Source organism: Anomalospiza imberbis, chromosome 1, assembly GCF_031753505.1.
Source record: "Anomalospiza imberbis isolate Cuckoo-Finch-1a 21T00152 chromosome 1, ASM3175350v1, whole genome shotgun sequence".
Lineage (NCBI taxonomy): Eukaryota > Metazoa > Chordata > Aves > Passeriformes > Viduidae > Anomalospiza > Anomalospiza imberbis.
Genome location: NC_089681.1, coordinates 132,130,950 through 132,572,760, shown reverse-complemented (window position 1 = coordinate 132,572,760; position 441,811 = coordinate 132,130,950). Strand labels below are relative to the sequence as shown.

The window sequence follows — 441,811 nt, the reverse complement described above, 5'->3', positions numbered from 1 at the left end:
GTTAAAGCCAGGCTATACAGAGCAAGACAAGAAAATTTTCTTCTCACTTACATGTGATCAGATATGATTCAAACAACAGTCTTTTAATGTCATTTTTTACAGATACCCTAAAAATTCTCTTGTATCAAAAACCAGTTTATGTACTCTTCTATATCCATTTAGTAATACAACAGATCTACTTACCTATTCTGCCTTTCTCTACAAAGCCATTTAGTGATGTTTAGAAAATGATGAGAATTTTATTTCTAGAAAAATAACCTTTTTTCTTGTGTTCCCCACGGCTCATGCTTTGAGCCAAAACCTACTCTTGAATAACCACAACAGTCAGCAGCAGTGGTAGGAATGGCCAGATAACTGACAGCAGAATTTCCCACTCTTAGTTTGTTGTAAAAATGCTGATACAGCATCAGGGAGAGGGGTAGGAGAGGAAGAGAAGAGAATGTTTAAGCAAGTTTCTTGGATGCTGGGCTAGGAGACTGGAGAAAGCATGCACCTGCCATATATCTTATCCATTTCACTAAAATGATATTCAAAATCAGGCAATGCTGATATTCCCAGAATTGAAATAATAAATAAAAAGAACTTCCAGCTAAACTAATCATCACACTACAGTCTTTATATAATGTGCTATTTACAAGGAAATACAAAAAGTATTTCATTAATACAAGTACTACAAAGACTACATGTGATGCAGAACAGCTTTTACACTAGGCAAGGGTATGGAACCTGGAGTCAAAAATAATTGAGAATTTCCCCCCACTTACCAGTGCAACAGGTGTTCAGTGCAAAACAAACTGTGTTCACTCCCTTGGATTTCAATGCATTTTCTCTAGAAAGCTCCTAACAGAGTCACAGTCATGTTTCTATACTCTCATCAGCAGCACAACAGCTTTGGTGAAGGAAAAGCAGTGAGCCGGCTGCAGAGTGGGAATGCAGAGAATTGGCAAGTGTAGAAAAAGTGGAGAAGCTACAAAAATTTATTTTCCAACAAAATAACTCTCCACAAGCTGTGTAAACTTTTCTTACTAAAACAAATACTCTAAAACACAAAGATTTTACATTTCCAGTGAAACTCACAGTAACATTTGCCTGTTTTTACTCTCCTGAAGTCTCAACGAAGAGCCAGCAGATTTATGCTTTCCCAATTACCTGGGTCATTAAATTCCCTCATATTTCCTGAATGCAATTTGGATTTTTAAATTAAGAGACATAATGTAGAAATAGACTTTTTGGGCTTTTGAGTAACCTTTGTTTTCTTCAGTAGATTCTCACAGTTTGCTGCCTAACGTGCACACGCACACGAACATCAATCCACCACCCACCCACTCACATACACACCTCCAACATGTGTGCTCTGTTTACTGACAGTAGAACAAAAACTAAGCTGTGCCCATTACAATATTGTGACCTGAACAGAGAAGAATAATTTGTAGTGGTAAGTTCATTATCTTTACCGTAACTTTAAAATGCAAAATTTGGTTTGCAAGGACAGCGTAAGGTATAAGAGTTACACCCTTTATCTCAACCACTCATTCATATTTACAGTAAGTATAAGCTTTCTGCTACAGAAGAAAAAGTATTTAGATTGAACACTGTTACAGATTTCCTAAGTGAGGCTAGTTCCAGTTGCCAGTAATTCAAAAGCAAATCTGCTGACTTGGCATTAGGACTCTAAAACAGTGTGATCAAACTTATATAGTAAGAAGGTGTCTGCAGAAATAACATTTATAAACTGTATATACAGTACACAGTACCAGTACATAGAAAATAGATTTTGACTCCATGATCCCCTGTGTGTAAGGCAAGACTGAATTCTGTCTTCATACGGAGACCACCAGAGGTACAAGCAACAGAGTGGTGCTTAAATCAATATGCAAATCAAGTGCATACAAATTAAAAATCAGAGCAGACAAAAAGTTTTAGATTTTTTTATGTGCTGATCCTGGCTTGCTGAATACATGGGAAGTTATTAAACATCAAATGTACCTTTTTTTTAAAAAACACTAACAACACCTTGATGGCAACAGATATTGTTCAAGTGGCAGCTACCAAAAACAGCTTGAAAAATGTCATAGTACAACATCAGGAACTCTTCAGTTGTACTACACTAATTCATATAGCACTAACCAAAAAAATAAGTATATGAATATTCTATTTCATGCTATTGCTATGCAAGCAACAGCAATACAAATCAGCATACAGAAGGATACCATATGTTCTGCAAAGAAGAACCCAAGATATTTTCAAGGGGCATTGTTACAAGACTTCAAAGAAACACAAGACTGCCAGAGGCAAAAGTTACTGACGGATGTAAACATCCTTGTTCCACTCTCCTGCATCATTACGTTTTTTTGATATCGCTTCCCCATCCTTGTCACAATATTGGTCCCTTGATTTATGACGACTGCGCTGTTTGTTGCATTCATTGTGGTCCTGCTCGCGGTCCCTCTCCTTTGAGCGATGCCGGGACTCTCTGTGTCTGTGTTCACTGATCCCATGGGACTCGTCTCTGTGATTATGATCCCTGTGAGAATCATAGTGGTCACCATGCTCATGTGAGTAGTCCTCCTTTGGCTCTACATAAGCTGAATCTCTGCTGTCTTGTGTTTCTGAGTCAAAAGTTTCTTGCCTGTGAAGGCCTCTGACACCACTGCGATGGTTGTGGTGCTGGCTGGAGGAAGAGCGGTGCTGGGATTTCTTGATGGGTTCGACCCTTGCTTCCTCTTCAATGTGGGAACCGCTGCGCTCAGGGACCGAATGGTCATTCCTCTGGTCTCCTTGAGATCCCTGCTACCAGAACCAGCAGTAAGGTCATGAGGTACACATTGAAAAGTTTCCCCCAATATCAAATTCAACTAGAAAGTACCATGAAACCAATAAAATTTCAAGTACAAAACAATCCACTTTGAATCTAAACTAGGAAAGAAACCATAAGTATTCAACTTTTACTGAAAATTCAGTATTATAATACAAACAATTCTTTTTACTCTCATTAGAATTTAGAGTGGCATCTGGGTTATTCTGTGGCACTTTCTCATTTCTTGTGATGTTTCTGACTACTCCAGTTAGCAATAATTGTCACCACCCTCCAAAGAGAGCATGCAGAAAACAGGACAAACTGCAGAAAAACTGAGAGGAGATATCATGCCAGGATAGGGCATATATCATTTGAGAGTTTACGATGTGTGTCTAGAAACAGCTGCTATGGGAAAGTGATTTTAGAGGGCTGAGGAGGTTGATTCCAGCAAAGAACCAAAGTACAAAACCTTGGCTCTTATGGAATAATTTTTTTTTTTAAGGAAAAAAAATGCAATTGAATCTGGTATGAATCAAGTTTGTATTATGATACTAATAGTATCACTGACCTTCTGTTTTCTCAGCAATAATTTGATTTCTTCTTGGTTATGAAAAATTAAGCACTGACCTCATAATTTTAAGAGCTCAAGAATACAGCCCATTGCCAAGAAAAGCAGGAGGAGAGTGATATTATCACATACAAAATTTCCTAACACACCACTGCTATTAAAAGACCGAAATAAAAATTACCAGGCAATAAACCTACTCTTCACCCGCATTAATGCTTTGAAATCACTGCAAAATGAACAAGTGGCATTATTTACCTCATTTGGGGGTTTCATTACATTAACCTGCTTTTATTGCCAAACTGCAGCTAAGGACTTTTCAGGCTTAATTGCAAAAATCTTAATAATAATATTGAAATTGAATTATGCTTCTCACATCAGATGAAGAATGTCAAGACAAAATCATCTCTGCTGCCACAAAATTAATGTAGATTTTACCAGTTATACAGGCATTTGTTTGTGAGACCGTTCTCAATACATAAGTTAGTCTTAAGTTTGCCCTTCTATGTTCAGAATTGTCTAAAAATAAAGATTGCCCCCAGGGCAGTTCATGGACATATCTTCTTTCTGTCTTTCTATTTTGTGAAAAAGAGCTAGGGGAAGGAGGAAATTTTGTCCTTCAGCCACAGATCCTGGCAGGTGGGTTTCCTAGCAACCCAAAAAGTAAAATTACAGGAAATTGGAAAGGAAAATAATCTGTATTTAATCGGAAACTTATAAAAAGCAGCATATTTCAAATCAGCAATTTGGTAAATTTGACAAATCTTAGTTTTCTAAGACAACATTTTATAATTGAGAGACAAACTGGGTAAACATCTGAGAGACAAACTGGGTTTCTAATTGGAAACAATCAGCATAGATGAGAACAAAGTAACAGGAATAGCAGTTGAATTTCTTATTTGTTCTTGCTTTTGTGATTCTCAAGATGATTCTGATTTGCCAGAAAGGAATATAATTGTAAACATGAATAGATCTATTCAAGGTGAAATGGAATGACTCAACAGAGGTGAATTGTAAATGAAATTAAGAGAAAAGCAAAAGAGTCCAAAGCAGAAACATGCCCGCTTTGTATGTGTAAACACAACTTTCATCAGTTCATCACCATGACTGGCTTTAAGGCACATAAACATAGTATACATGTGAAACCCTACAGTTCTCATGTGGTCAAATACAAGTATCTACACATAATGATGCCTAATAAAATCTGTCACTGCTGTAGTTTGAGAACAAATGCAAAATTTGAACCTGCACTGGAAACACTGCTGCTCTTACAAGCTCAGATGCATCTTCTGTGCTATACTGAGCACATGTGAAGAAACACAATGAATAAATTTAGAACCAATACCTGCAATTTCAGAATAGTGTTAGGGCTGTTGGGATTTATGGGCAAATTCATTGACAGTAAATTCCATTCAATATTACAGCGACATTGAACAGGTAATGTCTGAATCTAGATTAGAGTCCAGCTTTTTGGTTCATAACCAAATTCAGGCTCTGATTTGGAATAGATTCTTCAATGTAGAAATTTTATGGCCCAGTTTCATAAGGTTTTTTTGGTCTAAAATAGAAAAAGTTTGAGATAATCCTATTTGAGTACTCAGTTTGTTCTTTCAAAGAAGTAGGGGTTATTGGAAATAAGTTTTTACAGTGTTGAAAGAGGACAGAGAAGCCTTTGTCCACTGAGTGGATTTGCCTTGCTCCTTATTTCCAGTGGTCCCTGATCACTTGCACCATATGTGTGTGAGGTTGCTCCAGTCCTTTTGGAGTTAGCCAACTATTTCCACACAGGTTTGTTCTGAAGTTCTCCCTCAGACAGACACAAGGTCTTTGCCTAGGTCTTTGCCTATTTAATTTCAAACCGTCCCAGGATGCCTCATGCCTTCAGGCACCTCGTGCCATGCAATGCACACAGGCAGCTTCACGCTGTAAAAATGCTACTCTGGCAGCTGGCAACACAAATCCCTCCTCACAATGTACACTGGGGACTTAAAAACCACAAACCCAAAATATGTTTCATGGCAAAGGGGGACTACATTGGCCCCAGGGGAGGATGACTCCAATGCTCTGTAGTGCGGACGTGGCTCCCCCAGACCAAACAACTGGTGGCTTTTCCCTGTAGAGTAGTCCAGAAAAACAGCACAGGCATAGACTTTAAATTCTCTAAATACAGGGTCTTAACACTGTTGAAAGAATAGGTTCAGCCATCATCATTAAAAAGTAGACCCACTCTGTGTCAAGGCAATGACAAGCTCAGGTTTGAGATGTCAGCTGAAGAGGTATCATAGGAAAATTAAACCAAAGGAACAGAAAGTTTTATGTTCCATAAGGGACCCCTGCTGATTCACACTTCTGTATTAGTAAACCTACAAACAAACTTTGAAACTGCAAATACACCTTCATTTTTAGTCCTTAAAATAAAAATCTGTTAGTTTGTAAGGAGACAGCACAGCATTCAGAAAAGCGTTATTAAAACTCTGCATAGTTCTCCAGAGAATGTGGTTAATACAATGAGTATGTGAGCTATAAATCCACACTCAAAAAGCATAAAAAACTTGAGCAAAATAATTTAGAAGTTTACAAAGCAAAGAAAGTTTATCTAGAAAGGCTGCACACAACAATACTGAATTTCATACTCAGAAATTCTTCCAGCTCACAATCTTTTCAAGGTGTTTCAGCTCTGAGGACAGAAAAAAAGGCAGAAATGAGCTATAGCTTACAATCTCTTCTCCTGCAACTGTGCCTGAAAGCAAGAGAAAGAGATACCCTTCAAGATGGCTAAAGAAATTTTTCTTGTTAAAGAAAAAACCTCTCAACTCTGTGGTTTTCTAACGAGAAATAAATTATTTGACACAAAAACTTGTTTTGCAAAACCATAAAAAAGAAGCACAACTATTTGCATTTTAACTTGGGTACAGATACATTTTTTCCTTTTATATTCTAAAAGGAGGTGTTTTTCTTAGCCAAAGTTATGAATTGTAACTTGCATATGTATGTAATTTATGGGCATATATTGAATTTAGGTAGAAATTTAGATGTAGTAAGCTTTTATTTGATCTGGGACAGATCTATTTTATCCCCCTCTGTGTACTTCTCAGCCTCCAGGAGTCACTCATTACTTATAATGAAGTAGTGAAGTAGTTTAAACACTTCATTTCATATCATGCAACACATATCCAAAGGAAAGCATCTTCTTATGCTGAACACCTCAATAAAATGGTACAAACCAAAAGTCAAAGGAGAAGAGAGGGGACATGATATGCCCATATCAACAGGCACATCAATGCAGAGGCAGGAATAAAGCCTGCTTTTGCCAGCTCACTGGAGTGTCTTCGCTGTTCGGAACATAGAGCCTCTCTCAAGGTCTTTCTGCACAACGTGCAGTGCAGCGGAACTTGGATTTGACATAAGAGTTTGGCTTGAAGGAAGTCTGTACTTTTCACAGCAATGGCCAATGAATAAAAGAACACAGGAAACACTGGAAGGGCCACTTTGACCTTGAGTCTTTACTAATGTAGTCAGTAATCCTCAACCTCTACAACTCTACAGCCTGTGGGAAGATTGGAACAGATTTCCCTCAAACATTTGTGGATCTGCCCTGTACATAACCCAGTTTGTCATGCAGGGCCTCTGGGGCCAGGATTTGCCTATTAGCCATAGTGTGCCCATCAGTCAGGAAGGTACCAGAGGCTGGAATGTGCATAGTCTTAGTCTAGCTTTATTTCTCTCACTGGATTACACATGGCCAGCTATAAAAATGCTTGTGGCTGGTACACATATTACTGGCACAGCGGTGTCCTGAGCACAATAAAACCTGAAGTATTCCATTTCACATCAACATATGTTTTAAGTCAGGCCAGCTTAGTCCTTGGAATCAAAACCAGCCCCCTAGTCAATACACAAACACATGCTACTATGAATACAATAGCAGTAACAGTAACATGCTTGCATTTGCCTTTTACACTGATAATGGGTGAATGTCTGCTGAAAAAGCTTTCAATCTATCAACAACAGGAAAACATATTCAGCATATTCTAGAATCAGCCTAATTCTGTGCTTTGGAAGGAGAAGAAGTTGACAGCAGAAAAAGAAGAGATGGCATAAAAACTGTACCTGTAAATTAATATTTGGACCCGGGCTAATAGGAAGAGTGGCTGTTGCAAGTGTGCGAGTGAGAAGCTGGTTAGGAGGATTGCTGCTAGGTGGATGTGTGGCCTTCCAGTAGGCTTCCAGATAGTCAGCAAGGTGCTCACAAGCATCTTCAAGCTGGTTCTCATCAAGAATAACATCAAACATTTCCTGATAAAGAAAAGGTTTTAGTAAGAGTAATGATCAGGTAAAGGGAGATCAACTAGAGGCACTGATCATGCTTTCATTAATCAAAAATGAACCACATTTTTAGTACTTGTATTAAGATGTTTTACCTTTTTTTTTGTTTGAATTTCTGAATGCAGTTGATACAAAAGATGGTAATCATAACTAGCACTAATGTTACACTTGCTAAAGCAAGGCCTTGTGATTTCCAGATAGTAATGCACAAACAGTCAACGGAAGAAGTAGCTTGAACAAATCTTGAATACACAGAAAGAAGGGATAAATATTGAACAATTAACTATTGAAAAAATGGGATGGCTAGAAAGGGATTCAGTCCCCTTGTAGAATAACTAAGAGAAAACTCAGGTAAACTAAGACCAATAACTAACAACCATAAGAATGCAGATAATTCAGTTTCCAAGTGTTATACGAATATTAGGTAAGAAATTAGTCACACAGTCTAATTTCAGTCTCCTAAAGTTAGGAGGTGAGTTTTATCCATTTCTTCCCTGGTCAGGGAGCAGAAGGCAGCTTTGAGGGCCTATGCAGGTCTCCAGCATTCTTCAGTGACTTCCTTGGCACCTAAACATTGCTTAACTGAGAAGCTTGAACTTAAATGATGAAGACATTCCCTTCACTCAGCTCTGTAACTATGGCAAATTATATCTGCAACTGAACTGTACTCCCATCTTCTGGTTCCTTACCCATATTTTTGGCAGCTGAGTACGCAGGCAGCAATGCATGCCAGGTTTAAAACACAGTTGGGATGTCATCACCTCAACTTTATTGGTGGAAATTGAGAGAATTTGCTTCAGTGCACATCTGAAGAAGAACTGCACAACTGTCAGCTATGCAGTACCACTCAGGTCTTTGGCAAAACCCTGACCAAGAACAGTAGCAGTGGTGGGCCATGCTGACAGATGGCCCAGAGAAGCTCTAAACTACCACAGATAAAGTACAGTCACTAAGAAGGTTCATTTTTCAACCAATAATCCCCTAAAACTTAGCAAGTAAAGCAAATGTTCAGTTTACTGAAGCACTGACTGTACCAGCACACATCCTAATAACTGTGACTAGGACTCTTTTTCCCCTGCACCCTAAAGCGGAGCCCCGAGACCTCAGGAGGTGTTCTGCAAAAATCAATAGTTAAATATGGACAGAAGAGGGCAAGCATTCCCAAAAATTATTTAATTAATCCCACGCTTGAAAAGAAAGGCACCTTAGAGAGACAAGACATTAATTAACAGTAACTCACGGGTGGACACTGTGCCAGTTTATCAGCTGCTACCATCTGAACATTAAGGTGTTTGGCCTGAGATTTCCCTCGAGATTTTATCAACCTCTGTAAAACCTGTTAAAAATAAGACATTAAAAAAAGTGAGCAGACTCAGACTTAATATACATATTTAACCACTCAAAATGTTTACATTTGAAATTGCTCACATGAGCAGAGCAAATTCTTCATTTGATGGCTTCAAGAACATTTCCCATGTTCCCTCATCCAGGATGTGCTAATTTTCATTTACATCCAAATATCTCCTTTCCTTTACAAGCACTAAAAAGTTCCACTCCTGCCTTTTTTCTGCTGCTTCTGGTTTTGTTTTTTTCCTAAGCTGACTTTTTAAAATTGACTTCCTGAGTGCTCTTCCCACAAATTCATTTTTCTCTTTCAAATGCCTCTTCACAAGGTCTGTGCATTTTTTTACACAGAGTGAACGTGGGTATTATCAGATGTTGAAGTTTAGCAATCAGTCTGATACTCATTCAGTGAAAATCATTCTTTCATTTCCATATTGCTTTGATTTAAGAAATCATGAGCACTACTTATGTAATTGATACTGAAACTGGAATTACAATGTAAAAACTCATTGGAGTTTTAGCATCTTTTCCAAAATAGGCATTGGTTAACACCAGAGCTCAGATACTTTTTTGATTTTTAATGTTTCACTGTCCAAAGGGAAGCAGTAACAATATATAGCTCTGAACCTAAATGAGGACATGTGAATATCTGCATAAGGTCCCCCCCCCCAAAAAAAAAAAGCACCCCAAAAAACCAGAAAGAACATGAAGGTATCTAAAATATTTACCTTAGGAGAAGAAATCTTTACGTATACTATAATGGGAGCCAGAGAGGTTTTGCTCAGTTGAGCTGGGTGATTAATGGTATCAGCATCAAGCACTACCAACTGCAGTGTCCTGGCCAATTCAAAAATCCGTTCAATTTCACTTTGAACTTCAGCTGCAAAGTAGAAAATTAGAGAAACTACTAAGAAGTGATTAGCTTTAAGAAATGTGACAGTATAGCAGACTGGTGTGTTGCTCCTTCTCTGGTTGCAGGAATTGTTATCCCTGCACATCCCTGGCACAGCAGGATAATGAATACACCATTAATGAGGGCATATCAACCCTGCTTTGCTGCCCTTGCAGGCACTGCCTGCCTCTATGCCTCACCAATTCCTGCTATTCCAGGCTGCAGAGATACTGATAACACCATCTTACATGACCCCAGACCATGTATATAAGAAAAAGGGGTACGAATGCTTGCTGCACCAAATGGCAACCGGCAACCTTAATATGCCACAAATCTGCTACATGCAAATAATGTCAGCTCAGACTTCAACCTTACCCAGTAACCAGCTTGCTCAAGCTAGAGTGCCTGAGACAGGCATTAGGGAGTACTGATTACTGTACTACTAGAAACTACTGTTTTCCCACTTACTTCAACTTATCAAATCTCTGGAAAACAGGGTTTGTTCTACTGGCCTCAGTACCATGTTAAAAATTTGGCTATTATGTGTAAAACACTTTTATAAGAGAAAATAACTGAATAATCCAAATAATGCTATGGTATTCTCCAAACAATCCCAGGAGTTGTGGAAAGCTGATTTTCCCAGAGGAAAATAATCTTTTCTTCTGGTAGTCATACTCCCAGCTCCTCAGCTCCCTGTCTGATTGGCAGTACTTGCCAGGGTAAACCTCTCCAAGACAGATGGGCTGCATCCGCTCTCACAAGTGGTGTAGAAACTATCTTCATTCTCCAATGAAACAAAACTACATCTTATAATAGCAAAACCATCTTTAAAATGAAACCACATTTTCCTGCCCAGATCTTGCCATTGGCTGATTTCATAGAGGAATTAGAGAAGCTGGGTGATTTATGCAAGTCTATAAAGAAAGTCATTGGGCCAGACAAGATTATTTCATATAGGTTTCCTTTTAAAGGTTGTGCATGCTTCATGAAGCAAAACCAGATTAGATATCTGCCCATTCAAAGAAAATATTAGAAGACAACCAACAGAGACTTAAAGGTCAAGAAGAGGTACCAAAATTTAATAGAGAGTTTCTTGAAATTACATTATCAGCATTTTAGCTATTATGCTGGCAAAAGCTTAACTTTTGCTTGAAAACACAACTTATCCAATGTGGCTAGAGAGATGTGGCATTTTCTACATCAAATGGTTTCTTTTAAGAGATATGATGAGATTGACTTTTTTCTATCTTAGAATAGCAACTGAATAAATCAGGTACTATAGGTTTTTACAGAATTTCTAAGAGAGAGCAAGGCATCTCAGCTAGTATTTTGGTTCCAAATCAATAGGTGATTGCTATGGTAATTTTATAAACAAAGTAACAGCTAAATGGTCATCAGAAAATCTATATATGATATCCTTTATTGGAGGAAATGGACATTGGTTTGGATTAATCACAAAGAGTTGGAAGTGATCTCTAATTATCTGCAGTTTTGGGTGAGCACATACAATCAGTCTTTTACAGCAGTGAACACTGTGAGATGTGCACGGTGTGGTATGGAAAACATCAATGCATGCTTTGCTGCTGGTCAATAAAAGCACTGTGGTCCCGCTGCAGTCTGAATTAGGACCACATTTTTAAAGACAGAGCTTCTGATGGTTCTTGCCACATTCACAATTATATTTTCTACAACTCTGTTGCATAGAGATACTGCTGAAATCACTGAATACCACTGTCTCAGAGTTTTAGTAGAAGATAGTCAATAATCTATCCCTAATTTAAGTTCAAATGAAAACTAGAATAAACATATCAGAGATAATTTGTCACACTGTTCTGATGATGAATTTAGCTTGCTTTCCTGCAATTTCAAACCAGGCTCAACACTTCAGTCAGTATAACAATATTAGTTAATGTATTAAGACCATTTCAGACTGCTAAAATATTCTTGTTCAAGACAATTTATAACCAGCAAAATCTGCCTCTATGCCATTGTATTGTAATTTTGTCTGGGGAAGCAGTATTTTCTACACTGCTTGCAGCACTTTGCCAGTAGAGAACACATCTCTGTGCACTAGATTTCCTGCTATACTTTTTGAAACGCCCTCTGCCAGGGCAGAGTTTACCTCAGGGTACATTCTATTGTGAAACACACCCACAGCAATAACTGCAGGTAATTATAGTCCTATGAACCAATAGTTTCCACTTGAGTCTGAAGATGGAGAGAGATCTTTTTTGCCAATTAAAATGTACTTCAGTACCTATTTTTCTTAACTTGAGTACAGGAGAAAAGTTCAAGGAACTCCACTGCATTACTGGTGAATGAATACATGTGCCTCTACCTCTTCAGTCAGGAATAGATGGGAAAACGCCGCAGGGATAGCTGAAGAGGTCCTGATCTCCTGCTCCTTAGAGTACTTCTTCAGCTTCTGGAAAAACTTTCACTTTGCTTGAAATCTTGTTTGAATTCCAACTTTACAATATTGTTGCAATTACTTACATAATATCAGCTTCTCTTTTTAGATGACAAAGGCTTTATCCACTACTACTGCTTTGGTTTTCATTTTTCTTTAGCAATATCTCAAAAACCAAATTCTCTACCTGTAAAAATTCCTTCACAACAAGACATTCAACAAAAATTATCTCTCAAACTTTTGCCCAAGGTAAGCAAATAAACTCAAAAAGTCATGTGGGGATAGTAACACAAATGTCACTGGTAGTTAAAATAGGGAGCTGAGAACAGTGACAGTAGGGTTTCTTCAAAGCAGCACAGTAATAGCTTTGCAATGTTTCCACCTCCATGAATACCATCTATTTATAATAATGTCCCTTCTTAGGTATTGGAGAGGCATAAGAGTGAAGTTATAACACTAAACTACAATAAATTCTATTTGCCAATCATAATGAGAGGCATAAAAATAATTAGAATTACTGTGCTGATCATCATGAAATGCTTGCAGCCCAGCTACAACACTCAAACCCAGAAATCAGCTACCAAATTTTAAAGTGACCCTTACAATCTATTTCATATGGTCTCCTTGGTAACCAGATAGTGAACATATTTTAAATGAGAGGAGCACTCAACTATTTATTCCACAATAAGGAGTCAGCTCTAAGAAACAGTAAGTACATATCTCCCAGAGAACTTTAAACACAGCACATTTAAACTTACTTCCAAATATTAATTATCAATATCACTACTGTGCCTTCAATAGAAATTCAGTGCAATGAGAGGACAAGTAAATCACTTATCCCATTATGGGTGCAGACAAATATTCTTTACACCAGTTGGACCTCACAAGTGAATTCCAAGAAGAAATCTTTCCCAGTTTACTTCAAAAATTTCAGGTAAAATACAGGCAAGGATACAACAACACTTTTATCTCTGTCAATTCACTACTAACATGATGAACTGTGGTGGAACTTAGGGTCACTCATGTAATGCTATGGAACAGGAACATTCTCTGTGGTACACAGCTGGAGAAACACAACCCTCCTGGAAACCTGGGCTCATCCATAGCAGCCAGGAGTCACCAGGACTCAGCTTGACAGAGCAGTGGCTACGCCAGCAATTTGTTTCAGCAAGACCCTGATGAAATAGCAGTTCCATGACAGGGATGAGATGCAAAATGGACATGCATCTGGCCTGCAAAGGCCCAAGTGAAGCACAAACTGCTGCTTAGAGGCAGCAAAGAAATTTTGATCTTCACAAGGACAGTGAAATTCACATATGGAGCACAGTACGACTTTTATAGCCTATTAAATTTGACCTTGTCTCCTGTCTATGGTATCGGTGGCTCTGTTTTGTTCATTGAAACAGATAGGTAAATTATGATTTCAACTGCAACAGGCACAGAGACAAAGCATGTTTTTTTTAAACAGGGCTGCTCATATTACAGACATATGGAATGAAAGAACACAACTCTGTCAATGTATGCAATACAAAATGATTAGCAACATCTTACACAAATGGCTTTGAAATAATTATATAAATTAAGGAGAACAGCTATCAGTAGCTATCATATTTTATGTTAATTATTTTATACAAACACAGTTACTTAAAAATAATTAACTACTAACTCCATGACTTAATTAATTAATTAATGAGAAGTTTAAGGCAACCTCAGGGTTTCCATAACAAAGGAGAAAGAAAAAAATGTAGTTTTTATCCCAGTGCCTTAAAACCACCAAGAAGGTCTTGCACCAAAAAAACCTGCTCGAAATGAGTAAAGCTCGTATATGAAATCCAAGGAAATTTAAAAAGGAAAAAAAAAAGGAAGTGATAATTATTGAGCTGTGCCTGCACCAATCTCTAATGAGAACAAAATCAAGAGCTTGACTGACAGAATTAAAATTTTAAATTTTCATTTGCGAGCATGTGTGTATACACATGCTTCATATTGAGTGCAAAATCACCAGTGTCTCCATGGGGTGCTGCTGTAAGCAGAATGAAGGCCACAGCAGGCTACCCCGGGCTGCTCCAGGGATCTGTGCTCCCTGGAGACAAAGCAACGAGGCCAAGACGCTACCAGGGTGATCCAATAAGCTACAAGGGGTTTAAGCACAGCAGAGCAAGCTAAGAAGAAACCCCACAGGTATATAAGTGTTTGGCCTCTTTTTTTTCATCCTCCTCTTTCCACCCCTGGAGCAGCAATGCGGCTCTGGGCAGGCAGGGAGCGAACGGGGGCTTGGGCTGGGCAGTCTCCAGTGCTTCCCCAGGCAGGGAGGTTCAGTCCCACAGTCTCCAGGCAGGATTGCATGACCCACCTCTCACCGTGGGGTGTCCCAGTGCGGGGGAGCAGAATGCTTTGTGCCTCTGCTCCTGCACACCCAGCTAAGAAGGAAAAAAATCTTGAAAAACATAAGCAAGAGGGAATAAATGCTTTAGCTTAGTCCTCAGGCAACTGGTCAAAAGATGCCTGGATTACAGGTGTTTTAATCAAATGTCTAACCTAAATGTGGTTTTGTGAATATACTTAGATTTCCCTGGCCTCCACCAAATAGCTTAGCCACTAGCTTGTTACGTAAAAAGGGGAGGGTGGGAGTGGGAGGATGACAATATTTTCCAGGAAAAGTGGCTGCATGTGTTACTCATGCCTAACAGATGGGGCTCCTGCAAGGGATAAGGCAGAAAGGAGAGAAGCATTTCTGCTGCTCTGCCTGGAGCTCCTGTCTGGGCTCTGCTGAAGGGGAGCTGTGGGGTGAGGTGCTGCAGGAACACAGGGTTTTCCTCCTCCTGCCTGCTGAGGCTCAGTTTAGGCAGAATTCAGATGGCTTTTAATGTACACACATGTCCAAGTGGCATTGACAGAAACGATGTCATGTTTGGAAACCTCAACAAAACCAAGATCTATTTATAATGGACTAACATCTCCTGAAATGAAGCACTGTAATTATGTGAAAATATAAAACAGATAGTGTCATTTAAAAATACTAAATGGCACATAAAAATGTCTACTTCCTGCCTCATTTCTCTGGGCTAGCAAAACAATAGCATTCATGGAATGATGCTTCTCATGCCAAGTTTGAACTGGAAGTAAATTTTAATGGCCTATGAATGGAAAAGATTGAAAGCAGCAGATTGCAGCAGTAACACAAGTGGCTGAGCACTGCACAAGGGTGCACTGAAATGACTCTGCCATGAAGAGCCACAGCAGCTTCAGAAGCTGCCATGCAGCAGCACAGCACTGCTCCTATCATCAGGCTCCCTCACACTCTGTTAAGGAGTAATTGTAATAGGAAAACTGAGCAAAGAAGCAGTCTAACATTTATTTTGTCCAGAGGATCAAGCAAGTGTCTCTGCATAGTTCAGAATGGATATCATCGTGTCAGGCTGGCAATAACTTGGATATTTGTGCAGCATGCCTCATTACTCAGTGCAGTGCTATAAGTTTTTACAGATCTAGTCCATACATAGGCACCAAGTAAGTGTTCCCTTGGTCTGTGTTTTTTTCAGAACAAAAATAAAAATGTTCAGCCTTTTTCACAGACAGGACGTGGAACTACTCCATCCCTGGCTATTCAACCCCTCCTGCTGATGGTGTGCCACTCACCAAACATTTGCGCATTCACTGAGTGGGAGAGATACTGACTCTGCAGCCTGATGCTTAGAGTGGGAGGCAAAACACATGGATTCCAGTTCCTTCTGCAGGGAAAGTTTAATTATTATGCGAAGTGCGTAAGACTCAGCAGGACCAACCAACAGCCATCCTAAAGGTGATCATAGCCCTGTCATGGTGATGGGGATGATGAGTCCATGCCTCTCTTAGCAGAGAACAGAACTGAACTCAGACTTCTTTGAGTTCTGGTTGAATAATGCAAACTTTTAGTCTTGGATATAATGGGGACACAGACAACAACTTTAATCAGTTCCCCCAGCCCAGGAGAAATAAAAAAACCTGGATCAATTCAACCTACAGTATGAATAGCTTTAAGGGAAGCAAACTGTACTCTTAAACAAACATGTAACTAACTAAAAATATTTTATTCACCTATCCAAGTATCCCGTCTATTTCGCAGATCTCCACAACCTTAGAAGTTATTCTAACACATTGCTACACTACTTTGCTTCGAGCACATGTTTTGTTTTAATGTAATTATCACACATATTTCTGCATAGTATAATGAGAAAATATAAGAACAGGTTGCTAAGAGTTATTTCTAATTTACAGAAATCAAGAATTTTTTCCCCCATATACCCTTTGAAAACACTCAGGAAATTTAATTCAAGTGCTTTGCCTATACTGTATCAAAACCTTATTTGCAAGTTTGAATATTGGAAAGTTAGTAACAAACTTCTAATACAAAACTACCTAAAGAATTCATTAGGGAAACTCTGACCTTAGATGTCAAGAAAATCAAGACGGTCCCAGCAGGATAAAAGAGTATTTTGGGACATGTGAGACTGATAAATTATAACAGGTTTACTAAATTCATGCTACTCTTTTCCCATTTGTGGGCAAAAAGAAGTATAGCTACATCCTCATAAAAACCCAAAAGCTCTTTGCTGCTATTTTACTGCATGCTGGTTCAAGGCAGGTTCAGGTTTACCAGGTTAACATCTTTAACACTCGAGAGTGAGAGTTATGGACATTTGTCACAGCTATCTTGAACATAAAATTATAAAGGAACAATCAGGATTTTCTATAACATATTGAACATCTCCTTTATTTTCTTTGAACTATATTAGATCTCTGAGACTTTGGGAAGGAAATGCACTCTTGGTTAAGTCCAAATTCTGCATTCCTTTTTCTTGGCCTCTGCAAGTAAAGAAGGATTTTATGAGGCCTAGCTAGCACTCTTAAATTTATCTTTGATTTATAGTTGAGGAAGCCTTTACTTGAAATTTACCCTATAGCACAACTGTCATTAAATTACCAGACATGGAGAATACATAGCAGTATCATAGATATATATAATATACAGTATGTATGTATGCATATATATATACACACACATACATATATATTTAACAAATAAATTGTTACCATAGCTTCAAGCATTCAATTGCCTTCTCACACAAATATGAAGGAAAAAAACCCACAAGGCTGAAATTTGCACAGCTAATCCACAACTATCTCTTTGAGCATTTATATTTCATTTTCAGAAAACAAAACTTTATGGTATCAACCTAATGATGTGAATGGAAGCTCTATACACTTTTTAGAGACAGCCTTCCAAAGGTAGGTGCTCAATTGCACATGCAAACAGGCATGTAATGCCTGACAGTTTACTGCATATGCACATGGAAAGCAAATAAACGCTCCCATGCACGTGATGGCAATCAATTTACCATAAAGACAATGACACATTTTACAAACACAGTCACACATCTGTGTGAGAACACGCAGATCAGCTGCACACATCTCAGAAATACACAATGGGATACCTAATCTGTAGTGTTTACTTGTCAATGTCGACTTTATTTTTTAGAATTACTTGAAAATAAATAAGGAAAACCAGCAAGGTTTTCTAAAAGAAAGACTTAGCAACACAGCACAGGATTGGCTTTTGTCTGTCAGTGAGCCAGATGCGAGAAACACACGGTGGTTCTGTCAGGTACAATAAGCACTGAACACAAAACAGCAGGAAAAGTAATTTGCAAGCTTGTATACATACCTAAAACATCTGGAAAGGGAGAGCATTAATGAAGCAAAGAATGGAAAAAGCCAACACAATCAGGTTTTGTACAAAGCATACAGCATGAGGCAAGGTTATAACAAGTGTAACATACACAGAAAAAGGTTTGGGTCCTTTCGACAAAGAAATGCAGCAGAAGCACAAAGCTGGTTCAGTTTCTGCAAATGACATGCATCCATATAAAGAATTAACTAAGCCAATTGGGGCTGATTTTCAGATGAATAAGATTTAACCACATACTGTACATTCTTGGAAAAAAATCTGTTCAAAATTACAGATTTCTTCTAGGCTTTTAAAGAAATTTGGCCTTTCCTTCAATTTAGTTCTAATATCTTGCGCATTAAAATGTGTAGCAATATTGACAAGCAAACATTTCCCTTTACATCAAAACAAGCTTAATTAGAGACTGTCCAGTTTCAAACTGGGACAGAGAGGAACAAGACTGTACTATCCACCTAAATCTTTATGAGCCAGACACTATTTAAAAAAAGTTCTCGAGAACATTAATTTTATACTAAATATTCAGTGGCAGCATTGGTTTCCAATAAGTCAAATCCCAAGCCTATTTTTAACTGATTCCATTACAAAAGCAAACTGTCAGTCGATAGGTGTGTGTAACATTATAAACTGATTGAGACTCCCTTATAATCCTTTAAATCCAGTTCTTCGTGGTTATTCCTATTTCTGATTATCACATTGTTGGTGCCTGTCTCTTTGCAATTAATTCTGATTTGTCTATTAAAACATTCCAAAGAATGGTGCTTACTTCCCTGTTTTCTGTGCTATATACAACAATGCAGACCTGTATTGGGTGATAAGGTAAGAGTTCTCAAAAAAAGGTACATTTATTTCCCAGAGCAAAGTGTTTGATATTAATATATCAAGCACAGAACCTTTTTGCTACCTTAAGTAGCTGATGGAACACTGATTAAAATAATATAAAAAAACAAAGTATTTTCAGAAGCCTAAGAAATAGCCTTCTCTGCTGCAATTGCAACTTCTGCTCACAAACGTGATCATAAATGAAGGGTAGATCAGTGGCCTGGCTGCATGAGGTACCACTACACAAAGTTTGATGAGTAAAAAAACAGCTTTCCATTGAATCTGGAAGGAAGGAGGGATTTGGATTAACAAAAAGCAGTTCTGGGGAGCTATATTTGCTATATATATATATATATAGAAAATATGTATATATTTTTTTTTTCATAAAGGCATTTTAAAGTTGTACCAGATGTAGGAATTAATCACACAGATCTCTGTCCACGTGCCAATGACTGTTCAAGGAGAAGAGAGCAACTCATCTCCCCACATCTCATATTTGTGCAGTCAGGAAGCCCTTTCAGAGCAAACTGAAACAAACCAAAACAAATACTGTTTTTCCTTAACAAGAACAAAAAATTTGTGAATAATACCAGTTTTAAATACCTAGACCAGAACGAAGGCATTATAGATAGTCTGGACAAAAAAAAAAAAAAACCCAAAAAAACCAAACAAACAAACAAAAAAAATCCAGCACAAAATTAGAATTTAGTATTTGCTGAAATTCTAGGGATTTTTTCTTCCCCCCCCCCCCCCAGTGATTATTTGGGGAAAAGACCATATTATTTTCATTTTATAGAAGGGAAAATGTAGGTAGAGAAAAAAAAATAATTTTCCAGGACTCTGAGCAGACCTGCAGCAGATACTAGAAAAGAACTAATGTGATCTGAGTCCTGATTTAATTATGTATCTATAAAACTTGTAGGGAGTATTACTGGCTGCAAAGCTAATGCTAATAAAATATGAAATGCCAAAACAGCTCTCCTAAACCAAATCTTTTGTGATCTGTATTTCAAGAGAGCACATTCAGGAACATACATATAGCTGTTCCTTTAGGGCTGCTGTCTCATTTGGTATTCAGCTCCACACACTGTCAACTGATAAGAAGCCATTAAATAATTTACTTTCTCTTCATTGTCAAAAATGTGTTTCACATCTCATTTAGAACACATGGCTCTAATCTTTCTCTGAAAACAGAATGCATAAAATATTTATGGGCTATTTTGTGGAGCTTACTTTGGTGGTATATGCAAAAAAAATATTTTTCTCTTTGAAACATCTCAGGTGACAAGCTGGAATTATTCGTATATTCCAAAGAGAAAATTGAATTACAAAGAATAATCACAAGTTATGAATAATTCTGGAGGATTAATTTTCAGAAATGTCTAATTTGTCAGAGCAATTACCAGTAAAATTTATATTCGGAACAGAAATGCAGGAAATCCTGATTCCTGGGGATTCTTTTTTCCAAAATGGAACATAACCTTGAAGTTTCTTTTAGAAGTCAGTACTAAGACTCAGGACATTCCTGATGCTGCTCTGTACTGTCAGTACAGTCTATCAGTACTGATCTGAGAGAAGAAAAAAATTCTTTGAGCTAGGCTGGGAATGAAAAGAATACCTCCCCAGTTAAATGTCTGTGAAGATTAGAGCCTAAAATAAGAGAACTTCTGGGGAATGAGGATCCACAAGGCTGATATTTCACAAGCTCCCAACAGGAGCTCCAGTACTACATAAAGGACTGCCTGCTTTCCATCCCCCTTCTCCAAGTCAGTGCATTACCATGCAACATGCTGATTTTGATGGTATACACTATTATTTGACAGGTCCGAAGCTTGAACTTCAGTTTCAGCTAAAACACTCAGTCTTTCTACAGAAGATGCCTGAAGCACACCAAGAACGCTGGGAAGAAAGTAGCCATCTTCATAAAGTCTGTAAATAACTAATCCAGTACTGTACAGCAGTTCTGTATCAGAAGCAGTAAATGCCACTATTGCACTGGGGCAATTGCACTGCATCCAATTTCCCACACTGTTATATACATTTTTCAAGAATATTAAGGCAGAGGACTGGTGGAAAGGTAGACTGTAAATATTTGATCAAAGACTGGATCACAGCATACATAACTTAAAGATACTGAAATGCTGCACAGTTAGCCATTTTATTATCACTTCCTAACCTTTATTTTGTACTGCTTGAATTCGTAACACTAATAATATTCTTTTAATAGGATATTTTGTTGATTTATAGCAAATTCATCACACAAACTGAAAAAAAAAATCCACTATATAGTGTGATATTACCACTCACCTCTTCTACTTCAGCCAACTAAATACTCACAGCAATGGTGTGTTGTCACCTACAGGCAGAATACAATGATGTTTTCTGATTCTGGCTCTTATTTCTGCCTTGAGGTACATTGCAGATAGGCAAGGAAACAGGCTGTAATATACCTTGTACTTTTTTCTTTTGCCTTCTGCAAGAGTTTTCCACTGTCTTACAAAAGCAGTTACCTTTTCTGACTCCAGAAAAGGTATCAACCTAATGATGTGAAAGGAATTTCATTTTATCTCAGTTTTCCTCCCAACACTGCTGCCACATCACTTCCCTCCCTGACTTCCTGTCTGATACCTGTCCTCCTGTGGTTTATCCCATGCCTAGAGCACTGACCTGGAGGTGCTTTATCAGCTGGTTTGACTATCCCAACTTCTTCTCCATAAGTGCAACCTTTTCCATAATGGATTTTCACTACTTGCCTTCCTGCCTTAGCCTGGCCAGCCATCTATTCCTCCAGGTAAACATTTTTCAAGTAGATGACTTTTTATTCCATTGTCCATGCTGCACAGCAAAGGAGGGAATGCAAATTGAAAGATGAGCATCTTTTCACCTCAGTGCTGCTTGGCTGTCCTAACTCAGTCTGCTGGGAGCAGGTTCTGCTCAGCATCATTGCTGGACCTTGCCAAGGAAAGCTGAGTCTTCAAGCTATTTTGATGCAAAAACTTGGCATGTGTTAACAGCAGCTTCTAATAATTTGGTCAAGTTTTTCATTAGTTTCATTAAATTGCCCAGAAACATGTAACTGAAATTTTGTTCAGTTCACTACCAAATTTCAAAACCCTGCTAGATTACTAGAACAATGGAAGCATTACAGCTTCTGAAAGAAAAGAGTTTGAGAATATTTTAGCATACAAAATTAATTTTTGCCCTAACTTTATGCTAGAATGACCCAGTTGCTCTGGTCAAAGATCTTCAAAGTTATTTTATAAATAATTTAATTTTTAGAACAATGATATGCAACTGAAAACCTGATATGTAGCAGGAAATCTTAAATAATAACAGGCCTGTTACACAAACGAGAGAGATACGTCTACCTATCTAGCCACTTATTTGCATATATATATATAAAAACTGTCATCTTTTGGGTGTCCCAAACTGAGGTTCTGTCAGAACTCCCATTTTAAATACCTCCATCTAAAGAAGTACCTCGACACAAAAAAAAAATGTTGATGCTCTCAAGAGAGAGCATTTATCTCATGTAGAGTTCTACATGAGATAAAGGTGTACAAGACTGGGCAGCATTTAATTTTTATTCATTTTTTTTTCCTGTACAGAATTTTGTGATAGGCGATTCACTTGGAAGCTATAGACTACCTTCAAGGAAAAATTTACTGCCTCCATATAGCTGAAAGCAAAGGTTTTACAAAACAAATTTTCAAGAAAGGGAAGTCAAAATTTTTAAGGTGGAGAAGCTTATTCTAAAAAATACTACTCTATTAGGCAAATGTTAAATATTCAGTCACAGTTCAGGTATTGTTGGAATTTTTTTTGTTGCAAAACTGATAAGAACTTATTTAATCAAATGAATGAAACTATTTTCTTGTTCTACAAAATTTACAATTTTTCAAGATGCAATGGTGGGTTCAGGGGAAATCAATCTCTCTCAAAGGCTACTAAGAGGAACCTGCAGCTCTCTGAAGGCAGAAACATGACTGAGCATTCACCTGGGATGTAGCAAGTTCCCCTTTTTTGGTATTTGATGGGGGATTTGCGCAAGATTTATTATGGGATTTTGTCTCGTATTTCAGTCAAGTATGTCAACTACTCTTACACAAGTATGTAGATGTAGACTCCTGGCAGGATTCATCTTAGAATCATAGAATGGTTTGTACTGGAAGGGACCTTAAAAGTCACCTAGCTCCAGCCCCCTGCCATGGACAGGGAACCTTTCCCTAGACCTCTTGGCTATTTCCAGGTGTCTCTACACAGGGAATGCACCACTGACAGCAGCAGAGTCCTGGATACATCTCACTCTAGAGGAAAGGCAAAGGCAGTCAGGAATTAAGACTCCAAAATTATCACCTTTTCCTTCTAACTCTAAGGACACCTTGAGATGGGAAGCTCCAGTGCAGCCACCTGTACTGTAAATGGTTACATTTATTTACAACTTCCCAGCTAAGCTTATTTTTGTTTCTGAGTAATAAATGTTTAATTATTTATACAACTGGACAAGCTTCAGTACAAAAAGACTCATGTAAGTTGACAGATATTTAGGCTATGAATGTAGCTATATAGTTTTTTAAAAACATCTCCCTTTTTGCATTCTTCCTTTTTTTGTACCAGCATTATGATTAGTTAAAACTGATACAAAATTCATAAAATCTGTACTTCAATAATTTTTCTCAGGCTTCATGTCAGTAGCTATCACTACTAGTAATCTTATTAAAATAATGCATAATATCAATAATATTCATATAATTCCAAGTATTTAACCAGAAGAACATGTCTTCAGATTTTATATGGATGGCTGCCTCTCCCCACTGAGGCCAACAGCAAAACATGAAAACCGAGCACAAGCAGAATAAACCAAAAATCAGCACTATAGGAAGTTTACCTGACAGTGATTTTAAAATGATTTCTAGTGACAGGATTTCTGAATTATGGGAACTGTGATTTTCCCACAGCAGAGAGAAGGCCATTTTTAGCTTACACACATGAAATGAGAGTGGCATACTTCACAGGCAATTTGTAGATAGCATCCTTACAGGTACTTACCTAGGCTCGATCTCGTGTTGGACCGTTCTATGATCGCATGCTTACTGGGATTGTTTAATACCGAGCGTTTGGCAAGCGAGATGTCTGCTGTGACTCGTGTAATTGATATACTGCAAAATAAATACAGCAAAATAGCACTGAACGTTATTCATCTTTCAGGGATGTGGGGAGAAGTCTCGTTTAACACTAGAAGATGGCTAAGACTATAGGAAAATAAATTCTCAGCAGCACAGTATGCTTCACTGAATATGAACAGAGAATAAACTTTATCTAAGTTAATACTGCTACAATAACGACTGATAAGTCATCCTCCTACACGTGCCTGGGGAGAGGGGAGGCAGGAGGAGGTCAGGGATTGCTGCAGAAGAAGGGACTTCCCTGGGGTCTCCAGATCTGGTGAGGGTCTGACATTTCACCAGTATCCCCAGTATCCCCAGTAGGCTGGTTTCTCCTTTCCCTGACTTCTTGAATGGTACTGAATGACAACCTGGCATACTTTAGCCATACCTGTAAGACATGTAGGGATATGCAGAATTAAATGGCAAAGGTAAGGCTTACTAGGGAAATGAGTCCAACAATGTAACTGAGGGGTTTTTGTTGTGGTTTGGGGTTTTTTGGCTTTTTTATTCTTCAGCTTACTAGCATGTGTTTTTCTAACAGAATGCAAGAGCTACCTGTAATTTTCCAGAAAGATTCATGCTAGCAATGAAATGCTAGGACTTAAAAATAGGAAATGTAACTTGGAGAAGAACATACTTGAAAAGCCTAGGTTGACTACCTGGCAGGCTCAGTTTTGTGTTTATGAGAAAAGATGAGCCAAGAAAGAAGTGGTTACTTTCAGTTGTTTGCACTGACCTGCTACATAACCTTCTGCATATTCTTCTTCCTAGGAAAACAGTTACCTTGGTTTATTTTGCTTTACAGGGTCAAAATGCACCCTTAAGTTCATTTTAAAACTCTCTGGTCTAATGAGGTTGAGAGGTCACATTTTTCCAGTGCTGAGAGTTAAATCAGACTGATGATATTCTCTTGTTCTTCCTTGTAGGATTTTGCTTGCAATTTAAAAGAGGAAATGGATTTGCTAAGAAGTGGGAGGGCTCCTCTCTAGCACGCACAGTCAGATGCTGTTTGTTCATCTGAAATGCAATCCAATAGGCCATTTCCCAATTAACTCAACATGTGTATGCACTTATCTAAAAAATGTCACAGAGCCAGAAGTTAATATGAAAAAACAGAATTATGAGCACAATACTGATTATTAATATAATTTTGGAAATCTAGGGGTGATTGAACTTAAGCTAAAGGCATAAGCAAAGGCTGTGATTTCTGGCATAGTTCCTCACAGATTTGTCTTAAAATTAAAACAAACATGTATATTGGGATATTTGTTAGTTTTCTTTATTTGGTAATGGAAGGACAGTGCAAACTTTTACAGCTTTTTGGGTTTTTTGTGTTGATTTGGATTCTTTTCTGCCAGTCTTTCTTCCTACAGGCAATAGTAAATTTTTGCCTTTTAAAATGAAATTATGATATAGTAAACAATGCCAGATTTATCAGTCTGTTTGTCTATGAAAAATACTATTTTTCATTTTTAAGACATTTTACCATCTTTCTGAGGACATCTTCATGTCTTTGAGAAACGTCACATCAGGAAGACCAAGTCTGCCCTCAAAACAAAGGATGTGTATATTCATATTGCAAGACAATTGCAATGAAAGCAGGGACAACAGTGTGGCAGCTCAAAGCAGTAGCATGAACCTGAGAATCTCTGGTGCAAATTTGTTCAGGGCTTTAAGTAATGATTCAAGTGGCTACTGAAGTTTGGGATGCTTCAAATCTGCTACTATAGACACAAATTTTGTTTGGAGTATTTGCGGTTTCACCATGCCACAGTTGGATCTACAACTGAACATTTGACATGCTCTAAAATATTTAAAGACATAAAGATGCAATAATTTTCTTCTGCTTGCAACAAATGTTAACTTCCAGTTCTGAAGGTGTGTTATCTTGGGTTTGACAATCCTGACTAATACAAAGAGGGATTACTAAAGTGCTAAGGTATTGACATCATTATTCTGACTGAGAAAATCCACCAGCTTAAACCACAATGTGTGGTATTTTAAAGTACTGAAGCTATTGACAAAAAACCTCAAGCTCCCTCTTCAAAGTTTTAACAGCAGCAGGACACACAGAATAGTGTTATGGATCTGACCACTTCCAAACTAAATAGAACATTCCTTGAAGTTACAGATTTTATTATAAGATCTTCCTGTTTTCACAATTTTTCTTCCCATCCATTAGGACATATTAGTCTGGAGCTTGATCCAATACCAATATAGTCATGTCTGAAGAATGCATCTCACGTCTCTGCTCCATGGGTCTGTGCTGTTAGAGTTATAGACCAGGGCACTACTTTTAGAGACAGACAATCATTTGACATCTGTACCACAGTAATGCCTGAAGGCTCAAATACAAATCCCATTGTGTTACAGCCAAGTGTAATGCAACACCTTGGATCAGAACCCAGCGAGTGCAGCCGGTGTGCTGCCAAGGGTGACCATATTTCAGCAAGGTAGGGCACTGCCCCACACCCTCATCCCACTCCTTTTGAAACTTCCCACTACAGAGCCCAGAACTACTGTCAAACCAAACTCCTATCTCGAGGGATCAAAAGTTTGACAATCCCATACACCAGACAGTCTGAATCCCATATCACTCTTTCCAAGCTCGATACCAAGTGAGGAAGTAGAGCTGAGGAGGAACCGTGGCTCTTGCCAGTTTGCTCAAAACCTGGGAAGCATTGATGAGATATCACTTGAAAAATATTTAAAATCACTTTTTAATCTGTAGATAAATATCTAGCAATTTGGAGTGTGAATGTCACAGTTATCAAGAAGACATCCTTTTTTCCACTCTCAACAAATATATGCCCCAGAACACTTCCCACTGCAACACAACCTCTGCGTGCTCCATCAAGGAAACTTCCAATCTACACTTATAGTCCATTGATCAAGGAATTAGCTGTCATTCCTAATTTTGTCCAATGTTATTATTTCTTAAAAACCTGGTAATACCCAAATAGAACCTGAAGTATAATTGCATTGCAAAGTACTTACCGCCCTTCGAATCTATGTTTTAAAAAATCAAATAATGCTTTTTGCATCATATCTGTTACCTAGAAGGAAATAAACAACAAATGAATAATTGCATAGGAAATTCATAATACTGAATGCTAAGAATATTATAGAATAAAGCTGACAGTAAATCTTGTATCCAAACAACGGGATTGGAATGCAATTTATTCTGAATCTCAATTCTGAGATGAAGTAAAATAAAAAATAAGCAGCGATTCAGTAGGAGTAAAAACTGATGATGTTTGCCTATGTTATAAATTGTCAAATACAAATGAAGCACAGTATTTTGTAAAAAATAAAAGTATTTACAACAATCAGTTACCTCATATCCCTTCAGAGATGGCCCCACTAAAACTACTGGTCGCATAGAAGGCACTACATCATAGGGAGGGATGTGCTCTGTCTGCAAAACAGAAAAAGTTTTCAGCATCACAACACTTAGAGAAAGTGTTATACACTCTTAAATTATTAGGAACTCTGAATTTCCAGTAATGTCACAAGAATCTCAGATTCATTAACTTTTCCCAGGAACTGGTAGCACGAGATAAGGACATAAGAGATTCAGGGATTTATTTTGAAAAAGCTTTTCTTTGACATTAGAGTTTCCTACTGTTTTCATATATACTTTGGGTAGTTAAAAACTCTTATTGTGGGTCATGCACATTTCCCACTGCATAATTCCTAACTGCTAAATTGAAAAGGTTATTTCCAACAACTAATGAGTTGAAATGGTTAATTCTACAGCTGTTTACTGTTTTCAACAGAAATTTTATAGGAAATTATGAAAGAGAAAAATAAAACAAAAGGGGATGAGAAAAGTGTAATATATCTTTTTTTTTAAATGTTCAGATCTGCACACTGCTTGGAAAAACATTGTGACATCACTGCAAATTCCCATGGCAGCACTCAGTGTGACATCCACATTTGCACCCACAATTCAATTACAAATTAAATCAAAATAATGACTGATCAAGTTAGTATTTCTAGAAAATTATCATAAGCAGAGCTTGGGATAGCATTTCTTCCACTTTGGGAAGTTCTTGTCACCACCCAAGAATGGATTCTGGTAGTACCATATTTACCAAAATACTAACTGATGTATCATGCACAATTTCTAAAGAAGTATTCTAGCATACAAAGATAAAATAGATTGCCTCCTTTTAAGGGTTGCAAAAATTTGATATTGTTATTACAATACAATATAAAAAGAAATAAACTGTTAAGTTTGGTATTTTTTCTTCTTTAGTAAGTGGCTGTTCAATATATATCAGCATGAATGAATGGGGTCTAATCAGAAAGAGGTCTTTGTTTGTAAGGAAAGTTTTGGTTTATCTTTGTCTTGGGAATAAAAGATTGAAATCCAAACCCAGAAATGTGTGGGTGTTACAGAAAAAGAAATGCCAGATCTATTTTTCAAATGCTTACATAGTACAAATACATCAGTCAAGATCACAGAATACAGACATTGTTCATTGTTCCAGAACTCAATGTATCCCAAGGTGTTTTGCAATAACATTAAAATAAGTATATACATTCCAAAACACAAACCCACAAAGACAGACATTTATAGTGACAGCACACAATGCTACACAAGCAGCAGTCTAAAGCAGTCTAAAACACAGAAAATATTTTTGTGAATGTCCCTCAATAGAATTTATTTTTTGTTACCTGTAGTTTCACAAGATAATTATTAACATGAGAATGAAGACCAGTGCCCAAGGCATCATAAGCATGTGAAATGAATTTATTTTTCATAGTACAGAATCTGACTCAACATGTTTCAAAGCGAACCCCTGCAATTAGGCTGGGCTTGTATCCAAAAGCAGTCCTCCACTGTTCTTGATAACATTTTTAATAATCTGATAAGCATATTTGAGACAGATTCGAATAAAAATTCATTACAGTTGTGCAAGTGCTTTTAGCATGAGTGTCCTGATGCAACAGATCTTTGTCTTAATGTGGCTGACTTAACCAAAGGCATTCATGCTACAAGTTAACAATCTATTTGACAATCAGGGCAAGCACAGAAATTACCTTATTTGATGGAATATGGGGTATTTTTAAAATCTGTTCTGTTGCAATGGGCATTTTTTCTCTAATTTTTACAGCTTGAAATAATGAAGCTGTCAGCAGGAAATTGAGTAGAAGTTATCTAATGGAAGCATTAAAGTTCTTTAATTTAGCAGTAGAGAATCTAGTATTTTCTAAGACACTGGCACTGAACTATAAAGATTTCATTGCAGATTCAAGTTCAAATATGAACTCAGAATCAAAACTGGCAGATTTCAACACATGGCTTTTACTCAGTGGTTTGACTCTGTAGATTACTTTGGGATGGCCATCCAGTACACAGTGTAAATGTCAGTATTACAAACCCCACTAACACTAGTAATGATTCCGATATGGAAGAAAAGAGGCACCACAGAGTCAAAGAAAGATGTGGAACTAACCCTCATCCAGGTCTAAGGTGGTTCATCTGGAAGCTGCAGCTTTGAAAGATGCTTATGCAGACAGCATCCAATACATGTCAGCATGTATTATCCAATTAAAAATATGATTAAGAAAGAAATTACTCATAAGTAAGAACCCGCTGTTGATTTCTACACCAGGCTTAACAGACCAAACTGAAGCCAACAGTAGTGACTTCAGAAATGAGAAGGATTCAATACTATGTTAAATAGTTCAAGAAAAGAGAGACAGAAACAAAGATCTACTCATTAAACACGAGAGCATCCACAGCAGGGACATTGTCACTTGGCACTGTGTAAGCACTATAACAGTCGGTTATTACCTGTAGATTTAAGTGAGTGGTTAAAACCAAATGAATGAGAGCTATGAAGACTACAGATTTTAAAATAAAACAGTCAAAATGTGGTATTTCACTACATAGTTTGGCTGCTACCTAATGTCTTGCTAACTTACTCCAGCAAAGGCCTTAGAAACCTATTGTAGCTTTTTGCAACAGGATGTCAATTGCATAATTCTGTAGTTATCTAGGTTATCTGTGGAGAGACATAGGCTCTCCTGGGAACCACCAGTACCACTTCCAATAGCTGAGATACTAAAAAAGTCTCAGTGATGGATGGCAAGAACATTTGGCTGGTAATTTATACATAACAACAGGAAAAATCTGAAGTAAACTGTCAAAACAAGTCTGAGGTTTTCCACTGGTCTTGTGCACTTGCAGACTTTGCACCTAGTGAATTAGAAGCTTAAGTATAGACTAAATTAAAAATAGAACGATTTTGACAATTTGTTTCCAAAGTCCAAACTGAGTATCTGATAGATTCCAATAATGATTTCAACTGACTAACAAAGAAAAAAAAAAAAAACACTTGAGGAAGATTTAGAAAGAATAAACACGCACTAGAGAGGTGCATTACAATGCTAGAAATAATTTTCTCAAACATTTTAGAAGTGTGTCCTTTTATTCCATCAAAAAGGATAAGTACAGAGCAGAGTTTCACAGACACACAGAACTTTTGCCTGTTTTCCTGTAATGAATCCACTATCAGCTCAACACATCTCTTCATCCTTAATACTAGAACAGCTGCATTGTTAATCTGGAGTCATAATGCTAATGATGCCAGTGGCAGGATAAACACAGGCGATGTCGATATAAACTTACCGATTTCTGCTTCTGCTTAGCTACAGCAGCATGGAAAAGAAACAAAGAACAACAAAGCATGCATGTTATTGGCTTGTCAAAGGACGCAGACAGTTAACAGGACTAGAAATGTGACGCAGTGCAGGTGAGCAGGTGGACAGATGGGAGCTTGGAAGTTGATGTTACCTTCTTAAAGAAGGGCATTCTTTTCTCTTTGGAGTGGGGTGATGTTACACTGTTTGCACTGGGTTTGGGGGAGCGATGGTTTGCTGGAATATCATTTTCTTCTGCATCTAAGCCAGTGGCATCTATGTCTACAGCTATATACAGACAAACAATTCAGAATTATCAGATGACAGGGAAAGTAAAGATAGGTTAAAAAGGAAATTACAGGTAAACAGAAATAAAACTGTCCAGAGTAATAAATAAAGAAATAAAGAAATAAATAAAAACTAAAAGTTGACCATGAGAAAAAAACCACAAGAAAACAAAGGGGAAAATTTAAAGGTGTAGTACTTTAGAAGACAGAAGGCGATCTGTAACAGCTACTGTTACACTTACAAAATAGACCAATGGCCAAGTTTGTTCTTGTTACACCAGTGTAAATCCAAAATATTCACTTGAATAGATAAGACTTCCACCAATGTAGACAACAGAACTTGGTCAACAAATCCAATAATCTGGATTATTTGATAGCAATGAACACTAATTGAAAATGGGTATCATGAACTGAAATTTGAAATGTTACTACTGTGTCCATGGAAAATAAAGAATTAGAAGAAAAATCACTTTTGTTGACAAAATCAGTCAGATATTGGTGCAATTTTATCTACATTTATCTCATGATGGACTACAATTGGAATTTTTAATATTTTAAATAAAAATGCTCATAAGATACATTTATTAGGAATAATTAAACATAGATCTACTAATAATGAAAATTAAAAAGAATGGATAGCAGAAGAAAGGAAATTTATCCCAGCTTAGCTCAGAGACATGGATCCTATGTAAAGAGTCAGGACGTAGGCAGGGTAAAATGGAAGTGAATACAATAAATCATTGCTGTTCAATCTCTACCCCAAAAGAATATATAACAAAAAATGCTTATACCATAACCACAAATTATTTACCCTTTTTAGCAAGTAAGTAATAAAAGTTTCAACAGAAATCCTCACAGACTCAGTAATAAATACACTTTCAAAATGCAAAGCTGTATCATCCTGAATGCTGAGTAGAACAGATACCTTCCAACCACATGCAAAACCAAACAAAACCAAACAAAACCTTTCTCATTTACAACAATCAATCCTGATCTTAAGTAGTGGTTTAAACTTGTCTTCAGAAAGCAAGCAGATGCACAAAAATGAACCATAAACAGTCATACATCACCACCCTTGTGTGTGAAGATGTTACCCACCCCTCCACTCCCTCTGGTAACACACACTTATCTTGCCATGCCATGATGTCGAACCGAGCCTAACCCTAAATAGATCTGTAAGCAGAATTGTTTGTATTGACTTTATCCAAACCCTTAATTAATCATTGCAAACTATTATGAAACCATCCTAGTGACCTGAATTCATCTGATTCATGAGTGGGACATCAACTAATACAGTGGCATGTGCTATTAAATTATGTAACAAATAAATATTTCTGTCAAGCCTACGTGCAGCTACTGATGTAACAGATACTTGGGGCAGCTATGTCTTTTGTTTGCATAAAGTACATTTTCCCATTTGAATTATCCACACATCTAATGCCTTGATGCCTGACATTCCCTGAGTTACTGTGCCTTTGAGTCTGTCCTTCCCAGGAAAAACCCAGAGAGTAGATCGGCATCCTGTTTCTATAATCCTGCTCCTAAAAACAGCCAAAAAAATCATGCAACATTTTCTTCTAGCAACACTTTTCCTTCATCCTCTTCATAAGTATAAAAAGAGCATATTATCTTTTCTTGAGTACAGGCCAGCACAGATGCTGTAAATCACTCACAATAAGACACATTAAAACTCTTTTGGTACTATGCTCAACCAAAATTGTCAGTAAAGAAAAATCAGTTACCTTAAGCTTTTCCTGTAAGAAAGAAATGCAGAATTTCATCAGCTAGTTGCCAATATCTCCTTTTTTCTTTCTCAGTCTTCACACTATGGAACATCTCCTATGACAATTCTTTTACTGTTAAATATCTATGGTTCATTGGGGTCTTTTGAGTCATTTTCAGCATTATTCTTACCCAGTTTGGTGCCTTAACAGGACTGTATGGATTGTTTACTATATCAATATTGATTATTTAAATGGATATTAGCCTCTCTTTCATTTGTTTTTCACTGGTTCTTCATCTTGTTTGTGAGTTTGTTTTGGTATGGTTTTTCTGTGGTACTATTGTATATTGAAAAAACCCATCCCTGACTCAAAGTAAAAAATAAAATTAACTTATTCAGTTAGTATTCTTCAACTTATGAAATAATTTATGTATTTGTAATTGATTATACTTTCAAAGAGAGGAGGTGTGGGAATAATAATTGAATTGTGTTTTTTCTTCTTTTAGTCATAAACTATGCCTCTTTCACCTTTTTTATGATGTCATTAGCAAAAAATTATTGTAGAATCAAAATCTTGGATCACAGAATAAGTTAATGTGCACTATCCATCCATATTTTCAAATCTTCACTGTAACTGAAAAAACTTGAACAGATTTCCTTCTTTCTCCAGAAAACCATGTTTCTTGAAAGACAGTGTTTGAAGAAACAACTCAATGCAATGAAAATTAGAGGATGGGTGGCAATCAGCTAGTAATCTAGGTGATATCTGTGCTCCTAACTCTAAATTCTGTGCAACATTTTGGAAATACATGTACTGATCTTCAAGAGTTTTTTTGATAGCAAATAATATTACAGCATTTCACATGCTCTAACTATAAAATTACAACATAGGTCGGAGTCGATGGACAATTTTACTACAAATATGCAGCTGTTTAAAAAGTTGGCCTTAACAGTAAACACATCATTTAAAAGCCATCAGAAAATAAAAGATTAAGGTGTGTTCTACACACTTGTTACAGACATACATTAGTAAACTAATACAATATTTTCAAAATAAAAGATAAGTTAATCTGAGGTGTAATTTTTATAAACAAATTGAAATTGCAAAAAAGTTGGCTGTTACTAACAAATCTATGGTTTCACAAGACAGACACATTTTTAAATTGATTGAACCAAATGAAGTCACTACCAAAACATGATTTAATTTCTCTGTCTCCCCTTTAAATGACCAAGTAAATACTTTAAAATCTTCAGGGTCATTTTAAGATGCCTGCTCTGTAGACCAGACTCCATATAAATGAATATGATTGGAAGATCCATGTCTTTGCCCTAGTAAAAAAGGCACTAGCAACACTCATTAATATTTTCTGTTTTCAGGTATTTACAATGTATAGGAGAAGATAAAACATCCAGCAGCACAGCAGCTGAATTCAGTAGAATTTTTTTTGTGATCTTCTGCTGAGCTTTTTTACCAGAGCTAATGCCAGCATCCTCCCCCAACTTGCCACTTATTTGCTTCATATCACGTGAATCCAACCTAACTAAAGTTAAATCTGTATGTTGATGCTCTAAGTACAAAATAGTATTTTTGAAAAATTTGTCAAAGGCAAAAAATATCCAGCATCCTAGAATTATGTGAAGCACATCCTCATGATCAGAATTGTGAAACTAAATGTTCCTGATGTTTTAAAATGATGCCTTTCGTGATGCTACTGCAGAAACCTCTCAGGAACTTCTGTTTTTATTGCTGCTTTTTCTCCTGTACAAGGAAATATTTATTGTTCAGTAGGAGTGTTCAGGCCAGACCAAACCTTCCACTATCCTACTGTAATGTAATCTCACAGATCTATTACGTCTTTGCTACAAAACTCCATGGTAAGAGCAAAGAAGGGATTTTGTGCATTAACAGCTCTATCATTGTCTGAACTTGCTGGCATTGACTCCATTACTTCAAACCAACCCAAACCAGCCTTATCTGGAAACATGTCACTCGGGTCTTACCTAAGAATAATGGGGAACAAGAAGAAGAGGTCTAATGGTACATGAATTTTTAACAGATTAGGTTCATGAGTCTCTTTACTGAAGGGTTCACAACCTACTCACCAGATGATGGAGGCGTCGATTTTCTGGAACTAGGAACGATGTCACCCAAACTGGATGAAGAGTTTCCTCCTGATTTACTGGAGTAAAGTAATATATTAGTTTGAAGTTCTGTAGCTTTCTCAATATATAATCTAGTTTATTTATTAACTGCCTTCTAAATGAGGTGCTAGCTGTAAGACAAACAGTATTTCTAGCAGAGGTATAAAATATACATCTCCCACAAAATGCGTGTACATTTTGAGACCTGAGGAAGTGCAGACATCAGTCATACTTTCTGTGCTGCTGTGCAATTTATTCTGCTGCTCTCACTTCCTCAGTATCTTAATACAATTCAGTAATTAATATGGCTACTGGTATATATTAATTAATATTACTGCCCATTAATAAGAGTGATTCTTAAGCCTGTAAGCATATCTGTTTCCTTTAGCTGAGGAGTTATTGATAAATTGCTAATGAAGATGAGACCATGTCTATCATCTTTTCAATTTAATTAACATGCAAACTCTTTTGCTTTCTCAATACAATATAGCACTTAAGCAAAAAAGTCTTTCAAACAAAGTTAAAGCAGTCTAAGGTTTTTGTCAAGTTCTGCTTTGTGAAACCTATTCAAGTTGTGAAAAAGAGACAACAGTTCTAGTCTTTTATTTTTTCAGTTACCATAATGAGAACAACTCTGAAAAAAATGTAAGAAAGGTTATTTCACTCTTCAAATAATTCATGTGATAGTACTAGTTTCCACTTTCTCTATCTTGAAATATTAATAAGTTAATGCATTTGTGGTGTAGGACAATGTTATCTTCAGTGAGAATTTCTGAAGAATGAAAGCCTCTACAATTTGGAAAATAAATGAATCACTGGGACATATCTGGCTGTCTCAGAAGTGTCACTAGAGGAATAAGGAATCCAGCATCCTTCTGCTGAGTACAGCATGCTCACTGGAAAGCCATTTCACAGCTGGTGAATGCAGCTGAGCACTGCCCAATCACAGTGTCCTACTCGAGACATGCTCCACAAACACTGCTGCCATTCCTATGGAGATAGGAAAGCAATTCTGGCTTCCCGAATGGTTCCTATCTCAATTCCAGGTCCATCCCACTCAAATACACTGGGAATATCTGTCTTCTTTATACTCAAAGGGAAACAAGTGACATTTTCTTCCACAGGTATTACTCGAAAACTACTTTATTAAGAATTCGAGAGTAAAGGTGACATTTTTCTATCTTGTAGTATTGTTCAGAACATCTAGAAACAGTCCTTTTTCTTACGCAATGATGGCTGCAGTCAGAGATAACAACTGACATGAAACTTCCATCATAAAATGTAGTGCTCTTAAAAGCTGTGATTGTAGGCAATGAATTTGACAAGATTATTTTTTCCCTACAAGCTAACTAACAGGCACTGGCTTTGGCTTACAAGTAAACTCATTTTAACATTTTCTGTAATTTCTAAAATGATATTTAAATGTGTTTAGACATAGAAGGATCATCAAAACAATTAAAATGCTACAGAATTTAGATAATCAATTTTAAGTAAAAAAAATTTACTAGCACATAGTAAATGTACTTACTGTAATGTATATTAGCAATTATTTTACAAAAAAGGAAGGAAGCCACTTCAGTGCTAGGCCACCGCAATTGCCAATCTAAATATCTACTTTTCTCCCAAACAGCAATGATATGAATAAGCTTATTAATTAACAATATAATATTTAAAATAGCATTATATATGACACAATAAATAATATAATTCATTATATATTAATTTCTTCATTGATGAAAAATGTTTGTAGTTGCCACTAACAACATTTAAGCATATATATGACTAATACACAGCATCAATTTCCAAGTTGTGTCACAGACAATGTTGCTATTATTAATCATTTCTTGTTATTACCTGGAGTAGAATTTTCCTTGTTTTGCCTTTTGTTCATGCTGCAGCCTCATGTTTTCTAGTTTGACTGGGCTTGGTATGAATCCAATTTCACAGCCTTCTTTTACCAATCGTCCTATCCACCAGTCATTATTAAATTTCTACAGATTAAAAAAAAAAAAAAAGAAAAAAAAAGTAACATGCTAAGAAATTACTGTATCTGGGATAACTTTGTTATTAGTTTTAATTTGCAGCTATGCTATTTTTTGTAATTCTTCCCTGCAGTTAATCACTGTGCTATGTTATTATGGCAATGAAGAATTGTGGTAATTTTCAGAAATACATTAAAATAATTATTCCTTTCAAATTATTAAAATCCACAGTCCTTAAGTGGAAACCTTCCTGCAAAGACTTCATGTTTCTCCCTGGTTTTTATTTCTACCCATTTCAGCATCTTTATTTTTCTTGCTTCACAGTCTCCTCTCATATATGAGAGCTGCTTTTGTTCTTCCTTCATGGTTCTCCTTGGTGGACTCCAGAGACTTAGGATCCACTCTCACCTACTGCTAGAATTTTTATAGCTCTGTAATAATCTATTTTTCTTATTCCATTTTATTCAGTTCTCTATTTAAATTAAAAAATACTACTTCACAAATTCCCCCACTTCTCACTAAAATCTTCTGAAATATGACTGAACTTGACTGCTTATATATACCCTACCTCAGATAGCTCACATGATCTGCATCTCAAACTCACCATGATAGATCCACAAGGAACAGATATCTCTGGATAACTAAAAAAACCTAACAATTACACAAGTCCACCAGATAGGCCAATTAACTGAATTTCAGCTCTGTTAAATATGAGATATTGACCACTTTAACTCAACACCTTTATTCATACACACCCCCCACCCCACCATGTGTGGGAGAGGTTGGTTGATTTGCAGAGGTCTATGCAGCAGAACTATCTGCTTTTTCCATTCTTATTTATTCATCATTTTTGAAGGAGAATAGGTCACTCATGTATGGGCCCCACACACAATACTTCTGGTGTTCCATGGGAATAACTATCATCAAAAAGTAATTTTGGGTAATTTGGAATATTTATGAAACTTTAAGAGAACACCTGAATGTGAAGAAAGTAGCTCTCTTGAATCTGAAGCTATTAATGTAGATATTATAGTGCATATTTAATTATATAACAAGTAACTTTAACAAGTATACAGTTAGGAATAAAACATGTAAAATGTGTGGGCTCCCCTAAAAAGAAATTAATTTTACCATCATTGGTGGATCACTGATATACAACCTACATTGCAGTATTATCTTTCACTTTGGCAGCTATAGAAATCTTGTGGTGCTTGAGACCAAATGTAAGATATTCCAGCTAACAAAAAAAAATAGAGATTAAAATAAAAGCACTTTTAAGATCATAAACCATAAGGATATCTATAATATTCATCCAATGAGATGCCTTTATGAGTAAGAATACCAGCATTCCAGGGAGCTACTCTGGAATAGCAGTTTCTCAAAGCTGTATTAGACAGAAATGCATTATTAAAATTATACACTTTCATTACAAAAGGCTACCTAAATCATTAACTTGGTAGAAGGAAGAGATAGATAATTTAAAAACACCATTTAATTAAAATCTGAACAGTCACTATTTTTGTCCGACAGTACAACAGATTACCATGCAACAATATTAATTTTATTAGATGCAATAGAAATCCTAAATCTATAGGAATTTCTTCCTACAGAAATAAAAACATACTTCTGCAAGGTCACAAAGATAAATGCTCTATCAGTATATGAAAAGTATAGGATACTTTTTAAAGTTAATAATAACACACATAATACTTTCTAATTTTAATTTTTTTTTTGAAATCTTGGTAGAGTGGTGTCCAGCTCTCAAGTTGCTGCTTACTTGAGTGATTCTCTGTAATTCACCTGTGTTTGGAGTGCCAAAGGAAATACAAAAGTTAATTAAACACAGACCAAAATGCATGCATTAAAGCCTCAAAAGATTCATAAGTTACTATGATGCAGCAGTTTCTTCATGTAGGAAGGAATCCATCATCCTTATGTGTACTGAGTTTAAATGAATGTAACCTAATAATGAAGATAAATTTCCCTCACACTCAATCACTGCAGGGCTTTTCATCACTGTCAATGTACATTTTGAACTGCGGTTTTCCTTTTTTGAGACCTCTAAGCAGCACAAGTTGGTGAATAGCCCTTTCAGACAAGAAGAGGACAGCACTGGTCCAGTATGGCATCCTTATGCAGGCAGAAGCTACTGGAGATTAACTTAGCTTTCTTTATTTCTAGCAATAGGTTATATATAAAATTAATAAGCAACACTGCATTTTATAGTCTAATATGATTTTTAATTTAACCTGCATAACTAATTAAAGTTTGGATAATTCAGTTCCCCCAGATTTACCTGTAGGGAGCACCAAAAGTACTGAAGGAGCAATACTTGGTGGGATACAGAGCCCTGGAGGACAAGCATGGCCTGGCACAGAAGATGAGGAGGGGACACGGCTGTGCAGGGAAGGGCTGGGCCTGGAGCACCCTCTGAAGGAGCTTCAAGCCACCCAGACACAACAGCTGCTGCCAAATGCAGGGCAAGAGTCTAAGTCCCAGTCTGACTCCTTGTGGATCCCTTGCCATCTCGCCATTCCAGCGGTGCAGCTGGCCTGGTCCCAGGGTTCCTTCCCTACCAATCTCTGGACCAGCCCTACTGGACAATAACCTCTCCTCGACAGCTTACAGAGAATACCAGGTGTTTCTAAAGGCAATCAGCACAGAATGCCTATTTTAATACACCTGGGGTTGCAGGAACATTTTAATCTATTTTTCCACCCCTCAGTGCTACATGCAGCCACAGACAATATAAGAACTCAGCTGAGCTAAGCTTCCCTTCAAGGCATTTTGGAGATCCGGAAAAGTTCAGGAGACTTTTCCTTCCAGATTTTCTCCCACATATATATATATACATCTGAGACTAAGTTGTGCTCTGAAAAAAAAATGTATTAACTTTTAACAGAAAACTGCTAACCCTGTGTGTCTGGTTTATATGGAAACAGGGGAAACACTTGATGTAAAGTCTGAGATTACCACTTCATTTGAAGTGCAGATGGAATACATGACTACGCAAAACCATTTGATCGGACCAAACCGCGCCTTATTTTCCAGTGCTTCAAGACTCACTGGAGAAGGCTGATGGTTTTCTCTTGCCAGGACTCTGTGCCTGCTCATCTCGTCTTTTGTCACAAGACAGAGCAGAGCAATTCTTTCACACTATCATCTGTCAGAAAGCAAATTTCCTTCACCATATACAGTCTAAATCAAAATTATTCTCTTTTTGTGTGTTTAATATATATGAAAAATAACGACCATTAGCCAAGTCTGTTTATTGTGTTCCTTTAGTCTCTGTCCACCTGTGTTTCTATCTCTGTATTAGGAATGTTTCTTTCTTCCCCGAAGCACCTGTGCTAGCAGAATCATTGTGCATCATCAATCATAACTACTGAGGGATTTTTCCATAGTCTAAAATGAGGTAAAGACATAATTTCAAATACATGGCTACTTTTCTCTACCTTAAACTAACTTTCTATTTCTTTTCCTATAATTTTCCTTATCCATATGGGCTATTTTGAGACAAACCACAATGGAACATGACCAAAAGCTAGGAAACCTGTTAAAATGATGAAGTCATTCAAAAGGGAGCAGCAGGCTACAGAGGAGGGCCTCCATGTGAAAGTCACCAAGTTATTTTTTGGGAGTGTCTTGCAAGGACCAGAGAAAGAAAATTACTTTAGGTGTTTAAAAAATTAAAATTGTCAAAACCAAACTACAGGAAAAGAAAACCAATGCAGCAAATGCAAAGCTCATTTATTGACAGTTGCAATTCTCTTGAAACATCATTCCAGTTCTTCAGCATGTGACTGCTAACTAAATATTGTCTGTGCCAGGGAAGTAGCTTCAGTAAAAAAAACAGGAGACCTGAGGATTTTGGGGTTAAATAAGATGCAGTCACACAGAGAAGCAACCCTTGGCTGCTGCATCAAACAAACCCTCACCGTACCAGATTAGAAAAAAAAACTGGAACTATTTCATCTTTGAATAGTCAGACATAGGCATTTAAACCTAGAAACAAGCTATTTTTACTAGAGAAGTACTTGCTTTCTGAACTTCATTAATTTGATCGTAAGAAATTTGTGCCATTGCTTCTACAAGAATAGCATTTAAAAGAACATTCAATTCCTTATACACTGTTAGCTTCTTTAACATTTGTAAAGTGCTTTGGCAATGTGAAGTGTTATCAACATTGCAAAATAGTAGCACTATTACTCAAGTATTCCCTTAAAGAGTGATTCACTTACTCCTCTGATTTACTTACTTCTTTAACATGAAGAAAATCTTTAGCCTCAAATGAGATGGCCATGCCTGGGACTGGGACATCATCTTCGTGAGCTGCACTGTACCCAACATTTGTCCGAACTGCAAATGCAACAGGTTTTGACTGCAAAATAAAATATGAACATCATGAAGATTTCCCTTGCAAACACATACATATGTACAAACATAAACACAGGAGATGATTTCTCTATGTTATGCTGTTAAAATCATAAAAATTACAAAGAACTTTCAATGCATCCATGCAAAACATAATGAAGACTAGTTTTTACTGACATTAGTTATTAATATTAGCAAATTTCATAGAATACAGATTTTAAGTAGGTGATAGAGCTCTGAATTAATTTGAGGTAAGTCAAGTCAGTAATCAGTAATCACAATCAACTTGGCAATCCATATAATATTGTCAGCTCGCAGTTCTGCTGCAAGTTCAGTGTTTGGGGGCTGCCCTAAAGAGGTAGGTTTTCAAGAGCTACAAATCCTAAGCTCCATGGACAATGGGGCTGCATAAGGAATTGCAAGGGGAGCATTGCATTTCACCAACATTGCTTCTTCTACACCATTCTTGTCTGGGCATCCATTTGCTGGTCACCTCAGGATCATTCTAAGGCTGCTCCAAGTGTTGCCCTCACAGCCTCAGGCCCCAAGAACTATGTGGGAAATTACAAATTTGGAGAAGAGGTGCCATCAGTTGCCAGTAACCCCTAAGCAAGTCACCTCCCTGCACTCTGAGAGTGGAGCAATGTGCCTTGAGGTCATCATGTCATTACCCAATGCCAGCCACAGAGAGATCTGTTCATTTCCCTAATTCTTTCTTACGCTGCTAGCTGACATCAGTGAGTTAGAGGATTTTCCCAAGTTTTGTTTCAAGAAGCAGTTGCCAGAAGAGTCACACAGAAGCCCCACATCTACACAGCTTCTCCTTACCAGAACCACCAGTGCTGAGCACCTCTCTGCATAGGTATGGTAATTGAAGGTGCCATCCAGCTCAGCCCAGCTACTGCTACCAAGGGCTTCCTCCTCTCAAAGGTACAACCATTTTACAGGAGAACAACATTTTTTCTGCTGTATTCTAGGCTAAACAACAGCTTGAGCTTGCTCTCCCCACAGAGGTTATCACACAGTATCCCTAGGACCCACCACTGTCCTACCCCAGGCTGAACCTTTAGCCCACTTTGTCATAACCAGATAAACTGTTAGAAGGGGATCCTGATATGATTATGTATTCATGATTACATTTCTGAAACTGGGCATTTGTGAGAACAATAATCCAAAACTAAAGTTTGGTGATTTCTGCACATCAATTAAAATATCTTGCAGTGTTGATACAATGGGAATATCCACTTCCTAATAGCCCAAACTCGTATCTTAATTATCTTCTCTATAATTTTCTCAATGTTACTTCCACTATTACCTGACATAAAAGATACCAAAAGAACTAGTCATGCCACAAAAAAGAGTCACTGTCACAGGTACTGGATTCAGTGATATCATTCATCTTCCTTAAAAATAAAAGACCCCATAAATTACTGGATTTAAATATTCATACAAACACTCTAAACTTTCCTGAATGTGAAAATTACTGACTAACGGAGTTGATGCTTTCTATACTATTACTAAATTCAACACTCAAAATACAGATATGAATAAGCATTGAATTGCCAAATCTCCTAAGCAATACTTACCATCAAATAGTAAATAATCAAATAAATAATTCCCTGTTATTAATAATGACCATTTTGTATGACAGTGACCTGTCACTATAGAAATATATTTCAGAACAGGAATGGATCTATTAAGGAACAATCTGTGCCAAACATTGACAGGAGGGATAGAATGCTTGCTTATCCATTCTCACATTGCTACATCCTCTAGCAAATAAAAAAAAATGTCAAACCACTGTTTCTTACTCCTAAAGGTAACAGTGGATGAAAGACTTTAGGTTGATTAAAGACTTTAAAATCTCACCAGCATTGCAACAAACAGACATCTCCAGGAAGTTAATGTCCTTGACATACTTCTTAGAAGTGATCTAAAATGTCCTGTTAGAAGACAACACCTGACTACCCAAGAACAAGAATACAATGGAAACTACTCCAGAACTATCTCAACATGAAAGAAAAGTAGCAGGTGGAAGTTCTCTGTCATTCTCTGCCATCAAAAAAATGTAAAAGTCTGAGCAGAAAAACAAAGCAGAACACTGAGTTACAGATATTGACAGAAATGGTATGTCCCATTTTAGATACTTGCCACATTGGTAGAAAGGGAGACTAAATTATCATGGGATTAGACTACAATAATTCATCTAATTGAATATTTAAAACTAATTAATTTATAGAAGTTAAATGCTCACCTTTTTACATAAATAAATAATTCTGAAGGTTTCATAGCACTATCAAATTAAGTACTTTTCCTGAACTACATTGTCTTGAACTAAAAAAGCCCAGTTGTTATGTAATTAGGGTCTTATGTAAAAAGAAAAAAAATTGACACATGCATATGTATATTTGAAAATGTATCTAGCATTTGCTTACATACCCTGCAGTTCTAAAATAAGACTGGGTCAAAACAGTTAAGCACTTCCTGTTCATCCTCTAAATCTCTATGAAAATGGGATGGCAGTTTAGCACTCAGTTAATCCACAGGCTGGACTACAGGGAGAGATGCTCCCAGATGTTAAACAGTTTAACATGTCATGTCTCTCCAGAGAAACAAAGTAGCCTGGAAAAGTTCATTTATCTTCAAAATGAACACTTCCATCTTTTTCTTTTTTTTTTTTTTTCTGGTGGAAGTACAACATTCAACCAGCTGAATAAACACATAAGGAGAACAATCAGACCTTGAACATTACCATCATCTATACCATGAGGGCATATGGGAACACACTCTGGAGTGAGGTTCTTCCTGAACTAGTTTCAGATTCTGATATAAACTCAGAATATAAATCATATTCATAAATCATATTCAACAACTGTTTAACCAATTTTGGCTGTACACTTTTGGTAATGTACATAAATTAAAGTGTGTCTAGAGCAACCTTACACAACTTTCTCTTTTACTCTCTGGATCTCACCTCTTCCTTTACAAATTATATTTTGCACATCTTCATACCAACCCTCATTACTAATTCCATACTATTTACAATATTATTATATTTTACTGCTTATAGTTCCTTGTGCCATGATTAACTTCTATTGAATGTAAACACGAGAAATTGCACATTCTGTCTCGGTCAATTTGTCAGTTTGTACCTGCTTAATTGAATTTGTATTCAAGAAATATTTTGTTCAATAACAGAGAAAAAGAATACAATCTCTTCTCTAGTAATGTATTTAAAACATGACAGGATCTTTTTTTTCCTCTAACTAATTTCAGATTTTTTAATGCTGTTCAATAAACTCAGTGAAGGCAGCCCCTGGGGATCTCAGGCAAGGAGGCAAATTTTCTGTCATATAATTTGCTCACAGAACAGATCATCTCCCTCATGGCCACTAATTTTGGAATTGTTGTTTGATAATCAAAGTATCTCTATTCCTCATCCATTACCAGGACGCAGAAGAACTGATGAAAGCATTCTCCAAACCATTTTTGTCTACACTTGGGCTTGCTCTAGGATCTCCGATCCATCTCATTTCTTACTCTGTTACATCATTCTCATAGTAGAGGCACCTCTGTATTTACACCAGTTTAAATAAAATCAGAATGCACCTTTATGAAGGCAATGCCAGCTGAGACAAGAACTGACTCTGAAAATGATTACAGTCACCATTTCAACAAAATGCTTGTCAAAGCTGGTGTCTGTGTTACAGTTCAGAAAATGTGTCTCAAAGCAAGTTCACTCCCTCCCTATTTCTACATAAAGCTACTCATCCTTCATCCTATCCACTTTCACACATGCATGCAACCTTTTCCTGAAAGCAAGGAATTATTCTTCTCCTGGGTAATGAATATAACGGGTGTCTCTCAAATCACTAACAAGTTTGCACTTATGAAAATTTAAAAAGTCACACCATTTCTTTCATCTGAGGAAAGGTGATTACTACTACTGAACTTTTCACTAGCAGTCTCAGAGGGGAGCAAATACGACAGATGATGACCTATGTTCAGCACTTTTTTCACAGACTAGCCCTGTACACAGCATTTGTGCCATCAACAATATTTATACTCCACGAAGGACAAAGATCAATAGCACCGTGATGGCCTAATGACTGCTGTGTTGAAAACATCTCACTTTATTTTGCCCTGCTAATGACATAGAGTCAAATATATAAAGCAGAAGCAGTTCAAAACCTCTATGTTTTACAGAATTATATTTATTTTATTACTATTATAGAGAAATTTACCATGTTATGAAATCTATACTGTCACAAAAGCAGCTTGAGAATGCAATTGCAAAAATAATAAAATAACTTTTCTATTTTACCTTTCTTTGTACCCTAATTTATGCACCCATTACACAAGAAAGAAAACCCAAACCCCCTGAGAACACAAAAAACTTACAGGAATTTTTTTGCTAAATGCTAATTATTGCTGGAGCCTCATGAAAGATAAGAAATTGTCCCATCTCTAACAATAGCATCTGCTCAGCAATTTCATTGCTAAGGAAGCAATGACAACTCATGAATGTCCCAACAGAAAATTAGGAGCATATACAGCTGCTATCACTAAAAGCAGTGATCAAAAATATGATTTCCCAGCAAACATCAGGCCTTCTTTTACAGCCATAGATATGTGTACCAAACAAGCCTGGTAGGAAGCCAGAAGCACAGAATAACTGAGGTAGAAAGGACCCTCTGGTGTCTTTCATTCCAACCCCTCCCCAAAACAGGTCTTTTTAATCAGGCTGCTCAGGGCTGTGTCCCAGTGAGTCTTAAATACCTCCAAGGACAGAACAACATAAAGTCTCTGTGCATCTTCCTCCAGTATTTAGCCACCGCGGTTGTGAAAAAAACATACAGGAACTACGGTTCTCTCACATATCAATGAGTGAGGAACACAGAAATCCATAATGGAAAACAAATACTTACTTTTATAGTCCAGTACAAGCAAAATGAAGCGCTATTACAAGTAGAATTTATCAATTACCAGTTTTAATTTTAAGTGGTCTATAAAAAGAGGGTTTATGCTGTGTTCAGGACTTCCAATGAAGTGAAGAATCTGAAAAGTACAGTATGAGAACAAAACATAGTACAACTGTAGTTAATAAATAGCAGTCTAAGTACAGTGGTATGATGATATCCAAACTCTTCTGAATTATAATGGCTTTGGATAGCACAGATCCTTTCAAAAGGATCTGGGAGAGAAGTAGTTAAATACAAAATTATTTTATCTGAGTACACTTTCCCATCTGTTTCCAAAATTAGGGCGACATGAACTATGCCCAGCCATTACCAGTGCTTGCTCTGCTACTTTACAAAGGGTTGGCTCACTGAATTCTTGCCTAGGACACGTCACAACCGCCGCTCTCTGGTGCCTCCTGCAAGAGCAGGCAGCGAGGACTGTGCCTGCCGCGCGATGCCCCCTGCGCCAGCAGATTCCCGCCCGGACTCGACACGGGTTGAAAGGGCTGCTGCATGGAAACTCAGCTATAAAAGATTAATTCTGACTTTCCTTAGAATCAAGGCCCATTGCAGAAATTTCCTGAGGAAACTTTTGAATCCTTCCAGTTCCTTGGAATCCCTCCTACAGCAATGCCTGCTCTCAATGTTGAAGAGAAGGAAAATTTAACACATCCAGCTGGTACAAAAGAGAGTCTGCCAGATCCTATTTTTCTTAACAATAGGTAGATTTCAGAGAATTTTTTTTTGTCCTCTAGTACTCTCTAGAGATACTTTTGTTACTATTTTAGCTCATCTTCACACACAGCTTGAAAGTCATGTTTCTTACTTCCTTTTGCGAAATTGTATTTTAATAGAGTCACCAATGTCGGTTGACATTCAGCTCAGGAGGCTGCAACGACTGAAATAGCTGTACTGACGCACACCAAGCTTCCTCATATGAGCAGGATCTTTTTTTATTAGAGCATAATGCCAAAACTCGATGGTGGCCATGTGTTGTCTGCATGCAAGTACGCCAGAAAGGTGGCTCTTCCATACCACCCACTTGGGGAGTAAACAGGAACCGCTGGAAACCGGCACAGCTGAAAAAGTCTGTTTGTGCTTACTGAAAACATGCTTATTCTGGCAGCAAAAGCCAACGGATGAAAACTGTCATTTGCAATAAAAATACTGTGCTGGGATTTCAAGTTCTTTTTTCAATGTCACAATGAGGACGTTTTATACTTATGAGACATCTTAAGCTTATGAGACAGCATTTTAGCAGATCTTAGCTTTTTGGCTAAACTGAGATTTACATAGAGAAAGGATTTGCAGGAACATTTTCAGGCTCTTCACAAAAAATTTTCCAGGAAAAACAGAATTCTGTGACACAGCAAGCTAAAGTAAACACTAAATAAATCAGCAATGCAATGGTTAAAAATGTAGACTCTATTACCAAAATCTCTTAAAAAAAATGCTGCTTCGCTTAAATTTATTCTTAATTCAATGTTATTCATTCAAGTTTTTTAGCTCATTCCAACATTTAAGTAATTCTGCACCTCATTTTTTTTTCAATTGGATCAGAAAGTCTCTACAACTGCTAGAGTCAAAGGTTAATGTTTGTTAAAACGTTTCACTTTTACATAATATTTTAAGCATGTTTTTCTAAGAAACTATGCTGAAAAATTCTTCCTTTATTGCAAACATACATTTTGTAGCTAGACTGCTCTGTTTCCAAGAATTATATGGCTATATGTTCCGAGGATGATATTTTAGAGTCTGAAAAGTCAAATGTTCTATTAGCTCCTAACTTACACACTGAACTAAAACTGAGAAGCTATGTGAGGATATGATAAACACTACTACTGCCTCAGGGCTTCTGCCCCTTTTAAATGAGTACATTTTATGTCCATAGCTTATGTTACCTTATGCCTCACCTGGATATTTATTGTTTATGTAAGTCTTGCACTATATGAGATACTTCTCATTTTTAAATTAAAATGGCATCTATACTTCAAATCTCCCTGACAGCCTAAATACAGATTACATAAACACAGAGCACATATTCACAGCACATTCAAAGCAGTGGTAAATAAGAATTTGTTTAACTTGAAAGTAAAATATCCCAGACTCAGGAAAAGTGAAAATGAGGCTACCTTTACCTTAGGGGAATGGTGGTGGTATCTTTAACTTAGACCTCACTGTGTATAGTAAATTTATTGTTTAAATTTAAATTTATGTATAGTAAATTTATGTATTGTTCAACCATTAACTTCATGGTAATTTATTTTCTCCCACCTCCGCACTACAGAATCACAGCATCACAGAAGCATTAAGGCTGGACAAGACTTCCAAGACCAAACACCACCTTGACCAAACATTTGACCAAATACCACCTTGTCAACTAAACCACAGCATTAAGCGCCATGTCGAGTCATTTCTTGAACACTTCCAGGAATGGTGACTCCACCACCTTCCTGGGTAGCCCATCCTAATGCCTGAGCACCCTTTCAGTGAAAAATTCTTCCTGATGTCCAACTTGAACCTCCCCTGCCATTTCCTCTTGTCCTGTCACTGGCTGCGTGGGAGAAGAGACCAACCTTCTCTCAGGTTGTTGTAGAAAGCAATACATTCTGTATCTTACTTGCATACAGGAGGATCTTGCAAAAAAAACAACAATGTGTGAAACACAAGGAGCTCTCCATAGCATCCAAGAACCTTTCAATGGATTAATTTTTGCCATTAAGTTGTCAGTTCAAAAGAGGAAAAACAAGTGGTCTCTAAGATTTCTCTCCATTTAAAATGTCATGAACTTTTTGCCTGTCTTTATCCCCCAAGCAGGGAGCTAATGCACCAATCCATGACAACAAAGGAGAAACAAAATAATCAACAACTACTTGTTAATTATTATCAGACTAGACAGTAAAGTCTATAGATTTATATATCTGCACAGCAAAGGTAAGATAGCACAAAACACTTTGAATATGTCATTTTCTACCTTTGAAGCACCTGGCATTGTATACACGGTTTGTACGTTTTTCTATTTAATTATACGTGTATGTGCAATTTTCTATGTTTAATTAAAACAAACAACAAAAGGATCACCCTGGCAATGTCTTTTCTAGTGTCACACTGACATTTTCAAACACCATCAGTATGACTAAAATCTTTATATCCATTGCCAAAAACTCCTTGCAACTTCCAGCATAAAATTAACAGACTGCAAATGGTTTAATATTCTGTAAGATGCAGAGCACTAGAGCCAAGGCATACTTTGGCTCTGCTGTTCAAATATTTGCTGGAAGCAGAACAACTGTGAGACTCGGGAACTAGAGCTTTTCAAAGCAAAGCTAATGAGAAATGTAGTTTTATCTAAAATTTTTCATTTTATTAAAAAAAAAAAAACAAACTTTACATGAAACTGATACAAAACTTATAAACTATTAGGACAAATATCATAATTTTGGCAGAATAAGACATATAAGGAAAATAAATTCTACATCAACAACTTCATCTATTATAATTCTCCTGTATCTTGTATCTCTCATATATGGCAATCTTCCTTTCATGCTTGAGCAAAAGCTCAATTCTTGACTCCTCAGCCTGGCCACCACTGTGTCTGTGCACATCTGGGAGACCAGTGAGCACCAGCCCCTTCTCCTTCTTTTTGAATGAAGGAGCTCCCAGTAGGTTTAGCACCAGCACAGCAGCTGCTGCACTGCAGTTCTGCCCCGGTACAGGAGGAGCCATGGCCTTGCTCATATGTTCTGGAGATGCCTTTCTGCTAGAAAAAATCCTTCCAAAGGTTTAAAATTAAGCTAGAGCAGTACTAGGGCTTCTCTGACATAAGCCAGGAACCAAGGAAGAACCATGGCAACAAAAGAACAGCTAAAAGCCAGGCTTTGGGCCATTTTGTGACTGAGCTGTGCCAAAAGCAGTCCATCATCAGCACCTAAAGATTTGTGGGACCGCTCATCTTGTCCCTGCCCAAAAACAGTCTCTCACACTAACAAGATAACCAGAATTGCTTCTCTTTAATATTTCCTAATATTCTTATTTACTTTAATATTTCCTAATATTCTTATTTACTTTTCCTTGAGACATCTCATTTGTATTCCTTGCTCAGAGCACAAGATAAAACATGTCTCCTGGTGGGTGTATGAGATGCAGGAGTGAAGTGCTGTGATGATGATATCCTTTCAGAATATTTTATGCAGCTGGTGCACAGCTAGTCATCTAGCCAGCAGATGAAACATTAGCTGGCAACAAACCTTACTCTTATTATAGCCATAGAACTGCTAAGGTTTAATTCCAGGCTGGATGCAGCAAGAGTTATAAAAACATGAAATAAAATTACACAGAATTGTAACATTTTTTCTCTTTTTAAGAAAAGAGACATGGCATCAAAATGCAAAGTGGCAGTAAGAATTCTAATTTGGGTTTCTAGACTTTTTAAGTTTACTGTACTTTCCTTGGCTGTGTGGACTGAATTTTCTGTGGGTATGCAAGGACATAACTCCTCAGGCTCAACCAAAGCCAGTGGAGTGGCCTGTGCTCAGTCTGATCAGGGAATCAGCCCTATATGATACAGCTGCCCAGGTGCACACAGCTGTTTTTCTCCACACACAACAGGTAGTACACATACAAGTGTTTGATTCATAAGCAGCTGCCATTTACACTCTCAACATCAGGATTTTACCTGCCTACACCTGTTGCTGCAGCTGGTTCTCCTGCGAAGTGACTGCCACTGGTATGAGAATCAGGCCTTCTCTCCTCCAACCCCCAGACTGCCTTGCCTTTTATTTTATAGGATCTAGTTTATATCAGAGAAATCCAAAATTCAGTTTATTTCTCATTGCCACATACTGAAGAGGGGAGAGCACCCAGAGGATGATGAGGACACTCAGTAGGGGATCACTTCTTTCTCCAACTGGTCAATCAGAGTCTCCCCTTGCCTTTTTTCCTCTCTCTCCCATTTTTTTTTTCTGATTTTTCCCCCAAAGTCCCTATCCCTATAAAGAGGTGATGCACACTCTGGAACTGGTGGGGCAGTTGTGTGCACACCAGCGAGCCTCAACACGCTCTGCGCCAATGCCTTTTTACACGCAGTACAAAACATTACTGGACACCAAATATGGTTCCCTAATAAGCAACTAAAACTCTGTGTAATTCTAGAGCTTCTACAAGAACAATTTAAAAATTCTGTATCTTTCCTCTAGTATCAAAATTATATAAAATCCATGGCTATACTCTAAGATCTATAATCCTTTCTGAATTGCTGGTAGTCAACCAGAAGTTTGTAAATGGCTTATGGCATAACCCAAGCACACAAACTGACACTGGGGATACAGGAAAACAGATGGTGGACTTCTGCTCTTTTTTTTTTTTTTAATTTAAATTAGTTTTTTTAATAGCCATATTTTACTTCTGTATTTACTTAAATACATTAAGAAACTGGAGTCAATCTTAACAGTAGATTATTGAGCTGCAATGCTGTTAAGCGTTCTGTTTTTTGTGAATAAAAACTGCATAAAAGATGTGGAAAATGGAAAAACAAAATGCAATAAAATCAGCATGTTCTTACTTAAATTACACATTTTAATATTGTTTTAAATTTGTATTTCATCCCAAAGAAATACTCTTTTTTGCTAGCATGACGAACTTTTAGAATTGGTTGATTGGTACCAAAGTCAAAATTTTTAGTATGTGTTTTCATGGCTGTGTCATTTTTTGAGTCAAATACTGGAAGATAAAGATATCTTTTACATGTTTTCATCTAAAATGAATTCTTTTCTGCACAATGAGAATAAAAAATTACTTAAAATGAATAAATATAAACCCTTTATTAACTTTACACAGCTTCATAATTTTTTATATTTCTTTAATGCAACATTACCTTAAATTTTCAAATAGTCACTGTAAAATAACAGTTATTTAATAGCATTTGATATCATGATGGGTTTTTAAAGACTGATTTCACATGAAAAAATACAGATGGTGCACCTAATTAATCAGCATACAGTTAAAAACTGAAGACAATTATCTCTAGGTATCACTAAGCAATTTACACAAAATTTTTTTGTCACTTTGCATTCTCAACAATATGGTAACTAAATGAAGTGGAAGTCCACCGCATAACAAAAATCATGTCTTAAAAGAGTTGTGTAGTAAATTCATAATCACAATTTACATAAAGAAGAAATCATTTCGTATCCAGACACAGAAGAAGAAATATGTTGTCTAGCACAACAAATATATAGGCCTTCTCTGAAGTTCAAAATGCACTGTGAGATAGACCACTGAAACTCTCTGATTTAAGGAAAAAATCAGCAAAAAAGCCAAAACAAACAACCCAAGGAAGGGACATGAAAGCAACACATTATAAACAATGAAGCCTGAAGATGATAAGGGTTTTATTTGAATAATTACCAATTATATAAAGAGAGTTCATTGTCCTAATGGCATCTGTAAACTATGTAGATGTTTATGAAGAATGGAATCAAGCAGGGCAAGAGTAACATCTTTGAATGGGCTGGAAACCGCAAGCAGAGAAAACAAAAGGGGCTTCTCTAGGTTTGTTTTTAATCAGTTGGTAGAAACTGTTTAAAGCATGCTAGTAGAATGAAACAAGTGATCAGGATTTGGAAAAAAGTCACAACAGTCAGGAAAGACTGACAACAGGGGAATAGATACAACGGTCTATATGAAAGCAGATTTTAATATACTTGCAGTGCATCCTCAAGTATAAGCAACTCAAGGAAAAAGTTCAGGAAATTGACAGGTCCTCACTGAAATAATATTAAAGGCACAAGCACAAACTAAACCATATGAAAAAAAGATGGACAGTACCTGAAACTGTCATACTAATACAATAGAGTAAACAAATAGGGGGAAAGTCAGCATAAAATTATATATTTCTAAACTGGAAGAATTAACTAAATGAAAAAACAGAGCACAATTTATTAGGATAGATGTAAATGGCCAGACACTCCTCAATTCTGTATGAAAGAAACACTTAACTCACTCAATGGCTGTCCTAATGACAGGATTTATGAACTGGACCTCAATTAAGAATGACTGTCAAGCATGTGAAAGTCAGGACCCCATGGAAGATGACCAGGCAAGAATACAGCCCACATTGCCCCTAAACAATCATTCTGGGAGGGCCTGGGGCCTTATGCAGCAGTGCTGCACTGTCTTGAGGACAGCACTTCAAGACAAGGTTGAAGGAAGAAGACTAACAGTTTGGCCAGGAGCAGTAATGATGATGGGAGGTGTAGAAAATGCCAGAAAATTACTTATTTTCTAACTTTCAGAGGTTGCAAGAAAAAGTTACACAAATACCTAGAAGATGTGTAGAAAAACAGACTTTTTAGAAGTACCTCCAAATATCTTTGAGGGAGGGAGGGGGACAGGCAGGAAGGGAGGAAGGGAGGAAGGGAGGATTTTAGATTCACAAAGCATTTAAACTCTCTCAGATTCACTGCTTCTACTTGGTCAAACTCATGCTCTGCATCATGGAGTCAAGAGCACAGTAAATCTCTCTTGCATATCTCATAATATTGTTTTCTATTAATGGAGGTATTTCTAATGAATTATTTTTATCTACCTTTTGTCCCCAAAGCAAGCAAGCTCCATACACATAGATTTTGGATTAGTTAACTACCCTTTTCTGTTACTCAATGAACTTCTCATGTTTTCATTAATGTGGCATCTAAGTGCTATATACAAAAAATTCATACAAGCCTTCGTTTTCATCTCACAGTGATGTAGAGAGAAACACACACAAAAAAATAGTCTAGACCTAGAGTGACAGAAGAAAAGATTTAGAAGAGACAAGGTGGGGTTTATTTCAACTGAACAACTCACTAAGTTGCTGGGCAGAAAACAAGCCTTAAAGACTACTCAGAAGCCACCTGTAGTAGGTCAGATCAGGCAACTTACAGAAACACAGAAAGTGAATAAAGTGGCCCATAAAACCCTCCTAGATCCCTCACAGGATATAAGGGGGCTGCCTGTATTTGTAGGGAAAAGAAACAAATCAAGCCAACTACAATGGTGGCAAGTGAGCTAAAAGACCACAAAAAGACAGAAACAAAGTGGGAACTATGTCAGGAATTAGAAGCTCAAAAGAGCTAGAAAAACAGCAAAACATCCTGGATTGCTGAGCCCAAAGGACTGAGCCCAAGAAGATAACATGGGTATTCAGACTTGTCCCCAGAGTCAACCCTCAAAAACCTAAGGCACAGAAAGCAAAGCATCAGGTGTGAGATACTATTAGGCTGGTCCCAGTCCTAAAGATACCAGGCAGTGCAGTGGTTTCAACACCCACACTCTCAAGAAACAGCCAGGGGAAAGACCAAGAGAGGTGGAAAAGGTGGCCCTTGAGTGAGCATTTTTTTTCAGGATTATCTGCTGCAGGAAAGATAACACAGAGGGTCAGGTAAAGGCCAGACAGGAAAGTGATAGAACTCACTCATAAAACACTTTTTACACCCAACACAAACATGACATTTAAAACACCCGGAAGACTGAAAAATCTGTCAGAGAGGAAAAACAAATAAATAAATAGGCAAAGAAGAGAGAAGGAGTGAGACAGCCTAGGCTGTGAAAGACTCTGTTAGGAGAGAAATGGGTGGTATGCTGTCCTGCCACTTGTTTTAGAGCGGCAGCTCTAAAAAAGAGTTTGCTGAGCCACTGGAAGCAGCCCCAACACATGAGCTGGTACTGCCCTGCATCTCAGCACTGCTCAGGGAGAAAATCAGTAGAAGGAGATAGTGGTAGGTGAGGCCTTTAACTCTAACATGATTACTACACAGCTCTCCCCAGCTGGCAAAAACACAGCAGCCAGCAAAGCAAGGACAGAGTCTACTACTCAAAAAGTATTTTAAAATTCATTTCTCCGCCTCCTTTTTCATCTGTGCTTCTCCCCCATCACCTTTAACTGCTGTGCAAAGCAACAAAGGAAAGTCACAAGCATACCCAAAGTGCAAAACTGTTCGTGCTCTGTATCACTTGGCAGCCCTTCTTGCTAAAATGCGTATATGATAGACCCAGGGGCCACAGAGAGAAAGGAAGATCTGGGAAGCAACCGGAATCTTTAAAAATTCAGTGTCGCAGTAAAATGCAGCTTCCAAAGTAGCTGAGGCATTTTGATGGAGAACCGTCTGGCCTCAGTCAGACATTTCTGTCATGCCTCCATCCTCCCTGGCCACAGCACTGCAGCCAGGTGGCATCAAACAAAGGAACCCCGGCAAACGCAGCCCTAGATGGCAGGGCTGGCCCTGGCTATGCTGCCAGGACAGAAGCAGTGACCTGCTGCTCAGGTAGGAAGTCTGTCACCCTGTATATTTATTTGGGGTTTTTTGTTACATTACACTAAAAAGAAAGAAATATATATTTTTTTTTTAAATCCAGTATAAAATCTATCTTTTCTAGCTGCTTGTATTTTTGTGATTGGAGGTACAAAACAAACACCAATGAACTTTTCTTATCAGTTACAACCGTAAATTAATTCATTTTATTTATCCTCATTTTATGCAACAAGGCAAAGGCAAAAGTTACAAACAGAGTTTAAGTTGGAAGCATTCCCCCTTTTTTATAGTCCAGCTCAGCATAGTGTGTTCTGGCCATGTAACTTGATGTTCTCATAAATCCCCCAAAGCCCAAAACCTTCTGATTTACCAGAACCAGTGTTATTTGCTCACAGTTTTTCTTCTTTTTTTTAAATTACTTTTCCTGCACAGGATCAAACTGGCCATTTCTGATTTCAGAAAGAACAACAGGGTGTTTGTTTACAATGGTCTTTGCATTGAGACTGTACTTTTCTTTGTTCTAACCTTCAGAACCACTGGAGCTATGGGAAGGCAGTAAACCAAAAGAAAAGTGTGAGACTTTTACGCTGGGTATCCACGACTGTGCTCTGGCGCTCATCCAGGAAGCCTTCCCACACACCATAACCTCTGCACCCACAAAGTTTTCGGTCTTTTGCTTTATCATTTGATAGAGGGAGTAGAAGTCTAATACTAATAGCAAGAACTCTTGAATTTTGTGATGATAGGTCAGCAGATAAAAGCAAATGTGTGAACAGTGCAACCAAAACACAAATGTTCACCACACTTCGCAATCAACTAAAAGGCAAAGTCACATAAAACCAGCACTTAATAGTAGCACTGGAGAACTTTGTGGTAGTCCAGTAACACAACAGCTTCAACAAAGAGGAGTTCAGTGTGAAAAAAGGGCCGGAGTCTACAAACTATATTTTTTATCCTAAATATCAAGTTTCAGTTACACTTAAAACAGGTAACATAAAGACATTCTGTGAAAAAGTTCTGTCCTTTCAAGCCACCTACAAGAGTGTTTTTCTGCCCTGTTTCAAGCAGTGCAGAGATCACTGCCTTTCCCTGGCTTAGTACATTATACCAGATTGGAACTGTTAACATCAACACCAACCAATGATTTCTTCAGGAAGTAGAAGCCATGGCTGACCCAGTAACCCCTGAGCAGCTTAGGAAAAGCTTATAGCTTTAAAAAGCACAAGAGAGACAAGCACCCAGAAGATCCTCTATCATAAATACTGTGTCTTCTCTGGAAAGAGAAAATCCTACCACCCCAGTGAAGAGTCTTCGGAAGACACATCCTCCTTCTCGGCGGGGGATATTTAGGCATGCTGCTGAGAGAAGCACCATCCCATAGGACGCAGGAGGGCAGGGAACAGAGGGAGGGGACTTTAATTCTTGGGAAAATGCCTCATGAGGTCAGGACAGAGCTGCTGATCCAGCCAAGAAAAGGGATGCAGTTGTTCCCAGAAGGAAAAGGGAAGAAGCAAACAACATGAAACCTCTAACCTTTTTGTTCACCATATCAAAGTGGTCAACCAAAGGGTAATGGTAGCTGACTAGCTTTCGCTTCTCATAACCTCACAAACCATTAGATTCCCTGGCCTTGTCATTTCTCTCCCATCAGCATTTCATGAACTGTTTCAAGTATTGTGAATATTTTACCTTTCATTTTAAATTTTTTTTTCAAATTATAAATGAACTTGTTTATTAGATCACAGTGGCATAGATCTGTCTTTTTATTTCCATCTTCATCTTACACATAAGTAACCAGTTAAATAAAATCCAAGATATCAATGTCTGACTTTAAAGAAAAATAAATCAGCTCATTATTAAAAAAAAAAAAAAATTGTACCCAGTGCCAAGAACAAAAAAAGGCCAAAAGACCAGGGAAGTAAACTCCCATGTTAAGCCAGACCCAGCATTTCTGTAAATGGGCTATGCATATGAAGGAAAGTACTAAAAGCTTCTTAGGCTTAGAAATTGCTACCCTTTCTTTTACATACAGAGAAAAATGAGAACATTCACAAGTAATTCAAGTCTTTAAGGTACAGGATAAAGCGTATACTTTGAACACACAATATTACAATATCTTAACATTAAAGTATCCTTTTTTTTTTTTTTAACATGTGCAATTTTTCTGTCACCTTTACATGCAACTTACAATGCAGGGTAACTGTGCTCCCAGCCAGAAGACAGAAATTAAGGTGGCAATGAAGACATGACAGTTCAGATCTGCCACTCCTATAAGCTTCACTAGTTGTTGTGCTTGAAAAGAATACTGCAGCCTTTCACTCAGAATATCTTCCCTCTTTCCTCCAGCTTTAACTACAGGCATTCTCTTGCCTCTCACAGACCTTTCTGCAGTTTGGAGGAATTCCTAACAGGCTCCTGGATTTCACTGTGCTTACCCCATTCCTCCAGGTTAGGACAAAGCTGCAGCCAAAACCTCTGTTGCTCCCCTTGCTAACAGGCTGTAGAGAGAAAAATCACAATCCCTCTCCAGTCCAGTCCAGCTTCAGCCCTTCCAACTTGGATGAACTCTCTGGCAGTCCTGTTCCTCAGAAATGTCACTGACCACTGCAGTGCTCTCACTGATTGTTGCTCTCCATTCAGGATCATATCCCTGCTCCCTCCTGGATCCCTGATTTCTGAAAGGATGGAAGTTAATAGCATTTTTTGAGCTAGTATTTGATAGTTGCAGTGTTAGGACATCCTGCCAACATCACACAACCTTGGAGAACTCAGTTTGCTCAGTTAACTGAGAAGTGAATGTGATTCCCTGGTAAGTTAAAATGAGCAGGATCAGTCTTGGTTTTACACCACCCTTTCAGTAAGGTAATATCTGACAAACCCCTCCTCTTGAAGTGTATTGAAGCATGGCCATTTTTCACATTCACATCCAAGGAAGAATGAACAGCACAGCACACCATGACAACACATTACTTAAGTGAAAAACACAAGTAAGTACTGCAAAACAACCTGAGGCATATCTGTATTTGTAATGACCAAAACTCAAGATGTTGAATCCTTATTGAACCTAATGGAGCTCATTAATAGTGACATGGCAAGGTGAGGATGAAGGAAGCCCAGCTCCCTCGGGCGCAGGTGGCTGATGCCCCAAGGGACAGGGTGGCTGTCGTCTGGTGCTGCCCAGCCACCGTGTCCCCGCAGCAGCAGCTCCTGGAGGCTGCACCTGCTCAGCCTCCTGGGAGCTTCTTGCCTCTGCTCAGGCACAGAGCTCCCCACCCTCCTGTATAATTCAGCTAAAATACAAAATTGAACACACAGTATGTACATTATTGAATTATTTAAGAAAATACTATGCAGGATCTTACTCAACAAGACAGTTCAGGGTTGAGACTAAGCAGAAATTTCCACTAAAACTGTTACAAGAAATGCTGCTTCCCATCCTTGGTTATGGTATGGAAAAGGCTGCTGATGAAAGCAAGCTAAGGGAAAGCAATTCACTATCTAATGTTTGTGTCAGCAGTCCATGAATGACAGACCTCCAGCCTTTCTGCCCTGCCTTTTGACCAATCTTCTACTAAAAATTTTCTCTTTCTAACATAAAAATTAAAATTGTGCTACAGGCTCTAAATTTTTATTTCATTTACTTGTTCCAAATTGTAACTAAGCTGTACTGATCAAAAGTTGCAGACTTCTTTCCCTCAATGATGTTTAAAAACTGATTTGGATTAGAAAGTCATAGATTTGAATCAAATTATTAGCAAATTACTTTTAGAAAAGTGTAAGAATCACTTTATTTAAATTATGTAAGAAGTAATAGTAACAATCACTTTCCAGAAATTATTGTATTTCAGAGAAAGTTAATCTTCTCAGTCTCTTGTAGAAGTTTTATCTAAACGTGTACAGAGTCAGATGCTCAGTTTTGCTCCTAAGATATCCTGGGAGACAACTTCTACATCCATCAGAAAGTTCCAGGACAACTGGAAGCACAATTCATTAACATACAATAATCTGTAGAGTAAAAAGCAATAGTGAAGTGCTCTCTAAGGTACTGTCATGACAAGAGAACATAAATAACTGACTGTTTTCAAAGTGTGATAAACCAGCTGCTTTGAAATAATATTTATTGCTAATTTAAAATAAAAATAAAAATCTTTATAAAGATGTGATAAGGAAACAAGAATGCTCAAAACAGAAAACGCCTTTTTTCATCGCGTTAATTTACCAGTAACAATTTTGCATTTAATACAAGATTCTTGAATTTAAATTAGCTATCCAAGTATATGATTATATGATCAATTCCCATTTAGCAGGGTTACTGTCCTCCATTCAATGCTGTTATTTCCATTAGTAACCTTTGCAAATAATATGATAAACCTATCAATTGTGAAAGCCATTTCTTTAATGCAATAATCATAAACTGCCTTTCATTTGACATTAGTCCTGGACAAACAAATGACCAAGCATCACAAAGGGTAATTAAGAGATCACATATATAACTTCCAAGTGCAAAGAACATCACATTGAAGAACCAGTCTTGAACGAGAAGTTGGCAAGACAGAAATCCTGCATAACACATCTTTCAAGGAGGAAATGGTGTCTTCTTTAAAAATACAAAATTACCAGTACATATTCTAGTAAATACTTACAAGAATAACGTATGTGAGCACAAATAGACTAAGACCATGGCAAAGAGTTTTTTCTTTGTTCTTCCTCTGATGTGTAACCAGCTTAAAAAATGGGAGCAGTTTACCATGGAAAAATGTTGCATGGGTCTAAAAGGCCACAATAAAGAAGCTTATATTGCTACCTGCATGCATTCATGACTGACTAAACCTTGAAGTTCACAGTACAAGATGTGAAGTCACAGGTATTCAGATCTGTGATGTGCTCTAAATATAGATAATTTAGGTCATAACCATAAGAGATACAAACAGTTCTCTGATATAATCCTCATGTGACACTGTTATTACTTTAAAAGGAGTATTTCTATAATAACTCCTGATTAAATATAGAAATTTGACAGCAGTGACTAAATCTATATGCTATATGACTTTTCTATAAGCCTTTTCATTTTGTAGAATGATTTTTTGCAGAAAAACTTTCAATTTTGCAGAAATTTCTGGACAGACAGTGCTAGAGCTACTCAGAACTGGAGAGCAAACTCAAAATTCATTTTCATTTTCTTCTTGATAAATGGAAGTCTCCTTTCCATGTATTTACATCTTTGAATTATGTATTCCAGAATGTTTTCAGAGATACAAACTCACTGAAGAAAGAAAAAAAAAGATGAGGCTCTGTATAGTCTTTGCCACAAAAAAAATTGGAATAGATACTATCAACTTTCTAAATGTCACTAATCACATTTCACCTGTTGTCACTGTTTCCATTAATTCCCAGCAACCTTGAAATCATGAAGGCAGTAATATGATGGAGTATCTAAGTTACTTGCTGAAGTTATTCAGAAAAGATGATTTGAAATGTAGAAGCAGAGGTGCACAGACAGCTACATGCACTAGGAGAGAGTTTTCAAAGGTGAAACAACAAGGCACATTCACTTTTCTCCCCTCCCCATCAGTTGACTTTATGAAAGCAAGCAAGTAGTGTAGCCAATATGCATAATTTTTAAGTCTTGGATTATTTGGTTCTTACTCTTTAAGTCCATGGTTTTTAAATGTTGTAATTTAATTACAAAACAAATTATAATTTAAAAAAAGCTTATATTCTAGTCCTTAGAAATGTAGAAGAAATAGTTTCCAAATGCTGCCTAAAGGCTCAGAAACTTGGGCACACACTTAAAAAATATTATTTTTGGTGTTAATCTTGCGACTTCTTGAAGTCTGCAACTGAAGAAATAGCATTTACTTCCCTGATCTTTTCTCCCCATTTATTTCAATCCCTTCATTGTCACTTCACCACAATCTCTGCTTCTCCGATCTCGTAACTTTTTAGTTTTATATTTCTTTGGGGTTTTCTCTTTCCTCTCTCTCCAAGGACTCTCACCACATCCACTCTCTGTTCTCCTGCTAACTGTGTGAGTATTAACTGAGTAAAACCCTGCCCAGCCCCTCAGCCCTCAGTGCTGTCATGATGCCTCTCTGGTACCTCTACAAATCTTCTTTCAAAGGCTCACAGGAAAAGATGCAAGAATGCCAACTGCAAATGAAGGAACATGTAAACATCAACATTCTTCAGGCCTTGGAGACAAGGAAATAAAGTGCTCCTGTCTCTTGTGACAGGCCACAAGCCTATTGTTAAGACCAGAGATCCAAGGTTCTTGTGCTTCCCTGCAGGGAGACTTGCTCCTACCAGAAATTATCTGAGTCCCAGTAACAGGCACACACTTTGCTTTACCTTCTGCTTAGCTCTGTACAACTGTGTTGTGTAACACCGACTGGATATATTCCTGCACCTAATCAGAAATAACAAATAATATGTGGAATGGACTCTCTGTGTCCCTACAATAAAGGGCCCAAGGGCTAAAAGCAACCTGCACCGTGTTCTAAGAGTCGCCATTAAACAAGTTCAATTCAGGCACTGCGTAAAAACAGTGTTAGGGGATAAAAAGAGAAGATAAAAAGTGAAGATAAAAAAGAACCCTTATCAGCACGTGTAAAGCACACCACACTCAGGAGCAACAGTTGTAATGGAGAATTAAAGCCCAGCGCAAGCCCCAAAGCGTGCTGACAGACAGGTAAGAACGATTCATGATGGATCTTAAATGGAAGAGGAAGAAGCCACCAGTAAGGATGCTGGGATGACTCCCTGAAGTCCTACCCTAATCACAACAGCTGCAGCTGCCACTGACCTCAGGACCCAGTGGTGCAGAGGTAAAAAAGGAAATATCAGAGAGTTTGTATGTATATCCTTTTAACTGCATATAATTCTAATGTCCTATTCTATTTGATAGACATTTAATGGACTAGACTACTGCATTTATCAATATTGCACATACGTCACAGTCTTTGTAATCACAACACACACACTGAACAGGAAGAAAAGTTTCAACATTAAGGAAGCCAACAAACAAAGAAACATGGAGCTAAGCAGCAATAGCAATACTACTCTCATTCTGTGGACTAGTCCTTGTTTTCTAGGAGAGGAAAAATGTCTGACATGCTATAAGATTATTAAAAGAGCCAACTAACTGCCAAAAAAAACCCAAAACAAAACAACAATATACTAAAAGGGAAATGGAAAGGATTAAATGCTCTATTCCCGATGAGAATACAAAAAACAAACCACCAAAGAACTATAAGGAAATCATACAAGCGTGCATTTGGAAAGAATTCACACATTTAACAATCCTTTTTCTCACTGCTGGTAAAAAGAAGAAAGCTCCTGCTCTCTCTCAAGGCAGTTTAATTCTGGCATTGAGAATTTTACCCAACTTGCTAATTGTTTGGCAAAGACATCAATGAAGACAGTTGAGAAGGACCAGCAACTAGATCAGCCAATGAAGGATAGATGATGTGTGCTGTCTACACAGTCGGTCTTATTTCCACAATTGAGGAGCCAGCTACTGGTGATGAAGGAATTTCTGCAAAGCAAGTCTTATCCTTCCCCTTAAAATTTCCTCTCTCCTCTTTAAACAAGAGGGAGCTTTCAAGATTTCCAAGAATGACACTTTCTTACTGGGATGCTGATGCCTCATCTTCCCACGTGACAGGCAGCAGCTCCCAGCCCCTCCTCATCCCCTGCACCACTGTCTGCCTGCAGAGACGCTCCAGCCAAACAGGGAGGAATGAGCAAGCTGCCCAGGGACTGGGCACATCATATCATGACTAACAAGGAGAAACTCAGGAAAAGGTGAAAGAATTAGAAATCAGAAGAGACTAAGGTGCCAGGTAAAATATAGAGACAGATTAAGAAAATGAGGGTAAAACCAGCACCAAACAGAGCTGTTGTAGTTGTCCTACAAGGTGTTAATTTGGATGCAATCCTCTGTTCTAATGAAATCTAGACAAACCTTGCCTTTCAGGAAATTAGGACTAGTCAACTTACATCTAAATACAAAGTAGATATCCACTCTATAAAGTACCTTTTGGAGAAATACAGAGATGAGATGAATGGCCCTGGATCAGATGTCATGTACTCATTATTTATGAGGTGAAGCAGAAATCTTTAACCATGTACTCTCAAGGGTATTTTAATAATGAAATAGAGCCTTAATTCAGAATGACCTTCAGACATGGCTTTATGCATATTTGCAATTCCTTTCAGCCAACATTCTCACTATGCAGTCACATAATAGCTATTCCAGCAAGAGAGCTGGATCACAGCATTCACCTATAGTAAATTGTTAATTTTTATATCATTAACCAATTAGTATAGTCCAACAGGAAACAAAAATAATGGTAAATTAATTCTGCTTAGAAACATATTTAAATACAGTATATTTGGAATATTGGAATATGTTCCTTTTTAAAATGTAAACTTCATTTAGTTCATGACTCATGTCTTTCTTCAAGTAACTGTGGAATAAAAGCACTTAGCTTCATGGACTACATTTTGAAAAAGTTGAAAGAATTTCTTTCACTATTTAACATGCAGAAATTCACTGCAGCCTACTTACAAACAAACAGACTTCTTTCACAGTCAGTGCAGGCTCATTTCTTTACCTGTATCTCCTATTTGCATACATACATTATACATGTAATAAGTGCCTGCCTTGATAGACATTCTAAACTGATCACAGTAATTTAAAAAAAATTAAAAAGCCTATCTGCTAACTTCTACTTTAACTAGGCTAAATATAATGACTAAGCCAAGACTTCATATTTCAATTTAAAGATTCAACAGTAAACAAAATGTTACTCAAAACTGGATTTCTGCATATGCAGCCTCCCTCCTCCCAGATTAAGAGGAAATAGGAGAGATGTAGGGTCTATTTAATATATAACAATTCTTTTTCTTGTAAGTTCTAGAAAGACATTAAAATAAATGTATTTAATTTGACCCTGAGAGGAATTAATAATTTAAATGTGATGTTTATGTTACTAAATAGATTTGTTGGATTTTTTTTTTTTTTTGGTAATGAAGTTGATCCAAGAAATTCACCGTTTAATGGGGCTGAAACCAGGTCTCAAAGCAGATACTGGGAGCAAGACAGTGTCATTATGGGTCTCAGCACCATTCACTTTCCATGCCAGTCTGAGCTGGCTTTTGGCAAGGATGTGAAATATTTGAGCTACTGATCAGGGAGTGGAAGCAATTTAAATGTTTTCTACCTCTAGAAGCAGACTGGAAGAGAATCTGGTGTTGAAGCTTCTGTTGGCCATTCCAGAGGAGACACACTGAGGAAGTGCGTGTTGGGATTCAGAAGAGAACAAAAGGATCAGAAACATCTGCAGAATCTTTAAAGAAGATTTGAGGGATTTTATTCTCTCCGCCCCCTTCCAAAATGAAATAACTTTCTGCAAATACAGAGTGCTTCAGACCATGTGCAGTGAACCACAAGCAGTGGTTTATGATGATGCTTTTAACTAAGTTTTTTGTAACACCACTGGCCACCACACCCAGGAGCTCCTTACATATGATAGTGATAGAAGCTTTAAAGCAGAGATTTTTTACTGCTATAATACAGTGTTTAGCACCCATCATTTGGACTTTTACAGCTAATTAGAGAAGCCTTACTCTCCACGCATGAAATTTCTTTGGGTGTTATTCAACTTACTGCTAAATTTGACAGTGTTATGCAAGAACATGTGCGTCCCCCACCTCTGCAGAAGGTTTCTTTCACATGCATACTAGATACTGATTTCACACAGGGCCCAACATTTGCTAAAGCTCTTTCTGTCCTCAGAGTAGCTAAAGCAACACACAGCAGCTACTCAACGTTTGCTAGAAGAAAAAATACACTTAATTTGCTGAGTCTTCCACAATTTATCTTCCTTTTACTGTATCAAAGACCTCATACTTTAGTTAAAATCTAAAACTTTATATATAAATATGAAAAATCAAAGTCACAAAAAATATTGAGTGTACTGAAAAAGCTATTAGAAAATAACTCAAGGAGTTTTTATTTGAGCAAAAATCTACAATAATGAGAAGTAAAAAATACTTTTTTAACATTTAGAATTCTGCAAAAATTTGAAAAAACTCTATAAAAACATATTTTGACTCTGAAAATCAATACATTTGACCAGATTGATCAATTAAATGTATATTCCTTGAACAAGATGTGTGCTCTTAGACTCTGATTAGCTGCTTAATTTAAAACTTAAATTCAAACAGTATGTTCTGATCAGTCCCAAAATATTATATTATCTTCTATTTCCATTCAAAGTTCTTTCACTGAAAAAAGAATATTACCAGGTTTAACTGATTTGATAAGACCTTCTTCCACTTTTATTGCCATCTAAACTTTCAGGCTGGCTCCATAAGAAGAATTACAAAAAAACCTGGAGCAAAAGAAACTAACTTAATTCCTTTATATAAATCTAGAAGAATAGTATCCAACCTGGGTCTCTCATATATCTCTCAAATGCTTAGATATTTCTTTGGCCTGAACTGGAAGAGGGATCAGCACATGAATTTTTTTCCGCTGTATTAATGCGACATAAATGCTTATGTGTACTTTTTCACTTGATATCTTTTACTTCTCCTTAAACTATTCAACACAAAACAGTTTCAACAGGGAAGAAAACTGTTTGTGGGTTTTGACAGGGAGGTTCCTGTGTTACCCATGGTTTATAGAAATTCCTGAAAATAAATGAGCTTATGGATGAAAAGCACCACTTCTTTTTCCATTTTTTGTTTTGGTTTTTGTTTTTTTTAAAGAGCTAACATAGTATTCTTTTATTATGCATAGAGCTTGGTGCTATAAGCATAAACAGAATCTTAACAGACATTACAGCAGTATTGACACTGAATACTCTGTATAAGCACCTAAATTAACTATCTCACATAACAAACACAGGCTTTATGTATCACTCCAAATAAATGAATTTAGGACTTGAACCTGACAGTATCAGTTGTGCATCTATTTTTAAAACAGTTTTTCAAAAGAAGAAGTATTTGTGTTGACAATTAACAAAATTTATAGCACTGATACACATATGATGAATTTTAGTTTCATACATGAGAACCAGATACAGATATAGCGTATTTAGTGGCCTTTCATCTCTGCAATTCCAGGCTCTCATAAAGGAATGGGTATGGTTTATTACGTGTAGTGTGGGGGGTCTTTCATGCCAACAAATCACTGTGGTGAGAACTTCAAGTCAGTATTAAAACACCCAGGGAGACTCTGTAGGAAGTTATGTACAACAGCAGACAGTCATGGTGTCTAGAAATAATGAACAAAGCTTCAAGAACCCAGTGTGAACAAAATTCAGAAAAAGCTATTGCAACTGTCTCTGTGATGACATGAAAGATGCATGCAGGATGGTATCTATATTATATGTTCCAGCTGTTGAATTATGGCTGTCTTCATTCCTGTCCTAGTGTGCAACAGTCCTGTAGAAACAGCAGAGAGCCTATAGCTCATGAACAGAGTGAAATTGCTGCAACATACACTGAAGTTTAAGGAGAAAATGTAGTTTTACTTCTGACTGTTGGAACACAACTATCCACCAGACTGCATTAGACAAAATTTCTACTGGGTTTGCAAGGGCATTCAGGAAGAAACACTGAAACGTAATTTTTAAGACCAAAATAAGACCTTGTCTATTCAGGACAGAATGAAGCAGGTAAAGCAGATACATTCTTTTATGATCTTTTATATCTTGCTCATTTTCCTGGAATCAAGCAGCAAGTGTGTAGCCATGTCCCTGTTCACATCATACAGCTTCTGAAGGAAAAATCCTTTAGCGTAATCAATTCACTGCCAGCTGGTAAACAAACACCCAAGGGCATGTGCTGCTCTATCAGAAACTACGATCAGCAGGAGGTTAAGAGCAAGATCCCAAGTCACACAGGAGAAGGTGGCTTTCTCAGCTGAAAAGGGTACACTCACTTTTGCAGCCTTGTGCTGTGGAGCACTCCCCACCCCACAGCACACCGCTGCCTACAAGGCTCCACCATGCACACAGGGCCCAGCTAAGCTGGCTTCAAAACAACCCTTCTGAAACAAATGAACTGAGCGGCTGCAGATGGAAACTTCTCAAAACAGTGCTTTGAGCCAAAGCCACTGCCATGAAACTGCGCTGCCAGAGAGACACAGCGCAGTCAAAGGGTGCGAGAGAAATACTGTCAAGTCTGAGAAATACAAGGTAGAAGTTGAATCTTTCAAACCTGCTCAAGAATGCCAAATCAAGAACAGCTCCCTGTTTTTCCTTCCCACTGGATTTTCTTCAAGCTGAATCACAGAACAAAGCTGTGAGAGTCAATCCACACAGTGTCTATTCCTTTCCAAAATTCCTAATTCCTTTCCACTTTTGCCCCTTTATCCTTTCCTAACCTCCCCTTTTCCTCAGGCCTCCACTGTAATCATGGGCTTCCAAAAGAAGCTCCTGGACTGAGAGCTTCCTTCGGAGATTTTACCCAGCATTGAGTGTAATGCCAAGACAAGCTCTTGCTCTGGAAGGCAAACAGGGCAGATATGGGTTACTCTGGCTAATTTAACCTGGCCATTTTCTGCTGAGTTTAAATCTAGGAGTAAGGAACCTCTTCCTTTTTGAGGAGAATGTAAGGGTTTCATTAGAGTTCATATGCATACAGCCATATACACCTGCACAGCTGTGTCTTCCTTCACCTCACCAAAGGAAAGCACCCATCTCCTTTGGCACAGGCTGCTGGAGCTATTGGGGTCCCTCAGGTCACTGCCAGCTGAGTGGGGACAGGTACAGAAAACACTCCTCTTTCCTCACGTTCCTGTCAGGAAATGTCACATCCCTGTGCCTGCAGAAGGCAGCTCAAGCCCTTGGAGGGCAGCTGGATGAGGCAGGCCCACGCTCAACCCCAGCAGACCAGGTCCACTGAACATGCCAAGGCTACTGTAAAGGCAGCAGAGTTGAGCAGTTCCATGGTGGGCTTGTGTTATATCTCAATTGGATTAAACTACCAGGAAACACCAGGGCGGAATGCAAGGAAACGCGTGTTTTGTGAGTGAATCACGTGCTGCATTGCAAAAAGGGAATAAAAGGGTTGAAATAATGAGAGAGCTGGGATAAATGTAGCTCCCTTATAGCTCCTCTGGAAAGAATACGTTCATCTGTGATCTGACTGCTTCTGAAAGCCAGAAATAGATTTTCCTTTCCAATTCCTGCCGTTTATTACTGCTGATTATTAAAAGCAATGTTCACAGCTGATTTACAAGATGGCAGGTTCCCAGCACTTCTCATTTTCACTTCAGTGAGGAAGTGAATAAGCTTCTTTTATGATAGACAGAGGTGATAGGGACGTAGAGTAACCCCAGATGCTTCGTGTTCACATGTTTTACCCCAGCAGAAATATTAGAATCCAAAAACTTTTTAAAATTCATTTTTAAGTAATTGGCCAAATGGATAGAGCCAAAAAGCAGCAGGCACATCTCTTCTCTCACTTCAACAATCTGACATCACCAGTCAAAATAATCAAAGCAGCTGCAGTTTGATCCTTCATCTTCCCTTTCAAGTTGTTTTTTTCCCTTGGCTTTTCCTTCACTCGCTGAAAAAGGATGACTTGCAGTTCAATAACACAAGCATATTTGCACAACAAAACTCAAACCATGGGGTGCATCCCTGCTTTCCATACCTGTCAAATGCAGATTTGTTCAAAATACTGAAAATAAATCATCAGTGTTCAAACTGGATTATGTATTTTAGATGTAAACAACCAATCACCTTGAAAATATGTATCTTATCTGATAAGATTTCCAAAATGAGATTAAAGAGTAATCTCGGTAACATGTATTTAACTCATATACTTACACACCAGCAAGTAAGAGGAAGTCTCACTTCTAAGAATAATTGAATGAGAAGTTCTTATTTTAATGTCAGTTATGACAGGCAACCACTTGAATAAACTAAAAATTAACATAAGAATTACCGCATGCTAAAATCACCCAAACCTGACCAGGGAGAATACTAAGAAAAGTAAAGCTGGAGATAGTAAAAAAAAACCAAAAAAACTGGGAGAAATCCTTGAATTTTCTGCAACAATATTAATCAGAATTTTCTGCACTGTTGTACTGCTTGACATTGAATTATTTTTTTAAAACAGGTACTGTTTGCAGGTCTTGCTAACAATAAAATTGGATTTAAATTTCACCCTCTAGCTATTTAGCAAGAAGAAGAAGGCATTCAAAAAAATAAGTCCAAGAAGTAATATTTCAGTGATAAATATCTCATCTTAAGCTAGAGAATACCATTTGAAACTTATATGTTAAGATTTCATATCAGATTCAATGAAAGTATTTGCTTGCTCGCTTACTTGTTACTAGAGCTGATTGTTTCACTCAAGTAAGTAAAACTAAAACTAGGTAGTTGTGAAAGTTACAGGACTAAAGCCCAATGGCAACATTTCCATGACCAAAATGAAAGGAGAAGGGTAAATGGTTATCTATACTTTCACAAAGAATAAATGTCTGTTTAATCTTTGATGTTTTGTGGCAGCCTAAAATGCATCTCGGTATATACATTTTCCCTCAGGACTGATCCTTTTAGGAGTATAAAATAGAGTGTTTATCATATTTAGTGTGGGAATACAAGCCAGGTGGTTAAGAAATCCTGGAGGAAAACATCAAAGCAGGATTGGAGGTTAATATAGAGAGGAAGTGTTCAAAGCCCTCTGCAGGGTCCACAGGTGAAGGTTAAGGGAAGTTTTTTGCTCTAGGATATGCATGGGCTTTACACAGAATACAGACAAAAAGAACACATCCAGAACATATCCAGAACATAAGGAGAAAAGCATCAGTGGGACCTGTCTGAATCTTCATTTTAAAGTAATTTCTCTAATAACCTGAATTATGCAGAATCTAGATGCTTTTCATAGTTCAAGCTGAGTTTTGCACTTAAAATGTTCCTAACCTGGGAACACAGAGTATCCTTCTCCCAGGTATTACAGGATTACTTTGAGTTCCTAGTTATTCTTTTTAAGTTTTATACAACCACTGACTAGTTTATGTAACTAATATTAAATTTTCCAAAGGAAACACTTTAGAATTGGCATCTAATGTCAGTCTAATTTTGTATCAAAGCACTCTAATACTACCTACAGTTAGAACTCCTTGGCATCTTGCATGTAATTTTATAAAACAAGTTGCAATTATGATGAAAAAGAGTGATTAATTTTGAAGCTTCCTTCCATTTTTTTCTGATTATATATATATAGACAAAACTATATATACTTGTGGATTTTTTCTTCTTCCTAATTTTTGGGAGCTTGGGTTATGGAGAAATAAAGAAATTTAGATCTTTGCCAAGGACTCAAGAACTGTCTGGAGGTTTGTTTTCACTGCAGACAACAAGTACTTCCCTGAATAATAATACACATCAGCCAGGTGTCTGCTCCAACAGAAATCAGGTTAGCTCCTGAACTGGTTGGAATACAGTCCCCTCAGCACAGGAAGCAGAAAGCACAGGGCTTTGTTGTCCAAACAAGTTTTTCTCCAAGGCACTATGCCACATCACGTGTGTCACTGTGAACTGGGGCACCTGTTCACAGTGCGAGGCACTCATTGCCTGCACTGAAGTCCTTACTCCAGCTCATTCCTGCTTCCAAAAACCCCATGACAGTCCACTACCAGCTCTGATCACAGGATTACTTTGTTCTCTGACAAAACCTTTGCATTTTTGCACAAATTAATACTTTGGTACAACAGTTTTCCCTGCATACAAACCAACCATTTTACATCAGGAGGTTGTACAGCTGTAGAATATAAATGGCCAGTACATGCAGCCATTTCACCATAGGTATATTCATATATACACAGGGATGTGTATATGGATATATATATAATGCATACATATGCATGTATAAGCCCACACAGATATAATTACATGTGCATGTCTTCCTTTAACAATTCCTTTATGCTCCTGTTTACAGATTCACAGGATGTTTGGAGTTGGAAGGGACCCACAAGGATCCCACGTAAATAGCCCATTATTAGCACCATGCTTTAGCCAACTGAACTGATCTCAGGGTGAGAGGTCCAGAACCACAGACTTTTATATTCAAACATCACACACATTGTAGCTACCTTTAACAATGGCTTGTGCCCTGAAATCCTACCTCCCCCTCTACATTTGAATCATTATTCCCTTTTAAGTAGGAAATTCATATGTTAAAATAACCATTAAAATAACCATGCCATCTAATAGGTGGAGCACCAGCTGATAAAAATTAAGTTCTGGATTACAGTGTCTTGGATTACATTACTGTCTTGGATGTTGGAAAAAGTAAATCAGACCCTATAAACATTAAGGAAGTTAATGAACTGGGTCATGTGTGTCTTAAGTGGAAACCACTTTGCTTAGAGCAACCAGCAGCATCTACCTCAATCTGATATCAGTGAAACTGCCCACCATCGCACCAGCCTGAGCAGCCTGCAAAGACATACCTTAATTCCTCCTTCCCCATGCCACACTCACTCCCCACCAGTCACTGAGAACATCCCCAAGGCCACTTCTCATCCTGTTGTATGGCTCCTGTGACACTCAGCAGCTTCTGCTGACCCCCCACATGTGCATCTGGCTCAACACCCAGACCCATCAGTCACCACCCCTGAACCACGGGCAGGGCTGGACTGAGCACACTTTATCTGCAGCTTGGTTCAGCAGCCACAGGTGGGGTGCAGGCACTTGAGGGTTCAGGAATCTCTGCTGTGACCTGTGCAGTACCAGCCTGCAGCAGAAGCTTACAGCTCACTGGCTGGGTGTGCCAGGGACCTGTGGGACAAGGAGCAGAAAAACATCCAGGCAAGGATGTTTGCATCTGGCTTACGACACCTACTTTAGTTAAAATATTTCTTTCACACTTCTCTTAAAAAAGAAGTTATTTAGTTTTACACAAAGTACCACTGGCACTGCTGCCCTTCATGTGGCAATTTAACCACACGGAACAGAGCAAAGACATCTCACCAAGAGAGCCCACTCATGTGAAAGCAGCCAGTGAAAGAGCAGGAAGAAGAGCTGTGGCTGTCCTCAGGAGCCTCAAAATGCTGTCTCAGTACTGTGTCCATTCTTTGGAGACAATTTATCTCTTTTCCTTATTAAGTGAAGAAAGCCAAGATACTAAAGTATCTACATCTAGGTATATAAATATAGGCTGTGTTAATATCCCTGCACTCTTTTTTTCTACTCAAACCCAAGAAGCAGAAGAATAAATGCTACTTAGTAAACATATTTCATCACTGTAATCATGGTATGAATGGGAGATGACAGATGTCTTCTAATTAGAAATGGTATTGTCTCTAGGACTTTTGATTCCAGGTTATGTGAGACCCCATTGGAGGAAAGAATTCCAGCCCCAACAATGCAGCCCAACGGTAAAAAGGGATAAACTGTTCGGGGAAATAACCAATATAACAGCAGGCACTAGTGTAGAACAAGTACATACACTTCAATTGAAGACAAAATAGATCAAGAATACACCCAATAAAAAACTATAGGTCACAGAGAGTAAAAAGGAAGCTGCTTTACATCCTGGTGTTACACTCTCAAGAAAAAACAGCAGCAATTAATGAAGAAAATGAAGAAAAATAATATCTGTAACCTGATTTTAGCAGACCCAGTAATGCAGAACTCACCTGCAGCTAAGCAACAACCAGAATTCCAACTGTACTTTGGGATCAACAACTCATTCCTTTTCCAGCTAGATCTCTGTGCCAGCTTTCACGTGATCCCAGCAACTATGACACAACATTAGTGATCTAAATGGTTGCATGCAATAAAAATATTCTAAAACATAAGGGCAAATGAGAAGAAATCAGTGAAAAAAATATTACCACACACAACAGCTAACAGTACCATCTTGTGTTGCTATAGCTTTGTGTGCTGTTCAGCACCATGACGTTCTGGTAATTGAGAGAAAATAGAAAGAATGTCCATGAGGGAACAAGCTGACATAATATAAGGATGCACATCAAGGAGATGGGCACTTCTGGCCTGTCAAAAATGCTACTGCAGCTTCAGTAGACATACCTCAACTAGCTTTGCAGCTGCCCGCTAGCAGCATGGGGTCATTCTGAGGCTGTGAAACCTGTCTGAGAGTGAACAAATACTCAAATAACTAGTCTTGGCACACTGCACTGGATAATTACATCTGACAATCTTTTTCATGCCCTCAGCCTCACAGAGCTATGCAGGCATTATCCCAGCCTGCTACACATTTCAAAGCTGTGGTTGCCAAACCATGCATGGAGGCAATGCATCACATTTAAGACATTGCATTATTACTCACAGTCACAAGCCATCACCACTACTACAGCACACATCAAAAAAAGCAAAATGTGACAGCTTATATCATTGCCTCAGACCCAGAAAAGTGACATCTAGTATCAAAATTTCAGTGGTTCACCCTCTTAACATAAAAATTATTTTAATGGCATTTAAAACTAGAAGTATATATATTTCAAATTTTTACAAACGCCTAAAAGGATGCTAGCAGTGGAGCATTAGGTGGAGTGCAAACAAAGCAGAGTTGAGGGGAATTGAGATTTACTATTATTAACACAATTACTGACTTCTCATAGGCCATGATCTGATTTTGACAGTCATTTAAGAAGTTTTAGGGCCACAGGATGCTGAAAACAATCCTTAACAGAGAACAAAGAGCTGTCCCATTGTCCCAAGTGACAAACAGAACCTGAATTATTAACTGGCACTTTCAGTACCCAATGTACTAGAAATACTTGAAAAAAAATCGTTTTCTAAAATGCTGAAAATATTCTATAGATCTCTGTTGAAATGGTTTCTGAATAAGGAGCTCTAAAGCCATGGGAGGGAAAAAGGCAAAATATGAAAATCTGAAGAGACAAGAAAGAAGCTACTTTTGCAGAAGAGAAGAAAGGTTTACAGAACATCTGATTAATTATTTCTCAGTCAAAAACTAGATTCAAAATGTATGAAGTACCTGTGGCAAAACAAATCTATGGAATATTTGAATTGATTTGACCAGAACTGGTGAAGGCCAAAAATTCCTGAAGTCCCCTTTCTCATGTAAAAACTTTAGCTCAACTAGTTCTTATTATTACTTGTACTTCAGTTTTCCTTTGATCTCATCCCTCTCACTCTGTGCAATGTTTTAAGGAATATTTAATTGAATACTTGCAAGGAATGGACAACAAAACCACTTTACTTGCTATAATTTATTTTGAATCATCATCCTTCAACAACTTAAAAGCTTTTTTGACTATAGAAATGACAGTTTTTAAATTATTAGTGCTAAATACAATTAACATCATTATTTTTTTGGCTTGTCAATGCTGAAGATTCATGGTTTTCTGGAAATAGGAAACTCAGCCTATACCACCGGAAGCCCTTAGATTTGGATACTATTAGCATACCCTACCTGGACACAACACAGGTCCTCTCTCTTTATCCTAGATTTAGCACATGCTATGGTCTGTGAGGAGAACACTGAGGAGATCCTCAATGCCTTGAATTTTTTTCCCCTATATAAACCCAATGAAACAAAAACAACAATAAATACCAGCCTTTTTGCATTTATCTTGCTAAACTATTCTAATCAAGAACATTTCATCTCAGGTATGAGCTTAATAGCTTCTCTTCAGATCTGTTTCCTTCAGGAGTAGACACTGGTCTGCAGGCAACCTCATCAGCTGCCTCTTAATTTTCTGTCCCTGGATGACTCCGAATATGCACCCGTGGCCCCACCTTCCTTACTGTAAGTCACGTGCCAAAGTGAGTCAGCAAAATATGCTTAAGCATTTTCCAGAGAAGCAATGATTGTATTAAATAAATATAAAAGTGGCCAGAATGTGCATTTCCTTATGAGCTTTTTTGGTTTTATTTTCCCTCTTTGGATAGGTATAAGAGACACATTCCAGCTTCATGTCACACAAGCACTTAGATGCCATAAGAATCCAAATTTAAAAATCTTAAAATTGTCCTGACAATTTGGCATTGTATGCTCTATCACTGTATTTTTATCTTCAGTTTAAGGTGTTTTCCCTAGCTGTAGTAAAGGAATATGGATGTCACTTAACTCTTTTCATTAACTGCGTGACATGGTTCAATAGTCTTTTATCTACCCTTAATTCACTATCATCTTTCCTCCACCACTGCATTATTCATGTGTGTCACCCTCTTCTAATTCCTGTGACAAATACATTTGTAATGATTTTATTTAGGATCAACACTTCCTCTCACGATGAGAAAAGGCAAAATTTAAAGCAGCTTTGTTACTTGGCTCTGCCTGGAAGTCAGGCAGGGCAAAGGTAAGGCAGCCGTGGGGAGCAGGCAGCAAACCTGAAGCCTGTGGCAAACACATCTGGGGCTGACAGCAGCCAGGAGGCACCACCAGCAGCAACTGCTTCATTAATTTTACTCTGTTTCAAGGAGGTGAAGGACTGAACCATCAATAAAGGCAAAAACCCACACCCTGTCATATTTTACATCTACCAAGTTAGGCTTAATTTAAACACATTTTTAACCACTTATTTCAAACAAAAGCACCAATTTTGCATAATGTTTTATTTAATAGTATTAATTTAAATATCATACTATACTAAATATTACACTTTACAGCCTCTACATATAAAATTATTGCCATACATTACATCCTGGATTGACTTTTAACATTTGACTAGAGAAACAAAAATGTTAATCTATTTTAAAGGAAAAAGTATTAAAATAACTATTTTTGCGTTTTCTATGACTGGAATAACCATTGTTACAACAGGTTGGTTTTGGCAGTGCCTTTACTACTTTGACTGTTCACAAGTTGTCTTACAGTTTCAGACGGTGTCAGACCTAGAGACTGTATCTCATGCCAGCTGGAGTGGGAACATTGGTTTTATGTATAGAAATACAGCTTTTAGAAGTCAAGGTCTGCTAGCAGATTCTCTACAAACTACAATGGCAGCTGTGCTAGAGGTCATGAATATTACATAAGGGCTGTCCATGTATTCAAGCCAGCATCAGTAAGCCAAATTCCCATAGCAACACTCGCATAGATTTACTCATTGCTAAGGGAGGCATCAGTTCAGCAGTAAGCACTGCACTGCTACCCTGATTAGTCTGCAAGATACTATTACTTCAACTCTTCTTTTCAAGATTGTGCGTTTACTGATAAAATTCAAAACTTCACCTGAATTTCAGGGCAGCCCTTATCATCTTTCCCAGGAGCAAAAAAACCTCAAACTAGCAAAACCCACCCCTGATAAAACTGAAAATCCTGACTATAATCAGCAACCTCTGAGATACAAGGCTGAAGGGAAGAAGTGAGCTGCTTCTTGAGCTGCTTCAGTGTTGAGTTTCTGCTACATTGATCCCAGAACAGCAAGATCCAACTTCAAAGAGATGTTCAGCATCTCCTATACTTGGCACATTCCAGCAGCTCATTAAAAAGCTGCTGTAGGAGCTCTTATTAAATATCAGATAACAATTACATAAAAAAAAAAAACATTTTTGGCTTCCCTATTCAGGCTTTCTGGCCTGATGAAGATGTCAGCTCGTGCATTATAGTACTGTATTATTTACAGAGCTGGTTCTCGCCACATGATCAGCTACAGAGCGCAGTGATCTGGACTCACAGATTTCAGAAGAGCTCTTGTAAAACAGGTGGCATAAATGGGCATAGATGAAGCTGGCAGTGGAGAATTAAATGGAATAGGAGATGGAAAGGAGATAAAGAATTTTGAAAACTAGGCAAAATGGAGGAGGGGACCCAGAGAAAGTGAGAGAAAAATGTAGATCAGGTAGATCTAAGGGGGGGATCTCAATGGTGTATTTAAATATATTAGAACAAGAACCAGATTTTGGAAAACAGTTAATACATTTAAATCTTGCAGCTAGCATACCAAAAAAAAGAAAAACTGGAATGAAGATAAAAGAATGATAATAAATAAAATGAGCACAATTTTTACAGGTGCAGTATTATTTAAAGATGTAGCACAGGTGAAAGAGAAACAAGCCTATCAGTTTCACTGCTAAAACCTTAACACTACTAAATGCATTTCATGGAAAATATATAAACACACAGCAAAAACCTAAAGCTCATTTAGTGTTTTCTTACTACACTGTCACTATCTGCCAGGAGTATGAAGAGAGGAGAAATCTGAAGAAGAGCTACAGCAAATGACTCATGGGGTCACTTAACACACAAACTGTAAAGAAAGTCAGTGAAGTCTTTAGGAAAAAAAACACACTTGTAACAGAGTCTCCCTATTTACATATGACTTGCAGGGACTGATCCTTCACTGAAGGGAGATGAACAGGATGTTCAATTGAGGGCTGATTTTTGACACTGTAAAAGCATGAACTGCCCTGGCAATCCATGAGCAAACTTTCAGAAACATCTTCAGTAAGAACTCCTAGCATTGACCCTATACACTGCAACAAATGCTTATACTTAATAAAAGAAATGCACACATTTAAACAAGGCTATTCTGAAATACATAAGTCAATCAAGTGCCTGCTACAGAAAACTGATTCTAAGTGATTTTTCATGGAACATATATTTTCAACTGCTGTCTGGAAGGTTTATAAGAGGTCTAATCTATATGTTAACATTTTAAAAACAGTTTATCACTAATGGATGAGATGACAAAGAATCATGGAATGGTTTGGGTTAGAATGGATCTTAAAAATCATCTAGTTTCAACCCCTGCTTTGAAGCCAAGCATTTTATGAGTTTGTAATATGAAACAATACCTTACCTTTGCTTTTTCCAGCTGTGCCTGGGCCTGTCGCTCAGCCTCTCTCCGCACTGCTTCCCTATCTTCTTCCAGAGATACATCTGAATCAGATGGACGGCTGGTGTAGGAGTCCGCCGAACCCTGCAAAAGAAAAGGAAAAATAATGTCACAAGTTCCTTTGATGTTAAAAAAAAAGGTAGAAGTGGTTATACACCTAGCCTTTTCTCTTACTTCTGTATCCCTGAAAAGAGATTAACTGCCCAAAAGCGAAATTTACTTAGAAGAAATTATGTCTAGGTAAACATTTTGTTCTGGAAACTTTCAAAAAGTGCAGGTGCCTTCTCCAGTGTTTTACTTCCTGCTCCATCTCTGCGCTCTTATTTGTGTGCTTTTCAGCAAGCAGAGCCAGTTTCTCTGGAGACTTACAGCACTGGTGCAGTGCAGGGCTGAAGGACACACAGCAGCTTCAAGGATGGCTCCATAAAAATTACAGTTCTAAACAGTGACAGAAATAGCAAGCAAACAGACTTTTAATAATCAAAATGCAAATTTAGTATCAATAATTACCATTACACAATATCACTGCTAAGAGATTTAATCTCTGCTATGCATTTTTATTTTAGGGCAGCCTCTTTACCTGACACACTTTCCCCATCAGAACAGCAAATGGCTCATATCCATCTCTGCCCCTCAGCAAGACATGCAAATGACCACAAATCACCTTCCAACTAATAAAATCCGTCTGGACTCAACACATGTCCCTGTATCACCACAATGGAAGCAGCCACAATGCCAGAACAGCTCTATAAATAATGACAGCTCTGCTTTCCCTCTGCATCTCCCTGCATACAAAATAGAGTTTGGTAATTCAGTCAGAATGAAAACAACTGTCCTCTCCTCACTGCCTTTTTTCTCTCCCTGTTTGCAATATATACGATATAAGGTGATAAGGAAAACGCAGGGCTTACACAGATATCAGAATTCTTCAGACGTCCTCCTTTGGCTCTTTTCAGAAGCCTGATCCAGGTGGCCTTCATTAGCCAGACAGCTCAGTTACTGTCCGCAGCTGCAGCGCCCGGCACTGATCTCATAAAACATGTGCACACTGAGCACTGCAGAATCACAGCTCCTTTCCTATCCATGCTCTGCTGTGAGAGCCTTCCTTCTCTTCCCTCTGCCTTTCAAGCTTCCAGCCTCACTGTTTCCAAGTATTCTACTGGAATTAAATTCTCAAATTTTCTCATGCCAGTAGGAAAAAAGGGAAAAAAAATTCAAAAAAACTCCCGAAAATCCACATCAGCTTCAAAAATCTCAACTTCAGTGATGAAAACATAAAATAAAACCAGCTTCAGAAATATTGTGAGAGATGCTTCAGCTGATCATAAACTGAGATCGATCACAGAAGAATACCTAGGGCTTTTTCCTTTCTGTTTTGGGGGGCGGATTTGGCTGTTAAAAATAGTGCTTGTAAAAGAACCTTTTAAAATCCTGTGCAAAATGTATTCAGTGACATTTGCAAGTGCAAAGTTCATTTCATCTCTTCCTAGATTGGCTGGGGGTGGGGTAACAGGCTGTTCGTACCACTGGGCATGCTCCATATGTGCAGCCTTTTACGCAGATGCTCACATCACACCGGGCTGTTAGCCTATGCCAAATTGCCATTTTACATCTCAAGGGTAAACAGCTGGAAAACGCGAGGTCCCTGTGAAACTGGAAGAGCTGGTACAGTGTTTCGTTCCCGTCATGGATGTCTGCTGCCAGCCACGTTTCCCTTGGACGTTCCCCTTGCTTCTGCCACGGAGCGCTGCCCTCCGCCGCAAAGCGCTGAGCTCCACTCACTCTTCCCTTACAGGAACCGAAAATACGCCTGTTGAGTGGGAATTTAACCCTCTGCTTACTGCCTGTATTTTTTCTGACATTAGCAGAGGGAAGGAGCAAAGAATAACTGCAACATACCACGCAACACACAAATATTAGATCCTAATATGACAAAAGCCAAAAAAAATCTTAAATTTCACTGTTCTGCTTTTCAGAATCACTCTCTACCCTGTTAGAAACTGACATGGGAGCTACATGCTAAGGCAGGTTTTCCTAGAGTGTTTACAATTTACTGATGGACATGCAACAATCTAGTTGAAAAAGATCACTGTAGCTGCCTGCAGTGCCCACCTTTGGTATAAATTCAGATTCACAAGAAAAACAGCCAATAGAGACAGCTGAGAACAGTGACATGCTGCAGTATGTCAGCATATCCCAGGAATGATCGAATCCTGCCATGATTTGTGTCTGTATAGCAATGAAATTGCCCATCACAAGTGATGCAGCAGCCTACATTTCACCATTATTAGAGCAAACAACAGTTGACACTAAATTCACAGTTTTAATTAAAGCTATTTTTTAACTTTACAAATGTTTTACTTTTTTCTTTCCTGAAGCCTGTAATAGTTACAGCATAGAATTTAAAAAGCTGCCTTTGAACTGAAATAAAGAAAATTATTCTCCAAGGAATATTTTGCTTTTCAGGAGTTCAGATACATCTGCTAACTTATGGTGATTGTTCAAAACTAAAATGTCTCCTGAGCTAGAGCAATAGGAGCAGAAATCAAAGTAAAATACACTCAAAGTTTATTGCATTTTTTAAAATATCTTGTCTGTTAAGAAAATATACAGAGGCCCTGTAACGTCCCCAAAGCCTGTCAAATTTTGCTGTTCTTTAAAATTCCCCTTTGCCACAACTTCTGACACAGCTGCCAATAGAAACAGTGGGAAAAGATGAGCATCAGCAAGCAGACAGAAGTTTAGTGCAGTGTTTAAACACAGTTATAGCTAACACACCAGTGGCCTGTGGACAAAACCACTGATGTTATCACAGCACTAATGAAAGGTGAGACTGTGATGGGCTCCCCCAGAGTCCCAGCCACCAGGACACTCTGTGGACACTCAATCCTCCTTGGAAAGGGCACACCCAAACCCTTCCCCACCAGCACTGCAGCTCCCTGGTGCCACTCTGCTGCTATGAGGAATGGTGCCATAAACCAACCCCGAAGCAACACTACGTGTAAGAAAGAGGAAAACAAACAGAGCAGCCATTATGCCTGACAGGAGAGCATAGGGCAGTGTGGGTGTTTGCTTCCTACAGCACTTCTGTGGTGAGCACACAATATTTGACACTGACCAAGCAGCACAGCATCACTTTTACTGGCCTTCATTCTGCTGTGCACAAGGGATGCTACCTAGCCAGTCCTCACCCTGTAAAAAAAGTCATGAAGCACAGTAACACAGTTCCTATCTCCCCAAAGGGGGCAAAATGCCTTCCGGGTCAGGCTAGAATTGCTAAAATTTGGCTTTCATCTTCCCGGCCACAGAGATCATTTACAGTGCTTGTCATGTCTTGTATTGGCCACAGTCCCAACACACATCCAAAAAATCAGAGTGATTCCATTTATTTTAATTATATTGACAAATTTCATGAATAAATTGCAGTATTACATTTATTTTCCCCGTGGTACAGACATGGTCATGTAAATTTTCTGTGCAAAGGGAAAGCTGGAAGTTTTTTTGCTTTATGAACATGGAAAAACCTCACAGCTGGATATTACAGGAAAAGGAGGAGCATACAATAACATTTAATTAACTGTGTAAACTTCTGAGTATTTTTATATGAGCTAAGAATGCATACAACCATATTGAGATGAAAAAAAAATTAAACTTATACAAAAACTATGATGAAACTATAATAGAAATACCTTGACTAGTCAAAAAAAATCATGACAAGTGGATGTGCATTTTCCATTCATGACATCCAAGGAAACTATATTTCCTCCCTGGGTTACTGAAGTTTTTTTGTGTTACTCTGGAGAACAGCAAAAATCTTTTCCCAAGAGCTTCTGAAATTCAGTTTTTGTGAAATTCTTCATGTCTCCATCTCCTTCCTTTGCAACATGGAAGAGCTGCAGTAATACCTGTATGTAATATATTTCACTCCAGCCCCCAATTCATCTGTCATGGGAAACTGTCTAATAAAAGTGAGATAATTCATGATAATAATTACTCCATCTGTTTATTCTTCTTTTTATTTTATTCCTTACTTTGCAGGTTTACAGGCCCAGTTTGTTTGAAAAATAAATTTCTGTTTTAGTAACACGCTTGAAAAATATTTCCCAATGATCTTACCACTTATTATGTTAGGGTAGCTTCTATGAGCTATTCTTATAGTGCAAATTCATACTTTTCACACTGCTAGTGGTCACATGTGATCATATTTGAGTTCCTTTTCCTTCAAGACCCTAAGTGTCTGATTGTTTTAGTATTGCAGAAGTGTGTCATCTTTAGGAGACTGGGTCCCTCAAGTAAAAGGGTTTTTTAATATTATTTCTGTTTACTTGCAGGTAGTAACTATTTAAGTAAATGCAGTAGTGCCTCTAGATCTCTTATTTTTCTTGTTAGTTTTCTGTATCCATGCTTAATTTTCAGCAGCACAGTTGGATCTTAAGTACAGATTTTGACTGATAAATTCCCACCAGGTTAATACAGCCATCACTACTCTCACCAATTCAGTCGTGGCCTTTATATTATGTTTTTCCCTTAAAGAATAAAAAAAATCTGAGCACCATGACTAACTTCAACAGGGTAATCCAGTTAAGAATTAGAAATCGTTAGAGCAGATAATTTTCCAGATTACTGAAAATTATGAAGTAATTAACTTCTTAGAAAGATCAACCAAGTTCCTTCAGTAAAGACTTTTCACATTATTATTTATTAAATGAAGGCAGGAAGCAGTGAGCAAACATGCATTGAGATTTTACTAGGAATAAGGAAATATATGTGACTGCACACATATATAAAACCCTTAATTTATAGCAGTGGGGTCTTCTCTTAGATATATTTTTCATCTTTTCATTCACTTGATGCTAATGAGACTTTTAAATCCAAAAGGAGAAATTACTTTGTCTTCATTTGATTTATACTTGGAATATGGAAAGCTCAGGCCTCAATGTGCCAGTAAGAGGAACAAATCACTTCAATATTCAGAATTTATAAAGAGATACTGTTAACTGCTTACGTTCTTATCCTGTGGCAGCAGTAAGAATGGCATCACACATCCCTCTAGGACATGATTTAAGATAGTGTATTATGTCCTTGTGATGTGCAACTCCTTCTTGTTTACTATGAACTACAGTAAAGAGTTATTTCCATAAAATGTTAATTTATCTTAAAATATTTTAAAATTTATTCAGAACAAGTCAAAATGTGAAATGTCAAAGTTTAGCATGAAGTGAAACTGCTGACATTGGCACACCATAATATGCCAGGAAATACAGATGGTTGTTTCACCCTGAATGGATCAACCTGAAAAATATAGTCAGAAGTCAGGAGCTCTCCCACAAAGGCACCATGAGTAGAGGGGACCTCAGTTTGGCAGAAGGACCACAGGTGGTGAACGTGAAAATTTCTTATCTATGAAGTTTTCTCTAGATGTTGAAACAATGTCATTGATTTGAATTATGTTGAAGAAAACACAAAACACTGCTCTGATAATGGTATATAATATGATATGTATGTTAATTATTTGAGTGTAGAATTTATACAAAGACAAAATTTAATTAATTTTTTGCAAGGTATATTTGAAGTGTATGACAAACTGTAAAAATATCTTTTAGCAATGGAAAAAGGAGGGTCCATGTTTTCTTTAAGGTACTATCAAACAGAAATGTTTAATTTCTTGTGTATGGGTCATGGATGCTTCACAACCTGGCAAAGTCTAGTCCTGATGTCCTCCCTGCTTCTTGGCATGCACCCTGAAGTGCAGTGCCACAAAATTTACATGGAAATGGACAATTCCTATCCAAGGAGGGCTACCAGCTCCTACCACAGGTATTGAAATACTCAATGTTTGCATTTAAAAACCAAACCAAATGTTGATTAGAATGTTTTTGTTGCTCTCTAGAGCTAATGTGGCATTGCTATGGCATCTACAGCCATGGGAGCTGTTCAAATCACAGGACTGAAATTTCAGAACAGCTGGGAGCTTTAGGGGGGCAATGTGATTAAAAAGGAGATTATAAAGGAAATCAGTCTTTTCTTTACCCTTAACATGACTTTGGCAAGCTTGATGGCAGCATCCAGCTCTCCATTAACATGTTTGCAAGCACCAATCCAATCCAGCTGCCTGAAAGTAGAGGTTTTTAAAAGAGCTCTTTGGATTGCAGAAGACTAGATTCTGGCATTCAGGAACCAGGTAAACAGCTGTACCAGGTACTTTATCAGGAAAAATCAAAACAACAAAACCAAAATAACCCCCCACAGCAAGCAAACCCACACATTTGCACTCATATTTCATGATATTAGACTAAATGTTTGCTTCTATGTTGTTTCACTAAGAAAAAGTGGAATGGGTAGGTATTTTTAGAGGAATTATGGTCTTTTCATGGAGACTCCAGAAAATCTTTGAAAATATGCAAAAAGGCAGCTGCAGAGCTCAACCTAGTTAGCAAACAAATAGAACCCTCATAGTCAGAGCTAAACTTTTCCCAAATCTGTGGGATGCTCTGGTGTGTTAGTTTACCTGTTTTTTTTTTCCAAAAAACATCTAAGACTCCTTGAGACCATATTGTGCTTGGCAGTGCACAGTCACAAAGTGAATGACAAACACTGCCTAAACGAGCTTGCAGTCTAAAGGCTGAGAGAATATGAGCAGAAAAAACAACAAAGGAGTAACAAAGGGATCAAAGTAGCAGTGCAATAGAAAATAAAACATTTTTAAATACTCAACACCAGCATTATGACTCATCCCTTGCATAACCACAGTGGGTTGTTCTTTAAGTAAGTTCGTATATGTATTATGGCAGAGCTTAGTTCTGTGAAAGCCTCTGAAGGAGGATAATCTGGTAGCTCTGTGTATTCTGACAGAGATTCTCATATTTATGAAATAATAGAAAGGGATTTTGAGGAAGAGGGCAATGACAGATATAGAAGGTGGTCTCCAAATTAATTTTAAAAAAAAGTCTTATCAATAATATAATCACATCATTGAGAACTTTAAAAAAATGAAACAAAAACATCCCCCAAGTTGAAGGAAAATAAATGGAATTTGATGTTTTGAGACAATTAATTGGATCTAGAGAATGGCACTAAATTATTAATGATTTTGAGCTATAGAGATAAGTCAGAGCAGTGACGGAAGTAAAATGTTGCCAGTGGAATGACTTGGAGACAGGTGTCAAAGGAAGAAAAATACCCAAGGAAATTATTGCAAGCAGCATGAACCTAAATCATTTCACTTTTGTCTCAGACTGTCAGCACACACATGGATATTAGCACAGATTGATTTACTCATGGGAACTTTTGAAAACTCTGGAAACTTGATTATATGTTTAAGACCTTAGGTGAAGGTAAATCAGACATAATAGTAACAACAAGCTGACCTGTGGTGCTGTTTACTGGGACAGACAGGCCTTAAAAATTAATGGTTTTAAGGAAAAATGGAAATATAACTTTTGACTGTATTTATTAACAAGCAGCAAATATCACGAAGAAAGGATTTTAAATTGCAGGAAGTCAACTAAGAAAGAAAATAATTTAGAATATAAAATGCTATGTGTTGATATAAGAGCACAGACAGAAAGACAAAGATTGGGTCAGCCATGAAATTAAAAGTGGACAGTAAAAAAAGAGGAAAAATGGAAAACACATCTGGGATGTCAACAAAAAACCAGGAAGCTAGAAAAGGAAAGAATTTGCAGGAAAGCATGGCAACCATCATCCCAATTTGTCTCAGCTCAGTTAAAAGTGCCAATTTAGATTCTGTGTTCCAGATCGTCAGTATATTTTTATCTGGGAGTTTGGTTCAAGTCATTAAGATTTTCTGCATACTTAAAAATAGCTTCCTTGAAAATTCAACATGAAATTCTGTTACCAGTGGAGAATTCTGAAGGAAAAAAAGACTATTTTCCTTGAATTTTATTTTTGATCTCCAAACATACAGGCCCTACCTAGTTTTCAAATCTAACATTTTTAATCTACTCCAGATAAAAAACTGAAGGTTTGGGGGCTTGCTTTCTTATTCATTTTTTACCTTATTAAAAACTGTGATGTTAAGCATATGCTTACATTTGCTTATGCAAACTCTTACGTGTTTTACTATTTCACAGAACCATAAAACATGCTGGGAAAGAGACCCACAAGAATCATCAAGTTCAGCTCCTGGTCCTGCAAGGGACCATCTCCATGAATCACACCATTTGTTTGTGAGCATTTTCCAAACTCTTCTTGAACTCTGTCAGGCTTTGTGCTGTGACCACTTCCCTGGGGACCTGTTCCAGTGCCCAGCCACCCTCTGGGTGAAGAAGCTTTTCCTGCTATCCAGTGTAAACTTCCCCTGATGATTCAGCTTCAGGTTATTCCCTTGGGTCCTGTCACTAGGCAAGACAGAGAAAAGATCAGTGTCCTATGCTTCCTCCCACAAGGAAATTGTAATTGTAATTGCAATGAGGTCTCCCCTCAATGTCCTCCCGGCTCAACAGACCAAGTGACTTCATCTGCTCCTCATACAGCTCCCCTCCAGACCCTTCACTATCTTTGTTGCCCTCCTCAGCTCTCTAACAGTTTAATGTCTTTTTTATATTGTAGCACCCAGAACTGCCCCCAGCACTTGAGGTGAGGCCGCCCCAGTGCAGAGCAGAGCAGGACAATCCCCTCCCTTGCCCAGCTGGCCATGCTGTGCCTGATGCCCTCCAGGACAGGGTTGACTCTCCTGGCTGCCAGAGCACTGCTGGCTCAGGTTCAACTTGCCATGGAACCGGGACTCTCAGGTCCCTTTCCATGGCACTGCTCTCCAGCCTCTCATTTCCCAGTCTGTCTGTACAGCCAAGGTTGCCCCATCCCAGGTGCAGAATTTGGCACCTTCCCTTGTTAAGCTTCAATGGCTGGTGATTGCCCAGCCCTCTAATTTATCAACATCTCTCTGCAGGGCATCTCTGCCTTCAAGGGAGCCAACAGCTCATCCCAGTTTAGTGCCATCACCAAACTTATTCAGTATATCAGTATGCCCCGTGTCCCAAGTCATTTATGAATATGCTGAAGAGAACTGGTCCTAAGATGGAGCCCTGTAAAACCTCAGAATCCCACTAGATTCCAGAACCCCATCAGATCCCCAGTCTGAGGTCACCCCATTCACTGTAACCCTTTGTGCCCAACCCATGAGCCAGCTGCTCACCCATCACATGATGTGTTTATCCAGCTGGACATCTTGTGCAGAAGGACACTGTGAGAGACAGCATTGAAAGCTTACTGAAATCCAAAAAGATTCCATCAACTGGCTCCCCTTGATCAACTGTGTGGATTGCATTGTCACAAAAGGAAAATAAGTCTGTCAAGCAGGACCTTCCCCTCAAGAAGTGGTATAGCTGTGACCAACAATGCATTGTCTTTTAGGTGGTTTTCAGTAACTCCCAGAAAAATATTCACCGTAATTTTACCAGTCACTGAAGTGAGAGTGACAAGACTGTAATTTTCAGGGTTATCCCTCTTGACCTTCTTGAAAACTGGGACATCTTCCAGCTTCCAGTCAACTGAGACCTCTCCAGATCACCAAGGCTGTTCAAAAATCATTGAGAGAGGTCTTGCAATAACATCACCCAGCTCTTTGAGGACTCTTGGATGAATCTCATCAAGCCCCGCAGACTGACAGGCACAAATCCTGCACAAATTTGGAGCTGACTAGGAGTTTATCATTCTCACAGCCATGGTCCATCCATACTCAGGGCTCTGGGACCCCCAAAGCCCATCAGCAATGTTGAAGCAAAGAAAGCATTAAACAACTCTGTTGTTCCTATGCTCTGTTGTTCCTGTTTGTTGCCCTGTTATTTTAAAAGTTTTAAAGTTCTTCTAGAAGTTTTCTGTGCCTTCTGATGTTTACATATTTCTACTGGAGTTTCTCACACTGTTCATATAAATAATGATTGTTTTGCATTCTTCTTTGTGGGAGGAGAGAATTGATGGAGTGTTGGTTTGACCAGTGTGGTTGCAGAAGTGGCAGTTTCATCCTCCAATCCACTGCCACTTTTGTAACTGCGAGGTTGGAAATAAAGATCCCTCCTTTCGCTCTCTTTTCCCTCTTTTGCATTTAGCGTGCGTGAGTTATTTCATGTCATAGTGCGACACCTGTTTGTGAGGAATGCCTTGCCTGCTGGACCTCTGACATTTTGAAATTGCCCGCTCCTGTGCCATCAGGAGGTGGTGCCAAAAGAGCAACTAGCACTAATGGACTCAAACTTATCTTCAACAGTGTTTTCCCAGGAACCTTATTTACCAGTGGTCCCCTCATATCTAGCATATCTAGGGTTGAAGCTTTGCTGGCAGTTTTCCACCTGTTGCCAGAGATCTTAAACTCAACTGCTTCATGGTCTCTGTCACCAAAAAGACCACCAACTATCTCTTCATGAGATCCTCTCATTAGCAAGCATCAAATCAAGGAAGGCATCTTTCCCATCCAGCTCCCTTAGTACTTGTATCATGAAGTTATCATCCAGATGTTTTAGGAATCTTTTGGACCCATTTTTGCTAGCTTTGTAGTGATCCCAGTTAATACTTGGCAAGTTGAAGTCCCCCATAAGGACAAGGATGGATGATTTAGAATTATCCCTTAATTCTTGAAAGAATAATTCACCAGTGTCTTCATCCTAGCTGAGTGCCCTATAGAAGACTCTCACAATGATATCTGCTTTGTTTGTCCCTTAATCCTTATCTAGGGAATCCTCAGCTGTGCCAATGACAACTTCAAGTTCCAGCACTCAAACTTTGTCAGCTTTAAAAGGTAACAACTGCTTTTATACATATTTTTGCCTGCTACCCTTAATTTCTATACCATAAATACAGTTTTTGTCTGTTTAAATAACTGTCTTTTTTGCCATCTCTTAATGAGTTAGTCTGACAATCATACACTCTGAAGAAACTGCTGTCATACACTAGTTGGCTACTGATAAGTTTATTTTCCAGATCATCTGCTACTGAAATTTTGAATTTCTAGTCATGGTCTCTTGTTAACAACATTTGATAACTGTCATGACATAGAACGCTGCCATTTGCTCACCACTTAGATTAGGAGAGGTTTTCTTACCAACACCTTTGTTAAACTGTGCATATGAAGACAAAGCAATTAATTAAATTTCCCTCACCCAGGCTCATTGAAACCTCAAGCCCTTAAAACAGAGATTCATCTGTGATTCAACTGTATCTCTTACAGACAAAATGACCCTTTGGGCACCTGCAGCCTTCCTCTCTTTGATACTGCCAGAAACACCAAGTAAGCAGTTTTGCATCGCCTGGCATCATTTATTTCAAGATATAAACATGACAAAAAATACATCCTCATCAATGAGCTGAATCTAAGCCCAGTTTCTAAGAGTGTCAAAACCACATGAGTCCTTGTGTTTTCAGGTGTTAGTCCTTTGCATTTGGTCTTCATCCTCATAGACTCATTGAAAAATACCAGGACTGTTTCTTTTTACCCATTACCTATCCACCAGGTCTAGCATAAAACAAAGCAAACTACTTGGGATTTTACCAACAGGATGAGGCTCCTTTTTCGCTATTTACACATTACAATTACTCTCATCTGATTTCAAGAATACAACAGTCTGCAATACTTTACATGAATGAAAATATCTCTGAAAGGCCTTTTGTACCTCTTGTCTATCACCTATCAAAATAATCTTGAAAAATTCCCTTTCTTCAGCATATATTTTCAAAGTTTTTGCTCTAAACCAAAAATACATCAGTTAATGTATAGATTGCATGATGGCAACTGTTCACATCCATTGGCTCATTAAGATTTGTCTCTAAAAGACACCTGACCTAGTGCATCCAGAGTGGATGAGGGTATCAAGCTAAAGGAAGCGCTACACGCCTGATTCTCCCATCTCCATCTACACGGCTGTCACTGCTTGCACAGCTCCACCAACTGTCCTTTGAAAGTACGAGTGAGACAGCTTGTGATTCTAAGTCTGCTCATTTTTAGAGCACTATCCCCATCTCTTTATTAGGAAATAAGACTGAAGGCTCTGGATGTTATTGTCCCCATTTTTCATCTGCAAGGCAATGCAAGAATGTGAAGAGTATACACAATACTTGTTTAAAACAAAAAATAGTAAGAGGTTCTAGGAAACCATCTGATAGTACAAAATATACAATATTGAATAAACCTAAATGTATTTTCTCATAGATAAAACAGATCTTGTACTGTGGATTTATGCTAACACTAGAAATAAGATTGCTTAATTGAAGATGGGAGGGTTAAAAGGGCAGTATATATTTTAGACAACATGGAAACAGAAATGTGCTTGCTGATGAAGATGGTGCTAACCTGATTAGGTTAGATGCTAACCTGAAAGGAAATAAATATAAATTAATTCCAAAAGAAAAAAAAAAAGTCAAGGAAATCATAAAAGCATAAAATGGGGGGGGTGAACTTTCATAATTCAGTGTTGGAATATTTTTTGTATTCTGGGACATTCAAAGGTTGGAAAAATACAACAGATACTTTCCAGGGTAACAACTGAACTCAGGTTTCTAAAATTATTGCAACCTAGAAGACTAAGCATTTTCTGGTTTTCAGCCATAGCAGAAACATCAGGAACATTCTTTCTGCTTCAGAACAGACTTTGCCTGGGTCAGGAGAGCACATTACATCATATCCCTCACTAAGCCATTTCCTCTTCGAGAGGATATACCACTGGTTGTTCTTTCATCTGTTGTTGCAATACTGAATACTGGCAGAAAATACATGTTTGATTGCCCTGCCACACACACCTGAGGAGCCTAGCTCCTTGCTGTTGATAACCTCCTTGTGGATGCTGAGGGAGCTCCACTCCAGACTGTACAAGTCTCATTCCCTCAGGCTGTATCTGCAAGTCAAATGATCCAGCTGCAACCATCCTGGCATACCTCCACTGAATCATTCTCTCTGATTTATCCACATCTTTCTGCTGGGGCACCAAAACTGGTCACAGTCAAGCAGCTATGTTATAATGAATGCTGTGATCATCTCCTGGGATAGAGTGCCTGTACTACTTTTCATAACGTAATCATGAAATTGGGGTTTCAAAAGAATCTGCTACAAGAAATACAACAGGATTCTTCTCAAAAAGAGACAACATACACCTTTGGCAAACCTTCGTTTTTAGATTTGCTGTGCAACAGTCAACTTGCTCAAAAATTTTAAGACAAGCAGTATCTCACTTTGTTGTAAAGCGACATTATCAATGTGCTACCAGGATCAATCAACTTTTTTAAATCCCTCAGATAAAGAGATTTCCTTCGAGACAACCCCTGCAAGTTTCTGGTTACAAATGAGTCTCCAGCATCTGCAGTGATGAAAGACACAAGAACAGAAACTCCAGTTCTGCAGCTCTTAATGTCTCAAAGTATGTTATGCTAAGTTTCATCAAAGAAATACAAACAAGCCTATGTCATCCCCAACAATTTGTTTTCTTCAGGAACTGCACTGGCTAGAGCCTGCTTTTTCCTCTCTGATCCATTGTTTGGAAATGAAATTAATTTTCTCCTTAAACTCATACGGTTATGCTCACTCAAAAGTCCTATTTCTTCCAGGTTACAAGGTTCAACCAGTTTCTGCTTGAGGAATTACCACCCAAATGTATCAGCTGTACCTCTGCTGCTGTCACTGCTGGATTCCCACCGAGCGACAGGAATATGGCAAAGCTGGCTCTGAGATAGCTGCTCTGCTGCGCTAATTAGGAAAGCAACTCATATTTGGATGAGAGTTCTAAAGATAGAGTGAAAAAGGAGCAGCCAAATGTAGGTAGGTGGATGATGGGCATCATTCAGATTATCCAGAGGATGAGCACCATGACAAAGCAGCAAAGAAAGATGAAGTTTCAAGAGGAGAAATATCAGGGTATTATGAGAGAAATATGAGACAGTATTTCAAGCATGCAAGAGATGGATGGCAGGCCAATGAGCATTTTCTGAACTTTTGCTAGCTCTTGCCACTCACCAGTTTAGCAGCAGAGATCACAAAAGAAGATATCTTTTCTAGGATGAAAAATACTATCTAAAATTACCAAAACCCAAAAAAATTACCTCAATGTTATTTGAGCATATATGCCTGGCATGCAAAGGATGGTTTGTAAGCTACTATTTTCCTTTTGTTTATTTTTAAGAATTCACATTTTTACAACATTGAATCACCTCTGTATTCTATGAAGCTTTCCATTAAAGCCAGCCAATAAATACCCAGCAGTTCTAAGATTGTGAATTGAAGCACACAGGTAGAAAGCAAATTTTACAACTGGTTTTTTCCTGCTTAGAAGCATTCAACAGGCACTCTGTGTTCACCCTGATTTACATCAAGTCAGACCCCAAAGTGCACATGGATGGGAAAAAACTTAAAAATGCTAAAGAAACCCAAGATGCCTCACCTCTTCTAGGTCCCACCTATGGCCCATTCAGTAGACTGTATATGCAATGTTATACCACAATTCAAATACATTTGTACTGCAAACCCCTCAAAGATTCTCCAAACACAATGCTAGATTCCCTGTTCAGGTAAAAGTCAGAAGTCACCACTAAATTCAAGACAGGATTTTCACAATTTAAGAAATCCTCTTGCCTCTCAATATTATGCCAGCTTAACTCCAATTTGGAGAAAAAGAAAGGGATTTGGTATCTTATTTATTCAATTTTTTAAAATTTTACATTTATTCTTAACTGATTTCAATTAGGCTGAAACACTTATTACAAAATATTGAATATTTTTATTTAAGTAAACCAGAATGTCATTCTTGATTTCCACCGATCTCCTTCCATTATTCTTTCTGTAAAGAGTTATTACATTTATGATCAGCAATAATTCATAAAGTTAGCATCTCCCTTACTGTTCAAAGTTTTTAACTTTACAATGCTTAAAAAAAGAATCTTGGCCTATTGTTTCCTTCGTCATGCAGAAGAAAAGGAAATGCTTGTTGCTGAAGCTGGCCCAGTAACACAAGTGTGCTCTTTTATAACCTCTCATGTTTTGTCAGTTGTCTGCAAACCTGGATCTTTTCATGACTTGAAAAGGTGTCAGTATTTTTTATTCCTGGTAATTTTCAAAATCATCATAGCCTATGATTTACCTAGAAGTTCCTTCTTGTTTCCTCTCTTGATTAAGCTAAAACAGACCTTAATTAAGTTGAATAACATTGCATTCACATCATAAAATCTACCAGAGAAGTGCAAGGACAACACTTTCAATTGTTACAAGTCAAGCTGATCCACAAAACACATTGTGTAACTGGCAGGACTAATCTCTCACACCACACTTACAGACACAGATGCCCAAGTTTATTTAAAATAACCCTAAACAAAACAGCAAAATTTGCAGTGTTTGGAATTTTTAAAATGTATGCATTTTACTGGGAGGCATTTGATTATAGGAATATTTCAAATTTTATTCCTATGGTGACAAGGCAAAAACAGCTATAGGAAATGGTATCAGCTGAATTATGTTTTCTCCCTCAGCACACCAGGACAGCCCCATCCAGACCATTTCCCAGATGTTCTTGCCTGCAAATTCCACCAAACCTCTGGATCCAAAGTGATGAGAACATTATTCAGTACTAAAAAGACATGACTGAGATGAATTATTAATTTTTCCTTAAAAATCTATATTCCTGGCAGAAGAGGAGAGAGATAACATTCATTCATGCAAAGGAAATCTCCTAGAAGGCAAAGCAGCTTAATTTATCAGGAAATAGGTGTATGTGGTGGTTATTTAAAAGAAAAAAAGCATTTTCCCAATGTCAAGTTCAAGTGAAATGTCCATCAGCAAAATCAAAATTTCACAGATGGTATTAATAATTCCCTGTTCCCTTGTACAGGGAACCTTATGATTTCACTTAAGCATGTCTGAGGGCCACCCATATTCTTGCCAGGATGTCTATAATGAATAACAGAATTACAGCACACAATATGAATTATTCCATTTTAGAAGGAATTAAGGGAAACAACACAACTTTCTTAAATATACGGGATAAACCACAATATGATACATATGATAAATTGACTATATTTGAGCAACAATCTAATATGTATCTCTTTCATATCTCACTTTATAGATATTATCCCCATATTTATATGGAATCCAGATGAAGGCAAAACAATCACAGTAAATTAAAGATTAAAGGTCTAAAATTTCAGAATTATGCTGGGCATCCTTCACTAACAGGAACTAAATCATGGGCAACTGCTGGACAAGATGAAAATGTCTAAGAGTGAGTTTTGACTTATGAAGTAAAAACAATGGGATTCCTCCTTTGTGTCCTGAAGATTTTTACATAGCCTGCATCCTCTCAGTGGAATCAAAGAAAAAAAAAGTAGACTGGTGGGAGGACATGTGGAGGAAAGGACATCTAGTCCAACCTCCTGCTCAAGAGCACCATATTCAAAGCCACAGCAGATTGCTCAGGACCCTGTCTAGTTGAGGTCTGACAATCCCCATGGATTAAAATTTTGCAACTTTAGAAAGAGTTTTAGTTTTTAATTTCCTACACCAAATAAAAATGTAAAGAAGTTCTAAGAGTAATTATGTCATAGGATAATAAACTACGAAGTTTGACATTTAGCCTCAAAAATTAGCCTGCTGAGCTGTCTCCACAAGCAGATAGAAACAATTCTGTAAAGATATGTGCAAAGTCAATTTTAGAAAAGCCCATTTCTGCACATATAATAACTTCAATTACCTCCAGTGAAGAGGCAAAACTAAGTTTGTCATTTCCTTTCAGGCAAATATACTTCATGAAAAGACATGTACAGATCTTTTATTTCATACTTAGTTGTTACTAAAAGGAATACCTTTGAAATACTATTTTGTTCTTATGATACTCAACTAGCAATATTAATGAATCAGCCTTGCTCCCATAAACTGGCCTTTTATTGTTCCCTCTGCTTAAAATTCTTGTAATGGTCTACCTGTCCTTAGACTTAAGCACTCAGCTGAGTAGGAAGCACTCTCATTTTGTATTTCTGAAAGAAAATTGTTTATCTTATACCAATAAAAACTACTTTGATTTAAAGAATTTATTTGTAATAAGAACATCTGTATAGATGTTAGTAAAAAATATAGAAACTGTCTTTAAAAAGTTTAAAAAAAGGTATTAACCCCAATTCTTATTAATTCCATTTGACTGGTTTGTAAGCTCTAACAGAACTCTAAAACTCTATCATAAACCATAAAATATAATATGGAATTCTAGAATTTTAAACATCAAAAATTCCTACACATTGCTAAATTAAAACGTATAGAATCACACCGTATTGTAAATGACAATGTAAAATGAAATGTGCACAGGAGAAATTCCCAGGGATTTTAATCTTTCATTTCTCAAGGAAAAAACCTTTTAAAATGGCTGGTTCCTATGGTTCTGTAGTTACAGCAATGAAAACACCCAAGTTTTGCTAAATTTTCTCCTGACAGAATCTTAGACATTATTCTTATCAGAGATGTACAAAATAATAATAATAATAAAAAAGCACGGCTTTCATTACCCACTTCAGTGTAAATAAAAGACTGCTGAAAAAAGAATTGATGATCCCTATTAAAGATGTGTTACCTCTCCTCAGGATTTTGTAATTCTTATTCACCAGCTGGAGTAATTATCTGGAAAGTAATATGCAGTGTAAGTGAACAAACAGCATTTCATTTAGTCAGTTCTGGAGCTTGTTTATAATTTAGAGAAGACGTGTCTTCATGACGATAGATGTCCATGAATTTGATAAAGAGGTAGATGGATTTTTTTCTCTGTAATAGCCTTCCTGAGAGCCAATGTTAAATAAGAACAGATTATAGATTTGCTCTGATTAGCTGCTACTGAATTTGTTTATCAGAACAAACCATCTTACTTATTATCATCAACTGGACAACAAAAACATATTCCCAAACAGACATAAACACACAGCCTCAACTGTAAAAGAAGTGGAAAACAAAGGAAAACTAAAAGGACTTCTGCCCCAAAAATACTATCTTAGAAGCTTCATATCAATTATTCTGAAATGGGATTTTTGGTCCTAGATTTCCCTGTGTGGAAGGTTTCTATAAAAATGCCACTGGACTATATCCAGCCTGCCTACTAGAAGCGCTTAATTGAGCTGTTGTAACTGCTAGAGTTTTGAAAGGTCAAGAGAGCAACAAGCTACCCAGGCTGCCAGCCACCACCTCACACACCATTGATGGGAGAATAGCTGTGCTGCCCAGGATAGAGAGGCTAAAACAGGCAGCCTGCTGCACCAGGCGAGCAGGCAGGATGGCAGACAGTGCCAACATGCCTTCTTGACTTCAGCTTTCCATATGTGCTGTAGGGAAGTCATGATTTCCATTTTGCACATAAAACATCTTCTGCTACCCCTTCTGCTACCCCTTCTGCTACCTCACATCCATCCACAGGCTAAACAACGTAGACGTCAAAATGCATGCCACAAATACTTAAGTGGGAAACAAACTTTAAAGTAATGCTATTATTAGAGGCAGAGCACTGGGGTTTCCTGCAAGACCTGGATTTATTTTGCACCATATACATGTACAGCATATGCATGTCCCATTTCCTTAACTGAAGACATTCAAGCCAGCTTCTTCTAAATATCTCAACTTTTGCATGTAGGGCTCCATCCCAAGCATTATAAATTGATTACTTAAACCACATGCCATTAGTATCTTTTACACAGGGGACATCTCTGGCTACATAGGTCTCCCGACGTTTAATTAAATAAGAACTATGAATATATGTGGCATAAGAGGGAGGAAGTTGTAAATAATTTCCAAAAGCCTGGACACACTCACACGGTGTGCAGGGGAGTCCAAGAATTAAGTATGTAGCTACATAAATCAGGGAAGCCCATCTAACTAGCTTGTTGTTAACTCTGTACTGCCCAGCCTAGATTACTACTCCTACCATTAACACTTTTTATGGCTACATTAGCATCATACAAATTCTTCATTGAAAAATAGCCAATTTTTTCTATCAAGGCCTGTGACATAAATGATGAATATGGAATAGAAAAATTCATGTATTCCTGATCATGAAGTTCTCAGGTTATATTTTTTTTTCCCCAAGTCCATGCTGGTTCACATCACTGAGGTAAAGTGCCTTGTGCAGCATGAGGCTGATCAGTGCATTGCCAGGAAGTAGGTCATTATCATGGCCATTTCCTTCACATGGAAATAAACAGAAACCAAAATCAATAGATGAATTTACAGATTTCATCAGACCTTGATGCTATCAATCAGAAGCCAGGTCCTGTGAGAGACCTTCTTCCCTCCTTCCCACTGCTGTCTCACAAATGGGAAAGTAGCTGAGAGGTTCAGAGCTCCCTCAAACAGTTTGGTGGGATTTTTAAGTACTTTGATTTTGTTCTTTTTTCTTTGTGTTTGTGATGTGAACTGCACTGGTCCTTCCAACCCAGGCCAGTTTTCACACTCCATTTCTCTTACACTCAACTCCTTAGAGAGAGGTAAACTTCTCCTTTGCTATTTCATCACCTGGAGCTGGTCATTGGAGTTGGTTTCTCAATGTCAGAAACAATTTGACTTTCACAGGGCTCTCTTTCACACATGCCTCAGGCACAAACCTGCTTCTCAAACATCATGCACTCACCATGATCCTCTTCCACAATAACAGAAATGCTCATTCCCTTCCTTCATTGCATTCAAACACCACTTGGCACTAAACCAGTGCAAAAGGATCCAGATAAATTGCAGTCATTGACTTGCCTCATATTTTTGTTGGAAATATCTATTTCTAAAAGTTATTTCCTGAAGGGAGAAACCTTGTCTCTAATCTCCCAGAGCTCCACACTGCCCAGGACCCTACATTAAAAAACAGGTATTCTGATCTCTACAGCTGACCCACTGCTCACAGACTCACGTACATAACAGGTACTACAGCTCATGTCTCCACCCATAGCCTCCACACAGCCCCCCACCCTTTTATTGACTATTCATATGTTGGATTGTGGGGGTAGAGGTAGGGGAAGGTCAGATACACTACAAATACTTTCAATATACTCTTAAAACTATAAAAGGCTCCATCCTTGGTCACTGAAATTCAAATTAAAGACAGGAGGCACGGAAATAGAAGCTATATGAAACAAACAGTAACAGCATTATTAAAAAATCTATTTCACATAAACTACAGGACATTAGATTAAACACTGATTTTTTCTGGGGATAGAAGTATGGTCACTACAGTTGTGCAAAACACTAACTGACAAGTACACTGGGTTTCTTAGGAGTAACACAGAAATTACCAATACTTTCATCTGCATGGGTTTATTGAGATTTTCCTCTCTAGTGTTTCCCTATTCCAAACTGAAACTGTTTCAGGAGCCATTCTGCTACACTATCAGAACCAGCAGCTCTCCCAGGCTTCCCTTGGGGAAATCCCAAAACTCATATGCAGTGCTTAAACACAGCTGCGAGGTCTCTGAGCTAGTCATGGGGAATGATGCCATACAGAATGACCCTCATTTTTCCAATTTAGGAAAAGAAAACTGTATTGCTTCTACACTTTGGCTGCTGCAGACAATCCACAGGAAAAAGGCTTGCTAAGGGTGACCGTTTCACAATCTACATCCACCTCTGGATGTGACCCCCATCTGTCTTCACATATAAGCATTTGTTCCTTCCACATAAGAGTTCTTCTCACTAAACACATAGTTTCAGGCAAGAATAACTCCATTTCTTGTGCAGCTGTACAATATTTGCAATTGAAAATTAACCAAGTGCTATTGTCACTAGAAACAAACCAAGTGTCTCCTAAAATTTAAAGATAAAGAATCAAAATGTCAAGGGATTTTTCAAAGGATGGACTCATGACTCTGAAGCAAATCTTAGAGACTGAATTTAATTTGCCCACTTTTCAAGTTACACTCATGTGTTGTACAACTTATCTATCTGAACATAGCATTAGATGTTGTTGCCTTAGGTTGAACTAAGGTGAACATGGAAAAGTCATTCCAAAATCTTATGGTTAAATTTTTACGGTGTACGTTAATTTGCCAAACTATCCTTGTAATAACAAACATGCAATTCAAGGGAGAGGTTCCCAAAGAAGCAATTCTGATTTATTCAGATACATTCCCATGTCAATCCACAGTATGATAAAAACTACCATTGCTAAAAAGTTACAAGTGACTCTCTCTGATCTTAAACAACATCCTTTCCTCCCTTCACTCAGTTGCTGAAATAAGGTAAGTAGCAATGACTCAGAGTAAATACATCACTGTGTTGTCCCTACTGGTTTCTAGGACTTACAATATTTGTAAAATAGGTGGGGTTTTCCCTTGAAAATTAGCCCTATCAGCAGAATGCCTGTACACACAGAATTAGGATCTGTCTGATTCATGAAGGACAGTCAAAAAGTAACTCTTCTCAAACCTGAATGACATTTGACTGCTCCAAGATATTCCCCTCCTTTAGAAATTGAGCAGACAGATTTTCATACTTTTTGGAAGATAATTCTGCCTGGCAGGAGTCATGAGTATAACTGGCATTTATCCACATCATACTTATTATTCCAAAAGAAGTGCCCCATCCTTCAAGATGACATAGGCAAACTCAAAGGAAGTGAAGATTTAATTTAAATAGACAAGTCAAAACTTTTGCCTGGAGAACACAAGTGACAAATGCTCTATTTCCAAGGCAACCAAAACATATGCTCTGGACATCACAAGCAATTCACTGGACTTATAAAGAGGTTTCCCACTCTTTTTAAGGATATTTTCCAAGAAAAATATCTATGGAGATCAAAAAAAGCCAAGTTTTGAGTTTCTTAGGAAAGTTAAAAGTTGATCACAGAAATCTGAAAGTTGCATGCAATAGGATGAATGAAATTCAATGATTTTTCTTAAATGACCAATAACCAAGAAAACTTGCTGCTTCTGAATTACTCTGCTAAAAGAACAGCTTCCCAGTGATTAGGTTTCTCTCAGAAGAAATCCTAATTAACCCTACTCTTACCATCACAGTGTTGGATCATGCTAATACAACAGAGCCCAAAGTCTCTGCCAGGGGAGACTGCTGGTGGGAAGGAGTGACGAAACACTAAAGGTGTCCTGTGCCCAGCTGAGGACAAGTCAGTGCCATCAGCCCTGGCACACCTCCATCAGAGTCCCAGGAAGGCAGGAGGGATGTGGCTGGAGCTGCCCAGCACCCACAGCCCTAGCAAGGTCCACCTGAAGGAGGAAGAGCAGATGATCTGCAGCTGTGGGAAATGCTCTGCTGGGCAAAGTGTTGCCCAGGGTCACAGGAGAGCCTCCCAAACTTGCAAGCACCATCTGGAGTCCCATCATCCCTTATGTGGAACTCAAAAGTCTGTTGGGAGTAAGTTTTAGATGCTTTTGTTTTGGGAGAGTAATGCAGACTACGATCTACCAGGCATCTGTGAAAATGAGTTCCTTCTTTCTGTTTCATTTTTGATAACTACTCCAATTCTGTTTAATTTATTTATAAATTCCCTTCAACCAGAGGTTTATTTCACAAACAAACAGGAAAATGCCTAAACAAACAAGTTACAGCCACAAATGAGACTGCTGGGCCTGCAGCTTTTAACAGTTTCCTGTATTTATGAAATTAGATTTCTTACTATAGTCAAACACACCTACTTTGCCAGGTATGTGGCGAAGAATGCCTAAAAAGATTCTATATGTTTATTTCATCACTCATAAAGAGCTTAATAAGCATCTACCTAAAGTTTTAAAATATAATGTGAAAGACACTGTGCATCCCAAGTTAGACTATTTATGGAAATACTAATGGAAACAGGAAAGGACCACTTCTACCTGATTTATTATTAATAAATTTATTTATTTATTTTATTTATTTCAAAAAGATAGCTTTTGTCACTGTGTCATGACCATTTGTTTTCATTTTTAATATGATGTGGTCATAAACCCCAGCTTTTTTCTTTTAATAACTGATTCTTAAGCAATATTATCTTTGTCAGCTGGGGTTGGTGGGAGATGGTATCAAAGATTACTATTATGAAAAGTTTAACAAAGTTTATGATTATCATTATCAAAAGTTTATCGAAGTTTACGATTACAAGTGCTGTCAGATATCTAGACTTATTATGCACTCAGAGTAAGCTAATAATCCAAGCTTGTTTATACACAGGAACAAAAAGAAAGCAAAGTGGATGCAAAAGCTGGTAGTACCAGTCTGTGGCAATTGACTAATAAATTCCACTGAGTAAGAATACCACCTCAGATACTCATGTTTCTGCAAACGTGTGTGCATGTTCACGCGGACATGTGTGTATGCATATGAAATGCAAACAATTATCACACACAGTTCCATTTCTCTGTTACTCAATTTAAATATTTAGTTTTAAGAGACGGACTGAATTCCTCTAAGAGATGCTTTTATGATGCTATGTTTCTTTTCATCAGTAGTCTCCTCCCTAGGATAAAAATAAAATTTTATATGCATAGCTATATTCCTTAAACTTATTTAAAATTGCTTTAAATTAATAGTAAACTTAAAATTAAACCCTGAAATTCTTCACTGTCACTTTTCACTCACTTTGTCCTTCAGTGACTCAAGTAATTGTGTGGGAAGATAAAACAAATGCCTTTTCTACAGTATAGAGCATATGGCTTCATGAACAACAGATCTGTACAGATAGAAGTTTCACATTGATTTAGCTTTTACTGAACAATAAAAGTGTTCTTCAAGCTTTATGTACACCATCAATCCTATTTTACTTATCACTGAGTAAAGCAAACATCTTGGTAAGTCTGGCTGCCAAAATAACACCAAAAAAGTGCATCCTTTTTTTCCTCCGAACTGTCTTGCTCTAAAGAAGAAAAAACCCAAATTATTAGTCTGCACTTAGTGACACATTTTATTTGAGGTGATCATTACTCTTCAGTTTCAGGGACCTTAAGAGATATCAAAGAGAACAAAAAAAAAAAAAAAAAAAAACAAGAAGGAAATAAAAAAACCCAACCCCACACAATTCATGGTGGGCTTCTTACTTTTTCTACTGATGCTATTTCACTTTGCACAATAATGTCATAGGAAAGGGAACGAGATGGCTCACATGCCTGGGAAAGTTGTCTGAAACACTGAACTACTTTCTATGAGACAGAGTACTTCAATATTTTTGAAGCTGAAACAGCATCAGAGAAAGAGATTGAGATTTGAATCCAAAGCTCTAACACCATTCTTCAGTCATCTAGGTTATTTTCAAGACATTTTAAAACTTCAGACTTGCTTGCTGTATGAACCAGGAAGTAACTCCACAGGATACAATGGAATGAAGAGCAAAATGCAAAAGTCTGTTAAGAGCTATTTGCTACTCTTTACAAATATCTGAATGTAACTAATTAAAAAAAAAAAAAGCTTCAAAGTTTGACACTCTCTTCTGTTTTACAATTTTTCTACACAAGTCAACATTCTATAGCATAATCACTGCAAAGCCCTGTGGTTTACTGCTTTGGAAAAACTAAGTTCTTTTCAGCTCCCTAGCTTGGTTTGTGAAAGTTTGTGCAAGTACACATACACAAATGAGTTCAATGTGCAGACAGCCGCACTTAAATTATTTTCCTGAATGTCTTCTACATTTGTTGCATCTAAAAAACATAGCTGGCTGGAATTTAAAAAAGAAAAAAAAAAAAAAAAAAAGGAAAAAAAATTCCAAAATAACTAAATTAATTCCTTGAATTGTGTTGCAAAAACCAGACTGCCATAAAAGGCCCTTTCATACTTCAAAGAGCAACTTCAATAATCAAAACAAAACATTTGCAATTGCCAGTTATATGCAAAGAATGTAGCACTTTTGAGCTTGTGGAATTTATTTTGATGTCCTATAGTAGAGTTCATACATATTTTTCAGTGTTATTCTTCCCCAAAGCTCCTCAGATTTGGACTCAGTCACAAATGTGTGTGGGTGGAAGAATCCATCCACTTTGCTTACAACGTAGCACTTGAACCACAGGCTGCAAAACTGCAAACTTTTATGTCAGCTAACAGTGTCATGCAAAAGTGTGGAGCTGTTAGTGGTTTTCTTCTGGTCTTCTCTGACATCATCAACTTATTTCAAACACTGTTTTTTTTTACACACGTACTTAAGTAAAGAGTGTCAGATCTTAACGTGGGTGTGTCTGGGTTTTTATAAGCTAGCTCTTTTGATGGACATTGCAGTACATTACAATGACATGCTTTGAACTTTTGCACAAAATAAACGGTTTGGCAACATCCCCACAAACATACTATTAAAGCCAGTTCCATAAGCTCCTTGTAGTCTATTTACATTACAAAGTATGATACAAATTCTGACTTATGTGGAGGCATGGGTGTGCTTAACTCAGAGTCCAAATAGCCTCATAATACTCAGTAGTTAAATACTTTCAATACTGCCACAATGCAATAAACAAGGAAAGTAAATTCAATTTTTTCTACCAAATAGTACCCCACTACTTGAAGAACTTGAAGAAAAAGGTCATATTTAAAAAGCAATCGAACTGGTGAATACTGAAGTTCAAACACAGAAAAAATTATACTGACAGAAATTCAAAGCTGCCCAATAAACTCTGAGATTGGGACATTAAAAGTAAGCAACAACTAAGAAAAAAAAAAAGAAATCACTGGTTTACATCTTACCGCTTCGTACTCCTCACTGCCAAAAAGGTACATAGCTACTCCTTCGCGGTCTGACACCAGTTGTCCCGAGCGCCCAGTCGCCTGAAGTCAGATCTTCCACGGCATCCTCAGCTCCCGTGTCCCAGCCGGGCAGGCTTCCCAGGCTGCTTTCCCACGCCTGGGCTGCTCCTGAGGCACCGGGGCTCTCGGGCATGAACTCGGAGTGTGCTGCGAGGGCCGCGGCACCGGCGGGACGGAAAACTGCGAAACTCGGCAGGCGGCGGCGGCGGCAGCCCCGCGCCCCGGCGGAGCCGTGCGGGGCGGGGCGGGGCGGGACAGAGGGACGGAGCCGTGCGGGACGGGAGGACGGGGCAGTGCGGTGCGGGGCACGCAGAGCGGCGGTGCGGGCGGCGGGACAGGATCGGATGGGATGGGACGGGATAGAACGGAACAAAACGGGGCGGTGCGGGCAGCGGGGGGCGGCAGCGCCGCGTTCCGGCTCTGCCCCGCCTGGCGCGACGCCGCCCAAATTGTGAGCGGGGAAAGCGCGGCCGGGAGAGCGCGGAGCGGGCCGCGGAGCCGCGGCTCGGACGGGAGGAGCTGCCGGGGCCGGTGAGGGAGCGGCTGCTGCGGCCGGGACGAGCCGGCAGCACCGGCTGAGCCGCGGGGAGCTCGGTTCACACATACCCCTCGCTGCTCTGACCGTGCTGCAGAAACCCATGCGGCTATCTCACTATTTATGTCTTAAAAAAGAAAAATCTCTTCTGAAAAACAAAGAAACAAGCAAACAAACAGCCCACAATAGTTTCCCTTTTGCACGTTTCACTCGCTTCATTGCTTCCTCGCACTGATTAGTCCCAGACTGCTCTGTAAAGACAGTGTAACTTTATCCCTGTGCCACAATGGTACTCAGGTAACTGAAAAGTTACACCCGCTACCTCCAGTGCACGGGAAGCGGATCCCACGCAATACCACACCGGGACAGAAGAATCCAAGGACCCGCCTCGCTCCTTGCCAACTTCTAGTCCAGGCAAAGCAGGCAAGAAAGAGTAAAAAAAGCCAAAGAGCAGGATAAAACACAACTAAAAGACTTCAGAGGCCAATTCCCCAACTGCATTCCCAAACTAATATTAAAATGGGGCTTAAAAATAAGTCCCATTAAAGATGGTTTAGGAATACAGCATAAAGTAAACCAGGCACGCAGAAATATTGCCCTCTGGGAAAGGCTGTTCTTTACGCTGAAGAAGAGGCCACCAGTTGGCATCCAGTAACACAACCCTGATCAAAACTGCTTTCAAACAGCACTATGAAACCTGTCCCTTCTCAGCTCAGTCCTCTCAATTCTTTATAGTTCATACTGCTGCTAGCACTATATCCTATAACCAGAACTATACATAAGCACTAAGAAAAAATACAGAATATGTAATTTCTTAAGGAGGAAATGTGTGGGTGTATGCTTGCCCATTTATACCTATAATCAAGTTAATATAATGTACACAGCATCTCATGACAAGATACAGCATTGAAAACCAGTTTGTGCTACTCAATTTCCTTCTATTCCACAGAAGAAAGAGAACAAGACCACTTTCCTAACAAAACCAGCAAATGAAGCAGTTCAAATGCACTGTAAATTCTACCCTGTTCCTTCCTCTGCATCATCCCCTTCTTATTTTAAATACATCTCTTGACTAACTCAGTTTCTTTGCGTGAGTTAGTAGAATATTCTTCTCTCAATCTGTTTTCTCTGTCAAAACAGACCTTTTGTCCTCTGTTGACTATATATGATGTGACTCATGAGTCTGGATTTTTTTATGTTCTTGTATGTATCCACAGCAGAGTTAAACCCAAGAAAATGGTTGGAAAAGGGCAAATCAGAAATCAGAAGACATTAATTTTATTTCCAACCATATGTTTACAAAATAGCATTAGTTTAAATCTGTCAGCTGAACTGGTCACTTTGCATTATATCAATTGCAAATTAGGCTTCAAACAAGTAATATCATAATAGTGCATTCCCAGAGCGTAAATAAAACATGCATCATTCCTACATGGAAGCTAGCAGGCATCGGACACCTCTACTGGAATGTAATCACCACTTGTCCAAGTTGGTTGCTCCTATTGATGCTGAATGAGTGTGGTCACACACACTTACCAGCTTTAATGTAATTGCCCAAGTTTTCCCACACAGTGTTTTTAGTGTGAAACCACACCTGTCAATACTGGCAAAGCCAGTGTCATCACACATTACTTTGCTTGTCTGATACAGCTCTTGTAAGCAATTGAATTTGGGTGCTGTAGCTTGATTGCTCCCTTTTGGATATGGCTCTCACAACTAATCTGGAGAAAAAGAAAACCAGCAGGAATGTTAGAAGTACTCCTAACATCAAAATAAAGGAAAACATATTGCTTTGTATGTATTAAAAAATATGATAACCAGCTCCTGTACTTTGGCAATGAATATGAAATCAGGGAGGACTGCAGTTCACGTTTATTCAACAGTGACTTAGGGCATTATTCAGGCTGTCACCATAAGTGACTTTCATGTCACAAGTAATTCTCACTACAGACAGCACAAGCAGCCAGAATCTGGCAGCTTGGACAGTAAATAAGCTGAATTGCTCATTGCTCTCTTGAATTGAAACATTATGACAGGTACCAAAGTCTGTCTCAGGGCTCCACAAAGCAAATTTGCATATAGCTTTTAAGGTTCAAGAATTAAAAGTCTGCAAAAATGCCACCCCTGTTGAGGGTGTTTAAACTTAGCAAAGCACTTCTGGATGACCTGTGCTCCTCTCCCAGCTAAGTGACAGCTCAGGGTTTTTGCTGCACGTCGTTCCCCCAGTAGCTGAGTGTGGCAAGGGACTGGCCAGCAGAGGGTGGGCAGTGTCTCACCAATGCTGACCCTTGCAGACAGAATGCCATGACCTACACAGAAGGAGTGAGCAGAGAAATGGAGGAGTGTGAGGGGGGCATAGAGAGGGAGAGAGAGGTTGGAAAAAGGAAGCTGTGAACAATGGGACTGGAGAGGTGGTGGGATGGGAAAAGCAGAAAAGCAGAGTGCAGAACAAGGATGGATGGCAGCAGTGTGACCCACAGGGAGGAGAGCCTAGAAGCCAGGCTAGAAGACAGGAATTAAGGTTATGCAAGAAAAATGTTCATGGTAGGCAGGGAGCACAACAGGATTTGAAAAGGCGTTCAAAGAGACAGCTGGCTACCTGACTAGCCTAAAGCTAGGAGGTAACCAGGAAGGAGTGGAATGGTCTGGACCAGGACAGAAATGCTGAGATGGAATGCCTTGGCAGAACTGGCTGATCAAGCAAATACGGGCCACTGGAAAACCTGTCAGTTGGAGACTTGAGCAAGAGAAAGTTGCTGCTCTATTTTTGGGACAGAATGGAACAGGGATGAAGGCAGAAAGTAACAAAAGCACAGAAATAGGTCTAAAAAATGGTAGATGGAAACAAAGCTAAAGGTGGAATTGTTCCTCTCCCCAACTGGCACTTTCCACCAGGACACATTCTTGCAGATGTGTGACAGAGAGCTACACCAACACAATTTGATGAAGACTGAACCTTAAGAACCAGCATTCAGACTAAAGAAAAATAAAATACTGTGACTGTGAGAGTCAAGATTACAGCCTGAAATGATGAAGTAAATCACAAGGATAAAGTAAATAACTTCTTCAATGTATACAAGCACTTTTAAAGTAGCTCTTGCTCATCTGTGGAAGCCAACACAGCAATAGCAATATTAATCATGTGTTAACAGAGGCAAACAGGTACAAACAGGTGTGTCACTATGTGTGGAGTTTGTTTTCCCTGATTGCTTCCCTAAGTTTTGTTCCTTTCATAAAAATCTATGAAGGTGTGCAGTATCTGGTGGAAGGGGAATAAGGAAGACAGAGACAGACTCTTCTCATTGACTCCTAACGAAAAGCCAAAAAGAAATTAGCATTGACTGAAATACAGGAAAATACATTTGGTCACAGAGAATTTTTTTTTTTTTTTTTTGCATGATAGGGTTTGTTTTGTTGTATTTTTTTATTTTACTGAGAGGGTGAGAGAGCACTGTCACAGATTGCCCAGGGAGGTTCTGGAGTCTCAATCCTTAGAGACAGTCAAAAGCCATCTGAACATGGTCTTGGGTTACCAGTGTTAGGTGGCCTTGCTCTGAGCAGGTAAGTGGAATAGTTCCAGAGGTTCCTTTTTACCTCAAGCACTCTGTGAAATTAAAAATTATCTGATTCACATTGATATTTTAGGGATTCCATCTCTCCATTTTAATTTTTAGGGATTAGGCATAATGAATTTTAAAATTGTCAAAGAGAATAGCATTTAACTCTGGTATTTAAACCCTGACCCATGTCTTTTAAGCATGGCTATGAACTGTCCACACTATAAATAGCTTTGTGTATCATAGTACTTCAACACAGTGCCTTTGGGAAAACAAACAGAAAAAAATGCTGACATGGTTGTCAAGGTTAATAGACTAAACAGACCTTTCTTGATAAACAAGAATCTTTCAGCTTGTATCCAACAGTTACAACATTTTTTTTCTTCAGAAACTCTATGGAAAGCAATTGACTCTCTCTTACCTAATTCAGATTCAAATTCAAATCCCAGTGAAGAATGTCAACAGCTTGTAACACCTTTACACAGCTAGCAACAAGATTTGTTAAGGAAACTTTTTGGCAAAAAAAATCTCAATAAGCTGTTCCCTCTCACATATGGCATGAAAGAGCAAGAGCTATTGCACTTTAATTACCTTGCATCCAAACTATCCCTTTCCATCCCTCCCCATCCTACTCCAGCACTGAATCATTTCTTAACAAGGTTATTTATATGTGAAAATTATGATTAACAACTATTTTGTTAGGGTTTTTCCTAATTTTAGCTCTCCCATTGATTTTCTCCCATAGGGGTCATTCTAACCGTGGGCAACACCCTTCCAGCAGCATAAACTTAAATTTTCGGGAGTGTTACTGCCTGGCAAGAGCTACAGCATGAATCTGAAGCCCAGGCTGCCTTGTTCCTCTGGACATCAGCACATTTAGAAGAATGTGTCTCTTCCAGTTCTTCTTATTGGCACTGTAACTCTCTGAATGCTGCGTGATGGTAACTGCAGTGTCTCAGCAGTTAAGAACAACTCCACACCCTAAGAAACATACAAATGTTTCATGAAAATGATAGAACTGCCTCAGCAAGGAAGACCGAGAGCATGCTAACCCAGAAGAGTTAAACACTTGCTCATAACACCACATTGCACATAGAGTTTCATGACAGGTTAAGTAATTCAGTTGGAGTTTCCCAGAGTTGTGCTTAAACATCCCTATTTTTGTGCTGGGGGTAGACAAGGAGAGGGTTGTCAGGGCCAGGACACAATTTAGACCACTTCCTTCTCTTGAACGATACCTTTCTTTCTTTTAAAAACATTCCTCAAAAGAAATAGCATAATTTGGGGCAAGTTAAAAGGGTGATTTTTTTTTGTTTGTTTAATTTTCGTATCAGTCAAAGTGATGGGCAGCATCCCTGAACATGGTGCGGATTCCAAATTATGAAGATACACTGCATTAACTTCCAGATGACTTTGTATTTCTTTCCTGAATTTATCCATTTTACATCCAACCACAAAATAAAAATCCATCTCCTTCCATAAAATTCCATGCATCACGTAGGATGCTTGTAATTCTCCCATACAGATGGTGTACATTTGAAAGAGGGTTGTTAAGTAAAATTTTATTCTGTGAGATTTAGTTTCGGTATATAATAAACCAGTGTCAACTAATTCAAGATGCAATAATGAAACACTTCCTTAAGATTAATGTCACATCTTAAATCTCAAAACCAAGCTTCAAATGAATGAATAATAAAATCTGAAAGTATGCCCATGAAAGTACAGGAATGCTATATAAATTTTATTTTTAAACATTAAAACTGCTTATCATTTGCAGATTGTTATTGGTTATTATGGTTACCATTCTCTAACACAATCCATTCTGCCTGCACTTTTCTATTTCTGGATACAGCAGTGATAACATTAACAGCAGACTTAACTTCTCAACTTGAAAACATACATACATTAGGGGCACATGCTATCTCCTGCTGCACTGAAAGATAACGTGAGTATGTTCTCACAGTGTCACAGAAATAACAAGCTGCTGATCTCCCTGCAGTCAGATGTTAAAACATCTAGTCCAACTCGCAATGAGTGTCAGGAACACAGCACATTTGAAAACATTTGTATTACAGCTACATAATAAAAATACCTGTTGCATTATAAATCCTCTGCATCACTGAGATATTGGAGACGAGCTATAAATGCTATAAAGTTGCAAAGTCTGCCCATAGGTGATTGCACCCATGTGTGGGCAAGATTTTTATTTTTATTTTTTACATGTGATGCAGAGTCATGTGGAACATTGTCTTCTTAAAACTTTGCAGTGAAACACAGAGAACAGGGAGAGATACAGAAAGAACAATTCAACTTGTTGAACAATTCAACATGTTGTTGCTGGTCTAGGATGGTCACAGAAGTCACTTGCAGCTGAATGTGCTGCCAAACACTTCTTAAACAGCAGTAAATTCTGTCAGAGCTTTAAGGGGTTGGAAGAAAAAAGTAATTCAACAACAATATTTTAAAGTAATACGTGAGTATTAAAGAGAAGATAATGTTTGCTTTCCTATATGTATTAATTGCAAAAAGGGAGATTAATATACTTTTGAGCACAAGAATTTCAATAAGAGAAACAACCTTCACAGAGAACACTTAAAATAAAAATATTGAATATATTTGGAATATATATAATGGAATATATATAATGGAATATATAAAACTCACACAACGCTGTAGAAATAGCTTGTGCTTGCTATTTTTCCTTACAAAATACACCTTTCCACTGAAAAGTCACTACTATAACTCTACAGTATTACCCATACATTAATACAACATTAAATAAGCAGGGGTTTTTCATCTCACTGAAAGGCTTTCACCTCTCACACTCAGCACTCATCTGCCTCTGGGGGCACTGAAATGTTTCAAGCGCCATGGGCAGCTCCATCATGGCCAGATGCTGACTGTCCAAGCTGGAGACTGAGGAATAATTTTGGCTAATAGCTGTGCAGAGCAGCTACCCCATGACTAATAGAAATATTACCTTCTGGCCACATCCACATCCTGAAAACTGTGGTCCTCAACTTACAGGTTGTCCTCTGGGACAATTGCGGTGCAGTTCAATACTCAGGACATTAACTTAGTAACTGATAGTTCATGGAGGAGATGTCCAAGCCCCTGTGCCTTTGAAATGGTTTTGGCTTTTAAAATGTCCAGCCATATCTCAAAATCACATTTACAGAAGTACTTGTAAAACTTGTGCTATTGATACCTCCAAATTCTGTTCTCATTTCAGAAAATAAAATGCATCTAACCAGAAGAACCACAACAGCAGGCCAAAGGAGTAGTTTTGGCTCACTCTGCCTTTGTTTATGCATTTTTGGCACAAGCCATCACTCCACAATTCCATCAGTTTAAATTATCAATTATCACCAAACGTTGTGGTTTCTTTGGCCTCATTGCTTCTTCAAATCTCAGTTTCCATTTCTCATTTTTACTGTTTTTGAAACCTGTAATATTTCTGATGGTCACAGTTTTGCACTCTTAAAATCTGGATTAATTATATTTAATTTTTGATGGACTAGCTTGTGCAATTTAATAAGCTCCACTGAAATATGTTCTGGTGAAATGTGAAAGCTGGAAAATTTGTCTCTACAGAAAGAACTATTTATCTCTTGGGACCCACTTGAGAGCTTAAAATAGGAATTAAGTGGAATTTAGGCAGCATATGTGCTGCTGTAATGGCTCTCTCACCTATGAAGCTGGATGTCACCCTGGCACAACAGAAACGTGCTTCAGTTTAATGAGCAGGGAGCCAGATGTGTAACCCTGGCCAGGAACTCGCACTGTGCTGCAGTGAAAAACACAGCCAGAGGAACCAGCATGACAGCTAAGCAGAGACAGCAGTTTACAATGCAAGGGATTAAATAAGTGCAGTAAGTTGCTCCTCACAGAGAATTAATGCAATGTGTTACAACAACATGTTCAGAACTGCCCTGATGAGATGCATCATGAAGGTAAGGTACTTTCAGTCAATCTTCCTTGTCCACTCAAATTAACAGGATCTTGTCAGCAGAGAGTAAGAAGGTGAAGACTTGTCAGAGTGTAAGAAGGTGCAAAGGTCTTTCCTCTTCTGCATTGAAATGACTTTTTTCCCCTCAGTTATAATCTAGATACAACTGTAAAATGTAAAAATGTGATATTTCAATTGCACCTTTCTGTACTGAACATTTTCTTCCCCTCCCTCTTGCCACAATTCCTCATCGGTGTTCATAAAAAATGCTCTGAACTGCCTGGTTCCCCCATGCTGACAGCACTGAAGGCTCGTGCATCCGAACAAAGAGCATATCTCAAACTGCATTTCTGTGAGGCTCTCCTTCTCTGTCTGAGACTGCAGGACTCATTCTCCAAGAAAAGCATTCAGCCATTTTCTACACCCTGACTAGTGTTTTAAAGGTGAACCTGTTCCTGTGTTCCAGAAGTCATCCCCCAGCATCTTTTATGGCTTCAAATCTATGATACTAAGGTGCATTGGATGAGGATCTCTGAAGTCACTGAGAAACTCCTCCTAAGTACAAAAAATTTGCTAGACATTTGATTTAACATGTGGGGGAAAATTCAGTAATATAAGAATTCTAATCAAATCCATAATTGTTGATCTTAAGATTGGTAGTTGATCTTAATATGGTAGCAACCTATAAAAAGACAATATTTTGAATTCCAAGATCCAAGAATTTCTCCTCTCCTAAATTCATAAAACTGAACCTAAATTGTGTATTGTTTTGTCCATGACATGAACAGAATAATGGATTTACACTGAACCAGCTTCAATGCAGAAAGTTGCTTTTAAAATTTAAGAAGAAAATTATTCTCCCAAGTAGTTCAGTTCTGACACCTTAAACTACTCCTAAAATAAAATACCCCTGTCATTACAAGGCTGGTTGCTTTGTTTATGTCTACACAAGTTCTAGTGAAGCTGGGAGATCCATGTGAAATCAAAGTGATAGAACCTGATCACATTTTTGTGAGAGAAAACATTCAGCCAGAAAGTATCATGATGTCCTAGGAACTCACTGATTTACTCTGAATTTTGCAGGAAGCTACCAAAGTGCTTAGCTTGAAAGCACCTTTTCCAGCATTCCACCATAGCATCAGTTATTCAAACTATTATGTAATCAAGCATTACCGTGTTTCTTACACACCGAAGTGACCCTGTTTCCAAGACAAACTGGAAATACTGATGAAAAATAGTACTTTAAAACTCAAAAAAATTACTTTTTCCAATGCCTCCCTCAATGCATTAATTTAAAAGTTTCCAGAGAGGAAATATCGAAGAGATGACTCTTTCAAATAATACTATAGTTTGAAAATATGTGTTTCATTGTTAGCTCATAGAAACGACTTTATCATTTTACAAGAAAAACAAAGTATATGCAAATGTGACACCAAGAAAACCAACCAGAACCTCTCAAATAAATATCAGTCACCTAATGTTGCTTAAACAAATAGGCAAAATCATAGAATCATAAAATATTTTGTGTGGGAAGAGACCTTCAAATGTCTTTTAGTCCGCCCCCAATTGTAAGGCTTTTAATAAAAGAGAAAATTTTAAAGCCCAAACATGTTTTGGTCACAGAGATCTTCAAGGAAACTGTATTCTGTAGAAGTGAGCTACTGAACTGTGTACTTAAAATTGTGGGAATTGCACAGGAATGATAACACATACTTGGCTGAGGACTTCGTCAAACTGAGAAGACACCAAGACAATTGCTGAGTCCATGAGTCAGTCTTTCTACAGGCATCCTCTGATCAGCAGGAGCATACTCAAAGTTAAATTTAGCTTTTATATCTAGCAGGCCTTTAAAATTATATTTTCTTCTGATACAAATATTCTACCAATAGCATTAACTAGCCAGCTATTAATTTTTAAGTGATAAATATTATAAATCTTCAGCTTGAGAGCATCCTTTCAGCAGCCTCAAAACATTCAGAAAAAAAGTTTTACTGGATATGTTTATATCCAGTAAAATACTGCAAAATGCAATGTATCATTAATGAGCTGAAGAAAAAAAGTTGTTTAGTGACAGCAGAAGTAATGAAGCTTGGGTTCCCACACACACCTCCACAATACTTTCAGCTCTCTCTCATTTTCCCTACACACCACATGCTCTGTACCCTCAGCTCCCCTCCCCTCCCTGAACTTCTCTTTTCATGAGCTGAACAGGAGTGATCATGTGTTTGCTCTGTTGCGGTTAAAGATGTGCTCCTCAGCTGGATGGATGCTGCCTTCCAGATGCCAGAGGAGGCCAGAGAGTGCTCTACATCTCCCACACTGGCCCATTGAGGAAATGGCTTTAAGAGCTCCTCCAGCCCCCAGGAAGTTCTGCTATAATCACTCAGTGCTTCTGAGACCTCTGCAAGGCTGGTTTAAATCGGCCACTGAAGTTCCTGAGAAACACAACTAACAGATGGAAAGTGGGATTGCATAAATCTTGTCTTAGGGAATAAACCTAAGAAATCAGAGCTGTTATACAAAGACTGTCCGTGACTTTAATACTCAGCAGCTTGTTTAAATATAAGCTGATGCCATGAGCAGCAATGTAAACATTTAATCTGTCAGAAAATTTTCAAATCATCACTGTCACAGAGCACTGGTTGCAGTTATTAAGCAGGTATGAGTACAGTATAAACCACAGGCTTTTGTGTCATGTACATTCACCACCATGGCAGAAAAAAATTTGTAAAGAAATACTGCACTTGTACCAAAGGACTTTAGGGATCAGTGATTAAAATATTGCAAACATTTATATTCATATGTAAGTAGACAACGTATTCTCCAAATTCTGGCATCTTCTGTACTTTGGCCTACTGCAAAAAAAAAAAAAAAAAAATTAAAAAAAGTAAAATATAAAGAATCCCAGTGGTTTAATAGCCTATAAATTGGATATCTGAATGCAACTGAAGTTTCAAAGCATTTTACCTCCTGTCCTTTTACACTTTTTTTTTTTTTTTTTTCTGGCAGCTCCACACAAGTGATCCTGGGAAGCAAATAGCAGAATTTGCCCTTTCAAGTTTATGAATTCCTAGGCTTGTTCACTGCTATTTGAAAACTGAACAAAAAATATTAGCAGCAAATATATATTTAACTGATGCCAAAAAATATAAATTCAGGTAAATAAGAAAAAGGCAGGGTGCTGCCTCTCTGCACAGAGGGTGAGGTAAGGACAAAATGTCCTTACACTTTCTGACATTTACTGAAGTTTCCATACTTCAGAATTTCTATGTTACAATGCCTGTTGGTGGTGAAAATGTATCAGTGGTTATGCAGTAAGTAATCCTTTATTTCATCTTACTATAACATTTTAATAACTTGAACACATAAGGGGTCAACATGTTCCAAGGGACATTCTGTTATCTGGAAATTTAGAAAAAATGTACCCATAAAGCAGTTAACTGAATTTCTGGACAATTATACAATTTGAATCTACTTTTGATGCAACAACTGCCATTCAAAGACTATCATCAATAATAAATTTACTTAATTAGTCATGCCAATAATATGAAAGTTCTCAAGCTATATCTCTTCTTTAATCTTCCCGATTACTTCCCTCCTAGATATTTAAACAATTTGTTTTTTCAATTAGACAATGTCTGAGGACCAGTACTGCTAAACAAAATGCTAATTTGCAAGCATGGCTTCCTGTAAAATGCATCTGAACAAGAAGTGACTACAGCTAAAATTCACATTAGCAAAACAAAATAGCCTTCCTCTCATGACATATCTGGAGACTAGAATAAAAACTGAGGAAGCAGGAATAGAATAGTCATCAGCTATCACTTTGAAAGAAGGGTTGACCAAATACTGAGGGATCCATGTACATGGCTGAATCCCTTTTACTGCTTTCCATCTGTGTTTCACTTCACCTGTCCTGCTTTTTTTCTGTTCCTCAGTTTCCAAGGGCTGTACATGCACAGCACCACTCCCTGTGATTCCCTCACCCTGTGAAATGATAACTTCTTTTTCTGTCTAACAGATCATGCTCTATGATCAAGCTAAACAGAATTTGGACATCTCCATGATGGGATATGAGGGAAAAGCTTCCTTTTACTTTATAGGCCAGATAAACACAGCTTCTTCTTGCTGACATTGACAACCACCAGACAGAAAGATGAAAATGCTGCATGGAAACATGTACATTAGTTGTGCTAAGTTTCAATATCAGATTGGTTTTGTTGAGGAAAACAGTATTTTCCAATTTGAGTTTGTTTTTTTTTTTAATTTTACAACAACTTTTTCCCACCAGAAAAAAATATGTTCTGATTTCTCCCTACCTGTAATTATATTGGGATTGAAAGAGAAACCTGACACATATTGTTTATCAAAACTCTTAGTAATTGCTTGCATATAGATTAAAACATAAAGACTTAAGCTTTTTTACTATATTAATTAGATAAGAAAAGATTAAAGGCAGCTATATCTATGGTTGAACTCCATTATTGTAAGGGTCTTTCCCAAGCTAAATGGTTCTGTGATTCTATTAGTAGCTGATTTCTACTATTCTGCACATCCATGCCAAAAATAATTCCAGTGGAATTATATATAGTAGTTGTACCCTTTCCTGCTTCATGGCACTCTTGCTGTAAGACCCACTGTTGCTTTACTTTCCCCACAAACATAAGAGCATAGTCTAATTGGAGTAAAAAGAAGTTATTATAAAGAAAAGTTGTCTATAAGATGAGAACAGAATGGATATTAGCAATAACTAATCAGTTTCCTATGTGGAGATCCCTAAATAACCCTGGAAGAGCGATGATCCAAATCTGATTTCCTTCTAGAAAAAAACTGTGGAGCAGCTGTTACACAAGACAATGCTCCTGACTTCTCTCAGAAGGACCCTGGAAAGCTACTGTCATGCTTAAGATACTGTTCTTTTACTGCAATTTTATTCAAATATCTCATAAATCTTATAGAAAGAAGAAAGCTTAAGCCAAACATTCAGCTTAAATCTATGCTTATATTAATTTTATTTTAACCCCCATCATTTTTTCATACAGTGTAAAAAGAGAAAGCACATCCATTTGAACTTTAAAAAGAATATTTGTCATCTATTTAAATTTTATTTCACAGCACAGATGTAGTGGGATATCTGCTACTAAAACTCCCTGGCCCCAGCATACACATACCTGGTCAAATGCTGCCAAAGCAAGGCTCATGAATGTGTTACAACCTAACCAAACAAAAATAATAGAGAGTATAATGTTTGTGTCTATAGAGAGAATGTACTTCAAGCTACTGCCAGCAGAGAGTCCCATTGCTTTCATATTGAGAAGAAAACAATTTAGCACAATCCCCAAAAATCACTGAACAAAAAGCAAGCCACTTTTAACTACTTTAATAGGGTCATAGGCAGAAGCCCTCAGCAGCAGCCACCTGCAAGCGCTTTCCCTCCCCCTCAACTCGTTTTTTTACAGTTTTTCCAAACTGTAAGTCAAGTTAGCATGTTTCAAAAAAGGAAGCTCGAAGTATGGTTTGGACTTCCACAAAAAGGCTGACACATTTCTCAGCATTTCAGCTTGGCTAAATGAGAACAAAGTGAAACAGTTTAATTGCAATTAAGTTAACTTGCAAGCCAGCCTCTACATTACATTGTAAAATTAAAGGGCTCCCGAGCATCTGGCCTGCGCTCCTACCACATATGCTTACCCCAGGAGCAATGTGCTTAGTTTGAGGAGACATCAGGCGTCTGTCAAGCATGTCAGCCTCACTCCAAGCAGGCCAGCCCTTCAGCAGCAGCAGTGCTTCTTCCAGGAGCACAGCCTCCGACGCAAAGCAGCGCACCAGCGGGAACTGCGGCCAATCAGCCCACATTGACCATCACGGCCAATACCTGCTCTTGCAAGGCCTGGTTTAAAGGGCACAGCTTTGCTCTCTGCGGAGCAAGACTGTTTGCTGGCCGTTTCTCTCAGCTGTTGATCTGATACACTCCCTACGTTGGGGACAGCTCAGCAGAGAGCCTGTCACCATCAATTACCAAGGAGGAGTGGGAGGGCTCCGTGCTCATGGTGACGCCAGCCGCTGTAAGGACAAAGCCTGCACACTTGCTGGAGTAACATCACTCTTTATTCATCTCAGATGTATGGCTGGCAACATGCATGGCTCCCTGGTAATATACAACTGCTGTGCAGCCAGAAACAAGAAAGGCATCTGAGCATTAACAAGGCATAATCGATTTATTGATGTTTGTGGATACAGATATTTTTTTTGTTTTTCCCCTGCCGCAACAGAAATATTATGCTGGAATTTCAAGCTGTAAATATCAATTTAAGTTGGAAATTTTCTGTGTAAAAGAAAAATTCTGCTTGACTCTATCTAAGGTAGAAGACCTATTATGGTAGAAGATACATATAAATGAACCTTAATCATGATTTTTATAAACTATCACCCTAAAAAACTCTCATGAGACATGTCATCATGGCATTACTTCTATATATTAGCCAGTCACCTGAAATCATCAGGAAAACTTACATGCATAATATTATGGGCCCTAATGAGTTTAAGAATTTGCAAGATTAAGGTCAACTGGCTTAAAATAAGAGCATAGGTTAGAAGTAAATAAGGATGCATGTTTGTATTGATCTGAGGCTTCTGGAGATGTAGTAAAGATGAGAAAGGACTAGGCAGCAACAGGCAAGGAATGGTATGAACAGAAAAAGAGCTGCAGAGAAGCCACTTTCCCCCTCTGTTACCACTGAGATAACAAATATCAAGGCAGTGATTCCTCAGAGGCGCAACAACACAAACATTGTTTTGGCTCCAGCTGCTCAATGAGCTGGGCAATCTTCTCCTCTGCCTATGCCTCAAGACTGTTCTTCACCATGCTAGGCAAGAAAAGCCCCACAAAGTCCAGCCTCTGGCCCATGAGAGCAGAAAACATTGTCCATTTTCAAAGGCTAAACTCTTAATAGTGACTTTGTGTATAGACTCTGGAAAGTCGACGGTACTTGGAGAGGGAAGGGCAGACCCTACCTACATGTCTCACAAAAAGTACCAAACTAGATTTTTTTTCCCTTTTAGACAAAGAGCTCAGACTGGCTTCCATTTTCATTTACTGGTTCCTGCACCTTTTTTCACACAGACACTTTTAAGGAATACTAAGATTTGATTAATATAAAGTTACGCTCTTAATCCATAATTTCTTATTTCTATTATCTGCATCCCATATTGTTAAAAATTATCTCTCACTGAAACAACAAGCGACTTTTAGTTAATACCTGATCAGGTGGTTGTTCATTTGCAGGGGTTTTTATGTTGTTTTTTGGGGTTTTTTTTAAGGGGACTATGGGAATGCAGGATTCTTAACATTTTATCACTGTTTCAGAATCCAGTATTCATGTTAGGTCCAGTTTGGATGCCAAAAGAGAATTAAATAAGTAGAAACTTTGCCCTTGTTTCTCATGAAATAGACATTTCTATTTACCTGAAATAGACCGAGCAAAGAAAAATACACAGAACACTGACAACCTCTTGCACAATTTATTTTGACTTCCATAAGGCACTTCTAGGATGGGTATTAAACTCAAAATGTTGAATCAACTACTGGTTTCCAAGGAAGCAGACAGTAAACTTCAGCAAATACAGTTTTAGAAGGCTGTGAGAAGTACAGCAACTTCTGATGCAATAGTGTATTAATGATGTTGGGGGGTTAACAGTAAAATTACTGAGCAAGCTTTTTAGCAAAGTTATTATCCTTAAAAAATTTAATACATGCTGTGGGACACAAATACCTTGGGGCAAATCAGAATGACTCTGAAGAACACACAATCACGGTCCCAGCTGGAATACTGCAATTAGGACAGAGCAGCTCTCATTCCAGAGGCTTATTTTCTGCCCTTCAGCAGATTTTACAGAATACTGAAACTAAGCTTGCAAGACCACGCTGTCATCATGGCAAATTTTGGTATCATAATATTGAAACAAAAGAACTTTGTAGTAGAAAACACATTAATGAGATAATTTAAAATGTAGAAACAGCAACAGAAAAATTTGCCTGTACCAATCATAGTTTCTAAAGCTCCCTAAATCTTTCAGTCATAGAATAGAAACACTTCTTTTTATTCCTATTTTTTTCCTTTTTAATTTTTTTAAAATTATTTTAACTTCTGAGCAGCAAACAGCATGGAACCAGTATGCAGTAAGTGCTAGAAAACTTCCACCCTTTTTTGCCCAAGAGGGTGAATCATCACCTAAGAAGTGCCAGATTTGTTAAAAAGTATCTGCTATGTAACCTGAAAAATTAGGTGATTGAGAACAAAGCCCTTCAAGCCCTTACAGAAAAACACACCTTTACTGTGAGAACAGGAACCCAATTAATTCAGAGATTACTATTCTAATTTATTCTTTGATCCCATATAGTTCTAATGGAGAAGCTGCCTTAACTCTAAATCTTAATAATCTATATTTACACAGTGATTTCATCAGAAGTCTCAATTAATATTAAACACAGCCTTATAAAATTTTACTATGTTTGGACTATAAATGTAATTAAACACATGAGAAAACCAAAGGACTGATTAATACTCAGTAACATACTAAAAGAAGCTTGCTTGTAAATGTTTAAGCTGCTTTGGTTTTGTCTTTTTGTGTAACAAAGAAAGATGGATGTCAGTCTATAGAAGTTCTTGTTGATAAACCAGATAAAAAATTAGTTTTTAAGTCAGTAACTCAGAACTGGTAAAACCTTAAGACATATGAGTAATTTTTCTCATCACCAAGTTATTGTGCATCAGCTGATCCATATGCGGACATGTGGGCTAGCTTAGCATATGGCAAACAAATTAAGGCAATTTATTGTAATTCTGCCTCATTATGAATTATGCTATCTGACATTTACTGATGAGTATATGCATGAACATGGCAACTCATAAATCTAAGTCTAATATATATATATATACTGGGAAATTTTTTAGTTTTGCCTTTCCTTCCCATTTTAAAGGCAGATAATACATTTGTTTTTCTTCAGTTACTTCAGATATCACATTTGCTTTTATTCAGTCATAAAGTATCTCATCAGTCTTACATGAGTTCTCAAAACACAACTTCATGTTTCTGAGCTGCCTCAGTTGGCGCTTTAGGTATTCAGGCACACCACACAAAGAGCTCAGGTTGAGTTAACTACAACCCAAGCTCTTTCCTTTTCCTATGTGAAGGTGCATATTTATCCCTTTGCCATTCCTATAAGTGACACATGTTATCAGCTCTTCTCACCTGGCAAGAGTCATCTTTAGAAGAGTTTTCTTTCCCCTTTTAGAAGATCCGAAGTCTTTCCCAAAAGGTACCAAGGTATTAAAATCCCTCATTTATCACAAGACAGAAGAATGCTGCATATGTCTACGCAAAGTTGATCTATATGAATTTTGACATATAAAATTTTTTGTTGAGAAAGGAGATAAAAAATCAGCCAAAGCTCACACAGAGATAACAATTCATAAGCAAACAGACCAGACTGTTACTTTTAAATTGTTCTAACAGCTTGCCCACAGAAAACAAGCCAACCCACCCAAGCCCTGTCAGCAGGAGAGCTCTCAGCTCCTCAGCACATGCCAAAATTCACAAAGGTTCCTCAGGTTCATGCTTTCCATCTCAGACCTGTACCAAAGGGCAGTTTGCTCACTGTTGTGCACACTGGCTAACACAGCAGGTCCCAGGTGAGATGCTGGGACAGCAGCTGGGTGATACTTCTAGTCAAAGACAGAAAACACCCAGCACTGTGGGGGCTGAGCTTTAGGATCACTCACTGATCACTTTTCCAGTACACTCTGCCCAGTTTGAGCAAAGGACAATAAGAGGGTCTTCTGCCTCTAAGGAAAAGTTTGTTCAGTACTGGATTTAAAGTCAACCTCTTGTTTTTCTTTCTGTGAAAAAATTGCCACAGAATAAAGAACAAAAAATCTGTTACTCCTAAATATTGTAATATAGGTTTTAAGGTTTGAAATGGGTGAGTACACAAACCAGCAGAGTTACTGGTTATAACAGATAGGGAAGAGTTTGATAAGCATTTTTTAATAAGGGTAGTCTGACTTGGTTAGATACCTACTAGAACAAAAAAGTTCACAGCTGTATTTTGCAGCTGAAAAGCAGAACAAGAGTACCTGGCTTACAAAGAAATACCCTGTTTTTCCTCACTTTTGACCAGCTAACTTGAAGAAACCCTTGCCAATTGTTGCTCCTGAGACCATCACCTACACCTGAGAGTGGATTATTGCATCTTCATGGCTGTTGATCTCCTGAGTTCAAGAACGCACTGTTTTGCAAAAATAAGTTTAGTGGAAAATGAGAGATTCAAGCAGTCTAAATACACTCCTTTTTTCATTACACTTACTGCAAGATTCACCAAATATGGTCAGTGCACAGCAGCACTTCACAAAGAAGTGTTGGTTAGGCAAGCAGGATTCACGGAGTATCTACAATTTGATTTTAGTTTCTGCAGAGAAGGAGCTTCAGCACTGGATGAAATTTTAAGACGGCACTGAGAGATGTGTTAGGAAATTTACAGGAATACGAGTGCAGCACATAAAACGCAAACAGTTTAGATGACTTCACACTACTTCTATGAGCAGAGCTCTTGCTCCTCTCCTGCCCCCATCCCTGGCACCTCCAGCAGGTGCATCCCCAGCTTCCTTCCCTTCTACCATCCCAGCACTTGTCAGACCCTTCCAGGAGGACAGTGATGTTCCTGGCTTAGTCAGAAACTTCTTGTTTGTTTTGTGGAGGGTTTTTTTCCCAGTCATTAAGATGAAATGGATAAAGGAAAAAAAGCAGGGGAAGGATGCTGATAGTGGTGGGGCAATTTCATCACTGCAAAGCCTTACAAAATAACCCAACAAGGGTGTAAATCCCTTTCTGAGTTTAATTTCTATTTTGCAAGGTATGGCAATAGCTATGCAATGTAAAGCTGTATCAGTTTTAAAGCAGAAAAGAGATCTACTTGAAAAGCATCTCACATTAGAAATTTTAATAATTAACCACGCCCACACAAATACTTAAGCAAACAGAAAAAAAGGATGGCTTTTAAGATAAATATAGCTGGGCTTACATTTAAACAAAGGGGGTCTTTTTGTTACAGATAATTAATATCACATTTTTCCCCACTAAAATACAAATTTAACTCCATACACAGTGAATAAGGCACACCCCTCCATTCGTATATTTTGATTTTAGACTTATAATAGCTACAGACAATGTTAGCTTACTGCAATCTCCTTTGATGTTAATTCTTCTGAAAATATTCTTATTGGCGTGATCTGAAGCCCACAAGGCTCTCTTTGGTTGGCTTTAGATTAGGCCCTTACATAACTGCAACATCTGGGCCCCATTTCAACTATGCAAATTCCAGCAGACACAATTTCTGTGAGTATAAATTAGTTTTTGTTTAACAGACACCTGTAATTTGGAACAGCTAATACAGATTCTCCAAGAAAATAATGAAATAAATACTGCAATTTTGTATGCCATTCACATCCAATGTATTCTGGTGTGGTGTTTTTTTTAACGTCGGTGCTTTGGAAATGAATATCCATATCTGCACAGGGGATAAAAAGCACAGCAGGCCAGTATTGCCACAGCTGGAACTACTGAAAGGTAGAAGACCCAGGGTCAGTACTCTTCTCCTATATTGATTTTATGCAAAGTATAAAAGTATTACATATACTGTGTAAATTCCAGATTGATCTGTGATTTTACTCAGAAGCCAGGAAAGCAATCTAATATTAAAGCATGAAAGACACACTGCACCATTGCAGAGCCTACAAAAAGCAACTGTTAATATGTGAGTGAATGCATATTTGTCTATGTGAAACTCCTCAGTGAAGTTTGGAAGGGACTGCTATCAAATAGTAATCCCCACACAACAGCCCATTAAGCTATAGGTAATGCAGAAGTATGATGAACTGTTATAATCTACTTTCTCCAGAAGCAGAATTTTTCTCCAGTTAAAAACAATTACAAATTCTTGTTAAATCACTTTTTTTTTTCTACTGAAAACAAAAAACATCACACAAGGATATCTATATCCCTCCTTGTAAATGCACAAACAATAAAATGTTAACAGGATTATCACTAAATCCTTTCAAAGAATTAATTTTTACTACTATAGAAAAAAAATCTTGCTGAAATAAATGGATAAGTCAGAACTATTACCAGAGTAAGGTGTACTGATTTACAGGAATCAGAGAACAGTCTTCAGATTACAGTCTCTAAGATTATATAAAAAATAGGTCAGTACAATAGTTTATTATAAGGACTAAAAATACGCAATTTTAAAATTATTTTCCCAATTCCAATTAATGCAATAGGAGTGGATTATTCACACTCTTTATTTATTTGATGTTCTCCACTGGAGGACCATTTATCACAGAATACTACAGTCTACAAATATCTGAGATTATCTCTCTGTATCAACAGAATAGGTTGAAAATGCAGCATTTTCAGTGATCCTTTGCAAACAGCAGTCTCCACCCATGAATCTAAAAGACACTGGAATTTGCAATTCACAGTTCAACACTACTTATCTGGATTAAGAAAGCAATTATTTGACAATTTAGATGTAAATAGGCTCAAGAAAATAATGTAACAAGCAAAAAGAATGCTAACTTTCTCTTTTTAATAATAGGAAACACTGTACTTTGGATTTTTTTTTTTGATTTAAGGTGGGAAAGAATGATAAAAATCACAGTCATACCAAGCTTAAACTACAATATATTTATTACACACCTAACCTACTTTGACAGAAGACTAGACTGCAAAATAAAGCAATTTAGCATTTAGTCAACATTAATTGAATTCCCTTGTCCTCACCTACATAATCATATTCCCATTTCCAGGGAGCTCCTACATTTTTCAGCACTCAGACACATGAATGTTTACTGATCTATTATGTTATACATATTTTTTCTTCTCTTTGTACTCCTGAGTATTTGGGCCCCAGGCCTCGTGTATGTTCTGAAACCCATGTTGTTAACTTTGTTTTTTTAATTTTATGAGAAGCTCATCATAAGCATTATCTATAGCTTAAAAATTATCTTTACAATAAGAAGCACAATAAAATGAAGGGAAACTTTTTCCCACTCTTCAGATAAGACTTTAAGCAGGCAGAATACAGGCAAAAGGGGACATAACACCACCTCAGTATTTGAAATTGGAGAATTCAGTCTTGTTGCCTGTAGCACCAAAGGCTGGTGTGCAAGAGCAAGCCTCCTGCTCCCAGTACCAGTGTCTCACCTCCAAGCAGCTCACAGGCTAAGGAATCTCAGGAAGACATGAAGAAAATTTGTCATTCACTCACATGACAATAAAAAGGAAGAAAGCTTTTTTAAGTGTTAATTCATGGGTAGAACAGTAATGGAATGCAGGCAAACCCCTTAAGTCAGGAGCATTTCCTCCTCTTGCATTTTGATCTAAAGATCAGCTGTCAAGAAAAAACTTAAGCCATCACAGCCATCTGCCATGTAAATTCAGAAACCATATTGCTGTTGAGTAAGTAACATACACAGCAAATGACAGAACTGGACCCAAAAAGTGAGTGGACACAACACATTCTTGGAATACAAATCCACTGAAAGCCAGTAAACACACATTAAACAAAGCTTAGGAAGAGCACCACAGCTGCAGCTCTTGTGCCAGTACTCATGGACAATAAACCGTTATGTGGAAGGATATCACTGCACACTTGCTTCATGCTTATATTTCTCTCTATATCTGCTACCGGCTAATATTGCAAGCAGCTAAATAAATTTTTGATCTAATTTGGTACAGCATATTTTATGACAAGCACTAAATTAATCAATGAGGGGAAGAAAGAGAAGAGAAGGAATCAAGTTCTTCAACTTTCAAAGTTAGCTTAAAAGCTGATATAAAACATAACTCCCAGGAAACATCACAGTGCTAAGCTGCCCCTAAGCTCCCCTCAGGGCTTAGTGATACCTCTGCAAAATCTTCCAGGGAAGCAGGTTGGTGTTAAATATACTTAAAGTTTCCTTTTTGCTCCTTTTATGTTTTTCTCTTTTAACGCTGGTTCTGCTCTTGTGATCACAGACTTAACTTTCCCCCTGGTAAAATAAAACTCAAACTCTTGTTGTGTTAGAGCACAAATTTCCCAGAAACATCACACCTAAATGTGGGGTACGAAGTGCAACCAGTTCCTTTATATTACTGTACACAGGAGAAAAAAAATGCACAAGGAACTGCTGTGCAATTTCACTGAACTACACAGGCCAGTACAGACATTCGTACTGTCAAGTACTGGGTTATGGGAAGCAGTTTTTCCAACAGCATTAAACAGTGCTTTTTACCATAAACTAGGCAGCTGAGGGACAGCCCGAGACAGCAGGAACTGCCCAGGAAGTTACATTATCTCTGCAAATAGAGACTTCAGCTGATAGTGTTATTTTATTTTCCTAATATAATTAAGTCCTTTTTCCCCATTATTTTTTCCCTAATATTCTCCATGATTCAAGGACATTATATACTCTACATTTAAACCTCACTTTGCCCATAACAAAATTTGCTGTATAGCTCGTGCCAGTATTTTGCTTTTAAAAGTTTCATTTTCAACACAGAACTTTTGACAAAACTATTTTCAAAAGTAGAATATGGGGACCAGAGTCTTAATATTTTTAACAGTGCAATACCACTGACTGCATTTCAGATCAGCTGCTCAGCTAAAAAAGAAAATTATTTTTCAAAGCTTCTACCTCTATGTGAGTTATCAAGCACAAAACGGCTTACAAATTATTGCTAAAATGTAGTCTTGGCAATGCAAATACCATCTTTGATAAAAGAGCAGGAATGGAAATGGTTCTTAATAAACTCAGAGGTACCTTCAAGGGCTGGAGAAAGATCACAACTTTTCCTCCCAGCTCACTGGGCTCCTGGTCTGCTCCTCCAGTTAGCAGGGCAATCCCTGCAGAGCCCCAGAAGATAAACTGGTGGCTACTCTCATGGGACAGTACCCCTGGCTCCTCTTAGTGGAGTTTAATGCATTGACACGCCTGGACAGCTCTCCTGAACCAAAGCCAGCTGTCTCAGAGTTGCCAAGCCCGCAGTTAGTACTAAACTGACTCTCTTCCCCTTCAGAAGAGCATGGCTGATCCAGTCCCACAGAATCACCTGGCCTGTGCTGGCTCCCAGGCAACACCGAAGAGCTGCCTGTGAGTCTGCGAGTTGGTCCTGGCCAAATGCACACCAGGGACTGTTCTGACAGCTCTGCACAGTTGTTCTCCTTTGCCAGGAAACCTCTGGTGCTCCTCAGCTTGGACTTAGAGAAACAGCCTTAGTGCTAGACAGCTTCAGTAACTCCAGTAGGCAAAGCCACACCCATTATAGCCACAAATGGATTTTAAAATTACTTCAGGTGATTGTTTCACTATAGTTTCTAAGCCAAATAAATTTTTTCTATTTTATATCCTCAACTGCTCATCTAGAGTTTTCTTTTAAAAGACAGACTCTCATTCCCCCAGCAGGCAGGGCCAGGCCATCAGCTGTCCCCAGAGCATCTCACATCTCTTAAAGGCTTAGAGAATTTTTTTCAAATTTGAGCACAGCTACTATCAGCTTATCTCTGCTCTGAATCTTCTTACTTTTTCACTTCTCAGTTAATTATTTCCATAAAGATTTGGTAAAGTATGTGAAAAGAAATTTATAAAACAAAACAAATTGTGTTGGATGCAGCATTGTCATTTAAATGCCTGGTTATTATAATGCAGTTGATGTTTGTTTAACACCTGAGTTATAGATACATCTTGGCATCTTATGCACTAATTTTACCACATTTCCAGGCATTTTACACACAGGTTTAGGTTTGCTGACAAAACCCATTAAGATAAATACATATTTATCTTTCTAAAACTGAGTTTATTTCTATAAACCTTTTTAACACAAATTTTCCCTGATACAGACCCACCCCTACCACTGCTTCCCTTCTCATGGCCTTTCCACACAAAATTTAACTAACTTTTAGACACAGGAATATTCAGATCAGTATAACATAATACAGATTAAATCACATGCTCACTTTGGAGCATCTGCAGAGAATTTAAAACTTTCTGGCTCCCCAAGACTGTGCCCTCTCCTGTACAGCTGCAGAGAAGAGGTTTGGGTGTGGGGTTTTTTGTTTTTAATTCTTGGCTGATAAAAGATTTCCGTTGCACAGCAAATCAAATGTATAAAGTCTGTGTGCTTCAGCTCCAGACACTGGTCAGAATCAGAAAGTAATCAGAGACAGGAATTAAGGGAATGATTTTGTGTCCCAGATCCAGGGAATACACAGGATTGCTGGGCAGCATTTAGACAAGAGGCTGCAGAAAGAAGCTTCTAGAAAAGAGAATAAAAATATCATAACATCAAACTAAAACACAAAACAAAACTGCCATTCACTGCTTCTGGTACATAACAGGTATTTTGGAATTAGCTCATGATGCAGAGAGATGAATACATTGTAGAAAATAAATAATGTGAATTATAAAAACAATTAGGCTTCTTATGTAACAAAAATAAAAGAAGAGAAGGAGATTAAGGAAGAAAAGAGAATGAATCAAATGCAAGTATTTTCTAAAAGAGCATATTTTACTGCAGGAGTGATTTTGAATCTGATGCCTGGCTGCAGCTTGCTTAGTGCTGCTCTGCCCACCCAGAACCCTCTGCCCACCCCACTGAGACACTGAGAGGGAGGAGGGACACCCCTTTTCTAGCTCCTGGATGATGAAGAAACATGGAATCAATCTTTTGCAATTCTTCCTTAAAATATGAGAAACTAAAATACATTTGCAGGCTGAATTCCTAATTGTTACATATTTGTTTCATTAACAGCACACGGAAGTCAGAGAGGAAGCACTCTTTATCAGACTGCGCTGGCTTCCATGTTCTGTGCAAATGTTGTTGGCAACACAGAAAAACAGAAGAGTTTTGTGATGTCTGACAACAATGAATCCTGAGTTTAAGATATTTAACCAATATTTTCAATTGCAATTTCAGTACATCTCAAAATATTAAAATGCCAGCAGTAGTCCCTTAATGGAATATCTATAAATCAGACTTTTTTTAAGAATTGTCCTGATTTCGTCTCTTTCAAACAGTAACTTCTGCATCAGTCTTTTTTCATCCACCTTTATATTCAGCCAGCTGTTACTAAACCTGAATTAAAAGCTCACCTACAATTCAGGATTAATTTTTTCTGAATTATTGTTCCCTTCTACCTCTATTTTGTTTGTTGCTGTCACCATATTTTGACTTTTTTTCTAAGTAGTATGATTTCCTTCCTTCTTTTAAGCCACTCTATCTCAACTTATTCTATTGTTCTCCTATATTGGTACTCCTAGAAAAAGCAAACAAAAAACCTACAAGTAAACCCCTGCTCTAAATCCTATTTTCTTAAAACACCCCCAGAATAATAATTTAATCAAGCAGTAACACAGTTTTTTTTTTTAAAGACCTGAACCTTACCTGAGAACTGTCAGGAAATACAGTTTCCTCAAAAAAAAAAAAAAAAATTAATTCTTTTTTCTTATGAAATCCAGTAGAGCTAAATAAAGATCCATTACTTGCAAAATTATTTCTGTTGTAAATCTATTAGCTCAGCCCTGACAAAAATGAATTTGTGATGAAGAATATAAAAAATTCAGATACATGGAAAAGTCAGGTCATTTGGAAGGTGCTACATCTCTAGTATTTTTGATTTAAAGCTGCTTTATAGGACATTTTGTCACAGATACCTTTTGATGGGGTTCAGAGGCCTCTCCTTTGCCATGTATTTCTCATCTCCTGATACACTTCCTCATCAGTCTGTGTGAGAAACGGTGCACGAGAGAAAGGAAAGACACTGCTAACATTTTGCCACCACCGAGCCCAGCAGGGTGATGAAACAGGTCACATAAAAGACTGCAAAACTACCACCTTCTTTGCAGGGTGGGATTACTTAAAAGAAGCAGAACACTGCAACTCCATCAAAAATCCCCAAACCAACAACATGGGCCATGGAGGGGAAATTCCCATACAGAGCAGAAAACTCAACCTTCCCTTACATTTGTCATTTTTAGAATTTACTCCCCATCTTGCTGTGACAGGAAATTCAAGCGCAGTCATTTTGACCCAGAGCTCAGTCCCTTGCCCACCCCATCCAGCCCTGTGGGCACGGATGGCTCAGGGGGCAGCAAGGGAGGGAGGGTCTGGCTGCAGCTGCCCAGGCAGAGCAGACAGCAGGCAGGCGTTTGTCCTGGCACCGCTGTGCCCGGGGAGCAGCGCTGCCCACCCGCCCAGCCTCCCTCTCCCTGATTGCTTCTTCCTAAGGAGATTTAGGCAGTTTGCGTCAATCAAGGATTTAACACAAGACATAAATGCCATCCCCTCTTAACACAAACAAACAGCTGCCAGCACCTTTCTTGATGAGCCAAGGGTGCATGGGCGGCTGGCAAAAAGTTAGTGATTTCTAGTAAATTCTCCTCTTTTACTATCTAACCTTATCAGTTAATCACAGGACTGATTTTAAAGGTTCATTTCTCTACAGCAGCAAAAAAAGTACTTAAAAAACTATGAAGGCATATAAAACATGCCTTCATATACATGAAACATAAATACATGGGGAATCCTTATGAAAAACAATATAAGATACATACAGAGCATGAAAACCATTAACACGGCAAACATAGGCAGTCATTAAACATTCTTCCAGTGCCAATTGTCTAAATAAGAAAACAGACAGTCCTCAAATAATGAGTTACTGCATAAGGTTTAAGCCTTGGTCCATGCAGTAGAGTACATCTGTATCAAAACTGCAGGAAAAATTAGCCTTCACAAATTACAAGGCTTCAAGCCTTGTCAGATTTTTTCCCAGTAGATTGAATAATATTGAATATTATTCAATTAGAATTCAGCTAATATTCTTGCTATTCTATATATTATATTACTAAAAATACTATTATTAATAAATATACAAAAGTTTTAATTAAAAATCTTGAATGTCATTGTTCCAAGTTGCAAAACCAACAAAAAACCTGCATCATTTTAGAAGCAATTGCTTTGGGTTTTTAAACCTGGCCATGTTCAACCACATATTAGCAAACCAAACAATTCTATAATGAAATTATGAAGTCTTTAAAAACTAGCTTAATCATTGCACAATGAACTTCAGGAAATTATCATGAAATTAGCAGTTTGCCAGATGCCTAGTAGAAGGCAGACAAGGAAGCATCCCTTCCCCCTGAATGATCTGTCATCCAGTGGCCAGGTGCATTTTTACCCCTCACCCCTCACCGCAAGCACATTCCGGCATTTTTCTCCCAGGTTAAAATGAAGGGGCCTAAATACAGCTCACATTTCCTCATAAAATAATTTAAATACAAATACCTCTTCTTTGCCCTAGATTCTCCTTTCAGTAAGCTGTTTGGTAGCTCCGATTTAACTGAACACCGTTAAATCAGCCACAGTCATCCGTTTAGCCACAGCTCCAAAAGTTCCCTTCACTATGTCAGAAGCTTATTACAATTCTATAACCTCTTAGCACTTGAACTTTTGATCTGATTTTCTTAAAAATAGCAGAGTCTCAGTTAAAAGAACATTATTGGAAATAACAGTATTAATGCTATTTAATCAGCTCCATTTTCTTCTAGTCTCTTAAAGCAGAACACAGTGGGCTCTCTATTCTATTCTACATTCAGATTGACTCGAAGTTCAAAGCTGTGCCTTTGAGTAATTTCATGTTGATACTGTTAAATAGCAATTCAGGAGGCATGCAAAGCATCATGCCAAGATTTTCAGGTAAAGCTTGTCCATCTTAACTTCCCATGTTCTTCTGCTGACACATTTTAGGAGTCAAATCCAAAAGTTTCTACCCTCTATTTCTTTCTCTCTTTCCATGCCCCTGCAGAAGCAGAGAGGGTTGTAGGACCGAGCGAACTACCTCGCAGTTTCAGCACCTGCTCTTCACTTCGCGCCTTCCTTAGGACCCTCCCTGCCTTTCTGGAAACCCCATGTAAACAGCATTCAATTATGTTCTAAGGATGTTTTTATAAATCTTCAAAACTCTAGGTCCTGCTCAAGGGGTAGTATTCCCAGTTTCTAGACAAAATTAAAATCAGATGTATTTCTGTTGAAGACAGGGTCCCAAACATATCCTAAATTTCACCAAAAAAAAAAAAGAAAATTCTGTGACTCTGTAGAACGATTTTGTCAATGTACTATCTGATTATCTTTTATTTTCTTTTTACAAACCAAAGGGGTATGAGCCCGCTTCTACCTGGAAATAAATAATGTAACATAGAAATGGAAAAAACTATACCACAGAAGTTTAAAAAGTAAAATGGCAATCACTGGGATAGTTCTTTCCTCACTCATGCTCACTCAATGCTAATTAACACCGGCAGAATTTGGCCTGCTGTACAAGCCCCATCTAATCCCTCCACTGTAGTCTGCCACGCCAGAAGGTTATTCCTTGAAACACTCCCTAGTAAGCCGGATAATTCTAGAAATGACATTTCAATGCCACCAAATCAGTTTGCCCAGTGCTACGATTTAATTTCTAAGCCTTTTCCACATGACTGTACTTGCATGACAACGTAGAAATTGTGAAAATGAAATCTTTTTTAGAAAGAAATCAGAACCAACCATGACTATTTTTGCCTGTAGATTGGGACACTCATTTGGAAATTATTGAGTCTTTGCAAGGGCAGCATCACCCCTCATTTACTGTATGTATAAAAGGTCCCTCACAAATAACAAAATACAAGCAGAACAGTTAGAACAAGAGTAACAGAGCCAGAGAATCATCTAACGAGTAGGATAAAAATAACAAATCCGTTTGCTTCATGTCTTAGGACTGCATTTCAAATGAGACACTGGAACAGCAAGAGCAGAGCAGCAAGAACAGAGCAGCTGTTTTTACAATATTTAGCTCCTGGCTCTCACAAAAAGGGCCTGTGAGGGCAGGGGAACATAGGGAGAAGTGATAGGCTGACTATCTCAGAGGCTGCTGGAGCAGAGCTGGGGAGAGTTTAGGTTTGATTTCAACATTTGTCCCAAGGCTGACAACCCCAAAGGCCATTTTGCACTTCCTTTTCTGAGCTGCACTTACAGCTCACTACCTATAACCCTGGAGTGAGGGTTTAGCAGAGAAAACTATGATCTAAATAAAACCAGATCCTGCAAACAGATTGGTCTTCTCTACCAAAGAGAAATCATTTTTCTAAATATTTACAGGTTCAGGTCCTTGCTGTGCTGACACTATAATCTATGTAGAATAAAGGGCAATCTGCATTGGTGCTGTTTCTGGGGAGAAGTACTCTGTTTTCCCCTTTATGCCATGTAGGGATTACACAGGGCCAGCTTCTGTACCAACTCCAGGGTTTTGCACTCTTTGGTAACCTGGCTTTATCAGCTTCATGTTCAGCTGCCCACAAGGTGAGGAAGAGCTCACCCAGCGGCACTTGCTGTTTCTGCACAGCTCTGAAACTTGGGCAGCTCAGCAAGGCTGAGAGAAGACACTACTTTGCCTGATGCTGAAGCTAGGAACTCCCTATTATGCAGATAAATACACCTACACTTTTCAGGATATTCATGTCTTCATATAAGGTACGTGAATGACGTAGCTTTTAATTTTCACCGATGCCCCTCCTCAGAGCATCGGTGTAACATTTAAAGATCATGAGGGTTTTTTTTACAGCTTAAATTTCACACAGTTTCTTTACCTATTTTCCACTGCCTTGTTTAAAGCACTCAAATTTAATATCCTTGGTTGTGCTGGTTTCAGCTGGGGTAGAGTTAATTTTCTCCACAGTGGCTGGTACGGGGCTGTGTTTTGGATCTCAGCTGAACATGGGGTTGATAATATAGAGGTGTTTTTGTTGTTGCTGAGCAGAGCTTACACAGAGCCAAGGCCTTTTCTGATTTTTCTACTGCCACAAAGGCAATGGAGCTGGGAGTGCATAGGAGGAGACACAGATGGAGCAGGTGACCCAAAGAGACCAAAGGGATATTCCAGACCATGTGACATCATGCTCAGGATATAAAGCAGAAACATAAAAACTTTAAAAAAACCCCACAGTGTAGCAGAACAAGGAAATTCATGTCTGCTCCCCAGTGCTCCATAGTCCACTACACTTCCTTGAAGACAATTTTTAGTAAGAAAACTAAGACTATCAAGTCAACCAAATATTCAGTTTTCTTCAGTTCTGACAGATATCTTAACAGATATTAGAACAAATACTTAAGCATATGGTCAACAAAACAGATTCTGATGGGTATTTGATTACATATTCAGCATACACCATTTTTTTAAAGTTTTTTCAGTAAAGAGATTGCCTTCAATAGCAAAAGAATTTTCTAAGTTCTGCTAGAATAAAATTTTATAAACCATGAACCACAAAACTAAATCTCAAATCTAACACAGAAATATTAAAGACTTTTGGCATGCCCCTCAACAATCAAATATCAGACCACCTATCTGTAAAATACTTGGGGACCTGGGTTTTTTTCTCATACTATCAACTGGAAACTGAAAATGTTATACTATAAAACACTGCAGCCAGCTATAAATATTTCTGAAGCTCACCAAAATCCTTAGAAAGAGGACGAGTAAGGAAAAGTTGTCTGCAAAAGTATAAGAAAATTCTTCAGAGCAGAGAAGAAAATGGACTCCAAGAAGGTCATTGTGCTGGCACTGGCAAGGCTACTTTTCAGAGGAACTCAGGATGATGTTTCATCCTTGAATTTTAATACTACTACTTTAGTATCTTTTTCTTACATGTACAATTCAGACTAATCTATTCAGATGTACTAAGGAAAATTAAAAGACTTATTCTCTACTAAAATCTCTTGAGATTCATCCTGAGACTGAGACAATACAAAACTTGGAAGGATAAAAACATGACGTGCTTACAGCAATGTAAACTCACTGTATGGCAGGATTTTGTAGAAGGTAGAAGAGAAGAGCAGTTTAAGGAGCTGTTTCTGCACCTCCCAGCATAGACCACTGAGAGGCCCCCTGGGTAGCCGCGATGCCAGGCAGAAAGCATTGCTTAGGTTTTTCAAGCATATATAAAAATGCAATTGAAACATCTCTCTCTCTCTCTGGAAATTCAGGGCCTGAAAAATACGACCTTAGACTTTCCAAAACAGTTTTCAGCTCAGTGCTCTGCAGCCCACTGCTGTATCAACATGGACACTCAATTTCAGCATGCCTTTTTGCTCTGAAGTATTTTCAATGATTTCATCTTTTCTCATGTCAAAATATATGTAAAAGAGAAAATAGGATGCTCAACACAAAACAGGCATTAAATGGCATCCCGAGCTATAGTTTTTGAAAGAGCTGCAATCTTCCTGGCACAATACGAAAAGACACTGGAATGTTTTAAGGTTAACATAATCCTAATATTTACTATACAGCATTTTTAGATTGAATTATCCCAACCCTGAAGAAAGGCCAGAGAACAGACCTGCACAATGTCTCACCAAGACAGGCAGTGCTGATTGCGTTTGGACACTCTCACACAGAGCGGGGCACTCAGAGTAATGAACACTGTGCATGGAGAGGGAACCCAGCACTGCACTTGGCCACGTTTCCAGCTCCCCACTGACTGCACTGGGGAGCTACTGGCACCTCAGGCCATTCTGACCAGATCTACGTCCAGCCTGCCAAACAGGTAAGGCAGGCCAATGCCAAAATATCCTGAGCTTGTGAAGGACGGGAGCACCAGATCCGGGAAAGGATCTGGCAATGGGGGACATCAAACCTAGCATTTCAGCCCTGGAAGCTCCTTCCTGCTACACTCCAAAACTTCTTCTGGGAATGCAGCAGTTACTCCTAAGACAAACAAGAGCCCAGCACTTGCTGAGATCACAGAGTATCTCTGCACTCTTCCCTTACCAGACCTCACCTCGCAGCTAAGGAGATTGCACAAACAGGAGCAGCCTACAAAACAGGACAAATACTGACACAAAACATGAGAAATACTGACACCCAAAAAAAAAATAGGACAAAAATAATGAAATTGCAGCTAAATGAAGAGTAGGGAAAATCAGGCAATTTCAAGCACCTTGTCTGGTGCAGGAAAGAAGTGCTGAAAGTCGTGTTCCATCATTTTTAGTTAGAGCTTCTTGAATAATTCCTTTTTGGGAGCTGGGGCCAAATCAGTGTTGTGGAACATCACTTAATCTCTTGTAGAACACTAGGAATACACCATTTTTTCTATTTACTTTTGCTGAACTACAACTACAAAATTAATGATTTTGAATTTAAAAAATCGGTATTTTAAGAATTGATGTCTGATTCAGGACTTCATTTTTAAAAACATCCAAATTCAGAGTGTATGTTTGTAGAACAAGTACAACTCCCTCTTTAGAACCTTACAGATCTTTGGGTCTGGGTAATGAAGAGTGTCATGAATTCGTTGATGATTTCCCTTTGCATCTCAGTAACAGTTAAACACATCTCACATCTGTCAGATGTCTGAGTTTTCAGTTCCAGCTTCCATACTACATACTCATCACAGTTAATATTAATTGGCAATCAAACAGAAAATCACCTGAAGCAAAGAAACAGGACAGAAATAACCTTTTTATTCCCACCAGGCAAGAACACAGACAAGGCAATAGGGTAATGTGTTTACCATTTATGTTTACCCTGTACATAATAAAAGACTTGTCCAACCAGAGTGAATAGTCATTTTTTTCATAAGCATTTTTGTTTTTCAAATGGAAGGCTTTTATCATATGCAAAATTGCATTAAGCATGTATAATGATTTATTCAGTGATTTGCATAAACATCTTCCATGGCGTGCACAAAACTAGACAGCTGTGATTTGCTTTACCCATGCATAAATAACAACGAAATTGGCCCAAAGACTTTTACTTCACATTTTAAATGTAAAGCCTAACAGGGCTAAGAGAAAGGTTATCACTTTCAGAAACACTGGAAAACTACTTAGCCTAGACCTAGCAAGTACACTCTAGAAAAGAAAACACATCAAAACAATTGTAAGAAAAGAATTTAAAATTCCCAAATCACAGGAGATTTTTACCCAATATATTGACCTCAGGGCCGAATGGGACATAAATACAGTCACAAGGGATAAATCAATATATGTTTCTTTAAAATGGTAAAGAATATTTTAAGTGTTTTGAGAACTCAGTATTTCAAATAGCTACCATCTGTATACTTGGAAAAGATACAAATATTTTAAAATTTTTAAATAAAATTAAAATATTTTCAAAATACTTTTAGGATTTTACAGTAATTTGAAGTACCTTAAAATACTTTGGTTAATCTATTCTATGGGTAAATTTAAGATATTTACAAGGAGTAGTCACTGGCTTGTAGTAGTAGACTACTACAAGGAGTAGTTACTGGCTGGAATTTACTGAAGGTTTATTATTAGCTTCTTTCTATGAAAATTTCTAGGTGTTTAAAACATGCATAAAATTAAATTTGGCTTTAGTCTAGGTGACTACACCGTGCCAATGGAAAGGCATGTTTGCTGTCTGAGGAGATGGTTTTCTTTAGATTTAACCAGCATTTAGAAGGTGGGAGGGTATGGAAGAAAATGACTTGCATGACCTTTGCCTTTTTGCACTCTCAGGTCTGGACCATTTAAATACTTCAGTCAAAGTATCCTCTTTAAACAATACAGGCTTTATTTAGACAATAAGCTGATCAAGCAGACAGGTTAATTATTTGCCTTCAGCAGGATATGCACATTGGTCACTGCTGAAAATCAAAACTGCTTTTGCAGTAAGTCCTACAAAACAATAATGTCATGTGAATATAAAAGTCAAAATTGAACCATTCAGTGAAAATCATTGAGTAATAATTCTTAAAAATTTAGAAGTAGAAGGAAATTAATGAATATTAATTTTTAAAAATTCAACTAATAATCTTAGCAGAAATATAATCAGTAAAATATATTTTTATTAACTTGTGAAAGTATAAATCAGGTCAGCTTTTGGATAGCAATCTCTTGAACTGCTAATTATTTACTTATTTAGTTGCTTAGCAGGAAGGTAGCAGAAATTATGTTACCATCCTTATGCTAAAAAAAGTTTCACAGCATTTGAGTTAAGAGCAGTCTGGCCTTGACAGTAGTTTGCTGTACCGGAAGGCAGATAGCATAGCACAGGAAAAGAGCCTAAAGGCATTAGTGTAATCCATCGAGGTTAAAGTAGGAAAGCTAAAATTATTTAATACTTTTTAAGCCCACAGTACAGTAAATGGTCTGTTGCTAGGAAGCAATCCTGGCTAAAAATACAGCTCTTTTTAATATGCTGACTTTATGTCTGAAGAATTCCAGAAACAGGTCTCACTGAAGGTATTCCTCACACCCCTCTTCTCACTCTCATAGAGTCCCCAATTCACACTCAGAAACGTATGGACCTCAAGTGCTCCTCAGCCTGGAGGTTATGTTTGACCAAGGAAAAGACAAGCTTAAGAGATGGTGATCTCTACTAACATCTTGTCAAGAGAGCCCACAACAGGGGAACCATGGTAATAAGTAAAAACTCTTTAAAATTATAAGATTTAAAGTTCTGATCCCCCAGTCTGACCATAGATTTACCTTCATGAAGGAAGAATTTTCTCCCAGGAACCTGAGAACCCTGGAAAAGGCTAACTGCCTGGGGACATCCGCTGCAGGAAATTGAGGGATGCCGCAAATGGTCCCAAACCCCTCCATGATAAACTCCCATAAATGAAAGCATTTGACTGTCCTAATTTACAGCTGTAAACAGATGAAGCAATCCTTAGACATGCAAATTAAAAATTAAAAACCTCAGAAACAGAAAGCAGAATTTGGCAGTACCAGTGCTGAGGAGTTGCAGCCATTTAGCTCTCAGAGAACTGACCAGTCCTACAGTAATACTGGACCAGTAAGTTCAGTACTGTTAAGAAATACAACGCGCCAAAACACAACTTGCAAGGGATGAAAGTGCCATGAATAACTTAAAAAATGTGACACCAGACCTTTCAGGAGAGTCTGGGTGAAGCCACAGTTGTTACATTTTGTGCAACAGATGGACAGTCACACTTCAGAGGATAACAATATATTAATGAAAGAATAAGATATATAACCCTAAGCACAGACTTGCAAAGGTATCATGAATTACTGTGAGCAACTTGAAGACTGTGAGCACATAGGATTACACTGGCCTGTCTATTCAACAGCATTTGCTGAATGCATTCTTTAAGTAAAGCGTGACACAAACCTGTGTTTCTCAGTAGCTTCACAGTTTCTCTGAAAATGAATGTGCAAGTAGAAATTGATGATAGCTTTAAAATAAATAGTAAATAATGTAAAATGTTTTTTCTTTAATTACTAGATAAATTTCCTGTAAACAATTTCTGTTATGGCTGAATTATTTTGAAGTTCAACTCTATTCTTCTATGGTTTTACACTGCAATCCTTTCTCCTTTCTAAGTAGCTTTCTGATGGAAAGGAAGATAGGTTTTCATAGCTAGTTCTGCCTTCAGATTTTCAAAAGGTTTATTATTTTTTTGCTGAAATCCTTTTCTGCTGTCTTAAGTAGAGAACAGCCCAGCCACCCTTTTAATTGAGAACCTAGTTTATCACCATCCAACAGGCAGGAAATTGTCTCTCTTATGTTCATAAACATTACATTTGGAATCCTGCACTTATCAGTCAGCAAACAGACCTCTGCATCAGTGAGGTACAAAACTCTACCTCTTCTCATCCTTTAACACATTGACTATTTGGCATCTTTAGGGAGGAATTTTTTCTCTTTGGGTTTTATATTCTCTGTCAATTTGCACATTACAACAACACAAGAAGTGGACACCTAATTAGGCCACTTTTTGTGTAGCTTGAGGCAAGCTACCATGGCTGGTATCAGAAATAAGAGGTAACATTCACTTTGGAAGCACAGTGGTTTTGAATAGCTTTCTTCAACCTCCTCCTTTTTAGTGAGGCACATTCATACAAGAAAAATCCTATCAGAATGTATGCATTAAACAGTTAATTATGGACTTGAGAAATTATCTACATATTTTTACAAACTACAGACTGACAATTCTTGAAAATTTCAACCTAAACTATAGTTTTAACAGTTCCACTAAGTCTTGTGTTAATGATAAATGCACCTGGGTCAGGGCAATTGCAAGCAAAGGTACAGGCTGGGCAGAAAATGGACTGAGAGCTGCCCTGCAGAGAAGGACTTGGTGGATGAGAAGCTCAAGACAAGCTGACACAGTGAACTTGCAGCACAGAGAGCCAATTGTGGGCTGCATAAAAGCAGTGTGGCCAGCAGGGTGAGGAAGGATTTGCCCCTCTGCTCTGCTCTGGTGAGACCCCAGCTGGAGTGCTGCACCCAGCTCTGGGGTGCCCAGCATAAGGACGTGGACATGTCGGACTAAGTTCAGAGGAGGCCACAAAGATGACCAGAAGGCTGGAGATCCAACCTTATGAAGACAAACAAAAAGAGTTGGGGCTGCTCAGCCTGGAGAAGAGAAAGCTCCAAGGAGACCTCAGGTTAGCCTTCCAGTATCCAAAGGAACCTGACAAGAAAGCTGGAGAGGAATTTTGTACAAGAACATGCACTGATAGGACAAGCAGAATGTTTTTAAACTGAAGCAGTTTTTAAACTGAAGGAGGGGAGGTTTACATCAGACATGATGAAGAAATTCTTCACTGTGAAATTGATGAGACACTGAAACAAGTTTCCCAGAGAAGTCATGAATGCCCCAAACCTAAATTCAAAGACTACCACACAACATTGTAATTAACTACTCTGAAATGCCTGAGTTACTGTTAAAGAGCTTTTTCATTCCTTTTCCTTAAAAGTGCTGTATTTACAATAGAGGATTTACACAATCACAAGAACATAATTTCCCAGATCCAACAGGTTCATTACTTGCGATGTAACTTGCAGCACAAGGAGCTCCTTCTCCTTGAAAACTGTATGGTACAAAAAATACAGAAGTTTCCATTAGTATGGGAACATGCCACATTCCTCAGAGGATTCAAAGTATTTCCCCAAGCAACAATAAACTTACAAAAAAGATACAAGGGAGTAGATAAAAGCATTGGCTGTAAGTGAAAAGAAGTCCTTAATTTACAATCATGAGCTAGTCTGGTGACATTCCAATCATAAATTTGCAGATATTAATCCAGTGATTTAGACCAACTGGGGTTTAGATTTCCACTTAAACAATTTTTAAATTTTTTTTCCTAAAGAAAGCAATGTGCACATTTTTAAGATTTTAGTTATAAGCACATTTCAAAGGAGGTACTTTGAAAAATAAACCAAAAACTTTGTCCCTTGGAAGAGGTCACTTACAAAACGGCTCTTAAAATAATCTCTTTCCAATTTACCAAGAAGATAAGGGATATTTACAGAAAAGGCTGCAATTCAAAAGCCATTTCTTCATGAGTCCTTAAATCACCCAAAAAATATTTTAAATTAAAACATGCATCCTCACTGGGATCTGATCCCTTAACACGTTGTCATCCCAGCAGCAGTTCAGATTTAGAGAGGTGCCAGTGCCTCATTTACCCATCAGCACATGAACCCTTTTCCACCCTCTCCCACCAAACCTGCACGTGTGCACACAGTGTGCAGGTAACCCTATTGGCAAGGAGATGTAAAGCCATATTACCTGAGCAACACTGGCAGACATACCAAAACTGGGACAAACTGGAAAAAAGGTGATAAGGGGACATCTGTTTTTATGGATGAGAATCAGGGTGGGAAAGGGGAAGAACTTAGGAGGAAAGAAGAGATAACAAAAAATGGCTGATTGATGCAGTGACTGATGCTGTTTGGGGGTACTTACCAAGTGACCCCAAATCTGGGTTCTTCCACTAGCAGCTTAGAAATCAGGGTGCTGGTTTAAACAGTGCTAGGCTATTAAGAGGGACTGGCTTTGCTTTGGACAGAGAAGCATTTCCCACCTCACAGCCACCCCAGTCCAGCCATGCACAGCAGCTGAACACTTCAGGGATCCCTTCAAAACCCCAGAGAGCAGCAGTGCCTGGTCACACCACACAGTTTGCAGGCCCAGGGACTGCAGCCTTGGGGGCTGCTGCTGGTCACTGGATTGCTGATATAAAATAAACTTCCCACTTGTTCTGGAAAGGTGAGACATCAGCTTTATTCATTTAAAAGACTTCCAACCCAGCAGTGCACAGAGGTGATTGACTGATAACTTGAGATTTTCTGATAGAGGAGAACAGGCCAATAACATATGCATTACAGTGCAGCCCACATCACCTGTCGTGCAGCCCACATTCCCTGTCATCCCTAATGCAGGTGAAAAGACTGAAATGTCTGATCTGGTGACACTGGAGTAAGATGCTGTGTGACTGATGCTATTTTACTCATCACAAATATAGTATAACTATACCTCCCATTGTCTTGCAGTTACACAGCACACAGAGGTTACATCAGAACAGATTTACTGACTTCAAACAAGCATTCAGAGAGAATTACTTAACCTTACAGGACAATATTAAGCAGTTGACAGAGCTGACAACATTTCAGATGATACTTGAGAGTACAGTTTGTTCAGAACAAACTTGGAAAGTCATTTAATAGATTTTGCTCTACCACTGTGTCATTCTGCCAGGAACTGAAGAGCACATCCCTTTCTGCCCTGTCCTCTCTCCTGCTGCTTTGTTGGCCAAAGCACTGGGAACACTTCAAAATATCTGGCAATCCAACACTTTTCTACTTACTCTTCATATAAAAGCTCATAGGACAACTCAATTAAGTTTATGAGCTTTTGTAAGTGACCTTGCAAGGGCCCAATCGTCAGTGCTGAAATAGCTGGCACACAGATTGTTTAATTTCTGTTTACAATGGGGAAAAAAAATTCCTAACACACATTTCTGTGATACTGAGAAGCATTTTACAATTATAATAAACCAACAAAAATTTGTCAAGACTCTTTAAAAATTAGAGCTACTTAAGTGAAACTATTATAGACCCTATTACTATATTAATATATTAATACTACATTAAAAATTTTAACAGTTTGAAATAGATATTTTGTTTGTTTTCCATGAAAGAATACAATTTATCAGTTGCTGAATTAAAAATCTGCTATAGCTAGCAGTATGAGATGTTGTTTCTTCTCACAAAAAATCTTCTCCTAAAAATATGTTAAGAGGAAATTAATATCTATTCTATAGTTATATTTTGCCTCATTAGCTTTGTTCTCTATTGACTGTTAATAACTCAAAAGAATATCACAATATATTAATGTCTTTCAAGCACAGTATTCTATGTATATATACACACCAAGTTTTTACAAATTCCTGTTTTGTCAGTTTTTAGAAAGAGATCAAGACATTAAATACAATCTCAATTTCTGTACAATAGAAACTATGATAAAAATTACAAGGAAATGCTGCACTCTTTTCTAAGTGATAAATAAAAATAACCAAAAAATTAGTTGTGTGCTCTGTGAGAAACAAGGTACAGTATATGAACAATTTTAAAGTCTGCAAATCAAAGTTTTTGTGAGGAGAAGAAAAAAGGAGTTCTTGAATTTGAGTGCTGTACTATGGTGCTTCTGCTTCATATGCATCTGTCTGAATCACAGCAGACCATATTAACTGTTGTTCTAATTTCTGACAACTAATAAATGCTGAAGCATTCCAGTAACATCCCATTTCACCAACAGGAAAGAACAGCTCTAGGACTAGACTGAGATTATGGTTTATAAAGAGTAAACAGTTTCTCAGAAGATGTCATATCTGATTCATGCCTTCCATTATGAAATAAATAAAGACACAACTATCAGCATCTGGAATAGCAGTACTTTGTATTTTCTGTTCCCTTTGTGCTTTTGGGATTTCATTCTGTTTTTTCTGATGCCTTAGACATTCTCGTATCTTCAGGGAGGAACTTTGAAGTTCAAGGACATCTGAATGGCCCTTTCCAGACAAAGAAAGAGTAAGAATGTTTGGTACTTGGAGTTTATCAACATTCACATTCAGAAGTGCAGCTATGAACAAATCTGTAAAATAATATCTTGTGTATTAGTGCACTCAAATGACCCAAAACACTTATATGCTGGTTTGTTTTTATTTTATGAGAGCTGCCTCTGAGTCTTAAGGAGAGTATGTTCTTTGAATGCATCTATCTCAAATTGTTTACTAGTCTTTTTTTAAGAAGTGGCATTTACTGTTACTTAACAAAAATATTATTCACAGTAGGAGCACCTCTTACACTAGGCAGTGCTTTATGTCTTCCATAGAAGCACACGGGCAAGGTAAGAAGACATCACAGTGGGTCATCTGGTCCAACCTCCCTGCTCAAGGAAGGCCATCCCAGAGCACAGGATTGTGTCCAGATGGCTCCTGAATATCTCCAGTGAAGGAGACTCCACTCTGCTTCTGGGTAACCTGTTTCAATACTCAGTCACCCTCATGGTAAAGAAGTTCTTCCTCATATTCAGGTAGAACTTCCTGTGCATCAGTTTCTGCCCATTGCCTCTTGTCCTATTGCTTGGCAGCACCAACAAGAGCGTGGTCCATCCCCTGAGGACACTCCCTTCAGATACGGAGAGAGATAAGGTCTCCTCTCAGTGGTCTCTTCTCGAGGCCAAATAGGCCCAGCTCCCTTCTTTATTCAACACAGGGTAGATACAAAGGGAAATCAGACAATGAAACCTCAAAATTACTGGAACACTCAACAGAGTCTATTACAGAAAATATCAAAATGTCTGTTGAAGTTTATCAAATTTAATTTACTTAATAAATTTACTACATATATTGTGCATTCAAGAAACAGGTTTGATAACATGGGAGAAATCTCACAGAGTGGGATTTTCCTAGAAGAAAAGCCAAAGACATGTTGAAATGAGGAAACAGTATTCAGCCTGAAAAGAGCAAAATAATTCAGTGTACTGTATCTATTATAGTACCTAGATACTTATTTACCAAAGCCAACATAAACTGAAAGAAATTAGGAAGCAGAATGGGAAATCAGATATAAAGGCCAGCTGTTAAGCCTCTGCAGAGCAGGCCTCCCTGACAGGCTCTAGGTACAGGTCCAGATTTTTCAATTCTTGAATTCTAGAGCTTTTATAGCTGTATTTACTTCTTTTCTGGTTTTCAGGCCAAATTATCTTCATTCCCTCATGTCCTTTGAATCTCTTCTCTCATTTCTGTAATGTTTCCACTTGTGACTGAGAGCATTTATAAATCATGTATAATAGAAAAGAGAAATGTTCACTGACAGTGTCTACCTTGACACTGTAGCATACACTTCCACATCAGTAACTTTTTATTTGCACTTTTTTTTCCCCCCATGTGTGGCACACCTTTGCATATCTTTGTCCAGATTTATCTAGTCTAGTAATCAACTTATATTTTGTGTTAACAAGTGTGGATGCTATTTTTATCCTAAAGAAGACATCTTACTGACACAGCTAACTGACAGTTGATCATCCAGAGAAACTATATTAACTGTGCTGCTGGGTTTTTTGTTATTGTAGCAATTTTTATCACCGCTTTTTCTACCATAACAAATAATAAAACTGCATGGTTTATTTGGTTTCATTTTCTGCAGAGTGTTACATTCAAATTGCTTCTAAATACCCAAAAAGAATTTCCATGAGGGAAATCCTGGTCATAGTTTCCTTCAAGAATAGGTACCTTGTAAAAACAAAACTTAAGAAGACTTTCAAAGTAATCTGTATCTCCTATGAATTCAGTATAAAAAAATGATTAGATAAAAGTATTCTCCTATGAATGAGTATACATAGCAAGAAATAAACAGATTACAGAATACTTTGAGCATATATTGCTTAAATTCCCATGAAATTTTGATCAATTGTATCCATAACTTTATTACTATAATATGGCCACATTTCTTGAACATTTCTCATAAGCCTTTTTTATTGTATGCATAATTCTCATTCAGCATCACACATTACTCAAAGAACAATATAACTCCAAGGGATACACTAACAAGAGGAAATTACAAGATCTATACACAAGTAGAATCCCAGCGGAGATGTAGCAACTGCACTGAGGCCAATTATTTTGAAAGGGAGCAAGATGACTTCAAACAGAAAATTATACAGCCTTAACAAACAGCACTAAAACAAATCAAATTTAAAAAAATAAATAAAAATACCAATCAGCTGTAACATTAAGCAAGTCCAAAAGATTAAAACTTCTCCATCTTCCTCAGTTTTTGCAGAGTATTCCTAGGATGCAGTAGTCCTAAATGTCCACTATCCATTCTTTTGATTACCCTTCTGTTACCCTTGGCTACCATAATTTTAAGAATAATTTTCCTATTAATGCACTAATGTTTTGAGTGAAGAATTCATAAATGCTTATGCTGTTACATGTTTAAATTTGTCATGCATCACTGGAAAAATAAACCATTTACACTTTATTCACTCTGGGCCCATTTATGCCCCTAGAAATGTGAGATCTATCTGAGAATTTGGCATAAATTGCAACCCCAGTCAGTTTTAATCTTTGTAATTCAAATACAGGAAAATTACATTATAAATTTATATTGCAAGCACCTCCAATTTTAGTAGGGGCAAAAACCTTAGGAAACTAAACATTAAATGACAATAACAATAACTAAACCACTGGAGTATACAGCTAGCATCTCTGTATCCAGAGTTTTATGTCCAAGGCCAGTACAAGTACTGCTGAGAGAAATAGGCACAATTTCCTTTTGTCCACAGGAAATTCTGCCTCTAATTTCACTTTCTATTTCATCTTAGACAATACCACTTTCAAACTAAGGTTTGTATTTTCCCCCAACACTCTCCTCTGTCCCAGAAAAACTGAAAGTTTCTAAAAATTTCAAGACATTTCAAAGCAGCTCAAATCAGTTGTGACTGGGTCAACAGTTAACTTCTGCTTTTTTATTAATTCTTGATAGTGGGAAAAAAACCCCACCCTAACTGTTACATCTTAAAAAGTGGAAAGCATATTCCTCTTGCCCTCATTGTATCTGTGAGGTTACAAAAGCCCATAGAAATTAGAAGCAGCAATTAGAAATCTTGTGCATGCTGCTACACAGTATGAAGAAGAAAGTACTCTGGGAAAACTAACTTCTCTTTACTATATGAAGTCAGTCAACAACAGCTTTCTACCTTTAACACAAATCACCCTCAAATTGCTGCCTGGTAGTCACGACCTTAGCACACTGTACAGAACTGCTAAAATTAATGACAGATTCCAATTTGGAATGCACCAGTAATTTATTTTTCAGACTTGACTGCTTAATGTCAGAGATCATGCAGGCCCAGTCAAGCAGTGTTGTGGATGGGCTGCATGCCCCCACGCAGCCCAGACTCGCAGTGCCAGCAGACTGAGATATGAGCTCAAGCCCAGCCGTGCGCACACGGCCACGGTGTCCCGCACTAACTGCCCTCCGTGCAGCTCCGCTCGCTGGCACAGCCCAGCTGCTCTGGGATGTGGCAGAACCCTGGCTCCCCTGACTCAAGGGAAAACTTTCAGTAATGTCAAGGGAAGCAAGTCCTCTACCCTACAGCAGACTACTTAAAATTCTGCATGTCCTGATGACCTTTCTGCTAATCAGATTATGAATGTAGCTCCAACCAAAATCGGCGGGAATTACACTGAAAAATATGTACAAGAAAAATCAGAAAAAAGGATAGTATGTAGCTAAGCTTTTTGCCTTTCCTTTCCTAGTCTCTGAAACCCCTGAACTTTCTACAGGACACCGCTAGAGCCCTGTGCAACCAAAGGAAGTCAACCCAGCAGCCACAGGAGTTTTCACAAAATGTTTGCCTCTGAAGGATGGAGACAACCCAGACCTGCCTCTGTGAATAGAAATAAAACCTGTGCTGCCAGCAGAGAGAGCCAAACGTGTCATAAGAACTTTGCTGAGGAAGCTTGCTCTATTACTCAGGAATGCTAAGAGCTGTCTCCACTAGAAACTAAGAACTTGAAAACAACCAGAAAGAAAGCAAATTACAATTTCATTTCAGTCAAGGATTATTTGACAGAGTGAATATTGTATCATATTGGCACACAGCAGACCGGGACAAGACAGAACCAAAACAGCAACCCACTAATTTACTGAAAAGAAACAGAACTTCATAAGCAATGTAACACACAAACTTTTTTTTCTGTTTTTCACCAATAATGGTGCATTTCAGACAAAAAAATATCTACAATTGTTTCAGCTGTGTCAATCTTTAAATGCCAAGAGCCATGATTTATCAAAGGATGAAAGTCCTCCATGCAAGCCAGAGCTGAGAAATCAATTAATCGTCTTTCATGCCACATACTCCTGCAATTACTGGGTGGATACACCTTTGAAGTCCAGGGAGATACAGTTGCAGTCAGGAGCTCCCTCCATGGCCCTTCTACCAAACCTTAGCTTACCCTCCTTCAGGAACATTTTAAAGAGTGCTGTGAAATGAGCAATAGTTTTATCACTGTTTCACAAACAGGTGAGGCGTGCACCTTCAGTACTTCCTGACTTCATGCACTTTTGCAGTCTCTTCACAAGATCAATACTAACCCACAGCAGAGCAATAGCACTAGCATGCCTGTGAATGCCCGGTGCTTCTCTCCAAGTTTTCCTCTCATCCATGTGCCTCAAGAACCTCAACTGAAGAGAACTCATCCGAGGGAACCTTTTGTCCTCTGCTAGAAGTACATCAAATTTCATTTGTATTACCATTATGTTTCATGTTTTAGGGTAAACATGAAATCATCCCCAGATAACTTTCCTATTATTTCCAAGCTTTTTGCACTGTCTTTTCCTTCAAACTACTTGTTTCATTTCCTATTTTCAAGTTGACCCCACATTCACAAAAATAGAGCTCTTAATGTAGCCACATCCTCCTCTTTGTGTTTCTGTATTTGTTTAATCCTTCCTTTCTAATAAGATCACATATCTTAAGAGTCAAAGCGCTATTTTCTCTAGTAAATCTTCTTTTTCTCCCTTTTGTCCCTTAGAATTTTATCCCCTGCTCTTTTTATTTGACTACATAACACTCTTTTTTTTTCACATTATGCGATATTTCAAGCATATTTCACTATTTACATTCTATTTTTCTTCTTTTCTCATTCACTTTCTGTACCTTTGTAACACAGCACGTATCATCATTTTACTTTTTAAGTAATAATGTGAGACAGAAATATCAATCCCTCTTACTAGCTGAGGGAATTCAGCAGGAATTATAATTTCATTAATTACATAAAAGTCAGTCTTCCTCCTCTGTAAACTCCACTCCCGAGTGATAGAAGGTGTGCAACAGAGCATTATTAAGTAAGAAGACAGAGATTAAAGATACTGTGCCATCGAGAAGATTTATGTCTTTAATACCAATGCTGGGAACTCAATTCAAATAGTAATAAAACCAGAAATATACTATGTGTGCACTCACAAGCATCCAACTTACAGTAACAACAATGCAGCAATTTTCCTACCCACTCCACTCTGTGTTTCAGGGAAGAAGAGCTACTCTACAAAAAAGCCTCACAGACTTCGCTCTTTTTTTGCAGTGGGTACCACAATCTATAACTACTGACAGCAGAGCATGGCAGGCAGCTCTACAGCTTTCAGCTAAAGAGCTAGAATTTATTTTGGGTATTTGTGGCTCAATGACCTTTCTGCTCAGTAGGTTGCCTTGGCACAGAGTCAAGGCTTGCAGCCCTCCAGCAGGGCTCGTATGGTTCCAAAGGCCAGAGGACGCTTGGATAGGTGGAAATGGCTGCAGTAAGAACCCTAAAATGGTTCTACCTTTGAAAAGTACATCAGGTCATTATTAAATGTCTTTTACAGAATACTGGAAGGTGCTTACTCCTTTAATATACTGGTATAACAGACTAGCCAAGTAGCTTACAGAAACCATAGGGCAGGCATCCTTCATTAATATGAACAGAATCATATTTTGAAGATGCTACAGTATTCCAGATTTCAAAGTTCTTTTTTTTTCAATTCTCACAACCATCTGCTGCTTAGATAAAAAATATAGTTTAAAGAAATACACCATGCCCCACAGCTGCATTTTTTGTAGCCTCCTGCCTTTTCCACAGGTACAGGTCCTACCTACAGCTGTCACAGAGCTCAAAGGTAGCTTTGTTACATAAAGTAACAAACAATCAAATTGCTTATATTAGACAATGAAAATTAAATTTGTGTCAATAGGAGTCAATTTAACAAAATTATTCCATTAGAGATAATTAAATGAATTCATTTTGCAAATCAAATATAAAAGTCCCCAAGGCACTAAATGACAGATTTTACAGTCATATTGTCTAGGTCAGCCTCAGTTCTTCCCAGTGATTTTCAAAAATATTCACATGTGGCAGCACCAACAGACATTAGAGAGAGAAAGAAGTAAAAACTTTCTCTACATAATTTAAAACTAAAGTCCCCACAGCTCCCAGAAGACCATTTAGTGCCTTTAAAAATCCAGACCCCACACATCTTGGTTTTAGCACAAAACCAAGGCTGATACTCACAGAACCTGGATCAAAGACATGGAGATCTATCAAATGGTACCTGAAGGACTTCTGGGAAGGAAACAACAACCCACTAAAAAAGTTGATGACTCCTCAACTCTTGAAAGGCATTAGATATGAACTTCTAAGCCTTGCAATTTTTGATGTGAGGGTGCTTGCAGCAGTCAGGGACTGTCAGACACACTGGTGCCAAATTTTAGCAAAGGTTGCAGAAGCTGCCCAGTTTTTAAAGGCTGTAGAAAGTTTGAGTTTTCTTTTTCACAGGGGAAGGCACTCAGGTAGGCATCTTGAAGCCTTGAAGAGTAAAATATGCAGGCAGCAGGCTTTTTGTAAAAAGATACACCAGAATAATGTGGATTCTCTCCTTAAATCATTATAAGCTAAAGATACAAGGAACAAATGCCAACTTCAATTACAGAATAGCAAAGATTTAGCAAACACCGATTCAGCAAAGCAGTTGCCAAAAAGTGGCCAAAATCTCAAGCTTAAAGCAGGTGAAAATTAAACTGAAATTTCAGCAGATGTCAAAGCATCTTGCTAGATTACAGCCAAAATATTTATCATTGCACTTTTATCTTTGTGATTTAGCCTGGGACCCTTGTATTTTAATTGTATATGCACAAAGGTCAAGATCAAATCACCAGACAGGTAAAACTTCCAGAGTCAAAATCCAAATTTTTGAGGAGTTGAAGTTAATCCCCACTTGTTGGGATTTAAACCAAGTGATCCTCTGAGCAGGTATCTGATTCTCTAGGGTGCTCTTGTACTTCACTGTAGGGTATCTCAGATTTTCAAAATATTAAAGCATTAAAATAAAACCCCACTAATCTTTTTACTTGTTTTAAGCATCCTCAGAGCAATAGGTATTCTTTTTCGTAAGTAAAGTACTGGTCACAAATTATACTTACTAAGGAAGTGACACCTTCCATCACTTAGTAGCAAATAACTTTTACATTATATTGCAAAAGACAGATAAGTGAATAAACACACACCCCCCAAGAAAACCAAAGTGAAAGAGATAAATGCAAGACTTAGATAAAACTATCTCCATCCTTTTATAACTACTAATTTCTTTATTTTCCTCCAACAGCTATTCAGTTACAATCATAAATTATGAATAGAATACACTTAGTTAAGAATGAAGTCAGAAATCCTTACAGATAATTTTTGCAGGTTTATTTGTGGTTTTCATTTAAAGGAAAAAATGGAACATGAAGTAGAAGTAATCCCAGATGCTACAGTCGTTTGCAGGCTGCATCTATTTCTTGATATAGCCCACAGTTGCAATCATGTAATTTGTCATTTTTGCACTGGAATTTTCAAATCAGTTTATAGTTTATACATATCACATGTGGAATTCTGGGTTTAGTGAAACAATTAAAGGTCATTAATGTCTGCAATGCAGAGCTATGCTATGACAGATAAACTCTGCATCAATCACCCAGTTGAAATGATTACCAAAATTTTTCATTTTCATGACAACATAGATCTATTTCCTTTTTTATGCAAATTGGTAATGAAAGGACGGAGAGCAAGAAAGGACTTCTTTATTTTATCCTTGGTGACTATTACACAGAGCAAAACTCTGGATAAGAGTAAATATTTCAGCATTCTCCAACATAATCACCAGAAAAAGGTATTTGAATACCTCAATATATTTTATATTTAAATAGCCAAACCTGAAGCCCATCACAGCTGCAGACTTATGAGTTCACTTCCAAGAAGAGACACTCTGTATCTGAGTAGTTTATACTCAGTGAATTAATTGGGGGATACAAACTTCTCTCAACTAGGCTCATATGCAACCACAACCTGCTTCATGGACACACTTAAATTTCTAAGTACCCTAAAACATAATGAATTTTCACAGCAAGGAAGGGAATGTACCTGAATCTCAGAGCTGGTAGTGATATCCTTTACTCCTGAACAACCCTAGCACTGTAGACAAGGAAATGCAGTTATGGGGAACACTTGGGGCAATATTTGGGACTTGATGAGGTCACTGAAGAAGCCCTAAAGTTATCTACCGAGCAGTTGCCAACATTTCCAGGACTCTGTGTGGAACTGGGACTTGATGATATTGTGTTTATTCGGCAGAGCAGGCTGTGCGCTGCTAGCGTTGTACATGGTGGGGGTGAGCAAAGGGCACTGTCAACTCAGGAATTGTACTTCATGGCTTACTTTAGTCCCCAACAGAAATCCTAGTTTCTGATACAGAAATAGTTGATAAGGAAAAAATAACAATGTATTTTCTTAGTAAAAAAGAAAAAAGTCAACAGAAAAGACACTGAACGCGGACTCCCTCATCCCACTGCGTATCATAACTTGTTACAACGTACCGAAACAACACTTGTTACAACTCCGAAACAATACTATTTTTAAATAGTTTAAATATGTTTAAAGATGTGAATCATACTAGACAGGAAAATACCTTCAAGCATCAAACCACTGAAATATAAAAAAAATAGAAATTCAACTACAGTTATTCATTTATCCCCTCAAAATCTTAAAACCTTATGTTTTAAGTCTTAAGTCTGCATCCTGAAAGCCACAAAAATTTTTCAGTTGATTTAAAGGGACATAACACAAACCCTTTCCTAGCATAGATGGAAATTATATATAATAAACAAGTAAGTTTAAAGTCTGCCATTATTATTTTTCCTGGCACAGTTCTTTCAAAAACCAGTGCTCAAAATAATGTGCTTTGTCTTAGTTCTTGGAAGTATTTAAAATAATTCTGATCTTTAATGACTTACAATATTTTCATCTACCTTACACTCAATCTAAGTTTATACTTCCACATATATAGAGCAAAGCATATTTATATATACTTGAAAAATCCATACTTACAGAAACTTTGTTCATGCTTCTGTACTTACCCAGGACACATTTTTAGCCTTGGGTGTTTTTAGCATGGCAACATGCAAGGCTGAAACGACCAACAACAGCCCCACCAGCATGGAAAGTCAGATGGAGGGATAGTCCAGGTGCCTTGGTTACCCCAGGATGTAGAGCTGCTTGGCCTGGCTGACACAGGCACACTGAGCATGTGGTCAGGTAACAATAAAAAAAGTCATTTTTCCTCCCGATGTACAATCCAATCAAACTGAGACATATCTGTCTTTAGCAGCAGCTGGCTGTATTTCTGTATATCCATGAAATCCCGAGTTTGCTCTTCTTTTTGAAAAGTTAAAACCCAAAGTCAAAGGGACTTACTCCCACAGACACTTCACCAGCCCAGTGGGAAAACACAGAGTCCAGTTATCCTCCAAGCTTCCAGCCAAGCACTGATATCGCAGGAGAATAAAGCCAAGCACTGGGAGCCACTTGCCTCCAGAGGATGTCGAAGACACACACAGCTGCTGGCTGCACTGTTTAACTGCTGCTATGCCTGACTATTTCACAACCTCAGGATCTTCAGAGTAATAAAGAGAGTTAGGATCTCGATGTCAGTAAATAATGCATGCCAACAGCTCGTGCAGGTACCTGTTGCACCGTGTGTGCCTGTGGCGTGGTGGCTGCCACTCCAGCCCCGCAGAGGGCACCTGTTCCCCAGCACCCTCCCGCAGCGCTGCGCTCACCGCCGGCACGGACACGCGTCCCAGAGCAGCCAGCAAAGGCTGAAAATCACTGTTTCTGCTCGTTTCTCTTTGTTCCTCTGCCCTTCTGTCCTTTTACTTTTACCTCCTGTCAATCTAGATTACCAGTGCAGATCCAGGCTAAATTTTGCAACTATCAGTAGTGATTAGAGTGAGTTGATTGAAATCGGATTATACAGGAAGACCTCTGCTTCCTCACTCAGCACACGGGCCAGTACCATTTGCAAAATACTTATGCCTCACTGCACAGTGCGAGAGCATTTGGAGCAGTCCATTAGAAGAGAAACAGTGCAGTGGAAACAAGCCAGACTGCACTGTCTTTATAAATGAGAGAAAAGGGATCCTGTTTTCAGTAGCCGCATGAATTTTACAGGGGAGTGTTTCAGACCATTTCCAGAGGGAAGAGATTGTTGGAGTCTCACAGATTCACCACAAAGCATCAAAGAGTGGCACTAGGTACCTAAAGTGCTCTGTGTACCTGCTTGCTACTGCTCAGACATGGATCCAATTCAAGTGTACCTACGTGGCATCTGAGCACTGAACTTGTGAGAAGCATCATCCGTCCCTGGGATAACATCTGAAAATCCTACTGACTACAGTATCTACACAACTCACCAAGAGCATTTAATTAAAATGTGCTTCTTCCAAAGTATATCATTAAATGTACAAGGAAGGTGAGCTACCTGAACCATATTCAAATAATTATATTTAATTTAAATATAAATATGAATTTTGAGATAAAAAGGTACAGTACCATCCTAAAATAGTGATATGTTATCTTGACAAGAAGAAAACAAAACACTAAATAGAAAAGGATGTGACACAAACAAGGGAGCAATCTGATAAAAAGCACTAAAAAAATACAAAATTAAGTCCAGCTGACAGCCACTGTGAATGTGACAGACAGATGCAGTCTGCATGACCACATACCATTTTTCTAGGACTTCCTAAATAATAACTTAATATGATTATGTACTCATGATACAGACCTAGATTATGCTTCAAGCATCATCTGTCACTTTACACTGATTATTTAATGTGTTTCCATAAATGCAATGGGTTTATGATTACAAGAATTCAATTTGTGGATGGTCTGTGATTTGTTTGTGGGTATTAAAATAATATTAAGGTCTTTTCCAAGGTGGCAACATAAACTCCTTGTTAAAAGAAACTCTAGAAACTGCTTATGTGATTGGGACAGAGATAAAACGTGTGTACTTCCCACTGAAAATAACAATCTGAGTTTTAAATAATTACAGTCCTCTGCTTATTTCTATTCCACCTTGTAGGCAGTCAGAAGCTAAGTCTGGTACACTCTGCATTGCATATACTAGAAAGAAGGTTTATATGCACACAGTTTTTAACTAGATCCTCCTCTTTTTCATAAGTCTACTCAGTCTCATGGAGCTGAAACACTATCTGTAGCTTTAAATGACTGGGACTCAAGTAAAAGAGTGGATGATTGACTTCAATAAGTGCACTGAAATTCAAACTCTAGTAGTTGGACAGGTGGAATACAAAGGTATATGACTGGATATAAATCCAGTGGAGTGGAAACTTTATGCAGTGAAAAATTCTCAATGATATGTTAAGCAATTATTAGAAACAGTTCTGTTTCAAATATACCCAGTCTAGACATATTAAGGAAAATATTTCACAGAAAAATTACTTTAGTCCACTCTGAAAGTTAAAGAATATAAGTCTAGAGTCTGTTAAATTAGCATCTAACACAAAGGTATCCTATAGTACTGTCACTGGTTTAGAATGGATTAGATCAGATCTGCCCCTATACACTGTGACAATAAACATACACTTGGTCCTATATATACAAGCTGTAAAACAGCTGGCATTTGAGCTTTCTCTTTCTTAATATTAACTCAGTTCACAGAATTTCAGAGCAGCAGCTGCTAATGGCTTGCCAGACGTGCTCAAATAAAATGAACTAAATTTATTCCCTCACACAGAAGGATTTTTAAATACTTAATTTTACTTTAAGCAGCTAAGTTATTGCCAATGGCATACATAAAAAATATCCTATGGCTAAAATAAAATAAATATAATAAAGGTTGAAAATTTAGATGCAAACAAGACTAGAAAGTCAAGAAATTAGCCCTCTTATAAGTAGGACCTATGGCACAATCTTTAATTCTAGAGGACACAAATCTCATTGTAGAAAACAGAAGGTACTCATAGGAGGAAAAATGCTGAACAATAAACCTAAATGACAGAAATATTCTGCGCCATGCATCCTCTCCTTTCTGATGGGGCACTTTTTGTACAGTCACCGCAACATCCGATAGTTTTTCTGTCTTTATTGAGCATGTTTTCAGAACATGCTTGTGAGGGAAGCTGCTGCTGTTATTCTCATTTAAAAGCTGGAATATATATTCCAGATGAGTCCATTAGTTAATGAGGAATCTAGTCTGAGAGGATTCTGGCCTGATCCATTCAAGAATTTAACATTCTATAATGCTTTCTGTATTTAGAGCACACTTGTGGAATTTCTTTGCATTGCATTCTCAGCAGTTCTGCAAATAAATCTTCATCATTCCCATTTTGAGATCACAGACCTGTTTTAAGATGGGTATTCCCAAATGGTGGTACACAAGACACTGAGACTATTAAGAGAATTTCTGATTTAAGCAAGATGTTCAGCATTGCCAAAAGCCAAGTAAGCACCAAATCAATTTCCTTTTTACTCATGAAACTATCCTTTCTCTTCCTGCCCTACATTGGTTAGCTCTGCATTCAGAAAGAAAGTGATGTTTCACATCAAGTAACTGGATTTTTTCCCATCTGAGTATGAGCCATCCAGTGATGGAAATAGCGATAACCCAGAAAAAGAGAATTTGGTTCTTGGTTTTTAAATACCACATTGCAGCATATACACAGAATTCTAGGATGTTTTAACTTTCAAATAACTGACTTCCAATCTCAATGCTTTCTTATGCAAGGTTTTCCCTTTTTTTAGGTTTTAATAAAAGTTCCAGCACCATCACCACCAGAATAGAAACCATATGAATGTACGCATTGATTTTGACTGCAACAAGATTCACAGCCACTGTCCTCAGTTCAGAGCTATGGCTGAAGCAGATGCATGTTACCCAAATCATTCATTTTGTCTCTTCAGAATAAGCAGATGCTGGAATTATTGTGTCTTCTCTCCAGATATAAAACAGAAATAAGCCTGTGACCTTGCAAAAAAATGCTGCCAATTTTTTCATCAGAGTTTGTGAAGCAATTAGAATGTTACAGGACTGCACTGCTTAATGAAGATCATTAAAGAAAAGCCTTTGCATACATAACAAACCATGACATGGGCTGCCAAACCACAACTGCTATTCTTTACACAGAGAAATAAATGGCCAGGCTGCAGAAAGGGTGAAACACATGGTCAATCTTCTGCTTACTGATAGTGGAAAGGTAACTGCAGCTTTGACACTGTGCCCTCCAGCTGCTGTCCCCAACATCTCTGCATCTCGATGGCCATCTCCTCCCTACCACCAGGTGACTCCTGACTGCACAGCCCAGTTGCTGATGTTACCTCCAAGTCCTCTGGCTCCCAGTCTCTGATCCTCCCCCAAGCCCCAGCCAGTAGTGCTACCACCAGTGAGCCTGGCCAGCCAACCAAGGAGAGCAGAAAACTAACTGCTTGCTCGAGGCAAATTCCCACAGCTAAATCATATTTGTAGCCGGTGTTTTCAAAGGATCAGCTTATTTCTTCTAATCTCATTCAAAATAAAAATCTTCTGGAATATAGGCCATGGTTGTAGAAAGCCTCCAAGTTGCACAATTCAGAGTTAATGTGCCTGGGATGAATGGAGGAGTCAGGTAGCAAGGCATGAAGGCTGCTGCCCAGCTGCTACAGCCCAACAGAGAGGGAAGAAAATGGGATGGATTTACAAAGAGCCCCCGCCTGCAAAGCTGTAAAACCAACCAAAATTCAGATAACTCAAACTTTGATTCAAAAATAACTCTTCAGCATTTGTCATAGTTTATGGTCATCATTCATATTTTCAAAGTATATTATCTGAGATACTGCAGCTGACTGAGAGATTATGTTTCTCAGGAAGAAATTCTATGGATATTAATAAAGTACAGTACCTGTTCCTATAGTTAGTTTCTCAGGTTGGTAGGATAAAAACTTCTTTCCATATCTGTCCTATTTCAGCAGTACAAAAAACCCCAAAAGTTTCCTAATAATGCAGGAAAGTGCAAAAAAAGTGGTTCACCACAATAATGGGAAAACAAAAAATATCTGATTTTTACTGACTTCTGCATCATGGTTTAGAGGTAAATGAAAAATTCACATTAGATATTTATAAGTAGAAAATTATTTACATGCTAACAGCAAAAGAAATCTTCAAGAGTATGTAAATGCAGTATTTCAGTGGTATTTTGGTTCATTGCATATAAATAATAATGGAAGTACTAAAAATACTCAAAGAACTGAAATTTAAGAGTTGTTGAATGTCACATATTAAATTGTATCCAAACTCACTAAGAAAAATGAACAAAAGAAACTATCAGCAATCAACAGCAAGGCAAATCAAACCTTTTTGTAAAAGAAAATGTACTACACATTAGGAAAGGTATCAATTCCTGAATTAGTATATTAATTCTAATAATGCTTCTATGAATCAAAATTCCTCAAAATTCCATGGCGAGCAAAAGGAATTCTTGCATCTCTCTTTTTAAAATGTATTAAACTGCTCCTATATCTGAAAAGTTTTGTACAATTCTTATATAAGAAAATCAGAAGTACAGTGAGCGCACTCCAGAACCTACTACTGCAACCCACTCGTGTTCATCCCTCATCCAAAACTACAGATGTTAAATACATGCTTTTTAATGCAATTATTTGAATAGCTGTGTAAAAGTCCTTACTATGAGTTACTGACATGAGTTGAATATTTTCTTTCTTATTTTCCTGTTCTTTGTCTTTTGACCACTCAAATAATTCCTTCGGAATACAGAGAGAGACAGGAAAAAAAAAAGGAGCTGAATTATTTGCAATATTTTATACAACAAAACAATGAAAGCATTGTGCACACACAAGCAAAGCCAGGAAAAGTATAGCAGTGCTTGGGGAAACAAAAATTTGTTTTAACTTTTTATTTACTTCTAAACCCTAATTAAATGCACCATCACATGATCCTGTTTTCCTGTGGCTATAATTGAAAAATGTCAAGGACTGAAAAGCCAAATATCCTAGACTATAGCAATAACAGAGTTTTTTAGAAGTTGCTGTTGGACAACATTATCAAGCATTCCAAGCCCAAATTGCTAAAAACAATTGCAGTTAGAAGAAGATACTCAAAATCACTACTAGAACTCTGAAAACCTTTCAGAGAAACAGTTTCATTTTAACCTCACACAATGTTGTCTTTTAATCAATGAAATCATCAGTTCAAATCAGAGTCTGTCCTACTATGTCACATCATTCCTCAGGGATAAGCAGCATACTGCAAAGCACTGATTTCAAAACAAAAATGCTCTCAAAAATGCTATTAAAAGAAAAGATGGCAATATTTTGAGACCATTTATCAATAAATATTCTGGCTTATACAGCCTTTTTTTAATCTCTCTTTTCTCATGCCTATTTGTATTTGCTGTATGATGGATCTGTACCTCTGCTTCTCATGTTATAGCACCTACATGCAGAAAAGACAGCAAGAGTGGTCAGAGCAGCCAGTCCAGGACAGATCAAGGGAAAACATTTGGCTCTTGCTTAGAGTACCCTTGTAGTAAAAGTCAAAGAGACATTCTGGGGAGAAAAGGCAGAAGAGGGGACAAAGAAAAGGTAATCAAATAAAGTTCAGCTTGGCCAGGTAATATTTATGTATTATATACACAGATTATCCTCCTGGGCTGCCCAACACAATCCAGTATAATCAAAGTAGCGTGCTGGAAAAAGGCCACAAATTACATCATCCTTCATGCACCAAATTAAATGTTCCAGGAGCAGAGCAAGCTCAGGAGCACATCTCAGGCATTGAGGGATGAAAGAGATCAGCACATGACACAATGATGGGCAGTGATTTATGGTTAACAGGAGTGTCCTGTTGTAGTAGTGCCAGAGAGTGGTCTTCTGAGCTCAGAAGAGCCAGTGAGACAGACAACTCTGCAAACTCAAAAGAGTTTACATGAAGGAAAAATGGGAGAGATTCTTATAAAGCTCATAACCTGCCAGAAACATTTTTATCTCAACATGATTCATAATATGTAACACTGAGGCTGCAATCTATCTTCAATTTAAGCTGGAAGAGGCAGCATTGCTCCAGCCTCCTCCTTTTCCTCCTCAGGAGTAGGCAGAAGGAGGGAGAAGAGGCAGGCTGGAGGTAGGAAGAGGCAGGAAGATACCGGAGGAGGGAGCTGCAACAGCACAGCAGCAATGGCTTCTCCTGGGGTCTCTACTTTGTCCTCCTTCACAGCAAAGTGCAGCCACTGGCAACATCTTGAAACTTCATTTTCACAAAATGTGGGAAAACAGATATTCCCACTGATCTCTGAAACTTTATAGCATTTGGAGAACGGGTTTACCTAGCACAGCAGCAGACCCCCTGTTCCCATGTATTCTTCTTGGTTCTGGGCTGGCACAGACATCCTGCCTCAACAAGCTGAAACCAAAACTGGAAAACCAGCCTTGGTGGCTGAAAACAGTCCTGATCATACCTTCTCCAGCTTCTTGGAGTTTGCATCTAGTTTTGGAAAGACTCCATTACAATTCAAATCAAATAGACCCTAAATTCATCCAATTTACTTGCCCTGGGCAACAGACTTTACCCTACTGAGTTGTGAGCAACTGACACATTTTATTTTCTCATCCACTTCTTACTGGGAAATGTAAACCATTTGTCCAGATGTAAAGTCCAGTCCAATGTAAACCCCAGTCCAGAAAGAAGGCATTTCTTATAATCAATTTTTCCTTGGCCCTAATGGTCACTGCAGCTGGGCAGCCCTTCAGCTTGGACAAACTGTTCTGTAATGCCATGATAACGATACCACACTGCACCACTCAGTTTGGGAAACACACTGAGTTCTGAAGTTCAAACTGAAAAAGTTAATCCATTGAAATCACAGCAAGAGTTTAGCATTTACCTCAATAATTTAGTCATATTCATCAAATCATAGAATTTTTTGGTTTGGAAAGGACCCCAAAGAATTTTCATTTCCAAGCCCCCTGCCAAGGACAGTATGCCATTCACTAGATCAGGTTGCTCAGAGCTCTATCCAACCTGGACTTGAACACTTTCAGGGATGGGGCATCCACAAATTCTCTAGGCAAAATAAATTCTTATATTAAGAACTGTTAATGTAATTTGCTGTATTAAATCAAGGAACAAGATTGCAATAATTTATTAAAAAATAAAATAAAAAAAATAATTTTCCACCCTCTAGGGCAGAAATCCACATGTTATGTGATAGCAAAGTGACAGAGAAGTTACTCTCAGCTTGTGATTTATACACCTTCATATTTGGAGAGCACCCCAGAGACTTGTCAAACACACACAAAAAACAACAAAAGCAAAAGCAAAAACCAAAAAAAAAAAAAAAAACCAAGCTGTAAAGAAATTACTGACACTACAAGTTTTATTTTGTGGTCTAATTTGTCCCTTTTTTAGCATGCTTTAAACTTACAGAATGAAAGTACAGAAACTAAACAGAACCCACAGGCACATGCACATGTGATCATCATTCAATCAGCAAATTGCTTTGGGTCTCAATGACTTTGGCAGTTTTACAATTTTTTTTTATTTCCAGCTGGTTGAACTGTTCTTGAACAACTTTTTTATTTACTGCAGTAGTCATAAACCTCTTTTTCGTCTCATCATCCACCCATGTACTCTGAATACATTTACTTTTTCTAGAATATATATGACTTCCCTAATACCAAACAGCTACACTATTCCTTTTTTATTTTTACAGTATCTAATAAAAAGAAATCTTTCTGCCTATAGTCATGCCATTTCTCTAAGAGAACAGAAAGCCTTTCTGTTCACTGCTCCTGAGATACAGCCTCACAATAACAACTGGTACTGTGAGCAAGTTCTGCACAATAAGACAGAGATTTTTCCTTTGAATCCAGCCAGAGCTCTGCCATGAATGACTGCAGAGAGTTCACTGAAAAAAAACCACCTCTATGATCTCTGCCTGTACCACAGGTAAATATCACTATTTCTGGAAAGAGTTTTTATTCTCTCTGTTCTGTCTCCTTTTTATTTCTCTCTTTGAAGAAAGAAGTACTACAGTCCACAGTACTTTGGCATTTTCTTCAAAATTTTCAAGGATCATGCTAGAAACAGTTCTAGCATGATAACATGATGTCTTATTTCTTTCAATCCAAAACAGTTTCAAAAATAAGTATAAAATATAAGGAAAATATTTGGCATAAACACCACATTTTCAAATGCACACCTGGAGGAAGGGTACCCTGCAAGAAGTCTTGTGTCTGCAGCTGGCTGGAGCTTGGCAATGGCAAGCCTGAACCAGGTCACTGCATTTAGGACCAGGAGAGATTTGCTGTGCAATTCTCCAGCTTTGTGTGTGTGTGTGTGTGAGTGTGATGGGGGGGATTTGCTGGGTTTTTTTGGTTGTTGTTTTTTAAACCTTTTTAATTTTTCAGAAATCCTACTTCATACGGATGGGAAGATGTATCATCATAGACCACAAGGGAAACAGTTTTAAAATGTTTTCTTGGCAAGCTCACTGGTGACCCATTTAAAAACTGCTGTCTCAGTTCCCCCACCAGTGACTGGGACACACAGACTCATGTCTGTCTAGGACACCCTTTTCCAGACCTTGTTACCATTGGGCACCCTAGACACACATTGGACAAACAGAGTATTTCTTAAAAGATAGAGTGAATTAATTGTTTGACTCACAATAGGCTTGGATGAAGTATGTTATTACCCAGGAGCTTTCCAACCCTTGACACAAGCCTGTTTAAGACTAAAACAAAAAGAAAAATATTTCCTTGAACTTTCCAAAACAGTCAATAGTTAATTTTTTAATGAAGCTGAATCTTTCCTTTTCACAGATGTTCCTGTGTTTCTATTCCACTTTCCATCTTTCTGTAAATCATAACCATCAGGGTGCAATTCCTCCTGTTTTTGGTGAAGCATTTAGCATTTTATAATTAACCTGATCACTAAATTCTTCCTCAACATTTGTCACTGAGAAAAATTTATTAATTTATTTTCTTACAACATACAGAACTCTGGTTAGTGTTCCTCTCAAAATAAATCCTGTACTGTTTCCTCAGATGCAAATATTTCCTTCTTAGAAGAGGTATCATTTCATGGGCTTGCCTGGTTTAATGCACACTTCTTTGCCTCAGTCAGGATAAGGTTTCTTTCATCTCTCCCACCCTTTGGTTACTTGATGTCCTCTTCTGAAATATGTTTTGTAATTCATATGCAACCTACACAAATATTTTAATCCTTGTAGAGAAAGACTATTACTAAACTGCAAATAGATTAATAAATAATGGCACAGTGACAATTCAAAAGATAAACATGACAATGCTTTAACAATTACCAGCAATCATTAGACAACATAGTTTAGCTAACATTTTCAAAAATTCTGCTATTTTACTTGAATTTTGGTACTGTGGTTTCAGACACATGCAAGCATGTATCTCTAATGAAATTAAACATATATCTTTAATGAAATGTGTACAGTAGTTCATAACAATATTAACCATTTCCTCCACAAAAGAAGGTGCCATGAGTGTGACTCCTCTCCACCTGCTTTTTCTATACACATGGCAAATGTCCTCCAGGTCTGCCGACTTCTCTTCGACATCCCCTCTAAATTTCTCTTTATCATGACTCTAATTCTTTCAGTTCAAGTAGCTTATTATTATTCCATACAAACATGATCTGAAATAATCTGATTTCTAACCTTGCAATTAGATTTTTACTGGTAAGTTCTTAAAGACTTGCATGACTAAGACTTTCTTTCCTTAGCTATTGGGGAGCAAGAGCCAGATTCTTATATTTATTTACTGATTCTGATGTTGTATAAGGTCATGCTTTTTAGCACACTTTCAGTATTCTGTGAGAAAATTAAGACTAAAAAATCATTAAATTAACTATATTAAAACTTTTTTTTTTCTTCTCCCTTGGACAACTTTTTACTGTGTTTGATTCTGATTAGGTAGATAATTAATCCAACTAGTCTATCTTCTGAATCTTTTGCATGGCCTGCAGTAACACAGGCCTTAGAAAGAGTGCTACTCTTAGAAATAGGAAACTATCTAGTGTAAGTAAAATCTGTGCATCACAATTCAATGAAAACAATATAAAGAGGATATTATGCGATACATGCAGCTCACATTAACAACTGGAAAAACGAGAGGCAAACAGAGTATTTTTTAAGTCAGGTAAAAGCAGAGGAATCTTAGAAAACCTTAGCTGTTAGTATTCACAACTTACTAAAAAACTCATGATCAGAAAATATAGGAAAAGTGTTAGTAAGAAAGATATTTTGACTGGGACAGTTTCTGGAAGTAACAAATGGAAAGAGAAGCAATAAATGAAGCAAGAGGTTTCTACTGAAAATAGAGGTATCAGTGTCTACTATAGTCAACAAACCCATAAGTGCACAAACCCATAAGTAGATAAGATTACAAAATGTGAAGATTGGAAGTGTTATTGCTAGCAGTCTGGCTATAAACTATGAAATAGACTTTACAGGGATGATGGACAAGATGAAGCATTTCACCAGCTGTAGAATAAATAGGTCATTATTCCCACAGAGATAGTAATTTGTATTACTCTGTAACAGATCAAAGCATGCAAACACTACCTTCCATTTATTTATTTCCAGAAGCAACATAAACCCCAGGAGCATTCCTTCTCTTGCATCACGCTCTAATGCCACACAGATTGCTCTGAGCCACATATACACATGAGAACATAAATGCATGATTGCAAATGCACACTGCAATAGATTCTTCAGCTGTTAAACAAATAGTATTTCATCCAAGTGAAGCAGCAGAGTGGTTCCATCTAGAGGAAGAGTGTGTAAAAACTACTCATCCCTACTGATCATCACTAGTGATGACTAGCTATTTTTAAATAAAGAGTAAGCATAAACCATTACTACAGGACATTCAGTATAAAGGCCCTGCTACCAGAGTTCCATGAGTACTCTGTTTCTTACACAAGTGTGTGCTGCTTGCTTGGTTAACTGGACATGAATTATAATGCTGTAAGCATCAGAATTATTAACACCTATAATCTGGACAATCTGCTTCTACTGATGATTTAACTCAGGATTTCTGGTCTGTGAGTGCACATTGCTGGGTCATGTGGAGCTTCTCATCTACCAACACCTTCTCCTCAGGTCCAAGGACACCAAGTCCCTCTCCTCAGGGCTGTTCTCATTCTACTCAGAATAATCTCTGTCCAGCCTTTACCTATTCTTGGGATTGTCCTGATCCTGGTGCAGGACCTTGTATTTGATTTTATTGAAATTCAGGAGGTTGGCACAGGCCCGCCTCTCAGATGGAACAAGATGCCTGTGGATGTCATCCCTTTCCTCCAGTGTGTGGAGTGCACAACACAGCTTGTTGATGTCAGCCAACTTGCTGAGGGAGATCTTCATCCCAACTGGCCATATAGCTGACAAAGATGTTCAACAGCATCAATCCTAAAACCAACCCCTTGGGAATTTCACTTGTCATTGATCTCCACTTGGACATTGACCACAATTCTCTGAGTGCAACCATCCAGCCAATTCTGTACGTGCTGAGTTATCCATGTGTCAGATCCATGTCTACCCAGTTTAGAGACTAAGATGCTGTGCTGGACAGTGTCAAATGCTTTGCACAAGTCCAGGTAGATTCACAGAATATTCTGCATTGGAAAGGACCCACAAGGATCATTGAGTCCAGCTCTGGGTGAATGGCCTGTACAGGGACTGAACCCACAACCTCAGTGTTATTAGCACCATGCTCTGACCAACTTGCCTCATCCATCAGTGCTGTAATCAAGTTGTAGAAATACACCAAATCTGTCAGGCATGATTTGACCTTAGTAAAGCCATGTTAGCGGTCACCAATCATATCTTTATTTTCCTTGTTCCATAACATATAGAATTATGTTTCCCCTTTTCCAGTCCATGGGAACTTCACTGGACTGCCATGACTTCTCACATATGACTGATAGTGGCTTGGCCAATTCACCTGGAAGTTCCCTTAGGATCCACAGACGGATTTCCTCAGGTCCCATGGACTTGCCCACCTTCAGGTACCTTAGATGGTCCCAAACCTAATCTGCTACAGCAGGCAGTTCTACATTTTCCCAGTCTCTGCCTTTGCCTTCTGTGACTTAGCTGGTGTGGATGGAGCATTTTGCAATGAAGACTGAGGCAAAAAAAGCCATTGAGTACCTCAGCCTTCATGTGCCAAGTACACTAGTATCCTATTTCTGTCTGGAGAAGTCTCACAATTTCCCTTGTTTTTCTTTTATCATCAATACATCTATAAAAGTTTTTCTTGTTGCCTTTGACATCTTTGAGCAGATTTCATTCTATCAGAGCTTTGTTCAGAAATTTTTTTATGTATTCCTTCAACATTCCTGATGGAAGGGGATGTTTAATTAGAACAGAACAATTACAATTTACAATTACTTTTTCCAGAAATGTTTCTACTTAGTGAAGCACTCTTGCTATGTTCAGCACTTCATGAATCTATCTTTTCCATTCAAACCTAAAAGTGTTCTTTTATTTTCCTCTCATTTCCCTAATACTAAGTTACTAATTTTGCCACTTTGGTTTAGTATAAAGATAGTAGGAAAGACATTCAGCATTATATTCTTCCATAGAGAATTCAGGGGACTCAATTAGTATTGCAAGACAGCCAGTTAATTTTTCATGACTTCACACTCACAAAATTGTTATGGAATGCCAACTCATCAGAAAATTCATTAAAATTGCCAAGACTACTTAAATTTTTCCTCCACACTGAAGTCAGTAAGTATTGTACTCAACATTGTACTCAAGAAGAGCAGAAAGAAGAAGTAACCACTGAAAGGAAAAAAATACATTCAGGAAAGAACAAAACAATCAAACCAATAAATCACTGCAAACAAAGGAGAAAAACATTTTACCAAATGAGGATGGCAAAGTTCACTGTGTATGAAGTGGGAGAAAAGGCAAAAGAGAAAAAGCTGAAAAGAAATGAAGCATAAAAATGGGTTATATTTTACATGTAACAATCTCTTAAGCTAGTTTTAAGTGTTTATTTTTAACAAATATTCTTTTTTCAGGTTTGGTAAAAAATATTCTACATTTGCACACATATTTGTGCAGCAGGATTCACCTCAAGTTTTATGGAAAGGAAGTGTCCCAGGCCTCTATCCATGTGATTTCTTCACAGCCACAGGATGTTTGGTGGCTGGTGGGTTTGGAGACAGAGGTTACAGATCCCAATTGCCACTTACTAACACCAATAGACTGATCATAGACCATCCAGTGACTGAAGTGTACAGCTTGATGAAAGTATGCAAACTTATTTTCAGTAATATGTCACAGGTTTCAGAAAACACAAAGCCTTTTTTAAACCACCTCATCTAAACACAGCTTCAGAAAACTAACATTAAAATACGCATAACTTTCCAGTCAAGGGTGCTACTGATGAAGGAAGAGGAGTTTACAAGGGAAGCAGTTGGTTTTTCACATCTGAGCTTTTCTTGCCAGAAATAATGCAAATAATGTCACTACTTTGATATATCCAAATTAGCAAGGAATGACAAAATAATGCTTCATTTAAGCATCAGTGGAATAGTGATAGAATTATCAAAGTAAATATGAACTCAGTCTTAAGAGATGAGGGTCGTGAAAAATAATTAAAATGGGGTTCTCTAATTCTTTACTCCAGTATAAAATTAAAATTTGGATACTGCTGCTGCCTTGAAATTTTACATATTTTAAATGTATTACTCAAGCAGTTAGATTATACACAGACTGAAGAAGGAATGACAGTGGGCACTTATTGCAGATATTGTCACAGTATTTTATCCACCGGTCATATTGTTATATAATTTTACTTCAGAATGCACAATGAAGTGCATATGTTCCATTTAATTCTCCTAAATGTAGGATTATTTTTCAAAAGAAGCCCTTTTTGCTAGTTAATAAAATTCTAAGGTGGCACCTAGGAAATGCACCAAGAAGATTTTTAAATAAGGCAGACAAGAAAACAGAGGCTTTGTAGTCCAAAATCTATGCTATAAAATATTTTAAATGGAGCCACAGAATCAAAAAACCCCAAAACGGTGGCCCCTCAATGATGTTAAAGGAAAAACAATTGGAACACAAGTGTGACATTTCACTTGAAAGGACTGGAGCTGCAATCAAAAGAGTTTAGTACCAATACTACTCCCCAGCATAATGAAGACAGGTTATTAGACAGAAGTAAGAGAGTAAATGCAGATAAAGAGAATTTATTCCTTTTAATTTTGGCAGTGCAATGTTTAGCAGTCCTGGTTTGGCTGATATACAATGACTAAGGGAGTCTTAGTTCAAATCACTTTCCCTTTAAATATTGCCCCATTGGTTTATTCCACTTTATTCACGGACTCTCTTCTTCCCATGCTACTAAAACAAAAAAATTAGAAAATTAGGATAGAATAAAAATGCAAAAGGACTTCCTGGAGACAACTTAAATATAGAAAAAATATCCCCAAAATCCACATATTATGAGTTACTTCCTAACAGTACTGAGGCACCCATACTGAGGGCAGTGCAGTTTCTTAAGCAAGTGAAAGGACTTTTCCCTTTTCCTGCCAGTTCCCTTAAGCTGTAAATATAACTATTTTATGCTAAAATAATTCCTTTAAATGTCTTCATCAGTAAACCACAACTTGTTTATACTTTCTTTCCTCCTCCTCAGCATGTGCTTTTCTGCCAACAATACACAAAGAAGAGAATCATGGATGCAAATTCTGCTAACAACAGTTCATCCACAGCTGCCTTAGCCTGCAACTTTTCCTTGTGTCTTTGTGAACAGCTCAAACTTCCACTAAAACTGACAAAAGTAGCAATGAAGAAAAAAGAAATAGACACAAGACTAGAGCTGATGGCACAGGAGTATTAAGGGGGTCACAGAAATAGCCCTGGAAGGTGCCGTCTTGGGCTGAGAATAGTGTCATCAGAAGCAAAAGAAATTCTCAAATGTGAAGCAAGAATTTTGCAGGTCAAAATGAGAAGTATGTTGGAGAAAAGTAAAAAAGTAGCTCTATGTAGAAAAAAAGTATAAATCAGCAATGAAGAAGAGAAAGGGAGGTGGCAAGCAAAAGGAACAAAGAAAAGGGCAGCATCTGCTACGATAAAGAATGATTTGGTGAGAAAAATTATTAGTGATAGAGAGAAAAGGTTATGGTCTCAAAAGGAACAGGGGGAAAGAAAAACCCTAGCACAAATGTAACAACACCAAGAAGAGAACGTTCCCTCAGGAGGTCTGAAATATCCTCCAGACACAGGCACAAAAAGCCTTACATCTGGAGCCCACTCACTGCTGCAGGCAGAAAGCTCTCCAGTTACAGTCCCCACCATTAGAAAAGAAGCATCTTGAAACAAAACCATACCAAGGTCTTTTAATTACATTAAACTAAAACACACAGTACAAGCCATACCACAAATTTCACTACTAATGTTCTAATAAAGTCTATATTGTTTTGGAATGCACTTTTAAATCTTCTTTTTTCTTTTTTATATCAAATAATAATAGTCCTTTGTTAAGATTAGAGCGAGAGTAATGAATATTTGCCTTCCAGACATCATCTCGATGCTTTATCAAATTAGTTATATATCTAAGAAAAATATTTAAAACATCAGCTCAGACTTATTCTGAATAGTCCTTCCACATAAACAAAAGTCTAATTTGACAATTCTAAAAAAGAACAAAAAAAATAATTCCACAAAAATTCAGAAAGTCAACCACATGAGTTTTCCAACAAATCAGTATTAAATTCAGTGTTTGGAAATCCAGACAGCTAAAGATTTTAAGCCATTATTTAAAGTACAATGGATTCCAACCCAAGGCTTGCCTATCCAGATTACTGTGTGTTGGTCCTCCCTGACCACACTCACCTACTCCTTGTTTAAACACCTGTAAAAATAGCAATAAACATGTACTCTGCAAACACACCTGCATCCTGAGAAACCAGGAGGCCCTGCAGTACACTGGGATGCTCAAGGGTTTGAAATTACCTGTCTGTATGCTCCAGCAGATGCCTTCCAGATATGGATTTGGTCCTTTCCATGCACAGTGACTTGAACAGTCTTTCAAGAAACTATATAAACCCTCCTCCTCGATCTAACCTGCCATGGATTAAAAAGTTCAGTCAACCCTATTATGGTGCCATAAAACCAATTTTTCCAGTTCTGCTGGCAAGTTGAACCACAGCAAATGAGACAACTGGCAGCAGTAAGGGAAGACAGCACACATACAGTCATGCAAAGTGGCTGACTGAACTGCTCTGCTCAGAAATATGCAGACTCTGGAATTATCTTGGGCTCTGTGTTCAAACAGCCTTCACTTCCAGACTCTTCCAGGGAGAATAGAGAACAGTACAAGATTTCTGAGTGACTCCCATCAGATTGCAAGTTCTCCTGAAGGCTGGACCAACAACGCATAGACTGGACTAAAGTCTGAATAAGAAATGAACTGCTCATTCTTCAGGTTCCAGTGCTTTTAGCTGTTCCATACCATGTAGGGAGTAAGAATTGTGAAAACATTTCTGGGCAATATATAATTAGTGGTATTGTTTTAAACTTCACTTCCAGAAAGATATGAGATTATTCACTGGAAGGACTTAGCTGCTCCTCCATACTACTCCAAATAGATCCTATTTGACAAATGGCATCTGACAGACATGACTGATGGAATAAAATGAAGATATTACTTGGAATTATCTCCAGCTTTTGCCGTGAAAATGTCCAGTACGAAGGTATTTATTTCTAGAATTGAGTATTAGAATGCAGTCATAATGTCCATATAACACTTCCTACCATTAAAAGCTGCAGATTAATCCTCATCATGTTAAACAAATTGCATTAAATGATACCTTATGCCTCCACCACCCTGCTTACCCATCCAAAGAAACCACAGTAGAGGAAGAGTGGAAATTCTGTGTATTCAGGCATTACATGGTTCCAGGATGAAGGAAGAGTCAATGATCAGGCAAGCCAAGCGAGAATGCCTGAGCCAGATTTAATTTTGTTAACATTGTGTGGTCTGCACACCACTCAGCTGCAAAACCAGGAGAGAAGGTAAAGATGGATACAACCCATCCAGGACTTCAGTTTTATCTCAGCACACAGATGCAGGACTAATCTCTATGCATGACAGTCCAACATGCAGGAGATCACAGAAAGGAGCAATATATAAATACAAATATCTCCTCTACCAACAATGCTGCTCCTCCAAAGAAACAATGGAAGCCTGTGTACTAAGGGTGGTGATCTATTTCAGACCCAAAAGATCATTGAAGGGATTGATTATGCCTAAGATTTGCACAAATTTTGGGACCCAGACCAGAATGACCTGTATTGGTGGCACATAACAGTCAGTTATGTTTGGTCATATGTTTCAGTTGCATTAAGTACAGTACCTTAAACTCCACCCCCCCAAAAAAAATCCAAACTTCCATGACAGATCATGTACAACTACAATTCTTAAGCAACTTCAGAACTGTCAACTAATAACCCAGAATAAAAGTCTAATGTTTTTCCCCAGTGAGTCATATATTAATAAAAAGGGTCATATCTTGGTTCACTTTAATTTCAGTGCTTTCATCCCAAAAGAATCACACCGTACAACCTCAATTAGTCCAATGCCATAGGGAGTGCCAAAAAAAATTAATAATAACAGGTTTGGATAATCAAGGATTCAAAAAACAGAGAGAATTTTCATAGTAATTAAGTTATTTAAAAACACGGTCATCTTTTACACAATAGCATTCAGACCAAAAAGATCAAGGGCATACTTCATTTCACGTGTCCTAAGACTGAGCCACTTTCTCCTCTGTAAACAGTGAGATATTCAGAATACCACAAGGTGCATCAGTTTTTCACAATACCCTTTACACAAAAAAAGTACAAACTTCAGTACTTTATGAAACATTCACTAAGCACCTTTCTCTCTATTACCCACAAACATCAAGAAATGATGGAGTTCACAGAATTCTGTCTAGATAATACTGTTCAGAGTGGCCAGTGCTAGTGCTAAATAACAAGAACAAGGAGAAATGAAAGGGTGGGTGATGCATCTCAAGAGGTCATTATTATCATATGCCCTAAACTCCACTGGCATGCAAGAGCTATCAAGAAGCATTTTCAATGTATTTGAATTTCAGCTTGTGTACAATTGTGGGAATATTATCAAGTAAGTATCTACATAAATGATATCCAAGTTTTGATTTTATACTGCATTGATGGTTAAAAGTAACTGTATATTGTGTTCTGCATAGTTTATACAAAATACAGTTCCATTTAAGTTCTTTCTTTTATCTCATCTGATAGTCCATACTTCTGCCTGCTTCTAACAGTATCAACTGTTGCAACAGTGAGAACAAAACCCACCCAAAGCTAAATGATCTTTGTGCAAAACAACTATTATCATACCCACATTTCCAGTTGTTTTCATCTCTGCAATTTGTTCTGAAGGAGAGATTTAGGGGTTTTTAATAATTCAATTCTCTCCATCAATCCTCTACACTAACTTTGACTTAGATTGCACCTATTTATGACCTTGCTTGCTCTGTGATCAATTTTTAAGCATTTCTAAACGACCATTCTATGACACAGAGAAATGCACAGTGATTCTGACAACTGAACTGTATGTCCTGATAAATTTGCTCTTTTCTGGTGCAACAAGCTACAAGCTGCTTGTTGCTAATACTCAGCAATTTCAATTTGCAGCTTATCCTGATCACTGTGACCTCCTGTTTCTTATCCTGTCTGACAAATGAACAGAAGAATAGAAGAGGAATGTTAAAACATAAATTAATTACTTGAGGTTTATCATGTCAGCTGAGCATAATTTAGACATATTTCAGCTAGTATTTAATCTTTTTCATTACTAATACTTAAGCTTTGGTACTGGCCTTCCTTCTGGAATTTATTTGAGACAGCCATTTTGCAAGACAGAGCAGTCATATCATACCTGAGTATTGAAACACCTTGTTCTGGAAGGCAAGTATACCATGCAAAACATCAGGCTATACTTCTGCCACTGTACTACTGCTCTTTTTCAAAAGAAATACCTCACAAGATTATTTATCTATTTCCTCAGGGTCTTTCCAATAATTTTTTCCCAGTCCATAATTGCTTATAACTTTAATTGATTTTCAGATATCACATATGGATAAGTAGAGATGTTCTTTCCTAATAACTCAATTTACACAGTAAGATAAATACACAATATAAAAAAAGAAGTCAAAATGGTCATACTTCCAGTCTTTTAATACTACAGGTCATTAATAAAAAACAAAACCAAACACATCCTTGAGAATATGAACAAGTTACAAGAAAATAGATGACAAGTCTCATACCTGTTTAAAAGATCCTTGTGTCTTTGGGATGTAAAAACTTACTTCACAGGTACTTAGCACTCTGGTCAGTCATTCAGCTATGCATTAAAACACCTGCCTCAGTTATACCACATCATCTAATGTACTACGAGTGGAACATACAAGTCAGCATCATTCTAATACAAATGCAAACTTACATAGGAAACCCGTACTCGCCGTCGGTGCACCAGCCCACAGCACTGCATGAAGAGGACAGCAGACAACAATCAGTGTGTGCTTTCACCAAGCTTCGGTCATTCCTGTCTCCTCCGAGACACTGTCCATTTCTCTTCACTTTTCAGTCCCAGGTGCAAGGGAACAGGTAGCAAAATGGTCACCCTTCAGCTCTGAAACTATCCTTTTAAATTATCATGAAGACAGATGAAACTTACTTTCTCAGTGTAAATCAATCTCTTCTGTTTCCGATGATTTAAAAAGAAAGGCAGAAAAAAAAAAAACCCAACAACAAAAACCCAGAGGCACGTCTTTATTTCCTCAGCATCCAGTTATTACAAAGCAAATTCGATATTCCTGTACATCCTTTACTACACGTGGCGTAAGGTTTGTACAAACCATTCTGAACTTAGGAGAGACAGAGACGTAACAGGATCTTTATATCTCAGACTACTGCAAGCCCGGCTTTCTGAAGGTCTCTTGCTGCTGCTGCTGCCGCTGCTGGTGTTGTTATTGCTGCTGCTGCTGCTGCTGCTATTAGAGCTTTCTTCCCAATGCACAAACCAGCAATAGCATCCTTGCTTCAGTGTTACCTCTGCTCTATCTTAGGCGTATCTGATTTGTTACTGAGCCCTTCCCAACAGCCTGGAAAAATGACGGAGTCTAGACTTGAATTCACTCTGGATTCGCAAGACTACAGAACCACTCTCCAAACAGGCAGATGCTTTGTCTGGCGAGACGTGTTTCCCATGAATTGTAGGCAGGACTGCTGAGTGGCCTTGCTACCTGACTTGCATCAGAGGCACAGTCTCCTCTGCGGACACTGTTTACAAAAAGAACTCAAGAGAACATTAAGACTCTGAATATGTACTTAGAGAACTAATTAAATACTTGGATAATTGAGACTTACAGATAATGATTTTGAAAAGACAAATATAATGAAAAAATACTATCCTTAAAGCAGTAAGGGGACACTTCTGAAATCAGGACAGATTAAATTAACCTGTTTATGATCACGGTTCATCACTTTTTTTATGGGAGATACTGAGTATGCCAACACTGAAAAGGCTTAATAGCTACATTATATCTTAAAACTCCATCCTTCAATACTTTATGACAGTGGTCTAAGAGTCTCAAATGTCTCCAGTACTGTTTATCTCCTGTCAGATGAATACATGAGGCACCTTTCTAAACACTGAGGTATACTTAACTCTTTCAGCACTGGCATTTTGCCTAAAACTAGGATAAGCAATGGGATTAAAATAGCTATTAATAAAATGATCGTTATCATTACTAAAATAATAGATACTAAAATAATACTTGCAATATTAACTACAAGTATTATTATACTATAATATTATTTTAAGTGGCAATGAGAAAATTAGAGATTATACAAGCTATCTCTATCCTGTCTTTATGTAGGCTCTGATATGATGACTAATAAAAGGGTTAAATCTTCCCCAAAAGGTAAAGAAAAGGATGCCGGTACTCCTCAGAGATTGGTTTGGATTTCAGCTTGAAAGAGGGGACTCCAAAGAAGGCAAGCTATCTGCGTGTGGGCAAAATATTATCAGATACTCAAGCCATTTGAATGGTCAGAGTTTTATTCCAGTGTAAGGTAAGGAGTCTGCCCATTGAAGTAGGAAGCCTTCTGACAGTGTGATGAAATCACGCAACAGAGTTAACATTTACAAGCCCAAAAGCTGGCAACTAAATTTCACCTCCTGCCAATTTCAAGTACACTTCTTTTTCATGTGCAACTTCCCTCTTAAAACAATAAAAATCAGTGGTGCTAAGCATGTCTGTGTCTTTGGGGACAGAAATGACTGTTTAGCCATTCAAATATGACCAGCTTGAATGGTTTGGGTGGGGGTTTTTTGGTAGATTTTTTCCAGCCCACCTAACAACCATCCATTCCTGTGGACACCAATGGGCTGACTGGTCTTTTTAAGTCAAATGTACTTTTGGTGTAAAGCCACAGTTGTTAGTGAAGATATATTGCTGATAACTCATCTCAGCTGGACCTGCAGATGCTCTCAGCATCTTAAAAAAACATAATAAGACTAATAAAATTAAAAAGAGGAAACTGTGGATGTAAGGACATAATATATACACCTAAATCTAAGTTATCTTTATTTTACCTCCTACCACACAGTCTGATATATATTGATTTATCTTTAGCAGAAGAATAGAAGTTGGTACTTCCCCATGACCCATAAGGAAGTGTCCTTGTAGCAATTCCACAGTTCAAAAGCAGAATACCAGATCGATAAGCAATGCAGATCATTAATCTCTTCTGATCAGGACTGCTTATATTTATTCTAATAAAACCATTAATAATAGCAGTAATGATAACCAGCCAGAAGAACAAAGCATTTTGAAGTAGAACATACTGAACATCACCATAAAAAGTATGGTAATGTATTTCAAAATAGCTAATGAAATAAAGCTAGACAGAATAATGCAGCAGTAGCTTACATATGTATGTAAAAATCAGTTCTCTAAATTCTCTCCTTATATTGACTATGTTTTACTCTTAGGGAAGATCTGGACATAAAATAACACAAATATAAAAGCCATGCATCAGCTATATGTTACACATTCAACTTGTTTTAAAGATTTGCGAAACTTATTTGGAAATGATCAATAATATTGGCTTCACATAAGTATTTCTTGCACTGGTAAAGAAACAATACAAAAGGTAGCAATTAATTTTAGAAGTTTCAATTGTTTCTGAGGAACATAAATCCATCTATGTTTTTAACTCTTCCTGAAATTCATCAAAAAGATTCCTGGCAACAACAAGCATCTCTTACAAAACCAGTATCAGAACTCTTATTCAAATTAGTCTGCAACTATTCTCATAACCAAAGACTTCATAATTTAACAAGGATATTTCTCCTTTCAACACAGGCAGGAAAATTGTTTGGTTGTCTCTCTCTCTTCCTACTCCAAATTACTAAAATACTTTGTCATGACTCTACATCAAACAATTACCAAAGACAATTTTTTAAATGTGAGTCTGTGTTGCTTTTTATGGAGACGTAAGGAAAGGATGACTATATGGGGATAGAAGGGACACAAGTCAAATTCATCTAATTGAAATCTGGTAAAATGTAATGTTCAGCAAATATGACTTTGCCACAGTCCTCATAGAACAATGCAATGAATACCTCTCAGGTCACTTACATTTTCTGTTAAACAAAAAGACCTCCATGTTACCTTAAACTGAAAGTCTAACAAGGCATCTAACAAAAAAATAATTTTAAAACCCTGAAAATCTCACTAAAAAGACAAAAAGCTACCAAACCAGTAAAAGGTATTTTTTCCCTGTTCTATCAAGAAAAAAAAAACAACCTATGAATCTTGTTTTCCTTGTGATGTGCTTTGGAAATGACCTTTCAGTTAGCCATTATCATTAAGACAACACCAAGGTTAATGTACTCAGGGATTGATTTTGTTTTTGCATACAGGGCAAAATGATAGCACCTTCAAAAAAGGAGCTTATCAGACACATACAAAACATTTAGAAGACTTGTACAGACACTTGGGGAGCAGGAAAAGACAGTAAAATATATATTACCAGGTACAATAAATAAGGAGAAAATTTAGAAGTGTTTTGAAGTAATCAGTAAGTAATTTTTCAATTTTTAGAATCAGCTTCTCCAATGCTGAAAGAGCACAGAAGAAAGGACAAAAGTTCTTATCTGAAATTAAATGAACAGGCTGGCATGAAAAGTGGAATAGGAATGAAGCTTTAGAAGGTAAATGAATGATACAGCTATTTGTATTCTCCTCAAGTGCTTCATTACACAGGTTATATAAACTGAAGGGTGAGGAAAGAAAAAGAGGCTGTCACAGAAGTGTTATCATTTACTTGGATTGGTTTCTTCAGCTAACCAGCACTGTCTGGGTGCAGCCTCTGCCAGCTCACAGTCAACTGAAGCTCACGGCCAGATCTTCCATAATGTGATCAAGTGACTGTCCAGAGATAATGAGATGGATCTGAAGTGTTCCATGCCAGCAAGCTCAAGGAACTGCTTCCCTAGCTACCTCAAATGGCATTGCATTCACTCCAAAGGAGAGCAATGACAAAACAAAACCATGCTGAATCCTTCTTCTGGATGAAAAAAAACCCAAAAACACAAGACACAACTTCCCCCTCCAAACCCTCTATAAAAAGTCACAGAAAAAATGACTGTCCACCCTATGGTGGATTCTTCAGGATCCTTTGCAGTTAAGTTCCATTACATTATTATTTCAATTTATCCATTAAAGGATAAATTGAGGTAGGAAGGCACTGCTGGAGATCATTGAGTCCAACCCCCTGGTCAGCTGCAACAGGTTGCTCAGGGCCATATCTGAGTTTCAAGTTCTCAGGGCAGCCTGTTGAAGTGCTTGACCATCCCCACAGGAAAAAAAAAAGGCTTTATCTTACGTGTAACTGCAATTGCCTGTATCTTCTGGCTCTTGGACTGACTCACTCGAGAATGTCCAAGTCCCTCTTGTCCCAGGGAACTCATAACTAGATGAATCACTCCAAATGTGCCTCACCAGTGCTGAGCAGACAGAGGTCGTCCCCTACCTGCTGGCAGCACTTTTCCTAACACAGCCTAGAAGGCTGGTGGCCTTTGCTGCAAGGACATGTTGCTGGCTCATGCTCCTGTGGACTCCACCACGATTCCAGGGCCTTTCCTACAAAGCTGCTTTGCACATGGTCAGCCACAGTCTATACCGGTGCATGGGGCTATTTTTTCTGGGTGGACAATATTGCCTTTCCCTTTGTTGAACTTCATGAAGCTCTTGTCAGACCATTTCTCCAGCCTGCTGAGGCCCATGTGGATGGCAGCATAACCCTCTGATATATCACCCACTTCTCCCAGTTTTGTAGCATCCTTGCTGAGGGTATGCTCTGCATAAATCACCCAGATTGTTAAATAAAGATGTTAAACTGTACTGTCCCCAGGACTACCCTAGGGGCACAAAACTAGTGACTGAATTCCAGTCTGGGCTGGATTTCATGCTGCTGAACACAGTTTAGTCTGGCAGTTGTGACAAGTTTCAGTCTGGCAGTGGTGACAAGTTTCAGTCCACTTCACCATCCATTTACTCATTCCATCATTTTGTCTATGAGGGTGTGCTGGGAAACTGCTTGAAAAACCTCACCAGAGGCAGGATAACCAGCATCCACTCTTCTACCCTTGTTTCTAAGCCATTCATCTCATTGTAAAAGGCTGTCAAGGTGGTCAAGCCTGATTTGCCCTGTGTAGATGTACGCTGACTACTCCCAGTCACCTACTTATCCTTCATATGTTTAATCATGGTTTCCAAGAGGATTTGCTCCAGCACTTCCACAGGGATCAAAGTAAAGGTGAGCAGCCTGTAGCTCCTCAGATCCTCCTTCTTCTTCTCACCCTTCTCACCCAGGTTATATTTGCTTTCTTCTAGTCCCTACAAACTTTCTGTAATCAGCATGACTCTTTAAAGATTATTAAGATCCAATTTGCTGGAATGTCAGCTTTGTGGTATGGATACTCAGTGTAAATCACTGTCCCTCAGAAAGGCCTCTCCCTCTAAAACTTTACACACACATTTAGGTCTGATTTTACCAGCTGCATCATTCTAAGTATGTGAATAGATTCCTAAATTTACATCAAAATGTTTCTTCTAATTTTAATCATTTTAAAGCTTTTCAGGCTCACTTCTTAGCAGTTTATCCAAGTCAGTGTTTGTGAAATAATGTATTATTTTTAGCTAAATGTTTTTGGCATATTGGTCAGTCTTTAAATAGATTAATTTACTTATTTCCTTTTAACATGAAGAACTTCCGAGAAACTGATTTGAGATATTTTAAGCCACTCAGTTACCTACAAAAAAAAGCATTTTAAGTATTTAAGCATCCATGATAAACTGGAAGGGTCTATGGTGACAGAGAAATCATAACAAAAACATCTCAGACTTTTTGACAGAATAAGCTGTTTCTGAATCAGTTATTCTGAACTGTAAAGAAAGTGATGCAATCCTTCCCCCTCAAAAATCAAAACCAAATATAAAAACTTACTTTGCTTACAAAGTTACAGGTATAAACCTGTATGAGATCCTCAAAAACAGTACAACTTCTACAAAGCATTTCCTATGTATTATGCAATAAATCACACACGGGAAGAAGGAAAAAAAAGAAAAATGGGTTCTTAGAAACTGCTGGAAATAATGATTTCTCTCAAGCAGTGTCAGCTTTCTCACACGACATTTTACTGACCACATGCTGTACTCAGTTCCTCCCAAGGCTTTTCAAGAACCTGCTTTTGTTGATGTCTAACTCTTCCACTGCTCGAAAGACCAAAATAATGTTCCTCAGTCAGCTGTTTTTGAATGGTATTCCAAATTGGCAACTCTACTGTATCATCCAAATATGATCTCTATTGTCTGTGAAAAAAACTAACTAAATTTAATATAAAAAAAATACTCAATCCTAGCTCAAGAACTCTGCATTCAGAGTTTAAATAATAGTTTGCTCATTTAATCACTGACAATAAGCTTTTGCAAAGTATGGCTCCCACCTTCCTGTCTTCCATCAGAAAAGAATGTGGTTGACTTTTTATTAATCTTATAAATGTCTTCTTCTCTTCCAGCCTTTCTCTGGAAAAGAATTATCAGTGCTAAGGAGTCTCCACGTTCATTAAGAGAGCTTCATGCTGGCTGCCTCTACCTCAGAGCTGTATTGCTCAACTTTTAATTTTATTTTCTTATAAAGCTGCTGAAGTTGCATTCAACTATTTCTAAACAGACTGGAAAAGAGCAAAACCCTTTCAACATGAAGTATTTTGATTTAGTTATCTATCACTATGCTATTTTTGCTGGTTTAAATGTATTAAATAGCAATATTTAGATGTTGCTTACAAAATCTATGCACACATAATTACTGAGAAAAAAAATCACTGAAAGAAATTTTTAAATTATCCTTTAATAAATCAGTCCCTCAGAGTTGGTCCTGAAAAGAAGCAATGTATGCAAACCCTACTGTGCCTGTTAATCTAGAGAGGTAATGCAAACTCCAATATTTTCAAGCTCATTTTTCAATGTTAAAAGCTCTCCAAAGACAAATAATAAACAATTTCATTCAGATGATTGCTAACCTAGGTTCATACGAATCTGTCAAGCTATCATCCAAGCTGTGCTGTTCTCATTCAGATTTACGTCAGAGAATTGCAAGCAGCAAGTCATAGTTTAAACTTTGACTTGTTTGAAATTGATTTCCTAGAAAGTCAAACAAATAAAATACTTCTTATGATATCAGGCATAAAATTCTGGAATTTTCTGCCACTGGCAGTACCACAGAAATTACTGGAGGAGAGAGGACAAATGCAAGGACAGCAGTCACATAAACTGACACAAATGCAAGTGATCAAGGATATAGCCTCCAAAAAACAAGGAAAACAAGGGCCCTCAAAAAGCCAACAGGCTCTCTTAAACACTCTATCTAGCATAAATTTAACTACAGTTAGACTACTGTACTAGAAGGACCTTTCATGCAGAAGGAGATTTTATGTGATCTGCTATCCAACTACCTAGTCTTTTTTAAAGGGATTTCTGCTTACAGACACGTTGTCTGCATGTCAGCTGAGTTCTTAAGGCCTCATTGTTCCCTTCGCCTGCAGTTCATTCTGTCTCTTTTTATCCAGAAACATCAACTGTATTTCAGCTTCTTTTCTTGTGATTCTGTACTTGGATCCATCACCCTCTATGGTGGCAGCCTGCTTTTTGGGTTTTCCTGTCAGACAGGTGTTTGAACACACCATGTTTCTCTGTGGCATCCTCTCTTCTTTGCTCCAGTTTGCCTCCAATCCTATTGTTTCCACCTGAGAACTACAATGCTCAGATGTGTTCTGCCCCCAGTTCAGGTCATATCATGCATAGACAGATGTTATCAGAAATCTCATTAGCAATGCACATTTGGCACTTCTACACCCAGTCATCCTTGTTTTCTCCTTCATGTGAAGGTCATCTCTCATGCCATCTCACACACTATCAGCACCTCTCCCTTGTCCCCAGCACAAAAGTGAAGGTCTTGTTTCTTTCTCATTAAAGACAATCTGCACCACCCCCTCCCTTTTTTTCTGGTCCTATGTCTACTTGCTCCTGTACTTTATGGATTTCTTGAACAAGTTCCAAAAGTTAAATAATTTTTCTGCACTGAATCTGATAATATGAATGCTATGAAATATTAAGAAGATGTTCATGCTACATCTTATTAGTTTCAGTTCCTTATTGTAGTTTCACATTGTATGCAGAATGCTCTCTTGCCTGGCTCTATTTTGATCAAGATGCATGATAGCCTTTCCCATAGCTTTTTGGATAAGGCTTCTTAGGGAACAAAGCTTTATCTAATTCTGTGATTCTTCCTTTCATGCAGCAGATCCTCCTCCCTTTCACCACCTCATCAGATTCCCTACCTGTGAGTCTACATAATTCAAATACTGGAACTTTCAAGGATATTTTGTTTCTACAGATTGGCAACTGCTAGAAGAGAAGATGCTTGAAGTAAAAGACACACACACCCTCGATAATTACAAAATCATACTAAATTATAAAAAAACATCTCATGCTTTGCCAAAAGTTGTGCTGTGACTTTGAAACGGTCACAGCACAAGCTGCCACATTGCCTAGAAAGAATTATTGGGATATATGACTTAAAAAGGACATAGAGCAAAAGCAAATAATGATTCTGTAGCTCTGCTGCTCAGACAACAGCTACTTTTTCCCTTTGAACCTTTCAAGAGAGATTGAAATATTTCATAATTTCACAATATTTCATATCTAAAAAACTATTTGCTCTAATCATATTTTCCAACATTAAATATCACTGTTAATTTCAAATGTCATGTTATGGATAAAAATGGTTTGTTTTTGTTTTTTTTTTCCATTGAAAGACTTAATTTTCCCTGAAGACCTCTCTTTAAGTCAATTTCTACTACGTGTAAACAAGGTTAGCTCGAAGTGTATGAGGAAGAAAAAAAAAAGGTAGCATTTCTAGTTAAAAAAAAAAAAAAAAGGAGGGGATGAAGGAAGATGATTACATACAGATTGGGGAACTGTCTTACCTCTGGCTTTGTGTAATCCAGAGAGAAGACATCAGATGGACCATTGTCCAGAGGTTTTAGGGCTCATCACTGCACCCACCACACATTTCATGCCTACTGCAGCTGTTCACAGCACCCGTGCCACCCCATGGTCGGAAGACTGAGAAAACAGCTGTTACAGAGCTTCTATTTTAACAGAATTTCACAGAAATACAGGCACTACAACATACAAAATTACAATTTCCAGCCAGATTAATTTCTACTTCTTTTGGACCTGGTTCTGTATCAGAACTAGGAGCAAGTGGAAGAGGAGTAAACAATACTTACACAGTCTTTATTACTCCTACTGCGGACTCAGCCTGCCTGTAAAGCATAAGAGAAGCACAAGCACTGCAGGTGCAGGTTTCTCCTCTCTACAACATAGCAATGATAGCTAAAGGACAATTTATTTTATATATGCCACGGAGATATTGAAGGAAAAACAATTCACAGTAGATACAGAGACATAAAATTACATCTTTTCATAAGATATTGTAACAGCGATGATGTTTTTTCTTTTGAGTCTATTATGAGCAGACTACATTTTTTTTTTTTAATAAAAGGATACAGGAAGTATTGAACTCTCCTCTACTTGCATACTAAGCTTTTAAACGTTAGAAAATAGATCGCTTATTTTCATAACATATTATGAGTGGCTTCAGTTGCATCGGAATATTATGCTAATTTAAAAATCCTCGAATAATTGAATGCAAAGAAAAATAATGGCAGCAGAACTGTGCTACATTACCTTACTTGAAAATACAGAAAACGAGTTGTTCTATTTAATTACAGCCGCTAGGTGGCAAAGTTGGCCAAAGAACCAAATGTTTGAAACGGCTGTATCTTTCCATTTGAATACAAAGGGCTTATTTAAAAAAAATGACACAAAAAATTAAAAAAGTATAAAGGAAAAATGAAATTTAGTAATCATAAACCTATTTTATGGCATTGTCTGCAAGGAATTTAAAACTGCTTCATCCATTTATTCAAATCCTTAAAAGATGGTAAAATAATTTTAGTGAATGTTCTTGAAATCAAGTGAAGTAATTACTGCACAATAAAAATACTGAATACAAATTTTAACTTTAGAAGAGAATACCTACTAGCACATACAGTATCTCCTGACTTGACAGCAGGTACAGTAATGCTAACTTACAGAAGACACAGTACTCCTTATGTTTCTTGATATAAAAGCTGCTTTTCTGCCTTTCAAACCAGCACAGTCACTCTCCATCTGGTTAAATTTCAGCAAATACTTTACAAAGGGAGACAGTCTTTAAAGCTTTTCTTTTAATACTTTCTTCTTAACCTTTTCTGGCTAGCTCTTACTTTTTATTTCAGCACATCTGCTTGTTGATTCATGCTCTTAAGTTAAACTCCATGCTGTCTACACTTACACATCTCTCTGTACTGGAATCAGTGGTACCTCCCATACAGCTAGAAGTGACATGAAATGAGCATTAGTTGATCCACAAACTCTCTGCAAATATACTGCAAAGCAAACTCCATCTGACTCATCTGGAACTCATCTTACAGATCAGTTTCGAAGAAGAGCTCTCCTGTCCCATGGTTCCCAAAGAAATACTGAGCAACCACTTAGTGAAAATCTACTCAAAAAAAAAAAAAAAAAGCAGGAGCATGAAGTGTCCAAAGAGTGAACAGAGTGAACAAAGGCAGGATGGGCAGGATGATCCTGGCTTGTTCTTTCCTGTTTCATAGGACAGATCTGTTTAGCTCCAAGACAAAAGTATTGTGAGCTCCACAGTTAAGGATTTTGACTAAACTAAACTAGTTAACCAGCCAGAAAATGATTAACATACTGTACTGAGTGTGTGTTCCAATGCTCCTCTTGTCATATCAAGCTCTCTACAAGCTACTAGGGCTCCAGCATTGCAAGGGAGGGAGACTGGAGAGAAGAAGGAATCTGAGACAAGCACTGCAGACAGTAAATGATCAACAGTTTTGATGGCATTCTTTAGAGTAAAGGAGGAAGATCTAATGCTGAGTATCATCACTATTTAGTTTGCATTTTCTTTTAAATGACAGTCATTAAGAAACATCCCTCTCAGAATAAGGAGGAAAGAAAACAATAAACCAGACTAAGGACGAGTCATTCCAAAGCAGTGAGCACTGCCCCCTTGGAACGTTACCAGCTACACGCAGTAGATGTGGAATGTATTTTTGCTCAGTAGCATCCACTCCCATTCCTAGATGTGTGTCATCTAACATATCAGGGAACCACTGACCACAGTGAGGCAGCTATAAAATCTATGAGCTTCTGTGGCACAGGAGAGGCTAAAAGAAGCAGCCAGAAGTGCACTGAGTTTTTAACCTAAACTGCTGCAAGTCTCTCATCCAAAGAACAATGTGAGGAAGGAGGAGGGGATGAAAAAGGAGGAACAAAAGAATAAGGCCCCAGCTAAGCACATTTGAGCAGTCCAGTTTCTGAAGCATGAGAGACAGAACAAGGTACTCCCACAGCTGGCTACCTTTGTTTTTCAGCCCCCAAAAAAGCAGGAGTCTGCTGACAGGTCACTAGGAAGCAACTTAAAATAATGTCCACAGTGAGGGCACAGCAGGAGTCCCTGTATCTCAGGAGGGCTCCAAATCACTCACAGCACCTCGATGAGGTGCAGAGTTCATCACACACTTTAAGCAGGGTATGATCTTGCAAACCTTCATTCCTTCAGAAAATGTTCTTGTCCAGAGAAACACAGCATCATCAAGACATACAGGGACACATTAGAGTGAGTCCAGCTAAGGGCCTTGAAGATGAGGAAAGGCTTGGATCACCTTACATGAAAGAGACAGAAAGTTGGTAATGCTCAGCCTGGAGAAGAGACTTTATCCACATCTTTACATACCCAAAATGACATCGTAAAAAGCACCAGCAACTCAGTGATGCCCTATGACAGGACAAGAGGCAATGGGCACAAACTGAAATACAGACAATTTCAATTAATTATTAGAAAGCTATTTAACAGTGAGATTGGTCAAGAACTTTTAACAGGTTTCCTGGGGAGACTATGCAGTCTTCATCCCTGGATATACTCAAAACCCTCCTGGACATGGCCTTGAGCAAACAGCACTAGCTGAGTCCGCTCTGACCAAGGTGTTGGACTCCATGATCTCCAGTTATGCCATCCTACTTCCATCACCCTCTGATTCTACAAATACTAAGTACACAAAACACCACAGAATTTTGCCTAAGCTTAACTTGCAGTAGTCCTTTTGCTTAAAGAAAGAACTTATAATCTCCATTTCTTATACTACTTAAGGTTCACCTTCTAAAAAGCAATAGGAAAGTAATGCTAAACTACTTCTGTATTGTGAGCAAGGACACAACCAGTGCAATTTTTATTTAGAAGAAGTCTGTTTTTCTAAATTTGTCAATATTACTAACCAAAGAATAAATGTATTCAATAGACAATTACTTGACAGTTTACAATTGTTTTGTGAAGCTTTTACAGATACTAAGATGCTGCAACATTTTAAAAATGGACTGCTATGAAAAAATAAACATAAAAATATTTTTTAAAAAGCATAACAATACTTTCCTCTTACAACAGTCTCACTAACTTCCAAAGCCTTCTTCAAATATTCACTTCATAATTACCAGACTTGTTGGACTCTTGGAAAACAGCTGTCTAATATATTACTACTGAATTGTGTACAGAATTGGCAAACCATAATATAAGGAATGGAGAAGTTCAAATGCCACAAAAACTACACTTTTTAAGAAGATCAGAGGACCCAGTGTTAATTCTTTCTTACAAAACCAAGCAAACAAAACCACAAACTTCTTTTTAAATATATATACCCCAGCTTATTTAAAACAATTTTTTTCCACGAAAATAAGTCTAGTACAAGAAAAGCAACTGGTGCAATATGAGTGGATTTTCTGCAAATTATGGGCAATATTTCACTACTTCCAACCAAACAGGACGAAAAATCACCTTTCAGAGTAGTTTCCTAATAAAACTTACGTCTCCCTCTTTGTACTGGGTTCATTTGCTAGTTTTGATAGTATTTGACCTCATTAAGCATTAATTTCCTACAGCTTTGCTTAAATGAGTAGCCAAGTAAAAAGAAACTGTAGGTTCTATAGGAAACACTGAGGGATACACATGGCAACCATTACAAAAAGGGCCTCAATTTTGGACAAAATGCCTTAGTAACTAAGGCTAAATATATTTGAATAGATTTTGAAACAGCAAAATAAATCCTACTTTATTACTAAAATTTCAGTACACTTCATTAAAGTAATTCAAAACATTCTTCCTTCTCCAAACTGACCCAAGACCCAAAAAGAATGTCTGTATTACGCAATGGCAAGTGGAAAAAACCACACATTACTACCAGTTTTGTGGCACTCCCTGAGCTTTGCCAGTGGGGGGATGTGGGGATGTGGCTTCCCCAGCCCTTGTCTCTACGGGCAGCTTCCACACCCCAGACAATGAAAGCCCAGAAGTCCTTGAGCTCCAAGGCTGGGGTCATGGAGTAGGAGGCAGAGAGAGACAGGGAACCACAAGGTACACCTCTGCCTCCCTTTGGGCTCTGCCAAATCAGAGACTTTTCCCAAATTAGCATTTTGCAAGAAAAACGCAACTGAACCAGGAGACCTCAAGTTTCATCCTAGCAAACATATCCCATGACAAACAAGACAACTCCAAGGATGAAAACGTCACAATGGTTGTGCTGAGTATTCTTGTCTGGAGTTGGCTATGTTCCCAAAGTTCCCATGGACCATGCTGAACACTCTGCTGGGTAAAGGCTGAGGGGCAGAAAAAAAAGGGAGGGAGAGAGAAGGATATGCTTCTGGGAATTTTAAAGGATAAATGGATGAAAAGTAGAAGAAAGAGAGGCAGTACTTAGAACATAGCAGTAAGCAGCAGGAAAGCTTGGACTGGTTTCATAGCAAAGAAGGGTAACCTGGGCAACTCTGATGGAAACAGACTTTTTTATTATTTATTTATTTTTAATAGAAACTTAAAATATTTCTCCACATTTTATTTTAGGCACTTCCAAAGCAACTCAAATAAAGCACCTTGGATCTCTTCAGTGTCCAAAAAAGGATGCAACATGTGAATGAACAAGAATTTCCAGATGGCACATCTCCTGAACTCACATAAGACATCCCTGGGGTATTAACTAATGAAATCTCTACTTCCTCCAGCTACTTGTTGCTTGGAAGAATTCAGATGGCACCAAAGCATTTCACTGGAAATGAAAACACTTTAAACCTTGCAGTCCTACTTTGCTTGAAACCTGATGCGGTGTCAGGAAGCCCCTGTCTCCTGAGACAGACTCCATACATGATAACTTAAGCCTGACTAATCTTGGCTTCTCTGTTTGGATGGCATGTTGTTTTGATAACAGAGTGATCAGAAGTTCAAACAGACTGGAATGAGGAAAGAGCAGCAGAAGAAGGAGTGCAGGCTTTATAGCCATGCAACGTATAAATCATAAAGAATACAGCCCTTCATTGTGAAATGCAGCATGTCACTATAATTTTTTTTTTCTAGAGGCATAATCAGTTCAAAACTGTTACCAGCTGCAAACAAAGGTATAATATAGAACTTGAATTGTAGCGCTCTGAGTTGCTAATACTTTTACATTTCCTTGTAGATGCCACTTTGAATCCTGAAATACGTACACTGATTGACATGAAATGGTGACTAAAATAACCAAAAAATAGAAGCTCCATTCTGAAAAGCAATGTGAGCAAATAACAAAAAATGTGTCAGGATTCAAACCAAGACCTTTATAAAATAATTTTTGAACTGCTACAGATTAAGAAAGTAAATTCGGTTCCATTAAAAGGAAAAAATCAAACCTTTTTACACAGATAAACAGTTCACAAAATAATGCATTAATAACCCCAAACCTTTTGTTTGATCTGTAATAACTGTTTAGTTTCTGTGTTCTTAAACTACTAAATTGAAATTAAATAAAATAAAAATATGGTGTGCCTTGAAAGCAAAAACTTTTGTTTCAAAGCCAGAACTTAAACTTCCCTGTGCTAACTTCACTAATTTACTATGTAGCTTAATATCCGGTAGGGCTCTGCTGTCAGCCAGCCAAATGCTTTCCAACTGCCCACCACGTCCTCCCCAGGGAAAGACTGGGAACTGGCACTGGTATCCTTCCCAGATGAACAAACATAGGCCCCTTCCCACACCTGCCAGCAGTCTGGCCTGGATGGAAAGTGACTGCTGGGGTGACAGGAGAGCTGGGGACAGGACACGTCTCCCCCTCACCATGCGCTGCCCAGCACAGTCCCTGGCACTGCTGCACTCCTGCTAAAATCCACAGGAGTTCCAAAAATGGAACCTGCTTCTGGAGCAGATGGTTCAGTTTACCCCACTTTAAATTATCCCTGGAAGAAAGCTTGGGGTAGCCCAAGAATCTGTTCAACATCACTGAGGCCGGTCATGAACGGTTAAAAAATGGCAAAGAGAGGCCAGCATACCTTTTCACACTTCTGTGCTATACAACAATGCTGGTATTTCAATCTCTGCTTCATGAAAGTCAAAACAGAACAAATCTTTATGCAAAAAGATGTTCTGCTATCCCCTTTAGTCTCTCACCTACTCTTCACAGTGCATAAAAACCTTTACTTCTGCTAATTCAGGAGTGTCTGTCCTTAAGTGAGGACAATCTCTTCCATAAACGTATGCTATAGCTCTTTTAAAAAGCAATACAGTACTTCTGCTATTCTCATCACAGCTTTACCAGGTCACTACAAGCAGTTACATAAATCTTGCTTTCTGCCATCACTTGACATCATTCACTTTTTTTAGAACTTTTCCTCATACAAAAAAGATGATTGTCATTGGCTTGACAGAATTTTCTTCACATATTGCAGAGGGCAGAAGTAAGGTGCCATCTAACTGCATGCAACAATTAATGAGTTTTGGTAGCAGAACCAAAAGACAAAAATAACCTTCCATGACCAATCTTTTATCTACACTGTTTTTCCACGGAGGATTAGTAGTGCAGTTTACTTCATTTATAAAATGGCTGCTTTAGACTATGACTGCATATTGCTTTGGTTACAACAGAGCACATAAATTATATTAGCAAAGAGGGCAGCTGGATTCAGATCAATTGTAGATGTGTTCCTGCACAGCATCAGGTAAGTTGTGACACTTGGTAACAGGCCACTATCATGTGGCACACACCAAATGCCTGCTCCTGGACAAGTACCAGCTTGGTTTCATTCACAGATGAAAAGAGTCAGAAAGATGTGTCCCAAATTCTCTTTGTCCAGGATCATGGACACAGGAAAGTTTGTACATTTTATGACTAGCCATGCTCTCCAGCTTGTCTGTAATGTGACACAAATAATCAACATGCTATGTTTATGAGCTGATTTTGGAAAAAAAACCCAGAAACTAAAAACTCCACAATATTCAGAAGGGGAATGAAAATATTTTAAAGCTTTACTTTCTTTATACCAGGGATTGAAACTAGCTTTGAATTTACAGCTCTTTCTCCTTTGAAACACAATTCAACTGTGGTTCCTAAAGGAAGCACTAATAATCAGTTTGGAAAGTGTTGTTTTACATACCCATTCTTACAACTATTTTGTAGGTAGAAAATGCTAAAAAGATTAAAGAAAAACAAAGGCAGAGGGTAAAAGCTATACCATAGTCTACTCCCTGATTTTCATCCTCAGGAAAGCAAGGAGAGTAAACAGGACCTAGGAAGAAGGAGTCCAATACGTCTTTCACATTATGAGCAGCTTGAGATTTTTGCAGGGTAGGTGAAGGAAGATGTGCCTTGAACACACTAAGCTATCACTTCCCTCAGCAAATTAATTGCAGAAGTGACAGTGCTAATAAAGTGGCAAACAGGCCCACACTGTGGAGAAAGCGGCATCTCACAAAAAACCTTTCTCAACACACCCCTATGTCTGAGAATAAGCAAGAGCACTCCTCGCCACCAGTGACTCATGGAGATGAGCATCTGTCCACAGATGTCACTGCACTCATCACAAGGACAGCAACTCACTGGCAGGCTTACGCTCTCAGAGCCAAACTACCTTGACAAAGACTGGAGAAAACAAACCTACAATTACAATTCCAATCCCGAAGGACTTATTTCTCCTTTTCTCCTTTTCCCTTCAGATGGCATGGGGGTTTTCTTCCACCAAGGGAAACGATAGCTGCAGCAATTAACTGTATTCACAGGATAGGAAACTGTTTTATACAGCTGCTGCCACACACACAATAGGCAAGAATGGTTCTGGCATCAAACAAAGGACGAGGCAGTTTTCTCTTGAATGAAGTAATTAATTGTCAAGCACGCTTATAGACTTCCTGTTTAAATTTATATTATGCTCCAGCAAATTGCATCGATTTAATTGCCACTAGGAATCTCTATAGTATAAGCACCATTTTTGTTACAATGTAGCAATGCAAGTTTTGTTTCCTGCAAGTTTCACTTGGAATTTAGCTCTGTTTGATATATCTTACATAGAAATTGTAACAGCTGAGCAATGGTGGGAATGCTAAAATTAACCCAAAACAGCTCCAGATTTCTGGAAGAAAACAAATAAGGATATTTTTTCTTTCCCTTTTAAGTTAAAAATATATTTTCCATTTCTTTTCCTTAAACAAAACAAACCAAACAAAACCCAAACAACCAAAACAAACAAAAAAATCACACCCAAAAACTTCCCACCAAAACATACAAAAAACCCAACACACCACCTTATTTTAATCTTTTCATTTTCAGTCTACTTTTCACCATCTAGAATATTACTTGAGAGATTATTTGTAATACTTGATAATTTTCATTGCTTCCTACTGTGCACAGTACTTCAAGGAACTCAGAGCAAAGCATGTGTTCCAAAGGGATTGCGAAGTAATTTTTAGAAGTAGTATACAAAGGGGGGAAAAAAGCACAAAGACAGAAGAAAACTGTTAGTAAAATCAACCAGAACTCTATCATTAAGAATAAATAAAAAATATTAATCAAAAAACTGATAAAAAGGCTTTTCAGTTAATATTCACAGCATGCTGAGCCACTAATGTCAATTTCACACTCAGAAGAAAATGATTTAGACCAACAACCATTTTCAGCAAAGATGCAATAAACATAATTTAGTGAGCAGCTTCATTCCACTTTTGACTCAACTCTTCAACAGAGAAACTTTAACTTCTAGAAATGCATGTGTACCTAAGACTACATTCTACTGTGACAAATGTAAGAGGAACCTACCTTTACAGTTAATTATAAAGCACTGCTACACCAAGTATCTCTTAAAAATAAAATCCCTACACTACTGGTAATACTTTACCTGCACTAAACACTGACCTAAACCCCACAAATATAATTTGCATAATTTTGTGGTTTTGCTCTTAAGGTGCTGTTTTGAGTCTAACCTTTCTTTAAGAAAAAAAAAAAAAAAAAAAGGAGCTTATTTCCATGCTAATTTGCAACCAGACACTAGATGTCTCTCCCTGAAGAGGCACCAATAAGCTCTTACTCCTCTTCTGGCCCTATAAAGTCATCCTGCAGTCCTACTCCAACTTTATGGCAATATTCTCTGGGTTTTCAAAAGCCAGTACAGCTCATCACAACCAAAGAAGAAAGAGATGTCTCACTTTTGCTGAAGGGGGATAAAGACAACCAGAACGATAGAAATGCAACAGCCTTCCTTGAGGTATAAAGGAAATCTCTGTAGGAAGCAGTCTTGTACATAAACTACAAAGACTTTAAAAAGGAGTCTTTTAAGGGTCCTGAAAAAAGCTCTCAATGTTGTTTTTGGTTTTTTTTTGGTTTTTTTTTTTTTTTGTTAGCTTTCAGGTATTTTAAAAAGTCACTTAAGAATTAAAATAGTACAAACAGGCTCAAAGTATAAGAAATGAAAAATACTTCATCTGTAAAGACTATGTTAATTGCTACATTAGTAGCTACATAACTACAGAAAGTAAAACTATACTCAAAATTATCAAGACACACCCAAAATAGTTAAATGCAGTCCAGTCAATAACTGAAAATTATTTCTGCCAGCATGGTGCAAGTAACATTTTCTGCTCAAGAACACATTATGTGTGACTCAGTAATGAACTGTGACTTCTGTGGTTACTATGACTTTTCTGCTTCCCCTAGATAGCAGTGATACAAAGAAGCAATTTAATCATGACTTATAAAAAAATAAAACACTTCAGTTTTTTAAGAACACTCTCTGGGCTACATGTTACTAGATAACCAATGAGCATCTATCTGCATACCTATGTTCAATACTATCCACATGGACATATGTTTTAAGACAAAGATTGATTTTGAAAATAGTCCAACCATAAAAACAGCACAGCAGTCTTAGTAGCATCCTTTAAACCATAACCACTCAAAATAACTTTAAATATCCTGGTGTTTCCAGATGTCAGACTCTCAATACATCTTGGATGACTAGGCTCAATCATCTAGATTAGAGATCTTTCATTTTCATTAGCTCACATTCAACAATAACAAAAAAACAATGAATGAGGTAGAACAAAAACGTATGTTGCCCTCCATTTCAATTCTGACTCCTACAGAAGCCGTTTCAGACAGCTTTTCTCAATGCTGTAGTGCCCTGGGTGATTTAATTTTTAATTAAGCAGACCAGTTAAACATAACTTTTTTAGTATTAAAAATTACACCTAAATGTGCATTTACTTTACTGTTAGAGGGTCTGCAATATAGTATTGGCTCCAAAATGGAATATATCCTCTCCTTTGTAAATATTAACAAAGCATTACAATTGTGAAAATCCATATTATTAGAATACAACAGAGCACACCCGTGGTCCTTACAGACCAGTTCCTGCTCTTTCAGCAAAACACCCATGAGAAATACAAACTCTGTGAGTGCCATTTGTAATGGGTGTTGGAAAGGGTGCAATTTAGAAGCCAGTTCAATATGATAGACAGATCCCTCTCTCAGAGAATACAGAACTGTGCTTTGCACTCATAGCTCTGCGATTTAATGTTTCTCCAAGATGCAAAAATTTGCATTTTTTGCTAAACAAAGGCATGAGACCTAAACCAGAAGCTTCAATTATTAAGGTTTAGGCTCAATTACAATAATAAAGTAGGCTTATTTACAAAAACAGAAAAATAAGTGATTACAAAACCCAAAAAAGAGTGGAAAGTGTAAGTGCCATGACTACCTCCTGATTCAGCTGCTCCAGTGGCAGGTAACAGACATCTGTGCTAGTCAACTTCAGCATTGTAAATCACATTAAGAAAAAATTTAATTCACCACATTTAACTTCATATCTTTATTGCCTTGAATAAAAACAAGGTGAAGATTTTTTTGGGAGACTTTAACTTGCTGGAAGTCTGCTGGAAACTCAGCACAGGGAAGAGGAGAAAGTATGTGAAGTTCCTGGAGTGTGTGGAACATAAATTCCAGACACAGCTGGCAGGCAAGCCTTCCAGGGATGGTGCCCCCCTAGAAGTGCTGTTTACAAACAGAGATGTGGGAGACTTGGTGCTCGGAACTCATCTTGGGCACAGCAGACACAAAATGATAAAGAGTTTTTGATCTTGGGTGAAATAAAGAAGGGGGGTCAAGAAAACCTCTGCCTTGGACTTCTGGAGGGTGGACTTTGGTCTGTTCAGGACACTGAGGGATGATAATGTTTATCTTGTTGCCCTTCCAAAGAGCACACACCAATTCTCCCGAATTCCTCTCAACAGAACAAAAAGTTTTCTTTATTCGTCTTTACTGGAGGTTAAAAATCTTAAAGAACATTTCCTATCTGAAAAGGAGATCCTGATGTTTACAAAGGTATATCTCATTGCACTTCCAGAGAGCACATATCACTTCCCAAGAACTCCTCTTAGTGGAACAAGTTTTTTTATTATTCTTTACTGGAGGCTAAATAATATTAAAGATTTCACATCTGAAAAGCGAGTGTCATTAAGATTTTCTGTTTCAAAATGGGTTCTGTTTCATGACTCAAAGTCTCTCCCTTGAAATAACTTTACCAAAGCCATACACAGATGCACCCTGATGGTACCATTTTCCCACCTGAAGAGCAGGGGGTTGACGAAGCCTCAGGATGTAGATAACATCATCTAAATGCTCCTTGCTGTTTATTACTGTAACTGTGCAGGGAAAAGTGGAAGGAGGATTTTGGAGCCTCTCTGGGATGACAGTACTTGGGAACAAATAAAATCTCCATGAAACTCTCTTCATTTCCACAGAGTGTACTCCAGGGGAGCATGGCAGCGCTGCAGGCTGAGGTTCTGTGCACCCCAGTGGCTGCAAACTGACTGCTGATGCCCCAGGACAGCCCCTCCAGGGGCCGGTCAGCCCAGAGGGGAGGCAAAGAGCCACCATGCTCCTAACGTGGGGACTCCTCCTGACACTTCAGATCCAGGGCAAGCTCTGTTACTTTCTGCATTGGCAATTATTTAATTGCCAATTTAATTCAATTACTTAATGCTGCATTGGCAATTGGGGTTTGAACAAAATAAATTAAGTAGGAGCTACTGCTAACCAAGTCTGGCAACAGGCAACGGATCACTGAATGTTTTGCCATAGTATGTATTAGATATCCTCACTAACCTGCTTCACATAAGGCTTTTGTTCTGGATACAATACAACTATTCTGCATGAAAAATAATCCCATCTTCCCCTCTGGATAATGACAGGATCATCATCTTCACTAAGGACTCATTCATGCCACCCTTGTAGCATTTCTTGAAAATGTAATTTTTGAAGCCTGATAGAAGTTGATTTAATTTTAATTTTTAGTTGCCAAAGCCAGTTATGAAGACTGCAACAGGGAAGTGTTACAAGTCTTACACCCTACCCCACACTGGTTTTATTTCAGGCTGGCAGAAGGATGAAGGCTGGAGGCCGGGACAGCTGCGCTCCAGCTTATTCACACTCAGCGGTCCCAACTGCTGCTGCCTTTGGGAACTGCCGGAAGGCTACAGCTGTCACTGGCAACTGCAGGCTGCAAAACCAGCTTCTTTGGCTGGTGTAGCCTCCCTGCAGACCTGAGGTTTCTGCCTTCAGAGACTCTGGGTGCCTTCTATACACTTGTTCTCAGTTAGGGAGCATGCTACAGCAGGAAAAACAATTCCACCTAACAGTGAGTTATTTTCTTCTAATATTACAGCATTTAAAGAAAGCTTTATCTGCCATTAAATTAACTTTGCAACTAATTTCTGCCAAACTGTTGAATCCAACAGTTGGTGGCATAAAGCATTAATTAGCATGTCACATTACTCTATCTGCTGTTAGAAAGTATTGACTGCAAGTTAACCATTACATGGGGTATCACAAAAAAATCTAAATGACACTTTACACATAGCAGCTCTCTGCACACCATAGCAACAGAGAGAGATTGAAGTAAAATGGTCTGGTTTCTATAGCAACTATCACACAGGCCATCTGTAATCAAAAGAAAACCTAGCAGAGGAAACAAAATGGGGGATTTTGCACAGTGGAAGACTATTCACGTACTTAAAATACATCACTCCTTAATGTTCATTCTGTTCTAGTACCAAAATAATATTTAAGTGCAAGAAATCTACAAAAGCTTTTGAACAAAACTTTTTATTTAATGAAATACTAATTAAAGCTCACCAGGACTATCTCCATCACTACAAAAGACACTTTTTCTAAACAATCAATGTTTTTCAGACACCAGACATATAAACCCCAAGATCCAGAATCCATGAAGTCATTAAGTATTTGGTTACTATTTTATTCTGAAACTCAAATACCATAAGAGAGATACCAGTACTATACAGAACTGCTTTTAGCAAGATAGCATTTCAGACAGAAACATTTAAAAACACTTTTTCTAAAATAAACATAAATAAAGACTTATTTAACTTTTGGAAAAAAAAATACAGATGTAAGAAAACAACAAAGAAAAACAAAATTAAACCCCCTATAACCAGAGAGGCATTTTTGTCATGCAGTTCATATCCTGAACAGAACAGTATTATATTAACGCACACGTGAGTGGAAGGTAAATTCAGTGTTAATGATGCAAAGCACTCTCTTCTTTACCTTTCAGTATTTTAAATCCAGAGAATATAAAATGTACTCTTACTTCTAGATAGGGAACTATTTTAATATTAAATGTAATTTTTGTTAGAAATTAACTGGATATACATAGGCTTTTAATAAATTATAGAACTAACAATCAGCAAATAAAACTTATTCTTGACATTGGTCCATTTCTTTCACTTGGGAAAAAGCTAATTTGCAGAACATCTATCATCCACATGCTGAAGGTGGGTATTTCAGCCTCCTGGGCTCATGCAAAGTAGAGAGGGGCAATCTAGAATAACAAAATTCAGTTCAATGGAGAAGGGGCACTAGGAGATCACTATGGTGATCCGATCCTGTCGGGTTTATTCTTCACAAGAGTTTCCCTGACAGCTCCTTAAACCCACTTCCCCAGCATCAGGATGGACTAAACCACAAATGTTCAGCCTGTTCCCTGGATGGTCTGCATGTCCCCCTGGCACTTCCCTGGGACAAGGCAGAAGGATGACTAGATGGCAGCACTGGTGACTGCTCCACCACGCACTGTCCTCCCCTGCTCTGCTCTGCCTGAGGCACCAAGATTAGAAGAAACAGAAATCTCTAGTCAAGGTGGTGGCTGAGAGAAAATTATGGCTAAATATTCATCAAGGTTGCAAACTTACTCCCTGCCTGTATCCAAACAGCGCTGGAAAAAGCACACAGGCTAATGAATTGCTGTGGCAATGGTTGCACATACCTGTCACCATCCTTTCCACCCTTCAGACACAAAAGAAAACAGCCTATTCAGGGCTGTTCCTTCTGGTGCCATAAAAGCTGACACACAAAACACCAGTGTCTGGTCTTATCACACCAAATGCAAAAGAAATACAGTCTAACCCAGACATCAAAATACGACAGGAAAAAAACAACCCAACAATCAGATTCTCATCGCTAGGTGTTTTTAATCCTGCAAGAAACATAGGCTTGCACTGGCACTCAAAGCTGTAAGTTGCTTGACGGAGTACAGTACTACAAGAGAGTTCAGAATGAGCCTTGTAAGAAGAGTTCAATCCAATGCTAAAGACTGTCTTTCATGTTACAGACCTTCTTCACCCCTTCTGCAATGACATCTATATTTATTTAGATGTGAAAGTAATTTTAACACCCAAGCAGTCTTAGCTTGGATCTATAATTATCCTGAAAAATAACAACCAACTGTAGTCAGTGTAGATTCTGTCACAGATACAGGGAAAATTGAATAGATTTAAAGCATTGTTTTCATAATTTTGTTCACAAACACATTTCATGATTTTCTCACATTCTTAACATCAATGAACATAGAAGCAAATGTTAAGATGCTGCACATCCCTCCTGATAACACATATATGTGGGGATCAGCTTCCAAAATTATGTCCTCTGGCTGCATAAGACCTTCTACTACTAACAATCCTTAATCTTTTTTTTTTCCCAAAGGTCAAGAAAAAGTCATATCTTCTAATAGATTTGAACAATATGCAAGAAATGGAAGACTAACTGAAAAAAAACTACACCTATATCTCTGATAGTAACAAGTTTTATAAAAACTACTAGCACTTAGGGAAGGAAGAAGTGGAGAGATTGTGGAATGCTAAGGAGGAAGCCTTTAAATGGGTTATCTAAGGAAGTCACTAACACCCAAAGGAGATTATAGTCTTGGCTGCTTCTCCATTAGCAATCATGCAGCACCACAGGAATCATTCAGCAAACCAACAAAAAATGCCCCTGTAGTGCCAATGCCCCTGTAGGCCTCCATTGTACACAAAAAGGTTTTTATTTCAGACAAGATTTAATCTTGGACAAAATGTTTACAGGCACACATATGATTCAACCACTGGTTTGGACCCTACTAGAACCATAAAGGATTGCAGAACTTTTGGGGCAGACCTTGAGCTTCTGCTTTTACACAGCTGCCTCTTTACTTTCCTATCATGCTTATCATAACCATTCTATAATGAGATTTTCTTTCTTTTCAAATTTTAGAATATTCTCGATATATAAAGAAAGAAGACCCTGAAATCTTGCCATAAACCAGAGCCGACTTGTGTCCCTTCAGCAATATCATGTAAATTTTCAGCATAAAGAAAACCTATGAGTTTTGTTCAGTTTTGATCTTTCAAACCTCAAAAGTGGAAACATGAGAGCAAATGGACCATTTTTATAGAAAAAACCCACCGAACCTCCTTAAAACAAAATAAAAATCTTCAATAAATGTTTACTAAAAAACTCTGTGTGATCCATTTTGCTTTGGATTTTCATAGTACATTTCTTAACAAGTTAATGAACATTAATAATTATTATACTCTCAGATGTTCATAGTATCACAGAACTTCTTTCCTGCAATTGTACAAACACTATACAATTTATGATATCTGGAATTCTACACTGATTCATTCATTATGTCGTAATATCTTTGATGCTATATATATGATGAATGCATGGGCACTACCAGAAAAATTAAAAATTATGAAAAATTTTAAAATATCGTGCATGAATCTTGAACACAAAATAATCCCACTGGAAAGGAGATCACTTCCAGCATATGACGGTGAAGTTTAAGATGTAATCAAAACTACTCTTACTAGAAAGTTTGTCTACATTTTTGATATCTGTAACACTGCAGCATGAGATATATTCAATTTTAAATGACACAGCAACAGGTCAGAACTATTCTCCTAACCTTGTCAAGGCTGGCAAGATTGATAATTGTTTTAGGTAAACTTAGCATCCATGTCATGTGTATTGGACTAAATATAAAATTCAGAGAGCAGAGGGAACAAATATATATTTAGAAATTAAAAATGGAATTTTATTTTCCAGACCAACAGTTCTGTATCCAAAAATACAATTCTGAAAAAATTAACCATTTCACTGTCATCTGATTTTTCTTACAATTTATGTGTAACTTGCACACAATTGCATGGAAAGTGAAAGCATCATTAAACTTCTTGCTGGTCTACCCTTTATAGTAGAATTTCTTTAGAACTGTGGGGTTTTTTTCTGTAACTCTTTGAAATCTGAAGCTATTCAAGCAAGTATACAGAAAAATTAGTAATTGTGCATCTTCTTCTTCCTAAATATGCTAAATAATTGTTTAACACTGGCCTCGGCTTATTAAATCTTCCTTTTAATTCAGTGAGATTGATAACAGAAATTCAATATTCATTTAAAAAATTTCTATTGTCTTAACTTATTTAACTGCAGCATTTAGAAGATGCAGAACACATTTGCACTGTAGTCAAAGCCAGTTTTCTTCTCATCAGAGCCAAAGTCAACACAACTGACAAATGATTCTCTATAAGCATCCTTGAATAAGTGATTTAGTACTCCATATGTACACACTGCAGCTTAATTCAGATGGAATCAACTAATAGCCATGCTTTTGTTTATTCACTGTACTGAGAAACTTTATGAGACATTAAAGAGTGAAGGACAAAATCAGAATTATGGAAGCACACATTTTTCATGTGTTTGTGTCCTTAAGCTTGGATACCCCTTGGCTGACACAAGAATACAAGAATGAAAAAATCTGTAACATTTAGGGTCACTGAGAGAATATGTTCTAGATATTATAATTACATGCAGCAAAAGACTTATCCTCAGAGATTTTTTGAAAAGACAGTAAGATGAATCCATTATGCACACACACACGTTCTGCTGGCCAGCCCATGCAGCAGAATACGTATTAGGAAAAAAATACACGCATATTGGCAGGGCATGGTAACTTCAGTACAACTATCTCTGTGCTATTCTAATGCCAAAATGACAAGAGATAAACATTCATATTCAAAGGGACCTAAGTCTGACTGCTGAGCAGAAAAAAAAGACAAACTTATTTCACTCAGTATCTAAGCAATTTAAAATTTTTAAATGCTTTGGCTTTACTTAAATGAATCAAAAACATTCTCCTATAGTAATTATGGACACAGTACCTTAGCCATTAAAATATTCATATGTATTATGCTTCTCTAACAAAAACTGACATTTTAGAAACCACAGCTAGACATATCTTCCTTTTACCTGAATATATGTTGATAGAGATCACAAAAACAGATTACCCATATATGGCACACTTTTGTCATCAGAAAAACATTATCATTTACTCCTAAAGAAAGCTATTGTACTTCCACCATGAATATTATTACATTCTGAACTTTTTTTTTTTAACTTATAATATATTGTAGGAAATTCTAACGTTACTTTGCTCTGTAAATAACTGGAAATTCCTGGGCAGTAATGATTATGAAGAACTATCCCTTTTTCAATAAACACAGGGACACAGCGTTTTGTTTCAGCAGTGATCATGAAGAGAGAAAGAATTACAGAAACTAGCTATAGCAGCTTCTCTAAAATATGACCCAAATGCACACACATTTGTGTTTTGCATTTACAGTATGCTTTGCTCAATTACTACTGAAGCAGTGATGATTTCTTATCCTCTCTCGTCTGATTCTTCGATCGCTGTCTCTGATTAATAAAGTTAACCTAGCTGAAGACTTCTGCAGCTGCAAGAATAAAAATAATTCAAATAAACCAGAGAGAACAAAAAGCACTTCAAAAACTCAAACAATAATATTGATGCTGATTGCCTTCTTCTTTTTTTTTTCCCCCAGATAATTTATACTGTGTATATTCTCTAATGGTCAAAAAGAAAAAAAATAACTCAAAAAAACTCTAATTTTATATTCAACAGATGAATCCATCATGTTCACATATCTGGAATAAAGCTTCTCTGTAATATCTTTCTGCTTTCTTGCCAACTTTCAATAACACCTTTGAGTACTTTTTTATCACTTTCAGCAGGATTTCCAGAAGATGCCAACTGCAGCATGGAGCTCAGCTTCATGGAGTTTACAATTGAATGTGCAGTATTTGTCAAAAAATTAAATTTGAGTTCAGGTGAATTCATTTTCATGCAGAGAATAATGTGTATTAAATTTCATTGTCCATTTTAAAATGTGTCTTCTTTAGTGTTTGCTTTACACATGACTAGATCATTTCCTGAAGTAGGCCAAGAGTAGATCACTAGACACTGATATTTACAATCTGATTATCTGAACTGCTGGCAGCCACTTTGTAGGCAACTAAAGTGGTATGTTTTGCTGATCAATGAGGCAACTTATTAATAACACAATATTCATTAATTCTTGCAATTTAGCTCTAGCGCCATCAAATGCCAGCTATGAAAACTCTGTAAGGTCTGACAGCTTTTAATTCAATTTCCTTGCATGGTAAAGAGATACCCCTCTGAACCACAAGAAGAAGAAATATTTCATTAAATTCTCCATGCAAAATAGGATTCTTGTGGCTATATTTTGAAGGAATTTTCTGTTTAAATAAACTATAAAAATATAAGCTGAATCTCCAACAAATAATTGCTAATAGCAAACATAATAAAAAAAGCATAAAATGTCATATAATGCTGTACCAGATATCAAAGTTTGACTTGTTAGACACTATATAGACAGAAATTATACAATTCTGACCCTAAAGTTGAAATTATTCCTGGCATTTCTTCAGTGAAATACATGAAATCAATGGCTATGTAACAATTAAAACCATTTGGACATTAGTAGAGAACAGAATGTTGGGGGGTACACATAACCCAGTTCCCATGCCATTAAGAAAAGCAGTCTTCACAAACAGTAAAATATTCCAATGATTGCTTTTATAGCAGTTTCCTTCATGTTCATGGTAAATCAAACCTACAAACCTTTTGTACACACTCATACTGAACATCTGAGCTTCACAGTCCAATGCTCCATGGCCCAGTGTCTTAATCTTCAGACCCACCTTTATATAACCATAACAAATTTCCTATTATGTTAGACTTCGGAGACATTATTAGAAAGTTTACTTGAACACTGCTTGGACACCAGCAAAATATTTATAACAAATAGCTTTGGGAGAGCAAATTCAATGAGCAAATCAATTAAAGAGGGCATGCAACATGAGTTAATGTCTATATTTATATCATAATGCATTATTATTTAGAAGAGATTATTTTAAAAAATCAACAGAAAGTAACACAGAAAAACCCAAGCCTGGTAACTTTTAAAAAATTTCCTCTATAATATGCAGCTGAAGGTCATCTAGTATTTTTATCTGTTTCTTCTTTATATACATGTTAAGAAACATTTCTTCTAGAGTGTTTTTAAGAAATAATCTTTCAACAAAAATATCAAATACAGGAACACACAATCATTAAATGGCATTATTCAAAACTGAACCACTGTAATCAAAAAATTCCATAAAAATTATTATCTTCTCATTGCCATTCCCATTTTGCATTTTACAGTCTGGTGGCTTTCTGCACAGCTGAGGATGGGGTGCAAACTGGTGAGCAACAGCACGATGCCCTCCTGATCATGTTTCCCCATGGCAAGCAACAGCAAGAACAACCACACGCTGCTGCTCTGGCCAGGCATATGGAACTATCTGCAGAAATCTATATCTCCCCCTAGTATCACATGAATAATGCATTAGCTGTTTAACTGTGTAGGATTTATCTTTGAAAATATAGGTGTAATTCTCAAACAGCACTCTAACCAGTTCTGTCATATGGTACCCAAAGCAACACAACAGTAGATTTCTTCTGATGTTCTAAAATATTTGCTTGGTGCTTCTAGCTGTGACTATCGCCTGTTAGAACGTTTCATTGGGAAGAAATAGGATTTTATAATGATTCTCTTAACTTAAACAAAAATATTTTTCCAGATTTGTATGTTTTAGTACACTGACAAAAAATTTGACAAAAAAAACCGCAAAGCCCAAACAACTATATTTTACTTTAAATATGTAGCCCAGACCCATGACATATTTAATATGTAAACAGAAGGATGATAAATGGGCTCAGATCAGTTCAGTGGAGCTAATGGCAGCCTAAACCAGGAAATCCTACACCGATCTGTCTCAGTCCCTGGGCATTTCCACTTCCCAACCATTGCATTAGCCAGTCCCAGATTCCCTAAGCTTCTTCACACACCAGATTCCTATTCTGGGCAGTACCACAGTGCTCCCTGCTTACACCAGTATCCTCTCCTACCCCTACCTCAGCTTCAGGTGACAGCAGGTGTTTTGAATCTACACATGTGCTTGTTGCCCCACGACAAGCTTCACACCCACTGACCATGGTACCACTGCCATAAAGAGAGGGCAAAGGTCAGATTTCAGCCATCTGCACTGTGGAACCATCCTCTTCTGTCTGCTTCCCAGACTCTCCTCTGCTTTTCACAAATTCAGCAAAAATTAATATTTTTAAGATCTCCACTGCACTGCACTGCCAAATTTGATGGGATAGACCATGATTTTGCTGAGAAGTGGTCACTTCACCGGTAGGTTAATCTGAAAAATATAGGACGTAATCAACCTTGGAGATGACGCAATTACGTGGAAACTTGGCCTGACTAAATTAATTTAAGCCAAGCACACAGATCTATTTAAAGGCGAACTAGGTAATACTTGAATACTTTGGAAAGGAGCAAACTAGAAAGGATCATGAACAACACTGGCTTCACAGAAAGACTTTTTCTAAGCAGGTCTATAGCTTAGAAGGTCAACATGATTTTGAACCTACAAAGAGAGAGCAAGTAGGTGGTGTTATGGTTATTAGCAAGATTAAGTGATAATTTGTGCAGGACAAACATCCATGCATCTTTTAGGCTGCTGATGAAAACTGTAAAATTTTAGAGGAGTGCCAGAAAAATTACTGCAGACATGTTAAGGCAGTTGAGTCTGTTTATTGCAGTAAGAAAGTTAAAGAGGCGACTTGAACAAGGATTACACCTAAGCTGGAGCAGGAAGGGTTTATAACAGTAAACAGGTCTTTAATCTCGTAGAAAATGTCAAAACAAAAGCGAAGGATTAGAAACTGAATCTAGACAAATTAGGTGAGACTAACAGCCTTTTGGACAGTCATTAAGAACAAATTTAGATGGCACAACTTTAAAAAAATGAGGAGAGGACACCAAAGTGGGTGAAAGGGTTTTCTTCACATTAAGAGAAGAAATTTTGGTGATCATTATTAACCACATAAACACTGAAGTGCAACAAAACAATTTTGATGTGCTTAAGTAATTCAGATAATGTAAGGTCTAAATAATGTAACTGGAGACAGGATAAATAACCTGATTCACAATGCTGATTTCAAAAAAAGACTTTTGTAAACTAATCTCAACCTCATGGTTTCTTCTCCTCCTAAAATCTTGGTGTGGATTAACGAAACCTTCTAATTTTCATCTAGCATCTGAAATCCTGCATATAACTTGAGTTTGTGTTTTGGATCATTTGGCATTTAATGTACCATTTCCACTCCTTGGTTTGCTGAAGGGAGGTTGCTGGGCCCCTCTGAAACTAATCTGTTGTTCTCTGTTTCACAATTCAGTGTCCCCTGAGTCACCACTTATATTTTCCTGAATTATGGCTCCTCATTATGAGCAATGATTCATAATTCTCCAGCTGCTCACACAGGTTTCACATCGGCCTTGGTAGACTGTGACTATGGAGGGCTTTAGCACTGTAAGGTAAGTCACGTAGCACACTTGCTTCACATCCTTTAACACCACCTTTTACTGACCATGGCAGGGACAGCTTGTAAGAAGCAGCTGTTTACTGATGGAACATTCACCTTCAAAACTAATGGCTTACCTCAAGTTCAGATATGCAAAGTAATAAACTGCAGGCCAGCTTGAGGAGCCAAATCATTTCCTGTTACTGGTTTGAGATTCAGGATGATACATTTATGAAGCAGGACTCACCCAGGTGCCAATCACAATGAAATCATAGAATGGCCTGGGCTGGAAGGGGCCTTAGAGATCATCTAGTTCCCACTGCCCTGCTATAACCAGGGACACTTCCCACAAGACCAAGTTGCTCAGAGCCCTATCCAACCTGGCCTTGGACACTTACAGGGATGGGGCAACCACAGATTCTCTGGGCAACCTGTGCCAGGGCCTCACTACCCTCACAGCAAAGAATTAAGAGTGGTGGGCAGAATCCCCTCCCTCGAGCTACTGCTCACATTTCTTTTGGTGCAGCCCAGGACATGTTTGGCTTTCTGGGCTGTGAATGCACAAGCTGGGTCACACTATACCTTTCATGACACCAACACTCCAAGTCCTTCTGAGCAGGGCTGCTCTTGATCTCTTCATCCCCAGCCTGTGTTGACACTGGAGGTTGGCCAAACCCAGGTAAAGCACCTTGTACTTGATCTTGTTAAAACTCCTAAGATTCCTATGGAGCACTTCTTGAGCTTGTCCAGGTGCCTCTGAATGGCATTCTGTCCTTCAGGTGTGTCAGCTGCAACACTCAACCTGGTGTCACTGGCAAACTTTCTGAGGGTTCACTCAATCCCTTCATCTGTCATTGATGAAGACAGTAAATAGTTCCAATCATACAGGACATTACCCCATGTCCAAGTGAACCCTGTTACAATCAGTAGGAGTAATAATCATTAATCCAGACTAGAAGAAAGCTGTCATGATTTTTGGCTTTGGATTTACAATTAAAACAATTAATGGAAAACTCACAAAGCATTAGGCAGTCTGACCTGTAAATAAATACACACATGATTCAAAGTTTGTATACAAATCCCCCTAAGGGAATTGCAAATTTTGACAAGATGCTTCTGAGTAGAGTGAACACAAATCAGACTGCTTCAGATGCATGATGTCCACCACTACTAATTCCTACAAGTTTATTATCAATCTAAATTGCTCCTCATCACAAACAAAACAAGAGCTGCACATTCTTTGGGAAAGAGCAACATCCATTCATAATGTATTCTGAATATATGTGAAGATGACACACAGCTGCACTCCCCGAAGAAGGCATGATATAACAAATGTGGGGAATGAGCCAATGTTGCAGATTCCAGGTCCTTTTCGGGATGCTTCCTGATTCCATCCAAAGAAAGCACCAACAGCAGAAACTGTGGTATAAATGCATAGATTATGCCAAGGAGCCCATCTGAATTAAACTTAGTTTCTTTAGGTGAGATCTGTTAGACCTGGAGCAATCAATGAAGTTATTCTCATGGAGAAAAGGAGCAGAGCAAACAGTGCAGAATGGGAAACCACAAGAGACTATGCAGAAGAACACCTTGACAGTAGTAAACCCCAAATACTTGGCTGAGCATTTCACTTGTTCTTAATTAAGCACATGCACACTTTACAGGAAACCCTATCGGAAACAATCTTCTCCTGTGCCCCATTCAGGTTGGGCTCCCCTAACTGAACACAATTCTGCTATTATTAGGGGCAGTCATTTGCCACTAAGGATTCCCCATTCATAGGCTAAGACTGGTAAGAAATGGTGGCTTTTTCATCTGTATGATGATGTTGGGCTGGCCACTGCATAGCCTGGATTGTTTCTGGAGAAAAGGAACCAGAATTTCCTAGTCCATTACACTGGCATTTCTTGCAAGCACTACTGGCACTTTAAAGAAAGAATAGTGGAATATCTGAGTCATAAGAAATGATGCCAGAAATGAAAAAGAGGGAGGGAGACAAAGAAACAGAAAGAAAAAGACACTCAAGATCCATAAATCTACCAGAAGTCCCTGACTATAAAGGCTGGGGAATGAATAGCATTCATACTGCCTTGTTAGAAAACAAACTGTATTTAGTCTAGGCATCTAATGAAGCTGCAGGTTCTAACTTCTGTTTACTTTCTGTCACCAGGCAGAATCTGCTGTATCTCAAGTTGAAAAGTTCATAAACTAAACATTATTTTAAAAGTTCAAGAACTACACACACATCATTATATAATGCAAGTGCTTAGTGTCCAGAATACACTGAAAGTTTGCCTCTTGACAGTCCTAAAAAGGCAGAAATATTTCTAAAAGCATTGATGTAGCATCTTGTATCTTTACTAACAATAGCTTTCTTTATTTCTTCATAAATGGTTTATTGCTTTCATTTACCTCACATCAAAACACTAATGGAAATCATTCTAAACTTATTTATATCTAGTTCAAAGCATTAGGATGAAGAAATTTCCTAACAGAGAACATATTTTCTAATGAATTCCATCTTTTTTTTAGCTAAACTAAATGTTCAGAGAGATTAAAGAATATTGGGATGTACTTTAGCTGAGTTTTAAAAACAATAAGAAGACCTTCTGAATATAAGCAAAGAACTCCTGTACATGTGCCAAGAATTTTTCAACTCTATCAACATGATTAATTGCTTCATTTTGAAAGGGGCCATGTACACATACAACCCTGAAACACATGAGGTTCTGCACATGAAGTCAGCAACAGCAAAAAGAACTCAGGAAACATTACAGAACTAAACAGCAAGAACTGTTCCCAGCTATTAAACAAAGAAAAGGGGAGGACTGTGCCAAAGTGGTGCTTTCACAGAGCTGTACATCTATGTTCTGAAAATGTATGTTCAGAAGCATCGGAGAAAAGTAATAAACTATGCCACGATTAAATCTTAAAGTTTTGAAAATAATCATTGCCTTTTCTTGACTCCATATTTGAAGATGCACAGTAGGACTGATTTGCTCTTAATTTGGCATTAAAAACCAGCCTCAAGAACCACATTATCACAACTGCTCAATAATCAATCATATCTTACATTCAGCAACACTGACTGTTACCTGGATAAAGAGATATAAAAGTTGCACTGTTAAAGTGCAACTTCAGAATTCCCTCACACTTAATTTTTTTCATTTAGTAAATAAGCAAGTTATTTGACAAATAGGAAAACCAATTAATAAAGGCTAAGATTTAGAGTCTGTTCATACCAAGAAATCATTTCTAGAAGTAAAAAGAAAGCCCTGTTTTAGAAGCATTTGTTCTCCAAAATTTTAGTGCCCGAGTTTTTGCATGCCTGCTGGTTTCAACTGGGGTAGAGTTGATTTTCTTCACAGTGGCTGGTACAGGGCTGTGTTTTGGATTTGTGCTGAACACAGGGTTGATAATATAGAGATGTTTTTGTTGTTGAGCAGAACATACACAGAGCCAAGGCCTTTTCTGTTTTTCGTACTGCCACAGCGGCAAGGGAGATGAGGGTGCATGGGAGGCTCAAGGAAAGACAGGTGGGATAGGTGGCGCAAAGTGACCCAAGGGATATTTCAGACCCTATTAAATCATGCTCAGTATATAAAGTTTGGGGAAGAAGGCGGGGGGGAGGGAAAGGGGGGGCATTTGGAGTGATGGTGTTTGTTTTCCCGAGTCCCCGTTACACGTGATGGGGCCCTGCTCTCCTGGAGATGGCTGAACACCTGCCCGCCCATGGGAATCAGTGAATTCATTCCTTTTTTGTTTTGCTTGTGTGTGTGGATTTTGCTTTTCCTTTTCCTATAAACTGCTTTTACCTCAACTCACAAGTTTTCTACCTTTTACTCTTCTGATTCCTTTCCCAGTCCCACTGCTGGGGGAGCAAGCAAGCAGCTGCATGGGACTATATTGCTGTCAACTGCAACAGCATTCACACTGGTTAAGGTGACAACCATGTCACCCCGACCCTTTGCCCTAAAACTCAAACCTTCAACAAGAAAGAAGAAAAACCCTCAGCATCAGAAGCTCTTATTTTCCAGCAGTCAAGGCACTCTGTAAAAAATGTTTTCAGATTTGTGAATTGTTGTGAGACACTCGATAATTTTCTTGAATTATTAACTATTCTTTCATCCAGAAACAAGAGTCATCTTTTCATTCTGACAAGGAATTCTTCCCAACATTTCTTGATTTAAGAGTTTTTCAAAAGAACAATACTGCCAATAGAAGCAGTGAATCTGTTAGCTAGACTTTTAGCAACAATATGATATTCTTAATAAAAGTTTCTTTGGGACAGACTTCTCAAGTTCAAGATAGGACTGCTGGTTAAAATTTCAGACTAAAAAAACTCAAAGCATTAATCACAAAACAAATATTTAAGGAACAGAAAGACACCCAGTCAGGATGTAGATAGCAGGCTGAGATCCAGCTTCTGGTAGATCTGGACTACTGATTTGGAGGAAAATACCTGCAGGGTAGGACACTCAGTGCTTAAAAGATATTTCAAATACCTGCTGCACTGAGAGCTGGACAGTTCATACAAATGGGGAAATTTTATAGAGAAACATTAAGATAAGAAAATTTCTGTGCAAGAAGCCAGTCCAGCATTTTGGACATCTGCTTCTTGCAGCACAGAAGAGCAAGGATTTGTGTTGCAGTGAAAGGTCATATCACCAGGACCAGTCATCAAAGCCTGTCTCCCATTCCTGAGATCTTTTCTTCACTTGTTTGGAGCAACACTGAAAAATATTTTTAAGTTTGTTCCAATGAAGAAAACCTATTTTACACCTGCTCTACTTGAAGCCCTCAATATTCATGTTTCTCCATGAACTGTGATATTAAAGTAGAATGCAATTTTTGCAGAGGAACCAATACTAAAAATACTACTGATAGGAACAATTACATTTCTAGCCTCACTCTCAACTAAGGCCAGTCATTTCAACTGCACACAAAAGTTCTTCTCATATTAGGATAGCTTCAATTTATCCATTATGGATAGTGCTCAGCATTACACCTCTAAGTTGGCTATGTAGGTCAGCTTGCAACAGATACTCTCATTCCACTCAACCCCACTGAACATGACAGTGGCATACATAAACTTTTGTCTAGTTAAAGCAAAAAAGGTTCCCATTATATGCACCACCTTTCCAGGGCTTGACAGTTACAACCTCTAGAAATAACAGGTTGAATCCATAAAGCCCAAGCAAGCCTTCTCAAGTATAACTGAAAAACAGTATGCTTATAATTGCTAACAAATACACTACTGCACCTATAAAAATGCCCTAGACTTGAATCTACAGTTATCCCTTTGTTGTACCTGTCCAGTCCCAGGTTTAGTGTCCTGAGTTGCTTCAGAAGGAACAGATTCCTGCAAATCCTCAGGTTTAAGGTCTTGAATTTCTTCCACAGCAGTTGTTTCCAGCTCATCCTCAGGTCTAAGATTTAGAGTGTCCTCTAGAATGTCTGAAGTATTTGATTCCTGCAGCTTGTCCAGTGTTGGGCCCCCTGTCTCACCTCCAAGAGCAGATTCCATCGCCCCCCTGGTGTGTAGCAGGACAGAGCGCTCCTTGCAGAGGGAACCTGGTAACGATAACATCAGCTCTGGCAGGGAATGGTTACAGACACCTGAACCCTGCTCCCAGCCAGGGAATGAAACAAGAAACACATCTGCTTAAAACCAGTCCTATTGTAAAATCATCACTCTGAGCAAACATTTACTCTGTTCATGAGCTGCATCTGTTAAAGAATAGATTTAATTTTACTTGAAAGAATTATCTTAGAAGTGACTTATGGTCAAAAGATAGCACAGAGGGTCCTCTGAGAAGAGAGCTTTAGGAATTGTAAGGGTGAGAGAGCCAAAACTGACACAAATTACTCAGGATTACTGAGCTTTAGTTCATTGATACTAGTGTGGTCCAAGGAGTCTTTTTGAGGCTTCTAGTAATCATCCCTGGAGTTCAAAGTAACTCCAAAATGAGGACAGGAACAGGCATGGAAAGAAATTTCTACCACTGTGCAAACATCCTCAAGAACACAGAGAGGAGATGGGAAGAACTTCATCTCAGACTAGACTAGATGCAAGGAAGACACTTTTATGATGAGGGCAGTGGGACACTGGAAGAAGCTGCCCAGAGAGGTGGTAGATGCCCCATACCAGGAAACATTCAAGGCCAGGCTGGACATGACTCTAAGCAACCTGATCCAGTTGAAGATGTCCCTGTTTATTGGGATAGCACTAAATGACTTTCAAAGGTCCCTTTCAACCCAGACTATCATATGATTTTATGAAATCCAGCTTTGAGCCTGAGAACTCTGACCTCACAACACTGCTGGAGCTCTCAGGCTCAAAGCTCAAGTAGCATGAAGGAGAGTTACACAGTGGGAATTCCATTTAGTGGTACACCAAACACTACATACTCTGGTAGGAATTTACTAACTAGATTCATCCAGTTTAAGTAGAAGATGATGCAAGTTTCTGATAAGAACATTACCTATTGAATACAGGTAACCAAATATGTAGTATTAGAAAAGCTGAATGGAAAGGACACATGGAAAAGCAAAGAGCAAACCTGTCTACATCTTCAGTCAATTTAATGTGTTTAATTAGCATTTTTCTGAACTAACAGAATTGTAATAAAACCATATTTGTTTACTTCCTTTTTAGAAAAAAGAAAATTACCTTTTTGCCGCATCTCTTAAAGTAAAAGTATACGTATAAAAAACTTAAGTTACATAAATGAGGTTTCATTATGAAAGTATTGTGGCAACTTGATAATTGTTACAATCACTTGTAATCAATCAGTAATTGCAATCATATTAGTAATATTGCTTATACTGCTCAACTATTTTCCTGCAGGATTATTCAGAAGAGGTAGTACCTGGTAGCTTATTAAACAATGCATGCAGACTAACAGTAAAAAAATTTTTTATTTAATTGCTTAGCATGCAAATGAAACAACAAGCTATCAGCTTTAGTCAGTCCGTGATTATTTTGTCAGGATAGCAAAGACATGTCTCACTGCCTGTCACAAATTGTCCATATATATATATATATATATCTAAAATAATTATCTTATTGTCCTTAATATTTTAGATACAAATACTGATATATATATATCAGTATTTATATATATATATATATCAGTATTTGTATCTAAAATATTAAGGACAATAAGATAATTATTTTAGATTACGCAGAGAAAAATACATGGAAAATGAAAAGAAAAAATGCCCCTTGGTCTCATAATAAAAATGATATCAAAACACACTTTTGGTGACTCCTCTCGTATCTAAAAACAGATAACTACCATGTTAACTTTTGACAATACTGAGAAAACTTAAAACTCCTCATCCTTTCATTATTTTATTCCATTACAGTTCATATTCAATTTTGCTTAGTTTTGGAAATAAACACACATAATTTAGAAAACAATGCACAGATATCTGCATAATATATTATATGTAATGCATCTTGATCCCAGAGAAGAGAGCATTTTATTTTCTTATAGAGTATGGCTTCCTTTCTGGTCAAGCCAAAACAAAGCCATAAATTTAAAAGCATCATGACTAGAACCAGTTTGTGTATCTACAGCTCCCACAAAAGCAAGAATAAAAATGAAATATGTTTAACTTTCACAAGCCTTTAGTAGTCTAGCATAGCAGCCAGCATCTTTAGATCAGGGCGGAAAGTCCAGGCTATTCCACAGGTAAGACAAATAAAGAACTAGCATAAGCTCTGTACAAGGAACAGAAGAAAGGCATGCCACCAGAATTAAGGAACAGAAAAAAGGCATGCCTCCAGAATTTAAGATACACTAAGTACACTACTCAGTGTCATCAATTTGCTCAATGTTTTGTGAATAGCTGTGTTATCAGCTAAAGAAACGGATGGCACAATGTGATGTGGAGGCAGTAAGGGAAAGACCTGGAGCACAGCAACTCTGGAGCAACATGTAAAGCTTAGATGTAGAACTGCTGGAGAGCACTAGTAGGGCAAACAGAATTTTCTTCCCCAATGTTTTGAATAAATATATATGTAAAAAATTACTGTAAAAACCTTCAATGCATACAATTTTAGATTTTCTTCAGTAAATGATGGACACTTCTTTTACTACTGTTCTTAACATAGTAGGTAGATTTGAACTCATAGAAAAAAATATCAAACACCAATGGCCTAAAGTACTATGAAACAAAGCAGGGCTCAAAACCAAAGATTAAGAGTAGGATGTACTAGTTTACAAACCAGTGCATCTACATCCCCTCAGTGTAACAGGACAGCTGCTCACAGCCCATGCAGAACTGCAACACTGGTCACTGCAAGGCATCAGCTGCCTCTGCTTCAAGGGGGCAAGAGCCTTTCCTCCAAGAGACAGCCACTCTCACTTGTGTCTATTAAGTCTGCATTTCATCAGGAACAAGGAAAGTCACACTCACAAATACAAAAGCTTGCAGTCTATGTAATATTCTCCCACAATTACAGGTAATTACGTCCATACAATTTACCTGTTCCTCACTTACTCATTTATATTTCTCTATCTTGAACCAAAACATGTTAAAACACCACCTGCTAGACTGAATTGCATGTAGGTATACTCTCCAACCTAAACTGGAGGTCAAAATCTCAAATTATAGGAAGTTAAAGAAATATTTCTTAAACTGGAGTTTCTGTGCCTAGTTTGTACTTGCAATAAACAGAAAATCCCTGGAATGCACACAACGTTGAACAGAGCAGATGTCGTTTATGTGAGCCAAAAAAAAAAGTAATCACTGCAACTCATGGACCATTGCACTTCGGAAAATGCAGGTTAAATTCACACATCAGGTGCCCACCAGTCTGCCCACAACTTCAGGGCAAGAAAACTACTTTTATGTCCTCCAGACAAAAAGGAAATAAAGCAAGTATACACACACACACATCCTATGGATAAAAAAAAGCAAAGCTCGGCTTCACTCACATGTGCAATTCATCATGCTGTCTTCTTACAGCATTGAAAAAAATACAACCAGGGAGTGTGGCTTAAGAACTGTCCATACATTTTACCACATTCAGAATTTTCATTCTTAGTATATTACCATAGCAACTTTACTACACCAAAAATATTACTCCCAGAAGATACAAAAATGCTGCAAACTCTGGCACTTATCCTGAAGGATGTTACAGCAAACACCAAGCTTTTGCTCCAGACAGGAGCTCTTCAAGCTCACGTGGAGTTGGGCTGTTCAGATCCCAGAAAGCAGGCCCAAAACTGACCTAGTGTTACTATCTTTGAAGTGAGAGGTTGAAGATTGACTATGATCAATTGTTTTCCAGTGTTCTCTCCACTGGTTTTGCCTCCTACTTTTTTGCTTGTCATTCCTACAATCTGCACATTCCATTAAAACTAATATTGGGAATGATTGCTTGCCACATCAAATATTATCCTCAGTTTCTCCTCACTTTCAAAAATTTTTATATGCAAAAATAGGTTTTAGGGACCCTTCATTAGTTATTTTGGGGTTGGGCTTTTTGGGAGGGGGATGGAAGCAGGAAAAACATGAGACACTATATTCCAAGACAAAGCAAAAACAAATAGTGAAACAAAAAGATAATCAATTTAGTTCTAAAAATTTTAAAAGTTGCTCAGTTAGCTATGTTCTGCAATAAAAATTTTGTCTAAATGGGAATCTTAAAAGTAAAGGGGAGCAAAGATGTATAAGGTTTTCCTTTTTTAATTATTATTATTATTATTATTATTATTATTATTATTATTATTATTATTATTTCCCTTAATGGCCTACCATTACACAAAACAAGAGCTTTAAACTAGTTTTAAAACCAATCTCTTGTTCAATCAGGTGGTTGTCATCAATCTACTAGATTTATATTGAAAAAAAAAAGAAAAATGTCACTGTTCAGAAAAGCTTCAAGGTTGATATTAATGAAAATGAATCATATGACTAACAGAATGAAATTGAAGCCTCTTAAAACTCTTGATCCAATTCTCCCTGAGGTCTGAGCTCCAAGGCATCATTTTTAGGTTTCTGTAAAGAAGTTCTTGTATTCTATTTTTATTTGCTAGAAAATTACACCTAGGTTTGTTTCATGAAGACCATAGTACTATTCCACAGAGTAAAAGTTACCGTGCACCATCTGAACAATGGGCTTTTTCAGTGTAATGTTTCTCAGGAATTACAGTATTAGATTAATGAGATGTGCAAATGTTTTATCAACTCAGTCTCCAAAGCAATGAGTCACTCCTAAATGCAGAACAGCAATACAATTAAAAACAGCTTATGTGCTGCTGTATTCTACACTCCACAGGTATCAGAATACATGCAAAAGGTTTCCATTGAAATAAGATGCATAGGCACAGAAAACACTACAGCAATGTGTGCTAAATGTGTGCTCAATTGCTAAACAGGTGCTATTAATGCTAAACAGCTCCAGAAACATCAGCCAAGAAGAAAGCCTGAGCATCAGACACAGGTATGAGCAAAAGAGATATTCACAGCAACCAACCACAGGCAGCTAAATGAGAAAGCTGTTTTCCTGATGTTCCTCCTGCACTCAGTGGGACTACAATTTCTTCTTCTGGAGAGTATTCCAGAGCACAAGACTAATTTAGGCAATATAAAACTTCTGGAAGAGATGGTCTGTCTCCATAATCATCAAGCACACAGCAAAATACTGCTAGCTCAGATGAGCTCAAAAAGTACTTTCCTCCCTGCCTAATGCCAACAGCATCCACTGGAGGCAAGCAAAAGGAGCCAAGCAACAATGTACCAGGTTCTCCTTTCCTCCTAAGAAAATCAGGATAAAAGCAAGGAAAAAGGGATTCTATAACAGAATAGTTCAAATTGTACCCTATCTTCTCATGAAAAAAACAGACAAGCTTGCAAAGTGGATAGTAATTAATAGATACTCTCTTAAATGGCAACGATACACCATATAAGGAGCAAACAACATTTAGCCAAATGCCTCAGTCACCCTCATTTATGGTGCCTAGAGACCTAACAAACAACAGACTGCTAGCAATCTGATAAATCGGTTCTATTTCAAAATCCCTAGAATATTCTATACAGCAAATGGGCCCTGTAAAATGTTTGTAGCCACAGTGGGAAAATTTCCCTCTGTTTAACCTGGTGTTCTGGGTTTTCTGCTTACGAAGGCTGGGAGTTCTTCTCTGTGCAGACACATTATCTTCGCTTCCATTTCTGTCTTCTTCCTGACCTATCTCAACAACTGCTGACATCACATTTTCCCATGCATTTTTTGTCAAAACATTCTTTGGAAACAGGATTTGAAGTCTCCTGTTAGCAGCTGGAGACATCCATGTCAACAAGACAGGTGTCAGTGGGTGGGAGAAGCATCCAGCAGTCACAGGGAGAAAATGGTCCAGACATTGCCCAAACTCAGAAACTCCTGGAACACACAGCATGTTGGGCCTCCTTGCAAACTGCTTCCCTTCCAGGGAAACTACAATGCAGGGGTGAGGAAAAAGGCAATGGTGTTTATGTGCATCTCTGCTTGCCATGCTGCACATAGGGTGTGCTCCCAACCCAGGGGCTTCCCACAGTGTGGGCAAAACCAGAGGGACCATGGCATCCAAGTTTGATGACTTTTGGCATGGTAAGGACTTCAACCACACTCTTCAGCCAGGGGCCGTCCTGTGTATAGCAAAACCCCACAGGACCGTTCCTAAAGTCCTCTGAAACAGCATGCAGCACTTGACTCAAAGCAGCACTCAAGCAACCCCCCCTGGGGCTGGAGAGGACACCTGGGGCTGCTGGGACAAAGCATCCAAACGGCCCCTGGCCACCAGCTGAGCAGCCTGGGCAGCCTCACTGGCCCAGCAAAGTAGCACAAGCACAGTTTGGGAGCTACAGCATTGGCAAATGGCTCTCCAGCAGCTTGCCCTCTTGTCTCAGGGTGCCTTCCTTGCCCCCGTGGCTGACAACATTCCTGCCAAACAAGTGCAAAACAATGAAAAGCACTTTTGAAGTTGGCAGAGATGGGTTTTATACACATTTCAGATTTTCATAGTGTTCTAGTTTGGGATAACTTACATAATAAAACAGATGATGCATTTTCAGGCAGATCCTGTCTTCCTGGAAATATAAGGGAAACTGTATTTCCAACTCTTGAATGACCACTAAAATACCACTTTCACAGAAAAAAATCAGTTATGCATATAAAGTTAAACAGATTTGAAAGGGAAGTCCATTAGTACAACTAAGAACAAGTTAAGGTCCTGTTCCACAGCTGGCTGGTAAGACCTTTCAAAAACCCTTATAAAGAGGTAGCAGAGAAAAGATCCCTGAGTGGTACTCAGAGTAAGCAGAATTAAATGTTTGCCAGATTAACTCTAAATTGTAGCGGCTTGACTTCAAGCATGTGCTCTGAAAAAACATGAATAATGCCAGTCTTATAAATATAGTGAACTTTCCTAATGTGAAAAATAAAATCTTATGTATGCTGCCAAGAAAATCTGCCTAGAAACTTTCTGTTTAAGTTTTTTACAACCTAGGAATGGGATTTCCCCCAAGTCCATCTACCAAATATTCAGGCACTGAGAGGAGGTCATTCAATGTCTAAATCAAGGACTCTTCTTTTTGGATGTGTAAATTGATCCAGTATTTTAAGCTAACTGACTACAGATTTTCCAATGGGGTAAAATTAAAACTGTCATGGAAACAGCATAGATAGTCATTTCATCTGGCCAAGGTCTGTCTTTACTTGCAAACAGCCTGCAGAACCAACAGCACTGGCAAGTCTAAACAGGTTAGTACTTTACAGCACAAAAATTAGAAAAACAGAAAAGATCAATGCCACCTTCTAACCAATATGCTGCAGTCTTTATTCAGAAGCACAGTACAAGGAGATTAATTTCAGAGTAACTCCAAGGGAACCATCAGCGAAGACTCCCTTCAGAACTGAGGCTGTGGCCTTTGTTTTGCAGCGTTGATAGAAGGACAAATGATGCACACATCTCCCAAAATTGTAGCATTGCATGCTTGTTCCCATGGATGAACTTTTTCTCTTTTATTTAATGAAGAAAACACTGGAACAGTGTTTTTCATTATTATTTCATCTTTTCATTTCCCCGGCTATTAGTAACTCCTAGCTAAATGTAGGCAACTCACAAGTGCTTTGCCACACCAACAATCAAACAACCACAGCTACAGTTGCAGCAGGAGACTGCTGCAAATGTTTTGATGTTGTAGCATCAAAAATACACATCTTTCAGTGGTTTTGGGCTCCATTTACCCTTCCAAAAAGGGTTTAGCTGACCCTGCTTTAAGAGAAAATACAGGGTGTAGGATAACAAAGAGAGCGTGACATCGCATGTCAGAGGAGACCAAAGGATTTTCTGAGTGTAAGGACTGAGCTCTGGGCTGATGTAATGAACTTTGCCACAGTAGAAAGTAGATTTCTGACAGAAGGAATACCAGATTAAATCCCAAATGCTGTGCTAAACAGGATTTTACCATGTTGACTTTTAAGCATATTACAGGACCTAATTAATTAAGATGTGAGTTCAACTCTGAGTAGGAAAAATTAGCAAGAGAGATAAAATGTGATACTCCTATGTGCTTCAAACAGCCAGGAATCTTTCTAAAATAAATAAATATCATACGGAGGCTGAGAATTTAGAAAGGAATTCAAGTATCATTCTAAGTAGCTCTTGTTTATGAGCATTTAATCAGTAAGACTAGAAAAAAATCTTCAATCTTCCAGAGTTATTTCCTTTAAAAAAACACACGGCACACTGCCAATTCTTCCAGACTATCACCAATGAATCACTGCTTCTTGGGCCTCAAAATGATGCTGTCTCTCTTTTACTTGGCTATGTCATCTCATTCCAAGGCTTTATCTCAACACCATACTTTATCATCACACTTATTTATTGTGTAAAGTGTTGATTAATTTTCCCAATTCATATTTCAAAGTATAGTAACAACATAATTGTTTACATCTATTGTTGTGCTTTCATTTATTTTCAATGTCTATAATAGCATTTCAATGCTGTTCACTTTTCTCGGATAATAAGAGGAACATGAAGATTTTACATATTTTAACCTTTAATGTCTTCAAACTGTTTATGGAGTTTGAGTAGACATCATTTCTCCTAAGCATGAGAAATTTTACTTTAACATATTATTTAACATTTATTAACATTATTTATTGCATATTTATATGTTATTTATAAAATATTATTTAACATTTATTAATATTATTTAGCATTTTATTTAACAATACAAACAGCTTAGGAAAGCATCCTTTTCCCATTTCAGTTTAAATGGCAGATGATGGATAAATTGTAGCTAATCTTGGAAAGAGATGTTTAAAACCAACCAACTCCTGATTAAACTCTATTATTAACTATGGCAATTTTCTCAGCATTTCAAGGAAAAGGCTAAAATAGTTTTTTATCTTTCCTTATTACAAACAAACATTTCCTTAACACATTACTGTTTTCAAAAGGATTCCTAAAAAATAAATAAGGTCAAAGAAGTTGGACAAAGTGATTGATTTTTCAGAGAACTACATATGCAATAACACATTTTTAGAAAAGTAGCAAAAGGAGATTACTGAACATATGCTATACTTTCCTCCATTTGAAGGAAAAATAAGCCCAACTAGCTATGCTTCACTGTTTCTACAGGAGCAATGATGCCTGCCTTCAGCTCTGGCCCTGCAAAAGCAGGATCTGATAAGGACACTTTTGAGAGCCATCTGATCAACCTTGGCTTAAAGCTATATTTCTAACATAAAAGACATAGCAATTAAAGGTAATTTGGCATAAAAGAGAAGGCTATCTTTCATCCTGCAATAGACTCCCCAGGTTCAATCTGCAAAGCAACTGAAAACTTGGGAACACCAGTGGAGAGAATAGGAGGAAGAATATCAAAGGCATGTATAATTATATTTCTCCTTTTTCACTTCATCTTTCTCGCGCCTTTTTCACTTCATCCATCCTCCCCTCTTTCCCTGCCTGCTTGCAGGAATTACTTCTCTTTCCTATCCAAGACCTGATTATCCTATCAGTAAACCATCTGATTAAAACCATTTAACACATTGGGGACTACAGGTTTATATGGTGCTTAGAATTAATACTGCACATCTCAAGAGTATTATTAATTACTTACTTCCTTTGGCAGAGGAAAAAGAATTAATATATTATACATTATCAGATCTTAAGGAAGTGTTTTTATATACCTAGGTTTGCTTAAGGCCCTACTCTTTTTCAGGCCAGTCATATTCGGGAAATAAAATATTATGTGACCATCAGTGGAAACAACACTCACTAAATTGTGCTCACATGGATGTCACTCTACAATTTGATAACCAAAAAAAAATTATTTAAAATTCCTGAGAAGATTTACAATTAATTTTAGAAGTTCTGGAGAATAAATATTTTCAATGAACCTAGTATTCCAGCAAAGTCTGGGTGAGATCACACAAAAAAAAGCAACATTCAAGTATACAGGAACATATAATCAGAACTGGAAGTACTGTCTAAAGACATAGCCCAAGAGAAGACAGCTCTCTGCTGCAACTGCCCATAAAACCGGCATTTTTGTGACCAACTGAACAGAAATGGCACATATATTTTGCACTGTATCTATTTACTGAGGGATAAAACTAAGCACTCCTGAGTTGAAGCAGGAATGTACTGGTGGAGTATTGTGAAAGACAAAAGATTCAGTAAATCCCCCTGGCTAGTTGCAAAGGATCTTTCTTTACTCCCTGAGCCCTGCCAGCAACTGGGAGCAGCTCATCTTCACGATGGAGAGAAACTGAAGCAGCTTGCTGCACATTGGCCAAACAGCAGTTACTTTCCTATGAATCTGCCTGCATTTTGGAGCAGAAGATGACATTTGCTTTACAGAGGATCAAACTGTTCCCTTGTGTTAGGCGTTTGTTCCCAGTCAAAACCACACAGCATAAATGCAAACCCTGAAAATCAATGCAATATTGAAAATTACAAAAAACACTTCAGGAACTAAGCAATCATTTATGGTGCATTTAAATGTAATTATAAACTGAATTTTGCAAGTGACTTAAAACATGTTATTTCTAAAAAGAACCCCATATTTTAAGGCCTTGTTAAAAAAAATTATAACTAGATAGGCCCATAAGTAAGAGTTGTAAAAATACTGCATTTATCTTCATAAAACATTTTACAGTCTCTATATTCACTATAATTAAATATATGCATCAGAAACGTTCTTCCATTGCAGATATTATGTATGTCTGTACTTACTATACGACATCTATGGTAGAATATAATAAACCTTGCATCTCACCACAAATTTATAGACAATGCTGCACACAAGAACTAGAAACCATACTGAATTTTCTGGGAGAAGAAGGGGAAAAAATAAAACAAAACATTTCATTCTCATTCAATCCTATTCCTAATTTTGATCTTAACTGTTTACAAGTGCATAGTTTTTCCTTGGAGCTCCCGCTATACCCCACAAAAGGGAGCAGTAAATACAGGCAAGGAGGTTTCCAGCACAGCTGTAAGGCTTTTGAGATGGTCAGCTCTTGCAAGCCAACTCTGATTAGAACAAAGCTGAAAGATGGAGACAGTCAGAGAGAATCAGCATCTATAAAGATATTTGGCCAAAGACAAAGGCTTAAGCCTAACTCAGTTTAGCTTTCTGCTCATTCCATATGCCATCCACTATGATAGAAGAGTCTCCAACTGTATCTTTACCAAAAATCCTTCACCAGTTTCACTAAATGTTTAAAAACCCCTCACACCTCTGCGTGCCCAAACACTTAAGCCCCTGTCTCCTCCTCGTCCTCTGCATGGAAGCAGCTCTGTCACCTGCAGAAACCCCCTGGCTCAGCCATGCACGAGCGCTGTCACACTTTCTGAAGGCCCCACTACAAAATGACAGATCTGATGCTGCCAAATTCGATTGAGTGATGGTTGTGGCAGACACTGAGCAACTGGAAAGCCCCATTCCTCCTCTCCCTTACAGAACTAGAGAAGCACATAGCCAGCAGCAATAGGAATGCCAAAGAAGGAGGTTCAACAGCTGCCCCCCTCCAGGGATGCCGCCCACCCCCTTTAGAGCTTGCATCTCCCTTGTTCTCTTGCAGCAGGCCACGTTTGACCTTCCAGACACCTCTCAACATCCACCCATCATCTTAGCAAGCTCCAAAGCAATGCTGGCAATCATCTCAGCAGACATCAGGTATGAGCCCCACCTTCGAAATTTCCACTGCTGCTTGGAAAAGGATGTGCTGACTTCAGCTGCATGCAGAGTAACATCAAACCCATTCAAGGCTATAAAGAGAGCTCCTACCCTTCTGTTTTTATAAAGAATTACATTTAGTTGTTTCCCCCCCGTAATTTTCTCTTACCCTGCTACAAGAAGCATAAATGGACGTGTAAGAAGAGCATTAAGATGTTTTGCCTGTTTGTTTTGGTTAGAGGGTGTGTGGGTTTTTTTTTTTAACACATGGCAACATTTTGACTTCTATTCTTAGAAACCATTTGAGGCACAAAAGGGCCCATGAAAGAACTGAAGTCCACAAATGAACTTCCTTTCTGACAGCTTTTTCTCAGCCATCGCTCCTCCAGTCATGCCTGCCAAAATCCCATGCTTTACAGGGGCATCTGTTCTATTCTCTCCAGGCCAAAAAAGGAGACTTTTCGAACTCTTACTACAGCTGAGGAAATCTATAGCTCAATGAGCTTAATGTGATTTTTTTCCCCCCATGTCTGCAACTCCACAAGTGCCGTCAGAAGGGAAAGTCCCTTTCTCCCCTCTCCCTTCCACCAGCCCCATGCTCCCAACCCAGGCTCTTCTAAAAGTTGTCCTCCTCCCATTCCCCATCCAACTGCTCTTTACCACGACTGAGGAACTGAGAACAATTTACTTATTCATTTATGAGCCACAAATGAAACTCTGCATCAACAGCTGAACTGACATATTCTTATGAATACCTGCACTGCTCTAAGTTCTTCACCCTGCTGTGAACTTGGTATATTTCATACAACAAGAACTACATAAAAAACAGTTGCTTTCCCATGCCGGTACTACTCCTGGAGTAGTATCACAACACAGGCAGTCTCAGTGGATTTGACTAAGAACTGATTCACATTGCTCAATATAAACAGCAGGTCACCCCGAAACTACGCTGCCTGCCCAGGATTTGAAGTCACACAGTGGCCTTCAGAGGAAAGTTTGGTTGTTCCCACTGTCACCAGAAGAACAGAGCAGTACAGACATCATACTCACCATGCCAACCTCACTGTAAGCTGGCTTTGTCAAAGTGCAATGTATTTCTTTCAATAACTTACAATTTATGGTGAAAAACATAGGGCACCACAGTTGTATCAATACCCCATGAAATAACAGTTTCAATGTGTCTGAAATAAGCAGACTTTCTAGAATTTATCACTTGTGTAAGTCTTCAATGCAACCACAGGCCACAAGCATCACTCCTGTGGCTTTCAATGCAATCTGCAAAAAGAGACCAGAAAAAATCTAACAAAACAGCCCCAGACATTTGCATCAGAAATAGGAGATGAGAAAATGAAGATGAGCAGCAGGTATATATTTTTATGTATTACAATCAGTATTTGCACAACACCTCTAAAAGTGCCTCACATACCTCATTTTTTTAATGGGTAAAAGCTAATGGCAAATCTGCAAAGCTCCTTTTTCTCTCTACAAGTAAAACATAATCTGAGGCACACAAAGGATGTAAAAATATATTAACTGGCAAATGAGCCCTATTTGTAATTATTTATTTAGATTTTCTGGACAGCCACAATCTTGTTCACATATAGCCTTCAAGAAGCAGGAATAGTCCTAGCAGGTTAAATACAGGCAGGTTTTCAGCCTGAGATTGTTAGCACTGGGCATGAAGACCAAAGCTAATATCTGTGCCCACTCTACACCCGCTCTTTGTGGCTCAGCCTGTAAATGCATAGCCTCACTGGCAGGCTGCATCTATGACCTGAATACATAAGCTCTTCCCCTCATGAAAAGGAAAAAAAAATTTAAAAATCAAAGCTAAGCTCTATGTCTGAAAGAAAAAAGGCAATTAAAACAAGAGGATTACATTTCTGACACAGCCCAGTTCTCTGGTGAAATCAAGATTAAGAGGCATGTTTATGAGCAAAACTAAGTCAATATTTTCAAATTGGCTTTTAGAGCAAATCTTAGTTTTACCATTCATAAAATTCAATAGGTAATTACACAGCTAGGCAAAAAGTCCTTAGAGGAAAGCAGAAGAATAATGAATTCCCTACATAATTATTTATAGCTGTGTTTTTGAGTGAACACAGTACAACAGGCATAAAGCCAATATTTAAAGGGAAAAAAAACCCAGATTTGTAAAACATTAAATATTTCTGTAAGCCAGTCCATAGACAACAGCCTATTTCACAATCTAATCTTCCTTTGCAATACATAAAAATCCCAACAACTTAGCCTGCCTCTCTGATTAATCATTACGATTTAAAATAAAACCTTGACAAAGACAGGTCCAGAAGCACAACCACAAAATATGTAATGCTATCAGAACATGCAATTTTCTTAAAATAATGTTCCTGGGAAGTGCCATAGTGTCGTGTGCAAAACATGTTGTCTGATCTGTATTTTGAAGAAACCCTTGGGAACAAAATCATTACCAAGCATCAGTCAAAATGGCAACAACTAGAGCTCAAATCCAATTCAGTCTTTCATAACTAACTGTAAGAACAAGCTGCTTATCACTCCAAAGCTCAAAAAAGATGATGAAAACTATATAACACAATGTCCTTTAGTTCCCTAAAGACATTATTACATTCAGTTAGGAGCTGATTGGTGTGCAATGATGCTTCTGCTTTCCAAATACACAGCTTAATTACCAATACAACTTCACAAGAAAACAGAGAGGAAAAAATTTCCCTCTCCTGCTATTGAAAAGACAAGCAGTAGCTGCTAGCAAAAAAAAAAAAAAAAAAAAAAAAAGAAGGCCAAATTGTTGTTATTTTTTTAAGCTCAAATATCATCAATAACATGCTGGAGACAAATCTAAACAAACATTTTTATTGTAACAAACAAATAGAACATGATCCAAATATTCCCCTAAAATCTCATATGTATTATAGTGTCACAAGTAAAAATTATAATAAAAATCTATCAATATATAAAATTCACAGCACAAAAGAGCTCTAACTGGACTGAAAAGAATGGGGGTTTAATTTGTATATTATATACAGATACTCTTGCTCCATTTTCTTTTATACACATCACAAACAATACTGGATAGATTGTTCTGCTCTATTTCAACACTCCACAAAACAGATTTAAATGGAAAAGATCATTGCACACAGGGCTGTGCAGACCACATTTCATTCTTCTTATACAACAGCAGGAGTTTTCAAGCAATTTGAATGTTATTTAGTTTCATTAGAGGAAGAGTAGAAAGTTGGCATTACTTTTATTACTGTAGCATATTGTATGCATAGCAGGAAAGTTGCCGGGTATATATATTGGAGTAAGAGGGGCATATGTCCTTAAGGAAATACTGAAACCCAGACAATAAAGTTTATCAATGTCAGCAATAAACATGAAGTCCCTCCCTCCTGCAGCAGCTTTAACCTAAATGCCCAGCAGCTCTGTGGCTTCAAAAGACTGAATCCTATATCCTTGCTGTTGCCAAATGCCTTAATTGCCTTCCATGTGCATAACACTTCCTTAGGACTAGATGTATTTGTCTTCTTTTATCCAGCCACAATATATTTCTATGTTAGGAACTGCCACTCTCCATCGACGCTTATAACAAGAACCTGCACACCTCTCACAGCTCCCCTAACTTAAGGATAGGCCCACTAATTACGACACAAAACACTTTGCAAACATTCTTTCTTCTTTATGAGGAATGCAGACAGATCCTTGCGATAAATGTTCAGGACAAACCCAGGATTCCTTTTTCAGTGCAGAGGGAAGTACTTGTAGAGATGCACATAAAAGTTGCAGGAGAAGTTAAGAAGTAAACGGGAAAGGAAACAGGAATCAAGGGAAGGAAAGGAGGTTGGAGAAACAAAAGGCAGCTATAGGCATCATAAGCATTGCTGAAACAAACACGTTGTGTGTATCCTATGTCTAGATCAAAACCACCATTAAACAACTCCACAAATTCATTTTTAAGCAAGAACTTATTTCTTGGTTTTAATACAGCACTAAAATAAAATAATGGGAAATTAATGGTACGTCATTGGCTCTGTAGGGTTTAAATCCATTTGTTTGCCCTGCTTTCCTGCAATTTTCATCCATCTTGGAAAAACACAAAATTAATGGATTTCTGTTCTTTCCTATAAATAAATGGCTTTGCAAAACAACTTTGTTCACTTACACCATGTAAAATATCCTGCAAGATAATCTGGAGATAAACAATACGTATACCAAGAGAGTTTCTGGGAAGGGCACAACAGCTGAGCCAACAGAAAACTTTGCACCCATTCAGTTAATATCTGGAACGCTGGGCAACCTGGTCATGGTAGGAATGTTTTGTGGGGATTTTTTTTAAATTTATTCTGGACAATTTCACATAACATATTTATTTATTAATTAATCCATTAACATCCCTTCATTATCTTCAGTGACAATACAGTTTCAAAGCTGAGTTTTGCTTCAGCAATCTATGAAATATCTAATTTTTCACAGAAGCCTACTCATCTTCCAATCATTTGTATTACATCACTTGAGTAACTACTAAATTTTATTTCATGGAAATATATAAATCTCTTCTGTAAAAATCTACACTTGAAGTCACACTCCCTTTAAAGCCCTCAGAAAGATATAGACAGACTTAGTCTACAGCTCACCAAACCTGCTTCCTGTGGCAGTTCTGGAGATTTGATAAATTATGCCTCATACTCTGTAGAGACAACCAGATCTCCAGTGACTACAGGAGCCCACATCAGCATCACTTCTTGGTTTGATCATCTCCCTCCTTGTGGATCCTCCTTGCCCTGCTCCTCACCATGGCAAGAGGAGCAAGAGGAGATACTTCAGACCAACTTCAGATTTCATTTAGGTAAACAAGAAAGGCAAAGAAGCATGTTCAGCTGGTGTAAAATAAACACTCATACTCTGCTAAAAATGTTCCAGGCTGAACTGAACATCCACAAGGAGCTAAGGAAAACAGCAACACAGAATTCCTTACAAAGATTCCTTGGAATTCAGAGATCCTCTTTCCACTCTCAAACACTACTTAGACTCGCGGTATTTTAAGACAGGACAAAATGTCCCAAACAAGTAATTTACTTGATCCAGGGTTTCCACCTTGATACAGTTGACTGCAACTGAAAACTCACATGATCAATTAATATTTCATATCTATGTCCAACAGACACTGAAATGTAATAAGGACCTAACTTTATCAAATCCACAGCCCACCACAAAACCTACCAACACAATCACAGCAGGACAAAGTAGAAGAATTTTGTAAACAGAAGATGTGTACTGATACAATCAATGCAACATCAGTGGAGTCATTAAATAATTTGGGATGAAGGAACATGCAAAACAAACCAGTAGAGAAGGAGGCGTTATGCCTGCTTATGGTAAATCCCCCCTCTCCCTCAAAATTCTGCTATGAAAATTCCCAAATTCCAGAACCTCTCTGAAAAAGATGGCAAAGTCTGCATTGATGATATCATGGCTTCAAGCTGGGCACGAAGAACTGTGTTTCAGACTGCACAGTCTCAGTCCCTGTAGTGCTCTGGGCACCATTTCTGCTCTCAAGCTGTCAACCACACATCCATTGACACACATCCTCCACCCTCAGGAGCACAGTCTCAGTAGCACCAGAGCCATCCTGGGCTCCGGATACACTTCCAGACACCCTCTGTTGGCCAGAATGAGCTGTCCTGCAAGTACCCACACCGGTCTGGTATCCCCACAGCTTCCACCAGGATCTCTCCCTTTGAAGTAGACACACAGACACCGGGGCACAGGAGCCTACAGCACTGCCCCATCTTCTACAGGCTCCTTCCAGCATCAGTGCAATGGAGGACAAATCCTGCCAAGGATTTCCCCTCCAACTCATGCCTTAAAATAACACTGGGATGTGGGAGGAAAGCATCTAGGTTAACACTGCCTCATGCAGCACTATTTTAAGCAGGAAAACCCTGAGGACTGGTAGGGTTTTGATTCTGTCTTCCAAATGTTGCCACTGTAGGCACTTCCATCAGACTCTGCCTCCTCCTCCAGCTTTAATCACCTGATAGCATTAGAGTAACAAAAATAAGGGTAACTACTATACATGGAAAGGAATGAGAAATGAAAAAGTATTTTTATGCCAAGATCAAAACAATAGCAACCAAATATTTTTCATTATGCCAGAAGAGACTTCTGCTATTTCTCAGACTACAGCATCAGTCCAAGTTGACAACTTACAAAAAATAAATTAAAAATTATATTTTGAACATTTACACCAGCAAGCCATCCATTCTTTCAGAAGATGAAAACCCATACCTGGCGTACAAAACTGTTGGAGGTAGTGTCAGAAGATGTACTCCCATCTGATCCTTTAAATCGGTTTTTTCTTCTTGCCCCTTTACCGTAAGACTGTTAAAAAAAAAAAAAAAAAAACAACAAACCAAAGATTAGAGAAACAGCATTACAGCATAAGTTTGTGTTGCACAGAAAGCTTCCAGTGTCTCCTCAGCTAGCAGATTATCAGCTTTGTGCCAATCAATAAGCACATATTCAGTAAGTAGCTGATGGGATGTATGTGCAAATGCTCACCAAGCGTGGTCAATTGAGCCCTAAATGTTTTGATGTTGTTGGGTTTTTTACACATTTGGATTCAGAAACATATTTACCGACTCACATAGATGTAGCACTATTTACCTAAGTCACAGTGATTTAAAAGTACAGTTTGTTTTGCAGCTAGTTTAAATAAACAAAGCAGGAAAGGATGTACTGGAGCACTCTCCAGTACATCACAGCTATGAGCCAAGTCAGCTGAGGGAACATCAAACAGCAAGAAGTGACAAACAACTTGTTGATACAATCTTACAACTGAGGGAGATTTTACAATAATATTTTTTTTTACAATAAGTTCAAGAAAGTCAATGCAGTATAACAATAAAAAAAGGACTATATGTGTAACTGGTAAAGGGGTAATATGCTACTTAAAAGCAAGGCATCTTTTATCTACTTTTATCTACCAGGAATTTAAAGAGACATGGAGAAACCTATGATTGGCTGAAACAAAATTTTAAAACTATGGTTTAGAAATACAGAAAATCATGGTTTAGAAACAAAGCAAATGCATACATGTGTCCACAAAAAGCCACTTTTTGTGCATTAAACATGGATCATCATAAATATTTTTACATTAAATTACAAGGGGGAAAAGGAAATAGTTCAAAACTCTATTATTTGCAACCATTTATTTCTGTGTAAGGGAGCGCAAACTGTGTAGACTGTAAACTCTGCCATGACACCACCTCTGGGCTCTGCAACCTTCAGAGCTTTGGGCTTGAGCTTACAGGTTGTCATGGTAGGGAAGAGTGGGCTCCAGTGCAGGCTGAAACACTTAAAATCTCATACAGGCAGATTTTTAACATCGTGTCTTCAAAATCTGAGTGCTGTTCTTAGCAGTAACACATACGTAAGTGTGATTAAATATTTTGCAGTCTAAGACTATCTGAGGAGGATGACAGATAACCACTACTAACTACAGATCATTTGACAAATCCAGGTAACTTGCCTCCACCAGATGCAAGAGAACAATCCCAAACTGTAACTGTGTTGATTTTGGGTGAGTTTGGAGCACTAGATGAAATCTAATGCACCAATCTTTTAGAAAGGATGACTCAAGGAACAGTAGTTCTGTCGGCTGGACACTCACCCTCAGCAAAAACAGTATCTGTTATCTCACTAACCTAACAATGACCTACAACAAAAGCAATGCTGTATTCCCCAAAAAACAGATTTATGGGAAAGATACATTGCCAAGCTCATATGCTTTTTTCAAAATTGCAAAACAGCCACAAGAAATTTCTGAAAGGCACCCAAATTGATTCTACACATGCTGGTTAGGGCAGAACTATACAAAAATCAGCATGTTGAAGATCATGGGGGTGAAAATAGGACTTTCTGATGAGTCTAGGACTGTAACCCAGCAGGTCTCAAAATATAAAATTAAATTTCAATCAGGAATTGTTTTACATGGTTGCATTTCTAAAATAAATCTTTTATAACTGAAGAACTTTTTGGTAATGAAAAGGTCTTCCTAGGTCAATAAGAATAATAGGTAGATTGGAACCACCGTTACAAGCAAATTATAAAAAATATTTTGCAGTTATAATAGACAGTTCTATCAGAACCATATTTTTCCACCTAGTATAATATAATTAATATAATATTCCACCTAATATAATATCAAAGTGCTTAAAATACATAAAAAGTGTCTCTAACAGCAGTACTCTTCAAATATAACATCTTTAAATCAAAATTTACCTGTTCTGAATGGTTCCCCATTGAGTTAATCGCCTAGGGTTACCCACAAATATTCTGAATTCCTTTCCTAGAAATTTTGTGGAAGAATATAGAAATACACTTACAAAAAAATAAAGAATTTCTAACATTCACAAAGGAGCTCAAGAATATAAAGCATCTACATGAAGACCACACGATCTAGGCAATTTCATTAATAGTGTACAGTACAATATTGTGTCATTCCCAAGGAGATAATTAAAAACATGTACATATATTCTCTCTCACAGTCACATATCTTTTATTTCTCTCCGGTTTCTACAATATTTATTTTATTTAAAGTATCATACTGCTCAGTATGCTAACAAAAAAAAAAATTATGAGAGGCAAGAGCAGGACAGAGTCTAGAGTGATGAGGATAAAACAAATAAGTGCAGAAAAATAATACCTTACAAGTACAGATAGAGAAGTGTGCCTTATATCTGTAGCAATGACTAAAAGCATTTATTTCTGGCAACATCACAGCAAATGCAGCTCAGGCTAAAAATCACCTTGATTTTTCAGTTTTAGGAGGTTTTTTTGTGCACAGCAACATGCACATTTTTGTCCTACTGTTCTGTAAGTGAAAACTCTTCAGAAGCATGAGCTACATACTAACTTTAAACACAAAAAACCTGTTGACATGATGGCAGGCTGTGGCTACAGATTGTAGGCAGAGTCAGTTTTACACCTGCTTCTTTGCGCTGCTTCTTCTGGGCAGTCTTCAGTCAGAAGAATGGGGGACAACTTTTGTATGTGGGAAAACTGGGATTTGATGACTTTTTCATTATTTTAAAGGATGCTAACTGGGGAGTACATTTGTTTTCTTTGCCTTTCAAGCTTACTACCACAGTCAGAAATGCCTGAAACTTTATTCTGAAGATGAGATTAGCTTCCCATAATCAAAACAATCTTATATATTATTAAAAATTATTAATTAACTCTGCCATGAGGAGAAGCTTGAATACTCATCCTGTCACAGTCATTACATTTTGCTTCTTCATGTGTATTTTTTTTCCACAAGATCTTAATGTGAGAATGAGGCCTTTGTAAATAAATAAATACATAAATAAAAGAAGTAGTGATATATCAGTTACTTTCAATTCGCAGGGGAAAAAAAAGAGAATAGTTTTGCCCAGTGTGTTACTGTGATTTTCATGTTAAAATACATTCCCTTATCTGTGTTCTGTGCAGCAGCTGGCTGCAATTAGGCAGCTAAAAATAAAGGGCTGAATCACGACAAGAGGACATTGGCCAGTAAGAGCAGCAACGCGGGGCAGTCGTTCCTAACCTGTGTGGTAGCTGTAGCTAACAGAACAACCACTGCAGACCCAACACCTCAGCACCCCAGTACACAGTGCCCAGGGGTGGCAGCCTCCAAACCCAGCAGGGCAGGGCTAGCACACCATCACTTGGCCCAGCTGATCTGGTTACAACTGACTCCAGCCCTGTGAACAAGCCTGTCCATAAGAAGTTTGCTGATAGTAACATTCTTACTGGATGTTAGCAGAACATCTTACTCAAATATAAAGTTACGTACACATGTGTTTACAATTTCAAAAGTGCAGCTTCATTTATTAGTCAGAGGTGTAAAATTCCTTTAAAATTGGCTGAGTTGCCAAAAACAAGAAATAAACCACAAACATTTATGTTCTAAAGCTTCTCAAAATACCTGGAAAACAATGTGAAACCCTACCAAAAACAACCAAAACCAAACACACGCCAAAGTAGTTTTGTAAAAACTATTTCATCCACCAAGATTTAACAAAGCAAAGAAAGATTCTGCTTTCCAACTCCTATTAGAAAGTACATTGTGCAACCGTTATTCAACCCATGTAATCAAGTGAAATATGGGAATCATAAAAAGTATTAAAGGCATACACTGCAGTTTCCTGATAATTAACAGTTTTATGTACAATTACCTGTTATTGCAAACAGATGAGATCAATGCTGTTCAGTGAAACTTTAATTTTAATGAGGTTCTGGCTCAACACATAAAACACATAACATTTAATCCTGTAACACACATGACAAGCAGAAGGTGTTGTTTATCCCTGCAGGCAAAATACTATCACGTGGAAGAGGAAATATAAAACATTTAAAATTACCAACTATCTACAAACAGGGAACTGTTCTTCAGGGGGAGTCTTAAAATGCCCTTCACCAGTAACCACTCTAATGGTATTTTATAGCAAAGCAGTGGTGAGGACTATACAAAGGATGAGTCTGAACCTTAACTATTTATCATAGGTAAACTAGCACCAGCCATTGAGACTGATGGCAGGTGGCAGAGGTAAACCCTTAAAAACTGGTCTCATGAAGGAAGGGTACAGATGATTTAGGCACTGACACCAAAGTAGAGTCACTGACACCAAGTTAGGTCCTTAAACAAAGATGGAAGAAATAAATTGGAGAAGAAAAAACCAGAAAACAAAATTTCAGAGCTACACTGAATCTTACATCATCTCAGATCAACAAGATACCAATGACAAAAATCAAAAGAACACCTGAAAAGGTAAAAAGTGACCCCCTGAAGGATTAGGGAATTGCTAGAAGGTCAGAAAAGCAAATATGCATCAAGTATTTTCCTTCCCATGCAAAAGCTTAAAAAATATTTAAAGATGCACATGTTCCATACACAGCACATCAGGACAGTGCAGAATATATGCATCCAGCTTCATCCTTTCCTTAAAGGAACAGCCACTGCCTCTTTAAGCAATTCCTTACAACAAGGAAACAAATGTTCCTGCAGGTCAGACCCCCTGGGCCCTTCCGGGCCACTGGCCAGGCTTACCACCACTCAGAAATTAAACCTTCCATCATCAGCTGCATAGCTGCAACCCCCCCCACACTCTCACTCAACAGAAAAAGACTTCAGTATTTCTGATTTTTGCACCACAAATCATACTAATCTCAAAAAGGAGTAGAGGTCAGCTTCCTGACCACACAGCCATGGGCTGGAAGATGTACATAGACCTTGGTGATGTGTTCCCCACTAATCCACAGCTCCCTTCCATGACAGGAATGAGGGCAAGGCAGCATACAGCAATATATCCTGGCTTGCCTCCACCTCAGGAGCAGGGTTCTGAGACACCCTCTGTGGTCAACATCAGCACAGCCCTGTGAGAGGCACCCTGCTCTGTGACACACCTTCAGCAAAGGAGTTGCCTGAGGAGCACACACTCATGTCCCCATAGCAGAAAAGAATCCCCAGCTTAGGTTTCAAAACCTGGATTTCTCCAAACAAACAACTTTTGCTATCAGGACAAAACTCAGGAAAGACAGGACTTCCCCACAGGAGTCCTATCAAATTGAGAATCTCCAATACAGTCTTCAAGTTCACATAAGCTACAGGGATAGTCTGCAAAGTCCATTTCACAGTCATTTTATAAAATCCTACACCAAAACAAAAATCCATCCAAACAAACAAACAAAAACCCCTAAACCTCCACCAATAATTCACTTCTCAAAACTTGCAAATATAATACAAAAATAAGTATTTGACAGATTATTATTTTTCACCATTAAAAGAAAACTAATTTCTGCTGAGCAATCTGTAATGATTAAATCTTAGATGCTCTTTTCTGCTGGCCTGTGATAAAGCCTTGCCAACACTGCATCTAGAAAGAGCCCTATTCTTGCCAGTTCCTACACTTGTAAGCCATCTCCCAGTGCTCTCACCCTGGCCCCAGACCAGGTCATCTGGCAGTTTCCACCTGCCAGACAAGAAGCTGGGAACTTGGCTGCCTCTCCTTGTCCCCAGTGGCTTGGGAACCATCTCAGTGCAAACCTGCTGCACGCCTACTTGTAATAGCAGTGATGAAGATGTCAGCTCCCACCTCAGCAAAACAGGAGCACACTACAGAAGAAGGTGCTGAAGCTCGTGCCCAAACCCCACTGTGCCTCCTGCAGCCTTTTAAAACTGGCAACTACAGTTGCAGCCCTCGTGCCTGTGCCTCCTCACCTGCTCTCCACGGATTTCTGTATTTCACTTGCACAAGCAAACAGAAAGAGATCTGACTCTGTGACAGAAGGATGCCTGCAGGGACCAACAGCCAGGGACAATTTCCCTCTGATAAAGGTTTGCTACCTTGAGGACAGAGACCAAAGCAACACCTTGGAGGGCAGGGAAGGCAATTTTGCTTCCTTGACTTTTAAACTCTTCTATTGCATTACAGTAAAGACCTGAGTAAAAATAGCAGAAGTAACTGAGACTCCAGAGAAGCCAGCCTTGTAATAGCACAGGAACTCATCCATACAGACAAAACAAGACAAAACCAGAGACTGCCTCTAAAAGATAGTTACCTGATAAGTTAGAACTGAAACTGCTGAACTGTTTCAGAGTGATTTTACACTCTAGGATAATGTAAAGAACAACTATTATATCCCATTTATGCTGATAATATGTAACACCCAAATGGAAAATATCTCTGGAAGAGATGAGCACGCAAAATCACCTTTTATTGCTTGAGTACAGGATAATGCAAAAAAAAAACCCCAAAGAGCAGAGAATTATCAGAAAAGCAATAGCTGAAACCTGAAGGGCTTTCTGCAGTGAAGGAGTATTAAAATTTATTTTTGTCAGTAAGGAATACAACACTGAAAGGAGATTACCACTTCAGGACAGAAAACACTACCTCTTGCTGAGGGTCATGAGGAAGCCCAATGAATGGAATTGGATTTTATCTCTTCTTTGTTTGTATATCCTCCACTGAATTGCTGCCACATTAGATCTGACTTCTAGGGATGCTGCCAGAAGAGAGTAAAACCTTCCATGCCTCTATAACAAATGGGTATTGCTATTATTTAAGTAAGCAAAGGGATATAAATTTTGTTTGTTTATGGCTTACAAAGTATTCTTGCAAGTCAGTACTGGGAAATACGTGGCTGCAAAATGTTTGTTTGAAGAACAGGTAACCAGGTATGAATTGGGATAAATCAACCCAGCTGAAAGCAGCAGAGGGCAGTGTGATTAATCTGCTGAGAATAAATCTCTGGATATTGTTCCATTCCTCATTAACACAAGACAGGCAGTGAAGGGATGGTGCTATATAACTGAGAAGGTAGCTGAAGATTCAGGAGGGACAACAGACAGTGTAAGGGCCTGGAACTAAGCTGATTTTCTGGAGTCACCACATGCACATCACTCTAAAATTCACCTTAACATCAATCATAGTTGATACAGAAGGAAAACTGAACAAGTCTGTCCCTATGCCTCATGCATGCAGTTTACCTTCTGCAACGCAACCTGAAAATCAAGTCAAGCACTCCAGGGATGATGAAACCTTTAGACTTGGAAGGCAGAAGCATTTAGCAGTACCGTGTAACAGAGAAAATCTAAATGCAGGTGAAAGAGCTGAAGAAAACAATCAAGAAGAGAATCGTTTTCACATAAAATGTGTCAGGTTGTTAGGACGTGCACTGACAGATGATGCATAAGCAGGCAAAAAAAGAACAGGAGGAAAATAATAATGAGGAATAGGGAAGAATTCATCCAGTGTAAGATACCTTCTCCCTCCACCAGGTAGTTTGTAGTTACTTGATAGAAGGTTTCATTATATTATCTTTGAAATGTCTTTGTATCATTTACTCATCTGATTTGCTATGACTGTCCCTAATGCACAGCACAGGAAGCTTTTTGATGAGAAAACAGCAACAGAAATTGAATCTAATGATTTTTGAGGACTGAGGGACTTTGAAGAAGGATCATAAGAAAACTACATGGGAGCAAGAGGAAAAAAGAAGAGAGGCTAAGAGTTCCCATGAAAAGCATTAATGTGCTGTTATATTATAAACAAATCATAATAATACCTGGGTTAATTAAAATTATTAAAATGAATATTCTACTAATTCAGATTCCTAAAAAAAGGGGGGTCTTTAAATAAAGAAATAAAGAGAAGACTGAGGTTGATTAAAAAAGAAAAACAAACTGATCATCAAAAAACTGATACATTTGAACGGTTTGCTTCTTTTCCTTCAGAAAACCTTATGCTGATTTCATTACTGAAGGGCCACACCTAAAACCATCACTTTGCACTGACATATACCTAGACATTGTGAGTAAGTCCACAGTGTAACAGTCAGCATGTAGGTTTGTGTGGATAAAACTGGACATCTGAAACTCTACTGCAACTCCATCTAAGACCAAGATCCATCTGAGACTAAGATCAAACTGAACTATAACTAGAACTATGTTTTTACAGTCATATGGACCTAAAAGCCACATAATTTTAGGTAATACAGAAAAAACCACCAATATCTTGTCCCATTTGCAAAGAATTTCTTGGAAAAATACAGTATAACTGTCATGATCAACACCGAAAGAGATTTTCTTTTGTTTGCAGATCCTGTTAGGAAAATGCATTATGAAAATAAGAAATAGATTTTCCACAGATGTTATCTAGGAATATTTCACATATTTAACTGCCTTTTAAGTGAACTACTTCTAGAGTGTTAACTACATTTCACTCCTCTGCCCCATGGCGACAAGTTTGGCCAAAATGGATGGACAGGCACAATCCAAAATACTGACCATGATGTTAAGATAGGTTAAAAGAAATCTCAGCTTTGCAAAAGTAAAATTCTTGCATAACAGAATTGTTGTGACTTGGTAGAACTCTACAAAGGCTCTTCAGTAATATTTCCTTAAATCATAATTCCCAGAAGAAGCACTTCAGAGTGAACACTTTTAGGAGTGACATCACTCCATAAGTTCACATGCTGGTTTGGGGCTTTTTTCCCCTGACAGATTATTTGGCAGAAATGTTTCTAGGATTGATATTCAACTACCTTAGAGAAAAAGATAGTGGTACACACAACTGAAGTACCTGTAGGCAATCTACTTGATGATTCACATGTCCTCATTAAGCCCCTCCTTCTCACTGTGAGTGTGTTCTAAAGCAGCAAGATTTTACAATATTGGGGGTTTTTAAATGTTCATGGAAAAAAAAAAATTAAAATCAAAATAATTGTCTCTAAATGCAGTGCTTGCCAAGAAATTAACATGCAGTATTATTCAGACAAAGGGCTCTTTTGTTTCCATAACCCTATTTCCTCTCTACCAAAGGTTTATGTATGACAAGTATATATTGAGAGGATGCTTCCTGTTCCGCCTAATGACTTTGATTCAAAAAACTGAAAAACATCCCTGAACCAAAAAGGTGCATTATCACTGTCTTAAAAAGTGAATCTTTTTGGCTATGAATGTTCAGAAACCTGTTTTATAAAACAGAATATAAATGCATTACCTGAAACATAAATAACGTGGGTGTTAGCAAACTATTCTTCCTCTCTAAAGGGAGGATCTTTAACCCTAGTAAAAAGGAGGGTTGAAAAATCAATTTTATGATCAGTATTTGACATTTGTCCACAGCAGAGAGGTACCATATGATTTGACAGTTGCTGAATCTGTACTTAGGGTTATAAAGATATAAAAAGGGGGGAATTGTAGGTCAGAAATTAGCTCCATTGCCACTGTTTCTGGAGAAGCTGGTAAAGCATATGGCCCTCCTGAAATGTCTGTTCTGTGCTTGGAGGCTACTGACATCCAAAGAGACACTTTCTCTTTTTTAGTTTAACCTAGTCTCTGCCTCAGTGCCTGGATTTTGTTCTGCTGTCACCAGGCCTGAGTAAGTAAAGATCAATCACCAAGACTGTTGACAGACTGATGGCATTTTTCTCTGTCAATCAAGCACTTCTGGGATGGAGCTGGTCCACCTTCTCAAACAAAGCATCAGAGATAGTTTTGGCAGGAACAGTAAAAACTGTACCCCAAAAAGGGAAAAAAAAACTCTGTCCTAACAACATCATGCATGTTTGTAATCTGAAATGCACACAATCAGATTTTACCACCCTTTTACTGGGTTCAAAAACAGCACTCTGAAGTCTTTGTAGCCCACTACTGCAAACTTGAATATATTAAGCAACATTCATACATTAAACAGAAACAACCTTTCAAAATAAGAAGTCTTTTCTAAGTATGCCTTACCCTACCTCTTTCTCATCACCCATTCACCCGAACACTGCACATGAACTGAGTTGTCAACATTTCTGAGACGACTGTACAACCAGCTTCTGCATGAAAATCGAGCAGCTTAAATCTGCAGCATGTTCAACACCTTCAGCCTCCCCAAAATTCCTGCTGAACAACTGGTGCGAATCGCCTTCGCTCACCTACAGACTGTCACCAGCCCGTGCAACAGACGAGGGAGGTTTCAGCCGTGCGTGGTAAGCACCAGGTACAGATACAACAGGTTACTGGAGCAGGGAAAAATAGCTGTACCCTGCGAGTACTGCATGTGCGGAAGATCAGCTTAATAGTAATGTATTCTTACATATTCATCCTCCAAATAATCGCAAGGTTCTTTTGACTTGAGATGCTTCTATGGCACAGAGCATCCCATGAATGCTAATTAAACGGCATTTGAGCGTGGGGGCGAACACAGGGGTTTCGGGCGCCTTGGGGGAGCCGTCAAACTTTTCTGACGGCGGTGACCGAAGTTGAAGGACGGGCAGCTCCGGCGACCCCGCCGCCCTGCCCCGCGCCCCCGCCCGCCGCCGCCGCAGCCCCGGCCGAGCCCCGCGGTACCTGCGCTGCCGCCGCCGCGGGCAGGGGGTTGTCCAGCAGCTCCATCTGCACCTCCTGCGCCGGGCTGGGAGGCGATTTGGACATGTCGCTCTGGACCATTGGCGAGGAGAGCGGGTGGCTGGGCGCCGAGCCTCTCGGCGGGACAGAGCCGAGCCGAGCCGAGCCGAGCCGAGCCTGGGCGGCGTTCAGCGCCCGGCCATGCCGAGGAGCGGGCGGCCCGGCGCTGCCCTGCCCGGCTCCGCTCCGCTCTGCTCCGCCCTGCCCTGCCTTGCCTGCTGCCGGCGGGGAGCGCTCGGCGCCGGGGAGCGGGCAGCGCCGGCGGCGGGCGCGGGGGAGGGCAGGGGGCGGTGCGTGGGGAAGAGGGAAAGTGACAGCGAGCATCTCCCTCCGGCAGCGCCCGCCGGGGGCGGCGCCGGCATCCGCGCCGGCCCAGCCCGAACGCGGCCGAGCGGCGAGCCGCGAAGTTGGGGCTGTGGACCGGGGTGCAGGGGTGCGGCCAGGCCCTGCTTTTCCCTTCAGCCCTGCGGGCGTCTCGACCCTGGCCGCACGGCATCGCCTGCCTCAGCGCGCATCGGCTAAGACCTGTGGTTTTAGTGAGCGAGCCGGCGCTTCGACAGAGAAAGTTCCATAGGTCTCTCGTGTTGCTAGGGGTTTTGCCTGTACTCGGAGGTTCCTGTGCACATACCAACAAGAGATGAGTAAGATGAAGCCCGCTGTGGAATTTTATATAACTTGTGTGTGCACAATCTCAATCGTGCTATCAGGTACCCCACAGGACGCGCTTGAAACACCTGTTTGGAACCTGATCCGGCAAAATCACTCTCCACCCCTGAGATGATCTTTCATTTCTTGTGAATGACAGATCATTTTGGTCTTCATAGAGACCAAACTCTCCGACCCTGTGAAGCCCACAATGGGCTGATACCTTTCTTTCACTGGATGGGACCTAGCTGTGCCCCATGCAGTATGAGAGGGAAACTTATGTTTTCAGAATCACTATGTGATGGTTTATGAAATCTCCTATCAGCTGATCGTAAACAGTTAAAACCAAATCTAGAAACTGACTGGCCTAATGTCACACACTTAAAATCACAGCCATTACTAAAAGTAATAAAAGTCACTTTCAGGAAAATAAGCCAGCAAACCAAAGCCAGCACAAAAGCCAGATCAATTTCAAAAAGTACTTTCAAGCTTTGTCCAGATTGCATGGTTGATTTATTTCATTTTTCATAATAGCTAATAAGCTTCCTTTCTGAATTAGCTTACCCCTATGGATTTCCTTACATGAATAGTGAAAATCTTACAGGAACTGCCCATTTGTTTTGTGAAGGAATTACCTTTGTCTGCAAGAGGACGTGCTCTGAGGCTTGAAGAACTTTCACTTGTCCATAAAGTTCCATGTTTATTTTTAAAGACAACATTTCAAAATTATTTTCTAGTATTTTAAGGTGTTGTCCATGACAAAACACAACCTTCATTTAAAGTGAAAAGTGTGGGGTTTATTGCTTAACTTTCTTTCAAGTAACTCAATAGACATTTTCCACAATCTTGAAACTATAAAGATGCTAGAGCCTGGACTGCTTCCAGATGTTCTTCAGGTGGTTATAACCAAAAAAGATATTTTCTTTTTAGACATTTGTTGTGAAAAATGCATACTTCACCATCTAGTAGAGGCTTTTAAGTAGTTATTTCTTGGACACTTACCAATGAGATTGTTTAAATTGAATTAATTTTGTGACCATCATTATAAAGGAATTTACTGAAAAACCTAAACACAGTATTTGTGTTAATGATTGAAAGATGTCTTTGAATTTCTAACACCTTTATGGCTTTGGAACAATTTATACTTCTGTATGGAGGCATGCTCTAGGAAAGGCGCTTGACAATCCACCATGATTCAGTACATTTACTTGGTAGATTTTCAGGCATCTGTCAGGGATTGCCTGTTCTCTCTCACACGGAGAAGGGAGTGAAAGTCACTTAATCATGTAACAGTGGCCCTTCATATTGTCTTCTGGATTTTCACTTTGTAAAGAGTGTATAAATAAGAGCGTTTTTTAAGTGTACCATCCTTCTGTAAGAGTAGTAGTGATTATTTTTGAAATATTACAGTTTCTAAAACCATAAATTGTGAATCTGGATTGAAAGAGTATTTATACTCGCTTATAAATTAAAGCTTTAATATGTCAATAGAAGTTTATTTTTTTGTGTGCTCAGTCATATCTTTTATGATAAGTTTGTCTTTTTTTTTCTTTCCATTTTAAAAATATAATGGTAATGATTTTGCTGGTTTATGTACACACATAGAGGTTCTGTAGAAAGCAAAGACTCAGGAAAGAAGCTTCACCCCACATACATGAGTAACATCTGAATTTTTAGTAAGTTTATTTGGTTTTTCTTTCTGAGGAAAAATATTCTACCTTACTGTTCTTTAGCAGCAATTATCATTCATTGCCTTGATGTAATGTGTGCCTAGAAGATTAGCATAGAAAAATAATTGTATTTTATTCTGTTTCACCCCTTTGTTTAGCAGTTAATCCCAGTTCTCTAACCTTGAAATGCGCAGGGGAAATCCTTCAGCTGAGCACATATGCATGCAGTCATCTCTCTGCATGCTGGTTTTGGCCACCTCTGCTCCAGGAGAAAGAGCAATGTGTAAAAACAATGTGCAGAGATTCTAAATTGCTTGCTCCTTCTCAAAGGGAAAAGCAACCTGGTATGCCTAACCCCTTCCCAGCAGAAAACCACCCTGCTGCATTTATTTACACTTTTATCTGCAACGAAGAGGTGTTGTGCATGCTTATTTGGTTTTTTATAAACATGTAAATGTTAGAAAACCAGAAGAAAACACAAGCTGTTTTGTTCATAGGGCCTTTTTCTTTCTTTAAAAAAACAATCCCAAAAGCTTAGGCTGACAAACAACCTGATTTGGGTGCCAAAATATTTAATTGTTCTTGCCCATCAGTAGAAGAATGTGGTGTCAGCACCATGTCCTAACCTTTGTACCCATGTATGGCAAGTACATGTTTGGTTTAGTCTATAACTATCACCTAAATGTGCAAAAAATAGGCTATGGAGGGTTGGCTGATATTTGTGCAAATGCAGCTAAAAGCTAGTAACTTAGACCCAATGGATTTCATTAAAAACTTGCAAAAATACAGACCAGTGAGATTACAATTATTTTTATGCAACTGTATAAAATGCTTCTAACTGAGCAAATGTTTAAAGCCCTGATACAGAGAATTTCTTTAGGACTTTCAGTTAAAAATAAATGCTGGCCATCTATTAGTCTGTGCCACCCCCTGCCTAAAATGAATTGTAGCTGGAAATTCAATGTTGTGAAAAAAAGAATTCACTTGATTACCTGGTTTTAATATCTCAAAACGGACACAATTCATCTTTTTTAGTGATAAACTGGAAGCTGCCTGTCACAAGTGCAAATTAAAGGGATTCCTCTTATTTTAGTACTTTATCTTTCACACAAGTCTGAACAAAACCACTCCAGACAGGCTCACTTCTGAATCTGTTATCAGTCTGTATCAGAGCACAACACCACCTGGCTGGATTTAATGAACTGATCCATTCTCCCAGCTCGTGTTTATTATGTTTTATTCTTGGATATAAGTGCCATGCACCTAAGAAAGCCTTGATTGATACTGTTACAATGTATTCAGGAGAAGACAGGATTGGAAGGAGGAAGGTTTCCACATGATGGAAGATAGGAGCTGTATATAAACACTGGCAAAAATTATTTTAATGAACAGAAAGGCTCACAATACTTGAAAAAGCCACAACACCTACTATGCACATATTTTCAGCCCTTTGCAAAACGTGACCAAAAAAGGCACGCTCCCGCTTGCAAGCTGTTCACTTTGCGAGAGGCAAATTTGCTGTCGATGGGTTGTATACAAAGTTCATGTTTGATTAAGCACTTCTGCAGAAGTTGCTGGTTTCAGTTGATATTTTCTTTGCTTTTTCTTTGCTCTCCTGTCATAACTGAGACTGCATATCTCCTTTTGTATCCCCAGTCCTTACCAACTATGGTGTTCCTATTTATAGCATCATTTTTCTCTTATTAAATACTTGAATCACAAGAGCACAAAAAGGCTTTATAGCATTCTCACCCACAAATATGTTCAGCCCATGTGAGTTACTGACATGAGAGACAGATTTTAATAGATCGTGTGTGGACTGTGTCCAAGGACAGCATGCAAACTCTCCACAGCTCCTTGAGGATGGCCTTTCCTCCACTCTTCATTGAGCCCTGTGCTCAGTTTCAGCTTCTCTGTTTTGGGTAGTTTGGTTTTTTCTTCAGCACAACAACCATTTATTTGTGGCACTGAGGCAAAACTTCATTCAGAATAAATTGTGTAAGAGAAGACAGTGACAACCTCTAGTCAGTGTGAGGATTGCAAAACCACCAACATGGTTGACAGTTAACTCATCGTTACCAAGGCTGCTGGCAGAGTTACTACGTCTGAGAGTATTGAAATTCTTTGCCAATTTATACATGTACAGATTTTGAAGTGCAAATCGATGATGGCACCACTCCATGTTGCCATCTAGTCAGCTTTAAAAATGAGCATTTGCCAGATGTCATTTCCCTGCCTCCTTGCCTTGGCTGCGCTAATCTGATCCTCTATGGCACACTGCTTGGCTCTTGGAGCACCAGGGACTCCACTCAAGAACTAAAGGTAAAATGTAGCAGAAAATTAATTACCTTTTCATGGGGTAAATCTGCTGCTTTATCTCCCTGAGCCACCCTACCATGAAGACTGAGTAGTGCAACTGCCAGGGTGAAAAGGGAAAGAGAGAGAGCCGGGAAACACAACTCAGTGCACAGCTGAAAAATTCCTTCCTGGCAGCACACCAACCCTTAAGGCAGCCTAGCTATAAACATCAAACTGCAAAGGCTTGGTTTTGAGAACATTACTGCAGAATAACGCTGATTTGATTTCTGAAAAGTAATTTTTGGTAAGTACTTTGAGTTTATGCAACAAAAGGAGGCAAGGAAAGACAAGTCTTCCAGCTTTTGTTTGTTCCTCCTTTTTCTCACATATTGCTAAGCCTATTTTACTCAACTTTCACCCAATCTTTAACACAACTGAAGTTCTCATTTTGTAAGAAAATGATTTTTAATAAGGCACCCTCCAAGTTTTATAAGAAAAATGATTCTGAGAAATAAAATATTAGCAGTCACATTAATGCTGTGATGTAAGTGCTATAATTGCCACAGTCAATTAATTGCCATCAAAACTAACTTATCTATTTTCAGAGAAAATTTTTAAGGGAAAACTTTGTGCCCCTAAAACATGAAATGGTGCATAAGGTTCCGCCATCTTCTCTGACTTCGTGCTGCCCTGAATTTTATTGAGATAACTATCCATGAAGTGTCCTTCAAAAACCTAAAAACCAAGTTATATACACGTAATAATTTGCTATTGTAACTTTGCCATCCCATCTGACTTCTCTAGAAAAAAAATGCCAAAAGCCTAATAGCAGCATTCTGATCCCAGTCATGTGCAAAGAAGAAAACAGTGGCAAGTATCAATCAAATGTACTATGCATTATGAAAGTAAACATATATTTTTATATTATTTTGAAACCATTTATTTTAAAATACACTCTCAAATACTTCCTGTGACATGTTTCTCAAATTTCTATGGTTTCCTTTTATCATTACTTGCTAAAATAATAAATTTCCCTTCAAATTTGCTCTGGTGTATTTTGTAGGAGGAATAGCCTGAAATAGACATACCTTTTTTTTTTTCCTTCATGATGGAGCTACACTTATAAAAATAATAGGAAAGGATCGACTTCTAAAATCACATATCTATTAAAAGCAACAGCCAACGTTTTGGTGTCCAAGCCTGTGCTACCCAGGACTTTAAAAATCAAACCACTCTGTACTACTCCAACGGGGAGTGCAGGAGCTACTGCTGAAAGCCATGGTGAAACCTATGGTGAAACACATCCCTGTTCACTCTTGGGTTAGTTGCCTGAATGCATCTTTCTGAAAAAGGCAGCAAAGAATGAAAGAGAAGAAGCATTGCTCTTTCAAGGAGGGCACTTCAGACCATCAGTGACCTCACAAGGCATCCATAAAAAAACCCAAATCTTTAGTATTACCTAAAACAATCCCTTAATAGGAAATCTGATCAGAACTGCTTTTCCTTATGGCACCTGTGAAACTCTGTGGTCACTGAAGACACTTGTTAGTGGCAGACTATATCACCTCTGGTGTGCCATCTGAAGGCTGCCCAGGTGAATTCAATAGGCAGAGGCAGCTCCATGGCAACAAATACTAAAGAAACATCATGTTAGCCAGAGACCTAATTCTGCAAAGATACGTGGAGCATATTCTAGCACAACAGGAAGAAAAATACATTTCAAAGAGTGATAATGAGCAAAGCCTTAAAAAATTTCCTCCTCAAGAAAAGAAGCAGATCATGGTCTTTGGTAATTAGCCATAAAGGATTTTTCCTGAGAACAAAATATATTCCAGATGAGATTTTACAGGCTTTGTTTGGACAATATTCAAATACATTTCATGCTGTTGTTTTGGGTTTTTTTTTTTTTTTGTTTGTTTGTTTTTTTGTTTTTTTCTGGTGTGCATCTGTTTATTCACTCAAAGCTCAAGAAGTCCTGCCAGATTTCACATCCACCTGAAGACAGAAGCATCAAAAAAGAAAACCATTCCTGTTCAGCTAATACTTAAGCCCAAGTTTCCCAAGATTTGTGAATGAGCTGTACATCAGGGTACCAAAAGGAGTCCTGAAAATCATTCATGAATGTAGCTTCATTAGTTTCATAGAACCCTTCATGAGTTACAAAGTGCTCTACAGTAGTTTTTGACTGGATGCCAGAATCCCAAATATGATTTCTCCTGCACTGGAAATATTTCAGTATGGCTTATAAACACTAACACAATTCTTACTTAATGCAAGTTTTTTCTAGCACTTTATTAACAGTAATTCAATATTTACTGTAGCTAATGTGCTTATATCTTCTGCATGCTCATCTATTATTCAATACATAGCAAAACCCTATGATTTCGTTTCTACAGGTTGACACAAAACACTTAGAATAGATCAAACAGATGAAAAAAAGAAAACACTGTGTATTAAAATCAATCTCTCAACAACAGAATAACATATTGGCGAATGGCTCCTTACATAAGTAGTAAGGCAAATGTTATAAATATTACTTACCAGTGTGAATCTCTGGGCTTTTCATGTTGGGTCACTGTGAGGTTGCTTCTTGGAGAAAAATTTCTGTTGCATGCTTTTACAAAAAAACAAACTGTTTTATTTCATTTTGCTCTATATGTCACCCAGCATAAAGGAAACAATGACAATAAACATAGTGAGATACTCAGAACCAAAATGTTAGCTGTTTGTAGCCAACCTATTGTTCAGGAATCAACTCCTGAACTCCTGCTGTTTCAAATCCAGTATACCAGTTTAGAACAAGACTAATTTTTGATTCTTATTTGTATGTTCAGTATAATAATTCTCTAAACAGTAGCCATTGCTAAAGCAGCAGTGTCCTAAAGTAGCAAAGTAGCCAGCTGAACGTGGTCACCCACACAGCAATTCCAACTTCATTTGCCATGTAGTTCCTTCTGGAAGAAACATCCGTTTGTTTTCAGTGTTTGTTCAGCCATTAGTGCAAACTAAAAGGGCTTTTACTAGGAACTTTTGCTACTGTAAGTAATTTTTTTTCTTTTTGTGTTTTTTTTTTTTCCCTAAATAAACAAGGTTGAAGTTATAATAAGGGCTTTTACATGTCTTTTTATCAATTAGCAATGAAAACAGAGTAGATACCAAAGTATCTACATGAGGATCATGTAGAAGAAAGAAACTTGTTATATCCTCCTTGCTCAGAGAGTTCATTAACAGATGAGGTGCTGCTCATAAGTGCTCCTTTACTCTGCAGTTGAGGTCACCACGTAGCTGGGTGTCTGCTCAGCTTTTTTTGGATTGCACATATGCTGTTGTGCAACAAGCCTGTAAATTTTTTTAATTAGCATTCATGTTGTTGTTTGCCACTGCAATGGAAGTTCATTTATCACAATCTACTATAGTGTCTATATATAATCTCCATGTGCATAGCTACATTCTGCATGTTGTAAGAAAATTCACCACAGTTTTGCATTTGCTACCATGCTTCAATTAGAAAGGGAAAAAACAACTCTAAGATAGGTGTCTTTCTTGCACAAATATGTGTTCCAGTACATTTAATACTTTCATTATTCTGAATGTCTTGCAGAATTAGCAATTTTGCCAAATGGCTTGCACTGTATAATTTGAATGGTTTTTTTTAACATTTTAAAATATAATGTTGATTAGAAATAATAGTATAATTAGCCAGTGAAATTATAACTTGCACATCAGGAAAAAAATGTACAGAACAGTTCAGTGTTTCCAAGGTGAGACTGTACTGGCTTTTTAACCAAAATAGGCATTGGATAAATTATGATTTTTTTTTTTAAGAACAGAAATAAAATCTCAGGATATTTCAAACTTCTTGGAATATTCAACCATTTGACTAAAAATTAATATTTATTCCTTGTCCTATCAAAATATGTGTTCAGAATAGAGACCATTCGTAATCATAGAATCATAGAATTATTGACCAGTTTGAGTTGGTAGGGACATTTAAAGCTCATCTGGTCCACTCCTCTGCAATGAGCAGAGATATCCTCAACTATATCAGGCTGCTCAGAGCCCTGTCCCATCTGACTTCGAATGTTTTCGGGCATGGTGCATCCTCTGCCTGGGATGGTTACAGAACTTCCTGACAGATATACATTGTAGATATAAGCATCCTTATTGGAGTTTCTTAGGGAAAAAAGTTACCTAATGTTACGTACCAGGTGCAACTTGAAATAGAAATACAAATCCATCAAGCTGAGTGCCTTTAAGATCACTTGGCACCCCAGGAGGGTTTTTCAGGTTTGCTCTTCACTACTGCTGAACTTCAATTCAGATCCCATTTTATGAGAGTAATCCTATTTTTAGATCAGACCTTACATTTTAGAAGTAGCAAAAATTTCAGACATACTACACAACATCTTTAAGAGAAAATCCAAACTTATTGAATCAAACAAAACAAAGTCAATCCCAAACAGAAAAACATGACAAAAAGTATTGAACACCCAACTGGTAAACCTGATCTGACACATCTTAAAGATGACTTTTTTTTGGCTTTTGGATAATTAAACAGATATCAGATTACAAACCATAGTATCCTTAAAAACTGAAAGAAATGCTCTGTTAGTGTACTTACTGTTTGCTCAGTAGGTCTGTGCATACAACTATTTTTTTAATGATAAGCAACATAAATATTAAAAAGGTAGACTGGCTGTAAATGTAACATACAAGTACAAAAACTATGAATGGGAAGTGTTTTAAAAACAATTCCTTTAACAGAAAAAAATTCTTTTAAAAAATGTCCAGGAGGTCAAATGTTATATTGCAACCTACCAGTGAAATGGAACATTCGGCATTCACTAACACTTCCACATCTTCCTTGGTAAACATATACTTCAGTAGGGAAAGCAATGAAGAATAAACTTAGGTATAATATGAAAATACAGTTTGATTATATTTTCAGAGCTCAGAGAGTTAGAAGTAGCACTGTATTGCATTCAAAGGTAATGATCAGGCTGGGAGCCATTTGCAATAAGCGTATAGCGCCAGTTTAGTACAAAACCAAACATCCTCCCACTCCAAACCAAAAGGAAGGCTTTCAAAGCTTAGTATCTTATAATTGTTTGTTGCTACCATTTTTGTCTACCAGACAAGTGGAATGAAAATTTTTTTGAATAATTCAATGCAGTTGCTTTTTAAGTGTGTTTAGCATCGGTACAAGAAAGGAGGACTAGATTTGACTGTCCAACGTTATTGGCAAAATTGAACCCTACTTGTAACCCTTAGCATAGGTTCATCTGTCTGTGATCCAAGGCCAAGTTTGGGAAAAAAAGGAAAAGAAAGAAAGACAAAAGAAACAGACAAATGTAAATTCCTGGTAAAATAAAAATATTAAAAACCTCAAAATTTTGAAAAGTGAAAACACAGAAAGGTATTTGAAAACAATTGTTTTCTATAGAATATAAAATATTTTCCAAGCAGTTTTGATCTTTACTTGGCCATTCAGACTAGCAATAGGAAAATGATGTTGTTAACACAGACATGCTATATCGACTCCACCATAATTGTCTCGTTTCACTGGTATCAGAGCAGTACTGTAAGGTCTCAGGTGTGAAGCCCTCAGGCTGTACAGTACAGAAAAAAATCTACCTGCTGCAGAAGTAAAATCAGCACCCTTCACTGTTTGTTAGATGACAAAGGCCACATGATCTTTGAATATTATCTTGGTCAGTAGGAAATTACAGTTCTCTGTGGGATCTTAGATTAACAAGAACCTGCCTTGTCAATAGACATTTTTATAATCTCTCTTTCAACTTCTCTGGCTCTCCAGAAAAATACCTCAAGATGTTAATACTGAGAACAAAGACATCTGCAGACAGATTACATCTTTTCATTTCTAGCACTAAACATATGTGTTGTTAAATATTTGTCAGTCAGTGGCTTTGCTGAAAGCAAATCACTGCAGATTGGAAATCCAAAATATTTCATCACCTTCTCCCCTGCTTCAAAAATTTTTTGAAAAACTACTGCTGGTCCACAAAGATTTCTGAAGCCAAGGATAGATGAAAGCTTGGTGTGGAACAACAGTGGCTCTGTGACTCCATGGTTTAGCAAAGAGTGTAAAGCTGTGTCCCAGCACATCCCTGGCAGTCAGAAGTCTGTACTGAGAAAGGCTGAAGGCAGCTGGCCGGGATAACAGGAGAGTTTTGGGATCCAGCCAGGGCTGCACATTCCACCTGAACAAGCTGGTACTGCTCAGGTGGCTGGCACTCACTGCACTCTGTCCTGCTGGAAGCATGCTGCCTCTGTGCTGGCCAGCTGATGTAAAACTGCCTTTGATTTATGGCTTCAGCCTGTGTGATCCTTGGCTAGAGTGGGATATGTGCTGAACCTCTCAGGCCAGCTAAATGTAGAGCTGTCAGAGTCTCTAACCCTTCTGCTGTTCATTTTCCTTATTGTCTTAGAGGAAAGGTAATTTAACTGAAGACTTCTCCATGTGGCTATGACTTCACAAATGGAAACTGTGAGACCAAAATGCCCTAAGACAAACACAGCAGAATGTCATGAATGGGAAGTGATGTTTGGCTGTTCTCTGGATCCTGTGACAGAGTCCCACACAGAACTTCTGTTAACACTAATTCCCATGCATTTGGAGCATAGACAAGTTAGACTCCTGTGCTGGCACTTCTCAGATTGCACCATAATCAAGAGAAACCAACCTAAAAATGTGTGCAGTAAAACCAGTTCACACAAAGACCCATATAACTGCAGCATTTTAAGCCCTACAGGAAATAATGTACAGTGTCAGAACGGCAAGAACCACACCACAAAGCAAAGACATCAGGACTGATTGCACTAATGATAAAGTTTCTTGAACATCTGGTAATTAGTCTTAGTTTGGAAGGACTGTAAAATGTTGGCTTATATAACCTATTCCCTTTCACTCTAGTAAGTATGTATATGCCAAGAGACCTTTGTTTCTACAGCTCCTCAGTTGCTTTTCATGAAGTTTAAGAGAAAAACCTATTTAAAGCTGTACATCCCACTTAGAAAAAAGTCAAAATGTCAAAAAGCTACATTATGCTGAGAGGTACCACAGAAAAAGTTTTAGCTTTAAGCAGGGAAGAATCAAAAAATAAGTTCATTGACAGAGATTAAATATGATTCTGCATTTCAGAGTTTGGCATTTATCTGATGACTGCTTATACATACCTACCAGGCTGGCATATTAAGTGCCAATCAACCAAATATCTGTGGTGTTGAAATACTGTTTGATTCAATAGCTATTGAAGCCACCATATAGAATGAAAATAATCAGTTTGCCTAATAAATCTTACCACTTTCTTGGGGCTAAAAGTGCAAAATCTGCTCTCTGGTGTCTCCTTCCCTTTTCATCAAAGCAACAGTTCCTCTACTGCTCAATGTTATTCCATGTAATTCCATTCCACATACTTTCGTATTTATTCTGATTGTAATGTGAGTTATCAGTGCATTTCTACTTGGTGAATTTATTATTAGAATTTTATAGCAGCTCTTGTATCAGGGTTATTTTAAGCAAATATTGGTTGTAGCATTAACAATACTAATGTGAACACAAATCTAAGAGCACCTGCCTCATGCATAAGAATGCTGCTGGTATAAGCAATGCATATGATAACACTTCCAAAAATAGTGTTTCACCAGTGTTACTTCTGAGCAACAAAACTCCCCTTGAGTTGCAAACATCATACCCACATTAGTAGTTGAGTCATGTACAATCACATCACAATGTGCCAGGTCTAGGCAAAACTTTTGAAAAAGTCAACATAAATCCTGTCCAGTAAAGGATATCTTAGCAAGCAGGCTAGTATAAAAGTAATAATAATTTTTAAAAATTTTAAATGTTAAAAAATCTTTCTGTGACATCAGCTGTTCTAAAATGACTAAGCTGAGTAACAGCCAATTGGGATAACTTAGTTGTTATTTTGATTGATAAACTCCTATAGCAGAGCTCTGAATTGAGGCAGAGAACAGGCAAGCTCTATTTATTTTAATAATAATTTAAAACAATTATTCTCAACAAAACTCTTCTTATGTATTTTATAAGGATGAACTATTTTGGAATTATTATCATAAATCTTTCAGAGAGAAGGAAAATATTAACACTATCAATATGCACTCTTATTTATAAACAGTCATGTCATTTACAATCCATAAGGAGTATTCAAGCTATTATAGAAGCATGCTTTAAATCACAATTGTCTTTAATATGATGAGTCATTTGAGTTTCAGCTAAGACAGCTCAGTTTGTACAGCTGTCAACGGGGGTAATGAGGTGGGATACACACACAAGCCACCCTTTCCCCCTGAGATTTTTTCAGGAATAGTTTTTAAGAGCTCTTGTCACATTTCACATTAGCACAGGTACAAGAAGAGCTCAAATTAGGTCATGTTCTCTGAGAATTGCCAGATAAGTCACTCTAGAGAGGAGATCAGTTTTTTCTGGTTTGATTGTTGCAGTGCTCTGGGCTTCTATCAAGTATTAACACTACCATAAGATGAAGTTGGTTTATTACAGTTCACTAAATTTGCTAAGATTATTGTTCTTCAGAGGATTTACAGCACTGACAGCTATTGCACAGCCCTTTCTGCATAGTAGCCTGAAAACCGGGTTGGAATACTTGAGTGTACATCTCATCCTAATATGGATACAACTCTCCTGTACTGCTGTAGCTGGTGGAAATTTGAAACCTGTGGAAGTGAAATAGCAATGCCCTGAGCTGGGCAGTCCAGGTAAAGCCACTGCTCTCATCCTGAGACTGTCTTGCTCTACTGGCTGATGAAAAAAACCAGAGAATGTTGTAGCTACATTACTGCCACCTTATCCATTTGTCAATAGCAGCTTGACATGAATGCAACTTAGCTTACATCGGTAATAAACAAACAAACAAGCAAATAAATAAATAAATAAATAAATGTATAAATAAATGCAAGTCTCACTTCAAGATGTTGCACCAGACACTATTTTAAATAATCAAACCTTTAAAATGAGATCTATTCCAATAGCCAATATTATTTCCTTACAAAATTTAAGAGCCCTGAAATATCCTAAGCTTCTGAATCTCTACAAGATCTTGGGTAGAAAACAAGTTCATAGGTTAGTAACCTTAGTAACCTGTTTTCCACAGCAGCTTCCAAATTTTCTCTTCCATTATGTTAAAATCTGATCTTGCTAGGAATTCCCAAATGAGAAGTAAAAATGCATTTAAAAGACAGGAATGCTGTAAAATAAGAAGAGATAGATATTACTTCAACAGTTTCTGAAGGTTTCAAGTCTTTTTCTCATTTGGTCCTGGTACAGTGCAAAAACCCACAACCAAATGTAAATATTTACTGCAAAGCCTGGTTTTGCATATCCAAAAGTTTTAAGGATGACAGCCAAATGTCTTGTCAATTCAATGTGAGAGCCCAAAAAGGAACAGCCCTTCTTTGTTGTAATATCCAGTGCAGAATACTGGAGTAAATTTTCCTGTCAGAAAAATACCTATTAGTTTTCCTTTCTACTATCTTGGATCTGGCCCACACCATAAATAAGAGATTTCTATAGTATTCATAAGAATGCATTTACTATCACTTTCATTACCTTTAGATTTTCTTCAGACCATAAATGTATTCTCAGGGCAAACATGCAACGTACAGGTAGTGACACCACTAAAAGTGTTGGTATTTTCAAATGATTTATAATATGAACTTATATTTTCTGTGGCTTTATGAGTAATATATATCTGACCCAGAAAAAATTACAACATTTAGAAAATGGATACTAGTTTCTCTAGTATCCATTTTCTAGATACTAGATGTTAGAGCAGCCATATCATCAACTTCTGTTTTATTGTTTACAACTAAAAGATGTCAAGAAACCATATCTAAAAAATTCCATGGTTTACAAACCAATAAGCTTATTTTATTCTAAACCCACTAATTTGTGTCATGATAAGGATAGGAATTACAGTTCTTAAGGAAATGCCTTTTAAGGATTTCACATTAAACATTTACATGGGATTAAATACTATTGAAACGTAGCATTTCTTAGGTGAATAGTAGTAATTCACAATTCCATAGCTGTTTACAGCACAAAAGATTGCCTTTTATTGTACTACAGCAAAGTATGAGTCTTTAAGGCAAATAACAGTTTTCCCTGGAGGAACCAAATTTTGAACATCTTGAAAAGTCAATAGGAACAAATGCTGCTGCAATAAGCCTGCTGAATACCCTCCCTTCTATCTTGTAGCACCTTTGTGGATTCCAGCTAGTTGTAATTGCCTGAAAAAAACCTTTGAGAAAGCATGTGATCAAAGTAGCAAAAGTAAGTGAAACAGCACAGAAGAATGTATTTGTGAACTTCCAAAGATTTAACTTTCATTTTCTGCAGAGGAAATATAGTGCAAGTTTCTACATTTGCAACTATAAATACTGATAATTTTTGATAGCAAGAAATAAGAAATTGAGATTCAGGGTGAGCGGCTTCCTACAGTGATTCTTCAAGGGGATCTGAAAACTGTTTTAATTAAACGATTTGTGATTTATAATTTTTTTTTTATTTAAATAAATGCACTGAGATCACCTTTGAAATATATTCAGTTTTTTATTATAGTTCACTCACATTTACCTTTAATTTCTTCCTGGTTTCTCCTAAGGCAATCTCTGAAGGGTAAGGGGCTATTGCTTCAACTGGGAAACACATTCATTCAGATAAAGAGACATCTTAAAAACTTGGCATTTTAAAGCTTGTCTTTCAGACTTATGAACAGCTTTGTAAAGACAAGAAGTTCTATCCAAATAGAAAACTTTATCTGATGGGCACATTTTGGCATTAACAAAAGCATGGAAAGTACAGTCAGATCTGTGCAGTGCAGGAAGCTGAAGGAATTTATTGATAGCAAGTAAACTGTTAACATATGAATATAAAACATCATTCTTTGAACTTCAGATTTTCAAACGACCTTATTAGTGAGACAATGTTTGGGTACTTCACATATTGACATAGCTTTGGCAGAAATTAAGATGGTAGTAAGTAGAGTTTGAACTATTTGTTTTTATTTTTCAAAAATGCTAACTTGTTTAAATTTTAACACATAAATCTGTAGCTTTAGTGGTTTTTGTACAGCATAAGTTGTACTAATTTGCAGGGATGTGAACTGGCTGGGAGTGTTAGAATAAAATAACTGTGCAATATTTGTCTCATCTCATTCTTTTCCCATTTCTAGAGTCTGTAGCAGCAGTTTGACAGAGAATATTGTGCACACTTGGAACGCTATAAGGCTGGATGGAAAGGACAAAGTCAGGGTAAGGTTGCTATTTTATTAATAATTTTTAGAGTTACATAAACTCGTTAAATAACTCTATTTGATTGGTAAGCTCCCTAAATTCAGCTTCTGTTACAGTCTGAGCAATTCAGAATGTAATCTCAAATATTCAAGACCTAGAAATTGAGAATTTTCTAGGGGCCAGCCAAGGCATGCTTCAAAATTGCCTAATTTGTGAACTATCCTCTGATCAAAAGTATGATCACTGCCTTTCCAGAGGTGGTTGAGGGAAAACCACAGATCCCTATTCTTAGGCAAGATATCTAATGTGTGAAGAATGTTGCTGGGGATATTGCCTTGTTGCTTTTATCAGGAGGAGCTTGAGATCCCTGTTTCCTACACCCCAAAGGACTATGCTTACATCACACTTACTGGCAGCTTTGAGGCATGACACTCCTCTATTCTCTTCAGAATTCCATAGGAATTAATTTAAGGTAGTAGGTTGGAGAAAAAGAAAAGAAGTAATGTGATCTGCAGGTGGTAAAGAACTGGGAGTTGTGCTGCCCTTGAGAGGGATCTTGATGGGCTGGAGAAATTGGCAAACAGGAATCTCATCAAGTTCAAAAATCAAAATGCCAAGTCCTGTCCCTGGGGAGGAATAACCCCATGCACCAGTACAGGCTGGGATCAAGCTGGAAATCAGCTTTGCAAAGGAGACTTTTGCCCTTTTGTGCTGTAAGGACATGTGCTGGCTCATGTCCAGCTTGTCCATCAGCATTGCCAGCATTGCCTCTCTACTCAGCCCTGATGAGACATATCTGGAGTGCTGGGCCCAGTGCTGAACTTCCCAGGACTAGAAACACATGGAAATACAAGGCCAGCAAAGTTTACAAAGATGCTTAAGGGCTTGTAGCATTTGCGGCATGAGGAGAAGCTGAGAGGGCTGGGACTGTTCACCCTCAGGAAGAGAAGGCCTGGGGGCATCCTATCCACGAGTATGGATACTTGAAGTTAAACTGTTGTTGTGCAGAAGATGGAGGCAGACTCTTCTCAGTGGTACTCAGTGACAGGACAAGAGGTGAAGTGCACAAATTTAAGCAGGGTGCCCAGAGAGGTTGTGTAGTCTCCATCCTTGGAGATTCTCAACACTTAGCTGGACATGACTGTGGGAAACCTTGTGTAGCTGAGCCTGTTCTGAGCTAGGGTGGTTGGACTAGAGAATCTCCAGAGGGGTTTGCCCACCTCAGCTCTTCTTTGGCTGTTGCTCTTCAGCCTGGGGACCAATTTATTACTTGGGAATTCTAGTCTTTGCTCCAAGGAACAGTAGGCCCTGGAGAAAATGCACAAGCAGTCTCTAGAAATAGGACTAACTAGTTTTGGATTAGTTTTTGAGTATTCTGATCTGCAATTACATTTTATACAACCTGGCAGAATAGACTCCTTCAACCAATCTCTAACAGAGTGGAGTGATCAGGCGCAGTTCTTTCATAGAAAATGTGTACTCTATCTGGAGAGGATTACATCCAATTCTTTATATCCAGACTGGATTATCCCTGCAATCTCAAAGGCCTCTCAACTCTAGAGAAAAAGGTAGGATTAATATATTTTACTACCTTTTGCTTTAGCCATACCTAGAAACAGGTGGCTTCTGTGCAGATATTTGGGGCTTTTCATTGACAATTCTTTTCTGTCCTACTGCCCTTGTGCTCCCTTACAAAGTCTTGTGCGAAGATAAGACCAGAGAGCTAAGAAAGTTTCTTTTGCTGTATCTAACAGTTTGTTTAATTGACAAACTTTACCAAGCCCGAGGGGTTACTTGAAGCACCCAAAGATGCTGCTTAAAAATGGCTGGAAATCTCCGTGTTTTGAGCTTTCTGTTGAATTCCAGTAGAAATTCTTTCAATTTCCTTACCATTCTGCAGAAATCAGCTGATGAGATAATGTGAGAGACAAAACATGGAAAAAACCTCATTTGTGAAGGAACTCTCTTCATCTGATTTTCTCTGAGAGAGCTTGATTGATTATTCTCATTTAAGTAGGTAATATGGAACACTGTATAAATAGAGTGAAAATAGTAGATGTAGCCAACAGGCAGTGTTAAAGAGAAGCAGACAAGATCCAAAACTGTTACATTACTATTGATGATTATTATCAGACATCACAGACATATCAAACACTGCTTCTTCCCTGTAACTGCATGGGAAGTTGTTTTGTCTTACTTGTCTTACATTCATAGACCTCAAAACCCCAAGGACCCATTCACACTGTAAGGTGCAGTACCAAGTAATTTAGAAGTTTGCTTTCACCTTTTTTTCTTTCTTTTTTTTTTTTTTTTTCCTTGGAGCAGATTAATTATGGTAGAAGTATTTGTAGCAGCCTATCTGTCACCAAAAAATAATAACACATGGCAGCTAGAATGGTGGTGGTAGACTTACTGGAAGGGTATTACATGATCTGGTTAAACTTAACAAATTGAATTTGCTTTTATTTTGCTAAAAATCAGTTTCACAATGGATTAGCTAATGAAGTGTCCTTGCAGTGACTGAAGGATGTAAACCAGATATAGGGTTTTTGAGTTGGTCTGTAGTAGAGATGTTTATATCTCACATTTTAAATAGACATAGGGGATAAATGAACATGCAATGTGTTTTTCATCAAACATACTGCCTAGGAACTTTGAGTACTTGAGAAACAGTGCTGGTTGCCAGCTGCATTTCAGATGATCTCCTTATCATGTAGATCTCAGTAACAGAGGCACTGTGCAGACTTAGGGGTTTTGTTATAAAGAATCCAAAAGCCCGTGTTGTCTTTTTTTTTTTAATAGAATGAAGCAGAAATTACTGCTTTTAGTAAAATTTTGCCAATATAAAACAAAAAACCTGAGAATTCAGAAGTGGTTTATTCTTTACATGCTGCAAAATCTCACTGATTTTAAGAGCATTAGAGAGCAAAGTCTTGAGTCTGACATCTGATGCTGTTTTGTAACCATTAATATAGTGAATATAAATGTCCCTTCTGCTAAAACATTGTGTGTCTTACCATGTGAACCACCAATTTCCCTGGGGAAAAAGCTTGGCAATTCTTTGTAAAAGGTGGCCATTTCTAAAATAAGTAGCAAAGGACAAAAGTGCAGAAGACAGGAAAGGGCCTTTTTACTATTCAAATAGCCATTTTGAATGTAAAAAAATGTAATTAATGAGAAAGCCAGGGACCTGAAGGTTTGTTCTTAATGTCTGAGATACCCTTTGTGTTGTGAATTCTGAAGGGAAAAGTATAGAATATTTCTTTCTTGAAATCAGTATGAGATACTCAAAAGCAACTCTTGTTATTGCTGTAGTTTACATTCATACCAGATCTATAAATTGCAAGAGTGTATTGCAAGTACATATCTACTTCAACTCATCAGCAATTTTCAGTTTATATTGCCTAAATCCAATATTTATCCATTATTAGAAATTGTTTTTCTGTGTCTTCATCTGTAATACTAGTAGGCTGTACAAATGGAAGTGGTTAGCAATTGTTTTACTGAGAATTTTCAAAACATTAGGCATATGCCCAGGGTCAGCTAATATGTCTCAGCTGGGAAGCAATAGCTTTAAAAGAGTGATTGCAGATGTGCAGAAGACCTGATCACTTGCAGTCTAATGTAAACTGGTGAATACCAGTGTTGGTATTTACATGTTGACATTTAAATTCTTTGTTGGGGTTTTAGTTGTTTCTTTTTTTTTCTTTTAAAGCTGATGTATACTTTCTAATAACAAAATAAAACAAGTTAAAAAACCTCAAGCAACAAGCCAACCAACCAAAAAAATGGTAGGAATCTCTTGCTCTATGCTTCCTCAGAATTCAAACCATCCTTTCTGAAGTCTCTCTTGCCCATGATCCAACACACACTATAGTAATGAAATGTCTCTAAAATATCAGGTTTTCCCCACCAAAACTGAAACTTAACACGTAGCAGGAATAATATTGGTGGGAGAAAATAAGTGAGAGAAAGGGAAGGAAACAGAAAGAGCCACTTCACTCAAGTGAAATACATTTTAATTATTTCTAGAAAACTCAGTTCATGAGTAGGAATCCCAGTCAAGAATGAGGGTTAATTGTGTGCACTCCAACCCAAGAATTTTTGATGGTGTATTAAAATATTACACACTAGAAAGGAATTTACAAATAGTCATGTGCTTTCTTAGTCTACCCTAATAATGTCAGAAACATCAGATATTCAGTTACTCTGTTGTCTAGACAAAAAGCATATTGCTAATTGCAAGTACAAAAAGCCAATTTAAAAACCAGGTTTTATGGTAGTAGGAAATGATAGAAAATGGACTATGCTCTCATAAGCTTTTTTCCCTCTAATTACTTGAGATGGAATTTACATCCTGTGCACAAAATTACACTGATTTCATCAACTATGATATGTATTTTCCAAACTACATGCCTGTGAACATTCAGCTCATATTTTCAATGCCTGTCTCAAGTTTAAGAGTTATTGAAAGTCATCTATTTTGTAATATGTGAATAGCACTATTTCCAGTAAAACTTGACTTCTTAGCCACAGTATTTTCCAGTAACATTTGAGAGAATTGTGTGGGGTTTGTGTTGGTCAATGAGAAGGTACTGCAGTGAGGATTTAATAATTTTTTATGTATTTGTTGTTTGTTTTGCCATTTACACCTGTACACATTACACATCTATAAGAACTTTCTTCTGGACAGTTCCTTGTTCTGGCTTTCCTGTTCTGTATCAGTTTTGCCCTGTTTGTCTCAAAGTGAAGAGGGAGATGCTTTGCATGTGTGCAGGATGAGGAATCACTGTGCAATTTACAGCGCATTGCCACTTGTGTTCAGTTTTTTTCCATATTACAGAAGAGACCTTAATGTCCATTTTATCTTTTTCTCTGAAACCTTGTGCAAAAATATTATCAGTGATGTTCTGGAGTGTAACAGAATGATTTTAGCATGCGTGGGACTTCTCATGTGGATAGTACCTGTAAAAAGAATTGCATTCATGGCTATAGCACAGTGTGGATGTTTACTGAATGCTGCTGTGTTGTCCTGGGCATACTGAACCACCAGGTGTATATTGCCCATTTACAATTTTCTAAACTAGCTGATAATTATAGCCGCCTGCTCCTGAGTCACTGTACTCTGCATATAGCTGGCATTAGGTTGTATACTTAAATTCAATACCCATCTCCTTCTGGATTGGGATGACAGTCAAAAAGTAGGTTTACTCTTGCTCCAGAGCTCATACTATGCCTTTGCACAGGAATATGTAGATGGCCTTTGAAGTCCTGAAACTAGGGCCCTCTACCAGTTGTTAGTGATAAAATCAGCCAAGAGCACCAAGATGACACCAACACACTTCAGTGTAGAATCAAGAGATGACTTGTGTTTGTGCTCAGTACTCACAGCAGTGTCTCTCCAAAAGTGAGATGCATTACTGGTACCACTGTGTACCAGTACCTCCTTCTGTGTGGTTCTCAATTAATTCTCCTACATTTTGTTTCCCTTTCTGAAGAAATAAACTGTGGCAACACAAAAACCTGTCCAAAACCATCTGCATGGGTGGTGGACAAGAACATATAACACCCTATATCATATGGCTTATGGTATTTGCATAGCAGGTGGAAGGACAAACACTAGAAAGCCCTTACCAGAAAAGCTAAAATGAGTTTCTTCCTGAGGTGGTGTACTGGTATCCACCAGCAATGGTGGACACCAGCAATACAGGGACACCTGGGATACTCTGAAACACTTGCCAGGCCTGAGCTATGGCTGCTGTTCACCTGCCCTGTACCCTGATGAGCACAGCCTGGGCAGCTACCCAACAGAGCAGTGCAGGCATCGTCTGCTGCCCTCCCTGCAGCATGAGAGTCCGTGGAGGACAATTTGGTGTCATCTAAAATCAAGACTGGAATATGTCATAATAACTGACCAGTCTATTTCCCTACACATATCTCTTTTCACCTCTCTTGGATGGGTCAAATTTGGTCCTTCTGGCCCCTGGGAAAAGGAGAAGGGCTCCCCAGGCAGCTGCAGTGGAACAAAACGATGTCACCTATAGACGCATCTATAGCACTGCGTTAGAGCTGGTCGGCATTATCTTGGGCCAATATGTAAATGGTTGCTAGGCAGGTTTAGGTTGCCAGGTAATCCTGTGCTCAATGCTCTCTGGCAATGACAGAGCTGAGACCCTGGAAGAGAGAGGCGCTCCGTTTGGGCGCCCTGCGGCTGTAGCGCGGGGATGGGCCTCCCTGGGAATCCCTGGGATGGCGCTGCCTGCGGGGGTCCTGCGGATCACTGCCCTGCTGGAGCCCGCGCTCACGGGCGACCGCCCGCACCGCTTCCACAATAGTTATCACTCCCAAAGCAGGCAACGTGCACCAACGTGCCCTGCGGTGACACAGCTGTAAACCCTTGGATCCTCCCGCTGCAGGCGCCGAAGTGCCACCCTGCGGCTCCCCCTCGGGAGTCCCCGCCTGCCCCGTGCCCTGTCCCTTGCCGGGGAGCGGCACCAGCCCTCCGGGGTCCTGCTCCCCTGCCCCGGGACGCTGCTCCGCGCTGCCGCCGACGGCAGCCTGGCAGGGACTTCAGGGCGTCTGTGCAGGGGCTCCCGTTGTGCTTGGTCCTGTTATCAGGGACATAAAAGGAAAGAGGCACTTCTTACATTCTCCTACGTGACCCAGAGCAACAGCTCCATGTGTGGATTTTTTGTTCTTTTGGGGAGAAGGGAATGTAGGTGGGTCTAGTAAAATAAATTGCAGGACTTTTTGTTTTGATTAAAGCCATTGTGCAACTACTGCTTGTATTTTCTGTAGTCACATTCCTACAGCTACACTCACAATAAAAGGCAGCTTATTTTTAAAATGAGAGAAAGGCTTGACAAAAGGTTACAGTAAAGAAAGAAAAGTGAAGAACATTGATATCAGCCCTATTCCATACATCAGACAGATATAAACCTGTTTAAAACTGTTACAATGATAATTTGCTTTCTCAAGTGCATTGGCAGGGTGATAGAAAAACAATTCAAGGGTAAATGCCAAAACTAACAATGTTTTCTTATAAGAAAAATGTATTTTTCTGTCTCTGCAGAAAATGCCACATTCATGTTTAAAGCATAAAATGCAGTAAAGGAATAGATGGCAGCATTTAAAACATGCAGATGAGCTCCAGAAACCTGAGAGCATTACTATAACTGACTGCAAAGAAGGAACTATTTATCTTAGCAGTCACTGGATAATGTGTAACATATACAGAAAAGAGAGGTACAAGGTCAGCTCCCAGGAGCGCTGGTAGTTTGGAATTGGAAATATTCTTTATGAGGCCCTCTGCCATCTAACTTCCAAGAAAAAATACTGTAGCAAATAAATTCTTTCAACCCTTCCTTTTCTCTCTAGTTTTCTGTGTAGGAAAGCAAGATCATTTCATCTTAAGGGTGCCTGAAAACTAAGAATAGATGAAAGGGAGAAACACTAAACAGCTTCTTCCAGAAAAATTCCTTTATCTATAGATTCATGTATTTAAAGTTTCAAAGGAACATTACGATTATCTAGTTAAAGCTGCCTGACTGGCTGTAAAACCTCACCAAGTAATCTCTCCATCAAGCACATAACATCTGCTTGAGTAATTGCACACCTCTTACTGAGGAACCTAGTCCTGATTTAAGGGCTGCAAGTGATGAAGTTCTGCAGTCCTTACTCAGGATTTGACTCAATGAAAACATTGGCATATTATGCTCTCTGTCTGTTAGGTTTGAAGCAACAGAAAGATGTACCTGGCTTTAAAAAGAGATCTGTTTCAAATCTCTATGAACAAACTCTAAAGATGTAAAACAAACGAAAAGAGAATGTATCATAAGAACACTTGTGCTGAGTCTTCTCTTTTGTAAGGACACAAAATCATATTCTATAATTTTTCTTGGAATTTTTAGAGAACATTGACCAAAACAATTAAGTCGACAGGTGAATCTCTTTGGAGAAGAGATAATAAGAAATTCTTATTTAGTTTTCTGTTTTAATGATCCATAGGAACAGTTTCCAGCCCTCTGTAAGGCTAGAGGTCTTGGTTTACATGTAGTAATATTCCACCTTCAGTGTCTTTGTAAAGACACTAATGTAAAGAGATTTGCAGCAGAGGCACTTACCTTAAGTAGTGAGATAAATTCTCTCTAAGTGCCACAGGAATTCAAGCTTTCATATGCTGATGAGACTTCAGGTGTTCAGGTTTGACACCAGAGCAAAATGGTCATAGAACTACTCACTTATTGACAAACACCACAAAAGCCAAAGAGCTCTGTTGCAGAAATAAAGATTAACTGGCTTTCTGATCAATGTATCTGTGTCTGTGGTGGAAGCTGTATAAATATATTTTGTTGTTAAATGTGATCAAGATGCCTGATAAGCATACATAGCCAAAAGACAGCCTTTTCTTAATAAATGTGGATATAATACATTCACAGAACATAACTGGATGGGAACCTATGCTCATATGCAACTTTAAAGTACACACTGTCAGAAATTGCTTGCCCTCTTTCAGACACATTAATAAATAGTAGACAAACTTTCCAGAATACAATAACATTACTAAAACATGATCATATTGATAATTTTGTTTTCCATGGAAGCAAACATTAGCCATACAGAAGCATCCAAACTATGGTAACTCTTCTTTTTGAAATAATGAATGTTTCCAATATTCATTTGCACCACCTGATACAAGAATAGATTTTGCTTACATCCAGTGATGCCCAGCTATTGCTTGAATTGACTGTCACAGCTGAAGGTCATGAAGTGACTTGGTGCCAATACAAACAGATGAAATACTGAGAAATCACTTTTTAAGAATATTACCTTAATAAAATCCAGCACAAGCTCCAGGAATAAAAAGTAAACTTTTAAAACAGAAGCATTAGATATGGCTTCTCAATTCACCTTTCAAAGTTACATCAACATAAAAAGCAACTGTAATATTTGCACACCTAAATAAAAGAAGGAGGACTGTACTTTGGGCCTTAAGAAGAGCTCAGTTCACTCCCGTGTCAGATAGAGACTTCCTGTGTTGCCCTGGATAAGTTGTTTGGGACAAGGTTTCTGAAGGCATGTCTAGAAATTTGTCTAGATTTGCATTGGGGTATTTGTTACAGCTTCTCGTAACTAACAGGCACTGAAAATGAATGCATATCCACTTTTAAAATTACCTCTAAGTTTGGTTTTCTTTTCCTGAGGGTTAGTCAGTGGTTGGCTAAGGCTGACAAGCCCACGAGTTTGGGCTATCATAAACAATGCAATTCAGTATTTTTTTTCACTTTGTATTTTGATAAGTTATTATGGTGCCCATGAAGCTTTTGAGAACTAACAGTTCTGACAATCTGCTGTAGGAGAATAGACTCTGTTCCCCTCTGCAATATGAGAATAATTTACCTTCACTAGGAGCTATCAAATAAACACAGGATACATTGTGAGACAGTCATGTTGTGTCATTATGTAGAGATATTTCAAGACAGAGTTTAGATAAAGAAAACTTCCAGTTGCTTCATCAAGAATACATGTCTGTTCTGTAACTTGCTCTCCCTATATCCACAGCTCCTCAGAGGAGAAAGAAATAACGTAATTTAGTTCTCATACAAAAGTATAAATAAGGCAGGGGAGAAGTCCTTGCACCAGAAATTGAGATCATGTAAAGAGTTGAAATCACACAGCTGAGTGTGGCTCAAAACCTTCTGGGAGCTGCTCAGCATATCAGAATCAGGGCAGAATTGTATATTTGTTTTAGACCCGGTTCTGCAAAACTAAATTAATCATCTCAACTTATGCAGAATTAACTTGAAATCAAGAGGACTAATTGCACAAAAAAATCACTCAGGATGGGAGAAGTTGCAGTGAGGCTACATGCTCTCTAGACAACTGAAAAAGCTCTTTCCACAATGCACATCACATAACTATGATTAAGCTAATTGCTGACAGGAAGGCAAGAGTTTATTGAATGTGATGTCTCAGAAGCAACAAGAAATCCCTTCATTTGAGGAGCCTGGAAGGAATATCAGGGTAAAGCAATTTAAACATATTTTTTATAATGCTTCATAGGCAGTCGCTATAAGCAACCACCAGAGGTGAGATAATGCAAAAGGTGGTTACTCCAGTGCTTGACTGTCACAGGGTCCATCACACATATGAGAAATTGTATTATAGTCCAAAAAGAGTATTCCCAAATTTCTGTATCCTAAACTTCAACATATACACTTGTCATTTTTTTCCTGCCACAGTGGACCAGTAAGATGCAACTGATAAGAATCTTTATGTGGACAAAGTAGAAAGTGCAGACTTTATGAGAGGGCTTTATGCCATTTAGCAGTTTAGCTTTGCTATGCTTTTTAGATTTAAAGAAATAATTCTTTGTACTAAAAGGCAAAAAAACATTCCATATTCAAATTATTCAACTATGGTTAGTCCACTTTAATTATTACATATAAAAGTGTTTTATTCTTTTCTTCAATCAGACTGGCAGAGATCACTTAGAGCATTCAACTAGAACAGCCTCAGTAAAAACTAATTAAAAGCTCCTGTGAGTTTGAACATGGGATCTGGTAAACTCAGTAACAAATAAAACATAATTCTAAACATTCATGTTTACAAAAAAATAATTACAAAAATCTGAACAATAAGTTAATAAAGTAAAATAGTTATTTACTGTTCAGATATAAAATCCCAGCAACTTAATTTACATATTACTATGGCAGACATAACAAAATTGTGAATAATGGTATCCACTTCACAAGTGGTACTTCAAGATTTCCAACAGAAAACTTATATTTTAATTTTCTGTTCAAATACAGCCAAAAGTAAGAGGCAAAGCCAGCCTAATAGTAATCCAAGGTTCTGTAGGAGAAACATCAACCAGGGTCGCCGTGTCTGAATATGAGTCATTTCAGGAAGCTAAAAAAAGAATAAGACAGCAGAATGAGAGCCAGATACATTCATCTGTGGGAAAAAAAAAGTTATGGGAAAACAAGGCAAACTTAATTTAAAAAAAGCAATTTTTGAAATGCTGAGCTTCTGACTATAGTTATTAATGTGTAGCATTTTCTGTACATTTTGACAAAGCTGATCTTGACAGTGAAATATTTAAATTAATCAAATTCTACCCACTTTGGTTATTTTCCTAGTACTGACAAGAATTATAAACAAGATGCTGAAATTTGTTAACGTCTCAATATTTAGTAGTAATTTTATACAGCTGTCTGCAAGGAAATTCTTATTTAGTAAAATTAGTGATTTCCTTTTGTGGGAATAAACTAGTTGGAGTATTTTTTGTTTCAATACTATATATAGGGTCAATCATGCTTTTTCTGAAATAACTGGCAACACTCCTATTTACTTGGGCTTTAAGAAATGTACAAGTAGAAAACAGGACTTTTAAATATGCTTGAAAAAAACATATTTAGTATTTTTCTCTGCGAGTTTTAAATCATGTAATGGAGCAACACTTGTTTATAATCATAATAAAAGCTACTTGCATTGACCTTTCACTCTACACAGTGTATTTCATCAAAGGTTTAAACTAAATATTTTTGTAAACAGAGCTTGCAGAAATTATGCCTCTGGCTCAAATTCTCTTAATATTTCTGCTTTATTCAGGGCAATCACTGATGACTGCTAATATTGTCACATCAACTCTGCAAATAAATACAGAGCAATAGTCGGGTGCTGACCTCTGGTTTTGGTTGTGTGGGGTTTTTTGTGCTTGAATAAAACTACTGAGTTCCTGTGCACTTTGGAGGCTCCTCACAGTAGCTGTAACAGCAGCAGCCACTGGGAGACAGTGGAGTGGTGCTGACCAAGGAGGTTAACAGGAGTGTTTCCTATGCTTGTCCTTCCCTCTGTCAGAGGGGGGGTCTCTGGGGCTGCTGCTTGTGCATTCTTCTTCCTCTGAAAGTTGGCCTGGGCCCAAAACAAAACTGTGCTGAAAAATCTGCCTCCACTTTAAAGTTATGCCTGAAAAAAAAACAGGGAAACCCAAATGCCCTGGATCTTCATTACAACAAGGCAGTGGTTTAAATTACAGTACAGAAACTTATGTAGTTATATTTGATCAGTGCTTAAAGATAATCATAAACTTTTAATCTAAAGCAAGTGTAAACACCTCAAAGTTCTTATGTAAATCAAAATATGAACTAACAGTTTAAAGTGCTCAGAGCTCACAGTTTTTCGTGTATGTAAGTACAAACTGGTAATTAAGACCTAGCCTGAATCCAGGGTTCCAGTCTAGATATTTAATCTTTCTTATTTATCCTTATAATCAGTCTATTTTTATCTCTTCCCCAGTCCCTGAGTGAAAAGTTCTCCAAACAGGAAAACTTTCTCCTCTCACTGCCAAATTAAATTATCATTTTTGTCAGTGACAATTTAGGAGCTACACACATGCACAGTAGGTTCCTAAAAGAGTTTTTCAAAGGAATTCTTAGCAAGTAGTACCCTTTCCATGTCCAGTGCTGATGTCTGCTCCCTCCATCTCACCTACATGCATGTAATCAACACACAAACCAATCTCTATAGCCACACCTAGTGTGGCATCCCTGCTTGTCTGTTAAAATAAAATGGCTGCTGTCACAACATCAGCTAGGGTCACCCAACTCCCTCTGAACAAAAAAGCCTGTGGTACAGCAGAGAGAATCTTGTTGTTTAAGAAGCGTAAAACTGTTTAACTGGCAGGTGCAAACCACTTCACAAATTAAGGGAACATAGCACCACATCCAAGCTGTTGGAAGCTATCACACTTGCTAATGCTTCAAGTCTCTCAGAGGCAAAAGAGGTACTGCTAATCAAGGTGCTACTGTTCTGCTCCAGCTCATGTTATCATGAGTGCACAAAATATAAGAAGAAATAGGAAGCAGCACGTTGAAAGAAGGCATGAGAGGCTCTCAGGAATGTACTGGCTAAAAAAGAGTTCTTACCAAGTTGGGCACATGTGGCATGGCTGCTGCAGTGCAACAGTCCAGCAAATTATTTTAAAAAATACCCCCTTATCTTCAAAATTGAGAACATTTTTTAAATTAATCAGAGTAAACGCCGGTTTTGTACGATTTCTTGGTGAAAAATGATGGATATAAGTGATTTTATCTTTCATCCCTTATTCAGTTTCTGAAATTATTAGTCTACCCAGTTTGCTAATGGAGTTACAATGCCATTTGTAGAAATGAAAAACCTTTAATTAACCACAGAAGTAGATTTGTGCTACTTTGTCTATGGTGGCAGTCTCACAGTGCTGTTCTGTCAACAAACCTCCACTCACACCCCTCAATATTCCTCAGGGCAGAAACCAGTGAGGCTGTTCAGTTTTATTTAACTGCTATTCTGACAAGCACATGAAGATCAGAAAGCCCATAAAACAAGTACTGAAAATTACAGTCAAACTTTGTATACTATTAAGTGTTTGTACACCACTGGCAGGAGCCCTGATGACTGTTGTTTGTAGATGAGAGTGCAGCAGAGAATAGAACTTACTTCTGTGCAGAAAGTAGAAAAATACACAAAGAATGGCTCATTTTTCTCTTGAGATGTATCATTTTATCTTGAGATGTACTATACAAAAACAAAACTTTTCAGATCTATAAATGCCTGCAGTGCTACATAAATATTTTTAAAATAAAATAATCCTGTGATATTTGACACTGAAAGACAGGTGAGGCACCCAATGCCAGTTCTTTTCACAAAATGCAGAGAAAGGCTAATAAGTCTTATTGATAAAAGACATTGAGAGAAATAAGATCCTCCCCTCTCTCTTCCTTCTTTCTTCCTTTCACATCAAGACTAAGATTATGATGACAAGCTGAGAACAAGGGAAAACATGTCCCTGTCTCTGCCTGGAACTATATTTTCTCTTGGGATTTACAGCTGGCACATTGCTTTGAAGACTGAGAGAAAAACATAGTATTGTTCTAGGAGCTTGTGGATCCTTGATGGAGTGCTGATCCTACACTGAAGGAAAAATATGTGTACATCGTTCATAGCCCCATTAGTAGAACCATGCCTAGACAGTTGGTAGGCAGCCTCACTTCCAAATTTCTCTGTCAGAACAAACTGCAACTTGGTACACAGTGTTCTTCTGTTATTTACTACCTCAGTCAGGACTGTTGACACATCTACAATCCTCTGGCTGTTCCCTCTTAAGCTCTTTGGTGAACTTTATGTTCATTTTACTTTAGTTACAACAGCAAAAATAAACTAAAATACTACCAAGGTCTAAGATCAATCACTATAAGTAGAATTTTAAATAGGTTATAATACTGGAATGGCATATCAGGTTTAAAGTACGATGCCTGAACGTGGTAAAGAGCATCTCAGGCATGAAGTGGTAATGAGCACAAGGGAGAGACAGACAGCCTTGGGAAAAAACAAAGTAATAATTTATGAAGAGACTTCTTTTTTTCTCCCTCTTGATCTATTCACTCAAAACATTCCATCTTTGTGGAGGAGCTTGCAAGGAACTTTACATCAACACATGATGGTTAAAGACCCATGTGACAAAGCTGGGCAGGCATTTAAGTTCTGCATTGCTACAAGTGTAACAGTTATCCATCTCTTCAATAAATTATGTGGCCCGAGGCATCAGCATGAGCTATGATTGCTCCACATTTTTGCTCAGACCTTCCTCTTACCTTGTATCTTCACACTTTATTCTTCTATAGACAGAGCATTGCAATCGAACTGGGAGTATGAGAAATATTGGGCAACTATTAAAAAGTTAAGGTAATCTGAAGGCTCTTTTATTACTTAAGATCTAATTGAAACCTCCCTAGGACAAAAAGGAAGTGTTCAGGATAAGCATCTTACATTTTAGTTTGAAACAGAAAGTTTGCATTGAAATGAGTGAAAAATATATAAAGAAAAGGGCAGAAAAAGAAAAATATAACCAGTTCTTTCAAGATCTTAAAACCCCTGAAGGTTCAAATATATGTTTTAGTAAATGACTAAAAATATATTGTTTAAAAGTCTTTAAAAGATTTTTTTAAAAAGACTCTAAAAGTCCATTATGCCATCTCTTATTTTAATCTCCTAATGGTCTTTATTTCCCCTTTTCATTGTAATGACACCTGGCATAAGAGTGACATAGAAGAAAAACAGATTACTTTTCTAACCACTGTACACACACAGGGCAGACAACATGCTCTTTCCAACAAGCTCTTTTTGTCTCCAAGTTCATCCCCCTGCATTTGTCTGACACTCCTCTATGATGTGGCTATGCTATAAAGAACATATAAAAATAGACTGAAGTTCTCACCATTTCTGCTAAAGATAAATACAAGAACATTCCAGCTGTAATAGTAAAGATCCAGTTTTGAATGGATGGGTCAGTCGATAGAGAAAGGCCAATATAAAGTCCTAAGAATGCTGTTAGTGCACTTATAAAATTCATCAAAATTGCAATCTTCGTTGGGAGCCCTGTACTTAGCAGCACAGCAAAATCTCCTGCATAGAGAAGAAGAACATTTATTATTTAGATGATAAATATATTTTTAAGACTCTTGGTAATAAAATATGAAGGAAAATAATTAAAGTATGCACAAAGATAATGAATGATGAAGACCTGCCTTTAGGATTCTGTAGAATTAGTTATAAGCTTGTCCTGTGTGAAAGAAAAACCTCAAAACAACAAAGTCATATTGACTTGTGCTTGTTTAGCTGTTCCTAAAGATAGTATACAGTATTGAGGAGCGGCTTTCTGTTAGTTCTCTATGTTCCGTGACATTTCCAGCTTGGATACATACAAAAGTGAAGTCACATGGTTTCCCAGAGTTTCTAAATCTTTCTTCACTGGGAACTTGCCAGTTCAAATCATGTGGGTATATTTGGAACATGGTCTTTGAGTGTTTTACAGGTGTTGCAAGTCCGAGTAATCTATGACAGTCTGATCCCAGTTTGAGTTTAATCCCACTGATTTCAGTCCTAATCAGCTGGAGTAAGTTGTACATCAGAATCCCATCACACATTTTTCTTCTAAAATGAAAGATTTCATAACAGGCCAAAACTAGAAGATTTGAAAAATTTTGCTCCATGACTGTAAAAATGTCACTTTGATACTGGGGCACTACTGCCCCAGAATTAAGGTGTCTTTGGAGGTAACTGTCGAGTATTTAAATTTGCTTCACTCTGCAAACAAGAGTTACCAGTTTTACAGCAATCCTCCATCCCACCTTTTTGTTTGGAGGAGTTTTCTACATAGCACATTAAATATTCAGTCATTTAATGATAGAAATGGGAACCTGCAGTTCTCAAATCAAACTTCCCAATTCATAAACATTCACCAACACAATGTCAGAAGCAGCTTCAGCCAAGCTGGAATTTTTACCTGAAAAAGTCAATCAAGGGCAGTATACAACAGAACAATACTCCTGTCCTGTCCAATAGTAGAATAGGTCATACACCTTTTATTATCTTATTGTTCTTGATAAGCAGCAGGAATGAGGGTAGCAAGAGGAATACTTGATTAAATAGCTCTGCTGCATTTTGAAATTCTTGGATAGCCCATTGTGTCAGGCATGGCCATTACACACCTGGGTCCTGCTTACAGTTTATTATTTATTGTGTCTGTACACATAAGAATAACAGGTCAGTCCTGACCTGATGTCATTTGCATGTGGAGAAGGTCAAATGGGAAGGCATCCAGTAATGACTGCAGAAGCCTCCTCTGGTTTTTGTGAAAGGCAAAGAAAGTATCAGTCTCCCACTGTAATGCTGTAATTCATGATGCTATAAGCAAGAAATACCACAAATGTCATACAGGAAAGAACTTTTTGGGAAACCTGGAAAGGCAAAGTCAATCAGGAAAAATACACACATAAATTTCTTACCCATTTCATGAGGAATTTCATGGCATAAAATGGCAACAGTCGTTGTCACACCTGTTTCTGTTGAGGATGAGAATGCTGCTCCTATTACCAAGCCATCAGCAAAATTGTGAAGACTGTCACCCACCAGAACCATTATTGCTAACAAGCTGATTTTTTTATCTAGAATAAGAAAGGCAAACATAAAATGCCCAGTATTAATCCAAACAGACATTGCCAGTTTTGTTATGTTACAAAAGATTTGGGGTTTTTGGTGACTTTACATATAACATTACAAAAAGTCATAATAATCAAAGGGAAATAGTGTTTATCTTATTTGTCCTTGTTATTACTTCCTTCAATACATTTGAAACAAAAAAGTTAGGTTTCAGAACAATTCAAAATGTGATGTAAATACCAAGAAATAACTTTCTTATTCTTACTAGGTTAACTATTAGACAAAAAAATAGGTTTGTGTCCCATCTCATGAAGCATCCTAAGGCTCTTTATTAATCTTTCTTTATTTGATGAAATTCACACAAGTTTTCTGGTTGTTATTTGGAATTCTTCCACCATTGCTCACAGAATTGCAGAGCTTTAATGAAGAATATTTGGTCTCACGCAGCTGATTGTTTAATTCTGTACAGCTTGCTACTACTGAGTAGTATTTCCAGGGTCTGTTTTTTTTTTTTTTTTATGCAATTGTATTACAGTGAAAGATAGAAATGAAAGACAACAAGCCTCAGAGTATCACTTATAGTACAGGGTTACAGCATGCTTATGTCCAACATTTGTTCCAATCAATTAATGGCTGTTATGCTCATAGTACTCCTATCTGAATCACTACTCATGAGTGTAGATGGCTGTTTGTCTTTCCATGCTGTTCTGTGACCTTGTTTTAGTGTAGAACAGTATAATGGCTGTTCATGGCATCATGTCATCTGACATGAGTGGAAAGGTGCTACTAGTGATGCAAGTTCTGAAATCAAACTAGGGAATTAGGGACAGTCTCTCTGCCTAGCCTGTAACAGAGACAGCTGGGTGGAATGCTGAACAGATTCCCAGGGAGGCAGTTTATCTCTTCAAGAAGCAGCAAGGCTCCATATAGGTTCAATGTCTAAACTTAGCAACACACAATTGGCTGTCCCTTCCTGTATGTTTTTTCATTCATTTAATCCACAGTCTTACAGTCAGAGCTGCCTAATGTCTGTCAAGAAACTCATCCAGCTTCCCTCTACACAGAATGGACAGAACACTTTGAAAAGGGTTTGTTTCATGCCTGAAGGAGCAAGGTCATGATTTGGGCCCTAAATATGTATTTTTCTGACTTTTGGTGAATCCGCATAGACATAATATGACAGACTAAGGCGCAAACATCAAGCTGCACCAATCTGTCTGAATACAGTTATTACCAGGTCTCACTCCAGTAATATTTCTCTGAGATGACCATTTTATAGTGATGGGTGAGATATTTTTCTCACAGAAACTGGCTAGAACTGAAGTCTTCAGACTATTATAAAAAACACACAGAGCACATAAAAGCCTAACAACCATATTCAGAAAATCCTCCATGGTTGCTTGGGAGCTCTGTGGGTTCAGAAAAATTGGCAGGCTTGTTAGATTTTGCTGCCAGCTTACAGAGCAGGACGTGGATGTCCCCAGTTTGCACAGTACTCTCTAAACACTATGGGCAGCTTATAATCAATAGTGCAGAGCATGAATTAAATAGAAATAATAGATCGCTGCCTTACATTAAGTTTGTGATATGTAATAAGCACTGGCAAGGATGAATTCATGGCCTGCCCTGAGGTCTTATTAGTCTGTTTTGTTCAAGTATCTGATTGCTGGAGATGATACACCATGATTACTGGAACTCATTCCAGGGTGTTTTAGTATAACACAGGGATCAGGTTAACATTGTGGAGCAATTACAGATATAAGCTTTGTGAACTTACTTGACAGAAGGTTAAGAAGATACATGTATAAACAAATCTGAATGTTTATCTTACTTTACTTTCAGCCTATTTTAAAGCAACTTTGTCGCTGGCAATTATCTCACTGCATTATATTCCAACACAAACTATTAACTATTAACTTAGTACCTGAACTTTTTCTACAAAGCCTCCTTTTCTCCAACAATCTTACTTTTTTTCTTTGCTTAAATAGGAGATCAGAACTCATAGCAAATTCTATTCTATAATTTTCATAAAACTAATGGGTACAGGACTCAGCCATTTACTACACTTATAAAGTTTAGAATAAGAGTTTAAAGCAAACATTTATCCAAAAATAGATTTTTTCTAGTTTTTCCATGACTAACACAGAAAAAATATTTCTAGTTAATGTAAAGTGGTACTAAGTATAACAAATATAAAATGCTACTGTTTGGTCTTCTCTGATATTGATAGAACAAGTATGGATAAATGCTGAGAGGGCCAGTCAGACATCTTTTTATTTAGAAAGTTTCTTGCTTTCTAAGTTAGTTCCTGACTATCTATGGCGATTGACTCTTTTCGCATTCCTACTTGACAGGCATTTACAATGAAGCTTTGCAGTTCTGGAGTTGTCAGGCTACTCTCCTAGACCTGCAGATTCCATTCAGTTTTGGGGAAGAAACACCTCACTCAGTATCAAGGTACCCAAGTATGTTTATGCTCTTAGCTATTTAAGATAACTGTAATGAAACAAAATTTTGTAATTATGTATTCCCAAAAAAAACCCCAAATAACCTCCCACCCTTCCCTACTAAGGTTTCATTTATGGAGGTACGACTGAGGTATGAGGAAAAATTAAACTAAACAAAGATTACTGAGAAGTGATCCCAAATTTAGTAACTTGGAACAAATAACATTGAGATCACTAGAAATTTGTTGGTGCTTAGCAGATAATGATGTTTGAACTAAATAGAAATATCTAGAGATGAACTATGAAGTCATGTTCAAACTGGCACTGGATTGTGTACTACTGGAGAGGTGAAAGAGAAGAAATTAAAATCCAGATTTCTAATGCTTCAGAAATAGAAATGAAGTCCACAAGAACAAAAGAGAACATTAAGAACCTAGAAGAAGATAATGACACAATTAAATAAACCAAACTGATGACCTGAGGTCACAAAATAAAGGGGAGTTAATTATAGTAAATAAACTGATTTCAATTAAAATATTATTCTCTCAGTTGAATGACTGCAGTTCTACTGAATTTACCAAGGTCACAAAGTACAGTTAAAGACAAAATATGGTTTATACTCAATTTTCATATTTTTACTAAGCAGCAAAAACCCGCAGAAAACAAGAGTCACCTAAATTCTCAGAAGCAAGCAGATTACTCTAAAACTGAGAGCCATCATGAAACTATAATTCCATACCTGTGATAAATCATTACTGGTTAAAAGAGTCTATTGCTTTACTGTGTAAGTGAAGAAGGATGCAGAATTATATTAGCACAGCAAGCCTACAAAAAATGTTTCACCACTTTCAGAAATAAAAGCCTGAGCTAAGTTTAAAATTATAAAAAAATGCTTTGTATTAATTTTTCACTATTTCTCTTTAAGCAAAGACATTAGGAAAGTAGATTGCAACAGTGAGACAGCAAATACTAAAGCAAGGACAGTGTGAGATTAATGAGCTTCAAAATTACAGGGTTGGCAGCTGAGAAGGTCTTTAAGCAGAGATTAAATTATGTAGCCAGGCGCCATCAGATGTGATGATGTGTCACACAGCAAACACAGAGCTAGGCCAGATGCACACTTTCAATTCCATCTTAGGCCTGAAGGATTTTCCTGTCTTATCTAGTCTTTTTATTGATACTAACTTTTTTTGCTGATCACCTTGCTCTCTGGAGGAACTTCAGCAGGTTCAGAATCTTCCGGGCTTCTCTAGTTAAAAGTAAAGATAATGGGTCAGTGTTAAGGGTGTCTTCCAGCTGCTGCCATAAATACAGGAAAATATCAGCAAAGTTCAAACAATGAATTAAAGATAGTCAAGGGTTATTTGCACAGATGTCATCAGAATAATTTACTGGCCACTGAAGTGTGATTGGTACTGCAGAAACACATAAGAAAGAAATCTACCTCTCCCAGAGAGGGTTAAGTCTAATTCAGGTAGGAAGAAATATATTCATAGGCATTGTTGTAGCCCAAGAAAGCCACACTTCTGTTTGAATACACAAAAATCTGAGCCAAAGACTAGAAGGAGCATTATAATTAAAATTGCATGTTTTGATTTTGTCATGACTGAATGACTGTATTTTCCTGCAGAACGTACCCATAGGATTTCTGTGAAAAAGAGGTAGAGTCTTTTAGGCACTTATCTTTTTCACAGTTTTCTTGTGAAAACACAAGACTTAAAATTATCATCATCAGTAGGTTTCATCCCCTTTCAAAATATAGGGGTTTTTCTTCAGGGTGGTCTCCAGCAACTTATGTCTTGACTTTTAGCAAGGGTTTAATCTCAGCACCAGGCAACACTGGCTGGGCATAGCAGCACTTGAGTACACTCCATGGTGAAATTCACCCTTACTTCAACTGAAGAAAGAGACAGTGTTTTCCTCCTTATGCTAGAGAGATAAATTGATGTACCAGCCCTAATATTTAATCAATAGATATTGCAACTGTTGGGAGGTAAGGGAGAACATGAGTCATCTCTCACTGTCTTCCCTGTCCCCCTCACTGTCCCTCTCCTTGGAGCTTTGCTTTCTGATTGGAGAAATTATTCTAAATTCATGTGAGGGAGAAGCCAAAAAACTTGTTTGCTTGAAACTAGAAAGACTGAATTTTAATTTCTGAGGGCTTTTTTTCCCCAAAAAAGTATGCTAAAACCTATTATTGCAGCCAGTGGAGTCAAAAACAGCACAAGAGCTCTGTGTTAGGGACAGCTGCTACCACTCCAAAAACTGTACCAGAGATGTGCACTGGCTACAAAATAGGATATGTTTATTGGTTGGTCTTAGCTTGGTTGTGATGAAGGATATGTTCTGCTGAAGCATGACGAGAGGATAAAGAATTGTTTCTCATATTCTACATTTTAAAGGAAACATAAATGTCTCTAGTTCCCATGACTGCAGCCAGTCATATGAATTCCAGTAACTGTTCCACTTCTCCTATATTTATTCACATGCCACTTCTTTGAACTGTGAGTCAAAACTCCAAGACTAATTACTGATCTGAAGGATTTATAAGTTTTTCTTAGTCAGCCAGTGTTTGTCTTAGTATTACTCACATGATTCTGAAAAATTGGCTGCTCTTGTACAAACCAGCTCAGCCAGGCTAATTCTATATAGATATTGTGATCTATATAGAACTCTGGGGGGATCTTGCATCTGAGAGGAACAACATGTTCATTCATTATCATAAACAGGAAGCTTTGACATGTCTCACAAAATAGTAAACATGCTTCACTCCTCTGTTTGATCTAGTTTTTATTGAGAGTTTTCCAACTGTGTTTTAGAGATTAGTGGTGACTCATGAGGCTCTTGCTCAATACAACTACATTAGTAAAATGGAGTTCACCTATGCATTGAGATACTGGATAAAAACTGAAGACATTTGTTGAAAGAAGAGAAAACAGGGTAAAATTTATGACTCAATTTAATTTGCAAAGATCTATCTGTCTGTATACTATCCACAGACAATTATAAAAGTATGTAACTTCTTATAGGTAAGCACCATTCCCAGATATCCAAAGTGTTTACATTACTCTTCAAATCTGAGAAGAGTAATGCCCAAGAACAGTCCAGGATTTAATCTGCTCACTAATTATGCTCTTAGCTCTCATTGTAGGAAATTCCAAAGTTTTTCCTAAGGGAGAGTCTACCTTTACATATGATCAATGTATAAAAAGAAGGGAGAAGGAAAATCTTCAAGAATTTTATCAACAAAATGTATAACAATACAGAAAGCATATTGTTATATCAATCTGATACACACTTAAGAAAAGTTATTGTAAAATATCTGTTCTTGATATATCTGTGAAAGCTCATTATAAACTTCAAAATCTAGAGATTTTTGACAATCATGTCAAGTAATAAAAAATCAATAAAGAGTGAAAAATAATACTGATTTATTACATTAATTTTGCTCATTTCTTCAGAGGAACAGAGAAAGAAGAATTTAAATTTAGGGAATTATGTCATATTGGTAACCTACCAACTGTATAGTTGAAGTAGATTTGCCTCTGCCTGAATGTTCATTTAATTCAGACTCCACTGGAAGATCATGGGAATGTCCCCAGTGCCCATTAACTAAAGAAAGGCCCTGCTGAATGAAGATGCTTTGCAATTAGTTCTGAAACCCAGTGAACACAGGTGCAGCATTTCTCAGTCTTTTGTGAAAATTTAGCATTTTTTATAATTTTTTTTATCCAAAACAAATCTACTGAAAAAGATCACTGGCTGGCATCAACATTTCCTTATGCTTATTTTGTTAAAAACCCTGAAAAGTGAATCAGATATATCAGTGACAGCCACAAAGGTTTGATAAAACTTAATTTATTTCAAAAATCGAATTCAAATTTGAAGCTGAGATAGATATAAACATTAAGTCTGAGGATTCATCTAGTTCTCAGTAGAAAAAGTTTAAAAATTGGTGGGATGATGATAAAACCTTTCTCTCAAACAAGGAACAAAAAGGACTCCTTTTTACCAAGTAAATAAAATATCACCATCATTAAAATACTCTCATTCTATTAATCTCACATTATATTCTTATGGGTGACTCAAAGGTAGTGGGAATAGGGAGTCATTGAAGCCTAAATCAGACCAGTCTTCACACACTCTGTAAACAGAACAAACAAAGGTTTAGCCTTCTTAAGTGACATTAGGCTTGTCTCATGCTGAGAAACTTAATGAGCCATCACATTTTGTGCTACACTCTATCCTTGTGCATAATCATATTTTCAGGCTCCAGCCATACTGAAATAAAGTAATAGAATTACTGTAAGCATGGCAGTGAGCAAGGAGATCTTATTAATAAAAATTGGATCCTACTGATTGCAACACACATATTAGATCCCTGGGATAGGGATCAAAATAATTTCGAAATTTTACCATTCTTGAAAATATCTTATGCTCGCATCTATCTTTCCATTGCATCTTTCTCCTCTTCAAACAGAGCCTAGAGCAAACAACAGTCACTGCTATTTCATATGGATACACACTTTTCACCTGCTCCAGTGTGACTCATGAATGCAGGCTTATGGAACATGTTTGATTAACTGCTCCCTTTCTGGAATTATAAATATATGGAACACACTCATGAAGCAAGCACAATCCACAGAGCAAAGCAAAATAGAAACTGAAGGTTAATCTGGTAGGACCACTTTGGAAGCAATTATCAATGCTTCTTTTAACCCACAGAAATGATAATTAATTTCCACAATCATTTGAACATTCTTTGCACTGCAAAATCTCAAAATACAAGAGTTTTTTTTTTTAAAGGGTGAATTGTACAAAGCTTTACCTGGTCACGAGGTGTTACCAAAAGAAAGAAACACTTTTCTATTAGAAAAAATCCATGAATTCCTCCAATTATTCCCAAAAGTTTCCAAATATATTCTTTTCCCTCATAGAAATGTTCTACATCTTGTGCTTCATGTTTATGCAAACCAAGAGTCTACAATAAAAGAGATAAAGTAAAAAAAAAATTAAAATGGCAATGTTTTAATTTTTGCTACAGCAAGCCATAATGCATTAATTCATTTTATTCCCAGAATTTTATTTTCCCAGTTCTGTCATAGTTTAATTGTGTTTTGAAATAATCAGCTGAATAATAGAGAATGAAATTAATCATGAGGAGCACAGCTACACTTCTTCATCTCTCAGTGGTGAAAATAACATTATTTTTAGGCACAATTTTATGAAATCACTATTTATATATATGAGATATCTTTTGTTTCCAATATATTGATGCTAACATTTAGAAAAATTACTTGCATTATCTTAATATGCAAACTTCATATCAGAAGTAGATAAGGAGCTACTGGAGAGGGTCCAGCAGAGGCCACAAAGATGTTTAGGGGACTAGAGCATCTCCGTTATGAGAAGAGTCTGCTGGAACTGGGCCTCTTCAGTCTAGCGAAGAGAAGTCTGCGAGGGGAGGTCATCAATGCATACAAATATCTCAAAGGTGGATGCCAAGAGGGTGGTGCCAGACTCTTTTCAGTGATTCCCAGCAACAGGATGAGAAGCAATGGCCATAAACTAGAACACAAAAAGTTCCAACTCAACATGGAGTAGAACTTCTTTAAACTGAGAGTGGCAGAGCACTGGCATGGGCTGCACAGGGCGGTTGTGGATTCTCCCTCCCTAGAGACATTCAAAAACTCCTTGATGCATTCCTTTGTAACCTGCTCTAGGTTATCCTGCCTTGACAGTGGGTTGGACTAGATGATCTCCAGATGTCCCTTCCAACTCTAACTATTCTGTAGTTCTGTAACTGTGATTCTGTGAAAATAATGCATAAATTAATTAATGCATAATTGATGCAAAAATGCATTTTTGTTGGTGGGTATGCTTCCTTCTTTTCCCTAGTGTCACAGCACAGCAGCCCTCCTTTGCTCTGAAAGTGAGGGCTCTAAGGACTACTGGATACATCACTTAAAACTGGTGAAGGAGAATACTTTCACACTTAAAAGGTGTTGCTGAAAGAAATGCATTTGTCTCACATTTAGTGAGAATTGCCTTCCTTAAACCACTCTCCCAATTTTTCTTCCAGAGATAATGCATTGAGCATAAAGAAAATTTTAACCAGAATCTGAAGTAAAGCTGCAAATCTCTCTTTCTGTGACCACTAGAAGTCTACTCATAACATCTCTGTCATATCGAGGAGACTGTTAAAAATAAATGAATACACAATGGAAAATTTGGTTCTGTTTTGCTTGTTATCCTGTTCTTAAAATTTAGATTATGAATTTAGGAAAAGACCATGCTTCCCATTTTATTACAGTTCTAGGAATCAGGATTAATTAGGCTGATAGTGCCTGGTTCCCTGGAAAAATCTATAGAGGGGACTGTGGATGGCTCATACAACCTTAGAACAATTTTTGTTAAAATGTGTTACAGAATCTGCTTCATTAAATAAATTAATACCCATCTAGAACGTGCCTTGCACAGGACTTGTGGAGTTTCTGAATTATTTTTTTTTCGAAAAATAGGAACCTTTCTTTCTTTGAATTCATTGATCATGGATTTCTACTTATTAATATTTTTAATCTCTTTCTGAGCTACAGAGTGCAAATGTAATTGGGGTGCTGGGGGGATTTCATGGGAAGCTTTATTTATAACCTGATAAGCATTATCCAGGTTTAAATGAAGCCTTTCTCTTCATATGTGTCAACATTTTAAAAAGAACAGAAGTGTCTATTACTACTTACCTGAGGAATAAGATGTAGCAATGCATCTCCAGAAAGGGTTCCAACAGCCAAACCGACAAACAGCTGTAAAATGAGTGTATAGATTTCTTGACAGGAGTTAAATAAAATGAGAGTTGTACCAAACATAGATCCAATAGTAATAAGTAAAACAGCAACAGTGCTGTAACCATATTCTGTAGGGGAAAACAAATGAAACAAAACAAGGGCACCTTTAATAATCCAATATTTTTATTTGTATTTGAGTAGTTTTTGTATTCGTAATTGTTGTTGAGGGTATGTTTTCATACCTCTATATACAAGCACGCAGGAGAAGTGATTCATTATGACACTATCTGATTTCAGCTGGGATTGAGTTAATTTTCCTAGTATCTGGTACAGGGCAGTGTTTTGGATGCTGGATGAGAATAATGTTGACAACACACTGATGTTTTGGCTGTTGCTAAACTGTGCTTACCCTGAGTCAAGGACTTTCCAGTGTCTCATGCTCGGAAAGTGAGGAGCTGCACAAGAATCTGGGGAGCGAGGGGAGAAACACCTCTGGGACAGCTGACCAAACTGGCCAAAGGGATATTCCACACCAGAGAACATCATGCCCAGTGTAGAAACAGCGAGGAATTGGCCAGGAGGGGCTGATTGCTCCAGTCAGCAGGTGGTAAGCAATTGTGTTGCACATCACTTGTTTATCTTGGGGTTCATTTCCCTCTCTTTTTTTTTTCTTTTGTAAACTTCCTTTCCATTAGTAATTGCAGTAGCAGGAGGAGTAGCATGAATTGTATATTTTACTTTATCTCAATTATTAAACTGATGATAGCTCAACTGATGGGTTTTACCTTTGTCCTGTTCTCCTCCCCAGTCCCTGTGGAGGGAGGCAGTGAGGGGGTGGGCAAGTGGCTGCTTCATATTTAGCTTCTATCTGGAGTTAAGCCACAACAACCACATTGATTTTTCTAGTCATGTGTGAACAGATGACAGAATTAGAAGCCCAGAAAACATTCATTTTTTCAGGCTTTACATGTCTGGTACTTCCAAATTTCAGACCTTAAGAGCTAAACAGACTGTGGCTATGCAAATCAGAGGCACTCAGAGCAGCACAGTGAATACTGCTCTGTATTTGCTTCCTCTATTGAAAGACTAATGCTTGAGATTCTATGTTCTCATATGCCACACCTGTGTATCTTTACAGTCAACACCACATTTTTAACCAAATCATTTTCTGTAAACAAACGAAGGCCTAAAACCTCAAATAAATGTAGCGATCTAATTTAGGTTCTAAGCATAAACATTTTGGTCCAAATTATATTTACAAATCTGCTGTGGAAATACATCCCTTCAGTTAATACACCAGGACCACCAGCCTATATTTTCCAGATTACTGGGAGGTTTTTGAATGTTAGTCTTATAATTCCTCAGAGTTACACGCTGCTAACATTTCCAACATTTTGCACAACATGAATCCTGATTAATTTCGATGGAAATCTTATAATGGGAGGTAAAACACTGATAAGAAACACACATAAAGGAATTAATGCCAAAATATTTAAAACTGTCACCTAACGTTTCAAATTTCAATAGCACTGCAAGTACTTAGCACCTCATAAAACCAGACAGCTAATTTCACAGACTGCACATCCAAATATACAAGAGTATAGTGGAAATATATGGAATTTCAAGCCTTGGTGACTTAGCCAAAACAGCACAGCCTGCCAGTAAAATAGAGTTCAGAATAAGACTAATGAGTCTATGCTTAGGTCACTAGGTCACACATAGGTCAAACATTGAGTCCTTTATCTATATCAAGACAGCAGAAGTGTCCCTGTGGTCATGGAAACCTTCCTTTGTCAAAAAGCACAGGGAAAAGGCTTCAGAAAGGGCTTTTATTAATTCTATTCTGCACTTGAATAGTTCAATTTTTCTCATCTCTCACCTTTATGAGATCAGTAAAATGTCATTGATTGGGCTGATGGCTTAAGACTTTGAAGAATCCCAATTAACAGCAAATTTTTTATGAACCTTGCATGTGACCTGGATAAGTTCCTTTCTTTTCTTTCTTTGTCCCTTGATTCCCGATCTAAAAAAATGGTCATATCTATGCAGCACAGAAAAGATCAAAGCAGTAAAGACTGCAAGATGTTCAGGTAATGAGCAGAGGTATAAGATAAGAAAGGACTGCTGCCTATTGAAGACTCATTATGATTCTTCCTACTCTGTATGTCTCTTTCTACTATAACAATTCTTGTATATCCATGAGTATTCTCCCATGCCTTTTACTTCTAGGATATTCACGTGTTCTTTCCTGCTTTTTAATTCATGTGCTGTTCCATAAAGATCATTGGGCAGCAGGATGGGAGAAAACTTACTAGCTCCAATAAGACCTAGTCATCCAAAGCTAACCATGTAGATATTAGGATAAAGTATTGAAGACATTGATTTGTAGCCTAAAACGTGCTCCTCTAGATGCAGGCAATTATGGTTAGATGTCTATTCCTTTCTGGTCATTCTCAACTCCGAAATTCCCCACCAAAATTAATGTCTCAGTTATTACACCAGCACACCTTGATTTGTAACCCAGATATCCCTGGCTTAAAGTATGGGAAAAAAACCCAGAAAAAACATTAGGAAGCCCTTAGGTCAGCTCAGATTCAGATTTTTATTTTATAAGGTGGACTAAGGATTGACTACAGTGGAATCCATGGAACAGATGGAGCGGAAAACACTGGAAGCAGGGGCATGTGAGGGCTACAACTGCAAGTGGAAACAACCCAATTATACCCTCAGTCAGTTCTTGCTCCAGCTCTATCACACAGGTCCTGCAGCTTTGTTACTCTTTTTCTGGATGTTTTTCTTACCCCAATAGTATCCTCAAAACCTCTCTGATATAAAATATCACAAGCTGAAACACCAGTAGTATTCATGCAAAACTTATTTCTATCAAGCATTTGCCACATCATGGTATAAAATGCTAGCTAATGTAACTTTGAAGCTATATGTAAGAGCAATTCAATGACTACAATAGAAACCTGGTGTAAATTTAACAAAATAAGCCCTTACTGCCCAGCAATCCATAGATGAGGACCTGTTATTGCCTACCTGCTTGCAATATCAAGCAGTTCTCTAACAAATGAAGAAAATAACATGTGGAAATAGAATTCCAAATACCATAAAATTTAGACCATTGAATCCCCTCACTTCTCAATATAATACTCACTTCTCAATATAATACTATTATCTGACATGTATGCTATGAAATGATAGAATGCTTAAATTACAGATGGCATAAATCCCATGTTTTGGGTTATTAATGAATGAAAAGTCCCCAGAAGTCCTTGCACCTCTTTATCTGAATTTAAATAATAATTTATTAATAAGAACATAACTTACTTTCCACAGTTGTTGGTGGAAGCTTTGTCTGTTTGAAGTCAGGAAGCTGACATGAACAACTTAAAAGTTGTTGAATGATAGCTGGACTGATTTGCTTGAAGTGGTCCTTAGAAATGGAGGAAGAACTGTTTTTCAAAAATATCTTCACAAGTTCATTGGCAGAGAAACAAACCTTTGCAGAAAAGTATATTCAGTTACTAAACATGTTGCATTATCTCTGCATTTAGTTTTGAGGTTAAATACAGAATCTTAGAAGAACACAGGAAAATCCAGTCCTAGAAGAAACCTGCTATATATCTGTACTCTTTCTTGCTTAAATTAGTTTAATTACTTCAATTACTTCACTTTTTTTCTGTGTAAACTTGATACTATCATATATTTCAGAAAGACCAGAATCTTTGGGATAAACCAGTTCAATTTCTATCAAAGCCACTTAATGTCATTAAGATCTCACAAAATAAGGTCTCTCATTATTTTATTCTTATATGTGCTAAGAAAAATGTTTTGATGCTAATACAAACCATATTCTTAGCTATTCTTGTGAAACTACATTATTTGCAGTCATAGTGCTATTAATATAAGATACAGCCTAAATCAAAGCAATAGTGAGATTCGTTCTTGTACTAGATCTTCGGTAAGATATAGAAATAAGTTAGCTTTTTTAATTCATTAAATGAGAGCATGGCAGCAAACTAGATGTTACATAGTCTAAAACTGGTCTAAAGATTACTTAATAATTGCATTATTAGAGGCACTTCAGAATTCCAACTACTTTTTTGTTCTTGTTTGGAGCATCTCTTTGTCGAAAGAAGCAATTTTTCACAGAAGCATTTATATTTCAAAAATTTTCATGAAGAATTGGGTTTTCCTCTCCAGTATGAAACTTCTAGTAAAAACATGAGCAGTTTACACAAGAAAAATTCTAGAGGAAATTTCTGTAAACACTTTTAAACAGAACTCCAGATCAAATATGTTATCTTACTTAATAATCTTAATTTCTTACTCTCATCTGATGAGCTGTGATTCAATATTTAAAAACCAAAAAAATTTCTTTAATTTAAATTGGTCTGCATCTGAGACTCAAGGGATTCCGAAATATTCTTTTTCTCATTGAAGCTCAGCTTCTTTTGAAGTTGTTAAGTAAAATTACTTTTAAATAATCCAGTTAAAACCCAACACATTCCTGCATTTGCTCATCCATTAGTGAAGTAAAATATGCCTTGTGGTTCACTAAGAAACCGAATTAATTGAGCACTGATATATTTTTTCTGAAAACCACATTCAAGTCTTCAGGATAATGGGTGATCTTGTCACCTGGACTGAGTGTGTTCTGCCTTCAAGCCAAAGGAGAGCATGAGGACAATTCAGGAGCTACCATATTGTAAGAGACCTTAATTTTGCCTGTTCTAGGCAGTGATATTGACTTTAGATCTAGGAACCACTGACATCTGGTATCAAGTTGGAAGACTAGGATTTTGGCTGGTTATGAGCAGCATTGCTGACCAGTCAGAGCAGGGATGATATTATTTAACACCTTCACCAACAACTTGAGTGATGGAAGAGTGCAGCAGGTGGCATTCACAGGTGAAATTCAACTGGGACCACTAATCAGTATGTTGATGGATGTGGCTGCTATTCAGAGGGATCTTGACAAGACCTTGAAATGGGCTGACCAGACCTTCATGAAGATCAGCCAAGATAAACTTACTGTGCTTCACACAGAGTAACTCCATGCACCAATGGAGGCTAGGGAAAACTGGCCAGAAGGGAGGCAGGATTCCAGAAAAAGCCCTTGGGGTGGGTCCTGACAGGAAACTTGAACATGAGCCACCAGTGTGCCCTTGTGGCAATGGCCACTAACTGCACACTGGCTGCATTAGGAAGAGCAGAGCCAGCAAGTACTGGAGAAAGAATATTGCCCACCACTCAGGACATGGGAGTCCACATCTGGACTAAGTCCAGCTTAATAACCAGCAGTGCAAGACGCTGCCAAATTGAGGGAAGTCCAGTGGAGGGCCATCAAGATGGCCAGGGAACTGCAGCACATGATGCACCAGGAGAGGCTGAGGGACATGGGTTTGTTCAGCTTGGGAACAGAAGGGTTGGTGGGTATCTTAAGTCTTCAACTCTCTAAGGTGGTTTAGAGGGAAGTTATAACCAGAATCCTTTCAGAGGCACACAGCAAAAGAATGAGAGGCAAAAGGTATTAGTTACAGCAGCAAAAAACTCCAATTTGCTATAATAAAGAAGGTCATCAAGATGAAGGCAATAAAGCACTGGTGCAGGTTTCCCAAAGACTGTATAAGCTCTGTTTTTGGAGACATTCAGAATTCAACATGGCTCTGTGAAACCTGATCTGACTTTGAAGTTGGCTCTTTTTTGAAAAGTACAATAGACAAGATGAGATGCCGGATTACTGTGAGCCTAAATTTAATGTGAATTTATTACCATGAATTTTCAATGAAAAGTAAAATATTATCTGTAAAAGGAAACTGTCTACTCTTACATAAAAATAGCATTAAGGTCTGCTTAGTAAAATGTTCTTGTAAGATGTGGAGCATGAGGACCTGCATCTTTTCTAGTTACAAGCCCCAGCCTTTGAAGCTTTTTAACATAAGGAGGCAGAGAAATGTCTCCATTAGAAAAGCAACTATGTTGCTGGATGATGATAAAGAAATAAACACATTGCTTTTGCATATTTTCATGTGAAAAACAGGATGGATGGATGGATGATTTAAGTTTCCAAAATCCATGTTTGTTTAATGAGGAAGAATAAATGAATACATAGACGTTGTGACATAGTTTAATGGAATTTGAGATTATTTATCTTATTAGATCATTTGCCACTAATTTTTTTATTCATATTTTTAATTGTAGAGACAATGATGACTTTATAAGAAAGCAGTGACCCTTTGTTGTGGTAATGTTTAAAATAATTATTCCTATATAAAAATTAAATTACAGATCTTAAAGCGGTTAGCAAACGCAAGCTATAGACAAGTCAATGTCCTGTATGTAGAGGAATCTCCTACTAATGAATCACAATGGCTATCATAGGTGCAGAAAACAGGAGACAAAATTAGCAACACTGCAGTGAAACATGAAGTGTTCTAATGAAAATATGTAAAGGAAAATAAGCATAGCTAAAAATAACAGAAATTAAAAAAAAAACCTTAGAAATTAGGAATTAATACAGAAGAGAAAGTATCTTCTGCCCAGATGTTTCTTTGTGATTTTTTTTTATGTATACAGAATATTTGGCTCTCAGTTAACTCCTAAGACTCAGATAATGTCCTTGCACACTTATCCTTTGAGTTACAGTCAGTCTTAGAAGTTCAAGAAATCAAAAAACTGAGCTTTAAAAATGCTTCAATTGCTGGAGAATTTTGCTTCTTTTACAGATAGAATCACTACTGACTTCTGTCCTTTGTAATTTAAAATTCATATGAAACACATTTAAAATGACCTTAATTTAAGATTATCTTGAGACTTCATTAAAAGCCTTATCATGCTGATCAGCATGATCCTTTTTTGTGGTCAGACACAAAGAAAGAAATGTATTGATAGAGTATGCATTTCAAATGCAATACAATTACACACATAAAGATCTATCAGAATGGCATTTAACCAGATGAAATTTGTCTCAGCTGCCCATCATAAAATGACCACACAGAAAAAGTCAATTGCTCATCACTCAGTTCTCCTAAACTGAGAAGAAACGTTGCCACTGAGTTAATACAAATAGTAAAGGGTTGAAAACAACAGAAAAGTGATTTTTGAAGAATATATTTCAAATGCATACATCAAAATATATACCAATTATATACTTTGAAGTCTTCTTTTTTGTCTAAGGAATGACACCCTGTCTAAAGGATGGAAGTCAGTTACCATCTTGATTATTGCCATAAACAAAATTTACTTATTTTAAATTCTTAGGAAAAGGATAAAATCACCTGCAATAAGCCAGTGTCCTTCAAAATTCTCAGAGAGAATACTTTGGAGTATCTACAGCTCTGTTTTACAGCCTTTATACTTTCTAAAGAAGGCTTCTGGATTCCATAGATGGCTATGAAAAGAGTTTGAAAATGTCCAATCCTCAATTTACAGAAGCCTTTAAAAAGCAACTTACATAGAAACTTTAATTTACTTTGTTTTCCTTAGTGCAAAACAGGAAAGACCTCTTTCTACCAGGTCTTAGATACTTAGGGCATCCTAGAAACTCTGTGAAATAAAACCACAAGAAATCTCTAATAACTGTAAGAAAACAGCAAAACCATCAAATTAACATCAATGTTAATCCAGTCCTCTGTGTCTTGAAGAAGCACCTGATTCCATGTAACACTAACCATTGTTAGCCCCTCCCAGTGACTTTAATTACACATTCAACATCCACAAAGTTCTTTCCCTGATTAAAATTTAAACAAATATAGCTATACAAATATATATTTTCATCTGTATCTACATGCCTTTTTGAAATGAGTACATTTTACCTCAGACATATTGCATGGTTTACAAATCAATTTAAACTTCTGTCAGTGAAATTCTGTCACCAACACTATAATAACATAAAAATAAATTAACCTGGTCCCAGTCTGTGTTCCTTCCACGATCTTCAAAATAGCCTGTCAGATAATCTCCTTTTGTATGGTTTCCTTTGACTGGGGTATTTCTTCTTCCAATATCTCTGATTGCCATACTGTAACGTCTTCTTTTGTGACTGTGAAATTGTCCATTTACAGTGCAGGTCTTTTTGGCTCTAAGCACATTGAGTAGTTGTTCTAGTTCTGGTAATTAATTAGAGAACAGATATGTTACCATAGGAAAATGAACACTTTAAACATTCAAAAGACAGTATTTTTTTCTTTTTGTTTGTTACAGCATTATTTCAATTCCTCACTTTAATACTTTTTTCTCAGCTTGGTACTGGAGGCAATTTCTGGAACTGCCAGACACCCAGATCCTCAGCCTTTCCTTCTTTACATATCGCACTCATATGTGACTGGAAGGCAATTCATCTTTCATTTAATCAGTATCTCTGACAAAGTTATCTAGCAATTGCTAAATAACTTCACTGTTCTTAAAATTTTCCTGTTCAAATGGAACTCCACACTAAGCTGCCACAGCCAGGTATTTGGATGAGGAAACAGATCCTCCATAGGGTGTCCTGAAATCAATCTTCAGGATGCTGTGCTGTCCTTGCACTTCAGAAGTGCAGCACAGGACAGTGAATTTTTTCTCTCCTTTGGTTAACTGGGAAGCATGCCTGCTCACAGTACTGAAACAGGAAGGAGAGAGTCGGGATCCCTAATCCAAATCTGACATCATGCACAGATGTACCTCATGTCATAGCTGGGGTGTAATGGGTGCTTCTGCTGATGGGATGCCTGGTTATTTGACTGGCAGGCCCTATCCTATCTTCCTTATCACCTTCCTTCACCCCTGCACTTTCAAATGAAGCCATAGCGATAATTCCTGTAAACCTTAACTTGTCCATTAAAAAGTGGTCCACCAATTAATTTTAAGGGAATTTCCATTAATGGGAATGTTTCCATGTGATAATCCTTTATGTTTTTTAATCTTATTACTCAGAAAATGCAAATGGTGTAATCTTAATGGTAAATCTCACAGAAAGGTTTCTGATGTTTCACTACTTTTTTTTGGCAACTTAAACAAACAGATCTGAATGGAGCTATATTTGCAGGTATATATGTTTTCTAAACGTAGTAAAATCTAATTTTCTTTTTCTATGCTTCCAGATTCTTACTCTTTCCTGAAGCTCCTATTAAGAATTTAAATAAATTTAAAGGGACAGTGTAATGAGCTTACATTGAAAATAGACTTACTCTGCCACAAACAGGTTAAGAATAATTTTTTTTTATTGTTCTGAATGATATCCTAACTCCACCAACCATAGAGTCCTTCTATTACCTTCACTGGGGCCCAGCTTTCACCACATAAAGCTATTTAGTAGCACTGTGCTGAGATATCTCCATTCATTCTTTTGAGAATTATTTTACAAGATCTGGCTGGGCAATTTTAAAGGCAGGGCTTTGCTACCAAATCAGTTTATGTAAGTACAGTCTATAAGCCCCAGTTTAGGGCTATGGATTATTATATTTTTAGTATTTATTTCTGTGATTCAATGTACCTCTGTGTAACCTATGAATGTTAAAAATGTTTTTACCTATGCTCAATTCAACTTTTCATCCTTTTGAACCCATAGTTAATGTAACTTTTAAAAAGTGCTTTGAAAAGCTTGTAAACTGTTGCTGTTAGCAGCTGCCACAAAAAAGGAAAAGCTGATCTTATAACAACTTCTACATCTAATCCATGCCAGGCCTCTGAATTGATGGTGTAGCTTCTCAAACTGCTAAGCAGGCACAACCTTTAACAGAAATTAATAGCTGCTGCTGCTGAGAGCTCAGCATTTGTTTTGTTTTGTTTCAGATTTGTTGTTTCATTATTTTTGGACCACTTAGAGCTCTCCTATACTTGGATTTATTTATGGTTAAGTAGCATTTCTGATAAGTCCAACAATAAATTTTCCTGAAGAAAATTAACTTTTTAACTTTTTTGCATACTCCAGCTTACCTGTCACTTGAAGCTCAGTGGTACTATTTAGAGAAAAGAAAATATATTTTATAAAGAATTCTGGGGAGGGCAAACTTGCTTTCCCCATACAGACTCCTTGGAGAGCCAGGGTAAGGATTAAAGCAGCCAGGCGTGGAAGAGTGTTTTCATCAGCACCATCTCTCTCCATTATATCAGCATTTTTCTCCAGAGTGCTCACATCAACACACTGAAATCAGGAGAAAACAGCATGAAGACAGTCCTGCTCACCTCCATTTAAATAATCAAAGTGACAGGAGGAGAAACTGGGGAGAACAATTTCACAGAGAGCCAGAGTAGAAGAAATGCTAAGATGTAAGCTGTAATTGCCAGCAGGACAGCTAATCAAAGGACATTTTCAGGAGAACAGGCATAGAATTAAAAATCTTGAAAAATTTACTCAGTGTCTAATGGGGAAAAAGTACAGTCCTTCAGGTTATTTTTGATTAGTGTTATTTTCCTGCTGTTTCTATTGTTCCAAGTGTCCTCCTCAATTACATCTACATCTACTTCCAGAAAGTGGAAGAAAGGGGAGGAATTTTTGTTAAGGCACAAGAAATTGGCTCAAATAATACAGACTCTAACTCTTCATCTCAAACTTCAGAAAGAATTTCTTAAATGTTTTTAGTTGCTTATCTATTCAATGGAATCAATAGTTTTTTATGGGTTAGTCATCTGGGGACAATATGGAAAGATATAATTTTTCTGATAAAGGGTGACTTTCCTGCTGGGTGACCAAATAAAAACAGTAGCCAGTGGTATACAACCATGTATGTGGAGGTCTGCAAACTCACTCAGTTGCCTGGAAATTTACCCCCCTTTTCACATTTTCTTCCCTTTTTTCCTTTCTTGTTTATTTTCACTGCGAATAGTTGGGTTTGAATGAAACAACAACAACAAAGGTAAAAAATTATTAATTTTTTTTCTAACTCGTATTAACAAAATTAAAAGGTCAGCTAGATGAGCCATAACAGAAGTCATTTATTTCATACATACTCATCTCCCCTTATGTAGGCCATAAACACTTCAGAGAGGAGGCTGCCATTTCTTTTCCTTCTCATTCACTATACATTAAAATTTTCACAACCCAAAACTTAATCTCTCATTTCAATCAAGATACTATATGCTATGACTAAAGAAGAGGATATTTTCTGTGAAACCAAAACACACAAGAGCCAATAAAAATGCTTTTCTTCTATGACTACCCTGCAGCACTGGCCCTTTTCCACAACTCAAGTGCTGTGATTCCAAGTATTACGCTATTATGTTTTGTGTACCTTTCATGAAAGAAACCTCTTTTCACTCAAGTCAGTGAATGGTGAAGTCTCAGTCACTAGACAGGCTTGACAACTGATTCTACTGCCAGCATAAACAAACAGAACCCTCAGTAAATCATTTTATGGGTTGTTATTCTATCTTGACATTCCAAATACCTTCCAATGCCTCTTTACAGTTGCTCAGATACCATTGGAGTCCTTGGAAATCGGCACGTTCACCAAGAATCAGAACCAAAAGTACTGATCAATGAATAATTTATGGTGGAAAATGACCACACAAAGACAGAGAGAGGAACTGGAGGCCCTCAACATTCTGGACACAGCCAGGTCTCTTACCCATCTTCTGTTTGTGCAGAAAACCCTACTACAGTATGTGTAAATTAAAATCTAATGAATGAAAAGGACAAATTTGAGCTTTGTATAAACCAATTTTACCTCAATACATGGAACAGATATAAGCAGCTACAAACAGGAGGTCAACCTGTACTTCAGTAGTTATCTCATCTGGCAAAAACCTGTTTTATTGCCCATTACAAGGAAAAGTTTTTCTTTGACTTTCAACTCCAGAATATTATTCTATTCTTTTATAGATCCTATTTGAAATAAGGAATTCTAAACAGCAGTGAGAAAACACACAGCATGTTTCCTGACTTAGAAATTATGATCTTAGCTGAAAATACTCAATTGGCATTTTTTTTTTCAACTTTATATTTAAGCTTATCTTTAACAATCTTTCTACAAGGCATATCCATGGTAGATAATTAGTCACAAATTTATGTGTTCCTTCTGAATGAAACCATCATATCTTTGGACAGATTCCTCATTCCATCCAGCTTTGGATAGACATGGAATTGTAGATCCTGGCAAGGATCTCATCACAGCAAAAGAATTCATTATTTCTCCTATACCAGCTAGTAATGGATCTATTCTGCTTTATACCATTAAAATACTTCAACTTTGCACTCTATAATATTATTCTATTATTTTATATATCCTATTTGAAAGAAGGATCTCAAATAGATCCTTATAGATAGATTTATCTCAAATAGATCTCATAGATCACTGGTAGTGTATCTACGCTAGCAAATATCAGAGATGAGAAAGTCTTTTCTGCCCTTGGAGCCAAGTGCAAGATCTTGCATCAGCAGACCCTGTGGAAGTGGTACATGCCAGAAACAACTAAAAGAAAAGCATTAAACAGCACATACAACACAGTCCCAGTGTTCAGCCTGTGCTTGGACACTTTCACCTACCAGTCTTCTGGAGGACTGTAGTACTGGCATAGTCTCTGTACTAGCATAAAGGCATTATACCTGTAATAAAGATGAAGTTATTTTTACACACACACGCACACACACACACATACACACACACACACACGTTTTCTTTACCTGGTTTTCAGAAGTTTTAAAATGTTGCCTTACTGCAGCTAAAATATCTTCAGTTTCATTCCGTGAAAAATAGTAACAATCTTCATCATGTCTTAAACTAAGCATACTTTGTAGGTAAAATTTATAATCCTTATCAATCAAGCTGAATTCTGAAGAACACATATCTCTATGATGAAGAATGTAGTAGAGAAGAATAAGAGAAATTCTCTCAAATACTTCTTCACTGAGATTGTCTTCTAAATCTCCTCCAGCTATCAGTAACAAAGCATCTGGTTCAAGGCACTGTGAAGAAACAAAAATAAATGGAAATTCAACTCAAGTGACACCCTGCCAGGCATTTGTAAATACAGATAGGAAGGACAACAGGAGAATACAAGTTCTATACTTAAGGGATCAAACCCAAAACTACACAGATGCAGGCTGATGGAATGGCAGGAGGAGGGTGCAGGTAATTCTTCAGAGTTCTATGGCTGCAAGATTACACCATATGGTTTTTTTCCAGAGCCCCTTTTATTTTTAAGGAAAGTCAAGTGTCCTAGAGATGGCACTTTGAGCAACCTGGTCTATTTGGAGGTGTCCCTGCTCATGGTAGGGGGAATGGAACAGCATCATTTTTAAGGTCCCTTCAAACTCAAACCATTCTATGATTCTGTTCTGTAATTCTATGATTTAGTGGTTTGAGACTCCCTACAATTAAGAATAATTCTGATCAATCATTGTAGACAGCGAAAACCTTCCACTGGCTTCAGCAGATTATATTTCTGGTTACAAATATATTAGATAAGGGCTAGGCCTATTCATATTTTCATCTGTGCATTCTATATATGTGTACTTTATAAGATAAAAGCAGTTGCTGAACTGTAGCTAATTGAGGCTATATAAACAGAAGTTATACCATATTCAATGCACTGCTGAGAGACATAATTGAGTCTGTAATCACACAGCTATTTTTATGTTTCTCAATTAATTCTGTTAGCTGCAACAATGAGATCCAGTGCAGAGAGCCAGCACAAGGTCTTAACCCCATTTAGTCCTTCAAATACATTTCAAGAGGGACTGAAATGACATATTCACCTTGTGCAGGCTTTACATCTGAGCACAGATTTTTTAGTATGTGTAAAATTGTAGATATTAATAGCCAAATTAATGATTTATATACATAAATAAGCTAGATTACATATGATTCACTGTGTCCTGTCCTGCCTTCATTACTTATCAAGGTCTTCTACTTTTCCTAATGCAGTCTCTGAGAATTACTGTTTTGACTAGGAGGAGTCTATTCTCTTTTCTGTCCCAAAGACCTCAAGTCAGTCAACCAGCCTTTATGAACAGTCAGTAGTAATACAATAAACATATGGCATGAAGTGGAAGATTTTCAAAGATTTCTGTAAGATTTTAAAATCCACTGAAGATATATTGCAATCAGTGAGTGCGTTGTTTGCTCTTGCAAGGAAGATGACTGAAAAGAAAATTGCTGACCAGAAGGAAGCAGATGCATTGTAAAAGATGCAATACTCCATAGTATATGGGTAGCCCGTGGTGAGTGACCCTTGAAGAGATATTAAGAGAATATAAAGTGGTTTGTCATTAGGTTGGGTTTTTTTGGGTTTTTTTGGGGTTTTTGGTTTGGTTTGGTTTGATTTTTTTTTTTTGTTTGGTTTGGTTTGGTTTTTTTGCTGCTACTAATATTTTTACAGGAATAACCATCTGTCCTTGATTTAGAAATTCTAAACAAAAAAGAAGCCCAGAACTTTGGCACTGAAGTCTGAGCTTCTTTTCTTTAATGGCCAGAAGTTAAAAAAAAATTTCTTACCAATGCAAGAAGTATATGACATCTGTTTGCTTAGGAGATAAAGAAATGTCAGATGCCATTCAACAGCTGCCAGCTCCTACCCAAAGAGTCTTAGGGCTACTACATAACAACAAACCAGAAGAGGGTCTAAAGAAAGTGTTAAGCTTCACTGCTTTCAAATGCCCATTAGCGATATCATTAAAAAAAATAAAAAGTTTGAAAACAAAGTCATTTGGTATAAACAGAATCCTGGATTTAGAAGGGAAATTGAATCTGAAATCAATTTGTGATTCCCAAAAAGTATGAGGAAGAAAATGCCAATATAAGGTGGGGCATTCTGTTCCAAATTTTGATCTACTTGAAGGATAGTACTTCTTACAGAGTTTTTGATATCTTGGTTTACCAAATCTTCAGCACAGTACCACGTGGGCACCATGTGACTGAAAATGCCATGTCTCTCTCAAGGATTTCCTACAGAAAACCACAGGCCTGTGGTGCTGGCACAGAAACACTGGCAGTGCAGGAGGTATGCAGTGTTTCTGACTCAGATCACACTGAGGAGTGCTGAAAATGGTGAAAGTTCTCAAAGTCTTACTATAGAAAATTTCCAAGATGAAGCTTGAGCAGAGCAACCGTACTGACCAAAGTAAGCCCCAGCTAAGTTTCTCTTAGATTTTGTTCATCCAAGGACACCAGCAAGCTCTCCAGAAATACATCACAAATACAAGAAAAAACCATGCCGCTAGAGAAGAAAAACAAAAAGGGTAAACAAAAACTTAGTCCCCTGTTTCGTGAAGTTTAGGAGGCCTATATAGCCATGTTTAATATGTTGTTAATTTTCAATCTGGGCCTGTATCTGATGCATATTCATTACCCATGTGTGAATAACTTCCTTCATAAAAAATTATCCAGTTTGGTAATGACACGCATCTACAATATTTTTGTATGAAATTTCACATTTGGGTTCATATGAAAAATGGGAGCATTTTTAGAAAGGGTCAATAAAGTGAGCAGCTGTCTACTGCACAGGATAAAAACATTCCCACTTCATTGGCGTGGCAGATTGCTGAAAACAGCACCTTGCAAAAACATTCACCTTTCAGACCATCTTTGTAAGTGTGGTATAAAGTGACACTGCTGTATGTAGGTCACTGAACAGTGCCAGAGCCAGAGTAATGAAAGCCAAGGCTGACCAAACCCTTTGTCGTCCCTTTCAGCTAGGTTGCTCAGTAACACTGTCCCTGTCCTTTCTTCATTGAATCAGGACTGAGTTCTGAAAATATTCTCAAGTAGACAACCAACCCCTCTGTGCAACTGTACCCTGGACTACTTCCAGCTTCAATTTGGATTTGTAGATTCATTGTTCTGCCTTTCATTTTCCTTGACCTGAACTGCTTACAAAACCCTCCCCTTAATCTTGAATATTTCAGTGAAGTGGCACATAAATCTGAGACAATCCTGTCTGGGTTTTATTTTTATGAAGTAAAATTCAGAATGACAACAAAAAAAGTGGCAGAACTGGTCCCCATTGTTTACCTATGTCTTTCCACAGTGGAAATCCTGTGCCCCAAATTCAAGCTCATGCTTTTGTTCTTAGACCAGGTTTTAGTAGAAAAATTTTTGCTGGAAAACAAACACTTGGGAACTTTAAAAGGAATGTCTGTCATGTTTTGAATATCTCTTCATGAGCTCAAACAATAAATAATAATAATTCAAAATGAAGCAAAGCAGGGACAAATTTTTTTGCTGCAACAAGAAGTTTTTTACATGTTTAGGTATCATATTCAGGACAGTATCACTCAAACAAATGTTAGAACTCACTGATGATCCTGTAAAGATATCCCTCATTAATTGAAGCACTAACCAGATTACAATCCTCTTGCATGCCATAAATCCGCTGTGGGCACTCAGCTCTCTCCAGTAACATTTTGACCAGTTCTCGTGAGTGGTTCATGTGGAGCTCAGTGTTTTCAGCTGAGAGAATGCGTAAAACTTCCACCAGAGAGCCTCTGCTGGGAGGATTGCTGCCATCCTGCCCATGCTCTTCCCCAGGCTGTCCTTCAGCAATGAGCACGCTGAATATGAAAGCAGAACATACCACCCCAAGAGCCTGATGCTTGGTCAGAAAACACATCTCCTCTTCCTGCAGTGCGTGATCTGCACTGAATGTTGGATTGTTGTTTGCGCTGCACAGCTTAAACTGGAAACCTGAAGAATCTGAATGGTAAAGGGGAAAAAACCCAACCCTTTAATTAGTGCGAATGCAATATGTTCAAAAGGATTTATTAATTGGTCGGCTAAGCTGATTTGCAGTGACAAGCTCTTTTTGAACAACAGGGAGCCTGTAAGGGCTTTACAGCACAGAACAGCAGGAAACTAAGACAACCATGGCCTCAAAACTTCTTTAGAATTACCAGTAAGAGGTTGTCTCAAAGTGTCCTTCCCTCTTCTTAAAAACAGTCTATGGCTTTCATTTCAGTGTTATGTTATTGCATTCACTACAAATTCTTTTCAGTAAGAACAGGAAAATACCATGGCTTTCACTTTCATTTCACCATGAAAACAGGTTTTTAGTAACCAAAATAGCTGTAAATAAGTATTGCTAGTCTAATACTAATATGAATGCGCATTAATTACGTTACATAGCAATAATATAAAGCAGGTTATTTTGTCAAAACACTGTACAAACATCACTAAACTCCAGCTATACTGCACAGAAAGAGAAGGAACAGGATGTACTTAAAAATTAGTGATCACTACTAAGACGTAAGAATTACAAAGCTGAGGTTATAATTTCACTCAAAGAACTCAGTGAATAAACAAGACAAACAAGCTTAACATGCTAACTCTAGGTGCAAAAGACATTTTGTACTATAAATCTCTCTTGTTCACAATCCTTCCTAATAAACCACTCCTTCTGCTTTAACAGTAATCTATCTCGATATCAAAGCACAAGAAATATAAAGTAGTTTCACTTCTGTTTTCTACAGAGGTTTTGATTTTATTGATGGGCAGATGCTGGCAGTGAAATACATATTCAGACAGCAAAGCACGTGTTAAACAGCCACATATATGTTCATCTTCTTTGAACTGCAATATGATACACCTTATTTTAAAGGAAACTCTGCTAACAAAGTATTAAAATTGAAAAAGTACTGCTGAATTCAAATGGGCATTTAGTCAGAAAAGAGTTAGTATGTTTTTAGATATTAGGAAATCTTTTGGAGTTTAGATATATTTTACTGTTAGGAATATGTATCACTGTTACGAGGATATTGTGAGCATTTATTTCTAAATGTTATTTTCTTACCTTCTGAAGGAAGAAAGAATGCTTGAGTATCTAGCTTTGTGGCCTTCTGAATCCTCAGAAGTATTTAGCTGCTAGAAGTCCAATGTTTTTAAAATTCCTTGATGGTGCTCTGGAAGCTGGAGAGGATTAGTTTATTGCTGCCTTGAAAAGTTTTCAGTTGCTATGGAGAGAGCTGCCCTTAAGGTGACAATGGAGGTGGATAGGAATTAGTACATGCTCTTCTTGTACTTGCAAGTTCTAAGCATTACATTATTGAACTTATTTCACATTTTCTAGTAGTTATCTTTTTATGTAAACAGTCTATTTTAGAAATACAAGATGTAGAAAATCTACTCCATTATGATGGATAATATATGCAAGCACTCATAACTGTTGTCTGTGTTACTAAATTATTTGATCAATGCTAAAACAAACCTCAATTTTGCTTTTTTCATTAAAATATTACTACTTTTTGAAAATATGAAAACACAATAGAAATAGAAATCTTTTTAAGCACATCTATAGAAAAACGATACTTTTTCTTTGCAAAATGCTGCCCATAGAAAACAGCCTCTTTCATCCCCACTTATCCTGTGTCACATTTGCTCCAACTGAAAAAGCTGGGATAGCTCAGACTGTGGTGAAAAAAATTGTCGTGCACCCACTCAGATTTTCCAGAGGAACGCTGTTACAAAGTAGATGTGTACATCACCACACTATTACAATATTACTGCACTGGAAGTTAGTGAAAAGTGTCACAGCTGACAGATTTCTACAGAGACCAGCACACCAGTCATATCATTCTCCCACCTTCCAAGCCTTCCGTGCTGCTATGGAGGACTATCATCTCAGCTGGCTCAACAAATCCTGTGAAGCAGTAAGCCTGTAGTAATAGAAACATCATAATTCTTTTTAAAGCTAGATTAACAAAAAATCCAGGGTTCTAAAATGTCTGTAATGTCTCCTACAAGGTGGTAAGCTCAAAGGGAACAGCCTTGTTTTAGCAAGACTGAGAACTGACAACAGATGCTGACTATAAAAGAATTCAACTCACAACGCTGGATTGAGGGAAATGCAAAATGTAAACAAATGTTCTCAAAAACACAAAATACAATTACATGTACAGATTCTTGTGTGATGAAGGCTGAGTATTTTAAAAATCAGTCCTATTTTTAAATATTATTTTATTTTACTTCATGAATTACGAAAGATATTTATCAAACTTACATTTCTAAATATACCACTTTATAAAAACAAGAATTACAGAAATTTTTCATATGAATATTTTTATAAGAATGACTGAAAAGCAGAAACACATGACAATATGCACTTCCTCTGGCTTTAATATAATTTGTTCTGTCAAACAAAGCTAACCATGTCCAGATTTGTTCCACTAATAAAAATAATTCCTCAGATAATGGGGGAATAACTTCCAGCATTTAATTCTGGGGATTGCTTAATCTCCAAACAAACATAGAATAGGTTTATCTGTATATAATTTGATATTTTGTGTGTAATTACAAATTGAAACTAAGAATTCATTCCATCCAATTAAAGTGTACAAACAGAGAGTGAGTTGTTTCAGTTTACTGAGAAAAGCTAACATTTAAAAACACATTTGATGATTCATAACTATTGAGAGCTTCTGAGAGATTTGCATAATAATACTGGCTACAACTTACTTTAATATTTATATTACAAAGTGATGGTAAAAAAAAAGAAACTATTCAGTACATTAAAAAACATCAGATAATTGGTACAGGCTACAATGGCTGATCTCAAAGGGGAATTCACTTCCCTTTTTATGACTAAGTGTTGCAAACCTCCCCTGGCTTGGAAATGAGCTTCTCAGTGGTGGCAAAATCACTGACAGTGACTTAAGGCTCACCCAGGGCTTTAACCCTTGACACTGTGTTTTCAGTCATGCCACAGTCCTTAAAGAACTATAATGTCTACACAGCACTTGGATTACTTCTTCTGAATTGTTGGCATCAGTTGCTAAGTGTTTTGTTCAAACCCTTGTGCGGCAGCATTATTCCCCCACTACTCAACCATCCCAAAGCTGTGCTAACTGATCAAATAGGATCATGACAATTACAGAGCTGTGTAGTTGGATGCCCAATAGAAAATTACTGATACACAGAAAAAAAAAATCTTTTCTACAGTTTAATATCTTAAAACCTTCCAAAGCACCTATCACTAATATTGTAACTCATGTGTTATGAGACTAACATTTTTACTCAGATTTTACTGCCTTTTGGACAATTTTGATAAAGTGGAAAAAAACTCCATGAACAATACTCATAAGCCAGAGACTCTCCATTTACTGTAGAATGATAATATGCATGGAAGAAAACCTGGATAAGAGCTGGAGAACTGGGGTAACTCAGAGTGAAGTACATTACCGTTCTAACATGACAACAGACATTCCAACAGTCTCTCTATAGCAAAACCAAAGGTAGGATGAATTTTCTGATTAAATAAACAATTTAAAAAATGTTATTCCATTTTACACTTACTTACATACCTTGGCATACTAAAGCAAGGATCTGAGATCAAGAATTTTTAGAAAAAAAAAATCAATATTTTTAAATTAGTTTGAACAATTACCATGCTGGGATACTTGCAAGAAAGCAACTAATTGCTGACAGGCATAGGTGTGTGACCCAGGAAAAAAAAAGTAAAAGAAGAAATAAGATAAAAAGAAGAGTGATAAAAATGTGAACTTCTCAAAACTCTATTTCATTGCCAGATTCATGATCCCAGACAACTGCAAATAAATTTTTTTCCATCACAATCTTTTATGATTAAGAAAGCTCATACAGTAGCAACTTACGCTCTTAGTGAAAAGGAATGAAGACAATTTAGAAACGGCTTAACTAGACATAGAACATGCAGCAAGGCCTCTGGTCACAGGGGTTTATTTAGTTAGTTAGTTTCAATTTTAAGTGAACCAGTAAGACTAACTGCAGCTTATCTGGTTTCTCCCACCTTCACACCTGCGGTGGGAACAAAAGCAAGTTGCCCATTCACAAATGCCATGGATAACTGCACTCTGCAATTTACTGGGTTTCAAATGATTGGTGAATAAATTGTGTAGGAATAGGAAAACTACTGAGGACTCACTCTGAGACAAGGGCGTTTCTATGAGCCCTACCAACACGACAAATGGCTTTATTTTATTTTTACAGTAGAATGGTTGAAGATGTAGGCAGAATTTTAGCAAGACCCCTGCTGAACTTCACATCATACTGGGTAATGCAGCTATATAACTCTTATTCATTCAATATTGTGTAACTTGCTTTGATGAACTAAGCCAATGCATTTTTTTCCTTTTTACTAATGGCAGCAATTATGGCAAATAGAAGAGAATCCTCTGGCACTGCAGCTTTCCTCCATGTTATTAATGTGATGTGTGCACATTGTGTAATTACAGCCATAGGCAGTATATTGACATATGAAAGAACTACATTTTGCATGTAATTTGTGTAGCATTTCAATACATAAAGTATCTTTGCCAATGTAATATCAGGGTGCTGTAATAAAAAATGTCAGTACTTCAAAATTACCACAGTCAATTAAGCTTTTTTTGGCATCACATGCTAATCTTAACAATATCATATATACTAAAGCTGCCAATGAATTGAAATAAATTAATATTACTGAAATTATCTGACTTACATGTACAAGCATACATATATATATGCCTGGAACTAATCTTGTTTTAGTTCAGGATTACAAAATTCGCTTGTTAGCAGAAAGTTTTCCAAGACAACCTGGAAATCTATTTACATTAAAGTAGAACAGCAAGAAAGAAGTTATAGATTACCATACACTCTAGGCCAGAAAATCCTCTTACATTTTAAGAAATATACCCCAGAGATGCCTTCTGACATATCAGAGTATTAAGGTGACATTTATTGTCCTAAAATATTACTGTCATGAAAACTGTTCTGAAATTAAATAAAAGTGTTCATTTATATGGAAAGTATGATCTAAAAATTATTAATTGCCTCCATCTGACTACAGACTTGTCCCTTACACAATCTCTCTATTGCTCTATCTGGTTGTGTTTAAAACAAAACAGAAAAAGAAAACCAAAATACATTTGGATGTAGCTATAACCATCAAGACTATTCAGTGATAGCAATTATCAAGAACATAGAACAGGAGATATTATTATCTTGGGCATGAAAAAAAGGAGGTTTCATAAATATGGTTATAATGTTGCTCATTTTTTACTTAAAGAACACATAGGGAAAAAATGTACTTGTATTTACTGTTCTTAGGAACATTAGAAACCTAACTTTTATGAAGGTATCTAAACATTTAAGTACAGCACCAATTCAGCTTCAGTTATCTCACTTCCTCTTATACTAAAGAGATGCAGAAATCAGTTTCTAAGCTTTTCAGTGCCTATTGTTTGGTTTTGTTCTGCAGTGTTATCAGACTGTTAATGTATATTGTTTTGGGTTTTTTTGCTCATTTAGGTTTCCAAAGAAACTGGGCTCAAAAACTGAGTTGATCTTACTAAGAGTGTTTTACCTGATCCAAAGCACTTACAGCCCTACCATGTATGTTGAGCTAATAATTTAAATATCCCAAATGAAATATTGTGTAGTATTGCAGCATGGAACACTAATATTTCAATAAAAAATAGAGTTCAAAATTTAAAAGCAACCTTTTGAAAATTATACTGTTCATCTTGCAGGAAATTGTTGTATATTGTATGTTGCATCATTTTAGCCGTTGACTTCTGACCCCAGCAATTTTTTTTTTCTTTCCTGCTGATACTCATCAACTTATGCTTCAAAACAACTCATATATTCTTTATGTATTTGTGTATTTTTTTCTTTACATAAATATTCATAAAATATTTATTAAAAAATTTTACTATTAGAGAAATCGAGATAACAAGTGATTTCTCACTTGTTTTTTTAATTATGACTCAGTGTTCAGTTCTAAAGAAATTTTCACAATACAGAAGAGTAATTTCAGGCAAAAGCCTGTTGTCTGAAAGACGGCTGTTCTCAAGGTCTTCTAGTCTACCCTCAAAAAAACAAAGTTTCTTAGTCATAAATACAAGCCAGAATGAGAGGATACAGTTTATCTACATCTCTTTGTCTTAAATTCAGGAAGTGTGTAAGTGGAACCAACAGTAAGAAGAGCTTACAGAGTATTTGAGTGATTAGATGGGCTTCAAGTAACAGATGCTGAAGCAATAAAGGTGAAAAGGACAAAAAAGGGAAAATCCTAGAATGGAAGGACAATGAAGGAACCAGCACTGATAGAAAACAATTTAGCCAAATACAAATTTCACTGCATGACAGTGACCTTACTTCTACCCTTATTAAGACTACTGACAAACCACTATCTCTCCCCTGGTATATTCATTGTTTGAAGGCTTGGTGACATGAGTACTGAGAAGGGAGTTCATAATAAGAAATGTTTGTACTTTATGATATAAACTTTTTCACTTTTAGAGTAATTATTTCTTTCTATATAACCATACCAGTGTATGAATACCAGTATTCACAATGAATGCACATATGCAACCATTGGATTCTAAATTAAATGCTTGCTTTTTTCTAGCCTATAAGAAACATACAGAAAATAAAAAATTAACCACTATTTTAACTTTGCAAATACAGTTTGAGTTAAACACACCATATATCCTTGTAGAATTGCTCTATCCAATTTAGGAACAATTCCTTTTTTTTTTATCATAAGGGGACACACTGTTCATTGTGCTCAGTGTTGGCCGTAGAATTCTTTGTATCACTAGCTCCTAGAAAAGAATTGTTGTAGGCATCTGTAGGTATCAACTGTTAGTTCAGTGGCCAGTCTACTTCCATTGGTTACTACAGCCTTTAATTTTAATTAGGCTGTATATATTTTGGTGGGTTTATGGCAACAATAATTTTAGAAAATCCTGAAAAGCTATCTTCAAAGCACTATGCCAAAAATAAGCTCAGCTTAAAGCTAAAAAATTTATTAAAATGAGGTAAAAAGAGCAAGAGCTAGAAATCCACACAAGTGTAAGTTCATCTTAAAAAGCAAAACAGCAATCTGCATCACAGCGACAATTTGGTACAAATAGTCTCTCTGTAAAAATTTTTCAAGCCTTTCCTTCTGTTGAACAAATTCTTAAAAAAAAATCTGTTACCAAAAAAAAAAAAAAAAAATCAGGTAGTCTTGAACTGCAGTCCATGCTAACTCTCTTCTAAGCAAGTGCTTCTACTCTGATTTAGCAGTGAGAAAGCTCTCATGTGTGCCACGGATTTATACTGAAGGGCTCAGTGTGAGTAGCTTGTGAATACTGAAAGCAGAAACTTTCCTGGAGCTGAAGGCCAGCAACAAGCAACTTACCTGTTTAGTATGACACTAACCAAGCTTCCGGCAGCTATGATTTTGCTGTGGTTCTTGTTCCCACACTACCTTCCACACACTTGGAAATAGATTTTGAAGTATGCAGGAATAAATTTATTCTAATCGCCCTTTGCCCACTCCCTTTCTTAAATATACACACATCCCTACCCAGGAATTTGAAAAACCTTAATTATAAGGTGTAATCTTAATTTTCACATTTTATTTAGATGAATTTAAGGTAAGTAATTATTAACAATTAGATATGCTTTCTTACATTTAACAATTTACAGTCTGCAACCCAGTGTGATATTCAAAGTAGCCAAGTAGAACAAGTCAATGGCTGGCACTCATAAGCTAGAAAAAGAAAGCCTAAGTGGATTAGTATGCAGAGCATTAGGGCATTGAAGTAATTTTCAAAATTAACTCCCTACAAGGAGGGTTGGGGGATTTTTTTTACCAGAATTTAATTTTTTTCTGCAGAAACCTTGAAAAGAACTAAAGAGGAAAGCAAGGCAATTTTATGTAAGTGGAAGATAACTAAGTCTCTTCATAAATCAGTGACAAAGTGAAGAAAAAGCATAGTGTGAGCCTGTATGCGCTTTCAGATGGAGAATGGATAGATCCAACGTACTGGCTTTCCTCCCCATCTTCTGAGTGATGACTCGTTGCACTGCTTCTATGCCTGTTTTTGAGGGACATGGAACTCTTCTGCAAATAAATGTTGCAAATTAAAGGCAATAAATGACACTGGTATATTGGCTAACTTCACTTAACTTGTATGTATTAAATTCAGTTTGCTCTCTTACTGCAGAAAGGAATCTGAGATACACCTGCCAAAGACTACCTTTACTGTCATTGAAAGAGGAAAATACATGCGAGAGGGCAAAAAAAAGACCCCATTTCCCTTTGGCATGCTCCTTTATGTTATCTCTTCTTTAACATATTGATAAAGCTGAATTAAATCTTTCAGAATAGAAATTTCTAGCTTTTTGTCAACAAATCAATTCTTTAAAAATCTACAAACTTTACAATAAATCTAACACCTTTAACCTGCCTGCAACTCTTTGGTCTCTAATCTGAATATTTTCTGTAAAAGCATAGTTCCAAAAAGCCTTTTAACATATGCATGGAAACCACTAATTGTCTTTCACCTATGCTTTTTTGAAAAAAGAAAACACTTTGCAACCTTTATTATTCATAATTGAGTATAGTCTTAATTATTTATATTTTCTCTTTCTTTTACTTTAATTTCCCCCCTCATTTAAAAAAGGAGGGACTTTTTTGTTATTTTTTCAGTGTCATCTCCTGAATAAGTGACACTACAGCTCACAAGATCTGTGTTAAGATGGGTCTTATCTAAATTTGCAGTATATGGAAGTATCTGGACCAGCCATCCTAGGATCCCTGTACAGTCATTGGAGACTGAGGCATTTTAGGAGTCATTTCTCAGGCCTATTCCACACCAAACTTTTGGATGAGAGGAATTGCACTGTAGCCTCTGTAATTATAACATCCTTGGCAGCTAAAAGAGCCTTGAGAGATTTTCTTTGCTGTAGACATCTTGTACTATTAATTACATTTTGCCAGTTAAATCCCTCCCTGTCCCTTTACGAATTCCCTCATACCTTTCACCCCAGTAAGTTATTAACAATTTAACCACTTCTAAATATTTCTGACAGAAAAGCAAAAATATCCAAGATTCCTGCAAGTTTTATTCAAAACAAGGGCTAGAAAAAGCATTCTAATAGTACCTAGAAGCAAGAAAGTTGCAAACATAGGACTCAGCTATAGACATGGAAAAAACAAAAAGAAATGCTGTGAAAACCATAAACCATGCTATTTAAAAGGAATACAAAGAAAAGATCCAAAGCCATTGTACACAAACATCTTCATTGCATCTGATACTTGTTTAATTTATAAAGGCTTTCCAAAATTTTTATATTCATGAAAAATAATTCACTGATTGTGAGGCAGTATAACAAGATGTTGACCACTAGAATGTAATGAATCAATCCCTAATAAAATGCATCTGTAGAAGAAGCAATTTATGATCTCAGGATAAAAAATGTCCATTTGCTAGTTGAGAAGCAGATCTCATATGATTTTTCAAAGAAAAATACAAATTTTACAGGGTAGAAGGTTCAGAGATCTTTTTGTGACGTGAAAACCACAGAAATTCAAGCCCAGAAGTTAGAAAGTATGTATGAAAATATTTTTCTCTTATTAATGACAATAAATGCTGACATTAACATCATCAAGAAGACAAAAATAAAGGATTAACTTGGTTTTCTTTTAGCAGGTTTTTGTTTCTTTTTTTTTTACTACTTGCACTACACTAAAGATTATAAAAGTAGGCATGCTGCAAGCACCTCCTTGCTACACGATTTTACTACGGCTGCCCTCTGCTGCATGGAACAGTTTGCACGTGTTTTCATTTCATATTAAGCTGGTGAATGACTAGTTTTAGAGGTAGATGTTTAAGTGCATATGCCAGATTGCTTTTGTTTATTTCTCTAACTTGCAATGAAGTTTATTTGGCAGCAGAGGAATGTGAATTTTACAGTAGGACTCAAAATCATCAAAGTAAATAAATTATTATCAAAGATGATATATGATACAATGAATATTCTCAATTTTGTTTTGCAAAGTAGATTGACTTATTTTAAGAGATATTTTGACTCAATTAAACATGCTGCAATATCCATGACATTAATGTTAATGTCTTTTTAAATGTCATCTCTCAATGAATGTTACAAATGAGGAGGCAGTAAGAACAGAAGATCCAGCATGAACATTCTATGAACAGTCTACAGTACAGTTTGTTCCAACATTTCTCTTTCTTACTCTTTTTTTAAAAATCCATCCATCCATCTGTACATTTCAGAAGAAAGTGCTTCTCTTCCATACCACACTCCCAACAATAATAAACCTATTATCTGCCAAGATGTGACTTGCACTGCAGGGTAGACCAGTCACATTGTGATTTAACATAGCTTTGAAAACACATCCTCAAATGGGTACACATCCAACTACTCATGCATTTAGCTAATAAAATGCATAGACAATTACGTGATGATTGCCACAGATTCTTAACAATATCCTAAAAATGAAACATTTTTATTTTTACAGCACAAACCTTAGCTTAAGTACATCAGTAATTTAGCCATATTCACAAATTATGAGGGATATTTTTTCTTCCTGTGCATTTTCTGAAACATCCATGGTTTTGTTAAAAACCCTGCAAAAGTCCATGACTTTTGTCCATTTTATTCTGTTTAATAAGTATTTGCAGTATTTTAAATTACTTTTTGACTGGAATTAGCAACAAGGTCCAAGGCATGGAAGAGAAGGATGGAAAGTGAAATTAAAGGAATAAGCCAGAGCAGAGGACCATAAGGGCTAAGAAAAGCTCTACTGGTCTTAAGCATTGCTTTACCTTGCTCAGCATTATATCACAGCAACAGCAATGCTGTTAGTGCATGCAAGCCCAACACTGTTTGGGGTCCATTCCCCTCACACCCAGCACATGCAGTCATTAGAATGAGTTGTTAGAGAGCACACATATGATTTCTGCCTTTAGTAAATGCTCATAAACATTTTCCACACATTTAGCTAATCCACCTTGGCACTACCTTTGTAAGATCTTGTGCTAAAATATTTTTGAAATTCCCCACCTCATGTGTAAAATAGGATTTTCTTTCATTCATTTAAAGTCAATTTCCTCTTAACTTTTTCTTACTAAATTTTTAGCATACTGTAAAATACAATCAATAACAGTTCTGTACCCATTTTATTCACAACCTTCCTGATTTTGTCATCATTACCAGTATCTCCTATCAGCATTTTCCCATCCAGATTTAGGTATTTTCCTTCTAGTTTCTCTCTCATAAGAGAGTTGTTCTATCAGTAAATAAATTTGCTTTCCTTTATATCCATTCGAACTCCATGTCCTTCCCATTTCAAACAACACTCAAGATGTGAGTAGGATACTACACTCCTCATAGATGAAATTGAATGTTGGGCTTTTTAGCAAAACCCTATTTTCCCCCTGCATTTCTAAGCCAGTACTAATAACAAATATTTGATTTAGTTTATCACCTTAATATAATACAGCTCCTGGAATCATACTGTTTTGTAGGTCATCTTAACATTGGTATCAATGCATAAAGTCAGTAATCTGCAGTAGTTTTCACTGTTTTCCCACATGTTCTGCAAGGTGCCTGGCTCTAAAAAATCAAAAGAAACATTTGTGCACAGGTGGGGAGGAGGTAGATAAGTATAGCATGATGGCCACTGAAGTTTATGGTTAGTGAAGATGAGGGCAGGAAAACACCTACCTTTCTTTCCAAGAGTCCTGTCTCACAGCATATGCATTGCAATCAGAAGGGGCATTACAAGGAGATGCCTCTTGCTGCTGACATGGGAGTCAGCTCTATGGTTCACCTGGTGACTAGTTAAGCATTTTACAGGAATTTACGCAAACTGCAAATAAACCTTGCTTGGATTTACCAGATTTGCACATGAACGATGCATCCTGTATTCCTCAAGAAATCTTGTTTCTAAGCATTTTCTTTGTGTCTTGGGGCACATTCTCTGTGAGCCATTCCCAATGCTGTGCCTGATGCACCCCAGGACACGGTTGACCCTCCTGGCTGCCAGGACACTGCTGACTCATGTTTAACTCGTCATTGTTAAATTGCAAGCTAAATGGAATCCTTGTTGCACTTCAGAAAATATCATGTCCCCATATTGAAACTATTACATTAAACTGCTTACTTTGAAGCTGTTTGCAAAGATTAAATTTTCCTTTTAGGTTGCAGTGCTTCAGATTTCAGCTAGTTCTGTATAAAGACAGGATATAGTCTGCTTTTGTTTTCTTCTTGTTTTTTAGCAATACAGACCATTTTCAACAGACAAGTCAATTGAAAACACCATTAATCTAAAATAAAAATAAATCAAACAGTCTAAGTAGTGATTCATGTGAAACATTGTCTTCATTTTTGTAGTGGCTGCTTTCAGGTGCTCTTACCACACCAGTAGCATGCTACACTAGAATAATTTATTGAGAGTGTTTATTTGTAAGATAGTGACACAGCATGTCATGCCGATAAAGCATTGAGGAATGCTCCACAAATAAGGAAGTCACCACCCAAGGGAGTTTAGAGCTGTTACCCATTGCACCAAGCACCCAACAAAGCTTCTTTGATTAAGACTAGTCTAATACTCTTCAAGATCTCTAAGCCTGTACCTAAACAGTAACTGCTTAAACTAGGAAACGCCGGACATATGTACAGACATATCCTACCTTGTCAATCCTGGCTGATTCTGTTGGCCAAGGCTGCTGGGGGAATAGATCTACTATACTACTTCCACTAATCACATAGTTCAGCAAAGAGCTGCTGTGGAGGGACCCAGTGTGAGGGAAGACTAGATAAATACACTAACTTCCTTTGGAGACTCAGGTATTATTGTCTTATTTGTCAGCATGATTTCAGGTGGTGTTTACGGGAGATGGGATAGTTGAACTGACAGGCAATGACACTGGCAGCTGCAGAAGCAGTGCTGCACATGAGAGCAGATGTGCCTTGTCATGGGGATTTGCACAGGTGTGGCAGTAATACACACTAGTACAGTGGGCATGCTACCACTACAAGGTAACACTGCTTGAAGGTGGTAACTGAGAGTATACATCAAGCTGGCCTTTGTTCTGTCAGCCTGCCTAAAACACAGTCCTTGCCTCTATAAAGACATAAACTGATAGCTTCCTTTACAGTCCTGCTGTTCTCAGTCATCTGTATGAGAAAATACTGTTGGTTTGGCTGTTGACTGAGACAATATTTTTCTGTTTGGGATGCACTTGAGTCATCACTGATGAAATTTTTAAGGTTCCATTCCTCAAGAAAATGGCCATTCGTGCTTTTAGGTCTGATGTCTTCTTACAGTGGCTACAATATAGACTGCTCTGTAACAGCACACAGTTCCAGCAGCTTGAAGAGGAATCCAGCCTTATTCAACCACAGGAAGCTGAACAGAAGACTTGTAGACTTGGCCGCATTCCATGATGTTTTAGTTAAATATTCCTATCAAGTAAGAGTTTTTGAATTTCAATTCCTAGCCTTAGCTGTAACTCAAATTGGGAACTCATCCAGGATACTGCCCAAGGCTGAGAATCTTAAACTGATGTGTAAAACACCTTCATAAGGGGTTAGTTTAGTGAAGAACCCATTTAATTTGAAAGAATGGAGCTCTTAAATTGTGTATCACGGAGGACCATACATGAAACATTAAGGATCACAACAGCATAATAAAAAATATTATCAATACAAAGAATTCATTAGTTTGACTACATATAATTGTACAAATATGGAAGACAGCTGCAACACTATCACTAAAACCTACCAAGTTCTCATTCTTAATATGGTAATTGATCTTATGAATATTCATAAACTCTAACGGAGTGATTCCACAATTCATTTGTTGGCTATGTCATTTGCAACATTGCCATAAAAATCCAGACTAGCAGAAAACGTCAAAGAAAACTAACAGACTGTGCACATTTCCTTTCTTTCCAGATTGTCTCTTACTCCCTATGCAGCAGTAAAGTACTATACTGAAGATCTTGCTCATATTTAAATTCATGTGCTTTTGAACAGGGAAAGCAACAGACCACAAGAGAAGTTTATCCTTTAGAACTCTGTGTCATTTGTATACATACTTTTTTCCTGATTCATCACAGTTTAGAGAACTGGATTTAAATTTTTTGTTCAAAAAGATGACACTTTCAATTATCCATAACTTATCTACTACAAACATAAACTAAAGATGAAACAGTAAAATTACTGAACATTCCAAGTACTGTACCTATAACCTTGCATAATAATTGTTTAATCATGGCAATAATTCTTGATTACTTTCTTAATAGTTTAATATAAAGTGCTGGATTAATGTTTAATATAGGAAAAAAAGCCTTTCTAACAAAAATTAAAATTTATAACTCAATAATAAGTGATTTCTACTGTATAATTTGAAAATATTTCTATGTCCAGAATTTATTTTTGGTGAAATAAGTCATTGTAGTTTGTTACCACAGTCTTTCAGTCTTTAACAATGTTTGTTTTAATAATAAATTGTGGGATATGCACACAACATAAAATCACTGAAACCTTTGCTGAATTTATAAGACTGTAATGGATTTCCCTGACAAAATTTGCATAAGTGCAATATATGCCATTCCAAAACCAATTTAAATACAGAAAATAACTCACTGGTTGGGACTAGTATTTGCCATGAAAAATCCATCACAAAAGATGAATCAAATTCCCTTGAGACACTTTCTCAAGGAAAGAAAAAGTACATGAGCTAGATGCTCACAAATTATTGGACTTGAATCTACCAATTCACCTCATCTATCATATTTCTGTAGGGCTCCAGTCCTGCCAGTCACTGCATGATGTGTAGCATAGAGCATTTTCTTAGAGTGAGCAGAGCCTACACAGGAGCACATATAAATACAGTTTGCATTAGGCATAATAAATCCAGCCTACGTTTTCCGCAGCAGTGAGTTTCAAAAAATTTTTCAGGAAGCAGCTGTACATGACTACAGGCTCATTTACATGTACTCTTATGTCAGTTTTTAAAGTGATATTTAAACTGGTTTTGCTAAAGCTGAAAAAAAATGTTTAATTTGTTGTAAACTTCAAATTTTTTATTTTAAATTGATTAAAAGTCAAGCCACCTTTTAATGAATATAAGTGTGTCCACAAGGCATACATCTCTGAACAACTGATAGGGTGGCTGAATGGATGGTGGTTGGAAGGCTGCTGTCTTGAAAAGCATTATTAGTTGCCCTCTCCTAGGTCTTTATAGGTTAAGTTAATGACATTCCAAGCATCCTAAGATTTGAGGGACAAAGTATTTCCAGCATGCTCCACAGATAAACACAGTGCTGGAAATTAATTGCTTAGTCACAAAGCAAGATTAAAGGATATTTTTAATCTAAGTGAGAAGGAATAACAGGCCCATGAAGGAAATCTTGCAGGAAATAAGAGCATATTTCTGAAACAAAGCGGATGTTACAAGAACAAAGCAGGGAGACAGTTTAATGGGTTTCTGTTGTTGATGGTAGTGGAAAAACATGTAATCTCTGTAAAATAATCAAAAGATATAGTAGAAGAAAAGCTTGACATGAATTGACTCAGATCTAAGTCATACACTCTGGTCTCTGATTAAAGAAGGCAATTATCATGCTGTTTTCTGACCTTGGAATCTATTAATCACTTGTGTTATATAAATATGTGTTTGAATACAAGTAAGTTGGCATAGCCCTACATACTGTCTAAGCATCTGAATCAATGGAAAAGTATAAGCGGAATCATAGAACCATAGAACACTTTGGGCTTGAAGGAACCTTAAAGATCATCTAGTTCCAACTGCCCCATCGCGAGCACTAGATCAAGTGAAACACTCAACATCTTCAGAATACCAATCACATGGATTTCTACTCATGTTCTGAATTCCCACTAAAGTACCAGTAAGGAAGTCCTCAAGATTGTCTCTTAGTAAACAGAGCTGGAAGTCATCCCAGATGAAGTACATAGGCTTTTAGTGTTACAGAAAGTGTCTTTTTGCTAGTCAGTAAAATCTACATGAATGATTCTATACAAATAAACAAGTACATATTTCAGGCTTGTTTTCAAATGCTGGAAAACCATTATATAAATAAGAATGGAACTTAAATGAGTATTTTCTGCAGTAGAATACATTTGGCAATGTCTTATGAAAACATAAATTTTCTTTTTCCAAGACAAAATAAAACATTGCTATTAACTATCAGAATTCCTGACAAAGTAAAGTTAGCTGAGTGTTTTAGATAGTAAAGAAACACTTTAAAGGAATCACTCTAGTGGATACATGTGTGAGAGAGAAATACATTTTATAGCTAATGTTGCTAATTTTAGCTGTCACTGATCTTGTAGTTTAGTTTGACGTTCATAGCACTAAATTTAGTTTCCATTTTATTACGTCATAGCTTAGCAGTGGAAAAATATTCTGCAGGTATTCACACTCAAGCTCTAGTTTTGGCGACTACAAAGACATGGGAGTCATCAGTAAAAACCATCATTACCTCTTTCTTCCAGGTGATTTAGGACTCTTTGACTAGGGTATGATCTATATTCTCCACATTTATTGTATCCTTCTAGTAAAGTTGTTAGGCCTAATCTTCCAGTACAAAACCATGTTTACTTTTCTATAAGTTATCATAGCTATCTCCTAATTCTTTCCTTATTACTGTTTCTATCAGTCTACCTTACAGAAAACTAGATTAGCCACCTTAAAGTACTCAGGAAACAAAGAGCTTGTTTTAGAGACTGATGTAGTATTTGCGTCTTCCTCTGGCATTGGTAATGTTTTCAATGAGAGATGACACAATACAGCAAACAGCAATTTCTAGCTCTTTCAGAACAACATTTAAATTTTTTTTTTCTTAACATATGTAAAATGTGAGGAGTATATAATTGATTAGTGACCTTCACCCAGCACAACACTTACAGGGCCTTGTGTTCTTAGGGTGGATAAGCCTTCTGTTGTGAGCTTTTGCTACAAAAAGCAGAGATGGATATGCACATGTGCTGTCTACATGACTACCCACTCATACAATAAACATTGTGCAGATAACTGAATATGCTTGCTTCATTTGAAGTCTCTCAATCTGTTGTAGTCAATACCATCTTAGCGAACAGTTTAAAGAGACAACAAAAACAGAAGTACTGTTTGCAATTACACTGATGCTCTCTGATGTGTCAAAACCATATCGCTTCTAAGTGCAGCTCCATTTCACTTCCTCAGAAATCTGTAAAGAAATAAATGTACCTCATTAAAGTCTGAAAAAAACCCATAAAAACAACACAATGGACATTTACTGAAAGACAATAAATGGACATTTACAGAAAAACAAGTGATGCAGTCAGAAAAATATCTTCATCCTGACATTATGACAAAAACGTTGGAAATAAAAGTGACTATATTTATATCCCCAAGAGGGGCAAGTCTGGTGTATAAACAAGTTTCTGAAATTGAGCCAGGAGAATTCCTGTCAGTTCTGTATCTCTAATGATAATAAGCTAATGTTCTTTGCATTTCTGCAGACTTTTCAATTTTAAGATTTTAAAGCAATTACCTGATCTTGATAATGCTTTTATGAGACAAACACACATTATCCCTTTATTAGCAAGGGAGATGGAGGCACACAGTTTTTCATTTGCCATGTAATGAGCTGCTAACCAGAACCACCAGTGAATCACTCACACATTCTCTCTCTCTGTTGCTAATATTGTTTAAACTGACCCTAATGTCATGTATGATGCTAAATGCCTACCTGGAACACTGCTGTGATGGTCCTACAAGACTAGTGGGAAGGCAGGGGGAAAAAGGTAGAAACAAAGGAGAAATTGAATAAAGTGAACATTATTTTACTAGTTCTGCTTAACTTACAGGTCAAACATAAGAAAAAAATTATACATACAACCTTGAGCTAGAAAAATAGACAATTTTAGCTGGAGAGAGAAGACCAGGTCATTATCTCATTCCTCAGCTAAAAAATTAATGATGGCTCTGAAGCCGTTCCCTCTCATCCCCAGGGCAGCCCATTCCCTTAGGCCCAGGCCGTGCCTCCCAGCGCCTCACGCGTCCGGCTGGGATCAGCCCGCGCATCCCGGACACCTCGAGCTCGGGGATCCGCGCCTGCCGAGCAAAACTGCCCCTGCCGAGGCTCAGGGGCTGCCCTTGGCTCCGGGCAGCGGCAACAACCGCGGGCTCGCCCTGCGCGCCGGGGCCCGGCCAGAGCCGCGGCTCCGCGCGGGCTCGCTCGCTAGATGGAGCCATCGGCTGCTGCGGGCCCCGGCCCCGGCCCCGGCCCCGGCCCTCCTCTGCCGTTCCCTACCCTGCCCTCCTCTACCATGCTCTCCCCTCCTCTGCCCTGCCCTTCCCTCCCCGCCTCCACCATGCTCTCCCCTCCTCTGCCCTGCTCTTCTCTACCCTCTCTTCCGCTCTCCTGCCCTCCCCTCCGCTCCGCTGCGCTGCCCTCCTCTGCGCTGATCCCGTGTGCCCTTCCTGCCGCTCCCCTGCCCTGCCCTCCCCTCCCGTACCTGGCTCCCCGACAGACTGCGAGCCCTACACAGCCCCACAGGCTTCCGCAGCTCCATAGAGGCGGCAGGGGAGGCTTTGCAGTGCGTGTAGGGCAGCGGGGCCGCTGCTGGCGGGTGTGAGGTGCGGGCCCTGCAGCCCCCGCCGGGATGATGCCCCGCGTCGGGGAAGGCTGCGGGACTTGGAGCCCGGGGCGTAATGAGAAGGGCCGGAGAGGGTTCAGTCTCCCCTCGCTTTGGGGCGCTGTTCCTTTGTGAAGCTCGGACGCCAGCGTGCCTACCCTGGCAGAGGGAGAGGATGGCCAAGCGACCGAGTCACCCCAGGGTGGGGTTGGAAGAGAAATCACACAGCCCCTGGCACCGAGTGGGGCCGTGAATATCTCCCAGCCTGAAGACTCCACAAGCCCGCAGTGCCAGCCAGTGTCAGACTTGGAGGCACACACCAAACCTGGGTTCCTTCATTGTTTGCAAGATTCCCCAGTGGCCATTCCTCAGCCCAGTAACCAGAGTAATGAGAGACATCTAGAAGTACTCCAGGATGGGGAGGATCCTTCTTCACTTGCTTTGCAGTTGCAGGAGGAAACAATAAAAGCTTACTTGTCAGCTGGTCTTCGATGAAGCCCTATCCTCCGTGCATGGGTCATGGAACATTGGGATGCCAATGCCAACTTTTCATTTGAATGTCAGTGTGGGAAAATATTTCTCCATTTTGCAGCTTCTGTAGAAATACTTGGAACCTGACTCAGACAAAGTCCACAATAATGTAAACCATTCCATTTCTGTTTCTATTAAAAAAGGGATCAAGTAATGAAGTTGAAGAATTTCCTCTGAATATGTAGCAAAGTTATAAACAAGAAATTACAAAGTTAGGAACAGCTGGGAATTGCAGAAACCCACTAGTGAGTGGACAAAACTAATATTCAGTTAGGAAAAGAAAGTCTTGTTTGGCTGTGCTTGAGTGCTGAATGAACATAAACTGTATCATATGTCAAATTTCAAATACTCTTTCTCAACCATAAAATTTGAAAAATATTCTTAAGTGTTTAACAAAAGTGCTGAGATTATTAAATGAAGACCTTACATTTAAATATCTTTCTAAATGTATCTTCTAAATTTGTATGTGATAGATGGAAAGTTTGGGAAATGGAGTGAGTTCTCTCTTAGAGAATCCTACAACCATATGACAAATTAGGTAACGGCAGCCACCAGTCCACTTTCCTTGATGTAAAAAGAGGTACTAAAAAGCTGTGGTGTAATACTTTGATCTCTTTCTAACGTTTCAGTTTTGAACTTAATACTAAAATCACAACAGGGAAAGAAAATTAGAGGGAGAAGAGAGGTTCTTCTTAAGAGAATGGTTCAAAGCTGTGCCAGGAAAGGTTCAGACCAGACATTAGGAAGCATTTCTCTAACAAAAGGGTGGTCAGACACTGCAAAAGATTTCAAAGAGAGGTGGTCGATGCCCCAAGCCTAACAGTGTTTAAGAGGTATTTGAACAATGGCCTTAACAAAACACTTTTTTCAGACCTGAATTGATCAGGCAATTGGATTAGATGGCCATTGTAGGTACCTTCCAACTGGAATAATCTAGTTTACTCTGCTCTGAAATAGAAAGGAAGTAGCTTAGATATTGGTGTTAATCATCACTGCCAGTAACTGGAAGCAGTTGGCTGCTAGAAGATATCTTGGATGTATTTTGAGGGGTGGAAAGCGAGTAACTGGCATTCCTTTGAAAATGTTTTAAAAAATAATTGTTGAGACAAAATTTATAAAAATGGCAAGGTTTGTTAAAGAGAATAAACTGGGGAAAAGGAGAAGAATGTAACAATAATTTAAATTCATAGAATTTCACAGAATCCTAGAATGGGTCATGGGCAGGTACACCTTCCACAGACGAGGTTGCTCGAAGCTGCATCCAGCCAGGCCTTGAACACTTCCAGGGATGGGGAACACTTCCATGACTTTCTGGGAGACCTGTTTCAGTGTCTCAGCACACTCACAGTCAAGGATTTCTTCCTAACATCTAATTTAAACCTGCACTATTTAAGTTTAAAGTAATTCTCCCTTGTCCTATCACTACATGATCTTGTAAAGAGTCCTTTTCCAGCTCTCTCGTAGTCTCCTGTAGCTAAGGTGCTCTAAGTCTCCCTTAGCCTTCTCTTCTTCAGACTGAACAGCCCCATCTCTCTCAGCCTGTCTTCATAGCAGGGGTATTCCAGCCTCCTCATCATATTGGTGTTCTCTGGACTTTGTTCAGCAGGTCCATGTCCTTCCTGTGCCAGTGACCCCAGAGCTGGATGCAGCACTCCAGATGGGGAGAATCACCTCCCTTGCTCTGCTGCTTGCACTTCTTCTGGTGCGGCCCAGGACATATTTGGCTTTCTGGGTTGCAAGGGCAAATGGCCGGCTCATGTCCAGCTTCTTATCCACCATCCCCAATCCTTCTCAGTAGGGCTGTTCTAAATCCATTCTCTACCCACCTGCATCTGTGTATTTGTGCAAACATTTTGAAAATTATTTGTTAATAAAGTTCAGTGAGCCATTTCTGATCACTTTTTAGTGGAACATGGCATCATTTGAAACCATTAGGAAAATAATGCTGTATAATTCAGGAATGTTTCCTACATTGCATGAGGATAGCGTGAACAGAATGGTATTGTGAACAGAAATGGGGCTTACAGAAATTAAAAATAAATTCTGTCCAGATTTAGCTGAACTAAAAATTGAACAATTCTTGGTAAACAGCAATTATCAGCTTAGCATCAAGATCATGGATACAGAAGGAAATAGATGGGTGAAATATAAACAGAATATAGCCAAAGTAGGTGCAGTGGTTTCATGGCAGTCTGTGCAGAGTAGTAGAGGGAACTTTTAGCAACAGCACTCTGTATGGGACTGAACAGTACTTTTATGCTCAGTTTTTCTACTCTATGTATCAGTAGTGGAGACAGAAGTGGCAGAGCCCTCATTTCTGATGCTCAGCACAACTTAACCTTCCCAAGGGTTCACTGGTGTGACCACATCAGTAGCTGCTCAGGGAAACAGTTTAGTGTGCATTAAACACAGAGATTGTATTACGATTATGAGCAGACACAGTTCACTGATTTTTCACTTGTCCTGGCACTAGTTTAGGACGTGTTTATGGAGGTACCAAGGCAGATGCTTGCCTTGGAAGTTTATTTGTAATTTTTTAGGAGCTTCTGTCTGTGTTCTTAACATGTGCTTAAGAAATGCTACCAGCTCAGTCTCCATTCTGAATTAGTATGGAAAATAAAATCAACAGAATTTTTTTTTAGTTTGACAAAAGCTTTGTTTCCAAAAGTAATGATTTTCAAGACAGGGGAAAAAATCTACACGGAATTGTTTTGATAGCAGTTTTCTGAATAGCCTGGAGCTATTAATGATTAATATAATCAACTAAAAGCTATTAGTGTGTTTTGTACAAAATTGCATAAGGTATCAGGTAAGAACTGGATTCTGCAGAGCTCATTTACTGTGACATAATTGTTTTGGGCTTTGTGTCAGAGACAGTCTGGTGTTCTCTTCAGTCTCTAGACCAGATCAAGTAATTGCACCCTAATGTGCGTCCTTCTGTGCTGACCACAGTGATGACCTTGGGTGAGTAGTTTAGCTAGATATGGCTGCATTTTAGATATCTACATTATGTGAGATGAATTCCATCGCCTTTAGGCGCCTTAGGCTGCTGAGCCTACATATGAAAGAGATTATGTTGTCATTGCAAGTGGTAATGATTAAAACCGGGGAAAATCGGGCACCATGTATTTATGAAAATGAGAAGAAAAATCCCACCTCACACACATTAGTATGAAACACATCAGTGCTGAGGTGTCTTCTCCACTCTGAATCTGATTTAAACAGCAGCATTCACAATAAGCATTTTTTTTCCTATTCCAAGCACTAAACTGACAGGACATTGATTTTAAGTATACAGGACTTTTTGGAAAGAAAAGAGAAATATGCCAACAACCTACTTGAGCAGAAACACTGGGATTTGGGATGAAGCATGAAAAGGTGTAAGGGCCTTTTTTGTTTTGTGGAGTTTAAGCAAGTGCAGCCCAGCTCTCTTCTGTGTCTGAGCAATGTGTGAGGTGTGTGGGCAATGTCTTACTCATATCCACTGTCAGGTCCAAATGACAAATGCAGAAAAATCTGTGCTCATATGCATTGATCTCTTTCCCAGTGGCTGTTCAGCTGTTTGAGAGACCATAGGCTGAATGATGTGTCCTTGCCCTGGCAGTGCTGTCCCACACTGCAAACAGCAGCTAATGATGACAGTGGCTGCCAGGTGTGAGCAGATCTGGTCAGGGCTACGGCTCTCAGCTCCTGTCCCCAGGTGTGGGCACCACTGCACTGTACTCAGTTTCACTGCTGTTCTCACTACAGGCTCTTTCTTTCTGGAGGAGGCATTTTGCATCAGACTCTGGTCTCTCAGTACCTTGCAGGGGAATCAGCAACATACTTCATTTCTAGCCTGTGATCCTGTCCAGTTTTTGTGCAGTCATGATGTTCAGTCCAACTATAGAGTAGCTAGACATAAAAATATACACATATCAAAATATTTTCATGTGATAACACATAGAGCTGGTATGCAGAGCAGCCTGACTGTTGAGCTTTCCTCCATGCTTCCTGTGTGGTGGGGATACCAGCCAGGCTTCTTCTCTGAAGGTCCCAGGCTGTGATGAATTTGATTACCAGAATACTTCTGTTACAAAATCCCAATATTTATAGTTTACTTACAAATACCTTTTTAAAAAAATAGTCTTTTCTATTGTATGTTTCCTTTTTTCTTTTGGGAAAGGTAACTTTATCAGATTCACTATGTTGGACATAAATACAGTAGGACCAGCAGCATGTATCATTTGCAAATGTAGACCAGGAAAAGTGCTTGCCTTACTGACTCATCCAAAGTGCAAGCAGAGCCGTGTATTCCCACATATCTGTAGTACTTACCAGGAAACAATTTTATCTCTAGTCACCTCCGTGGGAAGCAGGTGTTGTTTTTCTCATTTGCACAGTTTTGTGCAAAGCTCTCACAGCTATTTCCTATTTCCTCCTGAAAATGGCAATGACTTTCTTTATTGCAAGGAGTATTACAGGACTTATTTTAGTAACTTAAGGAACTGTTATGTGAAGGCTGTTATCTCTGGGCTTTATAGTGTTCAAATTACATAAATTGTAAAATAGACTTTTGGTTTTCTTAATTTTTAACTCTATTTTAAATAACCTATGGATGGGAGTTTTGTGTTTGTGTTTTTTGGTGGTTTAATTTGGTTTGGTTTGTCTTTAACCAGGTCTTTTATGCACGACATTACTTGGTTAAGTAAGAAAAGGAAAGCCATACATTCTTCATGTATCTTTCTGTTTCTGTGATTTATGAGAGTTCTTTACCAGCTTAACCAAAGGTCTAGAATAATGTGTGGAATAATGTGTGTCCATCCAGCAAAGAAGTGCTGGGGAAAATTGAACTCTCAGAAGGAAATGCTACCAGAGGTGACCCATGTTTCAAGATAGCCTTTGTTAAAATATCTGAAATAAGTATTCATAGAGGAAGGGGATATTTCCATTCTAACTATCAGTAGCATTTTTAGTTAGAAGCCTTTATTGCTTGATGGATATCTAGAAGAAATGAAAATAACAGAGATAATTCAAATGTGTTCTCAAGCTGCTCAGGCATAGACACAGAAGTCCTGCTGCAGAAACCTGTTCCACTTATTCCAGGTATTTTCTTCCCTTGCAGAGACTTTTGCTGTGGTCTCTGTCAGACAGAGACCATAAGCATGTGGAGTGAGTGAGAAATTCTGACAGAAGGGCCAAAGAAGGAATCTGTTGCCCAAGACATTCATTTGGTAGAAGACCCTCTGCTCTAGTCCTGCTCCTCCATATGGCCTTCAGTGAGGCCTGTTAGTGCCACATGCCCTCTTGTGGCTTGGGGAAAGGTGTTTCCATTTCTCAGGAGGGGTGATGCATGTCTTAAAATACCCAGAATGATAAACTGCCCCCTGAGGCAAGTCCTGCTACTGTGTACAATGGAAGAAAAGCTGAGAAGGGTCTAAGCAGCACCTTGTCAAATGAAATCACAGCAAAAAAGAAGGAATGTATTTTCAAAAAGTACATCAGTGATTTTATATCTCTGCACCAAAGAATTACAGAATGCGCTATAGGACAGCCATTTATTATACATGCATGGATTTAGAAAGGGGCAGCTCTGCATGCTAAAAGAATCATTACTGAAATAAAACCCAGTAGAAAGGTCATCTCTTGTTTTATCTTTATTATTAATCTGAACTGCAGAAAAATAGAGGTATTTGCAGAATACTAGAATAGTGCAATGCCATAGGAAATGGCGTAATTCAAAAATTCAGACTGGAGGTAAAATTAAATGAGCATCTTCAATTTTTTAACAATTTTCTTTTTTTTTTTTTTTTTTTTTTTGTAAACAAATAATAATGCACGGATGCAGGTATCATAACAGTTTTTACATGAATGAAAAGATAGTATCATAAACTATGAAGCTGAAAACCTGAAATAAGCAGTGTTTCATAGGTTGGATTTGATGATCTTAAAGGTCTTTTCCAGCCTAGTTAATTCTGTGATTCTGTGATTCCCATAATAGTCTAGATACCACTGAAGTAACACACAGGGAAAAATAATTTAAAATAATGAATAATGACTTCCCCTGTGTGTAAAAAGGGAGAATTACTACACTAAGCTAAATAAAGTAATTTTCCCAACATAAATATCTGTTAGACTTTCCCCATAACATCTCTGGAACCATCTTTTCAGCCATGCCCATTTATATTAAAAACACATATACACTCCCCAGAATAAACAACTCTATAACACTTTGGAAGGAATTTTGAAAGATGTATGTGTATCTGAGAATAAAGGAGACTATTGTCTGGGTAGGAAAACACAAAGCTGGGGTAAGATTTCATGATTTATACCCTAGTTTTTGGTAGTTGAATCACATGGCATTTGGTCAGACTACATGTCTGAATTTGTGTCTCTTACTTGAATATCCACAGTTGCTTCTGATCCACTCATTCTGGTTGAAATATGTGGCAAGTTTTGTCTTTTCCTCCTCAAGCAGAAATAAGTTATACTTCCAGCTCCAGCTATAGAAAGGGCTAGAAGAACAAACATCCAAATGATGCCAGCAGAAAGTACTTTCTCCATTTTCTTTTCTGTAAGGATATACAATGGAATAACCTCTGAGGTTAAAAGATTCCAGAATCTAGTAATATATGAGACTTCTATAACAAGAAAGCAAAAAAATTCAATGTGCATGTAGATTTTTAGTTCAACATGTGCTTTGGTGTTTTTTAGTTTTTTTGTTTATTTTTGGATTTGTTTTGTTTTTGTTTTTTTTTTTGGGGGGGGGGTGTTGTTTTTTTTTTACTAATACCAAACAAAATAGAATTAAATCTGATCAAAGCCCAATATTTAAAATATAAACATGAAAGTAAATCGATATTTACTTCAGGATAACCTCTATATCCTATATTGAGATACAGAGTAAAACTTTATGGACTTTTTATTTTTAAACTTACTCAAAACAAATACTGTGAAATTATGTAATTATATTCCTGTTTTATTTTAGCATGCTCTTATTATTCTACTTAAAAGAAAGTATGCTTACCTGTATTTTCTGTTGACATTTCTTTGTTTTCAGGAGCTTTTGAAAGGAAAAAAAAAAGTTTATTCTGAATGCTTAAAAAAAGGCATTTCAAAGTTCCTAAGTACCAGTGGTTCTGACAATTCCCCCTGAATTCATGTGTTGGTGACAATCTTCCAGATGGATGGAACTAAGCGTGTGTAAAACTCTAGCAGGATGATTGGGTCTTTCATCCCAAGAGCATCTGAGTTCCTCAGTCATGATACCCAAAACAATATGTAGAGACAGATTTCTGTTATTTCAAAAAGTGTTTTCAAATATGTTTATTTCTGAGAATCTCCCCACAGTATCCTTAGTCATTTTAAGGTGTTTCCTGAAAGGAGGTCTTGAGTGTTATCAGTGCATCATGAGCATTTTACGTGAGCTGAAAAGACTTTTCTATTGTTGTAGCCCCTCTGTGAGAGACAGCCGTTCCATGTGGATGTGCTTCCTATGGTAATTGCTCTTCCTGAACTTAGCAGGTAAAACAAACGTGAACAGAAATATGAAGTTTAACCAAACAAAATGTCTGTGTTCTGCACTACTTTGATTTAATCTCAGTTGGTAATCTAATTTATGCATTTTCTTACAGATGATAATTTTTCTATCAGGATACTACCAGTATTTTATTAAACATGATTCTATCATACTGTAGATAAAGAGTGCCACAAGAATGTTTGCCATGGTATTCCTGTAATCCATCAGATCAGTGGTCAGTGAGGAAAGGAATCACCAATTCCAGCATTTCTACAAGGCAGTTTGCATTGCACTCATCAGAACAAGATTTTGTTTGAGATTACATTCAGCTATAATTAGACAAAATTTTGCTTTTGAGCTTAGCTTTCACCTAAACTCAGGGGCCTGAATATTTATGATGGCTGCACAGGGCTGATGGTAGTTTTAGAGGATGTAGGGGAGATTCAGCCTTTTGAGAAGGCAGTTGGAAGCCATGTGGGGCTTGTCAGAATTTAGGCAGCCATTCGAGTCAATTGGTTTTGCACACAGAGTATTTTACATTTCTGTGTTGTACGCTGAAAATGCATTATTAGACATTATTAACCTTAACATATTAGAAACACTACTTACTTTTAATTTTTTTACAGATATATCCTTTTTTGAAAGAACAGAGGTTGGCATTCCAGGAGCCAGACAATGCACATAGTTCTCCACAGTCTTTAAGCCTTCGGTTTGATGGTTCTCCCAGTTGCCAGTTGACAAAATCCATTGCAGATTTATCAGTCCATACCCACTGTCCTAATATTAAAAATCAACATGTATGTATAAAATACATGGGTCTATACAAATAGAATGAGTTGTAATGGAGAAAACAAAAATGTATAACATGAATAGTAAGTTAAATGTTTCAAATATAATTTCAAGCACATTTAGGCATATTTTGAAATAAACTTTGTGTAATTTTTATATATGTAGATGTACTTTCAAATGTACAAAGTTGATTTCTTTTGAACATAACATGTAATTTCATTTGATAGGGTAATGTGATAAAAGATATTACCTCTGTCACTTTTCTTTAGCCCTACCCAAAAGTTCAGTGATTTTCCATGGAGTATCTTAATGGTTTCTGACAGAAACTTTGTTTCACTATAGTCTCCTACCGATACCAAATCAGCACCTGAAAAAATATTAAGGAGTACATCACAGTGGGTCATTTTCTTAGAGCTCGAGTCAATAAACACATAAAAGATATGCAAAAGTATGTAAAATATACCAATGCTTTTATATTGTTCACTAGTCTTATTGTGGGTATTATATCACTGTATGGTATTTTTTTTTTTTTTTTGAGCATGACTGTGTGTTGTATGGATGCAAATCTGCACAAAGATATGGATTTTCTGAAATTTTCTGGATTTTTTTAGTCTTTGCTATTTTAGAGAAGAACAATTGCTCTCCTGCAATACTTTTTGGAGAGGCCCGACCACATCCCAGATTGTGGTGTTAGTAAGCTGAAACACGTACACGTGATGTAGTGACCACCATGCCTCTTGCCACTACAGCTCTGTCCCTCATCAGTGGCTGGGCAGCAGTTTTGGCAGTGCCTGATGATAACAGGTTAGGTAGGATGTGTCAGCAGATGGAAGTTGCAGTCCAGAAGATGTCCAGAAGTTGATTTATAGTTGTCATATGCCTTGGTGTTGCAAATACACAAAGCTTTGTTGGGAACGCAAGGAAATGACCACTTTCCTGGCCTGGCCAGTGGGAAACAGGCAGGCAAAAGTGTAGCAAATTAGAACACAGAGCAGCGTCCAATTGTAACCTCTGATCCTGGTTATTAGTGTAATGTTTACTTTTTGTAGTAGTTTCGTGATTTATCTTTCTACAAAACCACTCCAGGAATTGTCGTGCAGCTGTAGAGCAAAATGACTTTACAAAGCTTTTTTTTATGTTTACTCAGTTACAGGTCAATGTTTTCAGATATATGAGGAAGTGCCTTTAGAAATGCATAGGATGTTTTTATTTTTACTCACACTGAAATATGTGTTGCATTGCACCAGTTCTCAGAAATTTGGAGCAAAGTGTCTTTTCCCTTCCCTGATGAAGGTACTGCTCTTCTTTTCATGGGGGCAGCATGGGGCTGTTCCAGAGCAGGTGAGCACACCCAGCTGGTGTGTCTTACTGGTTCATGAAATATAAACAGCTCCTTCATCTCATTTGTTGTCCAGCCACTGAGATCTACTTAATGAACTGTGCCCTAGAACTAACAAACACAACTATCCTATGACTTTGTGTCTCCCAAATTGCACTGCATGTGGAGTCCCTTTTGCTTGGGGAAGAGAAAGCCAATCCTGTAGCCTGTGCCTTAGTGGGTCTGTAAAAGTGTTTATTTCCCTACCTAATTATTTTTTTTGCCATAAAACTAGTAGGAATTTAATGTTTTTGAGGTACTCATATTTCACCTGATATTTGAGTTATGAGAAGCTGATGTCTCTGACAAAGGTTACGTTTATTGTGTAAAAGCATGCTCAGAAAATCAACCAAAAAAAGCATTAAATGTGAAGTTTTAAAGCAATTTTAGGTTTACTTAGCAATATTATCCATTATTTTATGTGTTTAATTACATCATCAATCTTTCTAAGACTAAACACTCACCTAATTGGGCACATTCCTTGTGAGCTTGAGACCAACTTCTTTTCTTGGAGGCCTCAAAGTAATAGCAGTGACCAGAGAAAGGTATCCAAGATTTGTGTCCTCTTGATTCAGGGCATTTTCCAGGAAGTTGTGGGGGTTCAGTAGGGGCCATTACTGATAAGAGATCAGGTAGTCGGAGTCCAGTTGTTTTATATTACTTGTTTTTCCCATTATACTAGTATGACAAAACTAAATGACTATGTTAGGTTTGTAATCTTAGAGGAAATAAAGCCTGTTCTAAGAAGAGCTTCAATATGGTTCTGACTTTCTGTTTGAGACAATATTTTCCTTCATATTTATCTATCAATGTGACTTGACCGTATCAAAACCTTATAAAACCTTAGAGTAGAAACTGTGATTGTGAATGAAAGTGTTGGTATAATTAAGCATAGCTTGCAGGACTTTTTATTAAACTGCCTCCTGAATACATTCCATGGTGACTGATATAATAAGAAGATTTTGGATGGGTAGATAAATGCAGATGGTATGTAAACTATGTATTCTGCCAGATTACCTTTTCTTCCTGTAAGTCTTCTACAGTCTGTTGCTTCCCCCTATGGAATACTTAGCTCTCAAATGGGATTTCCAGCATCATAAAGTGAAAAGAGACATTATATATGAATTGTGAGGGTTTTTTGTCATATTAAAACATCTGAGAACATAATTTGCCATGTGATTTAAATCTGCTAATGATTCAAGATCTTCCATAAAGTTAAAAAAATTCAAGAATATAGCTAAATTTTGAAATAATATTTATGCTTATTTCCATATAAATTATACAAGATTGTGCTTGGAAGGCTTTCAAAGGGGTTATTTACTTCATCTTTGTGCTCACAGGTGACATGAAGCTGATATATTGTTTTTGACAGATATTAGTGCTGTCTGTTCTTAGCAAGCTGTAGTGATGGTGATTTGCTGATCTCTCCAGAGAATTTATTAAAGACTTTTGTACTGATAAAAATAGAAGGCTTTCCTTGCTGTATTTAAATCTGTTACCCCTTTCCAACTCATATCAGACACATAGAAAAATTAAATTCCATCCTGTAAAACTAATTTTTTAATATTTAGTATGGATAGTATGGTTTCTTTTAGTCTTTGGTTTCTTAGTCTTTTGTCCAACTTCAATCTTTTCTTTAAATTATTGTTACCCGGTGATCTAAAAACCCAAGTTGACAGAGAAGCTTTTCAAACTTTGGTACCCCAAACTGCTTACAGAATTTCCTATAATGCCTAATAAAAACATAACTTATAGCAAGTGAATTACTTTTCCTAGTAGGGTGAATAGTTTAAAAAGTGAATATTCAATGCTTTGGTTCTTAGGCTTTTGATAATTACTATGAATCAATTAACTTTTGGAAAGAATTCATGTCAATATTTAGAATTAGGTAATCCTGTCTTCCTGTATACCAATGTATTAACAAAATATTTTTCCAGTGGCTTATTGCACTATACAGCCTCTAGTCATGATGCATGCATGGAGTTACTCACCATCTGATTTTTTACAGACAGAAAAGAATTTTTCCTCGCAAGAAGCTGTCTTCCAGGTGCCATCAGTGTCTAGGTAGACACATGCTAATGTCTGCTTTGGTTCTCCACTGGCCCACTTGCTGTAAACTAAACTCCACCTGTCAATCCATTGATACTTGCCATTGGTCTGGAAGTAAAAACTATATGGTAATTTCACATTTGCTTACAGTGACACAGCTACCATACAGGATCCTCAAGAGGACTCTCACATAACTCTGTAGAATCATCTGCTAACTAGTGCCTCTTCTAAGCTTGTAAATGCTAAGTGTCTGTCATCCACAAATGTGAACGCCTCCAAAAAATATCTAACATTAATTCAGAGCATTTTTCAAGCATTAGGAAATGGAAGGAGAAAAAAGGGGGGCAGCATGAGAAAAGACATAAAACTAGGAGTCAGATAAGATACCATGTTGGTATGACCACTCAAACATCTGCATGGAGAATGGGAGTATGTGTGGGAGTGCCCTTAAGCAGCTCTGATCACCATTGCTTTTGTTGTAGTTGTCGTGACTGTGATTCATGATGAAGAGTGTAGCATGTCAAAACACACCTACCATCCAAATGTTCACCCTCTCCTGTCATACAACTGATGTAGACATCTCACAAACAGAAAGGATTATTTTTCCATAATATTCTAACTTCTAATGGGAGCAATTACGCCAAATGCATTTTCAAATTAAAAAAAAATACAGCCGTGGTCAATATGTACCATATGATATAGGCTCAATATCCCCTTTACTAGTATTTACCCCAGTTTCTGTTCACAGCTGTGGTTTGCTATTGCTATCATAAATAAGACCACTCTAGTAAAATGTGTGAGCATAAACACACACATAAAAATCGTTCCACCACAGGTGTCAGGTGTGTGACCTCTGATACCTTGTTACTGATCACTGAAGTACATAAACACATGGCAGGAGATACATTGTGCCTGGAACCACTTTTAGATTAAAATCAATTCAAAACGTAGGAAATTTTAAAATTTATATCCGAGATACTTTAAACTACTCCAAACAACACTTTACACTGTTGTATACTGGTTTTACAGGAACATTTCCTTGTGCTAAAGGAAATCTCTACTGTATGAGTCTTATTTGAATAATATTTCCAGTGCAAATGGCTGCTACATTGATGTTAACATGCTGTTTTCAGCATTACATTGGCAGAAATCCCAGTGGGCAACAAGGTGAGAGCATAAAGTAAAATCAGGTTCTGTGTCAGCCTGACTGCATGTATGCAATGCCTTTGTTCTTACCATGTTGCTGTTAAGACCAATCCACAGAGGCTCTCCACATTCCTCTGCAAGTAGGAACAACAGTGCCTGGCTATATGGGTCTAAAATGCTGGCAAGTTCTGAGGCATTGCTATTGCAGTTTTGGTGTGCTTCCTCCCAGTTCATTTTGGAATGGGTGACAGAATAGCTAATCCCACTGGAAGGGTCAAAAGCAAAGTCCAGTACTGTTGCTGGTGATTTAAAAAGTTCAGGATCTGTAGGAAAAAGGAAAAAAAAAAGTCCCATGAGCAGTTAAATCTGGAGTCACAAAATTGCCTTGAGCAATTGAGTAACATTGTTATTTACAAACCTAATATAAAATTACTAATGGAATGGCTCTCCTAAGCTGTTTATAATTAAATATAGCATCAAAACAACAGTTCTGATAAAAGAAATATATTTTCAACCCCTGACAATTTTGAATCAGTAAATGCACAGTATTTTACATTGCAGAGGTGAATTTATCCCATCATTCAAAAATAACACACCTGTCCTGCCTGCTTTTAAAATACTTTTTGCAGCTTAATGACTATCAGGTTTATATGGATACGGTTAAGCTTACTAGTTTTGATACCCTATAGATCATTATGAATATATGTAATTAAAATGGTTTTGGGCTTCATCTATTAAATTACAGTTTTAAAAATAAAATTATTTTCTTTTTGTTTATTCTGCTATGTTTTCTCAAAAACATTGCTAAGTAACACTGGGAGGCAGGATGGGCCCTTAGGTTTTACTGATCCTTTACCTAAAAACCAAAACAAAATGAAACAAAACCAAAACTAAACTGAAATAAAGTATGTTAAACAAGAAAATTTGTTTTAATCCTTATGTTATAATTTTCAAGATTAACAATACAGAGCTTACCACTATCCTTCTGGCATATATACCCTCTGTACTTATAGCACTCCTCATTATTCCATTTTCCTGTGTCATCAGCAGGACCTCTCTTCAGAGAAACACAGTCAAACTGTTGGAAATAAGGAAAAGAATATACATGCATATTAGAAGTTATAAAACAAAGTACTATAACTGAATAGTTTCAGGTTTGGATTTTGTTTAGTTCTGATGTTGTAGGGTGTGTTACAACTCTAGAAATACCTTTCATTCATCCTTCTCTGTCCTTTCTGACCTCCCGTGTGGTGGCCAGTTCCCCTGTCATACCCTCTTCAGCTCAGCCTGCTTGCTAATTTAGTTATTTTCCAGGAGAAATAATTGAAAGATGTTATTCTTTTCAAGAAATTTCTTCCACATTATCTAACTCAACTAATGAGTGACTATCAGTAAGGTTTTGAATAAGAATGAAATGGAGGTAGTGCTTTGTATTTCACTTGCAGACAGCTATAAATAGTTCTGATTCTTGACAAAACCACCTAGACTGCAGTCCTTGGCAGACCTCTCATCAGCTCTAGTTATTAGAATTTCTCTTTCAGCTACTCGAGATCAGCTTAAGAAGCTGAAATGTCAAGTTTATTACAAGCTGCAATCTCCTCTGCTAAGCTGCCATGGAGCAATTAATTGTTGGGCCTTTGAAAAGGATCCTCTGAAGGAGAGAGCTGTTAGTGTCATGAAGGTGAAGGAGAAAAGTAGGATGTCCCTTTGCTTTTTTTTTTCTGCTTGGTATTTCCTGTGTTATTAGAGTTGCAGTGGAGCTATGGTTTGTGCAGTGTCATTTATGTCTTCCTGCATGCTTTGACCAATGTCTACATGGGGAAGAGCAACATGAATTGGCTCAGGTGTAGATTAAGCTGGTTGTCCAGATCCCTGACTTCTCTAAAGGTATGGATACAAAAATGATGGGAGAATGGACAATTAGTGGAATGACATATTGTGAAGGGCAAGTTTGGAAAGCAAGATATAGAAATAAATAGAAGATAGGCAATGTGGGTGTGCAAATCAGTCTGTATTGGTATGGTTATGTAGACTGCTATTTTATTTACAGCATTATGAGATTTTATTTAAGTGCTAGCAGTGAGAGGGTTTGATGAGTTTAGAAAGTAGTTGACATCTACTGGCCCTTAGTAATTCAATTACAATTTTAAAAAGGGAAAAAGTTAAAATGCTGAACTCTTTCCTCTTGCATCCTCTTCTCCTTCCTTCATAGACATGAAAGTAATTGTGTGTTGACTTATAAAATTCTAATGTTGCATTTATATTTTCTGAAAAATTAACAATTTACTTTGAAAAAGAAAGTTTTATTCAATATATCCAACCTTTTATTCAATCTGTCCATTGCTGCAATTTTGCCTAATACTTAGACAAAATTACAACAATGCCATTTTATGCTCTGAAATAGCTAGAATACTCAAACACCAAAACGTTTTCTGTCTAGTCCCAGTGTAAAGATAGATGACCAAACAATGGAGAAGGTTGGGGCAAGGTCTGTAGTGAAGTGAGCTGCTTACTGGGAGTGGCATTGCTCCTCAGATTTAAACTTGATGGGAAACACTGACCAGTATTTACCTGTTGCCGATTTAGGCCATCTTCTGGATGCAGACTGTCATACAAAATAGGTTCTACAAGTTTTGGGGAACCTTTAGCCCAGTTTGTATATGAGACAGCACTTCCATCAGACCAAACAAAGTTGAGTTCACTGAGCATATCATTCAAGCCAATCCAAAGATCATTTGAAACATCCTTCAAATGGTAAGTGAGAAAAGCTAGAAAAAAGCCAATAGAGGAGAAAATTAATGTGTCATGTGATCAGTCAAAACATCAACTCATAAACAAATACTTAAATGTTTTTTCTCATTAAAGTCTTTAAAAACATCTTAATTATATTTCATCAAAAATTTACCAGAGTTCATTATTTCAAGGTTATGCCAAGACCTTGCCCATGAAAAATCTCAAAGAGTCACAGTATTTGGGAACAATGAAGCAAGATTGGAAAGAGGGGAAAAAAAGCCTGTCTGACCACCATGATAGCTAAAGAGTTCACTTATTTCAGCAGAAAGGATGAGCGACTTGACTGATGGAAATATGTACAGCTGCAAATGGAAGCCAGGGAACACAGGCAAGGTGAAAATATGCCTTTCTCTGACATTCTACTAAATAAAGTTGCAGAATTTAGGAAGAAGTATAGAAGCATATCCCATTCTATTTCTGGCAAAAACAGACCGTGCATTCTGTTTTTTACTCTGTGCCTAAAGCCATAAATGCCAGATTAAGATTTTTAATTTTATCCTAATTCATGCCTATAAATAATGTAAGACACTTTAAATGTAACATGAGGAAGCAATCCTTAGCATCACTAGCATGCCAAAACAGATTGTTCAGTTCTAAAAACATTTCATGCCATGGCCATATAACCATAATTTGAAGTTACAAATTATAAAAAGCATATATTTACATACTGACACTTGCCTTCTTTGCAGGAAATGTCCAATGTATACAAAGTAATGTCTCTCTATTACATAAGGGGTGTTGCACTATACCTTGAACTTGTTCATTAGGTATGCTGGCCAAGTTTCCTCCAAGGCTCATGCAAACTCTTCTTCCAGTACTCCAGTAATCATAGCCAGAGCCAAAAAATTTGTAACACTAGGGAAAAATAAGTATAGACTGTTAGAGTGACAGGACAAAGAATTTAGGTATGAATTATGCTAGTTTAAGTAAAAATCAGCCTAATTCAGACCCCCAAAATATTTTTTCAGTTAATTTGGATCTGGAGCCAAGTCAAAACAAGTTTCAAATTTGCTCTCTGTCTTCCTGCAAGGTATTGAGAAAGTTACAACAAAACTCAAATAGTTATTTACAAACCACGGTAGGAGTCTGATGAGAATCTAATGTTATAATTAACTCAGAGATTTCAAGAAGCCGTGCACCACCACAAGTAAAAGACAAAGTGCTAACTCTGTAGGAAAAACCCAGCCCAGGTGTGGAATTGCTGGAACTTCCTGAAAACCCTTTTTGACCTAGTGTCTGTGGTCAGAGTACTCTTGTGTCCATTCAGCCTTCTTAATTATACAGGTCTCTTATTAATGGAAGAATATGACTCATTTAAAAACTGTGTAGCCATCCCATTACCAATACACCCTCAAAGGTTCTGATAATTACCAGTGTGCCTCGTGTGCCCTCTCCATGTTTGCAGCTCACCCTCTGCTCTGTATCATGCCAGTAGCACAGTCAGAGAATTATCTTGCAAGGTTTGTGGAAAATAATAACTTTGATTACTGTAACCTGGCATCAACTCACCTGGTGTGATATCTGTGGGTGCCTTCATAACAATGTTGTATATATTAGAAAAGAGAAAATATGCTTATTAAGCACATCAAGTTTGTCCCTTTTGGGAAGAGGCAAGCATTGCATTGAAGTCTGTTTGGAACAACTTTGCCTTATTTCTTATTTGTTCCATCTCAAATGACTGATTTTGTGCTATGCCCAGTGCTTTCAGATGAATTCAGTTCTTCAGTTTTTTGAAACATATATAAAATGTAACAGTTTTCCCAGTGTGCCTCAGGTGACCACTTCTCAAGAAAACAAAGATCTGTAAAACCACCATTTTGCAGTAATTAGCCAATGGGTTCATTTTTTAATGCAACTGACAAAACTGACAACTGACAAAAGGCCTCTGGTATATCTTTAAGTACCTTCCCAAGCAGTAATATAATTGTGCTTAGATGAAAGTATCATACCTGATTTTTAAATAAAATCCAATCTGCAGGACATCCTCCAGGAGCTGAAGGTACTACTGAAGGAAAGGTTGCATTTATAAAACTTCTGTGCCTCTCACAGATATAGCCATTGGAAAAACCACAGTTGACATCATTCCACAAGCCTGAAATCAATTAAAGTTTAGGGACTAAGACACTGAATAAGATTGAAATTTGTGGGAAAGTGAATTGGTTTCTGAAGTTCAGAAGCAATCTTCTTGGGAATGTGGGATAACCTGCATTAGCTCAACTCTGCTTCCCATTGTCCCTGTATACAGGGGCACTTTGGTCCTGCTGTGACTGGGGGAGGTGGCCAGATGAGATGGCCTCTCAGTGAAAAACCTTCCCAAACAGCTTTGTTGCACTGCAAGATGCAAGTGTCAAGTAATGCTTAATCAGTGAAAAAACTATAGAATGTGAAACTGTGTATGTTCTATTCTTTTGCTAACTATTCTCTTATTACTAAAAATATTATCTAATTATAAAAAAATAAAATATAAAACCATTATTATAAATTCAAATACTTTTTATTATTAAGAAATATTTTTGATTCACTATTATCTAATTTTAATGATTTTAAAAAATAATTGCTGTTGATTTGAATTGAACATTTTCTTTGTGCAGCTGAAACATCAGTGACGAAATTGCCATTGCATTCCCCATTAAAATCAATTTCTTACACTCCAATTTTATGGATAATATTGCCCCTGAAGAAACCTCAGATATAACAACTACTCTTTATAATACATATTTCTCAAGATTTCTGTTAAAGAATGGGTGAAAATTGATGAGAGATTTTAAACAAACAATGCAAGAGCAGCAGCCATAAAATTACTTTAAAAACCATAGTCGTGTAACTCACCATCTTTTTTATTTAAAACCACACAATTTTCTTGAGCTAGTGCAAAGTTGGGCTCACCCTGTGCCCAAGCTGCGTAGTGCACTGGGCTTCCACTCATCCAGCTGAAAAACAGTAGTGGTTGCTGAGACAATGTCCATGAAACAGTTGAGAAAAATCTTCCTTAACATACTAAAAATATTTTTAAAAAATTACAGCTGAGTATCTCTGTAAATTGAGTTTCCATTAGGATTAAAAGACCTTATATATTGAAATCCCTGCATATCAAGTCAAAGACAAAAATACCTTTATTTTTAACAGATATCGACATATTCATAGCACACAAAAATTCCATTTAGAACTGTGTTTGTACAGTGTAGTTTAACCAAGGGAGAGAGAGCACACATTTCAACAAACATTATCACTCTCTGAATCTTCATTTAACTCCTTTGCAGTGGCTCCTCCAGAAGGAACTCTGGCAGTACAATACTCCTACAACTGCTCTTTAATTGTCTTGATGTATCTTATTTACCTACCTGAACTGTTGATCAGCATTCTGGATTAATCCTATGAGATATGAGTTCAGTTTGCCATTTTTTAAGATCTAAACATAAAAATATTTTAATTAGTGTTTTATAATATTTGTCATCTAATAAAAAATGTAAATATTGTGCTATGGAAGCAAATAAATTAATAGATATTCTTTAAATGATTGTGCACAGTCACCTGAGATACCATACAGCTTATAGCTCTGCTTTATTATTATTTTTGTTGATACATTCCCACTTTTGGCTGAATTACTGGCATGATCAAAATTTTTAAAGTTCCGTTCTCAATTTAAAAAGAAAAAGTCATAGAAGACTTGAGAAAAACATTAAGTATAAAATTTTTGATACTTTCCTGGTTGTAAGCAGCTATGGAATTCTTGTGTCTCAAGCTGTCTGAGCTCTCCTCCCATCATATCCTTTCCCACATAATAAAAGCAAACATCTAATAATGTGGCTCAGAAAGGTGATTGTGTGGCTGCATTGGTATTAGCAAACCAAGCAGGATTATGGCTGAGGTTTGAGGTACCATCCATGCTATGAAGTTGTCAGCATTCCCCTCCTGTGCTTTGGTCATGGTACAGGAAAACTAATCCGTGAAGGATTGTTGGAATGATTAGTCTAACCTGGACCAGTCTAAGCCTTTCTTTGAAAAGCTGTTTTGGAGACCAACATGACCATCAGGTAGGACCATCAAAGCTACACTGGCAGTTACATCTATGTGCAACACTGTGTTGTAGTATATGATATTCAGAGTAGAGGCAGCCACCCTGTCAGAAAACTCTGAGAATGCACCTACCCTGCCTGTTCATTGCTCCTTACGTATTTGCTCAGAACTCCATTCAGACTAGAATAGACAAGAATATACCTATCCTGGTAAACAGAAAAATTTTTACATGTTTTTTTTTTTTCCTAAAGTGAAGATTCATTTAGTAGTATTTTATCATAGAAAAATTAAACCTAATCCTAATAAAATTTTAGTAATAATAATTATTTGGTAAAAATGGTAATATTGTGCAACAAGCACATTCTTCTGTACTTCACAAGCAGAGGATATGTACAAAGGGTATATGAGTGTAAAACATAACAAAATCTCCCCTTACGTATTTCCACAAAAATTTTCTTTCACTATTATTTCCAATAGTAGCAAGATTTCCATGACTGTTTTTGCAGAATGTTCTGGCTTTATCCATAGAGGTCTTTTCTGGGCTGAAAAAATATTGTTTGTCTCCTTTTACAATCCAGCCATCTTCTGTGACTTCATATGCTGGAACACAGAAGAGAAATCTCTACATTTGTCTCAGTTCTTACACAAAGCTGGTGGTGTTACATTGCATCACCCTTTAGTTAAGTGAAAATAAACAGAAGCTTACTGGTAGAAGGGCCCAGAGATTCTGGTTTCAAGGGTGTCCCTGTAATGAAATGGGATAAAAAAAGATGATGTAAAATATTTCCCAAATATTGCGACAGTATAAGTGTTGAATTAATGGAAAATATTTTAATGTCTATTAACTTTTCACATTTTACGTATTCAATGCAGAATATATTTATATAGTCTCTTTGATGCAAAGTTAAAAATGGATGCTCAGGGCATTACAGGCCAACATGTCTGTCTTGGTAGATTCTTGGTAAGTGCATCTTGAACATCTTGAATATTACCTAAATTGGATGGCTGAAGTTAGTCTGAATTAATATATGTTTCTGAAAGAAAACTAAATAGAGAAAAAACTCCAACATTGGTAGACTTTAAACAATTCTTTATGGACATTGTGTTGTATTTGAACAAGAAATTCAAATACTAAACAAAGTTTTGCTTTTTTACATATATTTAAGTTTATAATTTATATTTATGATTTATATTTATGATTTATATTTAACATTTTATTAGTATTTAGTTTTTAGTTAAACTTTTTCTGTGTAGCTGCTTTGACAAGAATTATATTACCACTTTTTTAAAAATAATTTAAACAAAAATTTCCACATCACATGGAGTGTGATATGGGAGAAATGTTTCTCTAAGCATGTAAGGCCAAGAGGTATAAAAATGTAAAACAAATGTCACCTTTATAATCTCCAGGCCATCTTAATGGGGCTCTGAGCAATGTGGTCAAAGGTTAGGGGCTGGAACTAGGTGATCTTTAAGGTCCTTTCCAACTCAAACCATTCTGTGATTCTATATTTTTTTCCCACAGGAATTTATTGCAATGTTTGTGTTGCTGTATGTATAATTACATTTTATTAAGTGTGTGAACGTATGCTTGGGTTAAAAAAAAAAGTGAGCTTTTAAAAATAATCTATTGTATGGTTGGCTACAAGCTAAACAAGAAAAAGTCCACAAGATTTAAAAGGAAAAACCCTCACATATCTGCTCTGGAAGTATGAAGTATTCTGTGTACTTGAGCATGCCATTATGCACTGCTGACTAATGATGGCAATTTCTCCAGGCTGTAATTTCTGCCACTCATATGCTACTACTAATTAACAGTAAACAGCTACTATTGACACTTTGCTAATGATTTTTAGCTGTGGTGATTATGCAGGTGAGAACTCACAAAGGAGCTTAACAGGAAAAATATCTTCACAACATCTCTGAGATAGAGGTCTATGATTATTACTTTATAAGTATGAGAAGCTGAGACTATGTGCCTTGGTTAGAAAATTGTTTTGAATAATTCAGCAGCACAGAAATTATGTTTTTTAGAAAAGTAGTAATGGAAGCTAGTGTAAAGGAGCCCAGGGAGCCACCAAAGGAATATTGCTGTTACTGTGGGAAGTAAAATATGTAGCCCAACACATAGCCATTCCTCTCTAATTTCACTGAATATTTTTCCCAACAGTAGCTGAGAAAAAAGAGAAGTAGAGATTTTTCTACTAGTATGTGATGAAGATGTGAAACTGTATTAAAGTATTTTGAAGCTTTCACTGCCATCTTTTTGTTACAGCAGGCCTGTTGTTGCAGGCTTGTCTTTACACGTCATCTTACAAAAAGACTGATTCTATGATGCTGGTAGTGTTGTTTAATTTAGAGTAGGTGACTTCTGTGCTGTGGTGTACCAACATCTGAGCAGAGGAGTGAAGTTTCACTTCACAAAGGATATGGAAATTCAAAATAATATTTTTCTTTTTCTTTAATTTTTTTTTCTTTGAATTGTAGTCCTCTCTTCCTCCCTCAGTCAGAATTTCTGTTTTGGCAAAAATCTGCTTTTGTGCAGAGCATTGAATATTGCAAGGTAAGCTCTTAAGATTGCCTTCATAATTTTCTTTTTTTTTTAATATTAAACATATATATATAGTATTTTCTTTCATAATTTTTTTCTTTTCATCTTATTATTACACAATTACATAAAAAGTGTAATTTTAGTAAATCTTATCATGGAATGTACTTTTTATAATGAAACAAAAAAGTTTATTGTTAACAGCTGAAATCTTGTATTCCAAAGGTATTTATATGTCTTGACTTACTTTTCTGTGTGCAAAATTCCTGTGAAATCAACAAAACATTCCACCAGTATGTAATTTTTAGAGCTTCCTGTTATGATAGAATGGATTCAGCTTGAATTTCTTCCTAAGGTGAGTTTAGAGTAAAAAGTAACCTACCTTTCTTTATTTCACAAATCCAGTTATGACTGTATTCACAGTGCTCCTTAATCCATGACAAGGAAGGGTTTTCACTGATTGCTCCACAATCTTGAAATGTAGTATCGTAAAAATAGTCTCTTGCTTTATAATTCACCTACAGAGAAAACACACCTGTGCTTTTTATTTTAATCTACAGGGGAAAAAACTGTACTCTGTAAGGAATAAGAAGTTTCCAACCACTCCTTTTCCTCCTCCTCTGGCTGTGAAGACAACGTGAGCTACTAAGGTAATTACAAACACTGCAAGAGGAAAGAAAGGCTCTGAGTTTATGCAGCATCTAACAGACTAGGGAAAAAAAAAGCCTGGAATCAAATGACATTATAAAAAAATAAAAATATAAATAAAAATCAGGAAAAAGGAACATGGCAATTTATCACTAGAAACTAACAAAATCAGGAGAGGCCTTTCTCATATATGTGTGACTTGGTTAATTTCTGTGGCTGAAAGTTGTCCTTTGTCTTATCATTTTTGTGATGGTATAACCTCAGGGCTTATTGGCCTCTTTTGTTTTTTTCCAATCCAGTATGAAGAATAATGATTCAGAGTTACCCATTTGCAAAATAGACATTTTTGGAAATTCTTATACACCTTTTATACACACCAGTCACGGAAATTTCTCCAACAGAAAAATGTCAGAACAGAAGGAAACTAGGATGGTGAAACACTCACCGGAGAACCATCACTCCAGGAAAGTCCACCGTCAGGATCCAAACACTGCAAACCTATCCAGAAAGGCTGAAATGATGGGGATTTCTTTCTAGAGTGTGAAAAAAATGTGCAGTGGAAGAGGATATATGTTGTTAGCTCTGCTCAATTTTAAAAGTTACGTGGGACAATAACTCTGACACTTTTTGAACACTTCAATGCAGAAATTTTAAAAATAATAAGTACTGTTGGTCAGCAAACTCCCATTGGCAAATACATTAAGTTCACACCTTAAAACTTCCTGCTTTGCAAATGGTTGTATTGAAAAGAAAGCATGTTGGTTTTCTACATTGATGTTGTGATTATGGTGTTTTTTCTCAGAAATAAAATGTTCAGGCTATGGGAAGACAAAATTTGGTTTCAAAATTATTCACTAAACAAACTTAGAATAGGGTCTGTGGAGAAACATTCAAAAAATTCTGTTGTTGGGTTGTTTTTTATCTGAATTTAAAATGTTTGCAGGTTATAACACATTATAGGAGCTCCAAATATTCTTTGAAAACATTGTTTGTATGAGATGTTTTCACAGTTATTTTTCTTATTGTTGTGGTGAAAACCAGATAGATTTTAAAATAATTATCTCAGGAGCACAACAACAGTACCATTATTTATTGCTGTATTATGTATTGTTACACCAAAATATCAATTATTGAACAATTTGCTTGCTTACTTTATTAAGTTTTCTATAACTGTTTGCTCTTCTTCATTTCTAATGGCAGCCAGGTCTCCTCCTATTTCTCTGCAGAAATCTCGGGCTTCAAACCATGTTTTCTTTTGGTCTTCTTCTCTCACAAAGCCCTGCGGATGCAGGTAGAACACTGTGTTTTCAGTGTGCTAAACATAAATCTGCTGGCTGCCTTGCATAAAAAAAATAAGCAAACCTTCCATTACAATTATCCATTATAATATGGATTCAAAAGTATTTGGATAACCTTACTTATCACTGATAGAGTGAAAACTACAGTGATATTTCAATAGTTGTGTAAAAGCTTGCTACATTGTGCCATTCTGTAATGTTTGATTGATTATCTATTTGGTGCTCTCCTGTTTCCCAGGTAGGATTATGGCAAGAAACAATACTTACTCTGAAGCATGAATTAGTGCTATTGCTTGTATCCCAACCCAAGGGACATTTGGAATCAGAAACTGTTTCAGAAGCAGCAGGAACAGTGACTTTTTCAGCTAATTTTTTGCAGAGAAATTTTGCCTTTACTTCACAGTTCTGAACGTCCCATAGTCCAGCTGCATTTCCAGTCCTAAGGGCAACACAACCAGCTTCCTTCCCTTTATGAGATAAAAAAGAAAGTTGAAATGTTTTTTAAAGAGGCTCTTTCAACATTTTATGGCTCACGTAATTAATTTACAGAAGACTATTTGAAATATTAAGTGTAGTGTCCACTCAGAGGAGGAGCTTTGTGAAAAGAGGAAACCAGCAAGCCCTTCATCATCGTCCCTTCCCTTTGAGTGCATGAACAACTCCTTGCCTGCCTCTTTCCTCTGCCACTCATGGCAAGGTTTTTTGCAGCCCATTGCTGAGGCTGGAAGGGATTTCATCCTTTCTGCTCAGTTTGATTCTGCTCTTGGAAAAAAATGAGGAGTCAGAAAATAAATATTTTCATGGCATCACAGAAAATCATGGCATGATTTAGGTTGGAAAAGATCTGTAAGGTTGTAGAGTCCAACCATTAACACAGCACCACCAGGCCTACCACTAAACCATCGGAGTCACATTTACACATCTTTACATCTTGTAAATACCTCCAGAGATGGTGACTCAACCACTTCCCCGGGCAGTCCATTTCAAGGACTGAGCATTCCTTCTGTGAAGAAACATTTCCTGGTATCCAATCTAAAGCTCTCCTGATGCACCTTGAGGCCGTTTCCTCTTCCCCTATTACTTGTTACTTGGGAGAAGAGCCTGATCTCCACCTCATTACAACATACTTTCAGGCAGTTGTAGAAAGTGATAAAGTTTCCTCTGACCCTCTTTTCCTTCAGGCTAAAAAACCCCAGCTCCCTCAGCCACTCCTCGTTAGATTCATGTTCCAGACCCTTCACCAGCTTTGTTGACCTTCTCTGGACACGCTGCAGCATCTCCATATTTTTCTTGTAGTGAGGGACCCAAAACTGAACCCAGGATTCGATTTGCAGCCTAACTCATGCCAAGTACGTGTATCAAAGACACTTCAGTTACAAAGACAGAATGTTCATATGTGTCATCATGGATTTATCAAAGTTAGAAAACAGTTTAGAATTAGGGGATACAGAGAGTTGCGTAGTAGAATAGACTTAGTCCAGTGGTAGTGATGCCTTAAAGAACCTAGAATGAAGCAACATACTTTTGAGAAATATTAGTATAGGAGGTAATATAAAGGCTGGTCTTTATTGGAGGCCTCCAGGGGCAGATATGAAAAATGCTCACAAAATTCACACCCCACCACAGGGTGAATACAGTTTTACAAGTTTAGCAAATTAGCATAATTGACAAAAATCACCAATAAGAGACATAAGAGGTGAGGTAATTTCCCTCAGTTCAACCCTCTCTAAATCACAGAGTCACAGAATCAATAGGTTGGAAGAGACCTTTAAGATCATTGAGTCTAATCCATGCCCTAACACCTGAACTAAACCATGGCACTGAGTGCCACACAGTCTTTTTTAAGCACATCCAGGGATGATGACTCCACCACCTCCCCCGGCAGGTGGGAGTGGTGGATCAGTGGTGATCAGTACTTGATCACTCTTTCTGTGAAAACCTTCTTCCTAATATCCAACCTATATTTCCCTTGGCACAGCTTAAGGCTGTGTCCTCTGGTTCTGTCAGTTGCTGCCTGGAAAAAGAGACCAACCCCCACCTGACTACAACCACCCTTCAGGAAGGTGTACAGAGTGATAAGGTCACCTCTGAGTCTCCTTTTCTCCAGGCTAAACAGCCCCAGCTGCCTCAGTCATTCCTCATAGGGCTCGTGTTCCAAGCCCCTCAGTAGCCTTGTTGCCCTCCTCTGGATGCAGTCAAGCATCTCAACGTCCTTCCCAAACTGAGGGCCCAGAACGGGACACAGCACTCGAGGTGTGGCCTCACCAGTGCCGAGTACAGGGAAAGGATGACCTCCCTGCTCCTGCTGGCCACACTGTTCCTGGTACAGGCCAGGATGCCGCTGGCCTTCTTGGCCACCAGGGCACACTGCTGGCTCATGTTCAGCCAGCTGTGGACCAGTACCCACAGGTCCTTTTCTGCCTGGGCGCTGTCCAGCCACACTGTCCCCAGCCTATAACACTGCAGGGGGTTATTGTGGCCAAAATGCAGGACTCGGCACTTGGACTTATTAAACTTCATCTTACTGGACTCTGCCCATCCATCCAGCTGTTCCAGGTCTCTCTGCAGAGCCCTTCTCCCTTCCAACAGATCAACACATGCTCCCAGCTTAGTGTCGTCTGCAAACTTACTAATAAACGATTCAATCCCCTCATCCATGTCGGCAATAAAAACATTGAACAGAACTAGCCCCAGCACAGACCCCTGAGGGACACCTCTGGTGACTGGCCCCAGCTGGGTGCAGCACCATTCACCACCACTCTCTGGCCCAGCCATCCAGCCAGTTCCTAACCCAACAAAGAATGCTCCTGTCCAAGCCATGGGCTGCCAGCCTTTCCAGGAATGTGCTGTGGGAGACAGTGTCAAAGGCCTTGCCGAAGTCCAAATAGAGACATCCACTGCCCTTCCTGCATCCACAAGGTGGGTCACCTGGTCATAAAAGGAGATCAGGTTGGTCAAACACGACCTCCCCCTCCTAAACCCATGCTGGCTGGGTCTGATACCCTGGCCATCCTGTAAGTGCTGCATGATGACACTTAATAGAAACTGTTCCATAACCTTACCGGGCACTGAGGTCAGGCTAACTGGCCTATAATTACCAGGATCCTCCTTCCCACCCTTTTTGTGAATGGGCATCACATTGGCCAGCTTTCAGTCATCTGGAGCCTCACCAGTGAGCCAGGACTGTTGGTAAATGATGGAGAGCAGCTTTACAAGCTCATCTGCCAGCTCCCTCATCACCCCGGGATGGATCCCATCTGGGCCCATAGATTTATGAACATCCTCCCCCCGTCAGACAGAAACTAAACTTTGTTTATGAAAATATATCTTGAAGAGCTATTTTTTGGCCTTGGTTCCCAGAAAAAAAGCAAGATAGGATAGGGGCCTTGTACACCCTGAGGCTTGGAGCTCTGGAGTAAGTTTTGTCCTTCTGGATAGGGAAAAGATAGGGAAAAGCACTGGGACTAGCTTCTAATACCATAATAAGCTACCAAATATATATACCAAATATATGTGTAAAGAATACAGAGAATATATAAAAAGAAAAAGGCAAAATAATTTGGCATCAGTAGAGTACCAGGCATTGCTGCATTCCAGTTTGTGTACAGAACACCTTCACCAGTCGCCCACTTGAAAATGCCTTGCTCTTCCATGTCTGAAAGACCAATCCAAAAATACTTCTCAGAGCTCAGACCAATGAGGCTGGTCAGGTAGGCTTGCTCATATCTGAAATGACAGGTGTCAGATGGGATTAAGCCTAGCTTTCCTTCCATCTTCCACTCTTCAGCTTCCAAACTTCACACAGCTATAATGAATAGATTTTCCATTAAATTTCCTCTTATGGGGAATATGTTGTTTAACTGGGTCCCAGCTGCAATAGGGGTGAAGTTGTGCTATACTGAAAAACTATCCCTTACATAGCCCAAGTTGCTGTTGTCTGTTCTTTCAAAGTAAAGTACTAGAAAACATTGATGTGTAATTTATTTTTAGTAAGAAAAGCCAAACTATGTTTATTCATTTTTATTTCTTAAGAAAAAGGATATTCTGGGTTTTTTGGTTTTTTGTTTTTTGGTTTTTTTTTTTCCAAAAGTTCTCGACTATTTTTTAAAATTCCAGTGTTATTGCATCAGATATACATTTTTTAAACTCCTTTCATACCTGTCTCCTATACTTGTTAAATAACCATTGCTCCTTTCACAGGTTTTCTTTGCTTCTGAAAATGTTACAGAGCTATGTCCAATCAGGTAGCAGTAAAAACCGTATCTTTCCCAACCCTGCCAAGAACACATGAAATAAACTTCCGGTTAAAAACAACATATGTTCTAGTACTTGAATTTCAATGAATACACATAAGCTAACATATTTTTAATATAAATTAACATTATTATGTATAAATTTGAATTCCAGTGTACCAATGGAAATTCAGCTTAGGAAACATTCAGGGCAGAAAGAAGAGATTTAATGCCCATGAGTCTCACTTTTTTGACAATAATGGATAAATTTTTACTGGTCAAAACATCAGAGGGACACAGAGATGAATAAAATTATACTTTGCTCGGAACAAAAAAAGAGTAGTCTGTATTATAATAGAGATGCTGACTCAAGTTTCTTATGTTTTCGAGGCTAAGGAACAGTAAATAGACTAATTAATTGATTTAATACATCAGGTCACCTACAAAGTCTGACTGAAGAGGTAACATAAAAACCACTGAAGAGCAGAATCTTCAAAATTACAGCTGAATTCCAAGTCACTTTTCCCTTCTATGCCATCTCAAGATTTGCTTGCTGCACCCAAGAAAGGTAAATAAACTGTCTTCAATATTTGGCTGCTGCTTAACTCCATTGAGAACAATGAGTCTCAGCTCTGTTCCCCATATGGGCTTGTGGGAAAGATTACTAAATATAGAAGAGGAGTAAATAGGAAAGTATAAAGAGGGAAAAGAAGGGGGAAAAGTGTAGGATACAATAACTTGCTCAAAACAAATTTACTTATAAAAAGGATTTTATTGTTTTGATTTGGCTTCAGTAGTGAGATTTGTCATCATCTTGCATCATGCTGCCTAGCCCAGGATTGTTACCAGCCCCTACTACGTGTTCAATAACCACAGATGGTTGCAGAACAATATAAAAAATATGCAGACAACCACAGAATTTGCTTTGGCCCCACAGAAAGTTCTGAGAGGTAGTAGGTACGGCTTATTATTATTCCTTATATGGGAATGTAGTGAAAATTATCACCCTGAATTTGTTCTGGAATAACACTTGTTAGGGAAGAAAAAAAAAAGATCATTTCAATGTCAAGAGGAGCTTGTGAAATTTTGCTAGCCAGATTCTTGGTTATGCTTTCTTCTTACCTTCAGACAGGCAGGATCAGTCTTTGCTGTTCCAGAAACTCCTTTTAGTGGGTCGCTTCTGCAGATGTAGCCTAACTTCCTGTCACAGTCACTGTCTGCCCAGTATCCATCCTAGTTGCAGTTTGGGAAGAGGTGAAAAACAGTGAGGCAAATCCTTTTTACATTAGAAACATAATCATTCTTTTCAAAGTACTCTTTCAGTGTGAATATCTGTACTTTTTAGTGGATTCCAGGTATTTGAGCTTGGAGCTGAGGTTATGTTAAGCTAAGTGGCACTGCCAGCCTGTTAAGGTTTATTTGGCATATAATGTACACTCACAATCAGATATTAACATTTACTATTTATATGGAATTTCATTTAAATTTAATTTAGAACAACCATATGTCTGAGTGAATAAAGATAACATTCTTTGATTCTATGCAACTAAGGAACTATGCTAAGTCACATTAAAAATCTCCCTAGAAATATAACCTAAAGTCAAGTAGTGCAGTGCTGTACTGTATGATTCATGTGGAATGATTTACCTTTCCTGCCATAATGACACAATCTTCTTGGCCAGTGACTTCATGGGTTGGTTCTCCAGGCAACCACTTGGTATATGTCACAGGAGTCCCATCACTCCACTCAAAGTACATTTGAATTTTGAGGTCGTTCAGGCCAATCCACAGCTCATCCACAGCTCCTAAGGACAGGAATTCAAAAGTGTTATTACCCTAGTTGAAACAGTCCATAGGAGCAAGATTTTATGGAGATGAGCTGAAATTGCAATGTTGCAATGAAAATTCATCTGTATTAAAAGACAGAGGAGTTTATTTTAAAATGTAATTCTCATTCTTCTTTCAAGAAGTTAAAAATGAGATACCAGCAGGAAATTAGATTCGTCAGTTTATCAGTAAAGTACATTACTGTATCTACAGCTACAAGGTGTCTGATGCAGATAATCCACTCAAATGCTGCAGTGGCTAGAGCTGTTATTTCCTTCAAGCGATTTCATACAGAGAAAAACAAATGAAAATCGAAATGAAAAGAAATAAAATGAAAATGAAAAGACCATAATGACTCCTCTTGTGGGTTTTTGGCTTTCAAGTCTTTCTAACCTATAGATCTGCAACCTTCCCTATAAATACTCATGAAAGTTAAGAAAGATTTATTTTTTTTAAATCCTGTAAGATTTCTAGTAATGCAGTTCTCTGTTTGTACCAAACACTGCCCTGTAGAAATACTCACTGTAGCCAAGCTGAGACAATATGAAGCCATGCTCCTCAGGATTATGGATACTGGCCAGGTCACCATTGCTCTCATTGCAGGAAATTAGTGCTTCTCTCCATTCTTTGGGGTCTCTATGAACCATGAAACAGTGACCTCCATAGGGCAACCACTCTTCTGGGCATTTAACAGACTCTACATCCCCTCAAAATCAATAGATATTTCAAGTTTTTAAATAGTGCAAACTGAAGTCTAGAATAACTGCAATTACATTTAATATTTAGCTAATTAACCAAATAGAATGAAAAGGAGGTAGTCACAAATAAGCAGTACTTCATTACTCACACATATATTTTAGTCTGTATGTTGTTGCTCATGGTACTTTTGCAGAAAGCAAACTGCATTTAAACAAAAGAGGAAAACACTGGAGCCAGTTGTTACTGTGCTTCACTAATGTGAAGTATTCACTGGCCAGAGGAATATCTGGAATTTCATGTGCAGCATTTCCACACAATATACCCCACCCAATTACATTTTTTATATTTCATAAAGGAAAAGCATTATTACTGCAGCACAAATAATTCTCTGCACACATGGCTTTCCATGCCAACTCTCACTAAATAAACCTGAGAAAAGTATAGTAGAAAAGTGGTCCAAAGAAAGCTCTTTTCTGCCGTCTTTCTAGATCAAAATTTTAGCAATATTTTTAGAAATCTAAAAAGATTGCCATCTTTTTGCCATCAAGAATTTGCTCTGAGCCTACTGATGCCATTTTCCCAAACCTCAGTGTTTTCATTAGAATGCACTGCAGGAAGGGTGAAGCATCTCTAAGTTTATTTTCATGTCCATGCAGACCAAGATATTTTCATGAAACTCTATGGCTTAACCCAGTGCCTCCAGAATTATGAATAATAACATAAAGTTAAAAAAAAAAAAAAAAAAAGCTTGTGTGGTTAGTGGGCTCCAGGAACATTTTCAGTATTTAAATATATTTTGCTAAAGAAATAACAATATGCTTTGTTCTGTACCTGTCATCATAGCAGAAAAACAAATTTCAATGCTTGCTTTATCTTTTTTATTTTAAATAGCTATTAAATTTAACTTTAGTGACACAAATTATGCCTTTATCAAAAAGTTTTTATTTGCTTGACATACCCGATGGAAGAATTAAAGGATCCTTTGCAGATTTTTCCTTTTTACAGATATAGCCAAGTTTCAGCTCACATGGCTGGTTTTCCCATTTAGCATCTCTTCTGGGGTTTAGTACTGCACAGAGTTTTTCAGACTCAGGTTCAGGGCTTCCTTCATGGGATAAAAACCCAAATTATTTTTATGTAGCACAGGGTTAATGTCAGCAGCTAAAGAAGCAATTTACTAAAGGTTGTCACCTTTTCATGTGTCCATTATGGGCTCATGATTTCACTCCTACAATTATTTTTCTACCAGAGATAAGGAAATGTAATTTAGAAGTACCCATCAAAATATTTCTTTTGATGCTTATTGCATAATTCACACATTTGATTACAGAGTAGTGGTCCTTTCTGCATGTTCCTTTGGAATTTGAATGCAGATTTGCTCCTTGCTGCAAGCAGAACCTCCTGACATTCCCTCACAATTGCTGTCTCTCCTCTGCCTGCCTCTTCCACCAACACCCCCAGAGTTTTTCCAGAGGACCACTAACCCTGGGGAATGGTCAGTGTTTTCTTCTCAGAGAGGCCCACAGCATGATGAAATACTTATTTTCCCCTCTCCCCACAAAAGTTACAATTTAATTCTGCACTGAACTGGAAGTGTGTAGATTAAGTCATGACCACAGCCATTGTGTGGGGGATGCAGGAGCCTTGGGGCTGTGGGCTGAGTGACCTGAGAGCCATCCTCTTGGCCCTGCAAAGCTTGAGGAATTTGACCAGCTCAACAGAAGGTAGAAAATCTTCCACCAGACTCAGCAGCCCTGGGCTTTCCCTTCATCTTCTGTGCCAGGTAAGAGCAGGTGGCATCTCTGACTCTTGGGAAGGCTGAAAGTTGGACTATGCCTGCATTTATTCAGAATTTGCTGCAACTAGCTGTTGCCATGACAATAATTGACTTTCAAAGATAAGCTGTCAATGCCATGAACTCTTGAATGAGAGAAGAGTAAAAAGCATAAGAAGTGAAGAGGAAGGCTTTGCAGGAGCCATGCTCTCTGGCAGCTGAGTCCTTGCAGGATGCAGGGTCTGATAACCCTGTGAAAGTTGTAGAGACACAGAGGATTTCACTGACTTGAAGGCATTCCCAGTATGATACAGCTTAACTAGTGCATTTTACTTTATCTGCCTCTGATAGGAGATGAGATTATTTAGGTCTTCTTCTTGAAATTCCATGAGTTATATCTAGTGAAGGAAAGCATAATTCTCAGGTTATAATTCCAAAAATTGTTTAAAAAGATTACTACCTGGTGCCCAGTTAAAGTATCTGAAGGGAAAGCCACCACTCCACTGCCAGCCACTGTTGAGATTCAGACTGTTAAGCCCAATCCAGAGAGAGGATCTCTTGCTGTCAATCAAATCTAGATAACCAAAAAAATTTAATTCTAATGAGAGTTGCTAGGAAAACTTAGCATTTCCAAAGTTTAGAAGAAGAGAGTAATTTGCCTAGCAATTTTTAAGTTCAGTACAGAATTCATGCTTACTGGTCATAAACTCAGAGGGTTTTTTTCTGTAGATGAAGGGTAGAGAATTGAAAAAGGTTATTTTACTTATTAGTTTATCTGAACTCATGGTATTCTACAGTTATATATAAACAATAAGCTTTGAAAATGGAAAGACTGAATTTCTATTATTAATATTATTATAAGTTTTCTTGCTTGTGGTGCAATTGATATAGGACCTTCATTCCACAGTGTGCATAAATCCATAAAGTCCATATAAAATTTGTATCGTATTTCAAAACAACTATTTCATTATATATACATGAAGAATACTGATTTATTAACACAAAATATAACCATAAAACATGTCATATCATGTAATTGCCATATAATGGCTGTCTCCTGAAATGTTTCTCCTTTTAATTCCCCTTTCCAGAATCTTTCCGGTGTTTTCTGAGCTTGAGCTAACTTTTGCTTAGTTAACTGGAAATTGTTCTATTTTTAAAATAAAATAATAATGATAATATAAATAATTTCAAATAGTAATTCCACAATTCTGAAGTTCCACTGATAAAAAGCTGAATGTACTATAATTTTGTTATTTCTGATTGGTATAGATACAATTTTCTTACATCAGCTATTTGCTGGAATTTGATTAAAGCATGGAAACATTTTTAATCAGTCACAAAACCTTTTGAAAGAGTTTTTACTGAATCTTGCTTATCAGTTCACCTCTTAGATATATTTGTTCATGTATCTCCGTGACACTTAATAATTCTGCATTCTGTTGCTGACAGCTCTTCCTTGCTTGGTGCCATGTGAGAGCTGACTGTTGGTTTATCTGGTAGTAGGTTCCTGTCAAAGGATCTGTACTCCAAAATCTGTCAATGTCTGTGTGAGAGAAAGGTGATTTAGTACCTGAGTTTGTAATAAACATTTTACACAAACTGTTATGGCAAAATTTAACTGCAAGCTTATTTGTGAAATAACATTTTGGAGCAATTAAGGCTCAGACCCACAAGTTATCTTGATCTTTGTTAAGAAAAAAGGGTGTATCATTAACATTATCAGTGATAAGCTTTTCATCCTTTATTTGCACTTTCCCCTTCAAATTTTATAATCTCCAGGAGAAAAAGAATATTGTAAGGAAGACAATAAATCAAAACTGTGTCTTGTTAATTGTCTACCCTGAGAACCTGTTCCGAAGCTCATAGGCTATGCCCAGGTTTATTCTTGGCCAGAACACAACTGAAATACAAACATTTGCAGTAATGAAACCTTTCTTGTGAAATTATGCCATAACTCATCACATTTACAATGCTATAGGCTTGGGGAAGAGCAGCTGGAAAGCTGTCCAGTGGAAATGGACTTGGGGGTGCTGGTTGATAACCAGCCAAACGTGAGCCAGAGAGTGCCCAGGTGGCCAAGAAGGCCACCAGCATCTTGGCCTGTATCAGCAACAGTGCAGCCAGGTGGAACAGGGCAGTGATTGTCCCTCTGACTCTGCACTGGTGAGGCCACACCTCAAATACTCAGCTCAGTCTTGAGCCTGACTACAATAAAGACCTTGAGGTGCTGGAGCACATCCAGAGGAGGGCAAGAGAGCTGGTGAAAGGCCCTGGCAGGAGCAGCTGAGAGAAATGAGGTTGTACTTGTGGTCTGCATGTGTTTTAGATAACCAGAATGTTGAAATTGTCTTCTGAGAGCTCACTGTTAGCAAAACTGTTCCCTGGACAAATACTAAAATAAGCTGTGATTACAACTTGCCCTAAATTTCTCTTTTTTTGAGGAAAAAAAAAATCTTGAATGGTTTGTTAGAGGAACTGTTTTCTATTTCTTATTGTGTTTCTTTATTGCTGGTTCACAGATTTTTTAACATTCTTTTTTTAACTGTAGACTCACTTATTAGTGATAATGTCCCAACAATTTTATAATGCCAAATACTTCATATTTTCTAGTTTATGTAAATAATGAGGATGTCATGGGATTTTTGAAGCTATTGCTTGCAATATTGCACCAGAGAATAATTTTCACCAAATATGTCAGAATGATGGTGGTTGGTGGTGGTTGAGAGTGAGTTGAACTTGGTTTGCCAGTGCAATGTCCTATCAAAATGAAAAATTGTGATTCTGGTTCTGTGGTATTGAACTGAAAACTTAGGTTAGAGGCAGAATTTTTAATACCTTCATGAACATGTATTTTGGTGTTCTTTATCCTGCACTCTCATGACTATACTTTTACCTGTTAAGATAGCAATTTTTTTGTAATATATTCTGAAACACTAAAATGGTGTTGGCTGATGATGATAGCATTTCAGTAATATCTTTGAGCCAATCTTTTAACTTTATATCTTTCAAAAAACAATCTACATCCTCCCATGAACTGTAGACCAATTTTATTATACAGAACAGGGCTTTTCTTGGGTAGAAAAGGTTAGACTACTGCTATCACAAATATCAGCGAGTATTAGACTGTGAACGGCATCTCAATTTTCAGGTGATTCTATGCTGAAGAGAGTCATATTTAAAGCACACTGTTTTTTCCTCAGTCTTAACTACTGATGGACACACCCAGACAGCTCTCAGCCTGACTGTAGGCTTTCAGTAAATAGATTTGTTACTTCTGTCAGTAATGTTATTGCATGAAAGAGACATTTGTGAGTAAAATTTAGGCCACTGCAAGGTTTTTCCCTTCTGCATTACTAACAGCATCCCAATATTGATATATTTACGTAGCAGTGCTGTGTTACAGGGTCTGTGTCAGTGTGTGGGACTTACTGGAAGCTGGACAGAACCCATACAAATGGTCCTCATCGAAGTTGGGCGTTGTTGCACACCAGAACAAGCCATCTGACCGGCCAGCATCTGTGCACTCAGCGTACCATCTTCCACTCAACAGGAAGGGGAAGGCACACGGAGCTCCGTTGGAGTTTCCTAACAGTGTAAACAGGTCTGAGGGGGCAAAAGCGATGTTTTAATACAGCTTTGTGAATTAATGTGTCTGTTCTCACCATAAGACTACGTGGAGAAAGCATGACAAGTGTTACACCAGTGTAACTGAGGAATCAATTGACAACTGACAGCATCACTGCTGTCACCAGCAATGTCTTCCATGGAAGCTCTTGGTAGGTCTCGCAATTAACCCTTTGCTTCTGGGTATTATCAATGTTATCAGTCAGCTATAGCAGCTAGAGATTGAGCAGTTTCATGCTGTAGGCAATTATGAAAGAACTGCAGTGATTTTTATATATAATAAATATAATATAATATAATATAATATAATATAATATAATATAAATGTATATTTTATATATTTTAATATATATACATATATAATATAATATATATTATATATTTTTATCTCATATATAATTTTCTAAAATAATGCTATCTTTTTATCATCTGGCTTAACTTCCACTTCATGTGGTTCAATATTGTGGGATTTTTTGGTGTCTGAAATCTCCTAGAGCAACTGAAAGTATTATGCATGGAATTATGTCCTTAAATTTAATATTGATGTATTAAACTTAGAATTTTTTCCCCTTTCATCCAATAATACTAATACAATCTCAGTAGTAATAGTATGCAGTTAAATAAAGTGCGTTGATTACAAAGTCACAGGATCACAGAATGGTTCGGGTTGGAAGGGTTTACAGAGAGTTATCTGGTCCAACCTCCCAGCTCAAGCAGGGCCATCCCAGAGCACATGGCCCAGGATGGTGTGCAGATGGCTGTTAAATATCTCCAGTGAGAGAAACTCCACAACATCTCTGGACAATCTATGCCAGTGCTTGGTAAAAGAAGTTCTTCCTCTTATTCAAGCAGAACTTTGTGTGCTTTGGTTTCTGCCCATTGTGTTATTGCTAGGCACCACTGGGAAGAGTAATTATTACTAACAATTAAAAAAAAAAACCTATATCCACATTTGCTTTAAAAGTAAAGAACAAAAAATATGCACATTTTTCTTACATACTGCATTCTGTCTGAACCTAAGGAGCCGTTTTTCTCTAGGATGGAGTGATACAGGCTGGAATATGTGAACTAACCATTCTCTAGTCCACCATTGCCTCAGGGGGAAAAGTTGGTATTAGGCTAAGGAGGGCAGAAATCAAAGGACCCTATCTCTGATGGCAAACAAGTGGATTCAATAAACCACCAAAAATAGCCGTTAAACTTTACCTTCGTATCTTTGAGAGCACAAATTATCCATGGTTCCATAGAGCCTCCATTTATCCATTGCCTCTGATCCTGTTTTCAGCGCAATATTTTCTTTTTTTTTGCCAGCACTGAGAAATAAATCTTCCCCTTGGATTGCCAAGGCTGCATTTCTGCATTCCCATTTCTGGAATTCACTTTTCTTGTTGCATGTGTACAGAGAAATTTTAGCCTGGTTTCTCTTGTTGGGCACTCCCAAGCATTGTGCAAATGCCACACTCATTAACTGATGATCAGAGACCCACCTGAATTTTTGTAAGTCACTGTTTTTCTTGCAAGCAGCTGTTGTGACTGCCTCAGAACTCTGAGCAATTAAACAGAACTTAGTATCCTCATTGAATATTAAGAATACTTCCTTGTCTGTAAAACAAAACATTCAGAATAACTGGTTTGGGTGAGCACATAGTAAGAGGAGCTTGTGAGGAGAAATAAGTGCTGTTTATACTGAAGAATAGAATAGAATAAACTCATGTCAGGAGGCTGCAATTTTTACAAGGACCAAATGGTATTTCCAAGACACATTTCATTCTGGGAAGGAAAAGTAAGTACAGTTCAGTAAATACCTGGGAACAAAATACAGAGGAATAAGAGCACATAAACTACACTAAGACAGCTTGAAATATGTGATCATAATAATGGAATTATATCTTCTTCTGGAATGCACATTTGATTCAAGGATTCCAAAAGAGACCTTTACTGAAAATTTGGAAGTTGGCCATCACTTTCATGCATTATAGATTTAGCTCCTGTGACATACATCTGCAGGGGGTTGCATTTGTGCTTAATAGAGTTAGTGAGCAAGCCTACTGTGATGCTTGCTCCTGGAATCTACATGTTCTGTTATGGTTTGGGGATTTTTTTGGAATTAAAAACTTTGTAATGGTGACTTGTTACCTTGCCTTGATCCGGAAAGGAAAGCATCCTTTCCTTAGCACATCTAATATTAGAAGTCAACATAATTCACACAATCACAAACATTGTCACCAGAAAAAACACTGAAGAGCATACAGATACTACAGGTGTGGGCCTGCATGCCTGTGCATTGTGAGTGCCACACGAGATAGTTAACACTCCCAAAGGGTTACAGGCAGCCTGATATGTAATCCATTGAGATTAGTAAACCCTGGTGGGAAGGGCTGTCCAGAGCTGCTGCTCTGCTGTAACAGGCATAGCAAGTCCTCCTGGGCAAACAGCTGCAATCTCTTAAAAATGTCAGGTAGCATGCAGCTCTCGCTGGCTTTGGGTCATGAGGGATTGAAATTTGGGCTACAAGGAATATTCTAGGACCTATAGAACAAGAGGGCAAGGTTTTGCCCTTCAGCCCTCTGTGCCTCAAATTCACACCTGGAAACAGATGCAGCATCACTGCTATAACCATCTGAGAGAATAGCTCACAAGAGGCAGTGAGATTCCCCTCCACACACTAAAGTAAATTTTTAGGACAAGTGTAGGATGTTAGGGCAAGCCAATGTTGGTAGTGAACAGAGGAGAAAGTCTCTGGGAAATTCTGGGAGGGTATGACAGAAAGAATAGTTCTAGAGCTCTTCCAGAAGATCCCTTTATTATTTTGACCAGCTCAATAATATAGAAGTTTCACTTCTGCAAATCTAAATTTGAAGCTGAGACTTAGTTTCTTCTTTCCTTGTCCATTTAGGCAAAAAGTTTTAAATATTATAAAGTCTTTAATTTCTTACTGCTCAGTAAATAAGTGCTTAGTGTAGTCCCATAAGTACCAGCTATTGTCCCTCAAAGAATTTTTGGATCTAATAATAGGAGTTCTTGCTGGAAATTCTGAGGTTTCTGCTTTTGGGTCGGGTTCCCAGCTCACAGAGCAGGTGGAAGACCCCCTTTTTGCACAGGGTAGTGCTATCACAGCTCACATGGAATAGTGACTGCTTTTGGAAGCTGTGACGTGTGCCCCACTCCACAAATCTCATGAACTGAAGGATAAAATAAACACATCTTTGAAAATTATCACCATACTTACTGAAAAAGGAAGCTGTGGTCCGTCTTTGGCCAACTTCAGAACCTTAAGTATCCCTCTCATCTTTATTCTTACTGCTGTAGTAGTTGTTCCACAGCTGTTCTTGACTCTCAAATATTTCTAATTTTTTTTTTTTTTACTGGCTTCTTGTCAGCCACATTGCTACACCTCACATCAATCCACAAGTTCCACCTCATCCCACACAATCTCATGCTAAGGCTAGGAGATGCACATGCAACACCCTATTTAATTACTTCATCCTTTTCATTTTTTTGTGAGTCAGTCACACATATAGACAAGGACTATGGAGCACACTGTTAAGTCCATCTATTTTACAGTAGCAAACATAACCAAAAAATAAGTTGCACCCAAAAGGCAATCTTTATTCACTTATGTGACTCATTCCTGACTTCTGATTCCCAGCTTTACCCCATTTTGGATATTCTCCTCTCTTTAAAAGGAAATAAACATCTCTGTATCTGTTTTGTGGAAACCTCTGTGGACCACTCCCATTAGCAGAAATATGAAATGTAGAATAGTAAATCTATGTGAAAAAGATCCAGAGAAACCATCAAGACAACAAAGATGCCCACTTTCACATCCACATTTGCAAAGGATAGTAAAAAATAGACTCACCAAGTGTCTGAAAAGCAGTATGAACAAATAAGAGGAAAACTAAAACTGTAGAAAAGGTCAAGTTTTTCATTCTGTCTTCTTATACACAAGGAGATGAGATGAAATTAATTGCTGCAGTAGAGGTCCTTAAAGAATCAGTTGGTGCTAGCTCCTTCTCAGTTTTGGAGATTTTTAGTTGAAAGAGAAAACTCTGGGCTCTAAATAAGGAAATATCCTGTCACATGTGGTATTTTGAAATCTATAAATAATTACAAAATTCAGACTTTGCATCTGAAAGTGAAGTTTCAATCCATTCAAATGCAAGTGTCAAAGTTTGAACAGTTCAAGATCATTCCACTGAATTGTTTCTAACTTTCTTGGTTCTGTGCTGGAATTATAACTTTCTGACCCTCAAAGACAAAGAAGCAGGGAGTGCACTTTAAATAGATGTATCTTAAATGTCAGACATTATACCTAAGAAAATCAGAGAAAAATATATGCTAATTTCTTAGCAAGAAAGGTCTTCACTGCTGCAAAAGATATGTTGATTTAATTTACTGCAGTAAGCAATATTGACTATTTCGGTATGAAAAATTAACCCCCACAGGACAATTCAATTTTGCTTGGTGACTTGACAATATGCATACACCTGCCTTTTATCTGTCCAGTGTATCAGCTAGTAGAACTAGTGTGCTGTTATTTCATGTGAATTTATCTTAGAAGAACCAATACAAATTAGCCAAATCTTTACAAATCTTTCTGTCATTTTGGAAAAAACTGCCTTTCAAAATTATTTCATTCATAAAGTACAAATGAACTTCAGTAATTTATTATTTCTTTGTACCAAGCATAAATGAGGCAAGAATAGAGGAATAGTTTCAAATTTTACAAGTGAGCTTCAGTCATTTATTAAGTGGAAATGGACTACAGCTATGATGTACAACCCCCTTAGTAATTTTGAAGAAAAGGGAGGAAAGGAATTCAGCTGAAATTGCCCTTCAAATTTTCTCACATTTTTCTTGGCTTTATTATGAAGACGAATCTAACAGTTTTTTCTGGAAGAGCAAAGAATCACTTAATAAGATAGAAGAAACTCATTCATACAATATAGAGTGTTTGGAGCTGTGTTTTCAATATAAAATATAAAACATTTAAATAAATGATATTATGTTGGAATTTTTATCTGTTTATTCTTTTCATTTACTTAGCCTTAGTAAGTAGCCATCAAACAACACAGAATCCAGTTCAGTATTTACAATAAAAAAAGTGTATTTTTTGTAACTTACATGAAGGGAAGAAAAGAAGTTGAAAGATCAAGAGAACTGTCATTAAAAGTAGTTTGAGTAAAAAATGGCCTTTATTCCTTATCCCTTGCAATGTTTTCTTTAATTGCCCTATCTAGAAATTGTCAACCCAATGTCATGTAACATCTCCTCTGCAGTTTTTATGCAATTTCTAAAGGTTTGTAATTCCCAGAGATCCTTGAGATCTTTTTCTCTTCAGAATGTCATAGACAACAGAGAATTCCTAGAAAAATTAAACATCACAGTAAACCTCTAGAACATTTCACTAGCAAGGCACTGTTCCGTGCCCCACTCTTACTGGCCTGAATGTGCCCAGTTATCAGTTCATTTATCAGAGAGGTGGAGGATAATAAGCAAAGCTATCCTAAAATGGGTGATCAAGTAGAATAAAATCAGGAATGCATTCTTTCAAAATTTACTTGGCAACTACTTTATTTTATAGTTTATTTATGGCTTTTTTAGCCATATGCCTTGTTCACGTTTCTGTGTCTCCTCCTGCCAGTCTCTTTTTTAAGGAAGAAGACTCTAGATGAACAAACCAGGTATCATCTCCACATGCTAATTAAGCAAATTGAAATAATTGAAATGTTATTGTGTAATATATCGTTTGTTTATTCATATAGTCGCATGCTCATAATTGATAAAAAAACATTCAAAGTCATAGAATAGGACTGTATGTAAAGATATATTTGTTTTGCAAAATTCAAGTTCAAGCCATGAATGAAGGACAAGTATTTGCATTTCATTTATAATACTATCACAAGGAAGATATTTGTGTTAAGGGTATAAAACAAGGGCGGCAATGGGGACAAACAATTCATGTAAATCTCTGTTTATTCCAAACATCACTTAAGTAACAGTGTGGAGGTTTCAGAACAGTTTGGTGAGATACTCTCAAAGTGCAGGCATTAGGGCTGAGCGCTCTGCAAAGAGTGCTCAGTGTTAGCCTTGACTCTGTATGTGATGCTGTCACAAATTCCTAAATAAGTAGCCTATAACTTTTAAATCTAAATTCCCACTAGTTCTGTTATTTTCTTTGCTTGCTTAATTAGTAATTTTGTACAGTACTAAGTCAATAAATACCTGAGAGTATTTATTGAGGAGCATACAGCAATAGTTCCTAATCTTTACCAAACTGCCCATTTTACTTCATAGCACAAGTTACATGCACCTAAGAGAGACTAAGGTTTCCTTTAGTTCAGCTATATTTTTTTCAGCTTAACCATTTATTTTGGCTCTGTTATCCCATCAGACAACACTCTGTTCATTGTTTTCTTTGTTGTTGGTAGCATCACTTCCATTGTCCCCTGCAGTTAGGGCACGGCTGTATTCCAGCTGACTGTTGCTCTGCCTCACCTCTCTTCCAGTTCCACTTCCAGTTTTGATCTTGAACAAGAAATAAATCATGGAGCCCACCCCCAGTAAAATTATGAGGATCAGAGTAAGTAGTATCCATATATTCAAGTGTCCACTGGCTTCGTCCTTTTTGGCATCTGTAAATAAATAAAAAGTAAATAGAAATGAATGAACTGTAGTCACAAACAAATGTAAGACTATTGAAAACTATAATTTCTTCCTTAATTACCACGTGGAATATCTATTATAATGTCTCTGTGTCAGTCTTTCTCATAGATATTACCAAAAGAAGATCTCACAAAAGGAGAACCAGAGAGGGGGTGATCAATTTACCAAAGCATTTGATTATCTTGGGGTCCCTAAGGGTCTTACAGGTACTGATAAATTAGGCTGGGAAAAAATTCAATAGCAATTAAGTAAATTAAGCTCATGTTTATATATATATATATATATATATATATATATATATATATACACTAAAGAAATAATACTAAATTTAAGCACATATCTTTGAAATTAATTGGAAGGGAAAAAATCCTACCTTCCACATTTCCAGCTGCTTTAAGAATAGCTGTCAAAGATAAAGACAAATGTTTAGTCAAAATCTAAAAAGGTCACATTTTCTTCCTGACACTTTCATGTTAGCAAAAGGTCTGGTAACCTGCACACCATCATCACTTCTGGAAACACATCTGCTAAATTAGAAGAGCTGAAAAGGCATGAAGGATTTTTAACCCCATATTCCCTTCAATAAAAATAAAGTGTTTTGCATATGAAATCCCCATCTTGCTTCTTTTGCAATAACCAGAATATCTCCAAGCTTAATAGTAATGGTTCCTGACTGTTTTGAGAGGACTCTTCTCCCCGATTAATTAACCTTGCCCTTTCCACCAGGTCTGTTTCTTACGGGGACTGGGAAAACTTGATCGACTGCTGAGGACAGCTGAGCTTTCCTGTATCACACACAATTCTTTTGAGACCCAGCAGGTCTTCATTTACCACAATAAATTTGCATCTATAATTACACGTATAAACTCAAGCTTTCTTGTGCAGCTTTTCCCAGCTGTGCACAGAGGGCGCCGTCTGCAAGGCTTTTCCCGGCCGGCAGGCTGGGAGCGGCTGGGGGCTGCTGGGGGCTGGCTGGGAGCTGGCTGGGAGCGGCTGGGAGCGGCTGGGGGCTGCTGGGGACTGGCTGGGAGCGGCTGGGAGCTGCTGGGGACTGGCTGGGAGCGGCTGGGGGCTGCTGGGGGCTGGCTGGGAGCTGGCTGGGAGTGGCTGGGAGCGGCTGGGGGCTGCTGGGGGCTGGCTGGGAGCTGGCTGGGAGTGGCTGGGAGCTGGCTGGGAGCGGCTGGGAGCGGCTGGGGGCTGCTGGGGGCTGGCTGGGAGCGGCTGGGAGCGGCTGGGAGCGGCTGGGGGCTGGCTGGGAGCTGGCTGGGAGTGGCTGGGAGCTGGCTGGGAGCGGCTGGGAGCGGCTGGGGGCTGGCTGGGAGCGGCTGGGAGCGGCTGGGAGCTGGCTGGGAGCTGGCTGGGAGCTGGCTGGGAGCGGCTGGGGGCGGCTGGGTACTGGCTGGGAGCGGCTGGGAGCGGCTGGGAGCGGCTGGGAGCGGCTGGGAGCTGGCCATGGCAGGGACGGCTCTTCCCGTGGGCAGCGGGGGCCCGGGGAACGTGGATGCGCCGGGAGCCGGGCTGCTGCAGCAGAGCCAGGGCAGTGCGCTGGGCTCTGGTGTGTTTGCGAGCACGAGGGAGAAGCAGCTGTTAAATTTGTCTCTTGAAAGGGCGCAGAGCTGGCTGTAATGGAATAAACACCTGGTTGTGCTGAAACGCCGTTCTGCTGGGGAAGCCGGTGTCAGGGAATAAATACTTTGGCCCTGCGCATCAGGGCCGCTCACAGTCAAACCCATGCCAAAAAGTGTGTGGTGATAGTGAGTTTCTGCCTTCTGGCGTCTGGTAGCAGAGCACCATCATTCACGAGTGTCTGTTGCCTGCAAAGAAAACTGGGTGTTGTCCTAAAAGCAGAATTTTCCTTTTGAGAACATGCCCTGAACAATGCGGTGACTGCTGCTTCCCCCACCAGCTGCAGGTTTGTTTTGGTGGGGGAAAGAACCTCAGAAACATCCTGAACTTTGGGGTTGTGAAACAGGGCAGGAAATTAGACTTTTTTGCAGAATTAACAGTTAAACTCCAAAATACCACATGCTTGCTTGGCTCACAATATTCTGATATTTCTGCTTCCTGACTAAAGCAGATGGTGCTCAGTTATACATAAATACAATATTAAAAAAAAAAAAAAGCTAACCAAAAAACTTTTACTCTTTTCAAAGGTCACTATATGCTCTCTGGATTGCACTTCCGCTCCTATTTAAATAGAATTGCTTCATCCATCTCTTGCTGGAACAGCATGTATCATAGTACAGCAAGAGGAAGAATAACAAATTATTGATGCCTCTGTTGTTCCATAGAAAGAAAATAGGAATTTCAGTAGAAAAAAATGTGTTTATGTTGGAGGGGAACAAAAAAATAAAGAAATTTGGGGTTTTTTTTCAGGAAATACCTATGTAAGAAAATATACTGTAAGAAAATCTGAGGTTATGAAGCAAGAAATCATAAATAGGGCAAACAAAAAAAAATACATTTGTATTATTTTTGTCTGAACATTGAAACATTTGTGTCAGTCCTTTGCAACACTCATATTGTGCTATTAGTACTGAAATAAAACCATCACAGGAAAGAGCGAATATTAAAGAAGTCACTTACTCTTTGGTTTCTTACAAATAAAGCCCTTTTGGGAAGAGCAGGGCAGGACACTCCAGCAGCCGGTGGCCGCAGACAGCTCCACACAGAAAGCCAGCTCGTCCCCCGAGGGCTGCCCCTCAGCCCAGTTGACAAAGTCTAAGGCACTGTTGTCTTGCCAAAGCAGCTGCCCTGATGTGGCAAATGTTAGCATCAATACAAACAGATCCACAGGAAAGGTCTTCACCTTAGTGAATATTGACCTAATATTACTTTCTTCAACCTATAAAGCAATACTACTTTCTTCAGAAATTCCATCTGTGGTTGTTTTTTTGATGCATTTTATCCCATTTGATTCTTGTCTCAAAAACAATTTAATTGCTTTCCCAAATTATGATTTGCAGATTTATCAGTTATAATAATATCACAGTTTTCATTTATATTTCTCAGTATGTTTGCCTAGGATATTAAATTTCAAACTGAAAAAAAAATTCAGAATTTTTATAAAAAAATTCTCAATTATTATTTCATCAACACTCAATGAAAATTAAGCAGCTTTTACTGTAATGCTAAATCATATATTTAGTTAAAATTAAAACTTTTTTTTAATAAACAATTTTTTAAAATGTTGATGTTTCAATGGGCTGAAAATAATCAAAAATAAAACCTTTTCTGACTGCTTGTAGTCTTATATCAGTGTTTTATTCCAGATGCATGTTTTCTTCTGCATGCTTTAGCAAGCAGTCTAATTTTCTCCATAGAGTCAGAGAGGAGCTCGATGCCGTGGGCTCTGGCTGGACTACCACAGGTCCCACATGAGTCTTCCCCAGCCAAGAGAAGATGAGAGCCTGTCAGGACTTTTTCCCCAACAGGAAAAGCTTTCTCAGAGACCAGCAATAGGAGACAACCTCTGAGAGGACTCCGGTCTGAACTCCAACTGTGCTTCAATTGGTTGCTTAAAATCTATTAATTTTATTAATATTTTGTCCATTTAATGAAGTCTGGTTATGATTATTTATAGAACTTAAAATAGTTACCATTTACATTTCTGTATATTCCTATCCAAAAGCCACTTGTCTTGCTTGCATATAAATCTGCATGTTCTATTAAAAAGTTTGATTCATACAGATCTTCTACAGAAGTCAACATACCACCTATAAAAAAAACCAATGGAAGATGATTGGAGATATCCCCAACATAGTTACAGCTTTTGAGACAGGTTAAGGTTAATAAAAAAACCTCTCTCACTGGTAGAGAGTAAAGATGAATTTAAATAGAGACCACAAGGTAGTGTCCAGCTGTAGGGGAACAGCACAGACAGTGAGAAATGTCATCTGAAGTGAAAGACACAAAAGCACAGAGAAGATGATGACTTTTAAACACCAGGCAAGGTGCACTATATTTTCAAGTGACTGATTGTTATTGTTCATAGGAATTATCAGTGATTATTTATTTGTTATTCATGGTTTGACAGAATAATATGTAGCATGAAATACTGCACAACAAACAAATCTGCAGTTCAAACCAATGTATTAATTTTTATGGCAGTGGTGGTAGCGTAAGAGGGCTAAGAGGATCTAAAGAGGTATGAAACAAAAGGATCCATTTATTTTCTCTTTCCTTGCCTCCTGAGACATGGATGAGATAGCTGATGACTCAGCAGCAAAGGTGAAAGGGTGCCAAGGTACTGCTCCTCGTCTTGGAGCAGATGTCTCCAAGGAGAAAGAGGGAAGCATTTTCCCTCCCCAGGCTCTGCAGCCTGCCAGGGAACCTTGCTGGTAGAGCAAGGGCTAGCAGGCAGCACATGCAACTCCTTTTGGATCATACAGCCCATGTTAAAAATGAGGGATTGTTATTATGATATTCACTTTGCCTATGTGTATAGGGAAAGATATGGAAAAGAAGGGATAAGGCCAGAAAGAAGTGGGTTTTTTCAAATTACGTAAAATTTAAGATCTTATTAAAACCAGAGATTTTGTGAATGAAGAAATATAACAAGAAATGAGCACAGCTGGAAAAATAGAACAAGGAAATCATCTTAAAATCAACATAACTGAAAAACACATAACAGTAAAAAATAAATGAGACATTTATTCCTTATTTTTAATATTTGTAGATTGTGCATTATTACTTTTCAAGACTTTTTTCAAGACTTCTTTTTAACGTCAAGTTCTATATTTGGGTAAAAATAGTAATTACCGGATTGAATGCACTGAGTCACAGACTGAGCCCAGCTCATTTCTTTGGCATTGAAGTTATAACAGTGGCTTCGGAAAGGAATCCAAGATATGTGATCAGATTCAGGACATTGTCCAATGTCCTGGGGGGGATCAGAAGGAAGTACATCTAGAAGAAATGAGATATTATAAATGCTTTCACTCAGTAAGGATTGCAGTTCTTCATATATGAAATCAAACATTAAAACCTTTTCTTAAAAGTGTTTAAAGTATTCTTTGGCACACAGTGCTAGAATTATCAGTGTCTAAGAGTGACAATGAGGATCAGAACTAGTCAGCTGTGAGAGGATGACTCAGTGTGAATCTGTGCTCTTCTATGTTACTAACTAAATCAAACTTGGACTGTTTCAAGGATATTTGAATGTTCTCAAAAATTTTGGTTCTAGTTTGTTTTGTTATAATCAACAAATTTATATTAAAAAAAAAAGAAGCATTAAAAAGCAGAAAAAAAACACCCCTAGAAAACTCCCAAACTCTCAAAAAGTTCAAATAAGTTTTATTTAAAATGAAATATCATATAATAGAAATTTCCCATTTAATATTTTCCTCAAGGTAACAATCCTTCCATAAAATTTCTGAACATCTTTATATCTGACAAAGCATAGAGTAATCTGAGGCTCATTGATAATTTATGTAGTAACCCGTCATTTTCCTACAAGCAATGACATTATGAAAAGGCAACATTTTCACTTAGTACTTGTGGTTTTAAAAGAAAAGTTGCAAATTAACAGCTATGAAGTTCAGAGAATGGCCCAGAAGAGAAATTAAAAAACAACCAACCAATTAAAAAACCCACAAAATGCCCAACCCAATCCAAAACAAAAACAAATCCAAAAGTCCCCAAATAAACTCTGAGTTTCCATTAAGCGTGTGTCACTAGAGCTAACAGATGTTATTGTAATACAAATGAGAAAGCAAAAAACCCAATACTATCCTGAGGTTTGCCTGTAGTTTTACTGTGTAGTATTCCTCAGTGCTACCCTTACAAACCCTGTGAAGTATGAACTTTTTTGAGGGCAATAACAGACCCTTTTTATCAGATACAACTCTTTCTCCTATATCCAGTTTTTGGACTCTAATAGCAATGAAGTAACAACCAGTGTAAGAATGATGTGTTTATGCTGAAGAAATGAAATTTATTTTATACTCAGTGGAATTAATTGATTACAGACCTTCCCATAAAACCTCTGTCAGCAAAACAGTTTACACTCTAGACTCAATGTGAGGTGCCTGATGTTCCCATAACCTCTGTGATCTGTCTCCCTGCTCCCATAGCAGCTATCATTCCAGTCCAGTAAAATGGCAAGATCTTGGCTGGTGAATGCCAACTCCATCAAAATCTAACATTGTCATGCAAAATAAAGGTACTGACATACACACTCAGCCTTATTATTCTTTGAAATATACTTAGAAATTAGTAATTCAGGCAAAGCAGATAAAGTAAGGTTTCTGCCATAGCACCAAAAGTCATTGCCATTGCTTACCCTCAGATTTTTTGCAGACAGGAAAATATTTCTCATTACAACGTGCCGTTTTCCATCTCCCAGACAGTGCTAGGTAGACACAGGCTATTTTCTGTTTTGGTTCTCCATAGTCCCACTTAGAAAAACTTACTTTCCTTTTATTGGTCCATCTATAATATCCGTAATTCTAAAATTGAAACAGACATTTGACATAATTTCTCTAAACTCTTATCTACTGTTTCAGCTAAATGCAGTCATACAGAAATACATTTTCAAAGTGATACAGGCAGCTCTGTTTGTGTATGTGTGCTAGTACTGTTAAAATACTGTTTTAATACTGTTAAAATACTGTTCTGTTGAATCAGGACTCAGCAACATAGAAACCAGACACGGCAGTATGGCTCCCATGCTGGAACAGCCCATGGAAGTGTTTTGAAGGCTAAATAATGCTTCCTGGGGACTCAGTCCCTTGTCAGACAATGTTGTAAGGTGGAATCTCCATCCCAGAAGAGTCAGATCTCCATGAAAAGCAGCAAGACTATAAGAACATGAAACCTCTGGAAAGCTCAGGTGGAAATGGGTCTCAGAGTTGGCTATTAAACAAGGACTTTAAGGTCCAGCAGTTTTGAGGAGAAACATTCAGGAGCAAACTGCAGCCATCACTATGAGGAGCCATAGAAAATTATTACTTTGTAATAAGAAATATGTTGAGCAGGAATTCTTGAGTCTTTGTTTAGTCTTTCCTCCTCCCCTTTTTTCTTTTCCAGGAAGAATCAGAAGAACTACAAGGAAAAGCGAAAAGACACGGACAATATATTGCTGCCATTAAGAAGAGAGGGGCAAGATGTGATCTCACACCAGTGTCTAGCTGTGTCAAGAGAGATGCCAGGTGCACAAGGTCATACTGAGCTTGGCATCAACAGGGCAAGGTCACTCACTGTCTGGGGAACAGGAGGAACCACAAAGCTTGACTCTGCAAGATCAAGGATGACTTGTTTATAAGTACCAGGGGAATGTCTGGTGATTCAAGCTTGATCAAAATGGAATTTTAGCTGCTTTCTAAATCATATTGCTATGACTAAAAACAACCAACTTTGGTATTGAGCAGACTTAAACACTATTATTTTGGTTTGGGTAGAGATGCCCTGTGCACTTGTGCAAGTGGAAGGATTTATTTTAACGTTGGTGACTACCCATCGCTTATGTGAGCATTTTTTCTGGTGGAGGAGGGGACGACACTGTTAGAATAGTGGAAATATGTGTTGTTCAGCAGCAAGTTCATTTTTCCAGAAAATTTATTCAGCCTTCTGAGGGCTTTATCAGACTGTTGCTGCATCATATAAGTGGAAATTCTATATTTATACAATATTTATTACAAGTGTCCCTAGGGATACTGTATTTCAGGCATGTTTTGTCATGTTATATATCAGTGTCGATCACAATTAGTAAAAACAATGAATAGTTAAGATGATTATTACTGATGAAAAAGCTCATTTTTATTATCAAGGTGGTTTAGTCAGATCAAATAATAATAAAATAGAAACATGATAATTAAGTGCATTTAGCAATTGCATATTCAGTGGGAAGCTGAAGCTCAATTTGTCACTCAGTCACAGAGCTAATAATGCTGATTAACACTCGAGTGTTCCCTTACAAAGTGGTGGACCTGGATCTCAGTATTCACTACTTCTGCTACAGTATAGCTTTTACTGATTTTAACTTTTGGGACCTAGCAGGTATAACAAAGAATGTGTGTTAAAAGGTGTGTGGTTTGGCCTATGAACCCTTCTGAACCAAAACGTAATGGAAAAGCTACAGCTGCCAATGATCATGAGGCACTAGCCCTCCTGAACATCTTGCAGCCTTTGAGTAGGGGTCACCTGTCCTAAAAATGGCCATCTGGAAGTTTACCAGGTATTTTTACCTAAGTTTCCAAGAATCACACAGAACTAGTAAAGAGAGTCCAGCAGGTCCAAAAGTTCTCATCCTTCTCCACTGCCTAAAATGGCATTTAATAATTTAAGATCAATGAAGTCAAAAGATGTGAGACTGTCCACCAGTCCTAGGTTTCTAAATCTGTTCATGCTACAAATCTCCTGCTAATAGTAGCAGCATTTAACTTTACTAACTGTTATTTTTTTAATCTTACCACATTGCTGTTGAGCCCAATCCATAAGGGTTCTCCATACTGTACTGCCTGCAGCAGCAAGAATATATTACTGTAATAATCAAAAATGCTGGCAAGCTCTGAAAATTTCTCCTTGCATGCTTTTCTTGCTTCTTCCCAATTCATTTTAGAAGGAATGATTAAATAGCTGCTGTTGCCATAATGGACAAAATCGAAATCTGGAGCACTTGTGGGGTGAAACAATTCAGGCTCTGTAGGAAAGAGATACAAATTTGAAAGGAAGAGGAGAAAACAGTGAAAAATTACTAGCTGCTGGATAGCAGTATTGCTTTTGAGTAACAGATTAATACAGCATGGCAGCACAAGCATCAAGTACAGCATTTTTTACATAAAACCAAAGAGATTTATTTTAATGGCAATTTGGAATTATTTTAAACTACGGTGTAAAAACACATTTAGGGATTAGAGAGAGGCAGAGCATGAGCTGTGTGTATCTATAGACACAGACTGTCCAGATGAAATTATGTCAATACTGGTTCCACCGTGATCCTCTCCCCAAAGCTCTCTGTGTCCCCCTGCCGCAGTGCAGGTGAAGTTTTTCCCAGGCATGAGCACAGGACAGGATCTTCACACCACTTCAGTCTCAAAATAATTTCTTTCTAAGCAAATTTTGTGACCATGCTGCTGCATCTTTTCCTCGTAGGATGAAGTGAAAAAGAAAACTGTATTTGTACCTATAATTATGTGTGCAGAAGTAGAAGGCAAGGGTCTAGACGTAGTGATGGGGACAGAAGAAAAGACATAAACTTTGTGTTCAGTCATTGTTGAGGATGCCCTGGCAATTGTTTTTGCTTGTGCCATCCTCATGCAGCTTTCTGCACTTGCATGGGACAGAGCTGTGAATCATCTGACCCAGCTGTGGCTTCTTCCTCTATTTTGACTTGCTGCTCAGCAGTTCCCTGTTTTTATTCCTGCAGACTCTGCAGTGTAGCTGTGCTCCGGATGCATCTCCCACCCAAAGGCTCCATGAAGAAAACTGGAACTTTTGCCCTTCGGAGTATTGCTGTTCTTGTGATATGAAGGCCTCTCTAGAGACTGATGAGCAAACTGATCATTTTAATTGGCCTCGGTTGACCCCTGGCCGGAAGTCACGGACGGATTTGTCTTTTTCTATTGTATTTGCAAAATAACTGCATTCAGGCACCTATATCTGTGGTAGCTGGGTAAAGCACAGATGGCTACACTTTTCTGTTAATAGAGAAAACTGACATTTTGAAGGCAGAGACCTTCTAGGAACCTGGTTTGGACATTTTTCTCATGATTAAGAAGGTGAATCCTGTTCTTCAAAGTGTCTTTGTGCCAGGGACCTGATTTCAGTGTGGATGTCTGCAGGGTAGGCAAGGTCATCTTCTCTGAGTTGTAATGGTCAGATTGTTCAGTAAATGTTTTGCAATCAAAAAAAAGGTGAAAAATAAAACTTACCACTCTCCATCTGGCAAATATAGCTTTTTTTATGCTGGCAGTCAGTATTTTCCCATAATCCTGCATCATCTACAGACCTTTTTGTCATTGTAATACAATCAGTCTAGGGAAAAAAAATGAAAAATAGACTTGTTGCTGAAAAAATGCAAAAGTTCCAGCAAAATAATAGAAATAAATGTAAGGAGAAAAAATTAATGGCTTTCTTTTCTAATTTCTGGCTCTTTTCATGTATTGCTTGTTGGAAATTAAATGTATTCTATTGTATATCTTAAGCAAATGTACTTTCATTGGCAAATTGCTGCAAGAACTTTTGTAAGTTAATTAAAATTCCTCAGAATGCATTGAAGTTATTTTTACTATGGAATTAATGGTAATCTGTACTGAATTTGTTGGAGTTTCATTTGGATTTGCTTTATACAAGGAAAAACAATAAACCATAATAAAAATCACAACTAGTAACACTGAATATTTTCACAAAAATATAAGAATTATAAAAAGTGTAATTAATTCTAGCAGTAAAGATTCCTTTTCTGCATTTCTAGATTTTGACAAAGGAATGAGAGTAAGCCTAGATTCTAAACAGGCCTATTAATTTCTGATTAAAGCTTTAAAATTTTGATCTTTGAAATTTCAGTTCACTTCTGCTTTAAGCTATTAAAGATCAGATCTTAGCTGAGACAGAAGTCAGGCTGGTTACTCAAACATTTAGTATGTCATTTATGTTTTGCATTTTTTGATTTATTTCTGTTTACCTCTATTGTAATATACTTCCAGTCAACCACTGTGAATTTGTCTCTGAATGGGAATCCTCGGGCCCAATTTGAATAGTCAAAAACGCTTCCATCTGTCCAAAGATAGGTATCCTCTCTGTTAATGTCATTCAGCCCAATCCATGTTTCGCTGGCAACATCCTTTAGGTGGAAGGTGAGGAAAGCTGAGAGAAAATAAATTTTAAAAATAAAATAAAAAGTACCTGAGGAGTTTCCTTTCTTCAAATTCCATGTAAATCAAATTACAAATAAACCAACAACCAATCATATTCTAAATCTATTGGAAATACCAACCTCAGTATTATTAGGCTATGAGTGAATGGTAAAAGAAAAAAAATTATAATGGGTAAACAAAGTGAAGCAGTTTGATTTCTGGGAAAAAAGGAGGGGGGAAAAAAGGAAATAATTTTTTGATAAAATTTATTTAAGCTTCTTAGAAATATTATAGAAATCAAGGCCAGAAGTGACTTCAACACAATTGTCTTTCCCAAGGTAGCATCAACTGCAGATATGTAATTTCTGATGGGTGTCTGTTTAATGTCTAACTTGAATATCTGTGAGTATTTCATGACTATAAACTATGACAATTTATTCCATCTTCCAAGACCATGGGGAATAGATTATTCTATTCCTTCCACAGAGGATGCTTGCTAAAACTTGAGAGTGTCATAATATCTCACTGCAGTCCTCCCTCTGGATCAAACACCTCCAGGTCTTCCTTTGCAGGTGATTTAGGTCTGAAGGTAGGCTCAGCCTCATCATTAGATGGTGAAATATGTGGCTTCATACATAGTGCTGTAAGGCTCAGGTGTCATACCTTGCACTTGATTATTGTGTATAGAGGCCAAATTTCCCCCTAATTCTCTACAAACACTTCGTGCTGAGTGCCAAGTTAGTTTCTCGTCTTCTCTGGATCCAAATATTTTATAACACTGTGAAGAGAGTAAAGGATTAGACAGACTTCTGGGTGTCAAAGAATTTTAAAACCATTGATTTGGATTACTTCTGTGCTAGTCCCTGCATGCAAAGAGCTGCAGTTGGGGGAACTGCTGGAACACAAATACTGTCAGCCAGCAAGGAGACCCAGTCAATCCTTGTGATATGTGCAGAGCACTTAAAATCGTGTGGGGTCACTGCTGGGAAAGAGCAGACAACCACCAAAAGCTTTTGAGGAATTAAATTACTGAAAAGTAGAATTTTTGAGGGACTGGAGCTATTTCCTGATTGTGAACTTAATTTGGAGCAGGTAATAATTTCTCAGGTCAAGTTTTTTCAATTATATACCACAGATGGAATGCTAAAACCTCAGCTCATGTCAGGAAGAAGTGTCCTTCTGAATGAGTGTTTTCCCTGAACACCAATGTAAAATATTTTTTGTGTATCTTCTGAAGGACAGAAGACATGGCTCCTCCTTCTTCATGCCCTTTGAATGCATAAAAACTTTTCCTACTGATTGCATGGTGGAAATTATTTTTGGTTTTCCTCTGTTGCTTGTTTTTTGGGGTTTTTTTAAAGTTTATACATCCAGGTTTTTTTTGCTTAACTTAGCAGAAAGCAATGCTTGATATTGTCAAATATTTGAGTTGACATTTATTGCTGTTTGTGTTACTCAGCTTAATATGAGTTCCTGTGATGGCCAATTACTTACGAAAGGTATGACCTTTCATTTTTCATCTTTGTTACTCAGAAAAACAGTGTTACATTTACAGATAAGGATAATGGATCAAGATTTACATGCAGTAAGTATGCCTAAAATAAGCAGAAGTATCTAGAAACTAGAAAAGTAGCTATGGCTAAAGGCACACAGACATTTACAAAAATTATAATTTCAAACATTCAAATCACCTTTTTTTTTATATTTAGTTACAAATTTTCCAACCTGAAAATGCACTGCACTGCTAACTGGCATACTTCTTAGTAAGTTGGTGTTTAAAGAGAGAGAATTTATATAATGAGATAAAAGGGATAGTTGTTTTCTTCACCTAGAGAAAATCTCCTAAATATGGCTGAGATTTATTGCTGTACCTTATTGTTAAACAAAAGCCAAGTTTCAGGACATCCTCCCAGAGGTGGAAGCACAGTAGGAGCAAATCCTGAGTAAGTTGAATTGTGCCTTTGACAGATAAAGGCATTTTTCACAGCACAACTTATGTCTTTCCATAAGCCTGTAAAAAAATGTAATACAGATAATTGTTGTAAAGATTACAGAATACAGAAAAAAACAACCACTACAGCAGTCAGGCTCAGATGGCATTCATAAAGCACAAATGAAACACATTTACAGAAGTGTACTCCTCTTTCCTCTGGAATATGTTTCTTTTCTAAGTGATGAGACCGTTTCAAACTTGAGCATGTTACAAAAAAAGTCAGTATTGTTGGACTACCTCTCTGTGGGGTAGCCTCAATTTAAGTATGTACCAAACATTTTGGATTTTGATGCTGAATTTTACCCAAGCGTTTCTTGTTGCTATTTTACTCACCAAAATCTTCGGACATTATCACACAGTTTTCATCATTATTTGCAAAATTGGGTTCATTTGGAGCCCAGGCAACATAGTTCACTGGGCTGTCATCCAGCCATCTGGAAGAAACAAGGGGACAGTGGCTGCCAGCAGACATCTCAGCAGTCATTACTCACAAGGGCATTTGGGCAGAGGGCTAAACAAGGTATTAGCAGTGACCAGAGGGCAAAGGCTCTACATATTCTGGAGAGGACATAGCCACAGCACTACTGCTGCCTCTCCTCTGTTTAGTACTACCACATTCGAGGCACGGATGGACATCCTTCACATCCCAGAAAGGTGTCCTCCTGAAAGTCTTCTACAAATGGATTGTTAAAACAAGTTTCCTGCTAGAAATGTCAGAAAGTTGTGGGAGTAGATGCTGCTTATGCTTCTAGCTTCCATCTCATATAACTTGAAACACTTGGGATTAATTTGATTTAACACTTACATATATATTTTATCAAAACCTCCTGGGCTTTCTCTGTAGCCATTGGTGGTCAGGGTTAATCTCACCCTTAGGTTGATGTCAAGAACGGATCAGGTAAATAGCATCTTAAAATTAGCTGCTTCTCTTCACTACTTATGCAGGGTTGCAGTTCTTGCAATGTAAGACATTAAGTGAGCTGCATCTTAGCCATGAATTTTTATTGGGTTTGCTCTACCAAGTTTGGAAGGAAAATGCATTTCTCTGCTTAAATATAGAATAATTTGGATCTGAGACATCTCCTGAAAACTATCCAGAAGTCAGTTGTACAACAGTTTTTAACTTGTAAGATGAAAGCACACAGAAATGCTCCCTGAGATGAAATTACCATCATTTGTTGTTCATTACCAGTTTTTCTTTACTCACCTGAATCTCTGATCAAAGCTGACAACTAAGCCGATGAAATATGATTTTCCTCTGTGTTTTGTGTAAATCTAAAATAGAAGTAATTAATAGTTATGCGCTAACTTGCTCCTCAATGTCAAGCAAAAATCTGAAAGCCAATTAATCATGCCTGTGATTTGTTTTTCCTTTTTTTTTTTTTTTAATTTGAGCCTCACAGAAGAATATGATAGGTTCAGACTCAGGTTTCAAGAAGGCAACAGAGATATGTGGAACATTCCAGAGTGAGGAATCCACTGTACAGAAAAGCAATTATCACTGTGCTGAACACTACATATATTAGAAAAGATAAGCAACCTGGGCCTGAACTATCCTTTGCTGCACCTTTAATATTTGCATGCCTCTTTAATATTTGCATTTTTCTCTACCTATTAAAATGATTTATTAAAGAAATATGGATATTGATCAGGTACCGATATCCAGCTGTGACAGACAAAAACTCTCTAACAGTTTAAATTTAGAAAGTGTATGTTTATTGCGACGTCAGGCAGTGTGTGGGATAGCTCCCAAATACACATTGCACCTTTCAAATGATTACAGAATCCTTTTAGCCATACAAGTATTGAATACCCAAAATACAAATGCATATTCATAATTTTGGTACATCCCATTCCTCGCTTCATATGCTAATCATTTCAAAAGCTATTAGGCATGCGTAGTTTGTTCCTTGAAATGGGTCGGTGGTCCCTTTCATGGGGAGGGGTCCCAAAATGAGGAAGTAAATGAAGTCTTCCTCATTCTGACCTTTCTACCTTTTCAATGCAAATATGACAAATGAACCTTGGTAGAACTCCCATTCCCTGTCTTCAACTGGTTTCAGAACAGAGGAGGCCCACAATTGCCTTATGTTCCTAAAAGCTATTTGTCAGTTTCTATATTCTTCATTATAAACCCAGCTAACTAAATATTGTGTTGACAAGCAATCAGTTATTAGTTAACTACTAACTCTTAACTTCATCGAGGCCTACTCATTTATTTCAATTAACTCTAGTAAGGCTTATCTCTAACTAAAATCTTTGCTCCTCTAAAATCTCTAAATCCCTTAAAGTTTATGTTTCAAAAACAATAGTAATTTTACAGGTCCTGAACAAATCTATTGCTTTATAAAAAAGTAATGTAGGACAATAGCTCAGGACTCCAGCCTTACTAAATATTTAGTATGTTCCCTGTATTTTATCACCTGCTGTGCTTCAAAATTCAACTATATAAAATTAATAGGTTTTCTGCTTACATATTGCCACAGAAATCGTCTTTTGCTTTCTTTCTCAATGACAACAAGATCAGCAAAGTTCTTCTGACAAATCCTCCGTGCTTCTTCCATATGGACATGTTCTTTGCTGAAATAGTACTGCTTATTTTCATATATAATCCATCCATCATTGGTGAGCTGATAGTCTGAAAGATAAAGAATCATATATAATGTTTTCTTATCTGGTCTGTACAAAGTCTGAAAACTATACAGTAATCTTTGGGAAAGTGGGAAAAAACCTACCAAGTTTGTAATTTGCTTCAGGCTTTATCAATGTACCTGAAAAATAGAAGATTTTCATAAGCAACATCCCAAATTAAAAAAAAAAAAAAACCACAACAGATATTTGCTTTAAGTATTTTCACATGCTTTGTAAAATAGAGGGGAAAAAAACCAAACCCACCAAACTATGAATCAGATAATGTATTTTCAAGAATTTAGAGTACATTCTGCCATATTTAAGTAAGTGTATAATTTAGAAACATTTAGCTAGAGAAAAATATGTACTTTACAGTAATGTATATCTAAACACACTGTGTCAAAAAATCTATGTTTCACAGTAAATTTGTGGTAGATTAAAAAAAAATTACTTTGAAAATTTGTTTTAGCATTTTTACTTGACACTCTATGATTATTTTTTTTTTTTTGTATTCTTGGGACTAGAGCCAAACAACATAATCCAATACAGTAAATTCTAAAGCTTACCTAGATGGTAATAGACTATCCACAAGTACTGAAAATGTAATGCTGATTTATTGCTAATGTCAGGTGTAACTTCCAGTGTGTCAATGAATTCTTCCTTTCCTGATGCCCTTGGCTTTTACTAGGACAGTCTCTTTTTAAGAGTCCTGGCAAGCCAATAGGTATCAAACCAAAGTTTCTGATTACTGGTTGAATCAGGAGGAAGCAAAGTAGCTGTATTCACAAAGCCATCTATAGCCTCTCAAAGGAAGCTTTCATATGAATGCCTATTATTTTGTACCTCTGGACTATTAAGTCTCACATTTCTACTGTGGTTTGATGGACAGAACACATTATTATAGAAGTAACAGGAATAGTTTGATGAGAAATAAACAACAACAACAAAAAAAAGAAAAATCAGGTAAAATTATTTTGGGATCACTTAAACACTTTCTTCTGAAGTATTTAACAATAGAACTAAACAATAGAACTAAAATTATTTCAATATCTTCATTATTGATTTATGTAGTTCTGGTCATTTTTATTTATTGTTTAATCCTAACATAACTGTAACATTCATTTTTTTCCGAAAGCTGGAATATCTTTTGTAAATAGATATCTTAAGTGCATGTGAGGGAATTCACATCTGAGCATGTCTTCTGGCATGTTGATCATCACATAATCTATATTCACAATTACAAGATGAATTTCTAAATTTTTTTTTCCTGCTTTTGAAAGGTCATCTAGGACCAAGATAAGCTGATCAGAGTCTTTGTGTCGTGGTTTCTGAGCTCATTCTGAGTAATCTCACCAAGAGCAGAGAGACACATCCACACAAAGCAGCATGCTCAGTGTGCCAGAAAGGGCTGCACAGGATGTGCTGCTTTGAGCTGGTAGGCAGAAAGTAAGCCTTGGATGGTGCATTTGTGTGACTAATTTACCAAAAGGGAACAGTGATTCTTCCTTTTTGGTTAAGCAATTTTTCAATGTTACCATGGTGCCTTATTCACCCTTCAGGGTTTTGTTGGCAGAGTCACCAAATATTAGATATACTCAGTGTTTCTGTGTAACTGCTTGTCCCTTCCCCTTCCTATTGTGCCTCCTAGTAGTTCCCTCTGTGCATCCAACTTTATTTTCATTTCAAGAAGGTTTTAAAAATCTCCTTCTCCATGGAGATGCATACAAATACTCAGTTTACCACCAGGAAGCAGCGATGTAGAAGGAGGACTGAGTAAGCAAAACAAGTTCTTTCATTGTCAGCTGTCACTTGATCTCTTCAGCCCACACAGACCCCATTTCCACTTCCTGCTGGGAGGCACCCCAACATCTGTCAGGTCCATTTTGTGAGCCTGGCACCAGGTGGGGGAGTTTTGGCACTGGGGTCCTGCTTTCCAGGCAAAAGCTGGTGGATGCAGGAGTCCATCAAGGTTACACCAGCCTCCACTTTTGATCAGACTGCGTTTTCAGAGTTGCTGGTTCCTATAGCAACTGATCCCTCTCTTGGTTCCCATTAGCTGTTTCACAGTGGGGAGCAAAGCTTTTTTCACTTTTGTAAAGGGAACTCTAGAGTCCTGCATCTACAGCTATCGTGGGTAAGCCTGAAGCAGATAGAAATGGAAGGAATAGACAAAAGGAGAGGGGATAAGTACCTTTGCTTCACAAATTTATTCAACCCATGCCAGAAAGAGATAAAACCAGAGATGAAGTAATAGAGATACTCTAACTTCCTGCACCCAAGGACAAGAGAAATATTTCAATTCATTCTGCCTGCTTTATTGTGTTGCCTTCACTGCAACTGGTTTTAAAATGAACAATTCCCAGTGTCTTTCTTCCTTTCAATTTCTTTAAATCCATAAGATTTGCTTTTTAAACTTGGGTTTATTGCTCCAATTAAATGAGGAAGTAATAATACCTTTTTTTGTTTCACAAATCCAATTAAGTAAATGTTCACAGCGCAAGTCGTTCCAGCGCATTTGGGGTGATCTATTAAACATAACACAATGTTCAAGTTCTTCATAGTTGTTGGGTTCATTTTCCTCCCAGTTCTCATAAATTACCTGTGTTGGAAATACATATCAATTACTGTGTGGTTCGAGCTGAATAGAAGTAATTGAGATTGCCATCATGACACAATTTCAGTATCTCATCATCTCAAGTACCTTTTTCATGGGATCAGTAGGAGTTCAAACAGACCTGAGAGGGCTGTGAAGGTCATGTTGATCAGGTTACTTTCCCCACCACTCCCTGAAGAAGGTACAGAGACTACATGGTATAGAAAACCATGTGTTTGATAAAAGAAAAACTGATGGACAGAGGGAGTCACATTTATCTTCTTTTGTGAGACTTGTCCACTGGACTTCCCTGTACTGCCATACAGCAATGCCCATTTTGAGAGGCTGTGAAGGTCTAAGGGCACAGACTGTCAAAGGTGGGATATAACATGGTACCAGGGATGAAACACAGACAATGCTGTGTTAAGACAGTTCACTGCATCTATTCAGTATATATTCTAAAGTATATATTTTCTAAAAGAGAAAGTAAATTAATATCCAGCAAATAAATACTCACAGGGGAGCCATCAATCCAGGCAAATCCTTCATCAGGATTTAAGAGAAACAAACCAATCCAGAAAGCCTGAGTGTTCAGTCCTTTGTCCCTAAAATAATTCATACAATATGGATATAAAGGCATAGAAAGAGAGGCCGGGATATAAATCCTGAAAAGCACAGAAATATCCTGCTTTCTGTCACACCTGAACTGGGAGCTGTGGCCCAAAGCCAAGCTCACTCCCTACACTCAGGGAGGTGATAGTACTCTGTGACTATCATATTTAAAGACTTCTCATATTTAAAAAAAAAGACTTCTCATATTTAAAAAAATGTTAAAGTGATGTGGCCCAGAACCAGCTCAGGTTCCCATCCCTGTGGATGTAACACAGATCTTGGTTGTAGTATGAGTTCAAAGACAGAGGCTTTAGCAAAAGTAAAGCATAAATGGTTGTTTATTTAACTAATAAAAATAGTAAGGATTTCTTTTCAACTGCTTTCATTTGCTTCTTAGCACTTCCTAAGTAATTTAGTTAATATTTCATGCTGTTTATCTTGTTGTGCCTATGGACCAAATAAAATTTCTATTTCAGTCACTTCATAATGCAAAGATTTCCTTCCAAAAATATTTTATACTCTGAAGCAAAGAGACTTAACAGACGAATAAAACCACATTCACGTGTTCACAATACTGAAATATATTTAAATTTAAGAAGGGTAAGATCACAAAAACTTCTCAATAGCAAAGTTGTAAATCTGTTTCAGAAAGTAAACCTCAATTCTCCACTATGTGAAACAATTTTGGCTAAAAAGCTGTATGTTATATGTCATTGACATGTCTTGACATTATGGCATACAATCAGAATATTGGTCTAATTTGAGGGGAAAATAATGTCACAGTTTATACATCATGAACAAGATATAGCATCTACAATGCTACCAAAGGTTAATTAAAATTAATTACTCTTTGATTTTAGGATTCTTCAGTTTATAGTCAGAAAAATTTCATGTTAAGTCCTTGAATTATGGTTTACATTACACAGTAACTGAAGGGATTTTTTGAATGAGTTGGTTAAAGTAGAATTGAAGACAGTTACAAAATGCCAGTTAGAGATCAATATTTTATTTTCTCCCTTTAGGGAGAGGGACTAACATGTAAAAAATTGATAAGATCTGGAAAACAGCCTTGCTAAATCCTGTGATGAAAATAACAAAAATATTAAGCTTTTTCAAAATACTCGTTTGTTTTTTTTTTAATGCAATGTTACAGGATGCTATTTCCAGAAGAAAATATTGTATCAATGTAATTTTAATTTGGTTGTTTTTATTCACTCACTTGTTCAACTCCAGATATGTTTTAAGTATTTTTTATTTAACATAGCAGGAACATGAAAAAGAATCCTTAGGCAAGTACTCACGAAGCTAGTTGCCATAATAAAATTTGATCTTCTCTTGTATTGATTGTGACCAGATTTCCACCTATTTCTCTACAGAATTCTTCAGCTTCAAACCAAGACTTCTTTTGGTTTCCCTCTCTCACAAAAAACTATTGAGAACAAAAAGTAAAAATAAATTAGTACATTTTTGAAGCTTGTAAAATATGTGTAATTAAAATCAGCAGCATTTTAGCATGCCTTTATCCTTGAGTGAGATAACATGACACCTGTCCAAGCCTCTAATATTAAACATTAAATATGCGAAGTGTAAATATTTTTTTCTTAGCATCACCTATTTTAAAATAAGGCAAAAGTAGTATAGGCATCTGAGGAGAACAAAAGGTATCAGAATGTAATCAGGAGAAGAAAAAACTAATCTTAACTTATTCGGAACTTTGTCCACTGAAACGTTCAAAAAAAGATGGAAAAACTCAACCATGGCATTTTGCAGTAGAAAGCAGAAGATTTTTGAGGAATGGAAGAGGAAGGGTAAGTCAGTGAGTTGGACTGGAAAACATAAAATGGATACAGAATGTTGTTTGGCCAAGTGTGGACACCAGCTAAGGAAGAGCTTTTTTGTGTTGAGGTGCAAGCATACAAATACAAAATACACTTTCTGCCATGAGGAACATACATTCTTGGACTAAGGATATGTTTAACAGGACTAAGTGCTTGACATTTTATAGAAATGATGATTAACAACTTAGTAAATGGCAGAACCAATTTAATCATAATTGCATGTGACATAGAAGCTCAGACCCTTGTAAATACAGGAATAAAATCAGCTCTGGTCTCCCAACAGGCAGAAAGTCTCAGGAAAGAGAGTGAGAGCAGACTTATATAAAGACATGGAAGAACAATGTTGCTTATTTATTTACTTGACTATATTGCCTTTTATTTCCTTTTTTCCTTTGCAAAAAAGGAAAGTTTTTTAAGGCATTTTTAGCTAAATCAAGAGAAGGCTCAAAAGTTTTACTTGCTGTAAAGGGTCACAAACTAAACCCAGATCCAAAGTATTGCTATGATCATCACATGCTTGTGAGAAAAGGTTGTCAGAGAGGCACATTTAGTCTCAGAAACATTGTTTTCTGTAAATGACACAGCCAGCTCTTGAGATGTAATACTACGTTTTTCCTGAAGTTCCAAACTCCTGGAAGCAAATAAATTAGGTGAGGTTCTCACCTGGCATTTAGATAAAAGAAAGCATATTTCTAGCACTCTGTGTTTATCATTTTCCGTTGTTGACTTTGGTTACATTTGATGGATTTTTTCCCACATGTTTTCTTGCCTTGAATACCAAAGAGAAGATCATTCCCAAATAATGCCCCAGCATCTTGGTGACCAGGTCACTGTCCCCTGGTCTGCCCCTGCTGAGGCTCCCAGTGAAGGTGGACACACACTTACTTACTTTGAGGCATGAGTCTGCCCGGGAGGCTCTGTCCCAGCCTTCGGCACATGTGGCCACAGGGACCTGTCCTGGAGGAGCAGGAGGTGACGCTCCTGCTGCCCGCTGTTTGCAAAGATAATTTGATGTCTTCTCACAGCTAACAACATCCCATAATCCAGCTGCAAATCCTGTTCTCATGACAACACAGCCTTGCTCTTTCCCTTTGTGATGTGGAAAAGAAATGAGTAAAACCAAAGCCTTAATTGCTGGCTAAGGAATGAGACCTTTGCTTTTATTCGTCGAAAGTTATGAAAAGAAACATGCAGATTATTAATATTAAAAATATCCTGGATATAAACCAATTTTTAATGTCAACTGTCAGAGGCCAGATATGGGCCAATGAGTCCCACAGACACAGCTTTACCAAAACCAGATATCTGCAGCTTCAGAAAACAAATCTTCCATATCTTGCCACCCCAGGGAAATCTCAGGGAAAATGGCCCTTGATTAAATTTACATATGTAATAGATGACCTGACAAGTACTTTGGAGTTCTCAATATCCTGATAACTCAGTTTCAAGAAGGGTGATGTCAAGTACAACAGGTTTCTTTCAAGGCATAACTAGGTGTGTGAAGGCAAGGCTCACAGGTAGCTGCTAAACTGTATTGCTAAAATGCCAAACAGCTACAGGTTCACTGCTCACTTCTCACCTATGCACATTGTGGGTCAAAAAACTGTCCAGAATAATTTTTCTAAAGCTGATGAGTTGTTAACTGGTCTGGTGTTAAAAATGGCAAAAATAATTATACCATAGACCTTGTTAACTCCTACACAGTACTGATTCAGTCAAACCCATCAAAATCTGTCTCTGCACACCTTGGCAGGAGGTTGACTTACACCAACACCTGTAGCTCAGCTGTGACAGTGCTGGTTGCACTGGTGTCAGACACAGTGACACAGTGGTGGTGCTGGCCACCTACAGCTACAGGCACAAAACATAGTGCCCACTCTAATTTCTAACCAGGGGAATGAAAGCACAAACCTGTGAGAGCTGCAGCTGCACTCCTGCTGCAGGGGTTGAGCCCATGCAGAGCTTACCTGGCATGGCTGTGTTCCAGTGTGTGAAATGAGCAGTTTCTCCATTGGTCCACCTGAAACTCCCTTTTTCTTCTGTGTCAGAGAGACCAATCCAGAAATATTTTTCAGACCTCAGCCCCGTCAGACTAATCAGAAAGGTTTGCTCATGTCTGCAGTGGGAAACAGTGTTCATTCACAGCCTGTTAGTGTGCAATATTAATCTAAGTGATAAAAACAGAGGAGTTTTAACATGATTCCAAAACAGCAGCTCCTCAGTGAAATCCAGGCAAAACCCTGTTAGACATTAAACTGCAGTCAAAAGAATTTCATGAGGGACAACTTTCTCTGTACAGCTGAAGGCATCTTAAACACCACAAATTGCTGCTCCCATGGGCTTCTACTTGTATTCTACTCTTTCCCCTGTTTTTCCAAATGTTTGAGGAGTCTCCAATAGACCATCAAGACAGGAGCAAGCTGTCAGCTTTGCTACCCATCTGAAGGCCATCATGGTCCTCAGGGGCCGTGAAGCCTCTGAAGCCTGACAGGGTTGTAGGTAGATTAGAGATGATACATTCTGGCTGTGGGAGAGGGCAGGTTCTGGGGAAGATTTCCTACATTTGTTCAGAATTTGACTTAGAAGGTAGTTTAGGAAAATATTTTTATTAAAGCGTTTCTATCATAATGAGAGACCACCTGTAAGTAAGTAGATGGAAATTGTAGCACCTACTTTCCAAAATCCCAGCAAACCAAAAAACCCAACCAAACAACCAAAAAGAAAACCAAAAACCCCACCAAAGCCAGAAGTTGCTTTAATTATGAATTGAAAAATAAAAGGAAACTGTTTAGTTCAAGAAGCCCCCAAATTTGAGAGTTGCTATAATGGATTAACTAGATAGCCCTACAACACTGAGGTGTTTGCTTTGGGTTTATTTTTCCTGCATGGATTATCTTTGCATGCCTTGCTACAATAATATTTTTTGAAAATGCTGATAAAACACTTTGATGAATTCAAAAAATGGAAAATTCTTGCAAGTTTCTCCATTAAAAGCATTGATTTTTAAAGAAGTTATTTTCCCACCTGCTTTCCACCGTAGCTAGATAAGCTTTGCTCTGTTCACATGTCTTATTTGCTTCTGAGAATGTCAAAAGTGCAGAACCCACCAAGTAACAGTGAAAACCATATCTTTTCCAACCCTGTGACAAACATAAGATTTTTAATGTGCAGTGGAAAGATACTTCAATGTAGGAATTTCTCTGCTCCTGTGTGTTTAAATATTAAATGCTCCATTTGTTGCAGCTGAGTTTAAAACAAAGATGAGACTGGGCTGATCTGTTAGTAAATAGAAGTGCTTTTTTAATGCTGTTCACTCCTACAGGAGGCCTTTTTGTTTAAGGGATGGCATTAAGATCTCAGTTTTCATCTCTTTTTTGCTTATATGACTTTTCAAAGAAAATTGTGACTGCTGTTTGCTGTGGCTTTCCAGTGCTCTGTAAAGTTGAGATTATGCAAACTGAGTCTATAAGGAGCATGTGATTTATTCGGGGGACCTGCAGCTCCAGCTTTCCAAAACTGCACAGTCAGACATAATGAAATACCAAAATATTGCAATACAGAAATGACTTCACATACAAGCACAGCCCCCAAAGCTGTCCCTGTCACTCCCAAGTACAAGGAGTTCAGAGATTTTCTGAGCCAAGAGGAATCCAGAAGTGCTTGTTTTCAGGGAGAGCAGAAAGGAGGAATATCAGTAAAACAACCCCAATTCTTCCTGCTCTTACAGAGATCTCTGCTGACGAATACAGACACAATGCTTTTCTGAATGACAGGGTGGCTCATCTGGGAATGGAGGGCAAGGCAGGATTCACTTACACGTACATGAATCTCAACTTTCTTAAAAATTTTCAGAACAGAAATGGAAAATGCACATCTATTAGTAAACTACTAGCAGGAAAAGACCAGATCAACAGTAGATTTTCTATAAGTTACAAAGACAGTATCCAAAAGAAGCAAGAACTGATTGATTCCTGTACACTTTTTCAAAGTGTAAATGGATTCCTGTACACTTTTTCAAAGATTATTATTTATGAGAGAGCATTTACTTTCTGGCAGCCTGGGTCCTCAATTGTCTCTTTTTCAGAGGATTGTGATGAAGGCTTCTTCTTACAGACGTAACCAAGCTGCTTATTACAAACATCAGTTGCCCAGTATCCATCCTAGAATGGCAGGGAGAAGGAGCAAATGTCAAGGAAGGGCACTCACAAGCACAGCTAGTGATATTTCCCTTTCTTCACAAGGCCAGCTGAAGATTTATTAAAACAAGTAGACACATCGGTAAGTATACTAGTTTAAGATTCATTTAATGCTGTTTTGAGATGAAAGAAGGAAATTAACATTTTGAAGTATCAACATTACTTCTTATCACAACTTTTAAATGAAAGGGTCTGTAAAGATCCATCTCATCTGCAGCTGATAGGATCTGCTTTTGGAGCAGGATTATTTCGCTACACTGCTGGAAAAAAGATTAATTAAACCGAACTAATGCACATCTGCTAGGGTTGCAGTAAACTTAACTATTTTATCCATCAAAGAATCTGAATGTGACTGATTGCTTTAAAAAAACATAGCCTATTTAAGAAGAACTTTTCCCTCATCCCCCCATAAAATCTGATTTAGGATCAATTCTTTTGGTGCCTAATATTGACAAACATTAACATTATTCTATGACATAAAAGTTCTCTCAATAACAGCATGCATTTCATACCAGCATTTTAAATTCTTTTCTTTCAAAATTCATGACACTTTTTGTGTGCACATACATGCGCATGCACATGCAGGTAAATGTATCAAACAATCACGTCTTGCAAGAAAATAAAGTTCATGAGTCAAGCAGTCAGAAATACTATAGAATTTTAAATTAGCTTTTTGTAAGGTAGATGACAGCTGAAGAAACAGGTCCTAGTGCCATGTGTCTGTGCCTAGATGCCATGTCCTGGTGATGTGACACTGAGGGACAAAATTGTCTATCTGATTGGAATATGAGGTATGCAAATAGCACCTATGGTACCCACACAGGGTATTAACTGGTTCATCTCTATTCCTCTCCCAGAGCTTAAACTTTTTCTTTGCTGAAACCAAGGGAAAGAATTTAATGGAAAATTTCTGAATCAGAATTTTCACCAGACAAAGAATTTCAGAGGGGGGTACTGGGAAAATGCTTCCTCTCCTTCTGATATCTCCTGACATCTGAACTTGTCTTCTGGTTGATACCAAATTTGGAGCAAAATTATTTCAAGATAATATAAGGAATGACATCTGAATAAGCACATAAGTGATTTTGGGTGGATGCAGTCAGCAATTTGCATTGCTGTAAGATGGGTGCATGTTATACCTGCCCCTTCATAGTGACGCAGTCCTCCAGACCGTTGGTGTAGGTGGGATGCCGGCGCTGCCACTTGGTGAACGTCACAGGGGTCCCGTCACTCCACTCGAAGTAGAAGTGAGCCTTCAGGTCATTCAGACCCAGCCACAGCTCTTCTGTTGGTTCTGAAGCATTACAATAAGTTTGGTTACTCTCCACTGTGCAGTGAATGCTTCCACATGCAGAACAAGCAGGGAGTGATAAATTTGGCATGTAGTACACAGGAGGTGGTCTTTGTGCTTTTATAAAAATGCTGCTTCCTCTCACATTTCTATAAGAAATGTGTTGTGGAAAAACCATCAGATTCCATTCAGAAATGCAGATTTTAATGAACATAAGGCTCTTGACAGCTGACAGATTTTTGCAACCTTTCTGTGATTCAGAACAAAATTGCCCTGGGCATGAAGACATTGAATGGCTGTAGGTGTCCCACCTCTCAGGAGATCACACTGAGTCCAAGCCACGAAGACACCTGCCAGGACATTAGAGGACTTGTGTTCACCAAGGACAGCATCTGCAGTGTCAGGGCTGGTTACTACAGATCCAAGGAATATCAGAAGTGAAAATATATTGTTTTCTTAGGGGCATATGTAGCAAGAGGTTAGCATCAGCCAGAGGTTTGAATCTCAGTAAGAAGCTTATCTTCTAGGTTTTTAGCTCAGTTCTAAAGCCTTGTACATATAATTTAGGTGCCAAAAGTGCAATCATTACAGATCTTTATGTGTCTCTGGAAAGAATACCTTTTTTTTTTTTTTTCCTCCTCCTTTATAATGTTTTACGGCATGGATTATTCCTTGATAAACACAGATATAGTTCTGTATTTATGCAACAGCAACAACATAAAAAAGCATGGTAAATTGCATTCAGTCTTTCACTTTCGATATTTCAGAGAAAGCACTAAACTTTAATATGAAGTTCAGCTTTTATGTCACAGATGGAGCAAATGCAATACAGGCCTACATATATACTCACTGTAACCAAGCTGTGACACTAGAAAGCTGTATTCAGCAATGTTGTGGATGCTTGCCAAATCTCCATCTTGCTTTTTACATGAAGACAGAGCGTCTTCCCATGTTTTGGGGTCCCGGTGAATGCTGTAGCAGTGACCTGCATATGGCCACCAGCCATCTGTGCACTGAAAAGGCCTCAATTCCCCTAAAATCAGAGCACAATTTTTCAGAACAAGAGGAAAATAGAGGACACAAGAATGAGGTCTCTTGAGTACTCTTTACAAAAATGGAACTATATGAATAAACATAAAGCTATAGTTGGCAATTCAAAGTACATTCAAATGAAAAGCAAATATCATTAAGGCAGAGGATGTAAATAGATTGAATTCTTCTTAAACAGAGAACCACTGAAAAATGCCCACATTGTTTCAGAAATGCAATTTGAAATAATAATCTGTGAGAAAAGAGAGAACAAAGCAGACATCAGCCTCTCCTCTCTCCTCTCTTTGTCACTCGGTCTTGCGCTGACTGTGGTGACTCACATTGGCTCTGCCTGCCGTATGGTTTCTGACAAACTTTTTTTCAGGTATGTAAAAGCATGAAGCAGTTCTTTGACAACTGCAGGTCATTAAACCTTGTAAATCAGTGGGGACTTTGCATATCTTCTCAGTGGCATTTTTCAATCTTATATTCTTAAAAATGTAACTTGGTCTTGCTTTTAAAATAGAATCCTGTGCTTCTTTTTAATGTTCTTACTGGAGTGAAGATTCTCTGAATTTATTTGTCTACTTTCTTTAGTGTAACTTGCTTTTTAAAAGTAGAATTTAAAACTTTCCCAGGTAACAGTCTCCAGTGGACCCCTCTCACATGGGGCATGTTCACAGCCGTGCTGGTGAGTTGGGGTGGCCCACAGATATAACAAGGTCTGTGTCAGTGTTATTGCTGCTCCTGCTCTGCTCATATGAAACCAAAGCACTGCAAACTGCAGTCATCAGACAGAGGAGGACTTTTTTCACGGATATACAAGCAACTGCAGGTATTCATTTGGAGCAAATGAGAATAATATTTCTACCATATTTATGCAAATTTGCCTTTTGGCTCTGGCTACCATGATGGAGCATCTACAGTCTGTCTTGCAAGAATGAATGATAGAGTGATGGAACAAAATAATAATATTCTCCTACGAATGTTTAATACACAGAGGGAGAAAAAAGGCATATAAAAGCATAAAAAAGTCTGTGTGTCGTGTGTAGCTGTGTTTTTTGAAGGTTTCTAATATCTTAGTTGAAAAATAATGTTGCATACAAGTTTCTCTTTCTAGAAATCATAAAAACCTTTCTTTTTATTTGACTAACCTACCTTTGGGCATAATGTCAGGCTTTGAACTGAAGGATCCTTTTTTACAAATGTAGCCTAGTTTCTGATTGCATGCTTGGTTTTCCCATTTAGCATTCTTTCTGGGATTCAACAGTCCACAGATTTTACCAGGGAGCAGGAAAGGACTTCCTTTAAGTAAGAGAGAAAATAGAATCTCACAGCAAGGAATTAATAAAAAATATTAACAGAAACATCATATTACCAGTGGAAACATCTGCTTTTTATGATTTCTTGAATCACTAATAGGAAGAAGCGCTTCCCTACAGGATAACTGCCTTGAAGTTTATACAATGCTACATTTAGTCAATACCCTGAAAGAGAAATAATGACCATCCACCGACTTTGTTCTCAGGATAGTACTGGGAAATGTCTAATTGTTTACCTGACACTCTGGTTCTTACGGGAAGAACTGCTGAAAGTGGACATTATTGAGTTTTATTATCCTTCCTATATTTCAAGAGTTTCCCAGTTCGGCTTTCCTATGAAATAACCTTTTTCTTTTCTTTTGCCGTGTGTACAAAACTCTGTAAGCAGCAAAGGAGATTTCCTGATACAGCTCTTGAAAACTTAGAGGACAGTTTAATTTTTCCTTTGACATCTTGAAACTTTTCCAGATCAAGACACAGCTTGGAATACTCATGGCACAAAACAAACACAGAACCAAAAAAAACCAAAAAGCAAAGAGAAGAACTTGCCCTGTATGAGGAACACTACAAACCCCCCCATTTCCCTTCCTGAATTGCCCAGTGCAATTTTGCATAAACTGTTGAGGAATTATAAGCTGGCTGCCTAAGCTTCTCAATAGCGTTTAGAATTTCTCCAAACAACGCAGAGCCACTATTAGCTAAATATTTTGCTACCTTTGGAAGATTTGACTAATATTCACACTTGTGAACAACATGTTATGGAAAATTCTGATCTTTGATGTGTAGGGTTATGTATCATTCCAAATGACACTCTGCTTTCATAAACAAGCTCTCTGTTTAGATAAGAGAATAGAATAATATGCTATAACTGATATCCACAATGAACTTTGTAATTTGAAAGTGTTAGTCTAAAAACAGGGATCTAGATCTTGAGCTATTGTAAATCAGAATGGGCTTTCCTAAAATAAAGTTAGGTAGGGAATTTTTTATTAATTGGTGTATTATCAGAATTAATTCAAAGATTACAATATAGATATATCTCTTACCTGGAGCCCAGTTTAAATATCTGAAAGGGCTGCCCCCAGCCCATTGCCATCCACTGTTGAAATCTAAAGCATTCAATCCAATCCAGAAGGCAAAACCAAATTCTTTTGTTAGCTCTAAATTAGAAAAGAAAAATCCCTCAGTTGTATCTCTCTATTTTTATTCATAGTAAGATCATCTAAAAGAAATTAAGTGTAAAGTAAGAAATTCATATTTCTTATTTTAAACCAGCCCCAAACCAGTACTTTCTGCATTACTGAAATGCACTGATTACAAAAAGTAAAATTTGTAAATGAATCTATATTGATTTAACACAGATGTTAGTAGGGTAAATCAACATCTTATTTCATTATTTAAATAAGACTTTATTTTTCTCACTTGCTTTTATTAGAATACAAGACATGTAAAAAAGCCCTGATATTCATAAGAGAATTTTGCTAAAAATCTTCTGTAACAAATTTAATAGAGTAAAAGAAAAAGTGAATAAGTAATTTTCCAGATTTTTTTTCTGTGGGAATCCTTTCAAAGCCCCTTTTACACTATTTATAACCAAACACATGCTGTGACACCTGTACCTGAAATCCACTGGAGTTATTTTGATTTTATGTATGCAAATGCACCCACACTAGGACCAATCTAACCATCATCATATGTTCTCCTGAAAATATTAATAGTCCTTGAAACACAGTGGAGAAAGGTAAATTAGAGGACCGGTCCATAGCCCTGGTCAGGTTTGAGTGCCCTTGCACAAAGGTGAGCAGAGAAAACCCTTCCCCTGGGACCGACTGCAGGAGCTGCAGGAACTCCCATCTGGAGCACAACGCTGGCATGGGGACATTTCACTCCCAAAGAGGTTTGTGACCAGTGCTTCATAAAAACCCCCAGGCAGTGGAAGGGCAGTTCAGACCATCTCCCTTTGGTGGCTGCCCACCCTGCCCTCTTTCTTTGCTGAGGTAGACAAGGCAGCCCACTTGATCACAGCATTTTTTAAAGTCTTGTTCTCTATCCTTTTACCTCCTACATATGCTTGCTCCTGAGTCTCTGCAATACTTAGTAGTTCTGCATTTTGCTGCTGACAGCTTTTCCTTGCTTGGTGCCATGTTAGTGCTGATTCTGAGTTTATCTGATAGTGAATGCCAGTTGAAACATCTTCTGTCCAAAATCTTTCTGTGTCATCTGGAAGAAGTGACATAGAGCACTGTTCTAGTGGATTCACATATACCAACTAAAAGAAAATAAAATGTATAATAATGCAAAATCTCTAAAGATGCACGCTAAGCATCAGAAAAACATAAGTCTAGGCATCAAATCAGAAAAATTCATATTTTTTAATTAAAAATATTATTTAAAATTTCTTGCTTTTGAATTTTCTCATACTGCAAATGCAATTCTAGGTAAACCAGACATATCTATTGATTGAAATAAAGAGATTCCAGGGTAAAGTCAGAGGAGAAAAGCAAGTGTGTTGGTGAACTATGACCCTGGAAGCTCTTCATGCCTCCAGGGTAGGAATGGGTAGGAACTCCCTCTTAGCTCACCATCGAGAGAAACATTTTTTTCGAAAAATGTCAGAAGGTGCCCTTTGACAGCTTGAGGAACAACAGAAGAACTCTGTGTAACACCAACTTACAGCTCAGCTGTTATCTTTGCAGAGCAACTCACAAACCCTGGTGAAACTGATAGTAAAAGGGTTTAAAATCATGGGGATTTGGGGGGTTAGAAGGAAAACTAAGCTTAGTAGGCCCTGGGAAAATACCCTGGGAAAGTATAGGCCTTGTACTTGCTAGAACTGCCCCTGTGTGCTAGTATATGATAAATGATGGAATTGTTAGACGTGATGATTGTTTAGTAAATAAATATAATTACTGTTTAATCGTAAGAATAGTCATGGGAAACTGTGATCAGGGGCTTGAGAAAGATACAAGAAATTCATGCTTGGATAAAGTCAATGTATACAATAGAACAATATAAGTTTAATAATTAATATGTAAGTTATATAATGATAGAATATAAAATACATTCAGCTGAAAGCCATGTCGGAGTCAGATTTGGGTCTATACCCCTGATTCCCAGAGCTCTGCAATAAAAGCACCTGCATATAATCACATCCCATGATTATGTGTGTTCCTGAACGCTAACAAAACTGCTGTGTTATTGGGAAGGGCATTGGGGAGACCAGTGTTTGTGTCTGAACTGGAAGGATCCAAACATAAGTTCAGTGCAGAAGACAGAACAAAGCTGGGAGAAGAAGATAATTTTCACAGCAGCACTTTTGTGTAGGCTGGCAATAGGAAACTAGAACAAGGTAGAAAATTAAAGGGGAAAAAACCTAGAAAATAGCAGTTTAAGTGAGAATTGACCTATAGGGAATGTCTGAGGAATGAAGAGAAATAGGAATTTTTTGAAAGGAAGGTGAATGTATAAATAGTAAGATAGATGTCTAAAATCATGCTGTTCATGCTGTACACTTAAGTCCCATAAAAGAGCCTCTTCACCCCTCTGGTTCGCAGAAGGAAACAGTCAGGTCCAGCATTTGAGTCAGAACCTTTCTGGGCTGAGCCGCTTTTCAGTGGCACCTCTTGCTCTCCATTTAGTACAGAGAGAGCTCTCGGCCATTGGGACTAGTGTCCAGTGAGGTGATTTTCATTTGGGCCACTCTAACAAGGTCAGTCAGGCAGCTGTGCAGCTGGTGGCTTATAAAAACCCTGGTAGCTCAGGAGATGGTCTGCTCAACAACATTTCATGACAAGTTAATGAATAAAATGCAAAACTTACTTATTAGTGGGCAAAATCCATAGAGTTTATCAGCATCAAAATCTGCAGTTGTTGCACACCAGAGCAGCCCATCTGACCTGCCAGCATCTGTGCAATCATTGTACTGCTTGTCTTTGTATTTGAAAGGGAATACGCAAGGCTGTCCATTGGCATTTCCTTGTAATGTAAAAATAACTAGGGGGAAAAATTGTTGAAGGACATGAAAATAATAATAAAATCATATATGTAAATTTATAGTAATGGATCTATCTATTATATATTTTTCTATCTAAATTGAGAAGTTATGCAATCTTTTAAAATTTATTTTTATTATAATTTCCTCCCTAGTTTAGCTACAGATTTTAAATAAAATGTTTTAGTAAAATGAGAAGTTTAAATACTGTGGTTAGAATTTGATACATATACACTGTAGACAAGTCAAATTCTGTGAGGAAAAGTTGGTGATATGTTGTGTTTCCTGAAGAGTGAAAAACTACAAGAACTGAAACAACAGTGAGTTCACTGCATTTTTGTTTTCTGCACAGCTCAGTAAGTTTGCTTTATTTGCTTGATTACTCTATACATAACCACTCTTTCACCTCACCCATTCCTTAACTGTTGAAAGAAAAAGGACGACTGACCAGAGAAAATACAGACCAGATTGTCATGAGCATATTTACACAGGGAAAATTTTAGGTTTCAGTTGCACATTTCTCCACTTGGAGAACTCTTGCAGATTCATCCTAAACTCAGATTCTTTAAGGTTAGAAATGCTTCATATTTTTAAACTATTATGGTATAAAGGGAATGTTCTTTTATAGTGAAATTTCTGATATAGACTCTCAGTCTCACATTCATGCAAACTCGTTCCTCCACTCAGTTCTCCACACATTACTGCTTTACCATTTCTCTCTGTAACTATACCCAGTGACTGATAAACATCTTCAGAGTAGAACTGTTCTTCTAATTTGGTGAGGCTGGAGGGGAGGAGCCAGTTCTTCCTTCTCATACCTCATGTCATGGGGCAGAAAGAGAAACTCACACAACTATCGTGTAAATATGTAAATCCCTTGACTGATCACTGCACCATGGGTTATGATGAGGAAGGTGAATGGAAAGAGGTCCATGCTCCCTCATCTTTCATTTCCATCCCACACAATGCCATCTGATTTATTATTTTCACAGAAAGAAATTCCACTTTAAAGATCCTTTTCTTATTACCTCAATTTTTCCATCATCCCTACACCCTCCCCTTTTATTCTGTGAATCAAGAACTGCCAGGGTACCTAACATACTCTTTATATCATGTATCAAATCTGACAAAACATACAAAATAATCAGTTTTTGCATTAAAATTGTAAAGCTACCAAAGGTAAAACATTTTTACATCTAGTTTAATACAAAACTAACAGGAAACTTACCTGATGACTGTAGTGAGCATTTCATGAGGGAAAGAAAAACTAGAAACCTGGAGAAACTCATTGCAAATGTAACTTGTTCCTCATTCTTCTACCAAAAGTTAGATTAGAAGACTGGCAATATATAAAAATCCTTCTCTCTGCAGATAGTAATGGGTCCTTCTCTGTGTCAACGGGTTGCTGGATAAAGCTCTGTACTTTAAATAAGGAAATGTCCTGTCACATGGTATTTTGAAACAACTGGAGTACACACTGTAAACACTGCTTACTTTGAAGAGCAAGTCCCTTCCAAAACTGAAGTCTCCATCCTTGTAACTAGAGGTGGAGACATTTGTCATCTTTTGTGACATTGCTAATATTAATTCAGGTTAGTTTTTGGGGGTGCTACACAGGACAGACTTGGAAAAGCAACTTGAGAATTGGGGACAAGAAACCCGCACTGAAATATCATCAATTAAAGCCCTCCGTTTTAGCCCTTGCATCTCAGAAACAAAGACAAAATCCCAGTACTCCAATACATTGCAATAATGTCACAGCACTATATATGTAGAAGAAAGAGAACAAACTTTGCAGAAACTGCAGGTTTTGGTGCATTATGTGCTCTTGCTCACTTTGAGGCAAATTTAGCATGAATACGCTGGTTTATTTGATCCCAGTTTGGGGCTGGGTTGTTCATAATTGCTTGTCAAAGAAAAAGGTGATGGTCAACACCGTAGTCTCGTGGTAAGCTTTCCTGTAACAGCAAGGAAACTTTTTGCCTGGAATACTTTAAAACTTTACCAAGTAAAAGGATGTGTTTATCTATCTGAGAAATTCCTAATGAGGCTGTTTCAAGACAAAGCCAAAGACAAGCTAAATTGGAAAAGATCCTTTTAACCTGTGAGCAAAGTGCTCATCTGAGGACTTGTATTGGCATGGCAGTTTTTGTACAAATATGCTGCAAAGCCCTACTGCAAATGTTCACAAGTCCTGTTGTTATTCCTTCTGTTTATTTACATGAGTGAAATTAAAAGTTGTGATAACAAAACTGAAAAAATCAGGAAGTGAAAATGCCAGTAGTGATATATATATATATATATATATATATATATATATATATATATATAAGATATATAAGCTGAACAGTAGATGTCATAGGAGGAGCAGCTATCGTTGCTTTTGTTTTAAAAAGAGTGTTGGGGAAAATTATTGCAAGAACCAGGCACACTTGTTGACTTGGCTGTAGAAAGTAGTAGGAGAGAAAAACATTTTCAGAAAAAAAGGGTCTGGATTACAGCAAAGTTAGGAATTAAATTATTTGTTTAATAATAACTATTTTATTTGCAGGTCACATTAAAGGAGGGCTTAGCATGAGCCTGGCTTGCAAGAGTAGCTCTAAGTCATAGAGCTGAATGGTGCCACAGGCACCAATGTGGTGGGGCACAAATAGAAGCTGACTTTCCATATTTCAGGTACATCTCAAATAACAAAATGAAATTGCTCTGACAAAGGAAATCTCAGGGGAAAATACTTGGAAGAAACAATTCCTGCCCAGTTCCCTTATTTTCCTCACTAAGTGCCAGCCTGGGTCTAGTTCAAACTGGACTTTCTTATCCCTCTTATGTAAATGGATGCTGTGAGGATTCATCCAGGGCTACAGTGGTGGGGAAGGATTAATGCAAAAACTGGGGTAGACTAAAAGAGGAATTGAGTACTGCAGAGCTCCCCATTTGGCATGACCAACCAGCTTCACGCCAGTTGCAAACTTTTTGGGGTCAGTATCTTGTGTGCTGCAATAACCTGTTCTCAGCAGCGTACTACGCTCTTGCTTGTGTTTACACCAAGAAAACCAGAGTTCAGTGCTTAGGAAAGCAGCTTCATAAGTTTGTTTTGTTTTTTGGGTTTGTTTTGGTTTGGTTTGGTTTTATCTTTTCTCCAACTTTCCAGCTTGCTCAATAGACTCTGTGCAGCCTGGGGAGGGCAGGTTGTTTCCTGGGGATATCTGCTAAGCACTCTTTCTCATAAAGTGTTTAGTTTCTTAATTGTATTTACATCTCACTTAATAGCTATCTTGTAGTGCTTTCTACTGTTTTTCTGACATCTAAAATTTAGTCTCTTGCAGATTTCAAGTACAGAACCATCTGCTGCATTCCTTATTTTTCTGTTCCTTTTTCTTGCATTTGAAAATGGGAAGTTGGCACTCATTCAAGTTGAATTCAAAGTGGTGAGGAGAGAAGCCCTTCTTGTTATTGACAAAAGAGTTACTGTGCTGACAGGAGCACCCCCTTTCCCCTTTCCTTCACTTGATTCACAGGGAATGATGAAGCTGAACATTTATTTATTTAATTATTAGAAAATGTATTTATTTAATTAATAGAAAATTTATTTATTTATTTATTTAAAAGCGTTAACAAAAAAGAAGCAAGATTGTCAGGGTAAGAATATTTTCATTCATGTAAGTGAACATAATACAGTTAAAAATCACATCATTGAATTGAAAAATTATTACAACTTATACCTGATCTTAATATTCTTGCTGACATGAACTGTGTTTTTCACAGCAGAAAATGAACATGACCAGGTTTTCTATCCCAAAGTTTTCTGAGAAAAGAATATGAAGCAGTTTTATAAGTGTAATAGGATTTAGCCATAAAGAACAATAAAAGTACTGGTCTGAAGCAGTGAAGTTTGTAGGGTTAAATGAGTTCAAGTTTGCAAGAGTTAGGTTCTAATTTTTGAGATTTTTTAGTGTCCACAATGTCACAGCAATGCAGTTCTAAATGGCATTTGCACTTTTTTGGACATTCATTCTCACTAGTTGACTTTCATAGTCCTTTTTCAGTACACGTAATTGTCTTTGACAAATTTTTTTGCACAACCCTCCTTGCTAGGGCACTTGAGAACATCTTGACCATTACAAAATTATAACATCAGACTCTAATCCTGATTGTAAAATATGCATGATTGTCACCAGAGGACACAAGGAAAAACGACGCACCACAGCTTTGGTCACCATGAAGAGACTAATTTATTTTTTCTGACTCCAATCATTTATAGTTCTCAAAAGGTGCCAGTGGATTGGAAGGTGAACGTGCCACCTCTCCAACGACATTGGACAAACTACCAGTCTATCAAATTTCTCCGCCTCTATGAAAGAATGCAAAACAATAGGTTGTTTACAGAAAATTGCGTGAGAAAGTTGTCTACAAGAATGTAAATTCAGAAGGCTTTAGAAAATCCTAAGAAATCAGGGCGACACATGATAAAAAATCAGCTAGTGCTAAAGAGGAAAGTGATTTAATTTGTGTAATGTTTAATGTAAGGTTACACTAAGTCTCACTTAAGATCTGACTACAGACTTTTAACAGATACGTCCTTCAATTTCAGCGAGTATTTACTGCTCCAAGTAACCTGCCACAAGACCCATTCTCACCAATTCTTCTGTCACCAAAACATCATCTTAATAGAGTTTCATTGCCAGAATCTGTTGAGAGCTGGTTTTGTCTTTTTCTTTTGTAGAAATAGGCTGCAATGCCAGCCCCAAAAACTGTTAAAATAGCCAAGAAAATGAGTGGCCAAACAGAGACATGAACAGGTGGGTGAGTCTCTTCATTCTTTTCCATGCCTGAAATGAATCCATATAACTGTGAGAAACCATAGCAGATTTTATTTCCACATACAACATGAAAAGCATAAAGGAGATGCCCTCTCATGCCTGAACTTGAAGGCTGTAAATCTGAGCTCTGAATTGCTGCTAATCAGTAGTCAGGTCTCTTTTCCTAAAGCTAACATGGTTTTAGTGGATCTCGAGTACAGTAATGTACAATGCATGCAAGGGATGCTTTAAGAATGTAATGAAAATGTATGCTTTAGATGGATGTGGGAAGCTAATAATTGGAAATTAGTGTTACAATATTTTGTTACATGATTTACAATTATATCTTTATAAGAAACTTTCATATACATCTGCATAGTTTCCAACAGCCAAGTTAAAGCACTCTGTAGCTGTTTTCAAAGTTCTTCTCAAGTCTGGTCACTGCTGAGCTTGCCAGCTCAGGGTTAGCCCTGCAGCAGTCCCACTGGCCAAGAACAGGTGAGTGCTCCTGTGCATGTGAAAGGCACCATGGGGTCACCCGGAGTGATTGATAACTGTGCAACCATCAGTAGGACTTGCTCTCTAAAAGAGAGTGGTTTGGGAAAACTCATTTTAACTTCTTCCTCTATTTAGATTTCTCTTAATTTTCTTATGAAAGCTCTTACCTTTTTGCTTTATGGGACTCCCATTCAGCTCCACTTCAATGAATTTCAGAGAGAAATCATATGACACTTTATTAGAATCTGTATGTTTGACTATTTGCAAAAATAGCACAGGAACAAAACCCCTTGAAGCTCTACTATCACATTAGTAACATAAATGTCTGCTACAAAAGACAACAAATTGAGGCAAAAAATACATTGCTTAGCTTTCACCTTCCTATTTAACATTACTTTATTTACTTTTGAAGCTTTATATTCTTTTTATATTACCAACATTAAAATACTGACTCTTTTTTATGTTCATTCAAAATGCCTTTTCACATTTTTCCTGAAATATTATTTTCTACGTACTAAGAACATGATGTATCACTGGAGATTAGTTTTAAATGGACTATTTTGGGAAGATCTGCATGTCTAGCTGTTACAAAATTTTTGGTTCCTAAAAGTCTTCCTAAGAAAACACCTACAGAATCACATGAGTAATCTTCCTATTCACCTCTGTGTAAGATAGAGACAGAGAAAAATTAAAAACCTTTTTTACATTGGTTTTTTGCTATAGAAGAAGTGCAAAAAAAAAAACAGTTTGGCACTCAGAAATGAAGAATTATACGCGTAGAATTAAAGAGTTCTAAATTATCATGAAAATATTTTTCCTCATGGCTCTTCTACGTTACAGTTTGCAAACACCCTTGGTACCCAGAGGAGAATTTATAAAGGTGAAATATAGAGTGAAAGCAAAGCAGAATGCAAAATGAATAGATACAAAACAACTGTAATCCCTCCTAAGGCAGGAAATAGTACGTATGGGACCTCTGTATCATTCAACAGATGAACTTTAGAGATTCCTTATTATTTTAGTACTATGTAGGATGGAATGTATTTTGGATTTTTTTAGTAAGTCTTTAATAAGGATTAATTGATTTACTGCCATGGGCATGTGCTGGTTTAAGCACAGAAATTAACAGTGCATGGGAAATGACTATTTCTTGGTACAGTTCAGCATCTTTTTATAATTAAAGACTACTTAAAAAAGGACTAAATGCTAACCCCAAATTTTCAGTTATTTTTTCACCACCTACCATGTCTTGAGATGTCTTTAGCATTAAAATCAAATTTTTTTCAACTTTTCATCAATAGAATCTTTACAGCCCACCTTTTTTTTTTTTTTTTTTTTGAGGTTTTCAACATAAGCCAGAGATGCTACCCATGATTTACTGGGAACAATGCAAAAGCTAGAAAATTAAACCTGATCCCACAGCTACTACAAAAGAATGTGCAAAGGTTTAACGATGGCTACCTACCATTTTTTTAGGTTAGATAGGTTGACTTTTAACATCTAAGTTAGAAGAATAAAATGATACTGCTTTATTGCAGACAATTTCCTTTGTATCTCCACTTGGGAATAATTCGTGTAGTATTTTATCTCTGAAGCATTAGTCTGGTATATACAGTATTGAGTGAAATTTTCCAGAAATGCTAATGAGACAGCTTCTCTAATTACTTGAAGTTTTCATTTAGAATGGAAATATTCCTCATATCATTCATTATTGCAATACAAATAGGTGACGTTTTAGGATCTCTGGGGCATTACTGAATCAGGCCAATATGAAGCCAGTTTGGTATGTTGGGAAGTAATATATTTTTTGAGAATAACAAGCTGGAAGATCAATTATTCACATTGATTCCTCCTTGCAAGGGTATAATAACTGTTACAATAATCAGTTCTTGGAATAGCCATACCCTTGCACAGGTATTTGACAGGTGCCACATCAACACCTGTGTTAGACACTCAAAAGTTTCTGAAAGTTTCATTCTCAATTTAGGCTGTACAGGATATTACTGTATTTCCATGTAGACAGTGATTTGGAGAGCTTGCACTCCGCAAAAACAGGCAACTACAAATGGTTAGAGAAGTGGGATATGCCAAACCAAACTGCCAGGAATTACTTCCAGAGCTGTGGTGAAGGGCTGTAACAGTTACTAGTGAACAGATCTGTCCTGTCACTAAGGGCTGACACACTGAGGACTTACCTTTGGGTTTTTTGCAGATAAATCCTTTTTCTGCAGAGCAATCGCTTTTGTCCCAATAGCCAGATGGTGCAGTTATTTCCACACACTGATGCTCCACATCCAACTCTTTCTCCTCCCAGTTAACAAAGTCCAGGACAGCATTATCTAGCCACAACCACTGACCTACAGAGCAACTCGCAGAGTAAAAAAAAATTAAAACATATCTATTTCATTAATATTTTAAGTCCTTAGTTCAGCAATTTACTTTTAATATCCATAGTAAGACACTCTTCAGTGGAAACTTATGGGGGTTTTTTTGTAAAAGTACTGTAATCCTCAATTTTCTTGTATCAGCAATGAATTTTTCCATTAAAAATTGAAATTTAGGCATACCTTCCACATTCTGGTAAAGTCCTATCCAAAAGCCTCCTACTTTATTTCCAAGTGGTTGAATTTTATGAGTCAGAAAGTGAGATTCATCCATGTTTTCTACTGAAACCAAGGTAGCTCCTGAAAGGCATTAATAAGCAAATAACCATAACCTACATGAGTAACCACTGTAATGACCTCCTTTTTTCAGGCTGTACAAACAATAGCTTCTGTATTAATGCTTCTCTGTTGGTGTCTCCACTGCTTCTTGCAGAAGACAATGACCTGGAGGTACTTAGAGGCTGTGGCCATCACTGCTGCCTACAGGATGGTATCCCACAAGCCAGGACGTAATGGGGAACTCATACGCAGGGAAGCTGTAGACCTGAGAGGACAGAAGGCTGTATAAAGTGACTCATGTCAGCTTATTTTCATTGTGCCAGCCTTAGAACAGCTTAGTAGGTAAAAAAAAAAAGATTCATTTTTTTAAAAAATCAATATCTTCACATTTTTATGCTAGTTTTATATAAACATTGGTACAAATCTTTTTAGTTGATAATGAAGGCTCTCACCTAAGTGAGCACACTCAAGGGAGGCCAGTGCCCAGGTTCTCTCAGCTGATGCTTCAAGGTAGTAGCAATGATCATGGTAAGGGATCCAAGCTTGGAGTTCATCTCCTTCAGGACAGTCTCCAGGCAGCTCAGCAGGGTCAGTAGGAGCTATCTCTAAGGAAGCCATATGGTATGAAATTGGTATTGCATTGTGAATCATCTCTGATTCTATGACACATGTGTAAATGGTGTGAGATTTCTCTCACTCAGCTTTATTTGTCTTGACATCTACTCATGACTATTCCCACATTCCCCCAACCCAGACAACAGGGAGAGCCAAACAGTCAAAAGTGTTAAACATCTTATTTCTCAAATCACATTTCTCAGGACAAGGAATCAAATTGCATCCTGCAACATCTAACTAACTGCCTTGGCAGCACTTTCTTGGCAGAAAGCAAACCCTGAGGGATGATAAAAATCTCAAATTTGCATTATCACAACACAGAAAGCTCTTGTAGGCTAATGAATCATTAATGTCACAGTCCCATGTTGTCTGGCTGCTTAGTCTCTTCATGTTGTCACTTTATAGAAAAAAAAACATCAGTGGAGCATGCCTCTGCCAAATCAGACTCTGTTTCTGATCATGGGTGCAACTCCAATTCACTTTGATTGGTCTGCATAAGCAGACCAAATATATGCAGCCTTAAAACATAAAGGAGGGAAAACAGCACGATTCTACAAAATCTAGATGGAAACATGCCTCTGCATATATCTGCAAAGAGTTAAAGTAACATTCACATTGCCAAGGCTCTTACAGTTTTGCCTCTAGCAACAGTGAATGCATGTGAAACTCTTGGCTGTATTTCAGATCAGTGGACACTCGTGTTACCTTCCCCAGTTGAAGTTGACACAGTCAGTGCACACACTAATATTACACACAGACTTGTGATTTATGGTCATGTCTTGAAAAGAGCAAGACATACCTTGAAGATAGAGCTTCATCTTATGGAAACAGTTTTACCATGATAGCAGTGCAGCCATATGGATTTGCACAAGAGCCTTTCCTGTGCCTAAATTCATACATCATCTAATAGCAAACGTCCACATTCTGCTGGGAGTTAGATGCTACCCTGAAACATAGTCCTCTGCAGGGGTAACCCAAGCTAGAGCGAAATATCTAGGATTAGACAGGCTCATGGAATTAGGAATGTGTCTTTAAAATTGTTACATGCCTTTGCTTACCATCTGGTATCATGCAAACTGAAAAGTAGCTTTCATTGCAAGATGCTGTTTTCCAAGTACCATCAAGATCAAGGTAAACACAAGCATTGTTCTCCTTTGGTTCCCCTGCTGCCCATTTTGTGTACCTGGTTTTCCAGTTATTGGTCCATTTGTAATAGCCACCAGTCTGAAAACAAAGGAATTCTGGTAATAGATTTTTTTAACATAAAAAGTTCTGTCACATAAATATAGTATAAATATAATTATATGTCTATTTGATTTTTTTGGGAAAAAGGGGCCATTTTTAAAAACCCCATTCACTGTTCTAAGCAATGTCACCAGGCAATTTGAGTTACACAAGAACTACATATGAACAGTGTTCAACACTGCATTGCTTTTGGGAGGATTTTTCTGAAGTAACAAACTCCTACAATATGGCAAGAAAGTCAGATGAGGCCATCTTAGGTCATTTAGTAAATCCTACTTCAAGAGAAGCAATTACATAGAATTTGTCCTCTCTGCTCTGCCTTATTTAAATTAAAATTTGGAGCTACTTGTGCATAAAGATTACTTGACATTAAACATTAAACAGTCAGCTTAAATCTTAAAATATCAGCCACAGTAACTTCTATTAATATATTAATAGCTCTAAGTATCCCCCTGCATAGCAGGGTGTTTGACTTTCAGAATGGCCAACAGTCACTTCATGACCGCTGCACTGTCTGGCTCAGTCTGCAGCTTGACTTCTGTTTCTAGAACTTTCTACTTTCATCTCCTGCTTCTTGCCTAACATTTTCTGTGATTCTTCACTCTGTTTGGTGGATGAAAATCGTTGACTAATTCTAACAGTACCCCTAGATTTTTGTGCATTTATACAGTGAAGCCATTCAGAATACAATTGTTCCGCTGTTCTAAACTGGTTGTCCAGAGGACGATTAGAGCAGGAAAGTTCCCTCAGCACCTGCCCCTCCCATCTATCCAGCACTCACCATATTGCTGTTAAGACCAATCCATACAGGTTTTCCATATTTCAGCATCTGGATCCACAAGAATGAATGGATGTAGGCATCTGAAATGCTGGCAAGTTCCGCAGATTTGTCTTGGCAATTTCTTCTGGCCTCTTCCCATTGCATTTCAGATGAAATGATGGAATAGCTACTGTCACCATAACGAGTAAAGCCAGAGGCTGGATTTGTTGTTGGCAATTCAGGCTGTGAGGGAACTATGGAGGAAAAACTGAATGGATGGATTTACAACATATTGCTCTTCTGTAGCGCTCAAGCTATAAAAAATTGCTCAAAAGGCTCAAGTCAATAAAAGTCAAAATCTTTTCTTAAGCTCATGAACAAAACAAAAAAAAAAAACCTAAATAAAAACAAACAAACTAAATAAAACACCCCCAAACCCTAAAAAAAAGTCAAACATAACTTTTGAGACATGGAGCAAGTTTGTTAATGTAATGAGTGAAATCTTGGATGCCCTGAAGTAGAGTATACTTTCTACAGACTTGACTGGTCCAGTCCAAGACTCCTAGATTGCATATTTCAGATTCTGTGCTTTAAATTATTTGACTAAATCTGAATATCTGAGTATTCTTTTATTTCTGGTCACTGGTGGATAGAACTTAGGACAAGGCATTTAAAGCATTAACTGCTGTAATCTCCAGTCTCAGCCTAAAACTGAGACCTGATGTTAATTGATCACCACTCGCTGTTCACTCCAACTTCTTGGCCTGTCTGTAAGGGTTGCCAGAATGTTGCCTGCAAGTTTGAGACAGGCAGTGTATATTTCCACCCCTGTGATTGTAAATTTATTCAGAAGAGCTGGAACTGGGATCAAAAATTTTAAAATGCCTCCATAAAACTGTATATTTGCTGTGCTGAGAGGGAGTCTTCTTACAAGCATGTTAGCTGTGCTGAGAGTGAATAGGCTGCAGGAACTGACTGAAGTGAGGGATCAGGGAATCATTTTTACTTTAATAAAGCTGAGGCAAAATTGTTTTGTAATCAGTGCTTTGACTTCTCTACTCCCATAATATGCTTGAACAGCTGTGATTTGTATAATTAAAATTCTACAGTAGTAGACTCAATATTCATCACTCATTTTGGTGTAAAAAAAGAACAATATTCTTCTACAATAAAGTTACATACAAGAAGCTGTACAATTTGATTGACATCATACAGCATTCAGTAGAAATTTTGTGATAGGATTAAATGCTCTGCTCAGATTCGTCCAAGAGAATGGGAAGATCACTACAAGAACATGATTTATACTGCACTTAGACAGGATGTTTAAACATCTTATACTTCACTGAGAAAAAAAAAGCCATTTTCATTTATTATTCTCTAGTATTACTCATGATTAAGTACAAAACCCCAATTAAGATAGCGGTTCCTCTCCAGTAATTTCTGTGAAACAATTTGTACTTCAAACATAGCACTGACTTAACACTGATGGAGCTCTGAAAGCCTGAGATTCGGAATGAGACTCAAAGCTGGAAGAAATCACATCAGGTTATATATTCATTTTATCTAACCAAGGTATTCTTCCTCTTTAGGAGACTGGGTCGAACAGAACTCACGTGAATTCATCTGGCACACGTAGCCTCTTTCATTGTCACAGCTATCATCTCTCCACTTGCCATCTGACTTCATGATGAAGACACAATCTGTCTGAAGGGGAGGGGAAGAGTCACAGCCATTACAAGAGGCCCTGGGGAGGGGGTGAGCTGAAGTTCCTGTACTGCTAGTGCAGGCTTGATGGCAGAGAGGAGAGGAGCTCACTGAACACCTGTGTAATTCAAATTTCCTAGGTTTCTGCCAAGTAACTTGAAATGATGTTTATTGACCTGACCCCTTAAATTTGAACCAGGCTTCCACAGGTGCCAGTTAAGGTCTGAAAGAAGTAAATTAAAATTCATTTTACCAGTTTTATTAAGAACCCTATAAGACTGTATAAATGACTAAGGTACCTATAATAAATCTTCTCTGTTCTTATTTACAGTTATATAGATCTGTTTCAAAACATTTTTATCAATGAGAAAAACAATATAAGAACTACTGTTAAAAGCTCTAATCTACACTAGTCTAACTGAAGCAAGCTCTTTTGCAGAAAGCAGATACTCTTTGCTTTTTTTTATAGTCATTATCAAGTTACCATTATCAGATACAACAAAGTATTTTCTCTTTACTTTCTTATGTTTACTTGCTCCAGTGTTTCCTTCATGACTCCACTGATTTCAAGATTGGGCATGGCAGTCTTTTGGCATGTCATCCAAGTTTCTCCTTTATGCTGATTTAAATAAGTTTTAGTCATCAGCTAAAATTGACTGATGGCAAATGTTAAAAATCTTGGGTGAATAACTGCTAATCATTTCCTCAGAAATTACCACCTTCAGAAAAGAGCCTGAGTTTCTGCAGAGAAAGAGTAATTTCACTGAAGATATCAATTTCTACCATCAGAAATGAGTAAAGCAGTGTGGGAGCACGTTAGCCAGAAGTGGGACATGCACACAGCCAAATTATTGTTGCATCAAAAATCTTAATTTTGGTTTATCATACCTTGTCTTTGGTGCTGCAGCTTTAGTATTTGCATTAATGCAGTTTGGGGATAAACTGATATAAGTTTCTCCAATCTTCTTTTACAGAGCTGTTTTTTTGCAATAGTTCCGATGGAAGGCTTAAAATCCCTCTTCTACAGAACCTTTGCCAAACACTTGGGTGTATTTGGAATCATTATCAGACTATTTGCTAAACCCTATTGTGCTTACAAAAGGGCTTGTTTCAACATCCTATTATTGCTGCTGTAACTTTTCTTTTAGGAAAATCAACTAGCTGCCCAAGGTATAGATAGAGGTTACGTAAATTTCCTGTACCTCCAGAGCATCATCTGTCAATGTTTCATACTCATACAAGTCAAAGTAGCTTTGCTGCTTTTCTGGTGCACCATTAACCCAGTTGGTGTAGGAAACAGTGCTTCCATCTGTCCAAAGAAATGTGGACTCTCTGTTGATATCATTCATCCCAATCCATACATTAGTTATGGCATACTTCAAATGATAGAAAAGGAAAGCTGGAGAGAAGCAAAGATTTCTCATTAAGGAAAGCTCTTCGTGACTTGCCCAAAAGAGAGCAAATATGCAAAAAACCCAGAGTGGGGGACATAATAAAAGGATAACACTTTCCCTACACAGCCCATCTGCTGTTAATTAAATGTTTAGATAAGCATCCCATCCCCACTGTGTATGCACACATAAGGTTTCAGAAAATCCTATTGCCAATGAGAGAGACAGGAAATACAAATTTCTGTCAGTATGAGAGATCTGTGCAACCACCCTCAGAACCCACTGGAAGTTTCATGAAAACAAAGCACCTGAAAGACCTAGAAACAAACTTTATTTCTTATATGTAATAATTTTAGGTATTGCCTTGCAGTTTGAAGTTAAAATGAACCATGGACTCACCTGACTAATATGCAATTTTCATCAGGTAATCCATATTTTATATTGGAGAGTATAGAAGTTTCTTTAGTGAGAGACTGAGATTTTTTCTTTCAGTAGAGCCTATACACATACCTTGTACTTGTTCATTTGGTATAGTAGCCAGGTTTCCTCCCAAACTGAAGCAAACATCTCGTGCAGCATGCCATGTGAGATTTCTTGTTATATTGGAAGCAAATACTTTGAAACACTGGAAACAAATCAAACACTTTTTTCAAACTAGCCAAGACTGGAACTATTCTATGTGAATATTATCTCTAGATAATTAGCTCTAAAATGTACTTTTCTGCAGAAAAAGAAATCAGGGCTAGAATAAGTGACAGAGCTCAGGAGTAGAAAGTCTGGATGCCTACCCAGGCATACACTTTTCCCCCCTCATGGCACAAGGTGTAATCTAGTATCAATTGAAGTGATTGTAACGAGGTCAAGTACGTAATCACTTTTCACATTTTAATCTGCCTTCTTCCTGCAGGAATAGAGGCATCATTTGAAACCAAGAAAATGTGGCTTTGGGTGACACAGATGCAGGGAATAATCTCTGCTGTGTTTTGTCCTCCTTCTCGTGAATGTAGTTACAACTGTTCATCCTGCCAAAGGGTGTGAAATATCCTTTGGCACATTGACCTAACATTCTGAGGATGCAATAGCAGCACAGTGGTAGATGGAGCTTCTACTCAGATTGGTACAAACTCTTCTCTTACAGCAATGAGGACTTCCAGACTGTGTCTGAATGCAAAGCCGTACTCAAAATAATTGTAGTTTGGCATCATCTTTCTGAATTCAAAGCTTTGTGAAGCCCTACTGAAGGGCTGAAGGGATTACTCAAATACATTCTTTCTAAACCTTTCCACCTTTTTACAAGACTGACCATCACAAACTTCCATTTCTAAACAAAATAATGTACATGAAGAGAGGAGGACAGGTTTTCTTAAACAGTAACAGTATATTTTAAGCCTGCACAAACTATGCTGTCTGAAATGTATTCAGCATGCTTCTACCTTTATTGTATTTCTCTGCATAGTTAAGTGTCTAAGTCACCTCAAAAAAAGCCCAGCCATCCAGTCTGCACATTTTGACTGAGTAATTACTCTCCAGATTTACTTCATATTCATAAAAAATGTTAAGTTTTCAGGATTTTCTCTTCAGTTCTACCGCTTTACACAATTTACCGAAGATATTTGCTGACACACCTTGTTGTTAAAAAAAAGCCAACTTTCTGGACATCCTCCAGGAGGCAATGGAGAAGGTAATGTTGAATTAATAGAACTGTTATGTTTTTCACATACAAATTTATTGTCAGAACCACAGTTAATGTCATTCCACAATCCTGGAGAAAAAAAAAGTAAAAATTCAACATGTTATAGTATTTAATATTTAGTAATAATAATTTGTCACTTTTTTTTTTTATAAACACAATTTTCTCTATTTTCTACTTCAGGCTATGGCTTGATCTGAAGGCAAAGTAACCATGGCACCTTCAAATAAGCTCTAATGGGGCACTGTAGCCCCTTGTAGTTAATTTGAGCTCCCTGACCCACCTGCTCCTCATTCAGGGCTCTCTCCACAGTGTCTATACCTGTGTATGGGGTTTTTTTTTTGAGCTCTGGCATAATCATATTGCAGGCAACAGGGGAAATACAAATTTGAAAAGAAAGTAAGTAAATTTGAAAGTAAGCAAATTTGAAAAGAAAATTGATCAGAAATGGATGAGGTAGGAAATACTAAGTCAATCTAATGGCACAATACAGTGTTCAAACATACTGCATGAATTCTTTGTAAAACATAATTGAGATATCAACATGTGCTTACTAAATTCCCATTAGCCTCATTAAAGTTACAGAAATAGACCCAAGAGGAAATAGAGCTCTAGGATTTGCAAGAAATTTGCATTTCAGTGTACTTGCAAATGTATCTTAGGACATCAGATGTACTTGTTTCTTTCCCCATTGACTTGTACCTTCAACTCCCGTTTCCTGGAGCTGCTATAAACGTTTTCTTAAGTTCATGGTAGAGAAGATAGACTATACAAATTTTTACTGAAAGAAGTAGTGAAAAGCCCTGTAAAAAGGACAAAACCCAGAAGGAAATATCTGCTTTAAATTACTCATGGTACTGAAATCTCCCCATTCCAAGGGCATAGCCTCTTCCATGGCTGGTGGTCCCAGCTGGTGACTGGGAAGAGTTACTGCCTTTTGCTGGTTTGTCGCTGGAAAGAAATTGCAGAAAACAGCTACCAAAGATTGTGTGACAGTTGACAGCAGATGTTTGACAGCATCAGTTATAATCCAAGCAGAGACAAATAAAATCTAATAGTTTTGTATTGCCACTTACCATGCTCTGAAAGCATTACCACACAGTTTTCCTCATTATTTGCAAAATTGGGTTCATTAGGAGCCCAGGCCACATAGGTTACTGGAGTTCCATCCACCCAGCTTAAAGAAAAGATATACAAGTAGTTATTACTTAATATCTTCATTTGTGATATGGTAGTTTTAATGAACACCTCATGAGTAAGAACATCTATGAGGATTCATGGGAACTGACTACAATGGGAAGGACTATTAAAGATTGCCCTTTCTTTACTTGAGTATTCTAACTTGAAGAAATTCCTGTAAAATATTTCTGGTTGCAAATTAGAAAAAGAATACACCAAGCGTATTTCTTGTTAATGGCCACAATTGTTTTGACAACATTTAATAAGATAAATCAAAATCAGTTTTTCATAATACAGAGAAGGATATTAAAATTTTGTCTTAATTGTTATTTTTATCTTAATAGTTATTACAATAGCTATTTTATTCCTAGGTAATACTATGCTCTTTAGTCTGAGCATTCCTGGTGTTTTCGTAGGTGAAAACAAGAATGAAAATACTTTTCCCTGGATTTACCCTGCTCTGTGGGGGGTGTAGTGGGGAGTGTTCTATTTTCCTGTAAACTAAAGGACATTGTGTCAACTTTAAAACCATCCTTTCTAAAGTACCAAAGTTGAAACTTTTTCCTCAATGTTTACCTGCTTTTTACTTTAATATATTGCTATTGGAGGAAGAGGATATTTTCACCACATTTTAATCAGTATTTCAGAATTTAGATCAGTAAGCCTGAAGTGGGAAAAAATTCAGCTGTATCATCTATGTCTTGTTGCTGCTGATACTATTGATCTAAACAAAGGAGATTCTCACTGGATTCATGGAGTGCTCTATGTCCCTAATTTGACTCCTAAATCAGGAGGTTAAAATCATCTATCAGCTTCTCTCCCCACTCCTCCTCTGCCATTCTCAAGGTAAGTGATTTACATACATTCAAACAATGGCCTTAAAATAGAAAGGTTAAAGTTAAAGTTCCTCTAACCTTTTCCAGGTCAAGCTCAGAAGCAGTTCTTTTTCACCTCCCAGGCACATCCTAACTAGCAGGTAGGAAGGTAAGCAGTGTATCATGCTCTTCAGTATCTCTTAGCTTAGTTTTGTGTTGATTTGTGTGGTAGTCTTTTCAGAATACTTCTTACTGTTTCTGTACTGTAAATTACTGCTGACTTTTCTCCTGGAATAGGAGTTTGCAGAGACTACCTTTTGTACTCATTGCCTGTGTCTTCCTAACTCTGGAGAATCCCTCTGATAGATAGATAAAAGGCATAAGAAAGCCAGACCCTATGATATAGAGCATGTTTCTAGTGTACGTGCATATGTTTATAGGTATAAAATTCAGCATAGTGAAGTATCACTCCAATTTATGGGGCAAATCTCTGGAAGAAACTCGAGAAAGTGTGTATGGAGAGTAGAGCTGCCAAGATTTTCTTTGGCTAAGTGCTTACTCAAGGAAAAAATATTCTTTTAGTATTTATTTTTTTGGGGAAACTATTGGACTTTAGAATATTCTAGGACTATTCCATTTTGCTTTGTACATGGTATGTGGAACATCCTTCAGACCTTCAAGAGAACATATTCAGTCCCTCCAGCTTCATAAAATACTATATTTGTTTCTACATGTTAGAAGCTGCACTGATCATCTTAACTTACCTGAACTTTTTATCAAGGCTCACTCTTAGACCAATGAAGTATCCTACTGGCTCTCTGCTATAGCTCTCCTAAATCAGAAAGACACTACTTCAATTAAAAAAATAAATATTTGAAGCAAAACAAGCAGAAATTGATACACCATTGATTAGGTCCACAGAGCAGCCACTGAAGTCCACAGCAGTAAAGCGCCTGCTTGCAGTTAACCACAGCAACGTGTTTATATGCCCAGGCACAGAAGTCAGGTTTTTATCTGGGACACCAGAGCCAAGACCTGCAGCACTGAAGGCCCTTAGGATGGAGTAGAAAAGAAGCAGATTTTGAATCAGAAACTGGTACTCCTTTTTTATTCTCCCTCAAAGACCAGCTACTTTCCAAAAGAGTTGGTACCTTCCCACATCACTCTTCCTGTCAACTGCATCAGCGCAGATGGCATGGAGCAGGGGAGGCCAAATCCCACAGGATCAAAGGGTGCATTTGGGGATATTTCATTAATGAAGACGCTGATGGCTCCGCTTCTAGGACAACTCAAGTTCGACAAGCAGATTGTCAAAAGCGTTTCTACTTTAGGCTGTCTGTTTATAATGGTTCTTACATTTTCTATTAGTGCTCTCTTTAGGAACCTTCTCTCACTGTTACTATTAACAACAGCTAGGTCTGCGGAATTCTTCCTGCAAAACTCTTGGGCTCTTTCCATGGAAACCTGTTCTTTGCTGATATAGTAGAGCTTATCTTCATATATGACCCATCCATCTGCAGTGGTTTTATATTCTGGAAGATAAATAAGGTACCTTTAAATTTTATGTGTGTAGAACACAAAAGCTTTTTTTAGAATAACAATTTAAGGAAAAAAATATTCATAATAAAAATAAATATCTACAAAGACCTACCATATGTGTCAATAGGTTCAGGCTTTAATGACACTCCTGCAAAGGAATAAAATAGAAGGCATGATGCATCTCTTTAGAATGTGTTGCGATGTAGCTTGTGACTGACTGCAAGAAGTGTGAGGAGCAGATCAGGATCCTTCACCCCTTTGCCATTGACTAGCAAGCAGGGTTAGCCACACAGTCCAGCTTCATATTGCTCCATATGCAAGGTCATCTACTTTAACTTTGTATCATAAGCGGTGCTTCACTTCAGCAAAGCCATAGCTTTGGCTGAATCACATTCCAGCACAGAGCAAGGCAAGGGAAAATTGCTCTTCAGGCCTGTAAATCACAGTAGACTTATCTGAAACACTTTAAACTGTGACCCACAGCAACTTTACTGATCCATAAGTAGATATTCTGCAATTCACCTGGGGGTATTTTCATCAAGAGGGAGAAAATTTCCACTAGATTTATTTTAGCTCTATCAAGAAAACCCCCTGAATAATATTAATAAGCAAAAGTAAATATGACTTTACGTACATGCATATATATATATATATATATCTAGGTATAGATATAGGTATAGATGTAGATATAGATAGATATAGATACATGTAAGGACTGTGAGTTACTTCTGGTTTGGATAGAAAAAGAAATAGCACAGCTATGAACCATTGCTTTTCCAAAAGCAGTTGAATCCTGAATAATTCTACAGGAGAACCAGAAGTACCAAAAAATCTGACGAAGATATCACACTTGATTTTTAGCTTCACCTCTGTTAGCATAAAAACCAGTATTGTAAGGAATACAATACAAGCCCTTACAACTCCTTAACTCCAACATTACAAAAATAAAAGCAAAAGTTACTTAATATCAAAAAAATTTGTAATCTTGCAAATATATGGATTATTTATACACCCTATTTTATGTAAAAAAAAAAAAACCCTTAAATTCATTCTTATAATTCATAACTGAAAAATCTCAGCCCATATTATGTTACTTAATACTCTCAACGTCCATTTGGAAAAAGTAGTTCTTCAAAATTTTGTGTCTTTCTCCAGTAACTTAACTTAGAAAGCAATTACTTATTGAAGTTTTTTAATCTTCTTGCAAAAAAAGAAGAAATCTACCTTGTTTTATTTGGCAAACCCAGTTATGCTGTACTTGACAGACGGAAAGAGACCATGGTTGAGAATATCCTGTACGACGGAATGAGCCACAAAACTGGAGTCGTCCTGAATTCCTTGGACTATCATCCCAGTTTGTGTACCTAACCTATAGAAGAAATCAACTTTGTTACTCTTTTCGTTTGTTTCAGTAGCTGTACTTTCCACTGGAAAATGGAAACTAATTGCTTTTGTCTCAGAGATTCTGGTTTTAGCTAAAAAGCGCTGCAAATACTATAGGGAAAGCTATAGGCATAAGGATTTTAGAGTGGGCCAATGATGTCAGTGTTCAGGCATGGCTGTCTTGCCACGGAGGGCTTTTTTGTTTGTGCCCTGAGCCACAGACAGACAGAAGAGAAACAGGCAAAGGAATTGTTTGTAATGAACTTTACCTAGCTGTGAATTTTACCCACATATCATTAATCATGTGCAGACAGGGTATTTTTCACTCCACATCTGACCTGGTTCAAAATTACCCTGTCCAACATCTGTCTGGTGGCAGTGACCATGTCGTGCATCAATTCAGCATTACTTTTTTCCCTTCCCTGTGGTTAATGAGGATGGGAGTGTGACTTTTGAGAGGGAAGTCATGTCCTACAAATCTAGAGGAGGTACCTCTGAAGAAACTGACATCCAAATGAGACACATGTGATACAACCTACCTATTATTATCAAGAATTCTTGATAATGTCCCTTTATGAAACTTTTGTGGAAAGTAATGTGAACAGGATAAGATAAAAGATCCTTGCTTGTGTTAAAGAAACCCAAAGAGTAGGGGGTAGTAGTAAATGGAGGGGAATAAAGAGTAAAATCCTGTAGGAACATTTTTCACAGCTATTGATATTTTCATGGGCTCAAGAGATGACTGGATAAATTCCCAGAAAGAAATAAATTAAAATTACAGATCTGAGCTTCAGTTTTAAAAGACCCTGAGCTATCACTTACTAGGGGATTCAGGAGTGTGCTGGGAAACATGCTTGCTGTTTGATTAGCTTTTTAGATGCTTGTGGCTACTAAGAGAGACAGGATACATGATATAGTATAATGAATTTTTTATGTTTTGCACTTAGGTGTAAATATTATCTTCTTTGCAGAATCTGATGAGATACAGATAATTTCCATGTATTCAGATGTTTAGCTGTGGTATTAGTCATTGCAATACAGATTAGCAGGTACATGAATGTTTGTAGGATTGGTGATTTCTTTAATGAGGATAACAGGAAAAAGCCAAAAAGTATATGTACAAATCCCAAAGTACCTTAAGCAAACAAATATGGTGAAAAATTAAGATACTCACTGGAGAGCCATCACTCCAGGCAAATCCTTCATCTGGATTCAGGGAAAATATACCCAGCCAAACTACTTCAAACATACAGGGAGAGGTTCTAAAAGAAAGTGCAGGACAGAGCAGTGGGTAAACATCAGCACAAAAAAATCCAGAAATACATAGGTGAACTTTCTACAGCACATTGTGAAAGAAGTGAAGTTGCAAATTTCCCTATTACCTTTGGTGAAGTGCATACGTAGAAATGTGTAACATTTTTGTGGTTCAGTGTCAGTAGCTTAGTTATCAGACTTACTAGTCGTATTGATCATGTATTTCCCTAATGTACTATTCAGTCAGGGAAAACCTTCACAGATTCAAAAAGTAGTTTCAGCACTGACCACTGAAAGGTTGATGCATATCTACATCAACAGTAGATACATTGATCATATTTTCTACCCTTGTAGAAATACTGCTAATATCATGTGTTTCTAAACTATATCTAGTAAGCACGATACTGGTGGAGATTTAAAAAAAAATTTCTTGTCACAAATCACTGGTTTATTTCCATGAAAAGCTTAAAATAGTACTGCATAGATAAATTTCCAAGTATCACAGGTCTTTTGGCTTTTGAGGAATCCATACATTTTAGAAGTCGTCTAGGATCATTCCTAATATTTCATATGAAAAGTTGAATTCTGTAAGATAAATACACATCAAATACCAACCTCATTGCTTGGATTAGTAATGGCATCTCCTCCTTAGTGTTAATGGTGACCAGATCCCCTCCTATTTGTCTGCAAAAATCTCGAGCTTCAAACCATGATTTCTTTCTAATTTTTGATCTGCAAAAACACTATGGAGAAATTAATTAAAAATATATTATATAAGTTACAATAATAATATAATTATAGTCTTGCTTAAACATAAATGAGGTTTCATATGAGCTGAGTAAAAGTCCATAAGAGAAATAGCATTTCCCACTCTGCTCCTAGAATTTTTACACTAGAGCTGCCTACCTATTTAGCATAGTAGTTAAAAAAAAAAGGAATTGCTACAAAAGAAAAAGGAATACAAGTCCCCAGCTCCCTTTAATTTGTTTTAACTGAAGAAGGGCCCAAGCCAGCTTCCATATGAAGGGAAAGAAGAGTAGTTGTTGTTGAGAGGCAAAATGGTCTGGGAGGAGTCTGAAGATTCAGGCAAAAGAACGACCCCATGGTAATTTACAACTCTCACTTTACATTTGCAGTATGATGTCTAACTAGTTTAAGAGACAAGAAGTACAGATCTGACCAAAGTTAAAATTATGATCTGGGGATAAAGGAGCCCAAATACATAGCACTCCAGATGAATTTGAAAGAAACTTAAAAAAAAAAAAAGAGCAGGACTCATTAATTCAATTAAGTGATAAAAAATATTAACACCTTACACTTAGAACATTTCAACTTTGCATGATCCCAAATCACTGTTTGCACATTACGCTCATTTCTTGTTCAAACCCCTTTTTTATGCCTGCTCAGATACAGCTGACTGTACTTCAAACACAAGTTATCTGTAGCTTTGTACCAGAAACTCTCAAGTAAATGTCTTCCATAAACACTGGTTTAATTAACCTTTCACATGGCTTTTTATCCTTTTTTTTTTGTGGAATAATGTGCTGATTTTAACAAGGTCCAGCCTTAGGCATTGTGCTGCTGTAGGCTACACTTCACTGTTGCTCCATTTGTTCTCTGAACTGCCACACTTCTCAGGCAAACACCACATCTTTGCACAACAGACACAAAGAGCAGCACTGAGAAACCAGCTTTGCTGCTTCTGCTGTTTAATACAGAATTTTGACATTTTCCTTTTAATAATTTTAATATGGGGTTATTTCCTGTTTTTTTCTTTTCTTTTTCTTTTCTTTTCTTTATGTCTTTTTTGGGCCTTGATATTTATGTTCCTCTTCTTCCATTTCCTGCTCCAGTTCCTTCAACCCCTGAAGCACAAACTTCCTCATTTTCTTTCCTGTGCCCTTCTCCCCTCCCTTCCCTTCCCTCCCTTCAACCTTATTTTTCTTCCTTAGTTTCTCCCCTCTCATGGATATTTTCCTTAGAAGAATTTTTGGGGTTTTGTTTTTTGCTCTATTCCAATCTCAGATATTGTAAAATGAAGATGTCAGTTCTTTTTTCTTTTTTTTTCTTGTTTAGTTTTTTTCCCCACCCAAGCTGCTTCTTTTAACTATTTAGGCACTTACTTTAAAACAGGAACTTCTATGGTTGTTTGATACCCAACCTTCAGGGCATGTGGGGACCAGAGCAGTAGTTGGAATCGGTGGAACTGTTGCATCCTTTGCCCACTGCTTGCAAATATATTTTTGCTTTGTCTCACAGTCAAGAACATCCCATAATCCAGCTGTGTTCCCAGTTCTCATGGCTACACATCCTGGATTATTTCCTTTATAAGAAAAAACAAACAAACAAACATGTTGGATATTTTCTAAAGTGTGAATTATTTAATTCTGTCAAAAATATTGAGCAGCATGGTCATTATGGGGTTTTGTTGGTGAACACACTTCCCCAGTAAAAAATAGCCTCTGTAAAAAAAATCCACCTTCCCGTCAGTGCCTTTTTATCAATATTTTTATTCATGTAAGAGCTTTTCTGTCTTATGTTAGATTAACTGAAAGGCTTTTGGTAATTGAAATAGACCACACTTACTAGATTTCCTTCATTCATATGCTTTCACCTTCTGTGTGGAGCTCTGGGAGATCTATAAGCATAACCTCCCTTTCCAGAAGTGATTTTATGTATCTTTCCCACTATATCTTTATTACAGATTCAGTTCATTTACTAATGACTTATTCATCTGTATTTCCCCATATCTCTCTGTAACCATTTTAAATATTGGCACCAAATTTGTCTTTTAGCAAAGTTTAGATGTCAAGGCAGCTTTAGCAGGAAAGCTAAAGCTAAAGCTCTCTTTACATATTAAAGAGAAAGGTTTATTTCATGTAATCTTAACAGTTCCTGGATACTTTTGCAGCCATGCTTAGTCCTGACTTCATGCCATCAATTTCCTCCATCATTTATTTTCTTGATATTTCAGCTTGAAATAGACTCTCCAAAGATACCCCCACAAAGAAACTTTCCAGCACAGAAAGTCCATTTTCTTCTTAGTGAACACAAATGCAAAGAAACAGATTTTCTTCTTAGTGTTCCAGCCTGATTGTTTAGGAATGCATTTGCTGTGGGTACTTTGGTTTGCAGGCTGCAGTGCCAACTAGAGATTGAGCTCTGGCTGGTGGGACCCAAGGCAAAGGGCTGTGAACTGGTGCTGACCCTTTGCATAGCAAAGGGCACAGGCACCAGTGGTCCAGCCAGGTGACTGGACACCCAAAGACTCAGCAGGGGCCAAGGACCCCGGACATTACTGCATTTAGACTGTAAAACAGCCCGGGCTTTCCTTTGTTCATGCACCCTCCTTGGAGGCGCCCAGATCAAGCTGTTATTTTATTATTGCACTATGATTGAATTATTTTAGGGATCAAAAAATCTGGGGAAACATGGGTTCAAGCTGTTAAGGAAACCTTGTCTGACTGTATGAGTGTAGGGGTGTAGCTGGGGAGGGACCTTGGCCCCAGCTCAAGTGGTGTGAGTGTGACTCCAGAGTGGCACTTGGATGTCAGAGAGGGAAGATTCCTTACCATGAATTCAGAATGCTCTCGTCATTCCCTGATCACCTTCTGACAGCACAGACTCCCTGGCAAGCTTTCTTCTTATGGCATTTCCTAAGGTTTTATTAGGCTTTGTTTTTTGTAATTTTTTATTGTTTTTATTTTATATTTTATAACCTCACTGAAGGTTTTCAATAAAGTCTTCAGACAAATGATCACTAAGAGGAACATAGTATATCCCACGGAGAGCAGATTTCCTCATGGCATCACAAAATCTTGTTTTCTGTGCTTCTGCACAGTATGAACCCATGAATGCAGTTTTCTTAGGATCACACATAAAAATAATAATGGCACAATGATTTTTGACACTTTGAGTTTGGAATTCTAACTTAAAATCCACATTACAGTTGCTCTGTTTCAAACTCTTCTCCCAGGATAACTTTTTCACTAGAGGGACATGTGTGGAATAGTCTTAGGACCCATTTGTAACTCCTTTTATCTCCCTGTGAAGATGGGCCGAAAGTTAATCTTATGGGTAAATATATCAGATGTCCTAATATAAAAGTGCAGTTTTAAATTTTCCCTTTGAAATTAGAATATGGGATTTGAGAAGTGGAAGTACTTATAAAATATACCGAAAGTTTAAAACATAAAATTCAGAGGACATTATACCAATGCAAATCTAAATGTCAAAGAGCACCCACCACCCCTCACCACAGCACCCACCAGGCATTCCTGCATCCCAGTGCGTGAAGGAGACAGCTTCACCATTGGCCCAGCTGAAAGTGCCTTGATCCTGCACATCAGAGAGGCCAAGCCAGAAATATTTCTCAGGCCTCAGCCCAACAAGGCTAGTCAGATAGGCTTGCTCATACCTGTAAAAGACATCATCAAGATGCAAGTGAAAACAAAGTCATTTACCCAAATCCTGCAAGTCTACTGTGATGATGGAATTTTTTCTCTTATTTCTTGCTTCAGGCTGGGGGAGAAGACCCTATATAGGACTAAGATTCCATATTAGCAACAAAAAAAAAGCAAGACTTTTTTGTTATTCAACTAGAGACCTCATATGTTACTTGACCATTTTGCTGTTTGGTGTTGTGTTAGCTTTTCTAGGAATATTTCATAAGATACAATCTTTAGATATTTAAAAACAAATAAAAAATCATTATCATACCTACTTTCAACTGTGGCTAAGTAACCTTCTTCTCCTTCACAAGTGGTGTTTGCTTCTGAAAATGTTGCTGGAAGATGTCCAACAAAATAGCAGTAGGTCCCATATCTTCTCCAGCCCTATAACATGATTTTAGGATTTTCATACAAATTTTAAATAATTGTGTTATTATGTATTAAGTGAAATATGACATTTAAAAATTAATTAAGCACTATGATCATGAATATTATGAATTAGAAATTTTTTGCAGTGAAATTACAGATTCCTAAGTGGTTTCTGTAAATGGTTTTCTAAAATTTAGAGTAACGGAGAGGGAGAAACGTCATAATAAATAAAACAAAAAACCCTTCAATGTAAATAATTCAAATAATTCTAATGGATTCTCAGTGTACCTATTTCATCTGAGAAAATGACATTCCATTCTCATATACTTACTTTTTTGCAACCTGCAAGGCTACTTTCTTTTTCTCCAGCTGTTTGTGATGTAGCTTTTCTTTTACAAATGTAGCCAGCCTTCCTCTCACAGACATGGTCTGCCCAATAGCCATTCTGTGTCAGGAAAAAGTTTGAAATAAAAAAACATATAAATTTGAATAATCTAAAGGAGATAAATAATGTCTTTCTTTTTAATGAAATTTTTTTTCTTTCTCCTTTATTTTTAAATGGAGTATTTTTCCTTATCCAATTTTCCTACATGACATCAAAACCAAATCTGCTCATATTCTGTGAAATAGTAGGCTAGGCTATAGCAGTATAGCCTCAGCTGGCAGTGATAAGAAGGGAGAAGGGTGCATGGAACTGCTCCCTGACCGGTTGTGCTGGGTCCTGCTAAGGTAGTTGTGCTATGGGATGGCAAATAAGCAGGCAAAGAGAAGACAACAAGAATCAGAGATCCCCATATACCATCATTACCACCAGAAGAAAAGGAGAGAATGTACTCAAAATACCTTCAGAGACCAGTTTTGTAGCCCTAATAATTTCATTTGTGACTTTCAGATGTACTTAAAGAGAAAATTTTACCAGTGATGCAGTAATGCTTTTTGGTTTTGTTTTTTTTAAGGTCACATTCAATCTCATTCTCAATCTCATTCAATTCAATCCCTACATCTCTTTTTTCAGGCTTTAGCCATTTGCTGAAATAACAGCATGTTATTCTTTTATTAAGCAGTTATTTTTAGTATGAAAGTACAATATGTATTGAGTAATGTCACCTCGCCCTTGATCAGGACACAGTCTTCTGGCCTGTTGTTTGTAGTGGATGGCTCTCCCAGGTGCCATTTTGTGTATGTCACTGGGGTACCATCACTCCACTCAAAATACATTTGAACCTTATGGTCATTCAGCCCAATCCACAGCTTGTCTGTTGGCTCTAAAGATGGAAAGAGATAAGACCTCTTTTGGCACTCCACCCTTTTCACAGCACTAACCATTAGGCTTTGGACATACAGTTCCTTTCAGAAATTTATGCAGCATGTTCTACGATAATTTTATAAATTAATATTTTCATATAGATATAAAAATAAAGACTGTATGCTTTGGAAAATTAGGCTGTAAGGAAATTCTTGCACTGGGTGAAAAAATTTTGCTCTTCCTCCTCATAAAAGTGGGTGTGAATTACCAGCCTAATACTGATAGGCCATGATAGTAGGGTAGAAGTCAGAATAGTTACTTTTCAATTCCATTGCACTGGTCAAATTTTAGGATACTGCTTTTATGTAACTTGGAGCATGAATGTTTTAAGCTTCTTTCAACAAAATGAAAAAAAAAAAAAAAACAGAAAGCCCCTAAACCCAGCCCCCCAGACCTACATAGATTATTTTGGCAATAAATAAAATCAGAGTTTTGACAACATCCAGAATTCAGCAGGAACTATCAATGTCTTGTTTTCCATACAGGCAAAGGCAAGAGACCCCCCTGGAAATACTCACTGTACCCAAGCTGAGACACCATAAAGCTGTGCTCCTCAAGGCTTTGGATGCTGGCCAAGTGACTCCCTTCCTTCTGACAAGATCTCAAAGCTCCTTCCCATCCTTTGCTGTCCCTGAAGATTTTATAGCAGTGATCCACATAGGGCACCCATCCATCTGGGCAGGTAACAGGCCCAGGGTCACCTAGGAACATGGCCCAAGGCTTTGCAGCTCCAATTGCCATGCAAGGGACATGACACTGAAAATATTTCCACTTCATCTATGCAAAAGTTCTAAACTAAGAATTTTATTTTGAAATTCTCATCATAAGGAAATTATGAACACAAAATGCAGTAGACATAAATGTGATTCTCTAAACCAGGCAATTTTTAGCTTGGAGAAGGAAAGCTTTTTAATATATAAGTTTAGTCAAATGTCTGCAACAAATATATTAATTTTGTAATGTATTAATCAAATGTATTAGTTTTGTAATTCATTAATTTTATTAGCTTCTGTATCACCTAGGACTTATTTGTCAGGAAAAATCAGACAGCTGCATCTAACATAGAAGGTTTATGAATTTTTAAAGGATTAAGTATATTGATAGAGTACAAGCCATCAAGACAAATTTATAGCTAGATGAATACATAGGGTCACACCAAGAGGGAAATCTTCATACACTTTAAATATCTTTTCTCACTTCAATGTGTTGATCTTCCACTGTCTCAATCTTCCACTACTTCTGCAGTGAACCCTGAACTTTCTTCTCTGGATCTGGTTGACCACAAGTTGTGGAGAATGACTTAGAACCACACTAAGTTACGCATCTTTCTTTCTTGGGCTTATATTTACTTATGTACCACTTATGAAAAATAATTTTTGTGTTGTTCTCCCTTTTCATTGTCAGCAGTCTGTGTACATAAAGGGGAGACCTGGCCCCTGAAAGACAGGCAGGTCTGACTAGCTGGAAATTCTTTGCTTTTATCTGTTTCAGTCTGGGTGTTGTGGAACTGGAGATCAGACTAGAAAGGCTGCAATCATTATAAAAAGCAAACCAGAGAAACAAGACATAGTTCTATTTCTAATAAAATTCTTCTGTTAATCTTTGTCTATATGTTAAGTGATTCAGATAACAGCTTCTACTTTAATTATCAATATGTATCAACATACCTGAACGAACTAAAGTAAAGTTCCTTTTTTTACAAATATAGCCAAGTTTCTGATCACAATCCCAATTTTGCCATTTAGCTTTTGTTTCAGGATTCAAAACCACACAGAGCTTTCCAGATTCTGGAGATGGACTTCCTTTGGGGAAAGTACAGAGAAAAAAAAAAATGAACTTATCTGAATGAAAAACAGAGCTCTAAGGTCTAAAATGCACATGAGAGACCACTCCTGGATGAAGTGATGGAGGTCATGTCTTTCCCAGCTTTGGTAAGAGCTAAGGTATGTTTCCAGTAGTGGAAATGTCTGTAAGTTAGGTAAGTGGATACAAACATGTAAACTCATAGTTTAGTTGTTAGTCAAGAAATAGAAGACTGAAGATTTGGAATAGACAAGTGTTGCTTTCACAGCTAAAATATTTTTGCAATACGTTGAAGGTTTCTCTCTTATATTGCTATAGAAAAAGAGATTCTTCTAAAGCTAAAGCAAGAAAAGGTAAAATACTTATCTCATGGCATAACTATATGATAATAAAGTTTAGAGCAGTATTTGAGGTATGTATATTTTCTCTTTGGAAATACAAAATCAAACAAAGTCACATCTACCTGGAGCCCAGTTTAAGTACTGGAAAGGGCTGCCTCCAATCCACTCCCACCCACTACTCAAGTCCAGTCTGTTGAGTCCAATCCACAGTGCAGAATCTGTACCTTCGGTTAATTCTAAGTTACAAAAATAAGAGGAATTATTTTATCAATCTCTTTTGTATTAGCAATGGTCACTAACAATGTCTCTAGGAAGACTTGTATTCCTAAATAACTAATTGCAAATATCTGTAGATACTGTGGTACCTAATATGTTGAAATGTGCCAAAGTTTGAATACTGTAAGAAAGCAAACAAACATAAACTCCCTGTTTTATCCTGTCAACTAATGCAAAATGAACACATATTATATCCACAGAGTATATCCAAAACAAAATTGTTTCTGCAGAATAGGCTCAATTCTGTACATTTAAGTAGAATTATTGGTAGAATATAAATCTAAACAATAATAAAAATTTGTTAGAAGTTAAATTAATCCTTAAAACCAACAATAAATATTTCTTCCATATAATTTCTTCATCTATATGTGGATACGTAAGGCTGCAATTTGGTATCTGTAAATAACTGATATTTTTCAGTTTGCCAAGTGAATGAAAAAAACAGCTGTCAAAACAGCATTTGAAACAAAAAAAGTCCTTCTTTTGGCAGGAAGAAGATTGATCTTTTTCTCTCTCTTTTCAATTTTTTTTTTTTTAAGTTTTTTCTTGACCAAAAGTAAATCTTTAATTTACTTTTCAGGATTTTTCCTCCATTAAAAAAAAAAAATATATATATATATAGATAAAATAAGATTCATAAATATGAAGTCAAACCGTTACACTTGCAGGATGCTGGAATTCTCTGTAAATTGGCAGCAATTTTGATATGAACTTGCAAATTCTAATTTTTTTTTTTCTTGCCCACACTTATTTAGGTCCAAAGGCAATGGCCAAAATAATTCTAAATAATCCTTGGCTATTCTGATGGCCTGAACAGATCCTGAATGTAACCCAGGGTTTGCTTTACTGCCTTACCTTTAAGGTATGTTTGTTCATGAATGTCTGTGATACTCAGTAATTCTGCGTTTTGCTGCTGACAGCTCTTCCTGGCTTGGTGCCATGTGAGAGCCGAGTCGGAATTTATTTGGTACTGAACATTTGTTGACAGATCTGTAGTCCATGTGCTGTCTTTATCTGTGGAAAAAATAATAACAGCAGAGGTTATAGTAACTTGCCAACAGAAAACTGAGTTCCAGGTTCTCATTCTGTCTAGCAGGTTCTCATTTGTCTCCTTCAATTTCACCTGGGCTGCTCTTTCAAGACCACTGAAAATGTTATGAGCAGATGGGGAAGGACAAAATTAAGGCCAGCGCACTGACAGGTAAAGCTGGCCTATACTGCCTCCTGCTCCATGAAGAAAGACAAGTCAGGAATTACCACCAGGAAAGTGATTGCACAGGAAAATACATTTGCATGGAGTGCATGGCAGAAGTCCCAGGAGAAAATTTTCAAATATTTGTGCAGCATCTCCTTCTCTCTCTGGACAGCAGCTCCCACTGAGAGCTGTAAGAACTAGCTATAGACCTGAATTTAGACCTGAATTTATCATCAAAAAATTTCACAGATAACTCCCATTCCCATTCAAAGAGCCTCTGGATGTGCCTGTCACACAGCAATGGTGCTGAGCAGCACCATCCTCCTCCTCTCATTACCTTTGCATCTTTGATTTGTTGAAGATATCAACATGCTCAATCAAGCACAACACAAAAATTTTATCAGGTATTTGATCATTCCCAAAAGTCAGTACGAAGATGAATTTTTAAAAAAGAACTGAAATCTGGGACTACCTTTCAAAAACTCTGAAAATTATTCAATGACCTTATGTCACACCTTCAGGACTCCGTGTGTGAGGTATCTTTGCAGGAATCTGGAAATCACAGTTGACTAGGGGTGTGGGCCACACTGAAAGTCTACTTTCAATCAAGTAGAGTAAAGGGGCATTTTAATAAAAAAAGACAATACTGAATAGGAGACATGGGGAAAAATATAGAGAAAAGATGAGATGTGTCAGGTGGAGATTTCAACATCATGAATGCAAAGCTCTCCAGACCATAATGGGAGATAGAGGGGGAAGTGACCACAGAAATAAAAGAAAGTGATTGAAATTGCAGAGAAATGCCAGGCGGATGTCGACGGGGTGGAAAGGCTGCTTCCTGGACAATATGAACAGGGCTTAAAAGCATGGATAAAAGGACACATTCCACTTTAGCAAAAAAATGCGTTCACATGAGAGTCATGCAAATTGAAACATCAACTTCATCAGTCTTCCTACAGTGGTCTTTTTTGTGCCCGCATCCATTACAACGAGAGTCCTCAGAGAAGGGTTGCACAACAGTGACAGCAGACATCCTCGCTGGGAAGAAGTAAGGAGTTCAGAATTATTGTGCTGTTCAGCAGCACCCCCACAGCAAGTGGGAACTGAATGCTGTTTTACTCTTCAATCACTCTCTTCACATCTTTGTGCAACATGTCGTTCCTTTGCGTAGTGAGCTGCAGCCTGTGCCAATGGATCATATACTAAAATACATTCTTATAAGTTATGAGTTGTTATTATAAAGATAATAATTTTCTGCTCATGCTGCTTTGCCAAAGGCACACTGAGGGGACCTGGGAGTGAACAGGTACTGCCGCTGTGCTCCCTCTGAAGCCCCCTGGCTTCGCCTGCCCGGCAGAGGCACGGTCAGCAGCGGGGGACACTCCCCTGTCTCTCGTGGCAGATTCGGGGAGCGGCTAAGACAGAGCGCTTCGCTGTCTGCCTTGTATGGAGGAGAGGCGGCGTCCGAGAGGTAATGAGGGAGTCGACTCACGGCCGGGGAAAAGTCTCAGGTTTATTGTATGCTCCAGGGAGCTCTGTGTTCCATGTCCCTGCAGCTGAAAGTGAGTCACATGGCTTTCATCATCACCTTAAGTACCGGGCCGGAGACAAGGGGGAAGGACGCTCACCGCCCAATGGGGGAGTTCGGGGGAGTGGAAGGCAGGAGGACAGACAGAAACACAAACCAGTGGGGGAAGGTTAAGGGAGGGACCCCTGGCCTTTGTCCACTCACTCAATGCCCAAGGTGGAAGATTTTGGGGGGGTGGGATTAGGAGCTGTGTGATGGACAAGGCACCAGGGAGGGATGGCATTGGAGGGGTGGGAGAGCTCAGGGTGGGACCACTGGGAGAAAATGGGGTGTGAAGGGGCAAACCATTACAGAACTGTTACAAAGATATAAAAACACAATACAACAAGGTACCTTACCTCCGAACGGGCAAAACCCATATCGCTGGTCCGTGTCGTAGTTGGCAGTGGTCGCGCACCAGAGCCAGCCATCGGCGCGGCCTGCGGCCGTGCACTCCACCCACCACTGCTGCTGGTACATGAAAGGGAAAACACACGGGGCCCCAAAAGCATTTCCTAGCAGTGTGAAGGTCTCTGAGAACACAGAATGTTAACATGAATATGAAAAGTAACAAATTAATGTAAACTAGGGAAAAAGTAAGGTCTGGGGCAGAATTGGATCTCAAAGTGCTTTCCATGGTTCCTGTCCCATAATCATTAAGAAAGTTACTTTAGCACTTTTTCAGACTTCAGCTGCTGATATACGTTTATAGCAGTGCTATTCTGATGTAAAGTAATATATCACAGATGGGGTCTATTGTCACTATAGGACACAAGAAAGCATGACGTGAGCCGCTGCTATTGTAAAGGTAAAAAAGGTAAGTTTATTTTTTGACTCCAGCATTTATAGTTTTCTAAAGGTGATAGTGGATTGGAGGGTGAAAGTGCCACCTCTCCAACGACACTGGACAAACTACTGCTCCATCAAATTTCTTTGCCTCTATGAAGGAATGCAAAAACAATAAGTTATTTACAGAAAGTGTGTGAAAAAGTTTGTTACAAGAATGTAAACTTAGAAGGCTTTAGAAAATCTTAAAAAATCAGGGTGACAGTCTATAATTAAATTTCTGACCAAGATGATTTTACAATCTTAATAAGGATCCAGAGCTCTACCCTAAGATACTTCTATTTCAAAAAATGTTAATATTTATATAACATGTGCAAGAGCAGGAACTAATATTTATAAGTCTTGATTCCTGGGAAAAGAAAGTAAACATATATTAGACTATCTCTCTCTGGTTTTATTCCAGTGACCATTTTAATTATCTCATACAGTGAAGCAGCTTCCCACAGGCAAAGCTAAGAGTTCAGTGTTCAAATATCTTGTGAGGTGGCTTTTAGAGCATTCATTCTGGATGTAGGAAAGCCATTCAGAACAATCAGACTTCAACTAATCAGAAAAGGTAATTGCACTGGTGACTGTAATTATTTCATGAACATCCTCATCTCTTGAGTCAAAAAAGCCATGCTTCCTCTGCTTAAATCAGTACTTTCAGACCTTTCTCAGCTCACTCATATTGTGCTTCATTCATGGGGATGTAAATTTCATATCCCTGTGACTGTATAAGAAACTTATTCGTGTTTATGTGCTCTGTTAATAATGTAGTGACACAGTATGGTGAGCAGTAGTGATTTTAGAGAATACCTATACATAGTATAGAATACTATACATAGTATGAGAGTATGTATATACATATTCACTAATAATATGTATTTATAGAATATAGAGTACATGTAATACTCTTAGTACTTGAAATACTAATTTACTATAATGCATAGACTGAAAAAGTGTGTGTGTATAATACATGCTTGGACATAAATATAACACTAAATTCAAGGTTAAGTACCTCAGTGCGTGGATTTTCTAAAACTGGTGGTCACTGAAGGAGTCAGAATAGACAGAGCCAAAGATCCTACACACTCTAACACTCACAAAGAAATTAATGCAAAGGATGAAAAAATCAATTTTCTGTACCTTCATATCCTTGGGAACATAAAACATCCATGGCCCCATAGATATTCCATTTATTCTTTGCACTCAGCTCCTTCATTAACAAAACATTTTCATGCTCTTCATTGCCAGGACTGAAAAATAAATCTTCTCCTTGGATTGCAAGGAGGCTTTCATTTCTGCATTCCCACCACTGGAGCTCACTTTTTTGATTACAGGGATAGAGAGTGACCATGGCCTGGTCCTTCTTCAGTGGCACTCCCAGGCATAGTTTCAGTTTCACACTCATAAGCTGATGATCTGTGATCCACCTGAATTTTTGTGATTCATTGTCTTGATTGCAAGTGGCAGTTCTAACTGACTGTGCAATAGATGCCTCAAGACAGAGTCTGTTGACTTTATTATAAAGTAAAAATGTTTTCATGTCTGTAAAACAAAACAACACATAGCAAATAGCTGTTATAGAATAAATGTATAGTGGATATGTGATATGATTCTACTTTCCATTCACATTAAGTCATTGCATTCATGTCAGATAAAAACATTATATTTTTCAACAGGGGCCAGAGCAACATCAATTCTACTGACTCAAAATAAAGTTGACAATAGAAAATGTATGTCATGAGTATACATCACTAGGCTGTGGATCAGTGGTGGGCAGCAGCAGCAGCTCAGCACAGCTTGTTGGATGGTTTTATGTCAGTGAGTTCCCTCAGCCACGCTGCTATTACCATTACCTTGTTCCATCCAACCTCTCCTCAGAGGCATGGCTTTTTAGACCTTTGGCCTCTACGAACTTTTCTCACCCTTCCAGATCTTACAGGTCTCCCAGAGGGTACACAGCCATCTTTGCTGAGCCATTTGCCCCCCCTCCCCCAAATCCACCTTTTCATCAATCCTTTCCTTTTCATCATATAAATGTGCATGAACCAGTTTGGGCTTCTCAGGGGTCACTCTGGGCTCCTCAGCCTTGCTGACTACAAGATCTGCCATCCCCTATTATGAGCCATTGACTATAAAACTAGGAATGACTTTGGGAAGTCAATTGCAGTCTGAGAAAGTAGCAAAGACTGGGGAGTAATAGCATCTGGCACTTGCTAGTGTGTAAAGGCTGGTGGAAGTTAGAAGGTACACCTGCACCAGAAATTGGGTCCCCAGCTCTCCAGGCAGTTTACCTGATCATGCCTAAAGTGTTGGCTTCAAGGTAAGGTAGAAGCAGGGGAGCTAATTTCAGTCCTGCAATGAGCTTATCAGCAGCAGCTGTGAGCCGTGCCTATGAATTTGCTCTGCTGCCTTGTCTTGTACTTTGTGACCCATCTAGTTGTATTTCCTGCCAATTTTGTGGGATTCATAACCAGCTTTCATCCCTGATCCTTGTCTTGAGCAGCGGGTGTCAAATTTAATAAAAATGTATTTAAGAGGTTAAAGACATTTCCTTAAAAAGCTCGCAAAAAATTGAAATCAATGTAATTGATAATGTACAGTACACTGAAAATAATTATTCTGGACTGCAGGGAGACGATGATGATTAAAAAATACCATATACTCTGAGACAATCTGTGCCAATCCTCAGGCATTAGAAAGGTGAAAGAATTTAACCTTAAACATTCAGATCTGCAGAATACTTTCAAGAGAAGTGCAGCTAAGGGGATAGCAATTCCACAAGAGATTTCCTAAACTTAATCCGATTTTATTTTTAAAAAATTCTTCCATCCACTTTATCAATGCCAGTGAATTCAACGAGTCTGTTCAAAACAGTGAACAAAACCCCCTTTATAGCCATCATCTGTGAATATCTTAATGTCTTACCAATATTTCTGCATATCACCACTCCTGGAGATTTTCCCTGCCTGATTTTGCAAGCCATTACCCAGACACCAACAGCTCAAAAATCAGTAGTAAATAATTAAATTTTTTTTTAAAGGCATTTAAACGTGTAGCATTATTTTCTTAGGTCTGATCTTCTGGGGTTATTGAAATGATAGTGCAACTATATATGAATAAAAACCATTGAGTCTCTGGTTCCTTCTCTAAACATTACTTTTTTTCTATGAGGTCGTTCCCCAGCCTCTTGCCTGCCATTAGGAGGTTCTCCATCCCCAAACTAATAATGCACATATTGGCAGCACCACAGAACCACAATCACCCTGAAAAGCCAGAGAAGTGGAAGCACTTTCACGACAACCTTCACAGGAAACAAGCAGGAGGCACTTACCCGCCAGCTGCAAAGAACTGTGAACAAGTGAGAAAACAAGCAAGAGCCCAGAGAACATAATTGTAAATGCTGTTTCCTCTCCTTCCCTTCAGCAAAACCTGGGCAGTGAGAGTTGCTGGCGGTAAAGTCCTGCTGAGGAGAGGACAGCAGCCAGTTTTCTTCAGTTTTGCAGGCTGGATGGTTGGGTAAAAACTCTGAGTGCTAAATGTGGAAACATTCTGTCACATGTCACATTTCTAAAAAACAAGACCACGCGGCACAAATTTTACCCTCAAAAAAGAATGACATCTCACTGAGGGCAAACCATGCTTCCTTGGGAAAGCAGGTGGTCCCAAGTTTATATGTTTATATCTCACTACATTCCCACTGTCTCTGCCGAGGAGATGTGTGGAACTCGTGGGATCAAATCAACAACTAAATACTAAAGACAGAAATTCAGATACTAAGGACAGCCTTAGCTTTTAAATCTTTCATCTTACCTATGCAGACTAAAAAAAAAAAAAAAAAAAAAAAAAAAAAAAAAAAAAAAAAACCACAACACCTACCAGGAAAACACAGAAGCCCCATATTTTCATCTGTGAGTTGAGACAAAACTGAGTTTTAGAAGATTTAAGTGAAATTTATTCTGCAGGACATTAGAAAAAATTCTGCCCTTCTACAGGAGTTTGCCATTACCCTACATTTCCACATAAATGCAATTAGAAAACTACATGAAAAATGGCTTATTTGAAAATCAATGCCTCCTTCTCTTATCAAGCAGGTAATTCTTGTTTGAGAGCCGTATCAAAAGTCAGTCACAATTTCAGGAAATGCCACATATTGCTTTTTACTCAGATCAAGATCCTACCCAGGGTCAGCACTCAGCACTTTAGTTTCCAGACTTAAAGAATGAAACTTGAGAAAAACAGCACTCTCAATACTTTATTCCTGACCACTGTGAGACTGTCACTGTACCTGTGTAAAGGCCTGATTTTATCACAGCAAATTTTTAAAATGGAAGTATTTTGCTTTGTTTAGAAAAACCTCTCAATGGAAAAAAAAAAAGCAGTCTGTGATATAAAAGTATCCTTTGAAGCATAGTAACATATTGATTGGCACCTGTAGCAAAAGTATGATATCAAGAAAATTTGTCATTCTCTCCTGTTTTTTAGCCAAGATGACTGCATTTCCCAAATACAGGATTTGATCCTGCTTGTCTTCTCAGCAGAAAGACAATGCAAGAAAGCAGGTTAATTCCCTGAGAAAATATACAGGATTAAAATAAAAGGAAGAAATATAACAGTGAAATAAGAAATTAGAAGGAAATGCTAGGTAAGGATGTTAGGGCAAAATTAACTAATTTTCTTTTTCAGATGATGACAAAGTGTACTAACAACAAGGATAAAGTAAACTGCTTCTTTTGGAGAATAGATTTTTTCTAAAAACATACATTTTGTAATGTGCTGCTAAAGATCTTGCCTAGAAAATGCAAGTTTTCTTTGGCTTTAAGTGATCTGCCTCATGCTGACAATATTTCCTTACAGCATGTGACCTATTTATATAAAAGATACATTGTCATCTATATTTATATTTATATTGTTGGGGATTTTAACAGCCTCTTTTTATCCTGGAGCCTGTACAACATGAGGCCAAGAGGAATTCCATTTTCTTCTCAGCTGGACATTTTGTAATAACAAAGAAATAAAAAGGAAAGGATCCATTTTCTTCAGCCTCCTCTGCACCTCGAGCCACACCAGAGCCAGCTGCAGCCTGGTAGTAAAGCAGACATTGTTTTCCCTTCAGCCTGGTTTCAGATGGGTCTTAGGGCTAAAAATCTGAACAATTGCACTGCATCCTTGATACCCCAAACACACGTGGTGTTCTTGCACTTCTCCTCCTACAGCCAGGACTGTGAATTATAGGGTGCTGTGCTGATTCCTGCAAAGGGGTACCTGCTCAAGGCTGCTGAAATCCATGAGGACAGACTCCAAGGAAGAGCAGAGTTAGAACAGCCAACCTTGCAATATCCCTTGCACCTGACACATACCTCAGGGAGCACCAGGCAGGAGGTGGCACTGCCTTCTTGTTCCTTTGCACTTGTGAAATCTGCCACTAGCCACTGCTCACAGGTGAATGTCAGCACAAGCTGCGTCCAGCCATGAAGCGCAGGTTGGCCAGTCCTGATCTGAAAGGTCAGAAATTGGGCTAACAACAAAGACGTACTCCCCAACATGGGTTTAGACAATTCTCTGATACTTCAAATTCAATTGTTATGCCAACATTCCCAACACAAGTCTCTTATAGAGAGTACTGATAGCATAAAAGTTGAGCTATTAAGGATTCTCTGGAATCCCGCCAACTTCATGAAAATTCTACTATCTCTAAGGGGAAAAGCACAATCTCAACAGCACCTTATACCCACCCATCTGATGGGTCTGAATGGATAGGAGGTGGGAGGTAACATGCCATGGTGACTTGGCAGATGATCATTTGTCAGTTACTGATGTTAGGTGTTCACGGACTGCTGCAGTGACATAGGGAGACCCACATATGCTTTGGGATCCCTTCCAAGCAAAGATCTGCTCTGATGAAAAAGGAGCTATGGGCAGGGTAAGTGTGCTCCATTCAGCAGCTGCAGTGGCTGAGAGCAGCCCCCCAGCCATGGGGGCTCATTGCAAACTCCTTGTTCTCATGGGTTATGGCATTAATTGGTCTTGCTTTGCCAAATTTCATTGAATATATTGATGAGCCTGCTGTTTTTTTGGTCAGGTTCTAACAAGGGGGATAGGTACTCTTTGCCATAATCCTTCATAATCCTTTTCATTCAGGCTGATAAAGGTAACAGTTTGAAGTTGTTTTGACAAGGTCAGACAAATGAAATCCACACAGATCAAAATAAGAACTAATTTAGGGACATAAACCATGAAACTGAAAGTACTGTGGCTATTGCATTAATTTGCTTGACTTCTGTACCTACTTAATGAAAGCAACCACAAAGCATATAGTAATTAAGCAGAAATATTTTTATTTTTCCCCATCCTACTCTGATTTGATTGGTAATAGACTAAACAAGTTTCCCCAAGGAGAATCTATTTTGCCTGTGACAGTAACTGGTGGACAGTAATCTCTCCCTGTTCTCATCTCAACCCATGAGCCTTTTGTGGTACAAGTGTCAATTATGTTAACTTGGGGAAAAACAGCAAGGAAAGGATGTATACAGAAATTAAATCAGTTTTGCCTTGTGGGCTTATATTCAGACTGAACTTTTGAAAAATTTAATGTACCAATGCTAAATTATTAATGTAGCCTCCTGGAAAGTGTGCAAGTTGCATAACATCTAAGAATGTTACACAAGCTTAAATACTATTCACCAATAAATATAATTTTCTTAATTTTTAGAAGGTTGCGGATTACATAATTCAATTAAAAGATCATGAAAAATAAGATTGACAACAGGGGCCACATTTAAGAGGTGGAGGAGTCCCCCATCTAGGACACTGCACCCAAGGGTGCACATCACAGCTGCAGATGTTGCATAGGCCTGGTGACACAAGCACCTGAACCTCAATATTTTGGCTGAGGCACAACAGACAAACATATCTCCATGAGTGCTGGTTTACAGATACACTCATCAACCTTTTGTACTACCCTTTAACTGCTTCTTGTTTTCTGAGCTTAGCAATCATTGGAAATAATCAACATGCATTTTTGGACTATTGTTTAATAACGGATAGTGGAAGAAAAAATAATTAGTCCAGTCATACTTCCTGGATGCCAGTATATAGTTTTAAAAATAACTGGAAAAATGCCTGTTCTTTACATTATGTCTATCATTAGTCTTTGTTTTCTTCCTTTGCTTTATCACTGTTTCCTTTCTTATAAAAAAGTGTATACCACTTTCCCATGGGCAAACACTTCAAGGAGCATCTGGACAACGATTTTAATCATACAGTTTAGTGTTAGGATATCCTATGAAGAACATGGAATTGTCCTTGATAATCCTTAGGAGTTCTTTACAACTGAAGGTATTCTATGATTCTGTGAATTTTTTTTTCCAAGATTTTAAATATTTTTCTTTTTGTAGAATTCCCTACCAAATTTAAACACCAAATTTGACTTGAATACTTTAGAGAAACATGCTGAAGCGGGAAAGTTGGCAGGAAAATGTATTTAAAACATTTTCTTCTTGCTTGTGGATTGGCGAGGTCCAGAACATGGGTGATGGGTAACAAGGGTGTGTGAAAAATTCCATATCTGAAAAATGTCCTAATGCCCAATACAGATTCATGGCCTGACCTGTCTGTCAGTCTGTGTTGGGGGGAGTGACTGAAGTTTCTTTGCATTCTCTGGCAAAAAAGACACTGGACTTCTTCCCCTCCTCACAAACCTTCCAAATACAATTGTATCAAGCCTATTTTCTGAAAGAGGAAGGAAATTTCATAATTAACAGCACAGAAGGAGATAGCAGAAAGAGAACAGAGATTCACATGGAATGTTACCAAAGGAACCTCTTAACTGTAAAACTATTAAAAGATATGTAGGGCTTAAGTTTTGTGGTTTTCTTTGGTTTGTTTTTTTTTTTTTTTTTTCCTGGTAAATTGCCCACACTAGTTCATATGAAATAGCAAAAGAAGTTATGTAAATAGCCATAAGGGCTGGATTTAATCTGATATAGTTTCCAGATTTCCTTTTTATAAAGGGCATCTAAATCTCTCACAGCTCTTCCAGGCATAGTCTGAGCATTGTAATACCACTGCAGTGCATTTTCTTCTTTTTTACTTCCTTTTGTCATTCGAATCTCATTTCCTGCTCTGTAGGAGCAGACAGTGATTTGCCTATGGCTCAGTCATCAGTTCAGTTTACGTACTCAGGACTGTCTAATGCTGAAACTATCACCTTACTTAGCCTGAACCTGCCCTGGGCACACTATGTTGGTCACACTATTTGTGCAGGATTGCCTATTTTGGAGAGAAAGGCACCTCTCCTTTCCCTAAATTAATCCATATTTAGGAAGGCAGTCAATTGAGTGGTAAAGGGCTACAAGGGTGATGGTCACAGAAGGGATTTATAGTTCAGATCCCATTTTCAGGACAAGTTTTGTTTACCTTGTTAGTGCTGACAATGCAAACTACTCGTGCTACAGGGAGTCGAGGCATGTGCTAGCCCAGCCACCAGCCATGGGCATCCAGCAAGACCAGTCACTCCCTAACACTTCTCTCTCTCTTCTCTCACCTACTCCTTGCTGTATGGACACAAAAAAAACGGCGGGGAATGATCTCACCTGAGGTAAACCAGGCACCACATTCAGGAATTTTGCAAGAATTAGATTCAGCTTCCTTTACCCATTGCTGGTACTCCACAAGACCTTGACTGTTGTGAACAGGACAGTCAGTAAACTGCAGCCACTGCTAGCACCTTAAAACCTCCATGTGTAACCACCTTAAAAAATACTTCATCAGACCAGAGCACTACCCAAAGCTGCCCTGATTTTGAATGCATGCAGAAACAAAAAAAAAATATTAAAGGTTAGTGTATCTGTTCCCAGCTCTGCCCTTATGACACCTATCAGGTGCTCCTCCCTTCCATAGTCAAGCCATAAGTCCTCTAATTTTTGCATCTGCACAAAATTGTGGTGTTGTGAAGTCTATATGACATCTAGAAAAATGTTTTCAGTTCTTCACAAGACTTTGTGTCATAGTACACTGTATTAAAAACTGCTAGGATTATCTGAATTGCCTCTAGAAAGCTGGTGTGACTTGGTCAATCCTTCAAACTGAAGTCAGAGCCAGCTTCCAACTAAAGGACCATCCAAGGCCACATTCTTTGCAGCCAATGCCATGATTTTTTTCAGGCGCCACTTTTCTCTAAATATTCGGTGAAGTAGGCACACCATCCACCAAAGTACTTTCTTTTTGGATGCTGTTCAGATCACTATATGTACAGAGTACTCTTAAATTAGCTGATTTTTCCATATTATGAAGCCAATGTGCATTTAAAATGAGTTGGAGCGCTCCTGCCCACATTTTCAGTAATCTCACACTTTTACTTGGCAGCATCACAGTCTATCACACTTAAGTCTGCTCTGGAAAGCTTCAGTGCAGAATGCTGAAGAATTCTTCTCATTTTGCATGAGGCAGTGTTGCTGCACCCATGAGCTTAATGCCTCCTACCAAAACATAGCATGCAGTGTTTAAAGCCTGCTCTTCATTTCCATAGCATTTTGTCAGACACTTCATTAGGAGGCCTGTAAACAATGGAAGTTAAGGAAATATTTGCAAGACCATTTCCTATACCAGGAGTATTGTTTAGTTTACACAAATTATGCCCAACTCTGCGTAAAACAATAGGATAAATTAAAGATGAAAACCTAATGTGATGCTTGGGCTGCAAGACAACCCCATTTTTTTTTATGTGATTCTTTTTAACTCTAAGAGACAAGCTGTAATACTTGGAGAAATTTGCAACTCTCAGTAAACACTGGGGGAAGCTAGGCAAGGTTTAAATGTATCAAAACACCAAGGAATTATAAGACAGGTAGACAAACTTGAATTCCTGAAAAAGTAATAGAAAAAGCAGTACTATTTGCAAATCATGAAATGATGACTAGATAATAAGGAATCATAGTCCTAAAAAAAGAACAGTAATTAGTAACTTATGTTGAGTTGGTAGGTGTACTGACAAGGGTTTTATGGAAAGATTTGGTGCCGTTCTGTATGTTAACAGCTCAAATAATGGGAAAGTGTACTTAATAAATTATTTAAGCTTTTTTTCATGGTTTAAGTCCAGCTGGTAGGTAGGTACCCCTAAGTAATTTAAATTAAGTAGTACTCAGGAAAAGGCAATATTGCAGGGCTGTCTATTCTGTAAATGAATGAAGGCATGTGTCCTTCACCCATGGCAGTGAACACTTCCCCAAAGGGGTTTCTAGGTCCACTTTGGCTTGTCCAGCATTCCAGGGACCATTCCTATGAAGCAGGTTGAAAACAACCATTGCCAGCCTGTTCTGGAGCAACCAAGAAATTATTTGGGCCACTCTAGCCCAGCTGTGCTGAGGAGTCAGCGACACAGCAAAACACTCCAACTTTATCAGTACAGAAGTGTTGGCAAGGCTGCCCAGGAAAGAGGTGAAATCACAGCTGCTGTTGGAAATTTTAAAAGAGGTGCTGGATCTTTCAGCAGCTGATCTGCTTTGGCTGACACTGCTTTTGGGCAGGACCTTTTCAGTTTCCTATTTCTATTATGTATATGATTAGAGGTTCGTATTCACAGGATATATCAAATTCTAAGACCTTTAAGATTTAATTTTTTTGCTGTTTGTTAGGAATTATAATTGTTATTTTTGCAATTGCCTTGCTGAAGTTCACATTTCTAGTATGTCTGAGAAAGGATGCTCCCATGTGATGCATCATCACCAGCTTCTCTGCACACACCAGGTGAAGCACCATCTGTCCTTTCCTTTTCTTCCCCTGTCTATTCACACAGACAGGAGTGATATGAAAGAAGAGACTGGATCCATATGTGCTCCTCCATGGCAATTTGCTTTTGCAGAGACCAGTAGGTAGTGGGCACTCATTGAGGGACCCTGCACATCAGTCTCTTGATGAAAAGATTGAGGAAAACAGGTAATTGCAGTGGTTAGGGTACTAACAGGAAGCAGAGTACTGAGAGGCAGATAGAAATCTTGGAAGAGAATCTGATACTGGGACACAATATAAGTGACTGCAGAATGACAAACAGGTACCCACAGCCACTCAGAAATATGAGGATGAGGAAAATAGCTGCTTTTAGCTCCTATTTCCTTACTTTCTTTTCACAATTGATTTCTTTGGATTGTTTGATTGTTGTGGTTTTATTTCACACTTGCAATATAATTAATTTCTTTAAGAATTGAAACATCAATTTCTTGAAAGCTCACATCTGGTTTGGACCTTGATTTGGAATGAAACTTTTACAACCTACTGGAAACACTCAGCTACTTGACCATGGGATTTGAATATATGGGAGTGTCAACCCAGCTTTCCAAGTGGGTTAATGTAGTAAATGCAGCCACAGGAAGAGACTCAAGGTGAGTATCTGATATAAGACATTGTCCAAAGAAAGGGCCAGTGAACTATAATGAGTAAAGATACACAATTTTTTGAAAACAATATTGTTTTATAAGCATCTCTCTCAGTTGTTAAACAAACAAAACAAAAATCTGTATCAAATACTTGATAGAAATGGTGGACAATACTTGATGACAATGATGGAAAAGATAACCCTCTATTTGTGGTACCTTGATGACAAGCTCACTCACCCATGCCCTGAGCAATCTGGCTGTGATGCCAGGCACAGCTTCACTGCCAAACTGCTCTGAGCAAAATGTCACACAGCAACTGGGGAATCCAGACTTGCACATCTGTAGTCTTGTTAAGGACTCCACTCAGTGGTAAATAAAAGATTCTGCATCTCTAAAGTGCAGCAGCATTTCAGGGAAGCTGCTTGGGGTCCACATGCCAGAGCCAAGGACCCAAGCTGGCCTGGGATCACCTCACTCTTGTCTGCAAACAAAGCCTTGTGCCCAGGCTGATCTGCTTCAAAGGGCAAGAAAGGTGCCAGATATCCTCGTGTGCTGTCCCTGCATCTGCTCTGCCTCTGGAGAGGCTGGGAATGTCCGTGGCTGATCTCATGGGCATCTCAGAGCTACAGCAAAATCACTCACTCACTAATGAAGAGCAGACAGCTTCCCCTGAACACAGTAAAAATCATGAGGTCATTTTTAAACATAGAGTAAGGAATTCCTTTCTTTCACTACCATCTCCACCCCTATTTCAGCAATTGCAGGACATTTCCTAAAGCATTACTAGTGATACAGGACCTTTAGGTCTGTTGTCTACTGACTAATTCACAAAATAGGCTGGCTCTTCCGAATTTCTTTTATTCTTACTCTTTATCAGTAACTTTACTTAATAGTCACACCAGCATGAATGTGGCTTTTCATTTCAGGCATTTTTACATACGAAAACATATGTGGACTATTTTCACCACTGTTTAGAAGATGTCCAGTCCTGCAGTTTCTGGGCATGTACACTTCCTGATAAAGTCCAAATAGTGGGGCACAGAGTGGCAGCAGGAAGCATCCAAAGACTAAAATACAGAATGAACTTCATAAAGACTATACAGTAACTGGCTTGAGAAATTAAATGTGAAATTGAAGACTCCAAAGTAAGGAAAGACTGATCAGAGAAAATTTCTTTTAATGAAAGTAATAGTAAAAAATACACACACAGACCTACCATTGCTCTTCATGGAAAAAGAGAGAATCTACATTTTATTCCTCTGAACTAAATCATAATAGTCTACCACTAGGCTATATACAGAAAAAAAAAAGAGTATTGTTCTTCAGAGATGTTTCTTTTAGAAGTCATCAGTTGAAAAACAATGAGTCAAGCTGTGCTGGCATGAGAACAAGAGTAGCATGTCATGTTATGTTGAACACACTAAATGTGAGAACAGGCAGAAACCATTTATGAAATTCACTCTGAATGACACTTTAGTTGTCTGAATTATCAAACACCATATGAATAATTGAGGGAAAAAAACAACTTGTGAATAATTGTAGTTACAAGGAAACACTAAAATTCTGGAATTGAAATTATTATAGTAGGCAATGCAGTTTTAGTCAAATTATAAAAGCACACAAGAAGCAGTGGAAAATTGTTAAAGGAAGAAAATTCATAGGCTGTGGTTTTCTCTTGTGATTCTTTAGGTGAATGCAAATGGCTTTCAAGCAAAATTTAAGGATTTCCTTCCTTTTTATCTTGCTTCCTCAATTGTTTAAAATCCCTTCCTGATTTGTGTCACTATGCTATGTTTCTATATCATTGAATTTCACATATTCAGTGAAGTAAATATAATGTAGCCTTTTCTTTGTGGCACAATCAATTCCCCTTCATTTGTAATCCAACTAAGAATAACAATTTCACTGTTATATGAACTAAATGAACCTGCAAATAAACAGTCAAGAAGATAAATGGTCTCTTCCAGACTTTTGTTATCTTTGCAACATATGGAGATTGCACATTTCTAATTTCCTACTTCCTGTCAAAATTTTGTTGCAAACAGATTTAACTCTAAATAGATCCTAAATTTTGTGCATTTTTAAATGTATGGTAAAGCCAATGTACACAGCAAATGGTGCCTTTGACAGAAGTTTACTTTCATAAGCAGCCTGGCAAGCATGACCATCTCGTGTGGTGGCTCTGAAATGAAGAAAACTATTACTAGGATAAAAGTTCTATTCTTTACTATTCCCACTGCCTAGAATTAAAAAGAAATATATTTTCTTGAAACATGGGGTGGAGAATAAATCCTTGGGCAGATGGGAGATAAGTTATCAAGCCTCATTTTTACTATTCCATTTGCCCTTTGACAGATTGTTCACCCCCCTCATTCTCCTCACTAATTACAGGACAATATACATTTTCTTTTGTCTTTTTGTCTCACTTCCCAACACCCATTGAGAGTCAGCCCCAAGGGGAACAGATCCAGCAGGTTGAAATATCAGCACCTTTTCTTCAAACTGAGCGTGTTGCAGAGGGAACGAACACCAGGGGGTGTTTGTTCCCTAACGAGTAGTTTAAAAACAAATGTCTCCACTTTTCACAGTATCTTTGCAGGGAAAGTGCTTGCTGTAAGCTTTCTCTCAGTGGCTTCTTGGGTTGCAAAACAACCCACGCAGTTCCTCTGTAGCACTCTAGCAAAACCCTCTTCCTTTCCATTGCCCCAGAGGCTTCCCCACAGGTCCACTTTCTGTTCCTCTTAGGAAAACCCCGGGTTCCCTCCCATCCTCAGCACTCTAGCACAATGCTCTGAAGCATCAGCCACATCCTTTGCACACTCACCACTCTCAAGAAAGAAACCATCTACTCATTTTTCTAGGTAGCTCTGCCCTGTGAAACACATCAGGAGCCAGGGCAAGGTGGAGAGGCATCCTGCCTTCATCCCTGATCCCCAGCTGTGGCCTTTCTAAAGAACACAAGAATATCCAGGCAAATAGGAGCAAACATACACTCTCCAGCCCTTCCCCATCCACACACACTCTCTTTCCTGGTCTGAACAGAGCTCCTGAGGCAACAGTTCACTTTAGGTACATCAGGTTTTTTTTCTCAGTTCTCATATGCAAAGTATATTCAACCATCTATTCCTCCCCCCACAACCAGTCCTGTCCTCCTCCATTTTCCCTGCAGCATCTGCATTTCCCAGACCTCTGCTTTGCCATGCTCAGCCTAGCCTGTCTCTCCTACGAATGGTCAGCATTTCTGGTTCAGTTCAAACTCCTTCATTCCTAGTTTGACCTTTCACTTCAATCTCCTTTGTCTGAACACTTTGCGTCATATTTTTGTTTGCCATCCTCCCATCCTCCTACCAACCTCAGTCGATGTTTCTCACTGCACAAATCCTTATTTCTCCAATTAGTAATATTATACACTCCTATGTCTAGAACCTCTTTGTCATCATTTGTCTCTTCTGGTGGGCAAGAAAAAACTGCAAGTCCTCCACATATCATCCTGATTATCAACTATAAAGCAAAATTATGTCAGTTCTAAAAGTAGGTGAGATGGATTTCATCTAGATGTCTAGATCTATAGTGTGGGTAAAAAGCCAGTATAATGATTGCACTGTATGCATTCTCCAGAAATGAGAGCAAATATTTCCTCAGAAGAACCAGAACCACTAACCACATCCTTGAAACACTAACCAAATCCTTCAAAAGATTATATAACAGATAGTGAACAGCTGTGCAAAAACTTGTGCCCAGAAAGCTGGATATGTTAGATAAGGACACAGCTGAGAAGAGACAAAACGAACACTGGCTCTTCCTCTGTCCGGATACAGTGACACTGGGACAACATTATGCTTATGGAGCAGTTTACATCTTTCCTATTGACCCCGGAAAATCTGGCTCTTGCCCATTGGAATGTGGCCTGAAGGCACTAGCTCATTTCACAACTATCTATTCTCTTTGTATTTATAGAA

General features: G+C 37.8%; 5 protein-coding genes and 2 long non-coding RNA genes across 21 annotated transcripts; 1 reads left to right on the top strand and 6 right to left on the bottom strand.

The window, feature by feature from the left end:
• Positions 1-597: 597 nt before the first annotated feature.
• Positions 598-239,683, bottom strand: CACNB2 (calcium voltage-gated channel auxiliary subunit beta 2). 10 transcript variants are annotated; one of them, XM_068212462.1, is made up of 14 exons: positions 239,494-239,683; positions 228,897-228,989; positions 78,222-78,341; positions 41,096-41,218; positions 36,710-36,846; positions 34,817-34,893; positions 30,858-30,991; positions 27,387-27,467; positions 27,047-27,105; positions 23,931-24,040; positions 9,761-9,912; positions 8,929-9,024; positions 7,473-7,658; positions 598-2,790 (listed from the first exon to the last, which is right to left on the bottom strand). In XM_068212462.1, exons 1-14 carry the CDS (start codon positions 239,590-239,592, stop codon positions 2,299-2,301), a joined length of 1,959 nt encoding a protein of 652 aa, XP_068068563.1. In that variant the 5' UTR covers positions 239,593-239,683; the 3' UTR covers positions 598-2,298. The 10 variants fall into 10 exon arrangements, with proteins under 10 accessions (XP_068068563.1, XP_068068581.1, XP_068068569.1 ...); XM_068212480.1 differs by lacking the exon at positions 30,858-30,991 and adding an exon at positions 30,693-30,712; XM_068212468.1 differs by having other exon boundaries at positions 598-2,787; positions 239,494-239,682.
• LOC137483754 (uncharacterized) lies at positions 185,595-188,132 on the top strand. Its single transcript, XR_011004637.1, has 2 exons — positions 185,595-185,701; positions 187,906-188,132. It is a non-coding gene; the product is annotated as an uncharacterized lncRNA (long non-coding RNA).
• Positions 239,684-265,387: 25,704 nt separating the features above from the next.
• On the bottom strand, positions 265,388-300,185 carry SLC39A12 (solute carrier family 39 member 12). 5 transcript variants are annotated; one of them, XM_068212417.1, is made up of 14 exons: positions 300,169-300,185; positions 299,380-299,556; positions 297,934-298,286; positions 294,278-294,559; positions 291,592-291,799; positions 289,582-289,784; positions 285,001-285,172; positions 281,623-281,795; positions 279,711-279,863; positions 278,400-278,510; positions 276,068-276,131; positions 272,282-272,440; positions 270,712-270,899; positions 265,388-266,366 (listed from the first exon to the last, which is right to left on the bottom strand). In XM_068212417.1, exons 3-14 carry the CDS (start codon positions 298,201-298,203, stop codon positions 266,238-266,240), a joined length of 2,112 nt encoding a protein of 703 aa, XP_068068518.1. In that variant the 5' UTR covers positions 298,204-298,286; positions 299,380-299,556; positions 300,169-300,185; the 3' UTR covers positions 265,388-266,237. The 5 variants fall into 5 exon arrangements, with proteins under 5 accessions (XP_068068518.1, XP_068068521.1, XP_068068551.1 ...); XM_068212420.1 differs by lacking the exon at positions 300,169-300,185 and having other exon boundaries at positions 278,400-278,507; XM_068212450.1 differs by lacking the exon at positions 300,169-300,185 and having other exon boundaries at positions 298,168-298,286.
• A 15,013-nt stretch (positions 300,186-315,198) lies between these two features.
• Positions 315,199-316,428, bottom strand: LOC137486864 (uncharacterized). Its single transcript, XR_011005799.1, has 2 exons — positions 316,103-316,428; positions 315,199-315,577 (listed from the first exon to the last, which is right to left on the bottom strand). It is a non-coding gene; the product is annotated as an uncharacterized lncRNA (long non-coding RNA).
• Positions 316,429-323,572: 7,144 nt separating this feature from the next.
• On the bottom strand, positions 323,573-357,914 carry LOC137486847 (macrophage mannose receptor 1-like). Of its 2 annotated transcripts, none has more exons than XM_068212374.1 (30): positions 357,708-357,914; positions 355,052-355,447; positions 353,651-353,824; positions 351,606-351,764; positions 350,679-350,792; positions 349,403-349,549; positions 348,269-348,451; positions 347,566-347,723; positions 347,041-347,151; positions 345,845-345,960; positions 345,264-345,412; positions 341,954-342,153; positions 341,540-341,667; positions 340,834-340,921; positions 340,123-340,258; positions 337,899-337,937; positions 337,629-337,792; positions 336,517-336,584; positions 336,005-336,105; positions 335,125-335,267; positions 333,925-334,030; positions 332,954-333,150; positions 331,358-331,460; positions 330,473-330,705; positions 329,179-329,344; positions 327,652-327,804; positions 326,060-326,176; positions 325,630-325,797; positions 324,529-324,564; positions 323,573-324,073 (listed from the first exon to the last, which is right to left on the bottom strand). In XM_068212374.1, exons 1-30 carry the CDS (start codon positions 357,775-357,777, stop codon positions 323,874-323,876), a joined length of 4,323 nt encoding a protein of 1,440 aa, XP_068068475.1. In that variant the 5' UTR covers positions 357,778-357,914; the 3' UTR covers positions 323,573-323,873. The 2 variants fall into 2 exon arrangements, with proteins under 2 accessions (XP_068068475.1, XP_068068482.1); XM_068212381.1 differs by having other exon boundaries at positions 348,269-348,442.
• Positions 357,915-359,656: 1,742 nt separating this feature from the next.
• On the bottom strand, positions 359,657-394,307 carry LOC137486856 (macrophage mannose receptor 1-like). The gene is made up of 29 exons (XM_068212395.1): positions 394,035-394,307; positions 392,635-392,808; positions 390,874-391,035; positions 389,862-389,975; positions 388,652-388,798; positions 387,315-387,497; positions 386,313-386,467; positions 385,024-385,137; positions 384,002-384,117; positions 382,945-383,093; positions 381,867-382,066; positions 380,441-380,568; positions 379,045-379,132; positions 378,389-378,533; positions 376,039-376,074; positions 375,778-375,941; positions 374,511-374,578; positions 373,637-373,737; positions 373,182-373,321; positions 371,974-372,088; positions 371,139-371,320; positions 370,387-370,489; positions 368,926-369,155; positions 366,798-366,963; positions 365,276-365,422; positions 364,114-364,230; positions 363,101-363,268; positions 360,888-360,917; positions 359,657-360,483 (listed from the first exon to the last, which is right to left on the bottom strand). The coding sequence occupies exons 1-29, from the start codon at positions 394,093-394,095 to the stop codon at positions 360,239-360,241; spliced, it is 3,948 nt and encodes a 1,315-aa protein (XP_068068496.1). The 5' UTR covers positions 394,096-394,307; the 3' UTR covers positions 359,657-360,238.
• A 3,158-nt stretch (positions 394,308-397,465) lies between these two features.
• Positions 397,466-430,038, bottom strand: LOC137486837 (macrophage mannose receptor 1-like). The gene is made up of 30 exons (XM_068212364.1): positions 429,815-430,038; positions 427,624-428,025; positions 426,009-426,182; positions 423,743-423,901; positions 422,734-422,847; positions 422,135-422,269; positions 420,986-421,168; positions 420,269-420,426; positions 419,493-419,606; positions 419,061-419,176; positions 418,610-418,758; positions 416,465-416,664; positions 414,957-415,084; positions 414,262-414,349; positions 412,929-413,073; positions 411,817-411,852; positions 411,522-411,697; positions 410,930-410,997; positions 409,248-409,348; positions 408,107-408,243; positions 406,992-407,106; positions 406,293-406,489; positions 405,000-405,090; positions 403,408-403,640; positions 402,440-402,605; positions 401,219-401,371; positions 400,671-400,787; positions 400,299-400,460; positions 398,271-398,303; positions 397,466-397,635 (listed from the first exon to the last, which is right to left on the bottom strand). Exons 1-30 carry the CDS (start codon positions 429,870-429,872, stop codon positions 397,466-397,468), a joined length of 4,278 nt encoding a protein of 1,425 aa, XP_068068465.1. The 5' UTR covers positions 429,873-430,038.
• Positions 430,039-441,811: the final 11,773 nt, after the last annotated feature.

Bases quoted from the DNA above. Each gene is read 5' to 3' on its own strand.
- SLC39A12 (XM_068212417.1), bottom strand. From the start codon at position 298,203: ATGTGTTTTCTGACCAAGCATCAGGCTCTTGGGGTGGTATGTTCTGCT. The intron at 270,900-272,281 runs GTAAGAAATTTA...TTCTCTATGCAG, and splicing joins TGAAATTCCTCATGAAATGG to GAGATTTTGCTGTGCTGCTA. The intron at 266,367-270,711 runs GTGAGAACTTCA...TTCTTTTTTTAG, and splicing joins ATTTATCTTTAGCAGAAATG to CTTCCTGAAATGACTCATAT.
- LOC137486837 (XM_068212364.1), bottom strand. From the start codon at position 429,872: ATGTTCTCTGGGCTCTTGCTTGTTTTCTCACTTGTTCACAGTTCTTTG. The intron at 422,270-422,733 runs GTAGATGTGACT...CTTTCCCCAAAG, and splicing joins GTACTTAAACTGGGCTCCAG to GAAGTCCATCTCCAGAATCT. The intron at 405,091-406,292 runs GTACAGGAAATT...CCTCCCCTTCAG, and splicing joins TGACAGATGATGCTCTGGAG to ACAGATTGTGTCTTCATCAT.
- CACNB2 (XM_068212462.1), bottom strand. From the start codon at position 239,592: ATGGTCCAGAGCGACATGTCCAAATCGCCTCCCAGCCCGGCGCAGGAG. The intron at 36,847-41,095 runs GTAAGTAAATCA...TTTAATCTGTAG, and splicing joins ATTTTCTTCATGTTAAAGAA to AAATTTAATAATGACTGGTG. The intron at 27,106-27,386 runs GTAACTGATTGT...ATTTCCTTCTAG, and splicing joins CATCTCTGAAGGGATATGAG to GTAACAGATATGATGCAAAA.
- LOC137486856 (XM_068212395.1), bottom strand. From the start codon at position 394,095: ATGAGTTTCTCCAGGTTTCTAGTTTTTCTTTCCCTCATGAAATGCTCA. The intron at 378,534-379,044 runs GTGAGTATTTAT...TTTCCAACACAG, and splicing joins CCTGGATTGATGGCTCCCCT to GTAATTTATGAGAACTGGGA. The intron at 365,423-366,797 runs GTAAGCAATGGC...CATTTCTTCTAG, and splicing joins TGTCTGCAAAAAATCTGAGG to ATGTACTTCCTTCTGATCCC.
- LOC137486847 (XM_068212374.1), bottom strand. From the start codon at position 357,777: ATGAAAAACTTGACCTTTTCTACAGTTTTAGTTTTCCTCTTATTTGTT. The intron at 349,550-350,678 runs GTAGTAATCTTT...TATCCCATGAAG, and splicing joins ATACTTTAACTGGGCACCAG to GAAGCCCTGAACCTGAGTCT. The intron at 331,461-332,953 runs GTAAATACTGGT...TATTTCCAACAG, and splicing joins ATGGCCTAAATCGGCAACAG to TTTGACTGTGTTTCTCTGAA.